Here is a 538,654-nt window from a genome sequence, read left to right as displayed (position 1 = left end):
TAGCTTTGAAGCATATTATCTACGGAATAGGGGATCCTTCTATAAAGACTAACTCTGGCCCAAAGAATATAAGACTTTTGGTTTAAAAGCCTAAGTAGGTATTCAGTAGCCGCCTTAATACCTACCTCTGTCCCAGCGGCTAAGTCTACCGAGACTATTCACTTAATAGCACTATCGAATACCATAAATACAATAATCACTAAAGAAGAAATAACAAAAACACACGGAAAGTAAGAAAATACAAAAATATGGCGATAAGAGAAGAAGAATTATACGGGGGAGACGAATTGCGGGGTAGATAGTTTTTCGGCCGAAAAGATCTCTCCTTATCTTAGTGCCTTACAGATCTGGTATCTAACGGATCCTTATCACCGCCAGAAGACTATAGCCGATATTACCTATTTCGACGAAGTTAAGTACCGTATATCCTTTTCGGACTTTATTATACCAAAGCTAGGATTCCCTAAGACGAGACCACCTAATACCCTTCGATCAAGGAACTATATCGCCTGCCGTGCGTAAGTCAATACCCTTTATAAGAGGAAGGCAGACAAGATACACCTAATTAATTCATCTGATTCCGATAGGTCGATCCCCGCCGGTAACCCCGACTAATAAAGGATATACCTCGAAAAGTACCACACAAAGTACCGCGCCGCTAATACTTCCTTCGAATTCGATAACTTGCTACGACCTCGCATAGCAACTATTGCGAGAGGGGCTAGGCTCACGCCTAAGAGAGAGGAAACACTACTTATTGGCACGGCTCTTCTCCCCCAGAGAGAGACTGCTACTACGTGAGCTATTATTTAAGAGGGAAGGGGTACTTATATAGTCTTAGGAACATATAAGTCGTATTCGTGAAGAAGTTATGCCAGCCTAGCGTATTAAGACTATGCCCTATAAAGCTTAGCAGTATCCTAGCTTTAAGATTCCCCGTGCTCTCGCGCCCGTTATTAATAAGATACTCCGAGAAAGACTGCAGAAGGGTATCCTCGAGCTATGCGATAGTCCGTACAGAAACCTATAGTTCCTAGTAAAGAAGAAAGGCGTAGGTAAGTATCGGTTAATTAATGCTACGATACTAATTAATAAGGTCACAAAGCGAGACGCAAATATGCCCCCGGATATCGATAAGTTCGCTAAAGAATTTACGGGACTTACACTAGCCTCTTTAGTTAACCTCTATTCCGGATATAATCAGATTACCCTCGCAGAAGAAAATAGGGACCTCACTGCTATTTAAACCCCGCTAGGCCTTCTGCGACAGACCACTATCCTATAAGGCACGGCTAATTCAGTGCCACAATTCTAAAGGGTGATATTATAGATCTTATATTCAATTTTTGGTGTTATTGCTAGGTTATTTCTGGACGACGTTACGGTCAAAGGGCCGCGGTCCCAATATAACGACGAGTTCGTATTACTAGGAATATATAGGTTTATCCTCGAGCATCTCCAGAATCTCGACGAGACTTTATATCTTCTTAAGCTAGCTAGTGCTACTGTCTCGGCGGAAAAATCTTAATTCGCTATATCAGGCATTAAAGTTATTAGCTAGGTCTGCGATATTAATAGGCGCCGCGCTATAGAGAGCAAGGTGGCGAAGCTTATTAACTGGCTAACCCTGTCGACCAAAGATAAACTGCGCTCTTTTATTAGACTAGCTATCTACTTCCGCATTCTAGTGGCCGGGTTTTAGATTATTATAGATAGCCTATACGCCTACCTAAGGAAGAATACCCTATTCTAGTAGGGGGCGAAGCAGCAGTCCGCTTTCGATTAGGTCAAAGAAGTGCTCTCTATATTCCCCACTGTGTTACCTATCGACTATAACTTTAAGCCTCTGGTAATTATTATCGCGGTAGACGCATCTGGAAAGGGTTAGGGCGCCGTCCTAATACAAGAACGAGATAGTGTTAGGAAACCCGCGCGGTATGAATTAGGTGCATAGACAGAGACGCAGCTTACCTACGATGCGGGCAAATTAGAATATCGTGCTATACTGATAGCATTAAAGAAGTTCCGACACTAGCTATATAGCATCCACTTTATATTAGAAACAGACGCGAAAATATTAGTGTCCTAACTGAATCGCCCTGCGGCCGACCTACCTAGTGCACTGGTGACTCGGTAGATAGCATAGATCCGACTCTTTAACTTCGATATTAAGTATATATCAGGGAGGAAGAATAGCGCGGCAGATAGGCTTTTAAGGCGTCCTGCTACCGAAGAAGAAATCAGGTAATAATAGTAGGAGGTTAACGTTAATAACTTCATTGATACGGAAGTGTCCTACTTACGGGCGAGCTGTTTCCTAGCGCGTGCCGCTATCATAACAGACGAGGACAAGGACGAGGACGAGGATAATGACCCTACCGCTAACGCTACAGTCCTACCTCTTAGAGAGGGTTATTCGACCGAATCACAAGACATCGCGCGGTACCTAATTACACTAAGAAGACCGCCAGAAATGTCTCGCAGTCAATTCTACCACTTCAAGAAACGCTATGTGAAGTTCGTTTACTAAGACAGCCACCTCTTCTATCGATAGAAGGGAAGAATAGAGATCTTACGACGTGTTCTCGACAACAAGAAAGACTAACAGAATGCACTATATGGCGCACACACAGATTTGTCCCACAAAGGTCGAGAAGCCACTTACGCATTATTAAAGCACCGATACTATTAGCCACGAATATTTAAAGACACCGCCGCATTTATTAGAACCTACATCGAATACCAAGCACGAGACCCGACACAGATACACGAGCCCGCTATCACCCCGAAGAACCTAAGGCTATTTAATAAGTGGTTTGTTAATACCACCCGTATACTAGATAAGGATAGCTTTAAATCTGTCGTCTAAGGGCGAGAGTCAGTCAGCGGCTAGGTAGAAGCACGAGTCCTCACTAGCGCAGATTCTAAAGTAATCCAGAGTTTTATCTACGAAGACATTATCTGCCGCTATAGGTATCCAAGAGAGATTATTATAGATAATAGACCTAAAAACCGTAGCAAGACACTAAAATTCCTTAAAGATCGCGGCATTAAGAAGGTCACTATTTCAGCATATTATCCTAGCTCAAATAGCCCTATTAAGCGTTCTATAAGAACATTAAAGGACGCACTCTCTAAGATAACCGGCGGATATCTAATAGGAGACACTTCCACCCAGACAAACCGATAGAGACCTTATTTCCATACTACATTAATAGCAGACCGAGTAACTGTGAATACTACTACCGGAATCAGCCCATACTATTTCCTATTTAGGGCATATACAGTCTTACCGGTTAAACTAGAGATACCCATATAGAGCACACTGCCATAGGAGACTATCTAGGATAGACCGAGTCTTATTGCAATACGCGCACGATAGATCAAAAGACGAGAGAAGGACATTAAGGAAGCCATCCTGCGAATAAACCGCCTTAAGGAGAATAATACAGGATACTTTAACGACCACTATCGCACTCGTGATACTCCCTTTAAGAAAGATAACTATATCTTACTACATAATAGTCAAAGGTCTTCAGATATAACGTCTATTCAGAAGCTCCGCTTTCGATAGCTTAGACCATACCAGATTAAGTCTATCAAAGGAAATAGATCCTACTCTATTAGGGAACTTAACGGCACTATCCTATGCCACATCGGAGACAAGAATACAGATATAATTAACGGCGACAGACTCAAAAGATTCTACCCTCGTGGAATAGGAGATTCTGATAGGATACAGGATATTATACAGACTAGCCACCTTCGGAAGCGAAGACTAATTAGTCGACCAAGAGTAGCACAATAACTCTTTTATCCTGCCATTTAAACGATTATTCCACCGATACTACGAGATACTTTTTCGGCCGAAAAGATCCTTCGCCTAAGGCACCAAAACACCCTACACCTTACACTCATTTATATCGCTAAGGGACGGCTCTCCTATTATAATAAGGAGGGGAAGGATACTTATTACCACCAGTCATTACCGATTAAACGCTTATTACTACGATTTTCCTTTGTTTATTGCAATTTTATTGCTAATTTAAAAAGACCATGCAGCAAATCCCCTATGAAGCATTAGAATATGAAATGCTAAAAGCCCCAAACTTCACTTTAAAAACTTCACTTTGAAAACTTCACTTTGAAAACCTCACTTTGCAAAACCTCTCTTTCCAACCCACCACCACACCCTCGCATACCTTCACATACGAATTCTGATCGATATAGATAACGATAACCTCCTGAGAGATATCGAGATATATAGACAGCCCGTTAACAGTATCGAGAATGCCCTCCAGCTTCTTCGAAGCTATGAGCAGCTTCAGGCGTACGAGCTCGCATCTCAACTGTTCGATAGGCTACTCATAAACCATAGTTATACGGAGCGTGCTATTAATTTACTGTACCAGTACATTAATAAGGAAGAACTATAGAGAGGCTCGGAAGAGCATAAGGAGTTCCAGAGAAGGTAGTCTAAAGGCCAGAGGATATAAGTACGACACGCCCAGAATAAGCAATATCTTATTGCGAATAAGCTGAAAGCCATCGAAGCATAGGGAGAATAGTAAGCGAATACCTTTTTTGGTTACTTAACTACTCGTTTGATGATAGAGCTAGCGAGTAAGTTTATTACTACCGGCCTTAGCTACGATCACGTCCGCCTCTCTATTAATAATAAAGTTCTCTCTCGCTTATTATCGCCGGGCAGAGGTATCCGAAACACTAAAGGAGTTATTCAAGGGGATCTTTTAAAGGCCCTCCTCCGGAAGTGTACCTTAGCCCTTAGATAAGAGGATCTTGTTCAGTATAGACTACAACTAGACCAGGATAGGTACTGCTACGAAGTAGGCTTCGGCCAGGATCTACCCACTATCAAACCGGGAGGCTAGACTACTCTTTTAGGACAGTTTATTTCTATTACTACGGTTAAGATAGAGGATAAGGCCGATACCGATACTGAAGCGATAGACAACCGTGATCCTAAGAGTGTTACACCCGACAATATATAGGATACAGCGATATAGCTTAAAGAGTTAGATAAGGAATATATAGCCGACCCAATATCTATTAGCGACTCGTCTAGTGTGGTCTCTGATCTTTCTGTGGCCTAGTCACTTCCTGACGACTACCTATTAAAAAGTAATAAGGAATATAACCCCTCGCAGGAAAGAAAGGAGACTGCTAAATACAGTTACACCGCCCAAAGAGCAGCTATAAATAAGACTTTGGCCCTTCCTACGGACGCTACGAACAGACAAAAGTTAGTAGTACTCAGGCGCATTGGAAAGCTGTCCCTTCCGGAACTGGATTCGACCTTTACTGAGGATATAATCTGTCTGCCTCATGCGAAGAGAGTGTTTGAATTGTTCGACATACGCAGTGCTAGCAAGGACCACGCGGCACTAGCGGTGCGAATTGATTTTATTTACCGACACACTAAGGACTAAGACACTATAGTAAAGGAGAACCGGACGTAGTTTCTATCAGATACCAATAAGTTACAGTCAGATTTCTACCGCTTTAAGTATCAGGCTAATCCTCCTATTATCGCCAACTATCGCAGGGTAACCTAGTTATCCTTCGAAAGCCTCTACCGCAGGGTATCTCCTACTCCCAACCCCACGACGCCTATGCCTATTACGTTAAAGTTATAAATATAAGAGCGAGGGAGTGTGGTTATTCCGCAGTTATTCGGCTAGTTAAAGGAGGACTTCGATAGGCATCACCTAGGTGGCCTTCTTACCCTCGCACATAAGGAGATAGACATATATAACTACCACTATCTACCTCGTATAGGCAAGCCTCGCCTTAGGTAGTTAAGGAATATGTGGCACGGTATTATTTAATAGCTTGTCCGTTAGGATCTAGCGTACTATACATACTATGTTTTCTTCCGGCCAGACCACGCTTACCGACTGATCTCCTTCCCGTACTACGCAAAGAGTACTATACCTAAGGAACAGACTTATTTTAGGCATATTGATATAAATCTGAATGACCTAGTGCAGACTAGACGAGGCAGCGCAATCCTACAGGGCAGTCTAGCATTAGATAATAAAGATGAACAGAACTGTACTGAGATTCTGCCTAGTATATATCGCTATATTCAGAAGTGGTGGGCTCTCGTGCGGGATAGGACGAACACTACGGATAGCTTCGTGCAGAAGATTGATAATCACCTTTGGACCCCAGAAGATACTAAGCGATATAGCACTAACTAGGTGAAGGAGATCTGTATAGCTAGTGATATCCGAATCAGTTTGCCTAGTATCCCCTATAGGTCGATAGGCCCCGCAACTAAGAGGCGGAGAAGCATTTTGCTATGGTTTGTGCGTATTAGAGATAACCACTTAACTCTGGATACTCCAGAGTCCAGTACGTGGGAAGAAGTGTCTGCGGCACACCAAGACCTTACGCAAGCTCCAAGAACTCCATCAGGGCTTACGAGCAGTGTATATAGCCGTCTGCAGTATATATTCCCTGTGGCGCCACGATTCCGCGGGGAAGGTTTAATCTCTGAATACTTAGTTAGTCGCAGCCGCTAGACAGACCCTGGTATATCGGCTAAGTTAGATATTCTCTTCGGACCGGATAAAGCAGTAGCGACCGCCTATATTATCTTATGGAGGAGGAAGGCGCAGCAAATATACGCCCAATTATTCAGAGACATAATTAAGGCGGAGAAGCTAGCATTCGGGAAAGATTCCTTCTTCTACCGCAAGGTATTAGGGCTATATATTGGTCCCCCCTGATCCAGAAGTTGCACCTCCGGAGGATAATAATAACGAGAAAGAGATATAATGTCCGCGGCGATAGGGAATAGGTATTATGGTCCTGTCTTTCTTTACTTTTGATTAAAGTGGCTTAGGCATTCTAAATTGACTGCGCTTAACCACGGGACGGTTAATTTTATGGGGAGGGGTGGTATGTAGTGGGAGAATTAGTGACATAATGAGCCTATGTGTGGCCTCAGGCATAATTTAATATCTGCAGTGCATAGTACATCTCCAGACACACTTAGAGGGAGACAAGTCATCTACCTAATTCATTCAGGATTCACCCAATTTCTTCTATCTATGATGCAGCATTAAGATTATCCCGCACGGCCGCAACAGGGCATCAGTACGGCCTCATCCAGCATCCTCTACACCAGACAGGCAGTGTGTGTGTGTGTGTGTTGTCCGGTCTGCATCGCCAGACAGCCATCGAGCCGTTCCCATTTCAATATATACGTTAAGATTAATATATAATAAGGTTAGAAAGATATATATTTTACTCTTAAGGTCTAGTAGCACTTTTACCTTAAGAACTTTCTTTTATTTTTTTCTTCCTCTAAAATAGAAAATTAAGCTATTCTTTCTGGATATACTATAGAGAAGACTCTATTCTATCGTATTATAAAGACTAAGAGCCTATATACCTAAATTGCGTACGTAGTAGGGGTTTTATTTTTAAGGAGGCCTAAATACAATATTATAAGGTTTTTTCCTAAAGAATTTTTATTTAATTTTTATTCGCCTAAAATAGAGAATTAAGCTATTCTTTCTTAATACACTATAGATAATACTCTATTCTACTATAATATATAGTCTAGGAGCCTATGCACCTAAATTGCGTATATAGTTAAGGTTTTAGTTTTAAGGAAGCCTAAATACAGAATTGGAAGTGTTCCCCTAAAAGTCCTAATAAATACCTTTAATCTAGAATCTTACTACTCTAATACCTTAAATTCCGCATAAATTATATTAAGTGCCCTACTTAGTATTAATGATTTCTTAGCAACCCATAGGTTTAACCCATAGGTTCGACCTATAGATAGCCTAACCCAACCCATATATGGGTTAACCTATAGTGTCCAGGACCCGTCTATGGACGGGTTGGATTCGACCCATGGGTCCGACCCATGGGTTATGTCAATGTCTAACGGTGAGGCTACTTACACTATATACGAAATAACAATTAAGATCGATTATTTCGTAGGTTCGACTTTCTTGGCTACCTAGACGGTGCCAAAAGGATTATACTTACTTCCGTATCTTAAGCTTATTTGCTACTGGGAATCTAAAAGTTTCTAGGAACATAGAATAATTTGCTAGGGGACCGGAAGCCGAATAAATAGAAAACCATACCACGTTCGAGAGTGTACGGTTTATGCTATTCCCTCAAAGCTAGTCGGATCTCTCAATAAGGTAGTCTTATATCGCTGTTGCCTAAGGTAAGAGAGGATTAAGGGAGTATTTATAAAGTGGCTCTTTTGGCGGCTAGTGGGGTTGTGGTAGTAGGAGCTGTTGGGATATAAGGGGAAAGCTACCACGAAGCAGATCGTGGCCCCTTAAGTCCGTGGGATCAACCTTAGTCCGGCTAGGTCAGTCCGTGCCAGACAAAGGAAGAAGGTCAAAGGTCGTAGGAGAGACTATAAGCAGATATAGCCTAAACGAAGGCAGAACCACAGTCCTGAGGATCAAAGGAAGAAGGTAGAGATGACTTTGGAAAGTGGAAAATGACTTGAGGAAAGTAGAACTGACTTGATTCTATCTGCTAGACAAGAAGGACGTATTTATAGGCTAGGATAGCCTAGAAATGACGTCTAGAATAACATATAAATGACGTACAAACACTAGGCAGCAACATAATGAAGGTGGCAAAGAAGGGAACCGAAGAGAAGCGAAAAGAATGATGTCAAGGATCGACGGTCTAAGCCACCCCGAAAGCACCCCCGCAGGATCAGGCTGTGCATGCCTAAAGGTGGACCATTTTACCTCTAAGGGAAAGTGGTCCGCCTATCCTTAAGGGGACTGAGGGTCGAAGTCTGTTCACCGGGGTACGAAGACCATAGTCGAAGTCCGCGGGCAAGGCATGCCTGAAGGCCCCCCCGAAGGAACGGACCATTCATACCTGAAGGCGGACCATTTACCCCTAAAGGAAAATGGTCCCGCCTATCGTTCGGGGGGAGGGCCGCGGACCAGAATCAGAAGTGGTCAAAACATCATTTTGATAGAAGAAAAAATCTGGTCACGTGATCAATGCAATCTGGTCTTATATGTTGAATATAGGGATAGATCTTTCTATATAGCATTGGTCTATATTCCAATAGGTACCAAAGGTACTCTCTATAGAGTATTAAGTATTATATCGAAGGTAAGCTAGCTTAATAGGAATAAGCTTATAAATAGGATATTATTTAGGATAAGGTATTATAACTTATCTATTCTAACCCCCTTAATTACTAAGGATAAATATATATTAGAGATTTAGGATATAGTAAATATATAGGTTATAGAGAGATAAAATAAGAGGACTTATAAAGGTTTTAGACAAAAAAAAGCTATTATATAAGGGGAATCTGTTTACCTTAGTCATATAAAGATGTAAGTTAATATATTATCTTATAAGCCCTCACTTAGCTCAAATTCTCTTATCTAATTAGGTCGCGGAGAGGGTAACCCTTAAGACCCTTAGGGTAACCCTTTAATTATATAGTCTTAAGTTTCGTAATTAAAAATATCTAAATCTAATAATCTAGATCTTTAAACTTATTTTATATAATAACTAAAATACCTATAAGGAATCTAAATCATAATTATTTAAATAAGTCTCTATTTATTTTATAACTAAAGAAAGATTTCGATTTAGGGTATTTTTAATATTAAAAAAAAAAGATATATTTACTATTATATAAATATAGTACTCTCACTTTACCTTTAATATATATTTCCGTAACGAAAACTCTTAACTTTCTATAACCCCCTTAAAAACTAGCTACCTACTATATAATTTAAGTTAGATTTCAGAATACTAAGGTAATAATATATAAGTTATCTATTTATAATCTAATTTCTTTAAATTTCGTAGATATTAGTATATAATTAAGGAATAATAGAAATAGATACTAGAATAGCTATAAATAATAGTATTTTTATAAGCTAAATCATTAATTTTATACGTCCGAATTAGGAAAGGCGCGGAGAAATTATTTATTTAAGGGTCTAACGGACCCTCTGCGGGTGACCCTTAAGGGACCCTTAGAGGGTCAGGGTTAGGGTCAGGGTCGGTGAGGTTAGACCCTGACCCTCGGAGGTGCGGGTGGAGGTTCCTGATCTTGGACCCGCGGGGCGGGTGAGTGCCAGGTCTAAGGGTATATATGCCAAGGCCCTTTAGTCAATTGCATCAGGAGGATGCGTAGTCTTGTGACCACTATAGGGTTTCTCAAAATCGCCTTGGACCAAAACACACTCGAACACTCTTTTCTGGTCCCACCGCCAAGCCCTTAGCGTAGATCAATCATTTATGATAGACTCATTAAACTTAGGAACGCCGTAATATGCACCGTGTACGGTATTGTACAATTCTAGTAAGTTTACTGTACTATAATCAATAGGTACGGAATCCAGCGGAATCCTATGGAAGTTGATTGTCGGTATCAGTCTATGGACAGTCCGCGAGGTGGATTCGACATTCCGACTTTCCTTCTGAACATGCATATATTCCCTTCGCCAGCCACTGCAACCCAAGGCGTTTTTCTTCGGCTTGAGGAAAATTATAGCTGATGATAACACCGACAAGCTACTGCCTTTTCCAGGACTCTGTTGTTTGCGGGCGAATGGCAGGCCTTCAGCAGCCGATGGCATAGGGCCTCGAATAGTATCACTAACCATAAGTCCGTCTTCCTAGTAGGCCCAGAAACACAAGGGCTAGCCCTCTTATTAGCCATGATGATTATGGCGTTCAATAAAGTATACGCAAGATGGTACTATATCCTTTTCTCTCGTATGTGCCTGATCAAAGTGGAAAAGCTTGATGTGCCATATTCAATGCTGCTGTACTCGGCTCTGACGCTCTAAAGGAAAATTGTTGGAAGCGCCGGGGATCTCTCCCGCCCTGAGGACCTTCATCAAACGGTCGCGATGAAAAAGTAGAGCGTGAACTGTTCTTGGACCACTTCGGTTAGGAACCTTGGAGACCGTCTCGGCCAAGATATTCAAAGAGGCTCCATTCTTGAACAGCCACCTGAATTTTTCGAAGTCGCTTCTGTCGTAAGATTCGCGACAGAGCGTGTTGATCCCACCTCGGACCTCTTGATAAGAAGCACCATGATCGGTCAACCAGCTTAACCGTATTTTATTATCCTTCGAACGAGCTGCGCGCTCAGCGATGTCACCACAAGAAATATATTTCAGTGATGCTCCACCTTGTATCAGAATATCCTGGCCTGGAGTCACACCATTCTTGCGATAGGCGTATAATACAATTGTTTCATGTGCGTTTCCTACAGAAAATTGTTCTCAGGGGTCAAGATATCTCTCCGAGAACACAAAAAAGCTAGACATACAATCATAAAGTTTCCTTTATGAATTGTTATTCATCTTCTCTCCTGTAAATCTCAACAACTGGTGCGGGGATATAGCGACTGGAGCGGGGATATAGGCAACTGAAGCGGGGATATAGGCAACTGAAGCGGGGATATAGGCAACTGAAGCGGGGATATTAACAACTACCTAACTAACTAGTCTAACTAACTAGTTAGTGCGGGGATACGATGACCAATTTACCCCGTAGAACGAGCTAGTTACCTATAGAGGAACCCCGCCGTGGATCATAAACAAAGTTTTGGACACAACACAATGGGGAGTAGGTTGATCACTCTGCTTACAGATATCCGATTGTTCTAAACCGTTGCTCCGTTCGCGACAAAACCATAACAATTGTTAGTCTATCGCGGGAGACCGTGAGACTCTATCGGAGACCGTGAGACTCAAAGAAGTACATAATTGGGATTGAAACAGACTACACGTCATAATTGTTAGTCGTGAGTGACTCGAGACTTTCGGATCCTCCGGTATTCGGAGGACAGAAGCCGATGATCTATTGTGAACCACGGCTGTTTATGCGGGGCTGCGAAATGATCGGCCTAAGCATGAGCTCATCAATCATGGACGGTAGCTTATATAGCCTCATAGTTGACCCCGATGGCATTTCAAATTTGAGCCTCGTTTGGCGCAAATTCGAGAACAACCCTTTCCTGTCTACCAATTTAATCTGCCATTCGTCATAACATCTGCTCTGTGCACTTCCCTCCGTCATGTCTAACACCAAAACCGTGCATGTCCCCCACCTCGGTGGTATCGAGGCATCTTACCAGATGCCTCACCCTTACGATCCGAAAAAGCCAACCTTGGTTCTCGTCAATTCGTTTACCACCTCGGCAGAGCTGTACCGCGAGCAGTACGCCAACAAGGAGCTGACCGACACAATGAATCTGCTTGCCATCGAGCTTCTTGGTCACGGCCAGACACGCACTAAGCGCGAAAACTGGACGTATTGGGATACTGCCGAGATGAATCTGCAAGTCCTTGATGCCCTGAACATCGACAAGGCTTTTGTACTCGGCACAAGTCAAGGTGGCTGGATCACAGTGCGCATGGCGCTGATGCGGCCGGAGAAGGTGAATAAAACCCTTGCAATCTTGAATCATTCTAAGAAACCATTATGCTGACACATGGGTATTCAGATCGCTGGCATCATCCCCTTGGGCACATCATTGGATGCTGAGACCGCCACAACCCGCAACCTTAACTGCTGGGACGCGCCTAAACTGTTGACTGCCGATATTGAGAAGTGGACTACTCAGGAGCCCACACCTCAGTTTGAGCCCGACCTGAAGTTCTGCGATTTCTTGATCGACATCGGCTTCGGTAAAGATGACTGTCCTGCTGATGTTCGCGAATACTGGCGCAAGACCATCCGCCAAAATTACCAAGGCGACGATGGCCGGCGTCGCATTCGCATGGCATCTATCAACTTAAGGGATCGGGATGGTCTGCACCCGAGGCTGTTTGATGTGCGATGCCCCGTGATGTGGCTGCATGTAAGTTGTTGCATCTATTTGTCCCATTCGCCCAAGTCTCGCTTTTGTATCCACACTAAATTACCATTCCTGCAGGGAACCAAGGATGTTGTCTACTCTGTCGCCAACGCCGAGCGCGAGATCAAGCTATTCGTGAACTCTCCTGACGCGCGCCTTGTGACTGTTCCAGGTGGTGCTCATTTCTTGAGTGCTTCTCACCCCAAGGAAGTGGACCAGGCGTTGATTGAGTTTGTGAAGAAGTACAGCGCATAAGATTGATTATTGATGCATATATCTGTGGATATCTCTATGCCTGATTATCTTCCCACTGCCGAATTTTATCACCTTGGGCTACCTATTTGTTATAGTCGACATACATCGAGCGGACGAGCAATAAGCATGACAAAGTATTGGTGTTGATGGGTAAACCTAATAATGGCACAGTAAATATATGATTTTCAACTTCATCGATTGTTCCGAATGAAGAAATATGTATTACCAGATCGGCAGAGGCTCTGGGGTCGCCCCCAACTTCACTTGCAGGAGAACGGTTAGTCGTAACAATACTCTAGGTTTTTTCAGTAACGTCTTCCCAAACGAGGACTTGGTGGTTTCTTTCAGGTCGCCAGGTTTCTCTTTCTCGTGGTCGCGGGCCGGCGCGGAGAAACAGAGAACCACTCCTTTGTCCCCTTCGCAACGTAGCGTATCATCTACGTCAGCAGATGCATTACCTCTGGGCCTCGACACGGCTTGATGTAGGCACTGAGTATCATCGTTCTCGTTGCACCCGATTTCTTGAGCCATATCGTGAAAAGAGACCATTGAGCGAGTGCAGTCTCTGGTGATATTTGCCCTCGCCTAAGACTGCTATGCGCCGAAGTGGGAGCAATACGGGGCGTCCCGTCTCTGCACCCTGCCCTAGCGAATATGTAAACAACAACCAGCCACTTCGGCTTTCGCCGTACCACCTCTAGAGGCAGGGACACATGCGAAGGAGCTTGGCTCAGAAAGCTAGCGACATAAGAGTCGAGCATGTTGGGGGGGGGGGTCCATTTGGCGGGTTCGCACGCGCTTACTCCGTAATGTATGAATAGTCGTCGGGGCACAATGTGTTCTGCTAGCGCAGAGAAGATATCCGACTAGTACAGAAACGCATCACTCAGCCGTCATTGTGTACTTGTCTCGGAACCACCACCCGGGTACTTTATGCAAATTCCAAGCACATCTAGTGCTCTTCGCAGAGTTAACTTTCTCTCCCTCCCTCATCTGCCAGACTATATCAAGGCCGGATCACCGGTAGCCGTTCTTGCTCGGAGATCTCCACCTGTTCTCGAACCGCAGGTAGCAAAGCACGTTTTTAGCACTTCCTAGGACCTAGTCCTGAAGACGTCCACCAGGATGTGGACTGCGGCAGCACTGCCTGCCACCAAGAACTCAATTTTCATGGTGTCGGCAACTCACCGCGGCGACATGTATCAAGTTCGGGCGGCCATGATTGCACAGATCAGGGTTGACAAGAAGGTGGCCCGCTACTTATATGTTCACGACTGCCCAAACGTACCGAACGATTTGATGGAATATCTCAAGGCCATTGCCCAGAAATTGAGAATGCCTTATTTCTTCGTCTCGTATGGCCGTGAAACTCTTCAAGCCTCAGCTCGCCCACCGAGGGATGGCAGGGTGTATTCTTGGAGTCCCACAAGAAGGTGCCGGATATAAGGAGACGATACTGGACTTGAACAACGACGGATCACTCGCCTTCCAAAATATCTCCTTCATCACTGAGGGGTATGCCACATTGCGGATCGCCGATATTGTGAGCACGGACGAGTCTAAAGCGATATGGAACGAAGTCAAGGCGGGTATGACCATTGTCCAGGGCAATGAGGACGTGCTGCATCAGATGTTTGAAAATGCCAACACGCACCTCTTTGGACAATGGCCGAAGCCCAACTCGGAACAGAGGACCATCCTAGTGCTGTATCGCGACTCGGGCAAGGGAAAGGACGGCCCGTACCCTGAGTACGACACAGGTGAAGCGCTGGCGCAAATTGTTAGTATAATTGCCGCCCAAAAAAGCTCGAAGGGGACAATGACGCTATTCCCCGTTGTATCGGGCCAAGTTGTCTCCACGCCAAATATCGGACAGTACTGGACACGTCTCGGGGCCGTTCATGGCGTCACCAAGAGAAATATCGAGGCTTATTCCTGAAATGGGCGTACGAGCAGGGGTGGTACCACATGGTCGTGGGGTTCCGCAGCGGCGGCCTGGACCTCTTCACGCTCATGGGGATTCCAACGCTATCGATTGGGATCCGCTTCCTGGTTGGCGAAGATCGACACGAGCTGCTGGCGACGCAGCTATTCAGACGTCTCAATGTGCAGTACGACATGCCGCGACACCAGCTCACGGCCTGGTTACAAGGCCGCCCGATCAAGCGCAAGTTTAGTACCGATCCCGTCACCTTTGAACCCGACTACATACACTCGCCGTACTGGATGGCGCCTCCTCCAGACAATCTATTGTTCCCGCCCCAGCCCGCGAAGCCAGCCTCGGCCGACACCGAGATTGCACTGCGCAGAGTGGACACGGCTCCTTTCACAGAGTTCGACAAGTGGACGTTTGAAGCCGGCCTGCGCGTTGCCTGCGAGCGCAACTTCGATGGTTGGGGCACGACTATCGCCTTCATGGCTCCTTTCAACGGCTGCGTCATGACCACCCTCAAGGCGCAGGCAGCCTGTCCGGTGGGTCAGAGCCTTGAGCCGGGACCCCTAATGGAATTCATTGGCGAACAGAGGGGTATGCAGGCACGAACCTGGGAAAAGATGATGCAGCTCAGGAAGCAGCTTCAACTCAACGACGTGGATTTCAAGAGATACACAGCAGGTGCGCTGGGGGTGTGGATAAGCTTAGAAAACATTATTGACGGTAGCGGTTTGCAATGAGGTGTAGGCAGCAGCAAATTCGCTCATGGGGGTAGAACTAGAAAGATAGGGGTGATATCTCGGAGAAATCACTTCTTAGGTCCTTGCCGTGGGTGAACTTGGGCTGGATAATGTGGCTTTCCTTTATAGGAAGTATATATTTTCGCGGGGTTTTTTTGCCAGACCGATCAAGTCACCATAATTACTGTAGTATTTCCCTTTTATTTTTCAATAGAATGTTAATTGTCGGCTTCCTCATTGAGAGGGTTTATATGCCAGCGTTTGTTTCGTCCGTCCTCTCATCCGTGAGACGAATGCAAGTGTATGTAGGAACTAGAGACGAAATGGATGATTCTGGGCAAGCGTAGTCTCTATACTACGTTTCCTAGTATCGCGATGGATTCGGGAACTTGGCTATTGGCCCTGTAGGCAACTGCAAGTGTATGCTGGGAAGCCAACCGGCATGGGTGGATCCCGAGAAATACATATCCAACTTTGACAACAAGTTCTAGGACTTCGATGGCCTTGCACACTTGCCTATTTGCCAAGCATATACTACTGCGTGTGCATCCCGGGTACTCCTAGCCGTCACTGGCTGATCTCGAGACACTTCCCCTCCTCACGGCAACCGTCAACGAGTCCTTGCGCTTCATTCCATCAGGCGTATCACTTACACGTAATAGAAGGAGGAATGGCTTTAAGGTTCAACAAGACATTCTAGTGTAGTCCATTAAAATTCAAGACGAAGAGCAAGTTCTAACAATCATACAACATCCTCAACTTCATTCTCATGTCCACCGTGGCGCGGCATCGACGCCAGAACCGACACCAAAGAAGTAAGCCTGTAGTAGTCGACGATAGTAAGTATCATTAGACTGATCATCCAGGGCAGACCCTATAATCTCCACAGTTTTCAAGATATCCTTTTGGTTACGAATATCAAACCCTCGACTTCTGGCACAATACCCGCATTCCGTAGTACAGTGGCCTGCGGCTCGACGTCTATCTGCAGCTTTTCCGCGCTTTTCGCAGCATCCACAGTCACGGCCGCAACACCCTCCATTTCCTGCACAATCGTTGATAAGGTCAGGGTGAAAATACCACTTTGGGTTTGATCTCCATAAATTGTATGCTCTAAGGAAAGCACCTCTACGAAGCAAGGCTTCGTTCTTGTACTGTCATATTCGAAAACAAATTTCCCCCATATGCACTCACGGATTGTTTCCCGAACCCTATCTTGAAAGACGCTAGTCTAAATTAAGTTACTCTCTCAATACCCCCTGCTTAGTTGTATCGTACTGGCTGCTAGTAATAAATGAGTCATTGTTATAATACTGTAAGTCTCCAATCTTGTAGAATGATTCATGCAATCAGCCCAAACAAAGTGGGAATTCTGGCAATATCGCCGTCCCCGTTTCCTCCTTCTGCACGCAGCCAAATTTGGATACATATTGCACGCCAGAAGGAGATCGTGAGGAATCCTATGTATTCAACGACGGTAACGAAGCCGAAGAGAGAAGAAAAGAAGAGAAAAGCTAGCTAGTGGGGATGTTCGTGATCTATCTCACGATAAGGCGTTTACCACCCCAATTCGGCATAACAACAAACCTCTTCTTGCAAACCTCCCAAACACTCGACTAATCCTTTCCATCGTCTCCATATTTTTCATATGTATACTAATGGTGTTAAAAAACAGATATTCTCAAATCAGCCGCCAAGCCTTGGGCTCAATATATATCCCTGGTTCGTTGAACTGTCTTCTCACACGACTATTCCCTCTATATTCCGAAGAGTGTTCTCTATAAATAGAAGTGGTTATTTCCTAAAGATCGACCTAAACAACTTTCGTCTGCGAGGCTTTGGTAATTGGATTAATAAATTTAATCGCGTTGCAACCCGTTGGGTCAGGTGATGGTTCCGCCCGTACCACTGTCTAAAAATAGTACTGCTTAGTTCTTCATCTACTTTGGTTAACTGATTCGAACTACCTAGCTGCGCCAGCCGCGACAATCGCGTTGTGATCAGCACTGACCCGTGGTCGCTAGGCAGATATTGCCGAACATCGTACGCTCTTATCGCGCTATCGTGTTCGTAGTCTTAATCTACGTTATCGAAGATAAGAAGCCAGTGGACATTATCTGGCCGCCCAAGCCAGTCCAAGATATCTATTACCGCGATATTAAGGCTGTCTGTGTTATCAACAACAAAATTACGGCACCGATCCGGAATCTGGCCTTTGGGAATCCTATGTGCGCAGCCAGCGAGGCTCTGTCTCAGCCGGTCCTCCGACCTGCCGTCCAGCCAGAAGATTGAACTGAATAAGACCTAATAGCGTCGAGCAAGATCGATAGCTAGCTATGTCTTCCTAGTACCACCGAGTCCGTGGAGGACAAATATCTGTCGCCGTGTTTGTTGGGAGAGATATCGCGGGAGAAGGCACCGTTCTAGATCGGCCGTATCGGACAGTCTACTAACAAAGTTATCTGAGGCAGGCACGCCCTGCAGAGTGAACGCTGTTTTATAGGGACCGTCATCTAATCACACAATATCAGTAACTAGGAGAGGCTAGGTTATTTATTTAAAAAAGAGATTAAAAATTTAAAAGGAGTCCTACTAACATTCTCGTCCCGCCAGATTGTTCGCGTATGCCTTCATCTGTTTGAATATGGCCTGTGACGTACATACCGGCCCGTCGCGGCTGCGATTTCCTTTTTCTTCTTCGACTCTTCTAGCCCGATGTGTTTCAGTCCGTGGTCAACGTTGAAGTGATAATAGCGACCTTCCTCGTCGAGGCTCGACTTATCGCGCCGGAACAGCTCTCTGTCTTTTCTGTCTCGGTTACGAGTTCTTATAGTGTAGTCTAAATCCCTAAAATGTCGTCTCGCACCGGCGTTAGTATAGGAATTCCCGTCCTGATCGACACCAGACACTAGAGCCTGCCCCATAGCTGGTCTCCCTATACATCCTAGGCCTGGTTCTATAGCGCGTAGACGGGGTTATTCGCTCCTAGTGCACCGTCGACAAATTCTTCCTCGAAGGGACCTATTGCAATAGGGTCAAAGAAGGATGTAGCGGCAGATGTGGCGCGGTAGGCTTGCTATATTTTGGTGGAATCGAGTAGATGGGTGCCACCGCGGGGCGATCGGTAGCTTGTTAGGCAAACGATGTCGCTGGTTTGTTTGCTTGTCGCACAGACGAAACTGACAGATTAGTATGTATCGACCGAACGGTTGATGAGCACGAACACTTTGTAGGGAGCATTAGGAGAATCCTTAAATAATGTGTCCGGGTCCAAGCCGCAATCGCTTAAGATCTGCTTAACCGCCCGCTCGAGCTCAGCCGTGTCAAATCTGCCCTGGATTTGCCCTTTTATCGTGACCGATGCCTCTTCTTCTCGAAGACCTTATTAGACAGGGAAGTGTATGCATCGATGCACTCGTTGACGGTCATCTGCAGCCGGCCTAGCATGATCGCAATCAGGCCGCCTGTACTGGTGCCGCCGATCATATCGAAGTAGTCGCAAGGCTTGGGCGGCGACTCGGGGTCGACGGTGGCCATGAGCTGCTGGAGGATAATGAGCGAGGACAGGCCACGGACGCCGCCGCTATCGAGAGTAAGGAGCCGGATTTGGTCGCCAGGCATTGCGAGCTGTATTCAGAAAAGCAGAGTAGTTCACAAAGTACGAATGATAGTAGACCAGAGTTGCAGTTGGTATAAAGATTAAGGCGTACTCCTCGTGGCTATGGTGTACGGCTGAGGGTCGCTTCTTGGATCGCATGTGGTGCTTAGCCGCTGTCACATTTCCTAGGCCATTTAGCGTCCTTCTGTGCTTGAGGGGCAGCAGCTGGGCCACCCGGAGCTAACCAAACCCCGAACTAGAACACGCTAAGCCAAATCATATAAGCCATCCATTACCTAGCTATCCAGTTAGCAAGTGGGGTATTGCCTTGAGCACGATGAAAATCGCGAAGGTATCCATGTCCATCCAGACCTTCATCCAAGTCGTACGTGACGTGGTATATATTTAAGCAGGGTCATGAGTTGAGAAAGTGACAGCTTACCAAATCCGCCGGCTCTCTCCCGCCCTAGTTGTTTTACTGGTTTGCATAGATATCGAACGTCGAAAGTTCTACGGAGTAGCTACAGCGGTGCTCCACAAGTCTACTTAGCGTTACCATGGTGAACGCAAGGATCTTTAGATAGAGGAGAGTTAAAGTGGGAGATAGTGAGATTGGAGTTACCAGGATGTAGGAAAAAGGCCGCGTAAAAGTGATCCTTAGGCTTTTTATATTCCAGGCGTCATTGTCTCTTTAGGCCCGTCGCACTATAAAGCGAAATATAAGAAGATCGGCAAAGTTTTCGGCTCAATAACTAATATAAGCATAGTAATAAGACTATATATATTATGAGCGTAGCTTCTCGACCCTTTACTGTAGCCAATTAAAACCCCGTTCTATCTCGTAGTGGATCGACTGGAGGAAGCGTTCCCAGGAACACTAGCATAATATAGACCGTGTGGGGAACTTCTCTTCCGGATTTATACTCGGACCGATAGTTGTTGAGATATAAGGGTAAAGCTACCACGAAGCAGATCGTGGCCCCTTAAGTCCGTGGGATCAACCTTAGTCTGACGAGGTCAGTCGGTGCCAGACAAAGGTAGAAGGTCAAAGGTCGTAGGATAGACTATAAGCAGATATAGCCTAAACGAAGGCAGAACCACAGTCCTGAGGATCAAAGGAAGAAGGTAGAGATGACTTTGGAAAGTGGAAAATGACTTGATTCTATCTGCTAGACAAGAAGGACGTATTTATAGGCTAGGATAGCCTAGAAATAACGTCTAGAATAGCATACAAATGACGTACAAACACTAGGCAGCAACATAATGAAGGTGGCAAAGAAGGGAACCGAAGAGAAGCTGTTGGAGCATAAGGGGAAAGCTACCACGAAGCAGATCGTGGCCCCTTAAGTCCGTGGGATCAACCTTAGTCCGGCCAGGTCAGTTGGTGCCAGACAAAGGAAGAAGGTCAAAGGTCGTAGGATAGACTATAAGCAGATATAGCCTAAACGAAGGCAGAACCACAGTCCTGAGGATCAAAGGAAGAAAGTAGAACTGACTTTGGAAAGTGGAAAATGACTTGATTCTTTCTGCTAGAAAAGAAGGACATATTTATAGGCTAAAGTAGCCTAGAAATGACGTCTAGAATAACATACAAATACTAGACAGCAACATAATAAAGGTGGCAAAGAAGGGAACCGAAGAAAAGCCAAAAGAATGATGTCAAGAATCGACGGTTTCAGCCACCCCGAAAGCTTCCCCGCAGTATCAGGTTATGCATGCCCAAAGGTGGACTATTTTATCCCTAAGGGAAAGTGGTCCGCCTATCCTTGAGGGGACTGAGGGTCGAAGTCTGTTCACCGAGGTTCGAAGACCATGGTCGAAGTCCGCAGGCAAGATATGCCCGAAGGCACCTCCGAAGGAACGGACCATTCATGCCTGAAGGCGGACCATTTACCTCTGAAGGAAAATGGTCCTGCCTATCATTCGGGAGAGGGCCGCGGACCAGAATCAGAAGTGGTCAAAATATCATTTTGATAGAAGAAAAAATCTGGTCACGTGATTAATACAATGCTGATCTTATATGTTGAATATAAGGATAGATCTTTCTTTGTAGCATTGGTCTATATTCCAATACACCCCCTTCAGCTTATCAGAGCTTATAAGCTGAATAAGGCATAGAATTAGACCTATGCGTACATAGTCTCGAAGATCTAGATTTCGACAATTCTGTCTTGGATATCGGTCATGTTTAGATGATCGATAAACCGCTGGTGCTTCTGATAAGGCAAAGGCTTGGTTAGACCGTCCGCAGGCATAGAATTGGTCTCAATCCAGGCAATATCGATGTTTCCGGCCACTATTTCTTGTCGTAACTAATGGTGGTGGATATCAATATGCCTAAGCTTTGTGCGGAACAAAGAATTGACCTTAGTAAGGAGGTCCACGGTCTGTTTGTTGTCACAAAGGACACTAAGCCTTTCCTGATCTAGGTCTAGTTCAATAGACCTAAAGAGACGTTTCCACCACATCATATGCTTACTAGCTGATGAAATAGTAAGCAATTCGGCTTCTGTCGTTGATGTCGTCACCGTCTTCTGCTTCCGTGCAATCCAGTCTATCGGACCATTGAATAGGTAGGCTATATAGCCTTCAGATGACTTTCGTCCGATATTGTCTGCATAGGATGCATCGCTTGCACACACAAAGGTAGGACTATCAGACTGCACAGGGGAATACCCTATAGCCTTATATCTAGTGTGGTATAGATAGGCTATGGCTTTATCTGCAGCGTCCATATGCTTTTCAGTAGGGTTCGTGAGATGTTCCGAAAGTATTTGTGTGGCTTTTGCGGCATCAGGCCGTGTCATAATTGTGGCATAAAGCAATGATCCTATCTTCTGCTGATAGAGATGGATCATAGCTAGGGGAGTCTGGTAGTCCGAAGGTGGAGCGGGGAGCGGCGAGGGTGGAAATGGTGTTTTAACCGGTTTCAAAGGCGTTATATGGAATCGATGCGCAATTTTCTCAATATAGGCATCCTGGGAGATCTATAGCCTTTTCGTGTCCCTATCGCGGGTGATTCGAATGCCTATAAACCTCGTTGCCTCGCCTAGGTCTTTTATTTCATAGGCTTGCATGAGCTTGTCCTTAAGCTCATAGGCTTTATGTTTGTGCGTTTGGTGGAAGATGACCAAGATATCGTCCACAAATATCATCAAAACGACGTTTTTATAGACAAATAGGCACGGGTCTTCAGGAATAGGCACGAATCCAAACTGGGCCAGTTTCTGAAGGATTTCTTGCTGCCATAAAATAGGCGCTACCCTTAGACTATATAGGGCTTTGTTAAGCCGTAGAATGTAGTGTTTGCGGCTATATCCTTGGGGGAAGGCAACATAAACGGGGTCGTCTAGCTTGCTATTTAGGAAGGCATTTACTGTATCCAATTGTATGGTTTCAAGGTCAAATGCAGCAATAATAGCAAGAAGAGTCCGAAGGGTCCGTGCAGCAAGGGTAGTAGCCCTAGTTTCATCATTGCGGTCAACTTGGAGATCTCCGCGGACACAAATTCTAGCTTTGAATTTGGCTAAATAGCCATTTTCATCCACTTTATAGGTAAAGACCCATCTAAGTGGTAGAACTTGGTGCCTAGGGCATCGGTGGGGCTTTGTAGACCATTTGCATGTCTTATGGTCTTCTTCAATGGTCTTTCGCTTCATGGGTGTCCATGCATTCATATTCTCAAGTTTCTGATATTCGATGTCTGCGGCTTGCATAAATTCGGCTTTATAAGGATGATTAAGCATTTCTTCCCATGATTCTGGTGGAAGGGGAAGATCGTCCTGATGCACCTTTTTAGGCTGATCTTTTATAGCCGCAGAAAAGGCATTATAAAAGGAAGCGAAGGCGTGCCGTTTATTTGATGAGTCAGGCGAGGAAGATCTGTCCCGTTTGTGGTGGTCGTATTGATTCAACATTTCCTCGTCATAGGAAGAGTTATCAATTAAGACCATAAAATCAGGTGATTGGTCGGGAACACGTGCATCCGGGGTAAGGTCTTCGGCCGGAATAGTGATTTGGGACAATAAAGAAGGTTCAGAGGGAAGTGAGGCGTTTCCGACTTCTGGGTGAGGATAAAGTGAAGGGTCATTTACTCTAAAATTGCCCGAATAAGGTGCGTTTTCGGTCCCGTTTAGAGTAAGGTTATCCTCACTTTCGCATTGGTTTTGCCTCACTTCTTCTTCTTCTCTTCTTCTGATTCGTCTGGGGAAGGCGGTAGGTCGCCGAGGATTTGGTCTTCGTAGTCATGCTCCCTATTTTTAGGTTTTTCAATATCGTCATTGGACAATAGTTCTTCAATGTCGTCATCGGACGATAGTTCTGGTTCGTCCGGTAAAGGCCGTATCGTCAAAGGATCATCGAGAGGCTCTTCAATGCTAGTCTCGGAAATGACTAGGTTGAATTCGTGTGTTGATAAAGGCTGGATAGCTTCTTTGGATTGGTCGTCTATCACATCGTATGCCGAATTTGGTTGATAGAAACTATTCTCATCAAACACACAGTCTCTTGCATTAAGAACCTTATGGGCCTTAGGCACCCATATTCTCCATATATTGGATGCTTTGAAGCCGACAAGGTAGCCTATCATTGCTCTAGGCTTCATCTTTGCGAGACGAGGGATATTATTGATCCTCACAAAGGCTTTGCAGCCATAGACCCGTAGATTCGACAAATCAGGCTTTGACTTCATATAGCCTGGTTTAGGGTCTAGGCTTTCAAATAAGGCCTGGTAGGGTGTCTTCCACCCTAGTTTTTTATTTGGGGTTCGATTAAGCACATAGACCGCGGCTTGGACTGCTTCAGGCCATAAATATTCAGGTAAGGATGCCTGAATGATCATAGCCCTAGCCCTAGAGATAATGACTGCACCAGACCTTTCTGCAAAAGGGTTTTGCTCTGGTTGATAGGGCGGTGAGGTTTTGACCTCAATTCCTTGAGTCCGAAACCTATCCTGGTGGATATTGCGGTCCCCGTCTAGGTGGATGCGTTTGATGCGGATGCCGAATTGGGTAAGGACAAAATCAATCATTTGCTGCAATGATGATTGGATCAGGTGTTTTCTTGCAATAGTGACTAATAGGTGGTATTTCGTCACTGGACAATACACATGGCTTGCATAGTGGATATTGTTGATTCCAGGACCCAAATGAATAAGGTCCCAATGCATTGTTTCGAACGGGTGGTCTCCAATATGCATAGGACGTCTAGACACCTGTCTTTGAGCCTTAGAGACTAGGCATGTCTCGCAAGGTGGGTTTTCGGCCGAAAAATGGTCTACCTCCACCCCTGTGGTAGAGGCTTCTAAATGCTTGATTGCGTCGATGCTAGGATGACCTAGACGCTGGTGCCATAGGCTGTCTGAGCCTTTGAGGATAGCCGGATCATAGGATGATGCAAATGTCATAGGCTCGTCCTTAGGCTTCGGATTAGGCTCGCAAGTGTCGTTTTTCGGGTCGGATTCCCCCTCAATGGGTTGAATAGGCTTTGTAGTCGTATTCAAAGCCGTTTGTAGATGGAGCGAGGGGGAGCCGGGGGAGCCGCGCCCCTTTTGCATCAACTCATTTTTTGCCCTTAAAATGAGGGTAATACCTGTTTTATCCGAAGTCTTGCAGATAGGCGTCCCATTTTTTGTCTCAAGCCTATCAAGCCTTTGATTGTGGTAAACACCCCCTTTCTTGGCCCTTTTTGCTGAAAGGATATTCAAATGGAAGCGAGGGACATATAGGGTTTCATAGAGGTCGAAAGTGGTGTTTTCGAAGCGAAGATAGACTAAGCCTTTTCCTTTTATGGAAGCCTTTGTGTCACCGATTAGAAGGTCTCCTTCATAGAGCGCAAAGGTGACGAATTGAGAACGATCATTGCAAACATGGGTGTCTGCGGCCGAGTCATATGCCCACAAATTAGACCGTTCATACTTAGAAGCTAGGCAAGTGACCATACCCATATGGGTGTCGGACTGGCCCTGCTTATGCTTCTTGATAGCATTGTCGTAGGCTTGTTTAAAGCCTGAATGGGTGCATGCTTGTTTAAAGCGGTCAAGGACTGTTTGGTCTGGTTTCCAACCTTCTGTCCTTATTGAAGGGTTGATATAAGGACAATCACTGAATGTGTGGTAACCATCATAGGCGCCCCCTTGACATGGACAGGGCTTTTTAGTCTTCTTGCCCTGGCCCTTTTCTGATTGTCCTCGAAAAGTGGCATTGACATAAGAGGCTCGTTTAGGCGGAATAAGCCTAATAGAATCCCTATACTTCTTTGTCAAGGTAAAGAAGTCAATAGAGTCTATTTGGCCTATAGATTCAAGCCGATTGATCTCATTATGCCAGTATTCGGCGAAGGAGGGAGACATAGAGGCTAGACCATCAAGGAAGTCCAAAAGTGGTCTAGTCTTTGATTGGACTTCACCAATACCCAATTGGACAGCCTCCACATAAGTGTTCTCGCATTGTGAAATCCATGCATCTATGGTCAAAGAGTGTGGAATTCGGTGCATTTGATGGTATTTCTTGATGACCGACCGCTTTCGGGCTTCAGTGGTCGGTGCATAACGCTTTTGGAGGGTTTGCAAGGCTTCATAAACTGACGGTAGGTGCTGAATAATAAGCTTGCTTGAATAGGAAATCGATGATTGAATGATAAGGTAGATCTGAGAGATAGCACCCGAAATACGGTCATATTCGCGAAGGTCAAGTTCATAATCTCTTCGTCTGTCTCTCCACCTTTCACGCTCGTTTGTGGTCAGGTCTTCATCGGTAAGGGCTTTAGGGTTAATATCAGTAGCCCTAGGACGAATAGGATAAGAAGGAATATCCCTCTTTATTGGATTGTCGGGGTCAATATAGTCCCATACGCCTTTTGCAATAGCATAAGACTTAATTTGACCAATCCAGAGATACCAGTCTGATGACTCAGACAAGGTTACACCTATCTTGCTTATATCGGTCATAATAGGCAAGAAGGTAAGGACAAAGTGAAGACAAAGTGAAGTCAAAGTGAGAGCAAAGTGCTCGTCGATAAGCCGTGAAGTAGGCTAGAAGTCGAGAAGTCGTCGATAGCTTTGGATCACAAGTCTTATAACTATCGGGTATAAGACCGCAGCAGAAGAACTGGTCTTCAATAGAAGACCGCAATAGATATCAAAGGGAAGCGAGATCCGGGCTCATAACTGTTGGAGCATAAGGGGAAAGCTACCACGAAGCAGATCGTGGCCCCTTAAGTCCGTGGGATCAACCTTAGTCCGGCTAGGTCAGTCGGTGCCAGACAAAGGAAGAAGGTTAAAGGTCGTAGGATGAGACTATAAGCAGATATAGCCTAAACGAAGGCAGAACCACAGTCCTAAGGATCAAAGGAAGAAAGTAGAACTGACTTTGGAAAGTGGAAAATGACTTTATTCTTTCTGCTAGAAAAGAAGGACATATTTATAGGCTAAAGTAGCCTGAAATGACGTCTAGAATAACATACAAATACTAGACAGCAACATAATAAAGGTGGCAAAGAAGGGAACCGAAGAAAAGCCAAAAGAATGATGTCAAGAATCGACGGTTTCAGCCACCCCGAAAGCTTCCCCGCAGTATTAGGTTATGCATGCCCAAAGGTGGACCATTTTATCCCTAAGGGAAAGTGGTCCGCCTATCCTTGAGGGGACTGAGGGTCGAAGTCTGTTCACCGAGGTTCGAAGACCATGGTCGAAGTCCGCAGGCAAGATATGCCCGAAGGCACCTCCGAAGGAACGGACCATTCATGCCTGAAGGCGGACCATTTACCTCTGAAGGAAAATGGTCCTGCCTATCAATCGGGAGAGGGCCGCGGACCAGAATCAGAAGTGTTCAAAATATCATTTTGATAGAAGAAAAAATCTGGTCACGTGATTAATACAATGCTGATCTTATATGTTGAATATAAGGATAGATCTTTCTTTGTAGCATTGGTCTATATTCCAATATTAACTATTTATAACCGATTCCGACTAATTATATCCGATTATACCCCTTAAGACTCGTAGTTCGCACGTCTAATAACTCCGAATACCGAGTATATACTCCGTTCGCTATTAGCGGATAGCGCGCAGATATTCTACTAAGCTTAGATAACCGCCTCGGAAGAAAGCTTACCTATTTAGGCAATACTTATTAAATAGGCCGCGAATATTCTAGCTAAGAACACTCGCCTCCGTAAGGCCGAACTTTAACGCACGGAATATAAACGTATACGTATTTAGGAAGATCCGCTCTAATAACTAGTAGATATCCTTAAATAGGTATAAACTAGACTGGCTAATACCCCGGATACTTCTGAAGCTAGCCGTTCGATATTATCCTAACTTAATAGCGCTCAGAAGGCCGTCCGGAAGGCAGTCTTAAAAAATATCCGCCCTATTAAGGTCTATCGGGGTGCGGTTAAGTCCGATACTATACGAAAGTACCTACGTAACTACGAGCGTTACTTCCGCGAAGTTACCACTTTTGCGGGTACGGAGCTAGATAAAAGCTCTAAGGTTATCTACGCTAGCGGATGTTTACTAGACCGTGCTACCGAAACTTAGCGTGCGTATACGGAATAGGTTATAGGAATATATAGCGACAAAATTACTACTTAGTAAGCCTATAAGGATTAAATTAATCGCGAGTTTTTGGAATATCTTAGACCTAAAAAGTGATAGGATAAGTTCGTGAACTTAAGGTAAGGGTAAATTTTATTCTATAAATACATAATTAACCTATAATAAGCTATATATAATTATAATATAGATATTTCTAAGCTAATCCTAATTTAATTCTTATAAAAGGGTGCGAATATAAATCTAAAGAAGCGTTAGGCTAAGGATTGAGAATAAGATCGCCTTACCGCCCTATAAGATATTATTTAAAGATTTATTAAATTCGAACGAGATATAATAGTGGCCGGATAGATTAAGCGTACGGACCCAGACGAGATAGATCTTAGTATAATACTAACCTAAGCACGAGACCTTTCTGCTATTATCTACTATAATTATAATAAAAAGGGACACTATAAATATAATTACCCGGCCCTAAAAAAGAAGAAGAATAAGGATAGGAATAAGGATAGAAAAAGCTAGTTAAAAAACTAATACGGGCGTCTTCGTACGAAGCCCTAGCCGCTCGTATCTGTGAGGATTCCTATACGCCCGATCTCTCTGAACTTAACTGTTTAGATCTAATTAAGAAAGATCGTAGCGAAAAATATCTGGATATATCCTTAAATATCCTAGGCGATTCCCTCCTTTACTACCTAATTTCGCTCGGAAAGACTCCTTTATCTCCGACCGTAACCGCTCTACTTAATAGTGATACGTTATATATATTTATATCTCTAAATATTGCGAATCGCTTAAAAGAAAGCCTATCGTTACTAACCTCTGTGAACCCTATTATGGTTAAGCTCCCGAATAGGGAAGAGCTCCGTATATAGGCGAAACTAAAGGTTCCGGTTACAATTAGATCCTAGCGAGGAATCCTAGAAATATAGATTTTGGACTTCCCGGATTTTAACTTTATTCTTAGAAGAGACTTCTTATAAAATATTAACCCTATTATTAACTAGGTCAAGGGAACTATAACTATATAGGATTATAAGCGGACGTATATTACTTAATCCGCGAATACCCCTAGTCTAGAAGGAACCGTTAGCGCTTAATTAAATCTGATTTTCGCTAAATAATACTCACGTATAATACGGAAACGGCAATTATAAGGAATATTCGTGGCTATTCGGGATCTTCCCGAAAAGAAAGAAAAAGGAAATATTAGGGGCACTAAGGTATTCCGACCTACGTATATAGGAAATCCTATTGGAATATAGACCAATGCTACATAGAAAGATCTATCCTTATATTCAACATATAAGACCAGATTGCATTGATCACGTGACCAGATTTTTAGTCTATCAAAATGATGTTTTGACCACTTCTGATTCTGGTCCGCGGCCCTCCCCCAACGATAGGCGGGACCATTTTCCTTCAGAGGTAAATGGTCCGCCTTTAGACATGAATGGTCCGTTCCTTCGGAGGTGCCTTCGGGCATATCTTGCCCGCGGACTTCGACCATAGTCTTCGAACCTCGGTGAACAGACTTCGACCTTCAGTCCCCTCAAGGATAGGCGGACCACTTTCCCTTAGGGATAAAATAGTCCACCTTTGGGTATGCATAACCAGATACTGCGGGGAAGCTTTCGGGGTGGCTGAAACCGTCGATCCTTGACATCATTCTTTTGGCTTTTCTTCGGTTCCCTTCTTTGCCACCTTTATTATGTTGCTGTCTAGTATTTGTATGTTATTCTAGACGTTATTTCTAGGCTATTTTAGCCTATAAATATGTCCTTCTTTTCTAGCAGAAAGAATCAAGTCAGTTCTACATTCCTGAAGTCATTTTCCACTTTCCAAAAGTCATCTCTACCTTCTTCCTTTGATCCTCAGGACTATGGTTCTGCCTTCGTTTAGGCTATATCTGCTTATGGTCTATCCTACGACCTTTGACCTTCTACCTTTGTCTGGCACCGACTGACCTGGCCGGACTAAGGTTGATCCCACGGACTTAAGGGGCCACGATCTGCTTCGTGGTAGCTTTCCCTTTATGCTCTAACAATAGTATTTTTTATAAGTATATTAAGCTTCCGATAATCTATATAAAATTATAAATTATTATTAGCCTTCCGAACTATTAAGATAAGAGATATATAGGGGGCCTTACTAAGTATAATAAAACCTTAGGTAAGGTTCTAGGTAATATAAGCTTTTATTACTTAGAGTTCTTTCTCTAATTACTTATAAAGTGGGTAATATCTAAGTATTATTTTTTAATTAAGGAAGATCTAATAATCGGTTATACCTTAATATAGCGATAAGGTATTTAAATCCTATTTTAAAAAAATATTAATATATTCATAATACTCTTTAAGAATTATACTTTATATCTCTTAGTCTTTAGCCTATTATTAAGTATCTCGCTTCTTTTCTAAGATATAGTCAATTTTATAAAGAGAGATAAAAAAGACCTTATTATCTTTTTCTTAATAAATTAATAAAATCTATCTCTAATAAATATAATTATATTTAAGAGACTAATATAATATTCTTAAGGTTTTTATAATAGCTATAATAATAAAGGCTTATGGATTTAGTCCCCCTTAAATAGAAGAAGCTTTTAGGCTATATATAGTTAAGGGAAGTCTTAAAATAATATATTTTATTAGTTAGTATTCTCTTAATACTAAAGATCTAGCTTTAGTCTTTTTAGAATAGTCTAAGAGAGAACTATAAATATCTAAATAATTATATTATTCTTAAGACTACTTGAAGCGCGGCCCCAGTCAGCCGAGTCGATCGTTCTCTAAGACGAGTACGGACCCACGTTATGTTGCTTCTTGGCTTTACGAGTGAGAAGAGCCACAAATGGTTGCCGTCAGTGCACAGCATTTAAATCCTGAATTTTTGTATGTGGACATATAGGCTTCAAAGTTGCACTAGAGGATTTCAGGGGACGATAGACAAGTGTCGCTCGGAAAAATGAATTATTTACACCTTGTCATAATTCCAGGTCAGAGCCGTTCCTGGACACCTAGTAGTAAATGTGGGTTTCTGAAAGTCTCCACCGACGAGCCATGGCGGACCTAGAAATTCTTCGGACTTGCATATGTGGAAATCGGTGATCTGGATCAAGATTGGGGATCAAAAGTAGTGTACCGAGCAGCAGCCCCCCCTTGATACATTCATTTCCAAGCTCGCGTTCTCAACAAGCGCTAGCGGAGACTATTGACTACCCCGTTAGGAATCGTGGATGAATTGCTCTGACAAGAACACCAATCCCAGCCAAGACTGAAGAGTTGCAGTGGAATATATGTGTTGACTGAGGACGAATCGACAAAGGTCTCGGAAACATCTGGACTTATGCATACAAAGGTCAATCTTTTCGTAGAAGATGAAGCCTGGGCATAGACATGGAGAAATCGTCTCCACCTACTCCAATGCGGGGAATGTACTCCATATCTACATGGGCAACGTTATCAAGGGCGGACAAAGTCCGCTGCATCCCCCGCTCTTATCACTTACAACGCCGAGCTCATAATTGGAGTATTCTCTCTATAATATCCACGCTCTTCCATGGCAGGGATCAATTTCTTGCGAGCGACCTTGACAAGGCCAACTTCTAGATTGTCGCATCTTCTATTGAACCCCAATTTCGGAAAGCCTCTTATCAAGCACTTCTCGACGTCACCGTATTGCGCCATGTTGACCACCGAATTATCAGAGGCTGAGGTATCCGCGCTTAGGGTCAATAAGGAGCGATTGGCTAAAGACCTTCACCATTCGTGTCAATGGGGATATGGTATTCGGTGGGGGGATGAATCGACAGATACTGGTATGCAACGTCTAGCTCTATCCGAAGAGGATAAGAGCGTTCGAGACTGGTTCATTCACACCATGAAGAGTTTGAAGTGTCAAATTACTGTCGACGAGATGGGCAATATCTTCGCCGTGCGTCCTGGGAAGAGGACAGATGTTCCAGCAACTTTCATCGGAAGTCACCTCGATACTCAACCTACAGGAGGTCGTTATGATGGGATTCTGGGTGTCTTGTCTGGCGTAGAAGCTCTCAAACGAATGGATGAGATGGGTCTTGAAACAGAAGGAGGTGTTGGGGTTGTCAACTGGACCAAGTAAGATTGAAGGGCGTGCATGCTCAAAAGCAATATACTAACCCTATCTCAGCGAAGAAGGAGCTCGATTTCCGGTCAGCATGATTGCCTCAGGCGTGTGGGCAGAGTGCATCCCGCTTTCCAAGGCCCACGACCTCAAGGAGGTGCCGACTGTTGCATCCTTACCCACCGCCGCTTCCGCCCCGGACACAATGAAGAGTGCCCTGCAGAAGATCGACTACTTGGGCAGTGTACCATGCTCGTACAAGTCAACACCAATGGCGGCGCACTTTGAGTTGCATATTGAACAAGGTCCGCATCTCGTATCGGCAGGACAGCGAGTTGGTGTCGTCACAGCAGTCCAGGCTTATCGTTGGTACCGTTTGAATGTGATCGGAAGGGATACTCATACGGGTACAACTGCCTTCGAACACCGCGCTGATGCTTTGTATGCATTTTCGTGCATGATGGTCAAGGCTCGAGAAGTGGCCAAAGCTCGAGGATGTCTTGCCAGTGTGGGCATTATCGAGGCGAAGCCTGGCAGTGTCAATACCGTTCCCGGCACAGTCACCTTTAGCTTGGACATCCGTGGTCCAGAAACCGAACTGGTGGCCGAGGTAGAGAAGCAATTGCGCAAAGAATTCGACGCCATTGCGGCTGAAGAAGGCGCTGGTATTGGGAAGCCGTGTCGTATCGAGTGGACCCTTGACTTTGACTCGCCTGCCGTGAAGTTCCATGAGGATTGTATCTCTTGTGTTCAAGACTCAGCTCACGCAGTCGTTTCAGACGCCCCTGTTACTGATACAAAGTCACTGGTCCGTCCCATTACGAGTGGCGCCGGTCATGACAGTGTATTCACCTCGAAGAGAGTTCCCACAAGCATGATCTTCGTTCCATGCAAGGATGGATTGAGCCACCATCCCGAGGAGTTCTGCTCAGCAGATGATTGTGCCACCGGAGCATCGGTGATCTTACAAGCCGTTGTACGATATGATCGTAAGAGGTTCGCGTAGGTCGAAGCTACTGGACAACGCCAAATGTACGTACACAATTCAAAGCGTTATACAAGATGGTCTATAGTGAAGCACAAAGCACTGAGGTCATGAATTTGCCATTGAGTCTAGCTACATCATTAAGCCAGTGATCTCATTTAACTTTTTTTTCCGTATCCCCAAGCCTCAGAAACAAGGGGCCGTATAAGATGTGCCAGATGACAATGCCTTTCAGTACCCAAATTTTTGGGACCTACCGCGCACCGAGTCCAACAACATCAGTCCCTAGGATGACCGAGCAGTGGATGACAGGACACCAAGATCTCTCCTTTACTGGGGGGCACCACGGCCACGGCCGAAGCCACCACGGAAAGAGGGAGCGAACTCGCCGGGGGCACCGCCCTCCTTGCCACCCTCCTCGCGGCGGCGGTAGCCACCCTCGCGGGGAGCGCGGGGACGGCGCTCGCGCTCCTCACCGCCCATCATGCCGCGGGGGGGAGCGTGGGAACGCTGCTGCTTGATGTGGGTGGCGGGGACAACCTCAGCGGGGAGGTGGAGCCACTCGCGGAGGTAGTCCAGACCCTCGGGGGTGAGGGTGTAGTAGTAGTACTGCCACGAGAAGCGGGTCTTGACGAAACCGCGGGAGTCAAGAGACTGAAGAGCCTTGATGACCTATAGGAAGAGTCGTGTCAGCGAGTGATTTCCGGGAAGACGAAAAGTTCGAGGCGCATCTTACGTAGAGGTTCTTGGTGTCAATGTCACCGTGCTTGGGAAGGTTGAAGTCCTTCTTGGCCACGAGCACACCCTCTGTGGATACATAGTCAGTCAATTTGTTCGAAGTCGTTCGTGCGCAATGACGCTGTGTAGGCCGGGGAGTCGGCGAGGGCAGTCGTTACATACCACGGAAGAGGTACTCGTGGATCTTCTTGCGGTCGTCCTTAGGGATAAGCCTGGGGTTTGATTAGTGATAGTTCAAACGTAAAAGACATAGGGCCGCAAACTTACATTGTCGCGAGTTCCTGGCGCAATTCGTGGAATCGCTTTGACAACGTCAGGAAAGATGGGTGATTTAAAGAACGGAGAGTGGAGCTGCGGCGCGAGAAAAGTGCGTTCCATTTCGGGGACTTCGCTAGGGTGTTAGCCCTAACAGGCTGGTCGTGCCAGTCAGCTGACTCTGCTTGCTGAGTCACTTATCGATTGGTCCCGTGATCTCCAGTCTCTAGCGTCGCCATCTTATCTTCGAAACCGTCGAGTTGCTCCGGCTTATCCATCACCTTCTTGAACGAAGATCATTCACCAAAGATCATTCAAAATGGCGTCTTTTAACGTCAACATCCTTCTGTCGTCCTTCCCTGGACTGTCACTGCCATCCACTCTCTTCTCCTTGCCTTCAACCTCCAGCATCTCCGACTTGACCGAGAAGGTCGCATCCTATCTTCCATCATCGCTGTCGCTTCAGTCCCTTGTCCTCACTACTACCAACAACAAACAGATAACCTCTTCCGCCAACACTTTGCAATCACTCTTAACCGACCGTGATGGCAACTCCGGTGGCTCGTCACTTCTCCCGCTCCGCCTTTCCGTTCCCCTATGCGGCGGTAAGGGTGGTTTCGGATCGCAGCTGCGTGCCGCAGGTGGCCGCATGTCCAGTAAGCGCAAGCGCAACCAGGGTGATAATAACAGCTCGAGTCGCAACCTTGACGGCCGCCGCCTGCGCACTGTCAACGAGGCCAAGGCTCTCGCGGAGTACCTCGCGGTCAAACCTGAAATGGACAAGAAGGACAAGGAAGAGCGCCGTCGCCGGTGGCAAGCTGTCGTTGACATGGCAGAGAAGCGCCAAGAGGAATTGAAAAACGGTGGAGGAAAGCAAAAGATTGATGGTCAATGGATGGAGGACAAGGAAGAAATGACTGAGAAGCTCCACGAAGCCGTCATGGCTGCTATGAAGGACGACTCATGGACTGATAGCCTCCGCGACGCGGTCCTGGGCGGGTCCAGCACCAGTGCCAGCGAAGGCAGCGATCATGCAGAATCGTCTACCTCCGATGAAGATGAGGATGATGATGAGCATGCTTTACCCTCAGCTGTTCCAGGTCCCTCTGCACCAGTGACAAAAGCTGCACCTCGCCGCTTCATCGGATTCGACGATGATGATGAGTTCATGAGTGACTCTGATGAAGAAGAGGATGTCTCTACAGGCAAGGGCAAGGGCAAGGCGCGCGCTTGAGCTTGACCCTCAAGGTCAGCCTACGGTTTATGATGGCGTTTATTCATGCTTTTCGGGAATTAAGCGTATCGGGTTTCTAGCATCACTGTATTAATATGAATTCTCTTACACTATTCGGTACTCAAGTCCTACATCAGAAACTTTCCTCGTCCAGAATATTCGGAGCACAAAGTTGTAGAAGCACGTAGAACAAAGCGGGTCCTCTGTTGCGACGAAAGTGGGCGTTATCGATAAGCGGCTCCAGCAGAAAAAAGCTCCGCGCGAACTCCGCAAACCTACTCGTTAACCATGTCGCTTTCTTCTCGGGGCGCGATCACGCGAAACCTGAGGCTTGACGCGATACGATTGCCATCTCGAGCATACTCTCGATACTTGACACCCACTTTGCAGCCACGAGTTTGTTCCACGAGAACTTTGTCTTCGATCAACTTCCTCAATATTGAGCAAAAGACCACGACTTCTCACCGTGCTTTCTCGACCACTCGTTTCCTACAATCCGAAATATCTGCCCAGAATCTAGTCGACATTCTCCCTGTGTGCTGCCCGGGATGTGGCGCATTCTCCCAGACAATCGAACCGAACGAGCCGGGCTATTATGGCAAGACTCGCAAGCAGAGACGAAAGCCGTCCAAGAAAGACAACATGGAGCAGCAGAATGCCGAGGCGGAAAATGTGGCCATTTCAAATGCCCAAGACAGTTCAGTATCTGATATCGGGGATCTAGCCGGAGAGTCCACAGCTCCCAAGCCTATTCAAGGTAAGCCATCGGCATTAACATTGCGCCCGGTCCCTGATAGCTGACTCAAAAAACTAGGCGGAGCTCTCCCAGAAGAGTGGTTCCAACCTGCTACGAGAAATTCAGCTGAGTCGCAAAAGCAGCTCAACCAAGTTTGCGATCGATGTCATGACTTAATACACCACAACAAGGCAGTTTCCGCGCCTAAGCCGACCATCCTTTCCATCCGAGAGTTCCTGAACGAGTCACCTTACAAAGACAACTGTGTCTATCATATTTTGGACGCTGCAGATTTCCCGATGTCCTTGATCCCGCGCATACACCAGGCACTATCGCTCCAGGAACAGCGATCTCGAAACCGAAGAGCCGCAAATGAAAAGTACATTGGCGGAAAGAAGTTGGCTACCCTCAACTTTATCATCACGCGCTCCGACTTGCTAGCTGCTACGAAAGATCAAGTTGACTCGAAGATGGAATACGTTCGCTCAATACTTCGCGAGTCACTGGGGAAAGCCGGAAAAGATGTTCGTCTGGGTAACGTCCATATGATCAGTGCGCACCGTGGCTGGTGGACGAAGCAAGTGAAAGAGGAGATTTACAAGCACGGTGGAGGAATTTGGGTGGTTGGCAAGGCTAATGTGGGAAAGAGTAGCTTCATCGAAGCCTGTTATCCCAAGAATTCGAGGACCATGGAAAACATGGTGGAGTGGATTCACCAACGACGAGTAGAGAACGAGATTTCGAGACATGGACAGGCCGATTTCCTTGATCTCCTTTCCCTGACAGTCTCCTTCCTCCTGCACCTCGCGAAGATGCATTTCCAGTGCTACCGGTAATTTCATCACTACCCGGAACAACTGTTTCGCCCATTCGTATCCCATTTGGCCGCGGAAAGGGTGAAGTGATCGACCTGCCAGGCTTGGAGCGGGGTCAGCTCGAGGACTTTGTCCGCGACGACCACAAACGCGATCTCATCATGGTCAAAAGAGTCAAGCCCGAGCGCTGCACCATCAAGCCTGGCCAGTCTCTTCTTCTTGGTGGTGGTCTCGTGCGCATAACACCCGTCAATTCGGAGGACACTGTTCTGGCCGCTTGTTTCGTGCCCATCGAAAGTCACATTACAAAGACCGACAAAGCGATTGAAATTCAAGCCGAACAACGACCGTATCCAGGGAAAATTCTCATGAAAGAAGGCACCGGTAGCTCGATCACTTCGGCGGGGAAATTCGACCTTGAATGGGATATTACCGCTTCCAATCTCCCCGCCTTAGTTGCAAAGGCCGTCAAAGACAAGAAGATCCCCATCCCTCCGCTCCCGTACCGAGTGATGTCAGCCGACATCTTGATCGAAGGCTGCGGCTGGGTGGAGATTAGTGTGCAAGTGCGCGCCAAGCGCAATTCGGAAACCGAGTCCCCTTCATATCCTCAAATTGAAGTGTTTACTCCCGAAGGGAAAACACATTGGATTTCGACCACCGATCGAATGTTGGAATTTCATTGCAGAGAAAAAGAAGGCAGATAAGCGCAAGAGGCCGCGTCTGCGATACCGGTACAGTTAAGCTTGTTGGAATATAGCTCGATGGAAGTGTCAGAAGTGTATACTAGGTGGCATAGCGTGGCGTTTACTTTTTACAAACATCTTGTGTATCTATATATCAATCTCCTTTGCCAAAATTGTTTCTCAGGGCTTATTCTGTGCCATACTCGTCAGCATGTGTCCGAAGGGCGTGGTCTCCCGCTGTGGGGAATCTCGCCCGGCTCCGGTTTAGGTACCTTGCGTCTTACATCCCCAACGCTCCACCGCGTCCAGAAGATAACAGACTTTTCAACGTGTTTTCAAACATCTGTTTACATCTCCATTGCACATAATTCCCCAATTGGGTACCAAAGATTAGATAAGGAGAGTATTTGGTTCATCTAGGTATCGTCACCGCTTCCGCATCGAGTACTGTCTCTGACAATTGACGCGCTGCAAAGCCGAAATGCTATCGTCGCGTGCACTCAAAAACATCGAGCAGCTTGGTCGCCCCTGGCGATTTGCACCTACGCCAGACTATGACCACGAAACGAATCCAAAGGGGCTCATTTCTTTTGGATTGGCAGAGAACGCATGTACCTATCACCCTCTGGCAAGAAACAACACTAACAAGACGTCAGAGACCGATGAGGGCAGAAATTGTTCAGTTCATTAACGAGAAAGTATCGACAAACTGATATTACTCTCTGTGATAAAACATTAACATATCCTAGGTCGTGTTTACATTGGACTCCATAAGCTACCGCTCCACCACAGCGTCCAACGCCCGGCTCCCTAGTATCGCAGCCACTCACATGAGTAAAGCTCTGAACTCACTTACATCAATCAACCCAGAACATGTTCTCATCGCTGACTGCCCAACTTCATTGGGTAGCATGTTAGGCTTCAACCTCGCAGCACCGGGTGAAGGTATACTCGTCAACAGGCCAGTATACGGTCGCTTCGAGTTAGATTATGGCATTGAAGCAGGTGTTGAAATTGTATATGCCGACACGGACACGGATATGGCGTTCACGCCTGATGCTGTGGAGAAGTATGAGCAGGCTTTAGGGGATGCCAAAAAGCGTGGAGTGGTTATTCGGGCGGTTCTTCTCGTAAACCCTCATAACCCTGTCGGTAAGTTGGTCTACTTTTTACAAGTCTCGTCGAAGATATGGCTAGGTGCTTATTTCGACGTGCCACCAGGCCGCTGCTATCCGATCAAGACGTTGAAGCACATTGCCCGATTCTGCGACAGGCACAAGCTTCATCTTATCAGTGACGAGGTTTATGCGTCCTGTATCTTTGAGAGCGGTGATCCGGACGCTGTTCCGTTTACGTCAATTCTTTCTTTGGATTTGAAGGGCCTCATAGACCCTAATCTTGTGCATGTTTTGTACGGCTTCAGCAAGGTTGGAAAGAACACTGTTCCCAAATAACTCCAATGACACTGACTATCAAAGGACTTTGCCTCTGGTGGCCTTCGCCTTGGATTCTTGGTCACTCAAAATGAGCAACTGCGCCTAGCATGCAAGATGTCTTCGTAAGTATTACGCTCAATGATCTATGAGCTTAATTTTGTTATTGCTATACATGAGCAGTCAAGCTAAGTCCGGGCAGGCGATTCCACACCCCATCTCAGGCGGCCGTCACAATCGGAATGGCCATTCTAGAAGACCAAGCCTTTGTCGAAAGCTTCACTGCCAAGACAAGAGAAGTGCTAGCGGCACGCTACAAATTGACTACATCGACCCTCGACCAGGCTGGGATCAAGTACGCCAAGAGAGGGTAGGTCAACACACACCATTACCCAGGATATTCGCTTATGACTTTAGGAATGCCGGATTCTTCATCTACGTTGATCTATCGCCTTTTTTGCCCGACGGTCATACTACCCGAGAACAGGAATTCGCCCTTGCGGGAGAAATTCGTTGAGGCTGGTGTCTTTTTGCATCCTGGTGAAGAGCACGGGAAAGATGCAGGATGGTTCAGATTGGTGTTTTCACAGGAGGAGAGTGCGTTGAAGGAAGGACTCAGAAGGCTAGTATTATCATTTCTTGCGAGGTTTCACTCAATTTGTCGATCATTGCTAATTCTAGGATTCCTGTTACAGACTGTTGAGTGTTCTGAGGCCCGCGGCTTGATTTTGAAATTGCCGATCACGAGTAGACCTCGGACGATGATGCCTCCAAAGTGTTTAATTTAATTTTGGTAATTTCCGTTCGAAGGAGTTTTAGATACAAAGCTACGCTCAACCCTGTTGCGAAAGACTAGAACCATGAAATGCATTTATTCTTTTTAAGCATAAGCTCATCAAACATGACTCTTTAACTATAGAAAGATCATTTACGCCCTAGAATGACCAGATCTAAGCAGCAACGTTGGAGAACTGGAAGGTAGGGTTTCCAGGGACTGCATTCTCAGCCGAGAGACCCTCCCGCTTCTCACCAGTACCAACAACCTCGCCAGACTTACCGCCCTCGTCAAGGGCGACGATCTCAACCTCCTTGTATCCAGCAGTGCGCTTCAGACCATCGACCATCTTAGCGAGGACAGCGAACTCATCAAAGGGCAGCTTGCGCTCAAAGACTGTCGAGGGGTCCTCACGGGCCTGCACCAGACGACGCTTGAGAGTCTGAACAAAGGGCATGGCCTTCTTCATCTCGCCAAGCTTGCCGACCTTGCCGTTGAGCTCCTTGTCATTGAAGGTGAGGTTGAGGCCGTCGAAGGCCTCACGGACGAGGTCGATGTACTTCTCCTGCCAAGCGGGGAACTTCTTGGCGGCGTAGATGGTGAGCTTCTTGGGGTCGCGGGGGTTGAAGTTCACGGTCTTTCCCTTGGACAGGCGCTTGACGAACATGGCCTCGGAAGAGAGAATGCTCGAGGAGGTGCCGCGGACGTATTGCTGGGCAGCAGTCAACTCGGGCGAGGACTCGGGCACAGTGGGGAACTTGGCGTGGTGGATGGACGAGTTCTGGATGATGTTAGATGTGTCCTTTTTTCCAGATGGCGGAGGATGCGAGGCTTACCTTCTTGAGAACCTCAAGCCAGACGTATTCGGCCCAGTGAGGAGCAATAGGGGCAAGCATGAGAGCCTGCAGCTCGATGTAGCGCCCAACAACGTCCTTGTGCATACCAACACCGGCGGCAGTGGCCATCTCACGGTAGCTGTCGCGGGCACTTGTGAAGTCGTAGAGACCAGACTTCAGGGCAAGCTTGAAATCAGTGCTAAATATGGGTTAGCGGACAATTGCAAATCGAGTTTTAATGATATACGACATACTCGCGGTAGTGCTTCTGGGTTTCGCGGACCAGAGCGTTGAGCTCGTTGTCAAAAAGCTGGTCGGCGAAGGCATCAGCAGGGCCGGTGCGGAGAGTCTCGTCTTTGGAGATCTCCTCAATCCAATCCTTGAGAGTGTACAGACGCAGAATGTTGCTGTTGGCAACAGACTCCTCGAAGTTGGCATCCTCAATGCTGTCACCGGCATCGGCGAAAGCGATACGGGTAGCGTCGGCGCCAAACTTGTCGACGGAATCCTTCAGAGTGAGGAAGTTACCAGTACTTTTACTCATCTTCTCTCCGTTCAACAGCAAGTGGCCGTTGGCACGGATACCACGGGGCCAGTACTCCTTGGGGAAGAGAGCGACGTGAATGTACAGGAAGAAGGTCAAGTGGTTCTGGATCAGGTCCTTGCCGGAGACACGGACATCCAGCGGGTACCAGTACTCAAACTCGCGGCGCATCTTCTGCAGAGCCTCCTTGCTGATACCAGTCTTAGAAACAAGCTCATCGCTGATTTCCCGACGGCAGAAAACGTAGTCCCAGACTTCATCCGTCATCTGTTCAGCAGTCACGTTCAGGGAACCGACAGTCTTTCCGTAGCGGTCACCGTGCAGAAGGTGGGCAATGGTGTAGTAGGCCATGTAGACAGTGCTGTCGGACAGAGACTCAACCAGGAACTGCTTGTCCCAGGGAAGCTGAGATCCCAGACCGTAAGTACGGGCACAAGCCCAGCGGTTGAGCCAGGACAAGTTCTTCTCGAAACCGTGCTGGGCCTCAGGCGAGTAAGTGTTGAGGTCGTTGACAACGTGGTTCAGGGTATCAGCCTGCCACTTAGCGTCGTTCTCGCCGTAGTTCAAGAACCATTGACCGAGGTAGGCGACAACGCAGTCATCTCCACTGCGGCTGACAACCTTGCCCATAGGGTCGGCGAAGGGGAAGGCATCGCCGCTGTCGTAAAGGGACTTGCGAACCTTGTCCTTAGCCTCGCTCACAGGCTCGCCCTTGAACTCGCCAACCAGCATGGTGCCCTTGTAGAAACCCTCCATGTAGGCGAGGTCCTTGGCCTGAGCAAGCTGGGTCACGTCCTTAGGAGAGTTGATCTTCAGCTGCTTGACCAGGGTAGGTGCAGTCAGGTTGCCGTAGGTGGGAGTATCAATCAAAGGGTGAATCTCCTTCTCGGCCCACTCTTTCTTGATGCCGTAGAAATCGGCCTTCTTCTGCAGATCCATCAGAGTAGCATAGTCGTCGGGGCTGTCTGAGGGGACGGAAGTCACAACACCCGTACCCTTGGAAGCAGAGACACTCTCCATGGGCAGAATGTAGACACCCTCGGTGTGGAGAGAGAGGGAGCGTTGATAAGAGTACCAACGAAGTCAGAGCCAGGAGCCTCATAGACCATAGGCAGCTGGTCCTGGGTCTTGGGGAAGTTATCATTGTCAAAGAAGTGACCTTGGAAAGCCATGTTCCAGGCAGCACGCTTGGTCACAACAATGTACTCCTTCTCTTTCAGCTTGAACAATCCATATTTGATCTTAGGACCAACAAAGCAGTTGGTCTGGCCGTACATGGTCTCGGGACGCAGAGTAGCGGGAACAAAGTAGACCTTGGCGTCATCCTCAATCTTACCCTTGATGGCCTCAGCCAACTTGGGAGACCACTCTTTGACCTGGAGCTTAAGGGCAGTGTACTCCTGGGGTCCAACACCCTCACCCTCAGTGCGGTCGTGGTCCATGCAGGGCTGGCCATCCTTAGGCGAGTAGATGGTGTAACGACTACCGTACATAATCTTGCCCAGCTCGTGGAGGCGGTTCATCTGCCAGCGAACGAAGGCATCGTAGTAAGGGTTGGCGTCAGTAGTAACGAACTGTCTGCGCCAGTCGACACGAGCACCCATGCTGTCGAGATCACGGATGGCGAGAGGAGGGAAGTGGTGGAGCCAGTGGTTGGCATCAGCGAACTTGTGAATATCCTCGAGAGGGACACCAATAGCCAGCATGATCTGGAACTGGTACTTCATCTTTACGGTCTTGGCAGCAGCCTTGCTCTTCTTTCCAGAGAACTTCTCGGCCTGCTCCTTGACCTCCGGCTTGGACTCCTGGGTAGGCGCTGCAGGAGTGGCAGCCTCCTCTGCCTCCTTGTAGCCCTCAAAGTTTTGACCGAACCACTTCACCTCGTCACGCAACTTATCGGCACAGGCTTTGATGGGCATACCAGTGCAGTGGAAACCGAGGGGGAAGAGGGCACGCTTGCCCTCCATGCGGGCAAAACCGGTCATGAACTCGACCTTGCTGGCAGTGAAACTGTGACCGGCGTGGAGAGTACCGTTCATGTAGGGGTAGGCCATAGTACCGAAGAATTTGGGGTGCTTCTCACGCAGCTCGGCGGCGGACATGGAGCCCTGGGGCACCTCGTCGAAGGAGGGGGCGTCGACCTCGAAGACCTTGTCCTTCTTCCATTGCGCCTGGTATTTCTTCTCAATTGCGATCAGAGAGTCGCGCTTCTCGGTCTGGGGGTAAATTTAGTTAGCATGGGGAAACCCAAAAAAAAAATCGGGAAAGCAACGGAGGGGGAGGGGCAGATGAACATTTTCCAATTTCAAGGTGTTTTTCGTGCCGTTGCTCGGATCGAGCGCAGCAGACGCGGCGGCGGCGGCTGCCATGATGTTCTCTGCAAAAGTTATACCTTGATTGCAAGAGTCCCGAGGGGCATAGAACGAAAGACCGCGGGGTGGATATAAAACCGTCAAATGGAATTGTGAGTCAGTATTGTAATTCTGGCGTATTGATGAGATGTAATTTACGGCACGTGCTACATCATATTGAGGGATTGCAGTCATTTAGTACCCATGAACTCCGTCTCAGCTATGGGTATTAAAATTAAAAGAAGATCGATCATCGTCGAGAGTAATTGAATTCTACGTATGACCATTATTCCTGCGATGCGAAACTTGGCAAATGTGCCAGACACTATCAGACGTCACGTGACCGATATCACGGAGACTTCGCAGCGCAAAGAGTTTCCGCAACAAATTTCCCCGAATCATCAAAAACACATCCTAAGCTCTCCGTGAGGCCATTGAGCAGTGTGTTGACTGCTACATCCTTGAAAAAACCTCCAATCACCACCACAAACCCCGTATCAAGGCCCGTCCCTGCGCGACACTTGCCATCATGGTGAACCTTTTTAAGCGGATGCGGAAGTTGAAGACCGTAAGTTGTCCTGCTTGCCCCTTGCTACGGGTTCTCACTTTAATTGGAAACCAAAATGGCTAACATTGCGTGCTTGTTCTCTTCAGAGGGTAATTTCTCCCATGTTTCCCAATATTCTCCCCCAACCCTTATAGCCCGGATTCCCTGACCCCCGGCGTATTTATACACGCCCAGATTCACCAGCCTTCATATGACCACGTATACTTACTCAGTATCCACAGATGCTCGAAGTCCGGGTCGGCACCGGCGCCGCCATCTTCCCAACCTTGGCCACCGCCAGCAAAGAATTCCCAGCCGTCACCCGCCTACACCTCACATACGCGCAAAAGATCTATGGCGGCCACCAAGGCGCTCGTCACTTCTGGCGCAAATGCCTCCCCCGCTTGAAGTACCACAACCCGGGTGTCCGAATGACAGTACAACAAACAGAAGACCAAGCCGGACCGGCCGCATTGACAATTTACTTCGCCGAGCGGTTGAGCAGCACAGCGAGCGCCGTCGCAGGCAAGAACCAAGTCACCGATAAGCACGCGCCAGCCCCGGAGGCCAATGAGAAGACTGCCGTGGTGGACTTGAAGAATTTGACATGGGAGGAGATCTGGAGTCGCGTGCAGGCGTCTACTGGTGCTGAGGATGTTCCTGCTTCTGAGGCTGATCAGGAGGAGGCGAAGAAATTGAAGGCTATTGCAGAGAAGGCGGTTGGAGACCGTGAGCGTATACAGGCCATGCGGCAGGCGAAGAAGGATCAGGAGCGGATGCTTGCTGAGGCGCGTGGTGAGGTTGAGAAGCTTAAGACGGTTTAAGAGGACCTCTGTTGCTGTCGGTCCATTCCCTGGCTCCTCGGTGAAAGGAGCCACCTGTAGCATATAGCATCTTTTGTTTTTAATTTTCCTTACGACCATGTATTTTTGTGGAATATCAAATTAGAGCATTGGAAAAGATGCATTGAACTTTGAAGAGACTTGGATTTCAATGCTCGACGTTTGGTATAGAGCTGAGGAAGAAGTTCGAGCAGGAAGAAGTTCGAGCGTAGAAGAATACATATGCTGAACGGAGGAAGAAAAGGTGACCGAAAGACATCACACATGGGCTCAAGTGGGCCATTTGAAGAGAGAACCAAACAAAATATGGATAGGCAATATACATCAGAAGAAAGACGAGAGCATCAATGCAGGCTCGTCAAGCTGACCGTCCTGCTATGCATGCTGATATGTCCAAAATCTTGGTAAGTCCCAAAACACCCGACAACTCCTGATAAATTTATGCCTTATTTATGCATTTTCTGGATTATAGCTGGTTTCACCCAGCATGCTCTGGCCAGCAGGTGCTGACAGCGGTTGAGCTGACGGCTCGACAAATATTGACGTGCCGGCTTGTGAGCGTCCTACAGATGCCGCTTGAAGGCGCTGGTCCAAAGCCTTGAGGGCCAAAGCGCGTCTCCGTTCGGCCTCTTCGCGTTTGCCGGCACCTCGCGAGCCTCCACCGCGCTGGCTCAGGAGGGTTGGGAGACCAGCTTCGCCTCGGGCTAGCACCTGCTGGTTTCCAGAAGCAATATCATCCTCGGAAAACGGTCTCAATATTCTCATGGCCACCAAAAGTGCATAAACCTGATCGGCAACGAAGGCGATCGGTGGCTGCATCACATCGGGGAATAGGCAGGCAAAAGCAAAGGTCTCGCTGGCGTCGCCCTTGATTCCGAGGCCATTCGTCGAAGTTCCAGTGAGATCGGGCTGCTGCTTGTAGAATCGGAGATAGGTCCAGCTAGTCAGGAGACCCAGCCAACCCAAGAAGGCAGCGGTATCTGTTCCAATCAAGATGCCACTGAGGGTGTTGAGGAGCAAAAATAGAGCCGGGAAGTGTTTCACGCGCATCTTGATCAGACCCTTGAAGATAGTGACTGTGTGCTCGGGGACGAGCTGCTTGAAAGCGACAAGGAAGGAGGCCTGGATGGCCACACCCCCGCAGATCTGGGTGAGGCTGCGACGGAAAAAAACAGTCAGCTCCGAGAGTCTCATTGATTGGTACAAAATCTTACCCTATGCTTGGAGAACCTCCGACAGCACTCCAGATGAGGTAGATCGGAACGATCACGGCATTGGGGATCACAGTGACGGCGGCAATAAACTTGCTGAACTCGCGGGAACCCCACGCGCGCTCGAGATACTTTCCCCCATAGAAGATTGTCGTCGCGTTCAGAACGACGGTGAAGATATTCTGCTCGACAAAAGTGGCCGTGACGAGCGTCCACGGGTAGTAGTAGAAGAAAGAGGGAACGAGCGTAAGGTAGGGAATGATCGGGGTGGCCTGGACGCTGCCAGCTGAGGTGTCAAGTTGTCGCCATCTGGCAACGTTGTAAAGAAAGGAAAGGGCGAGCAAGATGATGAGACAAATACGAGTAGCCGGAGGGATATTGACTCGGAGCGGCATTTTGTCTCGCGGGCGCGAGACCGCAGGCTTGTCGGACCGTGTTGTCGAGGGTGAGGTATTCCAAGGTTATTTGGGGGGGGGGGGCGGTCGCGGGCTTGGAAAGGCGGACAATGACACAGGGCTGAGCCAGGATGCTACACCCGTGCGAGATGTGAGACCATACCACAATTTGGATCATGCATTCGTGGAGCAAACGAATAGGTCAAATTTGACGCATTGGGACCAGATTCATTACTGATGGGTATTCTTATGGGGGTTGGCATTCTTGAGCTATCGTTTAGGAGGTTCATCTGATACGTGATTCGCGCGCGCTCAATCTGGTACCTTTTTTCCCCCCTCTATCATTGGTCACCAGAGAAAGGGACAATGGGCAGCAGTCATGTCTAGACGAGCTATGGAGAGCCAAGGTGAGTGTTCTAGCCTTAGAGATACATCTGTAGGAATGTAGCCAAATGGGGAAGTGGCCCCGCTCCACTTTTCACTGCAGAGCATCGGGTCGCATGCAGCAGACCCGGGCACTGAAGGCCGAAATTCCCCCGTGCGAACAGGTGTCGTGAACTGCCATTTCGTGTGGCAAGTCCCTTTTACAAGTCTTTTAGTCCCTACTTTTTTAGTCCTGAGTCCTCAGTCTTGAGTCGTGTATCGGGAGTCATTGGTCGTTAGTTATTAGTCCGTGGTCCTTAGTTCCTAGTGCTTATTCCTGGGCTCTAAATTCTTCGTTCTCAGCCCATCGTCAGTGCTTAAGTGCCTAGTCCGCCGATCCACAAGCGAGTCTCACACGGAAGGCCTGGGGCGCCACAGGGAGGATTTGCTCTGCAGTTCGAGATTTGGAGCCCACTTCTCTGAGTGGCTGGTGCGCTTAAGCTTGAGTGTCACTTTCGCGATCTTGAACTTCTCTGTTTCGTGTTCCACGATCGATCTGGCTCTCGACCCTGGATCCCCGGCTTTGCCTTAAGCTTCCCTTCCCGGCTCCAACTCTTGTCCAACCTTCAACCTTCAACCGTCAACTGTCCACTTTCAGCCTTCGACTTGCCTCCGCCCGACTCTCCCTTGCCCTTCACCCCGGAGTTTCGACCCTGAGATTTCATCTCCCCGAACCCTATACCAGCACTTTAATCCCCCCCCCCCTCCTTGACTTTTTCCCGGACTCCGTTCCCGACTCGTGTTCCTCGACGCGCATCTCGCATCCGCACTCCACTTTTGATTTTCTCTTTCCCTTGCGGAAGTGCCTTCTCTGGCATGTCCACCTGGAGGTGGTCGCACATGTAATCATGGCACACCCCGACCTTACATCGCATCACGTCAACTACTTAATATGGCGGTACGTTTCTCTCCCCTCTCTCTCTCTATCTCTCTCCATCCGCCTAGGTCTTCGCTAATCCCGCGCCCAGGTATCTTCAAGAAGCAGGTGAGTAGCTCGGTCCAATGCCCCGGCGCCATCCCCGGCTTCCCACTCTAACATCCGACAGGTCACGGTGAAGCCGCCGTATCACTGCAGCGCGCATGGTACCCTGACCCGCAGAGTCTGCCTTTTGCGCGTCACATTCAAACCCATGCGTTGGTATCGCTGGTCCAAAAGGGCCTGCAGTACCACGACTTGGAGTCCTCCATTGACAAGGTACGTTCGCGCGACACTCGGTGTGACCCAGCAGGCCTTCCAATCGGGGCTTCACTTCCAAGCTCTCGTCTACAGAAGAGTATCTAACACTAGGTCTCCAGGAGGGAAATATTATCACATCCAAACCATCAGACTATTTCTTCGGGCCTGAGCCTTTTGACGTAAGGGATTTGCAAAATCGCGATGAGCCTGAACCTGAGCCAGCCGTTGCGCCGGAGTCTCGCGACCGCGCGACGAATGGTCACCCGGTCGAGACCGGCAAACAGACCGGCAAGGGTGCGAATGGCGAAGAAGCAATGGAAGTCGACGAAGAAACCGAAAGTAAAGCGGGTTCACCGATCCCGGACCGCCTGGATGGCGATGGAGATGTGAGCATGGGGGCCGAAGAGGTGCCTCAGGAACCCATCCTGACAACCGGCCCCAGCGTCGGCGTCCAGATCTCCCCCGCCAAGGCCGCCGATTTGGCGCCCGACACCGCCTTGCTCCAGACCGACGATCACGTGCTCTCCACGGCCTGGCATCCCCAGGACTCGAACCTGCTCGTGGCAGCCGGCGAGACCTTCTGCAGTTTGTGGAAGCTCTCCAAGGCATCAGACCCAGTGCAGAACCGATTCCTGGATCTCAAGGGTAGCGGCGCTTATGTCTCAGCCGTCGCGTGGGACGCCATCGGCGCTAAATTGGCTGTGGCGTCCATTCGGGACTTGAAAGGAACGGTCACCATGTACAATCCCGATGGCAATGTGGTGGACCTATTGCCCGATCTTCCACGGGTGATTAGTGGATTGCATTGGGCAGAAGATGGCCCGCAACTAGCTATTGTCGCATCGGACGACCGAACCTCAGAACTGGCCCTTTGGGACGACAAGCGCCGGCCAGATGTATTCCCGCTACCCCAAATCATCGACAGCCATATTTACGATTTGGCGTGGTGTGGACGCAACCAAGCATTTGCCTGTGGCAATGGGGCTGTCTATCAATGCGATGTTGACCAAGATATCCGCCTCACCAAGACCTATCCGTCCGCCAACACCGAGGCCGGCTGGACCTTCATTCGCTGTATACAAACAGAAACTCAGTCAGTGGCAGTCACAGCCAGCCATGAGAAATTTGCCATCTGGATCCCCACACACGACATTCTCATTGAAAACGCCCACCAAGACTTCATCACAGGAATTGACATCCGTCCGCAACCACAATCACAAAAAGGGACCTCTACAATCACGATCGCCTCATATTCGACCGACGGCAATGTCAACGTGTGGCAAGTGGATCTGGAATCGAAGCAGTACAAGCGTGTCCATCGCCTGCGCCTGGGCACCTCTCTTCCTGCTCTTGCTGGCGGCTTCTCCCCGGATGGATATGCTCTGGGTGCAGTAAGCAACCATCGTCTCTTCATCTGGAACGCAGACCGTGGTGGCGAGCCTGTATCTACGTGGACTGCACCCGGCTCCGACGAAATCAAGGAAGAATCCGAGCACACAAACGGACAAAATGGACACACAGCGACGAATCCCGATTGCGCTTTGTCATGGGACTTCGATGGCAAAAAACTTGCGTACGGCTTTGGAAATCAGGTGAGTTACATCTTGAATACCAAGAAATCAAGACACATTCCTAACCCCGATCAGATGGCCATTGTGAACATGCAACGGTGACAAGCTTTGCCAGCTTCACTGCATGGAAGCATTGCTTGACGCAATGAACGCTTCCCCTGTCACCGACGAATTGGAATCTCCAGATCCTCGGCCACGGCATTGGTCTAATTGAAAACAGACCACCTACAAGCTAGGAATGAATACGGGCCTTTTCAAATGAAAGCTCGGTGTCATTCTCATAGTCTTCTGGTGACAAAAAGATCCAGTTCTCAAAGTAAATACCGTCTAATCATGGCCTTGAGCTTGATGTTGGGAATATGTCCACCGTCCACCAAGGCCGCAGACGGCTGGCATCTACAACTCCATATTCCACATCGTCTTTCCCGCCTTCCTCTACATATTTTCCCTGGACATAAATTTGTGATTTAGAAGATGCATGGCGGCATGCATTGCTTGGTATCAAGCTTGGGTACGGCGAACGGTACGGCATCCTGGCGATAGGTCTTGTTTCTTTCAACTGCGTTATGGGGTCTGTGATTATGAGCTGGATTTTCCTTTTCCTTGTGAATCTCGCAAAAAAAAATGCATGATCAATACTTCTACTGGTCCAAATTTTCACAACGTCGTAGCTTCAAAGAAGCTGGGCCGGAAGGGCTCTACTCCACAATCCAGTATCGGTATCTACATTTGCACCCCTGTCTTCTTTCTCTGTTCGGGAGATTTTCTCCAGCATGTCCGGTCTCCGTTCTCGTCTCTTGCGTCGTGCGCGTGCCCGAGATCGGAACCCCTCTTCCACGTCTCGCAGCCCACGCATCCACGCGTCAAGACCTTCCAGGATATCATCAACCTTTGTATCGGCTCCAAGATCTTCGTAGTCGCCAATTTTCTGGCCATTGGCCCATCTTTTCCGTCGCGCCTTATGCTGCGCAAGGTATCGTTGTCGTCGAAGCATTACTTGCTCCGCCTGGAGACTATCGATCCAAGTCTGGAGGCCAAGAATAGTTCCCTGAATGCCTTCCAGCTCGACGGCATCTTCGACCAGGTCTGATTTTCTATAGCCAAAACAAGCATGTTAACATAACTGAAAAATCTATATGAATTAGAAAGCCATCTAAGCGCAACTTACAATTCCACGACTTCCAGCTCCAACTCAGCCACTCTTCTTTCCAACCCGCGACACCTCTCTTCGTACAGATCACATATCTGACTCGTCTCCTTGCGACGCTCTCCCAACTGCGCATGCAGCCCTTTTACCTCGATCAACAGAGTCGACAGCTGCGCCAGCATCTCCGTCTTATTGAACCCATTCTCAATCTGTGGGCCGTTGCGATGCTGATTTGGGGCTTGTGACGAAAGACTTGATGCGCGAGATCTATCCGATCTACCGTACGAAACACCATCCGGTCGACACTTTGCTACCTCACGCGACAGCGCCGGACGCGGGTCGCGAAGGATGGTTTCAATCGCATCGAGGTGGGAGTGGATTGATTGTGCTGCTTCATCCTCGTGCTCACTCTCCGTCGATGCCGATGTCAATGCCGATGCAAGGTGTGCGAGAGCCGCCAAGCGCTCTGACAAGGATGGCACACTCAACTCGGCGGTCTCGGAGCCCGGGATCGGGGGAGCTACCGGGGCACTCTCGAACGTCGTCATGTGAGATTCATGCGTGGATTTTGGCGAGTTGGTGTGAGATGAAGCAAGGCGTTCTGTGGACGTGTCGACCATCTGGTATTGGGCTATCGATAAGCGATAACCGCCTAGCGCTTGTGTTTCTGGATATGACCTTCGCTTCACTGAAGCATGGACATTATTTGTGTCGGCTCATCGTATTTTTTGAGGGACCATAGCTCAATTTCTGTTGGACTCGTCTGATCTGCCCATATACTCAGCATCATCCATGCTTGCGGAGTTTACGGTCAACCAGCGGAAACCCGCGTCCAGAGCCCCACAGTGACTCTTTTTCCCACCGCCAAATCCCTTTGAAGTTAACTCTTCCTTTCTCTACTTTTGGTCCCGTAAAAGTAGCTCAGCATGGCAGCTTCGGTATGTATAGCTCTAGCGCTTCATACTGACTCTTCACTTGTCGGGAAATCGCTAAATCGTATTATGTGACTCAGATCGCCTGTGTCCCGTCGCTTGAGACAGCGCGCGAGGTCATCTCCAAGTCGAGAAACGCCCAATTCGCCCCGAACCTCCTGCCTGTGACTGCTTCAATCCCTGCGGACCTTTTGACGCCGACATTAGCATATCTCAAAATCGCGGAGAAGTAAGTGCCGGTCTTGGATGCCACGACCTGCGGGGCAGGCGGGGGAAATCCTGGTGGCACGGCTGATCCGGCTTATAGGTCGCGTTTGTCCTTTTTATACGAGAGTGCGGCGACTACGGAGACTATTGGAAGATACAGTTTCGTTGGCGCAGGTGCGTGATTCGGTTTTTATACAACCCTGCGTATCCTGACTCACAACCTCGTTCAGACCCTAGAAAGACCATCAAGACAGGTTCCGGTCATGGCCCCGAGACCGATCCCTTGCCTATCCTTGAGGAGGAACTCTCCCAATTCCGCGTTGCTACAGTCCCGGGACTGATCCTCCCCTCCGCTGACTGCCGGGGCCATCGGATACGTTGGCTACGACTGTGTCCGATACTTCGAGCCCAAGACCGCACGGCCCGTCAAGGATGTTTTGGGTGTGCCAGAGTCCATGTTCATGCTCTTCGACACCATTGTTGCCTTTGACCACTTCTTCCAGGTCGTCAAGGTCATCACCTATGTCCCGATCCCGGGCAACGGTGCCGATATCGAAGCCGAATACCAGAAGGGTCAGCAGATTATTCAGAAGACGATCGATACACTCCTTCAGGACCGCACACCACTGCCTCCTCAAGGTCCTATCATCCAGAACCAGGAGTACACCTCAAACATCGGTCAGGAGGGTTACGAGAATCATGTCAAGAAGCTGAAGGAGCACATTGGCAAGGGCGATATCTTCCAAACCGTCCCTTCACAACGGCTGTCTCGGCCCACTTCTCTCCACCCGTACAATCTCTTTCGCCACCTTCGCACCGTCAACCCTTCCCCTTATCTGTTTTATATCGATTGCGAAGACTTCCAGCTCGTGGGCGCCAGTCCCGAGCTCCTCGTAAAGGAAGAGCGGGGCCGCATCATCACCCACCCTATCGCTGGAACAGTGAAGCGTGGTAAGACCCTGGAAGAGGATACAGCGCTTGCCGACGAGCTCCGCAGCAGTCTCAAGGATCGCGCCGAGCACGTCATGCTGGTCGACCTGGCCCGTAACGACGTGAACCGTGTTTGTGACCCGATCACCACGCAAGTCGACCGGTTGATGGTTGTGGAGAAGTTCTCACACGTGCAGCACCTTGTCTCACAAGTTTCTGGTGTTCTTCGACCGGGTAAGACACGCTTCGACGCCTTCCGATCCATCTTCCCCGCCGGTACCGTCTCCGGCGCTCCCAAGATTCGCGCGATGCAGCTTATCGCTGAGCTTGAGGGTGAGAAGCGTGGTGTCTATGCTGGTGCCGTCGGGTACTTTGGGTACAACATTGCCAACGGCGATGGATCAAGCGAGGAGCCCGGTGCCATGGATACATGCATTGCGCTGCGGACGATGCTAGTCAAGGACGGCGTTGCCTACCTGCAGGCTGGTGGCGGTATTGTCTTTGACTCGGACCCTTACGACGAGTATATGGAGACGATTAACAAGCTCGGCGCAAACATTGCCTGTATCCGTGGAGCGGAGGCAAAGTACCTAAGCCTGGAAAATGGGTCTCACTGAATTAGAAATGTATCTATGATGCTGCCTTGTGGCTAGCGATGTTGACGAATCATGTATGCTTTCATTCACAATCACCAGAATACTATTGCATAACATATACAATCCATACAACTCCCGATTCTCAGGAGATCAAAGCATCCAGTACAGCCTTGATATCCCCCGTGATCCCGGCAGCTTTACCTTCTTCCTCTAATTCCCAAGGTGCACACCCCGACGCATCCATCCCGACCCGAATCAACTTGAATCCTTCCGACTCAGAAACCAGATCCTCATTCGGCCATCTCAACACACCAGGCGTATTGAGCCCAACCCCAAGCTCCAAAATAACAACATCCACCCCTTTCATTTCCTGCAAGCCCTTAATAAATCCCTTATACTCCCTCTCCATCTCCTCAAAAGGCCCCTCATTGAAATATCCCCCACCCCGCACACAAAGCGTGACCTCCCCCTGACAGTATTTACATCTCGGAACGAAACTTTCATCCGTGAGACATTGACTCACAGGATCAATGAAAGACAACCCTCTATCCACAAAGTCCATTGCTTCGAAGACTGCATCGGGTCTACATTTCCTGAAACATTGTAAATATCTATACGAGCCTTGCGGCGTCGCCACTCTCCTGGCATCAAACCCATTCTTCACGAAGAATCCATCTGCATTCGTGGTTCGAACGAAATAGTTCTTCCGAAAGCGAGAGACTAACTGGAGCAGATTCGCATAGAGTGGTGAAGTAGGCCACGAGCGGACCATGTCAAGGTGTTTGAAGTAGTAGCCCCATTTCTGAAGATCCGAGTCCCAGTTCTTGTAACCGAAGACATCGTAGAGTTTGCGAAGCCCTTTTGAGTGAAAGGCCGGGAAGTGAGTGGTGAAGAGAGTTGGAGAAGTATAGTCTAGACCTGTAGCGGCGGAAAGACCCGCGCCGGCGGAAATAATGAGGTGTGTTGCGGAATTGAGCCAGTTTCGGGCTTTGAGGATTTGAGGGGAGAGTTGGGAGTTTGTTGGCAGATGTCGTGGTGTGGTGATTGAGAGGTTTCTGGATTGGTAGGATAGTGTTTCATCGTACAGAGTGTAGTCTTTGTCAAGAAATGTGTCGAAAATAATATCCGTTATGGTGGTTTTTGAATGTTCGGTGTACCAGGATATCACTGTGTTGACGGCGATTTGGGTAGCCAGCTCAGATGGAAATGCGAATAGACCTGTTGATATGCAACAGAATACGACGACTTTACGTCCATCTGGTAAGGGGGTTAGTGACTCCGCCGCGTTTAAACAAGAAGTATAGCATGATGCTAGCTGCTTCTTGTGGAGAGATGAAGGGTTCTCTCCGGAATTCAATTGCGGTCCCACGGTGTGCAGCACCCATGATGCTGGGAGGAGGAATCCCGGGGTTACTTTTGCTGAGCCAGTTGGCTCATCACAACCTTGAGATTGCATGAGAGAGTAGCATGCATCTCGAAGACGAGGGCCTGCAGCAGTGTGGATGACATTATCGATGCAGCGATGTTCAGGGCGGAAACAGCCTAGAAGTTGACTATTCGCTGCATTGACAATCGCAGAGACATCTGTCAGCGCTGTGATGTCGCCTTTCCAGCAGGATAGATTGACACAGCTGGATTCAGGCCCGTTCTCCAAAGTGGCCCGGGGGGTGATAGATTTGGTGGAGGTGAAAATCTGATGGCTGTTTCGATATGCAATGACTATATCGATATCAGCTTGGATTTCGCTTGGGATTCCAGGTGATACTGGCCGCTGGCAGAGTAGCCGGCGTAGATATTCCAATTGCGACCAGGTGTCTGACTCGAAGATCCATTCACGGTCGTGATGATGTTTGCAATGGCATGCCGTATGCTCCGTGCCTTGTTCGTTGAGAAGGTAACGAAGAACTACTTCAAGTCGAGAGGAGTAAGTCGAATCCATCGTGTCGGGCGGTGAAGGACGATCTTTCTTGGGCTGTAGAATATCTACTTGGTGCATAATGGACCGGCGCATCTATATATGGCAAGCCGAAACAAGAGTGCAAACATTGACTCCATTCAGGTTCGCGTAAGTGGTTGGCCGAGAGGCTGTTTGCATGTTTGCATTCAAGTCAAACCGATATCGGTGGCCAATGAGGAGCGCAGAATAGTGTTTGGTCTGTTTGGCTCTGGGCAATCGAAGTATATAGACGCGATCCCATCCGGGATGGATTGAGACAACTGCCCTTCAAAATATCAATTGATCAAATAGCCTCATGGCAATGATTCCACATCCAGTCGTGGCCGTTGCCGGAGCCACTGGCCATTTGGGTCGGCGTGTTGCATCCGCTTTTCTTTCCTCGCTGTTTCATGGCCAGTTTTCCGAGGTCATCCTCTTATCACGGCAAGACTCTTCTCTATCCTCAATTCCAGATATGGCAAGCAAGTATACCATCCGCAAGTACGATGAGAACAACCTTGTGGATGCTCTACGAGGCGTCCAAATTCTTGTCAATACGGTCGGCCCATCGGGACATTCGTTCAAAGAGAAGCTCGTTCAGGCACTTCCGCATACAGACGTGCAAGTCTACTTCCCTTCTGAATTTGGCGTCGACCACTACTGCCATGACTTCCCGCACTTGGAATGGGACCAGAAAAAGAAGCATCTAGCTCTAGCTCAACAACTGGTTCCAAACATGAAGATCTGTCGGGTGTTCTGTGGCCTCTTCTTAGAAGACAGCATAGGGCCGTGGTTTGGGTTCGACACCAAGAACGGAAAATATGAAAGCGTGGGAAGCCGTTACTCCCCGATATCTTTCACCTCGCTTGATGATGTGGGGAAAACGGTTGCTTCCTTGGCCGCTCTTCCCCAAGAGAAGATTCCAGATACCATTCATGTGGCCGGTGACACTGGATCTTTTGCCGAGATCGCCAATATCATGCAACAGGCTGGAGCTGGGCCTATCCAGGTGACGGAAATCCCCCTTCAGACTTACAAGAAGGAAGTTACGGCCACATCCTCGTGGGATCCCGCCCAGTATCTAAGATTTTTGATGGGCGAGGGCAAGATCAATCATACTGCGGACGGGATGGGCAACGATAATGAGTTCTTGAATCCCGATCAGCTGTGGAAATGGACCAGCCTGGTTGATTTGGCTTCCAAATCTGGTGGTCAGCCTTGGAAAGACTACTCCTGGCCCCCAGAACAATAGAAGTCCGACTGAGAGACGGGAAGGTATATGCGATCGGGGGAAGGCGCCCGGACGTGTCCATTAGTCCTCGGCTGCTTCTTTTCACATTGAGTGCTTGTTTATGTACCTAAATAAGTAATTTGCCTTGTCTCAATTGCATATTTCAGGATACACTTGATCTTCTTCGCGCTCATACTTCTTATGATGGCTATCAACAGAAAGCAGCTGACTGTAGGAATTTCCTTTTGCATCATCTACCTGTTTCTGTTACTCATTTCTCGCTCTCACTCCATACGCGATCCTGGATCCTTCTTCTTCAAGCCAGAAGTGGGCTACAGACCTCGATACAGTCTCAAAAGGGTTGAAGAAGCTCTGCGGCATGTTTCCGACCATAGCATCTCTACAAGTCCTCTGCAACCGATCGGCAGCCCAGCCAAGACAGCCCGGCAGGTTGAGATTTGCATTGGAGTCATTACCGCGAAGCGACCATTTCAGCAGAACCTCGACACCACCTTGGGGTCCATCCTAGATAACTTGTCTGAAGATCAGAGATCCACTATCTCTCTTCACGTCCTGTTTGCGCAGACGAATCCCGCTGATCATCCCGACTACACTCAGCCGTGGCTGTCGAGCCTCGCCGACAGTGTCCTCACTTACGAGCAGCTCGAGGCGCCCATGTCATCTATCACACGGTTGGAAAGAAACAAAGATGTTCTCCGGAAATCGCTCTTTGACTACCGTCTCCCGCTCAAGTTGTGTTACGAGAAGACAGAAGCCCCATGGATCGTTATACTCGAGGATGATATCCTCGCGCAGCGGGACTGGTACGAACACACGATGAAGAGCCTTCAAAAGATTGTTGCATGGAGACAACAAGGCCTGATCGGAGACTGGCTCTACCTTCGCCTCTTCTACACCGAGAAGTTTCTCGGATGGAACTCTGAAGAATGGCTGAAGTATCTGACCTGCAGTATACTCGCACTGATAGTGGTCGCCGGCTCACTTCATCTTGGACGAAGAAGATACCGACCAATGCGAGAGCTTGCAACCTGGCCTTTCTCGATCGTCATCTGCTTTGTCTTTCTGCCACTATCGATTGGCCTGTATTTTATGAGCGGGCGTGTGACAATGCGACCTTTGAAAGCCGGCATCCATATCATGAATCGATATGGCTGCTGTACCCAGGCAATGGTTTTCCCCCGAGATAAAGCACCGCTATTGGTAGACCACTTTCGCCTCATGGGACGTGAAAGAATCTCTATGGCTGTCGACACGGCCCTTGAAAAGTTTGCCGACGAGAACCGCCTGGATCGTCTTGCCATTGTACCCTCTCAAATGCAGCATGTTGGTGCTGCTTCATACAAGGGAAATCCCAAGGAGGAGGATTGGAGCAAGCTTTATCGTGTCCGCGGTGCAGATGGAATTTGGAGTCTGAGTTTCGAAGAGGCGTATGGAAATTGAAGTCATACATGAGAGGACTAAAACATAGGGTATTATTAGACACTGTCAGGGTGCATAGGTACAACCATGCTGATTACGCTACACAATTGGATCTTCAATGACCTTCCCCCTTCATGTAAATTGGCCTTGGAGATAATCAGTGATGTGTGAACTTTCTACATAGGGGTATCGTCTGTAAGTGATCCTACTAGATGTATATTAAGCTAGACTAGTTTCGAGAGGCATCTTGGAAAAGAGGTCTACAAAGAGATATGAGATGAGATGAAGAATCAGGTGTATAAACCCCTCCATATTCACTTTGGACCGGGCTATATTGTGCTCTTTACAGTCGGGTCAAGACGATAATCAAATTGGTTCCGTACGGCAGCGCACCAATGCCACTGCCACTGCCACTGCGGGGCTGGGGCAGCTAATCCACATGGGGATGCAGCAGCGAACGACATACGCCAACAAGAACACACGATGAACAGACCAGATCCGGCGCTGCAGGGATTCCTGCAGCCGCTCAAGATCGATAATGATACGCTTTATCGCCTGTCCTATCGCCTGTCCCATACATATCGCGAGCTGGCTGCGGGGTCCTCGGATCAGTTCTTCCCTACGGCCACCACTCGTCTGCCTACCGGGCATGAGAAGGGTCGTTATCTCGCAGTCTACTTGGGGCTGTACTACCTCCGAATTGCGTTCATCGATCTCCTAGGCGAAGAGCAGATGGGAAAGCCGTCCCATGTCCGGCGAACACTCGAAAAAGCATGGCCAATTGAGGACCGTCTGCGACGAGACCAGGCGAATTCACTTTTCTCTTGGATTGGAGATTGTATTGCTGAAGTCATTCACGATGACCTTGCCAACTCGAAAGAGGATGCACCTTCAGAGGTGGCGATGGGCATTTCCTTCTGCTTCCCGATCAAGTAATCAGTTATCCCAACTACTTGATCGAACCTGAGGACTAATGGATCACAGACAAAAATTCATGAATGAGGCCATCCTCATGCCCACTGGCAAAGGCTTTGCTCTAGGTTCGTCGCTTAACCTCCATCAGGCCCTGCTCGATGGCTACGAATGTCATACGCGGCGGTCGGATGAGGACCCTGCCGAAGTGCCAGCCAAGCGACAGAAGCAATACTGTTTACCAAAATTGAAAATTAACGTCATGACTAACGACACAATTTCCACGTTCGCTTCGCTGGCCTATTCCATCCGTGCACTACCCAACACTCGCGTGGTCATGGGCCTCATTGTAGGCGCAGGCTGCAATTCCGCTGTACCCATGAAACTTTCCGATCTACAAGAGTCCAAGATCCAACATATTCGCGAAAAAGATCCCGATGCAGTTGAGTCAATTGTCTCAACAGAGTGGACCCTTCGCGGCGCGACAGCCCCTCTGCAAGAACTAAGCATCATGACGAAGTGGGACAATGCTTTGGAGGCGAAATCTAATCGCCCCGGATTCCAGCCACTCGAGTATATGGTCGGAGGTCGCTACATTGGCGAGCTTGTCCGGATTATCTGCTATGACTGGTTCAACGGGATGAAGAAAGTGTCACGATCGTCATTACCCTTGAAATTGGTCGAGGAATACACTTTGACAACAGACTTCCTCTCGTTCGTGGTAGCTCCGAGCTATTCAGACGAGAGACTGGCGAAGGAGCTGGACGAACAGCTTCCGGCCCCAGCTGGGAGTGACTGGAAGTGGACACCCGAATATGCAGGACATTTTCGATGCGTCGCCGCGGCCGTGCAGGACCGGTCCGCTGCTTTAATTGCTGCCGCAACTGTTGGTCTTCTCGCTTGTACGCGAGAAATCAAGCTGCAAAACACCGAACTCTTGAACTCAAATACACCCATCGCCCAAACACTCACGGAGCCGACTCCAGAACGCAAAATGCCAGAATTCGGATCAACGAAGCCAGGCTGGCAGAAGGGACCCGAAGAATTGGTCGTCGCGGTCTCTGGCGGAGTCATTACGCATTACCCACATTATAAGGAGACGATCCAGCGATTCATCGACCGACTCATCATTAGCGCTGGAACGCAGAGTGAAGGGAAGAGTATTTTCCTCCGAGAGGCCACCGACGGAGGCATTATTGGCGTCGGCGTCTTGGCGGGGACTGTTGCTGGAAGCATCGAAGGTATCATTGGATCTACGCTAGAGGAAGAGCGAAAGTCCGATGAGAACCATCGAGAGTCGGTGATTCCATCGTAGACCGAGGAAAAGGAAAACATGCATCTATAGAACGGCATGGAAAGAACACCGAACCAAAAAAAAAATATCAAAACCTTTTGCAAAGATCATTTTAATACTATCGTACAAACAATTCTAGGCCGCGGTTCCAAATGGCCTGAGTGCTATCTCGGTATCATCAATGTCCTGCGGACAATATGCAGGATTGTGCGCCTTCATCAACAAACGTATCACGTTGGATCGAGACAATGCAGAAAGGCAGGTCGAGAATGTTCAATTGACTTCTCGTCGCAGCCCATTCCCAACTATCATGTCATCACCTCCCGCGCCGAGATCGTGAACCAATATAGGTATTCCGCGACCCTATTGCTGCAAAGCCTGCCATTGCTCGGGGGTATAGCACTTGGGGGGTCCACGCATGAATAGCGGCAATCTCAGCCTTAAGCACGGAGTTCACAAGACGATGACGCGCAAGCATAGTCTTGCTCTCGAATTGGGGAGAAACGATCACAGCCTGGAATGCCTGACCACAACCGCCTATAGATGCTCGTTAACCGAGGTCTGCGTCAAGCGATGTGGGTCGCCTCAAAACATACCAGACAAATCCTCAATCTCCACATGCTGAGCCTGCAGCTGCTCCACCAGCTTGTTCTTCAGCGAGTCCGCAGTGACGCCGGAGGTATCGGCCATTGCGGCGTCGACGGCGGCGAAGGAGCGTGCGGAGAACGAGAAGAAGGCGCGGGGGGCAGTCGGGCGGAGGAGATAGCGGCAGCCTCTGCTCAAGACAGTGAAGGAGTATGTGCGAGGAAACATGAAGAGAAATTAATTGATTGAGAATGTAGGTACCCCCGAGAGATCGCGATTGAAGTTCGTATTACAAATTGCGCCCCCCGATCGGCTGTGGCTGGTGTAGCACGTGAAGTGGCGTTGGGGGTTTCTTTAGCGTCACGTCCCACTTTCCAGTATCTTATTTACTTTTATCCCTTCATGAATTGCCTGCGTACGACTGCACGGCGTTATTCTGCTATGGCTTGCACTTCTTCTTGTTCGCCTTTCACAAGAGCCGTTGTGAGCTCGATGAGAAAGCTGTATGTGGTGAGGAGGGGAGCTTCCTGCGATAATCTTGAAGCTGGAGTTTAACTGGAAGCTAGGTATCCGGAGGCATTGGCTGATAAGAGCTTTGATAACACTGGATGTGAGCTTCTCTCTTCTGAATTGAAACCATACCTAGTCAGACTTCAGTGCTAATGACTCTATCACAGTGCTTCTTGAAGCTCCCTTGGATCCCTCACGACGACAGAAGAACTCGGTCCTACTGGCCATTGATCTTACTACAGCTGTCGCAGATGAAGCGATCAAGCGTCGAGACTCAGTCATCGTGGCCTACCGTAAGTCCAATTTTCTCCCATCCCGAAATTGATCCCAGCGTTCAACATCTAAATCAATCACAGATCCCATCATCTTCCGCGGACTCAAGTCCATCACACTCGAAGACACGCAGCAGCGCTCTCTTCTCCGTCTCGCGCAACACGGAATTAGCGTCTACTCACCGCACACCGCAGTTGACACCGTTCCTGGCGGAATGGCCGACTGGCTCTGCGACGTAGTAACCGGCGTCTACGGCGAGACCAAGCCATCCCAGATCGCAACATGCAAATCATCAAATTACTCCGCACCCACCTACCCACGCCCAGAGTTCGCAACATCCGCCACGCAGACCTCGATCCCCCATACCCGCACCACCATCCACCCCTCACCCTCCGCTTCTATCCCCGAGGGCTTCGAGGACGCCGGTGCGGGTCGCCTAGTTACATTCAACTCTGCCCAGCCTTTAACCAAGCTGATCGACTTCATCGGCCAAGGTGTCGGGCTACCCGGTGGAATCCCAATTGCCATTCCCCAGTCCAAGACCGTAGACGAGATCCAGATCCGCACGGTAGGCATGTGCCCGGGCTCTGGCTCGGGCGTCCTCATGCGCGGCGAACTTCCCGATCTTCTATTCACGGGCGAAATGAGCCATCATGAAGCATTGGCTGCTACGGAGCGTGGGTCTGTGGTTATTTCACTTGCGCACTCGAACTCCGAGCGCGGATATCTGCATGCCGTCATGCGGAATAAGTTGCTGCAGGATTTGTCGCAGCGGTGGCATGCTGAGAGGGAAGCTGCTCTTCAAGGTGCCTCGGAGGAGAACTCTGAGGTTTATCGGGATGCTGAGGTCTCGGTCTCGGTTAGTGAGGCTGATCGGGATCCGTATGGAATTATGATTCGTCATTGAATCATTTGAAGATATATAATTTTTAGCCCTGATATGCAATGTTGAAATAGAAGGGAACTCGAAAAATGGATCTTTCTAGTAGTAACGGTCAATTGTTGTCGGGCAAAGAACATCCCGCTCGTTTACAAGGGAAAATGTCTCGTGGCAAGTATACAATATATCAATCATAAATCAAAACTTACAGATCTATACCCGACAACTACCCAGCTCAAGCTGAAGAAGAAAATTCCTACTAGAGCATCTAGGTTTGAAAAAAGAGTTTGCGACCAGTAGAGAAGTGAGAAGGATATCCTAGTGACGAACGAAGGAGACAAAAGAGAAGCATTTGAGATAGGAAGAGAGAGGGAGACATAAGAAGAGACGAAGTGAGAAATTGGTTGAAGTCCGGAGAAAGGAGGCGTGGACGAGGACAAAAAGCCTACAAAACAGGACCTGACTGATGCATTGCCTTGGGGCATCCATTGGGAGGCGAAGTAGAAGGGCGAAGGCCTGGAAGGCGGAACAGGAATGAGCAAGGAAATATTGGAGCAGAAGGAAAGAGATTGAGGTAAGTGCAAACAGGCCATGTTAGAGGTCTAAACGAGGATGGATCCCGAACCAAGTCGATATGGTTACAGGTCAATCAAGCTGCCTCCATGCTGCTGCTGTTGCTGGCCTCCCCAGGGGTTTGATGCTGGTCGTTGCTGGACAAAGCCGGTCTGCTGGGGCATACCAGTATACTGCTGACCGAAGAAAGGGTTGGCGCCGGTCTGGCTGGCATGCAGACGATCCAGACCTTGGCCGGCAGAGTTGACGAACGTGCCGGGTGCAGTGTGCTGCGCAGGGATGCGGAGATCGCCGACATTTCCGAAGGTATCCTGCCCCTCGCCCGAGGCAAGAAGTGCGTTCAAACGAGCATGGTGCGGGTCTGAGGCCACGGGAGGGGTGCTCCTCGGAGGCTGAGGAGCTTGGAAGTTGGCGATTGGGTTGGGCTGGGTAGGCTGTTGGGAAAAGGCCTGATTCTGGTTGCCGAATTGGTTATTTTGGCTGTATTGGTTGCTGAACTGGTTCGTGGTGCGGTCCTCTGCCAGTGTGTTAAGAGAGGGAGGTCCTTGTGACTGAGGCTGGAACTGAGGCTGAGTCTTCTGAGCGAAGGGGTTATTCGAGCCCGTGGGCATGGGTTTGAGTGCCTCTGCTGGCTGGTTCGAGGACCAAGGGTTGTTACTTCCAGCAGACAAGTAATTCTCCTGAGACTGCTGCTGTTGCTGCTGTTGAGGGAAGCCATCCGGCGGTCCATAGGGGTTGTTGGTGTTGAACGCGGTATGCTGGGGTTGGAGAGTAGCTTGAGGCTGCAAGAAGTTGTTCTGGGGCTGTCCGTAGGAGTGCTGATCGTAAGCGGAGGGCTGTTGGTATCCATTTGCATAAGGGTTGCCAGTAACTTGAGGCTGGAATCCGGTGGCTTGCGCATATTGGTTATTCAAGAAGCCGGTCGTCAACGGTTGCTGGACATTGATCGGGTTGCCGAACCAGTCTACGGCACCCTGTTGCTGGTAGCCCTGGTTGAACCCAGTCGGCTGAACCTGGGCTGGGGTGTCATCGAAGAGCGAGTGAGCGTTGCTCTCCTCCAATTCCCGCTTCCGCAGTTCTTCCTCTTCTCTGCTAAGCTTGATAGCTTTGGCCAGGGCCTCGTCATCCTCGCCGGCAGCGCTCTCCTTAGCCCGTCGTCTACGCTCATCTTCGGCTTCAGCCTTGCTAGCTTCAATCGCTAGCCGGTATTCGGTATCGTCCTCGTCTTGGTTTGGTCGTCGTCGCTCACGGCGGGGAGCCTCCGCTTGGCTTCCATAGCCGTCGTCGAGTCCACTGACACGGGTCTTCCAAAGTTTGCGGTCCGATCGTTCACTGCGCAGACGGTCCTCATCCAGAATGAGTGCGGTCAGTTCCTTTGCGGCGACACGAACTGCCAGGAATATTAGCAACAGATATGGCATACGACTTCGGGAATCACCTACCGTTTTGTCCGACGTCGCGACTTTCCTCATCAACATATTGGAACTCGCGTAGCGTCTTAATTATGTAGACGTTCTTGCGCGCCCAAGTCACTACCAGCTCGGAACCTTCGTGAAGACAGTAATCAAGGACCTTGAGCGATTTCAAGACGTGGCGCCAGTTCTTTCCCTTATCGTTGAGACGTTTGTCGATCATATCCATGATCTCGTAGAACTCGTTCGGGCTAGGCGGAAGCGAAACGTCAGCCTTGCTACTTTTGTAGGATACAGCAACTAACTTACCTCCCGAATGTCATGGCGGCGATCTCGGACATATCAGTGCCCGTCGGGCCCCAGGGGTCATTGCTCGTAGCTGTGTGGCGAAGACAGTTAGCATGTTGCGGCCACTCCAGGACATACAGTCATTTAACCACGCTGTCCAGGCAAGGAAGTTTAGCAAGGAGAGACGACGATGCCGGGGTCGCGATGTTTCCCCGTGATCCCCAGACTAAAGAGCCAATCCGAAGCACAATTTCACAGCCGCTAACATTGGCGACACGTACCATTTCGAACCTTGACCTGCACTGAGGAATAGCCCTTTGTAACGTTCTTGACGCTGCGCACGACTTTAGACATGTTGCCGGTGTTGACGCGACTATCGTACTAGTTGAAGAAGGCGAAAGGGTCGCAGTCGAAGCGATCAGACGAGTCGGGGAAATGTAGCCGGCTTGGTTGCCAAGCTCTCACAGCCTACTCAGCGTTGTTCCGGATGGCGGCCCAAAAGCGGTTGTCGGGCGAAATTGATGGGCGACCCTGCACCTGTTCGGATAGATCGAGGGACCAGCCACTTCAAGAGTAATCAAAGTGGAAATTGTTTTTGGAGTATGGGGAGAAGGGGAAGTTGAATGTCGAGAGAGGGGACTCTGTGGCTGGAACGGGGGCACAGCCTTGGCAATGACGAAGCAGCCGTCAAAGCTTGGATTGCGCTCTACACTGTACTTTCTCTAGGCTCTTTCCAAAGTAGGTGCATAATGTTGGAACTATGACTTGTTTTTTTCTTTCACATCTGGCATTATTGAAGACGGTGAACCTTGGTCGAAGACACTGGCCACGAGGACAGTGACTAGCGTTGTATGAGTTGCCGCGTATCCGGTGTCGGAAAGTGATAGGAATTCCTGAGCCTTTGTCTCCATAAGTATGTACCCTTTGGGGGAATGCTATCATTCTCAATGTCTAAACTAAATGCCTCGCTACGGTAGACTGAGGAAGAAAGGATATCAGCCCTCTCGATGTGAAGTGGGGATCTGCAGGGTTCAGTACTTGGGGTCCAGAGAAAGCCCGAGGACCGTTGCGGACACGTTCTATCACCGCCACAGATGTGGCAAGGGGCCGCGTCAGTAGGCAGCCGCCAATGAATGTGTGCATGATCGGATTAAAGGTTCCAATGCTTGTCTACTCGGGTAGGTGTGGGACATAATTGTGGTTTCCCTAGATGCCAAGGTGGACTCCAATATGAATTGTCTTGCTTAGTTCTATGTATCTGGCCCAGAGGACAGATCTGTCAGGGCTTGAGGCCCAGTGTTCCTATCTTGACCAGATCTCGTGCCGATCTATCGCTCTTGGTATTTGACCATGCGCGATGCTCTGTATTTGCGTAAAACTCACTTTAACCGAGCACCTTCTCGGCAGCAGAGACTAAATTGCCTCGCGTTAGTGATCACCTTCCAATCACGTCGGAGAGCAAACCTACCGTTGAGACCGATGTTGTCGGGTTCTACGAAAGCCTGCTTCACCTTTCCATTCTCTACCAGCAGAGCGTAACGCTTGCTGCGGTCATTGCCGAAGATGGCGCTGCTGTCGAAGCTCAAGTCCAAGGCCTTGGTGAACTCGCCGGAGGGGTCACCCAGGAAGCGGACCTACAATCACACATCAGACCATGATTTGTCCACTCACGAACATAGAATCACTTACACCGCTCTTGCCAGTGGGGTCGAGGAGGCAGCCCAGGCCTTGGTGCTGTAGAAATTAGCGTTTCATTCGCAGAGGAAATCATTGATGCGTGCCGGTATCCTTACACGAAGGGGTCGTTCACGGCAACCACAAAGACCTGACCGGCCTCCTTGAGCTTGGGGTGGTTGATGTAGCCCGGAATGTGCGAAGAGGAGCAGGCAGGGCCTGTGGATGGTCAACTTTCTACCCTTGTTGTATTTGCTCCGATTCACGTACTGAAAGCCGCGGGGACACCGATGATGACACCCTTGCCCTTCAGCTCATTGGCGAGGTTGACTTTGTTGCCGGGGGGAGTTCTCGACGAGGTCCAAGCTGGGAATGGGGTCGCCCTTCTGGACGAAAGCGGGCGCGGTGCTGTGGAAGAGGGCAGCCTGGGGGCGCGCGCGGGGGAGGTTGGTGACGAGACGACGGGCAGCAAACATTGTGATGTTTTGATGGAAATCTGAGGCGATGTTGAAAGGAGGGTGGGACGGGAGAGGTGGACAAGTTGTGATGGAGCTCGCGGGGATTTCGTCATGGCTCCAGGGCTGGGCTCGGGACATAGCCGTCCATTCTTCACAGACACAGGGCCCGGGTGTTTATTTTCGCTACTGAGCTAAATGCTTTAAATCTAAACGAAAATGTACGCATGCTTGTGCCGTCTTTGTGGAACCTGAAGCCTCATGCCAAGGCGTCATGGTGGCGGCAGCTCTTAGTATAGCTCGTAAGTCAAGCAACCCAAGGTGGAGGGCAACGTAGCTACACCCTCAGGTACCTGTCTGCCCTGCTGGCGCAATCGGTAGCGCGCAGAACTTCTATATGTCATTCTGAGGCTGCGAGTTCGATCCTCGCGTGGGGCTTGTTTTTTTTTTGCCCGTTGCATCGCCTGCTATAGGTGATGTGACAAGGTCATCTGTGTAAGGGTACTTAGATTCCTGGACAACCAAAACAATATCAATGAACTCTGTACTAGATCATACCATGCCATAAATAGAATGGTCATAATGAAATCAAAGATTAATCTAAAAGTGTCCACTGCCAACTCAGCAGTTCATCAGCACGAACGCGTGTGAGAACCAAAGACAATGAGCCAGTGGACGCGGTTTCCAATGGTCTCAAAAGGCCCCGGTGGAGTTCTCGGTTCGCGGACTTGTCTCAACGGTCTTCTTGGCACCTGCATTTTCTTCTTGATTTTGATTTTTTTTGTGATAAATCGTAGTTGAGGGGTGCTAGGTAATAGGGTAGAGAGATGCAGGCACCCCCTTCCATCTCGTGCGCACTGACAATTGTGCTGCGTGCCTTCGAGGGGAAGTTGTTGGCTGCTCACGGTCTCGACGGAGATGTACCGAAAGTTTAGAACGAACGTGCTCGAGATGGCGGAAAAATGTCAAACCCCTGTCGATAGGAGGCAGGTATAGGAAGGGTGTAGAAATAGAAACAACGGAACTCCTTGCATCATTCCTAACGACCTTATTGTCCAGGGTGGAACAGGAATCCAGGCTCAGCGAGTACCGCGATGTACCGCGCAGTACCTGCGCAGTAACTTTGGTACTTGGCTCTACCGCCTCCCCGTTGACAATTCCCTTTCCTCTTCCCCATCCCACCTCTTCGATCGGCCTGGTATTTCCGTTTTTCCTGTTGTTCCTTCTGGTGGGCGATCTAGATCCAAAAGACTTGGATTCTCCCGCCCCGGGTCCAGCCTGCTCGTTCGACCGGTCGCGACCCGTCTAGCCCGGCATGGAGGGTGGCCAGGCCTCCTCGAATCCCCCCGCTGGGAACTCCAGCGATTTTGTGAGTCGAGTCGATCTTTGACTTCTCGAGGTTGTATTGCTAACACCATGCCTGAGGTACGCAAATTGTACAAGTAAGTCCTCTCAACTTTTGTGTCAACGCGACTCTCTCCGTACCCCCTCTCCACCTCCCGACCGCCCTTTTCGGAATATTAACCGTCATGGTAGAATGCTGGAGGACCCCTCCTACGCGTCCATAGTCCGCTGGGGTGATGAAGGGGATAGCTTCGTGGTTCTCGAGGTAACTGCGCTCCGTGGCATTGTGCGGTCGCACCCACTTCCGCTGACTCGACGCCGTCAAATTTAGTGCGAAAAATTTACCAAGACCATACTTCCCAAACATTTCAAACACAGCAACTTTGCCAGTTTCGTACGCCAACTCAACAAATACGATTTCCATAAAGTTCGCCAAAACAATGAGGAGAATGGCCAGTCGCCGTATGGGCAGAACGTAGGGCTCCCGCATAATGCTCTCTTCAATTCTTGGCTAAGAGGACTAATCTCAATCACTCAGGCCTGGGAGTTCAAACACCCCGAGTTCCGTGCGAACAGCAAGGACTCCCTAGATAATATCCGCCGAAAAGCCCCTGCGCCTCGCAAGCAGACTCAGACCACCGACGACTCCGTGCCTACCCAACAGATCGATTTGCTCAACCAGCAGATCGTCGCGCAGCAGCAGCAAATCCAGCACCTCTCAGACCGATATGCGCAACTCACGGTGGACCACCAGCTCATGCTGCAGGAGATGATGAGAGTGCAAAAGACGGTCTTGAACCACGAGAACGTCATTCAGCAGATGATGCAACATTTGCTCTCGACAGATGCACGCCAGCGAAGAGACAGCAAGGCCGCTGTCGCCTATCAAGGACAGCCCGGCTCTACCATGAGCCCATCCCAAGTTGGTGCGGTGGATGATGGGCCGTCTTCGCCTCTTCAGCAGGCTTCAAAGCTCTTGAACGATATGAACGCAGAGGTCCAGTTCAACCTTGCCGGTGGGGACCCCAACGATACTCAGAAGGCAGGAGTTGTGCCAGCAGCTGCTCCAATGGATCCGGCAGCTCGGAATGGTGCTGTTCGTCCGGCAACCACTGTGCCTCCCAACCCAGCGCTGGTTTACCCCAAGATGGGTGGCGACATGGACCAGGTGGTCTACCCTGTGGGTGCCACCAACGGCATCGATCCTATGTATAGCGAGCATGTCAACAATGTCCCGTACCCATGCCTACCAAGACAGAGGTCGAGCCCCCAGACGCGCGCCGCCAATACCCGGACAATCGGAAGAAGAGCACTAATGTTGACCCTGGTTGGATGCGCAGCCCGCAAATCCTGCTGGTCGAGGACGATGCTACTTGTCGACAGATTGGTGGCAAATTCCTGTACTCGTTTAATTGCGTTATTGACACAGCGGTACGTGAGATTTGGGCAGTGTCTTGACACGATAAAAACTGACTTGTTGCTTAGTTTGATGGCTTGGAAGCAGTCAACAAAATGCAGGGTGGTTCCAAGTATGATTTGATCTTGATGGATATCATTATGCCGAACTTGGATGGCGTGTCAGCTTGTCATCTTATCCGCCAATTCGACCGAACTCCTATCATTGCCATGACTTCCAACATTCGAAGTGACGATATCCAACTCTACTTCCAACACGGTAAGTCTCAACCCATCTTGACCTTGCAGGACTTGACTAATAATTTCAGGCATGGATGATGTTCTTCCGAAGCCTTTCACCCGCAAAAGTCTTCTCGACATGCTTGAGAAGCACTTGGTGCATCTCAAGACCATCCAGCCAGGCATTGAGGCTCCGCCTTCTGCGGCCGCCGTGACCATGGCCCAGACATCGGCAAGCCAATCGATCAAAGAAGACAGCTCCCCCGGCCAGTCTCCGGCCGGCTCTATGAACAACTGGCAATCACCCGGGCAATTCCAGGGTATGCAGGCTGTTCCTCCGACAATGCCCGCTGTCCCGGGACAATACGTGCCAGCGACAGCTACACCGGCCGCCTATACTGTTGACCAGAACGGCGTTCAGTTCCCAGCACCCGCGGTTGCCGTCCCATCCACCGGGGGCCCAGCCCGGCCACCTCATCGGCGGCAAATGTCGGACATGGCAGGAGGCCCGGATAATCCGAACATGGCTAAACGGCAACGCATGTACCCTCAACCGCAACCAATGATGGCGGTACAAGCTGGGCGTCCCGGCTAAACTCTAACCTTACCTCCTTTCCGCCTGTCTATTACTCTACGATTCCCACTGTTCATAACGAGGTCTTCAATCGTATATTGCTTTCCATTTATGTTGACCAGATGTTTGTCTCGGTTACGGTTTTTCTACCCCTTACAGGTCATGGGCGTTCTCGCAGGCTTTTTCATCTCACGTTTGGGTGGCGAATTTCTTTTATTTGCGCGTCTGTCATCCACTCGGGACTTTGATTATACATTCCCGAGAGAGAAAGGTTGTTTCGTCAGGTACATATTTACGAACATATTTATTGAACAAGGTCGGGTACTCGCTCAATGCAGTCTCTTGGATAGAAAGGGGCCAGGCATGTAGTGAAATGATAATTTCCAAAGATGTTGTCGTCAAGTTTTTCTTTTTCTTTTCTTCGGTATGTGTTCGCGCGGGTCACGCTTCCGACAGAATACCGAGTCTCGGGAAGGGCCACCCCACACCCGCAATGCTATCGATTATGTTCGGACGAACCCGAGATCTTGCTCAGCGCGAGTCCGAGGGAGAGTCTAGACCGCGTGTCTCCCTAACAAAAAAAAATAATGGAGTCCAGGAGGGCCCAGACCTTGCGGGGAGTTCTGGACCGCCTGCGACACACGTGGATGTAGATCCTGCATAGTCATGTGACAAGTTTCTTTGTTTGTGACTTTTGTCTGAAGTGCAAACAGTGCAACAGCGTGGGAGTCATTAGAGGCTTGGCGGGGTTTTTTGTGCCTTTCTTTGATAACGAGCCTGGGACTAGCTGCTGCGCCGATTGAGCAGACCTGGTCAATCCCATTCTTGTATCCCGTTTGTTTCTCGGTACGATCCAGCCGATATTTCCCCAGCTCGCCACTGTTGTCATCTCGATAACATCAAGCTCCTCGTGTGAATTCCTACTGACGCCTTCAAGGATCTTTCAGCAATGGGTGCCAAGCAAAAGGGAAGCTCGAAGCCCAAGGGTAACCAAGCCGAAGAGGTAGAGGAGACTCTGCAGGCAGTGGTCCTGGCGGATACTTTCGAGACCAGATTCGAGCCCTTTACTCTCGACAAGCCGCGGGTATGTACCTGAAGATGAAAGTGTGTGGGGAAGTCATAGAACGATACCAGATGCTAAATGGCTCCCGTAATGATAGTGTCTTCTTCCTTTGGCCAACACCCCTCTTATTGAATATACCCTCGAATTCTTGGCCAATGCAGGTGTCGAGGAGGTATTCCTCTACGGAGGCGCTCACTCAGACAAGCTAGAGAAATCATCAAGTACGCCGGCACCATCGATGCGCTTGTCATTATTAGAAGACGCTAATTATTCTTCTAGTTCTTCGAAATGGAGAGCGCCGTCCTCCCCCTTCAAGAAACTCACCTTCCTCAAATCCACCTCTACCTCCGTTGGTGATGTTATGCGAGACTTGGACGGCAAGCACCTGATCACCGGTGACTTCATCGTCGTCAGCGGTGATGTTATCAGCAACCTGCCCATTGAAGGCGCCCTGGCCACCCATCGAGCACGCCGCGCAGCGGACAAGAACGCGATCATGACCATGGTGCTGCGCGAAGCCGGCCTCAACCACCGCACAAAGTCCTCCTCCGTTTCCCCCGTTTTCGTGATTGATCCGACCAAAGACCGCTGTCTTCACTACGAGGAGATTGACCACCATGACGAAGATGCGCCGACCCGGTTGAACATTGACACCGAGATCATCCTATCCCATTCCGAGCTGGATATCCGTCAAGATCTGATCGATTGCAGTATCGATATTTGCACACCTGACGTGCTGAGCTTGTGGTCCGACAGTTTTGATTACCAGTCACCGCGGAAACACTACCTGTTTGGTGTCTTGAAGGACTACGAGTTAAATGGAAAGACCATCCATACGCATATCATCAAAGACCACTACGCCGCGCGGGTACGTAACTTGAAGGCTTACGACGCTGTTAGCAAGGATATTATCTCGCGCTGGACTTATCCCTTGTGCCCTGATACGAACTTGCTCCCGGGCCACACCTATGATCTCCGCAAGGGTAGTTTGTACCAAGAACGGGGCGTGACTCTGGCTCGGTCATGCGTAATCGGTCGCCGCACAGTCATCGGCCAAGGCACTAGTATCGGTGATCGTACCACAGTTCACAGCACCGTCTTGGGTCGGAACTGCAAAATCGGCCGGAACGTCAAGCTGGACGGCGCATACATCTGGGACAATGTCGTGATTGGAGATAACACCGATGTCCGGGGCGCTATCATCGCCGACGATGTCGTCATCGGCAAAGGCTGCAGTGTTGCCGCCGGTGCGCTTATCTCTCACGATGTAAAGATCGCAGATGGTATGAAGATCCAGAGTGGACAGCGCATCGCTAAGGTCCGACGGGATGGAACCCCTGGTCCCACCGACACGGACATCGTCGGCCAAGGTGGCGAGGGCTACGAGTTTGTACCTGGCGAGGACGACGACGAGGAAGACGACGATGTCTCTGTCGCGTCATCAGGGCTGGTCTACCGCATGCCTGGACTTTCACTCTCATCCGCCTCAATCTCAACGCTATCCTCTGAAGTATCCGATGGCTCATGGCAACGTTCCCCACGCAGCAGTTTCTCCGACGAAGAGGAACAGGACCATTTCCACCACGACGCTTCAGCTAGTTTATTCGACGGTCTACGTGACGGCGTCTCCGCAGATGTCGTTCAACTGGAACTAGTCAGTCTTCGCATGACAGCCAACGCCTCGGACGTGCAAGTGCGACGCGCCATCGTAACCTCGTTCATGAAATACATCCAGCAGCTCATGGAAGGTGGCAAGGGCGCCGGCGAAGCCGTGCACGAGATATTCTCCAAGTACCGAGAAGTGGTGGAGCGAACGCTATTCGACCGGAACAAGGACGAAAAGAAGGACCAGGTGGATATGTTGTTGCAGTTGCAGCAGGACCTTGTGCATCGGAATAAGGGTGATACAATTCTGCTGTTCACAGCGAAGGAGTTGTATGAGTTGGAGCTTGTAGATGAGGAGGCTTATGAGCAGTGGTGGGCTGATGAGAGGTCAACTGCGAGTGAGGAGATGAAGGCTGTGAGGAGTCAGGCGCAGCAATTTGTGGATTGGCTTGCGGATGCTGAGGAGGAGAGTAGTGAAGAGGAAGATAGTGATGAGGAGGATGAGTAGGGGCCCCCCACTGGGCATGGTGTCTTGAATGAGACACCAACGCCTCTACGTCTAAAATTCAAACGCATTTGTCATCTATATATTGTTCGTGTTGGTCTTTATAATGATCCTCTGGATCTATCCACAACGTTCACTTGTTATCTGCGGAGGAGTGTCCACACATGATGAGGCATATAGGCTCGCACGATCTTGCCTCTGTTTACGTTTGAATTTTGATAGGGTTAAAAAAACCCTAAGTCAGGAAGAAGAATGAATAAAAAAACAACGATGAAGCTCAGAAATAGCAGCCGAACGGAGTAACCACTGTCCCATACCGACGGTGCGTCGGCACCAGGATTCGAACCTGGGAACCCGAAGGAATTCGGTATGCTTAACCAGTAAGCTATCACCGTTGTCGAAACCTTGCCACCAAACACGGCCTATCAACCCAGAGGTATTTTGCTCGAAACGTATAGAAGTTCATTAATAATGATGATTCTTAATTCAATATTTAGAATTTCACAGAAATCCAGTATCCATGCCACGTTCGCTCCTTTAACAAGATTCTGTCTCGAAGTAGAAATATGATTTTGTAATCGGTTCTACGTGACCGCTTAGATGCTGTATTCTGCAGGCAAACATCAGGATCGACTTCGTAATACCCAGATTTCCAGATTATCCAAAGCTATCCATGGATTTCCCCAGGAAGCTTCGGAAGAGGCCTAGCCGGGATCATTAGAGGACATAGCATATCTGACGGACAGCTCGTCTCGTACGTAGGGTGAAAATTCGTCAATTCTCTAGCTCTGCCAAACACCATCCGAGGCCCCATCCGTACGTCACTCCAGCCTGGTCAGTTCAGCCTGACACGCTGGAAATCCGTAAAAAGCTCCACAGTGAATCAACGCGTGAGTCAAAACGCCATCAGAAGATCACACTCTTCCTTGTGACCTACGATATTTCCCCACAAAGCAACTCAGCCAAACGGGCTGAGTATAGAGTGATAGAGTAGAAAAGGGATCCGCCTGATCGCAGCCCCTTCCCCACTCCACCCCTCTCTGACCGATGGTTCTCGCCCGCGCGCCATTTTCCAAGTGACGCATCCATGCCCCTTCGCCGGCAATCTGCCGCACCTTCTTTCACCACGCCTCCTTCTACACGGAAGAGAAAGGCGGCCGAGGCGGCGATTGCGGACAACCAGCCTCTCCCCAAAGCCGCCACCAAGGCTAGCCACGCCGAGAACGCCACTCCATCCGACCCGCGCTCCAAACAAGATTCTCTCACAGTCTCATCGCTCTCCCACTTCCCGGACTCCCATAGCCCCAGTCGAAAAAAGACGGATCTCGTGACCCCTGCGACGACTACGGGCAGCATGGATTCCGACGATGACTTCCTGAGCGACGTGTCGAGTTCCGGCGACTTCCTCGACAACCAGAATAGCGACGATGAGAGTCTAGGTGATGGTATGTTTCTGTTCCCTCCGTCGGTGCTATCGTCTTCTTGCTGACCTTGCTTTGCGTAATCAGATTTCGGTGATGACCTCGACACCGGCTTTTCCGATGACAAGGACCTGATAAAGCAAAAACGGAAACCCTACGAAGTCGAGTACAAAGTTCTAGACCCATTTGACATTCAACGTGAGCAGGATGTGCAAGTCGAAGATGTCTCCGCGATTCTCGGTCTTCCTCCAGAGTCGGCGGCGATCCTATTACGCTTCGGTCGGTGGAAGCAAGAGAAGCTTATCGAGGGGTACATGGAACACCCAGAAGAGACATTAGAAGAGGCAGGACTTGGGACGAATTTCGAGGGACTCGCGAAGACGGAGAAGCTGGCAGACTTCATGTGTGATATTTGTTGCGAGGAAGGTCCCGACCTTGAGACGTATGCGATGCGATGTGGCCACCGGTTCTGTGTCGACTGCTACCGACACTACTTATCGCAGAAGATCAAGGATGAAGGCGAGGCTGCACGCATCGAGTGCCCAGGTGATAGCTGTCACCGTATCGTGGATTCCAAGTCGCTTGAACTACTTTTGGCAGACAACCACGCCCTTCAGGAGCGGTATGTCTTCCCATTCTCGGCGACCAAAGGCAAGCTTACTGACAATAACTCTCTACATAGATATCGCACGCTTCTCACCCGGACGTATGTGGATGACAAAGATAATCTTCGTTGGTGCCCGGCGCCCAATTGCGAGTATGCCATCGACTGTGCAGTTAAACCACGCGATCTGCGCCGCATTGTACCCACCGTATCCTGCCTCTGCAAGCATGACTTCTGCTTCGGATGCTCCCTCAATGATCACCAGCCCACTCCTTGCGCACTGGTAAAGATGTGGCTGAAGAAATGTGAGGATGACTCTGAGACAGCAAACTGGATCTCGGCCAACACCAAGGAGTGTCCCAGGTGCGTCTCAACAATTGAGAAGAACGGCGGCTGCAACCACATGACTTGCCGCAAGTGCAAGCACGAGTTCTGCTGGATGTGCATGGGACTCTGGTCGGAGCATGGTACCAGCTGGTACAACTGCAACCGATACGAGGAAAAGTCCGGTGCAGATGCTCGCACAGCTCAAGCCAAGTCGCGCGCGTTCCTGGAGCGCTATCTGCACTACTACAACCGTTATGCAAACCACGAACAGTCAGCCAAGTTAGACAAGGATCTATATCTCAAGACTGAGAAGAAAATGACTAGCCTCCAATCACAGTCGGGGCTGTCTTGGATTGAAGTTCAGTTCCTGGACACTGCTTCACAGGCATTGCAGCAATGCCGACAGACCCTAAAGTGGACGTATGCATTTGCCTTTTATCTGGCGCGCAACAACCTCACCGAGATCTTTGAGGACAACCAGAAGGATTTAGAAATGGCTGTTGAAAGTCTCAGTGAGATGTTCGAGAAGCCAGTGCCGGAGTTGGCCAAGTTGAAAGTCGACATTCTGGATAAAACTGCCTACTGTAACAAGCGCCGAGTCATTCTATTGAGCGACACCGCAGAAAATCTGAGAAATGGTATTTCCAACATCCCAATCCTGACACACTTTGAAATATTAATCGCTTACACCAGTCGCAGGAGAATGGGCGTTCAACGTCGAATGGTGAACCCATATTTCAACCCTGTTCGGACGACTACGGATAAGATCTCACGACGTGAACGAAAACTCCCCCAACTTGTCACCGCCTGATCCTCCTCTCTTAATCTCCATTTCATGATTGGTGGACCCTTGAAGTAACTGCCTTATATGCCTCTTCAATTTCGATTGTGAAGCAACTGACACTCTGCTCTGTTTGATCTTATCGCATTTCCATTTCGAGACTGTGGCGCAGAAGGTGTTGAAATCATTTGTTGGGATTACCATGGCCAGATAGCAGTGCTCTCTCACAATCATATTCATAGCGAATTTTCTTCCTCATCGTTCATTTACCTTGGCGTTCTGTGTGTACATGGGGAACCACTTCAGGAGACGCTTCGCTCCTTGCAGAATCCAAAATATTTCCCCCTACCGCGGCTCTTTAGACCGCACTTGTACCATTTTTGCGGCTCCTGAGGGGAGCGAGTCATGTGGCCACATCTGAAAAAATTTTGGCAGCCCGTTCGACGACACGATGGGTTTAGTCTACCTGGACTAATGCTCACCCGGGCCTCGGCAGCCCAGTCCCCAAAGTCGCGTGTTCGGGCAGCCCCTTTCGTAGCGGATCTCGGATTGAAGACTGTCCAGGGTATGTGCGGGCTTTTTTTTCTTCTTTTTTTGTAGGTACCTTTCGCAGAGCCCATTCAATGGGAGGTAGACGAACGGAGAGTGTATGCAGAGTATAGGATACGAGTATTATGATCATCTTCAAGGAACTGATGTCTACAGCTTTATGGCTTTTCTACCGTTCCCGGGGCCACCGATTCTCATGAGCTAAACCCCAATCGAAGGGCAATAAATTAAAGGCTTATCAGATTGATAAAAGTTACCGGTATTGCATCCGTACCATACCCAACTTGCCTTGGTGCAGAAAGTGCAGCCGGTACAATACGTCTTACCTAAGCTCCGTCATCGGATCCCCGGGAGTCGATTGCCTTGATTAGGATGAAGATCTGGACCTCGTTTCTTGGTGATGCAACAGGAATCAGTAGAGGCGAAGAAAATAGTAACTGAAATATGATAGTTGAGGGAAAGGAGATTAGTCCAGCACTCTATAGTACTCGGAGCTAGAATCTAAGTGGCCCAGGGTCGGAGCTTGTGGAATCCGGCGAAGGTCGGCCTGGAATAATTTCCCTAGTGCCAAGTTGTTACTCGCTCTGTCCCCATCTTCTCCTTCTCCGGGTGCCCGAAAAAAAATTTGGAAGGAATCCCTTCATTTCTCTGTTGATCAACTTGCGAAAATCTCAAGTTCCTTCGCTTGTTCTTCTACCCTGTTTCGGGCGTACCTGTGCCTGTTGGCTCCCACGAACCCCCGTTTACCTCAGCACGTTCTACCTTCCCCAGCCTGTGCACCTCGGCCACGGCATCACGACATCCCCGTCGCCCCCAGCTGTCTGTCCCTCTCTTTCGAATTGCGCCCGCTGTGCCTTGAGCTAGCGGAGCTCCATGGCGGTCACCGAGCAAATCCTCGAGCAGGAATATGAGTAGGTGGCTTTCTGCGTTGGAATTTTCGTCGAGCGGGCAACGCGACTTTCCATCGATGGATGGGACACGGCGGTTCCGTTCACTTGCGGAGCGATTGAGGCATATGCGAACGTCTCATTGTCTTTTGCTGGTGCCTTCGGACGGCTCGTTCATCGTGGATATGATCTTTTCGCGTTGCTAGAGACTCCGGTGTATTGGTGCATGCTGACGCGGTGCCTTTTTCCAACAGCTACGAAGCTCTTCCTTCCAACTATGGCTTAGGCCGGAACATGCTTGCCGGTGCTTTTGCCGGGATAGCAGTAGGTTTACTGCATTGACTTGGAGGAGTGGCAGGGCTGATGGTTATTCAAGGAACACTCGGTGATGTACCCAGTCGATTTGCTGAAGGTAAGATTTTGCATCTGGATGCGATAGAAAGAAGATTGTGGATGGTTCTGGACTAACATATCCCTGCCTTCTAGACTCGCATGCAAATCATCAACCCCTCAAGTGGCGGCCTGTACACCGGTCTCACTAATGCGGTCTCCACAATCTATCGCATCGAGGGCTGGCGGACACTATGGAAGGGTGTGTCGAGTGTAATTGTTGGCGCTGGTGAGTTTCAGAACAATCTGAGGCGGGAATAATTCGAACTGATCTTGCGATAGGCCCGGCACATGCGGTGTATTTTGGAACCTACGAGATTGTGAAGGAAATGGCTGGTGGTAATGTCGATGATGGGCACCACCCTTTGGCAGCTGGTAGGTTTTTGGGTACTCGAGGCTGGAAATGAATTCATGACTAACTCGCATTGAAGCTATGAGTGGTGCCTCGGCCACGATCGCGAGTGATGCGCTGATGAACCCATTCGATGGTAAGTGGTTTATGAGACCAAAATGAGATTCAACATGAAGTTGACACCAAGAAGTCATCAAGCAGCGTATGCAGGTTCACGGCTCTGTCCACAAGAGCTTGATGCAATGCGCCAAAACCGTCTACCGCACCGAGGGTCTCCAGGCCTTCTACGTCTCCTACCCTACCACCCTCTGCATGACCGTCCCCTTCACTGCTACCCAGTTCGTTGCCTGTGAGTCCATCTCCAAGGTGATGAACCCCTCTCAGCAATATGACCCCTTGACCCACTGTATGGCCGGTGGTCTTGCTGGTGCCTTCGCGGCTGGTCTCACCACACCTCTCGATGTTGTGAAGACCCTTCTCCAGACCCGTGGTCTCGCCCAGAGCGAGGAGATTCGCTCTGCGCGTGGTCTGTTTAACGCCGCCGCCATTATCAAGCGTCGATTTGGCTGGTCTGGCTTCCTCCGAGGCATGGGTCCTCGCATCATCTCGACCATGCCGTCCACAGCCATCTGCTGGTATGTTTGGTCCCCCCAAGCTAGAGTTTCATGATTACTGATACGTTTCAGGACATCTTATGAGATGGCCAAGGCTTACTTCAAGCAACAAAGCGAAAAATAAAATCAACGCCTTGTCACGCGATCACCATTTGCTGATTTGACTACCATCTACGGATCCCGATAAATGTTCCGCTGTTCGATATACCGCATTACGTGGGTATCCACGTAGTGCCTTTTCTTTTTCTTCTCCGAGGTAATATGGACGAGGGACGGGCAGCGCCCGATCAACCCTCATGAAAGTGCATAGGCCATGAGCGGGTTTCGATCTTTCTGCATGTTTGGGACTTCTATTCACAAAAAGCGACGGCAATGTATAGTTTGGAGGGGATTGAAAATGGTGGCCGGCATGGAGATCTTGTTCTTCTCTTCTTGACGCTCTCGCCGTGTCCTGTGTCCTATATCGTTACCGGCGTTGGAACGTGGATCGGGTTTGACTTATGCGGGCCTGGGTTCTCTCTGCATCGATACATGTCTTATTTTCTATTTTTTTTCTTTGTTATTATTTCTGTATGTACCGATAGACGTGCCACCAGGAATCTAGAGATGATAATTCACAAGTACAGGGCTCAAGGTACTCTCAATAGGTATATTAGTCAAATCGAGTCTCCGCATGCAGTAATGGACCGTCGACGTCACGCGAAAAATCCCTAAAACGGGAGATCACCACTTCCATCTTTCCCCGCTCACAAACTAATGGGTGCGGGCCTGAATTATACCAATGATGCGCCCACGGCCTGCGTCTTCTATGCAGAAGACGTATGATGAGTGCTATCTCTTGTGCTCCACTGCAGTCTACTTCGAAGGTCAGGTACGTTTTATTCTCCCCGGTCGCCTTTCAATTGCTCATGACATCAGAACAACGAGGAAGAAGCATTAAGATCCTGGCGATCTGCCCTCGAGACTATTTACCATCACAATGCCCGCCGGGTCTCGTCCACCTATACTCCAAAATCCGAAACCGAGAAGGCCCTGCAGGATTCCATCCGTGCGTTGGAGATTCAATGCCGCGAGCGAGTCGATCTTCTAGCAGCACTGCGCGAGAGCCGAAAAGAGTCAGACGCCAACGGCTCTAAAGAAGGCCCTACGACGCTGACCAAGGGCAAATTCCCTACATTCACATCGAGTCCTTCCTCCAACCCTCCTGGCTGGATCGGAGACGGCACAATCCCCGCTGTCGGCTACACAGATCTCTCCAAGCCGGCTGCTATACCAGGCCGACCACATCCTCCCCCGATGGCGCGACGAGATACCGATCCTCCTGCGGTATACGACGACCCTGCACTTTCGGGTCCGTCACTTAGCGCCACACCTGCACGGCGCGTGGAATCCAACTCTTCGGGCAAAACGAAATCCCGCGGCTCCAGTCCTGAGCGACGGAAAGGAATGCTGACGACATTACGCAACGTCGACGGAAAGAAGAATGGCAAGAAAAGCAAGATCGGGTCCAAGAAGGAGTCGCGGCCGGCCGCCTCCACAGCTGCTGGTCTGGCATGGGGCAACCTCTACCGGTCTTCGTCAGCAAGCGACCGAATGGTGAGCGATGCGGCGCTGGCTTCGTCCCGGTCAACCGCTGTCCACGACCCTGGTATGCGGCGTGATCCAGAGCCAAAATCGAGTTCTAGCGAAGAGCCTGCTTCGGTACGAAGGTCTCCACAGAAGAGCCTGTCATCGGATCGAATTCCTGCTGCAAATTGGCGAGAGCCTAGTCGTTCTTCTCCAGCTCGTTCATCCCCTCGCCCTGTGGCCCAGGCACCGGTTCTGCGACCTCAGCCTTCGCCTGATAACCGCCGGGCTCCCCCGCCTGTCCCAGTGCACATGCCAGACCCTAAGGATTACACGTCCAGTTATCCACGCAGGCCATCGGTCAAGCCTAAACCTGCGGGCTTACGAACCTCCCTTCCGCCTCCACCGCGTGTGACACTGGCCAAGTCCGAAGGCAGCTCTCGACCGACAACACCGCGGCAGGATCGCGAGTCAAATGTATCGAGCAGTAAGCCGCGGACCAAGTCTGCTCCACGCACTACGAAGCCCGCGCCATCATCCTATATCTCACCATCATCCGGGAGTGATGACATTCAGCGCGGAGTTGACCGGTTGTCCGTTTCTGCCGCAAACGGCGGCGCTGTGCGGCGCAAAGCAGCTCCACCAAAACGTCGTGAAACACCGCCATCAAGTGATCAAGATTCCTCGGGGCAGCGGTCGGACAGCGAAGCCGAGGATGAGCATGAAGAGGAAGACAACCGAGATATCGTCAACATCTTGAACAAACTTCCCAAGGGCGTGGACCTACAATCAGCACGACAAATTTTGAATGATATTGTCGTGCGCGGTGATGAAGTCCACTGGGACGACATCGCTGGGTTAGATGGAGCTAAGAAGGCTCTCAAGGAAGCAGTGGTGTACCCATTCCTTCGACCCGATCTTTTCTCAGGCCTCCGGGAACCAGCACGAGGAATGTTACTCTTTGGGCCACCCGGCACAGGTAAAACCATGCTTGCGCGGGCAGTTGCCACGGAATCCAAGTCCACTTTCTTCTCCGTCTCCGCCTCCAGCCTAACCTCAAAATGGCACGGCGAGAGTGAGAAGCTTGTGCGTGCCCTTTTCGGACTTGCCAAAGTACTCGCCCCATCCATTATCTTCATCGACGAAATCGACTCTCTTCTCTCTGCACGTTCTTCTGGCTCCGAGCACGAAGCCTCGCGTCGGTCAAAGACTGAATTCCTCGTCCAGTGGTCTGATCTCCAACGCGCTGCCGCTGGCCGAGAACCCTCGGCTGAGAGAAAAAAAGGAAGGCGATGCGGGTCGGGTTCTCGTGTTGGCAGCTACGAACATGCCCTGGGATATTGACGAGGCTGCGCGCCGCCGGTTTGTTCGGAGACAGTACATTCCCCTGCCGGAGCACCATGTGCGTGAGCAGCAGATACGCAAGCTTCTCGGGCATCAGCATCAGACGCTAAGTGATGCGGACATCCAGGTCCTGGTCCATGTCACAGAAGGTACTTTCTCTCTCCCTTTCCTATCACCTGCCCTATTTTAATCATCGTGACAACAGGCTTCTCCGGCTCAGACATAACCGCACTAGCTAAAGATGCTGCGATGGGTCCACTCCGCAATCTCGGCGAAGCACTCCTCCATACCCCAATGGACCAGATCCGGCCTATCAACTTCGAAGACTTTGAAGCAAGTCTTTACTCTATCCGGCCCAGCGTGTCACAGGACGGGCTACGCAAGTATGAAGAATGGGCTAAGGAGTTCGGTGAAAGGGGTGGCTAGCGATGACGCTTGCATACCTCTTCTCTAAACCCTGTCATTGGAGTTGAGTTCGGGCGTGTTCCCGATGTTCGATGTAGGAAAATGGAATGGTCTATGGTTTTATGTTTCATGCACACTTGCTACTCGGACCGGAAGGGTCATTGTACTTTACGGAGTTGAGGAGGGTTCTTCTGCGTCTGGTGTTGAGATTGGATAGGTGTCGACTGGGATCGGCAGCATGGCATACATAGGACGTTGATTACGGACATACACACTCGTTTCATCATATTCACGATCTAAGCCTGTACTGTAAGCCGATAGCAAGTCCAACTGTTGGTCAATCTGCATGAATTTCAGTGTTGTGCTGGAGAGATTTTCACCATCAGCGGCTTCCTTTACAGACGTTGTACGCATTCTGGTTATTCCAGCCAGCTGTACTCTCGTCCAGTGTCATATCGAAACTCCAAAGCACTTGGCTGCAATTGGCCTCATTTCGGCATAGGCCAGGCTTCAGGTACACAGATATTAGCTCTGTATTCGACATCTGATGAGCGATACTGACTTTCTCCCAAGACAATTCCGAGGGCCAAGCGAGAACGCCTGCAGTGCCGTCCGACAATCCGATTCGAAGCGGCTATCTCTATTCTCCAGCCATCGCTCAGGAATGAAAGAGTCAGCCTCGGTGAACAGAGACTCGGCATGATACGTGGAATAGTGAGCCCCGGAGACAAGAAACCTACTCTGGTCAGCTCCCGCTCAACATCACCAATAACAAAGAAGAGAGAGAGAGAGAGAGAGAGAGAGTAATTACCCCTTCAGGAACAAACCGTCCATCAATCATAGCACCACCTTGAGGCACAACTCTTGGAATCGTCGCCGGAACAGGAGGATAAACCCTTAGACTCTCCTCCAGCGCAGCATTCAAATACTTCAATTGACACACCCCTAGGAAATTAATCCCATCATACCCCGAACGCCCCTCTCACCTCTTCCACAAGCTTCTTCCAAACCCTAGGATTAGACACTGAATAGAACGTAAGCCCCGAAAGCAAAGTAGCCGTCGTCTCACTCCCCGCCCCGATCAGAATGGCCGCACTCGCCTCCATCTCCATCATACTCAAGAACCGATCATCATCAGCCCGTAAAATATAGGTCATGAAATCAGGCCGATCGGTCTTAGCCTCCCCCTGCCTCCGCACTTTCTCAGACGTCATTGCGAAATGCTCATCGCGCATCCTCGCGAGCCGTCTCGGCATCAGACTTGTGACGATCGGGGCCAGGAATGGGTATACTGCGAGTGGACGCCGTAACGCAAGGACTTTCACACTCGAAAAAATCATCTCTACCCATGGATGATACTTATTATCCTTCAGACAGTCAAAGGGCTCCCCGAAGGCGAGGTTGCCGACGATATCAAAGGTGGTGAAGTTGTACCATTGCGACATATCGACTGTGTTGCGCGACGAGGCGATCTCACTGCGGAGTCGCGTAATCAGCATTATCGACATACGACTGGATCAGGGATTCCTGGTCTCGGAGGGCTTTTTCCGAGAAGGCGTGGGATAGAAGTCTTCGGATTCGGGAGTGGTCTGCATCGTTGGCGTTGAGGATACTGGGGCCCCGGGGTCCGCGGAGGTAGAATTTAGGATCTTTGAGAAAGGAGTGTGTGTTGTGTTTGCGGTGGGAGTAGATGTCTTTCCATGCTTGTGGGGAGCGGTAGACGAGGGTGTGAGGACCGACTCGAACGACGTCTCCGTATTGGTCGTGGAGCTCTTTGAGCTTGTAGTAATATTGTCCTGTTGATGTCCAGTATAAGTTTAGGAGGTCGGTGCAGGCGGCGACTTTGGGGCCTGGGTATTTCGATAGAGGGTGGATGTAGAGGTTGTAGAATATCGTCCATAGTAGATATGCCGCTAGCTGGAGATTTTTTTAGTGAGATGGTTCCGGACTCGGATAGTACACACACACATACAGCAATCGCTACTAGAGAAATTGTTGATGTCATGGTGAAGGTCTCGATAGCAGGTAACATCGGGACGATGACAGTCGGACTGTAGAGATCAAAATTTGGGGCAAATAAGAAGTAGAATTGAAAAAAAAAAAAATCCGGGCCCTTTACAAAGCTTCTTTGTCTATTCGATGGGGGTTGAAGAATCTATTTGAGAATGCAGTCATTATATCGCTATGCACTTTGAGCGTCGTCTACGTTGGCAATGTAGGATCGCGAGTGGGTGAGCCCGCATCAAGCCGGAAATGGGCACGGGGCTTATGCGTTGTGCAAGTTGCGAGACTCGGGATTGGACCTGTCTATGCGTTTTGATCTCGGGAGAGATATTGAAATGAATGACACCTGTTGTGTCTTATCAGACTATCATTCTTGATCATCTCCCTTCCTCTAATCGAGATGCTAGGTGTTGACAATCATCTATATCATCGAATTCAACCAAGGCTGGCTTGGTTGGAAGCAGTGAAGCTCTCGGTCTCGAAACCTGAACGCTTGACCCCGACGGCTTACTTTGGTGAAAACTAGTCGAGGATCTATGGATAAGGGGGCGAATGGAAGGTAAGCAGGATGCGATGATGGCCACCGAGGCTTCTACAAGACTCCAGATCAAGGCCGTGGCAATGGTGTCCAAGAGGTCCCGGTATCCATCCGAGGTACCTATCCAGTCAGCCGGGGTTCATGGAAGTGACACTAGTCGCTTACCATAGGTAAAGTACAGTATCGTGACCATCCTAGTGATGCCCACCGATGTGGACAATGAGCCCAATAGGAAGACTAGCAGAACACTGATCTTTTTAGAGAGGGTGAGCTGTAGCTTCCACACCAATGGCACGGGAAAGAAGAGAATAATCAAGTCTGTAATCACGTCGGAAATGGCATAGCCGGACCAGGATATTTCAGCCTGAATGCAGTGATGTCTGTGCGACCATGCCAGATACTGCAAACTCCGGTTTCTCACATGGCATTGAAAGGCAGATGTAATCAAAAAGGCAAGTGCTAGCAGATTGCATAGGACGATCATGCCCAGCGAGGCAATGTTAAATATCTTGCCCCGGGAGATTCTCCGGTAAGCCATGAGCACACTAATCTTGATGACTCCGAAAGTGATCTTCTCAACGATACTATATCCCAGAACAATCTAGCGCGTGATCAGTACAGTTCAATAGCAATAGCGAAGGCCATTTGACTCCGGGACAGAAAAGGTCCAGCCAAAGACCGTGATGAAATGGCCCCTGTTAGCCCGTGGCCCCCAAGACACGACGTGCAGAATAGTGTGGATAGTATGAATAGAGCTGATGGCCTGATGAAGCGTGGGGGCTGGCCATTGCCTGATTCAGGCAAGATATTCACGCTTGAAGACATTAGTTCTCGAGGGGCAAATCGCCGAAAAGACCAATGGTCATCTCGGGAATAATCAACTCCAATCTGACTGTGTTCTCAAGTGGAAGTGGAGCAAGGGTGAGAGACGCAGGATTTGCAGGATTTGCAGAAATGCAGCATTGCAGGGGCCAAAAAATGGAGATGCGGACCTTTGGCCTGGACTGGAATGTGGTCAAACTAGCAGTAGTTTCTATCTAGTCTTATAGTCTATGCATGCCCCTGCTACGTAACGAGACACTTCAAGCTCCAAATGCACGTCGCATCCCTTCTTTCCCTGGCCCTGGCCTTGGCCGTGGGCTCGGCCCAGTCCTCGGGCTGTGGCAAGAACATTCCCTCCAAGTTCCCCAGCCCTGGTTCCAGCAAGAATCTGACCTTGCCAGGAACTGACCGGGAATACCGTCTGTACATCCCAGCCTCCTATGACAAGAACCGACCGGCACCACTGTACTTTTCCTTCCATGGCGCCAGCAAGGATATGGTCGAACAGGAAGGGCTATCCCAGTTCTCCAATCCAGAATTCAACCCGGACGGCATCGCCATCTACCCTAACAGCAAGAATGGGTACTGGCTCTCGAATCCCAATGCGGATACATCCCGCCCGAATGATCTCGACTTCACCCACGACCTCCTGACACACATGGAGGAGCTGCTATGCATTGATCCAAGTCGAGTCTACTCCGCAGGCAAATCCAACGGCGGGGGCTTCACCAATGTACTGGCTTGTAATGCCACCGTCGGCAGTCGGTTTGCTGCTTTTGCCTCTGTCAGCGGAGCATACTACAACAACACCGAGACACCCGGCGTAGGACCATGTGCGCCCGCCCAACGCAAGCAAGGGTATCCATTTCTTGAATTCCACGGGACCATAGATACCACCGCTCCTATTGATGGAAACGATTCAAAGAATCCCAAGCTTCCCACGATTGACATCTTGGAAGGCTGGGCCGAGCAGAACGGATGCGGACATGACGCGATGTGGGCGAAAAATGAGACCGTGTTCACCAACCCGCTCGTCAAGCATGCAACTTGGAACTGTGGTGGGAACCCTGCTATTGTGCAGCATTACCGGGAAGGTGACAATGGTCATTGCTGGCCGAGTACTGTCCCGAATGATGATTACACGAGTCAACCTGATCAGTGTCCGCTGGGAAAGTATGTGTTCAACGCCACCGCCTATATCTTTGACTTCTTTGGTGGGTATCGCTTGGACACGCAATTGGTAGATCGGCATCATCTGTAAAACCTGTACTTGAATCAAGGCAGATCTAGATCGGAGATCGCAACCTTAAAGATGACGGCCCATGGCATCACATCGCAATTGCTATACTCACTTTGAATATAAATATCAGCAATATTGCTGCCAGTAGCACAATCATTCCAGTTACTCTCTCTACCTATACCTTTTTATTCTACGAGCTTTTGTGCTACCCCAATTTCTCAACATGTCCAACGCAGCGGAACGCCAGCCTGAGATCGTCGATGACGATTTCGAGGACCCCGCCGACCAAGGTACCTACGAAATGGCGGATTCTGATGAGCAACTTGGTATAACCCAGCCGCTAGTCATGTCGCGGGCGCAAGCTAATTCTGTTTGTTCTTAGCTCGTGATGAGGACGACGCCATTGACAAGTCCAACATCACAACCGAGGGTCTCCGCCACGCCAAGCCTCAGAGCAGCACTGGCTACAAGCAGCCCGGGGAGGATGACTTGCCTGAGGAAGTTTAGGTGGACCGGTTTCGATACCCTGATTACGTATCTGTGTATGATTAATCTTATCCGAACTTGACTATGATCCACCGTCCAAGTCGTTTGAAGAAATTATTCATCAGTAGACCTTATTCAATGACTTGTACAACTGCTATGCTCATGCCGGTTTTATTTACAGATCTTTGTAGAGCAACCAAAATCATGTGCTGTATCAGACACTTGGTTCTACCTGTACATTGGAGAGATCAACTTAATAGAACGCGAATCTCCCCAGTCGTTCGGGGGAATAGCGATCGTAGACTCCACTGCTCTTCTTTCGCATTGTCGTCTCTCGCTTCCTTCCCATCTTCCACCGTGCGTGCTGACTTGCCACTTCGACCACTGATCATACTACCACTAGTTCTCAGGGTGACCTGAGTCATGCCCCGTGCATCATCCGCGGCGATGATCATGCCCTCGACAAACTCGAAATCACGGCAAAAGGCCTCAACAGCATCTTCCGTGACGCTTTGAATGAGTGATGCACTCTGAACGCGCTTCAGATGTTCTGTGGCGTCCATGAGTGCCGATGGGAGGAAGTCGTCCAGCTGCTGACTGGACGTGACCAATGAGTCGGGCTGGAATGCCGGCAGGTTGGCTCAGGTCTGCAAGCTGGGGTTTCTGCTGTTCTGTCTTCTCTGTCTCGGCATCGGGATATCCATCCTTGCTCTTCTTGGAGAATGGCTCCAACGCGTCGAGCAGAACTTGCAAACCTGATGTTTCGAGAAGGAATTCATGTTGAATGTCGAGAAGGTTGGTGCGCAGTGTAGATAGTGCTGTAGATAGGTGGGAGTTGTGAGTTTCGCTAGCAAATGCGAATGACGAAATGGTAGCGCGGGCCGCAAGAAGGATATTTGTACGGTAGATGGTCTGTTCTGTAGCATCCTTGAGCTCATCGGATGAAGACCGCGCCAAGGTCAAGAAAGGATCAAAAGCAACGCGGAGAACCGGCGTGAATCGATTTTCGTTGTTCTCGATCGGCTCCTGTGGGTCAACCGAAGCCTCGTGTGTCTTCATGAGCGATACCAGTTCCTCCAATGCATCCAATAAGAACTCTGGAGGAGACAGGTCTCTGGGTGGGATCAAAGCATTTGGCTCGGCTGAAAGGGCGCTGATTTGGTCGCGCATCAGGCTCTCAAAGTGACCAAATGTAAAATTTTCCAGTGTTTGCATCAGATCTACCAGATGTGATTGAGCACCGACCAGTCTGGAGAACGTCGTACGATAAAAAGACAAAAGGTTTATCACTTTGTAGCAAGTGACGGGGTCGTCGTGACCTTGGATGACCAGCTCCACTCGCTGGCGGAGCGAACGAGAAACCCCCGTAAGGTCCCGGTTGACCAAATCGCTGAGTGCCTTGCGCCCATCAAAAACAGCTTCTTCCTCTTCGTCAATTCGGGCCCAGGGCTCGCTACTAAGTCCAGCTTGGATGCCCTGCACGAGTTCTTCCCCGTCGGCGACAAAGAGGGCTTCTAAAGCTTCGCGTTCAGACACAGTAGTTGAATGCACCCAGGCAAGCATGTCGCCGACATATCGGAGCGGGTCATGTGCGGAGAATTCAATAGGCTTCACACTAGGGTCACCCCCGCCGCCCCCTCCGGTGCCACCAGACATAGCATCGGTCAGTGCATAGTGGAATGCATCGGAAAGGACGTAGTCACGCGCTTCTGCAAAGAAATCCAGACAGCTATGGAACATACTCGGCCGCTCGGCCAAGACCCGCAAGGCACGGCGAATGGAGCTACTAATTCGAGGATCCTCGAGATTCAAAGACTGGAACTCCTTCTGAATCCACCGGTATAGTTTCTGATATGCGGAATTGAGGTGTCGGGTGCTCAGCTCCATAACCTCTAACCCTAGCCGTTGGTCGTCGCCGCCGAGGAGGTGCTCACAGTCGTGGTGGACTTGTTTGACGCGGGCAAGTATATCGAAGAAGCGTTCGTCAATAGGCTCTTCTGCCGATGTCAAAAATAACACGTCTTCTTCGGGCACGAGAAAGTGCTTGGAGAAGGCATCTAGCAGCCGCTGCTTCGTCTCGGTGTCCTTCTTCTGGGCCATGAGCGCGTTGGCTTCTTCTAGCACGGGTGTCGAGTCCTGCTTGGCCAAGCTGATATGCTTGCGCATCTCATCGCACGTCTGGTTCAAGGCCGTAATAACGCCGCCGATTCGTCTCAATTGCTGTTACGACCATGGCATTAGCGCCCTGGTGCTTAGATGTGGATCCGACGAGTCTCACCTCCGCCACCTTCCCAAAGTCCCGTACAATCTCCCCATTGCAATGAACTACTTCCTTTTGCACATCAAGTCGAAGTTGTCGCCGTGTCTCGGCAGAGTTGTGAATTCCTTTGACACTCAAAGTTTCGAGGGCGTCGCGAATGTCGGAGTCAGCGTAGGACGCAGAGAGAATGGAGGTCAATCGATTGGACAATGCAGAAGATCGCTGGCTGGGCGGGGAAAGCGGTGATTGCGCCGAAGGCGAGCCATGACTGGCACCGGGAGTGAAATAACTTGTCATGGTTGACGAGCAATGGCCAGTCCGGGTGGGGGAGAAAGGACAGTCCGCAACGTACAATGTGAACGGTCAAGCGTATGTAAGCAAACACCGAGTGGGGCTCTCTTATCAGCATCGACGAAACATTCAAACATTAAGGTGTCTATTTCCATCCATGCACGTCCGATTGAATGATGGACTCTTTCGATAGTGTGCTCGCCTCACCGACTAAAGCTCGCCAGGCTGCTATCCAAGCCAAAGATTGGGCGTACGTGAACTCCTGGCTGAGTCGACAATACGCGCCCAAGCCAGTACCCCCGTTCGAACGGAACGAAGATACTCTCAAAGTTCTTCTGACATTGGCAGCTGCCAATGACGCCGCCGATGAAGAAGCTCTTTTACAACATTGCGCACGCGAAGAATCTATTCAATTATTCAAGCTACAAGAAGAAGCAGCACGCAAGGACGCACATGAGCGACAGAAGAATGAGATCCTAGAGGAAGTGGAACTGAGCATGGAGCACCAAGGCAGACACGATCTGGATGATCTAGCCGAGGCAGCAGTCGTTCTGGGCAACACATTGGATCCAGATCCTGCTGATCTGGGCCAGTCTATCGTCGAGCTCACTATGGAGGACTTCGATGCACAAGAGCAAATGGCCAAGGTAGAAACGTTGCATAGGTACCTCCAAAAAGAATTATCGCGGCTACATGCGGAGCTCGAAGATCTCAAGTCTGACAAGGCTTATGAGACTCCGTCAGATATTCAAAGCTTGACTTCTGAGTGGACGCGGGGTACGAAGACACTGGCCAAGAAGGTCGGTGAATATCAGGACCGCATCGCATCTCTCGAACGAAACCAGCCGAAAGGTCCCACTATTGGCGAGCTGATGGCGGAAGAAGAGAAAGTCATCCGGCTAAGTGAGACAGTCAAGGCTCTAGAAGGAAGGGTGAAAGCTTTTCACGATCTTCCCAAAGACGTACCAGGGGCACGAGCCAGGTATAAGGAACTAGAGCGTGACCTCAGTCAACTCACACGGCAGCGTGATACTATGTTTGGAAGCTTAGTGCGGCACCGATGAAATCACAAGGGAGCTCCATGTCTATAATATTGAAGGAGAATCATAATGATCACAAATTTCATTCATGAGAATTGTGGCACACTCATAAGTAGATCATAGCTAACAATGAAAAAAAGAGCAAATGGTATCGTTGACTCATCGTGGAATCATGGCAGCAATTTGACTTCCCTAGAAGAGACAGGCACGTTAAGGAAGCCGTGAGGCACCTTACTTGTTCATGCCGAGGGCATTCTTGACCTTATCACCCCTGTGATGATGAATGAGTTCTGAATTTTCGAGCGGACTTGGATGTTTGAGGGAAGGAGAGCTTACACAGAGCTGGTGGCACCGCCGTAAGCCTCATTGTCATGGGTACGCTGGGTCTTGTCGAAGGCCTCCTGAGGACCACTCTTGCTGTCGTCGGTTTGGGCGCCGCGAGCGAGACGGTCAGTGGTGTCGGTGACAGTCTCCTTGACCTTGTCCTGGGTGGACTTGGTGGAGTCAGGAGTGATCTCCTCCTTGGCCTCTGTTGATCGGTGTCAGGATCGCTCACATCAATCAAAGTGAACAAAGATCCCACATACTAGTAGAGAAATCCTTGCGACCGGTGTCAGACATCTTGGCGGTTTGTTGGTGTTTGGTTTAAAGTTGGTTGATCTTGAATGGAATTGGATAGATAGTTCGATTGATGAGAAAGAAATAAGAGAAGCAGAGTATGAGCAGGCTTATATAGAACTTCATTTTCACATGGAAACATCCATATCCCTATGACACCAAACAACATGACGTCGCTGTCAAACAAGTTGATTCTTTACAATGTACAGTATACCTCGACCCGTAGCTTCACCTCATAATACGGGGTAACCGTGACTTATGGCTCTGAAACACAAAGCACGAGTCAAGACCCCACTTTCTTTTACTTTGATGCCGATGACGTTGGTTAAGGTGTGGCTTGTTCTTAACAAGAATAATTGGCAGGCTTTGGGAGAGCATGTGGCACCTGGCTCCCTGACGTTGTTACATAAGATGCACGTCGATCATCCAAGTCAAATCACGAGACGTCTGGATCGGGCTGTTTCCTCATCGGAATGGAAAGGCGGTGTTTCTTTGATTGCAGAATGTCTTACCGCCTGTGCCTCGCCACCCGGATCGGCTCTTGCTGCCCAGAGTCTCTACCTGACTCACCTTGCTTGTTTCAACAATCCTTTCATGCCTTCCGCGAGATGGTTCTCTATAAACCTGCAATCTGGACTTTCAAGCTTTCTTTTTCTCCTCTATTGATTTTATCGTCCCTCTGATTCACCACTTGGGGTCTTCTAGTTTCCATACTCGTCAATGCCCTCACCTGATCACACCGAGCCGGCCTCGAATTGGGACTTCACCGCAGTGCTTGACCTCCTCCGGTCACCCACTTACGGTGATGCCTCTACTGCCGCGCGCTACCCTGACCCCATAGATCACCCGCCCTCTGGGGGCCAGTCAAGGGAAAATGTGTCCAAGGTTGGGGATGGTGACTGCAGGGCAGCTACAGAGGTAAAGCCTAAGCGAAGTCACACCCAACTTGGAGACTTTGGGTCTCTTTGGGATCTCCTCATCTCAGATCGGGCTCCTAAGAACACACCTCTTGGCGACCCCACACCTGGCCCATCGCTCAATACCCCTTCAACGATTCTCAAGCGGACTTCCCGCGGTGGTACAACTACCACCGAATCATACCACACCACTTCTAAGCATGCACCTTCATTGACTTCCTCGAAACCTCTTGTTTCCAGTGATACCGTTTTGGGCTGTTCTTCACGTTCATATAATGAAACTCATAATCAACCTCCTATGACCATTTTCAAACGAGCCACGGACCATGTGGAGACCCCTTTACCACCTCGAACGCCCTCAAAGCCGATTCCTGGCGCTAGCAATACAAAGACTCCGAGAGCTAAAGTTAAAGCCAAGGCCAAGTCTACCGGGAAAGACGCCAATTTTACATCTGAATGGGTTTCCGAAAGCAGCGCAGAGGCGGAATCGGACTCTAGCACTATCATCTTCGATTCTCCTATTATCAAGAAGTCTGGAACCCTGTCGTTTGTTCCGATACAAGTGGGCACCACAGACGCACGGACTGGCCAGGATGACACCCCGCCATCGTCGTACGATGACCCGAACTTGTTTTCGGACGCGGACATTACCCGGAATATCATTACTACCCCCTTAGGAATCCGGGTCCTTCCTGCTGTGTACAAGACCGCAACGGACAGACGAGCTGGTTTGATAAACAAGCTCATCCATCGATTTCCCGATTACGCTCGACACGTGTCGCAGGCAGGAAGTTCGTCTTCTTCAAAGAAGAATCTTGAAGAACGCCCTGTCCATGTCTTTGTCGATATGTCCAATGTACGTCTCAATTCACCTCTATCCTCAACCTTATCATAGTCAAGCTCACATTTCTCTAGATCATGGTTGGATTCCACGACTCGGTAAAAGTCTCGCGGAACATTCCCATCACAACCAGAATTCGTCGCCTCCACATGTCTTTTGCCAATTTCTCTTTGATCATGGAACGGGATCGCCCTGCCACCAAGAGAGTTTTAGTAGGTTCAGACCGACTGCCATCGATCGACGAAGCCGAGAAGTTAGGCTACGAAGCCAATATTTTAGACCGTGTTCACAAGAACAAACATACGACTCCACGCGCGTCCAAATTCCGAAAGGGGCCCCAGATTGCCAGTGGACCTGAGACGGTCAGCAATCCTGGAAACCGATGGGTCGAGCAGGGCGTGGACGAAATTCTGCACCTGAAGATCCTGGAGTCCCTCTTGGACACGGATGAACCGGCGACGATCGTGTTGGCGACTGGAGATGCGGCGGAAGCCGAGTACTCTGGTGGCTTCATGCGCATGGTGGAGCGTGCGCTTCAGCGTGGCTGGACCGTGGAGCTGGTTAGCTTCTCTCAGGTGACGAGCTATGCGTATCGTAGGAAGGAGTTTAGAGAAAAATGGGGGGATCGCTTCCGGTGGATTGAGTTGGATGACTACGTGGAGGAACTTTTTGATTAAAAGGCTCATGAAATATCATTCGATGAATGTTAATACTCGCCTCATTTCATAGAGAATTAGCATATTACAGTCAAATGAACTGTTTCGGAGAAAAATATGTTCACTTGTAGTCTCACTATGTGTCCTGGCGTTTTTTACGCCTATTGAAGAAATATGCTCCAGAGGACGTGATATATAGTCCCAAGTGAGCTTATATAGAGGAACCCAGCAAATGTGATGAGATCTATTGATCTCTGTAGTTGTAGTTTGGCTGTGTATATTTTGCAGAGCCTCGCACTGAGTCAGCCCGGCCCAACGTCATTGGGCGCAATACTGCTCCCTGCCACTGCTGCCGTGCCCGTCAACATAAATCAACTGCTGAAGTCAAGTTCCGTCACAGTGGTCAAGACTCAATCTCTTTGCTTCGTCGTATCTGATCCGTTTTCCCGATATCCGCCGGACTTGAACTTCGTGGCAGAACATAAGCTCCAGCGTGGGGTCTTGGCATCAAATTTATATCGAAAAGCTCGACCCAGCTATCAAAAGTTACCGAGCTTCAGCAAGGCGAAAGAGCGAGCTCCGGTTATCAATAGCTTCATATTTAAAGTACTACCTCTTGAACGACAGCATTCCATTATGGCGCAGACCTTGGAGCAAGATTTCTTCGGCGGGGCCATCCGCGGCGTTGTGCCGCAGCGTTGGATCGATGCAAGGTTAGTTACAACCCTTCCCCATCTTCAAAATCCTCTCTATGTCTGAGTACCTGGTAGATTGAGATATCAGAGTGGACCGAATTACTCGGAATCCCTATCCATGAGCTCAAAACACCGGGTCAAAAGCATACTTCCCATCATTTGATGTCTCCTCACCAAACCGCCCGCTACACCAAGATACTAAACCACTACACAGCAATCTCCGCGAAATTCCAGACCATCAAGAGATCTTCCTCTCACCGGAATCTCTTTCCAACATGATCGTCGAGATCAATCAGCGCGTCAGCAAAGAAGACGCTTTAAACACCCTCGCCACCCTCAGCCACCAGCACCCAACCCTCGCAGCCGGCTGCGGGAACATATCTAGTGCGACGCCCGAAACCCTTGACCAAGCAGCCGTGCTGTATCATTTGCATGATCTCTGCGACGAGGGCGACGCCATGCAAATCGTGACCCCGCCTCAGCGCGTGAGTGCATCCCGTCTGGGCGTATCTGCGCCTCCCGGTAGTGTGTTCAGTGCGTACAAGGGGATTGTGCAATTCAAGACAGCGTCGCGCAAGCGCGGGGCGCGGGTTGCGGATGCGAGTAATGCCTCTGCTGTGGATTCGGCGGTTGCGGGGGCGTCGGTTGATGGGGAGGCGGGATTGAGTTCTAGGTTGACGTGCCACTATCTGCTGGTCAGGCTTGAGAGCCAGGAGACGGACCTTCTCGTCTTCTTCAATGTGCCGCATGAGGAGTTTGACAAGAGCGGGGATGTGCAAGGGTTGTCGAGGGAGGAGACTGTTGCGGATGACACTGTGCGGGCATTGACGGAGAAGTTAGAGATTCGGGATTGGGGACTTTTCGTTTGATTTTTGTGGTCTGGGTATGTCATTGGAAACTGTTGAATGGTTTGGTGGTGATGAAAGAAGTGAAACTGGGCTACATGGGAGGAGCATGGAGGCATTGGTATTTGCTGAGAAACATGGGCCATAGGGAATCGCTCTCTTCGAAAAACGGGGATATCGAAGCGATAGACACTATTCAAGATTCAGGTAGTCAATGATATCAGATCAAACGAACAAAGCCACTCATAGCGATGCGTGATGACGTCTACAGGCCTCCACAGTTGCAAAAGAGACTGATATGTTTCGCACGTCGATTCAACAGACCGTCAATCCGAAATCAGACCAGATCAGTCCCAATTGAAACAAAGTAAGAGTGGAAGTATATGAATTTCAAAAAAGATTGGGAAATATGTACTAATGCACCAGCACGCTTCAGAGATGTCAGCTTCGGAAATGCAAATGCAGGAAATCTACATTTCAATCTGAACCTGGGCAAGACTCTTGGTGACTTGCGCCATAGCCTTCTTCTGAGGAGACATGCGTGGCTTGGGCTTTATCTGTTCCAATCGGTGCCTGCAAGTTCCACAGCGTTGTCGCTCCGGGTCAATACTCTTTGAATGTCGACCATAAGTCACGCCACACCCCGTACAAGCCCAAACATATTTCCAATCAATCTGGTATGAGTGTTTTGTAGTAACATGGATCTGGCCTCCGTAAATCGGATGGTCCTTCAACCTCTCGGCACATAGCTTTCCCCAATTCTTGAAGCTGTTTCCGTGCGGGTTGTCCGTCACGCGGGAGACCATGAAGTTGGCTAGATGACAGTATTCGTGCGCGAGAGTATTGATAAGACGGTACTCATCGTCAATGATGCGCTCAGCGAGTTCGATCGTGGCGTGGTGGATGTGTTGTGATGCGCCTGTCCGTTGGCCGTCTGGGTCTCGGGTTTCAACTAGCTCGCTGCGCCATTGAGCTCGGCCTGCTGTCTTCTGAAGGGTTTTTGACCAGGTAATTTTTACACCACCGGTAGGCTTGGCGAGAAGGTTGACCTTGCCGCCGGAGACGGCGTTGTCCAAGATTTCGAGAAAGGTCTCGGCGAAGTTTGCTTTCTTCTTGTTGAAAGATTCCCTGCGTGCTTTAGCTGCACGCTTGGCATCTGCTTCGGCCTTCTTGATTGCTGTTTTGCTAGGTGTTTTGGAGGTTGGGGGTGTCTTGGGTGGTGTGACGCTCGCTCGCGACACGGAATCGGACCCAAGGCTGATGCCGGAAATTGGGCTACTATCTTCCTCATCTGAGACATCGAAATCCTTGAGTAGATCTATCACAGATTGTGCAGGTGTTTTCTCCTTACGGGGTGAGTGCTGATCAATCCAATGGTTCGTTTCTGTCTGGCTCCAAAAAGCGTCGACGCTCTCGCGATGTGGCGTTGGCGGAATGCGCATCTTTTCTTTCGTGGGGGAGCGGAGTCGATTCCGTGATGGACTGGACGGTGGTGTCTCTAGGCTCTTTGTAGCTGGTATGAAAGCCGGTGTTGGGAACTTCAGACCTACGATTGAGCTATTGGTATAGTTAGCAGGCACGGCTGTACTCGTTTAGGACACCTGCAACTCTTACGGAGAAGTGTCTGCCCCCAGCTGTGCTGGTTCGTTCTCAGTGTCCAAATGTAGCTCGTTGAGCTTCGAGGATAGCTGGAAATCGTCCTGAAGAAGATGTCTAGGTGCCTCCTTGGGGGTAGAACGGGACTTGATGGCGTCGGAAATTCTCGTCTCCAGGAGAAATGGTGCTCCGCGGGAATTTTCTTCCAGGTCCTTCTTGAGAGTGCCAGTCTTGGGCTTGATTCCTCTCAAGAGTCTCTTTCGAGTGGATTTTGGCGGAGGCGGTGTTGGAGCCTTCTCAGATTCTGTCTCTGAGTGTGATGTCTCGTGGTAACTGATATCTTCGTTGTCACTAACAATGAAGTCTTCCAATGAATCAAAGCTATTATTCCCGCAGTCGTCCTCCTCTTCGGTTTCAGAAGAGTGCATTTCTCTCACAGGCGTATGGCCCGGTTGGCTTCTTCCGGGGCTTCGCGGCAAATTCTGGTTTCGTCTTGCAGGCGAGCGTTGCGACCCGGGTTCCATTGGTGTTGCGAGTGCTTCTATAAAATTATCCTCTGCATTGTCATTTTCTTTGTCGTAGTCGTCTGTTTCCACTTTGATGCTGGGTCTCGGGCGAGGTCGTTGGATCGGAAGGAGCAGAGAGTTGACCTGCGAGGTTTTGAGCGTACGCCTTTGTGTTTGTTTGCGAGGCGTGTTGAAAGCGGAGCTTCCACTCTCGATGGCGGGGTCAGGGAAGATGTCGAACATGACGCTCGATCCCGGTTTCTTTCGTTGTGATGACCCTCTCGATAGTGAAGAATTGCTGCCGGCGCGGCCACTTTCCAGCGAGTCAGTGAGGCTTGGGACAGGACGTTCGAGTTTCTCGCTAGGCGTAGGTTTGGGTCGTGCTGATGCACGAACCAACGGGTTTGATGTGTTGATTCTGGCCATTTGGTAGTTTTCGCGGCGTTATATCTCGGTCTGACGAAAAACAGATCGGCTTTGTTGTCTTCCAAATGGCCTATCTGGGTACTAATGGCGATTCGGACGCGACTGAGCAACAATTGCTGCGTTTGGGCTGGCTTCTGCTCCAGTTCGAGGAGGATTACGATTCCTGTGATGGAGGCTCTTTAACCATGACGGACTGTCAACGGCTAGTTGTTGGCACGGCAACCATGTGCCACCTCATATCGAACTATACCAAATGGGCTTCGCTGCAGTATATCGCGGTGCACACAAAGACCTCTTAATAGGTGCGAATACATGATGACTAGCGCTCTTATAGGACACTGTGATTCTGCACGTTGACGTGAATTGCTCCGACCGGCTCTACCCCGTTGCTTGGCATCAGCACAACATTTGTTTACAGAGACCTCGATATTCCGAACTCGAACGTTCAATGTTACTAAGAAAAAGTGCGAACATTCTTCTGCACTCGATCTCTCTGGAGCTTTGGAGGGGACGATGACCATCACTAGATGATGCCAAAAACAAGGTGAACGAACTAACAAAGATTAGGATCAGGCAAAAAGATAACAGGCCCGAGCCGCGGATCGAACGCGGGACCTCGCGCAGGAGTGCTTAGGTCGAACCCTAAGCGCGAATCATACCACTAGACCACCCGGGCTGTTCATGTGTTGTCGTGATAATTTTCGTTATGTAAAGCAGAAAGTTTTTGCGTTCGTTCATCCCTTCTTCGTAGGCAGTCACAACTTCTGTCTATTAGGATGAAAGGTGGCTGCTTCTGACCTTGGAATCGGTCACTTCCAGCATGAATTTCACAGCTCATAACTCCTCGAATTCTTGTTAGTAATACGGCCAAGAACCATATGCAACGCTAACTTTGTACCCGCTTGATCGTAGGCCAGAAATGAATATATTTTTTGTCCCCAAGCTTCGGTCACCTGCACTTGTATACTTCAACAAGGGGCTATAGCAAACGACAATCATGGACCACCAATCAAACTGCAATTCAGTAGTATTGTACCTCTCTCAAGATATTCGAAAAGTAACAAATCAGTAGCCCCAACATGGGTAAGGACTGGAGACAGAAGGTGCCCTAGCAAGCAACCATCGATGTGGTTACGAGAACATGTCATGACCCGGCATGGATTTGCTGACGTTTAGACCCGAAATTACCCAATAGTCATGATGCACAATGCAATTTGGTCAAAGTAAGTCGACGAGGCCTGGGTTGAGTCCATCGAAGGACCCATCCGGTAAGGGACAAAAACTCGAACACCCCGACCACCACGCTAATCTGGATGGCAAGTGGATCGAACCAGACATTAAGAAAAAAGCCACAGTTCCCAGTCGATGCAAGAATATATGTCTCAGATCTAGCTTCAGCACTACCCCTCCTCCATAGCAAACAAGCTGGGACCACAGTTGCCCAAGCCACAAACATCACGAACGACCGGTAAACCTCAACCAGATGAAGTAGGCACAATCTTCAAAACTGACCCAACTACCAGCTTAATTTGCCTCACTTGGCAGCAATTTGTAAGTCCAAGGTTGACGCGAGGACAGTGCATGGACCTGCTCCTACAGTAGAGTCGTCCCAAACAAACCTTAACCCTAGCTGTCTACCAGACAGGTAAACGCGGCCACGTAGTCGTGGAATGAACAACTCCCCGAATAATGCTGACTCATGCTAAAGGGCCCCTGGTCCCTGGATCGACAAGCTCCGGTCGGGGCCTCGGCTGCTGGCAACCGGGCGACTGTCCGGTGGCATGGCGAAGGAATGGGATGATCGGCGTCCCCTTGCCGATAGGTTTCATCAAGTAAGAGACGCGAGTATTGTGGCGAGTCAGCCCACTGAGCCTAGGCTAGAATGTCGCAGTCAGTTCCTCGACAAGTGGAAGGATCATCGACAGCCCATAAAAGGCAAGTGTGTGTTTATCATTGGACAAGGTGGTTTTCCACGAACTCTATCGTCAAGTCACATCGGAGCCAAGTCGACCTTATGTACTGTGCTTTGAACCCCGGTCTATGCAGAGCATTGCAGGTGATGTGAGAGGTACTGTAGCCCTCCGTTGCATATTGTGTGAAGACAGCAGATAAGTTAATTGGCCATGGATCATGTCGATGTGGAGGGGCACGGCTGAACCGAGCACAGCCCCCGAATTACTTGAATATTGACCCGATTACCTGGATGTTTACTTGACAGGAGGCAAACTGGACGATCAGCTCGTGTGTTATTATCAGATGTGTCGGGGTGGCAATTCGAATCCGCCCCCACCCCCTTGGTGTTCACACCAAACCCAAGGGGCTGCAGGTTTTCACGGCACTTGGTAAAGCCTTGACACTAAGCCACCGACTGACAGAGCACCGCGAGCTGCAGCTTCACAATTAGGCGCAGCCACACTTAAGCCGTAATGGGAGTAGACGGATCGGGCATCGAGCGTATTGGAAACACGGCGGGCGAAATACAATGAACTTGCAACATCAGGGGAAGTCCGTGGCGCGCGATCGCTGACTAGACCCTACTAGCACCCGAGACAGTTTATTTTTGGTAGCCATTGGAAACCGCGGCAAACCTACTCAATGAAGGAGTAATAGAAACTCTGGCACCTCAGTGCAAGGCATTGGTGCACCTAGACTGGGAAGGGGAAGGATTTCAAGCTTGGCCCCGACCGGCTGCAGCTTTGGATGTGTCGTTCCTGCGGTGCCGCCGTTGGACATGTCTTGAGTACCTACAGGTGTGACCACGTCGCCATTTCCGAGTGACGGGGAACGGAGGAGCTAGGAACCGAAGCCGAACGCGACAGGTGCTCGGCATAAGCTGTGCACTTGATGCCCGTCTGCGCGTGGAAGTCGCAGGCCGTTGCGTGTCCAGCCCCTAGGGCGACCGCCGCTGGACCAATGTGGCCAGGGGCGAGGCTTCTGGTCCGAGAGAAAAAGCATTCAATGATCCACCAGGCGTGTGGAACAGAACGAAAAGGCTCCATCCAACGGTGGAGATGGGCTGCCAGCAGCTCGTTTCAAAGTTACTAGTTGCGTGTACCGTACGTAAAAGATACTTTCACGGATACTGACTCGTCATCTGTTCCGGTGTACGGGATTAAGTACCAGGGTCATTTTACATATGGCGATATATCTCGACTGAAGATGCAGGTGTCTTCCAGTACGGCACTCGAGCTGGGCGTAGGCCAGCAACATATTCTCGCCAGTACCCTCGACAAATCACGAAGTATCGAATCCCTTTTTGCAGGGGTTCTATTATTAGCGAGACCGGTAGAGGTCCAAGTTCTATGTACGTGGCTAATCCTAATTTTGCTATGTACCCAAAGGCATTGGAAATGGTGGCTTTCAAGGTTTAGGAAGCAACAGGTTTACTGGGCACGGAGTGGGGGTTCGGAAAGAGCTGAGTGGCTCTGAGACCTCGATGCGGGCTTATCAGAGGCCGCGTAGTGCAGCATCCGAGATTAGTTCAACGGTGAAAACGACGCTAAGTAGTACAATTTGTATCGTAGGTGGCAAACTAGGGGCACTGGCGTGAAAATCCTTGATCTCCTATCCAGGCAGAATTGTGAACACCAGATCCGGAAACGAAGAGGAAAGGGGATGATCACTGTGTCTTTCCTAAAGGACGAGGGGGAGGAATTCAACAGAGTGTGGTTCCAATCGCTTGAGAGCCGTGGTTCACCACCCGGACAACGACCCAGATTCTAGCACCCAGCACCCAGCACCCCAACCTCCCCGCGTAGGTACCATTATCAGTCAAGAGGCCTCCCGGTAAAAAAAAAGAAAGGACCACTGCATACAATACCAGGACTGCTTGGAAACCAGGAATGACCGACGAGGTGCAACGCCATCCCTGCATACCGTGGTAACAATAACAAGGCACAGACAAATCAGCGGGGGCCATTGCGAACGGTATCAGTAACATGATTTGGTACCAGATTACCTGGATTACGGCGGTGGGGCATGTTTCAGGGGCCGCTCAGATTTCCAGATTTCTCTGGGATTCCGACCAGCTCTCTACCCGGCATCATTGGCCCAATAGCTGGAGATCAAGTCCCCATATTTACCGTATTGGAGGACAACAATGGTATCGAACACAGCTCCAGGATGGTGCATCCCCCTGAGTCGAGGTTGTATCTAGTACATACTTGACTAAGGCCAGCCACATAGTAGCAGAAGTACCTCGTACACACGCGTACACGTACCGTTGTAAATTAGAACAAATTCCCCCGATCCCAAAATAACAGCACTGCCAATTATTTTCCCTTTCCCTCTCTTACTTTCCCTCCCCTTCCCTTCGTTTGCCTCTGGTCCATCCATCAACTTGCTTACTTCCATTCGTTTTTTTTTTAGAGAGGAAGGCTTGGAGCAAGGTTGCTCTTTCCTCGTTGGGGGTTTCACGTTGTTTAGTTTCGTCTTTCGCTCATTTAACCAACTGCGGAGTTTGACACTCGCCAACTTCGCCCTTTCTTCGGCTTCTACGTCGTTAACGATCTGCGCCATTCGCTTTTGTGTCCATGCTGCAATAATTCATTCCGGCGCATATACCTTTTTAATTCTGTGGATGAGTCGTGGTTGAGGTAAGAGTGAACACAAACAAAGAAAAAAAGGGCTCCAGTATCGCAAGCGACGTGGCAGGGACTGGCCTAGACAGGGAATCTCCTGGGCTGACCGAGGCCTATAGAGCTATCATCAAGCAATCGATTGCGACTCTCTCGTCATGTCCGGCTACCCAGCAGGAGGCCAGTACGACGATGGCTACGGCCATCCGGCGGCTCATGGTGACTCCTACTACCAGGACGAACACGCCCAGGGCTACTACGATAATCAGCAGGAGGGCTACTACGATAATGGGTACAGAAGCCATTGAAACAATCACGAGTTTGACTGCTAACAGTGGCATCTATAGTGCCTATTATGGAGACGAAGCCGCTGGGCACGCCCAGGGCGGATACGCTGAAGGAGGCTACTACGACCAGGCTGGCCACGCTCAAGAGGGTGGCTACTATGGCGATGAGTACTATGACCAGGCTGGTCAGGGCCAGGCTCGCCGTGGCGGCTCTGAGGAGGATTCAGAGACTTTCAGTGATTTCACCATGAGATCTGAGACTGCCCGTGCTGCAGACATGGACTACTATGGCCGTGGTGACGATCGCTATAATAGCTATGCCGATAGCCAATACGGCGGCCGCGGTTACAATGGCTACCGTCCTCCGTCTTCCCAGATTTCATACGGTGGCAATCGATCATCCGGTGCCTCCACCCCTGTTTACGGCATGGAGTATGGAAACGCGTTGCCGGCTGGCCAGCGTTCGCGAGAGCCCTACCCTGCCTGGAGCGCGGAGGCACAAATTCCTCTGTCAAAGGAAGAGCTCGAGGATATTTTCATTGATCTTGTCAACAAGTTTGGTTTCCAGCGTGACAGCATGCGTAACATGTACGACCACATGATGACGCTTCTCGACTCGCGTGCCTCTCGCATGACGCCTAATCAGGCGCTGCTTTCGCTGCACGCCGACTACATCGGCGGTCACAACGCTAACTACCGCCGTTGGTACTTCGCTGCGCACCTGGATCTCGACGATGCTGTCGGATTTGCCAACATGAAACTTGGCAAGGGTGATCGCAAGACCAGAAAGGCTCGCAGGGCTGCTCAAAAGGCCGCGAAGAAGAACCCCGAGAACGAAGAAGAGACTCTCGAAGCATTGGAAGGTGACAACAGTCTGGAGGCCGCTGAGTACCGCTGGAAGTCTCGCATGAACCGAATGTCACAGCACGATCGGGCCCGCCAGATCGCCCTGTACCTGCTTATCTGGGGTGAGGCCAATCAGGTTCGTTTCTTGCCGGAGTGTCTCTGCTTCATTTTCAAGTGCGCAGATGACTACTATGGCTCCCCTGAGTGCCAGAACCGTGTTGAGCCCGTTGAGGAGTTTACCTACCTCAACGAGATTATCACGCCTTTGTATCAGTACTGCCGTGATCAAGGTTACGAGATCTCCGATGGCAAGTATGTTCGCCGTGAGCATGATCATAACAAGATCATCGGTTACGACGATATGAATCAGCTGTTCTGGTACCCCGAGGGTATCGAGCGCCTCTCCTTTGAGGACAAGACCCGTCTGGTCGATATTCCGACTCAGGAGCGTTGGCCCAAGCTCAAGGATGTGGTCTGGAAGAAGGCATTCTTCAAGACATACAAGGAAACCCGTTCCTGGTTCCACATGGTTACCAACTTCAACCGTATCTGGGTTATCCACTTGTGTTTCTTCTGGTTCTTCACCGCCTACAATTCTCCGACTCTCTACACCCCAAACTACCAGCAGCAATGGGACAACAAGCCATCCTCGGCTAAGTACCTGGCTGCCGTCGGTTTTGGTGGTGCTCTAGGCGCCTTCATTCAGATTTTCGCCACCATTTGCGAATGGTGCTATGTTCCTCGCCGTTGGGCTGGTGCTCAGCATCTTCATAACCGGTTCATGTTCCTACTTGGTGTCTTGATTGTCAACCTCATCCCTGGCGTTATCATCTTTGGTTTCCTACACATGCTTCCCACCAAAATTCAGAACCCTGTCGGTCTCGCTCTTGGTATCGTGCACTTCGTGCTGGCTATAATCACCGTCACATTCTTTTCGATTCAGCCCCTGGGAGCACTCTTTGGAACCTATCTCAAGAAGCACGGCCGCCAGTACGTGGCCAGTCAAACATTCACTGCCAGTTTCCCCCAGCTTCATGGCAATGACATGTGGATGTCCTATGGTCTTTGGGTCTGTGTCTTTGGTGCCAAGCTCGCTGAGTCCTACTTCTTCTTGACTCTGTCGTTCAAGGACCCCATCCGCATCTTGTCCCCCATGACTATCTTCGAGTGCACTGGTGTCACGTACATCGGAAACGTCCTCTGCCACAAGCAACCCCAGATTCTTCTCGGCCTCATGTTCTTCATGGACTTGACCTTGTTCTTCCTGGATAGTTACCTGTGGTACATTATTTGCAACACAATCTTCTCTGTTGCTCGGTCGTTCTATCTCGGTGTCTCCATCTGGTCTCCTTGGAGAAACATCTTTTCGCGACTTCCCAAGCGTATCTACTCCAAGGTCCTGGCTACCACTGATATGGAAATCAAGTACAAGCCCAAGGTTCTCATTTCCCAAGTCTGGAACGCCATCATCATCTCGATGTACCGTGAGCACTTGCTGGCCATTGACCACGTTCAGAAGCTGCTGTACCATCAAGTTCCTTCTGAGCAGGAGGGAAAGCGTACTCTGCGTGCCCCTACCTTCTTTGTTTCCCAGGAGGATCAGTCATTCAAGACCGAGTTCTTCCCTGCTGGCAGCGAGGCTGAGCGTCGCATTTCCTTCTTTGCTCAGTCCTTGTCCACTCCCATGCCCGAGCCTCTGCCCGTCGACAATATGCCCACCTTCTGCGTCCTGATCCCTCACTACAGTGAGAAGATCCTCTTGTCGCTGCGTGAGATTATTCGCGAAGATGAGCCCTACTCCCGTGTGACCGTCCTGGAATACCTCAAGCAGCTCCATCCCCACGAGTGGGATTGTTTTGTCAAGGATACCAAGATTTTGGCGGATGAGACTTCTCAATTTAACGGTGAATTCAGCGAGAAAGGAGAAAAGATGCGCAGAAGAGCAAGATCGACGATCTGCCCTTCTACTGCATTGGTTTCAAGTCCGCCGCTCCCGAGTACACTCTTCGCACTCGTATCTGGGCGTCTCTTCGTTCGCAGACCCTTTACAGAACAGTCTCCGGTTTCATGAATTACAGTCGTGCTATCAAGCTGCTGTACCGCGTTGAGAACCCTGAAGTTGTGCAGATGTTCGGCGGTAATTCGGAGAAGCTCGAGCGCGAGTTAGAGCGCATGGCTCGTCGCAAGTTCCGTATTTGTGTGTCCATGCAGCGCTACGCCAAGTTCAACAAGGACGAGCGTGAGAACACCGAGTTCCTCCTCCGTGCTTACCCTGACCTGCAAATCGCCTACCTCGATGAAGAGCCTCCGGAGAATGAGGGTGATGAACCCCGCCTGTACTCGGCCCTCATTGATGGTCACTGTGAACTCCTTGAGAACAACCTGCGCAAGCCTAAGTTCCGCATTCAGCTTTCTGGCAACCCCATTCTCGGTGACGGCAAATCCGACAACCAAAACCACGCTATCATTTTCTACCGCGGTGAATACATCCAGCTTATTGATGCCAACCAGGACAACTACCTTGAGGAGTGTCTCAAGATTCGCAGTGTTCTAGCTGAATTCGAAGAGTTGACCACCGACAACGTTTCGCCTTACACTCCTGGCATTGGCAACCCCGAAACCGACCCCGTTGCTATTCTCGGTGCTCGTGAATATATTTTCTCCGAGAGCATTGGTGTCCTCGGTGACGTTGCTGCCTCGAAGGAACAAACGTTCGGTACTCTCTTCGCGCGTACTCTTGCCCAGATTGGTGGTAAGCTGCATTACGGTCACCCTGATTTCCTTAACGCTACCTTCATGTGTACTCGTGGTGGTGTGTCCAAGGCTCAGAAGGGTCTGCACTTGAACGAGGATATTTACGCTGGCATGAATGCTGTTCTCCGTGGTGGTCGTATCAAGCATTGCGAGTACTACCAATGTGGTAAGGGTCGTGATTTGGGTTTCGGTTCCATTCTGAACTTCACAACCAAGATTGGTACTGGTATGGGTGAACAAATGTTGTCTCGCGAGTACTATTACCTCGGCACTCAGCTCCCGCTGGATCGCTTCTTGTCCTTCTACTATGCTCACCCTGGTTTCCACTTGAACAACATGTTCATTATGCTTTCTGTGCAGATGTTTATGATTGTCCTCATCAACCTGGGTGCGCTCAAACACGAGACCATCACTTGCCGCTACAACTCTGACCTGCCCATCACCGATCCCCTCCTGCCGACCTACTGTGCTGATCTACATCCCATTGTTAACTGGGTCAACCGTTGCGTGGTTTCTATCTTCATTGTGTTCTTCATTTCCTTCGTTCCCTTGGCCGTGCAGGAATTGACCGAGCGTGGTGTCTGGCGCATGGCAACTCGTCTGGCTAAGCACTTTGGTTCTTTCTCCTTCATGTTCGAAGTGTTCGTCTGCCAGATCTACGCCCAGGCTGTTCACCAGAACTTGTCTTTCGGTGGTGCTCGCTACATTGGTACTGGTCGTGGTTTCGCCACTGCCCGTATTCCCTTCGGTGTGCTGTACTCCCGTTTCGCCGGTCCTTCCATCTACGGTGGTGCCCGTCTGCTGCTCATGCTGCTGTTCGCCACCTCCACTGTTTGGACTCCCGCTCTCATCTGGTTCTGGGTGTCATTGCTTGCCCTGATCATCTCGCCTTTCCTGTTCAACCCCCACCAATTTGCATGGAACGATTTCTTCATTGATTACCGTGACTATCTCCGTTGGCTCTCGCGTGGCAACTCCCGCTCGCATGCCTCGTCCTGGATCGGTTTCTGTCGTCTTTCGCGTACCAGACTGACGGGTTACAAGAGAAAGCTCCTTGGTGTTCCTTCTGAGAAGGGCTCTGGAGATGTTCCTCGCGCTCGCTTCACCAACATTTTCTTCAGCGAAATTATCGCTCCCTTAGTTGTTGTTGGTGCCACCCTTGTTCCTTACCTGTACATCAACTCCCGAACGATGTTCAGTAACAAACCCGAATATGCCTCGAACGCGATCATGCGCATTGCCATTGTGGCCTTCGCTCCTATCGGTGTCAACGCCGGTGTTGCTGGTGCATTCTTTGGCATGGCCTGTTGTATGGGTCCCCTCTTCAGCATGTGCTGTAAGAAGTTCGGTTCCGTCCTCGCTGCCATTGCTCACGCAATCGCCGTCATCGTCCTCATGGTCATCTTCATCGCTCTCTTTGTTTTGGAGTCTTTCAGCTGGGCCAGAACTGTGTCGGGCATGATCGCCGCCATGGCCATCCAGCGCTTCATCTACAAGCTGATCATTTCTCTTGCGCTCACACGTGAGTTCAAGCATGATCAGTCCAATATTGCCTGGTGGACCGGTAAATGGTACAACATGGGTTGGCACTCGATGTCCCAACCTGGTCGTGAATTCCTTTGCAAAATCACCGAGCTGGGTTACTTCGCTGCCGACTTCATTTTGGGTCACGTCATTCTCTTCTTCATGTTGCCCGTTCTCGCAATTCCTTATGCCGACAAGTTCCACTCAGTGATCCTGTTCTGGCTGCGTCCTAGGTATGTCCCTTCCCGAGTCTTATGACTGTAAGATTCTTTGCTAACCTCCCTCCAGTCGTCAAATCCGTCCTCCAATCTACTCTCTCAAGCAGTCCAAGCTTAGAAAGAGACGGGTTGTTCGTTTCGCCATTCTCTACTTCGTCATGCTGGTTGTCTTCGTCGTCCTAATTGCTGCGCCGCTTGTCATTCGCGACATGGCCTCAATCAGCTACAGCATTCGTCACTCCCTCTACAACATCGTCGGTGTTCAGAAGGGCATGATCGGTCTTCTGCAGCCTTTGGATGCCGGCCTCAACGACACAGCCACCTACTACACTGGAAGCCATTTGCCCGCCGGTTACAAGTCGCCTTCTCAGTCGGTGGTTCCCACCGCCGGTGACTACCAATTCCACAAAATGATTTAGAGGCTCTTAGGCCCCTGTATGAAAATGGCTTGTACAAAGTTCTGTCTTCTTAACATCACTTTTTCTGTTGCTCGCTGCATTCTTTCTAAATCCCTGGCGCAATTGTTGATCTTAATGGCTTGTTGTGTGGAATGACTTCCATCTTGGTGGTTCGTCCACTGCCCATGGGGGGTTTACCTTCGTTTGCCATTCTCATAGCTCCTTCTTTCCTCACAAACTTAACGGAATACAACATGCATTGCTTCATTTTTATTATGATCCTCACGTAGTTTCTCTGCCTTCTAGCTTCAATTATATTTCGTGTGAGCCTTGTCTGAACCATGCGTGGACTACAGGGTCTCAGCCCCAGGCACCTCACGTGACGTTGCTTATTCCGACCCGTCCGCGGCCCCCTCGATGTCTGTCCCCGTACCTGTCTCCAATTGCTTTAAACACGGTCCTTTCGGTTCGACTTCGGCAACCTATTCAACCGGAACCTTCCTGCTGGAGTGAGTGCGCTCTGAGCGCCCCGGAGTACGCCAATATGGACTTCCAGGAGACGCAACGTCTCCTGTCTGAGTACCTACACGAACTCGCGAACCTCTTCCACCGCGTCCCCGGTTCTGCAATCTTCCTTCGCTACGTGAAATCCAGTTACCAAGATGATCCAATCCGTTCGGCGGTTGAGCTCTTTCTCTTTCTCTTCGCCGTTCGCTACCTTCTAGCGCCGAAATATTCGACCAAACCCGGTGTGGTGTCATTGTCGGAAGACGAGATAGATGATCTTGTGGATGAGTGGACGCCTGAGCCACTTGTGGGCAAGCCTAATACCTTGGAGGAAATGGAAGTAGAGAAGCGCACTGTGATAGTGGGGTATAACTTTCCCGCCCTTTCGCTGAGCGCTCTCGGACATCTCGCTTATTTGATCTTGTAATCGCAGTCCCGTCGGCCCCAAATCGAAGCTTGCTAATGGCCGCACTGTTACGAACCTCGCCTCTTACAACTTCTACAACTTTAATACCAACGAAGCTCTCAAGGAATCGGCTATCCAGACACTCCGGAACTACGGCGTTGGTCCTTGTGGCCCACGAGGATTCTACGGTAACCAGGATGTCCACATGAAGACTGAGGCAGACGTGGCGTCGTTCCTCGGTACCGCAGCTTGTATTATGTACTCACAGGCCTTTTCGACGATTCCCAGTGTCATTCCGGCCTTCTCAAAGCGTGGAGACATCATTGTTGCCGACAAGGGTGTCAGCTTTGCTATCCGGAAGGGTATCCAGATCTCTCGCAGTATCGTTCGCTGGTATGAGCACAATGATATGGAGGATCTGGAACGGGTGCTCGCCAAAGTTACTAAGGAGCAGGCTCGCAAGCCGTTAACTCGGAGGTTCATCATAACTGAGGGCCTTTTCGAGTCTTATGGCGACATGGTGGACTTGCCCAAGATCGTGAGTAAAAGCCCACGTCAAGGTGACTTGGCAATGTACTAATCAATACTGCAGATTGAGCTGAGACTCAAGTACAAGTTTCGTCTCATCCTGGACGAGACCTGGTCGTTCGGTGTCTTGGGCCGCACTGGCCGTGGTATCACCGAGCACCAGAACGTTGACGCAGCTGAGGTTGACATGATTGTTGGGTCGCTGGCTGGTCCTCTCGTGGCCGGTGGAGGCTTCTGTGCTGGCTCCGAAGAGATTGTTCATCACCAGCGGATTTCAGCCGCTGCCTACACCTTCTCTGCAGCTCTTCCCGCTCTCTTGTCAACTACTGCCAGTGCATGCATCAACCTTCTTCAGAACAACCCCGACACCGTTTCGCAGCTCCGGGAGTACACCAAGGCTATGCGGGCCCAATTGGATCCTCGCAGTGACTGGATGTCATGTACCAGTGCGCCTGAGAACCCGATTCTCATTTTGGTTATCAAGCCCGAGGTTGTCGCTTCGAAGAAGCTTTCCTATGAAGATCAGCAGTTCTTGCTTCAGGATGTCGTTGACGAGGTACGTCCACTTCCATCATGTTATCGTCCCAAATTTGCTGACTCTTATGCTCATTCAGTGCCTGGCCAACGGAGTCCTCATCACCCGCCTTAAGACTTTAGAGGACAACTTCCAGCCAAAACAAATCGTTCCTGCCGCTCTCAAGGTGTGCGTGACCATTGGCCTGACCAAGAAGGAGATCGAGAAGTCCGGCACGATCATCCGACACGCGATCACGAAGGTGTTGAGCAAGAAGAAGTAGATCTTCCCACCTTCCCTCTACTCTTGCATCCTCTCGCCTTCAACGAATGACCGCCCATGCTCAAATGACTTCCGGCATCCGCTGGGTTTGAAAATCGTCATTATTCATACGCCCTAATGCCTCTTCCTCCCGTGTATTGTTAAGCCGCTTTGCTTGTTCATATGCATCTCTATTGCTCCCTTGTACAGCAATGCCCGCTCACTTCTTTCGCTTCTATGGGCAGTCTCATACTCTTCAGGTACATGGCTCTAGATTGTTTAATACTATTATTCTCTGGCTACGGCGTTGGCTGTGCCAAGTGCATTGATAATTTGTTCTATTGCCCAGTATTTCCTAATTGTACAATCTCCTAGTTGATGTTCCCTTTCTATTGCGGACAGGGTGTCAAGGAGGTGGCCACTTGCTGGTCTCATTCACAAGTGATACGTCTAGTGGAGCTGAGGCCTACATCCCTTGACTCGAGTTTTTCGAGCCCTTTCGGCCATCCCAGGCTGAATTTGTCTTGGCTTAGAAGTCTCCAGTTAAGGCAGAATCAACGCCAGCGTCTTTTCTACCCCTACACCTCTCATAGATTTATGACCTCGAACCTCACGAGAACCTTCTACCACTTTCCTCCCCTCGAGGAGTCTGATTAGCCCGGCATCTTCGCGGCCTACCTGGAATGGGCCCAGCATTCCCCAAGCCTGCCGTAGCGCCAGAGGAATTCCTCGCCTCAACCCGAACTAGATCTTGCCCCTCGAGCCCTGAATCCAAGATCTCCTTCAAAGGCTCCCTCGAACGTGGGTCAATGTCTCCCTAGACAGCAAAGCCCAGCCAGGGATACCGGACTCTTTAGCCCAGACCTCATTCCACATGTCACCCCACCCGAGAATAGCTATGCCCGGATACGCCATTGTTTACCTGTGAAGGGCCCATGCTCTGATGGAGTTTCTTGAGCCCTTCGAATATAATCGGCTTGATCTGCACGATCGTCCTTGGGGATAGTGGCGGTTTCTGTCACTCCTGCTATAGTCTGAGTTACTAACTAGGTTCTTTCATTGGTTCGGTGCGATGAAGCGCCTCACGATTGCGTTTGGCCTGTTCCTGGCTTGTGGTGCATATGCGGATTCTCAAGGTACGAGTAATCCCACGAGATTGGATCAATTTTGCTAATTGAGGGAAAGGACAATGCTCCGGCGAGATTCAGACTCAAGGCTCGGAGGTGGTCATTTGGGTCAATGAGCAAGGAGTGCCGTTTAGCACCGAGACGAACTACATTACACCGACTGCTGTGCCGCAAGGGAATGTTAGTAAACAACAACCCAATAGTCATGATCTGGATGGTTCTTAATCCATTGATAGCCTACCGTTGTTCCTCAAGTCTCAGTACCGAAGCCGGATGTCGTGGTGAGCGATGATGCACCAGCACCAGCGGCGACGCAAGATGAACTCAGCCATGATATGCCGACAGAGAATCCAGTGTTGGAGAAGCTTAGGTTGAGCAAGCCTCCTAATCACCTGGGAAGCCCTGCACCTGCACCACCAGCTCCTGCCCATCCTGCCCCTCCTCTTGGTCCGCCCGAGCTTCCTAAACCTCAAACTCAGCTTCCTAAACCTCAAGCTCAGCTTCCTAAACCTCAAGCTCAGCTTCCTAAACCTCAAGCTCAGCTTCCCAGTGTACCACTTCCAAAGCTACCGCTTCCTCCACCCCCTGCGCTGCCTCTTCAACCACAATCACCTCATGCAGCACCTCATTCGCCTGCTCCTCATGCGGACTCTCATCGCCGATTTGGAATATCTTATTCCGCATATAAAGCAGACCGATCATGCAAGAGTCAGGCCGAGGTAAACAAAGAGCTGGGCCAGCTATCTAGTTACAAATTTGTTCGGATATATGGCACGGACTGCGACCAGACGAAGCTAGTCGCCAATGCGGCCCGGCTCCACAATATGAAAGTGTTCGCAGGAGTACATGACCTGAGTGATTTCCCTGCTAGCCTCGAAACTTTCAACCAAGCCGCTACTAGACCCGACGGACAGAAGGATTGGTCCGTTTTCCATACTATCGCCTTGGGCAATGAACTCGTCAATGGCGGCATGGCCTCACCTGGAGACGTCGTCCACGCAGTCGGCCAAGCCCGCACTATTCTCCGTGGCCAGGGTTACCAAGGACCCGTCGTGACCGTCGATACATTTTCCGTCCTTCTCAAACATCCGGAACTTTGCAAAGTATCAGACTACTGTGCCGCAAACTGCCACGCGTTCTTCGACGCCACAGAACACGCCCACAATGCCGGTCCCTACGCTCTTGAACAAGCCCGCCGTGTCTCGAAAGCCGCAGGTGGCAAGCGTACAATGATCACCGAATCTGGATGGCCACACGCTGGTCGGTCAAACGGGGCAGCAGTCCCATCACCGGAGAACCAGCGCGCCGCCGTGGCAAGTCTCCGTAAAAGCTTTGCGGACCGAAGTGATGATCTAGTCCTGTTCACTGCGTTCGACGATCTCTGGAAGCATGATAATCGGTGGACCTTCGACGCGGAGCGGTTCTGGGGAATCCACATTGAACAATGAGCCGGCTTACTTATATGATGGCACGTTTCCCATGTAGATAAACATTCAATTTTCGTGATAGACGCAATTGATTTATCGCTTCCAACCACTGACTACCCGTGAATCTACCCATTCACTGCAAACCTCCATTGATCTCGACCACACTCCCATTCATATAGCTACTCTGGAATATCCAAGCCACCACATCTGCAATTTCATCCGGTTGGCCCAGTCTTCCCAGAGCAACCTTCTCAGCCGCCCGCTGCATGGTTTCTTCGCCCGACACAACGGACACATTCGTCGAGGTATATGGATCTCCCCCCGGAGCCACGACATTGACTCGAATACCCCTCGGGCCAAGCTCCAAGGCCATAGAATTGGAGAGCCCAATGATACCAGCCTTTGGCGCGTGGCTGGATGCCAACGATAGAAGAGACGTTCACGACCGATGACCCAGACGAAAGGTGTGGTATGCTAGCTCGGTAGACGTTGAATGTACCTTGGAGATTGACCCTGATCAGGCCATGGGCGTAGTCATCTGTAGTGGAGTACACAAAAGATTAGTTCGAAGGGAACGCCGACATTTCTTTATTATACAAGGTCATATCTATTAGGTCTATACAAACCCATGCAATGAGAAGGAATTGTACGTGCAGGAAGAACGCCACAACCAATTCCGAATTCACTAAGTTCAATCGGATGTGAACGGAACTGCACTCTCGCGCCGAGCGTGCTCATCCAACCTATCCAACCAGCCACCAGGCCCAGAAAGCTCCTCAAAAGCCGTTTGGTTCGGAGGCAACTGCCAGAAGGAGGCCGTCCCAGTCTCAGACTGACGTACCGAGTCCAAGTCACGGAAACGCTGGCGAACAATGTCCTTCAAAAGCCGGTGGGATTTCGGGCTCGGTGACAGACCGTGAAGATCCATATCATGCAGGAGTCCTATCACGGCTGGGAGATCGTTGCAGCCGTGCCAGTGGAAATAGATCATCTCATCGCAGAGTGCAGAGGATGTTCCGAGGACGGAGGACGTACGGCCTTGGTTTTTGATAGTGGAGCGGAATTGACCGATGAGTTGCGATTCCGGGAAATGAGTGTTCAGAAGACGGAACGCGACGAGGAGGGTCTTTGGGTAGAGCTTTGCAAGTACCGGGGTGATAGGTACCACGGCGGGGATGTTGAGAGGACCAGAAGGGAGCACTGGCTTGTCTTTTTCGTCCATCGTGCCCGAAGATGAAGAACCGTCTGCAACTGTATTTGACGATTGCGTTGGTTCTTCCAAATGTTGCAACATGCCGAAAATGTGCTCTTGACACTCCTCCCATAATCCCATATCGCCTCTACCCTCTTCAATTGCCTTGAAAAGCTCATCTTCAATCCTCTTCGACTCCCGTTTTATTACGATATCAACAGCATCGCTGATCGTGATCTCAAAGTCGGGGTTGGCCTTAGAAGCTATCGCCGAAAAGCCGAGATCACTATAGCGAATCTTGCCCGAGCCTCCTGGTATATCAAATGGCTTTTTCTGGAAATCCCCGCGCGCGGCAGACGCAGCTTTCTCTTTTTCTTTCTCTTGCTTCTTTTTCTTCTCCGCTGCTTCCTTTTCACTCTTATCAAATATATCATCAAACAACGCAATCAAATCGTTGACGTTCTCTGGCTTGGGTCGACGCGTTGATGCCCGGGACGGTTTTGTGGTTTTCGCAGCTGGCTGCTCTTTCTTGAGTTGTTTCAGCAAGTCCGCAAATATCATTTTCTCGGCAGGGGTAATAGTCTGGAGCGGCCGCGACAAGGGTGCTTGCTCAGTGGGCTCGATCTTCGGGGCGACCTCTTCAGCGCGGCGGCGCAGAAAACTTCGCCGAGGTGCAGGACGATCGTTTGTCGTCGAACTTGGTGATATCACAGAGGAATTTCCCGGGCTCTGGCTTTTTCGGAATGCTGAACCATCTTTGAATGGTTCATCATTCTTGGGGGCATTACTCCCCGAGTATTGACGTTGAAGCCGGTTGATCGGAGGGTATCGACATAGCGATTGTGATAACGGCGCAAGTGTGCGGGTCTGGTAAAGAAATGGCGCCGAGCTCGATGTGGCCGATTGGAGAAATGCTCGAGAGATTTTGGCCATCGAGTTGATTTGTTGCTGCTCTAAGAGCGAAAAAGTTCAAGCCGGAAGCTTTGCCCATTAGTGTCACATGACCTCGCGTCTTCACGCGCGTGCTCCGCGTTTCCCATCCATCACCATTGATTGAGATCTCATCTTTAACGGCTCGTCATGGCTAACGAATCTACGATTGGACTCTCGGAGTTCGAAAAGCAGCGCCTTGCGAATATTGCGGAGCGAGATGCGCTTCTGAAGCAGCTCAATCTTAAGGCGCAATCCAATGGCATCTTCGGCTCTCCGAAGACCCCTCGCAACAATGCCTCGAAGTCGAGAAAACCCACCCCAAAACGAATCAAAGAAGAGGACACCTCGATACTTCCTCGACGACAGTCATCCCGTCTGAAGGGTATCGCTGCAGAAAGCGAAGTCCTCAAGCGCAAAGCCGAAGACGATTATGAAGCGGCGAAGGAAGCCGATCGCGCTAAGCGCATGCGCCGAACTGACGAATTCTCGCAAAGTGACATGTTCATTGCTGGGCAGAAGCTGAGCGGAGACAGTCTTGTCGGCGTGGATGTCATTACGAAAGGTGTCGCAGAGCCATACGTCCGGACTTTCGACGAGGACGACATCAAGAAAACTACGAACAAGGACTTGAAGGCGCTACGGGAGGAAATGAGTGGTCTACAGCTATGGGAGACCTGGGATCCGCAAAGTAAGATCCTCAAATCAACTGTGTGTGAATTATAGCCCAATCACTGACTCGACACAGGAATCAAGATCACTCCTGAACGAGTTTACTCCATGACTTTCCACCCCTCAGAATCGAAACCGCTCATCTTTGCAGGTGACAAGATGGGTCACCTCGGTATTCTAGACGCCTCTCAGGAGAAGCCAGATGTGGGTGATGACGACGAGGACGACGATCCTGATCCGGTCCTCACTACTCTCAAGCCTCACACGCGCACCATTAGCTCCATGATGGTTCACCCGTCTAAGCCCACCCATCTCTACACAGCCAGTTATGACAGCTCAATTCGCGAGTTGGATCTTGAGAAGACGACCTCTGTTGAGAAGTACGGACCGGAATCGAAGAATATTGACGAGGCTCTTTCCGCCATTGACATGGCTGGAGACGATCCCAACACATTGTATTGGACGACTCTGAATGGTGGTTTCGGTCGATATGACACGCGCACTCCTCTTTCTGAGAAAACCGTCTCGACCTGGCAGCTTTCTGAAAAGAAAATCGGCGGTTTCACAATTTGCCCTTCTCAATCCCACTACTTTTCAACCGCAAGTCTGGATCGTTTCCTAAGGGTGTGGGATCTGCGCAACCTGTCTTTTGATGAACCGGCCTCGGTAGCTGAACATGAAAGCCGTCTCTCTGTTTCTCACGCTGCATTCAACGCCGCCGGTCAAATCGCTACCTCTTCTTATGACGACACGCTCAAGCTTTACGACCTTGGCGCCAAGGGTCTTTCATCCTGGGAGAAGGGTCACGGCATCTCTGACCATGATTTTCGCCCTGATACCGTTGTCAGACATAACTGTCAGACTGGCCGTTGGGTTACCATGTAAGCCCTCCGTTCTATTTGTTGGATTGTCGAAAGCAAACTAACCTTTTTATCTCCAGTCTTCGACCTCAATGGCAGCTGAATCCCCAGTCACGTATTCAAAGATTTTGTATCGGTAATATGAATCGCTTTGTTGATGTCTACAGTGGATCCGGCGACCAGCTTGCTCAGCTTGGCGGCGATGGCATCACTGCTGTCCCTGCCGTTGCAGTCTTCCACCGCAGCAAAAATTGGGTCGCCGGTGGCACCGCCAGTGGCAAGGTCTGTCTTTGGATGTAGTTCTCATGGGAATTTCCGAGAGACATCGAGATATGCCATTTTTGGCTACGTTCACTCACCATTTGATGGCTACTGGCATTTTGTGGGTGGTTTGCTCGATTAGCAAGATAATCGTTATTTGAATACCTGAAATGTATAATTGCTCGAATACTGAGAACTTGTCATTGTCCTAGAACAAACCTCGGCTCCCATCGAGATCAGGTATCTCGATCCCCTTTGCTCCCGCCCATGATCTACATACACCCCTATCTTTAAACGCTGCTTTCTCCCGCCTCAGCGGCCAAGACGACTGACTGGCCTCGGGTGAAAAGATTGACTACGTACAGATCACGGACCACTTGTCTAGTGAATAGATCAATCAATGATAACAGGGCCCTGCGGTCTACAAGAGAAGGAATGATTGAATCAAAGCTGAAGGCTTGTACGTGCGTTTACATTTATAGATTACGTCCCTTGTCCGACAGTAGAAATTGCACGTAGAAAGCCCAAAGAGCCCATGACTGGCCACAAGGCCAACACGCATGATACAAACAAGAACAAGAGTCCATTCCGTCTATCAGGAACCCATCAAGAGTATATACACGTAGTCAACCCAAGCGCATGGCCGACGCCAATGCATACAAGCAAAAACAGCACATCGGGGATTGAACAGCGGGCCCAATATAGCTTTTAAACCCGAGTCCATGTACAAAAGTCCTTTTGTCTTGCTTTTCTACAAAGCCGGGTTCCAGGAGAGACATGTATGTGTGGATCCTGAAGCACGCACGAAAACTAGGAAGAGGGGGAAGGGTATCGACACCGTGACACATGCTGCGAGGACACTAAAAAAGGAGGATTGATGAGAAGGGGAGATGAAGGGGATGCGTGGACTTCATGAGCACATTGAGGAGAGGAAGGAAAGGATTCGAAGCCAGGAAATGGGGTGAAGGGCGAGCGATTAGAATTCGTTTCGGAGGTCCTCGTGCGAGTGTCCTTGCGACTGGTCGCGGTCTTTGGCTTTACGTCGGGAGGGGGCCGGGACGAAGTCAAAGAAGCGGTATTTGCTAGATGACTCTTTGGTGACGCTGGATCTGCGAGCTTTGGCATTCTCCGAGTATTCGAGGGAGTAGGTGGATGAGTTCTTGGAGCTGCCGGTGCTATCCCGAGCATCGGACCACCTTGGGATGGAGAAAGGCATGCGAGCTTGATCCCAGGTAGCGGACGAGGAGCTGGGTGGCGTGTCGTCCTCTTCTGGTGCGTAGTCGGTCGATCGACGACCCATAGCCGGCCGTGGGGCAAAAAAGCCGATTGAACCGCGGTGGCCCGCGACTTGAACATTAGCTGCGACACCTGAGTCTGCCGCCGGAGTCGTTGGTTTACTCGAGCTTTCATCATAGAAAGTGACGGCTCGCTCCATTGAATCCACTAGTTCCTCCCACTTGACCTCGAGGTTTCCACTTGGCCGCTCGGCTTGCTCAGCTTTGCGTAGAAGCTCTTCAGTACGTGCTTGTAAGCTAAGAGCCAGCTGGTGGAATTTGGTAAGGAACGGGTCCACATCTTCCAATTCAGACATCCGGCTTGGAACAATATCAAGCCAGACACGTACCAAGTGTGCATAGCATCGAGCGTGATCAATCAGGAATGGCAGGCTAGGGAAGCCCTCGCGGGAGGTAGCTGGTAAGCGTCCGAGGATTTGAACAGGGGTGGTATAGGAAGGCGTGACAATGGGGGCCGGGCGATCAGCGGCGATGTTGCAGATATGATCAACGAACTGCTTGAAATCGGCTCGATTTCCGACCAAAAACTTATTCATAGGCTCCATCCACGGTTCCTTGTTCCCAAACGTCGTCATGTTGGCAAGTCCTTGCAAGGCCTTGGCAATAAGGGTCAAGGTACGCTGGGCACGAGGACGAGGATGATCCTTCAAAAGTCCGAACAATTTAGGGTTCAGAATTGCTGGACAGAAAAATCGTAGGAACAAGAAACCCGAAACACTGCTGTAGGTGACAGAGCGCAGAAAATCGCCATAACGATCTTCCGCACATGCCCGGACGTGACGGAAGATGCGCCTCAACTCTGGAGGGCAACGGGAGACAGAGAGCGCGATCGATTTCCAAACACCCGTCGTGAGGCCAATCAAAGTCCGCCAATTGCGGTCAAGGTCCTCTGTGCGTGGTACACGAGCCGGGTCCACTTCACACTCAGGATCGCTCTCATCAATTTCACGAAGTCGTTCCCCGATTGTTTCCTCCAAGTACTCTTTGCCAAGACGACGCATGTGTAGATCGAGTGCTTTGGTGAGCAGCGAATTGCCACGGAAGAGAAGATTGGCCTCCACTGTGGCTGTTCTGCCCATATCCCTCACAAGGATCTCACGTTCTTGGCCGCCTTCTCTCGTGTCATTAGAATGTATTCTCGTCGTATAGCGCAGTCGATTAGCGGTGGATTCCTTATGAACGCCGTCAATCTCATCTTCGATCAACGCTGAAATCCAGTCCACAGTTGATCCCGAGACCTGGTAGATGTTCAGAAGCATCTCCGATAATTGTGTTAACTCAGATGACATCACTTGGGCCATGCTGATTGTCAGGCCGTTGGTGAATTGGTGAAGGATTTCCAGCATTGGTGCGTATTCGTCGGTCATCAACACGACTGTCTCGTCCATCCGAGCTTTCATAAACATCTCTCCGATTGCTTGGTCGCGATCGTCCAAAATCGGCCACCACTTCTCGATGTCCGTACCGGCGTCCAATTCGTCTAAGCGAAGATCGACCCGCCCGCAAATAGAGTCTTTGGTAGAAATCTCAATCTCATCCAGCATGTTCACTGCGTTAACATCTTGACTAGATGAGTATGACCCAGAAGAAATGAGCGTCCAGTCCCTTTGTGCTGGATTGAGTGTCTTGACTAGGATGGAAGCCTGGGATAAAACTGGCGGCAAATCATTGAAAGTGAAATCCTCGCGCCAAAAAGGATTCGAAGTGCGATATTTGACCACAGTTTTGGCGCGGATCTCTCCATCCAAGAGAACCTCGGTATAATAATCGCTGGGTTTGAGCGGGGACGATGGAGCAGAATAGCCGTGGGATCTGGATTGCTTACGACTGCGCGGCGCTTCTTCTTTGCTTTGAAAAAGTTTTGCTTCCGTGATTCTCAGATTGAGGATTCTTTCAATACGGAACATGTCCTTAAGAGAGGAGTGCTCGGGGGGTTTCTGCTTCTGGAGTCTTATTCGGGTCTTCCTCTTTCTCTGTTGATGACGCGGGCCCATAGAGTTCGGGAATGGTAAATGCGCGCAGGAGCACGAACCAGACTTCAAAGAGAACGCGTGTTTCGAGGGCAAGATAGATAGGACGCATACCCGGATCAAGGACTGGGTGTGCCGTATACTGCGGATAAATGGCGATGCAGAACTCATCATCCAAAACCGAAGAGTCCAATTGCTGGATAGAACAGCGTGACAATTGGGAGAGTTGAATGCATGCAACGAGGGTGACATCGGATTCGGTATAGAGCTTGAAGATACCATTCTCCTGCAAGGTACAGCTCACACGCTGCCATGAAGAGGAGAGAGCCCTGGACTGTCTATAAGTAGAGACGCGGCGTGCGGAGACCGGTCGTGCCCCAGATGCGGACGGTTTGTCCCATAGAAGCATTTTTCCAACTTTGATGATAGCCGCTTCTTTCTGGGCTGCGCTGTCTGAGTTTCGTCGACGCTCAGGTATCCGGCGCTCTCCAATTACAACTTCTTGGGGCTTGGTCATCTTGTTCTGAACGCCTTTGGGACGAATAGGTTGCCAACAGAGTAAAGCAGCAAGCCACGAGTCGAAAGTCTCGTGGACGTGAGGTCGTAGTTGAATTCCAAGTCCCGATGTGAAAGTGGAAACGCTGAGGTACGTGGTTTGAAGCTCGGAATCGTATAGTGTTCGGACACGACAGCCGCGCAGATCGGGGATCAAAGTCTTCGCCAAAGCCGGTTCTCCCTTTGCTTGGTAGATCAGACTCCCCGTCGCAACGTTGATAGCACAATACCCGGAGGTCCAGGCGTTGGAGGTCCCGGAACTTGTAGTTGCAGATCGAAACGAGAGGATACCATGCATTCTTCCACACGTGGTCTTCATGAGTTGTAGGATCTTTGCGGCATCAGTATTAGATAGAGGGGAGGCGAAGGCGGCTTGGTTTTGCGCTGCTCCCGAAAGGGAACTGGATAGGTTACTGACTCGCTGGCGATGGAAGGTAGGAGACTGAATCGATGGAAAACCGATGGAAGAAGACGAGTCCTCCGACACTTTCCCTTCGGGCACTTTAGGCTGAGACGAACTGGTAACGTTCACTGATCCGACACGTGTTCGAGTTTTGGATGCACTGGATGGCATATCGCTTCGCTGTTCTTCCAATGTCGCGGTTCGTGATCGTGTGCGCTGGGTCCTGCCATCCACCGTCGTCTCTTCATCAGTCCGTTCAACGGTTCGCGGTCGCATCGTGGTTCGGGGTGAGGGCGCGCTATTCGCGGTAAGGGGTTCGGGTTCGGAAAGGGGGGAATGGGAATCTGGGGTGACGGTTCGAATGGTCGCTTCCCGAAAGTTGTCTGGATAGATCATACCATGGCGATCCTGGGAGGATGACTTCTTGCTAGGCCGACGTTCCACGGGACGACTGTGGAAGGCCTGGTGTATCGAGCTCCTTTTAAATCCGTTGGGATTATCGGACTCCATTCTGCTCGATCGTAGGCTCTTTCAGAGCCGACGTGAGCGCGGCCGAAAGGAGACCCGCACGGAGGAAGAGGGAATTCGGGCGCGCGACGCAACCTCACCTCAAGACAGTCGATACGTATACCTCGTGCGCCGTTTCAAGAAATGGAAGTCGGGTTTGTCCAAGAAATTGCTAGAAGAACGCATGGAGTCTAGGAGGAAGAGGGTTGCGGCTATCGAACATTCGGTTGGGCAGGACGAAGAGACAATCGAGGCGCGGGTCACCGTCGTTTGTCTGATGGGTGCAAGACCTGAAGAAACAGAAATGCGGTGAGCGTCCAGTCCTCCAATCGATCGAAAATGCGACAGGTGTCGCTACCAGGCTGAAGTCAATTATGGCCCGAGCAAGCCGGGAGGGATGGGAGAGGGGCGTGATATCATTATTGAGTAGAAAAGAAGAGAGACCTGAGTAGACGATGAGGATTGGGGGAGAGGAAAAAGCGCGCACACACCTTCATCAGTCCCCTTTGAAATTCGAAGTCTTGAGATATTGCCGTAGGCGTGGGAAGGGAGGAAGGAGAGGGGGGGGGGTCGGCCTGGGGCGTTTGTGCGTCCGTGATTTGCAGATACCCCAGCAAATAGGGCGGATGGAACAACGTAGGGCGTAGGATAGGGAACAAGTTTCAAGTCAAGAAACCTATGTGTTGACGTTGGGTAAGGGAAGGTGAAGCGTAAAGCGTGAAGCGTGAAGGAGAGGAGGGGAGAGGGGAGCGAAGTGGATAGCGGGAGCTGAAATGAGTACAGTATAAGGAGAATGGCACTCCCACGAGGCTCTCTTCCTCGCATTGACCGCAAGTCTATTTTTGCTAATTATTTCCATGTCTACTTCTATTCCTCCTACAATGTATTTTTTTTTCTTGTTTTTCTCTTCCCATTGCGGTACACTCTCTTCGCCTGAGACCCTTCGGCCAGACGGAGACCCACAGCGCCTCGATGCTGTGATCGTTAAGCTTTGCAGAAGGGAAGCTATTAACCGAAAATGCCGAGTTAATTGGGCATTGCGCAAGCAGCTAGGGAGAATATCTCCGGGCTGTGGCCGGACGTACTCCATGCTCTATGTTCCATGCTAAATTGCGCAGCACGGACTTGGTGGGTCTGAGGGGGAAAATATCCCTGAATCATGATTCCTAAAAGCCACCAGGAACTCGTCGATCAGACCCAACCTATCATGTTTCCCCGTTTGACCCCTGCCCTCCGCTGTCTGCTGAAACCAAAGTACAAACCAAAGTACAGTCCAAAGTACGGGGAGAGGGGGGAGGGGGACTCCCATGAGAAAGACCAGCCGAGTGGATCTGCCGGATCTATGTGATCTCGATGGAGACTAGAGAATAGAACCCGTCTTTGGGTCTCCGGTTGCCCGCCAGCCTAAGAAAAAGAATAAAAAAAGGACCGATCGTGGGAAAGCCCTGAAAGTGGAGCCGCTCGGGGCGCCGTGAGTTCCCAGCTGAGCAAGTGTTCAAGATGGACTGAAACTCAGGAAGTTGACGAGCCGGGGAGGAAATTCTATAGTCGGGTTATGTCCGGAGCATGCTGCAGGCCCATCCCAGGACTACGTAGGAATACGTGCACGTTACGATCAATCTTGTACCCCGCACGATTCGCAGATGCTTGAGTCGCGCATTCTTTTACCGCTCTCTTCTCCGCCTTCGCATCAGACGGACGATGCTAGCTTCAACGTACACGAGAAATTATTACTCTCTGAGTATGCAAGTGCTTTTCGTGCCTAGTCTTATCGTGCTGCCATCCCGTGTACTTTACCTCTGACCTTCTTTCTGGTCTAAATATAATTGATGAAGCTCTCGAGCTAGAAGCCCCTGAAATTTCATGGTAAGCATAATGGACAGAAGAGACCCGCCTTGTCTGTTTCGGCTGTCTTGGATTTGCAGTGTGCGTGCTCGACGTCCAAGTCGTAGACAGGACAGGGTAGGAAGTATCATTAAGAGTAGACCTGAGCTCCGAGGGTGCAGTTAGTAATGATCGACAGAGTGGCCTGAGGCCAGCAACTATGTCACACGGGGCGGTGATCACGGAGCTTCCGCAGCTGTGGACGATTCACGCGCAGGTGTCTGACCTTGTCATACGGTCGAGACTAGGTCGACCTTTAGAACTGCAAGAACGAAATACGACATCACCGGCGACCGTTCTGGATCTGCAAGCGGGTCCTTACGTCGTTGACACCCTCGTAAACGTTACGCGATGAACACCTAGCGTTGTCGACGTCAGCTCAAACCTGATGAATGACAAAGATGATGTCCTCGAACATACTCTCGCGATTCTTACCCCCAACGGACTCTCAGTCTGTCTACGAAGCCATCCGGCAGAACGATGCGGACTCCGAAACCTCCGATACCGAAGAACGTGCGAATCTAATACCCGGAAATGGCATACAGGAAGGGTTCAGTGATCGCGAGCTGGATGATGCGGCCGATACTGGGACCAACGAGTTGTCAAGCTACCGGGAGGGCCCAACAGGTCGTCGTCGTAAAACGTCAAGAGCACGATGGATGACTCGAGAGTCACTGGCAGGTTATGAGCTGGATGACCGAGATGGGGATGTGCCACTGTCGCTTTTGGTGGAAGGGAATGACGATGAAGAACTCAAGGCCCGCTTGCCTCCTCCACCGCATAGCATGCCCGGTCGATCATTCACCTCCAGCCCTCCACACACGCCCGAGGTTACTCAACGCCCTGGCGAAGGAGGGTTCCCTCGCCAGACGACGGAAACTATCGCCGATAACCAACACATCCTGGGACGCTGGCTCCCCTTCCAACAACACACTATCCTCACTAACACCGACCCCAAGAAGAAAGCGATGTGGCGTTGGGCGAACGTTCAGGACCTGGACAATTTTCTCCGGGACGTTTACATCTATTTCTTGGGAAATGGCTTCTGGTCCATCTTGCTCAGCCGACTGTTGAACCTATTGTAAGCTTCTTCGTACGGATTGGATTAGATAAAGACCAAAACTGACTCGTGCAAAGCACGTTCGCCTTTATCGTGGGGTTCTCCACGTTCCTCACCAACTGCATTGATTATAGCCAAGTCCCCGGCAGCAAGACTTTGAATGAGATTCTCATCCCCCAGTGCACGTCTAAAATGTCCGGAGGATCCACTTTTTTGCTCTGGTTACTCAGCTTCTTCTGGATTGGAAAGCTCCTCCAGTATCTGCTCGACATTCGTAGACTCTCCCAGATGCACGACTTCTATTTCTACTTACTCGGAGTCGCCGATGCTGAAGTTCAGACGATCTCGTGGCAGGAAGTTGTCAGTCGTTTGATGACGCTCCGTGATGACAACCCGGCTACCGCAGCCGCGATCTCTACTAGGCACCGGAAGTTCATGGGCAGCCAGTCCAAGCAACGAATGGATGCTCACGATATCGCCAATCGGTTGATGCGGAGAGAGAATTACATGATCGCCTTGGTCAATAAGGACATTCTGGACTTGACTTTGCCGATCCCTTTCCTTCAAAACCGGCAGCTGTTCTCACGTACCCTCGAATGGAATTTGAACCTCTGCATCATGGATTACGTCTTCAACGAACAAGGACAGCTGCGTTCCTTGTTTCTCAAGTCAAACAACCGACGAGCTCTGAGTGATGGTCTTCGTCGACGTTTCATATTCGCTGGAGTAATGAATATTTTCGTCGCCCCTTTCCTAGTGGTCTACTTCATGATTCATTATTTCTTTACCTACTTCAACGAGTTCAAAAAAAACCCGTCCCAGATTGGGTCCCGCCAGTACACCCCGCTGGCCGAGTGGAAATTCCGCGAGTTCAACGAACTTTGGCATTTGTTCGAACGTCGAGCCAACATGTCCTATCCTTTTGCCAGTCGGTACATTGACCAATTCCCAAAGGACAAGACTGCTCAGGTTGGCCGCTTTGTTGCCTTTGTGTCTGGAGCTTTGGCATCCGTCCTTGCTCTTGTCTCGGTGATTGATCCCGAACTATTCTTGGGCTTTGAGATCACGCATGACCGTACGGTCCTGTTCTACCTAGGAGTGTTTGGTACTATCTGGGCATTTGCTCGCGGCTTGGCTCCAGAGGAGACCGAAGTGTTTGATCCCGAGTATGCTCTCCGAGAGCTGATCGACTTCACACATTATTGCCCTTCAACCTGGAATGGACGCCTCCACAGCGACGACGTACGCAAGGAATTTGCAGTACTATACCAGATGAAGATCGTCATTTTCTTGGAGGAGATCTTGAGCATGATCTTTACACCTTTTGTATTGTGGTTTAGTCTTCCCAAGTGCAGCGATCGGCTGATTGATTTCTTCCGCGAATTCACGGTCCACGTTGATGGGATGGGCTACCTCTGCTCATTTGCAGTATTTGATTTTAAGAAAGGTGCAAACGACATGTCTCGAGGCCGGCGCCGCAATTCAATCACGGGAAAGCCAGACCCACGATCCGACTACTTCTCTACCAAAGATGGAAAGATGCTTGCGTCCTACTACGGTTTCCTGGATAATTACGGCCACGGCAATGGCAACCAGCCCAATTCTCGTCGCCATTTCCACCCTCCCCCAGGCCTGCCCACCCTACAAACTAATTCCACGGCTGATCTGATCGGTTACCCAGACCGATACGACCTGCACAGTCGCCCTGGAGCAGCCGGAGCATACGGTTTACAATCCATGCTCGGCGGCTCCCGTTTCCGACCCATGATCCCAGGCGATCAACGCTCCCCTGGTCCATCCATGCTATTAGACCCGCATCATCAGCCCTCCGCCTCCGGATTTCGCGTCACACGCGGTACCAACTACCAACGTTCTCGTCTAGCACGTCCAACAAAAGATTCCGTCGTAGACGAAGAACAGTCCCAGGATATCCGCGATTCATCTGCCGGTCAGCCCGCCACCGTCGGAGCTTCCAGCGGCGGGGTAACGGACAGCAATCTCGGTGACTCGTGGCGCATGAACACGACTCCGAACGTCAATGCTAATGCCGACGCCGATGACGACAATGAGAACATCGATGAGATTGCTGGCGGCGCGGGTGTTCTGGGCTTGCTTCAGCAGTTCCAGAAAGCCAACACTGACGGCCGACGTACCAATGTTGGAATCTAGAATCTTTTCTTTGACCCTTTCGGCGCAATTGAATACGGATTATTCTAGGGTAACTAGCATTGCATCTGATGCATGCGCATGACATGACTTTACGATCAATTCGGTGTTGCGCTGGAGCTCTTTCATCTGATGTTTTATGTCTTTCAAGACCCCGGAATATACATACATTTGCTTCATCATTAGTATTCTCGTGATGGCTCTATTTTTTATCATCCCGCCCGGCCTAGTAGAGCACCTGTCTAGCACTTGAGTAGCATTTGAGAGCACCGTTACTCTTGAAAAGGTTGCCCTAGACGATAATATGGAAACCTCCAATCGCCAATTTCTCACCCAAGCTCGTTACGTCGTTGAGTTTTATTTCAGATTGGTCCAGTATTTTCTTTTGATTCTTTTTGTGAGAACTTGCATATGTGGTGCGGAAAATTCCGACCATTGCTGGTTGGATGTGTCTGTTTTTGTGCTGGACAGGATGGTGGGGGTACAATTTGCAACTAAAACGGATTATAAATGTAATTTTGGTACTCGGTGTAGGGTTTTGTGGGCATGGACGGTTCATACTGCATGCTTATACAAGTGCAAACAACTCATCCGACTCAGGTGTCGTGATTTCTAATTCAAAGAGTGCAACACTCCGAAAACAATCGCATGTGTTTTATATGGATGGGTCCCAGTGGACTCAGTGGACTTGGTGGACACGTCTAGGCCCGGTCGCGTGTCCTTGATAGGTCGATCCTCGAGACCCTTGCTGATCCTCTCCGATCCAGGGGCCGGGGGCGTTGGGCCTTGCCCTCAGGGTTTCCGAGGGAATTGAGGCGGACATTTCGCAAAGCCCAGGATCTCTGCTGGCAGGAAGGGTCCCTAAGAAGGCGGGTGTTTGTTGGCAGTCATCCAGTACTTCTGGGGCTGATGGGGCTTCTGAGGCTCCACAAGGGTCGAGGAAGGGGCGAGGCTGCAGCGCTAGGTGCTCTCTAGTGTCTAGTGCAGTGGTAGTGTAATTTGAATCATGACTATACATAGCAGTCCCAGTAGAGGAGACTTGATTGGAACCAGGGGTCCAAGGACAGCCAAGGACAGCCAAGGACAGCCAAGGCCAAGCCCAAAGGCCAAGTCCAAGTCTGAGCCCAAAGGCCAAGTTCCGAGTCAACTCCCCCTGTGGATCTCACCTCCGCATGTTTACAGTGGAGTCTCGTGACATAAGAACCCTCTCCACTTTGCTTTTCTTTCCCTCTCCTTCGCCATTTTTTGGTACATTCCTTTCCTCCCCTCCGCCCAGAGAGAGGGGTGCTCGCCATGTTTCGCGCCCGACGCTACCGCATTTTGCTCGTATTTGCGGCGGCCTTTGTGTTGACCTTTCTCCATTTCTCTCGGTCGCGCGACTGGAACTACACCGTGATCGAAGACCCCGCAAAGACCCCCTCGCCTGGTTCTGGGCACCCGAACACTCGTCCGGAGACGAGGCCACTTCCTGTTCCTGCAGAGGAGAGCAAGCAACTCCCCCCCCGCGCCCAATCACGGCTCCAGCTCGTCCGCCAACAAGCAACCGAATGTTGGCCCAGAAGACTCGGCAAGACTTGAGAGCAGTAAGCAATTAGAAGCTGGTTCGAAGAGCAATGCGGCCGAGAAAGTTTCCAGCAAGATCAACTCGGATGACTCGATAAAGGCCAGCGTTGACAAGCAGTCGCCTTCGAAACCAGAGGCTGGATCCTCGAGCTTAGGGAGCTCGCTCTTCTTGCAGGTCGAGGAGATCGATCATGGAGGCACGGGCAGAGTCTCGGTGGAGCACCCCGAGAAGGGTGTGTCGAGACATTGGCAGAAGTTCCCTGAAAAGTTCCCCGTACCCTCAGGCGAGCTGATCAAGCTGCCCAAGGAGCGCCCTAAGGCTATTCCCAAGCTACAGGCCAAATTCAAGGATGAATCGACAGTTGAAAAACAGCAGCGGCTGCAGCAACTGAGCGCCGTCAAGGCCGAATTCAAGCACGCATGGGCTGGATACAAGAAGGCTGCGATGGGGCACGACGAGGTCAAGCCTTTGACCGCTGGAATTGATGATCCCTTTAATGGCTGGGGCGCGACTTTAGTGGATTCTCTCGATACGCTCTGGATCATGGATTTGAAGGATGAATTCTCCGAGGCGGTGAAAGCCATCAAGAAGATTGACTTTACCACCTCAGCCAGGGAGGATATACCAGTCTTCGAGACTGTAATCCGGTACTTGGGAGGTTTGATTGGTGCGTATGATATCTCAGGCCAAAAATATTCCGAACTCTTGGAAAAGGCAGAGGAACTTGCCGAGATCTTGATTGGCGCCTTTGATACCCCAAATCGCATGCCGGTTCTATATTACCGCTGGACACCGTGAGTCGTATACCATGGCGAGGCAAGTTTGCGTGCTAATCCTCGATGGCAGAGACCACGTTGCCCGGCCTCACCGAGCCTCAGCCAAGGCTGCCCTGGCCGAAATTGGTTCATTGTCTTTGGAGTTTACCCGATTGGCGCAACTGACCAAGGAAGATAAATACTATGACGCGATCGCCCGCATCACGAATGAATTGGAGCAGCTTCAAGACCACACTAATATACCCGGCTTGTGGCCTCTCCATGTCAATGCACAAGGCTGTGCTAAGTATACCCCCCAGCCGTGACATTGGTACCCCCACGCGCCAGGGGAATCGCCGAAAGATACACGCTTCGTCTTTTACAACCTCTGCCACCTCTGCCACAACGTCCACAACTGCCGAACCTACCACAGCCACCCGAAAGCCGGTCGCTGTGCCGACTGATCTTGACAGTTATCTGCGGTTGATTCAGCGCGATGGCTCAATCGACTATTCTCAATCGGAGCCCGCGGTCTACAGTCACAGTGGAAGTCATGCACAAGATTTCACGACAGCAGACAAGTGTGACGGTGGATTGGAGCTGCCCCTTTCGCAACGCGATAACAAGTATGGCTTGGGAGCTTTGGCCGACTCGACCTACGAGTATCTGCCTAAGGAGCATTTGCTGCTGGGTGGTGTGAATGAGCAGTACAAGAATATGTATAAGAAGGCGATGGACGCTGCCCGCAAGACTCTTCTCTTCCGACCTATGTTGAAGGGTGAACGCGACCTTCGGTTCATGGCATCTACAAGCTCACTGAACCCCGAAACCAAGGAGCCACCTCTTCCAAGCCAAATGATCTACGAGGGAACCCATCTGCAATGTTTCCTTGGAGGCATGTTGGCTGTTGGATCCAAGGCTTTCGGCATTGAAAGCGACATGGAAATTGCTTACAAACTGACTGACGCCTGTGTCTGGGCCTACGAGGCGACGAACACCGGACTTATGCCGGAAAGATTCCGAGTTTTGCCCTGCGGTAAGGACAAGTCCTGTGAATGGGACGAAGCTCGCTATGAAAAGGAAGCGCAGCGCTACTCTTCCGTTCTTGACGCCGAGGCGCAAGCTCGCTTCCGCACTAGCGAAAGTGCATACGGACAGCGCGTGAAACTAAATGAAGACAACAAAGCACAAGATCTTGGTGCGGGTGGCACGTCCATTCCTCTTCCCATGCCAGGATCCATGAACCCGCATGACGAGGATCCTTTACTCAAGCGTGATTCTTTTGAAATCGGGAGAACAGCCCCGAGTCCATCCCCTCTACCCCGGACTGCCGCCGACAGTGAAAGACTTGATAATCGCGATGCGCCTCAATCGCCTCGTCTTCCCCAGTCACCGGCCCTATCGCAGGCCGAGGGCAATGAGCGACACGACCGCATCCCGGCCGGCATGACGAGCATTTTGGCTCCGGAGTACTTCCTCCGTCCCGAGGCCATTGAGTCGGTGTTCATCATGTTCCGCCTGACAGGCGACAATTACTGGCGAGTCAAGGGGTGGAAGATGTTCGAGGCTGTTGCGAAGAACACACGTAGCGAACTCGCGCATGCGGCAGTTAAGGACGTCACATCGCAGAAGCCTACCCAGAAGGACTCGATGGAGTCATTCTGGCTAGCAGAGACACTCAAGTACTTTTACCTGCTCTTCAGTGATCCTAGTGTGGTGGATTTGGATAAATACGTATTGTGAGTACGTCTGACGTCGACGTGGGGACTTTAGGGCTGACTTGTTTTTTTTGTTTCCCAGGAACACCGAAGCGCATCCATTCCAGCGCCCAACTTCATGAGTTATGTTTTTCTGTTAGTGTTTTTATTTTTATTTTGTTTGAAGCTGTGTTGCATAGTGATACCAAAGTGCATATGCTGTTCATGTTTATTTTGTGATCTATCACCGTAAATCCATGTAGGTCATGGTAGTCTCATCCAGGTTCATAATTACAAGTCAGTGTAGTGTGGCCCACAGTGGAACTGATTTCCCCCGCCTCCATCGCATTCCGAATCTCCAACTCCCCTACATAGGACGGGATGACTGCTCTGACACACCCCCGAAGTCGCAGATCTCCGGGTGGGAAATGGAGCCCGAGGCTTTGGAGCCCGAGCAGTTCTGGAATGGTAAGCTGCTGTTCAGGGAGAGCTTCACCCTCCCTCGGACACGTCGACCATCCCATGCGAGCACCTATTGACACCCGACAGAACTCCAAAAAATCGTCTCCAAGCCCTGCGAATCCGAAGATAGCATTGACGATGCTCTGCGAGAGTATCTGAGCTTTTCGACCCAGTACAAAGGTGACACATCACCCTCTCCCCATCAAGTGCCCTTCCGTGCTGCGAAGGTCTCTGAATGAACACGCGGCTGACAAGATGGTGATTTTTGGATGCAGATGAGTTCCTCAGTACGGATTACGACATTTCGCGCTGCTCGTATAAATTATTCGCGTCGAGCATCTTCGCTGCACATGCGGATTATGTCCGAAGACAGATTATCTACGGTCTCTTGCAGGTACGACAGTTGGGAGAACTGCCCGAGACACACGCTAATCCTCCCCCAAGGAAGACGATCCGAACACCCTTCACCTGATTGCGTCGTTTCTTTTCTTCGACGGTCGGCAAAATGAGGTGGCGTTCCAAATGATGAATGAGGAGGGCGCGTTTGCGCGACTCCTCGAGTTGATTCAGGCGTTGCGAAAGGAGGAAATGGACGGCGGGGCGGGTCTCCACCGGCTTTTGATGGACTTGTTATACGAGATGTCGAGGATACAGCGTGTGAAGACCGAAGATTTGGGTAGGTCTGAGCTAAATCTGCAAGCCAAGGCTGGTCACTGACACGCTGGTAGTGCTTGTCGACGATGATTTCATTCGATGTCTGTTCGACATTATCGAGGATCTGTCCTTCGATGTCACGGATCCGTATCACTACCCTGTTATCCGAGTATTGGTGAGTGTTGAGACTGCCTTGATCTGATTATTGCCAACGCTGACCATCTGTGCAGCTGGTATTGAATGAACAATTCATGATTTCGGCTCACAAACCTGTGGATGAAGAATCCTCTTCAGGCCAATTGACCAACAAGGTCATCAAGATTTTGTCGATGTACGGAGGCTTGTACAAGACCTTTGGCGAGAATATCATTCTGCTTATCAATCGTGAAGGTACGAGCTAGAACACCAATCCCACACGAAGCTGCGATTAACATTCAAATAGCGGAAACCTCGTTGCAATTGCTAACGCTTAAGCTCCTCTACCTGATATTCACTACTCCAAGCACCTATGAGTACTTCTTCACCAATGACCTCCATGTGCTGGTGGACATATTGATACGCAATCTTCTTGACTTGCCCGAAGAAGCCGTTGCGTTGCGACATACCTACTTACGCGTTCTCTATCCGCTTTTGGCACAAACTCAGCTCCGACAGCCACCACATTACAAGCGACACGAGTTGAGGAGGTTATTGAACATCCTTGTCCGTGGCCAGATCACCTATGGCACCGAATCTGAACAGGCGAAGATGCTTCACTTCGAAGAAGTTGATGACACCACTCGACGCCTTGTTGCCAGATGTGCGACAGTTGAGTGGTTAAAAGATCCGGATCAACCAGATCAGCTGCCAACTCAGGACACTCCTACACAAGCAGTCACTGCTACGATTGATACAGTTCTCGACCAGACCATCCAGGAGTCTCCTGTAGATATCGGAGAATCACTTCATGTAACTCGCACTATCTCGCGTGACAGCAGTGTCCCAGACTCGCCTGGAACAGCATCTCCTACGAGAATGGACTCGATAGACTCTCGATGCTCTTCAGAGACGCCAATATCACGTCGACTCAGCGCCGTGCAACGGCTCGGCATGCTTGAACCAGCATCTGCATCTTCTCTCAGCGTTCAAGCAGTTGCGTCACTACGTGAGAAGCCAGGCATCCTTACGCCAAGCCGCAAAGACGGCCATGCTGCCAACAGTCTTTCCGGCGACACCCCGATCATTCGCCTACCAAAGGTCAGGCCTGAGCCTCCTAAAGCTCGACGATCGCGAGGCAGGCGTATGGCAGCTGATGATGAAGATCAGCAACACTCTGCAGGCACCAGTGGTGACCGCAACACGATCCCCGAAGGCGTGGAAGTCAGTCCTTCGTCCACGCACACGGCTCCAACACCAACCATTACAGACCCATCGTCACGGGCGCCTCCTGGAGAACGGCGCAACTCCACCACCAGCTCACGCCTCGTACCTCCAGTCCCAGCACACTCTCGTCGCTCCATATCCACCTCACCCCCAGCTGTCCCTCCTCCCCGGCGCTCAGCCCCCACAACCCCCTCATCTAGCCACCACCGTGCGATACCGATAGCCGGATCAGGAAAGCACGGACAGAAGCCCCTTCCGCCCAAGACGCGGCGCTCAGGCCGCGGAAAGCAGCATCTGCAAACCAATTCTATCGAGAGCGGGACAAGCAGTGGCAGTCTGATCAGAGAGAACGAAGCAGAGGTTGTAGCCATGAGCACTCTACCGCCTGGCCAACAACCGCAGTCATCGGAAGATGGCGTACTCTCCGACCCATTTTCGCCAACTTCTCCCACATCACCAGCTCTGCTTGTGCCACCATCTGAACAGCCAGAAGGGGGTAATGTACCGTTGAGTGTGGAAGAGGCAGTGCAGAATGTATCCCTCCACTAGAAGCAAAGGTAGACGGACAAGAATTATGACATACATCAGAGCATGAATATCATCAACAAAAGCTGAGCTAGTTCGTAAAACGCTGAATCAAAGTTGGGCAAAAAAAGAAGTAAAAATACAACGCTGCGAGTTTAACCCGGCCCAACCATCAGGGAGACCAAGCAAGGACCTCTCAATCAAGAGAATAAAAATTACAGGAGGGTCGCCTTGACCTTAAATCTTTAAGCCCCAAGACCTTCCCACGCCCACAGCCGTGTTTCCCACGAAACTAACACACTGACTCACCCCCTCAACCTTTTGCTTCAGAGCAAGTTTATCCTCAAATCGACGGTTCACAAACGCCTCAGTCTCACTCAGTTCCGGCGTCGGATCACGCGTCATAACCATCTCGGCCGACGCATAGATGGCAGATACCCCCAACCGGCGCGAGTACCAAGATCCATCGACGGCGGGGTCACCAGCTAGACAGAGAATATCGTTTGAAAGGGCGTGAAGCTCAGTAAGAGAGAGGGGAATATTGCCAAGAAGAGACATTTGCGCAAGGGCCTAAACGAAAGAGTAATTAGCTATCCATTTCAAACACCCATATCCATGTTCGTATTGATGTTCATGTCCACATCCATTCCCACGAAAGTGCGAAAAGCAGAGGAAGTAAAAATGAGAGAAAAAGTGAGAATGAGAAAAAACTTACACCCGACCACTGCTCTTTAATATCCTGATTCATTCTCAATCTCTCCATCACCAAAATCCGACATTTCTCTTCAACGTCCAAGGAAGACACATCTCTCCCGGTCTGATCGGCAACGCGACGGAAGAGCGCGCCTTCTTCGACCTTTGCGCGAAGCAAACCGCGTCGACTAGCGAGCCAGAACAGGACGAGGTCGAATTCGGCGCGCGGGAAGAGCTGCACGGAGACATCGAGGAAGCCTGCGTCGCGGGCGCCGAGGACGAGGGATTCGGCGGAGAAGCCGTGGGTCGGGATGTGGGCGAGGGAGGCGGTTAGGATTGCTGTTTGGCTGTTGTTGTAGGTATGATCTGGGAGGCGGGGGTGGAGGGTTGAGTGGTATGGGCGGATGTGAGGTGGTTGTTTTCTGGCGCTGGCGTGGGAGGGCAGGGAGGGGCGGAGGTGGGTAGATGCGGAAGTTGACGTCGGGGTCGATGATGGAAAACGGACGGATTTCAGGGAGAGAAGGGCCCGTCGGGGCATACGAAGGGAAGCCATGGTTTTGGAGAGAGCTGTGTCAAAGTTGAAGTTCAAGTGTAGATGTTAAGGTAAAGTTACGGTACAAAAGTCAAAGTGGAGATCTGCACGTGCTCGAGCACAGACTTGCATTTTAGCAGAGCCTTTCCTTGAGAAACTGGAATTGATACTAGAACTTGGGACAGGAACAGGAATGGAGGGAATCATCAAAATTGAAAACAAGAGTCATGTCAGATTTACATGATCTGGTCCTGCGTGAGGCCGGTGGGCTCGGTAGGCTCCATCATGCTCATGTCCTCAGGTCCTGGGCCGGCATTCAGGTACTTGACAAAGGTGATGCCCAGAGGGCGTCCTCCGTACTGGTAACCGGTGAATTTGGCTGCGAAGAGTTAGCAAGGCCTTTCTGGTTTCTTTTGAAGAGCTATGCATCTTACCAATTGCAGTCTCTGCAGTGTCCGGAGTATCAAATTCGACGACACCAGTGCCGCGCGAGCGGCCGTTAGGTTCGTACTGAATCTCAGCTCTTTCAACCTTACCGATGGTCGAGAACAGGTCGATCAAGTCCTCATTGCAGGTGGACCAGGGCAGCTGTGAAGACATCAGTGACTAGAAAAAGGAAAGAAAAATAAACTAGAGGGTATGTCAATACTCACGTTACGCACGTAGATAACAGCGCTCTTCTCGCCGCCGGAGGTAGCAAAGTCGGTGAAAGGGTTCGGGGGAGACGAAGCAACAGGAGCAGGAGGGGCACCGCCGGCATCGAAGCCACCACCGCCAAAGGCAGGGGGACCACCGTAGCCACCGCGGAATCCACCGCCAAAGCCGCCACGTCCAGCGAAGCCTCCACGGCCACCGAAGCCAGGACCACCGCCAAAGCCACCGCGTCCACCGAAGCCGCCGCCACGTCCGCCGAAACCGGGACCACCCCCTGCGAATCGGTCTTCGCGGACCTCGAGAGGTCGACCCTGCCACTCATATCCGTTGAACTGGGCAATGGCATTGCGCGCATCATCAGGGGATTCGAATGCAACGATACCGGATCCCTTGGGCGACCAGTGGGGTCAGTGTGCACATCGGCACGGATGACAGCTCCCTGCTGGGCTATCAAACGGAGATAAAGTCAATTCGCCAAGCGTTCACACAGGAAGAGGTCATGACTCAATACAGTCCGGGCATGAAAGTAATAACTTACCAGCTTGGCGGAACAGATCCTTCAAGTCTTGCCATCCCACATTGAAAGGAAGCTATACATGGATCCGTTAATATCACCTGGTTTTATCCAACTTTAGCAAAACAGGGGGGGGGGAGTGCTAGGATAACAAACGTTCGACACATAGAGCTGGCGACCACCGCCGCCAGCACCACCGCCTCCACCGGGGTGACCACCGAATCCGGGTCCACCAAAGCCGCCGCGGCCTCCGAAGTCGCCGCGAGGGGGACCGCCGATGAAACGAGGCTCGGACTCACGATCCTGCCAGCGTGGTCAGCGCCATTCTCATTGTACCTCTTGTAGACTCGGGTTGCTGCATACCTCGCGAACGTAGACAAGGCGACCCATCAGGTTTTGGTTGCTGAGCGTGTTGACAGCTTGTTGTGCTTGCTCCCTCGTTGCGTATTCCACAATCCTGCAGCGCGGTTAACTATTGATCCTCGCGGAATGCCTTGAAAATCGAACTCACCCGCATCCCTACATTATCCGGACGGCCAGGCCCAGCCCGTCAACCCAACAGTCCATGCAAAGAAACCAGAAAAACCGCGAAAAATCAGGGAGTAGAAAAGGAACCAGCCACTCTACGCATTGGCGCCCACCTTCGACATTCCATTCGGAAGAAGTAACACATCGGCAAAGAGAACCTCTCCAGCTGCAGCGCGTTATCAGTAACCGATCTCACAAGGTCACAACTCAAGCGCATCACGCATCACGCATCACGCGTCCACTCCCACTCACCCTGTCGCATAAAATCTTTGAGATGATGCCACTTGACATCGTAGGACAAATTGCCCACATAGACCCGGCGGTCTTGCTGAGACGAATCACGAACGGATTGCATCATATTTTCTTTGGCGACGGTACGATCCTCGAAACGCGGCGCGTATCCACTGCGTCCACCGTAGGGCGATCCCGATGGTCCAGTAGCTCCAGAAGCACTCAACGGAGACCGTGAACGGCGATCACGGGGGCGATAATCGTCACGGCTGCGAGAGCGACTGCGTGGAGTGTACGAGCGACGGCTACGTCGGGGACTGCGAGATGAACGACGACGGGGCGAACGGGATCTCTCTCGCTTGACGCGGTCAGAATCGGGGTATTCGGGGTAAGAAGACATGAAAAGAGGGTATGCGCGATTGCGCGCGGATCTGAGGGGGGAAATTGGGTGGGGATTCAAAGAAGAGATGAGGGGGTTAGGAGGCTCAGCGCAAGGAACGGAACTCGGGGAGAATGGAGGTTGCGGATCAGGTGACTTTGAGACATGCGCAATCGAGGACCCCCCCGGACGTTGGACGTTCGGGGCACTGCTCAACACACTTTCGTGCACGCATTTGGAGGGGGGTTTTGAAGCTTTGGCTTTTGGTTTTTGGGCTTTTTGCTTTCTGTCTTTCCAAATGGATTCAAATTCCAAGCAACCTGTCTAACCCCCCTCCTCTTCCTTGAGAGACCGACTCAGTAGACATCAGGAGGCGCATGGCGTGGGCCGCCCCCGCACTGACCATCCTAAAGTCGCGCGGCTCCCACGACCCTCCAGAATCGTCGAGGCATAGATCGCGAGGAGGATGAGAGCTAGAGAGATTGAGACTTACTTGATAGGGACGATATACGTCGGCTGAGGGCGGGGGAAGACAGCCGGTTAGCCAAGAAAGAGTAAGGGAAGATATAGGGGAAGTAAAAAGGAGGAAGGAAAGAAAGCGGGGGAAAAAGAAGAAGTCAGGCGTCAATAGGTTGGACGGGACTGATTGGATGGAAGGCTGGAATGGTCGGGAGCTGAGAATGTACCAAGGGGAAAGGTAATACAGAATACAGTGCTGGAGAGGAGAGGAACCCACCCATGATTTCAGGAGTTGCGCGTGGAGATAAGTGTTTGCGGGTTGAAGAGGGGGGGGAAAGGATGGAGAGAGGCTGGAAGTGAAGGTGTTCGGATTTCTGATACTCGAGCTGAACCTGGCCCCTCCACCGCCCTCGTCTGTATTCAGGCCAGGCCCGAGCTATACTATGCCCTGGGTGCCGGCATATCCTGATTGACCCTTCGATCTCTAACATCGGACGGCTGAGATCTTACAAGACTCTGTACCCTCGACCTCACCAGGTACCGACCATCGGATACCACCCGTCCCACAATCCAAGGCCCTGCGGTACTCAAGGTCCTCACGTACCACGATGCAATCCGAGACTATTATCATTCCCTTGTGTTTCTCTTACTGGAGGCGGATCAAATGCCACGCATTGCAGTAGTTTCAACATGTATGTGTTGCATTGGTGAACTTCACTATCAACGAAGGCGCGGGCGTGGGAATCAGAGGGAATCACAAACAAAGAGAACAAGCCCACCGACGCCTCCGGAACGAACGCCTGCAGTGTCTATTGCTGGCAACGAGAACCACAAAAAAAACACCCCCCCCCCCAAAGAAGAAAAAAACGATGAAAGACCGGAGCGCCTGCAACCCAGGGACGCATGACCAAATGTACATGTACAGTGAACAAGAAGGAAGGGGGGTGGGGGGAGGTCAAAAAAATAATAATAGAAAACCAAGGATAGAAACAAAAGAAGGTAAAGCATGGATCACGCTGCCACATTGGTCGGCGGGTATCGACCGGGAATCTTCATGTCGAGAGCCACAACGCTGTCTTGTCTGTCTGGCTTGGGCCGGACGTCCCACACGGGTCTAGTACTGGCTTCGGGGCTTTCAGCATCTTTCGCGAGTCCGTCGAGCCCATTGGAGGGCCCTGCTCCCCCAAACCCGGCCACTCCCGAATCCTTGCTGTCATCAACGGATGTCGCCAAGGTTTGGTTAGTGTGGTTGGTATAATTCGTGATGTTGGTGTTGGTCGGTGCCGTGGAAGTACTTTCGCGACGGGCCACGTTGGGAGGCGCAGACTGGTCGCGACGTTCCGCCATAGCGACACCAGACATGGCAGCTACTGAGTTGTGGTCCCCATCAGAGCGAATCTCGCGGTCGTCGGCTTTCAAGCCGTCGCTCTGCTGCTTCTGTCTTTGCTTGGCAACAATAACACCCGGGCCGATCCAATCGCCATAGTAGCTGTCATGTTGAGCAATTTGGGGCCGATCGGCAGGACGGTCAGTGGCGACTGGCGAGGAGACACCGTCATGATCATAGGCGTGGAAGCGCGAGTTATCCGGAAGAGTGCTTCCCTCGGGATATGACCCCGCAGCTGCGATCACGTCTCGCCCAGCGGAGCTATCTTCACTGGATGGAGACACAGGCGCCTGGAGATGCCGGTCGATTTGCACATCGCTTGGGAAAGTCCCGCCGGGCTGCCGGGAGGCAGAGGTGGGCCGATCTTGACCGAGAACCACGGATTCGGCTGAGTACGGGGTCCGGTCGGCTTCGTCATCCTCCATAACTTCACTGTTCATGGATCTGCCGCTAATGCTACGCACGTGTCGTCGCACAAAAGCGTTTCGCGCCTCTCCCGTTTTATTGCTCAGGCTTTCGATATCCTCGTACCAGGACATCATGGTCTCGTGGGATTCGGCACGGAAGACCCACGAGTGGCCTCGATGCATCGCACCGGTCTGACGGCCCTTGAGCATAAACTTGTGGGAGCTGGAATCTTCCTGCGAGTGCGATCCAAGCTTCTGCTCTGGCAGGTACAATGACATGATAGGAGTCTGCCATGCCACGCGATCGGCCGACTTGTACTCGTGCAGGTGAGTTGGCGACAAGACATACCAGCCGGGAGTGTAGCTCTTCAGATACTTGCTCTTACGTTCAAGCATACCAGCGCGAACTTCGGCCGCCGCCGGATGATCCTTCCCATCGTAAGTGATACTCTCGACGTTGCGCAGTGGCACTCGGGGGTCGACCAGCTCATCGGTGTTGGCGACAAATGTGTTCCACTCATGGTCCTGTGGCATCGAAATCGGCCCCGCTCGAAGCTTCTCCACCGTATCGTAGGCCTCATCGGCTTCGCGCTTAAGAATGCTGGCGTAGGCGTTGTAAGCCTTCTGAATCTCGCTCACGACAATCGATTCAAGCTCGCGACCGGAATTTTCCAAGTTCAAGAATGCCCGGTGCAGATAATTCTCCTCTTCGATCTGCTTCTCCACCTGCTTCTCGACGTTGAGACGCATCAAGAATGGGTCACCTTTGCCTGATGTTGCGGAGGGATCACTATCAACGAGACCCAAGGACTCGTGCAGATGGCGCACGGCCTTGCGCGTGCCTTCGATTTCCTTCTCAACCGTATTCTTGAAATCTCCCGAAAGGTTCTTGATTTCCTTCGTCTTCTTCTGCAGGTCACTTCTTAAACCGGTCAATTGACTGATGACCTCAATTTCCACCTCGACGGCCTTGTTGGCTTCGTGATATCCCTGCCGGTGGAAGCTTTGGAGAATCTCAATCGCATCGGCGAGGCCACCAGACTGGAGGAAGCCCGGCGGGGTAGGCTGGCCGTTCATAACATTGGAGGCGGATAAGAAAAGCTTTGATCGGGTCTCGTAGGATTTTTGGACCTCCTTGAAGAAGAGGATCAGGTCCTTCAGGATTTTGCGCCAAGCTGCGCGATCGGTCAGTCGGGGTCTGTGTAGACAAGCTACCAAAAATTCATACCTTGGAACCGAGTTGCAGGGACCTCGGTCGGGTTGCCAGTCGTTGGGACGGGGACAGCGAAGACACTGTTCATATCTTCGGTGCCATCGGTATTGTATTTCTCACGGTCGCCCAAGCTTAAACTCCTCACACTACCGGCGCGCATGGACCGGCGGCTCCCATTGCGTCGCAAACTGCCCTTCTTGCTTAGGGATGCTTTCTTTCGCAGAGTACTCGAGCGAGAGGGGACTCCGGACATCTGCGAGGCGGATCGCTGGATGCTAGGGACATCGATGGAGCTGCGGTGACTAGCGGTCTCGAAGTCCTCCTTAAAACGGGGGTTGTGAGGCGCCGGGGACTGATCGCGAGCGCCGTGACTGTAGTGAAAGGCGGAGCTGTTGCCGGCATAAGAGTTGGGCCGGGTGGACGCCCGGAGGGAGCCATATGAGCGACTCGGCATGTTGGGGTCATTGGATTGTGCCCTCAGGTATGATGCATCCTGCACAGGCGTCTGCGGCCGCGCGGCCATGGCCATTATTGCGGGAGTATCGGGAACGTGGGTGAACGTTAGGGAGACACGTTTACCCAAGGATGTGAGATCGGAGGAACGAACAGAAAAAGAAACGCGAAAGTAATAACAGGAGGGGAGGTGACTGGGACAATAATCAAGACTATGGCGTGGCCGTGGTTACCAGGCGAACGGAGGTGTTTTGCGGGGAGTTTGCTCGGTGTAGAGCAGGCTTTGGGTGAGAGTCGTCGAATGGTGATCAATCCAGGCCCCACACAACAGACTATCGATGGACGGTGAAAAGGGATGGGAGGATCGAGGATAATGATAGCAAAATCGCAGGTTCATAAGATCGAGGAGGGGGAAAAAGATGAAGCCACAGTGAATGACGTCTACACGACTCGAGGTTCGATGACGAGCCTGAATTTTGGGTGAAAGCTTCGGGATTCCCGGCTTGTTGAGGGGAACGCAACTCCCCCCAAAGCTAATTTCGCACGAAATTCACAATGGTTGACGTCGAGGACTTCGGAAATATCCTCCGAGGGGATCTTTTCTTTTTTCTCCCTTTCTCACGGTTTCCTTTTTTTTTTTTGGACTTCTTGGTCCTTTCATTCAGGGGCTTGAATATCGTCGAAAGGGGCCGTACATTGATATGAAGATCGAGATCAATCTGGCTGCCTGCGTGGCTGACGACAGTGGCTCCGCCCCGTCGAGCCCCGTGCAAGTACAGTCAGAACACCCCTGGATGGCCACGCTCGCGATGGCGAGGTGATCCACACCAGCTGTGGCTCAGTCGGAGAAAAGGGGCCATTTCTGCCCGAAAGGCCCCTGATCAGAAAGGCTGCATGACGTCGGAACGGGGCATAAAACATGGCATGCCCCTTGCTGTGGCCTTGGGAGTGCACGAGGCCAATGCTTCCGAGCTTTGATGCCACCATGACTTAATAAGCTCAATCATCGTGGGAATTGATCGAAGTGGTGCCCCGATTTGGCCCATTTGGGTTACTCTTCCGTGCTCTGCATAGGTAGGTTCTTAACTTTCCCCCACAGTGGAACTCCCCATGCGTACTGTAGGCAAGTTCAATATATCAAAGGCAATCGGGACCTCGATGCTACAAGGTTTATCATGGGCCTTGGTTCGTGGTGACCCATCATGACGAGGTTGCCTTGCCTCGGTTCCATGACCCGTCTGTCTGTAAACGTGGGCGCCAGGATCCAGGATATCATCAGCTCTTCAATAGTCAAGGGTGTCATTCATGTAAGGTCCCCTGTAGTAACATGATTCATACGTAGATGATGGATTGGAGGTCCAGGAGACTTTGATATACCCGCACGATCATTGGCCACCCTAGGAGAACCCCTCCACGCGCCGGATTCTACCTCCACCATCACTGACGTTCACGACACGGCTCATATCTATAAAGATGGGCAATTGACGTCAAGCTGGCGATATGGATGGCTAAGCAATACCATATTGTCCTTGACTTAGTCATCTGACTCGATCTCTCCACAACTACGTGCGGCGCGAGGATATCCATTCCGTATCCTACAGCCTACTTTACACTGTGCATCGCTTCGAACAGAAGAAGGACTTATTCGGACTGACGTGTCCGGCATGCTAGAGACGCAACATGATGAAGGGGGATAATTTACACAAAGCGCCCGGAAAGAGAGAGAGGCAATCAATGAAAAGGAACATTTATGATGCAGGGACCGGAGATGTGGGAACCTCGATGCCGTACGCCTCCTTGATCCGCTCTGCACGGCGCTGCTCATAGCCCGGGCCGTAGACACCTGAGAAATTGTTAACAATAAGTACTGCGTTTCATCAAAGTGATCGTAATGGGAAAACATACCACGCCCCTCACCCAGCTCGGCAACGGTCTGCTCGCCGGCAGTCTGGAAGTTCTTCCGCAACGCGGTGCGACGATCATACTCATCAACATCTTGGTCCTTCTTATATCCAAAGAGGCTGCCACCAGTGTATTCGAAGACAGTCATAAAGGTTGACAAGGCGGCGCCGTAACCGAGAACCGCGGGGAAAGTACGGACTGCGGGCGCTCAAAGTTAGTACTTGGGCGGCAATTGACGAAAAAGCGGGGGGGGGGGGCTCTTTTAAATCTCACCTCGGAAACCAAGGATAGCACCGGAGAAGAAGCCACCGATCGCGGTGTTCCAAGTGTCGTTCTGCTCGCGCAAGTTGGCGGAGGCCGTCTTAACGAAAGAATAGGTACCTCCCATGGCAGCTAAATAATAAAGAGAATTAGCATTGACATCCCAATATTACTTTTCACACATAATTCGTACCAAGGACACCGACGGTGCTGCCGCTGCGCATGAAGATGCCCAGCGATCCGACGTTCTGCCTGGCCAGGGTGTTCTGGACAGCAGAGCCAACAAGACCAATAGTACCCGTCAGGGCAGTCGCCTTGATGGCTACCGAGAGCGCATCCTGGGGGTCGTAGCTGTGATCCTCAGACTCGTGGTGCGCCATGGTGGATTGGAGGGATGGAGCTGCGGGTGCAACGGGATGTCGTTCGAAATGGGATTTTGGGATGTGTTTTGCTAGAATTCACCGCCCTATTCACCGCCCTACTTGAAACATGGAGCTCGAGGCTCATTCTAGACAAGAGTAATCAGTACATGAAGGCTCTTTGGTCATTTCTTGGCTTGCTAGCTCTACGAGACTACGCCATACTTTGATGTTGGCATTTTGTCCAAGACTTTCTTGCTGCCACTTCTCAACACTCTAATCCAAGCTTGCCGCCCGCTGCTGCCCAGTGCGGTGGGCTCCCCGCTGTCTCTCCGCCAGTACGATCACATTACACGAGACTAAGCCGCTCACTTCTGCACACCTTGTTCGTGGCTTCGTCTGATGGACTGTTCCCATCTGGAAGTCCCCGAAACTGCTGTATTTCTCCAACCACCGCAAATAGCTGTGCCTTGTAACCATAGAGCCACTGCGTCATGGCTCATCCCCACAAGGCCGGTGAGTACTGACGAAGAACATCATCTGAGCCCGACAACAATGCGACATATTTACTAATTGCCGCTTCTTGATAATGTTATAGGCAAAACTGCTCCCCGGCTAGCGGAGGACATACGATTGTACGATCCAGCCCATCCTCCAGGTACCGGCCGCAACCTGCTCTCCGAAGTACCGCCAGTATTCCAAGAACGTCGTGATGGGCCACAAGACTGGATATCTTCCGAGGCGTGCCAGCATAAATACTTAATAAAAGCGGACCAAACTTTCCTGGCGCAGGAAGAGCTGAAAAGAAGGCCGGGTGCATCATCCAAAGTGTCTGCCATTTGCTCAAGGTGCCGGTGCCATCTACAGGTAGTGGTCAATCACAATAGTGGTGGAAATACTTTCGCACGACAAACCCGAGAGGGCCACCTTCATCATCTTGTGTACAAGTCAGGAAGGCAACACGGCACATCATCTGTTGAGGTGACAGAGCAGGGGCAGGTGGTTGAAACATTCCACTATCAATGCTCCCATATTTCGTGCTCGGCTATGGTATCGCTGCGGATCCTGTCTCCTCTCCTCAATCCGCATTTTTTATATCTCCTGACAGATCCAGAAGCGATTCGCCAGCGAGCGGAGGAAGCGATCGCGGCTGAGCCAGAGCGCTTGGAGGGCATGGCGAAGCCTTTGCCTATAAATGTCTTGGACAACCTGCGTCTCTACCTTTCCAACTCTCTTCACAACAACAAACTCAGCAAAGCTATCTCTGGGAAGAACAAACGTTTTATGATTTCCTTCGGTGTGGACGGTAAACCTTGTCAACAGCTCTTAGAGTTTCTTGGCTTTACGTACCGTGAGGTTTGTACCGATTTCTTTATCCCAGAATCAATTTCCTTTGTTAATTCTTTCACTAGGATCAAACTTGGCAACCTCCTCAGCCAGATCCGAGAGCGGAGACTCCATACCAAGATGCACTCTGTGTATTCCTTGACGACGTCATCCATGAGTTACTTTCATTAATTAACTACCGACCCTTATCGGAAAGAAAAGGAGTCACAGTTCCAAATCTACCTCCAACTGCATCAGACAGTATCCTTCAAGCTTTGGAGGCCTCGAACTGTCGGTATTACCCCGCCTATCACAAGCACCGAAGCTGACTACCGGAGTAGATTCGAAAACACCCCGCGCCGAAAACTTCGAAATGGCTTACGCTCCGTTCGTCACTCCTGTCCTCGATGATGGATACCTGCTGACTGTTCTGTTGAAGGTATTACGAAGATCTTGGAGTGGTCGAAAACATGGACACTCCGTTAATTATTGACGCCTACCGCCGACAAGTTTCCTTAGATTCGGCCAATGCACCTCATTACCTCGAATGTCTCAAATCCATTGGCATGCTCCGTGGTGGCCAAGACTGGGAATGTATTGATCAGGCTGTCCAGGCCGCCTATGCAGAAGGGAAGTATACCATGAACGACTTGGACGCGGCATACAATTATTTCCATCTCTCACGAGAGGATTCAAGCATCACCGAAGACAACATCATTGGGAAGTATTACGCATACCTGGGCTCGGTCAGCCAGAGTGACCAGATATTGGAAGCTGCACGGAATTTGTGGCGGATTGGCAACAGCAGGAGTAGCGATCGTATAATGGCCGTTTCTGAAGATCGCGTTGGTACTGCGGAACAGGCTGAAGTTTTCCTCGGCATCGACGCAAACACCCCGGATGACTTTATCATCACCATGTACACTGCAAAGCTCACCGACAATCCAGCTTGTAAAGATTTGGCGGACAAGGCACTTAAGCTGATTGCGGAGAATCGAAACTCAATTGGGTTGAAACATTTCCTTGATACTGGTGAAACGGTGGAGGGTGACATGGATATTGGGGATGCATACCGCCTGCTCCAAATTCCAGACCGGACTGCTGATGCCGACGCTGTCATAGCAGCGTACACCATCTGCGTCAATGAAAATGCCGGCCAAGCCGAAACCTATCACCGTGCTTTGAGCATTATTGCAAAGGAAATGGACAATGTCGGCCTAAAGAACTTGGCTGGCATCTCTACTGAGCCAGATCGTGATTTGTTGGAGTGGCCCGTTGGCCTGCAAAACATTGGCAATACATGCTATCTCAACAGTCTCCTCCAGTTCTACTTCTCAGTCCGCCCCTTCCGAGACATGGTCCTTGATTTTGAAAAACATCAAATGGACCTGAATGATGAGCAGAGTGTTTTTCAAAAGCAGGTCGGATCTCGAAAGGTAGCCAAGAAAGAAATCGAGCGTTCGCTCAAGTTTCTTGGGGAGCTTCGTAATCTGTTCCATGAAATGATCGGCTCTACAAGATCTTCCGTTATTCCTGGCCCGGAGCTTGCACGATTGACTTTGATTAGTCCTGGGGGCGAAGCTGCTATTCGTCGCAGGTCCACGATAGGAAAGTCCTCAAGTCTGGGTGAAATTGAAGGAGCACCTATTCTAGGACCTCTTGGACCCCCTCCTCCTATTGCGGAGGAGCAAAATGACCAGACAGTAGCCTCCGAAGTCGCCAAGTCGGTCCATGCCAAAGACCCGAACCCTGCTGGTGTGGGTAGTGATGCTGCCTTGTTGTCTGATGACATTGAGCGCGAAGGTCTCGGTGACAACGAAGATTGTGATGTCCTTTCGCCAAAGACAGGGGAGCCTGAAGGAGGGGTTCCTCTTGACTCCGATTCCAAAGCCCCTAGTCGTCCGCCGCCGGTCCCCCCTCGCCCAGTTCCGGAAGTCGATCGCCAGAGGCAATTGATTGAAGAAGTCGAGATCGGTGCCCAGCAAGACGTCACCGAGGTGATCAACAATGTTCTTTTCCAGAGTCAATGTGCCATTAAACCAATTCGTGTGGCCGCCGATGGCGAACAGGTTGACCAGATCAAAGAGTAAGCCTTTCTCACTTGAACTGCGAAACCTATGCTAAATATTCTCATTTCAGCTTGTTCTACGGTCAAACTCGGTCCTACATCTCCACTGGGAAAGGGACCCGATCCAAGGAGGAACGATGGTGTGATATCAAAGTTAATGTGGCAGGTGGTTCGCGTGATATCTATGCTGCGATTGATGGAGCTTTTGATGCCCAGAAAATCAGCGTTGAAGATACTGAAGCCGAGCAATACGGATCTATCACTCGACTGCCTCCAATCTTGCAGATCCAGGTTCAGCGGGTTCAATTTGATCCGGTGAAGAAGAGCTCTTTCAAGTCGACACACCACCTTGAATTGCTGGAGACTATCTACATGGACCGATACATGGACACTCAGAAATCGGAAATTGTGGATCGTCGTCGTCGGTGCTGGGAGTGGAAAATCGCACTAAAGTCACTAGAAGCTCGTAAGGCTGAGCTACTTCGAAAGCAGGTATGTCAAAAGGCCAATGGCCAGGCAAGATTCCAACCATGTGAACAGGTAAACTAACCCAACACCTAGGAGGAGGACGGCCTCACTATGTCCCAGCTACTCAGCAACGCCAAGGAAGCTCTAGAAGGCTTGGAGGAAATAACCGCGGAGGACTCTTCGCAGATTGAATCGTTATCATCTGAGCTAGATCTTCTCTCTGAGAGCGCGAATGCCGAGCTCCAAGCGATCGATCAACAGGCACAGGACACCAAAGCGATGATCTCGAACCAATTCGCTGAGTACCGCAACCTTCCCTACCGCCTGTACGCGGTCTTTGTACACCATGGCTCCGTCTCTTTTGGTCATTACTGGATCTACATCTACGACTTTCGGAAGGACATGTGGCGCAAGTACAACGACGAGTATGTGACCGAAGTCAAAAATCTGGATGAGATCTTCAAGAACACCGGTACCTCCAACCCGCCCACACCTTACTTCCTAGTCTACATCAACGAGAAAATGAAAGAACGCCTCGTCGATCCTGTCTGTCGCGACATTGTCCAGCACATGCCGGATGCCCCGATCGCCGAGACCTCTGCAGAGGTACCCCTCGCCATGGAAGGTATTCAGGCCACTCAACCTCCTGAGGACGTGGACATGGGTCTGCCTTCATATGATGAGGTGGCCGGTGCAGGAAAGGATTTGTCTCAGTCCAGCGTTGATCCCAACCCCTGAGAAGGGCATTTCTTAACGACTTCACACATTTAAACACGAGTCCAGTGGATCTGGAATACGACTTATGGATGGTAGGCCATATCTATTCAATCTCTTTATTCTAATGTCCTCATGTCTTTTGATGTCCCTGCATGAGCGAGAAGATCATTTCTATCATGTACATATGAAAGATACCACAAACGAAGTGTCATTAGACCGGCTAACCCTAGCTATGATTTATAATCCTAGAGCAGGCACATAATCTTACTTCATGATTTCCCTCGAACCCTGCGGTCAATTGCTGGCAGATTCAATGGAGGTAAAAACGAAGCAGTGAGGCCCGGCAACCATTGATGGGATTCTGATTCAAGAATTGAGGCGTGGAAGTGGGCCCCAACAAGCCGTTAACAGTAAGAACGCCGAAGATCGCCGCCAACAAGAACTACTGAAGCTGGCTTTCCATGTCGTATTACGTCAATTTATTAATTGATGGAAAGCGCACAGTAACATGAGATGGGAAACCCAAGTTGAAACTTACACTTGAAGGGCTTGTAAGATCTACAAAGACGTTCCGAAGTGGCCATCGGAAGAGGATATAGCCGGCGACGATGATAAGTCAGCGACCCTCTCTTCCCCGGAATCTTCCCCGCAGCGGGATCGCAGGAGGCTTTGAACACCTAATGGATGTATAACAGATCTATTGGAGTCTACAGAAAAATAATAGCACCTACAGTATTGAATATATAGCCTTTGAATCCTAGGAACCAGCAGAGTCGAATTAAATCCAGCAACCGAAGTCTAACCGATCGGCTCAGATACCATCGGGTGCGGTGCGGGTAAGCCTACTTTGTTCCGCGCGATCTTGCCGCCGCCTCCGCACCATAAAAGGCCTCGCACACCACTTCCTGCGCTCATGTTGCGCTTTTGACTATTAGGTGGACCTGATATTCCTCGTCATCCTTCTAACAGCAACTTATCTTCAATTCGCGATCATGCCTTCTCAAGTGGCAACATGTTTGCGCATCGCGCGGCAGTTCTCTGCTGATCCGGCCAAGGTGTGAGCTTCCACTATACTGGAAAGTAACTCAATGCTAATCTGAAACGCTCGCTATAGCACCAGCGCTTTCTGGCGCGCAATTTCTCAAGCTCCGTGCGACGCGCCGCGATCAACAAGGTCTTTGCGTCGGCCGAGGAGGCCATCAAGGACATGAAGTCGAACTCGACTCTGCTTGCTGGTGGATTCGGACTCTCTGGCGTGCCAGATACTCTGATCAATGCCGTGCGAGCTAACTCATCCATCCAAGGATTGACAGTGGTCAGCAACAATGCCGGCGTGGACGGCTCCGGTCTCGGTTTGCTCCTGCAGTCCAAGCAGATCACAAAGATGATCGCTAGTTACGTGGGCGAGAACAAGACTTTCGAGCGCATGTACCTTACTGGCGAGATTGAGCTTGAGCTGACTCCCCAAGGAACACTCGCTGAGCGTTGCCGCTCTGGTGGTGCCGGTGTCCCCGCATTCTACACCCCTGCGGCCTTTGGTACCGTTGTACAGACTGGCGACCTCCCTCTGCGTCACAACAGCGACGGTACTGTCGCGCTTTACAGCCAACCTCGCGACACCAAGGTCTTCGATGGCAAGAGCTATGTCATGGAGGAGGCTATCAAGGGTGACTATGCCTTTGTCAAGGCCTGGAAGGCTGATAAGCTGGGTAACTGCCAGTTCCGCTATGCTGCGGCTAACTTCAACGGCGCCATGGGCCGCAATGCCAAGATGACCATTGTCGAGGCTGAACACATCGTTGAGCCCGGGGAGATCGAACCGGCTGCTATCCACCTACCCGGTATCTACGTCAAGCGCGTGATTCAGAGCACCACCGAGAAGAAAATTGAGAAGTATACCTTCGCCAAGGAGGAAGGTGCCGACACCTCTGCTTTGGGTCAGGGCGAGACTGCCAACAAGCGTGAGCGTATTGTCCGCCGTGCTGCTAAGGAGTTCAAGAACGGCATGTACGCCAACTTGGGCATTGGTATGCCCATGCTGGCTCCTAACTTCGTTGACCCTTCTGTCGAGGTTACTCTTCAGTCTGAGAACGGAATTCTTGGTCTTGGTCCCTATCCCAAGAAGGGCGAGGAGGATCCCGATCTGATCAACGCGGGCAAGGAGACTGTCACTCTCAACCCCGGTGCTTCATGCTTCGGTAGCGACGAGTCTTTCGGCATGATCCGTTCTGGACGTATCGACCTGACTATCCTGGGTGCCATGCAGGTCAGCGCCAAGGGTGACCTGGCCAACTGTACGTGACATCGTCCCTTTCCCTTCAGTATCATTTTTTTTTTTGCTAATTTGAGTCTACAGGGATGCTCCCCGGTAAAATCAAGGGCTTCGGCGGTGCCATGGATCTGGTTTCAAACCCGTCGGCCACGAAGGTCGTCGTGACCATGGAGCACACTGATAAGAAGGGCAATCCGAAAATTGTCAAGCAGTGCGAGTTCCCGCTGACCGGCCCGGCCTGCGTCAGCCGCATTATTACTGACCTCTGCGTCTTCGACGTGGACTTCACCGACGGTCTCACCCTGGTTGAGATCGCCGACGGTGTCACCGTCGAGGAAGTCAAGGCCAAGACCGAGGCACCGTTCAAGGTCGCCGACGATCTGAAGCCCATGCTGTAAATTGCATTTCAATAATACTATCTGTTTGATGACTTGCGAAAGCATACCGAGATTGGCATTGTACATAGGGAATTTTGAGCTTTCGGAGTCATTTCCAACCGGCGGAATGGAACAAAGATATCATGTCTCCAAGACACTGAATTATTCCGTATGATCAGACATTTTGTACACCTGAGTAGTGATGCAGCATAGAAAGAGTTTTATATTGTACAAGCCATGTAGACCCAAAGCTCCCATGGACCCCCAAAAACACCTCGAAACCCTCAAACCCATTTATACCTAACGCGATATTGCAGTATCACTGCAAGCGCAGGATACCGCCGAGTCTCTTCTTTACCCGACCAAACCAATCGCGATTCGGCGCCTCCTCAAACTCGCGAATAAGGTTATCGAAGTATTCCGGGTCGCTGGCTGGGTATCGGATTTTCTCGGAGATCGGGTATGCACGCGCGAAACGGTTCTCTAGAAGAGCGGAGAGCGCATTTACTGAGGACTCAGAGATCTCTGCTTTCGGTGCTGGCGTCGAAGTCGGCGTGGAAGACGATGTTGGCTCATTTTTGGGGAGTGCAATGCGGGACTGGAGGTAATTTTGCACTGAAACGGAGGCTGGACGCACGGCGTCAGAAGGCCAGTGTTTGAGGATATGCGAGAGGCGAGTTTGGACGGAACTCGGGTTGAGGGACTGTGATTTGTTAGAATTAATATGGCATAACAGATAATGCTGGATTATGCTCGGAGGTGATGAATAGCCCGAATAGACATACCGGCTTCGACATGTTGCAGGTGGCAAAATTGTAAGAGCAGGCAGCTAAAGAAGCGATGACCAGAATCCAGAAACGTCGAAGGTCGGATTGTCAGCCGGGAAAGTCATTCTCTGCCTCAGGCACCCGCAACTCCCTGTTGCCTTCGCCCGTTTCCAACCATCCTTGAGTCTCGACTATCCTTTCTCTTTTTCCTATTTCACTTTGTTTCCCTCATTTATACTGCTTCCTTTCCCGGGCCTTCCGCTCAGCTCGTCATGAGCTCGCAGCGCTATCAACGGGTTTGTCTTCCCCTCCGCTGATCCTATTGCCCCAGTCGCAAGCGCCCCGTTATCACGACTCTTTCCCGACTAACATTCCCCACCCAGGTGAATGCCCAGGATGAAGAGGATGGCCCTCACTCCTATCAGTTGAACCCTGCTCGATCCGATCTCAATCCGACCTCTCCGCCGCCCTCATTCCGCTCTCGTTCATCCTCGCCGTCATCGAGACGACTATTGCATGACGATCCACTCCGCCACGATGACCAGGAGCTTGCTGACGCCTTTGGAGATGAGGACGGCTCTGACGATGACGGCGAGCCAGACGACAGGCAACGGTTGATGCGGGCCAATACCGATGGATGGGCGCCGCCGGATCATACACAGACCCCGATGTCTTCCTCGTCGGAATCGCGGAACGATGCACAAGAGCCGACCCGAGCTGCTCCAGGGATCGTACGACGACAGACTATGTTGCCGACCTTCGCCACCCCGGATCAGGGGGTAGTCGCTCCGTCGCTCCTTCTAATGACGGCGTCTTCGCCAACCTAGCGGCCAAGCCAGAACGAGGCGAGAAGAATGAGGATTTACCTCCCGTAAGTGATAATTTGAACACGGAAATATGCGCTCTGAATCCGTTACTGATCTGTGGTTCAATGTTTAGTCTTACGAAGAGGCGGCCGCCGACGCCACACCCCCATACTGGGAAACCACGATTGTGGCGCCTGGAATCGGATCCGACGAAGTATACGTGGATGGTTTGCCTGTTGGGTCTATCTTCTCATTTGTGTGGAATGCCATGATATCAATGTCCTTCCAACTGGTCGGCTTTTTATTGACATATCTTCTGCACACCACCCACGCCGCAAAGAACGGCAGCCGAGCGGGCCTCGGTCTCACCCTCGTTCAGTATGGCTTCTACATGAAGGGCGGCAGCGAAAGTTCTGGCACCGGCGGCGGGGGAGATCAATACGTGCCTCCCCCCCGACCCCAACAGTCACAGCTTCGATCCAAGCTCAGTTGGTGAGAACGGAGGAAGTGACGGAGGTGCCATGTCGACCATCAGTACCAGCGAATGGATTTCTTACGTCCTTATGATTGTCGGTTGGTTCATTCTGATCCGCGCGGTTAGCGACTTCCTTCGAGCTCGGCGCCATGAGCAACTGGTGCTTCAGAGCCCCGACCGTGGCCTTGGCGTGCCGGTGATTGCAGAGGGTGAGCGGTCTGAGACCGTTGTCTAATTGGGCTAGGAAAGGGTTGGGATCACCACGGCGTTGGCAGACGGAGTTTTATTTATTCTTTCCTGGACATTCCCATCTGGAGCACTCTTTTTACCTCTTTTTCTTTTTCTTTATCTGCATTCTCTCTCTCGTTTTATAGCCTGCTAGCTAGGGAGATACCAATTGTTGACTCTTCACTACGCCAACTAGGGAAGCTTCCAAAAGTATATCCAGACCAACAACGTAATCCAGCAGCCTGCCCACGCCGGCCGCGTACTGCGCCACACCTCCAGGCAGTCCTCTGTCGCACTTCCCTTGCTTCAATTCATTTTTGGCCAGTCAATCTGGAGCTAGCGTGCTATTCGGTAACACAGGGGGGGCAATTAAAGCTGAAGGCCCCCCATCGTCATGGATCACTGAGGGCCCACTGAAGGACCCGCCTGTATTTACTGCCCTTTTCCAACCCTCCCAAGAACTCCTCCTTTCAACCTTGGAACACCTCGACCTTGACCTTACTCGAACTTCTCGGGGCCGGCGCACTGCGGCCGCGCCATGTCTACCGTTGCGACCCAGGGCCCCGTCGAGGCACGATCGCTCTCGTCCATCACCGCCATCGCATCCAACCCCCCCCGCCTATCCGCGCAATCCCACCCACGAGAAACACGACCCTTTAGTGCTATACATCGTCCGGGTCCCCGGCAGTCAAGGTGCGCCTGTCTCATATCCTGCACTCTTATTCACACATCGTTTCTTCTGGTTCTTCATGCGAGAGCTTTTGGCACCTGATGTCGTCATGATAAGCCCATTATTGATAGATGCCCGCATGAGACAGATATATTCCTCTCTCCTCTCAAGCCACCGACGAAATCTAGCGTCTCCGCCGAGGCAATTAACGCGTCTCTATACTATCTCCATGTTGCGACACCTGACGACGATGCGCTACTGCAGGAAGTCGAGCAAGAGCGAGAGGAGGAGGCTCAGCGCCGGAGGGAGGCCTTGGAGGCTGCCGGCGCAGATGCAGATGATCCTTCGCAGCGCGAGTTTCTTCGTATGAACAAAGTCCGAAGGAAACCAGTGGGCGGCAAGGATCTAGACCAGGAGAATGAAGGGCCGATGCAGCAGAATAGCGTGCCTCAAGCTCTAGCAGAACTTCCAGCAGCGCCGCCACCCTTGCCGCGCCGACCTAATCTCACGCCTGAAGTCTCTACAGAGTACATGTCCTTTACTGGAACATCTGTTGCCAATGCGCAGCAACATCCTACAAATCGACTTATACCGGTAGTGCCGAGTCCGAATACCCCAAACATTCTCCCGCGGAGGCCTCTGCCACCTGTGCCTCCCACCGAAGAGCCATGGAATCAGCACCCCGCAGGCGAAGTTGAACCTCGAAAGACAAATCGATGGACCGCTTTTACCGGGAATCGTGGAGTTGAAGCTTGGAAGGAAAGACATGAAGTTTCATCCGCAGGCCGACATAGTCTTGATGCCAACAGGCCGCCATTGCCGCCACGCCCAACGTCACAGGAACGTCCACGCTCGGCAAATAGAAGCCCAGGTGGCTCTCCTCATCGGCAAAGAAAAGGCCCCCCCCGGCCTTGCAAACAACCCGGGCTTCACTATTACACTTATTCGACGTGATCCGTCGTCTGGGACGCAATGGAATGTTGCAACGATTACGGCACCAAGCCTGAGACCGCAATACTATTGATATTGAGATAGCTACACCAGGATATAATCGATTTACCGGGTCCGATGAACCCCTCTCACTCGCAAGCCTGGCTGCCAATCTGCCGCCAGGCTTGATACGCACCGCTGAAACTGCCATGCCGCAGCCCCTCCCAGTCGAGCAAATAAGTGAAAAGCAACTGGGCCCGCGGAAATTCCACCGCCAAGTCTGCGTCTCCAAACCATTCGACGACTCAAACGGCACTCGTCACCCTTCAGACCTTAAGAGCGGCTATTACGTCTTCAAATCACCCTGGAATGGCACCTGCACATTCTCCAGCAGCGTCAACGGCCGCAGTCTCAAATGTAAACATATGATCTCCGGACCAGGTCATGCCCCTATAAGCGAAGGCGAGAACCCCAATCCCGCTGTGACAGTCGCCGAAATTCGCTTCAACACTCCATTCCAAGCAGCAAATTTGCACTATCATACATCAATTCGCACACACGGGCACTCCCTCCAAAGTCCGACTCACAATCTTCCCCCATCTCCAGACTCACCAACGCACCCGAATCTGGCTACTTCCAAACGCAATTCCTTCTCCGCCCTCCTGAACCCAAATACCTACTCTCGACCACGTGCACAGTCGGGTCCTAATGCCGTCGTTCCTGAAAATTCTCGTCAACCCATGAGTCCGGCACATATCCTGCGGCGGACGTCTCTCCCAGCCCAGCGCTTCGCGCGCCAGACTCAATTCCAGCATCACCGGCGCAGTGAGAGTACGAGTAGTGGTGGAGCGGATTCAGACGAAGATAGACTCGATCTATCACTTGCGCGAGAGCTAGCGGGCGGTGGAATGCGCGGCAAGAGCGCGAAGCTGGGAAAGTTGATTGTCGAAGACGAGGGGATCAAGATGTTGGATCTTGTAGTCGCGGCTTGTATGGCTGTTTGGTGGCGTGGGTACTACCATTGATCTATTGCCTTTTCTTGTATTGGAATTAGCCGGATGGCATCCGAGCGAATGTGCCTTTGATCTGTTTAGCATAGGGAGGAGTCTAACGAATTCAAGCAATGGGTCAAAAATGTCGATCCATTACATTCGAGCGATGGTTTCAGCTTTATACGAATCTCATTTTTGATCAGCCTTGGATCTGGCTACAACGATCTATCTATCTGATCCTGATCCCGATTCCTGATCCGAAGTAATCATCAGGGCGTGCAAGGAGTCAAATCAAAGCGTAAAACACACCCGGGCATTCAAATCCTCATTCTCGTAACCAAGAAAGAAACAGCGCAGAAACAAGGCATGGCGTGAAGGGAGGAAGATAAAGAGATAAAGAACATGCAATCGTTCCAGCCTTTCTCTCGGAGGTATCTCTTTGCTAATTCATTATATCGTCATGCAGGCGAAAACCGAGTTTGCTGATGAACCAGCCGAAGCAGACGCAGACACAGACAACCAAAATTGTAGAATTTCAAAAAAAATTAAAAATAAACAGGCAATTAACGATGCACAGAGTCCATGCCGCGCTGCAACGATGACTCCAGGTCATTCGGGTGCCCGCCGTCGGCGGCCGCCTCCTGAGGCTTGGGCTCTTCGGTCTTCCAGCCGCCCTGCTGGTTCTCGGGGATGGGGACGTTGGTCTGCTGGGCCATCTGCTGCTGCTGGGCGGCGTGAGCCTGGGACTGCTGGCGGACGGAGGAGCGGAAGCGAATGACCTCGTCCAGGATCATCTTGCGCATCTCGGGGACGTCGTCAACGACCTCGAAGTGGAAGTCGAAGGTAGTTGGGCACGTGGGCTCATCCGAAGCATCGTGCCAAATGTGCAGGTAGGGGTGCTCCAGTGCCTGCTCAACAGAGATACGCTGCGACGGATCGAATGCCAGCATCCGGTCCAAAAGGTCCAGCGCGTCGGGATTGGCTTGCGGGAATAGACGCTGGAAGGGAATCTTGGGCATGAAGGGCAGGTTGCGCACGTATTCTTGTGCGCGGGGGGGATCCAATACGAGACAGAGTCTCTTCGTTGGGTGTTCCCAGGAAGTGAAGGATCTGGTTCAACTGGTCCACGTAGTCACGTCCCTTGAAGAAGGGACGTCCACCAAGAAGCTCGGCGAGAATGCAGCCAACAGACCACACGTCAACTGTGGATAAAGTTAGATTTTTAACAATAAAAATGATCGAAGAAGGTCACATACTAGCTTTGGTGTAGCTCTGGAAGCTCAACATGATCTCCGGCGCACGGTACCATCTTGTCGCGACATACTCTGTCATGTAACCGGCGTTCTCCTCCGGGTCGATTGAGAAACCACGAGCGAGACCGAAGTCACAGATCTTAAGCTCACAGTCGGCATTGACAAGCAAGTTTCCGGGCTTCAGATCTCGGTGCAGAACGTTGGCGGAGTGGATGTACTTAAGACCACAAAGGATCTGGTAGATGAAAGACTGGAAATGCGCGTCGGTCAAGGGCTGGCCGGAGCGGATAATGGCCGCGAGATCACATTCCATCAATTCTGTGGCATGTTAGATAATGCTCACAAGTATCAGACCGTTGTGGTTGCGTACCCTCGTAGAGATATGTTTCGTTGAAGTTGTCCGGGCGGGGGATGTCCATATCGTAAAGACAAGTAATCTGGCGCGTGTTAGCGGGGCACGCAGCACGCAGCACGCAGTACGCAGCACGAGGTGGGGGACGGAGCGATGTACATTGCGATGTCCACGGAAGTGCTGGAGTAGCTTGATCTCTCTCAAGGCGCGCTTGGCCAGAATCTTCTTGCTGAAGACGTTGGTAACCTTCTTCACCGCGACACCCTCGCCGGTCTGAATGTTGGTGGCGGCACTGGAGGGGGAACGACCAAGTCAGTTCGAAGCGCCCACGAGGAAGACACGACGAGCGCATCAAGAGACCTACCAGACGATGCCGTACGCACCCTGGCCGAGCTCTTTGGTGACATTGTAGTTCTCATTCACGATGAAGTCCTGGTTGAAGACCTTGAAGACCTTGCGACCTTGCAAATCAGCCATGGCGCCGGTGTCCACCGAGGTGAGAAAGGCAGAGGAGAGGAGAGAAGGGAAAAGAGTGAGAAGATCAAGTGGAATGAAACGAGAGAAAGTGCAACAGAGATAGGTGAAAGGGGGAAGTCTCGACTCGACGTGTGATGAGAAACAGAGCCCCGCAGTCCCCGCGGATGATCGGGTTCTTATGAAGACACGATGGACTCGGCCAGTGTGTAAGAGTCTAGGATTTTCTATTAAAGGAAAGAAAATAGAAGGAGGTTCGCTAGATCCCTATTCTCTATTCTCGCTGCTTATTTTCAGATAGTGATGGAGATATTCTCGTCTCGAATTGTGAAACTCTGACTCGCTGTCAAAAGACCTGAAACATGGAAACACCGTTCAAGTGGATCGGATCACTGCCCGAGTTTCGTGTTGATCTTCGATCCAGCCCTACTTCGATGCCTTTTCGCATATTTTCATATTCTTATTTCCTATTCTCCTATTCCCTATATCCTTCCACCCACTCGCTAGGATACTTTTGCTTCATTTCACTGTTCATATCTCGGCCGTTCCTCGACTTTCCCTTGTGCATTTTCCAGACGACGCTCCTTACGCAGTGCCTTCAGCTTGGCCCGCGACTCGTCCAGGGGCACCATAATTCCTGTAGAGCCGTAGAGATGCGCAAAGAAGAAGAAGCTCTCATTCAAATCCATTTCACAATAATACTTTCAGGCTCCAGCCAGTCTCTCGAATAAAAAAGATCAAAGCACCACTCCGCCCAAGACGGAAAGATAGTCTCCTTGGAAATACCGATTTCTCGGGAATTTGTAGATAGCATTTTACCATGGCCGGAACCAGACGTTCTTAGTTCAAAAGCAGTCCGAGAGGGCTGGAATGGTCAAAAATCCAATGATAAAAAAGACAAGATGTCAATTAAAGAAGGGAGATGGCGGAATATAGGATAGGTGGAGTTCATGTGAACGAACCGAAAAGGCATGAAAAATAGGTGAACTAGTTTCTGACTGATAGGATGAGCAAGCTAGACCATTATTACCTGCATGTAAGGTTTTGGACACAGAGAGCAGGCAGGGGAAGTATGGTTCAGTCCCTTCATAATTAAATGCTGTGGTGATGATCAGGACTAAAAGGGCAAAAGTATGGAAAAGATCATGAGTCACAGCCTGGGTCTATTCTTGATAGAGTGAAATCTCTAAATAGGCTTCAGTTCGATATAGGCACTCCCGTCTTTGAAGGTAGAAAGATGCCGATATCTACCCAAGGTGTTTCCGCTTTGAGGGCACCGCATTCCAACCGGCTCAATGTTGGTCCTGTTTACTCGACTACATGACTAATGTATGGGATACATTGAGTAGAATAAAAAATAATATCCGCATGTACTTCATTTCACTTTCGTAAGTCGATAACACATTTCTCCCCTACAAAGTGTTCTCCAACCTACGCTCCTTGCGCAAAGCACGGAGCTTCATTCGTGCCTCGTCGTAGCGCAACCTCCGTTCCCTTGGTCTGACTCGCCGGGTCATCGCGGTTCCGGATATTCACAGTGCGAGACTCCTTCTCTGATGCTCCCACCACGAAAATGAAATTGTACTGGTTAATTTGACCGGTCCGAATTTTCTTTGCCATCTGTTGTTTGTTAGTTGAGCCACGAGGTGTTAGGTTAAGAGAGACGTACTGTATTACCGCTGATATCGATATCGACGTTCAGCTTATCCCCCTGGAGGATCTGCTGCAATTCCTCAACGTAATCGTTGACAGCCGGCATGACGGGAACGATCAGAATCTGGCGGGGGCTGATCCAGAAGGGCCACTTGCCACCGAAGTGTTCGATCAGGATGCCAAGGAAACGCTCGAAGGAGCCGATAATGGCACGGTGAATGACAACGGGGCGAGCACGGCCAGGGCCAGGTTCGGTGGGCTTGACCTCCTTCTGCTCGGTCTCCTTAGACTTCTCGGTCTTTTCGGTCTTTTTGGTCTTCTCAGTCTTCTCGGTCTTCTCGGTCTTCTCGGTCTTCTCGGTCTTCTCGGTCTTCTCGGTCTTCTCGGTCTTCTCGGTCTTCTCGGTCTTCTCGGTCTTCGCGGCGGACTGGTTATCCATGTACTGCAAATCGAATCGAATCGGGGCTGAATAGTCAAGCTGGATTGTCGCACACTGGAATTCACGCTTGAGAGCGTCAGCAATGGTGATATCGATCTTGGGTCCGTAGAAGGCACCATCGCCCTCGTCAATGGTCCAGTCATCGCCCTTAAATTTGGTCATGGCCCTCTTCAGCTGGTCTTCAGCTTCGTTCCAGGTCTCTAGGGCCCCCAAATACTTTTCTGGTCTGGTACTGAGCTTGAGTTTGAAATCGAAGCCGAATAAACCGTAGATACACTTCAGGAAGTCGAAGAGGCCTTCAATCTCGGACATGATCTATGAAGATGAATTAGCCAATGCGTCAAAGTGATACTCCGGTTGAACATACTTGGTCCTGAGTGCAAAAAATGTGCGTATCATCCTGCTGGAACTTGCGTACACGGGTCAGACCGCTGAGAGCACCCGAGGCCTCGTTACGGTGCAGAACACCAAAGTCTGCAATGCGCATGGGCAATTCGCGGTAACTACGCTCGCGGTGACCGAACAGGACGAAATGTGCCGGGCAGTTCATAGGCTTGAGAGCCCATTCACGCTTCTCAACATCCAACTTGAACATATCATCCTTGTAATGAGCCCAGTGACCGGATTGCTTCCAAAGACCAACGTCATACATGTTGGGGGTCTGGACCTCTTGGTATCCGCGCTTGCGGTACTCGGTGCGAAGAAGAGACTGCAGAGCGTTGAAGATCTTGGTTCCGGCGGGAAGCAAGAAGGGGCAACCAGGGGAAACCTCATCGAAGAAGAACAGCTCCTGCTCTTTACCCAGGCGCAGGTGATTGCGCTTTTCGGCCTCTTCTAAGAATCGGAGATGCTCGGCCATCTGTTTCTTGTCCGGAAATGCGACACCGCGGATACGTTGCAAGGAGTCGTTGGTCTGGTCACCGAGGAAGTAGGCAGAGGAGTTCTGCATGATCTTGAAGGTCTTGATCTTGCCAGTGTTCTGGATGTGTGGACCACGGCACAGATCAACCAGTGTACCGCAGCGGTATACTGTAGATGACTCGCCGGTGACCAGCTTATCGATGTAGTGGAGTTTGTACTGATTGAAGATTAGGATAAAGAACAGAATATATGACGGATCTAGAATGATATACCTTGCTGTAAGAGAACATTTTCTTCAAATTCTCCTTGGACACCTCCAAACGGTCGAAGCTTTGCTTTTCCTTAAAAATCTTTCCGGCACGGGTATCAAGAGGCTTCCAGTCGGCCTCGCGGACGACACGTCTATTCATTATTAGCACCACCCAACATCCCGGTATGCGCATTGTTTACATACCCATCAGGCATGGCCATGTCGTAGAAGAAACCCTGGGGAGTAGGGGGGCCATGGGACAAGAGGCAGCCGAATTCGCACTCGCAAGCCTCGCCGAGAGTGTGGGCACTGGAGTGCCAGAACACCTCACGGGCCTCCGGGTTGCTGAAAGGTACCAAAAGAACCTTACAGTCACCTTCCAGAGGGCGGTTCAAATCCCAGAGTTCGCCATTCACCTTCGCGATAACCACATTGGCGCTCACATCCTTGGGAACATCGCGCAAGAAAGATCCGGGGGTGGTTTCATATGCCTTCGCGGGGACGGAGGTGGGGTTGCCGTCGCCAATGTCGAGGGTAACATTGATTTCGGGGTGAGGGCGGTTCTTGGTCTCCTCAAGATGTTCTTGCCAAAGCTGCTCGAAGAGCTCGTTACGCTCAATCAGCCACTGGGGGAGGTTATCGGCAGGAGGGGCGCTCTTCGCTTTGGCGTCTTTTGGCGGGGCAGCGGCAGGCTGAGAAGTGCCCTGAGCCTCGTCGGCAGGCCGGACGGGCAAATCCTCGGGGGCGTCAGAAGCCATGTGAAAATTTCTCAAAGTGAAAGAGAAATTGACCGGCAACGAAAGGTGAGGGGTCTTTTAAAACAAACTATGACTCCTCGTGCAGGGAAAATGACTCTTTTCGTGAGGGACCGGGCGGTGAGTCATGTGACAAAACTGCCCTGGCTAGCGACGCTTTACCGCATGAAGTTTCCACCATCCGAAAACTTCTTCGCCCATCACCCTCAATCCCTCAACACATCAACATGTCTTTCCGTGGACGTGGCAATGCCACCGGTGCGAACCGGGGCGGCTTCAGCAGCCGTGGTGGTGAGCATTCTGCCTCCGCGACGTTTGACGATCGGACTCGGAGCTAACGAAATTTTTTTGATCCAGGCCGCGGAGGCTACCAGCAGTCTTTCGGACCCCCCGCGCAAGTTTTCGGTAATGACAGTTGATATTCATATTGTATGGACTCGAGACTGATAATTTGGTTAGAGATGGGAACTGTCATGCACGCTTGCGAGGGCGAGATGGTCTGCGAGTCGATCAACCCCAAGATCCCCTACTTCAACGCCCCGATTTACCTGGAGAACAAGGTACGTCGTCGCTAAAATTAACCTACACTGACTGAGTCGCGAGACGTGGATCTAACTGTTGCGCAATAGACTCCTATCGGTAAGGTCGACGAGGTCCTCGGTCCCATCAACCAGGTGTACTTCACCGTGAAGCCCCAGGAGGGTATTGTCGCTACTTCCTTCAAGACTGGTGACAAGGTCTTCATCGGCGGCGACAAGCTGCTTCCTCTCGAGAAGTATGTGTTGCCATTGGCCCCCCTTAATCTGCGATCATAGCTGACTGTTGAAACAGATTCCTCCCCAAGCCTAAGGCCCCTGAGGGTGCTAAGCCCAAGCGCGCTGGTGGTGCCCGTGGTGGCCGCGGTGGTGCTCCCCGTGGCCGTGGCGGTTTCGGTGGACGTGGTGGTGGTGGCTTCGGTGGCCGTGGTGGTGCTCCTCGCGGTCGTGGTGGCTTCGGCGGTCGTGGCGGCTCCGGTGGTTTCTCTCGCGGTGGTGGCGGCGGCTTCTCTCGCGGTGGCGGAGGTGGCTTCGGTGGCCGCGGTGGCCGTGGTGGTGGCTTCCGTGGTCGTGGGTGAAGCAAAACTTGACCGTTGATGTCTATTTATGGCGTTTGGGGGATTCGGGAGCTTTTTGCAGGAATATTTCCTTTCTTCTTGTGCATCCTGACACAATTGCTGCTTCTCTGCCTACAGGATTGCAGAGACTGTAGAATATATCCAGTCAAAAAATTTGTTTTTGTTCATTTCATTATCAATGACTAGATCTTTAAAAGGTCGAGAGTACATATTTCCCGATTCGTAACTTTTTTCCTCGAGTGGCTGGAGTGTGGCACAGTTTGCATGTGCACCGCCCCAGGAATTCGGGAATGACGTTTGACCGCTCAGCGAATCTGTGCGTCCGTCAACACGAAGCAGGATTCCTCCCTCCACCCCCTCAGAAACCCCACGACACATTTTTCCCTATTTGATCACATTACTTGACCTCATGTCTCGCAGAACTTCGACTATGGCGTCGAGCAGTTCTAACAATGCCCCGTCTGCAGGTGACGGAGGTCAGTCCATTAATCTGCAGCTCTGCGAATGGATGCTCACGAGTCATAGGCCAGGAAAAGCAGAAGATGCTACTCTCGTCTGAACATGGCCACTTTAGCTTGATCAAGTCAGTATCTGGAATTCAGGTTGCTGCCTGCATCGCAGGGTCCTCTGCTAACGCTGCTACCAGAGCTCTCCATCTTGCCGATCTAGTCACTGAACTTAATGGTATGGAGCTCCTGTACTTGACATCGTGCATCTTCGGTTCTCACTGCTAATATGGATCTTATTAGGTTTCTGCGGAGGCAAGCTCATACCTCACGAATCGCCGATTTGCCGCTAACCGCCGAATAGTCATGTCCGTTTTCTCGTCTATGCGCTATTGTCTCGGTGAGCCCACTGAATACAGTGCCATCTGGGCTGCCCTCGGTTTCATGCCTTTCGGCCTATTCTTCGACTTCATGGACGGAAAAATTGCGCGCTGGCGCAAGAAGTCCTCCCTGATGGGTCAGGAGCTCGACTCGCTCGCTGATTTGGTATGTTCGCTTTTGAAGAATGTGTAGGAAACGAGCTCCTAAACCTCTCGTGTGTTGATAGATCTCCTTCGGCCTCGCCCCTGCCGCGGCAGCTTTCGCGCTTGGTATTCGCACATCTCTCGACCACCTGTTCCTCACTTTCTTTGTCCTCTGCGGTTTGACCCGCCTGGCTCGGTTCAACGTGACGGTGGCTGTGTTGCCTAAGGACAAGACCGGCAAGTCGAAATACTTTGAAGGCACGCCCATTCCCACTACATTGGCAATCGTCTCTCTCATGGCCTACTGGGTCTCCCAGAGCTGGACCCACGAGAACATTCCTCTCGGCCTCGTTGCAGAGGGTACAATCTTTGAGTTTCACCCGGTTGTGCTCATGTTCGCTCTGCATGGTTGTCTGATGGTTAGCAAGACCATTCACATCCCGAAGCCGTGAGCCGTGATCGAATCTGGTCATGTAGTATACTTGGGGAAAATTTACCAATGCTTGATTTTGGATAGGTGGCCTTGGAAATTAGTGAGCAGTGTTGCTGTGCATAAGAAGACCTGGACACAATCTCAATATACTTGATTGAGAATGATTCACATGTGTCGTGGTTTCATAGACGATACAAGCCCGTTGCATAGTCCTTTCATGACACGAAATGGATAGATGTCCAGTATAACAACCGGAATCCCTATTCGGAAAGGGGTGTCTTGCAGGTCATAGTGAGTGGGAAAAATAAGAATGTTGGTGTCCGAGGAGAACAGAGTGTGTAATCTGATGTGCTGCAGGTAAGTCATGTGTAGGCGGTACTTGAGGCCAACGGCGTGGTGACAAAAGCGTCGTATCGCCCTTTCGTAGACATTTCATTATGCTGACGGGCTGCCCCGGATGGTACACTGGCCGTATAGTAACCCGGGGACCCCACTCGCCTTCGTAAGCTCCAGCAGGTCACTGTAAGCCTTAACCAACATAGCGGGAGCCACTTCGGCCTCAAGCATCGATAAATAAATCAAGAAGGATAAAATTAGAGCTGCGATTCATCAAAAGAAGCCGGAAGGCAAAGTTGGTCGAAAGAACGACTCACCATACAAAGTAAGCATGGAGAGCTACGAAAATTCTATCTAATCAGAGACAGCGGTGATAATAGTAAGCCCATCACTCAGAAAAAGCTGGTGGAAAACAGGTCTTCGGTAAACCATCAAAAACATAATGGGAGGTGTGTTGGGACCTGTTTAGGTCCGGCGTGGACCTTTCTGCTACAAGGCATACATAGACTGTTCATTTGAATTTACTTCTAGGAATAAGACAGATTGAAAGAAATACTTGCGCAAGAAGCGATGTTGGACGAACGAGGTATGTGGACTAAAGAGCTGCCAGATTAAATGGGATGATATCCAGATCAGAGTTCCCCAGTGAGGGTTATTGAAGTGTTGGAAGAATCCAACAAGCCCGAAATAGATGCATGAGTTAAGTAGACTGTGTCGGTCAGCAAAAAGCTGGCTTGATCTCACCATTCGAAAGCCCCTGTGAAACGATAGTTTGCGCCAGACTCTTCTCGTACTTCTCCCTCACGCTTTGAAGGACAGGCTCATCGATGTGAGCTACTCGGACAATCAGGCCTGGACAAGCGCGTCTCCCTTGCGCAACCACTTTAAAGGGTTGGCCCGCCGAAGGCAGACGTGCAGCTCATCTTGGCCTACTTCGACGCGGCCCCCGCCACAATTTGGATGTGATTTTATCACTCTGGAAGAGTGATAAATGCCGAAGTTGGAGATACCAATTATGAACGAGCTTAGCCAGCTGCTTGTACGTCCACAAGTGCACGCCAAGCGCCCAGATAGCCTTCTTTCCAATCTAGGGATCGAGGATAAAAAATATCGTCAAGGCTAAGCCTGACGAGCGGCTTTGTCCAAGAGGTAAAGTGTAAATCACAGATCGAAGTCAACGCTCTCGGCGTTCATCAGGCTTTCCTGCATTGACCTCTTAGCGGCCTCATCTTCAGCACATTTGCCGGCAAGCTATGGCAGGATTTCTGTGCTGCCAAAAGAATATCTGAGCGATTCAAAGCAGAATTTTGAATTGCAGATCCGCATTGCTTCTCGTTTTCATACTATGCATCAGCTTGAACACCCATTCTGAAAAGCTGGCCAGTCCATCTGTTTTGCTCTAAGGTATGGAAAGGCACACTTCATAAGCGTGTATGCCTTCATTACTAACGCTATTTCTTTTTTTCCCTCTTATTTCAGGAGTATGTTTTAAAAGAATAAGTTTTTTGTCTAACAGCGGGCGTCAAACTTACCTTATGTCCTAACACAGGTATCTTGAATCCCGACGTGGTAGTCTGAGTGGGGATAGGATCCATCAAACACTTCTACAAATTCTAAGGTGCTATAGGGGCTTCATTGTAGTTTGTAAGAGTGGTACCGGACAATTTTGAGAGCATAGGGCTAGGTTCATAAGGTGGATTGTAAGAGCGCCGAGGGTCAAGAGCTCTCTTAGTAACAGACCTATTGGCAAACGAAACCTTACCCTGGAAAGCAACAAACATCAATCCATTATCATAACATGATCTTTTCTGATCACGTCATTATGCACAACATGTTAATATTCAACAGTAATGTTTATGTTTTGACACAGTGCTCATGCGAGGGGAAGCGGTATGGAAATCGAGGACTGGAGTTTGTTGCGGTCAACCACTCGGTCCAAGAGCATTTAAGTGACACCCAAGGTGGCTTTTTACTAGCTCTTTCGCCGATTTGTCTGATCGCGGCGGAAACTTCAACCTAATCGATCGATTCTAGGTCCGCAAGCCACTGCGAATCGTTGCCAATCTGGAAAATCATACGGATCCGCTAGTAACGACCCACATGTTTTCTTTTCTGGAACAAGCGATGTCGATCAGAGTCCGAGGTGTTCATGAACTGTATTTCAATACAGATACTCAGTAAGACCAGTCTTTTCATGGAGAACGTAATCTAGAGACCTGTAAGTACACAACCCGTGGCTCGAAAGTCAATCTAATCTAATCGAGATCTAAAGGCATCATCTTGCATACAGTCGAGCATCGATGTCACTGACAAGAGCGATCTCAGCTCGTATGATGATCATTTCCGTTTCGATTTGTGACAGAAACACTTCTTCAGGGCGGCTGTAATGCGGATCCCTCGGCCACACCATGTGGATAAGCCGAGTCAGCCACCGGTATTCAACTTGAAAATTTTCACGCCTTTTCCAAGTAGCGGTCTACATCAGGGTATCTGGAGAAAATAGCGCACTCTCAGGCATGTCCTACAGGTAACATCCCGTTCAATCACACCATGACCTGATCTGCAACCCGGGAAAAAAGACTCAATCTTACCGGCTGAGCAGAAGAAGATTTCCTAATATGGAGAAAGTTCAATTTTGATGTGTTTTGCTCCTTTACATCTTTCTGCGAACAAGACAGAGGGTAGTAGCTTTCGAGAAATCGCAGTCCAACCACCATCCAAGAATCAAGCATATGCCTCCTTAATCGGCCTCCTGAAGTATTGCATTGCCTACAAGTACGTAGAATAGGCCACCCCAACCTGCTGTCCTTGAAAGCATTTCGCTCGATCAGATTTCTATAGTCTCTTGTATCGTATCTTGTTGAGTTGCCATGTTTTCAAGGCTCGTCGTATAGTTCTGTTTTAGACATGGGCATGTTGGGGACACACCCTTTCTCTCTCTTTTCTGCACTTCTCTCACACTAAGTACTTTCCTAGACTAGTTTGCAAGCTGTGCGTTTTTTTTTCCCCCAAGACATGAAATGTACTGAGATGGCTGCGAAGTAGCGATCCATGCCTCCTATATCAAGCTGTCTGTATTGCCAGTCTTCCATTGACCTCGCCTTTTGAATAGACTCGGATAAATATAACGTACGTTGTCAATCTCCTACACCTTAGTAACAGAATTTTTGACGCCAAATTATAATTGATAGTCACTCAACTATCTGCAAGTTATATATCAGAAAGGAGGTCGAGGTATTATCTAACTGATTCTCTTCATCGCGAGATCAACATCCCTCTTCATAATGTATTCCGTCATTGCTAGAAATGCTTAGATCTCTTCCTACGAAGGGGATTTTCCTCCCAGGCACGTGAATGATGCAACAGACATGACGATGGAAATTCCCGCTAGCGCCACATTAGCTGGGTGAATGACGGAGAACGAAAGCGGACTTACCCAGGATCGAATTCATATAATAGTATCCGACTGTATCGGTCAAGACACCAGAAAAGAGTGACCCAACAAGTAATCCCACCGAGAAACTCAAGGTGGAGATTGAGTAAGTTCGATTATAGCCTCCATTTGGGCCAAAAATTCCTGGCTGCTTTTCTTCAGCCTCGTCTACTGCGCCTTTCAATGCAAATTGCTCGATCAGCCGGGGAACTTTCGAATCTTGACGCACAAATCACTCACATGTTGTCTCAATGGTAGATACACTGCTCATCAAGTTAGTGACAGCTCCAATAGATATGATGGCAGCGATATATGTAGCCTCAGCTGAGCTCTGAGGCGTGGCCCACGGAAACTCCTTTTGATCCGCTGCTCCGGCCAGCCAGAGCAACGGGGCCAGAAGAGTGAAACCGATTGTGGCCGGGAGCCGAGTGCCAATTTTGTCTCGAAGCCATCCGTATAGAGGGCTGGCCAATATGATTGGGCCCTCTAACCCGATAAATAGAAGGCCAGTGGGTAAGCTTCCCCAGCCAAATGCAAGGTTCACATGGATAGGAATGGTCGTGCTGTAGCTCGCGAGAATGGCGGAGTACACCGTAGAGCATAAGAGACCAATGATAACCCGAGGCTGCAGAAGAATCGCCCTGTAGAATGATGCGGTGGGCACACTGGCCACTTCTTCCGTTTGAGCGCTTGCCTTGGGATCGCAGGACGCCTCAGGGAGTAGAGGGGACTCCTCGTCTGTGCTACGTGATGCAGTGCTGGATCTGTCATGATCGTTCTCGGGCTTGGAGGAACCGCCCTTCTTCAATGGCTTTTCCACCATCAAGAATCTTATCACAATGTCCAGTGCAAGAATAAACAAAACACTGCCCCAAGTTATCCAGTAACCGGCTAACTCGAGTAGCACGCCGGCAACAGCTGGGCCAGAGAGGGCTCCTAGGCTCACAAAGCTCCGTACCACTCCAAAGACCTTTCCCATATTTTTCCCTTCAATTGAGTCTCTGAGGGTAGCGAAACCAATGATCCAAGCCGCAGTGCCGCCAATAGCTTGGAGAATGCGGCCAATAAAAAGCCCCGTAACTATTAAAACACCCGATATCAGTTTTGCTGTCTGGAGATATCGAAACATGTCAGAAGAAGCTGAACATACGGTTGGTTGATATTGCTAGAATAGCCGATCCGACAAATGTGAGAACCAATGAGAATATCAAAGGCGCCTTGCGAGATGAGCATCGATCTGCCAAGGGTCCAATGAATATTGATGAAATTGTTGACACAACCGCATAACACATCAAGAGAAGATAGGTGACTTTTTGAATGTCGGCAAAATCGACATGGCTGCGATTCTCGAGCATGTAGGGAAGAATGGGAACAATAAAGCCATATGAAAAGGTTTCTGGCAGTATCAAGAGGGTCAAAAATTAGTATATCTCTGCAATCTCTCTCTCCGGTTCATTCTCTCTCTCTCTCATCTCTATTTGGGGCAATTGTAAAGGGAACTCACCTGTGAAGCCAGCGATGGAGACGCAGACTATGAGAAATGGCGTTGAAGAGCGCCAACGATGGCCCCAAGGCCTACTTTTCGAGTCTTCCATAGCTCAATGATTGTGCTATTCTAGTACGAGTTGAGACTGAAAGACGGGCTGCTGGCTTCCTCAAAACAGAAATGGATACAATTATTCCAAGGCACCCGTGCACGCGAGCTAAGTGGCAACCGTGCTGAGTGGGTAAGGAGTTCATTGTATTGACATCAGCCCAGCGATCCCGAGTGATCTGTCGAGCTGTGGGTCTCGTTAGCGCCAAAATCCCACTTGTTTTTGTCTCTGAAATTGCAAGTGTATTTCAGACGAACGAGTTCCAACTAGCGTCTGCGACTAGTTAGAAACACCATGCAGCTAATTTAGCCAACACTGTAATCGCGATGAGTGGATTTCATGACCGTCTCAGACGCATTTGGAGAATTGCGCCAATGGATGGCCAATTATTCCAGCAAGTTCCCTGGCAACGGGCTTTCCCCTCAGATCAGTCCTTGCGTGGATCTGTCAGTGAAGTGGACGCGCCTCGAGGTGGGAACCCACGAGGAAGCAGGGACTAGCTGATCGACCCAGATACACCAGAGTTGATCGCTTGGATTGAACAAGAAATCGGACCCATCCTGTTTCTGCTCGTGAATAGTGTTTCATGTGGGCCATGTTTTGATCGCTGATGTTACGTAAATACTGTCACTTGCATGATTCGAATTGCATCGCTCGTTGAGTCTCACACGAGGAGACCTTTCGAGCTCGAACCCCAAATTTTCAATCGAACTTTACTTGCAGGGTCCCAATGGACCTGGAAACGATACTTTGGGGGAAGGTTACTCTGGTCTACTTGAAGGTAGAGTAGTGAATTCCCATCTCTCTAATGGTCTGGCTGATGGAGGGAAGGTGGACTCCGAGGGGCACGTATCCTTCAAAACAAGCCCTGGCCATTGCTTGACTATGCTGCACCTGACCATTCACTTTCTGATGAAATGGGATCAGAAGAGTCACTAGAGAGAAACTTTCGGGGTCAAAGTCTACTAATCATGCGATTAAGTATGAAGCAGTGCAGTTGCTAGTGTGATTGTTGACTGGATTTTTATTCTTCTCTTGCCCAGCGTTGCTCCCGGAAGGGCATTTCCTCACCAGTATTCGCCCGGCTGCCGTCATATTCACGTTTCCAGGCATAGTACTCCTCCAGCCGTTGCTTACCATAGGCGGCAGAGTCGAAGTCCAGTTCAGAGGTTTCGGAGTGAACGAATCCCCACAAAGCCCTAGTGTTCGTTATGTAAGCAGTGAACAATCAGAAGAAAAACCAAAATGGGGCTTTGTGGTGCCCCTGAAGTGCGTTGCCATACCAGTAGAAGCCCGGGATTCCTCGGTAACGATCAACATCTTCAGACAAGCGCTCGAGAAGTTCAGCTTCTGCCGATGGACTCAACCCGCGGTGCTGGCAGTAACTCTTGGTGTATGCGACGAGAAATTGCCGCCGAGTGTATTTCGAGGGAATCTTGGTATAGTCACACTCGTTTCCAATCCAACAAGCAAAATGACTGGCTATCTCGAAGGCGGCGGGGCAGGACATTGCACATTCATGGTCGATAAAGGTGACTTTGACAGGTTTAGAGCTGTCCGTCGCAATCAAGTCCTCGTCATCCGATTGAATGATGATATTTCCGGGGATAAGATCATTGTGTGAGAACACAAGCTGAGAAAATGTGTCAAATTTGTGTTAGATAATCTGAGCAGCATGAAACGTGGATGGGAAAGATTGCTGAAAAGAAAATGCAACATACGCCGTTTTCCCCGATGGTCTCCTTCCCATCAAACTCGTCAAGAATCCATTGCAGCTCTTTCTGTAGAATCAGTCGATTTTTTTCTTGGGTGGGTGTTCCTGCTGGCAGGGCATCGATCCAGTCTTGCATGACTGTCCATATGGAAGGTGTTTGGATCACGTCTTGGCCGTTCCCGTTGTCCAAGCCGTTCGATGAGTGGGCAGTAGTTGAGTAATCGAGTGAGGCCATCAAGCTGGGACCAGGGCTGGGGAGGACGGCATGCCAGTGTGCTAGGTGAGAAGCGATTGCGCAGAAGACTGGCGGGGAGTATAGTTCCTGCTCTCCGCACGGCTTACCGCTAACAAACTGACAGAGAAGACCGTTCTCGAAACGTGCGAGGAGGGGAGGAGCCAAGCCATGCTGAGAAAGAAGTAGGTGAGTCGCGATTTCCCCTATTTATTTCTACGTCAGCACGTCTTTTAATGAAAGAAGAATATGAATAGATGAGAATCTGGGGATCTGTTACTTTTACGGTTGATGAGAGCACCGGTATTCCCATATACTCGCATCAAAAGTGCTGCATTTTCCAGCTGCTTTTCTGTCAACCCAGGCTTCCGATTGATGACTTTGAGAATCTAATCAACTTTGTTAGTATGGAAAGTTGGCGATGGTGAATGGAACATTTGCACAAAGGACATGCAGTGTTGGTGAGGCCACCGGATAGGTGAACAAATTCAATATTGTTCCCAGCGTCCTTCCACTCTGGACGAGCCTCCAAAACAATAGAAAGGGCAGACGCATCGGCTTCTTTATGCCTATAATTCAAAGGGATATATTGCAAAGTGGGCGTGGCCCCATTCTCGTGTGATGCCATTGTGCAAAAGTGCAGGGAATGCGGGGTGTCCTTAATTTATTGTGAACAAAGTCCAAAATGAGGACGACCTTGATGACTTAGTCCTACCTTTGATTGTCGCTTCCAAGCACTGGGGGAAAAAACAAGCGGGGCCGAACTAATGGATGAACGCAACTAGGGTCCACAGTAAACACGGCAGGTTTTATTAGAAAGGGGTCGCGTGAGATCCATCAAGGCTACCGCCCGATCAAGGAAGCACTCAATTACCTCCACTTCAAAGTCCTCCTGCTTGGTCCAGCCATTACTAGAAATGGTCAAACTACCTGTGGAGTGCCTAGTGAAGAGGACGGTCAGATCGAAAGTGATCGTCGGTGGTCGTGTGCCCATTTGACTAGGCTTGAACATGTAATTTTTCCTCGCGTTCAGCTACCACCACGAGGAGTGGAGACGGTACGGCTGGGAACGAGCCGAGCGAGATTAGATTTGGTAGGAAAGCGTGTCGATCGATCCCCGAACTCTCGATCAATCGGGCTCCACTACCACAGGGGTCCCAGGGGCTGGGTATGAGCCTAAAAAAAAAAAAACTTGTTGAGGTATTTCACTCAGCACTGAGCGGAGGAGCTCGGCCTGGGAAACGAAGATCAACATCGTACAGATCCCGGTAATTTCCATTGCTTCGGAGACTGTTCAGCAAAAATCCAGGGAGCCGTGAACTATACATATGGCCAGTTCTTGCGATTTCTCAAGCGGTCCTTTATGATTGCAGTAATCTGTCACTACCAACGTCCCTTTCCTTTTAATGTACAGGCTTTCAGTCCTTCAACTCATGATAAATCCACACGTTCGGCTCAACATAAACCCCAATTTTGTCTCGACAATGGTATTTCACTGGTACCAAGCCACCAGGTATGAAGATATTCATGACGTCGCCATCAACACAAGCGCGGGCTTCCATAGCTCGGGCTTCGAAATCCACACCGGTCCACTTACGCCACTGTTCGTCCGTCCCACGTACCTTCATGCTCCTATGGGCCACCTTGGCGATTCGTCCGCCGAGACGAAGGTGTTTGCGTAGCCATGGATCAAAAGCACTGTTCCTCTGTTGATGGCTGTCAAGCGTTACGTTGATAGAGTTAACTTCAGGTCCTGGAATGCAATGAGTGCTATCAGTGGTCGAGCTAATAGTCCACTGCACATAGTCTTCCATGCTCGCTGAGGGATACTTGGGCTTCTGAGTGGGGCGTAATGGCACTACCATGGCGCGGAAGCTGTCATCAATGGCGGCCTGCTTCATTGTGCGGATGAAGATCTCGGCTAGACCGGTCCGCCTTCGATCGCCACGAACCGTGATGGACAGAGCTGAAAGTGCATTGGGCGGGTCATTGCTCAAGGACCACAGTGGGTCAATCAGCCCTTCACGGGAAAGATGCTGCTGTATTCCCCAAGAGAGAATTGTGTCGTAACCGCCTTCGGGAAGGGTCGCCAATACCTTGGGATGCTCGGAGAGTCGCGAGGTAGGGTCCAGGGTCAATAACTCGGGCCAGAAGAATGGGATTGAACGAGCCATCCCAATGATTTGCTCATGACCCGTGACATTGTCTTTTTCAACGGCGAGGAATTGGTATCGTGAGAAATAGTCGATTTGGAACAGAGCTGGAACAAACAGTTGGAACACTGGATCTTGGTCAAGAAACTCGGGCCAGAGAAGGTTCAATGGATGGTCGGCTTGATCCAAGTCCCTGAGTAAATCTGGTCGCTCGTGCGCTGTATAGATTTGAAAGGGCAAGGCATCGTGCGGTGCGAGAGGTGATGGCATGGTAGCTAGCTCTGGAGCCATCCGCATGATGAAGGGTGTAGGTAGAGTTGGATACCCTTTGAATCTCAAAGCCTTACGCACTTATATAGCCACATAGAAGACGCTTAGAACTTTGGAACTGCCTCTATATGAGTAATGTACGGAAGGAAACGTGTATCAATGATGAAATGACCATTACGCGAAACACAAGGAGCAGGAATTACTTTCACTACTCCTTAGGTTCCCTGCCCCACCCACACGCGGGTCTACTCCCTATTCAGCTCCTCACGGTTTCTTGTCACGACGACGTGTATTTCGCTTGGAAAGACAATTTGAACTTTTTGTGGTGGAATCAATGACTAGCGGGCCGGCTAAAAGTAAAGAAAGGAGATATTCGGCCGGTGGAGATCAGTTTTCATTGTCATCTGTTTTGTCCTTTTACGAATATCTTCCTGAGCCGTGAGTTTTCTTCCTTTCTCTTCCTTTGCGAATTGCAAATACCATCGAGATTTGTCACAGCAAAGCCATCAGCACATCATTAACATGGGGGCTATTCCTCCCTATTCTCTGCTTCGCAATGTGACCCCACAGGAGGCCTTGCAACTAGCAGCAGAGCAATGCCATGTCCAGGTCGCTGAGATAGAGGACATTTACCCTTCCACCGCTGCCCAAGAGAGCCTTTTTGCTCTCTCGGAAAAGAGTCCCAATTCCTATGTTGCTCGCTATGTATATGCTCTTCCCGATACCCTGAAGATAGGGCAGTTTGAGGCGGCGATCCTGTCTACCTTGGAGGCCCACACTATTCTGCGCACAAGGTTAATTCACGCCGGCATTCATGGCACTCTACAGGCTGTGATGCGAAAGCCCGTGGAGGTGGCGAGGGAAGATGATCTTCACGCCTATCTGGCATCCGATTGTCAGCAACTTATGCCACCGGGTGAGCCGTTGATTCGCATTGCTATTGTCCAAAGCAAACAGAAAGCAGAGTATCTGGTCATCACCATTCACCATGCCCTGTATGATGACTGGTCGCTGAATGTGGTACTCCATGATATTGAGAGCGCGTACAAGGGCAACGCTCTTCCGCGAAGAGCGTTTGCAGATTTTACAGAGTTGTCTTTGCATGCGCAGTCCGAAGAGTCGGCGCAAAAGTGGCGCTCAAAGTTTCAGGGACTCAGCAGCTCGGACTTTCCCCGAATTCCGTCCTCCGCTTACAATCCGGCAGCAAAGGGGTCCCTAATTAACAATATTTCCTTCCCTGAAGGGATGAGTGAGACTCGGCAGTCAGCAGTCATCAATCTTGCTTGGTCAATGTTGCTCTCTCAGTACACTGGATCGTCAGACTCTGTCTTTGGTGTCACGTTTACAGGCCGCCGAGCAAGACTCTCCGATATTGAGATCATGTCGGGCCCGACTATTGCTACCGTTCCGTACCGTGTGCAATTCGCACCAGAGACAAAAGTTGCTGATGCTTTGCAACATTTGCTTGACACAACTGAGGAAATGCTCCCTTATGAGCAACGAGGGCTGCGCAATATTTCTCGCTTGGGATCTGAGGCAGCTACTGCCTGCCAGTTCAAGAACTTGATCGTCATTCAATCGCCGCCTCAGTACGAGTATGAGTACCTTAGCGAAATAACGCAGGATCTGGATCTTTCTAACCATGCCACATTCGGGACGTATGCTATCACATTGGTATGTGATTTGCGTAAAAATGGCGTTCGTGTACAAGCAGTCTACGACGACAGAATTGTGCCTTCCGTTCAGATGCGGCGAATTCTGAACCAATTGAAAACCGTCATCGGTCATTTGACGGAGAAGGCTGATTCTTCACTGGTTGAGATCAACTCGACAAGCCCCGAAGACCTCAATGAGCTAAGGAGTTGGAATTATCAAATTCCACCAAAGTCCGACGAATGCATGCATGAATTGATTCTGGAACAGTGTCGCGCCCAGCCTGACTCTCCGGCAGTGGTTGCTTGGGATGGCCAGTTTACATACAGGGAGCTTGAAAAACTCTCAGGGGACCTCTCAGCTTTCTTGTCTGATCAGGGCATCGGACCAGAAACTTTGATTCCTATCAACTTTGAAAAGTCCCGGTGGGCAACCGTGGCCATGTTGGCCGTGATGAGGGCCGGCGCGGCTTTTGTCTTGCTTGATCCATCGAACCCTATGTCTCGGAATCAAGAGATCTGCCGAAGGGTGAATGCGGCATGCATCCTGACTTCCAAAACGTTGGAGTCATCATCCAGTGCGATGGTAGAACAATGCATCCCGGTTTATGAAGGCGCTAGCTCAGTGGGAACGCAAGGGAACCGCCTTCAGTCGGGGGCAAATAAAGTCTCGGCATCAAATCTTCTATACGCTGTATTCACATCCGGGTCAACAGGGACACCTAAAGGCGTGCAAATTGAGCACGGTTCCTTTGTTACCAGCACAAAGGCCTACATCTCCACCAGCAAAATGACGAATGACTGCCGTGCGTTACAATTCGCCTCTTATGCCTTTGATGTCAGCATCTCAGATACGTTGGTGACGCTAGCTGCCGGAGGGTGCCTCTGTGTTCCGTCCGAGGAGGAGCGCAAGTCCGAACTGGCTAAAGTTGTGGCCACATACGACATCAATTGGGTGGATCTAACCCCATCACTGTTGCGGCAACTCCAGCCTGAAGACTTCCCATCACTACGTACCGTTACCTTGGGGGGTGAGCCTATGTTGCAGTCTGAAATCGATACCTGGGGCCCTCATGTTCGTCTGCTGAACGTCTACGGTCCGGCTGAATGCTGTGTCTTGTCGACAGTACAAAATTCGATTACTAACACAATCGATCCTCGGGATATTGGATTTGGCACCGGCTGTGTTACTTGGATTGTGGATCCCACGAATTACAACCGCTTGATGCCCATCGGCGCAATTGGCGAGCTTGTTATCGAAGGTCATACTGTCGGTCGAGGATATTTAGCTGACAAGGAGAAGACTACAGCTGCTTTTGTCGAAAGCAGTCCGGAATGGATGCAGTCGGTGCGACCCAATGCGCCTTTCACCAAGCTGTACCGCACTGGCGACCTGGCGCAATATACTCCGCAAGGCTCATTGCGTTACGTTGGTCGCAAAGATATGCAAGTCAAGCTCCGAGGACAGCGTCTGGAGCTAGAAGAGGTTGAATACCACGTGTCCAACGTCTTCCATGGCGTCCAAGAGGTGGTCGCGGATGTGATTAGTCCTGAAAAAGACGGCAATTCACAGCTGGTGGCATTTATCACCCAGAAGAATCAAGGAGAGCAACCAGAAGGTCTTTTCATAGAGCCTACTCAGGACTTCCATCGATCTGTCGCCGCTGCTATTGCAACTCTCCGACAGACTGTTCCTGCCTTCATGATCCCTTCCTTCTTCCTGCCAATCACCCATGTACTTCGAACAGTCTCCGACAAGACAGATCGCCGTCGCTTGCGAGAAGCTGTGGCCGCGCTGTCCCAGGAGCAGCTCCGCAGCTATCGTCAGTGGGGAGAGGCTCGCACGAAGAGAGCGCCCGATACAGAAGCTGGCCGCCAGCTGCAAGCTATCTGGTCTCAAGTCCTAGGGATCTCATCTGATCGAATCGGTTTAGACGATGGGTTTTTCGAGCTTGGTGGCGATTCAATCACGGCGATGAAAGTTGCATCCATGGCCAAATCGCAAGGTCTACCACTTTCTGTTCCAGATCTTTTCCAGAGCAGTAGCCTCGAGGCACTTCTCAAAGCAACCCAATCTCAGAATTCAGAACGTGCAGCCTGGGACTGGGAGGTCGAAACGACTCTTCGGTCAGATTTGAGCAATATTGCGACGTCGAGTGGCTGGAACTCTAGCAGGGACAAGCCTCTCCAACTCGCCTTGACCGGATCTACAGGCTTCCTTGGGCAAGAGATCCTCCGACTTCTCATCGCTGATCCCAGGGTTGATCAAGTTCATTGCCTTGGCGTTCGGTCTCAAGGAAAGGGCGTTGGGCGGCAGTCGGGCGCGCTTCAATCTGACAAGGTGATTGTTCATTCTGGAGATCTTTCCTTGCCTAACCTGGGACTCTCGGAGGAGACTTTCCTTCACATCATGTCAAACTGCTGCGGTATCATCCACTGCGGCGCTGATATCTCCTTCGTCAAAAATTTCGAGCTCTTGTCCGCCGTGAACGTGCGCTCTACACAATATCTTTCCCGACTCGCAATCCAATACCGCGTGCCCATTCACTATATTTCTAGTGCTGCCCTTTCCCACTTTACTGGACTTGACAGCTTCGAAGAAACCTCAGTGCGGCGCTTCCCTCCAGCTGAGGATGGAGAGGCCGGGTACCTTACTTCGAAGTGGGTAAGCGAGGTATACTTGGAGAAATGCAACGAGATTTATGGTCTTCCCGTGACAATCCATCGTATCTCGAGCATTGTCGGGCCCGGGGCGCCTGAGATGGATATCACCAATAACGTGTTGAAATTCTCTCGGAAGATGCGCTCCTTGCCGGATTTGAGCTCCTGTAAGGGCTATGTGGATCTCATTAATTTAGAAACCGCTGCTGCCAATATAGTGGGTGATTTGCTACGTCCCATTCAGCCAACTTCAGTCACTTATATCCACGAATCTGGCGAGGTTCGTGTCGCTGCTGACAAGTTGAAGGAGCACTTGGAGAAAGAGTCCGGGGAGGTTTTCACTGAGCAGCCCCTTGCCAACTGGATCGAGTCCGCTCGGAAATGTGGCATGCCGGTGTTAGTCGCTAAATTCCTTGCAGCCATGCCGCCCTCCGAGATTGACATTGCCACACCTTTTATTCAAACAAGTCGAGTGTATGGCATGGCTGGTGGTAAGTAGTTTCTATCACTGGGAGCACTTAGTTGGGAGAAATCAAGGCTAGAATAATTGAATTTGACCCAAATACACCCTGCGCTTGTCTTTAGAATATGATAGTGAAGATCAGCCTATACCTAGGCACTTCAACCACAGTAATCATCCAACACGAGATCGGACTATAGGAGTTGACAAATGCTTTCAAGTACGACTACTAAGACCCAGTTCATTTAACTTGCTCCGAAAGTCTATTGATTGTTGTGGCTTGAGACCGTTGATTTAGTACTGTTTAGTCGGTGCCTATGGTCTTAAAAAGGCGAAAACAACCTTGAGATGAGAAAAGCCGTGAACGCCGGCGCCTAAAGTATTTATATACGATGCAAGGCCCACGCATATCAAAAGCTCAATCCATTCATTCAAATGCTTTTTGTGAGACTTTTAAGATGAACGCTTTCAAGAGCTGGTCTTCATTGGCCGGGAAAGCGTGTCTAATCTTGCTTTCATTAGCTTCTCATACATCTGCTGGCGTAATATGAAGCAGTCGGCATTCGTCCAGTTTCACCGCGAATGGCTCAGTGATTGCTCACGCAACTTCGACTGTCTTGTACTTTGCCGTGGCTGGATACTCACATGGGGCTCTAAGTCCTGCACTGTTCTCCAGACACAAAACCCAACTGTGCCTTGGCCTTACGAGACCACTACCGATGGCACTGTAATTGCTTACGCGACCTCGACTCTCTCGTATATCGCTGTTTCTGGATACTCACTCACAGAGACATACGGTGCAGGGAAGTCGACTACCATCTCGGTTCCATCGTTCACCGCCAATCGTGCTATGTGGGATGAGCTTTCGGCATACAGCTTCCTGATTTACGACATCGATCATTCGAATGTCGACGAAGATGCGCTGTCAAGCAGTCTCCAGAATGAAGAGAAGGGCGGTGCAATGTTGGCTTGGGAATTCAGCACCGAGACCACCGACGGTACAGCTGCAAAGTTCAACCTTCCTGTCTCGATGAAGAGCGGTTGCGTGGAAAGAGCTATTGTGACAGGGTAACTGCAATCAAATTTGATGTCTGTACGACGAGATCACTTGGGATTTCATGACTGGGAAGCAAAAGTACATTTCCGCCGGCACGATTAATTTGTTTATAAGTTTTTGTCAGCTTCGACAGCCAGGTCGCGGACTGTTGTAATTTAGAACTCGCGTTGTTCAGATAGTCACGAGATCATTCGAGATTCGACGGTCTCTTTTGATCCCAGACGCGTATTTCAAACTGCGCAGATCCAATGCACTAGGTCTCTCCATCTACCGACTCTGCTAACGAGCCCAAATCTCCGACTCAACCGCTGAAGACTCTGATCCGACCAAACCCCAATAGTTACTCCGCCACCAGCGAACTAATAACCATCAACAAAACACTGTCAGCCTCCGAGGTCCTTCACACAAACCCCGAGCATCCGAGATGTAAACCTGTCAGATGGCGGTAGTATTATAAATCATGGGTCCCGTCTCAATGGAACAAGGCCCGATGTTCTAGACCGCGGGAAGTCGATTTCGATCTTCGAGTTGGGAATTTACATGTCCCACCCCACAACCAATCGAACGGGATGGAACTAGCACAGCCAGCAGAGGGGACGTTGTGATACAGAGGACCCAGTCAGAATTTTCAATCCGCACAAGTGAGTCCAATTTTGTTCCAGATGGTGCAAGGGGCGGGATTTTCTGCTGGCAGGTGGCGGACTTGGCCGAGCTAGCGGGCGCCACAGTGCCCGGAATAAATGTGTGGTGAGTCAAGGGAGGTCTAGACGTGCTACGATAGAATTGGAGATGGTACCTGAGTATTACATGCCTGATGTTGTTTTGTGCGACGGGGTTGACCGCTTCGGTACGCTTCGGGCGCTGCGAGTGCTGTTTTTATTATTATGATCGCACGACTCAAGGAGTCAATGTTTCAATATGACAAAGGATGTCTTGAGTACTTTTTCTGGCTCCTCGGCTCTTCAGGTTAAACGATTCCATAAGGAAACTCTTGTAGAGGCAATAAAATTGGCTCGGGTTTTTCCTGCCTCCTTGACTCGATCATTTTCTCATTTTCGACGTCATGATTGTGGGAGATCTTTCAAGCCCTATTTTTGCGCCCGTGATGATCGTCGATGGCTCGGTGGGGGTGTCGGGTTTATATATAGCATTTGCCTTTGGGGCTTCGAGAGCCTTGACGGACAAGCAAAGATCAATAAAGGAAAACATGGCTCAACATAATAAGCTAGACCAGGATATATCAACGGAACCTTTCGGAGGCTTTCAAATACACAATATACGATCATAGCTAGATGGGCCCTCACAGAATCGCCATCTGCGGGACTCAAAGGTGTCATCCACCACTTGCTCCATTGGCGCGAATGCAGGGTCCGCTGATCATACGCCAGGGTCTTGAAACCCGTTACTCAAGTTCTGGTGCATCGGAAGGAGTTGACGATAGATCAACAGATAGTCAACGAACACGTTCGCTGTTTTGCAATAATATACCCCATTGCCAGGATGTATTCGACATGATCAGGCCCGCCGCAGTCGCAAGGGTCCAGTGTTTTGGTTTTGTCATGTATTAATTACAACCTCTACAGGCGAAAGCTCAATTTCATGGTGCGCCGGTCCACCCACCGGGAGTGTCCGCTCAGGACCCGTGGAAATACCCTCGTCAGCGTCAGAGAGAAAAAGGGGGGGGGAGGTCAGACTCTGGTAGGACCTGCATGTACCAGGCTCGGCATTATCCAGATGCGACCGTGTACAGAACCGAATGGCGAGACCAGTATTAGCCTACTTTGAAGATTGGGGCTTCGGGTCTTCGGGTCCTCAGGGCGCTTGTCAAGTCCGTCTTACACCCCACGGAATCCGGCTCCATGCGCTAAGGAGTTTCATTTCCAGAAGGGGGGGAAGAGGGACTCGCCCCAGAAATTTCTGTCCGTACCAATTTAGGGCGATGAGACTGTTTTCGTACATTAGCGTGCGGTTCACTCTCAGCCACTGGGGACATAGCGTCGCGATGGTATATCCGAGGCTGAACGGCGTTGGGCTGGCATATCTTGTGTGCGTCGTTGGACGTGGATGAAGCCAGCGGGCACCAGGCGCCAATGTGACTGGAGCCATGCAGCCCGTTTCTATCGTGAAAAGGGGGAAGCGATCGACGAAAGGCCCCTGGTTCGCAACGATGGTGCCTGATTATGTCATGCATTTTGTTGCTTACAATTGGCCCGAGCGACCCTGTAAATTACGGGGAAACCGAAACGGGACAAACCAACACAACTGCCCACCCGTGCTCTCGACGGTACTGTAAAGATCGTCTGAGACCCCTTCGGTCCCTGACTCCTTCTCTCCTTCACATCACACTCGTTACTCCTCCCAGAGATATCGCTCTTTTCACACCTCCACTTTCGGAGCTCCTGCTCTCACGACATACGAAACTTTCAGGGGCTGACACTCGACCCTTTTCTCACCCGGGTTGTTTATCCCCGTTGCTCTCGCTCCCCGCCTTATCCGCCCTTCGATCCTCTGTTTCGTCGATCCGAATCGCCCCCTCTTGAGTACTCGTCGAGTCCGGCCTTCCCAGGACCCTAATATCAAAGCGCGACGTGTTGAAGACACCCTCGGATCCCCCGACGAATACACGCTCATCGGCACATTTCACTTGAAGTATCCAAGGGTCACGCAGGTCGTTTCCTTGTTCTTCGCCTCTCCGCTCAGACTGTGTCTAGAGCAGTGTTAATTTCTCTCGAATAATCCCTATCCATCCCCTTCCATCATGCACTTCACATTGACCGCATTTGCGGCATCTAGCCTGCTTCTCGCCAGTTCGGCTGCTTCCAAGGCGTCCAATTTTGGGAATCACCTCAATCGACGAGCCGGTGCGACCTTGGTCGGCTGCTACAGCAGCAGCGACGGCATGGGCAACCAGACCTCGTATACTTTCCAAAGTTCTGGATGGTGTTATGATCGATGCAGTAACTCTCCATACAACGCACCTGCGTTTGCTTTGACGGCGGGTTCTGATTGCCTGTGTGGCAATGAGTTCCCCGCGACATCCGATAAAGTGGACAGCAGCAAGTGCAACAAGCCTTGTGATGGCTGGCCGGAAGATATGTGTATGTGATGATGACTCGGCAATGATATGAATCACTGACTGACCATGTAATAGGCGGTGGAAGTGGTTTCTTCTCAGTGTATACAACTGGTCTGGAAGCCAATGTTCCCAGCTACTCCGACTCCGACTCCGACTCCGACTCCACAACTACGACTGCTAGCAGCACTGAGACGAATACCGCTACTACAAAGACCAGCGGGGCAACTACTTCTGTTTCGACTGACGCCAATGGAGCGACAACCGTCGTGACTGCCACCAGCGCGCCTCTGCCAAGTAGCTCAGATAATATCGCGGCTGAGACGAAGAGCACTCACAACACAGCCGCAATTGCTGCTGGTGTTGTGGTTGGCGTGGTCGGCTTAGCCGCCTTGGCAGGTGCGGTCTGGTTCTTCTACCACTCCAAGAAGCAAAAGGCCGAAGGATTCCGCGGTACCGCCGGCGCCTACGTACGTGAATCGCAGCCTCCATCCATGACGGATTCACGATTCGACGGTGGCTATATGGCCCAGCGCCGCCAAAGCAATGGCAGCATCGATGATGACCACGACTTCTCTCGCCGCATCTTGCAGGTACGTGGGTACATTTGAACTGTACTGCTCAATATATTAAACTCCCTCTCAGGTGACCAACCCCGACGCAGGTCGCTACCACTAAATGGTCAGCCCTGACCACTAGACTGCATGACTCTTTCCTTCCATTCTGTTCAACTACTCCTCACTCATCTCACATCTCGACTTCCGCTTCCATCCCAGATGCTTCTATTTTTGAGAGCCCTATTTCCTTCACATTTTCCTCGGATTATTTAGCGGAGTTATGATATCCGAAAGGCTTATGGCTCGACCCGATTCGGTGTCTATATTTGGTCATTTTTCTTCTTCAACTACTGGCCAGTTTTCTGGACGCGCGACTCGGGTACTGGATAAACGATACTCATCGTCCGGTGGTGGCCGTCTGTAGATTTCGCACTTTGCGACTATCCACACTGGACCTGTCACCTGAGAAAAGCCATGCTATTCTACTGCCATTTTGCATTTCGACAAGCAGGATTCAACAGGAGATCTTGTATCCGATAAGGCGTTTTGATTTCGGCTTTCGATGCTCCCGCCGTCACGAGCACACCGTTCCTTTACATGATTTCTTTTTCATCGCTAACCAAGATACTCTTCCATTTCTCTCGCCCACTGGATGCGACTGATTTGGCAGGGGTGTATCTTGCCCGGCCCTTTCTCGGCGTATTCCGGGGGAGCTTGGGGAAGATTATTAGCCTGTACCTAATGTGAGAATGGATATGCACAATAACTCTGTCATCCGCGTAGGGCTCTGCTTATTACATTCCAGGGTCAATGATCTGAGCTTGAGCACTGAGATATTCAATGATTATCCAGGCCTCATGACATTGGAACCTATAGAGATCTATCATCTCAGCGTCAGCGTAGGCCAAGGACTTGATGCATCGAATTTCCGACTATTCCTAGAATTTGGCGACCACCAATAAGACAAAGGAGTATATCGACCTCACGGAATAAGATGTTGAGTACAATCTTGCCCTGGCTATACCCTTCATGAGAATCCAACACTTTATTCGTTATCGAATATATTGCCAACCCATTCCATTCTTTCTGAAACTACACGTGCAGGTTTTGTTCCAAATGTTCCAAATAACTCCTGAACAGATCAATTTCCGCTGGCCCCCCGCAGTACAATCCCGGTTGGCATACAATTCAGACCTAGGCTCATTATCGCCAAATCGGGATCCAATATGCTCAAAGTAGCCCTGCAGACCAGGCACATGATCAAGCCATTTTCAACCCTTCTTCACAATCACCAGCAGCTCATCCCCCTGACATGCGCTCTAAGTAGTCCAGGATCCCTCGCCTTGAGCTTCCAAAGTATTCTGGAGTTTGTAGGTAGATCTTCTCATCTCCGCTGTGCGCGGCATCCATAACGGAGATATTTACTTGGAAAGTGGCAATTAATCGATGAAGGCCAGTCTGAGAGAACGTGATAGAAGACGCATGTGCAGTCGATCGCCCCCTGTCTTGAATGGCACATTCTTTGAGATGAGCTTGTTCTCTTTGCAAGAGGTTGAACAGTCTATTTCTTTTATCTCAAGTTGCCGCTTCCACTAGTCAGACTTCCTATGGGAAGTTCGACAATTCCATACTTTCAAGTAGCCAGCCGTGGTGCATTTGGAATAGGTATGAATATTGATTGAAAGATGTATTTTGCTTGACAGGAGAAGACTTTGACCGGCCCCTCGGGCTCGAGGCTTACTGCCTTGTATAGTAATCAAATCTATGCATTCTGCAGATACATCGGAGATGCAAAATTCCAGTACACTACACTTCTCACCACGTCTACCAGATACCGAGTTGAGAGATCTGGGTAGAAACTCCATAGCTCATGTCAGACATTTTCTTTCGAGCGGATTTCTTCGGCGTCGCCATCGTTGACGCTGGTCACAAGGGTTGCGTCGACGAGTTAGCAAGAGAATGATCGTCCGCGAGGTAACTGAGCATGTTCTAAAGCAGCCAAGTCCCTCGTAGTCTTCGATGCCCAAGTAAAAGTAGGGGCTTTGGTTGAATAGTCTTGCAAGACTTTGACGATACTCGACGTGCCAAATACAATTGGGGGATCTCCTTATCAGTGTTTTGCACACTTAGAAGAGCTCGGTGTCTTATCCCACGTGCAGTGAACTTCCTCAGCGCCAAATGCAAAAGGATTCAGACGTGTGTGCGATGGCACGGATCCAGGACGGTGCCGAACAAGCCTATTAGGATCTCTCGAGTTGGCGCGGGTAGCATTTTTATTTAGTATCTTCGGAAACAAGATGTCTGAATCCGACATGACCTAATGTCGGTCGAGCGAAACTGATCATTACTCGAATGAGAAATTTAGACCATTTGTTGTCGAATCTGGAGTAGTCAACACTTGGTGGGCAACTCACAACGCCACCAAGTATAATTGTGACGAAGTGGCGGTAACAGCGGGACGAGCCTTTTACCCCCTAATACGCCTTGATTCTTGATCGCCTCGGTGCCTCAGTGGGTTTGCCGGGAAGAATACGTTCAGCAATAATTAACTGTGGGATGCTGATTTCATCTGGGCAGTACGTCGAGATGGTTCAGCCTCGTTGAACATCAGTATCTGGAGAGACACCATCTGCGCCTGGATGATGTCCAATTCTTTTCCACCAGAGACTGGGCTATTCTCTGCAGGATTCGGATTTCATTTTTGTCCGAAGCGGATGGTTCCGCAAAAGCTTGAATCCTGCGCCAGGTACGCGATACGCGTCAGTGCGCAAACCCCCTCAATAATGTAGTTCGGGCATTTCCCCGAGTCCTGAGACTTGACTTGTTCGACAAATGAGTTCGTCCAAGGTAGGATCATATGTTCACTGGGGGTTACGCCTCCAAATCAAATCTAGGAGATTTGCGAGTTCGTGTTGACTTGAGTAGACCCTAAGGCTAACTATGTAACCTTTCAAAACAATGTAACAATACCCCCCCTGTAGATCAGCAGGAGAGATGGTATATATCCCTTGTTTTGCCAATCTGGCTCCCCTTTTCGGTGTCATCCGAGAAAAAAGTCCAAAGCCGATCAACATGGTAATCGTTTCTCGCGCTCTGTTGGCCCTAGCCGCCCTCGTCCCCGCCGTCGCTGCTCGTCCTAGTCAGACTTGCCGAAAGGTTCAGTATGACTTCCCTGCTAGCACGAACAAGAATGATCCTCGCGCCGAAGCTGTGAAGCAGGCCTATGTCCGCGAGTGGGACCAATACTACAAATATGCATTCTCCCACGACGACCTGCTGCCCCTCACCCACAACGGCACCAATGACCTTTTCGGCTGGGGTGCCAGTGTTGTCGATGCAATTGACACTGCTATTGTCATGGGATTGACCGATATTGTGGAGAAGCAGCTGAAGCACATTGCTTCTGTTGACTTCACGTAAGCTTGGAAAACTGATTTACTGGCGCTGTTTATTAACCCCAAACAGAAAATCTGCCTACATAGTCAACTTCTTTGATATTAACATCCGGTACCTTGGTGGCCTATTGAGTGCATACGACTTGATCAAGAGTGGAAAGTTCCCTAACCCTTATGACGAGCACCTGGTCGAGGCCCTGCTGTCCCAGGCAAAGTCCCTGGCCACTGCCATCAGCCCGGTGTTCGACACTGTCACTGGCCTACCTGCCTCACAGATAAATTTAACCACTGGCGAAGTTATTCAGTCCTCCAGTACCATCAATGGCACTACATACAATAGTACCAACACTGCGCAGGCGGGAACCATGATCTTGGAATACTACCGTCTCTCCGACCTTACTGGCGATGAGACTTTCCGCGAGCACGTACGTCTACACCCGCATAGGTGACCAGTTTGGGAAACAACATATTGATAGGCCGTGCTTATTATAGGCGAAGAAGGCCGAGAGCTATCTCATCAACCCCAGGCCAGCTCCCATTTACCCCGGTCTCGTCGGTACCGAGCTTGACACTGACACCGGAAAGTTCATTACCTTCGATGCTGGCTGGGAAGCTGGCGTGGATAGCTTCATCGAGGTAATTATTAGTACTAAGCAGCTATGTATGTATGAGGCTAATATTTTCCGCAGTATCTTATTAAAACTTATCTGTACGATCCGTCTGATGAATACACTCAACAGCTACGTGACTTCTGGGTTATTACTGCGGAGTCGAGCATTCAAAACATTGCGCTGCATCCATATCATCACCCCGAGCTGACCTTCCTATCGCAATCCGACACCAATGGTAGCCTCATGTGGACCATGGATGACTACGTTCGTCCAACCTGCCCTTGCTGCCCTGTCACTCATTAATATCTTCTTCTAGTCTTGCTTCGCTGGCGGGAATCTTCTTCTCGGTGGAGCGTATCTGGACCGGCCCGATATCAGTGATCTTGGAGTCAAGATGGCTGACAGCTGTCACTGGCTTTTCAATACCACGACTACTGGTTTGAATCCGTCAAGTAAGTCTACGCAAGCTCAAGTCTTTCTACTGTAGCTAAAAAGATCAGCGATTGCCTGGTACAACCAGAATAACACCGCCTACGACAACGAATACAATTTGAATGCCACTTACCGCGCAGAAGCCGCCAAGAATGGCTACTTCATCACTGACCCCTCTTATCGCGACTACCCTGAGCCTATCGAGAGTATTTGGTATGCGTACCGCATCACCGGCGATACTCGCTGGCAGGACTACAACTGGGAAATTTTCCAGGCCTTGGATACAGAGCGGTCAAAGTCGACGCCCTACGCTGAGATCTCTGATGTCAATGCTCCAGGTGGTGGAGAGTTGATCAACTATGTTGCCAGGTGAGCTTTTCAACTCTCAACATGAACCAAGATGGGACTGACTGGTGGCTTGTGTAGCTTCTATTTTGCTGAGGTTCTAAAGTATCTCTATCTCTCTCCTTCACTGAGACCGATGTCGTCAGTTTGGATGAGTTCGTGTTTAACACCGAGTGCCACCCCATGCGTATCAAGGAGCCTTGCAACTGAGGATGAAAGGTGGAGGGATGTGGTTGGATTAATCAGGAGGGGACTGTGAATAGCTTTATAAAAGCTTGTAAAGCCTTAGTTGATAGTATAACTCTACATGCTTAGATAGCAAGAGATATCTCCCTCATGATGTCAGCGTCTATAGAAGTGGTCTGCCCTCCGAAATTTGTTTTCTAATAATATCGATGCCTTTGAGACTACAAATCACCTGGTAAACTTTACAATTTGTCTTGAACGGATGTACCTCAAAGCTTTCCCGCAAAGTACTGTCATATGTCAAGTTTACGCTAAGAGCAGGTACAGTAATCCAGGGCTGCACCTAGGACTAGCTACATTGGAGGCCACGTAAAGAGCCTTGAGTCCACTCAGAATCCGAAGACGCCTGAGCCCGAGCGGAATTCCCAAAAAAACCTCTCGATCCCGACTGAAGAATCTAGCGATCTGGTATTCCCCTCACTTCCATGACATCAATCACAACAGGAATATCGCAATTATTCCGAAAAAACCCCACAGAGATCACCATAGAATGATAAAATCAGCGAAAGATTCCAGCGATATTGCATGGCCAACCTCACGACACAATCCCTGAGAGTTGTGCCACATGGGCCCAGGCACATCGGGACCCCGGAAATCGAAGGCGGGGTCGAGGTACATCCCAAAAGCAGCCCACGTGTGCTTATGGTGATGGGAGCCTTGCAAGTCCAGCACATATTACAATCATAACGTCTCCATCAGATATCAGATTATGAGATCATGCACATCCGTGCCTAGGCCGGGAGGATGCGCTAGGCGGGAGCTCGCCACGCGAGTTAAAATTTCCGGTAGGAACAATAAGACTCGAAACCATAGAGGACACTTGGCGGCAAGCATCAGTAAACTGAAAATCCACGATGTGTCACTCTTCCTCGTCGCATCTGATATGGAGTCGGGGACTAAACTTAACATCGGGCTCCAGGGCGGAGTTCAGTAGACCGATCGCGCAAGGATGTTTTTTGACAAAGACCACGGTAGTCCACTACTTCACCTGAAACCTGATCACTGCACGCCTGCACTACGGGAATTCATCGCAGCGAATAGGAATACTCCAAGAACCAACATTAAAGTCGAGATGTGACTCGTTGGAAAAAAACATGGGGGTGATGTCATCTTGCAGATGAGAGTCACCGCTACAGGTTGTGGAGGACTGGACATAGCCCCAGAAAGAAGCCCAGGGTGTATTATTTTTTTGCAGAAGCGCTGATGGCGGTCTGGTATTGCAGTGATTCGTGCGTTGACTGTGAAATGTTGGTGGCTTGTTGGTTTACTACAATAGACCATAATCTGCAGCTCATTGTTGTCTTTCAAAGCCAAATGTTGCTAATTAGGGGCTTTTTGTGTTGGCTTGATGCAACGCAATGCGCGTGTCCGTATTTAGGGAAACCACCTTGGTAATAGCCGCCAAGCCACCCAACATCTCTATTAGGCTTGTCGAAATCTATTCTTTATTTGGACGGTAGACTTGTACAAGGCTCAATCATCTAGATGTCCATACTGGAGATCTGCAACACGACACTGTTTATGGGGCTGTGGGGCGTGTCGATCTGAATATTTGATTGGGTTGCTCGTAAAAGTGTGGGTTGGAAGGGTTGGTAGGGCCTCTCGTGCACTAGTCCGATGCCGATGCTTTGTCCAAAGTCGAAGTCGGTGATTGACCGGTGCTTGATCGGTAAATTTCCATTAATCGGGTCACTTGTTTTATTTTCTGTTCAGAGCCTAGTGAAGCACATCTGCACACGTGAAGATAGGTCCAGAGAGGAGCTAGATAGCTGTTGAAGCAATCACAACACCGTGTGTAACAACCTTGAATCAGCTCACGCAATTACAGGCAAAGGAGCTCTATATTGGAGATCCCAAGTACATCACATCAAATACGCCTCACCACAAATACTAGTCAAGAACGAACTCGACAAACATATCCTGAAACAGACGATCTGCACATGGCTTGACGGGCGTTCGTTTCATCTAAACCCGGGATCTTCATACGCACTCTCACGGTAAACGACAACAAGTTGCAGGAGTCGATGAGGGACGGTACATTGCAGTCGATATAAATAAATGAACACTACGATCAGCAGCGTCCACGTGTAAGCAATCTGAAACACCCCTCAGATTGGCCCAGGACAATATCCTTCCCCCCGCTCCCAAAACCGACTTACAATGGCCTCGAATAGTCTAGTGGGCACAGGAATGCATACTCAGTGCAGTAGTGTGGCCCCCGATAGCCGTCCGCCAATACACTAGCCCGTTCTGGGCGCATGGAAACAGTACTCAGGACTTCGTTCGTTACCAAAGACATGAGTGTTACACAGTTGTATAGTGCTGATCGTTCAATTCCCCGTTCGAGCTAAGTCGGTTCCCACTATATCCTTGAACCCGGGATCTTTCGGCCACATGGCCAGACAAGGGTGTGAATCCTGCATCCCGACCGTGGCGAAAGGCCACTTAAAGGGGAAGTGAGACTGGAGCCGGGGTTCATTTAGCGGCATTCTCGTTGTATGGACGGGTTCGAGGTGATACTGGACTCGGCCGTCGGCTAAATCCTCGATACTGGAATGAAGATGAACCGAGCAAGCTTTGCGATGTAGTTCAACTCTAGTTCGGTTCGTTCCATTTCGACGGCCCTCGCCGACCAATTCCCGGTTCATCTCAATTTAAAAACCACGTGTATGGATGAATCCTTTACCGAGTCAGTGAGAAGTTGAGGACTCCGATCGCAGATGCTTGGATCCGAGACTCCGTCCGAGACTCCGTCCGACGGTATCGCGACTTATTGGTACATCCGGGGCTCATTGCATCACAAAGCGTAGACACACATGAGCTACGCGACCAGGCAGAATCCACCAGTTCTGCCTTGCCACTGCTGACGGCCACATGGCCTGATCTTCACACGCTATGTGAAACGTCGCTCCCCATAGGGCCGGCCTGAGGACCTGCATGAGGCGCAGGTAGCCATCCAAGATAGATCTACAGTTGACAAGGGAAACGTCAATCATGATGTGCATTCAGGCCCCCCAGTCTATGAAGTCGGGGCGTCCGACCATATCGGGCGGACGTCACGAGCAGAGCAATTGCCAAGTATTATGATCTGCAAAAAAAAGGGATTCATCAGGCGTAGATTTGACTTTGACCTACCACTCCCACAGCTGATGGCTTTTGCGGCCTTTGCAAGGTACCGTCCAGGTACCATGGACTCTGGCGGTTTCGCCGCTGATCGGTGCGGTTGTGAGTGTGGAGTGCAGGGTGTTCCCTCCCGCGAAGCATAGCCCGGGCCAGTGAAGGACTGTTCAAGGCTCCAGACACCTGTCAACACGAGGTAGTGAACCAAAAGATAACGCGTCCTTATTGACGGCGTTTACCCGAGATGCAACTCGGCCGAGGACTACCAGTTCGAAACCCTTAGTCCTCCCTAGGCCAAGAATCTATAGTCTGAAAACGCTGCACTACTCTGAATCCACTCTACGGAAATCCCGAAGCACTGACAGCGATCGTTCCACCTTCCCCATCGGTCGGACCGTGTAGATCGATCACTCTTCCCGGGCAGTGCTTGGCTCATCCGTAAAATACAAACGGCCAGGTCGAAGACACGGGGTGGAGACCAAGTACAGTAGTCAGGAAATTTCAAGAATTTCCCAATTCAGCTAGGACCAACACAACGGCCGAGAGAAGGATAAAAGGATGGCTTCATCACCAGTGCGCCAAGGCGCAGTGGGAGGTGGGTGGTCGCTTCTCTCACTAAGCCCAGAGGGGATAATGTACAGCCCTGGCATAGGCATGAGGCTGATGGCGCTTGACAGGTAAGGATAGTTACTAGCAGGAGACTGTGGACCCGGGTTGGAACCTAACGGTCATGAACCGTCCTGCTCGAGGTGGGAGAATTTCGGGAAGTAAGGTCAGAGCTAGGGTCGCGACCATTGTCGGAGGCCGGAGGCTTCAGTCCACCGAGACGAGTTATTCAAGCTACTTAGGGGGGGCATGCAATGGAACGAGTCATAAGAGGTGACCTAGGGGAGATTACCAACCTGATTGGGATAATGAAGAGGTTCCCTGATTTGGAGAGAGCACGGAATCCCGACAGTTAGGTTGCGTACCTCACTACTTTAGACTACATTAGCCAACCCACGCGGATCCATCTGAGCAGTCGAGTCTTCATGACCACGCTTCTGCAACTGATATAGAAGCCGTTGGTTGAAGACGATCCACTCGATCTTAGGTGAGATGGAGTGGACTAGTGGCCGCGAGGATGGATTTCGTCGCAGAGATGAAGACCTTCCTCCCTGAGATTGGAAATGGACCCACTTCTTATCTTCAAAAAGCTATGAGCGCGACAGGGGGACACTCACTGTCCCATCTCCAAAAGCCGAGACCACCAAAGACGGTCCACAAGAGCCTCGTTATGGAGATCTTCGTCATGACGCGATTCGTTACGGAGCTTCTCCGCTCATAGGTTTCTGCCTTGACACCCGATAATTTCCGGGGACTCTCCGAGTTGTTGATCTCTCTGTGAAAGCTCGACATGTCGATGGCCAACCTCCTAGGACAGGTGAAAAGCCGGGGGGAGGCTCAGAGCTCCGACCTTTCTGCAAATTGTATAGAGTTCATTTCGGGGAGCTCATTGAATCGGGTACCTTGGTGACTTCGTGCCAACACCGAGTGGCTCCCTGTCGCTGGGATTCAAGTAACGGGATCTGCCACGTCTAAAAAAAGAACCAACACTCAATTGTGAACCTTGACTCGCGACCACCAAACTCACTCTGCAGAGAGCCTTCGACTTGGAGGCTGTACCGTAGGCTATGCTCTATTGTTATGGTGAGGGTCAAATCATCTGTAATCTTCAAGCGATGAGACAGGGGAAGATAATAGTAGGGGCCACTCGATGTGAACGTATGTGCCGCGGGAACACACCTTGCGCCGTACATGGGAAAGGCATGGCCAGCGTGCTAGACAATGAATACAGAAGCCCGCTGCTTGTTCCCGAAATCGAAGTTCCAGTATCGTGCCGATCGGACCGTTCCTGATATCATCTTTAGGTACAGGACCTCGTCATGATCCGCATTATCTCAACATGGCATTGTAACCCTCCACGTGAGGGGAAAGCACTGCACGACGGAACTGGCGCGAACCACCAACCAGAGCACCGGGCAAGCGAAATTACCGTACGTCGACCCTTGTCGAGACTAGATAAGATACAGTTAGGGTCGCGATCAGACGAGGAGCCGAGATGCTATTAACCAGGGGGGAGACGAGCAAACCAGCCCCCCCCTGGGCTTGAAGCTCTAAACTTGGGTCTTGAGCTGTGAGCCATGAGATTTTTGACATTCACGCGCATGCCGCCCGGAGATCTGGACCAGAACGGGGGTTGCAAGGTTGTCTTTTGTGCTGTACGGAGTGTAAAGGTCGGCACGGGACTTCGCACCGACTGCTAAATGGGGGATTTGGTGGGGCGTTCAAAGATTTCCCACGCCCTCGACGCTGACTTTGGCACTATTATACTGCTGATTCGGCAGCATGGAGGTAAGAATGTACGTGAGACTATTGCCCTTGCATGTTATTCCCCATAAGCGTGGCGATTTGCCTCGTGGCAAATGCAGAACGAAGGATTTCTTCCAGAATGCTGGTAGAGCATCGTGTTTCAGGAATGTAGGTCATTGCCACTGGCGCAGATCTGACTACTAGGCCCCCCCTGTAACCGGATGCCATGAGGGCCAGGTTTGTATGCCACGCAGCATGGGGTGCATGCCCGGGCAAATCAAGTCATGTGCAGGATGCAGAGTGCAAGGTGCAGTCAGGGCGCAGGCCCCCCAAAACTGAAAAGAAACAGATTAGGGCATGATGCACACCGTGTTTCTTGGGTTGGTTGCAAAAATGGGGGACCTGAGGCTATTCTCATACCTATACAAACTACGGAGATCGAGTTCCTGACGTTGGGAAACTTCTCGGGCCCGAACAAGGGAATCGTTCATTCACCTCATACGGTAAAGGATCAACAGGAGTGAAACAAGCTACGGGCCCAGGGCCAAGAAGCCCTCTCTGCCTCCTAAGGCGCACTCACAGACCCACTAGGCTGACCCGGACTTTTCCACACCTCAGGCTTTGGTGCCACTTGGGAAGGGGCGCTGCTCTGATCATCCTATGGTCTTTCCGTCCAGAGTATCAACACCAGAATTGCAAATTTCCATGGATCATCTCAAATTGTGAGGGAAAAAAAAAGAATGAAAATAAAGTGAAATAACAGAGCGCCCTGAAAAAAGAAAAGAAATTTCTTTTCAGCCTCAAGAACAAAAGTACAAGGCACCTAACCCATGTTACATGGAAATTCAACGCATGAGATGATGAGACTAACCAATCACTGAGTGAAAGGGCCAGGCTTACCCGCATACTCCTCTCAGGCATAGAGTGCGATCCTGCGAGTTTCCCAGAGCGTGGAGAACCATGACGGAGGGCTGTTCCCCTAGTGGGGCAAACCCGTTGCGTTCCGTGGGAGCTTGGACTCGGGGACTGCCCTAGATCCACCATTTGGAATGTCCTTGTTCCGTTCTTTGTGAGAACTCTATCATGAGAACCCTGAGCATGAGAAGGTTCTCTCTTTTTTTTTTTTTGTAAATTCAAGTTGGCTGAACTAGAAGGCGCCATCCTTTGGGACGGCGGTAGAGAGCACTATCTTAGAACCAACACCGAAGAAAACCCCCTGTTGGCTGTGTCCCTCATGCGGGCGCTGGATCGGCGCCTCACGAGCCGTTGACACGGGTCTACACTGCATGGATACGGTGTAACTTTCTAGTATCGTTTCACGCCTCAGCCGCACTGAGCAACAACGTGGTGTAATTTTAGGATGGGCTTATGCTTGATCATCCCGAGCGATCATCGCCTCCGCGCCCGGGCTTGGTTCCCTTTGATCTAAGGTTAGCCTGTAATTATTTTGGTAAATAATTTCGATTTTATTTTCTCCATTTTTTTTCTCTATTTACCATGATTTCGTCTTATTTAATTCATTTTATTTTGTTTGGGAAGCCGCCTATTCATCCGGATCTGAGTCCAAGCCTAGTCCCCCATCTTTCTATATCAGTCCACCTTCCCCCAGTTGCTGTTTCTCCCAATTACATCACCTACCATTCTTTTCCTATATATCTTACCTTCCTCCGTGTCTGTAGGATGGTCCGGAAGATCCTCTACTCAGCGCAGCTCCAATACTCAGTCCGACAACCACATCGTCTCTGTTCCCAATTCCCCCGCTTCCACATCGCCGTCTCCTGGGCCTCACTCTACTGTATCAACCATGGTCGGCCGCAAAAACGTGCGCCGCAGCTCACAGACTGGCGCTTCCATGGATGTCACCTATACTCCTACCACCCGCCGTATCAGCAAAGCGAAGAAGGGGAAGCGTGTACATGCCTGCGAGTTCCCTGGCTGCAACAAGGTATGCGCCTACTTCAACCGTGATGCGCAAGGAAGCTGACTCTAATGGTACACTAGGTCTTCACCCGCGCTGAGCACCGCAGACGCCATGAATTGAATCACAACCCCGAAGCCTCGTACCGTTGTTCCGAGAGTGGCTGCAAGAAGGCCTTTCACAGGCCGGATTTACTGGCCCGCCACATGGAGAGACAGTGAGTTGCCCTTGGGTCATTTGTGCAAATAATAGGACCGCAAGCTGACAATTGCAGTGAGCTCGAGTCACAACCGGAATCTCAATGGGCTTTACAGCGCCAGACGCCCGTCATTAATGACCCGACTCCCGTTCCCCACTGCTTGCCTATGGATAGCGCATCTCTCCTCGACACCACTCCCCAGCAATCGAGCTCCATGTCGGTTGGGTCTCTCGTGGCTCCTGGCGTGCACCCGGAACTCGCCAGTGACTGCTCTCTGGTGTGGAACGGCATGAGCCTCCCTCTGCAGCAGCGCCCATCAGCAAACTTGTTTCAGAATCACCTCCCCGAAACCGTCGACAGCCCCTTCTACTCTTCGCCTGCAGAGACCTGCCCTTCGCCTCTATCCGATGCAACTTTCTCCCTCCCTCCTCACTCCAGTTCCTCCATTTCCTCCGCATCCGTTTCAGTTATTGAACACTACCCCAAAAATATCTTGAAGAGCGACATCACCTCTTCTCCGCTCCAGATGCATTCACCATTGCGATGGGACGGCCACGACGGCCTGCCGCCTTCACATATGGTGCCCATCTCTCTGGAAGAGAGCTTGGTCCAGCCTCCTGTTCAGTGCCACTACCCTTCCCCCTCTTGGTCCAGCGCCGACTGCTTGCCATACGACGAACATGTGCATTCCCTGGCTCACTTCCAGTCCATGAATTGGAAGCAGTGGGCCATGTGAAAGGATATCGAAGTATCGGACTTTGTTCCGCTTGATGACTTGTGATGAACCTTTTTTCTTCCCCTGCTAGCTTGCCTCGCGCATGAGGCAATGCGCCCTGTGCCGCCGTTCCCCACCGGGACGAGCGCTACAAGTCTCATGAGCATGGGTTTGGGCACACCAGACATGCGCGGCTAGTTCAGAGCTCAAATGCCTCAACGCCATTCGTGGGCCGGAGAACACCGGACCCAGACACCGAGTCGCGAATCGCAAGTCGTGAGCGCGGAGCTTCCGCGGGAGCAACTCAGTGGAGAAGTGTCCCCGCTCCGGGCAAGCGGCTCCACCAAAAGACCGAACAACTGCGAACACAGAGAAAACTTTTTCCTTTCATTTTCCTTTCCCTATCTACCCTAGAAGGTGGATATGCATGTGTGTGTGTGTGTGTGTGTGCGTGTGTGCGTGTCTATGATTTGACGATGCGTTTTGCGTTCTGCTGTATACCCCTGATCTTACTTGATATACGAATATCTTCTGTACATAACTGCGAATTGCATATACAAACACTTGGGCCATTGACTTTAACCGTTTTACCTGGCTTTCACAGTGCCTAGGAACTTAGCGTACCCAAAGAACACACCTGGGATCAACATCAAAGCAACATGCAAGGGTAATACTTGATAGGTTACTCCAACTCAAGTACCATGGTTGACTAGATCGCCGACATCCACGGTCGCATTCAACGGCAACGCGGAGACTCGGCATCGTAACGAGCAAACTTAGCCTCTTTGTCGGACGTTCCGGGATTTGTCCGTCCGACATCGCATCAAGGACACGATCACGAGGCTAAACAGAAGAAAAAAAAAAAACAAGAAAGAAAGAGACAACTTACAACTCTACAGCTCGAGACACAAACTCCACTTGCCAAACGCCAAACGCCAACCGTCAAAAACCCCAAACCTACTTCGAAATCTCAGGAGTTCGCAATTTCGCGAAGGAAAGATCGGTCGATCTCCGGCCCCGTGTCCGCGCCAAACAAAATGGGTCTCGACCCGATTCCCCCGTGCCTTAACTCAAACCCCCCCTGTAAATTATATTAAAAGGAAATTACCCCTGCGGACCACGATTCTGTGGTCCCCATTGTAACAAGAAGCGTGAGCGGCCAAAACTAGTCAATTCGTTAAGCCGTTCTAGGTCAAGTGGGACGCTTTCCTGTCACGTAGACTGCATAAGCGTACCAGGCTTTCATGACTCTCCTAGAGGCCCTTAGTTTCTAGGTATGATGACCTATGCCTAGCCGAGATAAGCCTGTTAACATCCACCTTAAGCGATGGACTCATTTACCCCCTGTCCGGAAATTGTCAAGACTGACTTAGCGTATGACTCAACGTGGTAGTCTTAGTCGAGTTCCACGTTCGTTCTCGTCAAGTGCGAATGAATGCAAAGAAACAAAAACAAAAACATAGGGTTCGGTTAGCCGTGTCCATGATAGGTTCAGCCCAAGGGCCGGACCGCGCAAAGGCCCAACCGAGACCATCTCGGCTCGAAACGGTGGAGGCGGGCGCCCGTGTCGATCAGGGGGGGGGTTTTGTGTCACGAGGCTCTGTCTGGCTTTCTACTTGCAATTGCTTCTTTTTTTTTTTCACTTTTTCTTTTTTCGTGGGGTGAATTTTGGAACGGGTTCACGGTGGTTTTGGGGTTAGTGGGTTGATGGTGTCGAAGTGGGTTTGGGACCTTCCTGGTTCGGTATTGATGTGCGCCCGCCGTGGCGCGTGCTTGGTGGAGATGTGATGAGTACAGCATCTAGGTCTAGTGGAATGTATGTTCTTATCTTCTCTCTTGTCTTGTTAATCGTATTGAATGCTGGAATTGAGTACCTCGGAGGTCTCTTTGCTGTTTCGCGTTTTGATTTGAGCCGCATGCACTGAGTGGCCAGGTGTTGTGGCCGATTTGCCCCGAGGTCGTGCGGCTATAAACGGAATCGCAGTGTCTTCTAGATACCGGCCCGAGGTATCATGAGGGATTTGATGAATGGATGCTACTAACGAATGGATACGTGGTTTTGAATTGTTCATAGAATTGGGAGATTCATTATTCGGTCCAGAACAATACGCTTTGCGAAACGCCGTGCCATCCTTGAGTAAACTAATAGCTTTGAAAATACAGCGTTCACGAGATAATCTTTTAGGCAGACTTGCCCTCCACATGCTCTTCGTATTGAACTTGTTCTTTCTTCTCTTCAATCTTCTCAACTAGCTCACGCTTCGTATCCTCCCCTTCAAACAGATAGGCCAGCTCCTCAAGGGTGGGACCAGCTGTCTCAACGAAGAAGAAGTAAACGACGAGGAAGACGATGAACACCCATATATCATAATAGATATAGAATTTCCACCCAATGTTTTTCAGTCCAATAGGGTTGACGTAGCTTCCAAAGATAGATGCTACTTGAATCGTGAGTAGAACGAATGCCCACGTCTTGGCTCGCATTTGAAGAGTGACAACTTCGAGAGGGTACGTGACAATAAGGTTGGTCCACGCAAAAGTGTAAAACGCTTGGAAAAAGAAGATACAAGCGATCACAACACGGCCGGCGGTTAATGAATTGTGTTCCAGGTATTGTTGAGCGGCAATCGTCCACACAATGAAGGTGACGAGAACGCCACCGGACCCGGTAAGGAAGAAGAAGCGGCGGCGGAATCGATCGATAATCAATGTGACGAAAATGGCGACAATGTATTGCCACAATGTGACCATTCCATTCACAAGTGTGATTTCGTACTCCGTCTTCAGGCCCGTGTCTTTGAGAATTTGTGTGAGATAATTCGAGACAAGCAAGTTACCAGAGCTTTGGCTGAATACTGCAGTCGCAAAGCAGAGAAAGATGCGCTTGAGATTAGCTCGAGAAGAAAAGAAGTCTTTCCACGTCATGTTACTCTCGACTTCTTTATCCAGAGCCTGTTGGATCTCGGCACACTCGACATTGACCAGCTCGGAGTTAGGATCGCACTCCCCGTGATACTTGATTAGTATTTGGCGCGCTTCCTGGTGGCGGCCCTTTGCAATCAGCCAGCGAGGGGATTCAGGACAGAACCAAATCAGACAGAATTGATATGCCGAAGGAACGACTTGGATTAAAGTTGGAAGCCTCCAAGACCACTGGCTAGAGATTCTGTAGCAGCCAAATGTGGCCCAGGCACCAATGACATATCCAAGCACGATCGAAGTGTTGTAGAAAGTGGTGATTTGAACACGCTCCTTGGGATGAGATAACTCAGTGACCAAGACAGGAGCACCCATTTGAATGAGCGAAGATCCTACGCCCAGCACGATCTTCCCTCCAATGTACATGTTCAACGACGTAGCAAAGAATTCAATGATCACGCCGGTGATAATGATGACGGACCCCAGTGCGGTTGGTAAGCGTCGACCAAACTTGTCACCGATCCAACTCAGGAATATGAAGGGAATCACGCCGCCAATGGCATTGGCCGCGCCGAAGAAGCCCAACTTGGCACCTTCGGGATGTCCGAATCGGTTTTGCCAGGATTCCAAGACCTGCATGCCATTCGTCATGGACTAGACTAGTTTAGACCGTATTTAGACCAACGTTGGAGAACTATGAACTTACCCCGTCGATACCGAGCGCTGCACTTGCAAGCAGGGAGGATGTTAAGAGAAAATAGAGCAAAATTCCATTTTTCCGGCGCCAGAAAGGCGGCATCGAGTCCACATCGATGGACGTGATGATGCCCTCAGCCGCATGGGCAGCAGCAGGAGCCATTATCAGCTATAGGAATTTGCGATGCTCTAGGGAATAGACTGGGCTCAATCGTCCAAGTGGAATGCAGTTCTGTCAGTTTGAAGGCATTCTCGCAGTTCTTATAGAAGTGACAGCTCTATTGGCAATACGAACATCCCAACATCCCTAAACTTTCGGAAGGTTTGAAGCACACGTGGTGAGGAAAGAACTTGCATTGCGGGGAAATGCCCCGTGGGGAAGTGAAGATTTCATTCGGGTTCCTGGCGGCGAAACGGGGAAACGGCGAAATGCAAAACTCGGGTCGAGTCTTGACCAGTAAATCGCCGAAACTATGCGGGATAACCCCATCTAATAGTTTCAGAGCTAGCTGTCTGCTATGAGCTTTCCCCAAGATTTCACATTTTTTTTTAACTTGAAACCTTCGCATCTCAAGTGTCGATTTGCCTTTTCCGAACAAACCGCAAAGACGCGCATTATGTCTCCTATTCCGCTGCCCAGCGATTTTGAATGGGGATTTGCGACAGCTGCCTATCAAATTGAAGGAGCTGTCGATGGCGATGGTCGAGGGAAGTCAATTTGGGACACCTTCTGTCATTTAGAGCCTACTCGGACCAAAGGAGCGAGCGGAGATATCGCTTGCGACCACTACCACCGCTTTCAAGAAGATTTCGATCTTCTCTCACGATATGGTGCTAAGTCTTACCGATTCTCAATCTCTTGGTCTCGGATCATTCCTCTGGGTGGGAGAAATGACCCTCTCAATGAGTTCGGCATCGATTTCTACCACAGGCTCATTGATTCCTTGCTTGCTAGGGGCATTATACCGTGGGTCACTTTGTACCACTGGGATCTCCCTCAAGCACTTCACGACCGATATGGTGGATGGCTGAATGTGGAAGAGTCACAACTTGACTTTGAAAGATATGCTAAGGTCTGCTATGAGCGTTTTGGAGACCGGGTGAAGAATTGGATTACTCTGAATGAGCCTTGGATTGTGTCCATCTTTGTAAGTTTATTGGCTCAATGATTGACCCCTCACTGACGGACCGGTTGAGGGTTACGCTACTGGTGGAAATGCGCCTGGACGAAGCAGCATCAATCCACAGTCAACAGAGGGTAACACGGCCACGGAGCCCTGGATCGTGGGAAAGTCCTTGATCATGAGCCATGCTCGTGCTGTCGCGCTGTATAACAGAGAGTTTCGAGCTATCCAACGTGGCAAGATTGGTATTTCACTCAACGGCGATTATTACGAACCCTGGGACAGCCAAGATGAGCGTGACAAACTCGCTGCAGAACGCCGCATGGAGTTCCACATCGGATGGTTTGCTAACCCAGTCTGGTGAGTATTGTCTCGAGGTGCCCCATTTACAGATACTGATTCATTCGGTAGCCTGGCACAGGATTATCCTGTCTGTATGAGAGAGCAGCTCGGTGATAGACTCCCCATGTTTACACAGGCGGAAATGCATCTTCTTCAACAGGCCGATATGGACTTCTACGGCATGAACTACTATACTTCTCAGTTTGCACGTCATCGAGATGAACCTGCGTCCGAGAATGATTTCCTGGGAAATGTTGAAGAGTTTCAGGAAGACAAGCAGGGCGTTTCAGTCGGCGAACCAAGTGGTGTTCATTGGCTTCGCTCGACTCCTAGTCTTTTCCGCAAGCATCTGACCCGAGTATACCGGAAATATGGCAAGCCAATCTATATCACCGAGAATGGATGCCCATGTCCGGGTGAGGACAAGATGGCCTGTGAAGAGGCCGTCGAAGATAACTATCGGGTTCGATATTTCCAAGACCATGTCGATGCAGTCGGCCTGGCTTGCAACGAGGATGGCTCAGATATTAGAGGGTACTTCGCGTGGTCATTGATGGATAATCTGGGTAAGTCTCATCTGGCAACCATTGCTGCATCTGGTGAACTAAGTCTTTTAGAATGGTCTGATGGTTATGGCGTTCGATTTGGTGTCACTTTCACCGACTACGATACTCTGGCAAGAACGCCAAAGAAGTCTGCCTTGCAATTGAAGGGCATGTTCGACGAGCGAATCGGTGCAGTGAATTCCCAAACTTGGACAGAAAGTGGCGAGTCATCTCCTCTTAGGAATGACAGGGCACGAATTTAAAGCGTCTTATGTGTGAGATTGTTAGAATCATTTCACAGATTGTCATGAATTGCGAAAGACTAGAATGGAACCAAGATAAATGAATTGCATACTTTTACTCGATAAATCTCACCTCTTTCTCGGGATTGTGAACCCGAATTTAGCAATAATTAGGCAAAATGTTGGGGTAAAAGCTCGCTACTAAGACCTCGACTGGACATTCCCCGCTTCGACATCCCGCGTCGGCGAAATTCAAGACGCGGGGGGGGGGATTTGACCGATGCTAACGCCCAAATGTCAGGGTCCTTCCTCGACACATTTCTCCGTCACTCCAGATCGCATCGCCGTATCAAATTTGATGGCAGCTTCCAGCCCTGCCAGATCTCGAGCACCGGCCAGAGCGTGTGATCGATGCCGACGGAGAAAAGCAAAGGTGAGCGCCAAGTGCAACAGAAATTGCCCCGGCCAAATCTCAACGGCTAGAGTAACGCTGAAGTAGTGCGACTGCTCGGATCTATCGTCAATATGCAGCAGTTGTCGATTATCGGGAGAACCATGCACGTTTAATTTGCCGCTGGCTAGACGAGGACCCAAGACAAAGCGACATAAGTTCACCAGTGAGGCACATCCAAGTTGCCTGGATAGCCCCACGGCGCCTTCTTTGGATCTCTCGGGACGTAGTCCTAACACTGGTCTGTGTATCACCCCAACTGCCGCTGCAATATCACTTGATGCATGGGGCTCCAGTCTTACAGCTGTGGATCCCGCGCTCTCGCCCGAAACAGCTCATACTGTTCGAACTTCCATCTCCGAGGCCGCTTCTGCAAGGGCCATCTCAGCCGTACAACGATGGCAAGATCTAGCACATGCACTGTACTCACGAGATCCATCGGCAAATCTAGAAAGAACTGTTAATCACTCTTTCGAGCTGTTCTTCCAGTATCTCTTCCCATTGATCCCACTTGTTCATGAACCCAGTCTTCGAGATGGACTCAACTTCTTTGTTGCCCGGAGAGATAACACAACGGCGAATAGTCTGATGTACGGGCTCAATAGTCTGAAGTATCCAGAATTGTGGCCAGATGTTACTTTCACATTGATAACGGCTGTCTGCGCCGAGGCAGCATTCCTTCTTCCGAAAAGCATCTTCCCAGAAGGCGAGAGCATCGCGGAGATTTTCCTTGAAGCTTCTCGTAACTGCCTGATCACGTACCTGGAGTCTGATCTTGAATATCCAAATGCCAATTCTGTTGCGATCCGTTACTTTCACTCCAACTGCATGCACGCAGCAGGCAAACCACGACTGTCGTGGCATATATTCGGCGAAGCTACCAGATTGGCACAAGTGATGCAGATGCATGAAGAGGAATCTTTACAGGGTCTCTCGCCGCTCGAGGCAGAGTTTCGAAGACGTGCATTCTGGATAGTCTATATTGGTGATAAATCAGCCGCAATCTTGAATAACCGGCCAATCACCATTCACAAGTTCTCATTCAATTCAGGAATCACCATTGGATATCCCACTGGAATTGAGGATGAGAATGTCCTGACACCGAGAAAGTGCCGATCCAGATGATACAAATACTCGAAAGAGTTTCATCGCAGGCTTCAACGCCAATATCCGGCTCTGGGAAAGTGCATCGGATTTGCTCCTGGAGATGCGACTGATAGACCAAAGCAAGACAGTCAACGGTGTCGCTCGTTCGGCCCCTACAGCCGAGGAGAGGTACCGATTGGATCACCTCTACGTGCTTTTCGCCACCTCGCTCGATAACTTGCCCTCACTGCTACAACCAGACAAGCTTGTGATGAATGTCGGCGAAGAAAGCAGTCGACTTAGTAGTCTAATGAGACAATGTGGTATTCAAGCGGCAAATCTTTACGTCTCACTACACTGTCTTAAGATGGTGATTACACAGAAGTTAGAAGAGTTCAATCATTACCCACCGACACGCAATGACATATTGTTACTGAGAAAGACCGATATCGCACGCGACATGCTGCGTGTCATTTGCGATGCTCCATTCTGGACATTGCAGGTGAATGGTGAACCATGTGTAAGTCTGTTGCCTCACACACCATAGGACAAGACTTTAATTATCGAGCAGGTCGAAAAGATCCGGCTTATTGGAGCCAGTCTACTTGAGATCATTGATCAGCATGAGAGCTCACCACTATCTGTTAGAGCGCGGAATGATCTCTCGGTGTTACTTGACATTTTGACCCGACTTGACTCGAAGGCATCGGATACTTTGCGTCGATTAACGTATTCCACCACCTTCCCGCCCACACCACCTTCCCGCCCACCCACCCACCTACTTCTATATTTATGAAGCAATTAAATAACCACAACGCCTTTATATTCAATTTAAACCTTCTCTGTACAGAAATTAGCCCTATGGCCAGGCCTTCTGCATACGCTGCATGCATATTGACGTCTGTTGGTCTGACTATTGGTGGTTAAAGCCTTCCGGGTGGGCATTGTAGAGACCACCCCGTCATCTTCTATATTGCTTAATAGACCAATGCCTTGCTCATGGGCTTCAGATATAGCCATACCTTCAGCGCGTTCTATCTGCCGTTTGGATAGAGATCTTTTCTGTATTTGCTTCTTGTTCGCAGCGCGTAGATCTCTGACTTCCTTCTCTAATAGAAGCATACTTTGCATTACCGTTTCGCATGCTTTATATGCTTGATTGATAATGTCTTTGGTAGGTGTTGGTGGGCTTTCCGACCGATATTTCAATAGCTTCTTAGCCGATTTAGCATGCTTCGATAGCTGGGTAATATTCCTTGGTGTCTCAGGGCAATAATTGCTTGATTTGCTAGTAGGTCGTTCCGCATTTGGTGTAGGTGACCGAATTAGAACATTAAGCTTCGATAGCACTGGTTCTAGATCTAACGGCACAATACCAGTCGCTTTGAAGGCATTCACAATAGTATTAACCTGGAAGGTATCCTGGCGCGCGCGTGGGTATGCCGTAAGAAAATCAAGCTTGTCAATAAGGTTGATTCCTAGACGCATTTGCTGGTCGACTAAGCGACTGTATGATCGCTTTAGAACAGCGAAACAGCCAACATCTAGTGGCTGTAATAGATGCGAGCTATGCGCAGGCATACAAAGAGGTATGATATCGTTCTTCGTGCATAGTTGATCAAATTCGGGCGTAAGGTGGCTGCCATGACCATCGAGAATTAATAGCCTGTATCGCCCACATCGCCGGCCATTTGTTAAAGGAATAAATAGCTTTTCAAGCCATCGAAGACCAATTGCATCAGTAGTCCACCCATTGTCGCTGACCTCGATACGCCAGTCACCAGGGACATCGGCACAGAACCAGGATTCGATAAAACGTTTGCCTTTAAATATAATCATCGGCGGTAAAGACCAGCCCGTAGCATTAACTGTTTCGATTGTAGTCACCCATTCGCGATTGCCTGGCTGCAGAACAAATCTACGGCCATAGTATTCAGCTCTGGTGACTACCTTTGCGGTAGAAACAAGGCCCATTGCGAAGCCTGTTTCGTCAAAGTTATAGATATCATCAGGTTGGATACCATAGCGCGAAATAGTCTCTTGCAATAGGCGAAACCATGCACGTATAATCCGGGGATCTTCTTGTTCCGCACGTCGATAGTCATACCGACGCGAGAAGCGTGATTGAATGGCCGGTGTCCGGCTAATATATCGAGTAACCCAATTTAGGCCAATTGCATCAACACCGCGGGCTGCAAGCAATAAGTTGGCCATATCTTCCACCGTAGAGTGCCTCAGGGGCTGCGCCGCGAGCATCCATAGAGAGGATCCACTGGGTAAGCGTATCCTCTTCTGTTTGGGTCATTTTATAGGATGTTGCGCGTCTGGTTGACCGAAATGAGTGGCCTGCGAGGCGGTCGCGTAGCGTGGAACGCGGTACGTCATATGTCTGCGCAGCAGCCCCTAATAGACGGAATTGATTTTTTCTGAATAGCTTGTATTGCAAGCTCGATCCTACCCTCTTGGTGGAGAGATTCTTGCTTGGTTTTAGAACGAATTGGTGGCATTGTAGGTGATCAAAGTGGTTGGGGATACGCGGAGACGCGAAATTTGGTTGGGTGGGCGGGAAGGTGGTGTGGGCGGGAAGGTGGTGGAATACGTTACTCTAAGATGCCGAAATTTCATATTACTTTCAATCACCCTATCAGAGTTTTCATGGGTGAGAGTTCTATGCCGCTCCACCTATGTCAAGCTTCGCCTAGCTTCACTAGGCGGAGCTCCGCGAGGTGTTGTCTGAATTTCCCCGTTTCTCCGAAGCCGTGTCAATGCGGATGTTGATCGTTTTCCCGTTTGTGGGTCTTTCGTTTCGAACGCCGAATGCGGATTTCGTAAAATGGAATAGCAGGGATGCCAACCCAGCGAAGTGGAAATTCATTAAGCCAATCTTTGATCTTGAAATTGTCTGCATGTGTCAAGTAGTCGATCATTTGCGTGGATCTGGTTGGCTACGGGTCCAAAGTCTTCCGGGGATATCGATTCACAAGACGCGGGGAAATGTCAGGCAGAGAGTTTTGGCTTAATCACCTGTTTTGATCAATTTAGACTGGGAGCGATCTATATAAGTCGGTGTTACTCAGTATCAAATTATCGTGCACTCCGGAAATCGTTGGCTTCCAGTCAAGCCCTACCAAAATGCGCTTCGTTCAAGTCTCTATATCGACGTTTCTTTGCGCGGCATTGGTCCGAGCTCTGCCCGAAAGGCCAAGCCAGGCGAACAAGCCGTCATGCCGCTTTGCATCTGAGTATACCCAGGAGCAAATACTTCGCGACCCTACTGATTTCATGAATGATCTGTTGTATTGGGAGGGGAAATTCCACCAGAACAATGTCTCCTACAACTCAGAAAACGGCATGTCTTACGATGGAACTAACATCGATTGGGTTACCGGAGAGAGAACCTTGAAGCATCCATTCAGCGCCGCCAGCAAAGAGGTAAGAGATATATCTCCAGCCAGTGTCTTGATGTAAATGTCCAATTGACTTCTACCCATAGTCGCTTCAAATCATGTTGTATGCCCATGCGATGGCCGGGTCCTCGCTGGCTGCTCGCTTTCTTTCTCCGGATCAACCAAGCGCAGCTCCCCGGATTGCCGCTTCTATCATGGAGACTAAGTTGGAGACTTATCTGCAATTCAACGAGACATACCCAGGCTTTGGTGGCTTTTTGCCTTGGTTCACCTCAAGTACGCAAGAAATCACACCCACATGGGACTGGGTAAATCGCGTTCCTGCTCTTGACAATAGGTACGAAATGTGTGATTCAATTAGAAGAAGAAGCCGCTAATGTCGGACTATCAAAGTGAACTTCTGTGGGCCGTCTACGGGTTTATTCAGGCTCTTGAGAGCACCGGAGACAAGTCATATGCCAGCCTTGCTCAAAAGTGGCAAATTTGGATGGACTATACCAAGACCACTGCTGCCAAGGTAATTCTCGAGCTCACCTCCCAAGTCTGCCTTTTGATGTCTGGTTCGAATGCTTATTCATGAACAGATATTTTACCAAGGCAATGGTCGGGTTTGCGCTGTAATTGATCTCAAAGATCAATCTCTACCCATTGATCACCCTGATCAGTCCTACACATGCGAGGGCGACGGTCTACTCAATGACCCTTACGAGGGTGAACTGTTTACATTCTGGCTCCAATTCTTCGGTGGCCTATCGGATTCTGATAAGGAAGCACTCTGGAACGTCAAGCGACCTCAGCTAGTCAGCGTGGACTACCACATGGGCGATTTTGGGCCTATCACTGTCCAGAAAGGTAAGAAGCTCACTCACAACTTCGGTATTCGCCTCTGACTCTGGGACTAGGATATTGGTTCTCCAGCCACGAGACCTGGAAGGTCATGGAAATGCCATACTACGATATTGATATTGTTAGGTAAGTTCAATTTCTGGGGTCCATAGATTGTCTCCAAATAACAATTTTCTTCAAGACGAGTATACGAAAATGCAGAACGTGTTCGGACCTGCAATTCGGTCGTCACCAGAGTACCCGGCATGTTCGCATCAGTCAATAACATCACTGACCCCTCGACTGGAGATGTTATCGGATATATATCGAACGCTGGTATCCCATCAATCGCCAACCAGACTGTCCAGGAACTTGATGTCATTACTCCGTATAGTGTTTTCCCGACCATCTTGTTTGACAAGTCAGTTGGTCTGGCCTGGTGGAGAAATATGATTCTTGCAAAGAAAATGCAGAGTGAGTTCCGCTTGTCATATCACTTTGGCCTAAGACTAATACTGATCGCTGCTACGAAGACATTTATGGAAGTACCGAATCTGTGCGTGTCGACGGCACAGGAGTTTCCGCACTGGTGACTTGGGATAGCAAGATTACTACGGTCAATGCTTTGCTTGGGGGCGTGTCTGATTTTGTCCGTCAAAAGATGAAAGCGGAAAATATCTATGACGAGTTCGTCAGTCGCATAAGTGTAAGTACACCTACTGCCTCGGTATTGTTCCCTTTCAGCGGATTGCTAACTGTTCAATCAATAAATCCCAGACCGAATACTCGCGTGTGTTCAAGAACATTAAGGGAGAAAATGTTCAGTTCTGTCTACCAAAGGAAGAAGTCCCTGATGCGGGGCTGAAAGATTTTACTCTTTGCCAATAGGACTACTGAAATGCTGCGAATGTTTTTAATTTATGGGTTCTTACGTATAAGAATCCTTGAAGAGAATTCCGAATATATTGATTATGCAGTAGCTATCAAACTACCAGCTAGTGTTCACTCCATTCACTCCTTGCACGCCTACGAATACTCAGTGTTGATCTAACAAACTAGTCGCTTCCGTGTCCCGCGGCCATGAGCCGAGTCTTGATGTTCAATCGTGTTTTCATCGGCGATATAAATGTTTCACTCTCTCTTGAATGCGTCATTCCTAAGACTGTTCCCTAGCGTAGGAATCCATACTGCCAGCAGGCCGGATTAGCATAGCATCGCCGAAAGCATGTCGGGCACCCAGGAAAAAAAAATTGCAAATAGCAAAGAACACATGGTGAGAAAAGAAAAGTAAGAAAAGAAATTCGCCGTCACAGCATTCATGGACCATTTTTTAGAAGCATTGATGGAATCGGAAGTCGGAAAGTACTAATCTTATCGCAAAACCGGGAAAAAAAGAAAAGAGGGGAGAGATGTCATCATAGGCCCGGTGACCTTGGAATAGCTTCATCTGGCATGCGCAGGCAATCATCTAAGCTACCTTCCCTCTTATTCCTCCTTTTCCTCCTTTTACGGCGTCTAGGGTTTTCTTTAGTCATTCAGATTCAATCACCGAAGAACGGAGCACGACATCGCTCACAGTGTATCATCCCACTCGGAACACGCCTGCCGCAGAGGGTCTTGAGAAGAGCCACTCCGATTCCCCACCGACTCCTTGAAAAGAGTCGGATCTTCCATCTTATCTGATGTGCTGATCTATTCCAGCCTCTGATGGCAGTTGCAATATGGTGGTGTTTGTCGACTTGGACGATCCCTCTGAGCATCGCGCTTTCTCTGCAGAGAAGCCCTTCCCCCAGCTGATGGTGCCGGTCGCCACCGCCGACTCCGCTGAACTCCCGCCCTCACCTACCTCCTCGGATGACGAGCGCGGAGACGCGACGCGCGAAGAACTTGACAATCCAAACCGCAACGCCTTCTCGGCAGCGTTGAGCTGCTACCCGTACGGTCCCACTTCCCAATCCCGACTCAACACAAGACTAACTCCGGGGCCGCTCTAGCATCGTCAAAGAAATCGCCCGTGGCGTCGATTTGAATACCCTCCACGCCTTATCGCGAACATGCCGCCAATTCCACGCGAATCTAGCGCCATTCCGCCACCAGCTCGTCCGTGAAACCCTCCGCTGTGAGAATGAATACATCGAGACCGTAGCAGAAATGCTGGACGGCCGAGCCGTTATCCCCAACAGCGTCAAATCCGTTCTACGCCTTCTTAGCCAAGGAAATGGCGAACCAGGGCGTATGACGCGCGGCAAAGTGAGCAAATGCGCACGCGACATGGTAGGCGAGTGTCGCCGCTGCAACAAGGTCGTATGCAGAGTAAGTGAAAACATGCCCATCCGAGATAGCAGCCAATTCTAAAATTCCATAGAACTGCACGATCAAACCGCCTTCTTCAACTACACTTAAAAGTCGAATCCGTCGTCTTTGTCGAACGTGCGGCACCGCACCGCTCTCCTGCCACCTCTCTCATACGCACACAGAGCCTACTACCCCAGACCTCTTCAATGATGGATCGAAATCAGCTGCATTTGGGGCTTTCGCCCATACTCCGTGCAACTGCGATGATATTGTCTGGCTTTGTACGCCATGCGGCCAGACCCTGCGCAGCAATGACACAACATACAGACGCGTATGGGCGTGGCGCACTCGGTACAGCACATATCTTGGCGGCGGGCTCGGAACTGGTATCGGCGAAGGGTCGCAGGGCGTAAAATGCGGGCGCGGCGAAGGATGTCTTGCCGCGCAGGAGATCGAGCTTGAAGTCGATTGCGAAGCAGATGAGGGAGCTAGTGATTCTAGTAGTGCGAATCACAGTCCGACGGGCCATCCGCATCATGATCACTTGTCAAATGATGTTCATGAGGATGAGGAGCCAGGGTATTTCAGACAGGAGATCATTGGACTCGGCGGGAGAGTCAAACACAAGTCGAAGAAGAGGGTTATGGTAGGTGCTTGTGTGGTCGAGTATGAGGATGAACGAGAGACAGGCAAATATCTTGTCCGGGAGGAGGATGGATTACATCGTGCGTGGTGTGGGTGGTGTTCTAGGGTCATCCCTGCGAAAGACGAGGCTCGGGATTGATGGCTTAGCATCTGTGCTGAGTGTTCTGCAATGTGGACAATTTCCATGTCCTCATGACGCTGATGATGATGATGATGATACCCAATACACGGGGGGCTTGGGATGATTCATAGGCATTGTTTAATAAATTTGGATCATCTACGTCTCTTGAAAAGAACGAATGGGTAGAAACAATGATCAAACGAATCTTCAACGGTTGAACTTGATAGATCGAAATGCCTAACTACTTATGCTCACAGTCTGATTCAAACAGTCTTCAACACAGGAAAAAATGTACTCCGGCAATGCGTTGCTCCCAGGTGCCTTTATGCAGTCATCAATATCAATCACTCATCATACACATCATTTCTCATCCCCAGTCATATATATAGAAAGAAAAAAAAGCAAAGGCTCAAAGGCAAAGATAGGTTTAGAACGCAGTGATGGCTCTGATGAGTCCCTTAAGCTTCGACTGTTCTTTGGGTGGAGACTCATCGCGTCGGCGGCGATGAGTGCGATCGCGAGTTTCGCGGTTCTCACGGCTTGGGCGAGGCTCGCGGGCTTCACGGCTCTCACGGGGCTCCTTCTCCTGGCTAGTTCGGTGGCGGCGAGAACCTTCCGGCTTTCTCTCTTTCTCGCGAATCTCCTTCTCACAGGGCTTGGCCTCGGGCTCAACGACAGATCGACGACGAGATCTCTTCTCTTGCCGGACAGCATCTTCCTCGCGTCGAGAGTGTGATCCGCTGGAACGTCCGCTGGAACGTCCACTGGATCTTCTCTCTTCATGAGAATCACGCTCACGGTGACTGCTGCCATGGCTATGGGATGTAGAAGCTCGACGCGACAATTCAGGCGCCGGGGCTGCAGACTTAGACGTGGACTTGGAGCTATTGACGCGCAAGAGAGGGCCTTTGTTCTCCGATTGGCCGTTGCTCATGTACCGAAGGAAAGCCTTAGGCTTGGGAGCGGAGGTGGACATCTCCTTCGACGACGGGGGAGGCTTAACGGAGCGGCTCGACTCTTGATGAGAGGCACGACGCTTGGGCTTGGTCTCGACTATCGGTGGTTCAGCTTCCTTCACCGCACGCTCCGAGCGCTTGGACTTCTCCGACGGAGGAATCCCACTGCGCACTTTGTCGGCGGCAACGGCTTCGGACTGCCGCTTAGTCTGCGCCTTGGCTCGCTCTTTCTCATCATGCTGACGACGAGCTTCCTCCAAAGCCATGGCCCATCGGTTAGTGAAGACGCCACCACGTTCACTCTTCTGGCGCTGAAGCTGGAGCTGATCACGACGTCCATCGGAGGATGTCTTTGAGTACCGTCGCTCACGACCACTAGTCTCACGACCTTCCCGACCATCACGACCATCGCGGCCACTATTTGGTGAGCGTCTTTTGCGTCGGCGTTCTCTAGCAGCAGCAGCATCGCCAGCATCGCCAGCATGGTCCTCCATGAACACGGGCTGGTGCTCGTCGCGAGGCCCTAGGGCTTCTTCTGGAACTGGCTCTGGGGCTTCATCTCTTGGTGCGACTTCTTCAATAGCAGCTGGCTCTTCCACGAGGGCAGGAGTTGGTTCTGGGTCAGCTTCAGCTGGGACTTCCCCAGCAGGGATATCCTTGGGTTCCTCCACTTCAGGAGTGGGCTCCTCCACCGGTGGCTCAGCTGGAGTCTCTTCAGGCGCTGCAGCCTCCAAAGCTGCAGGCTCAACGGCTGCTGGCTGCTCCGGTGCGGCGAGAGCAGGGGCCTCGTTTGCTGTTTCATCGACTTCAGGCGCGACTTCCGCGGCTGTCTCAATGGCTGGCTCCGGTTCAGGTGCATCCTCCACTGGCTCGGGAGCTGCTTCTTCTGCAGGAGCTTCTGCGACCTCTGCGGCTGGTAGTTCAGAGGGAGATTGTGCAACCTGATCAGCGACCTCCGGCTCCGGAACAGGCTTTTCGACCGGAGCCTCGGGTTCTTCAGGGGCCGCCACAGGCTCCTCAGGGGCTGGCTCCTCAGCAGCGGGCGGTTCAGTCGCAGCCTCTTCGCTGGGAGTAACTTCGACGGCAGGCTCTTCAACCGTTGGAGCTTCCTCAGCAGCGGATGCTACGAGAGGCTCCTCGACAGGTACCTCCGGGGTGGGTTCCTCGGCGGGAGTGGGCTCGAGCTCGGGCTCGGGATCAGCAGGGGGATCAATAGCAGGCTCATCGACGGCGGGCGGCTCTGTAGCGGGCTCGTCTTTAGCTGCAGCTTCCTCTGGGGGCGCTTTCTCCTCAACCTTCTCCTCAACTGTCGCTTCAGCCGCAGCAGGCGCTTCCTCTGGAGTAGGCTCTGGCGCAGGACTGAATTCGGCGACTACTTCTTTGGGAGCCACCTCAGCAGCTGGCTCTTCGGTAGGCGGTTCAAAAGAAGGCTCCTCTGCCGGTGCCACTTCCGCTGTTTGTTCGAAAGGGGTTTCATGAATTGATTCCTCTGTCGTGTCCTTAGCGGTTGCGGCTTCACCGGGTGCTTCTTCTTTCGCTTCATTCTGTGCTGGTTCAGCAGCTTGTTCAGGCTCGGGGGCAGCCGGCTCCTCCATAGACGTATCCTTCGCTTCTTCAGCCGCTTCCACCACTGTACTTTCGGCCGAATTGTCAAGCGAATCGGGCACGCATGCCTCAGCGGGTGAATCTTTTACTTCCCCAGCAGCCTCGGAAGCAGCTTCCTCCGATGTAGTCGCAGGCTCCGCGGGTGAAGCTTCAGCAGGAGCTTCTTCTTTAGATTCCTCTGGGACTGGTTCAGGAGCTGTGTCAGTGGCGGGTTCCTTTGCGGGCTCGGGCTCAGGCTCCACAGCCTTCTCGGCGGCTTTGGAGGCTTTGCCCTTCTTCTTTTTCTTGCTCTTCTTTGAAGAGGCCTCTACCGGTGCGGGTTGGGGTTCAGGCTCGGCCACAGGCTCTGGAGCAGGCTCGGGCTCTGGCTCAGCGGCGGGCTCGGGTGCGGGCTCAGCAACTGGCTCAGGCTCAGGATCAGCAGCGGGTTCTGAAGCTGGCTCGATAGCGGCTTCAGGTTCAGCAGCAGGCTCAGCAGCGGGTTCGGGCTCAGCAGCGGGTTCGGGCTCAGCAGCGGGCTCGGGCTCAGCAACGAGTTCGGAAGCAGCTTCGGCCACAGGTTTTGGCGCAGGCGTGGGCTCGGGCTCGGCAGCAGCTTCAGGTTCAGCTTCAGGTTCAGCTTCAGGTTCAGCTTCAGGTTCAGCAGCGGGTTCAGCAGCGGGTTCAGCAGCGGGTTCAGCAGCGGGTTCAGTAGCGGGTTCAGCAGCGGGTTCAGTAGCGGATTCGGCAGCAGGATCAGGTTCAGGCTCAGCAGTTGGTTCGGAAGCTGCTTCGGCCACAGGCTCTGACGCAGGCTCAGGCTCGGCTTCAGCAGCAGGTTCAGGTTCAGGTGTAGGCGCAGGCGCAGGCTCAGGCTCTTCCTCCGAGGCACCTTTCTTCGCTTTCTTTCCCTTCTTCTTCTTTTTCTTCTTTTCCGAAGAAGTCTCTGCAGACGCAGGCGCAGGCTCCTCTGCTGGCGGTTGCTCCGGCTCTGTCGGTGCTGGTTCTTCGGGCTGAGCTTCCGCTTCCTTCTCCGTCTCGGCTGCACCGTCGGCGGGTGGAGAGTCCTCTACTGCTTCCGACGGAGCTGGTTCGTCCTTGGGACCATCCTCTGCAGCTGCTTCAGGCGCAGGCTCTGTGTTGTCTTCAGCCGGCGGATCTTCGCCCGGGGCATCCTTGCTTTCTTCATTTACTTCGGCAGGATCTCCTTCGGCTTCGGCGTCTTCGGCTGCTTGTTTGGCAATTTCCTCCTTCTCAGTCTCTACTCCACCATGTCCGAGTTCAGGGTCACATTCTGGAAAATCTTCGTCTGTGAAATTGTTAGTATCCCAGCGGTCGTGGCTTCAGAGGTACGTGCTACCATTGTTTCCATTGTCGTCATCTTTTTTAGATTCGCCGTCATCTGCTGTGGGTTCTGGAGCCTCTTCTGCCTTCTCTGGCTCTGGCTCTGCGCTTTCTGCACCCTCTGCAGGCGGCTCTTCAGCGGTCTCTGCTGCAGGAGCTTCGCCCTCTGCGCTCGGCGCAGGCTCATCGCCTGCAGGAGGGTCAGCGTCTTTGCCCTCTTCTTTGGCATCTTCGCCAGGGGCGTCGGCGGCTTCAGCAGACTCGGCTGGCGGTGTGTCCTCTGAAGGTTCTGTATATCTGAAGTGAGTACCCTCCTTCTATAAAAAGCTCGGTCTCCCTCGAATATGTATACAATGGTCATATTCCGAGGTCAAACACTTACCTGCATTTTCTGCTGGTGCGGGGGGTTCATCCGGAGACGCGCTTGGTTCGTCTACTGCAGCCTCGGCTGGAGGAGTCTCCTTCTCTTGCTCGGCACTTGGCCCTGTGTCGTCCTGGACCTTAGGTGCCGTCAGATCATTGCCATTGGGAATTGAAATAGGATAAGTATAATAAGATGCGGTGTTGAAATCGAAGGTCTGATAATGACGCTCCACCGGCTGATACTGATACTGAGGGAGCGATGCGTACTTGAAACCTGCTGAGTTCATCTTCAGCACCTGCAGCCTCCGAGTCGAGGGCAGGCTGGTTGGTGCTTTCTTCTGGCTCGTTTGGAGCAGCGCCGACGGGAAGGCGGTTGTTGCTGGTCTTATTGTTCTTCTTTTTGCCCTTCTTGCCCATGACCTCGGATTAATGACGTATCATGTATCGAGGCCGGCGATGCTGACTGGCGCGTGATGTGAACAATGGGAGCTTGACAAGCCGCTGTCAGGCTGAATGCAGGAAATAGTCGGGGCGGCAAGGGAAAATGAGGAACAAGAAACAGAAGTTTAAGGAACTCGAGACCGGGGTAGGGTACAAATGTAGTAGAAGACGGAATTGGCAAAGGCCATATGCTTGTCTCTTAGCAGATGGGAAATTAGCATTGGATAGTTATTGTGAGGCAGCGTATAATAGTTCGCCCGCTATCCGGGTGGATGGGATAACAACCCACTGCAAGAGCGGTATTGGGCCCTGAACGTCATCAATGAACTGCCCGACGACGTTAAGATGCCATTGGGCCACGTTGCTTCGGTCTCCATGAGGTGGGTGACCGGCATGGGGTTTTAGTGACTGATTAGGGCCGGACCCGGACGAGGGCAGCACGATCCACACTTGCAGGACGAGATGCAGTAGCAAGCATCCCATGGCGGGATTGGATTGGGAGTTGAAAAGCAAAAGGGCCCAATTCGGTCCAGATAGGAAAGGTAGTGCTGCAGCATCATGGAGAAAAATGGGTCTTGGTGGGGAACGGGTGCCACCATTCAACTTTTGTGATTTCTGTGGTGTTTTCCTGCTACTGAACACACACAACCTACAGTATTGGGGCAAAATGGGATCACCCGGGTGTGGGTCACGAGTCAATCGGTCAATCGGTCAATGGAAGGGGTTTTCACCGAAAGACCACTGTATTCTGTTGTGTTCCCAGTTGAGGTGCTCACAGTGCCGAGCGCGAATAGTGATGCAGTCGAACACCCCATTTCTGCCCAACGTTTCTCGGCAAGTGCGGCAAAAACAGATGCATGGTCTGGCGCCAGTGGGGAGACACTGACAAGGGCGTTGCCAGAGGAATTGGACCTTTGCTCAGGGGAATTCCGGGCCAGGCACTAAGTTATCGGTGGTGAGTCAACATAGCGAAATGAGTTGTTGGACGGAGTCGAGTTGGCCATTGCGCGACTCCACTCTCGACACCGACACTTCATCAGGCCGATCCTCGCCAGATGCTCCAGAGAGATTCCACAGCAAGGGCGCGGTCGGAATGAAGATGGGGCAATCCCCTATGCACTGCTGTGCATCACAGCAGTAGTGGAACGTCGTGAAGGGGCGAGGGTGGGAATCAGGTGACAGCTCATTTGCGATCTTCCGGCCACTGCTCGTTCACCACGTCCCCCGATCATCGGAATATCTGATCGCTAGGCTCCTCGTCTCAAGCCCCGATACTTGTTATCCCAAGACGGGTGCATGCGTCACCGCCTAGACTGTTCTCGCGACGGGGCGACCCGATATCGCCCTGTGCCGATCTGTGGTGCTCATGAAACCCGGTTGTGTTTCCAAAATTGGGTCAACTGATTACCCAACGCCCTGCAGCGGGCCGAGTATCCTGGTTACGCTGACAACTAATCAATGGCCCGCGCTAGAACCCGCTAGAGAGCTTCACTTTTGATGAAACCTGTGCAATGATGTGCTAGGGATGTGTTGGAATTAGGCCGAATTGAGTAACGTACCTAGGATTAGGCGAGGATAGCCTTTGGATATCTACAAGTGCGCAGTGTACTGTTGACTTCGGGGCCTCTCCATTGAATCAAAGAGACCTTGAAAGCTGTCAGCGATTGGCGTTGGCGTTGGCACCAAGAGATCGAATGTGCCCAGGGATTTGACCAGGCAACCTGGACTATCTGTGAAAATTACTAGATGTAGATTCGTCAACAAGTGATCTATCTCTGTTTCTGAAGACATATGTCTTCATGTCTCTAGAATCCATGGGCTCGGGATTTTCATAAGATCTATGAGATGTGAACTGCCCAAATCCTACATAATTCTATTCTCACAAAGCCATCCATAAGGATTCTAGCCTCTTAAACGAAGCATACGGCGAAATTGCCAAAGTTGATTTATACTCTCAATGTCGTACTTGCATTCGCCATTTACTACACCAATACTGTCTCCGATCCCCTAGACCTTTAACCTGCCACTCCAAATCACAATCTCAATCTCTCCCAACCAGCCCTCCGAACTACCCGATGATCCCTGACCAGTTAATCATACATAAATATGCAGCAGTCCCAAGCACAACCCTTCTCCCCTCTTTGTAGCTAATCACTCCACTAGCGCCTGCAGCCAACACAAAATGACGAATCCATCTAGGGTCCCAGCACCTCCGAGTACGATGTAACGATCAGACGAAGGATGAACTTTACCCGCTCAGTCCGGACTTGACTCTTCTCGGGAGATTATTTCTCAGGGTTATGTCGTGGGGTGAGAGTAGCCTGATTGGATGCCTCATCTTGCTGACAGTGCGTCACTTAAATGCTAGATTCTGATCCTGTGGGTTTGATCCCGTCTAGAGAAGAGAAGCATATTTGCCGGACTGGTTTCGTGCGTCGGGTGGGGTTGACTTGTTTTGTGCTGGCGTTGTGGTGCATTGGGTCATTTGGGTGTGATCAGGGTGCGTTGATCGTATTCACGCTGAAGTTTCTAGAATGTCTGTGCATACCTTGCCGTTTTCTAGTTTGAAGCACGAGAATTGTTGGGAATAGATGAATCAGGTACTTTATTCATTTAAGGGGTCATAATAATACCAAGACATCATCTCATACGGGGGTATCAGAGATAATGCGCTCGACACGATAGTCATAAAGCGGTAAGAGGATATCGGGCATCATCAAGGCACCTGCGCGCAAAACAAACGCGAGGGTAACCTATTGTATCGGGCCAGATGGACAGCTTCTTGGAAGCGTGAAAGATACAGGAACGCTAGGTATGAGATGTAACTACCAACACGCGAGTTTAGTGCAATTTAACGCATGCGTGCATCCATTTTCACACGCCAGCGAGGTCCGAACAACCTCATGAACACGATGACTGAGCTACTGGCTAGAGCAACCAAGCCAAGTATGGTGAAGAGCCAGCCGTTACCGATGGCACTGATGATGGGGGTCGTGACAAGAGATCCCACGCAGGAGAAAATGTTTCGAACGAAATTATTTAGGGCAACAGCCTCTGAAGACTTTTTAGGCACGAATTCAGTAAGCATGGTAGTAACCATGCTGAAGATGAGCATTGAACCGACACCAAAGAAGAAGTTGGCGATCATCTTGAGGTCATTGGTTAGTCGTCTGATATTGACAAGTGCGGAGCAAATCGACTTACTGGTACTAGCCAGTACACGCCCTTTTCGGCGGTCCATCCATACCAGATGAGAGCAACTGGGTAAAGAATAGCACCCAGCCAAGCGTTCTCTCGCATACGGTCCTCGGGACGGAAGACCAGTCTCCCTTTTTCATCATATCGTTTAGCCTTCCGCGCCTCGCGCTGCATGATGCTATCCATCCATCGCCCACCGACAAGACTGGAAGCAAAGTAACCCAGTGAGTTAGGTAAATAGAGCAGACCGATGATGATGGTCGAGAAGTTGTAGGGTGCTTTTCCAAAAGTGTCTTGAACGCTGACATTCAACACATAAAGTGATCCGAAGGCAATACTAGCGTAGTACACCGACAGAAGAACCGGAATGTACTGCAGGTAAAGAATAATCCTCAGAGGGTCAATGAATATTACCTTGAGCTTCTTGAGCCATCTTGCCGTGGCTCTCGCTATCTGTTGCGTCGACACTCGACTCAGAGGTCGAGACCCAGGGACTTCTTCATCTTCATAGAGCGGGGAAACAACAGGCTTCTGCAGAACCAAAGTTTCTGGTAGACAGACCAAAACAAAGATGAGGGTTACAGCACCATAGGCCGCAGCGAACCACATGGTACTGCGCCATCCCCATCGCTGGGCCAGGACACCACCAACAATGGGCGCCAGCAAGGGTCCACACAGCGGACCAAGATAGAAGATGCCCATTGCACGCCCTCTTTCCCGAACCTCCCAGAGGTCCGCGATGGTTCCGGCGCCAACAGCTTGAACCGAGGCTGAAGCACCGCCGCTAAGCATTCGCATGACGATCAACATGGCAATCGAGTTGGAGATGGCACATAGGCAATTGAAGAGCACGAAGAGAGCGAAAGAGGTTATATAGATGGTGCGTCGTCCCAGTCGCTCGCTGAATGAGGACCACCAGAGAGGGAAAATCGCCATACTCAGCATGTATAGAGCAATTGACAAATTAGTGATGGTGGCAGTCGTGTCCAGCTCCCTGGCTACCTGGGAGAGCGAGGCTTGAAGAAATTCATTAGATCTGAACAGGACAACAATTGATAAAAACAGCACAACTTACGAAAGAAGATAGAGCTTCCCAACGGCGCAGCAGCTCCTGCTACAGCGACAATGAAAGTAATGAACCACTTTGTTCTTCGTGGATAAGTCTTCGGGTTCTCAATCTCAGCTACCAGAGCAAATTGACCGAGCAATCCTCTGCGCTTCAGCCGCGGGACTGTGACAGCAGGACCAAGCTCAGTGGATGCGCGATGTAATGGTTCAGGTGCAGGATCGTTTTTCTCTTCGTCATAGCGATCCTTGTTCTCTTCGTCATGATGGGAGATACTAGAGGCATGCGACCGCGAGTGATAATCTTCCAACGGTCCTAGTCCGACTTCCTGGCTGGCCAAGACTGCTGAAGGTTCATCGCTACCTGAACTTGATGGAGGCAAAGCTCTTGTCTCGACGGCGTCTTTCCCGGAATCACTAGACATATTGATTCGTTTTGCCGTCGACGTGGAGTGGTGAATGGTCCAGTGGAGAAGTCCTGAGGTTCAACAAATCGGGACTCAAGAGGGACAAAAGAACCTTGCTCGACATGAGACAGACAAGCGATAACACCTGAAGATCAACGATGTAACGATATGAAACACCACAGCCTGGATGATCGGCGACCCAGATCGTTCATCTGCCAACTGCCAACGAACAGGCTCTATAAGGCTAATATAGAATCCGGAAGAGATGAAACGCGATAAGAGGAACGTGAGAAATATTCCGCGACGCTCAGAGCTCAGATGCGAGAAGAAGAGAGCGACGGCAGAGTTGAGAATGTTCAAAGCCGAACGAGGAAGGCGTGAACCTGATAATCGCCGACTATAGCGTTGCGAGTCCGTGGAAAGCAGGAACGATTCCCAGGCAGTTCACTCCTCTTACCGCGTCACAATTCCGCGGTTCGGAATCAGCACCTTTTGACACTTGCTTCATCCAGAAGGAAATTTGAGGAGCCTCAGGGGGAAGTCGCCGTTTGAATAGAATCGAGGTCATCCAGGATCCACTTGGCCACTTGGGCACGAAGAATGTCTGCACGCGGAAGGCCGAGAAGCACCGATGGGTACCGAAAGATAACAGCATCTCCAATTTCAAGCATGGATATTAATCCGATGTGAGGGGTCGGCAACTTAGAGATGCCTTCAGACCCAAGGCTCGAGATCCGCGATTCACGTCTGGGGACCAGTCATCGTGGAGAGTGTGCGTGCCGGTCTTCCGGGCAAAGGACCTGGGCGGTTAGTCCCGCCTGGAGATCACCCCAGAATTTGACCAGCTCGATTATGAAGGCCATCTGTCAGAGTTGATTCATTCTGGCTTCATTTTGACCAGGAGATTTTGTTGTTCTCGCAATTCACTGTGCTTTTACGGCCTACTGGGGACTTCCGTTTTCGGAAACTGGCCATGACTCTGGCTCCGGGAGACGCTACGTGCTGCCCATGAATAGAGATCAACAGCGAGGATCACAATGCCATCTGACAGTGTATAGTAGATTTTCCACCTAGCGTAATGTTACTGGGCATCAAAAAAACAATTCGAGCTCGAGCTCTCGACGTTGTTGAGGGGTCACGCAAGGGAAGGGGTTGATTAATAATCTCCATCATCGGCGCAGTAAACGAGATCGTCATCGTATTCCATCTAATTCTTATGGACAACCAGGTCAAACACTAACATCATTGCGTTCTTGAACTTTGCAAGGTTCAATTTGTATATTCAAAATGACAAATAACGTCGACATCAAAGACGTCCAGGGCACCCTGGCTCAGTACCAGGGCGCCAACTACGTTGACGGCTGGGCCTCACTCTGGGATAAAGGCGGCAAATTGCCCTGGGACAAAGGGTTTCCCAACCCCGCCTTGCAAGATCTGCTAGTCCAGCAGCGAGGTACTATCGGCGGACCTATCATCACCGATAAACATGGCCAGTCGCGCAGACGGAAGGCCCTGGTGCCCGGCTGTGGCAGAGGAGTCGATGTACTCTTGCTCGCTAGCTTTGGCTATGATGCCTACGGTCTGGAGTACAGTGCCACTGCTGTTGAGGAGTGTAAGAAAGAAGCAGCAGCGGACCATAGCTTGTACTCTGTGCGGGATGAGACGGTCGGGCGTGGAAAAGCTACGTTTGTGCAGGGAGATTTCTTCGATGATGCCTGGCTTCAAACTATGGGGGTTTCCTTGAATGATTTTGATATCATCTATGACTATACGGTATCTTGACTCGTCTTTCATGTTACTCATCGCGACATGTGTGTGGCATTCCCCTTCTAACGTGTGTATAGTTCTTCTGTGCTCTGGACCCGGCACTTCGCCCTAAGTGGGCGCTTCGACACACTCAATTGCTGGCTCCGTCTCCGTCGGGCAACTTGATTTGTCTCGAGTTTCCCCGTCATAAAGACCCCCTGGCTCCAGGACCTCCTTATTCTTCCTCCTCAGAGGCATATATGGAGCATTTGAGTCATCCAGGGGAGGAGATTTCTTACAAGGGGGGTATTGTCAAGCATGAACCTCTGAGAGGACCGAGCAAAAACGGCCTAGAAAGGGTAGCATACTGGACACCCGAGCGAACGCACGAAATGGGTCAAGGCGAGAATGGAGTGATTCATGACAGAGTCTCTATTTGGCGTCGACGTAACTAGGTGAACAAGATGAAAAGGCCAAGATATCGTTGATCTGCCCCGGTCTTGATCAAGCATCCCTCAAACAAAAGTGCCTCTGGGTATCATTATTTTAATTGTCTAGGCTTTTTTGAAAAGAGCGTTGTAGTGCTCCCCGAGCCCGTAGGAGTGTCGGTAATATGCCAGCCATATCATGCGCCTGCGCTTTTCCTCGTCATCAAAGCTGTCCATATCACCGCATTCAATCTTCTCCAATCTCCCATCCTTTTGTACGACATTGATATCGACTCCATATGCCCGTGCAATAGCCTGCAGCTCCAGCTGACCACCCCACTCAGCCGTCAGCTTGATCTTCCGAGTATAGACGTCCACGGGCTCTTCCATGAACGCCTCGAATTCTTCCTTGTGGTCAGTAATGAAGTCGGCCGCGACAGCGCGAACAGCTCGGTAGCCATCGTGCTGCGGTGATACGACAGTATCAATGCGGGATTGTGTCGTTGGCTGCAGGATAATTCGGCTTGGGTCCGGCCGCAAGCCGACTCCTGAGTCATCAAGCTGTTTGGCAACGGCAGAATACAGACAGTGGCCGTCTGGAGTGACCTCGACTTCCGTCAAGCCCAATTTCTTAAACACAGCATCCATAACTTCCTGCTCATTGCCTCGGTAGTTGGTTTGAGTGGCGGCTTCTTCTGCAGCGGCCTCGGCCTGGGCAGCTTGTTCGGCAGCACGGCGGGCAAGACGAGCCTTTTGGCGGTTAGGCTTCTTAAAGCGAGCCGCAGGTTCTTCTTCGTTGGCGATCGGGGTAGGCTCGGTTTGAGGTTGTGTTGTGTTGTCTTCGTTCGATTCTCCATTTGTCGGTGCCTCGCTTTCCAAGGTCAGGTCGTCAAGAGCTTCGGTGGTTTCGGCCGGGTCCCCGTTCAGCTGTGCAATTTCGGCTTGTTGTTTCTCAGTGAGATCCCGTTGCATTCGTTCGCACTCATCGTTGACGCCCTTGCGGGTTTTCTTGGTGGCGGACTTTTTCTTCTGGGTGATTCGCCCTTGGAGGTCCTTTTGCTCCTTGCGGTGCTTTGCCAAGAGTTCGTCCATTATAAAGACAAAAACAAATCGGTCTAGAACTGGGTATCAATATGCAAAATCCAAGGAACAAAAGAAAGTCGCTAGTCATGTAATGAACAAGGCCGCATCTCAAAGTCGCCCCGCGAAACCCTGACGGAGGTGCCCTAAATGCGAGCCCAGATAGGATTAGCGTAGTCCGCTTCGGGAAAACTTAATCACCGAATAGTCTTGGCCAATGGTACCTGTGTAGGCACAGTAAGGGTGACAACCAGGTATAGACTCAGAATTAAAGGTGTAGTCTCAAAAGTCTATTGAACATAGCTGCAAAGCAGCAGATTGTAAGTCGAGTCATACCCTAACATTTCAATGTCCACTCTTCAATGCGTCCTTCTTCAAATTGGTTCATAGTTCGACCCACCGACAAGCGCTTCTGTCATCACTGGTCAGCAGCTTGAGTTTAATAAATTCGCCTCAGATGGTCGAGTAGTTTAAGTGCATTTTTTGTCCCCACGAGAGAAACGCATAGCCTCATGATAAAGCGCCAACAAAATGAAGACAGGTGCTAGCCCCAAACTCAGCCTGTAATGATGTGCATTTGCGAATTGCACGGACCTTTACATGCCCACTAGTTCAACATTACTCAATGGCGGCCATCAATTTAAGATTCGTAAGACAGCCCTGCTTGCAGTTGAATAAAGCCAGACCTGGAGACAGCACGGAAGGCAAGACCAATCGCGATGGAAGAATTCGAGCTCCTGCGCACATAAATAGCCGCCCCTACATTCAATAAAAAAAATCAAGAGAGGCAAGCTGGCTGACGAAGCCTGTGCGCTCGGGTATGCGCGCACTTGCGAGGGATAGAAGCGTTATGAGAGGAATGAGGCTTGGGTCAGACTATTGGAGGTCTTTGGTTTACTCACGAAGCCACAAGGATAAGAATACCATTGTCAGTCTTGCCGGATAGAATAGTTGGCTACGACGAAAATGGAACATTGAAGGGGCTCAATGTAGCACGATGCTAAGGAAATAGTCGTCCTTGAAACGTGGAATGTTTGTGTCTATTATGTTCCTTAGTCACAATCAGCTGCAGCATTTTCCAAGCGTGGGTCCATCATGAAGACAAGTTTATCAGTCCAAGATCGACAACAAAAGGCCATGGCCGCTATAGAAAGAATATCACCGATTCAGCAATAGAACATCGCCCTTAGGTCCATGAAATTCTCGCGGCAATACAGCCTGTTTGGGCACAGCGTCCTCTTCGGAGAAACCGTGGCACCGAGAGCCTCGGCTTGTCTGCTCGGTCTTCGGGTATGCAGTGCAACGGGGAGCTTCGAGGGTGAGATCAAAACTATGGGTCCACGCATCTAAAGATTAACCTATACTTCATTCTTGTCAATCATGGATTCCCAAAGTTTGTTCGATGTTAAGGTGAGATCGTCTGTCTATTTGTTGTTGGTCGCTCTACTCACTGTATTTCAGGGCAAAGTGGTGCTGGTCACCGGCGGAGCCAAAGGTATCGGTCGCATGATCTCAGAGGGTTATGTTACCAATGGTGCCACGGTCTATATCTCATCTCGCGATGCAAAGGCTTGCGATAAAGCTGTCAACGAGCTCAATGCTCTTGGCAAGGGCAAGGCCCACGCCATTCCTGCCGACTTCTACAAGTATGACGATGTGAAGAAGCTGGCAGAGGATCTGGGCAAGCGCGAAAGCAGTCAGTCAACCCTATAAGCGTCTAGAAAATGACATTGTTAACCCTGATGGTTCAACAGAGCTTCATGTCCTTGTCAACAACTCCGGTTCGAACTGGGGCGCCCCCTACGACGAGTACCCTAGCGAAGCCTTTACCCGCGTTCTTACCCTCAACCTGCACCGCGTCTTCGATCTCACACAGCTGGTGACTCCTTTGCTAGAAAAGGCATCTGCTCCTAACGACCCTGCGCGCATCATCAACATTGGCAGCATCGATGGCCTTCGGGTGCCCTCCCTCGAGACATTCGCGTATAGTTCCAGCAAGGCCGGTTTACACCACCTTAGCCGTACCCTGGCAAACCACCTGGGCAAGCGAAACATTACGTGAGTGTCTATATTCGCCTCATATCGGTCGTCTACCAAAGTCTAATATGTATGGCAGCTCCAACACCCTGGCCTGTGGCCCCTTCAAGAGTAAGATGATGGCCGCCACCCTCAAGTCATTTGGTGAGGCCATCAAGGCTGGCGTCCCTCTGGGCCGCATTGGAACGCCCCAAGACGTGGCTGGTGCTTGCTTGTTCCTGAGCAGCCGGGCAGGCGCATTTGTGAACGGCGCCACCATCACGGTAGACGGTGGCAGTGCCATCTCGGCCAAGCTTTAGATATGACTCACTTATGGGTCAATCTTTCCGATGTAAATAAGACATTGAGCGGAAACGTCTTTCCATGTTTAATTGAAGAGTCGAGCAACTACATTCCAGAACGTAATGCGGACGGCGGGCGAAACCCCGGGGAAACCGACATGCCAACCCAAGGCTGGTCATCACCGCTATTTCGGTCCTAAAAAAGCCCTCTTTGCTTTTTCCCCCACCAGATTAATTTCTAGACCACGTTCACCCCAGAGAAGCAAAACATCCCACTGTAGCGATTAACGTGGTTAACGCGGACAACAAAGAAACCGGGTTGTGTTATCATTTTCTTATCAGGAGGCAACAGTGTGGAGCGGCGACATCATTGTCCACATAGCGTCATTTTGGAAGATCTTTCAACCATCCCACCTTCCTACACATCCCACATTCTCATCCTCACCATAGATCGATCAGAATCGCTTGATTGAAGCCGAGACAGTGTCATCTCATCAACAAGCTTCCCCCCTGCTCACCGATCCACTCGAGATCGCCTGCAGAACATTCACCGCCTCTACTTATATTCATCCCGCCCTGCAGTTGTTCCCGGATAACCTGGGAGTCGGTGTGAACAGGCCTTGCGTGACGCACAATCGACATACGGATCGCGATCTTTCAAAACCTAAGAGACAATGAGCTCACCGGAAAACCGCCAGCGGGTGCCCTCCCTCGATCCGTTTTCCCACCCCGATGTCTACTATGGCAACGAAGATTCGCTGTCCAGAGCCAGAGATCGGCGCCGTGCTTTCTCAGTGGTAAGCAGCCACCCTGCTCTTATGGTTACCCCGCGAGTCATCGCTAATATTACCCGTTGACAGAGCGTCAATAAGGACTATCACAGCCGTGAAGATATCAGTTTGCCGTCTAGACGTGGTAGCCACGGTTCGTCTAGCTAACTCCCCCGTATCCGCATCGCAGTGAATGCTGATAACGATGTCCAGATGAGTCCTCCGGACAACCCCGCAAATTCCTCATCAAGGTCGACGAAACCCTCGAATCCCTCCTGAAGCAAGAAGATACGGATCAAAACATGCAGATTACGATTGAAGATCTTGGCCCAAAGGTATGCTGCGTTCTTGAGATCAAGTATGGAAAAATGCTGATGATTCCAGACTCTCTCGATTGGAACAGCCGCTTCCTCCGGCATCCGGCGTGTGGATATCCGCGGTACCTACATGCTCTCCAATCTCCTACAGGAGCTTACAATCGCCAAAGACTACGGCCGCAAAGAAATCGTTCTCGACGAGGCTCGACTCAGCGAAAACCCAGTGGCGCGACTCTCTCGTTTGATCAAAAAGTCGTTTTGGGTGGCACTTACCAGACGCATTGATGGTTCAAATATCGAAGTGGCGGGCAAAGATCCGAAAGATTGGACCGACGACCTCGTCCCGGATTTACATCCCACCTGGTGCGCCGGAACAATTTGAATACTACACCCAGATTGCGAAGGCTCACCCCGAATTGCGTTTGGAAGTGCTCATGCTCGAAGAAAAAATAACTCCTGATTATGTTGTCACGAAGCTTGGTGAGAAGCCAGGCTTACTGGCGCTAGCAATGGAGAAAGTAATTGATGAAAAGACTGGCAAAGAAGATCTCAGGGGTGTTCCATTCGTGGTACCTGGTGGTCGATTCAATGAATTGTACGGATGGGATAGCTACATGGAGTCTCTCGGCCTGATCGTCAGCGACCGCGTTGACCTTGCCAAGGGCATGGTTGTGAACTTCTGCTTCAGCATCAAGCACTACGGAAAGATCCTCAACGCCAATCGAAGCTACTACCTCACACGCTCCCAGCCTCCGTTCTTGACCGACATGGCCTTGCGGGTCTATGAGCGCATCAAGAATGAGCCCGATTCCAAGGAGTTCCTCCGAAATGCCGTTCTCGCTGCTATCAAGGAGTACTACAGTGTCTGGGCATGTGAACCCCGTCTTGATCTCATTACTGGTCTTTCCAGATACCGCCCTGAGGGATGGGGTGTGCCACCTGAAACTGAGCCAAGCCATTTCACTCACATTCTTATGCCGTATGCGGAGAAGCACGGTATGAGTTTCGAGCAGTTTGTCAAAGCTTACAACTCTCGCGAAGTTGTCGAAGAGGAGCTGGACGAGTACTTCCTGCACGATCGTGCCGTGCGTGAGTCCGGTCATGACACAAGTTACCGTCTTGAGCGCGTGTGCGGCAACCTGGCGACAATTGACCTCAACTCTTTGCTGTACAAGTACGAGGTGGACATTGCCCGCATCATCCGCATCCACTTCAAAGACAAGCTTTCCATCCCTGCTGAGTTCCGCACACCCATGTCGAAAGATACTGAATTCGAGTCCTCCGCTACCTGGGACCGCCGTGCGCGCAAGCGCAAGCAGGCTATGGACAAGTATCTCTGGAACGAGGAGAAGGGCATGTACTTCGACTACGATACTGTCAAGCAAGAACAAACGGACTATGAGACTGCGACTACTTTCTGGTCCATGTGGGCTGGTCTCGCTACACCTGCCCAGGCTGCTGCACTGGTGTCGAAGGCCCTGCCTCGGCTGGAGGCTTTCGGTGGTCTGGTTTCAGGTACGGAGGAGTCCCGCGGACCAGTCGGCTTGGAACGTCCGAACCGCCAATGGGATTATCCCTACGGCTGGGCGCCACAGCAGATGCTCGCGTGGACAGGCTTGATGCGATACGGATACCAGGAAGAAGCAGAGCGACTTGCGTACAAGTGGCTGTACATGATCACAAAGGCGTTTGTCGACTTTAATGGTGTGGTCGTGGAGAAGTATGATGTGACTCGGCCCATTGATCCCCACCGGGTCGATGCCGAGTACGGCAACCAAGGAACCAATTTCAAGGGTGCGCCACGTGAAGGGTAAGTTGCATAGCCTCTCTCGCTCTGATGTTTTATATTAATGCTGGTTTCACAGATTCGGCTGGGTCAATGCTAGCTATGTCTACGGATTGGAGATTCTCAACGCGCACATGAGACGCTCTTTGGGAACTATCACGCCTTATGAGACTTATAAAAAGGCAGTCTTGGCTCAGGATGCTTACTGATTGAAGGTTTCATACCTCATGGCTGAATTTGCATGCGTGGAGTGGAAACTTGGGGTAAATCGTTGAATCGACAGAAAAGTCGCATCTAGAGATGAGTACAAAGAAAATTGATTGGCTTGGCTTGGCTTTGCATTTAATTCAAACAAAGATGTGACAAACATTTGAATATTCACTGAAACCTGCGTTATAAATCCATTAGGAGGCTGTTCCAACGCAGGATGATATCTCGCCGCCTATTTAGAACTGGGGAAAGACTCGGAACCTGTTTTCACCCCATCTTTGTATATACCCAGCCTTCTCTAGTTTGGAGTAAAGAAACCCACCTCTACCTTAGCCCACCTCCGTTCGAGGCCGCAATATCCCCGCAACTCCACATCAAGGCAAATTCACCGCCAGGCACCACCATGCGAAAATAACCCGGCAGCCATCGGCAAGTCGCAGGGCCTCCCGGGGTAACGTCCGAAAAAGAAGATCAGGAATCTCGAAATTCAAACGACGCCATCGGGCCCTCCGCAGCTGAGATGCACCGAGTGTGCTCCAGGTTCGACAATTACATGGGTGCATGCGCGGCGGACCCTGGTTTTCCCGAGGCTGTTCTCGTGGCTGGAGCTTGGGTGTACAGTCTGGTGATACAGACTCGTTCAGTTGCACGTTGCTCTTTTATCATCTCGCGCTGCGAGGGAGCTTAACTTGGTTGTTACAAATAGAGCTGGTGCTTCAGGGTTGGGGTTTGGGTGCCGTATGGGGGTTGGTTGTGTAGATCAGGTTATAGAAGTTGACTTCGCCAACTACGGAGGTCAGATGATGAGTACCAGACTATCTGAACGGGTGCTTCAACAAGTCCTCTTTGTTGCTGTTAGGTGGACGTTGAAGCGTCTTGAGGAAGTGTAGGTAAGCTCTGGATGAGCCGAGGTCCAACGGAATCAGTTAGCGTGAGTCATTTCAGTGGTCGTTGATCGTCGGGTGGAGTGTACAATGTTGGGCAAGGGTATTGGGCTGGTCACTAGAAGCGTCGTTTCCTCCGGTATGAATTCGTGCTCTTCCAATTTGTTCGAGTATTGAGGCACATAATCGAGTCAATGGCGTTTGTATTGATCGACACGATGCATTTGTCCGGCATAGAGAGAAGTTTTATATAGACGATGAGATGGCTGTACGTACTCAACCCTACGCTCCTCTAGACCCCGTTTGCTAGCTGCTACTGAGTAGCTAGACTGTCTCATGCTGTTGCGTATTCACACTCCGGCTCAAATGCTCAGTGGAGATGCATCAAATACCGGGGGATTACACAACTGTATTGATGACTCAGGCAGCAATCTGCATTTTAGCAGCTGATTGTTGTGGTGCTGTGGATGCAAGTGAATGCTGAAAAAGGACGAATGCCGATAGCGGAAGTTGAAATCATTCGCTTCATTGGCTAGAAAGCTCTACACAGATCGTGAACAGTCCTAGTCCTGTCCTTAAAGCCTGTGATCGTTGGCGCACGTGAAAGTTGCAGGTATTGTCATGTCGAAACGCACATGTTCGACGACGTCATCTGGGTCCATGGCGTCCCAACGCTTTCGCGTTTCTTCCAGGTGATCATTAAAATTAAAATTTTGTTTTCATGGACATGGAGATAGATTCTAGGATATTACTGATGAATTACCGATTCACAAATTTTCTTCACAGAGTTGTGAGTCAACGGTGTGTAGCAAGCAGTCGTGGCGAAGCGCCGAGCCTAATCGTCCATTAGACCGAGGATCTTAGAGTCTGGATCCTCTCTCCCGAAGAATCGCACCCGCCTCCGCCCTTCGGACCTCCGAAGCCTGAACATTGGTCGAATAGCTGGTTTCAGTACGGGAAAATGCCTAGGCTGCCTGGGATTGGATTCTATCTGTCCCGGTGAGCCGAGCGTTTACCGAACACTGGGTTGCTGTGACGCATTCGCAAAGTAAATAAGTACCCCGGGTTTCCAGCTGGCTTGTGATCGGTTTTGATTTTATCTTGTGTTCGCTGTCTCTCTCCTCCTCTTTTCCCTTGTCTGTATACTCTCGTCCTTGTCTTGGTTTACAAGAGCCGTGGACTATCGCAACTTGAATATATATACACTGTTTGCACCTCGTCAACATTATTTCTATCCTATTAGTCACCATGGGTCAATTCGAAGATGAAGACCGCCAGTTCGCGGAGGAGGTTCAGGCTGTCAAAGACTGGTGGAAGGACTCGCGCTGGAGATATACCAAGCGTCCTTTCACAGCTGAACAGATTGTCGCGAAGCGTGGCAACCTGAAGATCGACTACCCGTCCGCTGTCCAGGCTAAGAAGCTCTGGAATATTGTGGAGAACAACTTCAAGGTACGAAATCTCGGCGCAATATGAGTAGAATCAGTGCTAACTGGAACATTCGCGTTGATAGACAAAGCAAGCGAGCTTCACCTACGGCTGCCTCGAGCCAACCATGATTACACAAATGTGCAAGTTCCTTGACACTATCTACGTCTCTGGATGGCAGAGCTCTTCAACTGCCTCGTCCACGGACGAGCCTTCTCCCGATCTCGCAGATTACCCATGGTAGGTTGAAACATTCCAGGCAATTTGGGTCGAAATGGCATACTAATGCAAATTTAGGACACTGTTCCTCGCAAGGTCAACCAGCTGTTCATGGCACAGCTTTTCCATGACCGCAAACAGCGTGAGGAGCGTGTGACCACCCCTAAGGATAAGCGTGGTAATGTCGCCAACGTCGACTACCTGCGTCCCATCATTGCTGATGCTGACACTGGTCACGGTGGTTTGACCGCCGTCATGAAGCTGACCAAGCTCTTTGTTGAGCGCGGTGCGGCTGGTATTCACATTGAGGACCAGGCTCCTGGTACCAAGAAGTGCGGTCATATGGCCGGTAAGGTGCTGGTTCCCATCAGCGAGCACATTAACCGTCTGGTTGCCATCCGTGCCCAGGCCGATATCATGGGCACTGATCTCCTGGCCATTGCCCGTACCGACTCGGAGGCCGCTACCCTCATCACTTCCACGATTGACCACCGCGACCATGCCTTCATTGTCGGTTCCACCAACCCCAGCCTCCAGCCCTTGAACGATCTGATGGTTGCCGCTGAGCAGGCTGGCAAGAATGGCGCTGAGCTGCAGGCCATTGAGGACCAGTGGACCGCCCAGGCCGGTCTCAAGCTCTTCAGCGAAGCCGTTATTGATACCATCAATGCTGGTACCCACGCCGATAAAAATGGCTTGATCCAACAGTTCCTCAAGTCCTCCAAGGGCAAGAGCAACAGCGAAGCTCGCGCCATTGCCAAGGGCATCACTGGTGTTGACATTTTCTGGAACTGGGATTCGCCCCGTACCCGTGAGGGCTTCTACCGTTACCGGGGTGGTACTCAGTGCGCCGTCAACCGCGCCATCGCATACGCACCTTTTGCGGATCTCATCTGGATGGAGAGCAAGCTGCCCGACTATAACCAGGCTAAGGAGTTTGCCGACGGTGTGCACGCCGTGTGGCCCGAGCAGAAGTAAGTCGCGCCCGAGATGAAAAAAGAAAAGAGTCAAATCCCGATCTCATGAAATTAACAATTTACTAGGCTCGCCTATAACCTGTCGCCTTCGTTCAACTGGAAGAAGGCTATGCCGCGCGACGAACAAGAAACTTACATTAAGCGTCTGGGCGAACTTGGCTACTCCTGGCAGTTCATCACCCTGGCGGGTCTGCACACAACGGCGCTCATCTCTCACCAGTTCGCCAAGGCGTATGCGAAGCATGGCATGCGCGCCTACGGCGAACTTGTCCAGGAACCCGAGATGGAGCTAGGAGTGGACGTGGTCACCCACCAGAAGTGGAGCGGTGCTAACTACGTGGACAATCTCTTGAAGATGGTCTCCGGTGGCGTCAGTAGCACGGCCGCTATGGGTAAGGGTGTCACGGAGGACCAGTTCAAGCCTTGAATGGTGTCCTGTATATTGGTATCACGGCGTTTTGATTTCTTTTCATTTGTTGGTCTATGAGTTGATTCCCGTCGAGATTGTCCCGTAGGATGGCTTGACTTGTCATTGCATGTTGAAAATCAGTGCATAAGTACGAGTAATCTGATGCTTGAATGAAAATGTATATTCTTTTTCTGGAAAATTCTGTCGCATGGAAGGATAGGAGTCCCAAGGAGTTGTAAAGATCCATCTAGGCTGTAACAGGCAACACCCCTGCCACGTTTTTCTTCACGTCGCGGAGCTATCCCTGATATGGAGGGCCCGGACCGGCCAGTGGTGTGCGTGGGTCTCCTGTGAAGCCGCGGCAGAGCTCAGGGGTGCTTAAAGTGGGAAGTTGGCGGACTAACAGCGCCGAGCGGGCGCTGGGCCTCGCGGTTTGCAGAATTAATTTTGAAGGGATTGCATCGACCGAGATGGTGAACTACGTTCAAATAATTATATGAAACTCCACATGGCTAATAGGTAGTTCGTACTAGACCCAGGTGGTTCGCACGGCCAGATGCAATCGCGAGGGGAATGATCGACGACTCGGAGAGATTGAAAGGACCGAGCGGCGCATGTGGATGCGGAGAAGCCGCTGGTTTTCTGAGTTCTTAAATGTCACCCCTCCCAGTCGCCCTCCTTTTTTTCTGACGTAAGGATTCACATTTTCTTCATTCACCGTCAACATGGGTGTCCAGGTTCCTGAACTGCAATACACCTCCCTCGAGGAGATCCCCGAGCGCATCTCCACTGCGCGCAAGGCGTTCCTGGAGCACCGCACGCGCGATGTCGAGTTCCGCCTCGTGCAGCTTCGAAAATTCTACTGGGCGTGAGTGGCCTCCATTGGCTTCCGAAGACACCGGCTGACAGCTCTATAGCATCAAGGATCATGAGGAAGAGATCGCCGAAGCTTGCGCTTTGGATCTGAATAAGCCGCGCTTCGAGGTCGAGGTCGCCGAGAGCGGTTGGCTGCTCAACGATGTCGTTTTCACCACTCGCAACCTCCACAAATGGGTCAAGGATGAGAAGGCGGAGGATATGGATTTGGCCTTCAAGTTTATGAACCCTACGATCAGAAAAGACCCCTTGGGTTGTGTGTTGGTCATCGGGTACGTCTCTCCCTAGCTTGGTCGGTTGGAGACAAGAGGAGCTGGAAGCTGATCATCTGCTCATTCTAGTGCTTTCAACTTCCCCTTCCAGTTAACCCTGGGTCCTGTTGTGGGCGCCATTGCCGCTGGTAATACTGTCGTCATCAAGCCGTCTGAAAATGCTCCCCGCAGCGCTGCCGTGATGCAGAAGATCTGTGAGGCTAGTCTCGATCCCTCGTGCTACCACGTCATTCAGGGAGGTGTTGCTGAGACGCAGGCCCTGCTTGCTGAACGATGGGACAAGATCTTCTTCACTGGTGGTGCCAACGTGGGCCGAATTATCGCCAAGGCCGCAGCGCCCCATTTGACCCCAGTCGTGCTCGAGCTGGGTGGTATCAACCCGGCCATTGTCACCAAAAATGCTGACCCTAGACTGGTCGCCCGCCGTATGCTCTGGGCCAAACTCCTGAATGCTGGTCAGCTCTGCACTTCGCAGAACTACCTGCTCGTTGACAAGCCGCTTGTGACCGATGTTGTGGAGGAGTTCAAGAAGGCCTACAAGGAGTTCTATCCCCAAGGCGCCAAGGTTTCGCCTGACTACTCGCGCATCGTCAATGCGACTCACTTCCAACGCCTCAAGTCTATGCTCGATAATACGAAAGGCAAGATCATGATGGGTGGCACCATGGATGAGAAGGAGCTCTTCATTGAGCCTACTGTTGTCCTGGTGGACTCTGTTGATGACTCCATGTGCACCCAGGAGAGTTTCGGTCCCTTCATTCCAATTCTGCCCGTCGAGAACCTTGATGAGGCCATCAGCCTGGCCAACGGCGTTCAGGCCACCCCGCTGGGTCTCTACCCATTCGGCAACAAGGCCGATGTTGCGAAGAGTAGGCATCCTGTTTCTGAGTCTTTCCCCTCTATATTGCAGACCTGACAATTCTCTAGTTATCTCTAGCACCCGCTCCGGTGGTGTTGCCTGTAATGATGCCGCCCTTCACATCCCAACTCTGCCCTTTGGTGGTGTCGGCGAGAGTGGCTACGGCGCCTACCGTGGCCGCTCCAGCTTCGACGTCTGGGTACACCGTCGCCCTATCACCACCAGCCCTGGCTGGTTGGAGTCTATCCTGTCTATCCGTTACCCGCCTTACGCCGGCAAGCTGGCTACGTGGAAGGCTGCCACCGCGCTGGCCCCTGACTTTGACCGTAGTGGTAACCAGGTCACCTTCGGCTGGTTGCGATACATGTTGACTCTGGGTGGAGGAAGTGCTAAGGCCGGCGTTGGCCGTGCTTCCGTCGTTGCTGCCAGTGAGTACCAGCCTCTCCCTTGAGTTGTTGTCATGATCTACCCTATCTCTGTCTTATGTGTTTCTTGCTCTGGTTTTTCATGCAACCTTCTCACCAAGGCCTATCATCTCCAGACGAAGAGGATAAATAAGCCTTGGGCCAGACCCTCCAGCAACTTTCCACGACACGTTCCGAGTGCACATACCGTCATGAAGACTGTTGATACCCCCATCTGTATACCCATTTAAAGCAGTCCCGCTTCACGCTGTCATATTGTGGACACGTTCCCCACCTTCATTCCCCATTTCCTTGCACAAATGTCATCTCCACTTTCCCAAACTGGCTACCCAGAAAGTTTCATACACGTTAAACGCATACCCTAAAACATAATGGATTCACCTTCTTTTTGTCATATTGTGTTATTTGTCAATGCGGGTCACAGAAAACCCAGTGATGAACTCGTCTAACATGGTTTCTGTAGTTGCCTACGTCGTGATGCAGGTGCTTCAGCGCCGCGCCTCAAAACTCTGACGGAGACCAGTGGTCTTTTAATGTCTTGATATGGAAATAGCGTGGCCGAATTTGATCTAACCTTTGTCGATCCTCGTTTATTTTGGGACGTTCGGTGGAAACTCGGTAGTTCTTTTGGGTGGATAAGTCCTTTTCGAGTAAAATATTATGCTCATCTTTGCTTGTCTTCTCGATTAGGAAGTATTAATTTTATCAGCCGAGCCTAAGAAATACCCTTAAGTGGGTCTAGATTGGCTCATGGCTATCTGTTCCCGTATATCCGAAGACACCTTCTCGAGAGCTAAACGTTCGTTTTCGGAGAAAGGCTGAGATGGAGGATCAAAGTTTGTAGGCCTGTTCAGGATGTTCATGAGATAAACTTGGCCCAGATAGAGGTCTGGCCTCGTAAAGTCAGGCTACTTTACGGGAGTAAATCAAGTACATTTTATGTGGGACGGTACTAGATGTCAACTCGTGTAGTCTACACGAACATGTCATACAAGGTTCATGTGCTGCTCCTTTCATTGCTGATCAACTACTCTTTGATTACTATCACGCAAGGCGTGTCAACACTTTATAGAGCCTCTGGCTTTCCTGGATGTACCTCGCATTGAATTGTTCAGTTTCAGGCTCTTGTTGTGGGCGCAACGATAGTCGTGCTAGCAAACTCAGGGTAGAAAAGAGACTACTAGTTACGTGTCAGAAGAGTGAACCACTATTCAGTCTAAGAACTTCACTCCATCGCAAGCAAAGTCCTCCGCCACAACTTCTCCTCCTCCAAAATGGCAGTCTTCACATTCTCCTGCATCCGGAGCCCATGTCCCTCTCCTTGAAATACAACAAGCTTCACATCTTTCCCGCCCTGTTTCAAGACTCGGGTCATCTCTTCAGCTTGATCGAGAGGCACCACTTTATCCTCATCTCCCTGCAATATCAGCAACGGACTTTCAATTTTCTCCACATGAAAGGCAGGACTTCTCTCCTGATAAATCTTCTCTTTCTCTTCCTCGGGCGTATTCTCTGGGAAGAGGAGAGCAAAAAGATAATGCGATTCAAACTTGTGGGTCGTCATCACCATAGACTTTAGATTTCCGACCCCAAACTTGCTATTTCCTCCAGCCCACAGGGTTGGAAAATTAATCAGTGATTGAAGAACGGTATACCCACCTGCGCTGCCTCCCACGATGCCAGCCTTGGTAGGATCAACAAGACCCTGTTCCGCAAGATAGGCAACACAGGAAGCGGCATCATCTATGTCTTTGATACCCCAATAATAATTGAGGGCTTCCCGGTATTTGCGTCCATATCCAGTGCTACCAACATAATTGACATGGACATAAGCGTAGCCTCGGGACGTCCAGTATTGGGTTCCGAGATCTAAGCCTGGCGCATCGTGGCCCGTTGGCCCGCCGTGAATGGAGACTATGACTGGGGGCTTGGTTTCGGGCATCGGTATGTAAGATGGGTTATGGGGCGGGTTGAAAATTGCATGGGCAACGCCGCCTGTTTCTTTTCCCTGTGTTCGCGGGAATGTAATGAGTTTGGCAATAGAGTATGTCGAGGGTGACAATGGGATAGTGGTGGAAGATTTGAGAAGCACCTTTTCGGATGGTTTCGATATGTCAACGAGGTACAGCGCTGACGGAGATGTCACTGTACTCCCCAACACGACAAACTTGGTGTTTGAGATCTTACGAATCGAGTTCAGGGGAATATCCACGAGACCGAGCGATAACTCCAGCGCTTTGGAAGTTTGAAGATCTACAAGTAGTAGTGTATCCGTGGCGAGCTTTGTGGAAGTGACTACAAGCTGAGTAGGCGTCAAGATTATGTATGAGTTGCTGTTCAACAATTAGCGTGATGCCTTCAGTCCAAAGTCGGATACCCACTTTCCAAGTGCTGAAAATACTCGTTTGCAAGCAATTTCTGCTTCTTCCCATCCCGGTAGAACAAGTGGCAGGACCTCCAAAGATGAAGGATTTAAACGATACAGTTGGGCAAACCCAGTACGGTCACTGGTGAAGAACAATGTCCCATCTTCGTGCCATTTGGGTTGCCCAACACCTTCCACAGCAGCTTTACCGGCAATGTGCTTCGCATTCATTAGACCTACAGCATTCCAATCTGCAATGTAAAGTTCGCTTCCAGTCCACGGCATATCAGGATGATTCCACTGGATCCAGCAGATTTTCGTCCCGTCATGATTGAACCTCGGTGCCGAATAGAAATCCGCTCCTTGGCAGACACTCGTCACACTCTTATCGTCCGAATTAATGAGTGCAGTAGTATTCACGACACTGCTTCCGGAATGATCTTCCTGAACAGCAAGGATCAAGTTTGTCCGAAGAGGATGAACGTCGAAATCCGCGTATCGCAACTGTTCCGAAGCGGTGATAATCCGCTGAACATCATCCGCTGCTTTGAGACGGAAGACACCACTCGTGTTGGCGTCTGTGAAGATCAGACTTCCATCTGGGCTGAAAGTACAGGCACCACCACCGTATTCGTGCACTTTGCTTTGAGCACTATACTCTGATGGCAAGATATCGGTTGATTCCGTGCCCCGTTGTTCTACGATGACGCACCTTCCTTTCTCAGCTGGTCTGCCTTCCACGAGGTAGATTGCACCCGTTTTCGGCTTTCCATGTCAGCTACATCTGCTTATTGTGGTGCCAAGTTGACTTACGCTGACGTGGAGCTCGGAGAATGACACTATACTTCCTGAGACCAGATCAACTGATATCGGGCTGCTCCAGGTGCCATATGGCGCAACTTGGGGCTGGGGGCTCATCTTTGGCTACAGAAGAGCGTGATAAAGGTAAATATGAGAGGAAAGAGGCGAAACGTGGCTGACGGGAATGGGGACAGAGCTGAAAGGCGATCTTGCTAGATCTAGAGAAATGTGAACCGTTCCGGGTTATTCTGTGTGATGACTTCTTCATGGCAATACATTCATCACGTTAACGGTGATGCTGGGATTAATATGCGGTGAGCTAAAAAGGTTAGCGCTCTCTGGATTGATTTCCCCGAATCAAAGAGAAAGACTATCGCGGTATGCTGATCTCGAGAACTATTGTGCTTTGTTGAGCTTCCACATGGTAATGGCCAGTTCATATAACATGCCCAGATATTGTGCACAAAAGAAATGCCGAGAAAAGACCAGTAAACTTGAAAAATATTATTTCGATCCAGTCGTACTTAAGAAAACATACTTTGCCCATGGGTGGACTACTCTAGCTGTGCGATGTCGCCATTTGTGAAACGGTCGACTACTCTTTTCTTTCACCTTCAGTAAGAAGAATTCTCCTAGGGCAAAATGAAATAGTAGAGGAACAGATGCAAATACCCATTTATTACGAGAGAGGCTCAGTTGAACGGACTTGTGCGACGCTTGCAGGGCGCGTACACGATGAGCCCCCCGCTCAGCCTCCGAAAGTATTTTTTGTTCAACATTGCCGGACTGACCCTCATTGGAGGATTCATATATTATCAACGTAGAACAAAGCATGAAGGATCCTTTCTTTTCACTAGCGGTGCTATCGGAGTCCTGTCTCTCGCACGGACGGTTTGTCAAGGTCTGATCACCCATTGTTCACAGGTCAAGTCCAGCAAGAGACCGACGATGTTGCGGGCAAAGCCAACGACCTTAAAGATGTGTTAAGAGCATCATATTGCCTTCTTTCAGATGCAACTGCGTTCGACCCGTCTATAGTCGACAAGGCCAAGCTGGCTATTTAGTTGAGTAATGCGGTCAAAGTCAACATTCGGTTGGTGAAAATGCTGGAGAAAGCCTGAAAGCTTCCAAATGCATGTGCGAGTAGACGCTCGTTGTACTCACTTGTCTCGCTAAGCAACCTAGCCCAGTCGGAGGCATGTTGGCCAGCGCCCCATTCGGTCGAGTTCGTTTCTGTTCTCTTATTAACAACGCGCTCCTATGTCTCTCGGTTTGGGGAACATACTAGGAATCAGGCGGTACTTTCATTCGCCTATCCCAGACTCAGGACGGCGATCAAAATCTCTGTCCGTGTTTTCGATCGACTGATACGTCGAATAGGGAATATAGTTGGTCTTCTGCCGCTTGGACGGAGGGCATATCTCGCGGACTGCGTGGGGGGGCATGATGCTCACAAGCCTCAGACTGGGGAGAGCTTGGCACGAATGATAGCACTGTCACACTTTGGCTCGGGTGATAGAAGTTAGAAGAATGGGCTGGCTAAGGACTGCGGTCTGGAGAGGCAGAAGAGGCCTCGACAGAGCGCTTTATCCTTTTCGGCTCGACGAACTGGTGAGCTTCGTGAACACAATAGATAGGTTGAATGTTAACCTCAACTTGGCTCCTGAGTCTGCTGGAAATGTCGGTTTGAACACATTTGAATCATTTCTCTATTTCATGCACACGACTGATGCCAATAAACATAGCGCGATGCAGATCGACAATGAGAAATGAATGGCTTCAATGAAAGCGATAGCAACTGATCTGGCAATGCACGCTATATCGACACTAGACATTGTCAAAGGACTCGATCAAAAACACAGCCATGTTGACGACAAGCTGGACAACCTTGGCAGACAGATGGAGCAGGTGGTATGACTGCCAGCACCCTCATGAGTTGTATGGAGTGTAGATGTCCCTTGTTCTTCACCAGAGGGCCAAATGGCCATTGAACCAGCCTCACTGGAGTTTGATCATTGAGCATCAAAGAATTGGTCAAAGTATAGGAGATCTAGCTACCCAAGCACGACGTCGACGTCGAAGACCCGGGACGAGATGCATCTGCTCGAATCACCAATTTTTCCTTTCTGTAAAAGCCAACCCAAGTAATTTGGCCACGCTCACACACAGGGAGAGCTGTCAAGGCTTTGAACTATCTAATGGATGAGAGTGACTGTAGGCACCGGGTAGGCTATGACCCGCCAAGAGCATATAAACTCAGATTTGATTTCAATGGTATCACGTTAAATCATCTTCCCACATTGCGTTTTCTAGATCATGTTTCCACCAATACATGAGATGAGCCACCAGAAGGCAAGTTTATACAGATTAAAATGTTCCCTCTCAACAGCGTCGCTCGACACCACGCCGACTGACGCAGAGATATTTTACTCCCTTGTACGGCTTGACACTGTCACCTAGCCCTCGACTCCGGCGCTGATCAATGTTCAGGCTTTCCACCTTGATACCAGATGGAAGCCATCCTCGGACAGAGAAGGAGACAGAGGCAGAGTTGGGCATAAGGCTAGAATTGATTTGAGCTTTGGTTCTGCGCGGCCCAGGGCGAGATGTGGTTGAAGGTGTGAAGAACGTGGGAAGTTGAGATGGCTGTAGAGGTTGTGAAGGAGGAGTAGGCGTTTGAGGTTTGGAATGGTTCGGAGATGGGGTTTTGGCTTTATCTAGTGCGTCTGAAGTTCCTTCACCGGGGCTTTCAGTTTCGCCTTCGACTGTTTCTTCAAGGAGAGCGGCAGATCGAGATGATTTCTTAGATCCCTTTTCCTTGTCCTTCCTCCTCTTTTTCTTCTTCTTGGAGGGGTCGCGGTGCTTTCTGGTGGTGCCTGCGGACGGATCGCTGTAAGATGTAGGGGTTTCGTAATAGCCTTGAAGAAGGTTTGCATTGGCCTCTTCGTCGTCCTCGAGGCTGTCATCATGTTCCTCATCACCCGTTGGATAGCCTGCAACCGAACATCGAAGAGTCGCAGTGCCTGAAACGCTTCCAGCTTCACGGGTCGTGGGGACCCGCCATTCGAGTAGACCCGTGCTGCGAGAGTACTGGGCATCACCACGACTAGCTTGCATGTCTGTAATGTGCCGGACGGATTGGGAAATCGGCACGCTGACAACTACTTCTTCCAGGACAGGTCCACTTGAGTTGCTGATTCCACCGCTTAAAAAGGATGGTGTTGATGAGCCTGATCCGTTCCGTGGGACCGTTGGCTTCGAGGAATTACCCGGGAAGTTGGTATTCAAAGTCAACCTGACCTCAAAATCTGAGCCGGATGGCCCAAGTGATTTGCGAATGTCTACAATGGCAGGCAAAAACAGCTTCTCCATGTGACTCGGTGGCTCGTCTAGATCAGGGTCTATCGGAAGAAGATCAACCTCATAACCAGCCAGAATGAATCGACCGTCAGGAGGTATGAAGCTAAGCTCCCCGGGCTTTTCTCGCCAGCGAGCAAGTCTGACAGACGGGTGAAAAACCGGCAATTCGATCTTCCGAGCAAGCGATTGCTGACCTCCGGGCGCTGATAATGATAGGAGCATGTCAGGAACACCGGATATCTTTGCAGTGAATGCAATAGTTCCAGATGCCATTGCAGAGAGTAATCGCCCAGATGGGGCCATAGTCACGGAGAGAGATTCAATAATGTCAACGTATAGCTCATTTGATGTGTGTCGTACTCCTGACCGTCGCCATGGTATCGCGGGTCCTTGGGCAGCGCTAGCAGCGGCGAGTGTTTTTTTCAGAGGGTTTGTAGGTCCTGATGTCGGTGTTGATGTCCTGAGTCAAGATTCAAGTGTCAGAAATAGAAAACCTCGTCCAGTTCTTGCCAAGATCTCTTACCCAGGCATACTTATCCCGCTGAGAAGCTTACCCATCCACCCGGGCACCTCAACAACCTCTTGCAAAGCATTGAGCTCCGTATTGGATACTATTCCCCCATCGCACATCTCATGGAGCAGCTGCGCAACCACCTCATAGTTGGCCTGAATCTTGCTCGCAAGCAGCGGCGCGCCCACAAACTCCTCCAATACGTCGACTACTCGATGCAGGAATTCCAAGGCTAAGAGCGGCTCCGTGTCCACCTCAGACACGGCAAGGAAGAGCAGGTTCGATTGAACAATCGAAAACACTGTCACCGGTGGTGAGGCGTTGGGAATGTACAGCAAGGAGGGGCGAGGGCGGCATGGGCAAGGTAGAGGGGTAGGATCGCGGCCGCCGAGGGCGGGCGGGCTCGGTATACATGTTCGACGAGAGGGGCACTAGATCAAGCTGTCAGTACGATTTACTGCCGTTTTCAAGAGATACTTACTTGAGCTCGTCATAAATGTAGACGGCATCAATCTCTCCGCTCATGGTGGCTGTTGTCTGAGACAGGAAGTGTCGGAGTTGTATAGCTCGTGATGAAGCTGGTCATTCTGCCATCAATGTCCGCCTTAGATTGATTCTTGGCTGCGCGTGATTCTCCGCGATGCCCTCCGCAACTTGCAACCAAATCAGTAATTGAAGAACTTCTTTTGCTTCATATTCTCCCGGAAAGCTTGGATAGCAAATTCACATTCGACATGGCGTCTTCATCCAATAACCGTGGCTGGGAACTCCAGCCAAAAGATGCCAAACTAGCACTGGCCGAGGACAAATGGGACGACTGCATGGCCTGCAGGGTGACCGGTAGGTGGTCTAGTCTGACAAATTCTGACTTAAAAAACATAATTTGCTGATATATGATGCAGGCTCTGCTGCATTCATCGGTGCCGGTATCTACAGCTACCACAGCGGCATGACCAACCTTCGCAAACAAGAGAAGAGCATTATGCAAAGCACATCAAAATACAAGATGGGCTCGCGCCAGCTCGGAGTTTCCGCCATCGCTGGAACACTCATTGCCATGGGTGTCTACCGAGCATTCAATTGATAAGACGCATGGACATCCATCTGGAATCTGGAACTATGCAACAATCACAAGGATTGTTGGGACGGCAACTGTACGATAGGAAGCGCTTTCTAATCTACCTTGAAAGATATTTTGAGGTGGTTGTAATATATTGATTCATACTATCAGGAGCAGTAATCATGATGATAGCTGCCAAACCGGGTATTTCCACCACAAAAGCCTCTCTCTATATGCTGTATTGAAAAAGGTATAAAGAGGCATGGGAAGGGGTAAACGAACAGACCAAAGAAATTCATGAAAGAGAAGAAGCAGAGAAAAAGAGACCAGTGAGGTCATGCAGCAAACCATATGCAAGTGTCCCCCAACCCATAATGCACCCGAAAAAAGCAGCCCGAGTCCCTCCCAACTGCTGGGTGACAATCAGAATAGAAGATTCGTCATTTCGTCGACTTCGTAAGTCTGGGAAGAGTCGTGCTAGGTGAAGCGACCTCGTTTGCCTCCCCAAACATGTCCCCGGATAAGTCAAAGAAGTCAGGGACATTAAATTTCCTCTTGGACCCAATATTGGCAGGAGACTCTCGGGGAAACGGGCGGGGAATTGGTCGCGAAAGGTTGTTGTGGCGGTTTTGATGGCGAGGGTTGCGAGGCATCATGGAGACGCTGACTGGTGCACCGTCTTGCGAAGAAGGAGGGGTAGGGTTGTCAGATGATTGCATGTCCATTTCGAGGTCTTGGCATTGAGGGAATGTTGGACCGGCCGTGAATGTGAAAACGGTCGGTGGTGATGCGGGCGAAGTCTCTTGAGGTTGAGGTAGAGGCGTGGGGGTGGTGGTGTCTGTCCGGGGCATGGGAGGGGCAGAGGGGGCGGAGGCGGGGGCAAAGGTAGGTTGCTGACGGGCAGCGGGCTCGGAAGACGGAGCTTCTTTACGACCAGCCGCCGGTGTCGCACTTCGGTCAAGCTTGCCGGTGTCGGTGTCGGCCCGCTCATCGTCGTCGCTACCCTGGGCGGTTCCATCACACTTCTCAGTTGCCCACTGACGGACCCTCCACCCTTCTCCGTCACCGAGACCAAGGTTCTCGCGATCAAGGAAGTGGAGCAAGTCTTCTACAGCCTCTTGATAGCCAGCCTGCCGGGCCTGAGCTTGCTCGTAGACAGCATTCTTGTACAGATTGGTGACAGATAGCGCAGCCGCCTTGAAAGACTGAAGGAGTTGCTCGGGCGGCTGTGAGCGAGGTGTCGAGCTCGGCAGCGAAGTGTTCAAGGATCTCATGGAATCCATAGTGTTAGGAGGGATCGGGAGAACCCTGAGGAGGTCTTCGTATAACCGGAGGGAGGTGTTGTTACGGCGTGGTCAGATGTTACTTCAGCGCACTGTCAACGGCGATGTTGTCCCACGTGATACCCAAACAAAAGAAAAGAATAAGACAGGAAATAGTCCTTGCAATTTCCCGAAGACAAGTGAAAGATGCTGTGAATGAAAGAAAAGGCTCCCTAGCTCTGTAACGGTAGGTTGTCACTAGGGCGGAGGGGAACTAGAGGCGTAGTAGCCGATACTGCAGATGATCGGCTGCACTTTTTGCACTGGCCGGGTAACGTGACCCCCACTTTGACGGATCAACCTTTACTCCGCTTTCCGAAGGGCACCGGCTGAGTCAGCTTGGTATGGCCAATCAGCGCGTGTCATTGGCCGCGCCTGCACTGTTCTTCTCGCGCCTGGAGGCGTTTCTTTCTATCCATGTGCTTGATTGTTCCGCTTTCACACAGCTCCCCTTCTCGTTACACCTTACACTTCCTCACACTACTCTATATTTGATTGATTCTTTGTCCATACTCTTTCCAGAGATCACCAAACTGTCTACTTGACTCAAGCTTTCATCATCGGGCGGAGACGTGCTTGTACCGACGTGACTCCTGCGCTTTGCGCGCTGAACCAAAATCATGGCACCGGCCAAAGCTGAATCGCCGGCTCAGACCGATACGCCAATGACGGATGCAAATGACGATGCAATTCCCTCCATTCCTGTTGACGCGCCGATGGTACGTGGACCTGTTCCCTCCCGATTTGTGCCGCAATGTCGCATCCTCCCTCGACTGCGGTTCACTCTCCCCACACCCATAATCGACATTGCTGAACATGTTATCTCTATATAGGCAGATACCCCGGACTACACGGTAATGACCTCCTCGAGCCGCATACAACCATTGCATAGTTTCAAGACTGACGCTCAGTAGGATTCTGACACCAACCCAAATACTACGGCTAGCAGCGTCGCGGGCGACGCTACAGCTGATAGTCACAGACGCCGTACTGAAGTTACGCAATTGCGAAAGAGCCTTCTAAGCAAGAAGCATGACCGCCTGGACCAGTCGAAGGTATGTATTACGGTCCTTACGCTATCCATCTAATTAAAACTGATTTTCGGTTGCGCACGCAGGAAAGCGATTCCATCCGCCGATTCCGCTATCTTCTCGGCCTTACAGATTTATTCCGTCATTTCATTGAGACCAATCAAAATCCGCGTGTCAAGGAGATTATCGCTGAGATCGATCGACAAAATTCGGAAAGCGAAGCAAAGGCCCGCAGGGGATCCTCGCGTACTGGTGGTGCAGGGGGTGACCGGCGCCGTAGAACCGAGCAAGAGGAGGATGCGGAGCTGTTGAGAGATGAGCGACAGGGGGGCGAGACAACCACCGTTTTCCGTGAATCGCCTGCTTTTGTGCACGGCGAACTCCGTGATTATCAGATTGCAGGCCTGAATTGGCTTGTCTCGCTCCACGAAAATGGCATCTCTGGTATTCTGGCCGATGAGATGGGTTTGGGCAAGACTTTGCAAACAATCTCATTCCTGGGATATTTGCGCTTTGTCCGTGATATACCTGGCCCTCATCTGGTCGCCGTGCCCAAATCCACCCTCGATAACTGGAAGCGTGAGTTCGCGAAGTGGATTCCTGATATCAACGTTCTGGTTCTTCAGGGTGATAAGGAGGAGCGACAACGCTTGATCAATGAGGAGCTACTCGAAAACAACTTCGATGTGTGCATTACCAGTTATGAGATGATTCTTCGCGAGAAGTCTCACCTAAAGAAGTTCGCCTGGGAGTACATCATCATTGACGAGGCTCACCGTATCAAGAACGAGGAGTCTTCACTCTCGCAGATCATCCGTCTGTTCAACTCCCGCAATCGCTTGCTCATCACTGGAACCCCATTGCAAAACAACTTACATGAGTTGTGGGCTTTGCTTAACTTTTTGCTCCCCGATGTGTTTGGAGATTCGGAGGCCTTTGATCAATGGTTTTCCAGCCAGGACTCTGATCAGGACACTGTCGTGCAACAGCTTCATCGTGTACTGCGTCCATTCTTATTGCGACGAGTGAAGAGTGATGTTGAGAAGAGTCTGCTACCGAAGCAGGAGCTCAATCTCTACGTGCCCATGTCTGAGATGCAACGAAAATGGTATCAAAAGATTCTGGAGAAGGATATCGATGCCGTCAACGGCGCGGCTGGCAAGAAGGAATCCAAGACCCGACTGTTGAACATCGTGATGCAACTGCGCAAATGCTGCAATCACCCTTACCTTTTCGAGGGCGCCGAGCCCGGGCCTCCCTATACGACCGATGAGCATCTCATTTACAATGCCGGGAAGATGGCTATTCTGGACAAGCTTTTGAAGCGCATGAAGGAGGATGGCAGTCGTGTCCTTATCTTCTCCCAGATGAGTCGTGTTCTGGATATTCTAGAGGATTACTGTGTCTTCCGAGAATATGAGTATTGCCGAATTGATGGAACTACGGCCCATGAGGATCGTATCGCTGCAATCGACGATTACAACAAGCCTGGGTCCGACAAGTTCGTCTTCCTTCTCACCACGCGTGCTGGTGGCCTGGGTATCAACTTGACTACGGCCGATATTGTGGTGCTCTTCGACAGTGACTGGAACCCCCAGGCCGATCTTCAGGCCATGGACCGTGCTCACCGAATCGGCCAAACCAAGCAGGTCAAGGTCTTCAGATTTGTCACCGAAAATGCTATCGAAGAGAAGGTTCTTGAGCGCGCCGCTCAGAAGTTGCGTTTGGACCAGCTGGTCATTCAGCAAGGCCGTGCTCAGCAAACTAACAAGGCTGCATCTAAAGATGACCTCCTTGGCATGATTCAGCATGGCGCTGCCGATGTCTTTGGGCCCGCCGACAGCTCTGTCAAGGGCGACGACATCTCCCAAGATGACTTTGAAGCTATCCTCCGCAAGGGCGAGGAGCGAACGCAGCAACTGAACAAGAAGTATGAGAAGCTTGGCATCGACGATCTACAGAAGTTCAGCTCTGAGAGTGCCTACGAGTGGAACGGTCAGGATTTCACCGAGCGCAAGAAGGACATTGGCATCAGCTGGATCAACCCTGCCAAGCGTGAGCGCAAAGAGCAGTTTTACTCGATCGACAAGTACTATCGTCAGGCCCTGGCTACTGGCGGCCGGACCGCTGATACCAAGCCCAAGGTTCCTCGTGCACCGAAGCAGATTACTGTTCATGACTGGCAATTCTACCCTCCCGGTTTGCAGGAGTTGCAGGAGAGGGAGACCGCCAGTTTCCACAGAGATATTGGCTACAGGGCGCCGCTTCCCGAGGGTCCGGAGGAAGAGTTAAGTGAGCGTGAGGCTGAACGGGATCTTGAGCAGCAAGAGATCGACAATGCCCAGCCTCTGAATGAGGAAGAGCAGGCTGAGAAGGCCCGCATGTCCGAGGAGGGCTTCTCTAACTGGAACCGCCGTGATTTCCAACAGTTTATCAACGGATCGGCCAAGTTTGGAAGAACTGACTATGTTGGCATTGCCACCGAAGTGGACAGCAAGGAGCCTGAAGAAATTGAGGAATATGCCAAGGTCTTCTGGCGTCGGTACACTGAGATTCAAGACTACACCAAGTACTTGAAGGTCATCGAGCAGGGCGAGGACAAACTGCGAAAGATGAACCACCAACGGAAGATGCTGCGCAAGAAGCTGGAGATGTACCGCGTGCCTTTGCAGCAGCTAAAGATCAACTACACCGTGTCTACGACCAACAAAAAGGTTTACACCGAGGAGGAGGATCGGTTTTTGCTCGTGATGTTGGACAAGTACGGGGTTGAGGGCGAAGGTCTTTACGACAAGATTCGCGACGAAGTCCGGGATTCACCACTCTTCCGCTTCGACTGGTTCTTCCTCAGCCGCACGCCGGTGGAAATCGGTCGGCGCTGCACCACGCTGCTGAACACTGTTGCTAAGGAGTTTGAAGGCGAGAGCAAAACCAATGGCGAGGGCAAAGGGCGTGGTCGAGACCGCGACGAGGATGAAGAGAATGATGACGCGGCACCTGTGAAGAAAAAGGCTAAGAATGGCGCCACTGTAGGTTTGGACGCGCTCGCAATCATAGACCCCTCTCACTAACTGTTTCAGGCTAAACCGACTAAGAACAACACCAAAGCTGGTAGCAAAGCCGGCTCCAATGCTACTTCGCGCGCGGCCAGCGTCTCCACCGGACCTAAGGGCAAAGGTCGCAAGAAATGATCCGGAGTTCAATGTGTGTTCTGTTTCTATGTTCCCAAGTGCGTTGCTGGGTGTTGGACAGGGGCGTTGAGGATTTCCGGTACCAACCTAGTGTATTGGTAGAGAAAGATTAGAAAGTAATTTCCCGTTTCAAAGTGCTTATCTGGAACCCCTGCATGTGGCGCGCTCGCCTGATAGACCTGCAGAGCCTGGTGTGGTAATCGTGCAGATTGACCAGAATTCCATGATTTTTGCGACCGATCGTCGTCCAGCTGCCTCAAATCCCACGCTAAACTAGCTTGTCACCTGCAATGACGAAAAGGCGGCATTTTGACGTGCAAGTGACCAATATCCTGCTTCAGCTTCATAAAATGCGATGGAGTCCTTGATTCTGGTGGACCTCAATCATTCCATTCCTACTCTAGTGGCAATTTTCCCAAGCGTTATATAGTTCGGCAGTTGCAAACCATGTCCTGCTTCCAACTCCTCAAGTCCAAATTCACTCGCAAAGCTTCTACCAAAGTAACAACCATGGCTCCTTCTACCAAAGTCAAGATTACGGCCAACCCGCTCTACAAGAAGTCGGGTACCAAGTCGTACCTGTACGCTATGCGCAAGTATCAGTTCTCCCCTACCAAGCCTGGCCCATACTTCTTCGGCACCACGATGCACCAGACTGGCCGTCAGTACACCGATAAGCCGGTCGGTGGTCGGGTGCATTCTCGTTGGGTGCTGCAGAAGACACTCGCCGATACTGACGAGGTTGGCGAAGTCGGGGCCCAGGATGTGCAGAACGACGCTATGTACCTGGCGACAGTGGGTATTGGATCGCCGGCTCAGAACTTGAATCTTGATTTCGACACTGGTTCGGCGGATCTCTGGGTGAGTATCTTGTCTGAATCTTTGATGAATTGCATGGCTAACGGTTGATAAAAAGGTCTGGTCGACCAAGCTGCCTGCGTCGACTTTGTCGGCGAACGCAAACCACATGGTCTTTGACCCTACCAAGTCAAGCACCTACAAGCTCAAGGAGGGCTCAACCTGGAAGATCTCCTACGGAGACGGTTCATCTGCCTCTGGTATTGTGGGTAATGATAATGTCGACGTCGGCGGTCTTGTCATCAAAGGCCAGGCCATCGAGCTCGCAGACACAATGTCAGCACAGTTCGCTAGTGGAGCTGGCGACGGTCTGCTGGGTCTTGCATTCAGCAACATCAACACTGTCCAGCCCAAGGCCGTGGCGACACCTGTTGAGAACATGATCACGCAGGATGATATCCCTAAGTCTGCGTCTCTTTTCACAGCCAAGCTTGGCTCGTGGCGCGATGCTGATGAGCCCGACAAGGGCGAGTCTTTCTATACATTCGGTTTCATTGACCAGGCCACCGTTACGGCTGCGGGTGCAGAGATCGCCTATACCCCTATTGATAACAGCCAGGGCTTCTGGATGTTTAACTCTACCTCCGCGACTGTGAATGGTAAATCAATCTCTCGCTCGGGGAACAAGGCCATCGCCGATACCGGTACTACTTTGGCTCTCATCGATGATGATACTTGCCAGGCTATTTACGATGCAATTCCCGGTGCTAAGTATGATAACAACAGCCAGGGCTGGATCTACCCCAGTAACACTACTCTTGATAACCTTCCCGTTGTCTCCTTTGCTGTCGGTGATACGCAATATGTTGTTCAGAAAGAGGATCTTGGCTTTGCCGAGGCCAGTCCTGGATACATCTACGGTGGTATCCAGAGCCGTGGCGATATGACCATGGATATTCTGGGTGACACTTTCCTGAAGGGAATCTATGCTGTGAGTAGCCATCGACTTCAAGCAGGCATGCCGAAGACGAAAGTACTAATCAGCATTCTAAAAAGGTATTCGATGTCGGCAATCTTCGCTTCGGTGCGGTTCAGCGCAAGGAACTCAACCAGAACATATCAGCTCCCCCTTCTTAGAGCAGTCTGACGTTTTCATAAGATCTTCAGATTCCTCTCTATATTCCCGCGTTATCATCTGGATCGAGTGATTCAATATATACCATATAAGTCTCATGATTCTTACGACGGATCTCGATAGCTAGACACACTTATTTCATATCAATAACTACCTTCCCCTGTTTGGTATAACTAGCCTCAATGGTGTCCTATAACTTAACTACTTGAGCCCCAGAGTCCTTCTGCTGCACGTCAAATGACAGTGTCTTGTCAATATCGCCTTTGTCAATATCGCCTCTGGGTGCAGTGATCCAAACATCAACGCCCCTTCATAATTAACTGCTCCACAACTCCACAACTACTGACATCAGCGCAAGGTCGCCCACAGTGTTAATGGCAACATCCACACCCCTTCCATCGGTCAATACTGTGATTTCCTTGTCAAGTACAGCAACATGACTGCTTGAAGATAAGGACAGTATCGGAATTTTGATCATCACTTCAAGCTGCTGTCAAAACCTGCTTGCATCCCGTTGCGCCGGCCATCTGCACAACCGCAGATCCAACCGCCTCGGTAGCCCCAAGCAAAAGAACCAAATCATTTTCCTTGCCTCGAGCCCGTGGCAAACAGATCTGCGCAGTGGTGAATGGTACTCCAAAAGTAGCAGCCTGATGAAGCGACAAAGAAGCAGGCACCTCAACCAGGGCAATCTGATAATTAATATAGTACTGGCCATGAGCACCTTCAATCCGGAAGCTAAGAACTGAACCTTTGTTTCTATAGACAGTCTCTCCAATCTATGAACTGGAACGATGGGACTCATCTGCGATGTCAATCACTGTCCCTAAATAACGCGTCCGGAGCTTGTGCTGCTGTAATCACTGGTCTTCTCCTTGGTCGCAGCCCGGCAAGTCTCATCGTGGTAATTGCGATGTTAGCTTTCGCGGCGGGTCAGGCACCTTTGGCTTCAATGCCCATCGTACAAATATACCGAGCTGATATTTTATGCTCATGCTGATCACACCTTGGGGAATGTGAGTGGTCTTTCTCTTCGGCGGAACAAAATTTCAAGGTCTAATGAACGACAAGGACATGTCATTCCCATTGGATATTCTCATATTGAGTAATATGCCATAGAAAGACCAAGGTGTTACAGGATCCCTTGCAAACATTGGCGGTGAAAGGCTCAATTTCATCGGGTCTTGGACCTGTGCTCTTGAATTTGCAGAGACTGTGGAGCGATACGTGAATGATGATGACAAGGATCTTCTCAAGGGGCATCGGGGAGCCCTATGGATGGCCATCAGTCCTGCAGGACTGGGTACCCTTATCGTGATGTGTTTCCTGGTGGGAACTTGAGTGTCATCCACCAAAAGCTCAGCACAGGCTAAGTTTGACAAAAGCAAACACTCCTACGTACGGCCGTTTGTACAGAAATATATGAATGTTTATATTCATAATGGAAGTTGAAATTCCATAGCCCACAGAGAATCCAGATCAAGTGGCAGCGGTGCCGCAAGTGATGGACTCAGCGCTGCAATATCACTTTGAAGGTGGTCATTTGTTCCGCCAAAGGCTGGGTCAGGTGAGGCATCTCGAGCTATGCGCTCGAGGGCTTCGACACCTCTCTTCTTCTTATCCAACGAAGCCCGGACGAGCTGACGCGCCGTCGAAAGAGCTTCTTTGGCCAGGTGTGTGTCCAGGTGATCTACGATCATTTCCAATGTGTCCATGGTTTCCACAAGGAGTTCGCAGCTTGTGGGGGTGTCCATCACCAGAAGAGTGCACGCGAATTGAAATGCAGTTCCGATGACATTCCACCAAGGCTGATTTTGGCTAGCTAACCTCCGTGCGGCTGGTAGGGCTGCCGTACCTGCAGCAATCACACGGTCATTATGTCCCTGTTGAAATTTCGACTCCATGACACGAAGCCGACGGTATATACCTAAGACAAGGTCCGCACGTAGTAGAACAAGGAAGTCATGGTCCACAGTGAGATCGGTTATCGTGTCTAAAGAGGAGAAGAGCTCTTCCATCATTGACAAAGGATCCCCGGGCGGCATTATGGGAACAGCAGCCACCAGACTGCACAATTGACAAGTCAGATCCTTTTCTCCATCTTTGGGCTGCAGATGATCGAGAATATGGTTGTTCAAGCTGATGATAGATCTTCCATATTCGAAAGAAATCAGGATATGGAGACACGTTGCGACTTGTGCCGTCCGGTTGACCATGTTGAACATCTCTGTACTCGGTGTCGCATTACCAGTCGTCTGCATCACGTATTCAGATGCACGATGCAAGCCAGCTGCCTCAATCAAGTGCATGACCGTGCAACTTGACAGCCAGGTTACATGTGGCCTCGCAGTACAGCGCATGTAAATGGTTCGCAAAGTCCATGCTGCAATCTGTTCCAATGAAGGGAAGCGACTTATCACGCTATCTTCTAGGATCTCTTTCTGATGCAAGATGAACCACATTTCTTTGCCCTGGTCTAAGGTTCCACTGAATAATGAAGCCGTTGCGACGACTCCACTGATCATAGCCTCGAAGGCCATATCTTGGGGCTGTCCATGCCAATGCCTCTCACACAGCATGTAGACTTGATCCATATCCAAGAAGCCAAACACAGGATGGACTGTAGCTGTATAAACTTCGAGAAGACTTCTCATCGTATTCCATGGAATCTTCTGAGCAGCCTTAAAAGTCACCGCACAAGGCGGCTCCTTGCGAATACCTGTGTGGTATGCAAACGAGTGCAGACGTGGAATTTTAGTCGCCTGAACCTCCAAACCGACGTAAAGTGGGAAAGCGATGGATGAGTACCTTCCAACGTATCGAGCTTTTGACGGATCAAGGATTCCAGGGAGTACGGAGGATTCCATGTGTTGCTTGGGAGGCTCTTGAGGGTCAGTAGAGCGGGTCGTTTTCCTAGGCTTGGGTGACCCATCTGAAGGCACAGGTCGTTTGAGATTTGTTGATTGGACTCCATTACCAAATTCACAGTCGTATCCATACCCTTTGCAGATATTGCATGGTAAATTTCCATCGCATTTTCTCTTGCGGCGCCGGCAAGGGAGACATGCTTGTTTTGACCGCTGTCGCACTGGCCCAGAGAGCGATGACGCGTCTTGACTGTATCCCTGCTGATTATGAGGAGACATTGAGTAAACTTCGATTTCAGCGTTGCTGAAAATCACCAGGCCATAGTATGAGTAATGAATTTGAGGCAAATGTGCCAAAAAAAAAAAGCAAGAGAAGTAGCAGCCAACAAGCGCACGACGACTCGGCGGATAACGGGTAGGCGCCAAGAACCGCCAGCTGCATTAACTCCCGCATTAAATTGATGTTATGTAGCTGCTTAGTCATGCTAATGAATGATTTCGCTGAGTTGCTTGCATTTTGCTTGCGCAACGCCTCGTCGTCTGCGATCACATGGAAGACTCTTATAATTATAGACAGATGGAAGGCACGCCTGAGCCTAAAATGAGCTAAGCTTTTGATCACACTGCATGTTAAGTGGAATTATTTGATATCGTGATTAGAGAGGTGAGAGCAGATTGTCGAGATGAGCTAGACATAGCGATTGGTGAGATCGCTAGAATCTATCGAAGCAAAACCCTGGAGGCAATGGAGGGGCGAAAGTCATATCTTACAAGGTTATAAACAATGTGCGTTAAGTACAGGGCGGCGTTGGACTATCTCCAGTTCTTTGCTCAATACTATAAGGCCGTATTGCCCACATGATTCCAATGGCTAAGCTTAGCCGCTGCACACACCCAAGGATGAATTTAATACTTGACTACTTGTGAAAAATGAGTGGTTATTTCAAAAAATTACAGAAACTAGCTAGTAATATATTAGAATAGTGGGTTCTCTTCAAGACGAGACATATCCTAAGGGAGAAACGACTTATGCTTCTCAATAATGTTGCAGCGTGCCATCCAAAAAGGACAAGGTTCAGGGTTCAATATTTATTGGTGACTAGATATCAAGTATTGATCTAAATATCTCCCCATTTAAGGATCGGCTTGATAATCTTGCCGGCTTTCAAGTCCTCCAACGCTTGATCCAGCGAGTCTACACTGTAGACCTCAGCTAGCTTGTCAACTGGAAACTTGCCCTGCTTGTACCATTCGAGCAGCTGAGGCAGAAGCTATGAGAGATCATGTTAGTCGCGAAACCTGATTAACCGCCCAAAGAAAGGCTGAGACTCACTTTAGCTGGATCCGAGCATCCCTCAATCGCTCCAATTATCCGCTTGCAGCTAAGCATGATTTCCAGTGGATTAATGGTAAGTGTACCGGTGGCCGGAGCAACGCCCACAAAGACTAGAGTTCCCTCATGACCTAGAGCTGCAATAGATGCCTGAAGCAAAGGGACAACGCCAGTAGTATCAAGGATGTTATCGACACCTTCAGGGAACAGCTCTTTCAAACCCTCTGCAAGATTGGTAACACGCTTCGTGTTGAGCGTGTGTGTAGCTCCAAGAGAAGTAGCCAGCTCGAGTTTTGAGTCGACAATATCAACAGCGACTACAGTCTCAACGCCTAAGGCTCGGGCAGCCATCATAGCCGCCAGTCCGACAGCGCCCATTCCAAGAACCACGAAGCGGGAATTGGGTTTTGGCTTCAGAACGTTCAAGACGGTGCCAGCACCTGTGAGATACCCACACCCTAACGGAGAAAGTGCAGCAAAGTCCGAGTCGCTAAAGTTATAGTTGCTCTTGACAACAGAAGCTTCGTTCACGATGGCCAATTTGCTCATCGAAGACTGACCGAAGAATTGTCCTCGAACAGGCTTGCCTGCTGTTGTCGAAATAGGCGATTCGGTAGCAGAAATGCCACGCACACCCGCGAAGTTGATATTGGTGAAATCACTGCAGAATCCTTTGCGCCCATCTCTGCAGGGGTTGCAACTATCGCAAGTGGTAAAGCTCAGGAAGACCTGGTCTCCGTCTTTCAGGGTTTTATCTTTGACCGCCCTGCCAACCCGGCGCACAATACCTGCACCTTCATGTCCTAAGACTGCTGGATAATCTCCAACGGGCATGGCACCTTGTTGCACCACAATATCCTGATTCATCCAGGTCAGCATCATATATCGTAATGCCCGAGTACTGCTGGGGTTATCTCGAGATGCACCATACCGTGTGACACAGACCAGTGTATTTCATTTCAACGAGAACCTCGTTATCCCGCACTTCGTCTAGAATAACATCCTGAAGGACGAAAGGGGCGTTAGGCGCTTCGACCACAAAGGCCTTTGTTGGGATCTGTGTCTCGGGAATCATGATGGGACTTCAAATCGATACTACTGTAATGCGCGATCAATACGAGAAGCGTAGGAGGCGTAGGACAAGTAAGGAATGAGTAACTTGAAGGAATCTGGAGAAGGATCTGGGGAAATGGGAACGCAGTGGACCCTCTTATGATGGTTCGCTCGGGCTTGGTTCTCAGAGAACAATTTTGGGACGAATTTGCGGGTCATTTCCCCACAGCACCCGACCTTTTGGATGCCTCCCCCACATAAATTCCACTTCGGCGTCAAGAATCGGCACATCGATGCGCCAGACGCTTACGGAGCTGCCGCTGAGTCATTCCGTCTAGGTCTGTCGTCTACATTAAAGGTCAGTGCAGAGAGCAAGCTTTGTCTCCAATCCAGTCGTCGTTGATGAATGCGAAAGTTCTATGTCGAAGTAGACTCCGGATGTCCCTAAGGTCCGAAAAGGCAAAAAGTCGAGATATTCAGTTCTAGTGCACAGCCACCTTGTCATCAATTATAAAATACAAGCAGGTATCATATGTAACTGCCAAGACTATTGTACAGATCACCACATCCGCTGCCCCTTCCCCTTTCTAGCCGGCTCTGAGACTCCCAGAGGGGTTCGCAAAAACGTCTCCATCAAGAGAGCCGCAGCGACGCTGACGTTCAAACTATCGATGCGAGCTGGGTCAGATTCAACGCCTAGATGGGCGCTGTGTCGAGCACCAGGAATGCTAACGATCGCATCTGCATGTGACTTGATATGGGAGCTAAGCCCAGACCCCTCGCTCCCCATCATGATCACACTGGGAGATTGTGTGATAGGGTGGCTGCCGTCTGGTCCATCGCCTACTGATAGGCGGTCCAGATAGGTGGCACCGGACCCGGAGCGTCGGCCGCATAGAACTTCCATCCGTTGTTTTGGGACCGTTGGATGAAATCAATCTCGTTCTTGACCTGAAGAAGAGACATGTTCTCTGCTGCGCCGGCAGAAGCCTTGATGGTCACAGGCGAAAGAGGGGCTGAGTTGCGACCAGCAAAGACCACCGTATCAATTCCGAGATAGTAAGCGGAACGTATAATAGCGCCAAGGTTTCCAGGGTCAACGACACCATCCAGGAGTAGACACACCGGGTAGCGATACCTTTGTTCTCCCGACGGCGAGATTGGAGGGTGAAGAATAGAGATGCGGTCATCGGTACCATTAACTGCAGCTTCCTCCCGCGTTTGAGGTGCCAATTCTACGCGGAAATGGCTGTCGGTCATGGCCTGGACCGGATGGAAGCCACGAATTGGCAGTTTCGGCAAAGGCGATGCCTCCAAAACACAGCCATTGTGCGGTCTGCCAGCACTCATCTTGTCAAGAAGTCGGTCCCGACCGGCAAATGCCATTTTGACTTCAATGTTACTTGAGAGAGCCAGCTTGCGAAGAATAACCTTTGTGGGGCTAAGCTCTTCTCCGGCAGCTTGATAGAGATAGAGCTTGTATAGTTGGCGACGGCTGGAACGCAATGCTGCTTCAACGGCACCCGTGCCGTAAATGAACTCAGATGCCGGTGACGTGTAAGGTATCGACTCCGGGACCTTGACATTTTCCTTCACTCGCTCCGGGACACTCGCAGTAGCCCGATGAGCACGAGATACACCGTGAGTACTGACCTTCCGGGAGAACGACTTTACTTTCTCTGATATATCTGAATCCAAGTCGCGTGATTCACTCCTGCTTTTTGAATGCCCACGGTCCCGACCTTGCGACGGAGTTCGAAAACTGCCGCTCCGTACAAATTCATCGCGATCAAAGAGGTCGGAAACAGGCTTCCTTTCGGGCCTTCTCTCGTGCCACTTCTCGGGCTTTTTCTCGAAGCTCTTCTCGGGCCAACTTCTTTGGCCTTTTGATTGGTACTGATAATCATCTCTCCTCACCCGCCGGCGTCCATCACGCTCATCAAATGATCGACTAGACGAAGTCTCTCCAGGCTGTGATCGGCGAATACCCCGGCCAATAGCAGAGTTCAAAGAGGCATATCGAGCCGGTACTGAGCACTGAGTAGACTTTGTAAGCGATACACGCCCGCCAAAGGTTGATCTTGGAACGTTCAAAAGCATCTTGATGCTTTCGAAAGTAATTGTTTGCCCGTCAAGGCGAACATGGGAAAAGATACTCGGATTAAATGAAATCCGAGTCCTTATCTCCGATAAGATATGAACGGAACAACCATTTCCCGGGCAAACGCGCTCTTGTGGTGTTCACTACCCCAGAGTGCTCTCTGTCATTTTATATATCTCTGAGAAGCTGAGTTGCGATTCGTACTGGCCATCCTTGCTTTTAAATCACCTTCCAAGATTTTTTTTGAACCGCAAATATCTATGTCTATCCTCACTGTCCTCACAAAACACACTGGAAGCTCACCTGCTTCGCGTTCCATAGTGACTGTTTGCGCGGTTTCTATTAGCGCGTTCTGCCTCTTCAACTGACTTTCGTCGACATGACTCCTGGTCCTCTGGAAGGCCTTGAAGAGCCTGAGGCCTCTGACGCCATGGCCGCGCAGGACTCGAGCCAGCTTGCGGATTCCGCCTTGGACGAACTACACACTGCCAACGATGCCGTTCCAAAAACTCGAGAATCTAAAGGCCCAGAAGCCCCTCAGGAGGCTTTCACATCTACAGGATCCGAGACTTTCCAGATTGTCCCCCCAATTGTCCCAAATCCGAATGATTACGAGTACCTCCCAGGTCATTTCGCAGCGCGCCGAATCTTAGAGATCGACTCATCGAACGCTGAGAGGCCTCTTTATACTGTGCGTCTCCAAAGCGGAGAGTGTGAAACTGTGAGTTTTCTTTGTTGCTTTCATATCCTCATGGCATTCGGCTAATGTTTCTCTCCTTTGTTGCAGATGACCTACAATCGATTCATGAATTTAGAAAACAGCACCAAGGCTCTAGACCAATACAACCAAGACTCTGACTCGGATGATGATATCATGTTGATTGGCCGAAGACCTGTTTCTTACAAACTTTTCCATGCCGGTGATGGACCGGCATCCGACGATACGTACTCTGACAATCGAACTCGGCGCAAACTCAGCCGTTCAGCTACTCGTGGACGATACTCGGAGTTTTTCCAAACCGAACCAAGCTCGACAGCCCGAGAAGAAAGCTCCGCTGATGAGATTATCGATGCTCTGCCTCACACCAGAAATCTGAGACAAGGCGCCAGACGGGCCGGAAAGCGAGGACTCAGGCAAAGGCCAAGACAAAGCCTTCGATCATCCCGTTCTTCGTCCTCGGACGATTATTATGCTACGGTCAAACCTACACGAGTATCGGCGCGTGATAGAAAATCTCTCCGACAGAATTTACGGGAACGTCACGAGGACGATGTTTCGGAACTTGCAAGTGACGCCCCTAAGGAGCAAAGATACACTGGAGCCAGAGAGATTTTTCAAATCATCTCGCACGACGACGTGTTCCGGCAACGCCACTTTGCTTGCTGCGATACTTGCAGTTACTACGAAGATGATTCGGTAAAGGGGCCCTTAGTCTTTTGCCAAGGCTGCAGCACATCATACCATCAAACTTGCCTTGGCCCGCGGCACAGTCGAGAACACCTTGTGACAAAGATCGGTGATGGTCACTTCATTCTACAGTGCCGCCGCTGTCTTGGCATTTCTCACCAAAAACATGACATCTCTCCACATTTGGGCAAATGCGCGAATTGCCATGAGCTGGGTCCTATGTCGCAGCCTTTGCGACAGCGTCTCACCGCCAAGGAGGAGCAGCAGCAGCGTGTCGCTAATGATGGTGTGGACCCCGTCACCCTAGTTGATATGACTCGTGTGAACAACATCGACAATCTCCTGTTCAGATGCACCGGTTGCCATCGGGGCTTCCACGTGGAATGTCTTAAGCCGATGGCAGATATCGATAAATTTGATAACTTCCCGGATTACAGTGTCCACTGGCAATGCCAGGACTGCTCCAATGCGCCGGGTGAAATTCAGGAGATTCTTGCCTGGCGTCTTCTCGAACGCGAATCTATGGGATCGAATATTCCCCACTCTGAGATTGTCCCGGAAGTTAAGAAAGAGTATCTAATCAAGTGGAAACGCAAATCTTACTTCCGGGTCGCTTGGAAGCGAGGGGACTGGGTCTATTGCGTTAGTAATCCTACTACGCGTCGATCCTTTTTTATGTCAGACAGCGCTCGAAAGCCAACTTGGACAACAGAAGATGCAGTTTCTGAGGACAAATTGCGGGTTGACATTGTCTTTGAGGTGGCATACCGGGAAGATATCGCCGAGAAAGACAAGTCTAACCCTGAGACGGTCAAAGAGGCCTATGTCAAATACAAAGGCCTTAATTACGAGGATACAGTATGGGAGAAGCCACCCGATCCAAACGAAGCAATCGACAAAGATCGATGGAAGGACTTCTCGACTGCTTTCAATGACTGGCTGGTCCGAGGCGATATTTCAATTCCAGACCAAAACAAACTCAATGAAAGGTTGGCCCTGATTCGGACCCAGGACTTCGAGCAAGATCTGGTGATGCACACCCAATCCGATTTGATCTCTGGTGGTGACCTCATGGCATATCAACTGGACGGTGTGAACTGGCTTTACTACATGTTTGTCAAGCAGCAGAATGCCATTCTGGCGGATGACATGGGCCTTGGAAAGACCATACAGGTCATCGGTCTGCTCACGGTCCTCATTCAAAAACACTCATGCTGGCCTTTTTTGGTAGTATGTCCAAATTCGACCGTTCCAAATTGGCGACGTGAGATCAAGAACTGGGCACCAAGCCTTCAAGTCGTCACTTATTTCGGCTCTCGATATTCGCGCCAGATGGCCAGAGATTACGAAATGTTCCCACAGGGCGGAAAAAATCTCCATTGCCATGTTGTAATTGCTTCATACGAAAGCATGATCGATGATGACACAACAAAGGTTCTTAACAAGGTTCCATGGGTAGGATTGGTGGTGGATGAGGGACAACGTCTGAAAAATGACAGATCTCAGCTCTACGAAAAGCTCTGTCGCATGAAGTTTGGGTTTAAAGTCCTTCTCACGGGAACTCCTCTCCAGAATAACATTCGGGAGCTTTTCAATCTACTCCAGTTTCTTGATCGAGACAAAAATGCAGAAGAATTGGAAGAGGAATACAGATCCCTTAATTCAGAGAAGATCCGGGCCCTTCATGAAATGATCCGCCCGTTCTTCCTTCGTCGCACCAAAGCCGAGGTTCTGCCTTTCTTGCCTCCAATGGTACAGATCATCGTTCCCGTCTCAATGTCTCTGGTGCAGAAGAAACTGTACAAATCAATTCTTGGAAAAAATCCTCAATTGATCAGAGCCATCATCAAGAAACAGACCGGCCAAATTAGAAAGCAGGATCGGCACAATTTGAACAACATCTTGATGCAACTCCGGAAATGCCTCTGCCATCCTTTTATTTACAACCGGGCCATCGAGGAGTACACCAGTGATTCCGACAAGGCACAAAGGCACTTGGTGGAGGCCTCTGGGAAGCTTCGATTGCTCAACCTGATGCTGCCAAGGTTGCAGGAGCGCGGACATCGGGTTTTGATTTTCAGCCAGTTTTTGGAAAACCTTGATGTGATGGAAGACTTCCTCCACGGCCTGGGCCTAAACTACGGCCGGCTAGATGGCAGGCTATCCGCTAAAGACAAACAGCAACAAATCGATCAATTCAATCAGCCCAATTCTCCGATGTTTGCCTTCCTACTATCAACTCGATCGGGCGGAGTGGGAATCAATCTTGCTACCGCCGACACAGTCATCATCATGGACCCTGATTTCAACCCCAAGCAGGATATGCAAGCCTTGTCGCGAGCCCATCGAATTGGCCAGCAAAAACCTGTCCTTGTTTTCCACTTGACAACTCGTGCTTCGGTGGAGGAGAAAATTATGTTGAAGGGCAAGAAGAAGCTGGCGCTCGATCATGTGCTTATCGATCGCATGGAGGCCGATGAGGATGAAGAGAATCTAGAGTCAATACTTCAACACGGTGCAGCATCTCTGTTTGATGATGATGATTCGGGTGATATCCACTACGATTTGCCGTCCATTGATAGATTGCTGGACCGCAGTCAAGCTGAGAAAGCAGAGCAAAGTGCCACCGATGATTCTGGCCAAACGGACCAGCCGAAGTTTAATTTTGCACGCGTCTGGCAGAATGATCGAGGCACCTTGGAAGAGGTCGCCGAGGAGACCGAAGAGATCACAGCTGCCGATGTCACTGCCTGGGAAGAAATTCTTCGCGAGCGTGAGCGCGATGCCAATGAAGAGGCATCTTCGAACATGGAAGGTCTGGGCCGCGGTAAGCGCAAGCGAGCCACGATCAACTACCAGAATACCCGAGAGGAAGAAGCCGGAGATCACGAGATCCCCGAGTCCTCGCCTGTCAAGCGGCGGGGCAAATCACGCAGTAACGATGACAGTGATGCCGAGTTCCAAGAGGGTGGATCGGAAAGCGACTCGGCGGACGACGAGGATGCAGGCGCAGATCCCATGGATTTGGGCCTGGATAGCGGGATGCCTCCGAGGCCGAAAGCTCGTCCCTTCGAGCGCGTGCAGGTGCCGCCACATGCGATGCCGTCTCATTTCGATGGCGCTATGGATCCCCAGTCTTACATGCAGACCGGTCCGAAATGCCTTGCATGCGGCGAGCCTCATTATCCAGGCCTTTGTCCACTAAAGCGGGCGGGTGTTGAACACTGTCCCCTTTGCGGCTTGGCACACTTTGGAAAGCGCCGCGCCTGTCCGCATTTACGATCGCCAATTCAAATTCAACGCATGCTGGGGGCGCTTTCACAGAGCAAAGAAGACCCAAAGCTTGTCGCCATGGCTACAAAGTACCTGAGAGTTATCCTCACAAGCGATGCACAGCGCCAGAGGTTGAAGGCAGCAATGGCTGCGGGTGCTGTTCATCAACCCGAGTCTACTCAGGGAGCTACAGCATCTACTCTACATGCTCCTCCTACAAGTACCTCTGTATCCGCGCGGGTTCCTCAACGGGGTCTTCCTCCCGCCGCGCAACATCTCGGGGGCGAATCAGCTCATTATGACGTTACTGGCCATGATTCTTCCATTGTTGTCTCGAACAACACCAAGCCCAAGCCCTCTCCTGTTCGGACTTCCACGGGCCCTGTCACGAAGCAGCTCCCTCTCCAGTAGGTGCGCTGTTTCATATCCATCTCAGTTCAGAATCGAGCATTTTCATTTTGCATACATCATAGTGATCGCGGCGCGATGATATCATGACAGCACGCAAATAGAGTGTGAATGGCACGGGCATTCAATTTTCGAGACCTGCTCTTTCACTTCATTTTCAAGGGTGCCCAGATATGCAGGTTATGGGAAGCTTTCTTTTCTTTGTATTTACTTTACGACGATACCCCAGTGATTATAGAAATATTTTGATTCTAAAGACTTTCAGAAGTCGAACATCAAAGATTTTCCCAACAGTGCTCAAACTTAAGGGTAACTGATCTGTAAACATCAAGAACAGGAGCGTTAAGCTTCAGGCCACGCTGGACTTTGTTCCATCAGGGGTCATGCGGCATTGAGTGCAGCCTGTTAAGCGAAGTACAACGGCATGCGTCGTGTCCATTGATACGAACACGTCGGTCGCTGTAAAAGCCGATGAGAGGTAATCATGTTGGCTCTCGAACAGACAAGCTACCATCCATCCGGAAAACACGCCTCTCTGCGAAGACTGCGACACCTGGGACCTGGAGACCACAAAGGCTTTCGGCGTTACTCTAGGCAACTGCAATGATCTCCTCGTCAAGCTGATGAAGGCTGCGAGGGCTGCAAGTTCTTCTGTGCAATTTAACAATTCTTCATGTCGCTGGAGAACTCGACGTGACAAATTATCTGAGCGGGTGGTAAACTTTAGCCACCTACGTCTGAGATGCAACAGAAAAGGGATTCATGGGCATGACAATGTCCGCAGATGATTGTTGTCTAGACATGTGTGTTGTTAATGACTATGCAGGTATGACATTCGTGGTCGCATTCTGTTTAATGGCCATGTGCATAGACTGACTTTATCAGACCCCTCTGTTGATGGGCTTGATGCTTCCGGGAAGTGTCGGTCAGCTCGCGGGACGATAAATGCTTGACGAGAATTTCGGATTGGATGTCGGAATGTACAGGGCATGAGACATGCTATCCATCCAGTTCAGTTCCTTTGCCGAAAAGGGTCATCGAGATTTCCCCTACAGTGGATCCGCGGGTTATCACCTCTGAGGAGCGGAGCGGTGCCTACATCATCTTGAGCCATCAATGCTCCGAGGAAGAAGAGCCAGAAGAAAGCAGTCTCTCGATTCCTTTGGATGCCACGGCTTGTTCCAAGGCTGTGTCTGACGTCATTGATATCGCCCGCCGCTTGGGATATTGGTATCTCGCTTCATATCACCGCTTCCGAGCTTTCAGACCCGTCTGGCATTTTGAAAATCTACGGCCAGGCAGTATTGATGCTTGTAGCTTCGGCCGGGGATGAATCCCACGATGGACTGTTCCAAGACAGGAAGATTCTTTGTTCAAACCCGCAATGGGGCCTCACACAGATAAATGTTTCTGACCGCGAGAGCTCCGCTGGGATTCAAGTATCGAGAGGTCTCCACTCGCTGTGCATGGTTGGAATTTTGTGGAGAGGATACTGGCGCCGCGTATTGTACATTTTACAAAACGGCAGCTTGTTTGAGAATGTGCTTCTGGTTATCAATTTGAGGTGGCCAAGCTCGTTGGAGACCAAGATCTTGGGCCAAGACACAACGCCTTTGACAAAAGTGACATGCAGCGATATTTGCAGCACACTCTTCGGCAATGCCCACTTCAAGGTGACGAAAATATGGTGACGAAGCAAGTCAAGAGTCCGAGAAGCAGCTAAAGACTTAGACCCAGAACGTCAACACCCTCGCCTTGGGTACATTTGAAGACCCTTCTGACAAACTCCCTGTTATAGGGAGGATCGTACGAGCCATGAATGAAGGAACAATGGGAGACTACCTTGCCGGGATCTGGAGCAATCTTATTGTGTCTGGGCTTTGCTGGGGCCGAATGTTCTCTCTTCCGAGCCGCCCCGGAATACAGGGCTCCAACCTGGAGTTGGGCCGGCGTAGATGGTCCTGTGGCCATCAACCTCATCCAAACAGATGATACTCCAGTTTCATTGTAGGCGCAAAGGTATCAGCCAGAGGTTATCTCGCACCACATTGTGCTTGTGGACCCTTCCAATCCCTTTGGGCGTGTTTTGCAAGGGTCAAACATCATCCTCGAGGCGGCATGTATAGGGTTCAAAAAGCTGACTGATAATCCCAAGAGTCCCGAGAGTCAGCCGCAGGTTTTTCAAGCGAGACCAGTTCTGGATCAAACGCTGAAGTTCGACTGCGGCTGCTCCAGACCTAGATCAGCTGAGGTTCAAGAGGCAGACACGGCTCAGCTCACTCGAGTGATTGAACACCATGTCTGCGTCGTTCTCAAATTCGACGGATGGACCACGGAAAGCGATGAAGGATGATGTGTTCTTCTCATCTTAAAAGGCTCCGACAGCGATGAGTCTTTGACAAGAGTAGGATATTTGACAATTGGCTTTAGCAAGTGGCAAAAGCTGGCTGACCATTGCGGCACCTTCGATGCCTTGGGATGGGAAAGACGCAAGCTCAAACTGTTCTAATCGCGAAAGGATATGCGAGCTCATTTAGCGTTCCATGTTTTCCAACCCCTGTCCCGCCCTCGATAGTGTTTTCAAGCTTATTCAATGGCGAAGTTTTTGCCCGAGGTGATCATGTTGTAGGCGTGCTGGTATTATTATGCTGAATCCCGAGCGGCCCGAAGTAGGGTCTAATGATGTCACGAGACCACAGGCCATAACGAACACCCAGGACCAACCAATCTGTATCTCAGTATCGCAAGTCAATACGGCCTTTCCTTGGGTATTTTGAGGTCATATCCTATCACAATGTCGGAAATCAACTGTTAATCTATCCTTGGAGAACCGGGATAATGCACCACCCAAGGGAGACCATTTCTGCCCAGAGTTTCGGCAGTTGCAAGTTATGTCGCGGCAGAAGCGGCTTTGAGTGTTGTTGTGGCTCTCAGTAGGATCATATACCTAAGCAAGGGAATGGGTTAGCTCAGATGCTCCTCGAGGGCGCCAGAATGATGCTTGGCTCTTTTCAAACCTTGCACTCAAATAGACAGCGAGTGCCAATCTTGCTCCGCCTATTTGCAAATCAAACTAGAACGGCCATTATGGCATACAATACCTTTCGAATTTGACTTTGATCGGCAGACCGCGAGACTGCAATGGCATGAAAGAAAGAGATATGGCTGGATCCTTTTCTCCAGGGCCGTGATGGGAGTATGTGACGGGAAAGATATGCAAGATGAGAAAGGAACATGGATTATGTGCAGAATAGTCAATTGAGATCTCGACTGAAAGGCTGATGCAGCTAACCGACGGCTCCGCGGCCATTCAACTTGTTGTTTGTAGTCGTTTGGACGTGGCAACGACTCCGTACCTGAGACCTCTGGATACTTCGGTCTTGATCAATGGAAATGGTACGTATCTGAGGGAGAATCCAGTTTTAGATCGAGATCTTCAACTCGAGAATCCGTCAATGGCAGTTCCGGAATGTACAATTGCAGCCCATTTGTTGGGCATGAAACTGACAGGAATCAGTCTTGCTGCTTATTTAAATGGCCGTATGGCTCACAACTTGGCCTTCGCTGGGCCAGGAGTCTTGGACACGGTGAGTTGGTGTTGGTGTACCATCGCAGTGAAGATTCCAAGTCTACTGCAGCGGGGCGTCACCTTTTACAACCAATGTTCACTGTCGAAACACCATACGCTTTCACTTTACCGGGATATTCCAGCTTCAAAAGATCACTTCACGTCTCTCACTTCGATCTCTCTTCCTTTCCCATCTCTCCATCACACCAACTCTCATCCTTTGCTCTTCTCAGCTGGTTTCAACAATCTCTATTCATCTACACATATTATTATTTGTGTATCATTATCACTTGTTAAGACGAACGGCCTGCTGTTGTCACCATGGGCAGCCAGGATCGTCCTTCATTCTTTTGTTCTCGTCCCGATGGGAGCCTGACGCCGCTCATCGCGGTTGATGACCTCCCTCTCACTTTGTCTGTCCGCGGTGTCTCTCGTTCTCTTACTCCTGGTGACACTCAGGGGATGACCAGCTGCGGCGTTGCCACTCCGCGGGTCGAGCCCTGGATCGTCGATGGTGCTCCTTCTGATGCTGGTGCCACGGCAGATGAAAGGGCTCACGAGATCAGATCCCTACTGTTCAGGATCCTTCGTGAAGATAGCGTGCACGGGGATACCCGTTCTGCCATTCAGGAAGTCCTCTTCCGTGGATTTGATGCTCCTTCCCCGGTTGCTACGAGTGGCTCTTTCGCTTCTGCTGTCTCTATTCCTGTTCCTGGCACTGTTTCTACTTTCGGTCATGTTACCCAGTCCGCCTCTCAGTCTGGATTTGCCAATGCCCAAGAGGGCAACTTCCAGGTCAGTCAGAAGAACGTCAGTCACTTCATCAAGACCTGGTAACATATGAAAGACAACTGACTGGCTTCACAGGCACATAGCAAGAAGCAATATTGCTCCTACTGGATCCGTCACGGCGAGTGCGACTACTCTCAGCAAGGTAATAACACTCTTTCAGATCGTACTCAAATCAGAACATTGCTGACTTCACTTATCTGAAGGCTGCCTGTATAAGCATGAGATGCCTATGGACACGCAGCTACTGGAGAAGCTTGGTCTTCGTGATATTCCTCGATGGTACCGTGAGAAGTTCTCAGTTGCTAGTCTACAGTCTGGTCATGGAAACAAAGGTGGTCAGATCCAGTATGCTCTCACCGAGAATGCTCACCAGTCTTCTTCTCCGTCACCCCAGAGATCTATCGAGTGGAGCCCTTCTGTCAACGCACCAGAGAGCAACGAGGCTCGCTCTAACCAGAGTCGCCACAAGACACCTAAGTCTCCCCGTGGTCCTGGTTTCGGGCCTGGCAAATCTCGTGGCAATGTTACCAAGCTTCAGCAGTCACGCAAGAACTACGCCGAGTCCGCTAATGTCACTCCCACTTCATCCAGTGCCAGCTCTGGTGACTCTTTCGTCATTCCTCATGCTCCCAGTCACTCTCTCGGTGTTCCTCTCGCTTCTGCTCAGCAGAATGCCAGTAAATTCTCCGTCCAGAGCAAGCACTTACTCGACAAGGCTGATATGACCGCCAAGAGACTTGACCTGACTACCGGCTTCCCCAAGCTTACCGTGGAAGAAGATGTCCACACTTTCTCAAAGATTGGATTCCGTACCAAGTCTCGTCGTCCATACGAGTATGACCGCGATAAATTCGGCGGTGACGCCAATGTTCAAAGCCCGTCAAACGGTAATCCTCCCACAGTCAACCCTACCAATCGTCCCAATACATCTGTCAGCGGTCCTGTTTCCATTATTGTCAACTCTGATTTGCACCGCCACGTCGCTGTCACCACGAACCTTGGTCCTCGTCTTGTCCGTCCTGCTGTTGTCCCTGTTTCCCGTCATACTTCTCTCAACTTCAAGGACCCCGAGCAACGCCGTATTTACAACGAACTCCTGTCCAACAGCGAAGCAATTCACCCGCGCGACATGGAGTACACATACGGTGCTATCGGCGAGCCTGTCGAGTATCCCAACACTTCGTCGAATTCTAGCGCTGACTCTGCCTTGTTGTCCAACCTCGACAAGTTCTTTGACGAGGCTGTCAAGAGGAACGCCCAAGCCTGACAAATTAGTCGTCAGCATCCTCGTCGGTCACCTGTTCTTCCCGAGACTGACTTGTTGATTAATTACATGAGGAACTCCATGAAGCCGAACAAAATCAAGTCTGATATACTGTCAACTCGCCCAACACATGTTTTTTCTTCCGCGGCTTGGACTACCCTTCCGGGGACTCGCTGCCTATGTGGCTGTCGATTTGCCATCTTTTCAAGTTGGTGACTTGCTGCCCTTGTGCCTTTTGTGGTTGGTGAATTTACGGGGAGAGGACGAATTGAAGGATCTCGACTTGACATGACCTGAATGACGTGTTTCTTTGATGAAGTTTCTTTGAGGAAGTAGTTAGCGAATTCGATGACTTTTAACGCTACCCTCCCAATCTGTTAATCTTGAAGTCTAGATTCTGGCGATAACGCGCGAAGACGAAAGATCCTGTTCCAACTGCGAAGAAGAGAATGCAATCAACACGAATCTACAACAGTGCAGAGCAGATGACAGTGGCAGCGAGACGCCAATGGATTGTAATGTTATGACTATTGTACAGCGAGAAGAAAAATGAAGCCGATTAGACCTCCTGGAATATGCGCCCGCGCCTCGCAAATGTCGACCACAGTTTTATCCCAACACACCAAAGAAAGACCATGCAAAAGCATATACAACGCTCGTCTACGACTCATCGACGAACTGGCTTCTTACCTCCACGAGCTCCAACCTTGACAGCAACACGCTCACGCTCCTCGGCAGCCTGGGCCTTCAATGCAGGGTTGAACTCGGGGAGAGCCTGAACGGCATGGGAGATGACCTTGCTACCATCCACGATCGCCGCACGCTCCTTCTCAGCAGCGATGCGCTCGGCACGGCGAGCGGCCAATTGTTGCCGGCGCTCTTCAGTCATGTTCCAAGCTTCAGGGAATTGGACGCGAGACTTGGGCTTGTGGTGGCGGAGGTCGAGAGGAATATCGGTAAAGGCATCGCCTGTCTTGGCCTCCTTGATCAAAGAGTTGATAACGTCGGCCAAGTACCGCTTATTCTGTGCGCGGGAGCCGAATTGCTCGCTGGACATCTTGACAATGTCGGTCTGGGGGTTGTAGCGGGTGCCAACCAGCTTGAGGAATGTCTGGCGCTGGGCCTCGGAGAGATACTTGGGGGCCAAATCCTTTGAGGCAAGTTCCACAACGACCTTGGGCTCAGCCGGGTGCTGCTCGCCCATGTATGTGGTATAGCGGAAGCGGAGAATGTGTGTATCCGGAGGCAGGGTGAAAGGTTTGGCCAGCTCTAAATGGAAGACTGCTGTTAGGCACTGCGATGCATGAAAAGGGCGGTTTTGAAACTTACTGCTCAGCATTGGCATATCCCATGCCGCGATACGGGCATATTCTCTGACCTCCCGGTGCAATTCCAACTCAGCGTGTGCCATCGCGGTGATTTCGTCGTCATTGATCTCCTCATCACCGTCCTCTACTTGGGCAAACTCATCCGGATCATCCTCGGCCCAGAAACCACGCTGTTTGCCCCTAATATCTTCGAATCGCAGATCCTCCTCCTTGTCAATCTGGTTGACTTTCTTGTCGAGCTCGGCGAACATCGCGGCGCGCTTTTCGATATCGTTGAATTCGGCTACGAGGCGGCGATTCTCGGCATCGAATTGGGCCCGCTCTTCGGGAGCCATCATATCGTACATAGATCGGTCTTCCTTGCTGAGGAGGTCTGGGGAGTACTCAGGCGCAGCCGGGTAATCCTCAGCCTTGAGGTCCTTCGGGGGCGGAGGAACGACCCGGTCCTCGGACACGAATCGGAACGGGGATGTTGAAAATGACCGCGCAGGAAGGAACCTTGGGCCCCTTTGGCCCAAGGCTCGGGCTGAGCGTGTCAACGACCGAGCAGCGCAAGCCATTGTTGCGGGCGTGGAGTGTAGAATGGGCTACGGCGCACCTTCGATGTTTTCCACCTTGAAGTCCGCAATACGCTAAGCCTAACTGGGGCTAGTCCCAATAGTCACGTGGCTCAATGAGATACGGTTGCTATTGTCCAACACCTTCTCGCTGGGTACAGTCTCCGTACTTGGAACAGTTTAGTCGGAGACTATGAAGGTCTGCTTAGTTACGGTCGGGGCGACCGCATCATTTCTCAAACTCGTGCGACAAGTGCTCAGCGAACCGTTCTTGGCATGCCTTAAGCAACATGACTACACCCACTTGCTGGTTCAGTATGGCAAGGATGGCAAGCCCATAATGGACGAATTCCTAGCAAACAACCCAGACGGCAGTGAGTCATTACATGGGATTGGTATTGGTGGCTTCGACTTCAAGCCGAACCTGGACTCGTCAATCCGTCTGGCAATGGCCGATGAAGCCAAAAACCAAGAACAGGGACTAATGATTACTCATGCCGGTGAGCTACTATCTTCAAATCCGTGTCACTCTAAGTCTCTTGCCTAATTTGCTAGGTACTGGCTCGATTCTGGAAGGTCTCCGGGCTCAGCTTCCTCTCATTGTTGTCCCCAATACTGATCTCGCCGACAACCACCAAGAGCAGCTGGCAATCGAGCTAGACAGGACTAAATATGCAGTGAACACTTTAGTAGAGTGAGTTCATACAATATCCGACTATGTGTGTGCTCTGTTCTAATGCCGATCCAGGGATCTCGTCTCCGCAGTCGCAAAGGCTGAATCTATGCGCCACCAGCGACCTGGCATGAATGGGGCCCATGAAAGCAGCCAGGAGAACGAAATGCAGATCAGTCGTGCTATGGCCGACCAGCTTGCTACGCTCGACTGAATTTATCTTTTCAATAATTGTATATAATCGGTGATTGGGAAATTCTTTCTCTCATGGAGCAGTTTGGCGTTGGCGATTCATTTGACTCTGACTTGAAGGAAGATTCAGGATCTTCAGGGAATTTGGGCTCAGCGTGTTGAACGGTATAACGAGGAAGTGGCTTTCTATTGCGAGGAAATGTATAAATATCAGCCTTTGAGCACCTCTCGGGTTGTAATTCGATTATGATTCATGACTGGACCTAGCGTGTTCCGAGATAGACCGTCAAAGGCTGCTGGCCGATATATACGGATTTCAACGATGCAAGTCAAGTTTATCCCGAAAAATTTGTATCATCATTTTTGATTGTTACCGGCCCTAGATTTGAAAAATCATTGATCAAATGTATTTCCTAATTATTGCAGCTAAGTGCTTGGATAGCCTCTTCCATGCTCCCATGAACCAATTAAGATAGTCTCAACAACTCACGGCTAAAAAAAATTTTGAATAAAAATTCCAACAAATGATCGACGGGCCGACCTTAATTAGGTAGCCCGAACACAAGTTTATACAAAAGTCGTGAATCCACGGATGGAGTGGATGGGCGGTATCAGCCTCCATCATTGGCCCAAGCTCCTTGTTGACAACTCCCGACGCGAAAACCTTCCACTCCTGACTCGAGATCGGACGTTGCCCACTGCGCAGATATCTGCTGTCAACTCCCCGATCGCGCCCCTGATACCCCGAGCCGTCGATCCTAGGCCGTGGGGCCGTCCCAAATATTCGCCTCTCCAATTCCCCCGACCTCCTCGATCTCACACGCATCCCCGCAATGGCTGAAGCTACCCTTCACAACGTGCCAATTGTCATTGACAATGGCAGTGGTACAATTCGAGCTGGTTTTGCAGGAGAGGAAATTCCGTCATGCTATTTCCCCTCGTTTGTTGGTCGTCCCAAGCATCCACGGGTCATGGCTGGTGGTCTGGAGGGAGACTCGTTCATCGGCTCGCGCGCACAGGAGCTCCGCGGACTGCTGAAGATTCGGTATCCCCTTGAGCATGGTATCGTCACAAATTGGGAGGATATGGAGTCGATCTGGCACTATGTCTACGAGAACGAATTAAAGACCCTGCCCGAAGAGCACCCCGTGCTGCTCACTGAACCCCCGCTGAACCCTCGCGCCAACCGCGACATTGCCGCCCAGTTGATGTTTGAGGCATTCAATGTGCCGGCTCTGTACATGTCCATTCAAGCGGTTTTGTCTCTTTACGCGTCTGGACGCACTACCGGTGTGGTTCTCGACTCGGGAGATGGTGTCTCCCATGCCGTGCCCGTCTTTGAAGGTTTCGCCATTCCCAACAGTATCCGGAGGATTGATGTTGCTGGTCGGGATGTTACCGAACAGATGCAATTACTATTGAGGAAGGCCGGTCATGTGCTGCACACCAGCGCTGAGAAGGAGGTGGTTCGCATGATCAAGGAGAAGGTCTGCTACGTGTCGCTGGACCCCAAGCGCGAGGAGAAGGAGTGGATGAACAGCTACCATAAGTCGGACTCCAAGGCAGTCGACTACGTTCTGCCCGATGGACACAAGATCAAGGTAAGTCGTAATCTGATGTCACTCAAATAACCCCGTGTTAATGTTCCTTCCCCACACAGATCGGCCAAGAACGCTACCGCGCCCCCGAGATTCTGTTCGACCCTGAACTCATTGGCCTCGAGTACCCTGGTGTACATCAGATCGTGCAGGATGCCATCACTCGTACAGATCTCGACCTCCGCAAATCACTATACCTCAATATTGTGCTTTCTGGTGGATCAACACTTTGCAAGAACTTCCCCGATCGATTGATGCGCGAGATCAAACGACTGGCCGTTGAGGACATGAAGATTCGTATTTCTGCGCCTGCGGAGCGCAAGTACACCACCTGGATTGGTGGTAGCATTCTCGCTGGTCTCAGCACGTTCAGAAAGGTATGTATCGACTTTCAAAGACCCTGGCAACTAATCGCAAGCTAACTGATACTTTGCAGATGTGGGTTAGCGCGGACGAATGGCATGAGGACCCTGAAGTGATCTTCAAGCGATTTGCTTAGAGACAAGGTCCACCACAAAATCCAACCGTGAAATGTCCAACGCCTCAACATCCAACCTCTGACTTTCTACCCCCAATGGGAAAACGCCCCATTCTCAGACCGAGTTCATTGCCACGCACTACTATTGTGGCACACAGTAGCAACGAAGTGCCAAGCGATCACTTCGATCCTCTTTGTCCGACCGAGTCGTGTGTCTGCGACTTTTGATACCCCTTTCCATCGTTGCCCCTCATCCTGTCCATGCCTTGCGATGTGACATATTTGGCATTTTTGCCGCTCATATTATTGATTCTGTGGAAATACATTTTTCTTCGTACTTTTGGGGAGTTTCTTGTTCAAAGACGGATGGGGTCCTGTGGGTATTACATACTACTGGGGTTGCCGTACTGTAGAACATATCCAGACAACTGAGATAGTTTCAAGTTTGCAAAGCATTCTTTTCATCAATTGCAAGTCTGACCTAAGCTCATCCGTCAACAAAATGTTAGTTCATAGCTTAAGAGTTGATATGCATGCAAAAGCAGAACAAAGACGGTGACAACAAAAGTTCACCGAGCCCAGGACTGACTTTATAGATGTGCCATAAAATCATCAATAATGTGAGATCATTGAGAGCATTTGACGGCACGTACCGGTCTGCTTCCATTGCACCAGCTCGGCTTCTTTCCAAAACTCCCCTTTTGACGGAGAGAGTAGACTAATCTCGTTCGAGCCGAGTTCTGCCATCCCAGACCGCCAGCGAGGGAAGAAAAGCCCAACTATCCACTACATGCAACATCCACCACCATATATCGCAATTATGTCTCGCGTTTTCTTTGATGTCAGCATTGGATCGGGTAAGTTTTGACCAGACTGATATACATCCATAAATGGGATAACATCTTTACTTACCTGAACATAATATAGCTCCGGCCGGACAGATTGTCTTCGAGCTGTTCGATGACACTGTTCCCCGCACTGCTAGGAACTTCCGGGAGCTCTGCACCGGCCAGAACAACTTTGGATACCGCGGCTCCATCTTCCACCGTGTGATCCCCAAGTTCATGCTCCAGGGTGGTGATTTCACCAAGGGCAATGTACGTGTAGCGAATCTCTCACATCTCTACCCCACTACCCCACTCCTCTAGCTGATAATTATGATGAATGGATCGATTGACTAATTCACTTCCTCACATGCTACAGGGAACTGGTGGTAAGTCCATCTACGGTGCCAAGTTCGAGGATGAGAACTTCATCCACAAGCACGACCAGCCTGGTCTCCTTTCCATGGCAAACGCCGGAAGGAACACCAACGGCTCCCAATTCTTCATCACCGTGAGTTCTACCCAACTGACTATTCATTTCCATTTTTTACGGAGATAATTTGTGGTGTTTTGCATGGTGTCCTTTCTTGAAATTGTGACTTCTAACCTTTGCTATAGACTGTCGCCACCCCCCCACCTGGATGGAAAGCACGTTGTCTTCGGCCGTGTTGTCTCCGGAATGGATGTTGTGTCGAAGATCGAGGCCGAGGGCACTAAGAGCGGAAAGCCCAACTCCATGATCAGAATCGAGAAATGTGGAACTGTCTAAATTAAGTTACGCTAGTTCGGGTGTTAACCTAGTAGTCTATCTCGATACATAAACTATATTCCTAGTACTGCCAACTCTATGACTATACTTGTGCTAGCTTGGATTGAAGGGTTTACACTCCTCTTTATGTATGTTACGCGCCTGGAGCGGTGATCACGCCATTTCGTAAGCCATTCATGCAGCTTTCTTCAATGGGGCCTTGGCTGAAGTGCGGGGATTCAACTGAGGAGCCGAGAACAGAGACCCGCCATCGGCCAGAGACCCCAGGGGCGCCGAAGCCAATTCACCTGAAGGATTCATCTTGCATGGGATTGGCATTGTTCTCGTATCTGTCAGGTCCACAGTCAGTTCAAAAGTTCATTTTGGGTGCTATGTGTGGATTGTGTGGTCCAGCGCGAATCCACGGCCCTAAGCACTGATTGGATCGACATCAAGCATCCCCTATAGGTGATTGTATCACTGTTCGGAATATCTCTGATCTCGTCCTCAATTCTATCATGTTCGGGAGGCAGAGACTGCCTGAACGGGCAAGAGTTGTCTGCTTAATTTGCCATGTGCGAAAAGTATCATCTTTCCACGCCACTGTGAGTGACCTAGAACTAAATGAAGAACTGTAGATATGATGTGATCTCGAGGATCAAATAGATGGAGTCTGCAGCAACTGCAGAAGATGTAGCCAAGTTTGTCGGTTAGTTACTGACGGCCCCAATACCAATATCGCCAGACACTGATAATTTCTAGACGTCGTGGTCGCAGGCCTTACACAACCAGGAACTATATTTCTCCAACAACGCACATTGAATCGCCCCTTTCGCACGAAACAGGGTCTACTTTGGGTATATCTGATAACGTCAGAGCATTACACTCGCCGATGTCGTCGATGCAGGACTCGCAAGTTAATTGTCAAGCCACTAAACCATCTGCAGAAGCACAGGCGTTTGTTGCCACAGAGTCATTCATGTCCACCCTCTTGCACTTTTCAAACACATGTTATACCCGAGTCTGTGTACTTGATGCGTGACAGCTTCTCAAAGGAGCTTTTACAAGCTGTCGAAGCCACTTCACTACCGCCAAAGTCGCAGATCGAAGCATACAGAGACTCTTATTTCAAACAGCATTACCACCGCGCTGCTATCATTGATCGAGCCGACTTCTCAACAGATCATCCTTCATTAATCCCGACTCAGGCTATCTGTCTTTTAGGCTCTATGCTCCGCTACTCGGGCATCCATTCGCCTATCGAAGAGAGCGAGCCGTACTACAACAAAGTGAAAGCCCTCTTATACGCAAACTACGAGCCAGATCAGCGAAACGTTCTCAAGGCACTATGTATCCTTGCATTCAGGAACATCACCCCTCCAAAAGTGGTCAGCCTGGATTGTTCGTGGCAATGGATCGGAATGGCATCTCGTTTAGCCCAACAAATGGGGTTTCATCGCGAGGAGACCTACGTCCAACTTCCAACCCCGGGAAACGCACGTCGAATAATGTGGTTTCTCTTTGTGAGCTTTCTTCGCCATGCGTCTGATAGAGATTGTTTAAGACTGATTCAAACTACAGACCGAAGACAAGCTCGTAACCGCCTGTTTCGGCCGGCCTTCTCTTTTTGGAGATTTCGATTTCAAAATTCGACCGCTCAAGCTCGAAGATTTCGAAATCCCAGATCTTCAAGCAGAGCTTTGCATCGAATATAGAAATCTCAACGTAATCCTTGGCCGCCTAGTCGACTGTCACGGCCGAAAGGGCGAGGCGTCTCAAGAAGAGGTACTGCTCTCTACCCCAGAAGCAGCTCCATTATCTAACAACATACAGGCATTATCACTCCTCCAATCCCTCCAGAACTGGACCCACAACCTCCCACTCAACTTACATCTCTTCACCGATCAAATCCGCAACCCTTTCCGGCGTGATATCTACGAGGTCCACATAAACTACTTCGTCTGCGTCATAGTCTTCTTCCGCCTGTTCGGCTACACCTGTTCACCTCGGGCTCGACCGCATCCCTAGTCGCTTCTTCTTGCATAGCCCGTCTCTATCAAGAGATCATATACCGCGATGAAATCAACTTCCTCATGCCAATCAACAACTGGTCCTTGATGGTCGGCTGTGCTCCAAAGATTCGACACAACGCAGCTTGTCACGGGAAGGATCAACTGTGTGGGGAGGAATTACCTATCCTCATTGATGCTTTACGGTATATGAAGTTGAAATGGCCTCCCTCTGGGGTTTTATTGGATATTGTGGAGAGACTGTGTAGTGTTGAGGCTGGGGGGTCCGGATGATATTGAGGATGGTCAGGATTGGCAGCCTGCGGGGGGAAATGAGCCTGATCAATTATAATTGGATCTTTTGGAAGCATTGTTTCCCTTTCCTAGTGAGCTTAGTCCGAGGATGGTGCTTGTCAAGGGTTGTGGTGATGAACTGGATTAAGAGATGCTTGATAGAATGGTAGAGGCTGGAAACGATGACTTGGATTGGATTTTCAATGAATTTCAGCTTGGATTTTTGGATGCTTGATATTTACAGAATGAGCTCCACTATTTCACTTGACCTTCCTCATTCAATCGTGCAAGGTATATGACTTCCTACCTACCTCCCTAGTTATCTAGCTATTTCACAAATGATTATACCCCCGCCTGAGCTCCCCATGGGAAGAACTGCAATAGTGTTTGGAACAACTTTGGATCTCCTGCAACTGTCCGAGACTCAGCGTCAATCTCACCCTGAATAAGCTGCCGTAGCTCAGCCTTGGTAAGCTTCAATTGCAATACGACCTTCTCCAACGCGCCGGCCTTGTCAGATAACAATCTATAAGACAAAGCCCCGTTGCTCAGAATGAGCCTCCACGTCTCCTTTTCGTCTGTGACCTCGATATCAATCAACAACGATTCTTTGGCAGCCTGCGGCCCATCAATCTGAACAGAGAGCCCAGAGAACCACTGTACCAGGGTGAGGAGTGGACTCAATGACGGTGTGACTACGGCGGACGGTGGATTCTCAGAGTACGTTTTCTGCAAATCCTGAGCTCCAGTAAGGTAAAAGTTCCTCCAAGTCCCATTCAAACAACCATATCCAAGCTTCGTAAAGACGGAAGCAAGTAGCTTGCGTGCTTCGACGTGTTTAGGGCCCGCAGCAATGACATGCCCTAGCAGTGTAGCAGCGAAGCGTAAATCACCCTTGGAACTAAAATCCTCCGCCAAGCTCACTGTCTGGTCAGTGCCACCCATACAAGAAACATATCGGATACCTTCTTCCACGGGGGGAGGTTTCCAGAGATTGACGGGGTTGCTGTCGAACCAAGTCATGTATCGTTGGTAGATGCCTTTGACGTTGTGATTCAGAGAGCCGTAGTAGCCCTGTAAATTGCCAGGCATTATCGAGAGTCGGAGGTAGTTTGAGAATCCCGGCAATCTCAACACCTGTCAGACCTTTTTTCATTAGACGGACTGTCTGGTCATGCATGAAGGAGTACCATATCTCGCTGTTCGGAGATCATGCGATTGATTTCCTCCTGACCCCAAGTTGGCCAGTGGTGTCCGGCGAACAGGACAGCAGATTTGTCGCCGAAAAGAGCGATACTCTCGTCCAGATATCGCGACCAGGCTTTAGCATCGCGAACAAGTGCACCGCGCAGAGTAATTATATTGTGCATATTATGCGTACCGCACTCGGCGATATACAGGGCCTGCGTATCCGGGAAATAGAGGTTGAATTCAGAAGGCGCCTCTGCCCCAGGAACTATTTGGAAAACGATGCGGGCTCCATCGATGTTCATTTCCTCGCCGGTGGTCGAGACTGAGACGTTGGGGGGGAATCAGAGAGGTGGTGCCTTGCGATGTTGCTAGTCCCATTCCGCAGCCAACCTGACCCTCTGCGCTCTTTGGTAGAGTTGCGCCATACATGTACCTAGCGCGGCGGCACATCGCAGGTCCAACATGGATGTTTTCGCTGGTGGCTTCTTCCATGAACCCTTCTGGAGCGACTATGGGAATGGTAGCTTCCTGGCCCGAGGGTAGGACACCGGTGGCACCGCCAAAGTGGTCGATGTGGGAGTGGGAGTAGATCAGCCCGGTGAGTGGTCGATCGCCGCGGTACTTCCTGTACAGGGACATGGCAGCAGCAGCGCACTCGTTGGAAACCAAGGGGTCAATGACGATGACGCCCTTGGTTCCCTCCACAAGTGTCATGTTTGAGAGGTCGAAGCCACGCACTTGGTGAACAAGCCATGCTGGTAGGTGAGCTGACCCCGTTGCCACAGCTTTGGATCCACAGTCTCTGGACAGTCGCTCTCTAGAAATGCATACCCTTCTGCATCCCAGGCTATCCCACCGGCCGCAGTTTTGAAGGTGCATGGCTCAACTGTGCCCAGGAAGCCGCGCTTACGCGTTATCGAAATCAGACATTGTAGAGAGGAAATCAGGTTTTTCTTCACAGGAGAGCTGGAGGCGTCAAGTCATGCAGCTTAAGTAGCACAGGAAGATTGTGGGTCTACTAACAATAGCGTCAATGCGCTGCATTGTGACAACTTCGGCATCATCTCGGTGCTTGTACCGGATATGCCGAAGTAGACCTGCCACCCCCGCATCCTAACCCCAGGTTTTATAAAGTCGAGTCCCAGGGTGGAGTTAGGTATCTTTGCAGTTAATCGGAGTGATTCAGAATGGAGCAACTGGAGGCCAAAGGAGGCTTGGAGCGGGTTGAGATGGCCGATCGCTCGGCGGGCTCAACGACTGTGGACTTTGGCTTCACGCAAAGCGAACAGCGGAAGATTGTGCACAAGATTGACAGGCGGCTGTTCACTGGGCTGGGACTGCTATTTGGAATCAGTTTGGTTGACCGGACTAATTTAGGGAATGCGTCGATTGCAGGGTACGTGAAGTGCGAAGAGGTATAGAAGTGAACTGACAAATTCCAGCATGCAGAAGGATCTTCTAGGGATTGGGTCACGCTATGTTCGTTATCCGTGGTCACTCATTCTAACAGACTATTGACGTTGTAGTCACTGATTGTCCTGATTTTCTTCGTCCCCTATGTTCTGTTTCAGCTACCGAGCTCGATCATCGTCCGCAAGCTGGGCCCTAAAGCTTTCCTTGGAGGCATCACATTTCTATGGGGTGTTGTGATGATGGTGAGACCTTGGAGCATCTTCCACTTGTGTTAAACTTACATCAGGTCAGTGTTTTGGATCCGTCCACGACTGGAAGGTGATGCTGGGATTGCGCGTCATTCTAGGAACCTTTGAAGCGGGTCTCTTCCCAGGTGCAATTTATCTGCTTTCGCTGCGGTATACTCGATGTATATCGATCGGTCATTACTCCATACCCACGTACTAACTTGCGCAACTGATCAGACGATGTCCACAAACGCTACTCCTCCTTCTACTTGATAAGTATAGTCGGCTCATGCTTCACAGGCATTCTCGCCTATGGCATCTCACATATGGACGGAGTGGCTGGAATACAAGCCTGGTGATGGAATTTCATCATTGTCTTCTCACCTGTGTCATCGCTGTCACCGGATATATACTTCTCGTAGACTTTCCACAAGAAGCACGCAAAGCACGACATTTCCTGTCGCGGCAAGAAATCGACTTTGTGATTCACAAAATCAACCAAGATCGCCAGGGTGCTAGAGAAGAACCTTTTACATGGTCTGCATTCCTCACGCCAGCGCTGGAGTGGAAAGTTTGGGGTTTCGCAATGATTTTCCTGTAGGTTGGCCTACATCTCTGGGGAAAGTATCAAGACGCTAATATGAATAACAGGTGTAGCACCGTCGTCGCCTACTCCATGGCCTATTTCTTGCCGATCATTTTATCCAGTAAGATGGGCTTTAACGCCGGGCCATCGCAGGCTTTAACCACACCGCCATACTTCTTCGCAGCAACCATAATGTATACTGAAGGCTGGTTGGGGGACAGGTGGCGGATTCGCAGTCCAATCATCGTCTATAACGCCCTCCAAGCAGTCCTCGGTCTGTGTCTACTAGATTGGGCTGCCTCACCGGGGGTACAATACTTCGGCGTCTTCCTTGTCTGTGCCGGCTGCAATTCCACAATCCCCGCCGTCCTATCATGGCAGGCGAACAACATTCGAGGACAATGGAAACGAGCCTTTTGCAGCGCCAGTCTAATCACCTCAGGCGGCATGGGCGGTATCATCGGAGCGTCGATGTTCCGATCTCAGGATACACCGAAGTATTTGCCCGGCATCATTGCGTCAATTTTGTGAGTCATGATCCACACCCAGGAACCGAGCTAGAAAAACAAAATCCTAATGGGACATCGGCCAAATGCAATGGTGTGATTCTGATAGTTACCGGGCTTCTCACTGTATATATGCACGCCGCTAATCGAAAAGCCAGACAGGGTCGGTTGGAAATCAAAGGGTTGCCGGGGTTCTACTATACGTTGTAAAGGGGATCCACCAATGATCTACCGAGGTGAATAATTCTGGTTAACACCTTTTGCAAATCTTGAACCGAATCCTACCTCGTAGTACAAATCCAGTTTCAGGCACCAAACAGTAAAATCTAGAAAGATCGAGTGGCCGAGTGGCCAAGTGGCCCACGCGCTTACAGTCGGCCTGCCAAGTTTGGTGGCACAAAAGGCCGGCCCGATTTCCAGTTTCGATGTCGCCATCGGGGCCCACCGACTGAGAACGTCCACCCTAAGGTCCACAGTGAGATCTACGAAAGAAAAAAAAATAGAAAAAAAAAAAAGAGTGAAAAATTTTCTTGGTTTGAATCATTGAAGACAGCCGACGGCATGTTTTTCATTAAGCCCGAAGCTAGAAAGTAGTAGCCATGGCGCGGAGGGGGAATCTGAAAGACTAGGGACTAGATACAAAAGGGAATTGTGGGTAGTGAGGAAAATAAAGAAGAGAACATGGGACACCGAAAAACGATGCAAGATGCTGAACATTCAGTATCTATAGGACGCGATTGGAATGCTTAGTCCCATAAGGAAGAGGATCAAAGTCACTCGGATTCCAAAACCTGGCGTGATGCGCAGGTAAAACGCCAACCCATGATGATTGTAGAGTTTTCACAAGAAATGGTCCCCAACGCAGGGGTATCGAAGTTGAAGTCGATGCATAGTCGCGAGGACAGGGGTATCGGGCGACGAAATAGAAAGGAAAAAAAAGACTGCGTCTCAAGACGACATCGTCCCTTTTGTCTGTGACGAGCCCGCGATTAAACAAGGTAGCGAAATTTGTGAATGGTGCAAGAGATGAGTGAAAGCAAGAACTTTTTTGGGGTGGTGGTTCGTAAATGTCGTGATTATCGTAATGGTGATGCACTTAAGCGGCACCCTTGATCTTGCCCCAACCCTTCTCGAGACCCCGGCGGGCCATGTCGCGAGCACGATCAGCAACGGAACCGGTGCTGCTGTTGGTGGCGGTACTGGCGGCTGAGTACTTGCGGCTCAAGCTGGAGCTGGAATCGTCGCGGTACATCATATTGCCGGCGCCACCGCGGCCGACGTGGTAGACTGGGGCGGCACGGCGAAGATCGCGCTCGAGTTCTTCGTCGAAGCTAAAGATGGCGCGCTCGCTGGAGTTGTGGACGTTGCCGGCACCGCCACGGCCGGAGGTGAAAGTCGACGGCGCGCGTGAGTCGAGACGAGTGAGCGACGCAGGGCCGGTGGCCGTGCGAGAGTCGGTGGTCTTGGTGTTCTTCAGGCTGATGACATTGCCCTGGCCTCCGCGACCTGTGTACACCGCCGGGCGGGTGGTGTGAGGCACGGAGGGGTGAGGCTCAACAACGCGATAATTTGAAGCAGGCATGATGTAGATGTGTATAGTAGCTGCAAGGCAAGCTATAATGAGGATAAGTCCATGTGCAATGTGAGGTGTGAGGCGTAGAAGATTTTGCAAATTGCAGATATGACCCAAACAATTACAGCGGGGACCGTGTTATATAGTCGGATGGGACTATGGAGTCATTTCTCGCAATTTTCACCTTGTCACCGTGGCCAGGCACGACATCCACGGGTCACACGGTGCATAGAAGAGTGGGTCGTTGGACCACTGTGGGGAATTTTTCTCTTTTTTTTTTTTGGTCTCTCTCCTATTCTGTAACTTGGGGCGTCATAGGGGATAAAACGGCAAGGAGGGGATTCCCTTTTTGGAGAGTGGCACTAAGCGTGGGTGCTCCTGGGTGCTCCAGCAACAGCCCTGTGACTACATCTCGGAGTGCCATTGGCCTACATAGTTAGAACACCCCACTGAATCCACTCATTCAACCGTCGCCGCTTTACCAGAGCCGTCGCTGACCGCAGTCATCTGACTGGGTCCTCCCTTTTCATAACCCAATAAACCGGCTTCCCACGTAACAGAAACTGCAGTGGGCGCCAATGACCGCCCTCGGCGTCTGAAAACTGGAATGGACGGTTTCCATTACCCCCAGGAAACTCCTAGAAAAAACCTCATGGTCCACAATGGGATGTCTAGACCGGTAGCACCAGCGCACAAATGGGTACGCGTTCACCGCATCCATTCTCCTTGACACCTCGTGGCTCGGCTGAGCCCTCTCTGTCGCCATCCGCCTTCCCACGGGAGATCCCCGTGTGACCAGGACTGGTTCACGATGTATTGCATCATTCGAGGACCGTCTTGCTATTTTGGGCTCTATACCGTAGAAATTCCTCATGAGTCAACCATCCCCTGGTAAAGCGCTATTCAGCTTGACGCGTGAGCAGCTCACGCCATCAAGGTAGACACCGGCACTGCAACCCCCGATACCACATTCGCGACACCAAGGTAGCAATTAACCCCAAAGGTAATAATACAGATGCATTCCATACAATAGTCACTCTGTACAGATCGTGCACATTTCAAGGACTAGCCGATCGCAGTGCGATGACTCCACTGCGATGGATCATTGCGGGAAAATTCTTCCCCCTGTGTCCCCGTCGATCCGGGCTAGGGCGACTCCTAGTGTCGGTTCGCGCGGTCCCTGGGGCGATCACCTAAAACAATTCACGCACTCCCAGAGGCAGAAGCTTGAAACTGTTTCCGGTAGCATGCCGAAACGCCTATTGTTCAGGCTCCGTTGTCAATGCGATGATACGGTCGTCGGTAGTACGAATACGGACTCTTCGTCTGTCCCGGCAAACCCCTGGTCTCAGCCCTGGAATCTAAAATCATAGTTTTTTCCTTTTTTCTTTTTTTTCCCCAGACTCAGAAGAAAAGACTAAGAGCAGGCCCAACAAGGCAGGGCATGACGAGACTAAGCCAAAACGGCAATCGTGCAAATTTTCCGGATCAGCTGCGCTGACTGGTCAAGCGATCCGACCACGGCGCCGATGGCCAACCACAGCTTGTACTGTAGTCTGTGCGAGGACAATTTCCCCAGATTTTCAGAAGTTTCAGATTTCCCCAGACTCCCAACAGAAATACGTTCTGCGTCTGCCCTTGCTTCTGCTCTGGTGGCTGAGATATCCCGCCATGCTACCAGATCACACTGTGCGCTGTCTAGTGCCTGATCAGACCCCGTGATACTGCCCGAGCGTATGTTTCTCCGCATTTAATTCAAAGGTAGGATTCAACGTGCCTCGGGATCTTCTTGCCCAGGAATTACTTCCGCATCACCTGATAGATTATGCTGTTCATGTTTGCTTGTATAATAGGTTGGATGGACCCTACCCCTACTTCTCAATTAGTCAAGAGCTTCTAACCAATCCCCCGTTCTCGTATCCCCTAACTCAATCCTTCGTTCTCGTTGCGGGATTAAACGAATCCATAAACGCAAACGGCACATCTATCCCCCCACGTCGCACACACCTCGGCGTACCGGCTATGAGAATCCCCATTTCTCCCTTTAAACCCTCATGCATCCAGGTGGAGACAGCAGGAACCGGGCAATTGTTGTCTCCCACATTATTATCTAATGGTGAAGCATGATGACACATGATTATCGTCCAGGGCTGGTCGAGACCACCGGGGAGCCCGGGAGACCGGTTACCGATGACCGGTGCTGCCGGGGAAAGGTGTTTCGATGACGCAAGGTACTTGGTACCTTCCATGCGCGGTGTGATGCAGTTGTCATCTGCGAATGTAGTTGCGAAATCGATTGCGCAATTTGGGTGTGTGTTTTGAGACTTTACGTGTAGAACATTTAGTGTGCTTTGTCCCCGTTCTGTGCTTTGCGTGAAATTCTAAGACTCGTGATTGGATTACTCTCTTTTTCCGCGGAAAGGGGAGGGGGGGAGGGGGGCTAAGCCTTTGGATTTCCAACTTGCCCGATTCTGTGTCGGGGTTTGGTGTTATGGATACTTGGAATTCAGTCTGGTGTCCTTTGGAGGGTCTTGATTTAATTCTGGTAGACTACTTGTCTTGTCTAGAAGGTAGGACTGAGTTGAGGTGCTACAGTACTGAGTGCTGGATACGCCCATTGACAATAGCTGAATCAAAAGTAAACTATGCAGCCATGAATATACACCCAGATAGTCGCAGCTACTCCTGCCCAGGCCGTTTGACCTGAGCTGAGGCAGTCAGGTGTTGTATTATGTTCTATGTTTGCGTTGTCTCATGTACTTATTCAAGAACCCAAAAGCTTCAATTTCATTATTTTCCGTCAGTTCAATTGGCATTGACTTGAAGTCTATGTCCTCAGAAGGGAAATACTCACATCAACATGGCCATTCTCAGTGATTCTTTGAAGCGCCTTGCCTTGAGACTGAGGACCATGATGCTCTCCATGGCCTTTGAGTAATTTTTTTCTGTCATTTTTTGCCTGCATGCCTATCCCACGCAGCATATTTCATAGCGGGTTTCCCTATTTAGATTCCATTACATACAAGTTTCAAACTCCGTCAGACTACAAAAGGACAATATTCTCATACCCATTAGCCTTAGTGATCATGAATTCAGAATGCTGTTTCACCGCTGACATGAGCAAGTCGCACTTAGGATGTCCGCAGTCTAGAATCGTGTGCGTAATCATCTTCTTCTCGTCTTGTATTTGGAGTTCACAGGCTTTGAGCTCCTTTTTGATGGATCAGTGCAATTCTTTGGAATTAGAAGGAGACGATGGTAGTATTGTTTCTAGGACTGTGACGAGAGGAGCAGCTCCTGCTGCTTTTAATTTCAGTGGTCCGGTAAAGTGAGGAGCGATTGGCTCAAAGAATACGTGTATAATTAGAAGCAAGCTCATTCTTTCGCAGAGGGTTGTCATCAGGACTTGAATACTGGTTTCTTCAATCTGAGGTACTTTATACGAGTTTGAATTTCCCGTCAAGCTGTCAATCTTCTTCTCGTACTCTTTCCAGTCAACAAATGATCCGTGATTGTTGCGGCTAACATGAGGCTGAACGGGCCGAGTGTCAGCTCCCGCAGTGGATCGATCTCCTCGACCACTTCGAGGGATCACGTGGACATTACAGACGGGTACATCTTCTTCTCAAAGATTAAGCCTCGATACCTGATAGCTGGGGATGTCTTGCTCATCGAATTGCTTAGCATCTTGAATGGTTCGCTGGATTTTGCCGGGCCCGCTTCTTTGCGATATGCATCTGTCTGAGAGGCTGGACACCTGCCATTTTTGGAAATTGTACGCTACAAGACTTGAGCTACAAGCCATATATACTATGCAGGGTACCACTATAATATACACAAGCCAATATCAGGAACTGTGCCATTTGGATTGTCCAAAGAAAAGGATCAGGCACCTCGGATGGTGCCGAATCGAGGCCGAGCCTGATAAGCCTCGATTTTGCCAGGAGTCACCGCCAAATGCTCCTCGCCATCAAAGCTGCTCAACGTTTCGCGGCCCTCTATCTAGCACTGTCCTCTGCACTGTTCGCCTCGCCACCTATCGCAACAACCTTGTACGAGCTCGCGGTATCCAAAGAAGCTTTCCGCTCCTCGAAATTAGCTCAGACCCAGGTCGAGCCATTCCCATTCCCAACGGGAATTTTTGTCTCGCGCGCGACTGCAGCCAAGTGCTTGCAGAACAAGCCGACAAAATGCCGAAATATATGTATCCCTGGTTCCCGTGTGACTGAACTGTTAAGCTGACTATCTTTGCACTCTTCTGTAGGTGCAGCTAGTTTGACTTCCACCCCCATGCGATCTTCCATCAGATCGATCTCGTCCCGAACCCGGCGAGACAATAGACCCTCACACATCTACCATTTCCGCAATGTGAAGGCCAAGTGCTGATATTTCGCTCGATTATTAGGCGACTACTGTGATGTCTACCTCACACACGACTCGATGAGCGTGCGCAAGGCGCATAACTCAGGCCGCAACCACCTCCGCAACGTGGTGGAGTACTACCAGCGTGAGTTCGGCATTCGGTGTATCCGGATGTTCAATCGAACAAAAACTAACATTGCTTATCAGAGATCGGCCAAGAGAAGGCTCAATCAGTCATCGATTCCATCACTTCTTCCTACGCCGCTGAGGGCCAGCCTTTGCCAAATCCCGCCATGGTCCCTGGTGCATTCCCTCCTCCTTTCGGCTTCCCTGGTACGTCCCTGTTCACAGCCTTAGATCAAAGTACCAAAAATCTAACCACAAAATGAAAGGTCTTCCTGGCCAAGGTCCGCCACCTCCTTTCGGCCTTGCAGGCCTCCCACCTCCTGGAGCTCCAGGCGCCCCAGGAATGCTGCCTCGTAAGTCAACCCGCAGTTTACCATACAGACCAGAAAACCACGGCCAACAGCCTGCTGACAATTTCCTATTCTATCAACCAGCTCCTGGTGGTCTCCCATTCCCGCCTCCCTTCCCAGGCGCTGGCGCCACCGGCACTCCTCCCACAGGAGGCTTCCCTCCCCCCTCCCAACATGCCCGGCGGTCTGCCCCCGCCCCCCGGTGGGTTCCCTGCGAACTTCCCGATCCCTCCCCCCGGTATGGGAGGGGCTTTCCCTCCTCCGATGCCTGCTCATGGCGGTGCTTCGAATTCGCCCATCCCCACCGGGCCCCGTGGCTCAGAGGGGTATCCCCCGCCTCCTGGTCGGGGAGACCGATGGTGATCTTCCAGTGGGTCCGATCTTATGCTCTCAACTTTATTTTCACGGTCCCCTGTTTCAACGTCTTCTCATATTGGATGAACCTCTCATCCTACTCATGCTCATGTTGACTCCTCTGATGCTCTGACGTCTTCGAACGAAGAACTGTCTTGTAATGGGGCAAAAGAGCCTCTCTCGCGGCGTTAAAAAGGTGTACAATAGCGTTTTTCCTTTTTTCCACAAGAAACATTCATAAACAGGTTCCCGTATCGCAGACCTGGACTTTCTCGACTCTGCAAAACTCGCAAGAGAAAGCTTTAGCCGAGAACTCATGGTCTTTGACAAATCAAACATTTGGATCAATTCACATCCAAGCATCTATTGTTATTCCAAAACCCATCTAGAATGAAAGGGCAGAAAAAGGTCTCATTTAAACACTAGGACTACTTTGCGCGTACTATTAGCGTGCAAAGAAACGCGCGAACCCATGTAAGACACATTGGAGCAAAGAAAAGGAAGCTGTGTATTCCAAAGCCCCACGAAAAACCCAGGCCGATCTCCGTAATCCAAATGCATCAGAAACGCCAGGTTGTAGAGGGAAAATGAAAAAAAAGGTACACGTCGACCGCGAGTAAATCTCCTACCAGGGGAAGGAAAGTTTTGAGACAGAAGGAGAAAGCCAAGAGAGGTTGTAGGGAAAACATAGGGTGAAGACACTCCCGTAGGAGGGTAAAGACGTCCGGAGGCGTACGAAGAGAAGAGGGAGGAAAAGTCGACGTAAGGGGACACAAGATTCAACAACCAAAACAATAAGATACCGGACCCAAAAGGATGGCGGATGGAAAGGGATCATAGACCATCGCTGCCCGCTAAAAATCATATATCTTCATCTCAGAAAATTCAGGAAAATGATTCAAGAATTATTGGGCTGCACCTAGTGGTCGTAGCCGGCTCCCCGTTGCCATGGACTGGCATTGTTTTGAGCTCTGAATGTGGGGGCCATGGCTGACACGCCGACCGGCGCATCGCCATAGTTGCCCGGCCGGGGTGACGCTGACCGGCCGAACTGGTCGTATCCAGGCGGAGAACCCCGTTGGGGAGATCCATTGCTGGGGAAGAGTGGTACCGATGGATCCACAGGAGAGTGAGGCGGCTGGCCATGGGCATTGTTGGTAACGTTCAAGTTGTTGTTGTGGTGGCCAAAGCTGGCACCGTTGCCGCTCGAAATGGAGGCAGAGTCGTCGTCGAAGGGGTTCGATTGGTAATGTCCGGCCTTGACGTCGCCGCGGGCAGTTGCGCCCAAAGCATCCAACTCGGTGGTGAGCTGAGTCTGGGATTTGATGAACGAGCCACGATCATCACGCATGGGCTGGTAACGGGTATCGGGGTCCTTCGACACAACGGCATATACGGACGCAATCAGGACCAGAACGAGCAGGACGAGAGCGAAGGCTGCGTTATACACGAAGAAGACGACACCCATGACACCGATCATCATGCCGGGAGGGTTGAAGATGTCTGAGAAGACCAGGAGGAAGATAGCGTTGAGGAAGTTGACAGAGGCAATGGAGATGTTGTAAATGTTGGTCTTCTTGTCCATCCATGGACGCAGAACGCAGGCGGCAATCAGCATGGCTGCCTCCAAGATGACCAGGGCGACAGTCTGGACAACCGGAGCAGGCTGGCTGAGACCGATGAACATAGACTTGACGAGAATGTAGCCCAGGTAGGGAACAACGAAGTAGTATGCGGTGGCCCGGTACTGCACATAGAGGAAGCCCCACTTGTTGAGAGCCGAGGGATCGGAGTACAGGATATAGGCCGGGTTTTTGTGCATAGTTGTCGAGCGCTTAGCGAGGCGAATGACCTTTTGGGCAGCCCAACCCAATGCAATGAGCAAGGATAGAAGCATAACTACAGCCAAAACAACTTCGGCTGCTGAGTCTCGCTGGGTGAACTCCCAGAGGCAGAGTACACACATCTGAGGGAACCCGATCAAAGTTAAGCGGAATAGAATTCCGCGGGTGACAACTTTCCAGCCGTGACGGAAGTCCTGGAATTTGTCACTCTTCATCTTGCCGTGCTTGGCTAGCAACTCGCAAATTCCCTTGAAAGAGGCGACAATGATGATGACGACACAGACAAAGACCACGAAGAAGATGAGACCGGTCAAAAAGATGTTAGTCTCCTCAATATTAGCGCGGAAACCAACACGATCAATACCGCGTACGATCAAGAGCTTCTGGCTGGAGTTGGATCGCTTCGTAATGAAGCTCAGTGCTCGCGAGTCAAGCGCGCGCTTCATCATGTTGATCGCGGGATCAACGAGGTCACGCTTGCGGCGGCGCAACACCTCCACAGAGGTATCGCCGAGCTGAGAGAGAACGGTTGAAGGCGTACCTCCAGTCGCACGCTGATACCAGGTACAGATGGTCTGCAAAAATCCAATGTGAATGATGCCCATACTCCACTGGAAATTCTGGGTCCACGACTCCACAATTGGAGGCATATGAACTGAAGTCATACCAATCATGGCCTGAGACTGCATGAAACCGAACAGGGAGAGCGCGTTCGCCGCAACGTGAGCAGCAGTGTTAGAGTGGCCCAGACCAGAGGTAATAGCGGATGCTGCGAGACCAAGACCGGAAATGATAGCGGTTGTCCACGCGACACCCAGTTGGTAGACGGTCTTATTGTTAGAAAGATTGGCTTCCACACATGCAATCGTCTCGAGCGTATCCTTCTTCTTGATCACAATCTTGACAGTCGCATCGAGATCGGGAACCGTATAGGCGATACCAGGAATATTAGCGGCCGTGTCCGAGGGGAGAGGAAGCGAAACGGGGCCCAGATCGATGGGACCGGGTGCCATGGGGCACATGCCCATGCCGGAGATATCGCACGGGTCGAGTGTGCTCGAGTAGGCTTGATAGCCGTAAGCAGTTAGGGTCATGTCTGCGATGACCTTGCCGGAAATGTAAGATACACCATCGAAACCAATTGTGAGGGTGTTGTTATTAGGGTAGAAAACGACGTTAAAGTAGGTGGCCGTGAAATTACTAGACTCCATACACACGTTCAGCGCATTGGACTCCAGGAGCTTTATTGCCGACACCATCGGCGCCAAAAAGGCGACGAAGAAGGTAAGCAGCGCTAACGACCTCATTCTGGCGATATGCGAATCAGGTCGGTTGGAGAGGAAAATCTCTAGTCAAGCGGATAGATGATGGAGGGAAAGAGTATGACGGCGATTGTTAGAGCGGTACTCCCGAATACCACGTTAGCAACCGCCGGATGCGGAAGAGTCCTAGAGGCCGAGTTGGTGAATAGAGTGGAACTATTCGAATTCCACAGGTCGCGCGAGATGTGACAATAGATGCTACCTTTCGAAGGCGAGCAATATCGAGAATGCGATGAATGGGTCGGTTTATTGACGGCCCTTTACAGCTTCATCGGGTCCCCGAGTTGAACAAGGGGTTTGATATAGTAGCTGTTGAGTGAAAGGAGAGTAGGTGGACGAGAATCCGAATGGCGACGAAGCAAATTGCTACCAGAGTAGAAGCTAGGGCGTAAGAAGCGAAAGTGAAGGTTCAGGCAAAGGCGAATAGAAGTCGTGAAAGATGAACGAGTTGGGGGGGAAAGGAGAGAGATCGTAGTTGGGAAGAGCGAGCGAAACGGCAACACACACAGTATGGGCCAAGGAGTACCGAAGTACAAGATTGAGAAGATTGTGAAAAAAGATCCCTTGAGCAGGGTTGTACAGAGAAGAAGGGGTTCAAAGATGGGGGGAGAATTGTAGCGTTTTGCCTCTCTTGTCTCAGGGACGGGCGGGTCCAGGTGGAATGTGGATTGGTATTGTATCTGTATGGTAATCTGGCCGTCCAGGGACCCTAGCGGGGATGCCCAGGCCCAATAGTTGAACATTACGAGCGTTTCCAGCCCGTTTCCCTGACCACGGGTCCCTTGGTCCCCTTTCCAGGTCTACTAAGCCTGAAGAGGGGAATTCTATATTCAGGCACCGGTGCACAATTGGAGGTGTGCTCATTATTGTCGTTCTTCATTCCTTGCCCATTATTTGCCCTGGTTTTCCTAGGTGCCTGTCTATCTAACCCTCGGGGGTTTGTTTACTTGAAGGGAGCTGGTCCATAGAATTAGAGTACGATGCACGCGCGGCCTCGAGAGTGGTTCTGGGGCCCGAAAGCGGTTGATGGATCGTGGGCGGATTCTAGCGGGTCCTCAATGGACTGTGTACAGACCATCTTAGGTCATCTAAACCCAAGGGGAACTGTGGAGCGCGTCAAATCATCTGCAGATGGTTGGTGTCTTTCTTGCCCTTGGTGGATCTCTGCTGCATATCGTTACCCTCAGAGCCCTTTGTACCGTTCCCGGGGGTCTTTGCATGGGTCCTCTACCTACAGCAGAGGACTTGGCCTCAGGTACGAATCTCGTCTGCCTGATGGCACTGATGAGGCCAATTCCTTGGACCCCCTGAATGGAGCAAGGGGGTACACAAAAAACAGACTTCGACTCATGCATTCCATCGTAACAAATCTACATGTCTGAACAATCAAAACCTCTGTTTAAGTCTGCGTGGGTACAAGCCGGGTGATAAAACCACCATTGAGACCAGCCTGTCCCAAGATCAGCCAAATCAGATTCACGATTCAAATTAATTCGATAATCAACCCTGGGTGATCTACGAGCGGTCGCAATCAGAGTATTGGGGCTTCGGCGCCTGCACAGCCCCGGGAACGCGGGTACCCTTTGCCTCCCCTCCCATCATTCTGCAAACGTAGACATCATCTACAGTACACATGTTCGGTGCCAGACTTCGGGCGCTAAGCGCTCACCTTGGAAGTCTCCACGTGTGCTCTAGAACAATGGGCATGCTGACCAGGTCCGATGACTTTGACCCGAGCAACCTCCTGATCAGCGGGGAATGTAGTAATCCAGCACTTGAAGATCGGCATATCTCATGGTTGTAAGCCGTCCAGTTCCAACTCTACAGCACGTCATTCCTCGAAGAACATGTGCGACCTGCAAAGCTGAAGCTGATGCTAATGCTAATGCGCGCCTCACGGGGCTGTCGCCGCTCCTCTGAGCCATGGGTCGATACTCACGGGCCTCCTAGTCGCCCACTATTTTTGGATCCGGGTTTCAAAGGGCGCCAATTGTGTGCTCCTCATGGCCCGTCGATTACCCTATTCCCCCCCCTCAACGTCCCTTCTGATTCGCTTTGGCTCTACTTGTCATGAAACTTTTGTCCTCCACTCGTCTTTGTAGTCGCTTTACAATATTCGTTGTGGGTGATTATAGCCGCGTATTTCATGCATCTTCCAAGGACAAATCATCTGAGGGGGGGTGGTCTGTCGCCCAGGTGGATTGCGATCGGGCTGACTACATGTCACAACTAGGCTCTCGTGGCAGCAATTGTTGTAACACTAATCTGACAAGTCGCTCTCGTAGGAAACACAGCCACCTACCGGGTGACAGCCAAGAGCCATTGCTTGAGCCGAGCGCTTGGCGTGAGACACGCTACAACTGCGCCGTCCGACGCTATCGCGTAGTGAATTAGATACCCGCTTCTGGAGCTGGCCAAGGGCGCGGCGTCAGGCGCATCTGCCTAGCGTATTCGTATAGGCTCAGGCATTTCTGCACCTGGACTTGTACACGGCTTTTATCCTCATCTCAAAGTAGTATATTCCTTGGCGCCGTCGGTTCACGGAGAAGTGGGGCGGTACAATTTATCTCAAACGAAGTTGGCGGCACGATGGTTGATGCTTCATGAACGCGTCCGGCCGTATGATGCTGGAAATGCTCCATGGGGAGTCTCAATTAGGCCCAATCCATCCAAGGTTGATGCCCAAATAGCAAGGCACCAAGATGTCCTATCAACACGTGATGCGGAGATTCTGCCTAATCTTACCGACTAGAAAAAAAAAGTAGCAGAATGGTTTTCCGCGATAGTCTCCTCGAAGATCAAAACATACCAGTCCACCCAGACTAATCAATCCGTTTTTTCGGAACTCTTTTTGAATTCTTGTCTGCTCCGCACAGACTTTAGTGCGCTTATCTGGCAAGATGGCCGGCCCTGTGGACACCGCGAAGGACATCACGAAGAAGCGCAAGAGAAAGCACGGTTCCAAGTCCGCCGATAATGAAGAAGCCCCCAAGCCTGTGAAGGCCCAGGCTAGCCCCGAGGTGGCCTCGAAAAAGGCCGCTGCGCCCTCCAAGCCCGCATCGGACAAGTCGACGAAGAAGCGCAAAGTGAGCCATTCGCCCAGTGACGACGAGGAGAGCGCCAACGAGGTCGAAGAGGAGAACGAGGACAGCGAGGAGGATGATAACGAGGAAGTCGGGGATGCTATTGATGCTAAGGTGGAGGATGCTTCAGATCTGCCAGTCGTGGGCGATGTTCGCCTTCCCCAGATGGAGGGTGAGAAGCAAAAGTTCTCCGAGTTGAACCTCTCCGAGAAGACTATGAAGGGTATTCAAGATATGGGCTTTGAGACCATGACCGAAATTCAGCAGCGTACCATTCCCGCACTACTTGCTGGACGTGACGTCTTGGGTGCTGCGAAGACCGGTTCCGGCAAGACTTTGTCCTTCTTGATTCCTGCCATTGAGATGCTGAGCGCACTGCGTTTCAAGCCGAGAAACGGTACTGGTGTGCTCGTTGTCTCTCCGACCCGTGAATTGGCGCTGCAGATTTTCGGTGTTGCCCGCGAACTCATGGCCCACCACTCCCAAACTTACGGTATTGTTATTGGAGGTGCCAACCGCCGCGCCGAGGCCGACAAGCTGGCCAAGGGCGTCAATCTGTTGATCGCCACTCCCGGTCGTCTGCTTGATCATCTCCAGAATACCCAGGGCTTCGTCTTCAAGAACTTGAAGACTCTGATCATCGACGAGGCCGACCGTATTCTTGAAGTCGGTTTCGAAGACGAGATGCGCCAGATCGTGAAGATTCTACCCAAGGAGGAGCGTCAGACTATGCTTTTCTCTGCTACACAAACCACCAAGGTTGAGGATTTGGCCCGCATTTCCTGCGCCCTGGCCCGCTCTACATCAATGTCGACCACAGCAAGGAGCACAGCACAGTCGAGGGTCTGGAGCAAGGTTACGTTGTCTGTGAGGCCGACAAGCGTTTCTTGCTTTTGTTCTCTTTCCTCAAGCGCAACCTGAAGAAGAAGATTATTGTCTTCTTTTCCAGCTGTAACTGCGTCAAGTACCACGCAGAGCTCCTTAACTATATCGACCTCCCCGTTTTGGAATTGCACGGCAAGCAAAAGCAGCAAAAGCGCACCAACACCTTCTTCGAGTTCTGTAATGCCAGCCAGGGTACCCTGATTTGTACCGACGTTGCTGCCCGTGGCCTCGATATCCCGGCCGTCGACTGGATTATCCAGTTCGATCCCCCGGATGACCCCCGTGACTACATTCACCGCGTCGGTCGTACCGCCCGTGGTTCCAACGGCAAGGGCCGCAGTTTGATGTTCCTGCAGCCTTCAGAGGTCGGCTTCTTGAAGCACCTCAAGGAGGCCCGTGTCCCCGTGGTTGAGTTCGAGTTCCCCAACTCGAAGATTGTGAACGTCCAGTCTCAGCTGGAGAAGCTCATCGGACAAAATTACTATCTGAACAAGGTCAGTCTCTCCCCACACCACACCACCTGAATACCCTGCTAATATCCAGTTCTAGTCCGCGAAGGATGGATACCGATCATACCTGCAGGCTTATGCCTCCCACTCTCTCCGCTCCGTGTTCGACGTCAACAAGCTGGACCTTGTCAAGGTGGCCAAGGGCTTCGGATTCTCCGCCCCGCCGCGAATCGACATCCAGCTGGGTGCCAGCTTGAGCCGTGACAAGAAGCAGGAGCAGCAGGGACGGCGGACATACGGCAGTCAGCCCAGGAACGGCAAGGGACTGAAGTTCAAGCGCAAGCACGATGATTAGTGTATGAACGGAATGTGGCACAAAAAATACTGTAACCGGTCGTCTGCATCTTCATTATCGGCATGGAGTTTACTAGTGTAGATATATCTATTTCAATTTCAATGATTTGTTTCTAGATGGGGGTCCTCTGTGTAATTTACCCACAAATGCTTCAGATCACGGGTCTGGGCCCGGTGGTGGGGGGAGGGGTGGGAGAGTATCGGCTGGCCGCATTGCATGAATCGGAAGCGATGTACTGAGCTTTTCCCTATTGCAGATTGCGGAATGCGCTGGGAATGCTCCAAAGTTTGTGCCATGTGGGAAAGAAAAGGTTTCCACGTGGAGCTTCATGAAACGAGCCCTGGCAAGGCAGCCTTCGCATGAGGATGACAATGACAATGACAATGAAAATGCGGCTCTACCTGTCCGTTGCCCGCCATGCTGTCTACCGTTAATGGATGTGGCTTGGGCCTTTTCGCGCAGGGTCATTACGGCTGATTGGGCTCAGTCGATTGACACCTGTCAAATTTGAAGCTTCGCTAACTAGTGCAGTTTGCATCGATGAGCCACGAAAGTCCCGGTTCCAGCACTCGGCGATATACATTGTAACCTTCAGGTTCTATATATTGAGGTTCAGTCCAATCCACTAGAGACCACGCGTGCCCTGCCGAAGTTAGAATCGGAGGATGGGAAGAACAAAGACCTCCTTGAAGGCAAGCTTAGTGCGAGCGTATTTGTCTACCATTGACGGGCGCGAGAAATGAGCTCTAGCTGAGCATCTGTAGGCGCAGGCCGGACAGAAATCTTCCATGACATGCAGCAGGCCCTGGCCCATGGCGTGCATCGATGAATCGAAAATCTGAGTCCCCGATCAAACGTGAGTGATCCTTCGATGTGACTGTAGAACTGGAAAATGTGATGAAGATGATGAGTTGGCAGCTGCTGGGGCCAATCACTCGGGCTCCTGAGCAGGGTCGTCGGGTCGTCTGGGCGACCAGTCAAGTTGAACCGGTTCTGCGCCTCGGCCAACGGATGCACTGATGCACTGATGCACTGATGCACTGATGCACTGATGCACTGATTCCTGGATCCACGGAGGGCCGCAGCTGGTCCGTGTCCCTGTGTGACGAGGGGGGGCATTAGGTATTCATGGTATTCACAGGTGATGGGGAAGAAGAGAGAACATGGGAGTGGAAGAGAAGAGGTGTGAAGGATTAGATGACCAGCCTCCTCCAAACCAGAACCGGGGAAACCAAAAAGACGATCCGGGATCCGCAGGGCAAACCCACGGTTCCCGTTTGTTGATGTTCACCTTTAAAAAGATTCCAGCCATCTTCTTTTATTTTGGATTACGGGGGTTCCTGGGTTCTGGGTTTAATACCACTGCCTTTTCATCCCTCGCATAGACTTCTCTTCTCTTCCTTTCCCCCCTTCAACCTCATCCCCATCCACTTTTCTCCAATCGGGGGGGATCTGCGGAGGCTCGCCCGTAGCAACCAGCTCACTGTTCTTCACCGTTGCTTTCTCCCCTCCACCGTTAAGGTCTCTGCGCTGGTACGCTGAATCCTCCTAATATCATCTTCAACTCCATTTTGAGTTGCCTCCCATTCCTCCATTCCTCCGTTCCTCCATTCCTCCAATCCTCTCTCCCATCGATCTTTCCCAGCTTCTCCTCCTTCCTCCCCCACTATCCTAGTGTCAAACCCCGATAGCACGGAGCACAGTCACCACTTTTCCCCTCGTCTCCGGCAAAGCCAATCGTTCTCGATTACAGGAGTATGCGATTGTCGGATTGAGCCAGGCAGCCTGTCTCCACCATGGGTCTCGATACTCGCAGACCACTCCTTCCTGCCCCCACAGAATCCATCATCGATAGCCCAGGCGACAGCGCAACACCCACAGATCTGGCCACTGACCTTTCTCGCCGCACAGACAAAACGTCGTACTCGATCCCGGACGACGGCAGCCCTATCACTGTCGCCACCCGGCACCATCGGGATCGCGACGAAAAGGCAGCGCGATCACATCGCGATTCCCAGACTTCGCTTCTCATCGAGTACTTCGAGGGCGGGAAAGGCCCTGGCGGCGTGGTATCAAGACCTAGTGTGCGAGTCCGAGTGACACCCTCCGGTGCCAGGAGGAAGGACCGCGACCTGATCCAAATCACCGAGTCCGGCAGTAGTCGCAAGCCGGCTTACACCCGACGTATCTCCCTGGGCTCGCCATCCAAACATAAACAACTGACCGAGTCTGTGCTGGAGGATCAGAGCGCAAGTGACGACAACTCAGCTGAAGAGAGTCCGCAGTCATCACGGCGCCTACCCGTCGAAATAGAGTTGATGAATCGCGGCCAAGGCAGCGAGCTGTCAACAGTCTCGCGCGACACAAGATACATGCCTCCACCATCGGACATTTCGTCCATGCCAGCCGACAGCATGATCGATGCGCTATCGTCGGCCGGTCCTCGCCGAAAGCGAAGCCAAAGTCTCGAGCGTGGTTCGCCCCGCGAAGAGAAACAAAAAGGTCATTTGAAGGCTCCCACCCGCCAACGAAGTCGCAGTTTGAGTACCGAGCGCATCGCTCATCGTGTGGCAGAGAAACTCAACGAGTCACCCAAGGAGACCCATGGCAATAGACACAAAAGCAAAAGCCACACCAAAAGCGTCGGCAAAGATTATCTCGAAGCTGAGCCGAAGTCATCTCGACGACGGCGCCATGAAAAGGCTGAAGAGTACATCACCAGCCCGGAATCGAGTCTCTTGAGCTCAGCAGTCTCTTCAAATCGCAAGTCTGGTGATCAGTATTCTATCCGTTCTGGCGCCTCCAAATCTTCTATCAACAATCCCAAGTTATTGGAAACGGTAGAAGATGCCATCCGACGACTGATTCTGCCGGAATTGAAGGAGCTCAAGAAGGACCAAAAAGTCATGTCCAACACGTCGAAATTCGAACGGGACATGACCACCTCTTACTCGTCCGCCAGCTCTCGAGATGAACTGGGCCGTCGTCTTTCCAAGCACGCGAGTGCCCCGGATGTCATGAAGCCCATGGTTGTCTTGAACAAAGACAGCAAAGAAGAAGGTATCATTCTTTCTGGTGAGCCAGGACCACGGTCCAAGGAGCGCAAGTCAAGCAAAAGCAGTGAAACTTCCGACGCCGCCTGGGTCAAATGGGGTCGACCTGAGCTCAGCGAGCAAGACAAAATTCGCAGACAGAAGAGCAAAGGTCTTCGTGATGCGCAAGCTGCCGGCCGAGTAGGCTCGGCGCTGACCCAAGCAGCACTCAAGCACCATGACTCCAATTCCAGCCTGGACAAGATCGAACGCCACGAACGCAGAGCGAGTGGCTCCCGTAAGAGTGTTGACAGCTTCAAAAACAATGAAACGGAGCTCGCGTTCAAGAAACACAATATACCGCTCATGCCCATGCACAGTGCGATGGACTCGGAGATGACCAGAACCTCGTTACTTTCTGAGCGCACGGAGAGTCCTACCCCTCGCAACCAGGCCTTCCATGGAGAAGTCTCCCGCGGGTCGCCGAAACAGCTCGTCTCTCCCACCGCTCGTACCCCGACTCGAACCCCCTTGGACTCGCGATACGAGCTGGGCATGCGTCATGGAAATCAATCGCATCACAACCTCTCCATGCACAGCACCTCAGATCGTGACCTGCGTGGCAAGAGCCAGTCCCCAGGGGCAGGCTCTGGAGACTGGGCCATTGCCGCTGCTGCTGCGGCCAACCTGCTTGACGCAACTCAGCCGGCGCATCAAGCCTCGGACGTCGAACAGTACGGCCGGACCCTGAGCCCTATACAGAGCGTTGCAAGCGGACATACCGAGACACAAAGTGATCACTATGAAACTGAATACCACCACCCTGAAGGCAAGCGAGAACCGGAACCTCGTCTCTCAATTGACTCCCTGTCCTCAGCACCCAGCACTAATCTTGCACGGTCTACCCGCAATGGACCCAGCCCTAGCAGTCAGGACGAAGCTTTCCTAGGAGAGGGGGGTCCAGACCTCGGTTATGAACAATCACGCCGTGTTTCGGCCGAAGAAAACCTCTATGGTCACGACAAAGAGTCCAAGATTTCGGGCGATGGTGATGACAGTGATGTTGACTTTATGGACCGGATCAAGGAGGGTCAGCATGTCACTGGTGGTGGGGTGGCCGCCAACCCCCAAATTGTTCATCCTGTGGGCATTGAATCGGCAGTGGCCTCGTTGATGGATCCATCTGTTCTTGAGTCCCAGACTTCGAGCAACCGGTCCCAAATCGAAATCGCCGAGCGAGCCGTCACTCGCAGCCCCGAAAAGCGCGGAAGTCCCTTGAAGCAAGTTCAAGATGCTTCCAGCCACGATGAGACCTCCTTCCTCGTCGCATGGGGGTAACATCTCCCCGCAGAGTATCACACAATCTGTTGACGATCTGGAGGAAGCGGGTATGATCGCTGGCGCCGCTCGTGGGCTTCATAGCCCTCACGTCGACGACGATGCTCGCAGCCAGGAGTCGGAGTCGGAAATCAACACCAACCCGTCCATCATCCAGGGCCCGATTGGTGGTGTTCAAGGAAACCAGGATCACTGGGGTTATGACCCGAGATCACCGCCTGCCGAGATGCTGTATTATGACCAGTCTGGTGGCACAAAGGAAATGCCTCACAATGGACAGCGTGGTCTTGACGCCGAGTACCACGAAACTGCCAGGAACATCTTTGGTGGCGATGACTACTATCCCGATCAGCAGACTCAGCAGCTTTTCGGTATCCCTCCCGGGGCCAAGGATGAAGGGTATGTGTCTGCTGCTAACCCCATGTCCCCAAGTATCGGTACTCCCAAGCAAGGTAGCCGTGGTCTAGCTGGTGCGGATGCTGCTGGTGTAGGTGTTTTTGATAGCCCCGACGCCGATGATCCGTTCACCTCTGGACACCGCCGGGATCTCAGCGGCTACTCTCATGGCATTGGGTCTCCGCTCTACGACAGTGCCACTGGACGAGGCATCGAAAGTATCCAGTCCAAGGACATCGTCGCTCTGATGGATCATCTGACTGTGCGTGACGCTCAGCGAAATGCCAGAGATACTGAACTCTTGGTCACTTTAGTCCGAAGTGCAGCTGAGATGCGGACTTCCTTCGAAGCCATGAAGAAGTTCATTGCCCAACAGGACGAAATGCTCCTTGATACTACCGAAAAAGAACATGACCGGACTTTGAAGGCTCTCGGCGGCCCCCGACCATTGCCTAGCAGCTACTCTCGTGCCCATCAGCTGAACGCAGAGGATGAGGAACAACAGGCCAAGCGCAAGAATATTTTCAAGCGTGCACTCAAGGGTCTGAGCTTGAAGTCCGGCAATGATCTTACCAAGATCGAGAGCATGCTGGAGCAGTTACTTGAAGAGGTTGAGGCCCTGCGTGAAGGGCAGGACATTCCAAGCCTTCGTCCCGGCACTCGCCGTGCAAGCACTGATCCTACTGGCATCAACACCGATGACCATCGCGGTGCGCCTTTGGGTGGCCACTCTCCTTACCGGTCAAGCCCCCAGCCGCCCAACACGGATCCGCGCGTCAGCACTGTGCCCGAGGAGGATGAAGATGACGAGCACGATCTCGAGATCGACGAGGATGATCCTTATGTGACAGCACACCTGCCCATGCAAGAGCCTCTTCGCCACGAGCGCTCTGGGTCCCTGCCTCTTGCCACTCCTCCTCGCAAGCCGGTTGCCTCGGGAGCACGAAGCACCGATACCACACCGAAAGCTTCTGACAAAACTGAGAAGGCTCGCAAGCACAAATCGAGCAGCTCTTCTATCTTCCCTAAGATCTCCCGCTGGTCCAAGACTACCGCATCTTCCATGGGTGACAACATCCGCAACAGCATCCAGCCTGCTCGCAAGGAGCGTCCACACTCCGAAGTCTCGCGCTCTGGATCGGATGTCGCCCAGGACGTCTACCAGGGTGACTACTACGACCCTCAGGGCGATGATCGTATTCGGTCCACATACACTCTCGGCGAGGATGATCAAGAGAACCGGCCGCCGTCCCCATTGGTTCCTTCTCAAGTGTCGGAGAAGCCCAAGTTCGAGGCAAACCGACGCAGTCTCGACCTACAGCACCCTCAGCCTCGCCAAGGTCCCACTGGGCGCTTTCAGAACCACCTGGAATCGCAGGCGCAGAACTACATGGGCCCAGAGTCGCCTTCCTCAGACCACTGGGGCTCAAACCCTAGCCTGCCTGCCATCAACCCCAATCAGCAACGCTTCAGCGGTAATAGCCGCCTGTCTCCCATCTCCGATGCAGGCTACTCAGAGACCAGCTCCCGCCAAGCTGGCCCACCCCGGCCTCCCAAGGTTAAAGACGAGGGCCCATTGATCCCCGGGCGACCCCCAAAGGTCCCCGAGGAAGAAGAGCCGCCTTACAACGACCGGGTCGTTTCACGGGTACGTACTCCATCATCAACCGTGCCCGTTTCTCAAGCTAATATCCCAATCAAGAGCTCTGCCATCCGCTCCCCTCCAACGCGCAAGCCCACGGGCCCACGCCCCCTCACCTCCAGCGGTGCTTATAGCCCCAGCAACATCAAACGAACCCGCTACAGAGGCAGTCCGATGCAGATCGACTATGATGACGAATAATAAGTCCTACCGCATTGTGATACCCCAAACCCACGGGTTGTACTTGTGTCTAGCGTTTCGATTCGTTCTTCCTTTTTTGTTTTCGTTTTCCCTGCATTTTCTTGTGTCTTGACGAAGTGTGTGGCGTCCGCGCCCTTTTACGACAGTGATGATTATGCATTACACCGGATGTCTATCATCTATCTTCTATTATCCCTCCCATCTATGAGCAATGAGCGCAAAAATGATCTAGTTTTTCTTCTTTTCTATTCAAGAAAGATCTTTACTTCGCACAAGGGGGCTCACATCTTGTGCTTTCAGTGTTAATAGGCATTCGGGTGGGAGTGGCTGTTATGTGTGAATTATCTACTCAATCCTGGTTGCATCTTTTTTTTTTGCATGCTCGATATGATACCGATGGCTAAATGTAGATAGTGCACTGTAGTGACAATATTCGCTCCTCCCAAAGGCTTTCTCTCCAAAGCTTCCGAGTTATTTGTAGTGCCGACTAGAAAAACACTGCTTTTCCCTCTCCAACTCAATACATTGTGCTGGTAACTGTTCGATATCTTGGCCGGTTAGTCTATCTCGCTTTAAATCTGCGAGTTTAGTCTCCAGGCGACCAGAAGCACCACCCCGAGCTTAGTAGACTCCATTCGCTAGCACATGTCAAGTCAAGCTTGTAAGGAAAGTCCATTGTGAACACTCAGAGAAAATACAGAGTGTCCTTGGCCCTTTCCCTTCCGATCAAAGAGTGAGACATAGACTGTAAGTATACACCCAATACCAAACACCACCCAGCGTAGGATTTGAACACGGGAACTCCAGAAAGAATAAAAACGCAATACACGACATGAACCCGGAACATCATACTCTTAACCATCACTCCAACCAGCTAATAATCCGAGAAAGGTCGCACAGAAGTAGTTCCTCTCTCCCGAAAGTTCAATGCAGCCGTCGCAAGATTACTGTACTCCAATCCATCACTGACAGGGAACTTGCCAGGATAACTCTCTGTAGACCTCGACTTTGCCCGCTTGCTCATTCGCAGCATCAACAAGTTACTTGAATGATCCGTCTCTGTCGGGCACGAATGCACACTCGCCTCGCGCGCGCCATCAAACGATGCCACAGGTGATTTTTCGCGTGGGACTGGGATGACAGGCACAGTGATTGAAGCTGGTTCTGTCTGCTGATGAGTCTGGGTGACTTGTTGAGACTGGTGAATTTCGACGACAGAGATGCGTTGTTTGCTGGTGGTGTATTTTTTGACTGTGTCATGGACCGGGGAGTCTTTGACGTAGCGGTCTGGCGTCACGAGCACAGGGAGGTGGGAGTCATGGTGAACTATACCGGTTCGCTCGATGGAGTTCGCCGGGTAGCATCGTGATAGGGCTGGCAGGGCATTTCTGGCTTGGGAAAGTGATGTGGGATCGTAGACATATCGTGGAACAGATGGGGCACGGTGGGCCGAGTCCTCATGTATGTGGAGTCCGCTTGAGGCTGGCGGCGAGCGGTATAATGATGTAGGAACGATGCCGAGGATGATGTTCACGGTAAGTTTCTCTGCCTTTTCGATAGCGCGTCGTAGAGGTGGAAACTCCTGGCTTGAATTGGAGAATGGTTGGAGGATCCGGGAGAGGGTGTAGAGGAGTTGTAAGTATATCAGGGCTGTGATGAGGGCGAGACTTGTGCAAAGACCTATAGGAAGGTTGGCGTGGGAGTGAGAGCTTCGTCGGGAGGATATTGGTGGCATTGGAATGGTTTGGAACTGTATTGAGTGGTGCAGTGAATCAATGAATGTGTATGAGGGAAAAAGAAATGGGAGGAATCGAGTCATGGTGAAACTAGAAAAGAAAGGTCAACTTGGGAAGTTGGAAGGTGCAAATGGAAGGTGCAGTCGTTATAGAATTACTCTTCAGATCGACGACTCAACTATACTCCCCAAGTGGGGCTCTATCGTCTATCTCCAAGTTCCCGACTCCCCCTCCGCACCTCTTTTCTCTCACTCTCACTCATGACTCGTCTTGCTGCACACATCACCCGCTCATCTATCATGTCTGTTGCAGAATGCAAGCATCTCCGTCCGCGACGATTCGCGCCTCTCGATCCGACGCGGGCGTCGGATGCGCCAGTGTTGAAGGGCATCGTCTTCGACGTAGATGGGACCCTGTGGTAAGCTACCATCCTCAAGGAGGTTTTATCATTATTATCATAAAATCTTCATGCTATCAGTTCTCATATTCTGTATCACTCTTTTCTGCACCGAGGACATAAAATCACGTCAATATGGGCAGTACCGGTATACGTGACTCCAACCCGGGAAACTCGTTCAGCTTCAAATTATACGTTTCCACTCCTCCACTAACATCATTCAGCTTACCGCAACACCACATGTTCTCAGAAATGAGGTAATAACTCCATCAATACATAAAATACTATCTCCTATCCCAACCTAACAAATGTCAGAGAGGCACTCGGCATTGACCGCTCAATTGACATCCTCCACCATATCCGCGATCTCCCAACAGCGGAGGACAGAGCTGCCGCTGTTGCCAAAGTGCAAGCCGTGGAGCAAAAGGCCATGCTAGACCAGCAGCCACAGCCCGGGTTGACCCGACTTATGGACTACCTGAAGTCGCGCAGTCTGCGCCGCGGTCTCTGTACACGAAATTTCGAGTACGCAATATCCCTTGATTCGATACTCTTCAGTAATCTCACCCATCAGCAGTGCACCCGTGCAATATCTCATTCAGAACCACATGCCAAGCCATGTATTCTTGCCCATCATCACGCGGGATACGCCGAATGTCATTCCGAAGCCCGATCCGGCGGGTATCTTGCATATTGCGCGGGAATGGGGGTTGACGAATCGCGCAGAAAATTTAATCATGGTGGGACATTTCCTTTCTCTCATATGAGGAGATAAATGACGTTGACTCATGTGTTTGATAGGTTGGGGATAGCATTGATGATATGACATCCGGCCATATGGCCGGCGCAGCAACAGTCTTGCTTCTCAATGAACGTAACAGGCATCTCCAAGAGCATGCCCACACCGATCTTTGCATCAACCAGCTAGATGAGTTGGTTGATATCCTTGAAAAGGGATTCGTCGGTACCCGGGAGTCATAGTAATCATGTGATGAATCTCTGGGCAATTCAGCTTGTTGGACTGCACATTCTCCTATATGAAAAGTCACATCATGAGCCGGCTTCACGGTAGCAATTCCAGTACAATGCAATATTCTAGAGAATAGAAAATACAGATATTTACAAGACAGTATAGGATCAATGTACATATGCATTAGGTTCGTGATGTTCTCATTACCCCCAACCACGAAGATCGATATCAATCTCCATGATTATTTGCCTCTACGCGACTTGCCACCCCGTCCACGGCCTCGGAAGCTGCTACCACCACTTCCCCCTCCTCTTGGAGGCGGAGGACCGCGGTTTCCATTGAAAGGACGCGACGGTGGCTTTCCCCGAGGCTGGCTAGGGACAAACGTGCTGCTGCTGCCGAACGAAATATTGCCACGACCTCTGCCGCGCGATGGAGGCGGAGGGGGAGGGCGGCGGCCACCACGCGGGGGGAAAGCACCATTGTCACTCTCTGAGGACGGATCTCGTATCTTCGGACCTCGGCGATTTTTACTGCGTGGCGCCCTGGTGGGCGGAGGTGGTTTCGCAGAGACAGGCTTCGTTGAGGGCCCTGTGTTGAGGTTTGTGATGGTGCTGGGGTCAACGCCGCTGAGGGTGAAGGAGGAGTTAGGGAGAGGGTTGCGGTTAGACGGACAATCGCCGATCAAATGGCTTGAGCTAATGCAACGAGCACATGAGAGGGAGACTGTGACACCTGTCGCAGTAGGCTCTTGGAGCGTGGATTTCCACGCGGCACTACAATCAACTTCGACGTGGTTTTGCGAGCCGCAGAGGTCACAGGGGACTTCTGTGGTAGAACCTTTGAGGGGAGAGGAGCACTGGTCTTCTCCGTGGCCTCTTTCCCGACATCGGGGGCACCTTTGCCATGTAGAGCAGGAGGAACTCGTATGTTTATTCCACACACCACAGTGTACACACTAGTAGGTCAGCATTTCCTTAGAAATAACCTGTGGGGCGGAAATATACCTCTTTTGTCGGGCACACCTCGGCCAGATGACCTGATCCTTGACACTCAATGCACACAATAGGAAGCTGGAGATCGATTTCATTGATGTCAAGAGCCCAGTGCACGTATTTTGCCTGCTCCTCAAAGTCTTCCCGGCTCAAATCCACCAAAGCAGTGGGCGCGGTGGGATACTTGCGCGAGAAGCGCTGGAAGGCTTCTTCCTTGGACTCTGCCGGGCCGGAGGTATCCATTCTCTTTGCTGAACCATTGGTCTCACCATTTGTGACTCCATTTGGTTGTACACCATCTGCGAGCAGAGTCTCTGCCGGAGTCGCATCATTTGCGTTCTTCGCGCCAAGGTTCAGCAATATGGAGTCATCGGCTTCGGAGTTTGACGAAATCGAGCCATCCGACTCGCTCTTGGAGTCAACCTCGCCTTCCTCCAATTCACTGCTTGCGTTGGCCTTGTCCTTGTCCGCTGTGGGTTCCTGTGTGTCGCTGACTCCAGAGGAGATAGAGGCACTGCGAGTGCGCCAGTATGTATCATTCACAGCGTTGAATTGATTACTCGTCCCGTTGGACGGGGGGGCCTTCCTCTTTCCAAGCGTTGTGCGAACAGCCGCTTTCTTTCCTTGGTTCCAACTGATCGCAGGCGCAGTGCTTCCTGCATGAGGGTTGGCAGCAGTGGGTTCGGGCGCTTCTGATCCATCCGAGTTGTGCCCAGCGTCTGAGCTAGAACCGGAGCTAGATGTATCGTCCGGATCAACCTCTAAAGGGGTCTCGCTGAAGGAAGCGCCGCGGGGGAAAATCAGTCACATCTTGGCCGCGGGATCGGCTCCGTCGTTGTTTCTTCGTGGGTCGGGAATCGCCATCTTGGGAGTTTCGTGCAGATAATTTGTTTTCCCGCGAGCGCTGGAGACCAACTGATGCTGTCCGAGAATCAGCCTCGTCTCCCGAATTGTCTGCCATGGTGGGCGCGGGCGTGTATGAAATTGGCGTCGGTGTTCCGCGACTTCAAACCAGAGGTTTAAATTTTACGGTTGACGTTACGGACCACTTGCGCAGAGCAGTCGCCATCTGGGAGAGTTCATGCCAAAGATACCACATTGAAGGAGCATCATTGGCTCAAATAGAGCCCAAAAAAAAGTATTCATGAAGTTGAAGTACCCTTGTAGCGTGGAACAAGATCTAAGGCATCGAAGATTACAAGCACACGACCCTCGCGTGAATGTGTACTGTCTGTTATGATGGACTGAATCGGTTCGAGACCACGAACCAGTCCCTAAGATTAGGAAGGTATACCTAAGTAGGTAACTAGCTCACTGCAGGTTCTCATGCATCTGAAGTTAGGGGCACAAAGGTCTTCGGTCTAGGCTATGTCCGGGACGACTCGTGTCGGTTAGGCCACGCTTCAGAAATGGAGTCATGCAGATAAGACATGAATTGCCCCCAAGATTTGACCGTCTCGTCCTTTCGCCTTCTCGCCACCTACTCGGCTAGCCAAATCTAGATCTGTCCCGTGAAGTGTGCAATAGTCTCCAGACTTGGACTGTCCGTGCTGGAGCTGCCCCGTTGCACGTGCCTAGGACTTCCTCGTTCCCCGTCCTCTTTTTTTTTTCCCACCAAACTCCCTTGTTCATTTCCTTCCAGAAGAATTGGAATTGCTTGTTTCAAAGCATCTCAGACTTGATCGCGGCAATTTCGACCCTGCCCCCGTGACTCCGATCCGCCCGACCTTTCTCCAGTTCCGAGATCTGGGCCGTGTGCCACCTTCATCCCCACGCTCCTTTTCCACCACCTCCACGCCTCCCCCTCTCCAGTCAAGCTGGCGACCAACACCTCCAAATCCTCCCTGCTGGTCCCCAGAACCATCTCCTTCCCTCACGAGATGGACGGGCCACAGCGGTTATCCCCAAACACCCAGAAGCAGGGCCGCCGGCGTCGCTCGAGCAGTCTCATCTACCAGGAACCCGCCGAATCTATCGAGCACACAAGCGACCAGGCTGCTCTGCCCAACCTCAATGCGAATTGGGTCAATGCCAAGGGTGAGTTAGACTGGTGCCCCCAATCCCAGGAACTTCCCCGACCGATCCGGTCCGGACACCGTGGACGGGAAACGACCTCAAACAACATGGAACATCTATACTAACTACAAGTGTGTCGCATTTACAGGTGCCTGGACCATTCACTTTGTCTGCATCGCGGCCCTCAAGATCTTCTACGACATCATTCCCGGCGTCTCACAGGAGACCTCGTGGACCCTCACCAACATCAGCTACATGTTCGGCTCCTTCCTCATGTTTCATTGGGTGCGGGGCATCCCTTTCGAGTTCAATGCCGGTGCCTACGACAACCTCAACATGTGGGAGCAGATCGATAACGGCGACCAGTATACCCCGGCCAAAAAAATTCCTCCTCAGCGTGCCCATCGGGCTCTTCCTCCTCAGCACTCACTATACCCACTACGATGTGACCTACTTCATCATCAACTTCCTTGCCACTCTGGCAGTGGTCATTCCCAAACTGCCCTTTGTAGGTGTCTCTTGCATCTGACGCAGCCCATTGACTTTTGCTAACCCAATTTCCAGTCGCATCGGTTGCGAATAGGCCTATTCTCCGACATACCAGAGGAATCATAGGTATTCTTCGTGACTTCTCTTTTTCCTTTTGCTACATTGGCGTCTTTTTTTTGGCCTTCGAGCTCGCTCCTTGTCCTTTGCCTCTCCTTGTTCGCCCGCTTCCTCTTACCGAGGTTTTTGCATTGCGTTGATCCACGGAGTTTTGATCCGTCGTTGGCTGTCGCAAATTTCCTTTCCCTTTTGGCAAATATGACGAACCCACCCTCGACCTACGAGCGACAGAGACCGGTGTTCAAACTCTCTGTCCTTGTCTAGATCTCACACTTTTAAAGCTATGCATATTTTATTCTGCATAATCTCTCGGTTTACCTGTATGGCCTGGCCTGTGGCCCCACTCTAGGCTTTCATTTCCAAATTGTAGATCGCGTAAAGCTGAAGTAACATCCGTAGCCTGACTCTGCAGGGCTTCCAAAGGTCCGAGATCTGATGCTTAGCAAGTCAATGGGTTGGCTTAGCTTATGCGGGGGCATTGCATCATAGCTTAATGAGGCTGTACATGAGTGATTCGCGTGCTCAGAAGCACTTCACGATAGACTTGTTTGGCTCCTATCACTTTATTTGGCTTACGTACACTCCCAATATCATGGACATACATTCTGGAAACTTGAAATAATTTGGTGTCACTACTGGGATCATGTTTGCGAGAAATCACAAATGTTACTGTCACAAATTCTGCTTCTGAATCCCAACGATCAAAAAAGAGACTTCTGTGTTAACAACTCCTGAGTCACTCTAAATGGATTACGCTCCAAACAAGCCCCTCAAATCCTATCTTCCACACTTGCCTCGTGCTCCAGATGCCGTTACTTTGATGTATTGATCTTCCACATCAAGCCACCAAACAAGACGTGACTAAGCAATTATCGATAAGCGCGACAAAAAGACGCGCGACGAGACGAGATGTCGGACCAACATCCAGAGGCCATGGGTCCTCCGGAGGGTATGGCGTATCGCACGCCTGTAGAGCTACCATTCGAGATCGCCCAACATAGCGGAATCTTCTTCGAGGAACAACTGTGTACGTATCCCAGCGCAATTCCCGAGCCCCCGCTAATCCGACTACAGATACCCAAGCATTGACGCTCCTATTCAACACACTCGCCTCTGGGACCTACGCCTCGAAGACAGTGATAGCTCCACTACCTCAGCATCTTGCGCTAGCCTGTACCTTCCTCGTTCACCCGTCGACTACAAACCGTGCCAAGAAACCAGAACAGCAAGAGGCTCCGCAGGTCGCGCTGCGGCTCTTGCGGCTTATCAGTACTTTGCTTACCCCGAAAGATGCTAGGCTTGATCTGGCTTTCAGCTTTAAAAATACTCGATTATCGCGATCAGGAAGACTGCGTCATGCAGACGACACCTCTTCCAGCTCCAATGATGGGTCCCATGATAAGACCCTTTGGCAAAGATTGGACGTGGCAAACGAGTCCTCGCTTTGGTCGCGCGCCGAAGACTTTTGGCATGCTGTTGGATGGACATTTAACTGTTCGGTACTTCATCCCGAGCGGTGGGAGCATTGGCAGATTTGGCTCCGATTCATGTGTGATATACTTCTGGATGACTGGAACCAGCGCGAGCAAGAGTATGAACACCTGCAGGAGAAGACAAGTCAGGAAGAACAAAAAGAAACAACACAGGAGAGAATGACACGAAATGGATCTCGGTCGATCAAGAATGATGACTTAGACATATTCCGTGAAAGCATGTTCTTCCGGTATATTGACTCGGGAACACCTGGAAAAAATCGCCGAATTGTAAGGGCCATCTTTGCAGATGGTAGCACTACCTCGGTCAATGAGTTCCGTCAAGTATTTTCAAGAGAATTGAAAAGTTCCAAATCCAAATCGGCACCAGAAACGGCGAAAAAGCAAAAAAGCGAGGTCAACATTGACGAGGGCAAATATGGCGATTACTTTTCTCAAGATGATTCCGACGAGGAAGGCACCGAAACCACAGACCTAAGCAAATCCAATTCTCGCGCTTCATCTCCCCCAGAAGGCTCCAAGTCCCGACGGTCGAAGCGTACACGACGAGGCACCAGAACTGCAGCAGACGCTACCACCACCGTGCCAGTTCAAGATTCTTCAGACTCAACCACCTTAACCCAGCACAGCGGTGGCGTCTCTACCATGGGCGGGCTTAAATCCCTCGGACTACGCAAGAAACTCCTCGGTCTCCTATCGAAAGTCTCGGAACGACTTGAAGACGATTTCATGCCCGTCTCGGAGCTCTACTACCTCTTCGTCGAAAACATTCGTCCCCTTCCCCTCCCAATCTTCCAAACCTTCGTCAGCCCCTACATCCTCCCCGAACTCCCAGACGACCAACAAACCACCCTCTGTCAAAGTTTACTAGAATTCCTGCGCCAGAGTGGCGCCCCAAGCATGGACGGAGAATGGCTCGACCAAGTCAAGCTGGAAACCTGTTTCCTTCCATTCGCAGCGACGACCTCTAGTGCAGTTGATAACGCCAAGGTGTCTATTACTCTCGAAGCTCTCGTTATTCTACTGGCTAATGGCGATTTATTGACAATGACGCCTGAGTTCAAAGACGCCGTTGAGCGTGGGATTTCGCAGAGGGCTAGCCGGGTTCAGGATGATATGCGACGTAGCATTGCTAGCCGGAATAAGGAGTCGCTTGAGTGGTGCTGGTTGGTGGAGAGTGGGGACAGATTGATGTTCTTGGTTGAGATGCTAGCGTTCAAGGGGTACCCAGCAGAAGCCGGGTTGACGGTTGGCCTTTGTTAACGATATTGACGATATCAATGATTTTTATGATTCTTACTCAAAGCGAGTATCTGCCTTCCTATGCTCTCGTATTCACACTTGGGGTATTCGATAAAACCTTTGAAGTTCTTCAACGTGAGCACAGCGATGCTTTGTTTACGTTTACGGCTAGCTGTGCTACCCTGGATTTAAAGATGTGATGAAATATCTGTCAATTCGCTATCTAGGACCTTACTCATGGCATGAGTAGCCTCGATTCAAGTCAATTGGAATAGAAAAAAAATGCAGATGGGCGGGAATCATCGCACTAAAAAACAATCCACCGCGCCGACGCAAAGAAACAAGAATCAAAAAAAAATGCTTCAGAATGTCCACGTATCAAGAGTCAGTATAAAAGATGAAAACCAACACAAAGGCTTCCTGGCTCAAACAGTTGATACAATATCAAGACCACGCTCCTAAGGCGGAGGTCGAGGCCCAATGATCTGGCGTCTGGCGCCTCCAACGCCCAAGCCATGGCCACCGCGGTTTTGGTTATCACCGCCCAGGTAGCCATACTGGTGAACATCCCAGGACTGGCCTGGGCCTGTGCCAGAGGCGGAATCGGTCAAGCCGCGTTCCGCGGCGGCTTGGGTTTGCTTCTGATTTTCTTCCCATTCACGCTGGCGCTCGCGCTCCCGCTCCATCTCACGTTCCAGAAGGGACTTTGATGCCCAGCCACCGGCTTTAGTCTTTTGCTGAGAGGCGAGACGTCGGCTGTTCTCGGCGTCGACTTCGGAGGTGGTAGAGTAGTCTTGAACGCGATGGGTGGCAGGGGCTGGAGCTGTGGGAGCAGGGTTCGAGGAGAGGTAGCGGTCCACACGATTAGAATCCGTGTTGGCAGAGTAGGATACTGGGTCGGGAAGGGGACGCGGAGGCAGGGGAAGATCTCTGGCTGGTGGCGTGGGCTGAGATGACCTGACGGGCTCCGGGAGCGGACGGCGAGGAGGAGGTGATGCTTGTTCAGCTTGCTCGGATACTTCCTGTGCGGCTGGCATATCCTGATTCTTGATCCATTCTCCGGCGAGCATGCGGCGCTCTTGTTCAAGAGAAGAGAGGTCGTAGCTGGGCTTTGGAGGAACAGGCACAGGGCGATTGGGGTGGCTAGAGTTGCGGGCTACAGCATCTCCGCTCTTCTGGTCTTGAATTCCCTGCCTTTCAGTTTCGTATTGACGCTCACGTTGCTTGGCAAGCTCGAGTTCACGCTCAAGTTCTTTAATGCGGCGGCTCTCTGCTGTCTCTCCGACTGGCTCGGGAGAAGCAGCGGCAGCAACCTGACCCGCCTGATATTGGCTGAGGAATTGGCCGTTGAGACGAGCATCGCTAGCTTTTTTCCGATCTTGACGCTCCCGTTCAAAGCGCTCCTCGGCTTCCTTCTCCTCAGCAGCTCGGCGCTGCTCCTCGGCTTCCCATTGACGCTTCTCCGCGTCCCAACGCCTTTTCTCCTCTTCCATCTCACGACGCTCCTTCTCCCTCTCACGGGCCGTTGCTTCCTCCCATCGTCGCTCTTCCTCGGCTTTAGCTTGAGCCTCCTGCTCTTCAATCTCTCGTTGGTGTGCAAGTGCAGCTTCCTCCCTTCCAGCTTCTTGCTGGCGAATCCGGTCTTCCTCCTCGCGTCTGCGCTTCTCTTTATCGGCGAGGCTGGGGACAGTGGGAGACGATGAGGTTATTTGTCGGCGAGCGCCAAATGCAATTCCTTGGTTACCCTGGCTAGCTCCACCCATATATCCGTATTGATGAATGTTCCAGGCTGGTGCAGTCGAAGATTCGTCTGCCTTCTTACTCCAAGAGCTCATAGATCCACTTCTCTCAGTGTCGCTAACATTGCTGGACGCACGAGCTGATCGATTGTACAACCCTGGGCTTGATGAGCCTGTCACATTTGGGCTGACTATGTTCCGCTTGCTCTGGGGACCAACTGCTCGGGGGAATTTGCTCGGCTGGAGGGCATTCGCCCGTCTGCTAAATGCAGCGAGACACTGGAGGACTTGCGCGGGGTCTTTCGCTTCGTAGAGATCCACGGTCAGGAAGACGTCGTGCGGAGGGAGGCTAAGAGGTGGCATTTGACATGCGCGCAGAAAATGCGAGATATTCTCCATCTGTACAAAAGGCATCGAAGATTGCTTATACCTCACACCGGGTGACACGGCCATGTTGACCAGCCTAAGACAAGGGGTCAGTCCGGGTTCCAACTCCATTGACGCCACTTCATCGCGATCAAGTCTTACTTGCAGAGAGCCGTTCCATCCTTCAAGCCCTCCAGTAGGTCGCTGGATGGTAATTTCTCGCGCAGCATCTCCTCAATCCAATCGCGCACCTCCGCGGCTGCCTGCGGGGTATAGCGGGATAGGCGCATATTGCGCAGGTCTTTGTCAAGAGAGGTAACCGAAGCCATGGTCGGTGTATGATCATGGAAATCCTGTCCCGGCGGTCCGATCGGTCCAATGTATATGAGGGAAGTTGAATTGTTGATTTTCGGTCAGAGGGTATCCCTTTTTATCCGGTGCCTGATCGGCCCCAAGGGTGGGGAAGGGGGGTTGGGTATCAGAGCCGAGAAAGCACGACGTAAGTAACAAGTCGGAAAGAGTGGAACTTTGAAAGGAGTTTCTGTAAATCCCTTGAGGAGAGGGAGTGAGAGAGGAAAGGAATGGAATGCTCGGGACTGTTGATCTCGGCTCCGATGACGTTCCTGATCTTCTCTTCCCGCAACTTTTTCTCCACGCCTCTCCAATATCCTCAACGCCCTCCCCGCAAAAATGGTGAACAGTCTTTGGTTCAAGTGGAAGAGCCTTCGCTTTCCATGGCGCAAAATGTATATTGTCGGTTAGTCGTCTCATTGGAATCTGCGCCCTATGCGCTTTGGAATTCCCCAGCCTTGCTAATCAAGTACCAGGCGAGGACCTCGCCGGAAACACCTTTTGGGTGTTCAAGGATGCAGTAAATACCAACCGAATGCGACGAATCGTGAAATTTGACCCCAGAACACACTATGATGAAGTTAAGGTTACACGTGAGTGTTATTCTAGAGGATCTGCGCCAGGCTTTGGCCTTGCCACCGCAGACTGCATCTTTAATACATAGGGTATTATGCTAACTACAAATTGGATGAAAAGCGCAATGGCACCAATGGCTCCGATACCTTCGCGAACACCCGCCAACACTCGAGGAACAGCGACAAGACCTCATACGCCAGGCCAAAATGAAGAATCTCGCCCGACTCGCCGACGAACGTTGGGCCAGCAAACCCTCCTTTCTGGACAAACCCAAGGCAGAATACAAACAGCCTACACCGCAATATAGTCAGACTACCGCAAGTCCCACCCCCAGTGATGCCCCAACACAGAAAGCTCCGGCACCCGCAGAGCCAACGCCAACGCCAACGCCACCGTCACAGCCTGAACCTACTCCCACCCCGGCTCCTGCTGAGACCAAGTCCAAGAAACCCGAGAACCCATGGGATAAGGCTGTGAATCCCGGCGATGGCTGGCAACCTGAGTCCTGGACCCCGACATCCCGTCGGTGAATAGCGCGGCGATAAAACCTCCTTATCAACATCGCAAATTGACGCGCTGTGATTGGCCGAATCCCACCTCAAGCATGTATCTGACCTTTGACCTTGACCTTATACTGGGCCGATTCCCTTATAAGGGGCTGATTGGTATCTTTTAATCTTTCAATCAGGGATCAGGCTTGTTTAGCCATCATATCTCGAACTCAGATGCCCGCTTGGGCAGTTCCGCAGTTATTTGAGCTGGCGGGGATATGCCGTCAACCTGCCTGCAGCACTGTCTGGATGGGCGCTATTCAATTACCTTGGTCCTATCATGGCTAGTCATGACCATCTTCTGTATATTATTTAGTTTATATCTCATCTCCCGGGAACCTAGACCTGGTGTATTCCTGATGATTCCCCTTATCGATTTTCTATAACATTGTTCTTTATGTCCCACTTCCAGAAGCTTATAGTTTGCAGGCTCTTCTCCCAATCTACAATGGAGAGAACAAGAGATTTTTTCACGCAGCCCGAAGGCCGTTTTTGGAATTTTGAAGATTTTTATCTACCTATGTTAACCCTTTTTCTTCCCTGAACAAATAACAAGATGAATCAATTTTTGTTTTTTGAAGTTGCATTCACTGTTTTCAACAAACATTGTTTTTGGTGTTTTTCAGGCTTTTGTTGTAGGTTGTAACAGTGCAATTGACGTGCAAAATATGCATTTCCACGTGGGGTGGGTTTAAACCTGGCATAACAGTGCAACTCAACGAATAAGAAGAATGCGGCAAATGTTTTTGTGAAAGCTTCCATTTTCGTCGATTTTTGGGTTATTTCTGTCCTTGAATTTGGTTAGCGAAAGGGACCTTTCCTGCTAGTTGGGAGCAGAGCCGGATTTCCAGTGTAAAAGCAAGCGATCGGTGGAGGGAAACTGCAACGGAATTGGATCTGGTCTTCAGATGTAAGCCATCGCGTTACTTGCATCCGAATTTCTGATCGCTCTGTGGTTGTCCGGCTTCTTATCTTTGCCCTCTTTGATTAAGGTGTAGTAATAGAATGCTCGCATGTATCGCCGGGCCCGGTCGCAGTACTTGTCAGCGAGGAAAGCAGGGGTGGCGTAGCCGACAGAGCGGGTACAACGACCCATCATGTAGCAGATCTCATGAGTGAGTTGCTGGAGTGCGTCAGCTGGGTTCGAGTCAGACTTGCTCGATCTGAAAATCTCATCGTGGATTACGATGTAGTGTGCCGGGCGGGCTGAGCCCTGAAGCGGCGCCTGTGCCTGCATGTAGAAGTCCCAATACTTTGGGCGAGTGACGCCGCGGTCAACGACCAAGCCGCTCTTGGGGCCATATCTCTGGTCAGCAAATTGGAACTGAGTCGGGTAGAAGCGCACGTTGTGTCGTTTTCCTGCCACGACGATGGTGATATTCGCACCGTTGCCCCCGTACAGAGAAGTCACGGCCTCCTGAATCTGGGGCAACTCGTCTTTCAGGACCATATTAAATTGGCCGTCACTGACACCATCACGATAGACCAGAATATTGTTGGGAAGAGCCTTGTTACTAGCCTTCCAATGTTGCAGACGACCCAGCATCATCGCCTTGAGACACCCAATTTCCTCTTTGCGGGCCTCCTGCACCGTTACCTCACCAGGCCATTGCCCCATCGACTTGTCCGTGCTAGCGACAATACATGCCATGCTAGGGAATCCTTCGGGGTCCGTCGGAGACGGGTGAGTAACGTCAAGACCAACAACCATGGTTGTACCTCCTTCTATCAAGCGAGGCGCATTTTTGAGCGTCTGATTGTCACCGCCCATTTTTAAGTTGATTTTCATCACATTGTTGGCATTGTACTGCGAATTTTCCGGTCTGCCATGGGTGACGAACTTGCTGTAGAGACAACAATGGGTCATGACTTTCGCCTTGGTCTCACTCCACCATTTGAGGTGGTCGAAGAAGCGTTCTTCGCCTGCAGGAAGCGCGATGACCACCAGGTCGACCGGATTGTTGCGAATATGATCGAACATGAGCTCGAGCTGATTAATCCACTCCGCGGGTGTCCTTCCTATCTGTCTTGTGTGGATACCTCGGTTCCAAGCAGACCACCTCATGCCCAAATTTTTTCCCTCTGCAGCTAGACTGTCAAATGCTTTCTTGACTAAATCCATGTCGATGGAACTAGGTGAGCCCCTGGTATAGACGACGCCCATGCAATTCTTGATTTCGGCAGGTCTGCAAAATTGCTGGCCCCTTAGGTTCCAAGATCCATCCTTCGGCATCAGCGTCTTGGATTTTCCATACTTCAGGATCGGCGGCGGAAGAATGCGTGCGTTCACAGTGATCATTTCAGGTCTGAACTCAGTGTCGATACTCTTCAATGGATTGTCCATTCCCATAATCCTTCGACCGTCCTGCATGATAGACTTGAAGTTATTGGGCGGCTTTCGGCAGCTGAAGTTAATGATATTCTTGCGTTGAATGGCTGCCAGCTCACCCATGAAGCGTTGTCCCGCTGGAACAGTGCAGACATCAATAGGAAGGTAAATCGGGTGAACGAAACTGCCAACATTCACCACAGGCCAGTCGTGGTACTTCAGCTTCAAGTTGTATTCTGCACACTAGTGTTAGCCACGTTTAATTGAATAGAAACCAAAAAGTGTAATGTACATACCCTCCTTGAAGTGTTGAGTGACAGTGATGTATTTTCCAGTAGAAAGAGATTTGCCATTAGCGTCCTTGTCGTATCTGAAGAAAGAAACCTCGTCTGCAGTGGCTCCTATGTTCTCGTTTAGGAAACGGGGAGGATTGGGGTCTGGGACGAGTTTTGCTCTCGTTTTCGGGTGAGTTCCATGTGTTCTTCCATCCTTCTGAGGCCAAGCAAGTCCCCAGATGCTTCTCTGCTTGTGAACCAAGACCCCGCATTCCATGCGTTTTTCAAGATGAGTGACGTCCACGCGAAGTCGATTGATGTATCGATTGAAAAGAACATAGTCCGGGGGTTGATCGGGGTTCATCGCGTTGAAGAGGGTGAGAATGTTGTGCAATGGGCCTTGATGGAAGAATGAGCTGTGATTGACGCCCAAGTTGATAAAGATGTGATTGTCACAAATTCTCGCGCTAGAATTAAAGCCCCGAATGCACTCGATCCCGCCCTGAAGATCAGCGGCCTGTTTTCTCCCGTCGGTCCAGAAAACTTTGTTGCCATTGGAGCTTCTAATGGTCGTCACGCCTGTGTCTCTGAATGGATGAGCGCTCATGAGAATGTTCATGATTTGAAGGAATGATGTTCCATTCGGTGGTTGTGTCCGTACATCGATGTTGTTGAGGGTGCTGACCAGCTCCGATGGGTTGACTTTCTCGGTCAGTCTCAGTTCCACCGAGAACCTTTTGGATGCGTTCAGGTTACCGTCAATGGTGACTTCATAGGGACTGCCCGGTAGCAGATTTTTCATGGCAACGATAACCTGGGCGCCATCAGTGGCGGCGTGGGCCTTTTTGATTGTCTCGTTGCCCATGAGTTCCCTGAAAATCTCCCGATTGAGGCGGGTATTCTGCGGATCTGGTCTGACCCTCACTGTGTAATGAAACCAGTCTGCTCCGTGGAATCTGGCTTGGAAGAGGTTGGCGCGCATGACAACACTTGCCCCTTTAACACCGTATCCAGGCCGAAGAGCGAGTTCTCCTTTTTCAGCTCGTCTGCCTTTATTCTTGGTGATACATTTGTCTTCGAAGGCTTCAATTTCCGGATTAGCAGTAGCGGAAGAGTTGAACATCACGCTATATCAGACCATATTAGAGATACTTCATGATAGAATGATTTTAACAAACTTACTTAGGGTCTTCATCTGGTTCTGGGCGACCTCCACCGCCACCAAAACCACCTCGACCACGTCCGCCTCCACGCCCGCGTTGATTAGACCCACCGTGAGGGAGATTGGAAGAAGGGCCACGGCTGCCACCCCTGTAATCGCTTTGTCCACGACCGGATTGATCACTGCCACGGTAAGAAGGGCCAGCAGAAGAACCACGGCTGCTGCCACGGTCAACACTTCCCTGATTGCCAGAACGGCCACCATGCAAAGGGAAATTGCGGGCGTTGCGATTGCCAGACATCTTTCTTTATTTTCGAAGCAGATTATAGGATAATGTGACGAGGGTCGAAGTGATGGGTCGAGGATTGAAGGAAGTAGGGATCCAGGAATGAGGGAGTAGAGGAGATAAGGTGACGAGGATCGGGTTCTGCGTTACTTTGGGCCACGAAGGCTCGATGCCAGGATCTGGAAAATGGAGGTTAGAGGAAAGGAGATTTTGTTGGGCGGAATCAAGGATAAAAGGTGACGAGGGTTGGATGAAGAGCGTGTTTGGGTGTAAATCTTTGGGGAGCGGGCGTTGCAGGTAAACTAAAGAATCGTCAGTAGCTATTAGTGAAGCCAAAGGTGCAGTGTTGAATTCAATACGTGAGAGATGGTAGGAGAATACGATGATGGGAGTAGACAAGTCATAAGATGTGTGATGAGAAAGGCAGAAAATATATGCAGTATAGCATTGAAAAACGTCTGGAATGCGAGAAGATTGGAGAGGCGCAAAAGAACTTGAGTGATCAAGTCAAGACAAGATCACTGCGACAAACTGGGGGCAGAATACGTTCCACAATGGCAAATTTGGATTGCTGCGTACAAGCCGAATTGTGAAATCTTGTGGTTTCGGAACACCCTGAGAACAGCGACGGCGGGCGAGGATAATAAGGTAAGAATTGAGGTAATAGTGACAGGGAATGAAGAAAATTGTGATAGAAATGACAGAGGCAATATAATATTTTTGAAACGCTGAAACAGCAGTTTGCTTTGCGTGTGGTTCTCACTTACCTCTTCTGAAAGAGCAATCCAGCAATTTAGAAAAAGGTGCGAGTTTAATGGTCATCCATAAAACTCAAGTTTGATAATTGATGTGGAGAAAGAAGAAAGAAGAAAAAAAGGCTTGAAGAGGACAAGAAGTGTTCGGTGCAGCAGGCTGCGAATGTGGATGGAAGAATCGAGAAAGCCTCAAAGCTGGTATCGGCGCATCCCCTGTGAACCGCGTGTATGGGAGAATCTCAAGAATCCATAGTTTGCAGGGGATCTTTGCCTTGGAAATGGGGTAAGTCTGGGTAATTTGGGCCTAATGGGATAACAAAACAGCCGTGGGAGTTGACATCAAATCTTCTGTACGCACCGGTGAAGTGCGGCGATTGCAATTTATCCCGTTTTGAGAGAGATATTCTCGCCCGAAGAAAGCAAAGCACCAGGGCGTTTCGAAAGCTCAGGCGAGGGAGCCTTTGAACTCGTCAGTTTCGAGAGACGAGAGTCGCAGAGTCGGTTTGATAAGGGAGAGGATAATGATTGCTGAAGAAAGAATAGTCTCGTCAAGAGTATTTGTGGGTGTCTGACTGTTGAAGTGAGTGAGATGAGAGAAGGTGGATTCGTGAAGCTGCAGATCACGAGCTTTTAAGAGGAAAATGCGTGGCAATGTTTACTTCATAGCGAAGCTAGTGTCTTAGACAGATGGAAGTGAATGTTCCCGAAATCCAAGTGTTAAACTATGCCCGAGGTGAGGACAGCAGTGAAAGACTCGAAATTGGTGGCTGGTTAGTATGTCGTGAAAGTCGTGGTCACTTAGCTGATCGACAGTTTGAAGAAGAGCAGGCACAAACACAAGCGAGAGGTGAGGGTGAAGATCAAATGCGAACAGGTATCAGATCTTCAAGGCTCCCAAAGTCAGATATCAGAATATCGGAAGTGAATATCGTGTAGGATAATGCTGTAGTTAGCTATACAGTTCCACGAGGAAAGGGGTGGAGATGAGTTGATGATTTTAGACATTGGTGTATATGTCTAGACATTAAAAATACAGTAAATTTTTGTGAGGCATAACCCTGAGATCAAAGCTTGAAAGGTAAAAAAAACAACCAAACACCAAAGGACGACCAGTAGATATTCCCAATGTGATAAAACCCAAACACCGGCTCAATGAACAGACGAATCAAATATAAGAGATTGAAAGACTTAACAAAAGATGGCTTCCAGGGCGTCAACGTCGCCACCAGCCTTGCGCACAGCCTTAAGAGCTGCCTCGCTCAGCTTGCGGCGTCGGTCCTTGGCTTCTTGCTCCCGACGGGCTTTTGTCTTGGAGCTGCCGGAGGGCGCGACACCGCCGAGGATCTTATGGCTGTCATGGGCAGTGAAGTTCACGAAGGAGACGCTAACGGACTTGTTGGAGCCGCGGGGGCTAGTAGAGGACTTGGCCGACTTGGGAGCGTTCATGCTCTGACCCGACAGCTTTCTGCTGTGGGTGCGGCGATGGCCTTTGAGGCTCTTGGGTGAGCTGGCCTTGGGGGAGAGAGATGGAGAGCGGGAAATATTTTGGACTTGAGGAGCGGTGTAAGGAGTCATGAACTTTTGTCCATTTGAGGGCATCATGTTTGATGATGAGAACGAGGATTCGGTGGACATATCGAATGGGGGATCCATCTGGATCATAAGCCCGCCTTGCATCATATCGTTGTGGCTGCCAACGCTTTGCATGCGCTGCGGAGGGGCGGAGTGATATGCAGATGGTTGTTGCGCAACCTTGTTGGGCATGGGGGACCACCAATGGGTCTCAGAACCCTGGAGATCGGGAGTGAAGGAGAGGGTGGAATTAAAGGCATCGGACTGCCATGAGGAGATGGACTGGGGATCTGAAGAGTGAGAGGAAGAAAAGATGTCATCGGCGGAGGGAGGGCTGGAGTTGGTCAAAACCGAGGAGCCGGGATGGCTCATGTAATGCTGCTGATGGCGCGCAAGCGCACCAACGGAAGGAGAGGGCATGGAGACAGCAGGGGACTGATGGAAGAGGTGCGCATCATAGTGAGACATCTCTGCGGGTTCTCCGGTGTGGGTGAGGCTATCGGTATGCATGGTCTCATGCTGGGCGATAACGTCGGAAGGCGGGGGAGACAAGGGGAGGCGATCGGAGCCGGAAAGGTTGAAGCTCTGGACCCTTTGGGCCCAGGCCTCAGGGTATGCCATCCTTCCTTTATGGATAGAAGAGCGCATCAAACTGGGGGAGAAACTTTGCTTGCGCAGGAGCGCACGTCGCTCATTGGGATCGCGATGGCGAATAGACTTGGGAGTGATAAGAGCACTTTTGGAGATAACCTTGCGACGGGGAGTAGCGGGAGGAGTGGAGGGAGAAGAAACAACGTTTGTGGCTGGGCGAGAAGAAACCTCGAAGTTGTTCAGGCCGAGGTCAGAAATGGCAGAGGGGTGGACGGTGTCTTGAAAAGCGAACTGCTCAAGTCCCGGGCCGTCCTGCAGGGACCAGTCTTTAGTCCAAGGTTGCGGTGATTCACGCTTGATAGTGGAGCCGGTCGGGGAGTGGTCGCCACAGTCACTCAATAACGAGTCAAGCGGGAAGAGCTCTTCGTAGTCTTTGTTGCCATCGGAGCTCTCCACATTGACGTACTGGTTGAACAAGTCATCGAACGAGTGGTTGTATGGTTGGGCGAACATTTTGCTTTGTTTTCCGTTTGCGGCCAACAGAGACGAAGTGATGTGATTGGGGAACCAGAGAATCGCAAGATCCTACAGATCTCGGAGATGCCAAGTATGCGAGGATGCGGGTATGCGACGAGTATGCAGTGTATGCAGTGTATGCAAGAGATGCAAAGTCAAAGGATCTGTGTTTGACGGTTTGTCAAAGAGAGAAAACACTGCAGAGTATGCAAAGATAGCAAAGCAAACAAACAGATCGCGTCGACTATTTGAATGTCCGATGGCAGCTCCAGCCTCATCTTTTCTGCATACATTCCAATGCCTCCTCAAGATGGATCAGGAATGCTGTGTGAATGATCCGGTTGGCTCACAGCTTGCTCCGCCGGAATCTTGAGGAATGATTCAGGTCTCCGCTGGACCGGCTAAGCCAATCGTAGGGCCCTGATCTCTCTCGAGGGCTAAGGAAGACGTTGAAGGGTCTCCACACTCATTAGAAGCTTTGATGCAGATAGCCACCCTCGGGAATGCAACCCTCTTTCGCCAGGCCTAAAGCAGCGGGGGTGCTGAATTGGCCGAAGTGGCGGGTGTGGAGAGGCACGGTATGCCAAATCAATGCCCTCCTCCGCCCGATTGGTGATCCAGTGATGGCATTAGAAGGTACTATGCGTGGATCGGAAAGCTCGCCGAGCCCGAGCCGCTGAAAACCGGTGGAGCTGCCAGGACAGACGCTCTCACTGGCGGAGATGCCGGTCATCTGCTGCCGATGTATGCGTCATGACAGCGGGGATTCGATCATCAATCGCCCAAACAAGGTTAATTCGGGTAATGGTAGGATCTGCGCCTTCCTCTAGTGCCCGCCCTGTCCATTCGACCCTATCAGATGTCAAAGCCATACGGCCAGAACCGATATTTTGTTTGACCAGTGTTGTGCCGCAGATAAGACTGGAATGTGGATGGGAATGTAGAGGCTGGGTGGAATGCCACGCCCCCTCCAGCAATGCACAGACCAGTCTTTTGGAATTCGAGAAGGCCAGATTGACGCTCGTACCTGCTTTGCTTAGTATAGCGCCAGATAGCGCCAGATAGAAAGCTCCGACCTGCTCAGTGCACCCTGTTGGCTTCACCAAATTGACCTTGTTCTATAATTATCCTAAGGCACCTAACTTCAGGCCCGTTGACCTTCCACGCCATCTTCGAATGCAGTAGTGGAAATGATATCGAACCATGCCTGGAAGGATGCCTTGGAGGGTCTCGCCCGTACTAGGGCAGTCTTTGGGGCTTCCCGCCTGCTATCTTTGGCACAGCAACGGTACCGTTTGCCAAATGCGGCTGTTGAAGACTCGAGACTGGAGACAGCAGACAATTGACTGGAGACCTGCTCCAGAATAAAGCGGAGTATGTGTTCAGAGAAGGTTGTAACCTGATGCCCTGTCATTGTCCACGCGTCGCGGTCAGGGTCCAGTGAGGCGAATATATTCTTAGATAGTCACTGGCACATGATCAGGCACAGCTCAATGCGTCGAAAGTCCTGAAGCCTTATGTTTCATGCGAAGTGGAAGAGTGACAAAGCGTACGTCAGAGTCGCGTGAAGGGACCCCGGAATGCTTTGTTAGCTTCGGGTGAGTATGGAGTATTTTGATGCAAGTCTGAAGTCGAGCTCATGAAAGCTGCCTCTCGGATTCAGTAAGACCGGTCGGTGCGATGACCTTTTGAGTTAAAGTTGCAAACTGAGCTGGAGAGCCCTGGCGTACCGCATTCAAGAATAAATGCAGTCGATTTGAGCCCGGTGAGTAGTATGTGTCTTTGCCGTAGGACGTAGAAAGGAGCGCTGGTTTGCAAGTCCAAGAAGTCAAGGCGATGAGCGTAAACACTGTATTTCGCCGGGCGTTCCACGTTTCGTGTCTGGCAGTTTCCTAGGGGCCATTCCAGACCTCTTTTGGCCCCTGTCCAACGTAGAGCGTTGACGCATCTCTGGATCCGTACAAAAAGACAAGTTGTGGCCACCTATTAAGGCCTATCTGCATTCTATTCATTGCCATTGGGCTCGGAGTGATCAACTTAGGGCATCAGCACCGGCACACACTAAAGTGAGCGGACCCGGCTCCGCCTCAAAATCGAGGCACCAGCTGAGTCAGAAATGACGGAGGCGACCCCGTGAGGCGAAAGAACTGGAATCAACCTTGGAAATTGTCCACTGCCTTTTCTTTAGGCCCTGTGTCTGCTCAGCTTCGTCTTTGCTATTTGTCTATGTCACCTATTCATAGCACACATTAGAGCACCTGGCTTCCTCGTCCTCCTTCAGTTCCGCCAGAGTCGCCCTTTCGGACCGAACTCGACAGTGACTCAACAACCCCTCTGTTCACCCCGCGCGACGTGGATTCATCCTCGGTCTCCATCTTGACTACTCCTCATCTGTAAATCCGTGTCCAACTCTTACGCCCTCCTCGCAATCCGATCTGCGATCGCCTTTCCTTTGCGACCCTTGCCGCTTCAGCATTCCTGCTCCGTTTGCATCGCGTCGCGAGAATACCCGCGCCTCTTCTCACCCTTGCCATCTCACCCAACTTCAACATCTTCCTCCCATCCAATCCCTACTAAGGAGTACCTCTGAGGTTTCTCAGTCACCTACCCGATATCCGCGTGATCCGGCCCCCACTAGCAGCACAAGAAAGCATTATATCGAAAGCACGATCACAAAACTTATGAACACTATGAACTCTCTCTCTATTCTTGCTGGGGCTGCTCCCGTCAAGTGTCCTTAGGGGATCACACGTTTCTCGTGTGCCTTCACCATGGATCTCTTCCCTTGCCTTGGAGGCTTTCCATGCCACAACTGTGTGCTTTTGACCTACTTTTGAACTCTCCACCTCATCCTATACGAATCGATATCGGACCCTTTCCTACGGGAAAATTCGGTGCAACACTATTTTCAACCTACAGTCATTCTCTCGTCAGAACGAGGGAACACAATTGCCAAAATGGCCACCACTACCAATATCAACAGAGAATCATGGGATTCTCTCACCTCAACCTTGGAACACCTTGAAGTGTCTTTCTCCCGAGACAGCTGTTATGGATCGGACGAAGTCTCCATTTCCTCAAACAATACCGCTCCATTGCAGTCCGGCGTCTTGACCAATGTTGTCAAGCACGAGGAGCCATCCTTGCAGCCATTTTTGAAGTCAAACTTGAAGAACTCCTGCACAGTTCTGCAGGATGACAGCGAATCTGAGTCTGGATACGGATCAGATGAAATGGAAGACGACTTTGACGCACTCGAAGAAGGAGAAGACGACGAAGACGACATGTCTGACTTCTCTATCTGGGAGAACACTTCTCAGGATGTGCCTGAATCGCGTGAAGATCACACTGATCTCTTTGACGACTCTTTCATTGGATTTGATTCCATGGTTCGTTTTGATGATCAAGTCTGTTACATAGACTCCCCTGAATTCTCGGATGATGAGGAAATGTCCGAGAGCCAGATGACATGTCATGAGCAGTTCCTTCTCCACATGATGCAAAGCTCTCAATCTTCTCCATCCGACTCCCAAATGCATGAAGAGTCGGACGAGGAGTCAGAGAGTGACCACAAAGAATTCATTCGAACGGCCTCGCACCAGCCAGAGGATTTCCCCAGGGAGGCTGTCAACGAGGACCGAGAGATCTTTGTCGCTGAGATGAATTGTATCCATGGCATTGCAGACAATAACTACAAGCACTATCTCCGTACCCAGGTTGACAACATTCGACATGGCCACGAAGCTGAGTCCATGCATCCGGACGACCCATCTTGCATGTATCTTGATCAAATCCTGGATCATGTCATCGGGGTTTTCCGCAACCTCCTCGCTGCGGATGAGCTCAACGAGTTGGTCGCGCTCCGCGAAGCAGAAAAGGGCCTGATCCCCGAAGAAGGTACCATCGCTACCTCGATCCCAGCGTTGAGCCATCATCATGCTCTGCTGGACAAGATTGAGCGCTTCCTTCTTGACAGACTGGCCAAGGGTCGTGTGGAAGTTCGTCCAGACGAGCTGAGCTTCTTCGCCGGTGGTATCGCCCACGCTCTCGGCACTAAGGATCTACCTGCAGTGTAATAGATCTTTTGATTTCCTAGCATCTGCGACAAAACAACGCTACGACGTTACGATTATGATATGAGTCTTTTTTCGGCTTCGCCCGGCTCAGGCGAAAGGGAAAAATGGAACTACTGGAAGGATTGAATAGTTCGAAAGCTCTCGGATTTCTTTCGTTTGATGGCCGCCCTTGGGACCGGTCCCATCTAGGCACAACACCCTCTTTGATATTACAATGATTGAATGTTCAAAACGGACCTTGTCGCTGTAGATGTCCAGCGTAAATATCTAGATTGACTGAATCCCACGTAAACTCAATCGGAGACGCGCCTGATTCACCCACGCGTCCACTCCGGTCTCTGCAACATATCCAGGACGCCACAGCTCAGCCATCGCCATGGTCTCGACCACATCGGGGCACTCAAACCCTTATACCACCGAAACTTGTCTTGGTCCATACACAACACGCAATCTTCTTTCGTAAGTCTTCAAGCCAAGCACCGAGACAACGGCGAACTCCGTGCCAAAGCATTCCATCTCGCTTCTTGGTTCCTCTCCAGTCTAGCCTCACCCTCTACGTCGTTCACAAGTTACCTAAAATCAGAACCCACCCAATCCCATCCTGACCCGATTCCCCCGAGCGTTTCAGATCTACTCCCGCGCCCCTCCGCTCGCACCCGAGGCCCCGAACGTATCACTAGTCCTCGCCTATGGCCTCCATTGCCTTTTGACATGCGCATGTCATCGAGGTAGATAAGAGGCGCGGCACGCTAGTGGGACGTTGAGTCGGAGAATTTCTACGACTAGGTTCCTTCCCTACACAGTAGGGATGGACCGGAGCGGGTCTGGTCTTCTTACAGTACTTCTGGTGTTTTGGGGTGGCGGTGAACGGAGACGATAGGTTTCTCTCCAAGTAACCAGTTCGCTTTTTAGGGGGAAAAAAGGGGGGGCTTGACGTCTTATCGATTGTGGTCAGGGCGGGGTGGATAAGTACGGAGCACTTGCACCTCGAGACATTTCCCAAGTGTGGGTCCGCGCTTGGGGAATGGAGTGGAACGTATTGTACCTACAGTACTACAGTGACGGACACGCCAATCGCGGAGAATCCTTCTGGAAGTACTGTACCTAGGAGTTGAGCACACAGGATCAACTGAAGTGATACATTGCTCACGCACTGGCGCCCCTTGGCGTTTCAATGGCGTCCTTGTCTGTGCGACTTCATGTTTGATGCTGGGCAGAAATGATATGTCGGATTCGAATGAGAGCGAGGACGAATAATGCCATTGTGCAGTGTCGATCTCAATGGCACCAGAGCACAGATACACACAAGCCAGCCTTGCGGTGAAGAAGGAATGTATCAAGTCTACGTGCAGTAGTCCATACTAAGTATGCACCGTGTAATAGCTCGCTGCGTGCGGTCGATCATGGATGAGTCGTGAACCTTGGGACACTGACACGGTGACAGCGCCACCTTGATCTCCTTGGACACGTCCCCCATGCTTGTTCCAGTCTTGCCTATCTCCCTGTAGCAAGACTGATTCTTTGCGTCTCGGCCACATAGTGGATCCCTGATAGACGCGAAAGAATTCTGACAGAGTAACGGGAGTGGACCAGTGGGAACTTCAGAAACCGGGCTCGTCGTGGCGATCGTGACCGTATCCCTTCGGGGTTGAACTGCCCAGGCCACGGGTTGCACGGACGGCTGCTGAATATCACGGCCTATGAGCTGACGAGAGGCGAAAGCGCTGGAGTGCAGGGAGGTGATAGGAGAGGCCAATCGGAGAGCGGCCGGGGAGCAATAGACAATGTATGCGTTGTGATGCGATCTGATGTATCTTATACTGTACAAGAGTCGGCATGACGGTGGGTTGTATGCTGCCTGCAGGCAACTGGCCAGGTGGCTGCCCACCTCATCGTTCGCGTCGAGCATCTCTCCACGGCTTGGGGTTGCGGAGTCCCTTGGGAAATCCGGGCTCTCAGGCCCGCCTGTTGCCGATCGTGGATCAACTGATGGAGCAGATAATGGCCCTCACAGGTGCATGAATCAGGAACTGCCCTCCCCATTATTACGATATTTAGGTTGCGATATACACCGGGGTTCAGGGGGAAGGATTGACTTGACTGTTATGACCGTGACTGTGTGACCCACTCGCGGGGGAATCAAAGTGAATGTGTTTGATTCTACTGTTATCTCTGAGGAGAGCTTTGATTTTACACATTTTGTGGACTTGTTTGCGCCTCTGGAGAACCACGTTCCATGGGATCCAGATCAATAAAAGGTACCATGTCCGGTCTGACAGACCTAACAGCGAGGCCAGTTATGTACCTATCTCCTGGAGGCAAGAGGAACACAGACTCAAAATGTAGACCCGGAGAGGATGGTAATATACGACCCCGATCATATTGGAGGGGCAACCCTATAAGAGTTAAAAACTAAAAGACGCCCGATCGGAGATGCCTTTTTCGGGACCTCGTGGGCGTCCCCTGGACCCATGGAACAGGCTTGGCTGAGGAACGTGTTATTGGAACACGGCCGTGTGACTGGATGGAGCCAGGCCGAAAGTGGAGCCAGGGCTCAAGACTATCGAAAACAAGCCCAGAGAAAAGAGGTGGAGGGAAGAGTGTGGAGGGGGAGTGGAAGGCATGGAACCACGATGGAAGAGAGGCGAAACACCCACTTCGTCCACGACAGGGGTGCTGCAGGTACAGGCCGGTGCTGAGCAGCGTGCTGAAGCGGGAAGATTCCAATAATGCGCACGAACGTGGTGTAGCTCCAAAGACTAAGCCCACCGCCGCCGTGGCTATTGGGCCAAGTCTATCAGTGGAGATTTCATTAGTGCGAGTTGGGGCCCGTCGATCGTTAAATTCAGTTTCTGTCTTGGGTCTTTCCCCCCCCCCCTGACTCTTCAATGCGATAGGCGCCTGCGATCCAGCCTGATGTCTCCCGACCATGGATGGCTCAACTTGGGCTCAGGTACTCGGATCATACAGATCGTACGGTACCGTAGCAAAGGGGTTTGGCAAACGCATCCCTCGTGCAGGGGCAGCCACCCGCTGCAAGGCGAATGTGTATAGCAAAACGTGTAACGCCGATTACTTTATCGCAGACATTCAGGGCAGAATCGTTTTCTCCATAATTAATTCTTCGGTAGTTAACCCCCGAATGCTCACTGCTCCACTCTATCGCGAAAGCTCATTTACTCCTTTAAACTCTCGGTCTCTGCCTAATCCTCCGTATTCTTTCCTTTGGCCTTTGTTTTCGCTCGTTTCGGTTGTCGTTCTTGTTACCTCTTGCACTGTTCTTGACGGGTATGTTGAAAGCCCCCATGAGATGGACTAGAGTGACGTGCCCTGCATGCTGTGCAACTCGCCCCCAAAGGCCCCCCAAAGTTTCACGTCAGCACGAGAAATTTGGCAATGGGAGACCGTCAAGCTGACGGTAGTACAGGATGATTTGATTCTAGTGATTTGATTTCATCCCAGTCCCTGTGGAAGTGTCCCGCGCGGGAGGGAGAAAAAAAAGAGAAAGAACCGCTAGTATACAGATCCTCGGACCGGGTCCTAACCCCATCATGCAATCTTACAAAGGATCCGATTTCCTGGATGGACCCAAGTCCCGTTCTCGCACCAGCAGCATCTCCAGCGACTCGCAACTCCCCCCGAGTCAACCTCATGTCTCCCCCCTCCCGTGCGACCACCGCCGGTTTATATTTCATCGGCGTCCGCTTCCGAGATTATCACGTCTGACCAGGAGTTCAACGCCGCCGATTTTGTCGCCGATGACGAGGAACCCGGCTCGGGCGTCAATGCGCTGGTTACTCCCGCCGCCCTCTCGCTTTTGAACAATTTCCTCGATAACCTGTTGTTTAACATTCTTGCGGCCTCGAAATCTACGCAGTTGACGGCGATCCGGCCATGCCTGGCCGACGTACTGAAGCCGCGACTCGCGGGTGAAGTGGTAGCTACTGCTGATGAGGAGTTGAGTGAATACATGGGTGGAGCCGAGGATGAGCAGACCGAGTTTCGCGGCGGCCAGCAACCGGGCGGTGACTTCGACTTGGTGCGCTCTTGGAAATTGACACGCCTGCGGTGTATGGTCTATACTCGTCTGGGCGATATGGAAGAGGAAGATGAGGACGAATTCATTGCTCAGGAGGGCCTCCGCGAGAGCGATGGTGCGCCTCGCCGCTTCTCCAGCCATGTCGATAATATCACTCCCGCAGCCGCCATTTTTTTGACCTCGATCATCGAGCATATTGGTGAGCAGGCCCTGATCATTGCGGGAGAGACGGCGCGCTCCCGACTGTCAGCAAAGCTCAACGACGACGCGAGTGCCGGAACCGACATGGAAGAAGAGCACAAGACAATCGACCAGTTAATAGTGGAAGACCTCGATATGGAGAAATTGGCCTTGAATGCGACCCTTGGCCGATTGTGGCGCACATGGAGAAAGCGCAGACGCGGCAATACTGTCTCTCGGTCTTTGTCTCGCGCAGGGTCTCGTGAGTCCTTCCGTCGTCGCACCTACTCCTTGGCCAACAGCCGCAAGAGCAGTATTGTGACGATTGAGGAGCCTGTGACTCCCAAGGAACCTCTTCCTGAAGAGGTCCCTGCGCCGGTAGATCCGGCAGATGTGCCTTTGCCGATGGGCGACTACGACGTGCAGGAGATCGAAGTGCCGGGTTACTTGCATGACCTGGAGGGTGAGGTGCAGACCATGGAGGCTGTGGTAGCCCACAAGGTGCGACCGCGGAGTTTGATGGTTTTCCCTTCACCTTCGCTCGCGCCCAGATCTCCCGGGTCGAGAAACCAGTCTCCAGTCAGTGCTTCGGTTATTGAGAATCCGAAGCCGCTCCACCATGCTCGCTCCAGGTCAGTGCCAAATGCGGCAGGCAGCGTACGCGAGGTACAAGAACCTGCAGAGGACGAGCAGCCATCCCCCACTTCCAGCGAAAAGGCGAGGATGCTCGACACGATGTATGAAGATGACGAGTCAGCCGAGTTCGTGGATGCTGCAGAATCCGCCCCCGGGCTCGCTGTTACCACACCGAGCGAAGAGCCGGTGTTGGTGGATGAGTCTGCCGATAAGGCCAGGATGTCGATCTTGCACGAAGAGGAAGAGGAATCAGCTCCTCCAGTCAACGAATTGGTCGCATCCTTGCGGTCGGTCAGTCCCGACGAGGTGATCAATCAAGTCAACAGCTCGCGAGCGTCGATCTCAGCCTCGATTGAGCGATCGGGCAAGGAATTAGAGGTGATCGAGGGGACAGGAATGTGCGAAAAACCCCGGCCAGCGTCGACGATTGAACGACCGCGACGACAGTCTCAGTAGGGATCCCGCACAGCCTAATGCAACGGTGATCGATGCAGAGACTAGCTATGTTGAGAAAAAATCCGCCGTGGAGTCGCCGCCAGCAACGCAAGGGATGGACATCGCACCATCACCGTCCGCAGCCACCGTCGAGGCTATCGAAATCCCTAACGACAATCAAGATGCTATTGACGGCGATCAAAATAAGTCGGTCATGTCTTCTATCCCTGCGACCGAGCCCTCAATCGAAGATGTCGTGCCTGAGACGACCAACGATCGCTCATTATCTCCCGAAAACCCTCGCCCTTCGTCAACCTCCGGAGGTAGCGAGTATTCATCGAGATCCCGCAAAACCAGGCCTACTCCGTTGATCGTCGCAGCCAGCTCCCGCAGCCCTACAGGATCTGAGCGAGCAGCTGTTCAGCGAATGACTCCACGTCCATCTACGTCCGTCCCATCGGCTCAACCTAAGCCACGTCGATCCGATAGCTTCAGCAGCTCTAAGGAAAAGCGACCAATTACCGCGGGCTCGACTGCATCAGGAGTGTCCACCAAACTGAAGGGCATCATGGGTCGCCAACCTGGTGACTCGTCTTCACTCCGTCTGCGCAGCTCGTCCGAGACAAGCCGTGCATCTGGCAGCGGCGATTCTGTGGAGAACGACACCTCTGCAGACCTGGACAAATTAATCAACAGCGACGAGACTATCCATTTCACGCTGACCCCGCGGAGTGTGAGGGAGATGTCTTTCCCTGACTCGCCTCGGCCGATTCCTCGGTCAGATACTCAAGACACCCACGCCTTGGCTGATTTCATCAAGAACACCGCTCCACCAGGCGATGAACCGCCACAGCCGCAGCCACACAAGGCTCGAGCCTCTGTTTCCTCGAAGGCGACTGGAGAGTTGACGTCTCTTGGACGTGTCAGGTCGAACCTCGACTCCCCTAAGACCATGGCGCCTCCGATCTCCCCCATCTCTCCCCGCGCAGCACCTTCTCCCAAGCCATCCGTAGTTGGACAGGCCCGGGATGCTCGCCCTTCACCCAACTCAACTCGGGACTTTGCGGAGTTTATTAAATCGACAGGCCCTGCCAGCCCAATCGGAAGCACGTTTAGTCCCAGCCCCCCTCCGAGCGTGATCTACCAACAAGGCACCAACTTCTCAGGAGCTAAGACTTCTCGCCCCGGCTCGACCTTGTCAAGCAGCACGAAGAGCACAAGTCGTTCTGATGGGTCTCGACCTAAGGAGCCAAGTGGATCACGACCCAAGACTGGCCCTACTGAGTCCAAGCGATCCCCAACGTCTGAGCTCATCGACTTTATTCGTGAAGGACCGCAGCAGCCAGGAGCCCATCGCATTCCGAGGACAGTCGCACCATTTCGCAACACCATCGACTCGGATGACTTACAGTTCGACTCTGCTCAGCAAAAGGGCAGCTCCGTCGCCAATACCCGGGATAAAGCAACACCTCAAAAGTCATTGGTGTCTCCGGATTTGCGTACTGAGCCGCTGGACTCGTCCAAGCGCGGCCCCAGCCAGGTCCAAGCTACACGGTCTGCAAGCAGCGCTATTCCAGATGATGATCCACGTCCTGTTCGCAAGCAGAATCGAGTTCGGGACCCTTACGCGATCCCTGATTCTGATGATGAAGAGGACGACGAGCTGCTAGAAGAGCTTATCAACGCCAAGCCACCTCCTCGCCAAGAGGAGAGTTTACTTGATTTCTTGCGGAGCGAACCTCCACCCGACTTCTCGCAACCCACTCCTCAGCCTTTGAACGTCAGCACTCAGTCCCATCAATCGGGCTCGAATGGCTTCGCAAGCAGCGCATCAGACCTGAAGGCTCGCTTCCTCCGTGGAAACGCAGATAAGGGGCCTTCAAACAAGATGTCCTTGAGCTCACTGCGCTCGCAAAACAACGGCCACTCTCAAAACAACTACACCGCCAAGGTCGGCATGGAGCGTAACCCTGGCACCATGCCATCTACCTCCAACAAGCAAACGGAGACTGGCGCCTTAGCAGACTTCCTGCGCAACACAGGCCCTCCTGAGCCTCCACCCCAACATGAACCCTAAGACGAAGGAGGGTTCTTTCGCGCGATTCTTCACACGCCGCCGGAAGATTGAGGCCTGAGCCCCGAGCATCGATCTCATGCATTGAGCATTTGAAATTCATCTAACGATCCATACATATCATGTCCATCGCTTTGATCATTCACTCGGATGCATCATTTTACCATTCCTTTATTTATCGACATATTGTATAGAGGCCATGTCCCATTCTTCATTTCATTGTCTTCATGTGAATCCCTTTCTTCGCCCATTTTTCTTCCTTTGTGATTGTGATACTCTCCGGCACTGAACGACTCATACGGAACATTTTCTTTTCTTTCTCTTCTTTTAGGCCGAGACGGGATTGTCTTGGTTTCCTGTTGAATTTTGCGAGATACCATGTTTGAAATACCTATGCCTGTATCTAAAAGCCTCGACGCTCAGAACCATTTTCTTCTCATCAACCTTGGTCTTCTATTTTTTGTATCGTTCGTAGTCTTCGTAATGAGATGGAACATACTTTTTGTGCTGGTTGTGCGTGCGGTGCCAGACTCGAGATGAGGGCAATTTTTAGGCACTCATCGCGACGAGGACAGAACGCGACACTTTGGTCTACAGTTCTTAAATAGCATCATCTACCCTGGAGACCTTGTTCGGAAAGATGCAAATAAGCTGATATTGACTGCTGTTCTATAGAATTTACCTGGCCCGGAACATCGTTGATCCCGTTGATCCCGACTCCCCTTTCCAGGTGGCATCAACAGCGTCAACAGCTCACCTGTTTACCAATCCAATTGCAAGCCATGGGTTCCTCTCCCTTTACAATGAGGTCAATCCTCGCCCTCCTTCTCCTTGGCATTCAACTTGTCTCCGCCCTGAAGTTCGACTTGCCCGCCAGCAGCGGCAAGAACGAGCGATGCGTCCGCAATTTCGTGTCTCGCGACCAGCTTGTCGTGGTCACTGCCATCGTGAGCGGCAACAAGGGTGATGGCCAGCAGGTCAACATGCACGTACGTGAAATACTGTCCCCGGGGACTTGGTGTTCCAACCGTTATCATCGGATTACTATGCTGTTAGCTCCTTCTCCGCCGAACACGCGACGACTAACGCTTTTTCGCTCTACAGATCAAGGATGCCATGGGCAATGACCACGGTCGTCCTAAAGATATTGCTGGTGAGGTGCGCCAGGCGTTCACCTCTACCGCGGACACCGCCTTCGATGTGTGTATGGACAACCAGCTTGTCGGTCGTGGTAAGTTACCACCTACCTGCTAAAGGAGGCTTAGCGCTTGCCTGCCTGCACGAATGAACGCTCATGAAGGATAAATATAGGCGCCAATGCCAACAGCTTCCGTGAAGTCGAGCTCGACGTCGAGATTGGCGCCGACGCCCGCGACTGGTCCAGCATTCAAGTCCAGGAGAAGCTCAAGCCCGTCGAGACTGACCTTCGCCGTATCGAAGAGATGGTTCAAGACATTGTCACGGAGATGGAATACCTACGTGCCCGTGAGCAGCGACTACGCGATACCAACGAAAGCACCAACGAGCGTGTCAAGTGGTTCGCCTTCGGCACCATGGGCATGCTGATGGGTCTCAGGCGCGTGGCAGGTTGTCTACCTGAGGGCTTATTTCCGATCTAAGCACCTTATCTAGATCGTGCGAAGGGCGGTTGCATTTTGGAGTCGCTTATTCTCTGTTTCATTTCTGAATTTACGCAGCGCGTTCGAGGGATCCCTGTTTGTGTACTCTCTCATGTCTTATGGCATTCTGTTACAACAGTCATGACCTCAATGATACAAAATATAGGCTCTGCACATGCTGGGCATTAATTAACATTTGGCGTTGCCACACATGATTCTGCCGACGAATGGCCCGGTCTTTAGCTGTTCCGCTCTATGAGAACTGATCGTTCCTCAAACCTGCATTTCTTCAAAGAATTCATTCATTAAAAGGAGCATATAGACTACGAGGCAGATGCCCAATATCCTATCAAGCAGTCCGAAAGCGGCTGTGTAATCTTCCGAGGCTCAGTGGGCCACCGACCCGCAAACATTGCAAACCCCGAGACGCCGGGTAACGTACATTTTTGGGCCATTACTCCAGATGACATCAAGCTCGCGCAGCTAAGTACCTCTCAACTTTCCACTCTCCCAAGTCCCGATTCCTTCCAGGACAGCTTAAGGAACAACAAAATGACTACCTCGCGACTCATCACCCGCCTCGTGCGGCCCTCAGCTTCAAGCTACACCCCAGTCTCAGCATTGAACCGCTCATTCGGCTCTTCGGCTCTGCGCTTCAACGATATCAGCGACCGCGCCGCTGCGGATCTCCAGGCTCACCGTGAGATCCAGACCAAGAAGCAGCCAAATCAGTCCGTGCCGAACACCACATCCACCATGACTAAGGACTTCCCCAATGTTGGCAAGAATCCTCCTCCTCCTGAGATGCTCAGCTCCGTCGATCCTAACTACCGCCCTGCGGATCCCTACCCGGGCAGGATCGAGCATTTCACGGGTGGACGCCAGGAGACTGGTGCGCAGAAGCCGGAGCTCGGCGTTGGTGAGATGGAGGGTATCACTTTCAAGGTCGAGCCGTTGAAGCGGGTCAACGAAGACGTGACGACCATGCGTGCCCGTTTACTATGTTCGTTTCCCAACAAACCCGAACTACCATAGAGCGAACTAACAAAGCCACGATAGACCAGAGCCGCAAGCGTGGTATTCTCGAATCCGACCTTCTCCTGTCAACCTTCGCAGACGTGTATCTGCGCGACATGTCCCACGCCCAGCTCAAGGAATATGATAGCTTCCTCGATGAGAACGATTGGGATATCTACTACTGGGCAACCCAGGACCCACCTACCGAAGACTCCTCTGCGCCGGCCGAGGACACTCTGACCGAAACGTGGAAACAGACTGGCGCCAAGAGCGGCGAGTGGGCGCAGACGGTTGGCGCGTTCAAAGCTGCGTACAGACCTGTTCCGGAGCGATGGAATGGCTCGGCAGTTTTGGAATTGTTGAGGGAGCACGTTCGGGACAAGAGCGCGACTGGGTTTGAGTCGGCGAAGAACAAGAAGACTGGAGGCGGACTGGGACGGATGCCTAATGTTCAGGTGTTTAATTCGTAGATGTTCAAGGTTAGAACCATAGGGGGTGATTTGGCTTGTACTATATACGAAGATTTTTAAATTTGGTTGTACGGCATGGTTGAATACACTTGTGTTGCGATGATCGTGAAGTCGAAGTATACAGCTAGACTTATTTGGTGCTTGTTTTCCCTCATTACTTCACCGGGGATACTTCGAGAATGAGGGCCTTTATATTGGGCTTTTGATAGTCACAATCATGTCAGCACAGTGTTATTTTTTTTTATATAGCTAAGCATGTATTTACACATATTTGTTGTGCAGGTGAGTAAATGGATCAATCCAGTAAGGGCATGCATCTTTCTTAGTGCTCCCGATACTACATCCTACGCGAAAGGACTGAATACATAATTTCGTCCATAGACCTTTCATGATTCTTGTACAGAAATGGGTGATTAGTCACTAGATCGATAACCTCGCATAGCTATATCAGCAAGTTCTATCGTCAATGCACGTTATGTTCCCCTTTGGGCTATGCAGTAGATTGTTCGGTCATGTGATCATGCATCGGGGACAGCGCTGGTTCTATTCCATGTGTAACAAGGTCAGACTTGGCAGGATCAACCTAGAGCCAGGAATCAACGAACCAGTGTCCATAGCGAATCAACAATCGCAATCCAATCGAATCGCATGAGAACCCAAAACCCGATGTCAAGCACGTGATCTTCGCTTAGTTTAGGGCACGGCGGAACCACACAAGGCGCTGGCCAACCGGGTTAGGGCTTGGGCGGGCACGCAGCGTATCCTTCCTCTGCGATTTTATCTCCTCAGCGTCAACGACCTACTCCGCCCATCCTTCCCTTCCATCGTCTCATTCCCATCATGGCTGAGCAGCTGGTTCTTCGCGGCACCCTCGAGGGCCACAATGGCTGGGTTACCTCCCTTGCCACTTCTCTGGAGAAGTAAGAGACTCGCCTTGAATTTTCGCCTCGAATGTTCTTCTGACTTGAATTCGACATTTAGCCCCAACATGCTGCTGTCCGGTTCCCGCGACAAGACCCTGATCATCTGGAACCTCACCCGTGATGAGCAGGCTTACGGTTACCCCAAGCGCAGCCTGGAGGGCCACTCCCACATCGTCTCTGACTGTGTATGTCATATGCCCCTCCCGTCTCGATCGGAAACAGTGTGAAAAGGATTCATTGGACGTGGACACAATGGAATCGGATCGATCTACCGGGTCAATTGGACTGTCTGGCTGACCATTGGTCTTTTTCTTGCGAATAGGTGATCTCCTCCGACGGTGCCTACGCTCTGTCCTCCTCCTGGGACAAGTCGCTCCGTCTCTGGGAGCTGTCCACCGGTAACACCACCCGCACTTTCGTCGGCCACACCAACGATGTTCTGTCCGTCTCCTTCTCCGCCGACAACCGTCAGATCGTCTCCGGTTCCCGTGACCGCACCATCAAGCTGTGGAACACCCTCGGTGACTGCAAGTTCACCATCACCGACAAGGGCCACACCGAGTGGGTCTCCTGCGTTCGCTTCAGCCCCAACCCCCAGAACCCCGTCATTGTCTCCGCCGGCTGGGACAAGCTCGTCAAGGTACGCTATCACTCTCGATTTCCTTCGCAACGAGTCATCCAGACTTGTATCCTTGTTTTTCAAATGATGTTTGCATATAAACGTATTTGCTACTTCAGAGCCCTTACCGGCTATGAGACAACCATTCACCCAATGCCTGATGTTAAAAAACAATTCAACTTTTGTTGAATTGAGGAGGACGCAGAAACCCCTTTTTCTTCTGGATTCGTTTTTACGTTGATGAATCTGTCGCTAACACGTGAGCCTCCATTTAGGTCTGGGAGCTCGCTTCCTGCCGCCTGCAGACCGACCACATCGGTCACACTGGCTACATCAACACCGTCACCATCTCCCCCGACGGATCCCTCTGCGCTTCCGGTGGCAAGGACGGTACCACCATGCTGTGGGACCTGAACGAGTCCAAGCACCTCTACTCCCTCCACGCCGGTGATGAGATCCACGCTCTCGTCTTCTCTCCCAACCGCTACTGGCTGTGCGCTGCCACCAGCAGCTCCATCACCATCTTCGACCTCGAGAAGAAGAGCAAGGTTGATGAGCTCAAGCCTGAGTACGTCGAGAAGGGCAAGAAGAGCCGTGACCCCGAGTGTATCTCACTCGCCTGGTCCGCCGATGGCCAGACCCTGTTCGCCGGTTACACCGACAACAAGATCCGTGCCTGGGGTGTCATGTCGCGGGCATAGATGAGTTGACGATGTATGTCGCGGGTGAAGGAGCAAGGCCTGTTTTTGATCTATCGCCAAGGGAATCAAAAAAAAGTTCAAAACCAGAACAAGACGGGCATTGGTTTGGAATGTATGAGCCACGAGCAATGAAGCACTCTCTGCCGGGAATGAGGCCCGGCCTAGAGGTTTTCTGACATGCCTAGCTTACTTGATTCAACATTAAAATCGAATGTCTGGAATCTTGTGAAGGCATGTGATGTTCTAATACCATGAGGCATCAAAATGTTTCCTATTTTTCTTCATTCGGCTTTTTTGCGTAGATGTGAATCTGTAAATGTAGTGAATCTGGATCGAAGACCTTAGACCTTCGTAGACCTGGTGCAATATATTCATATTCATGATCTGGACAGCTTGAATACTCGTGCACCTGCTCGGTCTAGACTTCTCTTCAACGCTGGACCTCTTTCAAGGCTTTGCTCAATCTTCCATTGATGGAAGTTCTACGGTTTCCAGTTTTACATGTGCATTCGAGGCAATATTCTGATGATCAAGCCGCGCAGAATGTAATTATATTGTCGTGAGGCTTCCACCTAATTCGATAACAGTGAGCATGAGCGAAAGGGCCTGAGATGGAATAAATCAAGTGTCCATTTCATATGCGCCTCCGATGTGACTTTTTCACCATTCAAACTTGGCTCAAGCTCATCGACATGATCAAATTTATTCACATCGTTTGCAGTAAGAAATATGCTCGTAATTAACCAGCAACAACATATATTGTCATCCTCTTCATTCAAGCGGCGTCATGCGGCATACTATGGTTGGTACCATCATGGATCTCTCTCAGGTGCTACTTTTGCCCCTGCAATGCCTGGATATACAATTTGAGCGTGGTAAATTCTCACTCCTTATATCCAGGCTTAGGGTGCTCCGCCAAGATCTCTTACTTCTTCGTATTTGAAGAGGGTCAAAAAGAGAGAACTTCCCAAGATGGATAATTCAAGGCAGCTTTTGCTCAATATGAATGAGTTCCCAGCTCTCAGGTTCCTAATATGATCTGTACCCTCTGTGTATTTTGGGTAGTGGTTTATGTCTTTGTTAAGGCAGTAAGCTTTCTGTTTTGGGTAGTACTTATGTCTGCTTATTTACATCTTGAGAGCTGTCAGTTGAGAACAGTCACAAGTCTCTTGGTTACAGAAATATCGAATAAAGACACAACTTCGTTTCAAGTCTAGGAGTTGTCTTTTACAAGGTCATAATATACATCAAGCGCACAGCTTACATGCCTCCACAGGTTGCTTGCCTATTTCTTGCTGAATCTCTTCAAAGCTGCATCTGCCATGGCAACTCCATCTTCATATCCCAATCCACTGGCCAGCGACTTGGCCTCGATATACCGTTGCTTAGCCACATCGGGCTTGTTCTGCAGCTCTGCAAGCTCGCCTAGATTGTATGTGGCCACGACACAGGTAATATCGCACTCTTCATCACGTACCGGGGGTTGAATGCGTGCCGCAACATCAAGAGACTTCTGAGCCCATTGACGCGCAGCCTCGATAGTCTGCTCCCGAGAAATGGCCTGCTTTTCGGCGCGACGGGAAGCAGGTAGCTGCACCTGGCCAGCCATAGCGCTGGCGACATCATTCAAAAGGGTCACTTGCTTGCAAGACGGCGAGTCACCCTCCGCCACTCGAAGCAATTCCAGTGCGCGCAGATACAATGGCATGGCAAGCTCGTGTCGATCTTTGGCCGTGTAGGTGGATGCAAGCTCTGCCAGCGCCGTAGCGATCTCAGTCATGTTCAACCAGGCGTCACTGTTTGCGTCACCAGAGCCTCCACCAACAGGAAGACCAAGCTTCTGACGACGGTGCATTTCCTTCAAACACAGCTCAACGGCAGCGACCTGCGCAGCCTCGGCCTTCTTGTCCTCCTGGATATGATCACTGGAGTACAGTTCCGCCAGCTTCATCTCCATGCCGACGACCTTCTTGAGTGCTTTATCGCGCTGACGGGCCTCGAATGCCTGCATCTTCTTTAATTCCTCCTCTGCTTCCTGGATGGCCCCATCTTTGATCTGGACATTGTCCGGAGTAGCCTTCGCCGATGCAGACAACTTCGCATCCTCCTTGCCGGCAGGAGTCTCCGCCGCCCGTCCTTCCTCAATCCACTTCATCGTCTCGGTCCTCGTCCGCTCCAACACCTCGACAGATGCCTTGACCAAGCCCGCTTTCTCCAACATCAGAGCCACTTGCAGCTTGATACCCATGACCTCGTCTGAGAAGGGGTGCATACCCAGATCAAGTGCTCTCCGCAGAGCCTCCTTATAAGAATTCAGCGCCTTGATCGGGTTCAGGTCGATCTCGGTGTAGTAGACCGCGGAACGAAGCGATTCGGCGACTGGTTGTGGGAAATTGTGGTATTGTGGTGCGACTTGGGTAAGTTCCACGTAGGAGATGTAGGTGAATAGGCACAGGCCACCGATCACGGATATAATGGCTAGTGGTAGCATGACAGGGTTCTTACGGAAAATGCCCTTGGACGCTTCGCGGTAGTTCATGCGTAAGCGCTGCGCGTAGGTGAGATAGCGGGAACGAGGGAAGGAGGAGTTTGCCAGCGATTTGACATTTTTATATCTTGGTTGTGATCCTGGCCGAGTGTTCTGGTTGCATATTGACCGGATAGTGGGTTGGCGTTGTGCTGGTAGGAGTCTCGGGGCGGAGCTGATGCGCCGCGATGCTGTGCGGAACATTTCGCTATGGATTGTCTCAGTCGACACTGATACGAGGCTTCAAAATTCCCCCAGGGTTCTAGGGGTTCAATGGTTGCGGAAGATAAGTTTGAGAGTTAAGACGGAACTCCCGCGGCTGATTTTCTCTTGGCCCAAGCTTCTCTCCGCCATATGACGTTGCCCGTCATCAGGTTGCCATAGAACACATCTTATTTGCACTTTGAGCATGAGATTCACCAGAGTTTCATAAGAGCTGCCAGTCCATTCGACATGTGTGGACGTTATGCTTTAGGCGTGGTAAGTCATATTCTTGACCTCACTGAGGTATATACTGACCTGGGCAACAGCGCTTGGCGTATATTCGACAGCGTCTGCAGGAGAGAGGGATGCAAGTGGATGAAGCGCCTGACGATGATGAAGTACGGGAGACCTACAACTTTGCCCCCGGTAACTTCGGAGCCGTTTACCGTGCAGATGTTCCTGAGAAGCACCATTCCGGCCCTGGAGAAGCTGCGGACGTGGAGCAAGGTTCAGAACGCATTGAATCCAATGACGAGAATGACAAGACGATGGAGCAGGTAGTGAATAAGACCAACCCCAGATTCAAGATTCAAAGTATGAAATGGGGCCTCATTCCTTTCTGGACCAAGCGTCAGCCGGACTACGGCTCCATGATGCGTACGATTAATTGTCGCGATGATTCCCTCATTGAAGATCGTGGCATGTGGACAACTATGAAACGTCGCAAGCGATGTATTGTGGTCTGCCAGGGTTTCTACGAATGGCTGAAGAAAGGCCCGGGAGGCAAGGAGAGGATTCCGCACTTCGTGCGGCGCAAAGACGGTGATTTGATGTGTTTTGCTGGGCTGTGGGACTGTGTATCATACGAGGGTGGGTGAGCTCACATAACTCTATGAAGTTGAAGCTGACTGACCATTCAGGCTCCGAGGACAAGCTCTACACCTACACCGTCATCACGACATCCTCCAATTCCTACTTGAACTTTTTACATGACCGGATGCCCGTCATTTTAGATCCTGGCACTGAAGCAATAAGCAAATGGCTTGATCCAAATAGAACGACATGGTCAGATGATCTACAATCTATTTTGAAGCCGTACGATGGGGAGCTGGAGTGCTATCCGGTCTCGAAGGAGGTCGGTAAAGTCGGAAATAATTCTCCTGACTTCATCGTGCCTGTCAACAGCAAAGAAAACAAGAACAATATTGCAAACTTTTTCGCCAATGCGAAAAAGAAAGACGATGTTTCTCTGAAGGAGCCTGCTTCCCAGGAGGAACCCGTGACCAATGGCGAAGAGAAAGAATCCACTACTCAAGGCGTCAAGAGAGAGCATACTCCAGATACGCCGAGCCACATGGGAGAAAGCAAGAAAGCAAAGTCCCAACAAACCTCGAGGTCTCCTTCGCCGCAAAAATCGAAGATGCGAAGTGCCACTCAAAACGTGCCGAGGAAAAAAACCAGCGAGGTCAAGCCAACAGATGGCTCACAGCGAATCACGAACTTTTTCAGAAAATGAAGATGAATGAACGATACGAAGCGATGATTCTTGTTTCAGAGGCAAATTCTACACAAGGGGTCCAAGCCATCGTTTCTTTTTGATCTGGAATAGTTTACAAGATGTCCTGGCTTCATATTGGTATACACGACGAGCTTTACTGTTTCTCAAGTTCTCGCAACCTTTGCACAAGCTTTTCTTTGAGGAAGGGACTCAGTCCCAAGCTGTTTCGAAAATCAGTATAGTCCACTATCAAGTGCTTCATCATCGAAGGTAACTTACATTCCCTCCCGAGTCACGAGTCTGTAAGTACCTGTGGAAAGTCAGTTTCACGCGAAGAAAAACAAGAAAAATCAATTGTCTATTACCACTGGACTGATAGTTCCCATTTTCACCAACGAATTGACCGTGGCCATCGACTTCAAGACTTCCAAAAATGTCCTCTGGCCTGGGACGTTGTTAGCACTCAAACGTACACTTTCCTACCAGTGGCAGTCTCACCAAGCAATCCTTCCATACTCAGGTGGCCGCCTATTGTCTGAAATATGAATCCAGCCACCACGACCAGCGGATCCCGCACCACCCTGGCCACTGGCACCGCCGGCTGAGTCGCCTACCTCAGCGCGCCGTCTCTTCGCACGCTGGCCAGTCAACAGCACACCCCTGTGTATAGGTTCGCCCCGGAAGTTGAGGCCATGACCTGTGCTTGAGACTGGGCATCGGGGTCCTCGTGCGCGTGCTTCGAACAGACTTCCTGGAGGATGGTGAGGAACTTGGGGTTCTCTCTGACTGAATCTGGGGTAGGTGGCAGTTTAGAAGTTACTCCTATGGCAAGATCTGCATTGACAGGTTCGGATGGTAGGAGCGAGAGGATATGAGAGTCGCCTGGGCCAGCATTGGGGAACACAAACTGCGATTGGATCAGTATATAAACAAGCGCTGACTGAATCCGGGGAAGAGCCGTACAATGTGAGGGTTCCCCTCCAATGTAGATACAGAGCGCACCTGATTCCACATAGGTAGGCGCATGGCCTGCCGGCCAATTACTCTTGAAGCGAACATCCCAAGAGCTGATGCGGTCGAGATCTGAAAGTATGCAGCAATACGAAGATCCAATCGTCATTTGGATGTCCTGAAGCGGGCGGTCCGATAGGCGGTGAAAGCTCTGGGCCCTCATCCGCTTTCATGGCTTTTGTTATTGAAGGACATCAGTCGCGAGCTTTGCGTCTGTCAATTGCGGTGTTGGTCCTGGCCAAGTTGAGGGAAGGGGCTGTATTATGATATTCAGCGTCTAATGGGCCATCGACCGAAATCTTCCTCCCTGCCTCCCATCGAAGGCACCACTTGCACATCGTGATCGGATTGCGCATTGACAAAGCACAACTGCGACTTCTACCCTGTGTCCTGAAAACCGTTAACAGACTGCGATTACAACCTCATACCTTACCTGAATTTGGCCAGCAGACTTCTATCATTATGGCAACTCCATCGGCCAAACCAGGCGCCACGCCAACCCACCTTTCCTCTCCGCACCCGTCCTCCGCGGCTCTCTCCCGCTCCATGGCTCATAAGTCCCCTTCGACAAGAACTCCAACAGGCGCGGGACCTGGCCATTCTCACCAGCTGAGCGCCTCTCATCATTATTCCACTCCTCTTGCCGTTTCAAGCGCGGTCGATGATCCGGTCAATTTCAGCTCCCCATCAGCGCTACTCGCGCTTAGTGGTTATGCAGGTATCAGTCCCTCACCTGCTGTCCACGACGGTCTTGTTGGCTCCGGAATGAGCGAAAATGATATCCAAACCCTAGGAATGCAAGGCATCAAGCTAGGCGTCGCGAGAGATAGTGACGAGGAAATGAGACACCGAATTGAGGAAGTGGTTCAAAGTCTTCGTGCTGCCGTGGCCGGTCGAGGTATATCTCGTGAGGGTATTGAGCGACTGGGTAAAATTGAAGGTTTCGAATCTATCTGGACATTCGACAATCTCAATATCGCTGGAAACTTTGTCGACCTGGAGATTGACTTCTACCCGAATGAGGCTGATATCGTGAAGGATGTCCGCTTGCGTTACGCCACACCGGAACACGAAGAAGGCGAGCTACGAGAGGAAGCCACCACTGTTCTCAAACGCAATCTTGTCCAGTCTCCGCAAGATGGCGAGACCGGGAGGTGGAAGTCACTCCAAGGCTTCTACGAGAATTTGCAATGGTTAGCAAAACTTGATAAATTGAGCCAGGAGGTGAATTGTTTTGAAGCTTTGGAGGGTCTTCAGGAGAATCTCAAGCGGATCTGGGTAGAAGAGGCGAAGCACGGAAAGTACAGTGGGGACTATGAACATCTTTGCACAGGAACAATAGGTCGTCCGAGCATGCACAAGGGCTCGCGCATCGGACTTGGTTTAGAGTACTGGGTCGAACAAGCTAAAATTCTTGATACAAAGAAGAGGAAGAACCTCGACGCATTGGCAATTGATCAAACGCAAGACCAAGCGGACGAAGAAATGCATGATCAGGAGAGGACGTGGGCTATCCTGCTTGAATGTGAGGAAGGGTACCCGTCTCTCCGCATCTCGAAGGAATGGGTCGGCAGTGAAGTTTTGACGACTGGCGAGAAGACCGCCGAAGAAGTTTCACCTCACACTACAGGATCTGTGAACTGGCTCGATCCTCCCCAAACCATGCGCTTGTCGCATGGTGATCATCCTGACCCCATGGTCCTGGACTCTAGCATGCTTGAGTCCACTCTTCCTAACCGTCGATTCGTCGCGAGGTTAGAGCCGGCTCTCGACATGCCAATTCCTGCAGCATCCGAGATCTATAGACACCTTGGAATGCAGCTACCGCAAGACTTTAAAATGGTCACATACGACGGCTTGTTGGTATCGAATGGGACGCCGCAATCAACGGACACTTCACCACATTTCTCTCGCAAAAAGCGCCGGATGTCAGTGCAGGCATTTGATTCGACCGGTGAACCGTGTACGAAGCAACACAGCTATACATTCCAAGCATTTGAGTCTGTTGCAGGTCGTACAATTCGCGAACTACCCATTTCACATCCTCGTCAGCTTGCTGATATTCTTCCAGTATGTATTTCTCTCGGCAGTCGAGTACCTGAACACTAATGTTTCTAGATGTTTCGTCAATATGCTTTACTTGCGAGTTTGATCAGAAAAGTCTTCCATCCTTCTGCCAAAGATCAAACCCGGCTTTCAGAAACGAAAACCACATCAAAACCCCAAGTTACTGCCGTTCAAGAACCAGTGTTCGTTACTGGCAAAGAGGGCACCATCATATGGACCAATGATGATCCAAACGAGGAAATGTTGAACAATCTGTTCGGTGATGGCTCCTCGAATCAAAGCGAAGCCACATCCACGGCCTGGTCATTCAGGAACTCTAGTAGGAGTCCAAGTCATATTTTCAATGACGACGTCAAGGTGGACGTGACACTGCGAACACAACTCGGGCAGGCCCCAGCCCTCATACTATTGATCACAGATCCTGGTCAGAGCGCCGGAGGCTGTGTGCTTGAGCCCGTACAACTTGCAATTTGCATCGAAGTCGGCCTCAATGGACGTATTTCGGTAGTGGACTCCTCTGGACTCGGCGCCGACAATCATCAGGACGGTGGCGATGCCGAGATGCAAGGGACGGAAAGCCCGGAGGAATCGCTGCAGGAGATCCACAAAAAGATCGCCAGAGTTCTGGAGATCTCGCAAGACCTGGGCATCTTAGTCGAGTGGGTCCTGCGCTGGCTGCGGCAGCGGGCCGGCAGCGGGTGAGGCGTGATGCGCGAGATGTAAGGCCGGAGATTCCGAATAGCCAGAGTGTGTCTAGACCTGGGTCTCGGGCATTACCCCTGATCCGCAGCACACAGATGCGCTGTAACATCAAGGCCAGAGTTCACCTCGATAGTCGAGGGTTGGTTCAATGACCGACTGCCCTCCGATTGCAGCCTCGTTGCAGAGTCTGTGTTTTGCACCACTGCCATAGCGTGTCCAATACACGCAATAGACGAAGCAGCTAGATCCTTGGTCGGTCTATTTGAAAAATTTGCGAGTGGCCAATCATTGAGTTTTTACTGCGCATGCACATCTGACGGCCCTGTCGCAGTTGCATTATCTCAAGATTCCTCGTAATACTGCTTGCAGCTGATGCATTACAAGACCGAGATTTTTCGAGCAATACGAGACACAATTATTCTAGAAACATGCCCTGGCCAAGCATACATCTTGTGACCTTATCTTGGGCCACCGCGATAGTTTCCAGGGTCCGGCCTTTTGTCTGCCATTACAGTTCATTGTTCTGACTTGTAAATAAATACTCACCAATGCGAAACACAGTCGATGAACAACTACGTCAGGGCCAGGTTTCGTCACATGATTGCCACGCTCCCCGCGAGGACATTGCGGCGCATCATCGCCAGGTCAGGAGAGAATCAGTTAAAGCCAGGCGTTTGGTGGTGGAGGGCTTCACTGGTCCTGCGTCGTCAAGTCGTCCTCTTGCAGGATAGTCCCTCACCAGATACACCAGTACATCAAAAACCTGGTGGATATGAGGTACAAATCGCTCAATATCCACTGTACGCGCCCAAAGCGCGCCAAAAAGGAACGTGAGAGGCATTCACATGGCCAGCCAGTCTCTGGAACACTCGAGGCGGGACTAAGTCGAAACATCATGCAGCGTACTTTGGACTAGGGGGGCGCTTTTAGGGCCAGTCGCCGAGACGACTCCACCAGTTGAGGCTTTAACGATAATTTCCAGATGACGCCATGACATAGCTGGTTATCAGTGAAAACCTGCCGCGGAGCTTGCTCCTTTTGCCCACACTTTGGTGACGCTTTTTGGGGGATCAATAAGTGTCGATTTATTTTGGAGCCAAGCAAGCCAGTCGAATCAGTCACGTTCATAGTTGCCTACTCGGGCATCATAACCAAAGTAACTTGTTGAAGGTCTACTGTGAAGTATAGCACGGGCGACGCACCGAGGCCTTAGTCAATCGGGCCACAGTCAGCGCAGTGTGTCAAGCCAATGACAAGGAGCCGATAAGCCAATACAGGTACCGTCGATCGATGCTAGGGCCTGGAATTACAATTCACCCTCTCCTGGTTTGTTCCTGTTCGGTTCCTGTGTCAGTCTTTTTTTTAATTTTTGATTTTACACTTTATTTTTCTTGAGGAAGAAACTTAACACATGGAACGTCAGCTCTGTGTGACCGCCGAATTCTCAACTCGGTGGTGGCCGAAACGTAGACACCGCCTCGATGTTTCACTAGGCTATTATTATCCGCGATCCGCGATGGAAATAGAAACTAGATAGGAGAACTGCGCCTCTACCTGTTCGATTCAATTTAACCAAAGAATTCACTTCTAGTCTGGAGTTATTTCCCTTGGCAAGCTTTATTCTTAGGTTTCGTAGACAGGGCTGACAAGATCGTAAGTCTCAGCCCCTCAGCCACTAGGTTATCGGTTCCTAAAACCCCCGATTTTTTGCTGCTCTTCGATTTGTCCGAAGAAAATACGGGGGAAGATCTGAGTCGCCACTTTGCATCTTTGCCCTTTTGTTTCTGGAGAATCCCTGTCTCGAATATTTTTGCCCCCAGCCTTTTCCGGCTCTCACCCGACAGAGTCCCAAAATTGCCCAATGCGGGTTATTTTACTTAGCCGAGTAAGGAAGTAAACCGAGAAAGAAATCGTCACACCCGGTACTGAATGGCAACCCACGGCCGACGTCGGGGCGGTTTTGTGGGCTCAACCTGAGTATGATTGGCGAGTCGGCGCGAGTTTCGAGAACGTTTTGCCACGCTCCACTTGCACCGGCGACTGAGCCTGATCGCTGTGAGGCCCGGAGTGGCTGGGTCCCTCCATTTTGAAATGGGGTTGCGGATCGCCGTATCCGTCACGTATGGGGTACCGGTGTCGTGATTTTCAAGCTCCATTGTATGTCGAAAGTGAAATGCAGGTACACTGTACAGGTGAGTCTCCGAGCCTCGAGCCGCGCGCTGCTTGCTCAGATAAGTGAAGACACTAGATACAGTGGAATATACCGATAAGACAAGACAGGGTCTGTCGTATCTGTGCGCCGGACTGGCCACGCGGGCGAGAGTGCCGCACGAGTGCACTGATAACGGAGTTTGGGAACTGGAATTGCGGAGGAAATTCTCGATCACGTCGCACAGTCCATGTGGTCTAAGTCGACCTAGTATGTAGCTCTTAAGGGGGATGTCAACAATTATGATAGACGCGAGAGCCTCGACAATTTTCGAGGGGTTAGAATGTTGCTTTTTTCTATAGTCTAGAATCACGGTCTATACTTTAAACCTTGCAGCTGATATGCGTCTTGACCGGAAGATCCCAGTGTCGATTGCTAACAAGATTTCTACGTGTTAGCAATCGGTGACTTTGGTAGCATTGGGTTTATCGCCATGCCCATGCAGGGGTCAATTTGCCTGCCTCGGACCAGACGGACCAGACGTTCTTGACATCGGGTCAGAACGCTCCCCCGGACTTTTGCCGCTCTGGATCAAAGGACCTGGATGATGAGTGGGGTGGCACTGGCAGATAGGACCTCCAGATCTGGGAGGCAGGTGCGCCTTTCGACGAATTGATAGCGCATGATTTGAATGAAATGAAGGCCATAGCAGCCCATCTATAGCGTTATCGGCCCAACGAGAGCGAAGCGATTGATCATACTAATTGAGGCTATTACAAGGCCCGATAGCTGATTGGACCTGGTTTATCTGGTTATCACAAGAGAAACAAAACCACCTCTCAAAAGCGAGAGTGGGCATAAGATGGCTTGGGTGGCGGTCTACACGTATTGATATTACGGCGTAGAAGTGCTGGATGCGGAGGTAGATCCAGGGTCTTGACACCCGCGAATTTCACAGAAGACGGACAGATTGCAATTCGGAAGAAAAGTAAAATAATGACTAGGACCATGTCGGCGGTTGATCATCGCTAACTCTACAAACAATGTCGGCGGCGACCGGGCTGTATGATGCGACGATGATGACACGGAGAGTTGAGGGTGGCGTGGAAACTCGGCAGATGGGGATACCATATCCGCACGACCGGGACGTGATCTGGATCCCCACCATTTGGCACAAAACCATATAGAAAAGAAACCCAAAGAGAAGGAAAATTTTAGACGTCCACATGGAATGAGTTAAGTCATGCGCCAGTGAGAGATTTTCTGTTTCCCCAACGACCTCGTTTTTGGGCTTGAGAATGTCCAGAGTATGAGGCACTTTTATGTGTGTGCGTTTGTGTGGGGAGGGGGGGGAAAGATACCGTAATACCAAAACGACTAGCCTGATTAGGCACATTGCGGATCCACGCCTTCCCCTTTCATGTCATTTTCTGATTTTCGTTTTTTTTGCCCAAATAGCACTTTTCGCGCTGCGTGACTAAATTTAAATCTTTATCTTCCTTGCCTTCCCCCCCACCTTCTAAAAACTCCATTCTTCCTCTCTTTGGATTTTTCATCCATCCGTTCGTGTTTTGCTTATCCTTCGGGATTCAGTTCTTCTTTGTCTTTTAATAACCTTCCTTGCTTGCTTGCAAGCTCAAAAACCCATCTCTACACACATACACCCATAATCATTCATTATGGTACGTCCCACCCCGTTAAACTCTTCCCGAGTGACTCACTCACTAACAAGCTCTCCAGGCTGCTGATTCAACTGTCATCTCCAACACGGAGAATGTGCGTTTGATTCTTGACACTTTGGATTTCCACAATGGCCGTTGAGCCAGAGAGGAAACATACTGACTTGCATGGGGTTGATAGCTCATGAAGTACATGTCCCTGGACCAGCGTGGTCACGTCCAGGCTGAGTACATCTGGATTGATGCCGTCGGCGGTACTCGCTCCAAGACCAAGGTAAGCTCACACCCGCATACTCGCCTATCCTGCGCATTCCACCGCCACACTCTGGTGGGATGGAATTGGGGCTTATCTTCTCGATAAGCCCTGTGCAGGGGGATTTTTAAACACGCGACTGCACCCATCCGCGTCACGTGAGCAATAGAGGGGCAGTCATGATCTTTGTGCTAATGCGCCTACGATAGACTCTGTCTAAGCCTGTCAAGTCCGTTGACGAGCTCCCCGAGTGGAACTTCGACGGTTCCTCCACCGGCCAGGCCCCCGGCGACAACTCCGATGTCTACCTCCGCCCCTGTGCCATCTTCCCCGATCCTTTCCGTCAGGGTGACAACATCCTCGTCCTTTGCGAGACCTGGGACTCCGATGGCAGCCCCAACAAGTTCAACTACCGTCATGAGGCTGCCCGCCTGATGGAGACCCACGCCAAGGAGGAGTTCTGGTTCGGTCTTGAGCAGGAGTACACTCTCCTCGGCACCGATGGCTGGCCCTACGGCTGGCCCCGTGGTGGTTTCCCCGGCTCCCAGGGTCCCTACTACTGCGGTGTCGGTACCGGCAAGGTCTACTGCCGTGACATCGTCGAGGCTCACTACCGTGCCTGCTTGTACGCCGGCATCACCATCTCCGGTATCAACGCTGAGGTCATGCCCTCCCAGTGGGAGTACCAGGTCGGCCCCTGCCCCGGTATTGACAGTAAGTTTTCCGTGTCGTCTGACCGATATGTACCTTTGAGAAAATCTGACCCGGACTGTAGTGGGTGACCACCTCTGGATGTCCCGCTTCATCCTCCACCGTGTCGCCGAGGAGTTCGGTGTTCGCATCTCCTTCGACCCCAAGCCCATCAAGGGTGAGTGGAACGGTGCCGGTCTTCACTCCAACGTCTCCACTGCCGCTACTCGTGCTGAGGGTGGTATGAAGGCTATCGAGGCCGCCATGAAGAAGCTCGAGGCTCGCCACGTTGAGCACATTGCCGTCTACGGTGAGGGCAACGAGGAGCGTCTCACCGGTCGCCACGAGACCGGCAACATCGAGAAGTTCTCATATGGTGTCGCCGACCGTGGTGGCTCCATCCGTATCCCCCGCCAGGTCGCTAAGGACGGCAAGGGTTACTTCGAAGATCGCCGCCCCGCTTCGAACGCTGATCCCTACCAGATCACTGGTATCATCGTCGAGACTATGTGTGGTGGCCTCTAAATGGACATTCATAATCATTTGGTCTTAGCGCTCCGATACCCTCTCGGCATCAACTGGGAGTTTGGACCACGAGAGCGGCCTGACTGCGTGAGGGAGCCTTCATAGATTTTCTCTTTGACCCGTGCCTTTTTTTCCATCTCTGCCGTCGCCTTCTTCTGAACCTCATCCTATCTTCTTTTTTCCTAGGCGCCAGGGCCTGCCTCTGCGTTCATCTTACCCCCCCTCCCTCGTTGCACTCGCCGATTCTCTTGTTTTGTTTCTTCTGAACCCAATCAACAACCAACCCTCGGGTTATGTGACACGTACAATAGCATAGAATCATTACATGGATGGAACATCAACCATCGTTTGAGAACACCACTACAATGGTGAAAAACTGTTTTCAACCACACCCACCCACTGTCGCAACCATGAATCCTATGTAATTCCATCCGTAACTATGTAAAGATGGGGAAGTATAAATTTATGGCAGTGGTGCAAAGTCATGATCATGAGCTCCCTGCAAGTAATCGAACCCATCATCCACCCACTCAACACAAGGAACCACACGGGCCCAATGAATCTTGCCTTGCATACTGCGTGGCAATCTCAACTTTTGGTTGGATCTATACCAGTTTGCAAACTGAATGGAAACAAGCATCACCCTCGGTTCATCCGTCCTATTCGGCATCCCAGCATGCCACAATCTGAGATCCCGAATAACCAACGCCCCTTGGGCAGTCCAGGCTGAATGCCCGGACAAGTCCTCCTCCTCTGTTCAAGCAAGTCCTCTTTGACTCCGCCATGCTCCGACTCCCGATCAACCACGTCCCGGTCAGTTTCAAGATGAGTCCCCAACCACACCTCGGTCGCTCCATTCTCCTCACTCGTCTCGACAAGATTGACATTCACGCAAAAGGCAAACGGCACCTTGGGCATCTCGAAATCAATATCAATATGCACCGGCTGCCGTCCTGTCGCCTTGAACGCCGTATTCGCACTATAGAAACGTAGAGCAGGGTCCGGACCCAGCATGCATTCTATCACGGATGTTGCGAATGGGTTGGCGATTACATCTTCGAAGATGTATTCTGCCTCGCAGACGGGTTCTTGTTGGATATTTCCTGTGTCGTTGCCGAAGTTTCGATGTGTTTCGCTGCGGGCGTAGAGGCGCGTGGCCTCGGGGACCATACGGGCGTTGAGCTTGTCCAGGTGAGTTGGGTTAATGGCGTTGGCGAGGACGACGATGCCGTCGTGGTGGAGAGCTTCGAGGGATTTCTGGAGGTGCGAGGAGTTGAGTTGTTTCGTGGACAGTTCATATGGGGTCAGTTCGATGATGGTGATTTGGGGGGTTGGAGGGGACATGGTGAGAAGTGATGAGATGAGATGAGAGGTGATTTTGTAGGGTGAATCATTCATATTTGAAGATGCAGTATATCACCGCTCAAATGCCTGTGACGAGAGGGGTATTGCCGAATCTCCGAGTTCCCCGGTTTAGTACTGTTCAGCCTGCCTATCTTGGTAGTGCGGGCCTGACATTGAACTAAATGTGATCTGATGAAAACAGATTATCTGTCACTTTGACCACAGAGTGACTGGTAATCTGAGGGTTAGCTCAGCGAACTCATACGCGATTGAAAGGCTCAGCTTTTCCTTTTTTCTGTCTAGGAAAGGTCCCTGGTTTCAACTGCTGCGCAATCCCTCATGCGTAGAATATCGAAAGATCAGCAGTGACTCGGTGAAATTGACGGCGCCTCCATTGACTTCCTAATTTATTTCCTCAATTTCACTGAAATTAACAGCACAGCGTCTTTCCTTCGACCTATCGACCTACCATCCCACGCGGCTTGCTTGAAGGAGGCCACATCAGGTCAGATTTCTCACGACTTAATGGGGTAGCAACATGAGCTTCATACTGTAACATCATATCTTTGAGGGTTGGCTTGAATCGCTAGGAAAATCGAGCTGTTGTTGCTTAGATGACAAGATCAACAGGTGCTATTCTGACTGACTTTTGATCAAAAGGTCGATGGGCTATCTGAACTAGAGATAATACAACGATCAAGCTACAAATTCAAATTGGAAAATCTCTAGTAGTTAGAGTGGGCAGCGTCTGTGGCTTGCTCGGTCCAGCCTAAGACTTGTAGCATCGAGTCATCATCTCGTAAAACACTTCGGGACAGCTAAGGAAGAGGGTCTAAATGTGGTTCTGAGACCGGCTCCCTATATCGGCGGCGAACACGAATAGGGTGGATTCCCCCAGCTTGGCTTAATGAAGTGCCCGAGATGGTCGTGCGTACCGACAATGAGCCTTTTATGACTGTTTCGAAATTGTACATTGATCGCCTTGCCCAGGACATTATCCAGGATAAATCTGATCTCTACGGAGTTAGGGGGTACTGCATACCATTCCGGGGAAGGTTGGTCCGAGCAACGAAAGGCACAGTATATCGACCTTGCATTTGGGATTCGGCCTAGACCTTCTTTTCGGTAATTGACAATGTTCAACAAGGTTCCAGTCCTGATATGCAATTTAACATATCCAAAAACTAGCTTCTTTTATCAGATCCAAGATTTATCTCGGGCCTTGCAGCTGGTGCGGTCCTCAATGCTGCCACCACTAGCAGGCGGTGATGAAAGCTGGCCTCGATTTGTTAGATCGCCAAGTAACCCGATTCTAAAGCCTCATAGTATTGAGTTCTTTAGCACGACTGAGGATCTCACTAATCTCACGAGTGTTCTGGCAGAAGACAGGCGATAGCAGATTTGACATGGTAGTGTTTTCGTTCCGTTCAGTGATCTGAGAACGCCCGGGTTATGGTAGACAGGAAAGAGATGAAGATTATAGAGAACAAATGCACAATTCGATTGATCGCGATATTAGGAGAAAGCTTCAAGGGTTTTTTTTTGACAGTGCCAGCGGTGGCTCGTATACCATTCTAGTCGAAATCTCAGGTTTCTATCCGTCTTGAATAGTCACGATTATACAATTTCGTCCATTTATGACATTATACTCACGCGTATAGATAGAAGCACTGCCAAAAATGCACACTAGCTTATCGGACGCGTGTCTGATTTAACGTGATCTCGGCTTCGAATAATTTGGTAGGAACAAGCGACGAGCTAGACCCTTTGTATAGATTCCTGCCTAGAGGCCTACCAGGGCATGCTTCAAGTGAACTTCATTCCTTTCTGGGCGCAAAGGGATCATGCAAGATATTCAATCCTAGGCTCGCTTTGAAATCGATACACTTTTGACTTATTTTTGACTCGTTGACTGAACATCTACAAACATGAATGTTCACCATCTCCTTTCTGTCTCTAGCTTTCCCCGGCAGGTGTTCCTCGGAGTCCGCCGAGTGGGTCTGCACTAGTAACCATAGAATGCAATATTACCTTTTTCTTTCTACAGTTCAACTATTTTGCGAATTGTACGTCTAATGGAAAGCGAAACTGCAGCTACTACATCAACCTTTCAATCAGTTATTCTCTTATGGGCCAAAAAGGAAGCTGGAAAGATAAATCCCAAGCCCCCCCCCCCAAAAACTCCCCATGTTCAGCACGCTCTCGTTCAGGAATAAGCTAATCTCCACTTTGGCCTCGGTTCCCAGATAAGAAGGAATAGCCTTGTCTCATCAACCAGTCCGATGGTGTGATAGGCCTTGGACACTTCATCTTCTAGCGCTGAAAGGATTTCTTCTTTGGAAAAAGGCCCAGTTTGCATTTTCTCTCCAACTGCACGGTCATGGCAAACACCAACATGACCAAGGCGAGGAGTCAGTACATCGTCCACGATGTTGAAGATCCACTGTCCCCGCGGTCACCGCCAACTTTCAGACTGGCTTCCGACAATGGACAGATAGTTTCCGAGCATGAACGGTTAGGCCTGGTCCGTGGCTTGTCGCAGCGACATGTGCAAATGATTGCTATCGCGGGTGCAATTGTAGGTGGAGGTCGATGCATACTTTCTCCCGGCTATTAACGAATACAGGGCACGGGTCTTTTCTTGGGTCTGGGTACTTCTATTGCTACCGGTGGTCCGCTGGGAGCTCTGTTGGGTTATGCCTTTGTGGGCGTGGTGGTTTGCGCTATTCAATTTGCGCTGGGTGAAGTCGCCGCCTTAATGCCGGTGACGGGTTCTTTTGTGCGCCATGCAGAGCTTCTTGTGAACCCTGCGCTGTCATTTGCAATCGGTTGAATGTCGTCTATGGATGCTTCCTCAGTGTGCCAAGTGAGATCTCCGCCAGTGTGGTTTTGATTCAGTATTGGACGGATATCAGCGCCGCCGTGTGGGTGACGATCCTGATCGTCGTCTCCGTGGTGGTAGCCATCTCCTTGGTCCGAATCTATGGCGAAATTGAATTCATACTCGCCATCTTGAAGATTCTCCTGGTCGAGTTTGTGGTCATTCTGGGCCTGGTCATTGACCTTGGTGGAGTGCCGGGTGTACCACGACGAGGATTCCACTTCTGGAAAGACCCCGGTCCTTTTGTTGAGTACATTGCGACGGGCTCTTGGGGCCGCTTCTTGGGTTTCTGGGCTGTCATGACCAATGCAGTCTACTCATTCACCGGCGTGGAATCTTTGGCCATGGCCGCTGCTGAGACCAAGAACCCACGTCAGAATATCCCCAAGGCTTGCAAGCGGGTGTTTGCTCGAGTGTCCATTTTCTATCTTGCAGCCGTCCTCATCGTCGGGATGTTGGTGTCGAGTGCTGACCCCCGTCTCGGAGATGACTCCGGTACTGCAGCCACGAGTCCTTTTGTTCTCGCCGCCAGCGATGCCGGTATCAAGGTCATTCCGTCAATCGTGAACGCTGTCTGTTTGACTTCTGCTTGGTCTGCTTCCATCAGGGTATTCTCGCAGGTACGAGAACGCTCTATGGTCTGGCCGTCAAAGGTCATGCTCCCAAAATCTTTCTTCGTACTACTAAGTGGGGTATCCCATACATGTGTGTTCTACTGCAGATTCTCTTCTCGCTCTTGTCCTACATGTGCGTTACAACAGCGCCATGAATGTCTTCTGGTGGTTTGTGGACTTGACCGCTGCGGGTACTTTGGTTTCCTGGATTGCCATAGCGCTGAACCACATTCGCCTGTTGCAAGCTCTGAAGAAGCAAGGCATTTCACCTGATCAACTGCCGTGGCATAATCCTATAACTAGTGAGTGGAGACCCGAAGACCCTTACTTATCTCGATCGTTTTGATACTGACTTCAACCAGATACTAGCTGGTTCGCCTTGATCTCTTGCATCGTCATTCTACTCACTGGAGGTTTCGCGGTTTTCACAGACGGCCACTGGGATGTAGCCACTTTCGTTTCATCATATTTGTAAGTCATTCCCCAACCTGGAGCGCTCCGGGGTGTCAAAAGACTAATGCGAAATGTAGGGATATCCCGCTGGTGCTTCTAGCATACGGAGGCTATAAGCTGATTCGTCGGACCAAGATCATCCCTCTCGATGAGGCCCTATTCAGCAGGCGATCCAAGAAGCCAACGATGACCCTGATAATGTCCCAATTGAGAGGGACAGCCTGTTGGCAAAGAATTAATATCTTCTGGGGTTGAGATGCTTGTGGCCTGAGCGCCGAGCGAGGTCATTGGTGTATTCGGGGTATTCTTCGAACCAAGAATCTAATAAATTATCGTAATATCCATATCACTATTGCCAAAATCTGTTTACAACCATGACCGCCAAATTAAATCTTACTCGAGGTTAGCCTTGCCTCGTCTCGCCCAACCCATTAAACTAGCTCCGATCCCGGTCAGACCACGCTGTTTCACTTCACGACGACGTGCGTAGTCGACGGTGTTGCCTTCATCATCCTCCACGGGATCATCATACCACTTGTCTACGTAGCGAAGGAGAAGCTCCATGCTAACAGCAGCCAGAATACTCGCAATCAGAATGCCAATCATGACCAGATTACTCTTGCGATACTTTTGCCGACCGGGAGCTTCATAGTCACTCTTCCATCCCGAGTACAACGCATAGGTTGTCAGGATCACGCCGGTGTTGCCCCATCCGGAGACAACAGCCGATGCAGCTGCAACGCCGACTTCACCGTGTCGTGGCTGGAAGATCTCCGCGGTCCACGTCATGGTGATAGGCACGGTCGGTCCAAGGCCGAAGCCAACGATCAGAAGTCCACCGTAGCGAGGCCAGGGGTCCTCGTCAGTACCCGCGTAGCTAGTCAACAACAGGCCAAGGATCTGGATCAAGACAGGAACGGAGAAGAAGAGAGCGCGGTGGCGATGGAAACGATCCGAAAGCGGAGTGACGAGTAGAATGGCGATAAGATCCATCTATCGACATGTTAGCAGAGAAAACGACACTCAAAAAATCAATGAGCTCACAATCCAGATAGGTGCAGTCAGCAAGCTCAGGTCAACGCCGTTCAGCGACGGATCAATAGCAGCGATAATCACGTTGGCATAGAGCTGCACACCCACACCCACACCCACGACACCAAAGTACATAATGAGCAGCGGCCACAGTCTCCAATCCAGGAAAACATTCAACAGGTCTCGCATGTTCCACTTCGACTTGTGGTACACGCGCTTCATGTCGTGATAATGGACCACTGCATCTCGGCCGGTTAGGGCAGGTCTGCTTGTTGGCAGCCAGCGCAGAAGCCAGTGACGCTCGGGAATAGCCTCGCCCGGGGGCACAGGGCGGTCTGGCAGCCACCAGAGCTGTACAAAGCCCAGAGCGATGGTGGAGACACCCCAAACCAGGAACATCCACTGGAATCCAACATAACCCCGCACACCATCCATCTTCTGGAAGCCGGCGGAAACAAGGCCTACGACGGCAGCTGACACTTGTCCAGCGGTGAAATACTGACCAATGCGTTTCCCAATGCGAGATGGCGGATAGAATAGAGTGAGGTAGAAGGCCATGCCGGGCCACAAGCCGGCCTCGACAATACCGAGCAGTAGACGAAGCAGACTATGTTTGAGTTAGTCTTGGGATATCCCCAGAATAGGGTGAAAAGTATGAACACACTAGAGACTCCAGGCGGCCTTCATCGCTGTCATGCAGGTGCCAATCAGCCCAACGCTGATCACAATCCGACTCATCCAGATGTGAGGACTGAGTCGGGTCATCACCAGGTTGGAAGGCAGATCGAACACCACATAGCAGACATAGAAGAGTGCAAGAGCAGTGGAAATCTGGTGAGCATTCAAGTGCAACACACTTGCGAGATCATGACCGGAATCTTTGTTCATCGTCTGCGCCAGACCAATGTTTGATTTGACGGCGGACGTCATAAAGTAGATAATCCAGAAGGCAGAAATGATGCGCCAGTCCAATTTACTGTATTATGCGTTTAGCTATATGGAATGTCGCTTTTTGGAGGCCGTGACTCACCTGTAGATACGCTCGATGTTTTCTTGACTGAACTCCTCGGAGTTGATGTCGTCCAGCTCTCGCGGGCTCGAGGCACCCTGTGGTTGTTCCCGGACATCTTCAGATGCTGGCCCCTTGTTCACGCTCATGATGGACTCTGGAGTGTGCGTTGACGTCGTCGTTGAATTTGCCCTCTCTTTTCTCTTTTTTTTTCTTTGAGATCTTCTCGCACGAACAACAGCCGATGGAAATACTCAATCGACTAATCTTTTCAGTCCCCAAGCATGAGTAGAGTCAAAACGTGCCGGTATGTGATTAATTCCGCTGTGTGACTGTCAGTGGGCGGTCATCCTCATTTAAGGCCTAGCGGGTCCCCAGAAGATAGGATTCATCAACCTTAACCGAGGTCTGAAACCGGACTCGGGGAGCCAAGAGGAAGCAAAAAAGCGGGAGAAAAAAACCAAAAGACGCATCGTGTAAGCCTACCTCTAACAGCAAAGACAGACAGAGACAGATCCCCGGAAGACTCCGCTAAAAATCGCGGTATCGTGACGAAGTTCGCCGAGCGGAGAAAAAAAAGGAGCGGAGAAGGCCCGTTTTCAGATCTGATAGTCCGATTAGGGGGGGGTCTTGGCACTTTCCGCGCACACGTCTCCTTCTTGTACTATCTTCACAGAGACACGAACTTGGAGTGAGTCGCTCTCAGATAGAATGAAAGAGAAAACATAATAAAGACGTTGAGCCGTTGAGGTTGAGTCGCGGGAAAAACCTTCCGACTCTCGGCGCTGGCGTTGGACGGGAAAGCCTCCCCAACAGGTAAACAGCTCTCACCGAGGATAACTTTAATCCTCTGACTTGCCTTCCTAGTTCTTTAGAATTCGATTTTGTTTTGGGCCTCGGTCACTCTTTCTAGGTGCTGGGGAATTTTTCAAACTTTGATCAGGCCATTCCATTTCTTACAGTGATCTTCGCTGTCACAATATTGGATCTTTTCCTCTCGCCTGTAGAGACGCCACTTGAGTTTGGCAACCTCGCCGCTTGTTACTCACCAGATCAACTGTAAGATTTTGGAAATCATTTGTATCTGTGATTGTAAATGCTATCTTTCATATTTCTTTCCCACAGCTTTTTCCCGAAGTTAGATGTTGCGAATCTATGAGGGTTCTGCGTTGTTTAAATAGCCCCAAATAGGGCCAGGTGTAAATTAATGCGCTATAACTCCATTACCTGCTCTTACTTGACCGATTCTTCAGGACCCAGGGCTTTGAACCGCCGGTCTCGGTAAAATTGATTCACGTGATACAAGCCCACTTATTGGCTGATTTGGTGACTTTGTGCCTAAGGCACTAATTCAAGAACATCGACATTAGGTTTTTTTTTTTGGCAGATGAGTACCCCTTAGTGCATGGAATTTGATACACAAAAAACTTTTTGACGACCTACATATTATTGAAGATTAGATTATCACATTGAAGAAGCACCGCGAAAGACTAAAGATTGCTGCTTTAACGAATGTTGACTTAGAGAGATGATATTTATTCAAGCTCGCCGTTAAGCTTTAGGCTAAGGCCAGGCCAGGATATTTATTTCGAAAAGCTTGGAAAGACTATGGGCATATAAGTATTCTGTTCTGGTCTCTGGAGTGATAATTTCATTCTTTTCTACTTCCAATCTTCAACAGGCTTTGCAGCATGAAATTCCTAGAGGCTCGTGTCCGCGCCAAGCAAGTGACCCACCGTATCAATACTCGGATTTTGACTTTATTCCATGTGTAGGCAGCAGTCTGATTGTCGGAGGTTCCGCAAGCGGCAAGCGGCCAATCTACAAAAGGGTTCGCGACTTCAACGAATATTGGCTTTGTAGCTTTTCTTATTACCTTAGCCTTTGGAGTCTAAGAAATGGCAAGGACCACCTGGACAAGAGGAAATACAAATGAATCAAGTATTTCTACTTCCATTCATAGCGCATGACCTAAAATGTTCTTTGAAGGTAGGTTACATTTCATGCATGTACACTGGCTTCAGATTAGTACCATTTCACAGGTTGTTGCAGAATTTTCATTACGAGCCCTATAGTAAATTCAACCAGACAGGAACTTAATAATTGCAAAAACAGAACTTCCACGACAAGGCACGTACAGAGGAAAGCAAAAACACAAAAAGTTATGACAAGAGTGGGATTCGAACCCACGCCCCGTAAACGAGATCAGGAAACCAATGTTTGGTGTTAAGGTGGACCTTAACCTGACGCCTTGGACCAACTCGGCCATCTTGCCCGGAAGATGTGATGACAAAGCATCTAGGGCTATATGAAAGCATTTGCTAGATGGCCTACCTTTTCTGTTGTGACAATTTCGAGTGTGCCGCCGTCTATGGAATTACGAAGCTAGAATCACGATATGACCGTAAAATAGGGCTAGACACTTTGTTTCTTTAGTCTTACTAGACTCGAAGTCATTCCCAGAGGGGCATGATTTGAAATATGGTAACTCCTAGCATAACTGCAATAAGACACCATCCACTTCTGGCCATTACAGCCTCAGTCCTAGCCCCATTGGTAATAATTGTACCAGCAGCGGAAGCAGAATTTGAAGGTGTAGACGTAGACGTAGAAGAAGCGAATGTAGACCTCGTATTGTCTGGCGTACTAGTTGGCGTATATTTCATTCCACTGGGATTAGTCCAACTAGTTAAGCGTGCTGTCGCACTACCCGTTATCTTGCCTGGCGTCATGCTGTGTGTGGCAGTGAAACATTTGCTGACAGCAGTATAATTTGGAAAGCGATCCGAAGCTGGCGTGATAGATGGGCTATCCTCCACCGACGTGTAGTTGGGAGACGGGAGTAGATTCGAAAAAGGTTGATATGGCGGAGTGACTTGGCATTCTGCAGCACTCAAAGAAGACATATAGGATGCGGTAGAGTGCTCATATGCTGCAGCGGACATTGAGGGTGAGCCACGGTAGCCGTGAGCATAATAGCAGGCGTCGCAGCCGCGCGTTGCTTCCCAGTGCCCACCGGTGCAAAGACCTTCTTGCTCAGCTAGAAAGTCGATTGGGCTAGTGCCATTTGCAGTGCACACAGCTTTGATGTACGTTTACTGCTCGCACGGGAATGGTGACATGGCAAGTGAAAAATTTAACGCACTTCCTGATAGCCGAAGCGACGATGTTCGGGTTATGTTACTCAGTGTGGAATACCACATCTTTTCAAGATAGAGATAGAAGCGGGATCGTTCACTATTGCATCTGCTCTTGAGACATAATAGGTACCAATCATCAAGGCGCTGATGCTGAGAGGGTGCATTTTGAATATCATCTTCCTGGAATGGGAAAGCGTGGGTTTAATAAGTAGCTGTGTTGATCAGGCTTACGAACAAAAGTCGGGGCAAAATGCGACATTCAGACCCTTTAAATAGGCCTGAGTAGAGGGAGAAAAGTGAAAGGGTTCAACCTCCAGGGAAAGGGGCGCAGGAATTTTGATTTTGCTAGTCAATTTGGGTGTACCTCAACGACAGGGGGTGTTGGTTCTCATTCAGCAGTGTTGATCTGGTATTAGAGCAATCTCACGCTTCGACCGCAGTGTCGCATAATTTTATTGGCGGCGGTTACGGCCGTGGGAGGCTTGTATCACTGGGAGCGGCCCGTGTTGCCATCACATCATTTAGGCTATCCTTTGCCCCATCGAGTATCTTGTGGTCACCCAAGCATCTTTTCCGGGGATGCAGCTCCGGCTCAGATAATACATACAGCCTTTTAGCTGTACAGTCTCCGGCCTGAGATGGAAAGGAGCCTAGCACGAGAACATTTTTCTCATTACGACCATTTGACAGGCTTTGTGACCAAGCGCAACGCAAATCACTGCCTACGGCCATGCAGAGCCTCCTATCAAAGTGTCTTGTAAGGTTCTGTTGGGCCGGCAATTCGCCGCCGCTAAAAGATAGAAAGGGGCTGAAGCGAAACAACTTATGATGTGAGCAAGATCAGGATTGCTGTTAGAAGCGAGCAGAGAGGCATTTCCAGAGTTTTATTAGTCAGGATGTGAATGAAAGGGCAGAAGTGAAATATATTCTCGAATGATAGGTAACAGAAAAATCGCTAACGATTTACTTTTCCTGGGGCTGCTCCCACCGAGACTAGGGTTAAGCCGCTTGGCAAATAACCTTAAAACCCACACTCTTGGAAAGTAGCTTGATGCATCCATAATTATAGTTCAAAGGATGAGCCGTATTGAGAAAACCAGGTACAGGAGATGTTACCGTGCTGTCAGTCTATGGCATGATGTACAGGAGAATCATTTACCCGAGTTACATACGGACTAGGGCACATGCATGATCCTTGCAACCAAGTGAGGATTATTGTACATTGACGCTTATCTAGCATCTTCTTATCTTTGCCCTCTGCACAGCTTCAACATGTCAGATTTAACGAAATCTCTCGAAGGGGCATCCCTTGCAAATGGGCTGGTACCTCGCCGTTTGCTCCGCGAAGAAATCACCTACTCCGTCGCGAAAGAAAAAGACTACAATGTACTCCATGAATGGAGCTACTGGGATCGTCGTTCTCAATTCTTCAGGCACATTCAGTCTCATCATCTGCTGCTTCAGAATATCGTCGCTCATCACCTCGGGGTTTCCTCCGATGTATGCCGCGTCACTGAGCCGCGAGAATGGATCCATGGGAGTTTCAATGTATGTATTAGCATCGACATGGATGCTACGGCGCGGCATTGTGGAAGAAAAGTAATGCTACGGCTTCCCTTGCCTTATAAACTTGGAGAAGACAAATATCCGGGGAGTGTAGATGAGAAGATCCGGTGTGAGGCCGGAACATACGTGTGGCTTCAAGAGAATTGTCCCACAGTACCCATTCCGGAGTTATATGGATTCGGGATGTCCACGGGCCAGGCGGTATGCTTCTACAGCTCCGCAATCCGCCACATATCTGATACTGATGCTTTCAGTTCACTGCCTTGAAGTTTCGCCCATTAATGACACGCATGATCTGGTCTCTTCGCCGGACCATCTCAAAGTGGCTTGGATATCCACTCGCAACCCGTTATATCCCAAGGACATATATAGAAGCATCAGTGCTAGGCTCAGGTTACCTATTGATTGAATACATCGACTCATCCCAAGGCGAAATGCTCTCCAACACATGGCCCGAAAAGCGCCAGGTCTCAAAAGTACGACAGAATCTTTCTCGGGACCTCTCTCGCACTCTCCTCATACTTTCCCACATACCTCTCTCAAAAATTGGGTCCTTCACCATAGAACAGCAAAGGCTACCTTACCCTAAGCAACAGACCCCTCACCCTTGACATCCACTACCTAGAAAATCAAAACATTCCAATCAATATTCCATGAGAGGGCACTCACACAAGCACGGAAACGTATGTCAACGACCTATTCTCCATTCACGAAAGCCGTTTCCGTCATCAGCCAAACGCAGTCAATAATTTCCAAGACGCCTTCTACCAAGCATGCGGATTGACCATGATGCGAAGTGTTTGGCCGTGTTTCTTTCGTCGGGATCTACTGTGTGGACCTTACTTTCTCAGTCTTACGGATCTGCATCAGAGTAATATCTTCGTTGACAAAGACTGGAATGTTACGTGCATTATTGATCTGGAGTGGGCATACACACGGCCAGTGGAGATGATTCATCCGCCAAGCTGGCTATCCAATCAACCGTTGCAGCTTATTGAAGATGATCATTATATCCCTCTACATGGAGAGTTTATGGCTATCTTTGAGGAAGAAGAGAAAGCTCTCGGTCCGGAGATGCAGCCGCCTTTTCCATTATACCCAATCATGAAACAGGGGCTGGAGAGAGGAACTTTGTGGTGCTCTTACGCTTGGAACAGTCCAGGCGCTATATTTGATATGTTCTATAGGCATATTCAGCCGCGTTTCGCTAAGAGTCACATTGATGAGGACTCTTTTTGGCTGATCACTATGCCGTATTGGGGGTTTGATAGTTATCAGTTTCTGGAAGATAAGCTGGAGGACAAGGCGAGGTACGATGAGGATCTGCGAAAGATGTTTGAAAGAACGGTGGATGAGTACGACGCTACTGAGTGAGAGGAAGAAATTCCTAATCATCGTAATGAGATTTCTCTTTGTGGGTTTACAAGTATGTGTCATGCTGAAAAAGTCCGACTTTCCTTCGTCATGTATTTCGTATACACGATCTCAACTGTTATTCTTGTAGGTGTCTGAAGCCTACCATTTGGGATCGTCTGTGGAGAAGGAGCGGTCATGTACATGGGTATAAGAAGCAAGAATACGAACGACCAATCAAAAACAGCCAGCTGCTCAATTATAAGAAAATCCATGATCTCCACGGTCTGTCCCCAGGACAGAAGCACGATTACCCAGAACCAGCGACGCGGAAGTCAAAGATGAAAGCATAACAGACATAAAGTCATTCGTGACATGTGTGGGTTGGTGGGCATAGAGTGAATACGCTCATGTGAGTCTAGCTGCTGCTATCCGACATGCTGCCGTGGGGATGCGCAACGTGAGTTCCCTTGCCGCTCTCCAGCTCGAAACCAGCAGTGAAGCCGCTCTTGCGCTTCTCGGAGACGTGGCTGGCACGGCGCAGGTGCTGCTCGGTGTCTTCGTAGTTGATGAGGAGCTCTCCATTCTTGCCATAGCGGTGGGGCTCATTGCGGGCGACAGAGACAACGTTGAAGACACTGGTGGTTTTGTTAAAGATGGTGTCCATTTCCTCGAGGGAGCGGTAGGAGGTCTCGGGATGGAAAAAGTAGACGACAGGGAAGATGAAGGCGTTACTGACAATCTGTTAGTGTCTTGAGGTAGTTATCACTGGAAGGGAGACTTACATGACCGCAAAAATGATGTAGGTCTGGTATCCGATGGTATCAAAAGCCACAGGGGTAATCATGACAACCATGAAGTTGAAGATCCAGTTGCTGGAAGTAGCCATGGCATTGGCAGGCGCACGGATACGGAGCGGAACCTAGGAAAGGTTAGCCACATGAACACTGATCATGGCGAGGAGAGACTTACAATCTCAGCGGGATACAGCCAGGTCATACCCAGCCAACCCCAAGCAAAGAAGGTATTGAAGACGAAAAGGAACACAGCAGCCGCGATACCGGCCTGGGAGTTGCCTACAAAGCTAGTGGCAATAGCCAGAACCATCATAGAGATCGACATGCCAGCAGCGCCCACTAACATCAGCGTCCGACGGCCAACCTTCTCGATGATAAAAACGGGGATCAATGACGCCAAAAAATATTCGGTGCCGTTGCAGGCAGCCAGAATACGGGACATCAGACCACTCATGCCGATCGACTTTTCGTAGATTGTAGCGGCGTAGTAAGTGATCAGGTTGATACCAGAGATTTGTTGGAACATCTGGTTGACGTAGGCGAGAACGACACGATGGAAGTGGCGGTTTTCATCCATGGTGATCAGATCGCGGAAGCCGACACTCTGATCGGCAAGTACAGCATCCTTGATCGCGGCGAACTCGGAGTGAACATACGGGTCGTCCTCAGGCAAATCCAAAATGGCTCCCAGAACCACGATAGCCTCGTCTTCGCGGCCCTTCAGAGTCAGCCACCGGGGCGATTCTGGAAGAGGCATCACGCAGAATAAGATGATTAACGCAAACAGGTTCTGGAAAGCGATAGGGAAGCGCCAGGCCACGGAACTAGGGTCGAGGAAAGAGAATCCAAGATCCATCCAGTAGCTGATGGTAATGCCAGCAGCAATCAAGGAGCCCTCGACCATAACGAGCTGGCCCCGATGGTGGGACTTGCTGCACTCAGATTGCCAGGTAGCTGGACATTCAACATCAGTGACCATAACATCACATGATAGACAAGGATAGAATACATACGGACAGTCGAAGTGTTCAAGCCGTTACCAATACCGGTCACAATACGGCCGACGATCAGATGCGGAAGCGAGTAGGCGCAAGACTGCAGCGTAGCGCCGATGACCATGATAGCGGATCCGGCGAAGATGGTCTTGCGGCGACCCAGGTAATTTCCGATCCAGATACAAAAGATAGCACCGAAGAAACAACCCAAGTTGTATGATGCCGTTGTGATACCTTGCACGGTCGAGCGATTGCTCTTCTGAGCGGCCGATAGGCTCATCTCACCGGCCTTGGTAGTATCGATTTCCGGGAAGGTTCTAACAAACGAGTTCAACGTCAACAGACCACCCATCACACCTTGGTCATAACCAAAAAGCCTATCGTACATTGTTAGCGAATGGAGCAATGGGCTCGAAGGAATGGAGCATACAAGAAATCAAGACCAGCAATGATACTGATCATGATGTTGAGGGACGTGCCCCTCAGTCCGAAATATGGCTTCATCGTGGGAGATAGAAAATATATGAACTGGGTAGGAGCAAGAATACAAAGAACCGGCTGGGTACAGTCAATGTAACAGACAATTCCCGAATCGTGTCAAGTCAATGTCCAGCAGTCCAAGCCTGTGGACGAAGAAGGAATGCAATGGAGTGTGAACGAAAAAGGAACCTTTAGGTCTGGGGAAGCAGCTGGGGCTTAAGAACCCTGGCGAGGTGACCTAAGATCCAGCGCCATGAGAGACATAGTAAAAAAAATAAAAGTGGACTCGATCGACATCCCAGAAGGAGCAGCAGGGTCGCATTGAGTCAACGCCGGATCAGGAGAACAGGTCATCTCCACAGACCGGGGAGTAGAGAGGGTCAAACTGCGATATCATCAAATCACGGTTCGGGCTCGTTGTCGCCAGCCCTTTTCGGCATCGGGTTGTACCGGTCAACAATGGCCCAAGGATGGCCACTTCATCGGTAAGATTCCGGTATCACGGGCCCGTCAAGGGTACGATTACGGGACTGAACTCGCGCAAGTCACCAGTCGCTGCTTTCAGTTCGAGATCAAAGTGGATGATCACATCGATGATGCCGGTTCTCTTCCTCGTGGTTCGCGTGGTTGACGGTACGTTTGGTCCGATGGGCCCCTCCCCGGATTCTCCTGTGGAGTGGTCTCAGGTCCCTAGGATTTACTGGACGCGACCCCTTACGCCGCATTGTCATACATACTCTATGTCACAGAGGTTTCGATTAATCTATCGATCTAGTTCATGAACTAAACCAGAATATTGCCGCGGTGCCGTGTCAAGGGCCGTGTCGACAAGGATCAGCCCGGCTTCGGGATACTTCAACAAACCACGGCGTCGGCTTCGTGTTGACGCACTGACCTTAGCCCTGAGATCTTACAAAGTACAAGGAAGCTTGATTCGGTGTCTGGAGAGCTGATCCCGAAATTTCAGGTTCTATCCTGGACTGCCGCCTATTTACTCATCGACTCCTAGCTTAGAAGGGTACTAAGGATAGAATGGTCAATGCTCAAAGAGAGTGCTTTCCTTCTCAAGGGCACTGGAGCCACTTCCCCAGTTCCTGAGGGCCCGGAGAAGCAACTATAAGAACGTGGAATAGCCTGAAATGGAAGATGAACAACCGATCGCGACGGCCACAGATAATGACACCATTGAAGACGGGAACGTTGAATGCAATCTTGGCCCTAACTTAATATAATTTTGCTATTGTTCCAATGTATTTTCTAGCGGGGAGACTGGCGCCCGAATTGAAGAATGAGGAATGTCTCGATATCGAATCTTCAAATCGAACCATGAACTCCGGTACAAACCCCAGGAAACTCCAGCTCGGTCGGGGCCGAATCTCGGGGTCTTCAATTCTTCAAAGTGGCCCGATCGAGGGCGGGGCTCGGCTTACCCTTTTCGGCACCCCGTTTCGAGCCTCCTCTTTTAGGTATCTACGTAATGGACATAATTGCACATTATTGGCATCTTTTTTATTGTATTTAGGCTTTTTAACCTGTTGAACGAGAAAAATAACTCGATTTGATCATTTTAGATTGAAACCCTAAATTCACGCACCTCGCCTCTTCCAGTGCATTGCCGCGCCAATGCCTGCCCGATGGGGCGAACCCATTTTGCATGCTCAGTGGGGAATGCATTTACATGATCTCAGCTCCTTGCTTCTTGTCAAGAACATCGGGCATCTCCCCAGGATACTCTCTGTGTGCTTTCTATCACATTCGGCCTCACCGATATACTCTCGAGGTATGATCCATAGATTTGGCTGGTCCCTGCACGAATCATGTGTACGCCACAACCTTCCAGTAAAGCTTAAGTGATTTTCACTCACTGGTGCATCTACTGCATCTCGAAGATTCTTTGTGCAGCGAGTTCCCTTTCCGCTGAAACCTGCAACTACGATGGACTGGAATTCTGTGCACCTCGCCTCATTCATGTCCCTTGGTAGACACGCCTAAGCATCCAGTAGAGCCCTCTCACGGGCCATCACCTGATTCACTAATATCGAGGTTGCATCCATAGCCCACAAATCCCGAGCCGAGGTTTCGATCTCTTATTGCACACAGAGCTGAGATCACATTTCATCCAGAACATAGTGGATAATTTAGCCACTCATGAGCCTCCGGATTCGAAAACGGACTCACAATATACTCCAGCTTTGTTCTGGCACCGTAATACCACAACCCCAGGCACCACGGAGATCTCGGAAAAGAAAGAAAGCTTACAGTAGCATCCAATCAGACCCCCCCCTTCAGACCATCTGCAAGTGGTCATGACTCTACCCGGGCGTTTAAACAATAGATCCAAATCATACCGTCGGGGAGGAACAGGAAAAAGGCCGGTGCGGGACTCGGAACAATCGCCCCGATCAAGTGCTCAGCCCATGTTGCATTCCGGTATGCTCCTCTGTTCCGCTGTACAAGTACACCGTTCTCTACCTCAAAGACTTCCTCGCATTGCTTATCGCTGACGAGTATGATCTCATCGCGCTTGCCAAGGGACGCGGAATAACCGCGCTAATGCTAGCCCGCTTATGCTGCCGGAACAGGTTTTCCAGTGGTGCGGCATTTTGCTGGATCGATCGGCAGAGCCGAACCCTTGAGGCCGAGTGCTAGGGATGCCGGGTCGGAAAGTCAAGTCAGTATGTCTCTGGTGGAAATGCGGTGTGCTGTCATGTTGGCTCGGTGTGCTACAATGACGACATTGATTGGTTCTGGTCATGTTGCAATGCAACTGAATCATAGGTCCCGCTTCATTTCGGGTGCTTTTATTGGTTCATCGTTTATCTGATTGAAAGAACGATCTAGATAAGGTGGGTTGAGGGGTACAGTCAGTGGAAGACCTTTGAGTTCGATATCTGTTCTGGACCGACAGGTCATTGATATCTGAGGATGGAAATGGTGTGCTTGGGATCGTGGGCAGTTTCAAGCCCTGTCGTTCAAGAATGGCAGATCTTCTGTCCTTGCTGGAGAGCTGCACAGGTAGTAGTGTTCTTGGGTTCGGATTGGCTATCCGACTCGGAATTATTGTAACGAGAGTTGCTGACATGGGCCAGGCGACTATGATCTATTTACTGGAATCCAATCACTACGTCTTCCAGTCAGTATACAGCTTCGAGAGATTTTCAATATTAATAGAATTTCTCAAAAATAATAAAAATGTTTGTCTGTGTATGCGATACCTATCGATGAGGGCAGTCAAAAGACATTGAGCTGCGCTTCCATCCGCCCAGAAGGTGGCCAATCCGGTCACGAGAAAACCTCACCAGCGCCATAAGTAACCCTCGCAAGACTCTCTTCGGTTCTAAATCTCGCTGTGGAGCATCATGTGTACACGCAGCATTAGGACCCGTCTCGCTTGGTGTTTACTGCAAATGGAGTCAACATGATCTTCTTCGCTACCCAGATCAAAGCCCTCCCACTGGGCTTCTCGAGGCTTTCACCACGAGGGCTCGGTATCGTTGGCATTGCTGACATTTAGCTGCCCGAATTGTTCGGTGACCTCGTTGGAGGAGTCCCAAGTATTGTAATGGGACTGACTATCCTGTCCATGGCCACCTTGTTCGTTCTCGCCGGAGCCTTCAGGCTGAGGGCATCGTCGCACGGTATGGCCCACTAATATACTGTTAGTCCTTTTCCAAGGAACAACATTGAATGGAAGACTTACTTTCATTGCAGCGGTTACACTTGACCTTGGACCAATTTTTGGGCATGGGGCATTCACGGGCGGGGTGGCCCACTGTGGAAAATAACGGTCAATTCATCAGTCGAAAGATCCGGCATGGAGACTGGAATATCAATCTCCAAGTCTGACACTCACTCCCGTCACAATTGTGGCACTGAATTGTCTCAGGGTTGCGCGGCTGGTCGCATTCACGGGCAAGGTGATTCTCAGATCTACAGCGCGTTATTTTTGGACACATCCTCAGGTGTGTCTCCCGTGGAGTATACATACCCACAGTTGCGGCAAGTGCGAGCAGCGCCACCACCGTCCTGGGTGCAGTCCTTTGCGAAATGACCGGCTCGGTTATCGTTAGTACCCACCACGACAGCGAAGGAACTCAAGTTAAACTTACTATTGCCGCATTTGCGGCATTCAACATCAGCAAAAGAGCGTGGCTCGGGGCATTCCCGGGCTTGGTGACCTTCAACACTGCATGCGAATTAGAATTGGCCAATTCAGATCTATCTCCGGGTCGTGAATTACCCGCAATTGCGGCAACCGTGCTTGCTTGTGCGCGGTTGGGGGCAGTCGCGAACACGGTGGCCCACGTTGTTGCAGTTCAGGCAGATGATCTCGACTTTCGAGACCTCCTTGACCTCCTCGGGGCAGTGCTTGGCAATGTGACCGAATTCTGAACATGCGGTTAGCATCAAGTACAAGATGACATAAAGTCCGGGTCAATTACCCTCACAGTTGCGACACTTGGCGACCAGGCGATCGTAGGGAAGTCCCGCATTACTCAGACGATTCATGTTCTCATATTCGCTCTCGGGCCAACGATCCTTGAGGGCCTTTCGGCAGACTTTCTGGCTTCTGAAAAGTCCGACTAGATACTGACGGTCCAGTTGGCCCTGCAAGTCAATAAGGGTCATGTTATCGGCCTGATCAGGGTTCTCCTGTGGACAAAAAATCAAATTATTTCTTGCTTCAGGAAACATATCGGATAAGTGAACTGACAAGGCCAATGAGATGAAGTTTGAAATTCTCCTCACGCATCCTCTTGGCAATGTCCAGATAATTCGCAGCTGGACACGCCTTTGAGTAGACCTGAATGGCCTTATTGAAATGTCAGTGGCGGGTCACGCAAGCGTGAGTGGAGTGACTACACCTTGCGAAAGTCATCGATTTCGCCATCGCAGGCCTCCTTCATCATAGCCCAAGCGTCTTCAGGAGACTTGTCTTCAACGCCGGACATATCGAACTTGCGGTTTCCGTGGCAGTCTTTCACCGAGTGGCCTGTCAAATCCAATTAATATCTGAGACATCTTCGTCCGAACCTTTTCGCGCAGGGTTGATAGGCCCGCACCTTCTTCCTTGCAGTTCTTGCAGACGATGGGTTCTCGGAGAGGGCAGCGTGCAGCTGGGTGACCCTCCGTACCGCAGAAGTTGCAGGTGCCGGTAAACACCTTAGGCTTGGGACATTCGGCCTTGGAATGACTATTCGTTCGTTTACGGTCAGCATTTGATGTCAGCTAATAGCTCACTGGATAGCTTACCCCTTTTCGCCACAATTGTAGCAGGCCCCGAATTGCTGAGGGGAGTTAGGGCAGTCTGCCTTCATGTGCCTATTCATGAAAGGTAAGCCAGTATCTCCTGTCGGATCATGGGATGCAGTTTACCCCTCTTCGTTGCAGTTGAAGCACGCTCCTTGCGAGTAGCCGCCGTGGTCACCTTCGTTGTGATGTCCAGCATCGATATCAGGATTTGGACAGTTTCGGGCAAAGTGGTCATTTCCGCCACAGCTTTTCAAGTCAGTGACTCAGACAGATTGTTCGTGGAGACAAAACATACTTGCGGCACATATGGTCATCGCCGAGTTGGGGCTTTTGGTTCTCATCGCCTTGATCTATTACTGATCAGCTTCTCCCGAGGACGATATTAATCATAAACACAATGTGGTTCAAACATACCAATAATCCAGCTATTGCCGTCTCCTTCCTCCAGGCCATCGTTGCTCTTGTGGTCCCAGTCAGTGGAACCGGCCCGCTCCCACATGTCAGACATGCTGGAACGAAATTGTCCCAGAGACAGTGACAAACTTGATTCTGGAGTCCCTCTGTCAGTATTGATTACAGAAACTCTGAAGGGGGCCACCAGAATAATTATGGATGGGGATGATGCAAGAGAAGACAGTCAAGGATCTGGCCATTGACCAGAGCTCACAAGGGAACAATCGAGAATAAGGATATCACAGGAACGAGACTCACAAGGCCTCGAATTCTTTACGGTTGATGAGCAGACAAGCTTGTTGATGTGAAATGTGGGATGGAGGGAGGAAGAAGAGAGAAGAGAATGGGAGAAAGGAAACGAGTCAACAACAGCTCGTTGCGGAGCGCGAACGGCAAGGCGCGAAGCAGGCTCATTTCTCAGATTACGATGTCACAGACGTACTTGTCAGACTCGTTGCAAGTTTATTTGCTTTCATTTGGGGATTTGTTTAACCTATAAAGAATACATATCTTACAGCAATAGTATCATTGCTGTGCAATTCCAGTGAAGATTACTTTTGCCCTCAATTACCGGAAGAGCCTGCCCAGCAGGCTACCGGCAATATTGTTCACGATTCCACCTCCCAGGGCGCTGTTCGCGAATGTCGATGCCTGGCCGAACTTGTCACAACGGGAGAAAGCCACCGTGTTGGTAATCGTCAGAATAAGGGCAATGCCTACATTAAAACAGTAAGCAGTTGATCTCAAGCATCTGCAAGATAACTTTGTTCCAGTGAAATGGAGACTCACCAACCAAGCTCAACCAAATAACACCAACCAGCCTCACGATGGCCAACACGGCCAGGCCAACCCACAAAGCTGGTGTGACGTACATACTCAGCCAAAAGAACCGCTTGTCAGTGGCGCTGATCGCGCGAACATTGGGGTCTGCGGACTCGAAGACCCAGTGTGAGTCGCCAGAGGTGGTGTTGACTTCATTCCACCATCGTAGGCCAACAAGTCGACGTCCAGCAATGTTCTTGAGGTAATAAAAGTCCGCGGAGAGGAGGAGCAGGGTCAGGATGAATACAAGGATGCTGCACAAGCAGGTTAGCGGGGTGGAGTTCTGTGGCGGCGGGAGCTAGATAGCTTGACGCGAGGAAACATACAAGTTGTCAATGAAGAGGACGCCAAAGAGGTACATCAGCAAGGCACCTGTAAGTAAGAGACATTAGTCCAACGTTCATTAGTGTTCAATCGCCATACACGTCACGGACCGATGCGGATTCCCAAGAAGACAAGTAGCGTGATCGGGTGCGCGCTGAGGCGCCAGTTCAATTCTCCCTGCTGCCCTTGATCCATGGTAAAGATCTGAGAGCCACTGATTCTGAAGCTTCAAGAAGCACCTTTCCGCAGCAGAATGCTTGCTTGTTGATTCACGGGAGCAGTTGCTTGAGGATCCCCAATGTGTTCACAACACGGGACAGCGCAGGGCGGTGCAATGTGGCATAATAGTGAGGGATTCCATGTTCATTGGTTACAATGTGAAGGGTCTCCACTCTTGCCATTGCCCTATGTATGACAACGTCTGGGCCCTATCTTCTTTTTGATCAGCTTGTCTGTTGTTCTTGGAAACATGGCTACACCTCCTGTGAGAAATCAAAAACAGCCTGTTCCTCCTTGTTGAGGTTTTTTTATCAGTGAATGACCTATGCTAAACATAATGGACGGTTATGTATTTCTCACCAAAGGGGATGAGAACATCCCAACCCAGATCTGGGATATGGTCTGAGGAACTAGGGTCAAAAATTGGGCAAAGCTACTTCTAGACAATTATCTGGAGGACCCGAGGACTTCTTCATCTCGTAGTATGCGAATATAGGGATCCCTATCTAGACTCCAAGCCAAATCGAACTCTCTATGGACTCGACAGCCCTACTGCCGTCATCCTTAACCAATCTTGATACCTCCACCACTAGCACTGATAACACTTCCCGTGATCCACCGAGCATCGGAGCTGCAAAGAAGCCCAGCGACATCCGCAATATCATCCGGCTGTCCGAAACGGGGAATACTCTGAGAAGGGTAGAATTCATTCTGCAATTGCTTCACAATGTCAGGCGGGCAGCTCATCACGGAATCCGTCTCTGTCAAGCCAACCGATAAGGAATTGGCCGTGGTTCCGGCCATGAAGGAGTATCTCTCGTCTTTGCCACCGAAAGCCTGTGCCCAAGTACGACACAGTGACTCTCCTGCTGATTTTCCGGCGGAGTACATGAGCTGCTCGCTCCATGGAACGTGGGATCGAATAGATGAGATGTAGACGATACGACTGTTGGGTTGGAAGAAGCGCCGGCGAACAAATTCCTCGACGATCATGACGGGCGTCTGAACATTGGCGAGTAGACTTTGCTGAATATGTTTGGAATCCATTTCTCCAATCGTGCCTCCTCCTGTGGCACTGGCGTTGTTGACAAAAATGTCCACGCGGCTATTGAAGCTCTTGATGATCTCTTCGGTAATGATACTGGCGCATTCAGTAGAGAAGATGTCTGCGACGACCGCTGTGATCTTGAGACTCGCAGGTCTCTGCCGAGATGTACCGTGGAAGGCGCGACTGGTAACCTCTTCATTGAGGCTTTCCGTGATGGCAGCAAAGCCTGCGTCACCAGTAGCAGTTCCTAGGATATTACATCCGCGGGAGGCTAGGTTGAAGGCGATAGCACGTCCGATGCCCCGAGATGCGCCGGTCACGACAGCGACCTTGTCGACAAGGTCTAATTCACGCACACGGGCCACTGGCGGAATAGCGATTGAAGACATCATTGCAGTACCACTGTCTTTATTCAGAGTTCGAGGACCTCTAATATATTTTTTTTTGGTATGCGCTGATGAAGTCCGCGTCTTCTAGGGGTCTCTTTGAACTTTGTGCGAGCTACTGTCCGAGCAAGTCTGATACTAGTTCTTGGGTTTCCCTCCTGTATTTAAGACATTCTGGCGTCATCCCCACTTCCCCAAGTTGACATGAGACTTGATTGTTACATTGGTAGCCCAAAGCTAAGACTGAAAGACTCGCTCGTATTTGTCCAAGGCTGTGACAGATGCGCCCTGCTTTCTTTTGCCTCGGATCTTTGAGCGTCCTATTGGCCATCGAAATGATCTTCAGCCAATGTCGTGGGATATATGCCTCATGCAATCAAATTTAGACCATTCATTTCATGTGCCTCAATCTATTTTCCCGGGCCAGCTATTTTTGTAGATCAGGGCAAATCTGATGGCTTGTGCAAAATTGCCTCAGCTGAGTATCGCTATAATACACAAACGTCAGTCTGTTCTCATGGCATCACAATTTTTGATTTTGCAAATTTCGATCCTAATTCCAGATTTATAGGCTCGATAAGTTGTCAAGAGTTAAATCAAGGACCAAAGTATATCGGTCAAGCTTCGGCAATTTCCAGCCATGCGGGGCCGATCCCGCAGACCAAAACATATAGCCTACTCATCGGCTTCTCTTCAAACATTGAACATAAAACTCGATAATCCGAGCGAATGTCTACCTAGAATACGAACATTATATCTCTCAATCTCAAGGGTAGCAAGTCAGAATCATTGCTGGTTCCCATAGCCAGAAGCATTGATACCATCTGTAGCCAAGCGCGGAATTCCCGAGGTCTGCTGCTTCCCGGCTTGCGTGGATCCTCTCACTGACAACGCGAAGCTCCTTCATCGACGCGACGCTGCGAACAATCGAATTTACGGTACATTCAGGCAACTCTTCAAATGGCTGCCCGTAACACCCTCCGTCGCTCGCTGCTATACGGTAAGTCGTCCTACGGTGCTATCGCGTCTTCCCCGCATTTTGATTCTGAGCTGCCTCGACGAACTTGAAGCTTACAGGCCCCTTTAAATGCAGTCCCCGGATCCTCCCAGCGCTTCCTTGATAAGTCCCGCTCTCTAGCAGCAGACTGCGTCACATATGACCTGGAAGACAGCGTCACCCCGCACATGAAGGCGGAGGCCCGCAGCCTAGTGCGCAGAGCAATTGACCAGCCCGCACCAGCAGGAATCCGGGAACGCGCAGTCCGGATCAATTCCGTGGATAGCGGACTGGCGCTAGGAGATCTTACCGAAGTGGTGAGTAGCTTGGAAGAGGCACAGCTACGCAGGGCAAGAGCTAATTATGAACCACAGCTCCAATCACCCAACCTGACAACCATCGTTATTCCCAAGGTCAATTCCGCCTCGGACCTTACCTTTGTTACAGACGTAATCACGCACACCCTCGCCGCGCAACAACAGTCACCAGAATCACGCCCTCCGATTTCGCTCCTCGCCCTTGTCGAGTCCGCCAAATCACTAACTAACCTATCTCAAATTTGCTCCGCGTCCCCGCTCCTCCAAGGCTTGATCTTTGCGGCCGAAGACTTCGCCCTAGACCTAAGCATAACTCGCACGCCCTCACTATCCGAATTCCTCTTCGCGCGCTCCGCAATCGCGACAGCCGCTCGCGCAGCCGATCTTCCTTCGACGATCGATCTTGTCTGTACATCCTACAAATCCAACAAAGCAGACGGATCGCCGCCAGCCGCATTGGAAGAGGAGTGTCGGGATGGTAGGAGACTCGGATTCAATGGGAAGCAGTTGATTCATCCGACGCAGGTGAAAGTTGCGAACGCGATCTTCGGACCCGATATTGAGGAGTCGAAGTGGGCTATGCGCGTCGTGATTGCGGATGAGAAGGCCGCTGCAGCGGGGCGAGGGGCTTGGACTTTGGATGGAAAGATGATTGATGTGCCTGTTGCTAGGAAGGCGAGGGCTATTGTTGACAAGGCGGAAGCTTGTGGTGTAGATGTTAGGGCTTTGCGGGAGGAGTGGAAGCATCAGGAGCCAGAGTGATTGAGCCAAATTGTACAAACTTGGTATATATCGAAGAGTACCGTATGCACTCATTCTGGACACTGCCTACTGGGAGGCCAATGAAGAGATTCAACGATAATTCATTGACCAATGAAGGATTTTTCATATTGAACTTGCTGGATGAGCACAATCTTGGCTAAAGATCAATGGGACTGAGCAGAGATTGGAAGTTGTTCCGCTTCAAAGATGGGGTATCGTGCGCATCTGCTAAGGGACTGACAAAAAGGGCATACAACAAATCATTGACTCTGTGTTTCTATGTCCTCGCGCTTGAGCAGTTGAATCTTGCCTAACGTGAGATTTGGTTGTGTACCATCCATTCCCACCGAATCGTCTTCCGCTATACTCTTGGCCATAGACTTGTCGTAGCTTGTTGGATCAATGCCGAGGATGCCACCGACATAACCTCCGCGCTCCCCAGGAACGCTGAATTCCCGAAACAAGTATCGCCATTCGTTAAGCCAGGCCTTGACAGCCTTGCCGATCTTGTCTTTGCCGTTCTTCGAGTGGTGGCCGGTGCCAGTGATTGCATAGACCACCCGCATACCTTCACGGGAATGCTTGAGGAGAATCTTTTCCAGGTATTCAATCGCTTCCTCTGGGTGTAGGCCATGCAGGTCAATGTAGAGCTCTTCCGAGGTTTCGTCCAGGCCAGCCTGGGTGTGATGTTGATTGCGTTCTTCGTACAGCTGACGTGCAGCTTCTCGGTGACAACGACGCATTGCGTCGTTCTCTGCTTGGCCTCGGAGTGACAGTGCCTTGGCAGCTCGAGCGTCGTTCCTGTTCCAGGCTTGGGCAGCGCTAGTGGTTTGTGTAAGTCAAGATTTCGTTTCCTTGGCTGGACCAAATCTGACGGGAGCATACCTCTGGAGAAACTTGTTTCGCACGGTGCCATGGCGGATCGCTTCCGTGCGGTACTTGATGTATTGCTGGTTCGCCCGCACGCCAGTCTCGAGCCAAGGGATGTTCTGTGGAGCTGGTATTGACATGGCAGCCGCACTATTCTCACGACTCTTGGTGTCTTTCCCAGTTTTGGAGGTGGACTTCCCCTTGTTTGGAGTAGGGGATGGTGTCATTCGAACGACGTCTGCCAGAGAGGAGGGAATGTTCTCTTTGGCCAAGTCGCGGTTGCCTCGCTTGCCGTTGTGCTTCTTGCCGGCATTCTTCGCACTCACAGCAGCGAGAGTTGGAAATGCATCTGGATCATCTACGGATGGAGCAGTGGGATTCAGCTCTCGATTCTGATGACGACTAGTTGGGCGTGAGTTCGGCCGTCCTAAATGGGTCATGCTCCCATTCCGTCTGCCCATGCTGGGGTGGAGTCCTGGAGGCATCGCTTTAGCGCCGGAGAGATTGGAAGGATACCGGCCGCCAGATTGATTTGCCCATTGGTCCTCCAACCCACCTGACGATTGCAAAGGTGGGAAAGCATCGGAGCCGTTGTCCATTTGGAACGGCGATCCAGCGGGCGAGGCGGGTCGACTACCACCTGATAGACTGATGTTGGATATTAGCTTCTCGGGGTCGTGTGAAAATGGACACCCATCGCCAGCCAGGCAACTACCCATCACCCAATATCTATTTTGGTTAGCGCATAGACGAACATTATCTGTTAAAAGGACCATCTCACTTGCACAGATGACTTGTCAAGTCATGACTGAAGCGACAGTCTGCGCGCAGACACTGTCCAGTAGACAGCCAGTACTTGCAGACAATGGGACTGCGGCTGTGTCCCGAGGGCGTGACTGGTCGCTGCTCCATGACCATGGACTTTCCGACTACTACGCGACCGTCTTGTTGCCGGGAAAATCCATCCGCATCAGCCTCTTGCGTCAGGGATGCGATGGTGGCCCCGAGATCATATCCGTTGGCCTCCAGGGCCGTTTCGATCTCGTCATTTGAGCGCTTGTCACCTAAAACCGTGCGCAAAATATCATGAGGGCTCATGTCGGGCACAAATTCCACCGCCGTCGCGCTGAGCGACGCAGGGACACTAAGACCCGTGGAGGAAGTAGTACTATTCGCATCATCTCCCACTAGCCAGTCGACATTACTGTCATTACCAAAATCAGGGTAAAATTCAGAAATTTGGCTTTGATCCGAGAATTCATAGGCATGTAAACTGGGAGAGTGAGGGATTGGTTGCGCAAGAGCGAGTCGGGGCGATGGGCGCGGCGAGGTAAACGGAGATGCCGTTGAGGAAAGCGGAGGTCGGGAGAATGCCCCGCGCGAGCTCTGCACCCACGAGGTACTCCCAGGGCTGGTCCCCAGATTTGAGTGAGGAGAGAGCGGCGTTGCGGCACGCTGCATCTGCCATGGTGCCGGAGATGATCTGCGGATTACTGTATGGCGAACTGGAGGGGGAGACGAGTCGGGTCGCGAGCGGTTGCGATGGCGCCAGAGGATGTCCAGCACGGCGTTCTCCAGCGACGACCCAGAGAGCGAGGTCTTATCGCGCAGATAGTCTTCGACCTTCTCCACCTGTTCTTCTTCGTCCAGAGCCTGGTCCTGGAGAATCTCCAGGCATTTATCGAGGAGCTCTTCCGAAACCATGTTGTTATGATGGGTGGGGGTAATGGACACGCCGCGAGGACGAAGCTGAAATAGCGGGAAAAAACTCCCGGCTCCTTTCACGTACGGGCGACAAGGACGCGTTCAGGTCTGAGTTTTCGATGTAATTATTCGAGGATTAAGGGCGTCAGAGTCCCGAATCCATGCTCCCTGATGATGTCGACTGGGAATCGAGGGCGAGAGTAATAAAAGGGGGTTCAAAGGACACGAACCGAGGGGGCGATTAATGACAAACGAAGAGCAAGGCGATTACATCGCAAAACCCTCAAGCAAATGGGGCTGCTTAGATGAAGCACAAGACAAAGGGGGAAAACAAAGAGGGGGGCGGAGAAAGGAGATCAACATCGGGTTGTAGATTGAGAGGCCACTCTCCGCACTCAGCCCACACTAATCATCCTTGCGTGGATTTACTCCAATGTGCCGATCTCTCTTCATCTAATATACTTCCATGATTGACATATCATCCCGACCTAGATTAACTTTCTATAACTTTCGATTTTATATCTCACTGTCACAAAGCTAATTCTAAGCCATTTGGGGGTGGGGGACATTTCACGCGGTGTCCGATGGCCGTAGAGAGGCAACAATCCTAGAGCTTTGTGGTCAGAAAATTTCTAGGGACTGTCCTTATCTGCAATCCAACCCTTCATCCGAAATAGGGCGCTTAGGGTCCAGAAGAATCCTTAGTGGGACCAGATCCAGAGAAAACATTCAAGTGCTCCAAGCGTCTCAAGCTCCGACGGATCCGCCTTTTGGGGCCAGACAGTATGCCTGCGCCGCCGCCTCCGACTCCGAAGCCTTGGCGTGTGCTTCGCCTTGACCCTTCATGTTAGGCCCCAGTTATAGGGCTTTCTGACGCCCTAAGCTTCTATTCTTCTTGAACCCTATCTCCTTGAAGCCTTCCCTAATTCCCGCCTCCGCATCCGCCGATCGCTCGAGCTTCCCCCAGATCAATTCCGTGTTCCGATCAAGCCTTACCTTGAGCCACCATGCCCGCGGACTATGAGTCCACGGCACGGGCATTGGCGCTGTCTACCTCGCCGCCCGAGCCGTTACCCGAATCTCCTGGTAGTGATGGTCGGTCGCCAGTCTGGAGTCGTTCGAATAGGCGGGACTCTGCCAGGTCTGCCCGTCAGGCAACCACCATGCGCGACAGACTCTTCGACCGCGGTAAAGATGTTTATCGAAAGGCGCTTGCTCGATGGGAGAGTATGACCCTGTGGCAGAAGATTGGGTTCTATGTTGCCTCGATCTTGACCGCTGCCGTGGGAATCGCGTTCCTGGTTTTGTCGGCCAAGGTGTTCATCTGGATTGGCCCCCTCGCCGAAAAATGGGAACACTCTCCACTAGTCGCTTTTGTATTATGGCTCTGTGTGTTCTTCGTCTCATTTCCGCCGCTGGTAGGATGGTCGACTTTTGGAACCGTGGCGGGCTTTATCTTTGGCGTGTGGAAGGGGTGCGCTGATAGAATCTCACCTTAGACATCTTGATAAGCTAGAAACGCTGACTTATGATCTTACTAGATGGTTGATCTATGCTACCGCGACTATCCTCGGCTCCACCGCCTCATTCTATGTTTCGCGAACAGTGCTATCGGGATTCGTCAAGCGTCTGATGCAACACGACAAACGGTTCGCCGCGCTTTCCCTCACGCTGAAATATGACGGGTTGAAACTCCTCTGCATGATCCGCCTGTGCCCATTGCCCTGACTCCATATGTAACGGCGCCGTGTCCACATTTCCTACAGTTCAGCCCTTGATGTATGGGCTGGCTACCGCGATCATCTCCCCCAAGCTATTGGTCCCTGCGTTCATTGGCAGCCGATTGCGCCTTTTGTCTGAAAAAGGCGAAGAGATGAGCGCAGGATCCAAGGCTGTGAATATTATTAGTATTTTTGTGACTGTCAGCATTGGAGTCGGCACCGGGTGGTATATTTATCAAAGGTGCGTTGTCCCTCGCGCCCACCTCCCAAGTCTCCAATGCACCAATGCTGACTACAACCTATGTTAGGACTTTGGCTCGTGCGAAAGAACTGGAAGCCAAGGAGCGCGCCAATATCAGGGAATCCCTCCAGGCCGATCATGCGGCCCACCGGCCTCATGGCAGATTCTCCGAAGATTATGACGAGAATGAGGCTGCGACCGTGTTAGCTCGGGATGAGGAGGAGCGTATTGGGTTTGACGACCTGGATGACGATAATGTCGACCTTGAACTCGGCGATGACAGCGACAGCGACCGCTCCGAGCGATGGAAGAAAAAGAACCGGAGATCCTACCATGATGAATTCACGGATAACGACTCTGATGATTACCCTGGCGAGGACGAGGCATACGGACTACACAGCCATGTTGGACGTGAAGCCTAAGGATTGTACAGAAAGCCAGATGAATAGGTAGAACGAGAAATATGACATTGCTCTATACACTGGTGAGGTGAAGATGTGAACATGCCGTAGTGAACCCAAAGGCGGACTGAGAAATACGCGTTGGCCCGAGGAATCAAGGCACATCGGCCAGAACTCTTCTACGGTTCTCTCCTCTCCCTTTCGGCCACCGCTTCGGATCACATTGATTCTCGATTGATGCCCGAGTTCCTAATCGCAAGGGTTGGGTCTGCGGGGAGGTGGGTGATTGCAATGTATGTGCCGTTCCAGCTGTCCCGACCCCCGATCTTGTGATCCTTGCAATATCTACATGCAAAATCTAAAACCAAGCACCATTGCGTGTACAGCGCCGGCCTCTAATACTTCTACAGATTAACGGAACTTTCTTCCTGCTTGAACACCCTCGTTTGTGACCTTCATGCGATGCGGATTGCGCCATGACTTAAATACATGGGGAAGTCTTGACAATTGATCTCTCACCTTGGTCTCCCGATACAAGAATTATCAAGGGCATAAATGCATCGTGAGAAAGCCCGAGTAGTGTTTTCTGATATGTCTCCATCAAATTCAAGTCCTCAGGCTGTGAAATCTGAATCTGGCTTGCACCTATCTTCAAACATGGATGAAACTACGTCCATGAGAATCCACGCTCTTGCTGGAATTCATCCCAGCCAGAATCCATACGCAAAGCCAGCTGTGGCAAATTTTAATTCAAACGCCGAGGACCAAGGACGGCTTCTGCTATCTCATTTTGAAGAATCAGAACCGCCTCCGAAACGTATGCGAATCTCGAATGGACTTGCCGAAGCGCCGCCATCTATCTCCTTTGAGGCGGAGAAGCATCCTGTGACTCTCGATGATGTCCAGCCTACGGTCATTGGGAATGGAATTCATACTCTCAATTGCCCTTTAGGGCAGTCACATACCGATGGATACCAACACCCTGTCGCATCTTCCACAACAACATCTTCGAAATCCTTGAAGCTCAGCAAATCCACAACACCCCCAACGACCCCATCTCAGGTTTTTTCCACGCCACCAATTTCTTCGGGGGTTAACATTTTGGTCAGTACGAAGGTTGATTTGTCCAAGTGCCGACCACGATCATCCATCCCAGCGAAGCTGCCGCCGGCTATCTATGCGCAGCAATGTGTAGCAGCAGCCTATGCATCTCGACTCGACCCGTACGCATTGCATGAAAACGAACAAGCTTTGTTGCAGGACCGCCTTTGCCACATGCACGTTACCGTCTATCTCAACATCCGAAACGGCATTTTGCGACTATGGACGCGGAACCCGATGGTCAGTGTCACCAGAGAAGAGGCTTTAGGCTGTGCAAAGGACTATCGGTGGATGAATCTGGCTGGTTTTGCGTATGACTGGCTAGTACGCCATGGGTACATCAATTTCGGCTGCGTTGAAATTCCGATTCCGCCAGTGCCTCCCAGACGTGGCAGACGCAAGGACGGACCTACCGTTCTTGTTGTGGGAGGTGGTGTTGGAGGTCTTGGTTGTGCACGTCAGTTGGAGGGGTTGTTCCGCCACTACCGAGATGCAGATACTGCTCCACGCGTTATTGTGCTCGAGGGACGTCGAAGAATCGGCGGAAGAGTCTATTCACACCCACTGCATAGCCTCCAGTCAAATATGCTTCCACCGGGTCTTGCTCCCAAGGCGGAAATGGGCGCTCAGATCATTGTTGGCTTTGAGCACGGCAATCCGCTTGATCAGATCGTTCGTGGTCAATTGGCTCTTCGCTACCACTTGTTACGTGATCTATCCACGATTTACGATATTGATGGTTCACCTGTGGACGAAGTACGAGATTCAATGGATGAAAAGCTGTACAATGATGTTTTGGATAGGACTGGGTTCTATCGCCACAATGCGATGGTGAAGCCCACTGCCGAAGGTGACCGCGATTTGATTGATAGCGGCCGTGAAACGACTACGGATGATGGCCTTACTGTAAGACAATATGAAGATGCGCGCGCGGCAGGTACTATTGATCTACTCGTCCCTACGAAGCGCGTCCGTCGACGTCGAGGAGTTGGACATAAGACAGCAGAGATCAAACCGAACGATGTGTCAGCGGACCTTGTGGGTTCTTCAGAAGAGAATCCGGCTGCTTTGGCGTGTCAGGCTACGGGATGGAAGCTGAAACCGGGCTACTCTGCCACCGATACATTGGAACTGGATGACATCGTCAGTCAGACGCGCACTCCAACCCTTGGGGCTGTGATGGACGAGGGTGTCAAACAATACCAGCGCATGCTTCCTTTGACACCCAAGGATATGCGTCTCTTGAACTGGCATTTCGCCAACCTCGAGTATGCGAACGCCACAAATATCAACAAACTCAGCTTGTCTGGATGGGACCAGGATATTGGTAATGAATTCGAGGGCGAGCATTCGACAGTCATTGGTGGCTACCAGCAATTACCATACGGATTATATTCCTTGCCCACTAAGCTGGATGTGCGCATCAACAAGATTGTGACCCAGATCTCGTATGATGCAAACGGATCTGGAAAGCACAAAGCAACCGTCCAATGCGAAGACGGAGAGAAATTCATGGCCGACCATGTTGTGTACACTGGCTCTCTTGGCACCCTCAAACATCGCACTATCAACTTTGATCCTCCTCTGCCTGAGTGGAAGTTGGGAGCAATTGACAGGTTAGGTTTTGGTGTCATGAACAAAGTTGTTCTTGTGTTTGATCAGCCATTCTGGGATGTGCAGCGCGACATGTTTGGTCTGCTTCGCGAACCGACAACTCCTGATAGTATGGCTCAGGAAGACTATGCAACCAATCGAGGCCGATTTTACTTGTTCTGGAACTGCTTGAAAACAACCGGGCTACCCGTCTTGATCGCGCTCATGGTGGGGGACGCAGCACATCAAGCCGAGAATACGCCCGACGACGAGATCATTACTGAAGTCACGGCGCAACTTCGGAACGTCTTCAAGGACGACGTTGTGCCGGACCCCCTTGAGACCATCATTACTCGCTGGGCGTCAGACCGGTTCACTCGCGGCAGCTATTCATATGTGGCTGCAGAGGCACTTCCCGACGACTACAATCTCATGGCTCAAAACGTAGGCAACCTCCACTTTGCTGGAGAGGCCACCTGCGGAACACACCCAGCAACCGTTCATGGTGCATATCTCTCAGGGCTTCGTGCAGCCTCAGAAGTGATCGAGACCATTATCGGACCGATCGAAATCTCTGAGCCTCTCGTCCCCGAAAAGCCCTCCGTCAGCGCGGCTCAAACACCCACGGGCCCGATGACCACAGCACGGAATGCAGCCGACCCTCTATCTACAGCCGCAAACCCAACAAATATCACCACCTCCGCACGCAATCCTCACTCCACCGACAAACATCGTAAAGACACCTACGACCAAGCGATGTGGACAGTAATCTACGCTGAAATTGGCTCAGCGCCTCTCCGGCCGCAAAAAGCAGGCCTCAACCCCTTCCTCTCTGTACCAAAAGGACTATTGGGCCAAATGCCGCGACCAGTGCGACGAAGCACGGCGTGCATCATCCAAGAATCCCAATGCCAAAGCCGCGCGTGACGAAATTCGCGCTGCCTCGGCCAGATGTGGCGCAAGGCCGACCCAGCCGAGAAGCAGCCGTACATTGATCAAGTGCATACGAACCGGCGCACGAATGAAGAGCAATGGGAGCAATACAAGGCGATTTATACGGAATGGGAGCGGAGGTCTTATGAAATCAAGGATCGGTGGTGCGCGCAAAACCCCTATGAGCAGTGGGAGGCGCCGCAGTCCGGCTTGGAATAGGATGTCGATTTCATTTCCTGTTTGATTAGTTCCCAATGACATTATGCCTCTTTATACGAAATGAATTTTCACTCTCTACCTGGCTTACTTCGCGCTTACATTATTGGATCAAGTGACAAGGGACTTTCATCTATTTCTATTTCTATAGGCAACGACCATCCCAAACGTAAGATTGGGAGGATGAGTTAGCGCCCGAACCCAGTATAAAAAAAAAAGCCAGGAAAGGAAAGGAAAGGAAAGGAAATCCGTCAACCATGAGATGAATACAAGATATGCAGGGGAATTGAAACACCGAACGAGTCTAGATGTGCACGAGCAAACTAAACAATTCACTCCGTAATGGAGATCGGATTCACGAGAGGAAAACATGGTATAAGAAGGGTATTTAGAGAGCGGGGTTGGACTTGTACTCGGCAGAACCGTTGGCAGAACCGTTGGCAGTACCGTTGGCAGTACCGTTGGCAGTACCGTTGGCAGTACCGTTGGCAGTCTCGACCTTGGGCTCAGAGGCACCCTCTTCGGCGAGGAACTTCTCGGCCTCAAGAGCAGCAATGCAACCGGAGCCGGCACTGGTAATAGCCTGGCGGTAGCGCTTGTCCTGGACATCACCGCAAGCGAAGACACCTTCGACGCTGGTGAGGCTGGTACCGGGCTGAGTGACGATGTAACCATCCTCGTCGAGCTTGAGCTGATCCTTGACCAAGCCATTGGCGGGATCGTGGCCAACAGCGTAGAAGAGACCGTTGGCCTCGACGAGTTCCTCCTTGTCGTCGACGACGTTCTTGATGCGGAGGTGGGTCATGAGGCCGTTGGCACGGGTCTCGCCGATAACCTCGGTGGCGACGGTGTTGAAGCGAACATTGCACTTGGGGTGGGAGAGCAGGCGATCAGCCATAACCTTGGAAGCACGGAGTTTGTCCTTGCGGACGAGGACGGTGACGCTGCTACCGTACTTGGCGAGGAACATGGCCTCCTCAGCGGCAGAGTCACCTCCTCCAATAACGTAAAGGGGCTTGTTGCGGAAGATGGGGACGGCACCATCGCAGACAGCGCAGGCACTAATACCGTTCTGCCAGTAGGTCTCCTCGCCGGGCAAGTTCAGGCGGCGGGCGTTGGCGCCAGTAGCGATAATGACGGCATCGGCAGTACGAGCGGGGGCATCGTTGGGGCCGTCACTCCATTCGGTCCACATCTTAAAGGGGCGCTGGGACAGATCGAGGCGGGAGATGGTCTCGGTAATAATCTCGGTACCGAAGCGCTCGGACTGCTTGCGCATCTTCTCCATCAGCTCCTGGCCACCGACACCATCCGGGAAACCGGGGAAGTTCTCGACGTCGGTGGTGGTGGTGAGCTGACCGCCAGCGGCGGTGCCGTTGGCGAGCATACCCTCGTAGAGGACGGGTGTGAGTTCAGCGCGCGAAAGATAAATGGCGGCGGTGTGGGCACCGGGGCCGGAGCCGATGACTGAGAAGGTCTTTGTGAGCATTTGATCAAATCGGCAAAGGTAGTCAATGGGATAATTGGCACTTACTAACGACCTGAGAATGCACCATTCTGGCGGGAGTCAGAGAATTGCCGCGCGCGGGCGTCGATAACGACTGTGAAAAGATGGAGGGCTTTGGTGGAGTTTGTTGGTGGAGAGTAGAAGCCGCGGCGGCAGTGAGTCCGATGGAACGGAGAGCGGAGGGAAAACGTCGAAAAGTGGAGGAAAACAGCTTGAAGGTTTGTCCGGAGAAGAGGGAGAGAGACGGTTTTCTAGAAGGGGGGGCAGAGCGTAGGTGGGGACAGGATGAGATCAGGTTCCTTCTGTGTCTTTCCGTACAAATTAATCATTTGCCCGCGTCGAGGCCCCTCGCTTTCTAATCACTGGGGCACGTGACAGGGCCGAGAACCGCTGCAGGTAAAAGTCGATCCCATCAATGCCGATTCGTGTCTTCCGGCTCCGATCGGGACAGTCTAGGTTCCTATAATGCTACGTATGATGAAAGAGGGAATCTGGGTAGGAGGGCGAGTCTTGTTAGGTTGAGAGACTCGATGGCTGATATAAACTCGGCGAAACCTGATCGGTACAATCACACCACTGTTGCCGAACTCATCGGTGGCCAGAACCCGCTGATTAGATCATATCTGATCTCCCTAATCTATACCAACGACCACCTAGACCGTGGTAGATCCACGATGCTTACGCCGCACCACCGAAAATATTATTGAGGGATGAATTCTAGGACGTTATCCTATGTCTGCTGACGGAAAAGATCAGGCTCAATTGCATCAATCATTTAGAAAAGACCAGAAAGTGATCTAAATTGAAAAAATCCAGATTCTCATACACGTCGTAAAGAAATCCTTTCCTGGGGGAAAGGACCGGCATAAATCATCATAATGTACATCAAATCATCCCGAACCACTTCTTCCGCTTCTGCTGCCTCGGTTCATCATATTCCTTCTCATCAGGCGACGAATCGGTGAGAGCATCGGGTGGCAGCCGCTGAGCCACTTCATCCGAGTCGTCCTCTTCACTGCCCGAATATCCTTCATACTGGTACTGATTGGTCTCAGTGGCAGCGTTGGCGCGGGTATTGTTGATTGTGTCATGGTCCTCGTAATCGTCGGGTTCGTCGTCATCGTCGGCTTCATGCTCAGCCTGCTCAGCCCGCTTCTTGCGGCGCGGCAGCCATTTTCGCCAGCCCTTGACCACCTGTGTAGGTGGCGGATCATATTCGGTGCCTTCGTAGCGCAATGCGGGCACGAGAAGCTTATAGGGCACAGTTATGCCAGAAGGGTCCTGTGGACTGATCTCCATATTGAAGGTAATGGCGAGGCCACCCTCAAGATCGACCAATGCGCCTGCGCCATCGTCGCCTTGTTTCGCAGCTTTCTTTACGGCCTTTAGACTGAGATTAGTTGGCCGACGGTGGAAGCGACCGGGCTCGGGCGCTTGCGGGTCATTGGGGAAGTAACTGTCTCCATTCTCATGAGGACGAGCGACGGGACCATCGATGCTGGATCGGCGAGCTCCGCCATCCCTGCCAAAGCTCATAGTCCTGAGTTGGAGGCCCCGCCCGCGTAGACAGACGGCGAAGCAGCCCGGGCGGTTTTCCACCAGCTCCCTTGTCCCCACGTCCCAGGGACAGGGTTCGCTGGAGTTTACCAGGACGGGGTTCTGGACTAGGCGTCATCTCTGATTCGGGGGTGCCAAGTGGCGTTGAACCAGGCAGGTATTCTCGTATAGAGCACCAGTTACGTCGAGGAAGCAGACGCTTGTTGTTTCGGGGCTTGCCGTCAACGTCTTGTGTGAAGATGGGAATCATGTCCTCATCTGTGTTCGAGTCCATGTGGTGCACAGTGTTGCGCTTATTGAGCATGTCTGAAATCAGCTCTGTCTCCGGCATGTTGGCGATGCCAGAGGAAATGACATTTGGCATGTATCGATAGTCGCGGTCCTTGGACACGGCCAGGCTCGTGTTGGAATAGAATTGTCCAACGGCAGCCAATTGAGCATCCCCACTTAGGATTGTCACTCGAACAGACTTCTCGGCAGCAAGGTCCTGCAAGTCCTCAACCAGCCACGTTCGCTCTGATTTCAGGTGCTTTCCGGCCCAGTGGTCATCAAACACCTCCACATTGCCGCCAGATCGATTAACGAGCCCACCGAGCATACCGGACTTGCCCAGCGACTTGCGGCTATTCAAGAAGCTCTTGAGCATCGCCTATGGTTAGGATTAGCATAGGCCGCAGTCACAAACAAGGAATTGATACTTACCACACGAGGATAGGCAATGGGCACACTAGACAGAACAATCAGATGTTTAGTTTGTCCCTTGATAATGTCCCGATGGCAGCGGTCCCAGATCAGGTCGCATGTTTCCTCTGCAAGGACCTCATTACTCTGTAAAGCCATGTTAGCATCATCTGTGATATCAATAGAAAAGAGAACTTACCCTTCGTTCAGTTCGACAATCCAGGCCAAGGAGGACGACATCGTTGCCAAGAGACATGAACAGATTTCGACTTCGTTGCTCAATGTAAGGACCAGGGTGAGCACCAAGAAGCCAGCTAGGCTCATCGGCCTCGGTTTCCTCTGGCACACTGTGGTGCTGGAACAGTAGATAGTACTTAAATGCAATTCGTCCCAATCCTGAAATGATCATACTCTGCATGAAGTCATCATGGTAAGAGCCAAAGCCTTCAAAAATCTCATGGTCATTCCACATATTGACCATCGGGATCTGGGAATTTGCAAGGGAAAAGAGGCCCTGTGAGAACCATGAAGCATAGCGCTCCAGGTAGAATTGCTCGAGTTCTGCGCGGAATTCGGCCGTAAAAGGCATGCCGTATCTCTCTCCAGCGTTCTTAATCTTCATCCATTCCTGGAAATGTGTCGAATCGGTAATGACAGAGTCATTGAATATTTGGTCACCCCCGCCAATCATGACATGGAAGGGCCGAGTCTGGTGCTCATTTAAGATGTCTCGCCAGAGAGGATCAGGTCCACAGAATCGGTTCGAATCGACTGAAGGGCTGAAGCCGTTGCCGCTGTGGAACATAATGTTCATAGACTGACCCATTGCAGGCACCCAGAAGCCCAATGCAGGTCCCTGGTTGATGCGATAGGCGATTCTCTGCTGTGTCGGGCTGAGCTCGATCTCGAGATTGAATCGCCAGAATGTCACATCGCGCGCAGAGTCGGCATAAAGACGGACTCCGGGGACATCACGATGGAACTCCGCAGTCTCTCCATCAACAGAGTTGATACGGTTCGAAGGAATCGGCTGTTTGCCATTCTCGGGCGTGTGGTCGATCATGCTGGGTGATAGCTCATAGATACCGTCATCATTTTCCACACCTGAGAGGTCCACTTCTTCTTCGAGATGATCCACTGGCTTGACATATAGTGGTCGGCCATCGCGACCAACTTTCATGAGGCCCGCGGTTGGATCAATGTATTCAGGGGCGAGGTCCGCTCCACTAACTTCAGCCGGGGGAGGAGGGAGGAGATCCATCGGTTGAGAGAATAGCCTCAAGGTAGGCGGATTTTCGTATGAGGAGCGGGAATCCTTTGTCACGATCAAGATGGAACCTCGCCAGATCTCTTTCTCCACAGGGCCCTGGGAACCATCGATGTTCACTTTCTTGATGCCCGTATACCGAAGCAGTGGGCCACATCTCAAGAAAAGCTTGGGCTGGAAATTCTTGTGCTCAGTCACACCTGGTGCATGTTAGCTGTTTTGTTTCCTGTGATTCTGGCACAATGTGTCATTTTACCTGTCAGTTTCTGAGCCGGTGTTTGATAGTTCTTAGGCAGAGCTCTGCTCTTCCGACGGTCTTTACTGGCGCCGCCTTCCCACCACGCTTTGCTCCGGTTGATATCAAGATGTTGGAAATCAAAGTCAGATGCAGCAAGACGAGCAATTGGTGCATTCTTCCACTCAAAAACGGGGGGTGGCGTGGGAGGTGGCATATCAAACGACACTGTTTGTTTCTCTCGCTTTGACTTTTGGTGAGACTCGACACTCTCTTGGGCTGCTCGTGCAGTTCGCAGTGCAGGCGGAGTCTCAACCCTCTCTGCTTCTGCGGCCTCTGCGGCTACAGCAGCAACCCTTAAGGGCTTTGAAGGACCTGACTGAGAGACAGAGCGGACCGGGGGCACGTAGCCACTGGGAGGGCCAGGGTTCGGACCGCTCACTGTGACAGACCTTCGAGGCACATTGGCCAACTTTGCCGAAACGGGGACGGCAACCTCCGTCTGGGAATGATGAGCACCTGCAGGGCGTTGGATAGCTGGATACTGTGGGGTTGTAGAGACATTTCTAGTATGACGCATGGTCACGCCTCCAGATTGTCGTGGCACGGGGGCACCTTGAGGAGCATCTTCCAAAATAATGTCTTTCCGTCCGCTCGTTCTGGGTCGTTCAGAAGTGACACGGTTCTTCAGCATTTGACTCGGTGGAGGAACAACAGCTGTTGATTCGGCTCTTGATGCGGCCTTCTCGCGTTCGGCCTTTTGGCGAGCGAGGCGTTCTCTGAGGCGCATTTCAGCTTCTTGGACTCGTGCGCGCTTCTCCTCCTTGCTGATTCCATTCAGAGTGACTTCCAATTTCTGTAAGGGCGAGCGATCGGATGCCCAGTCTCGCCGTTTCTCGGCTGTGGACTGTGAGGTATTAGAGCGACTTAGAGGTGACGGCTGCCCTAGGGAGATCGAGGCTGCTGGGGATGCGTTCTCCCTGCTCTGCATAGCTGGATCGGGTTCTGAGGTATACTCGGCAGGAGGAAGACCCCGAGGGGTCGTTGATTCCTCCATGTTGCCCAGCGGTATACTGAGGGCAGGTTTGCGCGTCGTGTAGTTCAGGTCAGCGGCTGGTCGATCACCAGCTCTTGTCGAGAAGGACTGCCTTCCATGTCCTTGTGTAGATTCTTGAGCAGAGCTATAGTTCGGCATGTCCGAATTTGTGGGTTCAAAATTCACATCCTCGTAGCTGGCAACGTCTGGGGCAGCCGATTTGTACTTGCGACTAACTGCCTTTCGTGACCCATTGGTACTGTGCGGGTTAGAGCCGCCGTTTGCCATGTCGGGCGATGGACGCAATGCAGCGGCAGCCATATTACGCATTCTCCTCTAAGCGCAAGTCAAAAGAACGATACAACTCGAGAGCGAAAGTCGACAATGCGACGCACAGTTGGTCCCAGTTGAAATGACCTGTCAATGTCAACCTCAAATATAAAGGCATTTTTTAGAGTATCAGGAAGCTAGCAGCGCATTGGAGGAGGATATTTGACGTACAATGTTCAGTCCGAAGTTTGGCCGCACTTGGACTTTTCTCTGCCTTAAGAGGCTCACCACATCATCGCCTGAAAGGCCCAGAGGTCAGGTACTTTGGGCGGGGAAGATGGCGGTGACAGGGAAGAGCGTCGCACGGGGCGCCAGAATTTCTGGATTAGATGATCAAGAAGGGGGGATAGGGCAAGGGCGAGGGCAAGGAATGGAAAAGAGGGAGAAAACGATGGAAGGCGAGAAAAGCGTTGCGCAGCGACTCTATACATAATTGCCATATTTATCCCGGTGGCTGGTTGACCCCAGCCTTCGCGCGGGGCCATCGCTGCATCCCGGTCTAATATACAATCATGTAGAAAATCCCGGTATAACCCATCACACACTACAGCAGAACAATATATTGCGTTGATGGATCCCAATCTCCCAAGTTGTGGTCAGCTCAGAGACCCCGGATCTCACGCATGCAAGGACACAAGGACACCAGCAAGCTAGTTGGATCATGCAGCAGGAACCCATTGATCCCCATTAGGCACGATAGACACAAAGGGCACAGGAGAATAGGCCTGGCTTATTACTTTCAAGGCTAGTTCTGGGCAGAGGAAGACAAATGGTGATGCCTGCCACAGTGTCCAAGCTTCGTACGTAAGCTCCTGGGGCGGTACGGATAAGCTGAGAAAGTACATACTGGCCCCAACTGTGAAGGCTTAGACCCGGACGTGAACCATGAACTGAACCCTGGTCCTTGATCAAAGCGTCAAAGACATCTTCATCCTCACCATTTCGAGTTGCGTGCCCTATCGAATCCCGTGTGATTACGGATAATCCTCCTGATTCCCATTCTCTCCACTTGCCACTACTCCTGAACCTTTCTCCTTTTGTCTTGAATCTAAAAGGGCCCGACGTTCATGGCCTCTGTTTCTTGCTCCCTTTGATTTCTTTCGAGAGCGAGTATTGTCCACCTCGGCCTTTGATCATGCGTGTCGCCGGCGGCATTGCTGTCGCCCTTGGCCTTGCGGGCGCCGTGTCCTCCACAAATCTACACCCTCGCTCTGACGAGTCGCGCGACTTCTTTGCACTTCATCTCGATGCCGCCACTCCTCCCTCCGAGATCGCACGTTCCTTGAATCTCCGCCACGAAGGCCGCATCGGAGAACTCCCAGACCACCATACCTTCTCGTTGCCACGGGACCAGAGCTCTGACTTCAATGCATTATTGGACGACCTGCAGTCCAGGCGAAAGCTTCGGCAGCGGTCGGGGGAGGTCATCGAATCTCGAGATCAAGATCCGACCGATGCCATCCTGTGGTCACATAAGTTGGAAGCCCCTAGGCAACGATTGGAGAAGCGGATGCCACCTCCTACCAAGGAAGTCGTCCCGCGATTTGCAGGGGAGGCGGAATTGAAGCTCCTCGAGGAACAAAGCGAAATCATGAGCGTTCTCGGTATAAGCGATCCGATCTTCAGAGAACAGTGGCATCTCATGAATGTCCTGCAACCCGGACACGACTTGAACGTGACAGGTGTCTGGTTGGAAGGTATTACAGGTCACGGAGTTGCAACAGCGGTGGTAGACGATGGCTTGGATATGGACAGCAATGATTTGAAGCCCAACTATTTCGCTGAAGGCTCCTACGATTTCAATGAACACTCCCCTACACCGCGGCCTCTTCTGTACGATGACAAGCACGGTACCCGCTGTTGCGGCGAGATCGCAGCCGCCAAAAACGACGTCTGTGGAGTTGGAGTCGCCTACGACAGCAAGATTTCGGGTATTCGAATTCTATCCAAGCCGATCGATGATCATGATGAGGCGGAGGCCATTAATTATGAATATCAGAAGAATGACATTTACTCTTGTTCCTGGGGACCTCCCGATGACGGCGCCACCATGGATGCTCCGGGATTGTTAATCAAGCGAGCGATGGTCAACGGTGTCCAGCAGGGTCGCGGTGGAAAAGGATCTATCTTTGTGTTTGCGGCCGGCAATGGAGCCATGCACGGTGACAACTGCAACTTTGACGGGTATACCAACAGCATTTATAGTATCACGGTCGGTGCTATTGACCGACAGGGCAAGCACCCTTCTTATTCGGAGTCGTGCTCAGCTCAGCTCGTGGTCGCTTACAGCAGTGGTTCCGGCGATGCCATTCACACCACTGATGTGGGTACCGACAAGTGCTACAATTTGCACGGTGGCACCTCTGCGGCCGGTCCACTCGGCGCAGGCTCAGTGGCACTTGCTCTCAGCGCTCGGCCCGAGCTGTCGTGGCGTGATGTCCAATATTTGATGGTCGAGACTGCAGTTCCTATCAGTGAGGACGATGGTAGCTGGCAGAAGCTTCCCTCTGGTAGACTCTTTAGTCACGACTGGGGTTTCGGAAAGGTCGACACGTATGCTTTGGTCTCGAAAGCGCGCACATGGGATCTTGTGAAGCCACAGGCTTGGTTCAACTCGCCCTGGCTCCGAGTGCACAAGAACATCCCTCAGGGCTCACAGGGACTGCTGAGCAAGTATACGGTGACTGCCGAGCAAATTACGAATGCTAATTTCGATCGGCTGGAGCATGTGACGGTCACGATGAATATCAACCACACTCGCCGTGGCGATCTCAGTGTCGAGCTGCGCAGCCCGGCAGGTATCGTTAGCCATCTCAGTGTCCCTCGCAAGCTGGACGGAGAGAGAGCCGGGTACGCGGACTGGACCTTCATGTCTGTTGCTCATTGGTATGTAAATCAAACTCTTCCCTCCAGATCTGCGGACTCACTCTATACTAGGGGCGAATCGCCTGTCGGTGACTGGACCGTGATTGTCAAAGACACAGAGGTCAACGATTTCGATGGATTTTTCATCGACTGGCGACTGAATCTTTGGGGCGAGTCAAAGGATGGGTCCAAGCAGCCGCTACACCCGTTGCCTGAAGAGCAAGACGACGATCATCCTTACGAGGACGCTCACGTTGCGACAACCTCTGTAGAGCCAGCACCAACAAAGACCGCTCCTCCTACGAAGCCCGATGACCACCATGACCGACCGGTAAATGAGAAGCCGTCGGACGCCAGACCGACCGATCCGGCCCAAGATAATGAGAAGTTCCCTGCCGAAGAGCTAGAGTCAACTCAGACTGCTCCCAGCCCAACTTCTACCCCTAGCCCCACCTCGGAGTCAGATACCTCGAAGCAGCACCTGTCATCGTATCTGCCTACCTTCGGTGCTTCAAAGCGAACCCAGGTCTGGATCTATGCCTCTTTGGCCATGATAATTGTGTTCTTCATCGGATTGGGCGTTTTCTTCCAGCTTCAACGCCTCAAGCGCCGCCGCACCAACCCTCAGGATGACTATGAGTTTGAAATGATTGAGGATGAGGATGAGATGGACCCAATGGCCGGAGGCGGTCGCACTCAGCGTCGTGGAGGTGAATTATACAATGCATTTGCCGGAGAAAGTGAAGAGGAAATGTTTAGTGATGATAACGACGAACCATACCGGGATCGGCTGGCCAACATCCCGGAGAAGGAGGGCGAAGAAGATGGCCATCTTCTTTCTGAAAAGCGTTAGTCGAGTTTTTATGGCATTTGATTGCATTGGGGCCTATTATTAGTGCTGCATGAGATAATCTGTTCATATTTGGGGCAGCATGCCTTGGGAATAGAAAGGGACCGGCTGTCTGGCGTTTGTAAATCTACCACTTCACGACAAATGAAGTCAAAGCATGTTCAATTACAATCTTAATGATGTAGGAATTTCCTGACTGATAGTTGGCTAGTTTAGCTTAAAATGCCCTGGTCGTCATAAGGAGACGCGATCGGTATCAACACCCCTCACGGCCGATGACGACGTTGCCGCTACGGGGACTCCGCCTTGGGGAAGGACATCAGCTACCCAGCATCTCCTTTGCCCCACGCTCTCCCTCCACTCTACTTGTTCCTAATCATCTTCATCCACTGCGCTCGACAAGTTTCTAACAACCCGCCAACTGCGGCCGACACTTCCCTTCCTCCCCTGCCATGGATCAACACGACGACTTCGATAGCGTCTCCTGGAAACACGACCCGGACAATGATGTGTCCCGGCCGACGACATCGGGAACGGATGCGGAGGAGTCGCATAGAGACGAGCATGACTCCAATGGCAAGCGCAGAATGAGCTCTGCCCACGATGAACCCCAGGCCGGTCCGCTGGCCGATGCCGTAGACCTGGCTGGCATCGGAGACGGTGTGCTAGAGTGCCAAGTCGACACCCCGATGAAAGAAAGCGACGGTACCAAGGACGCATATATCTCATACCTGGTCACAACACATGTGAGTGCCTTCGTATTTCATCGGTCTTGCTTTGAGAACCCAAGTGGTTACTGCTGCCTGCTCACATCCCGCCCGCGCCCTGAGACAACACTTGGGCATCGCTAACTCGCACCTCTAGACTGATTTCAAGTCATTTCAAAAATCCGACTTTAGTGTAAGGCGACGATACCACGATTTTGATTTCTTGTACAAGACACTCTATCGCAAATACCCAGCATGCGCCGTTCCGCCATTGCCAGACAAGCAGAAGATGGAATATGTCACAGGAGACCGTTTCGGGTCAGACTTTACGAAACGCCGGGCGTGGTCGCTACACCGATTCTTGAAACGTCTAACACTTCATCCTGTATTGCGCCGTGCGCCGCTTCTTACCATCTTCCTGGAGTCGCCTGATTGGAATGCACACATGCGGCTGCATACGAATCGTGGGTCAACAAGTACCGGTTCGGACAATGCCACGCCGGGCATCTTCGACAACCTGACAGATTCATTTGTCAACGCCTTCACAAAGGTCCACAAAGCGGATCGCCGATTTATCGAAGTGAAGGAGAAATCTGATAAGCTGGACGAGGACTTGTCGCACGTGGAAAAGACCGTGGCGCGGGTCGCGCGGCGAGAGTCCGATCTCGAAACGGACTACACCGAGCTGGCGACACAGTTCCGCAAGCTTGTACCTCTTGAACCGGCAGTCGAGATGCCCTTGCAAGTTTTCGCAGCCTCGGTGGAGGAGACCGCACGCGGTGTTCATGAGTTGAAAGAGCACACGGATCAAAATTATTTGGGCTCGCTGCGCGACATGGAGTCATATATCCTGTCCGTCAAGGCCCTCCTCAAGACCCGTGAACAGAAGCAGCTAGACTTCGAGGCCCTAGTCGATTATCGCAACAAGGCTGTGGCCGAACGTGATTCTTTGGCTGCCAACCCGGCTGCCTACTACGCCTCTAACCCGCTCACCTCTTCTCCCGCTTCCTTTATTCGCTCTAAGATGGAAGACATGCGTGGTGTCGACCATGAGCAGTCCCGGCGCGAACGAGTTCGCAAGCTCGAGCTTCGCATCGACGAGCTAACCCGTGAAGTCGAATCAGCCCGGACGACGTCGGAAATGTTTGACGAAGAAGTCGTTCGAGAGGTGGCAGACTTTGAGCGTATCAAGGCCGTAGAGTTCCGTGATTCCCTCGGCTCTCTAGCAGAGTCACACATCGATTTCTACCAGGGTGTCCTTTCCACCTGGGAGCGATTTATTGCCGAAATGGAGGGTGACTCTGAAATCGGTCTCGAGGCTGAAGAAGCTGCTATGGGAGTGCGGTAGACCGCTCAGGTGAGATGATAACCTTGGTATAGCTTTTCATGATTACTTTCCTTAGCTAGCTCCCTTTTGCCGACCATTCCATAACCATCATATCATCACTTTCATCTGCATCAAGTCTGCTTTGTAGATTCAGGACCTGTGCATCTTTGTATCTTGCTGTTCTGAGTCTAGTGCTCGCACATGTCGTTTGTAATCACATCTTTGATGGCGTGGCTGGACCTGGTAAACGATATTGGCTCTTGATGAAAATGGTTCTTGACGTGGGTGTTTTCCTGGTTGCGGAGGCGAATGGCGGGCGTAAATTGCCAACCAGAATGGGCCAAGTGAGGTCGTTGTCAGAAAGTCATCCCGTCTTAAATATATTTAGCATCGCGAAGGCTGATTCTGTATATCAAGAAGCTCCCCTCTCTATCTCCGGTCTCTACTCCAGACCCTCTGATGCCAGGTCATACATTGTGAGAGTCCGCTGGGTGTTGTCCAGATTTAGTCATTGGAAATAAGGGACTGGCAATCAAACCTTCAATAACAGAGTACATGACCCCAGTCAAGAGAATAATCATTTCTGTCAAGAAATTAAAGTTGGGCCTGTCATCCAAGGTGTACACGTTCATGATGGAATTTTGCAGAAGTCCTCAGTGGTGGACCAAGGTTGATTACTCAACGCAGGCGCGATCCCTTCTATCAACAACGCTTCCAGATAATCCAAGCCCATGATAATCTATTTTCATCGTGCGTTTTAAGAGTAGCACCTTGCCCATGGAAAACGCAGAGCATTTGTTCATCTCTTCCTGTACTATAGAGAGGTTGCCCCGTTATCGTGTGTAGATCGTGTTTGACGTGTTTGCACAGCGGACATCCCTCATCCTTAACCATCCGACTTTCCTCGTCACTCCAATTCCCAGACATAATGCGCCCAATTACAAGAGTCGCATTGCGGCCATACGTTTGCGCATCTTGCCGCCATGGCGTTGGCGGTGGTCGACGACGATTTGGCACTAAAATTGATCAAATTCCCGACATCTACGACGTAGTCTGCGTCGGGGGTGGTCCGGCGGGCCTGGGTCTTTTGGCTGCACTCCGTACGTCACTCAAGGAGCTCAAATGAAGCTTTTGGAAAATTCATTCTAACATATGACTATCAATACAGGTGCTTCCCCTATCACATCGAAACTTAAGGTCGCCCTGGTCGAAAGCCAGGATCTCAACAAGGCCCAGGCATGGAACATGCCATCAGACCAGTTCTCCAATCGGGTTAGCAGCTTGACCCCGTCTTCTGCTTCTTTCCTGCGCAAGATTGGCGCGTGGGAGCACCTTGATGTCAGTCGTGTACAGGAATACCAGGAGATGCAGGTGTGGGATGGCGAGACCGGATCACGAATATCGTTTGACCATTCCTGGGATACAAGTGCATTCGAAGATATGCGCACAGTCGCAACCATGACCGAGAATTCAAATCTTGTGCGTGCCCTTCTCCGTCGTATCGCCGCCTCGGGCGACGATGGTCTAACGCTCTTCTCGAATACCACTGTCGCCTCTATTGAGAACGGAACCGATCTTCAGACTGCTGGGCCTGACCTTTCCGCTTGGCCAATTCTCTCCGTAAAGCCTACCGGACTGGGGTCAGAGGCCAAGGAACCATCCCGCATTGCAGCAAGATTGCTAGTTGGCGCGGACGGAATTAACAGTCCTGTGCGCTCCTTCGCCGATATCACCACCCAGGGTTGGGACTACAACCGTCACGGCATCGTCGCAACTCTCTCGCTTGCAGACCTCGCTACACCTCCCTTCCCAGCAAACCTGCGCACAGCTTACCAGCGTTTCCTGCCCGCCCTTGGTGGACCCATTGCGCTCCTTCCACTCCCAAATAACCACGCCACACTAGTCTGGTCAACGACACCCGAGCACGCCGCGTACCTGAAATCGCTCTCCCAATCTGCCTTCCTGGCCATGGTCAACGCCGCTTTCCGATTATCCATGACAGACCTGAAATACATGATGGGCATCTCCAACTCCGAGCATATGTCTCACGAAGACGAGCTTGCCTGGCGCGTGCAGCACACTCCCCTCCCATCACAAACCCCACCCTCCGCTATTGCCGTGCAGCAAGGCACTATCGCCTCTTCCCACTGCGCTTCCGCCATGCATCACAGTATATCTCGCCTCGGGTCGCACTCGTCGGCGACGCCGCTCACGTCATCCACCCTCTGGCTGGACAAGGCCTGAACCTTGGCCTGGCGGATGTGGCTTCTCTTTCGCGGACAATCGAGTATGCCGTTTCCCATGGCATGGATATCGGTGATCTTCTTACCCTTGAGCGATACTCTTCGGAACGCTACCTCCCTAATGCGAAGATCGGCGGTGCTTGTGATCTTTTGCATAAGATGTATACCATCCCTGGGCAGGGCCCCATCACCTGGGCGCGCAGTCTGGGTCTGAATGTTATTGACAAGTTGCCGTTTGTCAAGTCATTCTTGATGAAGAATGCTGAGGGGTATTAAAATGGGTGTTGTCTTGTGTCCATAGTGTATATTTAGTTTCCTCTTCTTCAAATGTCCAGGCATTGGATCAACCACGAATATTCTTACAGACCGTTCTGCTTTTGAAAAGTAAGATATTATAGGTCCATCGAACCACCTGGCATGGCATCTTGAGAAGAGAATTAGATCAATGTCGAGAAATGGTATTGGGTATTCACGAATCCGCTAGTATATCCCAGACTTTTAAGCCTCCCGGCTCAAATGCTCTTATAACCGGATGCGTCTATGTATTTTGTGTAGAACAAGGAAACAAGAATGTAATGCTAACCGTAGCCGAACAAAGGAAACGAGAAAACGCCTGCATCAAGTCATCTCAGGCGCTAATCTTGACACCACCCAACTGCTCTGCCAAAGTGGCGCCGGAAGCAGAGGGCTTGTTGGCAAGGCGCTGTTGGAGCTCGTCGGCAAGCTGGGCAATGTCGACTTCGACACCTTCCTTCTCCGCGTGGCCTTCGGGGAGACCCATTTCCCTTGATACGGACCTTGCCGGCCTTCAGCTCCTCCTCGCCGAGGATGACGGCGAAGGGGACACCGCCTTGTTCGGCGGCCTTGAACTGTTGGGGCAGCTTGGGCTTCACCTTGTAGGAAAATTCAGCCTGGGAAGTGTTAGTGTATGTCACATTGGAGGAGGCAAGAGTGATAGTGTACCTTAATCCCGGCCTGCCACAGCTTCTGGGCGACCTCCATACGCTCCTTGAGCATACCAGTGAAACCCTTACCACCGAAAGCCATGACATAGGCATCGACCTCGCTGCTGCGGAAAGCGTCGGCTTTTTGCTCACGCTCAAGGCGTGCCTTTGTGATGGAGAAGATACGGTCGACACCGAAAGAGATACCGACACAGGGAATCTGAGCCTTGGGCATAAACATGCCCACCAGGTTATCGTAGCGACCACCGGCAGCAACACTGCCAACACCCAGAGTGGGGTCATTTGAGCGGTCATCATCATCGTTCTTCTTATCCTTCTTGCTGGACTTCTGGGACTTGATGGCCTCGGCGTCGCCCGCCTGCACAGCGGGTGCTGAGCCCTCGGTGACAACCTCGTAGATCACACCGGTGTAGTAATCCAATCCACGCGCCAGTGACATGTCAAAGGAGATCTTGTCCAGAACGCCGAAAGCATCCAGGTATTCCATCATCAAAGCCATGTCATCCAGACCGGCCTTGGCCGAGGCGTTGGCAGTGAGATTCTCGTCCTGCAGCAGCTTCTCCAGCAGCTCGCGGCTACCCTTGTTCATGACATAGCCCTCAATACGGTCCGCAACGGCACCGTCCAGACCTTTCTCGTCGACCATCTCCTTGCGTACATCCGCCCAGGGCATCTTGTCCAGCTTATCGACGGCACTCGAGATAGGACGAATCTTATCCTCAGGCACACCGCAGACCTGGAACACACCGTCCAAAATCTTGCGGTGGTTCAGCTTGATGGTGTAGCGACCGTTCCAGCCCAACTCCTCGAAGACCTCGCTAACGATTCGCAGCACCTCGGCGTCAGGCACCATTGGGTCGAACGCACCAGCGATATCGAAGTCGCACTGATAGAACTCGCGCATGCGGCCCTTGCTGATGGCGGGCTGGTCTCGGCGATAGACCTTGGCGATGTGGTAACGCTTGATGCTGCGTACGTCGGGGTTCATCGCGAGCCAGCGGGCAAAAGGAACGGTCAAGTCGTAGCGTAGGGAGCAAATTTCACCACCCTGGTCCTTCAGATCGTAGATGAGCTTGGAATCCTCGCCATACTTACCAGCCAGGATCTCGCGCAGCTCAAAAACGGGGGTATCGAGGGCAGTCCCGCCATGGCGCTTGAAGACGTCGGCGATGGTGGTAAAGATGCGGTCACGGAGGAGGGCGTCGGAGCCGCACCAATCCTTGGTCCCCTTGGGGGTTTTGAGGTTGAAAGAGACCTTATCCTTGGGCATTGTATCGATTTCACAGGAGCGAGGAGGAATTGAAGAAAAGTATCGAGGGCGGGGATAGATTTGATGGTGGGGGATGGTGGGGGCTCGGAGACGAATTTGATTCGAGGTCGCACGCAGGCTTTGGGCAGGCAAATGAGTCAGACAGGCCACAGGACGCGCGCGGATAGTGTCTGCAACTGCTCGTCGTGTTGAGCGTATGGCAATATGGATGGACGGCATAAAAGCAAACGCGAATGGACTGCAACGAAAAAAGGCCAGCGAATTTGGAACGGGCCATCTTCCTGCTTCGGGCGAGTTTATCCGCGGAGTTTATCCGATATTGCTGTATTGTTCCCATGTAGATTGAACGATTGGCGATGTGTGGTTAGGGGACCTTAATGAAGCTTGACTAATTGAATGAATAGCAATTAAATAAGTAGTATACATTGATGTCATGATATTGGTGTTATAGACTTTCGGCATACAAAACGGCTTGCCGGGCATCGCTGGACCGTTTTTCCAGTGCAGTTCAATATTCACTGTTCGCAGGAGAGAAGCACATCGAGAGGTCAAGAATGCCTAAGCAATCACACAGCTGAATCATCAGCATTGATGAGCACCGCTACAAACAATGGAGCGACGTCATGGAGAATCACTTATCAGTGGAGGCGTATATCCGGTTGTCTCCAAAGTAGCTAAGGACCTACTGCAAGAGGGTAAATGTCAACTCGGGCCAAGCGCGGCCAAGACATCCACCGCACCCCCCCAACTAAGCCATATTCACTGGAAGCATCTCCGTCTAGAGCTTCCAGGAAACCGACCATGCCACCCCACTGTGATGTACTCGGAGCTGAGCCGTAGCCATTTCCCCCCTCCCCGGTCGTGGGTCGCGGTCATGGCTAGTGTGGCATCTGCATCAGCCTTGGCCCGTATCCAGCTCTCCTTCGCCCTCGCCTTCGCCTTCGTCTGGCCCCTCGGGCCACCAATAAGGACCGGATCATCCCCAGTCGGGCGTTCAGACCCCAGTGTGAATGGGAGGGATGAGGCGATCCCTGCGATGGGTATATAGGGGTACACACCACGGTCCTGTGTCTCATCGGTTAGCGCGTGCAGCCGGGCCCCGCAAGGAGCCTTATTAATATTGACTGCGGGCGCACTATGTGATGTCCGATAATCTGGGTGCCCGGGCCGCGCGGCCGAGAACCTGGCTTTGATGTTGTGATGGTTCGATACTGGCCTCCCCAGATCTTTTGCCCCGGATTCAAACCTCGTGGTCATAGATCAAAGTCTGTGTCTTGCGATCAGTCGGGGGAGGACTCCACGCGCCACCAGCTTTCCCCACGTCGAGATTGGTCATTGGTCATTGTTGACACGCCATGCGAGGGGCGGAGACATGGTCTGTGAGCGCCAAACGTAATATAGCCAATCGTCTCGCCAAACGGTTGGGGGAACGGTTGGGGGAATTGGAACTCTGGACCCCGTCACGCCGAAGTCGTAAAGAGATGCCTGTTCCATGGTCGTGGAGAAGGTCGCCTCCACTGGGGAAATGCCGAAGCGGCAACACCAATGGCAAGGGCACTCAGTTCCCCCTCTTGTTATGCTTCGATATAGCCGGCGCACACGAAGGCATCATCACGAAGGTTGTGCACGGGAAAATCAGCGATTGGGCCAGTACCTGCCTTAGAACTCCACGTGGCTCGAGCGCGGCATTTCGGGTTTTGGGTTTGGAGTTCATCGAGAATGGTTTGGTGACGGCCCTGACTGGTCGGGTGGAAGCCTTAATGCGGAGGCCTTTTCTGGACGTTTCCGCGCGAAATAAGACGGGGCGGGTCTGATGTAGATAAGTCGCTCTTCCCGAGCACTCTTTCACTCACACACACACACTCCCTCTCTCTCTCTCTCTCTTTCACACCTCCACCTCACACCGTATTGCTGGACGCCACATATCTCTCCTCATTCCTCTGTCCCGATCCCCTCACCGAGTCCAAGCCCCGCGGTTCCTGCCTAGTGCCGTGCCGTTCCCCGGACGCTCTCCGCGACTCAACGTTTCTGGAGCCGTTTCCGACTTCTCCGACTTGACTTGACTCGAACGCGAATTCGAAAAACTGCCCACCCTCTCATGTCCACCTCTGCCTATCATCGGTAACTGTCAATCTCGAGTGATTCCTCCATGCAGCCTGTGCCCCACGAGGACACTCTCCCACGATGAAGGGGCTCTTCGGCATCGGCTCGCGAGGCAATGGGGTAAGCCGCTCTTCATCCCTACGAGCATCATCCCTCCTCGCCGGGGCACCCTGGGTGCACCCTCCCGAGTATTGTGAATATCATGGGAACTGACTATCTTTCCTGACACAGGCGTCGAACACCCCTTCGCCCGCCACGCTGCCGGTCAAGAAAGACCTCCAGACGCCACAGATAACCCCGCTGGAGAAGCGTTTGCAAGACATGGGTCCTATACGTGGCGATGGTAGCGACAAGTTCTTCGGCATGGAAAACGTGAGTCGTTCCGGTGGTCTCGTTAGTTAAGCCCCGCTGACCATGACGTGCGCGCCAGTACGGCAATACTTGCTACTGCAATTCGATCCTACAATGTCTATACTATTCCGTTCCCTTCCGCGAGGCCGTGATCAACTACCCCCAGCGCACGCCACTAGAGAGTCTTGAGGCCGCCCTCGCCAAGAACCTGCGATTCCCAAACCCCAATGCACACCTAGAAGCCGAGGCGCAGGCCGCCAAGCAGAAGGTCCAGGCAGCGGCATCGCCATCCGCCCGCCAGGCCGGCGTGACGCCCAACCAACCACAGAAACCGGAGGATAAAGATTCGCCGGAATACAAGAAGAAGGTGGCCCTTCAAACTCTCCCGATATTGGAAACAAAGAACAATGCCATGAGTTATGGCATGTCCGAGTCCCTCTTCACCTCGTTGAAGGACATTTTTGAATCTTTGGTCGGCAGTCAGTCTCGAATCGGTGTCATCCGACCACAGCAATTTTTGGATGTCTTGCGACGGGAGCATGAGATGTTCCGGACGGCCATGCATCAGGATGCCCACGAGTTCTTGAACTTACTACTGAACGAGGTTGTGGCGAATGTGGAGGCTGAGGCAACAAAGCAGAACTTTGCGGAAAAAGCCCTTCCGCCGTCAGAAAGCGTCGATTCTCTAAGCACAATGACCCCTAGCTCGGGTTCTAAATCACCTAACACCACGAGATGGGTTCACGAATTATTTGAAGGGACGTTGACGTCCGAGACCAAATGCTTGACCTGTGAGAAGGTCTCCCAACGTGACGAGGTCTTCTTGGATCTTTCGGTGGATCTTGAGCAGCACTCGTCGGTGACATCCTGTCTCCGAAAGTTCTCAGCCGAAGAAATGCTTTGTGAGCGGAATAAGTTTCATTGTGATAACTGTGGAGGGCTTCAGGAAGCCGAGAAGCGAATGAAGATCAAGCGACTGCCTCGTGTGTTGGCTTTGCATTTAAAACGCTTCAAGTATACGGAGGACTTGCAGCGGTTACAGAAGTTGTTCCACCGCGTCGTCTACCCATATCATTTACGGCTATTCAATACCACGGACGACGCTGAGGACCCAGATCGACTTTATGAATTGTACGCTGTGGTTGTTCACATCGGTGGAGGGCCTTATCACGGCCATTACGTCGCTATCATCAAGACTGAAGATCGCGGCTGGCTGCTCTTTGACGATGAGCTGGTGGAACCGGTGGACAAGAATTATGTGCGCAACTTCTTTGGCGATCGACCTGGCCTGGCCTGTGCATACGTCCTTTTCTATCAGGAGACTACCCTCGAAGCTGTGCTCCGAGAGCAAGCCCAAGAGGATCAGGCCAATTCGACAGTGCCGGTTGAGAACGGAGAGGCCGGGAAGACCAATGGATACCCCTTGTCATCCGGTCTGTCCCACGTCCACAGTGCCTCTCAAGTGCCATCTGAGAACCCGAACCGCATAAATGGCATTCACCGAATCCCCACTGCCCCTCAAATGTCCACGCATCCCGAAGCGCCCGAGGCGGAGGCGGAGGTTCCACAGCCCGTCTCATCACCTCAGCCACCACTGCCTCCAATCCCGGACGAACAGCCTCCTCCTCTGAGTCCGAAGAAGAGCGACGTACAGTCTCGCAAAGAAAAGGCGAAGGAGGAGAAGGAGCGCAAGGCATTAGAAAAGGAGAAAGAAAAGGCCGAAAAAGAGCGAGAGCGGGCTGATAAGCTCCGTCGCAAAGAAGCCGATCTGCAACAAGCTAGACAACTGATGAATGAGAGACGCGAAGCCGAGGATTTCAGACGGGCCGTCAAAGCCAGCGAAGCCGAGATGGCAAAGAACAGCGATGGCTCTGAACTTGGCCCTGAGATTGGGTCGCCGAGGAAACTCAGTTTCTTAAGACGTGGAAGCCGAAGTCTCAAGCTCAAGACTGGGCAAGGACAAGGAGCCTCGCGTCTCAACATCGGATCTGCCACCGATCCCGACGCCAGTCCCCGAAGCACCTCACCACGAAGAGCCTGTTCAATCTCCGCTCTCTCCGAAGGATTCTTTTTCCCTCGCGAACCCCAAGCTAGTTTCACGAAATAGCCCACCCGCCGCCAAGGACAACAAACTCGAGAAAACCGGACGTTGGAGGTCACTCAGCCTCAAGAAATCCTAGCTGCCCCGTGTATTCCAGGAAGCATTATCTTTTCTTGCATTTACCCAGAGTCTTGGATTTCACGGAGATACCCCACATTCATGCACATACAAGCGCCAATCTGCTTTGCTTCTGAACATAGCTTCCGTGGATGTATCATCATCTTTCTGTTTTTTATTATGATATGCGCCGTCGTTCTTTTCCCATTCTCCCGTGGATCCCTCATGTCGAGGGTTATCTCTCCACGGACCTGTCTTCTTAGACTCTTCGACCGTGGATTATGGCTATATCTTTTTGCTGTTTCCTGTTGTTTCCAGAGCTTACCGGGTCTCTTCTCTTTGTAACAATTACGTTGGCATGATAGCTACGTTGATGGGTGACCCATGCCAAAAGGGCGTTTGATCTTTGCAATATCTGGCGCTGGGTTCGGGATGTGGCGTTTTTCTCGACGCCTTCTTAGCGAACATGGAACTATTTTGCATGTTTCCCTGTCTTGTCTTCGCAATCTTAATGCGGTTAAGGAGTACCTCTCTTACAGTTATTCTCACCTGATTCTAGGCAATCTGAACGGACCCAACACTGTCCGAGTGAAGGGTGAAAAACATGTCGAGTATTATTTTCAAAGGGAACACATTGTACGATGATCTCAAGGAGTACCCCGGCCACACGACCCGTTTGGTACCATCCACAAAACCCCTCGTCGTTGGGGTGATTGTCGCGATGTGACTGGCCATCGTGGTATCTCGAATGATCACCGCCCGGGCACGAATTATGATAGTGGTTCCATCGACAAGTACTGAAAACCTGTTCCTACTGCGTGTGGCGTGCATTCTTCTCTTTTGTAATCATACAAATTTCCGGAATATCACTACTCTGGTACCACCCAACACTCCCTCCGGGTCGATTGCCCTTACCTGCATCTTGGAAGTTGTGGACGGCATCCTCCACACTTGCTTCACCCTCTGTCCACACATTGCATTCTTCCAGTGGTGTCTACCGTCTAAATGGCCTCTCCGTTGTTTACGACCGTCGGCACCCTCATCATCCAATGCATGGAGTAATCAAAATAGCAAGTTCAGATGTCCCAGTGGTGGTTGTGTTAGTGTCTAGGTTATTTAGACTACTGAATGGCCATGGAAATAGGCCAGTCAACGCACATCTAGTTACTTGATTGAACATATTTTATATATTTGGTAACCTCCAGTCCAATAGAAGACATAGATTGATAGCTACTGGGTCCAGTGCTCTAACAATCAGGTACCAAGCAGCTCGATTCAGAAAAGCAAAAAGAATATACACAAGAAAGCCATATCACATGCGGGTATCATTCAAACAGTGTCTTCCAGTGCCTTTAATTCTTCCTCCAGCAACGCCCATGTTCGCGGTAAGAAATTCCCTTCGAGCCAATAGTTTCCACCATAGTCTTTACCAAGCATCCAAACAGCATTGATCCCGCCCACAAGCGGTTTGATGGTATAGTTATGATATATCAACATCGTGCCTGGCGGATTAATCCTTGACTCGTCTCCATCACCTTGGCGCAGGACTGCGGGACCAAAGTTCGGAGCTTTGATCAGGTCCAACTTATTCACATTGTTGACAAACAGCACGCTAGCGTGTGGCTCGCCGTAAAACAGGTTTGGTGTCTTGTCGGAGGCGATATCCTGGCGCATCGTCCTCAGCATCGCCAAGGTCTGCTGAACTGTGCCCTGCGCAGCAATGTGACGTCGGTTACTGAGTGCAATCGGTCCAAGAGGTCCTCTAGCAAGCTCGGCCGGGAAGAATGCGAGCCCCGCCAGTACCATGTTCTGAAGGTAGACACCTGTCGATTCGAGGAGCAGTGGAAGGCGGAATCGAGCATTTGAGAAGATCACTGCGGTCACCGGGCGTGGGCTGGGCATAGAAGTGGCCATGGCGCGAGTGACCCACGCCGTCAGTGTGTCGTTATCGCTGACAAAGGGCTTCTCCCTACTCGTACTCAAGGCGGCTTCATCCTGAACTCGAGCCTTCAGCCGGAAGAAGATATCCTTTGGAAGATAAATAGCCCGGCGTTCCCAGCGAGGATTCCATAATCTATCCCACAGATTATGGAATATGAATTTCAGCTTGCCCATCCCCGTCATTCGCTGTTCGTCCGGCCCAAAATTTTCTTGCTTGTCTTCATGGGAGCTTTCTATAGTCTCAAGAACATCTTTATGTGCGCCAAACACCGGGGCAACTTCATCCTCACGACCGGCTAGCACCAGTGACCATGCATGCAGTAATGCTTGAATACCCACAGCGTCCATCATCGTATGCGGCCAGGTGAGTGCGACAAGAGTTGCGTTGTTGAAAGAGCTAACATGCAATGACAGTTGCGGTGCATCCATCTGTATCATTTCGTCAATGGTCGTTGGGTGGTCTGGCCAGCGTACGACAAAGGAGCGAAGATCGAGAGACGAGATCGGCTGAATTGACGGGCCATCGGTTGGCGTAGGAAGTTGACCAGCTACCGGATGCTCCTCAATTCTCATATCAAAAACATCGTGGGCGAATGCCACGGGCCGCTGCTCTTCTGTGAATGTCTGCGGGACATGAATCTCGAGCTTGCCGTTTTGCTAATTTATTCGTCAGTCCACCACTGTCCCCTTGAACCAGCTGTTTCGTATCTATTTACCTTGACCCTGAGCCGACCTCCGAGCTTCCTCCAATCTCCAATTTCGAACAGCCCTAGCAGAGCCTCGTGTAGCTTATCAGCGTCGAGCACGTCATTGAAGCGCATTAATCGGCTGATGAGAGCACGGTAGAGTAGAGTATCATCCAGACCATGGAGAGGATATACAATAGGATGTTTCTCATCCATTTTGGGCGGCTGAGTAGCTCAAAAATCCGCCCACGTAGAAGTAAGATGCGATGTGTTTAATTCTGAGAATGACAGTTTCTTCAGGGGCAAGAAGTTCTTTTAGATTTTGGTTCTAGATTCTAATTTGCAGTAGATCGAGAAACACAAGGATCGACTAAACCTGATCGGCAACTGAGGTATAGTTCAGGGCATTGATTCGCCCGATGGGGAAAAAAGCCCCTTTTGACCCGCCCAAGTCCAAGATGCACTAATGACCGAGACCCTCGTGCTTGGGGACTCACCTCCACTCGGAGTTATTCGGCTAGTAGGGGAAAAGTCTGTTGCCCACTTATCAACTTGCCTACTAGGCCCATTTGGATCATCTCCTTTGGTCCGAGGGATCCAGAATTTCATGCATATATGATCTCTAGATATCCGAAATAGGAGTATCCAGACTGAACATCATCATTCATGCAGTCGTGTGTTCGTGTGTTCAACATACCGGAGCTCTAGACCCTACAAGCTTCCTACTTCGCTAAACCGTTCTGACTCAGGTGCATTTCGGGTATATACATGAGGCTGAGAGACTGGGAAGAGATCGAAAGTTGAAGTGTAGACCGGCTGCAAAAAGCCCAATTGGTAAAAATCAAGCCGGCCAAAATCTCCGCATCAGTCCACCAGGTTCGCCATGTGAATTATCTCGGACCGATAGTCTGTCCTGACAAGACTATCAGTCCCACCCCTTCCTTATTCTTATAGGTTATTGCTCATGTACTTCGTACCACATATCTTGTGGTGGGAAACAGACAGGCTATGTGGGCCTTTGTTCTCGCTGAAATGCTAAAAGACTGCTTTTGCACGAGTGACAGTGTCAAGGGGCCGGAAATCAGGACCGATCCATCTCTCCTGGGCGCGTACGTCGACTCTGCAGGAACTGGGAGGTGCGGGAAATCAACCGAGGACAAGCTCGTAAACGATGATGACGGTGTTGATGATAATAAGGGGTACTGGAGAAGATTTGCGCATTAGCTAGAGTGCCCGAAGCTGCCACACATCTTCCATCGATCTCGAGGTTACGCCATGCTTTCAGAAATATCGTGCAGATTGGAGGAAGAGATATTGCAGCGACCAATACAAAGGGGAGATAGAGCTTACTCCGCATGACTGTGCGTACGCTGGCAATCAAGTTAATCGTCTTCGCCTTCACGCTGGTGCTGTCGTATGTCGCGCCGAAGCCCGGCTCAGCTGACGTGCGACCCCATCCGACTAAACGAGTCAAAGTCAAGAACATTAGAATTAGATCCGGAGAAAGCTTCGCAACAGGGTGGTATGCGACTGGGGTGGGAGCGGAAGGACGTACTGCGAGCAAGGAAGCGATCCTCGGACAGGATAGCGATGGAGTTGATGATGAGGATGGCGACTGGAGCATTGATTAGCTTATATCAAAAGAGGCACTCGCCAGAAGACCAACCCAGGAAAAGGTTCCCAAGGCCGAAGAACAACATCATGGCGCGTCAAGAGGTGGTTGGAGGAACGTTGATAAAGTGAGGTTCGGAAGCGCCAGATCTCCGGATCAACAACTTCGCTCACCATGAGACATGGTAAGGTCCGCACCACGCAAACTCCATGCGCAGAGCTAATTCTCCCTAGTGTTGGCAATTTTCGGCCTTTTTCTTCCGCTCTTGATCTTCCTTCATCTCCTTGTTGCACCGTACACCAAAGTCGAGGAGTCCTTCCACGTCCAGGCCACCCACGACATACTCGTCCACGGATTCCCCGTGCATGTCCTTGACGTCGACCGCACCAATTATGACCACTTCGCTTTCCCGGGAGCTGTGCCTCGGACGGCGATTGGCGCTGCCATCCTTGCAAAGCTATCGCGACCCATCATTACCTTGAGTAATGCGATCAATCCGCCCGGCATGGCTGGCGGCGGCGTCTACACTAATGGCACCGATCCCTCAAACCCGTCGAAAGTCCCACGACCGACTGCTATTGCGGTAGCACTGGCGAAACTGTCCAAATACTTGCCTAACTTGAGCGAGGGAATTGATCGGCAGATCCTCGGTAGGGATAGCTTTTGTTTTTTCCTTCAACGGCCAACTAAGCTAACACATTCACAGCTCGAGCTATTTTAGGGCTGTATAATGCAGCTGCACTACTCGTGTACGCGCATGGTGTTCGGCGGAGCTTCGGGACCATTGTAGCAACATGGTATTTGGCCTTCCAAGCAAGCCAGTTTCACATCATCTACTATGCCTCGCGGCCACTATCCAACATGTTTGCTTTCGGGCTGACAACCCTAGCCATGCGGTTTCTCCTCCCAGATTCCACACCACGCAGGGTCCGGGTCGGTGAAAGCCGTCTGTCACTGATACTGCTTACCGTGGCAGGCGTGATATTCCGCTCGGAACTTGCTGTGCTAGTTGCGACACAGACGCTATTCCTGCTCATCACTCGCCAAGTCAGATTCTTCCAAGATGCTGTCTACTCAGGACTCCTTGGTCTCTTCGTCGGTCTTTTAGCTACCATGATGACTGATTCGTTGTTCTGGGATCGTTTACTATGGCCGGAGCTGGAAGCCTTCCTGTTCAACGTTGTCTCGGGCCAGTCGTCTGAATGGGGAACAGATCCATGGTATTTCTACTTTGTGAATGCGTTGCCTCGCCTTCTTTTGAATCCATTGATATATCTCGTCGCTCTTCCCGTTGCTCTGCGCCAGCCCGCAACTCGGCAGCCGGCGATCGCATTGCTCGTGCCGTCTCTGGCTTTCGTCGCCCTGTACAGCATCATCCCCCACAAAGAGTGGCGCTTCATTATTTATGTCATTCCATCTCTCACCACTGCAGCTTCGCTCGGTGCGGGATATCTCTGGAATCACCGCTCGCGCTCTATTGTTGCTCGCATGGCTTCTTATGCCTTGGTACTTTCCACGCTTGCAACATTCCTCCTATCGAATCTTGTGCTCCTGCCAGCCTCCGCCGCCAACTATCCCGGTGCGCATGCTCTCAAGGCACTGCATCGTTATCATGACCAGGCGGCAGCCGGAAATGCAAATGGTGCTTCCGTCTATCTCGGCAATCTGGCGTGCCAAACAGGCGTCACTCGGTTCTTAGAACAACCCGCTGCATTGGGCTGGCACTACGACAAAACCGAAGATGAAGCTACCAAGTCCTTGGGCGCCTTTTGGGAAAAATTCGATTACATTCTTGTTGAGGCATCTGCGGATCCTGATTATGAGGATAGCGATGAGATCCAACTGCGAACCGCGCTTCCTGATTCTCATTGGGACACGGCTGACACCGTCGATGGCTTCGCTGGTATTTCCATCGTGAGACCTGGAACTCCAGCGGATGGAACTGCTGAGCGCAAGCTTTTGTCTGCGGTGGGGGGCCAGCGTGCAGTGGACTTCTACGAGCAAGTTCGGGAGTCGCTTCGCAATGTCGTGCTAAGAGGATGGTGGGTCGAGTTGAAAATGCAACCCAAGCTTAAGATTTTGAAAAGGGCTCAAAGGGGTCAAGTTTAGCTTTTAGGTTGTAGACTGCACTGTACATGGCGGAACTGGAGTGTCTCTTCTTTTTTTTTCAGATCTATTGAATCAACTGTACATCTCAGTAGCGGAGCGTGAACCCATCCACCTAGGTCGGATGTATGAAACAATCTCAACAATCAACCACGTTCAAAGAAAGCGCATGCAACAGGGTATTATGTATCATGATAGGCGCCTCGAAGAAGGCGGACTCAAATAGACAGAAACTAATTATCTCACAACGATCCCGGTGGGCCACCAAGACGTGCCATGCGAGTCTCTAGATCACGCACCCAGGGCTCCACAGTCTCGACATTCGACTTGAGCGCAGCTTCGCCCTGACGCATCTTCTCCTCCACAGCCGTGAGACCTTCCCGCCACTGCGCGATCTCGGAATTCATTTCAGCCTGGCGTTTCTCGAGCGCATCAAGCGACTCAGCGGCGTGGGCGGCACCTGCGTGACAGGCACGAAGAGAACGGAGACGCTCTAGAACACTGGGTAGTAATGGATGCAAAGATTGGATGGTGGGAAGTGTTGCGTAGAGAGCTTGAATCTTGGATGCATGGTCTTCGTCAGATGGATTAGAGCCGTCCGCGGTAGGAGCACCTTCGGCATCAGAGCCAGATGAAGCAATTCGCGCAGCTTGAGCAGCCTTGGCAGCGTCGACAGCGCGTTTTCGCGCTGATGCGAGGGCTTCGGCATCAGTGGTGAGCTTGCGAACTCTCGTGGAAAGAGCTTCAAGATGTGGTGTGGTCAAGCCAGGTACAGCACTCGGGCCACCAGCCGTAGGGTTCGTTCCCACGAGAAGACCAGTAAGGGCGGAGAGTCGTGATGTGAGCTGGTCGAGGGATGGCAGCACAGGTTGCAATGCAGGCTCGCTGATGCCATCTCCAACGAAGGGGTTTGAGGAGCTTGAAATTCCCATTGAAGCTTCAATAAAGAGCCAGTCGGCCCTCGAAGGCCGCGGCATGGGAAAGTATTCCCGCTGATGACGCCGTAACTGGCGGAGGCAATGTAGTAACAGCCGAACCACCAGCCGGGGGTTGCTGGCCTGGTGAAATTTGCGTAGAACTGTTCTCAGATCCTAATTTCTGGGACAGCATTGCAGCAGCAGAGTGTGGAATAGTCTGTCCACCTCTCGAAGAAGCATGCAGATTATCCAGCGCGCGGCTCAACTCCGCAACACCGTCGCCCAATGCACTTTCCGTCGACTTCTCGGTAGCAGCACTTTGTTTTGTTCCACTCTCGACGCTATCGTCATTTCCAGCAGATGCCTCATTCTCCATCTCAACCTTCAGTTCCTCAACCTCTCGGCGCAAGCGTGCTAGCCGCCGCTCGACCGATTCATCCTCGTCGCTAAAGTCGCCGAGATCCTCGGTACCATCTTCACGAACACGGCGCCGGCGCCGGTTCTTGCTCTTACTGCGGTAGGCTTGGCGTTTTGAGGAAATGCTGTCGGAAAAATTGACGTCGCGGGCGTCCACAGCGGAACCCATGAAGTGCATACGCGCCTGGTCCGCGTTGACGCCTTCGCGGTCAATGTCGGAGCTGAATCCTGCATCGTCATGTTCGGATTCGGTACGGACAGTAGTGGTCTGAATTGGAGCGGCTGTAAGTAAGGCTTATGATGGCGTGATTTGACAATCGCGGACTCACGGGAATGGTGGATGCCTCGTCGGTCAGGTCAGGGGTTTCGTAGATATCCGGGGCGGGATCCTGATGCGCGGTCAGTATATTCCGCGGTGGTATTTTGTCCACATCAACCCACTAGGTCAGGGAGACCGGCATATTTTTTGTTGAAGGCCATGGCTGCGGAGTTGGAGGAGACCGTCAACAATCAGATGCCGCTATAGCTCTCACTCGGGCAATAGTGATACCTCAGGCAGACAGGCACGCAGGCACGCAAACACCTTCTCACAGATGACTCAGCATGCACGTGTCAGCCTCGGGATGAGCACATGCTTCGAGCCGCCGCATACCGTGGACCCAGGCAGGTATATTAAGCAGACAATCAACCACATGCGACGTAGTTTCTGCTGACATTCCCTTCTTTGGTCCCGCCTACACTCTTCAAAACTTCGACACGAAATCTCCAATTCATCCGGTTGCATCTCCATTGACATATCACTTCCCCAAAACTACCCCCCACCACCCCGCATTCCAAGCTCTCCAAGATGGCAGCTCCCTCCACAACCACAATTAAGAACCTCACCGGGCAGTGGCAGATGGTAAGTACCTAGTGAGGATACGAGCTGGAAGACACTTGAGAAAATGACTCACAAACCCTTGTGTAACAGGACGCAACCCTGTCCGACCCCACCGATCCCATCCTCTCTCTAGTAAGTACAGGGACACATACATCTTACATGCGGGCAGCATTGCTCAACGCCTACCACACCAATGGCAAGACTGGAACAAAAATAAAACCCCACTAATATGGCGCAGCAAGGCATGAGCTGGTTCCTCCGCAAAGCTCTCCCCTACGCCACCGTCACCCTGCACGTGAAGGAGTACGCCGACGAGGCCAACCCGCAAGTCTACCATATCGATGTTGACCAAGTGATCACCGGCGGTATCAACGGAACCCAAGAGCGGCGCCAGCTTGACTGGCAGCAGCGTGACCACACTGATAACATCTTCGGCACGCTTCACGGCCGTTCGCGATTCATCCGTGGTGTGAAGGGTGCCGACGGCAAGGTTCGCCCAGCCGTCGAGATCCAGACTAAGGTCGGTGATGCGGCGGCTGATGAGAAGGTGGCGAAGTTCCTTCGCGGCGAGATCCTTGCAGATGGCTCGGCTTCAGAGGGATTCCTCGTTGAGGACGAGGGTGCTGAGTTCGGCGAGGGCGAGGGACTCTATGTGCAGAGCTGGGTTGTGAATGAGGAGAGCGGCTGGACCGCTGAGCAGGTCTGGTCCATCGTTTCTTGTGGGGTGTGGATTGGATGCTAACTTGTTCTGGATTAGATTTGGGGCTTTGAGTTGGTTAATGGCACCCTTCGCCACCACTCTCGTCGCGTTGCTGTCACCAAGGGCAATGGGCACGTCGAATTGGCACGACTTGTTTACGTCTGGCAGAAGCCTACGCCCTCGGAGGGTCATTGAGTACTTTCCGGCTTCACCGGCTTCCCGGCTTCGCATTAGACTGGAATTCAATGGACTTCGGTAGACCCATAATTCGGCTGCTGCTTTTCAACCTTTGCAGTTTGATAGAGTGAGTGCATTTCTTTGCTCGATGTTGTCTTACTGCAGTACTCAGAATTAAACTGGATTCGGCCATTCTGCAACTAAGAATTGGAAAATACTCTTCGCCAATTCAAAAATACGAATCAAGTATTTATTAACACAAAAAAGAGGAGAGGTGCTCTCAAATATATTCATTGTATGCAAAGTGGCCCGTAGGCAGTAATTTGGAGCCAAGAATACAAGGCACATGATCATGACACGGAGGAAGAAATAGTAATGCCAAAAATTCGGCATCGGACTTTAAGAGTGAGTAGGCATGACAACGGCAGCCTTGGAGCTGGTCGCATCCTCACTCTTCCAGTGGCTGGTGACGGTCTTCTGCTGGGTAAAGAACTGCAAGCCCGGCTTGCCGTAGAAAGTGTTGGCGCCACCACCGGCGATACTCTTCTTGTTACCGGTGAAGGAAAACATAGGTAGAGGGACGGGAATGGGCACGTTAATGCCAAGCTGACCAGCCTCAATCTCCTTCTGGAACTTGGAGGCAGTAGAGCCGGAGCGAGTGAATACAGCAGCACCGTTTCCATACTCGTTGGCGTTGATGAGGTCAATAGCATCGTCGAGGGTCTCAACGTTCAAACAGACGAGGACGGGACCGAAGATCTCCTCCTTGTAGCACTTCATCTCGGGGGTGACATTAGTGATGATGGTAGGGCCCACGAAGTTGCCGTTGGGGTACTTTTCGGGGTGCTGGCCACGGCCATCCAGAAGAATTGTAGCACCTTCCGCCTCAGCACTGGCAATGAGATCCTCGATACGCTTCTTGCTTTTAGGGCTGATGACAGGACCAAGGTCTGCACCCTCCTCGAAGCCACCGTTCAAGTTGAGAGCCTTAGCGCGCTCAGCAATTTCAGGCAGCCACTCCTTAGTCTCGCCTACCATAACAACGGTGCTCAGCGCCATGCAGCGCTGTCCAGCAGCACCAAAGGCAGCGCCAGTGATAGCGTTCAAAGCATGGTTCTTGTTGCAGTCAGGCAAGACCGCAGCGTGGTTCTTGGCACCCAGGTTGGCCTGCACACGCTTACCATTGGCAGAGCCGCGAGTGTAGATATACTCGCCGGCCTTGTTGCTGCCAACGAAGCTAATAGCCTTGATAGCGGGCTCGTCCAGGATAAAGTCGACAGTGCGGTGTTGGCCGTGAACAATGTTGATAACGCCGGGAGGGAAACCGGCCTCCTTGGCCAACTCAGCCAGGATCATAGCGGCACCGGGGTCACGCTCGGAAGGCTTCATGACCAAGCAGTTACCCGTGACAGTAGCAACAGGAATACACCACAGAGGAATCATGGCTGGGAAGTTGAAAGGGCAGATAGCCGCGACAACGCCCAGCGGCTCACGGTAGCTACGAGTCTCCATGTCCTTGGCAACCTCCAGGACTTCTCCGGTCATCTGGGTGGTGATACCACAAGCGGTCTCGGCGACCTGCAGACCCCGAAGAACATCGCCACGGGCGTCGGCGAAAGTCTTACCCTGCTCGAGAGTGATAGAAGCAGCCAGCCGGTCCCAATTTGAGCGGATCAAGTTGGTGAACTTGAACATGATTTGTTGTCTCGCCATAATGCTAGTGGCGCGCCAAGCGGGGAAGGCCTTCTCGGCCGACTCGACGGCGGCCTTTAGCTCCTCATCAGTGCTTTGGGGAACACGAGTAACCAGGTTGTTGGTAGCAGGGTCATGAAGGTCGATCCATTCGGTGGCCTTGGATGTCACGAACTCATTGTCAATGAAGTTGGCAGTGTCGATAGGGTTGGAGATCTTCTCGTGGGTTGTCGGGTATTCCGTCGCGGTTGTAGCCGCCGAGGTCGTCGGAGGAGCAAGCTGGCTGGCAGTGGCATGCAATCGGCGAGAGGCAGAGGTGGCTCCAGGTGTAGCGGTAGCTCTCTGAGCAGTCAATCTAGCATTTGGAGTTGCAGTTGTTAGAGACCGAGCACCGGCGGCTCGAGCCGTAACGGCAGGAGTGCGGGGGAAGGAGTGAAGGGCGGGGAGACGGGCCAAAGACCGACGGGCGGCCATGATCAAGTATGTACGAGGAGAGAAAAAGATCAACGATAGAATCTCTGAGAGGAAGGAGGGATAAGGGTGATCATGAGGGAAGTGGCAATTGGGAAGTATAAGAAGTATCACAACCCCAGGCCCGAGGTCAACCGACCGCCTTGCATCGGGTTACCCCATATAATCCGACAACAGTGACCTTTGGGTCGCCGATAAGCTCCCTCGGCACTGAGAACCAATCATGTGGGCCCTAGATATGGTTTCATCGCCGAAGCTGCCCGCAATCACACTCAATTGCCCTGAGCTTTCATTCGAGTGGGGAGGAAGTAGGCCGTTCCGTGGAGAACCCCATTTGATTTAAATTGGACTTTTCAAGTAATTACCCGGTTCGGAATTGGAACATACTCCATCAGGCAATTTCCAAAATGGAAACAATACTTTCCCCCGCAACGTTGAAAGTGGAGATGGCACTAGGAAATTCAATGGATACCTCTGATATAAGTATACCGAGCTCTCATTCCGAGGTGGATCACTACCTAGAATACTCCTACACAAGCCAAAATACAAACAGGAAAGCTAATCATTGGGAAAAAACGGTGTGATCTCATTTGGATTCATGGGGTAAGTTTCGTTCTCACTCTCTCGCGCCTTTTACTCCGCGGAGGAACGGGTGTTGCGCTTGGTAGCACCACTCTTGCCAGTGTCAGCAGAAGAGCTGGTAGCCTGGCCAGTCTTCTCTTTGGGAGAGGTCTCGGCTTGCTTGCCCTTGGGGGCGGGAGCAGAGCTGCTGGAACCAATAGCACCGACAATGATCAGGATGGAGGTGAGGAGAAGAGCCACCAGACCACCGGCAACCTCGGGAACAGTCTTGACAGCGTTGATGGGGTCCTCCTTGGCCAGACCGACAAAGAAGTCAATCTTCTGGCGGACGAAGGTGACGGGATCTTCTTTGAAGGTAACGGTAGTGCCCTCAGCGGGCTTCTCAACCTTGGGCTTCTCAGCCTCCTCCTGAGCCTCCTCGATGGGGAACTTAATGTCAAAGGTCTCCTGGCGGAGCTTCTCAGCATCCTCAGCGGAGTGACCAATGTAGATGTTGTCGAACAGAATATCGTTCTGCATGGTCCAGATCTCGAAACCGATAGCGCCCATAGCCTCGAAGTTGGAAGGGGTCTTGTCCTCGAAGTAGGCGGGGTTCGCGATCTTGCGGGGAGCCCAAGGCCCCTTGTAGGCAGGGTTGTCGATCATGGGGGCGGTCCACTTGCCCTTGTACTCGGGGTTCTTGATCATGGGACGAGTCCACTCGCCGCAGCCAGAGACGTCGGCACACTTAGGATTGGGGACAGTAGGGGCGAGCCAATCGCCATCCTCCTCATCATCCCAGTCCTCAGGCTTCTCGGCCTCAGGGTCAGGAATGCTGGTAGGCTCATCCTCCAGCCAGTCCTCGGGCTTCTCCGCCTCCTCGTCAACGATCTCGAAAGGAGCCTCCTCATCCCAATCCTCGGGCTTGGTGGCCTCGGGATCAGCGATCTTGACCTCGTCGACCCAGTCGGCGGGCTTCTTGTCCTTAGGGTCGTCAATCTCCTTCTCGGGGTTGACAGGAGGGTTGAAGTCCTCCAGAAGGCTACCCTTCTTAGAGGACTCGCCGTTGATCAGGATCTCGAAAGTCTGATCGGGGTTGACAATCAAAGTGTAGACGGAAGTGACCTTGTTGGTGCGGGCCACGGGGGGGAGTCTTGAGGTGCTTCTCCTCATATTCGCCGGTCTTGGGGTTCTTGTGACGGAAGATGAAGTGAACCTAGATGTTTTGTCAGTCACTGGGGACCACAAATGCGAGCTTGATCGGATGTTATTACCTTGTTGGTAGCACCGCACTTGTCGGGACCGAACATAATTACGTAAGGAGAGGCATTGGAGAACTCCTCCTGGTGGAGCTTCTTGTTGTCCTGAAGAAGCTTCAAGTAGGCTCCACCGCAAACCAGGGAGTTCTGCGGCTTCACCTCGTACTGGACCACCAGAGTTTTGCCCTTGTTGTCAATCTTCTTGGGGAATTTGGCCGAAATGGCGTGGTGAGCGGCCGGGTTCTTAACGACCAGCCCCTTGTCGCCCTCGATTCCCTTGAAAACGGTGGGCTCCTCAACGGCCCACTCGCCAACGTATGCCCAGTCCTCGTCGGACTTGGGGTCATCCTTCTTCGCGTTGGAGCGCTTCCAGCGGGTCTCCCAGTCATCGGTAAACTGCTCCAGGAACGGAGCCTTGAGAGCAGTAGGCTAAAGCATCATACAATGAGACAGGTTCATGACAATTGCAGGGTGGAGTCACATACCGTGAAAGTCGGTCTCACAATGGAGGTAGCATCAGAGTTAAGCTCAGGCTCCTCGGCATAGGCAAGGCCCATAAGGGAGGCCGAAGAGACCAGAGCCGTGAAGGCGGCAGCGTCGAAGCGCATGATGAATCGTACGAGGAAGCGCACAACCGGGAAAGGGAAAAAGAACACCGAGAGGGAAAAGAGGAGAAGCGGAGCCCCGGGTGGTTATATAGAAGAGCAGGGCGACAGTCCAGGTGGCCTCTTCCATGCCAGCTCCCCGATTGGGCTTAGCCCCTGCGAGGTACCCGCGACCTTTCGATCCCTTTCTATCTACATTTCTCTACTTGAAGCGCCTAGATTGGTTCTCCTGGAGATCTGTGCGATAAGTGTTGTAGAATCACACACACGTGCTTCAATTGCCTAATCAATAGCTTCTTCGGAGTCGAGCCGTTTCATCGTAATCCCCAAGTGCCGTGTGTAATGAGCGGAGCTGCAGAATCCCACCCCGCCCGGCAAGATTCATTGGATTGCGCCATGCGCCGTTACACCGTGTTTCTTCATCCCCGATCCATTTCAGCTGACTGCTTCGAGATCTCGTATTGGGCCAGGTTCCAATCGATTGTTCTACATCTGTGAGATTATTGCCTCGCTGGCTGGCTCAACCCCAATCTTTCGAGTCGACGTGCAGACAAGCACTTGACCTTCAGCCATGTGCGGTGATGAACATAAGGCCGTCGAGGCCACGACCAACAATGACTATCTCGTGCAGTCGGATGATCCCGAGCACCCGGCCAACCTCATTCCGGAGATGTGTCGTAAATTCTACAACTGGGGCTGGGTTACCGGCACTGGTGGAGGGGTAAGTTTCTGCGTAACAGAGAGCGCAGCAGAGAGCGCATCAGCCCGCTGACAAGCACCAGACATCGATTCGCCACGGCGATCACATCTTCCTTGCGCCCTCCGGTGTCCAAAAGGAACTCATCAAGTCCGACAACATCTTCGTCATTCAATGGCCCACTAAGAAATACCCCGCCGAAGACCGCAACTATATCCGCAAACCCCTCGCACTGAAACCATCCGCCTGCACCCCATTGTTCCTCACGGCCTTCGAGCAGGGTGCTGGCTGTTGTATCCACACTCACTCGCAGTGGGCAGTTCTGATCACCCTGCTCGTTGAACGGGAAATGGGCTCGGAAGCATGCTTCGAGATAAGCCACATCGAGCAGATCAAGGGTATCCCTCGCGGCAAGGGCAAGGGCTACTTGGACTACCACGACACTCTGCGCATCCCGATCATTGAAAACACCCCGTACGAGGAGGACCTGACAGAAGGTCTGGAGGCGGCGATGAACAAGTACCCCGACACCTATGCGGTGCTCGTGCGGAGACATGGAATGTAAGCATTGATCTTTGACCTTCCGATCTGGAATTTCCTTTTCTCGAAGGCTTTGATTCGCTGACACTGATAACAGCTATGTCTGGGGCGACAACCCTGCCAAGGCCAAGACCCAGTGCGAGAGTCTGGATTACATCTTCCAGTTGGCCGTGGAAATGCACAAGTTGGGTCTTCCTTGGATTAAGTAGATATTCCAGTGATGCGGATGGCCAAATAACTTCCCTCTGTGATGTGCACGAAAGACCAAAAGGCGTTATACCGTGTAGATTGGTCAAGAGCGAAATTCGAGGGAACCCTAGAGATGATGTGACGTATTAATGGTACCAAACGACTCTACCGTTCGTGATAAAGCAGGTTTCAAATCATAATGGAGTAGGTTAAGTTTGTAGATCTGTAACGATGTGTCGATCGTCCCAGCATTGGGAGAACGAGAGAGAAGAAGCCACTTCAGACCTTGGGGGTTGGAGATCCCGTGAGTGACTAAGGACTGCGGATCACCTCCACCTCCACTACCAGCTTCCCACCATCAAGTGCTCCGACCCTTGAGCTTCGAGTTGATCATTATTGCAATTTCTCCAATCACACACCTCTGCATATAGCTAAGCTTCGCGTCTGCTTACGGCCGGTGACAATGGACCTTGACACGGGAGACTCCCCGTGGGGCGGTAGGCAGTCATGATACCAGCTCTTGGGATTGCGATCTAATATTCAGTACAGATGAGCCTTCGCAGTCCTCTAGCCCCGTCACATCGAAGCCGAATACCAATGAAAGTGGTGCGTCTTGCTACTCACCATTTCCGCTTCCCTCAACCCCTCACTAATGGCGGGTCTCCTTACAGCTTCCGCCCAGCCCGCATTGTCTGTCAGTACCGCCGAGGTTCGTACACCTGGAAGACGAGGGCCACGGGGTACGCGCAAGATCAGCGCACAGGCAACTCGATTGGAAGCCGTCGATGACACATTCGATCCCCTTGGTCCGCTTGGAGAAGTGACGACTGAGACGAGCGTGACACCCACGGATGAAGCCCCGGCACCTCCCCAGAAGGAATCGCTTGGTGGTCGCGGTCCCCAGCCGACCTCGACATTTTCCCCGACCTCTAGCGGAGCTGGCCTGGCGGATTCTGTCACTCTGGAAGAAGAAGATGGTGGGAGTTTCCGAGGACCTCCGCCCGTACAGCCACCTGCCGATGCCGAGGGACCAAAGCGACAGACACAACCTAGCATGAGTGTAGAGCAGGCTGCGAAGCCGACATTTGAAATCAGTGTCGGAGACCCGCACAAAGTCGGAGATCTGACTAGCAGTCACATTGTTTACCAAGTTCGAACAAGGGTAATCAATTCTACCATATCAAATGAAGCTGAAAGAGCAAAAGCTAATTAATTGTGATGATCAGACGACGTCCAAAGCATACCGCGTGCCCGAGTTCTCTGTCAGTCGTCGATACCGTGATTTCCTTTGGCTTTACAACTCATTGCACAGCAACAACCCCGGAGTGGTTGTGGCTCCCCCCCACCTGAAAAACAGGCTGTTGGTCGGTTTGATACAAATTTTGTGGAGTCGCGGAGAGCTGCTCTGGAGCGAATGCTGAATAAGATTGCTGGCCACCCAATTCTCCAGCACGACGGCGATCTCAAGATCTTCCTCGAGAGCGATGCTTTCAATGTGGATGTCAAGAACAAGGAGAATCGGGAGCCCGATTTGGGTCAAAGCAAGGGTATGCTGAGCTCATTCGGAATCTCTGTCGGCGGAGGAGGCAAGTTCGTGGAGCATGACGACGTAAGAACACCTCAAGAATTGAATGCTTCAGCCTTACTAACTTATATACAGTGGTTCCATGATCGCAAAATCTACCTCGATGCGCTGGAGAACCAGTTGAAGGCTCTCATGAAATCCATGGACACCGTGGTCATGCAGCGCAAGGGTCTGGCAGAGGCCGCGGGAGACTTCTCTGGCTCATTGCATGCACTCGCCTCCGTCGAGCTTTCTCCCGCCCTATCATCACCTTTGGACGGTTTGTCTGAGCTGCAATTGCGCATCCGGGAACTTTACGAGCGCCAGGCGCAGCAGGATGTTCTGACCTTGGGTATCACCATTGACGAGTACATTCGCCTGATTGGCAGCATCAAGCAGGCATTCAGCCAGCGGCAAAAGGCTTTCCACACTTGGCATGCCGCCGAGTCTGATCTACAGAAGCGCAAGAATACACAAGACAAGCTACTGCGGCAAGGCAAGACTCAGCAGGACCGGCTGAATCAGGCCAATGCCGATGTTGCCGATGCAGAGCGCAAGGTGCACCAGACACGTTTGTTGTTCGAGGACATGGGCCGATTGATGCGCAATGAACTGGGACGGTTCGAGAAGGAGAAAGTTGAAGATTTTAAGTCCGGCGTGGAAACATTCCTTGAGAGTGCCGTCGAGGCTCAGAAGGAGGTAAGCAAACCTTCCTACCCAGGCTCTTGATCTCATGGTTACTCACACATCTTTGCAGTTAATCGAACTTTGGGAGACTTTCCTATTGCGTCTCGATGCCGGGGAAGACGGTCTTCCGTACTACGTGCCGCCTCCTGTATCCAGTGAGACTGGCGATGCTGCGCCAGAGTCCGTGGTAGCCCCCGTGCCCGCAACCGACGACGGGGCTTAGTTCGCTCTATTCATGGTTCTCGGAACTTGATGTACCACCCCCGGGACGGATATACCCTTAGCCCCATTGTTTATTCTACATGAATACTGCACCCAATGATCACTTTCAGCCAGCCGTCACTTTTTTTTTCCTTTTGTCTTATCCGCCTAGGCTCTGTGCCCTAAGAGCACCCGTCCAAATACCACTATCGTGTACTGTAACCTATACAAAACCTGAACTTCCCGAGCGCGGTCGGACACACACCGTATACACAGTCAGTCGTAGTATGAAGTGGAAAAGCAATCGTCTCAGCGCAAGCGACAATGAAGTGACGTTGCCACGTGAAGGTCCCTGATACTCAGATTAAGTCGGATCCACCCGCTTCTCACCATGACATGGCGCCAACCCTTGTCAAGAACTGTCCCAGTCGATCCTTAATGCATTAAGACCAAAAAAAGGCCCAACATCCAAGAGACATATACATACATGTCACTGAATTTGGCTACGAATTTGCGCTCATGAAACCTGTGGCTGTTCCTAACGAAGATACATCCAGGCCAGCAGAACTGGGCTTTGACCGCAAGACCCCCAGCCCCGGCCATAACGAGATTCTGCGGCGCTAAGGCTAGTTTCGGAGTGGCTTTCCAATCTCACCACTCTCATGGTGTCACTGAGCCGCCGATGGAGATTGCGCCAGCAGAATACCCACCTTGATAGGGCCGTCACGAGAGCGAGTTATGCGCTTGACAACGGGCTACCGGGAGAACGAAACCACCATCTTTCGTGTTCCGCCATTGCCAGTATCGCATTGCCATTAGCGCTCACGGGGAGGGGGCCTGAAACAGCGCCGCTGAGTGGCTTGGGGGTTGAGTGTTGGCCCCCACTGGGTCCCTTTGCGCTATGATATTGGGCAGTGTAGTGGTAGGCCTTTGGCAGGCCTTTGGCCGGGTCTTGGGCCCTGAACTACTGTGAGCTTACTCGGTTTTATTTATCTTTGGTCAGCATCCCTATCTTTCCTCCAAAGACTTTTCCACCTGGTCGATTTTGGAGTGCGAGGTGGTCAGTTTTGAGCTGTACGGTCGTTTTCGGTTCGCTATGTCGTCCACTATGGCAACGACGACTTCGTCGAGCTTCGTTGCTGCTGACTACACTACGAGCCCGGACTTTCAGGGCTGGTATTTGCAGACTACTCGTCCGTTCTCGTTCTTCTTTGTTGTTCAAGGATTCAAAGGCCCTGACTGACCTATACAGCCCAGCCTATCATTTGCGCGTCGACGCAGACCTACTACACGAGTAGCACGTTCGCGGACTGCTACGATCCCTCTGCTTCGGCCCCCATTCCTACGGGATGCGATGGATCTACAATTCTTAGAGGAGGTGATTCTGCAGTGTGGTAGGTTTCATGTTTCGTTGCTCATTTGTACTTTCCCGCGATACTCACCTTGATAAATTTCAGTGCCACGTCCTACTCATGCTCCTCCTATAAGATCTTCCCAACCGAGGGCTCCGATGATAGCGAGGCTGTACTGCGATATGCGTGTATGATCAATTGGGCCGCCAATAGTCTCTATCGCACCCTCCCTGCTCGATACTCCTCGTCCACCGCCGCGCCCGCGCAGACCGAGACCGCATCTGCCTCTGCCAGTAGGTGTATCAAAACAGGTCTCATAAGCCCGTAAGCGTACTAACTATTGATTTCCCATTCCAGGCGCAACAAAGAGCCATCACACCACCACAAGCACCAGCACACAAAGCACCTCAACATCAACCTCCACCTCCACCTCTACTTCCACCACCACCACCGACTCAAGCAGCAGTCTTTCAGGCGGCGCAATTGCAGGAATCGTCATTGGTGGCGTCGCCGCCATCGTAATTCTACTGCTGCTGATCTTCCGGAAGAAAATCCTAGCCTCATTCGGAAAAGGGAAGGCCGCCTCAGACGATGGACCGGCCTGGTCACCGGTCTACATGCCTCCCGAGACCCAGTCCGTGTCGCAAGCCACATCGAACTGGCAGACATCTGAAATGTCCTCGGACCAGCAGCCTCAAATGTTTCACGAGATTGATTCGTCGCAGGCAAAGAGGTCTCAGACAGTGCATGAATTGGGATGAGGTGGATTGTGTGATGATTCTATGGTTTCCCTATACCCAGCGTCCTTTTCCTCTTCTGGATGTTATACTTTTAGTTGTGACGTGCGATCTTTTTTTTCTAACACTGATATATGGATTTAATTTTCGATTCGTTTCGAATGTTGCCTGGGAGAAGCCTTCATAGAGATGACATTCGCACCCGCCACTGTTATCAGTGGATCTATCGATATTTCTTAGGTACCGGATTTCCTCTGCAACTTCTTGTCGTTCCCTTTCCATTTCAGTGCTGAAAACCTTGCCGCTCTCTGCTCACTGAGCAGGATTGGACCATCAGAGGATTCACCGTAAGGATCACCTGCCTTTTGTGAATGGTGCAAATATGCACCATAGGAATTGTATAATTAGATCGGGATGGCTCGATGGCTGTCTGACCACGTAGACTGGGCAACACCAACTATGAGGACACATACAACCCCCTCCCAGGCTCCGCAAGTTCCGAATGAGTTACTGCGCGCTGCCTTTAGTGTTGCAACATGAATCAATGAATGTGGTGGAAGTTGCAATGAACTGGGTAGATGTCTATTCTGTCTCGCTCTTGTGTAGTAAATCTTGTATATCGCCCGGTTTTCATGATACCTCAGGCCGCGACTGCATCTATTGTGTCATGCGTTTCACCACTACCGTAAGTATCAAGTATACATAAAGGTGTATTTCATAGCTATCTTGAGGTAGTGTATGACCTCGGCTAGACCCTTTTAATCTATTTACCATTATTTGTAGAGCTTGCGGCGATATTTTCTTTGATAAATACTAGACTAATTCGTGCTAGCGTAGGACTTTGGGGGTTATTCTAATGCTATAATAGGTAGAACGATTTAATTTAATTAGTCGGTATGCAAAGCCGATATATTACGAATTGGGCTTATAACTATTGAACATGAAAGTCAATTACCTTAATCGATGATATTGCAAACTCTAGTTTGTTATTTCATACCCGGAAAAACAAGTTCCTTAGGGATCGACATACAATCACTGCAAACATATAGGATAACACTTTTTCTGGCATGCGGGGGATGTTCACGCCGACATATCATCGTTGGTAATGTGATCGAGCTTTGTTGAGACAATATTACCGAAGGTGTTGTAATCCTGTTCGTAACTTTCCCTTGCTGACTGTTCCAAGTTGATTGGTCTTCAGTGTTCCTTCTTCCCGCATGAGCGTGTTCCGTGGGGTTTCCACGGCACTAAGTACATGTTGTACTTTGTGAACACCAGTGGTGAGCAACCTATTTAATGTCTGACAGGTCCCGGTTTTGATAGGGATGGCTTGCTTTCCCGTCAATCACTTCCTTGAGATAGTCTCCGAATTTCACAAACTCGAAGTCAGGGTACAACTCCTTTGAAGTCATGTACCCTAGCCTTTTAGCATTTTCAGGAGTGTTATCTCCACGCAAGCCCCACGATATCTGGTACTGCAACACTTGCATCATGACACGCATGGTCGGGGAGGCCTCCCCCTCAATGGCCTTTTCCACTGCTGCAAGTCTCCCATGTACTTCTGGTCCAGAGACCTGATAATTGGCTAGTTAGCAGGAAAGTAACGATGGGACCCTTCTGTGAAGAGGGGGTTCAAAAGGACTGAACATACATATTTTCTCTCAAGCTTCTCCCCACCGAGACTTTCCAAAAGGTCATAGATCTCGTTCTGCGAGAAGACCTCGTTGTAGGCGAGAATCATTTTATTCAAGGTACGAGGATCAACAATAATTCTCGCAACGTAACGGCCGATATCGCGCACATCCGTGAGAGCGCTAGGCATGTTGCCATCGCCAACAATCTCGTCCACTGGTATAATTGACGCGTAATCGATTCGACCAGAAGGAAGCTTCGGGAATGACACCTGATACCACCAGCCCACATCAATGATTGTGAACGGAAGGCCAATCTCGCGAATGTGGTTGTAAACCACTTCTTTCTAATAATTTAAAGAAATGAGTCAGCCTAATACACTCCTAAGAATATCTCTCGCTCAAGCTACTTAACTCTGCAAAGAACTCACTTGCTCACGCAACGTCATTACCCCCTTAGGAGGCGCAACAGTGATAAAGCCGCAGGGTATGAATCGTTCCACGCCCGCTGCTTTCGCCGCCGTAACCAACGGAAGTTGGTCAAGCTGTGCATCAGCACCGACAGCGGAGATGACCACATCGATACCCGTGAGAATCTTCACAAGCTCTTCATGGGGACCCTTTAGGTCGGCAGCAACCAAGTTCACGCCACGTTCTTTCAGAGACTGGTTTTCTGGTTTCTGGATGGACGAGGGCCGAGTGAGCGCATAAATATCCTAGATCTGGTTAGCACAAATCACTTGGAATACTCTACCCTTGAATCTGCCCGACTTCGAGGGGATTTCTCGAGGAGGAGGGTTTGGGTGCGCCAGGGGATACACACGAATTTGGTAGTCGACTCCAAAAGCCCATTCGCGATCGACGAGCCTGTCGCGCCCGCAGCGCCCACAATGAGAACTTTTTTGACAGACATGTATTTTCAATTTTGCTATGAAGCATCAATCGTTGAGGTACTTCAAGTTTATATACTTTTCCTGGGCAATAACCTCTCCATCCGAAACGGGCCAATTATTAGCCCGGTCTAGACGTCCGAATGGAAAACCGGGCGCGATCACTCATCCGGAAACGGAAGACAACTCGCCCGATCTAATACTGCGGATCGAGGGAGTCAAGGTCCGCGGTTTGTCATCCGGGAAACGGGAAACGGCTGGCCCGAGTCGCCATGCTCCGAGTTGCCATGCAGAGTGATAACTAATCCGATTGAAATTCACAGTGCAAGGGATTCTCGGAGTTCAAAAGCACGAAAGAGAGTGCCTGCAGCTAAGAGCAAATTGATCACTTTTGTGTGAATAGATGAAAGAGACCGGCAGACTCAATCCTACATCCATTTAACTTTACAACAATGATCCACACCGAGATCGAAATCAACGCCTCTCCCGTCACGACCAGACAAACGGTAAGTTCCGCTTTTCTTGCTTTCTGGGGAAGAATCGGTTGATTTCTCACTGATACATATACACACAGTTCCTGGATTTTGCCGCTCTCCCAAAGTACCATTCTAGTTTCTTCCAGTCCATCGCTCCAGTGAAGGCCGAGAAGAAATCACCAGAACCTGGTGACAAGCTTCTCGTGAATGTCAATGGGATGGCACTGACGCCCGTTGTTGAGGTTAATTCACCCACCGAGTTTACCTGGCGCGGCACTTTTGGCAGCACCTGGCTGTTCACCGGCGCGCATAGCTTCAATTTTCTGCCAGTTGGCGAGAAGACCAGACTTGTGCACTCCGAGGAGATTAGCGGACTCTTTGCTCCAGTGTTTATGATATTCGGGAAGGCAAAGGCCGAAGAGGGGTTCAGGAGATTCAATGAGGACCTCAAAAACTATGTGGAGGTCGGCAAAGGAAAATGAAAATGAGAAGTTTTAGAATCCTTGCGTCCAGTCCATGGCGCCTACATACTTCACTCACCGGAGTTCCAAGGGCTTGGGCAATAAGAATGCATTGGGCTCATTCGCTCAGCTCCTTGAATATTGAACCTATCTCAGATTAGAGGAATCATCGTTCTGTCGATGTCCGGTAGTTGCTGGGGCTTGGACAGTTTGGACAGCACGTCAATCTCGATGGGGTTCGAAACCGCTGTACAGACTTTGACTGCGACGTATATGTTGGATTACTCATCTCAGGAAAGCCAAGTTGTTGAATATGTGCCATGGCCGAGCTTCTGGACTACCCGGTAATGTTCCATTGATTCCACACCTTCGATAGGCTCGAATAAGACACGAGGTGCGTTCATGGTCGAAACCGTTGGTTCAATTATAGTGATCGATATGTGCATAGGGTGTTTGATAGCAAATATATGGCAGATTTGCCTTCTTTGGAGTGAGCGGACGAGGAGAGAAAGACGCAGGCGAATGCAAAGGTCTAGGGGGCAAGAACCATGCCTTGGGCCATCCTCTATCACAAACAAGATCTTGTGATACTCTATTGAAGTAAGCATACCGGAAGTGATGTTATAGTGAACCCTACTGAGTAATTCTAAGTCAAACATGTTTGCTGATTGTGAAGTGCCTGTGACAAATGTAAGCACGCGTGAAGCCGCTGTCGCGGGGTTGCATATCGCATTGGGGCTCCTAATTCAGTTAATTTAGTCAACTTCTCACACAGAATCAAAGAATCCAAAGAAGCAGTCTCTTATAGAGACTTCGGGCACGTTTCATGAGAGACCCGAGCAGCTTTCTTTCGATACGACGACGGCAGATTAAGATACTCTTCAGATGATCATGGCTGGTGCTGGTATCGCGGGACTTGTAGCAGCCATCGCCCTCGCGCGAGTCTCGACGATTCCGAATCTCAATATAATTATCCAGGCAAGCTCCGAAGCTTTTAGAAATCACTGTTCGCGTTGCGCTCAGCCCCAATGTATGTTCTTGATCACCACCAAGGCCATGAACCCCATGAGACGCATATCCATGGAGCGAATCACGCAGGGTATAAGTACTTTGGAGATACTCGGCGTGAACGAGGCTCTCATAGATGAAGTAGGCTACAGAAGACCAAGTGGCATTCCACAGATCTTTCATAATGTAATGTCTCCGTCTTTCCATCTGCAGAACTCTACTAATAATTACAGCCATTGGAAAACCGACCAAATCGTTTCGTTTGATGCACACACCAACGTTCCAGATCCTCGACACCACACAACTCGGTTTCACCGAGGTCATTTGCACACTGCTCTCCTTAATCACGTCCGTTCTCGGTCAATTCACTTGATTCAAAGGTCGCATGTGCAGAATGTACACAGACTATTTCGAGGGTGGAAGCAGCGCTTACGGTGATGTTCTGATAGGGGCAGATGGGATCCGATCGGTTGGTTGTGAGCCTATCCACACTCAAAAACCTGCAAACTGGGGGGAGGTACAGCGAGTGAGACAGTCCTTCGTGTCTGAATATAAGCTTCGCTTCACTGGGAAAGTACTCGTGAGATCGACTTTGGATGCATCCCTTGTAGAGGAAAAGTCTTTCAGTAGACAGAACGATTAGACGGGGAAAAGAGCCCATAAAGGAGTCATATCTCGATGAGATTCGGACACATTGTTAGCTGTAGAATGACAGGGCACGAAGACTCAATAATGCACATTCAAAATGATTTCAGAAGGTGCAACACTGCATATATGTTTTGCGATTGCAGCAAAAGAGACACGGAGTATTCACGGTTACAAAGTGCAAAGCCTAAAGGTGTACAATGGTGAAAAAAGATGATATATAGAATGAGTTGGCCATTCATGGAAATTTAAAAAACAGAAAAGACATATGTATAATGTACAAGACAAGTGATACAGAATCAAGGGGACCCAACTCCAAGCCCATTCAACAAGAATCGACTCTATTTCGTCTCTCAACGCTCGCCAATCGTCAGTCAATGGAGCTGCTTATTTCTTCTTCTTATCGAAAATCTTGCCAGTCGGCTGGGGCTCTTCCTGTCCAAAGGCGCTAATCAAATCCAAAAGGTTGTCCTCTTCCTCCTGCTCCGCCTGAGCCTGGGCCTTAGCAGCCTCCTCCTCGGCCTTTTTGGCCGCGGGGTCCTTAGAGCTCGAGCTGGTATCCGCAACAGGGGTATTCGCATCGAAGCTGCGGCCGAATCGTGCACGGAAAGCAGCCAATCGACCAGCCTCGTCATCCTCGACGTTCATCAGCTTGCTGCTGGAGGGGTTCCAGAGCAGAGAGTTGCGCGTGTCACGCGTGGAGCGGTAGATCGGGGCAGGAGAGGTGGTACGGTGGAGGAAGGCGCTGCCGTCGGAGAGGGTGATGAGCTGGGTGAAGGTATAGGGGCGCTTAGGGCGGCGAAGAAGAGTGGCATGGCGGCATTGCGAGCAGACAAATGTTGTAGCATTAGTTTGAGAGGCTGACACCCGGCCGGTGGGGAGGATCGTGGTTGTCGAGTTTGGTAATGTGGCCGCGGCGCGGCGGAGAGAGGTGTGCATGGACATTGTGAATAGGTTGACGCCGGACGATGCGGACGATTTCAAAATGTGCTCGAAGGAAACGAGGACCCGATCAGTTCATTAGGTACGCGCAACGGGGTCGCGGAGGTTGCGGAGGACAGATGAGAGTGGATTGATGCTATACAACCTTCGCAGAGAAATTATCGCCCCTTAGTCAGCAAACCCGACACCTTCCTGCGAACCAGATTCAAGAAATTCCAACACGCAGTCGCTATCGGGTCGTTTTGCCTGGGGATCCGAAATGAATTGACGACATTCGACTACAAATAATTTGCCGACTGATAGTCTAGCGATCTCACAGAGTGTAGGGCGATAGCTCCGCCTGAACAGCTGCGGGATGAAGCTGTCAATCCCGCGCATTGCGGTCCGAAGAGGCCTCGGAGGCGAGTTTTTCGATCTACAGGAGTATATCAGATGCAGTCGAGTAATCCTAATGTGCTTATAGAGTCACTAAATCCAAGCCTCTCTACCGCCACTTTCTCATCTTCGCCCCTCCGATACAACTCGCCGAGCTATCAACAATCGCAATGCGCTCGGCGACACAACAGCAATGCTGCCACTTCATCGAAAGAAAATGCCCCAAAATCAAGCCAAAGGACAGCAGCATCGACGCAAATACCCCCAACATCACCTCCCTCATCAATATCCGAACATGTCCGCCTCCTCATGCGTCGCGTGCCCTACCCTGTCGCCATCATCACAGCCACCGACCCCACCGGTCCAGCAGATACATCCTCATTTCGCGGCATGACCGTTTCCTCCTTTAGCGCAGTAACCCTTTCGCCAGATCCCGTGATTTCATTCAATGTGCGGCGACCATCAGAGACCTTGAATGCGTTACTAGCCTCAGGGCGCTTTCTGGTTCACTTACTCGCACCCGGACCCGACACCGCCACGCTCGCTAGAGACTTTTCTAAAGGAAACACCACTCTATCCTCGATTCTGAACGGACATGGAGACTTTGAATTCAGGGCACTGGACGTTGAGTCGAAGACGCAAGCTAGCGAGGCCGAGAGACCACTTCCCATCTTAAGACGGAAAATCAAGGACTCGAAAGAATTGCAGACCGTGGACTTCCCCTTCGTCTTCGAGTGCACTCTCCATCCGAACAAGATTGATGTGCATGATCACTCTATTGTGCTTGGCACGGTTGTACGCGCAATCGAGGTGAATGCCGAGGGTCTGGAACTCGATTGCTCCGGTGTAGATGAAAATTCATCGGCACACTTATGTTTGACCTATGCCAATACTCGCTTCTGGAAGATGGGAAGTGAGATATAATCGTTACACATACGACGGGCATGTAGCAGGTCACTTGTGCATCATAGAAGACATTACTGTTCGAGTGTGACTTGTGGTGCTGTACATAATACCTTGAAAGCAGCCTTCACTCTGCTACTTGTATATATATAATAGAATTTTCCCGTAAATCAACTCACAAGTGTTGCATCTACTGTGGTCTTTGGCCGTCTGCCAAATGCGGGTTAATAGGGTATAAAGTCCAGCAATCCTGCGGGTTTCATATCCTCAGGCCCCGACAGTATATCCTTCGCGATGTCCAGCATCTTCCACCGCTGTTGCAAGATTTCAATTGCTCTGATGATGTTCCGTATGTGCAACTTGGAATAAAGTTTCAAAAGGAGATCCTTGACCAACTTCCTATCAGGCCCAACAGCTTCGCATCTAGAAATAAACATGTCAATTACATCGAACTCAACCCACACGGGTCTAACTCACCCAGCTGTATAAATCGGCGTGGTCAGAAGGATCCAGGGAGACAGCGTCGTCACAGGGAGAATGACGCAGACTGCATCCAAGATAGCTCTCACACAGCTTTGAACTTCGACGCAAAACGTAGGCAGATTTTGCACCCGTCTATACAGATGTATTAAGCTCGCAGTTTGATAAGCTGTATTGCAGGCGCGGAATTGATCGATAGTGTTGGCATCGAATGAATGATGACTGGGAATTTTCAAGCCCGATTCGCGATCACGGCTAATCATATTCCGAATCGCGCGTTCAAGTCTTTTAACCTGGTCCTGATGCTCATTGTCATTCTCTGGGTCATTGTCGGTCCCATTGCGTTGGCGTGCGAAAAGGCCAATTTGCATTAGAGCCATGTTGAGATCTGAAGAATAGCCAGTATAGATATCAAAATAGTAATCATCACTACTATCTGGGAAGGATGACCCTATAGTGTGATCCGGCATGAACCCAAAGTCCGTGACGGCAGCAAGTGCTTGAATGGACCAGAACCATCGGGAGCATAACGAGGACCCCGATTGAGGGCCTTTGAGGTCTTGCTGTGAAGCCATTGCCGCAAGAAAAGCGCCAGCACCATTGACATGCACCCGCCACGATGAATCAGCGCGCCCGGAGAATATCTCACAGTGGCAAAGCGTTTTAATAGTATGGAGGAGAGGCTGGCTTGGGAAATCCGGTACCTCGAGGTCCCGACGGAGATAATTGATACTCGTCGAAATCAGCTTCAAGACAGTGGCTTCTGGTATGAATTGATCAGGTAATCCATTCACCAGAGTGGAGCGGTGAAGGGCCGACATGGCCATCACTGCATATCTCAGCGATTCTGAATGATGAATCATTGAGAAAATATCCTGGCATTCATTTTGTTGGAGGTAAGGGTGGCTGGAATTTTGGGACACCTCTGTGAGGAAATGGTGGAGTAACAGTCGAGTTTGAGAGGATAAAGCCGTAAGCGGCCGCTCGATATCCAGCATAGTACTTGCGAGGCTGGGAGGAAACGAGCTGCTGATAGAGCTGGCGCTTGTCAAATTTGATGTCAAGTTGATGCCGGGGGACTTTGTCTCTCTTGGAACGCGGCCGTTCCATTTTAGGACGAGTTTGTATTCACAGGCGATCCCCGCATGTTGACAGCGGCCACAAGCCGGTTTAGCCTCGTCGCATTTTTGGCGGCGCCTTTTGCAGCGTGCACAGCCATTGTGGGACCGCCTTGTTTTCGTGCTCATGTGTACTTGTATGCAATGTCTAGTGTTCAGTGGAGGGGATAGCAGGGAAAGGGTGAGCAACATTCCGGGTCGTTCTTATCGCGCTGAGTTGCCATTTAAAGTTAGCCCCGCGTCGACTCTTAGCACTAAGACAGTAGTAAGAAGACCCTTGGATCGACGATCGATCGTCGCTACAACTACGCGAAGCTGGCACCAAATCTGATGTATAAAACAAGCTTTTTATTCTCTCATAGGACGGAACAGGTGCATCTCACTTCAAGCTTCTCTGGCACCTAGTCTCATCGCGAGGACACCAATCATATAACAATAGCCAGGAAGTTCCATGACCATCAAACACAACTCGATGAGTGACCCGTAGGGGGGTAAGACGCAAGACAGAGGGCGATCCAACTGATCAGATGGAAAGAATAAGCGCATCTCAGACGAATGGGCAAACGTGCGGAATCCAAGGTCAACCGAGCAATGGTCTCAGCACCTTAATCGCGCGCCGACTTCGGGCTACCACTGCCACTCCTGCTGCCGCTACCCGATCCACTGCCAGCTCCACTTCCTCGACTCGCGGCCCGTTGGAAAGGACTAAGGGTCGGACGGACATTCTGGTACAAAAAGCCGTTACCATTCCCGTAGCTGTCCGATCCGGATCGATGCTTCTCGGAGAGTAATTCAGAGAGCTCGAGCTGCAGGGGAGGCAGGCGGTTGGAGTCAAAAAATTCCGAGCCGTATTGGCTGCTGCGAGCAGAGCGGTTGGAGAATGAACGATCGCGGTTGTAGTCGGTTCCGAAATAGGAATCGGCATTGCCCGCCGGAGAGGTCGTGAAATGAGGCATGAAGACGTCTTGCACGGGACTCGTCGGATTGGACTCGGAAGTATGCAGCGGGCTGGGCTTCGTCGGAGGAAAGCTGAGACCCAGTAGAGCACGGCCGTTTGGAGCAGCAGAGGTCGGTAAGCTGACTTCGGACAGCGGGTTGGTACCTGGCAGATTACCCTCAGGGGTAAGGGGGCCAGACTCGAGAAGCATCTGCTGTTGCTGTTGAATCGCCTGTTCAATAGCAGATGCCTGCTGCCAAAGTTCACTAGTGCGCAACTGGAAGTCCTGCACAGACTGGCTAATGCTCGCGAACTGCTCGTGGAAATTGCTCTCCAGTTTGGCGTGATCTTGCTCTCGTGCAAACTGCTCGGCGGCGCGACGCTCTCTCTCATTCAATCCTTGGGCATTAGCCGAGATGATACGCTCGTACTGTTCGTTGACCCGGGTACGACGGCCCTGAAGACGTTCACGCTTCTGCACAGCCGCATTCAACTCTTGCTCCAACGCGGCAATTTGCTGAGCTGCGGCAAGGCGAGCTTCAGTAAGGTCTTCTTTAGCCGCATTGAAGCGTTCCAATTCACGGTCGAAGTCGGCCTTGTGCGCAGACCATTGCTCCATCTCTTCCTCCGGTACATTCTCCATGTGGTCGAGTTGCACCTTCAATACCTCTGTCGCCTCCTCCGTCTGCTGAATGTTCCGCTCGAGCTGGAGCGAGCGCTGCTTTTGCCGGTTTTCATCCGTTCCGCTCTGGAGACGGTGGTGAAATTCTCCAACTCTCTCCGGATCTTTGAGATAAGAAGACGATGGTCATTCTTCGTCTTCTTCAAACGAGAGCGTTTCTCATTCAGCTTGGCTTCGGCATTGATAACGGAATTCTTCAACGTCGTTGTGGGGAAGAGGGGCGATAGGGCGGCTGAGGGGGAGTTGAAATTGCGGAAACAGCTAAAAGGCGAATGAGATTAATGACCATCACGAATCGAAAACCAAGGAACAAACTCACCTTGTTCTGTGTCGGTCGTGGCCGGAGTCTTGACACTCATAGCACAGAATTCCTCATCGGTATCACTGCGCACAAAGGAGCAAGTATAGGCACAATTGGGTGCGAGTCCGGAGATCTCGCCCCGCCAATGTACCACGCTTGGCTCCTTCAACGAGTCGGAGACTCTGCAGATCGTAGCGGTGGCCCAAAGCGCACCGTTGACACAAACATAGAACGGTTCCACCTCTCCATCTGATTGAGAAGGTTCAGAAGAGCTCGGCGCCGTAGAGTCGTCAGAGAGATCACCCGCGGCAAACTTGATCGTAGAACTATCCACATCCGTAATCCAAATTAGTCCATCGTCGAGAGAAGCGCCTTGCAAGTCCTCCTCGGTCAACGTAAATCCGCGTCCGGCTTTTGACAATGCTCGCGAGTGCTCGTATTCTCGCATCACAGTGACTTTTGTACTAGCGAGGGCGGCCCAAAAAGGTTGGCGACTCCGGACCTGATTGGCTTGTCTCCTGCGTTTCTTAGCTGAGGTGAGACGATCCTTGCTATCCTTGAGAAATTGCCCATCCGGGCCCATAAGAGAAGACGAGAGACTGGCAGCAGACTCGAGGGCAGAATCGGCCTGGCCCTGAGACCCAGCTGAAGCTTCTGTATCCCCACGCTTACCAGTCCTCGGTGGCGCGGGAGCCCGATTCTTGGCCATCGAACGTCTTGCCATCGCAGTGCCCGCTTGTGCTAAAATATGAACGGCGAGAAGACTTCTCAGCCAACTAGGAGATGCATTCGCTTCGGTTCGTCGGAATTCGGCGGGTAAAAAGTTCGAGTACTGAGCAAGGAGATCGGGACTGATGAGTTTGGCGGAAACGAGATGGCCCAGGACAAAGTCTTGGATGCCTTTGCTGCGAATGATGTGAAGAAGCAGAACAATTCCTACACACATGGCGTTGACCCCTCCATTCTTACCGGAGCCTCCGCCACCTAACGTGATAGCAACCTGGACATGAGCGAGGTCTATCGCGAAATTCTGGGCCCACGTCCACATGAAGAGGCCCCAGAATAGTAGACAGAATCCGTCCATGGCGATCATTGTCCCCAGAGAGGGGGTGCCGGCCGGACCCTGGAAGATATCGAAGTTCGACGACAGAGAGCCAGCGGCGGCACCACTCGGAGGCATGAAGGTCAAAGATGCGAACAAAAATTGAACCAGAGTCAGTACCATTGGCGGAAGTTGTAACAGAAAAATCAAAATGGCGATAGTGTCGTACATAGGACACGACTTCAGAATGGTGGAGGCGAGCTGGAGAGGGTTGATCGAATCGTTGGAGCCTGAGCGCTTCGTAGAACCATTGCGCGCCGCCGGGCCTGCCACGCCACCGTTTTGCGGCAGAGCGCCGTTTGCTTGACCACACGCCATGTCCGCACCCTTTGTATGTCCATTCACCGTTCCACGCGCATTGCCATCGGCCTTGGCCGCATCCACACCCTTGTTCGCGATGGTCGGAGACGTGATGACGGTATCACTGTTGGAACGACTTGCGGAGAGATCGAAGGGAGCGGCGGCGCCCGAGTCGGTAGCAGAGTCGTTGCCTGGGAAGCCGTTGAGGTGGCTGCTGGATTTCTGTTTGGTTACTTTCTTGCCGGGACCGACGAGGCCATTGTCGTGTCGATTGTTCTGGTTCTTCCTAGCCGCAGCAGATGAACGTGGCATGGACGAGGGGAGCCCGAAACCCAGGTCCGAGTCGGCTTGGCGGGACAGGGCCAAGGACTGGGACCAGGCAGGAAGAGGAAAGGGACGAGATGGAAAGAAAAGGTCCTCCGCGGACGTCCCTAACGAAAGATTCAGAGTGAGGGGAGGGAGGGGAGAGTAAAGGAAGGTGGTAATACGAGAAGGAGAGAAGGAAAAGTCACGGTGGAACTATGAGGTTGAGAAGAGAAAGAAACAGAAAAGTCGTAAGGTACGGTAAGGCGTCGATCATACACGCCTGGGCCGGCGGTACCTGCCGCTTTCTTCCTGTTGTATGCCTAGTACCCAACTTACCAGTTTCACTTTTTTGCCTTTTGTTTCCCTTTAAGTTATTCTATTGTCCTTCTTTTGAATTAGACATTAAGTTAGTGGTAGAGACTGCTCTTGTCTTCATCTATGGTCCCTACGATTGTAGCTTGAGGCTAGCAAGATCTGTGTTTTGGGTCCCAAGATGTTCCAAGTTCCACATCCGTCCATAGTCATGCACTAAGGCGGATAGCGATGCGGCAAACAGTCCATCACGTCCATATTGGGACCGAAAGAAAGCTCTTGCGTCTGCCCAAAATTGCGGCCCCTAGTTCAATTTTGCAACTCTGGGGTTTGGCTCACTGGGCATCATCCCGCGCTCTACCGGCTATGATAAGCTATGCAGGTGAGCTAGGCTTGAGGAAATGGGCGTGTGATCGAATCCTATCCTCAATTCATTGGCCCTTTACTATGAGACCGACTCACGACGATCACCGTTCACTGGGCCGCCCAGCTGCGGGGTTATTCTTGCGGCATACCTGGGGCATGCATGGGGACACGAGTCTTTTAGGCCCTTGGCCCACGATTGGGCGGATCCAGCCATCAAAGAGCCTACAGATTGGAACACGTAGGGCCCTAAGACGTTACCTCAACTGGGTATCAAGTTTCTCAAGATGGGTAGTCTCTTCACATGCTCGGCTATCTCGTGGCCGGTAGAGGCTCCGCTTAGTGGCACAACGGCCGATCCACGTCTTCATATAGAAAATTAAGCAATTATGAAAACTTTGTCGACATATAGGGTGGGTGTAGACCCCTGCTGCCTGGAAGTTACCGGGAGTTATCACCACAAGGCTAATCAAATCAGAAAACGAGGGAGACGAATCGCCCTCCCCTCTCGGCACGATTAGCAAACGCTTGGCATCGAGTTTTGCCTCGTAGATCCTGCGTTGATTCAGGTAATAGATCGGCACACCGGTCCCGGTCGTGTCTGCCCACCTTTGACCCTTCGAATCCCCCTCATATATACCTTCTCTGATTATTATGTACTTCAACTGATTAAAGTCGCAATATACTCACTTTCATATCTTCTTCGCATTGTCTTGCTCCGCTCCAGACCCATAGGTGCCGATCTATGGTCCCGGGAACCGGGACTTTGCCTTGATTCCGACAAACGGCCAGACTAAAGTTGCGCCGATCTCTGCCTCGTCCATTTTCCGGGCCCTTCCAGTCCCGACTTGATCGGGATGTTCTCCGAGGGCTATCGCCATTCAAGCATCTTATTGCGCCTAGGTTACGATGTACATTTTTGAAAAGTCTGGATTTCGAGATTGGAAGAAAGCGTAGACAGCTCAGACGCATACAGTAGTGGCGTGGCCACATTCCATAGCACCGAGCCAATGCCATTCGATTTAGACTGGTCGATCCTGAGATCCCTGCGGTGATATGCCCGAGTCAGTCGAGGGCTCCTCGCGTCTCTGTTCGATCCTTGTTGCCGTGATGATTATCACGAAGGTGCTGCCTAAGAAAAGGTGATGGGCAATGCACCAAGCCGTCCAGAAGGAAATGATTGAAACCTCTTCCAGGGGTTCAATCATCGCGTTCAGTATACGTATATACACTGGCAGATCGATAGGAAATGTAACCCAGAACATGTATCAGAAAATAAACCCATTGAGATGTTTCTCATTCTCAAGGTTCCACGCCCTTTCAATCAATTGATCAACTTTGCTGCCGTCCATGAAGCCACCATAGGTAACGAGAGCTCGTGTCTTTTTCTCAATTTCTCCCCTGGAACACGAGGTCAGCTTCATAAAATGCAACCCATGTCACACAAAATCATACCTTGTCAATGGAAGTTCGGGGTCTCCCTTTGCAAATTTCACCGTCTCAGTAAACTTGTGCCCAGCCTTGGTGGTTACAATAACAGTTCCTTGCCAACTTTCTGGGAAGTTGCTCTCAATCACCGGATCCAACTCCATCATCACACGATCTTGGAAATCTCGCAAAGACGAATCTGTCAGATCTTCCTCGGTAAAGTCAGTGATCATAGCCTGTCCTTTCTTGGCCGCCACCGCAAGAACAAAGCCCATCGAAAACTTGCTTTGGTGAACCGTCTCTCCCCGTCCACTGAGACCAAGGACATTGATAGCAGCCTGGTAAGTGCGCGCAATCACAGACTCAATATCCTCAAAGGCAACACCGTTCTTCCGCATGAGACTCAACAGCGCATCAACACTGGGATGAGTATGACGACAAGACGCGTGCCACTTGAAGCTGGATCGAGACACCTGGAAACTCTTGCCTAGATTTTGATCGATCGCCTCTGGGTACGTGCTTCCAGGAACCAACGCAATCCCCATCGCTCGGGGTCCTTCGAGGATATCGCGTGGGCCAAGGAGGCCGTCACGGGCAGAGTAGGCGGCGAACATTCCATCAAAACATGCCTTCGCTGTGTGTACTTGTTTTGAGTGTGTCGCATCCATTAAAAATTGCCACAGTCCCGCCGCTTGCGTTCCGGCTGTTCCAATCGCAGACAATGTGTGTTCGGTGTCGAGTTCCAAAAGGTGAGCGACTGCTGCCGCAACTCCGATCACACCTCCAGTTGCCGTCGTGTGAAAACGCTTTACCAGGGTCAGCATGGGTCAATATAAGCTGAGAATGTAAGAGGCGTACCTCGTAGTGACTCTTGCCCAGAAATTCTCCTACTCGGCAACCAACTTCGTAACCCACAACACAGGCCGTGATGAACTCTTGTCCACCAGCTTGAACTTCCTGGGCCACTGCGAGGGCAGCAGGAAATATGACAGTCGCCTGGATGTAAGTTAGCGTAAGTAAGCCCTGATTTCGAAAAAGCAATGGTTGATGGTCAAAGCTCAATGCGAGGAAACCTACAGGATGCATAATACTGCTATTGTGAAGATCATCCTGTTCCACCACATGAGACGACGCAGCATTGACTAGACTAGCAAAAGCTGGGCTAGTTGTGAACTTCAGATCTCCATCCACTAGTTCACTTTTCCCATTCGAAGGGCCCATTTGCACCGCAAATTTGGACATAGCAACGACAGCTGGATGGTGACGACCAGCGATAGTACAACCCAGCGTATCCAAAAAGAAATCCTTGGTTTTCTCCACAACATCCTGTGGGATATCAGCATACCGGAGATTCGCCGCCCATCTTGCTAGACGCTCAACTCTCGTGTCGCCAGCAGGCGAGTCAGAAACCAAAGTCATTATGGGATCTGGGACCTTCTGGTTAGATGGAGTTTATTTAGGCTTTGGAGATCAAGACGGTTGTGCACTCTTGTATTGATGTATTGATGTGTTGAATGTGAGGGGCATTATGGAGGTTAGTTTATTACCCCAATAAGAGCATCCCACCTTCCGAGGTAAAGCGCCACCCAGCGTCGTGCCGAGTAGGCGACTCTGGTTGGGAGCGGGGCGACTGAGCTGGCCTGTAGAGCCCCAACTCCGGGGTGAACCCGTGCCATATAGCCGATCCAATGGGGCACTTGCGAATCATCGTGTGGTGCATCCATGGATCCAAAGTGGATTGGTTTCTAGAATAGAATCTGGCGTAGAATAAGGAAACATGGTGGTTCTCCGTGCTCACAAGTGGCTTTTCTATACAATTCTCCCACACTAGCTACCTTTGTGGTTCAGCTTGTTGCCTACACCTTCTCCCAAATGCTGTAATAGGTCAGACTCTTCTGAAGAGGTATACATTATTCGATCACTCGTAGTAATCATGCCAAGTGAAAGCAGAGGAAGCTTGAAGGACCTCATATTGCTTAAATCAAGGACCAGACACAATAAAACAGGTCATTTGGTTTTAATTCTTTCTGGTAGGGCATGAATATGCGTCAAAAAAAATTCATTCTATGCTGGTGCTACCGCTTCGCGGAACCAGTATCTTCAACTGCGTTCACACGATCCCAGCTGTCGGTCTCCAGGGCCCGGACCCGGTTTTCGATTTCCAAAATACGCTTTTGCCAATTTTGCTTGGCTTTCTCCTGCAGTTCCCAGATTTCCTTGAACTGATCAAAGATGAAAGCCGGCATCTCGGAGGTCTTCTGGTTCTTTCTATAGTCGTACAGCACATTCTCCTCGTGGCAGCGAGCCGCAGGACGTTGGCGAGCTTCCGACAGGATCATTACCTGGAGCTGGAATGCAGATTTCCCAGCGGGTGTCGATGATGGATCGTGCACTAGTTTTTGGTAAACAGTGATCTTGTCCGGGAATTTCATAGGCTAATTTAACACAACCATCAGCCAAGCCGTTCATCAACAAGCCTGTCTTGACAAGCACTTACGAACTTGTAGTCGACTTTGATACTTCGCAAAATGAGCCCAATCCCAGTTGAGTTAACAAGATTGAGCCATTTCTTCTTATTTGCTGGATCGATATGATTTCCAATGTTTCGTGTCCAGTTCACACGAGCAGACTCGGCGTATCTGACATACGTGACGTTGTTGACATGCCCTGTTCGGTAGTCAGACTTGGGATCAGAAAAGAAAACTACTTATTTTTGGAGGAAAACATACCCTAAGAAGAATCAATTAGCACTTTACCGTGATATAAGATGTGTTTACGCATTGAGCGAGACAAACGACAGTGGCTCAAGCTTACCATGACATCCTAATCGATAGAACACATTCTAGGCGTCAGCAACTTTTCAATAGATGTTGTGATTTGATCGATCAGCGCCATACCATCTCCCCCCAAACTACTTTATGGCGATACAAGCTCCGCCTCTTCTCATCGGTCAGGAAGCCCTCGCTGCCAGCAATCAATTCTCGCCAGTCCCTAGCCAATTGGTGTAAGATTTCCCCCGCCTCATCGATCTGGTTCGGCTTGAGACCAAACATCATACACCTTCCAAGTCGGCGCTTCATCATAGTGAGCCATCGCGGGTCGATTCCGTGCGGGCGTGCTGGTGTGGTCTCCGGTGTCGGCGGGCGCGCAGTTTGTGCCGCTAGGGTGGTTGAAAAGAAACGGCGCGCACAAAGACGGGAAGATGAGCTGCACAGCTGCCTCTGTAATGTCAACCGGGGTATCATGGTGTGGGTGTCTGTGTAGGAATGGGTTGATGGAAACCGCCGCGGACATTGAAATGCCGAAGCTTGGGCCAAGCTTACAAGCTTCGGCGAGAACCCCGCGTGTAGCCGTATTCGTTCGCGTGCTTACTGTATTCATTCAGTGCTTGACTCAAATACTCGGTTATCTCAAAACATTGCTTCTCCTTAATTAAGCAAATAGTCAACGTTGATCGCTATCAAAACTTCGAGGTACTGCTCATAGCCGTGTCCCGAAGCACCGCGTAACTACAAATTTGTCAAAGTCGGTCAAGCAATCACTAGAACCTTCAAATCCTGATTTGCAAATCAGAAGCAGGGAATTTCAAGTTCGACGCGATTGACGGTTGCTTGACTTCATTGCTCCGCGTTCTTGTAGCCGATGAACAACAGCTTGAGATCTCCGCTCGGCCGTACGTCACCGATAACTCCCGACGCTTTCTCCAACTTCAGTTTCACGTCCTTTGCTATACACGTTCCCCCTCCACGAATCTGACCAGGTCCGTGATACTTCCAATTTGCCAACATCATCAACTGTCGTATGGTTTAACGATGGTCAACCCTGAGCTACGTCGGCAGGTCATTACCGTGTACAAAGGTAAGAATGACACCAGATTGACAGCGCCAGCATAGTCTTGGGAGCTTACGCTGACTGGGAGCCGCAGAACTTCTCTGGATGGGACGAGACTATCCCCTTGGATATCAGTATTTCAGAGACAGGCTCCACCGCGCATTTGCTGGCCAGGCTCATCTCCGCGACGAGGAGCAGATCCGAAAAGGGATCGCCAGGGCAGAATTTGTGAAGAAAGGTAAGACAGTCCAATGATACTATCGCTGAGGTCTGAGGCTGATCGCTAATTCTGACTCAATAGAGATCGAAGCTCTGTAAGATTTGAATCCTATATGCCCCTGTACTCGTCGACTTTGCGGCTGTACCAATCCTCTTGCGCCCATGCAATACGAATGTCTAAAACGCTGCACATCTCTAAAACGCTGCACATCATTGTCGATGTCATTCGATCATTCATTTATATATTGCTTTCTCGTGCCCGCGGTCGGGGCCGATTGATGAGGCAACTGTCCTCGATTCACACATTTTGTCATAATACATCAAAGCATCATACGAGCTCACATCTCCCCCTCGAATCCAAATTTTGACTTGAAACAGACACTGACAAGATCATCAAAATCCAGATACTACTTGAAGCGGTACCGGACGATGAAACAGCGCTATGAGACTTCTTGAAGCCCACGTTACCATGGACCTCGAAACTCCCCGACGAGAAATGCCCAGACCATATGCATCCTAGAAAACCTGGAAAGACAAAAAGAAAAAAAGAAAAAAAGAAAAAAAAAGAAAGAAAGAAAACCAGAAAATAATGATAACTAGAAACAATCACAAATTGGGGTATCACCAACACGAAGCGCTCATCAATGATCACTGTTTTGCGCCCACCGAAACACCGGAATTGACTTATGGAGGCTATGGTTTCATTTCTTTCGACCCCACCAGGCACTCACTTCGAGACACTCGCCACTGGCGAGACTGCCCTTTTGAAAAAGGTCGGCGGTCATTGCCGCCCACCAGCGGTCCCACTCGTCGCGACTCTTCCCACTGGCCTCCATAAGCAAGGGTTCTAGCCCCTCGATCATCTGGATGACCGTTATCAAGGCCGTCCTTCGGAGGGAGGCCTGTTCTGTGGTCAGTGCCTTGCGAGCACGGCCCTTGGAATCCTTGCCGGTTCCTTCTCGCTCCCACCGCAGGTCACCGAGTGGGATTGCAATGCGGCGACTGTCCACGTTTTCGAGGATATCAACCTCTGAATTAAACGACAGACCAATGGTGGCGCATGGCAAGGCTGTGAGTTTGCGGCGGTCGAACGACTTTTCGACCCAGGAGTTGTAGTCGACAAGGAATTTATTTTGGGCCATAGTGAAGGGTGTGGCGGCGGAGAATGTGTATGTGGCGGTCGATTCGGCGACCTCTTGGTCTTTCGTGGAGGTCATTCGAGCAGGTGCTGGGTTGGGGAGAAGTGATCGGAATACCCAGTCGGAGTCCCACACTTCGAGGATTCCTCCGGATTTCAGAACTCGGAGAGGTTCACTTAAGCCCGAGGCTTGTTGCGCGGGGCTGGAGGGGCACAAGCCCGCATCTTTAATGAAAACAAGATCAAAATATTCATCGGGGAAAGGTAGACGGGGCTTTCGTAGGTCATGTCGTTTGAATTGCCAGTTCATTCCCTGCTTGCGCAAATCCGGCGCGAGGGACACCACGTCGATGCCAACGAATGAAATGTTCGGTTGACCACGTTGGGCAAAGTGCTCGTGGCACAGGCCAGACCACAATCCTGACCCGCAAGCGATCTCTAAGACGCGCTTGGGCGGTTGATCGGCCGAATGGGGGTTGCAGAACGGGCCGCCAAAGACGCGCAGCAGCATCATGGTGCGCAGGCTCTGGCGGTGGATCTCGGGCAGGTCGCATGGTAAAGGATATGTGTTTTCCGGATCACGGAGATAGGTCCGGTCGCCATATCGCCCGAGTGGGTAGGTGTTGTAGTCCGTCAAGGAGCTCAAGGACGAGGAGGAAGCCGCGGCGAAAGTCGAGCTGAGATTGGAGTGAAGGTCCGAGCCAGAGGCCGCAGGGTTCGCGAATGAGGTTGTTCCTGCGGACATCATATCCATATCCTTCGATTCAAGCGCATCGATTGTCCGATTGTCTCCGTTGACTCTTCAATGTGGTTCTCCGGTCGGTTGCATTGTCGAGCAAATAAAGGCTCATGAGCTGTGCGACATGCTTTTTCGTGTGGGAAGCTCGAGGGGTCTTTTGCTCAAGGGGATATCCCGAGAGATGGAACAGAATACAATTAAAGACAAAAGACACAGAAGATAAATTTTAGTGTACGGAGTCGTTGGAAGGGTTTGGAAGAAAAACACTGCTCGGGTGAACTTGAGTCACGCAGTTGGAGTATGCATGAACGATGCCCTATTCCTTCAGAAACGGGCCGAGTCAAGTCAGGAAAAAAGGAAAAGAGGATAGAGAGGGGGAATGGAAGGAAAAGTCCAGTAGAAGGACGGTCTAGTCCCAACCCCTGGATCGAAGTGGCATTGGAACAAGTATCCACAGTGTAAAAGGGAAGCTAGTTTCTCGTAATGACCCTCTAGGTAATAATTACCTCCAACTCGTGGTAAACTACGAAAATGGGTGGCTATGGGGGGAAAAGGAGGCGCCCCCGCCAATGACAAGCACTGGCCGCGATTCGGCAAACTTTTCGTCTTCACAAACCCGTTCAAGGCACGCGACGTCTGCAATTTCTTGCCTACGAAAAGAGTCTTCTAAGACTAACCAGCTGGGGCAGGTGGTTGTCAAGGTCTCGACTGACATCATGAGTCCGATGAGTACCACGGACTCCCCGTGCCACTTGTCCCGGATTGATGCTTGGAGGATTCACCGGATCAGGCAAAGGCTGCCGTACGAACTATAGGAGCTTGTTCAGTAACTTTGCTATGAACGGGGCTCTTTTTGTATCTCCCTTGTTCTTTCCTTCCCCCCCCTTTGCTAGCATCATTCTTTTTTTATCTTTAGTCTCTCTATACCTCAAAATTGCCCCTCTGTCGGAGGGGCAGCAACACATGCCGTAACAAGCTACGCTGGGGTCTCTGGCCGGCGCGTGCGTAGTAAACACATGCAGAAAGTCGGGACCATGTGGTCGTGGCCAGAAGCGATCAATTTTGGAGTTGACAGGGCGCAGACTCGAAAATGGTGCTTTCCTCGAGACAAAAGTACCACCGGTACTCGGTGGTACTTGCCAACGGGTATGGACTGAAAGAGTATAGTAACATAATATGGGAGTACAACAGAAAATACGCCGCCGGAGATCCCTGCCCGCCATGTCCGTCCCAAATCTCAGGTACCCGGAGCCCAAGCTAGCGGTAGGTGAGACTTAGCTGCCGCCATAGCTCGTCTATCTGATACCGGCCTGCCCCGTGCATCCTTGTGGTTCCCTAGCCCCCGGTCTCTTCCCGTACCCCTGCGTTCTGACTTTCGCCTGTCCCTTTGACCCCGATGCAATGGAGCCCGGTCATGTTCCTGCAGATTGAAGAAAGTGGGTCTACAGAGTGAGAAGCACAATTAGTCAGTTGCCTGTCACGTACTTTTGAGGCTGTAGCTCATTGGACTTGTCAGATTCTCCCATTTCTACTCAGACATCGAGCGATAATGCGAGCTCCTTTTCTCATTCACTCAAGAGTGAAGTTGGAATCGACAATGCCCTGCCTGTTCTGCCGGTACCCACTGCCGCACGAAAGATCGTGCTGACGTGGTGTAACCAGGGGGCGGAAGCGTGCAAGAAGCGGAGCTTCGGCGGTGCTCGTGTTAGTCATGCTTATACCCGTTCTTGGTTCCAAATTTTGGGTTATCGCCAGCGGGTAGCGAAATCGATAGTTCAGGTGGATAAAACCTTTCGAATAATCTGGTGGGGGATCCGAGTGCTCGAGCATGGTCTCCGGATTGGCCAAAAGTGCCAAATTGAACTTGCCGCAAAATATGTTCCCGAGTACCAATTGCGGAGGTGGGAATGGGGAGGTTAAACAGCTGAAAAGACATGGTCAGTGGATTCTGTCTTGCCACAGAAGGCTGCTTCGGGTTTCGAAGAATTGTCTCAGTTGATGCCTATCAGCACAGCAGTATTCTCTAGCGGGAGTAGCGGCCAACAATGTGCGCCCCCGGATTTTGATTACTTAAGTTCGCATTCACCGACGCTCAGTCATGCACTGCTAGGAACTGCCTGTCATGATCATGGTGCAAATGCATCGTCCTCACTAAACGTAATTGTTTGTATCACTTTATTGAAAGGAAAGAAAGGTTGCAAGGAGATCATGCAAATGGGCCTAGCTACATTGTTCTCAATTCTCCAACTCTATTCCTAACAAAAACAACTCTCTCCACGATCTTCATTAAGGCATTTATTTGATGGTCTGGGAAACGTCTCCATCTTGGCGATCTTCAATTCGGTTCAGCACATAAGTCGTGACTGTCCAGTCAAAGGATCGTGTAGGTACTGTTTGGTCCAGCGGTACAATGGAAAGCGCTGGCTAACGCAAGGCCCTGCATTGCTCTGTGGACCAAAGCTTGAAAAGAAACTCACGAGCCTACTTCAAGCAGAACTTGCTATGAGACAGTGGACCTTGGATTATTTATTGCACCAGGTTAGGCCTATTATTATTACCTTAGGAAGTGAGCAAGCGCAACGCTAGAAGCCAGTCATCAGGTTCCCGGCGCTTAACGCCACTAAGCGACTCTCCTTAGGCGAACACCAGCCACTGGTTTCACAGACCTCCATCGCGTCTTCCTGGCCATATCTAAATTCCTTGTCAACGTCTACTTGCAATTTGGCGTACGAACCACCATCGCGAGTGACTAGAAATCGATCCTGTCAAGTCTTTGGCGCAGGCGAATCACATCCGGTGCATCACGTGAGAGCATAACTCCCGCCTTCGAGGCAAACCGTCCAGGACTGTCGTTTCGATCGCTCTACCTTATCGACCGACCTTCCCTCTGAAAGACACAATCGTGAGGACCATTCCATGATATTTTGACCTTCTCTCCGGACTCCCTCTGACTTTTAGGATCCAGTCGGCTCATTGGACCGACCATCGATGCTTGTGACTCCTCCGCCCGCCCTCCGCCCTTAGGTACCGCTCGACCCAAACTCGGCTTCACCACCCACGGCCATCACCCCGCTCCCACACGATCATCAGTGGCCACCGACCCCTCAATTCTGCTTGCTCGAAGGGGTTGTTCTGCCTCAGGACCCTATGTGGAAGAAGAGAAGAGACCGCATCCAATCCGTCACTCCTCTCCTCACCTCTTTCACCCCCATCCTGTCGCCGCTTGCCCACCCCCCGGCTCTTCACCAGGGCAATAAGACAAGGTCTCGTCTGCCCCGTTAAATGGCAGATGGTACCTACAGGTTCCAGCAGCCTGGGGCCGGGCCGTTCTACTTTCAAACGCAATCGCAGCAACACTCACACCAACGACATACCCTTCAAAGCGGGACCAATTCTCCAGGGCGATTGAAATTCAACCACGAAACTCCCTCCCCATCCAGATCGCCTCCTATTAATCAATCGGCCTCCCTCAATCCATTCAATATGTATGGTCAGGGCCATCAAGGACAGCATGTCATGATGAATGGCGGTCAAGCCCATCAGAGGTTTGGCATGCAGGTCCCTAAGTTCCAGTCGCAAAACCATCATCCCCACCATGCGCAGCAACAACAACAACATCACCACGCCCATCACACACAAGCTACGCACACCCTCACCCAACACCACAACTTCTCCACCGGCGCTCTTTCAACGACTACCCCTCATTTCACGCCGACCCACCTCCAGAATGGCGCGCCGAATGCGGTGGATGACATGGATGATTCTATGAATGAGCACTGGCAGCATCAACTTCAACTTGCTGCCGAGTCGCGACAAGCCAGCTCCCCTCACTACTATGCACGTGTCATGGCGCAGCAGTCCAAGGGCATTCAGATTTTGCCTAGTCAAGCAGATACGTCGGAACAGGGAGCTGATGGGCGCAATGGAACCGCCGCGGGGAAGCAGGCTTCCCGACAAGGTTGGAACGCGCTGGATTTTGGTGGCCAGGGATTACGTGCCATGGCCACCTCTCTTTTCAGCTATGGCTTCCTTGAGAAGCTATACCTAAACCACAACAAGTTGAAAGCGCTTCCTTCGGCAATTGGCCAGCTTCGGAAGTTAACTCACCTCGATCTTTCCGGCAATGAATTGACTGAGCTCCCTGAGGAGATCGGCATGCTGTCGCACCTCAAGAAGCTCTACCTTTTCGATAACAACATTCGCACCCTCCCTTACGAGATGGGTTACCTGTATCGATTGGAAACCTTGGGCATTGAAGGCAACCCTCTTGACGACGTTTTCAAGTCTCAGATCATGAAGGATGGAACCAAGGCATTGATCAAATACCTGAAGGAAGAGATGCCTGGTAAGATCACTCCCTTTCATGTTTGGGTTAGAAACCTGTGGGTTGAATTTTGCTAATCGCTTTGCTCCTTAGTTCATCTTCCTCCGCCCGATCGAGACTGGGTCATCCTTGACGAAACCGCGAGCTCGCCTAACAACCCCGCCGAGAAGATAACCGTGCTCTCCTACAACACTCTTTGCGATAACTCTGCCACCGAACAGCAATATGGCTACGCCGCCTCCCGTGTTCTTTCTTGGGAGTTCCGCCGTGAACTCATCCTCAACGAATTACGATCTCACAACTCAGATGTTGTCTGTCTTCAGGAAGTTGACAAAGGCAGCTTCAACAACTTCTTCCGAGAGCAACTGGCCTACAACGACTACAAGGGCATCTATTGGCCGCGTGGACGTGCTTCGCGCCTGGACGATGCAAACAGGATCGACGGTTGCGCCATATTCTTCAAGAGCAGCAAATACATCTTGCTGGATAAACAGTTGATCAACTTTAGCCAGTCTGCTGTGGCGCGGCCTGAACATAAAGGCAATGGTGCGGATGATATCTACAATCGTCTGTGGCTGAAAGATCACATTGCAGTTGTCGTCTTCTTGGAGAACCGTCAGACCGGAACGCGTTTCATCGTTGTAAACTGCCATCTATACTGGGATCCTGCATTCAAAGATGTCAAGCTAATCCAAGCTGCTATCATGATGGAGGACTTGACGGAGCTTGCGGAGAAGTACGCCAAATGGCCCGAGTGCAAAGACAAGGCCGCATTCCGGTTCTCAGAGGCAGAAAGCGGCTCTGAGAGCACCCCGACGGTGGAGCCTGCGCGGTCAGCGGAGTATGCTAGCGGCGACCAAATTCCTCTACTTATATGTGGTGACTTGAATTCTTCGCCTGGGTCCCCGGTTCACACTCTGATCAACTCTGGTCAACTGACCAAGGAGCATTCCGAACTTGATGGTCGCCTCTACGGTAGATACCAAAAGCAGGGTATGAAGCATCCATTCAAGCTTAAGTCAACCTACGGCGCAATCGGGGAACTGAGCTTTACCAACTACACGCCGGACTTCAAGGACATTCTCGATTATATGTGGTACACCACCAACACACTCCATGTGTCGGCGTTGTTGGGTGAGGTGGACAAAGACTACCTCAGCCGGGTGCCAGGGTTCCCAAATTTCCATTTTCCTAGTGATCACGTTGCATTGTTCGCGGAGTATACCGTCAAGGGGAAAAAGGGTAAAGTTGTCGAAGCGGATTTTGGGCCACAACGACACTGAAGGGCAGGAGCATTTTGACTCTTTTGAGACGGGTGTTTGTCTCGTCTGGTTTTCTTTTTCTTCCCATTTCTTTACTGTTATCTCAGAATCTTTGGAGCGGTGGGTTCTTACCTCGCTGTCTTTATTGCCTTGTCTCTTCTCTATTTTATCTTTCTTGTTGTCGTTTCTTCACCGTGATTATGAAGTCTTTTTTTTCATTTTCTCTTCTGTCTTGCTGTCCTCAATCTCCTGCCATGCCGTCGAAACCTCCCCAGTTGAAATGCCGACTGGTCGAAATAGTAATCGGTATAGCACTCTCGCTTTCCCCTTCCTACCTCCCTGCTTTTTCTCACATCTGTCTTCACGTTGGGGTTCCCTGACATCTTCTCGGTTTCATCTCACCTAATCTCTAACGTCATCTGGGGTTCACGACGCTTAGGGCGGGTTGGTGTTCAGGTGGAACAGGTGGCCGAAGGACTCGAGGTTGCTTTTTGATTTTTTGCCCGGCGAAGGGAGTTTTTGTGATCCATGTACTTGTTCTGCCGTGCCTTATTGAGAATAGAGCGTGGCTATTACCATCTGGAAATAGTAGATTGCAGTAGATATGCACTTTTGTGTACTAGCGTCTCGGGGCGCCACATCACATGCCACATGAAATCATCTCCGTCGGCATTGTATTCTTTCCACCCTTGTATCAACATCATGACTACTGAAAGGACATTTACCCTGCCCGATGGGCAGCAGGTCTATTCTAAGACATGGAAGGTTTGTCAGTCTGTCCCTCGAAAGTGCTCGTCACTACAGATCAGCGCCAGCATACCACTGCGACCCGCTCCCAGTTCCCAAGGCATTCGGGGACGGCGCATGAGGGCTATCGGGGCAAGAAATGAACTAACTCTACTCTCTTGTGATAGCCTGATAGCGCTCCCCGGGCAGTCATTGTCTTCATCCATGGATTCAGCGATCATTGTGAGTTTTAGAGAAATGAAAACAAATACCCTGGAAGGTCACTGAAAGGAACAAAAGGCAATGCCTACTACGACCTCTTTCCAAGTCTAGCCTCGTCCGGTTTCGAGGTGAGAGCCTTCGATCAGCGGTATGTACAGATATCCAGAGTACCCATGAACGGACTCTGCAATTTCCCCGATCTATACCATGTCCACCAAACTAAGCAGCCATACCCGAACCAGAGGCTGGGGCCGCACGGTTAAAACCAAAAAAGACCGCGGCAAAACCGGTGACACCGCTCAAGTGCTCTCGGACATGCACTCGTTCATAACCAGCACCGCAGCCTACGCGCAAGAAATCAATATTCCCCTCTTTCTCGTAGGCCACAGCATGGGCGGCGGCCAAGCACTCACCTACCTCTTGCACCCGGAGTCACCCTACCATAGCGCCACCAAGCCCACTTTAGCCGGCGTGCTCGTCTGGTCTCCGCTCATCACCCTGGATCCATCCTCCCAGCCGTGGAAGATCACAATCATAGCAGGTAGAATCGCAGCCCGCATCTTGCCGCGATTGCAGCGGTATTCGCCGCTCGATCCGCGCCTGATCTCACGCAATGAGACTGTGATTAAGAATTTCGAGACGGATGAGCTCTGTCATGATACTGGGACTTTGCAGGGATTGAAAGGCATGTTGGATCGGGGGTTGTGGCTGGATGAGGCTGGGGTGGAGCTTTATGAGAAAGCTGGATGTGTGCCCTTGTGGCTTGGACATGGGGTCGAGGATAAGATTACTAATTTCGAGGCAACGAAGGCGTTGGCAAAGAGGCTTGCGGGCAAGGGAGATGTTACGTTTGTTGAGTATGAGGGTGCTTATCACACTTTGCATGCTGAGTTGCCGGAGACAACGGCCAAGTTTACGAAGGACATTTCGAATTGGTTGTTGGCCAAGTGTCCTGCTCCAGTATCGGGCGAATCCATCACTGGCTTGGGAGAGAGCAATGCGAATTCGGAGCAGAAGGACGCGGCCGATCCGAACAAGACTGAAACCGAGGCAAGCAAGGCGAAGCTGTGAGCCGGGCGAGATTGGATGTAGCAGGCTTTTCATGCCGGTATATTTCTTCTTTCTATATTGTTGTCTATTATACAATTACCGACGGCTTTCTCTAAGCTTCTAATGTACAAGTGTTGATACATTGTTACCATGGCGGGATCGCAAATTACCGCGTAGAGGGATCCTCAATGCGTCGCCAGACTCCGACAAAACCCCCACCCATCGTGCGTAAACCGACTTTGGGACGGCAGACCATGACCGTATCATCTTCCTTGCCCAATTCTTCCAGGGCAGGGACATCAACGGTACTTTCTGAAGCTGGCTCGTCAGCGTCAGCGGGAGTAGCTTCATCAGCCTCGGAAGGTCCCCAGGAAGAAGGGTCAGCACCGGACTTCTTAGCCACGAGACGGACATCCCATTGCCGGCCACTGCTGATTCCAATGCCAAGTTCGACCACTCGTTCTTGGAAAAATGGCAGTCGGTTCTCCCGGATGATCTTGACACAGTCACCAACCTGAGTGATACTGGGCATGAATACGACCAGCATACCGTCTCGTTTCATGACAGGAGCTACATGGGGGATCCGAAGGTGTGCGGACGGCATGTCGAGGATGACATGAGACAGGTAGGGCTCAACTGATCTCGAACCGGTAAGCGAAGCCAGGACACCGGTCTTGGTTCGCTGCTGATTCTGTTCTGCGACCCAGTTCTCGACCGGACCAACGTAGAAATCAACATCACCGGTATAGATACCGCGGCGGAAGCCCCGTACGTTGCTCTCAGCTAGCGCGGAGAATTTTGACGAGACGTCCACGGAGTGGATGACAGCCCCGCGCTGTGCCCGCCATTCATCCCATTCCTGTTGTGAAGGGTCGATATTCGTGGCTGACTGCTTGTCTTCTGACTCTTTCTCTCCTGGTCGTTGGAGTCGATCTTCGACGAACCGAATTTGAGATCGCCGAGGCGGAGGAGGTGGAGTCGTGTTTGCCGCGTGAATGGCGCGTGCCAAGTGTAGAGTCAAAGAGCCATGGCCGGTGCCAGACTCGAGGATCTCTATCGGAGGTTCAGACTGGGCTGCGGGAGGGTTGACATGAATGTCGAGGAGGGAGACGATCAGGTTGGCATCGTGGGCGTAAATCTAATGGAGTGAGTGATTGTGTTGTTACACATCAACGAAGCGCATACCGGTGTCACATGTCGAGGTGTTAGGGCAACATATTCTTCCAACGTGGGAAGACTCAGTCGGAGATCCGGACCTACAACGAGGTTAGTATGCTGCCATGCGGAATGCCATTGTTTCCTACCTTTGTGTGCCTGAACAGCATCGCGGACTCGACTTCCGATGATGCGATCATGCTCCACGTAGCCCCGACGCAGATTTGTCTTGCTGCCTTTCGTCAATGGCTTCGTCAGGGAAGGCTGCTTGGTATGCAACACGGCTCGATCGCCCTCTGCATGGTGTCAATTCTCAGCTTAGCGCGAAGGTCCTCGATGGACGCACCTTGAAAGACGGAGAAATCTGTGTTGATAATGCGAGCTCGTGGAGCAGTCTTCGGCGGAGTCCACCCTAGGGCGCGCCTGAGGGACTGTAGAAGGCGAGTCATGGCAAGATCCGGGGCTAAAAATGACCAGAACGGGAAAATCTTGGGCGCGACCATCTGGGCCATTTACCCACTGCGGCGCCATGATTGACCCACATGTTGATCCCCGGCTTCCCCTCCGTGGTTCACCGGACCCCTCCATCATTTTTTCTCTTCGCGTCTTCACATATTGCCTCCCATATACTTGCATTCTACAAGTCTCAGATTTCTTTGATTACTACCTCAAATCCGCCACAATGGGGTCCGTCGCTCTTCCGTACATGCAGACCAAGCCGCAGTTGATTTTCTTCACCGACTTTGACGGCACTATCACAGTTGATGACAGTCGGTTTTCCCTCCAAATACATACAGAGCGCAGTGCTAACAATTCTTTCAAGGCAATGACTTCATGGTTCGTGCCCGAAGCCCCTCCGCACCTCGCGCAAACTGACCGTCGCAGATCGACAATCTCGGTTTCGGTGCCGAGCGCCGCAAGGCATTGAACGCGCGGGTCCTGGATGAGACTCTGGGTTTCCGGTAGGTGGGAGAAACGCATTGATGGAGGTATCAATCATTGACACGCGATATCTATAGGGACGCTTTCCGCGAAATGCTCGACAGCATCAAGACCCCGTTCAACGAGTGTATCGAGATCCTGAAGAAGAACATGAAGCTAGACCCATACTTTGAGGAGTTCTACTACTGGGCCAAGGAGAACAATGTGCCCATCGTCATTTTGTCCGGAGGCATGCGCCCCGTCATCCTCGCCTTGCTCGAAGAGTTCCTGGGCCACAAGATCGATAGCCATGTTCACATCGTTTCCAACCAAGTGGTCAGCCGGGATGGCAAGGATATCAACAGTGAAGGGGGCTGGAAGATTGAGTTCCACGATGAGAGGTAGGTTTCTTTTGCTATATGCGGATGAACCCCGTCTGCGATCAGTATACTCACACCCGTCCATTAGCCATTTCGGCCACGACAAGTCTCTCGAGATCAAACCGTACGCTGCTTTGAATGACAACGAACGCCCTGTTCTTCTGTACGCAGGTGATGGTGTTTCCGACCTCTCGGCCGCTGCTGAGACCAACCTCCTGTTTGCCAAGGAGGGCAAGGGTAATCCCCAACCTTCTTAGCTCGATAAATTGTCGTATCTAACATTAGTCCAGACCTTGTGACCTTCTGCCAGCGCCGTGGTATGCCCTACACCACCTTCCAGAACTGGTCCACCATCTTGTCGACCACCCAGGACATTCTCTCCGGCAAGGTGACTCCCAGTCAGGTGGCCGTCCGATCTAAGAGTGCGTAAGAAGGAGAATTATATAGACTTGAACATTTAGAGGGTACACAGAAGGGAACCTCCTGATTACCCAGTAATAGAAAGTACCAATAGAAGTACCCCATTGTCGATCAAAGCGGAGTCTTCAGGAGTCGAGGAGTGACCGCCTTCGGGGCTTGCGGGTCCAAGCGACCTCGAAGTTCCCCCCAAAACATCCATTCGTCTCCCTCATCTACTTTGAACGCCTCTATGGCTTTATGAGGTGACCTAAATCTGTCGGTCTTCTCTTGGCGTGGATCGCACCCAGCCATCGGTTGTGGGTGACATCATGCGACATTGCGCCTCTCGACTATCTTCAAAGTCCTTGCCAGGGTGATACTACATCATGGCTCGCCGGCTCGTACGTCTTCTTTGGCAATTCTGATGGGATCAAATTAATGTGGCTTCCTGTGCAGGTGCGAACGGGCGTTCAGCTCACTTTACTAGTGACTTTTGCGATCCTTTTGGTCGTATTCCTCGATAATCAATTTCGTGTCCTTCCCGACTCCATCCATGGCCACCTTCCCATGCACTACTCCGGCTATGTGATCACTGATGTGACAGTCACCAAGTGTTCATCCCTCAATCCCTTCTCGACATGCAAACTCGACCCGGAAATTTGGTACCGCATCGAAAAGGACCTCTACCTGCGCTCGGGCTGGACCTCGACTGCCTACGTTCAATTCCAGCGAAAGAAGGAGGAGGAGTTGACTGCGGATGACAAGGTCGTCGTTGACCTTAAAATCAGTCGCCTCACTCCTCCGACTGAGTATAGTCCCCAAGGGTGAGGTCGAAGCGTGGGAACCGCGACCGGGTGGTCTCTGGCTGAAGCGTTCAGCCTCTCGCCACGCGAGCGATTCTGGAAAGGCGGTGACATACATCGATGTGCTATTTGGTGCGGATGCCGTGGACCCCCGTATGAATTGGGAGGTTAAAGATACCCCTTTGTTGCTGGACGGTTGGACGGAAAAGCTAGAGACTCGAATTAGCATTCGGCGAGGCAACCCGACCAAGACCAAGAAGCCCACGCCCAGAATCAACGAAAATGGAAAGTTCAAGATCATGCAACTAGCGGACCTGCACCTGAGCACGGGTCTCGGTGTTTGTCGTGACCCAATCCCGGCCGAGCCTGTGCCTGGGCAGAAGTGTGAAGCTGATCCTCGCACATTGGAGTTCGTGGAGAGGCTTCTTGATGAGGAGAAGCCCGATTTGGTCATTCTGAGTGGTGACCAGGTGAATGGGGAGACATCTCCTGACGCCCAAAGTGCGGTCTTCAAGGGCGTCCAACTCCTCGTCGACCGCAAGATTCCCTACGCCGTCATCTTCGGCAACCACGACGATGAAGGCGACCTCAACCGAGCACAACTCATGTCTATATACGAAGATCTTCCCTACTCGCTTGCAGCAGCTGGCCCCGAAGACATTGACGGGGTCGGAAACTATATTGTCGAAGTCCTCGACCGCGGCAAGAGCACGCACTCTGCTCTTACTCTCTATCTCCTTGACACCCATTCCTATTCCCCCGATGAACGTCAATTCCGAGGCTACGATTGGATCAAGCCAAGTCAAACTCGCTGGTTCAAGAACACTGCCCAAGGCCTTCGGAGGAAACATCAGGAATACTCTCACATACATATGAATATGGCATTTATCCACATCCCATTGCCCGAGTACCGGAGCAGTGGAAAATACTTCAAAGGCGCGTGGGACGAGGCTCCTACCGCGCCTGGGTTCAATTCTGGTTTCAAAGATGCCCTGCAAGAAGAGGGCGTCCTCTTTGTTAGCTGTGGACAGTAAGTTCACCACTTTTCACGACCATGCCTCTCACCAAAACATTAACAATTTCACAGTGACCATGTCAACGACTATTGCATGCTCGAGCCAGATGCCAATGATAAGCCCTCGCTCTGGATGTGCTACGGCGGCGGCAGCGGCCTGGGTGGCTATGGTGGCTACAACGACTACGTCCGACGTGTACGCTTCTTTGATTTTGACATTGGTCCCGGCCGGATCACCACCTACAAACGCCTCGAGTGGGGACAGACAGAAGCCAAGATCGACGACATGATGATCGTCGACGGCGGTGCTGTGAAAGGTCCCAATGAAGCATCATGACGATCGTCTTCTTTAGCATTGTTTCTTTATCGGGCGAAAATGTATTCCTTTTGCCATTCTGTCGCTTCCGACGATTCCGTCTATTTTCATTTCGACTCTGTACATATATCACCTGTTTCCCTGTCCTTCCCCTTTGCCTGCAAAAGGTCGGCGTCCGTAGGATAACTATCTCATTGACTATCTCATATTTTCTTCCATGCTTGGTCTAAGCTGTGTACGTCATGCTTTGATCTAGCCTTTTGCGTCTGTAGTAGTATCGAATATTTGGGGTTTTTACCACCATTTCTCGAAAAACACTCTCTTGTCTCCATCTTCTCCAAGAATCCCCTTGAGTGACTCCACCAGTTCGTCCGTCATCTGCGGAGGCCCACATACATAAGCCACCGTTCCTTGGGGATCGAGTTCACCATTTCCACCCACTGCTGCACGAATGTCACCCTCACTGAGTCTTCGCGAATGGATTGCGAGATCAGGAAGAGGACCAGCGGCAGCAAGACTGGAAGACGAATTAGTGAGGAAGAGATCTAGAGAAATCTGTAGGCGCCGTGACAGCGCCTGTGATCGGATAATCTCGCGTAGTCGAGGAAGGAAAAGAACCCGAGCAGAATCGCGTCTAGCGACGCATTCTCATGACCCTGTGGAAGACGACTAGTATACAGGAAACGCACACTCAACGGCCTCACAGACTGCGTCTGGTGGAGGTGTGTAAGGATGGAGATTAGCGGACTGAGCTCCTGTTAGCTCCATTTCACAGATACTTTGGTCTTGGGATGGACACGGCTGTACAACCCGAGATCCAACGACTTAAAAAGAAACGGAAAGACAGATAGGGCGCTTACTTGATGCCAACGCCACCAGCGATGAAAACCACGTTGTGGACTTGTTGTATATCTACGCCGGAAGGAGGCCACACAAAGCTACCGCCGACGCGGATATTGAGTTCCTGACCGAGGATTTCTTCCTGTGGCTTCCAGAGCCATGCCGCGGGCGGGTTACCGGGTGATTTCTGGACGGCAAGCTCCACATAAGGTGGGTGTGCCTGGGATAATGGTGCAGTAGCCTCAGCGCCAAAGAGTGGATCAGGAGATTCTAGGGAGGGCAGTAATTGGGCGTCTGCCGGCGTGGAAGTGATTGTGAATCCACCAGCAGTAGCAATAGATGGAATATGGACATCTAGCCATTGTCCGGGTTGAAAGATGAATGGGTGTTTCTTATCCTGCTGTTCGAGCATAAGCGAATGGATTCATGTAGGGTGGGTTAGTGATAGACGCCAGTGACGGACTCGGCATACACTCGGTAGGGCCAACCGCAGCAGGCGGATTGAGGGGTTGATTTGATCCACTTGTGACAGGCGCACTGGGTATAGCTGGGTTTGACGGGGTTCGGCCGCCGTGCGCAGTTCGTGCGGGATCGAGTCTTTGCGGGACATGCTGCGGGCCGGGCCTGTGATGGCACGTTGGTAGTTTCGCGCACGCAATGGTTGGCACAATCGCAACCCTCTCATCTGGAGAAGTAAGAGCACTAGACAGTTTCAAGGTTCCAAGTTGGGTCTGAAGGAGAAGCAAGATGCGGAGTCATTGCCCCACATGACTTGCCCTTCAACAGTAGACCAACAGATCAGTGTTGAAGCTCATCCTCTCGATCTTCGAATGGTCTCAACAAGTGATATTTCACCACTTCCTGTTTCTTTAAAATGATCTGCTGAGTCAGATGCAATGTCATCCCATGCGCCACCTCTGGATTATGTCTACAACCACCTTAAATACTCTCACTTCTCTTTCCAAATGGTGCCATGCACATCACGGGGAAGTCGACCTCCACCACGGCGCTTCGCCAGTCTACGATTCATGCTCATGCACGAGCCGAGACCATGCTAAGATATCGCTGTGATTGCGGTGATGCGGAGAGTGCAGATCCGTGTGATACTGAACTAGTGTGTGACGACCGGGCAGCTCATCCCCCAGTTCGGGCGTCCCATTGGTGCCACAGCCCTGGCCCAATGCTTGCTCTGGCGCTTTGTCGTCCACCGAGATTGGCTAGATGTACCTTCCGGAAACACTCCAGGGCTCGTTGCAGTGGGTTTCGTCCGCTGATTCGTGCCCCTCGCAGTGCTGGTGCGATGCGGTCTCTGAGAGACTCGGGGTCTCGAGCTCATATCTAACGCCCTCCGCGCCCAGACTTGGAGGAGAGGAGTTTCTGATTCACTCGGCTTTGGTGTGAAGACCTTGTCTGGAATATTTACATGCGAAGCACTGAATGCTTCAGCCAGCCGGTCTGGTTGATTCGCCTGTTGAAGATCGCTTCTCTTCTGAATCCTTCCTTCGGAGCGAAACCTACTCGGCGCTAATCACCCAACCTGAGCGAAACCACCCAAAATGCAGTTCTTCTTCCCCCGGCGATATCGCCACCGCAAGATCATGCTCTGGATGATGGCTGGAGAGCTTCCGATCACGATCGTCATCTTGACTCTGACGGGTATCGCATCGCACAATCTGTATCAATCTTTGCTATGGCAAGATGGTGCAGACAATGGTTTCAACAGTGCCCCAAATGAAGCACTGTATGCCGCTGCTAATTACCGTCCATACACGGCGCCGATGGTGTGGTCATCCTTGTACGTCGTCCTTGGCTCAGTTCTACACGCCCAAGAGGTTGAGAGCTAATATCTGGATAGCTTGACCAACTACAACCTGGTGATCGGTGTGCTGAGCACGTTTTTGTGGATCGTGAAATTCCCCATTCACTGCATGCACCTGTTCTTCCCTCCCATCGCGGCGGTAGTCCATGGATCCATCATGGTCCTGTGGATTGTGTCGGCACGGTATCAAGCAGGAAGTGACATGTCGGACCCCAAGCACCCTCAGCCAGGACCGCCATGGTACATTTCCAAGAGCTGCAGTGTCGCAGCCCACAAGTCGAACGTACCATATTGCGAGCAGGCCAAATCACTCTTCGCTGTCTCCATCATCCTGATGTATGCAATATATTCCCAAGTCTTGTTTGACATAGAAGACTAACTCTATCTGCAGCGTATACTACTGCGTCGAACTCGGTTTCAGCATTCACTCGTGCTTCATTACTCCAGAGGAACGCGAAGAGGTCCTGGAGCAGCGAGAGGAGAAAAAGATCGAAAAGGAATTTGAGGAAGAGATCCTCAAGTCTCCCAGCATGATCCCCATGACTCCAGGCCCAATGTCACCCGGCCACATGACCCCAGGCTTCATGCCTCAACGGGGTATGATCCCTCGTACCCCAGGCTTCCCCACCCGTGGTCGCAACGGCTTCCGTCAATGATGGATCCCCAGTGTCCCCACACATGTTCACCCCGCGCACTCTCGGCTTCAACCGACTGGGTGCCAATAACGGAAGTACATCGTCGGACCTCCCCTTGCGGAACACCCCCGGCATACCTGCGCCCCAAATGTCCGCGCATATAACGACCCAGGAGATCGGGGCAAGCGCTGCATCACCCATGTACTTCCCTCCGCCACCGAAGAAGCCAAGCAAGAACTGAGCCCATTAAGCTCGACTTTTTCATCTTTTGTTTTCCATGATACCATCTTTTATTTTCCATGTGTCTTCCTCTTATTTCTCATGGAGACTATTGAGTCTCTCTGCGCGACACTCAGATACGCAGCTTTAGCCTTTTGACGGCTTCGAAGCATCAAAATACACCTTTTAAGTACATATCACGGCGTTTGAAGAAACGCTTGCGCTGAAGACAGAACAAATATCAATTAATACCTCATCGTATGAAGCCGAGTGCTATTCATTATTAATCGAATGGAATTTGAACCTAAAAAGAAAACGTAACTTCAATAATCACATCCTGCGGAATAATGGTACATCATCAGTCATGTTTCAAGGAGATGACCACCTATATACTTCAAAGATATGGAGTAGTGGAGATTGCAACGTTTAAAAAAAAGGAAAAACCGGCAAAGTAAGATGTCGATCATTAATTCATCAATTATGCTGATCGTCGAGCTTGAGCGTGCGCGTGATCGAACTCATATAAACTCCGCCTGTTGAAACAGATTGCAGATAAATTGGTCCAGCATGTTGAAAGGGTATCCTGACGCGAAAATTGAAAAGCCCGGGAGAAAAAGATAAGACCATAGTCTTCGTCTGCTAAGAGTCTGCCAATTTGGGATGAGAGAATAAATGTCAAGACCTAGGTAGATTCCTGGCGCTTTTTCTCCTTTTTGGACCAGCGTACTATGAGACGGTCAGCGTCATCTCGTCACTTCCGGGATGGAAACATACAGCCACAGGCATTACACAGGGTCTTGGGCCCATTAGGACCCTTTCGCCACTCGGGAGAATCGGCGGTCCCACAGTCGCTGCATGTGTGCTGACCCTTGAGTCTCTTGCGCCTGTCACCTTCTTGCGCATTACGGGCTTGATCTGCGGCCGTGGTAATGTCGATGTCACAGTGGACCAACCGGCCCTTACTAGAACCGGTACTCAGGCCCTGCGATCGTTCACCATCACCATAGTAAAGACCGGTCATAACTTCGATGCCGTCAATGTGCGATATTGGTTCAGTGGGAGGAGGATTGTCGGCGAAGAAGTCGCCCGAGTTATTATCAGAATCGTCCGAATTCGAGTTCGGAGCAACAGTCTCGCTTGATTCCTGGTCGCTCAAGATGATTTGCGCGGTGGCTATGTTCTCCATCATTGACTTGTGGTCTTCGATCTTGGGAAAAGGCAAGCGACTGAGATTTGCCTCTTCATCTTCCTCCTGCTTCAATTTGGCAATTTGCTGCACTAAACGTGCATTCTCGATCTTGTGTTCCAAGAATGAGTCGAGAAGCTGGGAGTTCTTCGTGGGGTTTGGCCGACACATGAGGAAGAAGCCCGTGCAGCGCTCCTCGGTCGAGGAGTGTCTTCCCTGAGCTGTATTATGACTGGCAATATGGGGGTGTCCGTAAATCTCCACCAAGCAGTAATTGTTGGTGGTCTTCTGGAATCGTACGTGGGTGCGGAAAGGCTGATTGCGTGCTACGGCATCATCCATATCTCGCAAGAAGACAGACCGGTCGTCCTCATGGATGTACTGACTCAGGTGGTTACCTTCGAGTTGCTTAACCGCGCGGCCAGTGACTTGCTTCGCAGAAGGCGATGCATAAGTGATCCGTCCTTGAGCGTTTAGTAGAACCAGCATGTCCTTCATCTCCTCCAAGACTCGTTCGATCCAACACGGGTCATTCTGTTGACCTGAGTATCCTCCCAGCTGTCTCTGCATGGCATACGACCCCGACGACCCCGCCATGTTCTGTTGCTCGACCATGTATCCGGGGTTGCCTTCACCAGAGCTGGCTCGAAGATGTGGGCTTGGCAAGTGCAAGCTGGTGTAGGCAGACTGCTGTTGGCTCTGGGCCATATTGATGAAGCGCGCACAGAGAGAGACGAGCTCAACTGAGTCCGATGCTGGTCAGGAGGTCTGTCGTATCGCGAAGTCGGTATCAGGGTTCAGCGAACAACAGGCGCATTCTCCAACAGAGGGTAATCGATGTATAGATCTGGAGTGGAAAATCTCATCTCCAAACTCCACACAGAGATTCGTGGTTTCAAAGAGGACGACCCCGTCCGGCGCCTATCGCACAGTGAACAGAAATTCGGGAAAGAGAAGGAAATAATACCCGGCCAACTGGTTTCATAGACGTCCGCCGATCTTGTGAAGTTGCCGCTCATGTAATCAGCTACTCATCTCACGTGATTTCGCGTCGCACCGACGCGAAGTGGAGAAAGTTGATGCATCACCAGCTGTCTGCGATCTGAGCGCTCGTCCTTTGACTATTATTCTTTTGGATGCGCCATATTCTCTCGTGCTTGTTGTGACCGAAGCCAAAAAGCCGGGTTTTCGCTCACCGACAAGATGTGAGTGTAGATCATTCTCCGCTTCCATGCTCATTGCTAACGGACGGGCAGGTGTACGTGTGCCCACTTTCCTCACTGCCGGGTACGACTCTAACTCCAGCTTCTCTGACAGCGAAAATCGATAAACTTTCAATCTTAGGGTACTGACTTTGTCCCGAGCCATTCCGACCTAAGATAATGCGATTCTCTCTGGATGCTAACCCAGTCACTTCGTTTCCAGAGTTCGTTCTTTCGATAACACGCGCAGTGAGACAATCCAGTTTCACGCACCCCTCACCCTTATTGTCGGACATAATGGATCTGGAAAAACGGTATGACCTCAGCGCCGAGAGCTGGCAGCTGGCATCTGGAAGGCACGGACGGAAGCTAACATTGGCCCAGACCATTATCGAGCGTCTCAAGTATGCTACGACAGGTGATCTTCCGCCGAATAGCAAAGGCGGCGCATTCATTCACGATCCCAAGCTATGTGGTGAGAAGGAGGTGCTTGCCCAGGTGAAGTTATCTTTCCTGGGCACATCCGGTGCGAAGATGGTGGCCACGCGCAGTCTCCAGCTCACAGTCAAGAAGACCACGAGACAGCAGAAGACATTAGAGGGAAATTTGATGATGATCAAAAATGGCGAGCGTACATCCATCTCTTCACGAGTAGCTGAGCTAGACCAGATCATGCCGCAATACTTGGGCGTCTCCAAAGCAGTCCTAGACTCTGTTATCTTTTGTCACCAGGATGAGAGTCTCTGGCCAATGAGTGAGCCGTCGGTTCTGAAAAAGAAGTTTGACGAGATCTTCGAGGCCATGAAATATACAAAGGCTATCGACAACATCAAGGCCCTTCGAAAGAAACAGAACGAAGATCTGGGCAAGTATAAGATCATGGAACAGCACGCGAAAGAGGATAAGGACAAGGCCGACCGGGCAGAAAAGCGGTCTGTCAAGTTGCAAGATGAGATCGAGGCATTGCGAGAGGAAACCCAGCAGATGTCGAAGGAGATGCGGCGAGTCGCGGATTTGGCTGATAAAGCCTGGAAGAATTCCGAGAGCTATGCCCAGGTCCTGGGCGCCTTGGAGGGCAAAAGAATTGAAGCTAAAAGCATTCAGACGACCATCGACAACCTGGAAAGGCACCTGGTTGTGCTTGATGATTCGGACGAATGGCTCGAATCTACCCTGGAACAATTCGAGATGAAACAAGTCGAGTACCAGCAACAGGAAGAATCTCAAAAGGAGACATATATGGAGTTGAAAGAGCGCATCGAGCAAACTCGTCACCGTATGGGCTTGAAGCAGGCCGAATATGGAAAATACGAAAATGATAAAGCCAACTTTGAGCGACAAGTTCAGAGACGACAGAACATGATCAATGAGGTTGCCCGCGGGAACAACATCCGCGGACTCGACGATAACATGGATCAATCGGCCGTCGATGCATTCATGCAGAAACTCCGACGTCTTTTGCGGGAGCAGAACCAAGCGCTCGACCGGGTGAAGCGCGAGGCTCAGAAGGAGCTCCGTGAGGTTCAGGAGACTTTGAATGAAATCGGACAGCGTAAATCCGCGCTTCAAGAGACTAAGAACGCTTCAAAGAGACAAATTGCGGCCAATGAGAAAGAATCGGCAAGCTACCAATCAAGACTCAATGAAATCGAGGTCGACGAAGGTGCTCAAGCTTCTCTAGAAGCCAAGATTGAAGACACTACCTCCAATCTTGCACACGCCAAAGATAGATACAAGACTGCGTCCTGGGATCAAGAGATCCAGAGCATCAATTCTCAGATCCATGACCTTGAGGATGAAAACTCCAGGCTGAATGCTGAGTTGATTGAATCAACAAAGAAAGCGGGCGATCTAGCTCGTCTGGATCATCTTAAGAAAGAAGCAAAGGACAAGGAGCGCAGCCTGCAGACAATGAAGGGAGCTCATGGAGACCGCCTCGCGAAAGTTCTGGGCTCCGACTGGCAACCTCAAACACTGGAGCGTGACTTTCAACGCGCCGTTGATCAAGAATCCAAGCATGTCAGCGATGCCGAGCGAGATCGTGATTGTGTTAGCCGGGAGTTGGAACAAGTTCAGTTCAAGCTCGCTAATGCGAAGAAGACTCTTAAGCAGCGGAAGAAGGAGCTCGATGATTGCGTGAAGGACATTCAAGAAGCAGTAGATGCAGAGCCTTCTGAGTACCCTGAAATCGTCAAAGAACGCCAAGCGCAGTACGATATGGCCCGTAAAGATGCCGACCAATATGCGGGCATGGGCGAATACCTCACCAAGTGTCTTAGTGCAGCAAAGACGAATAAGGTCTGCCGCACATGCACTCGATCCTTCAAGAATGAGACAGAACTCCAGGCTTTCACTAAAAAATTGGAAGCCTTGGTGAACAAGGCTACTGCGGAAGTCGAAGACGAGATTCTAATCGGTTATGAAAAAGACCTAGAAGCTGCCCGCGAGGCTAGTGGCGCATACGATACCTGGGTCCGCCTCTCAGAGACGGATATCCCGGCGCTTGAAAAAGAGGAGCAAGAACACGAATCGCGAGGAGACCAGCTCCTAGAAAAGCTCGAGTCTCATGATCGCATCGTCAGCGAGAAGTCGGAAAGCAAAAGAGAAGTCGAGTCCCTTTCCAAGACTGTGAACACAATCGCCAGATACGACGCTGAAATCAACAGCATCGCTAGTCAAATCCAGGACCTTTCTGCCAAGGAAAATGATGTTTCCACTACTCGCACTCTGCAAGACATCCAAGATGAAATTTCGGCAAACAGCGAAAAGTCTCGAGAGCTGAAGAGAACCTTGACGAAGCTCACCAATGAGAGAGATCAGACTCGGGCTCAGATCAACAATCTGGAGCTTCAGCTTCGCGATGTGAGAGAGAGCCTCAATAACGCCAAGTTCCAACTTGAGAAGAAGGCCGACCTGCTTATTCGTATTGAAGAAGTTAAAAAACTCAATTCTCAGCAGCGTGAAGCGATTGAAAAGGCCGATCAGGACATCGAAAGTCTCACGCCTGAATTGCTTCAAGCCCAAGCTCGCTACGATGATATCAGCCAGCGATCCGAGGAGCGAGAACGACACTCGCAGCAGGAGATCAACCGCCTCTCAGAAAATATTCATCAACTCGATCTTGCAAATGAAGACATCAATTCGTACAACGAACGAGGAGGCCCTAGCCAGCTCGAACGGAGCAAGCAAGAACTGTCCGAGATCGAGGAGCAAATCAGCAATCTCGAGACCAAGCAGGGCGAGATCACAAGAGAAATCAACAAGATCTCCACCCAGTTGAAAGACAGTGAAAATACAAAGCGACAATACTCCGACAATCTGCAATACAGACAAGCTACTCGGTCACTCAATACAGTCCTTGCGGAAGTCGAACAACTGGAAGAGCAAAATGCCGAAGTCGATCGCAGCCGTTTCAAGCAGGAATCGGAACGCTGGACCCGTGAACACAACGCCATTGCTGCCAAGCAAGCCAGCAAAATGGGTGAAATGAAGTCAAAAGACGATCAACTCATGCAGCTTCTCGCAGACTGGAATACGGACTATAAGGACGCAGCCTCAAAATACAAAGAAGCCCACATCAAGGTAGAGACCACCAAAGCAGCCGTGGATGACCTAGCTCGCTACGGAGGGGCCCTTGACAAAGCCATCATGAGCTACCACAGTTTGAAAATGGAGGAGATCAACTCCATTATTGGCGAACTCTGGCAAAAGACCTATCGTGGAACAGACGTCGACATGATCCTGATCCGCTCCGATAACGAGAATGCCAAGGGCAATCGATCGTACAACTACCGAGTGTGTATGGTTAAGCAGGGCGCCGAAATGGACATGCGAGGCCGCTGCAGTGCTGGTCAGAAGGTCCTGGCTAGTATCATCATTCGACTTGCTCTGGCCGAGTGTTTCGGCGTCAATTGTGGACTCATCGCTCTTGACGAGCCAACTACTAACCTGGATCGTGACAATATCCGCTCCCTTGCGGAGTCGCTGCATGATATCATTCGAACTCGTCAGCAGCAGTCAAACTTCCAGTTAATTGTCATTACCCACGATGAAGAATTTTTGCGTCATATGCAATGCGGGGACTTTAGTGATTACTACTACCGTGTCTCGCGCAATGAGAGACAGAAGTCTATCATCGAACGGCAGTCTATCGCCGAGGTGTGTTTTTGAACAGAATCCTGCTAACTTGTGCTAATTTGGCTTCAGGTCATGTAACATCTTTTCCACGTCGCTGACAGGTTGTTGCAGTGGTGTTGGACACCAATCCCTCATGCTTCGTGCATTCAGTTTAGGGGCGCAGTCATCCGGAAGCATTCGCATATGGGCGTTCAGGAAAACCAGGTCATTGATACCATTTGCTTACACCGGCCGAGCTATTTATTCACTTCCATCTTTATGTACAGGATGTATTGTGGCCTCAGATCTCTTTTTCCGGGCGACTCCTAATTCCAAGAGTCACATTTTTACGTAGCCATCAGTTTCCACCTTCGATCGTATGTAACACGAGGGACATAAAATCATTCTGTCCTCTCGCTCGATCCCACTAAGGTATGTTTCACACGTTCCAGCCACATCTCATCTGTCATTCACCTCTCAGTATTTAACACAGCTTTAATGAGAGAAAGCAAGGAGAGCTGGTACACTATCTGAAGATGAAGGCAACCAAAGCTAGAGAAGGGGTGAATCTCAACAAATCTTCGGGCTCCCTTTCGTTTCACAATTTGAAAGGGACGTCTCAAAGCTACGTAGATGCTAGGACAGGATTTCGCACCGAGGTCACATCATGGTGAGATTGAATCGTGAAAAGTTGAGCGCGAACAGCACCCCAGGAAGGGGATTATCAAAGCTTGGCGGGTGCAAGATCATAATGCCACTCGGATGGTGGGCGACGTTATGAGCCAGGTAGTGGGCTTTTGACGCCCAACAGGCTCTTGAGCGTGTGTCTTATGGGTCTTTCGTATCTTAACATTGAGAAGGAAGCAGGCGAGAGACGGGACGAAGGTCAATCGTGAGAATTTGCTGGAGCCTAGTCGGCGCACCAAGGTTACATCAACTATGCGATCTACTCCCAAAGCAACAAGATATGAAATTGTTTGAGCCTCGCCTCAGCTGAAGTGTTTTTCAGCTGTATTTGAGATTTCGTTGAGGCTACCTGCTGGCAAACAGCCGTTTCACGTTGCTCTAGGCCAAAGTCGGGGAGTACATTGAACGGCTAATGAATGATGTGAAGCGTGGCCCCTCACACCTGTTAGATCTGTATGCATCAGATAAATAAGTCCAGACCGTCTGATAATGTGCACGGGCTTCAAGTATTCCAATGGATTCCTGCGGTAGCCTCCCATCGACTGTGCTCAACCCGGCTCAATAAGCCAAGACGAGGGGCAGCGCAAGAGTATGTCAGACCACAGGACGATGTTACACTGAGAGAAAATCAGTCCGGACCCCCCCTGGTGCCTTTCACTGTTCTGGTTGGATGTGAAGCATTATGTACTTCCATCTAAACGGTCCTGGGGGGGGGGGCTGATATCCGGCTCCCGATGCTTGGCCCAGCAACATATCTCGAGAGCGTTGTAAATGACCCACCTTTAAACCCCAACATGTTTGTTCCTCGCCGTATATAGTTGATCTCACCAGGGGATTCCTTGAGCGATTTCCTTCTCAGCATAACAAGTGGCATTGAAAGGCCGGAGAATGTTACGTAATTGAGGTGAACTAAGCATGCAGAGTACTAGTCTCTGCTATAGAGTTACCTTGCGAACAGAGCTTAATGTTGAAATGCGATAGCAGGGATCAATTCAGCCCGACCGACCCTCAAGAGGTATCTGATGGCCTGATGGTCGGACTTGCGCAAATTGGCCATATAAATGCCATGGGTCCTAGCTAGATTTGATCTTGAAGTATTCCCTATCATCACCAAAGAAAGGACTCGATAAAAATTCAGTCTTTCCTTTCACCCAAGCCGTCAAGTACAAACGGAAGAATCACATGACACCATAGAAACAAACGACAAAACAGACTCCAAATGCTGTCCCAAACTCTTCTCCGTGCCCTCTTCATCGTCATGTCTGTTGCTTGCGCCATGGCTCTTTCCCCCGGTCCGCCATCCATGAGGATGAGCTGGACCGCTACGACGCATTTCTGGAAACTCTGCAGGACACTCACTTCATGGATATGTACCTCGAAAACAGCCGAGTCAAGATCGACGTCTACGAAGACCCATCCAACAATCTTGCTCTTTCCGAAACTTTCACTCCAAGCGACACTGCCCACCAGTACTTTGCGCAGGAGAATCAACGTGCGGAAGAGGCATTGCAGCCAGAAACTCCCTCGAACGAGGCAGCGCACAACCCGACGGTGGAACGTGACTTGGCTGCCTGCCCACGCGGTGACAGCTTGCTGAATAGAGATGCATCCGTTCTCGAGAAGCGCGTCTCTCGGTGCTACCAGTTTTGTGGAACGATTGCCAATTGTCGCGGAAATAATGGATGTCCTCACTGCTATGCTGTTCGACAAGGGTGTCTGTGGCAGAAATGGTGCCGTTAAGTTCCAAGGCCGGTCGTGTTACCTTCAAGGGCTGTGGGGGAGGATGAACAAGTTTAGTTACAACAGTATGCTTTGGCTGGAAGATATGTCTAATGGATTGCATCCAACATGCAGTTTATCTCTTACCCGTCCCTACTGTCACTACCGGTGCTATGGCGCTGTATTCAACATGCAATTAATTGCATTGATCCAAAATGAATATCAGAGATGTCTTTTCTGTTCCCCTTTCTAATGTGTAATTGACCAGATGTAGAGAAGAAGAAATATTCTGCCTGCTGTTCACTTTGTTATTGCTCAGCGGTTTGATCAAGTAAAGGTCCAATTGATTATCCTATCCAATCTCCTTTACACCAATCCTCAAATGACACAACGCTTGAAGTGATTTGCATAGCCTATGCGATCATCATATGTAGGAGGCATCGGGATCGAACCGGTCTCAAGGCGATCCCGGTGGGTCCGGCGATCGACGAGCGCCATCCGCAGTCTCCACAGTGAACCCCAATCATAAGCAGCTCATGGCCACTGCGCAACAGGTTTGAGGCCAGCTGAAGATGGGAGAATCTAGGCTATGGGGCACAATGTCAGAGCTGGACTATGTTGTCAGACGATGATACCCTTCTTAAGATCAGCATGCTTCCCGCTTCACTTTCATTCGCAGCAGTTCATTGCTCGACATTCGTTAAAATCCTGTTACCCGCGCCATGATGTGAGCAGACCGATCACTGAAGTTGACAGGCCATTCTTGGACCTTTGCCTCACGGAGAATTCGACCGTCGAGAGAAATGAAGATCTCATGAACATGGAATTTCAGATCCTTGTGACTTCCGCCTTTGTGCCGAGGAAGGCGTGCTTCTAAGGGTGCGTATTGTACGAATCTCGAGCACAGATGACTTGGGCATTGTGGCCCTTGCACATCACAGTATGATAGGCAGTGTTCCCTCTCGAACTGGATACAGGATCTCAACCAGATTCTCCGCGAGGGAAGGGCTCTTTCCAGAACCTCGTTCCAAGTCTTCGCCGAGCTACTCTTCATCCATCGCAAATCCCTGTCTGCTCAACACAGCATAAACTACCATGTGAACCTGTCTAAGTGGAATAGAACAGCACCATCCTTCTCTCTGGCCTCCGGCCCGCACATCGTAATTCTTCATCGGCCTCGATACTGATTATGTCGAGCCCGACAATAGTCCCGGAAAGCCGCGTGGACACCTCGACCCAGACGAACAAGCAGTTGATCTGCCTGATCTGCAAGCAGACATGAATCTACCGGGTCTTCTCAATCTTCGCAGCAAAGACAGCGCATTTAGCTCAATCGCGATGAAGGCAGCGATAGCGCTGTTCAACATGCGCCAGACAAGAACGCGAACCGCCACCTTTGGAGTTTTCACATCGGCATGCTCATGGCCATCCCTACCACCTGCACTGAAAGCCACAATGTCTGATCTAATCGGCATCTCAGGACCATGCATAGCAAGTGCTGCGGTTAGAGTCAGCATGGAAGAGGGACCCGATGGACCGGCAGTTGGCTCTTTACTTTAGCGTCTTGTAGAGAATGAAGAGATCAACCGCCATATCCATGCACCCCAGGGATTGATGCAAGAGCAGCTTCGCGAGACAGAGGCTTCAACTGCCATTACTGCACGTCGTCACCAATTGTTTAATTTCTTTGACGGGTGAGTGCAAGCTGATGCAGACGTGGAAGACAAAGGCCATCTCATCAGAACAGTCGGGCAAGGAATGGACTGCAGATTTTGCATTCGCATGAAAGTGCGCCTTTTCTGGCCCTGGGCGGATGCGCGTGTGGACGCATTGGGATGGAGCGCAGGTGCGTCGAGAAGAAGCCCAGAAGTGGCTGGATGAGCTTGTTGGTGTCACAAAGCACCTTACCACGGAGAATGCATAGGACAAGAAGGCTACGAATTTGATATAAATAGAAGAAACAGAGGTTCAGGTAGTTCCCTTGGATAAATCAATTCGAGGCATTTCAGAATATGTACTTGGCTATTCATCATCGGCTTCCACATCCATCTCAGCCTCTTCTTCGTCCAAGAGCGGCACGAAACGAAAGTCCACGAAACATACTGGACCCACAGCCTTAAGACCAGCACCAACAGGCCTGCCAGTAGGTAAGCTGTCATCCAGCTCGATCATAAATTGTAAACTCAGCACACCCTGTCGATCACCCCGAATGCTAACCTTATTGGCGACGGCCATTGCTCGGGCAGCTTTGCGAATCAAGGCAAATCGGTAGCTTTGTTTGATTCGGTCGCCCACCGCAGACGGCGGTGCGACAAGGAATGTCTCAGTAACAGTTGGAGCCATCTTTGTCCGAGTAGCACGGGCTCTGGAAGACCCGTCATCGGCCAACACCTTGTGTGTTTGAGACTGTCCTAGTGGATCAGCGCCTGGTTCATTGTGCCGATCAACCGAGAATTCCACGGTAGATTCGCTGAAAGGGCCACCGGCACCCGAGAGAGCAAAGTACGGCTCGCGGGTGGCACAGGCGGACAGTTTGAGGATGGTTGGGGTCGAGGAGTCGAGTTCGCCGATGGCGTTGTGCAGCCAAGCAGAGCGCATGATGACCTTCATGATAATGGCGTCACGCTGAAGTGGAATGTCGCTTTCGTTGCCCTCGAGTTCGTAGGTGACCAGCTCACAGGTCGTCTTTACGCCCGCCTCTGCAATGGCGATGCTGAGTGGAGCTCCATGGGAGGCATAGTGCAATGTGCAAGACCGGTCCATCAACAAAGCTGGGGCACTAAATGCACTTGATGCTGGATTGGTTTGCGGTATGTTTGTGTCGCGGGAGCCATCGGGCTCGGAGAGGTCGTTGATGCCGAAGATCTTCAACGTTTCGAGAAGAGCAGAGAGGGAGACGACGAAATGCGGATATGCCACTTCGGGATCCTCCTCGTTTTGACCAGATTCATCCCGGTCGATGTCTGTCGAGGCATTGAAAGTATAGCTGGTGAAGAGAGATTTGTCGAGGAAGGCTAATCCTTGGAGCACACGGCCTTCCTCCGCCGAGAAACGAAGTCCATCGGGGGTGATTTGGACAGAGGCTCTGGAAGCAAAGCCAATGCAAGAGAGCAGGGTGTATAAGTGATGAGCATTATTTGAGACACCGGTGAAGAGTGGCTCCATGATGGGTATTTGGTTTGCGAAAGTTTGATGATTTGGAGCTTCTAGAAGTACAGGCCCCTGTGAATTCCCTGCTTACGGTACATGGAAGGGAGATTGAGAAGCTCAACGGGTATCACGTTAAACATAGACTCCGACAGCGCAGATCATGAACACAGCTCCGAATCTAAGTAAAGCACCATATTGTCAGCAATCGATTATGCAATTTCACCTTTGATACTCACCCGAAACAAGCAGACGCAGGCACACCCAGAGAAGTGAAGCTCAGGAAGGAACGGTCTATTTTGAACAAGTCAGGGGAGTCAATTAGAAGTAAACGGGTATAAAGAGCTTACTCAGACCGAAGAAGCCTGTCAAGAGAATTGCTATATCACACATGATTAGTTGAGACCTAAAGCTCTTGGCGAGGTATGCGTACCAAGCACAAGCAAGTTGAAGCCAACGGTGAATTGACTGTCCTTGGACACAAGGGGAGAAGAAAAGGCGATGCGGAGGATGCCTCCCAGACTTCGTTCAGAGACATGGGTGAAGATTGGGAATTGATTAGAATGGTGCGAGACGTAGCATCAGTTGTAGATGCGACACGCTGATCTGGCCGATTGTCTCTGATTTAAGTTAATCCGGAGCCGAACCCCGGGGAGCGTCATCTCATGTCAAGGACACTCACGCTTGGAGGATAGTTTTACCCATCCATCATGGCTGTTGTTTCTCCAAAAAGTGTGTCGGGATTAATTCTTATTTGTTTCTTTGGCGATGTGTGCTGACCCTCTCCAGGTTCCAAGAGGAAGGCCTCGGAGGAGGCAGCTTCCCCGGAGTCTCAGCAGCTGGGCAAAAAGGCGCGGACTGACTCCCCAGAAAAAGAGGTACGATCGCCGAGAGAATATTCGAGGACAATAATTAGTGTCTAATTATGAATAGGAAGAAGATTCGCCCAAAAAGCCGGCGCTGCGCATCGTACCTTTCCCCGAGAAGGTGAGCTCCCATCGCCGCTGCAGCGGACCCCCAACGACCGCCCCCCACATTTGCGCATCAAATCCCATGATTCATTTCCAAACTCGATATCTGACTATGCTGAACAGCCCGCTGTTCTGGAAGAGCGCCGAGGTGATATAGAGTTCCGTGTGGTCAACAACGATGGATCACACGATAGTTTCATTGTCTTGACCGGCTTAAAATGCATCTTTCAGAAGCAGCTCCCTAAGATGCCGAAGGACTATATCGCACGCCTGGTTTATGATCGCTCACACTTATCTATTGCGATTGTTAAGCATCCTCTAGAGGTCGTGGGGTATGTACACCGAGACAGTCATCAGTCATTGTCACACCGGAGATACTAACAACGAGACGCAGAGGCATTACGTACCGGCCTTTTAACAGCCGCAAATTTGCTGAAATTGTGTTCTGCGCTATCTCATCTGACCAGCAAGTGAAGGGCTACGGTGCTCATTTAATGTCCCATCTGAAGGTGCGTCTCAGATCGTGCGTACCTTAAAAGACGATCTAACAAGGCTACAATAGGACTATGTTAAAGCCACGTCTCCTATCATGCACTTCTTAACCTACGCCGATAATTATGCCATCGGATACTTCAAGAAACAGGGTTTTACCAAGGAGATCACCCTCGACAAGTCTATTTGGATGGGATACATCAAGGATTATGAAGGCGGTACCATCATGCAGTGTACCATGCTGCCCAAGATTCGATACCTCGAAATGGGTCGGATGCTACTCAAGCAAAAGGAAGCTGTACAGGCCAAGATACGTGCTTTTAGCCGATCTCACATTATCCACCCTCCGCCCAAGGAATGGAAGAACGGAGTTCACAAAATTGACCCCCTTGCAATTCCTGCGATCAAGGAATCTGGTTGGTCTCCCGACATGGACGAATTAGCTCGCCAGCCACGCCACGGCCCGAATTACAACCAACTACTACACCTGTTGAATGATATGCAGAATCACAGTTCAGCTTGGCCTTTTACCCAACCCGTGAATCGCGACGAGGTGCCTGATTACTATGAGGTGATTATGGAACCAATGGACCTGTCTACCATGGAGGAGAAGCACGAGAAGGATATGTATCCGACTCCGCAGGACTTCGTCAAGGATGCAATGTTGATATTTGACAACTGCCGTCGGTATAACAACGAAAGCACCCCGTATGCCAAGAGCGCAAACAAACTTGAGAAGTTCATGTGGCAACAGATCCGCAATATTCCGGAGTGGTCGGTACGTGGATGCCATCATAACCCTGGGGAAGAACTTGATTCACTACTAACACGTCTTAGCATCTTGCCGAGGGGCATTAAGTGTCGAAGTTGCTTTCTTGCTAACGTGTTAACATGGAAAGGCGTTTGGGAGGGGGCTTTGTCAGATTAACAATACCCTGTGGATAGATTACTGGAGCATGAGGGAGTCGGATCAACTATGAAATAATGAAGGTTACCCCATACACCATGATTTAGAAGTAGTTTAAGGTTTTGTAAACAAAAGTATGATGCAATACGCGCTGGTCTATTGATAGGTGGGCCCGGATCAACATTGACGCGTTGTTTCAGAGCAGCAACCTGCAAAGTACGAGAAGGCTGGACTCTCCTCTTGCATCCCTGGAGCCCCGGTGTCGTTCGTTTCTTCTCAACCTCATGGGCTTGTCGTGTCTAACATTTAATTGATTGCGCCTCCCCGTCGGTGATACCTCCTTTTGCCGACTTTCGCGTTTCCCCGAGCTGTCCTCCTTTTCGGGCCACTTGCTTGTCCTGCCACGACTCGACTCAATCCTTTCACACAACACCCCTCTTTTGCACCCCACACGGTACTTTCCACTCTCTTTGATCTAGCTTCATATCGCTGTTTGTTGAGGGCGTTCAGTGTTCCTTTCAGACCGACGCAACCCTGCACGCTTCTCTACCCCTTTTGCGCCGCCCCCCTCGACTTCAATTCTTCGGTGCTGGACATTCCGCCGATACACCCTCAAAAGTCCGCAAGAATGGCTTCACCAGATCATTACTCCGATATAGAGAGCCGTAACAGGCTTCCGACCCTCTTTGAGGTCTTGAGCCGTCGCACATTGGCTCCCGTTGATCTCTTCTCATTTTACATTTACATGCGCGACCAGCGACGCTCTGTGGACTACCTCGACTTCTGGTAAGCTAGAATTACTCGAATAATCAGCCAGGAAACTAATAGCATTTGGTCTCAAGGCTCGACGTCTCTCAACATATGTCTTTGTGCCGACACTATGTTCGCGAGCTTCGCCGTTCTGTCCTCGTTGCGACTCCCGACATTGATCAAGTCGAAAGCAAACGATCATCCGCCATGCTGGATAACTTGGAGAATCTGGGCGATATTCCGATGACCGAGGCTGGGCCTTCGCGCATGCGGACCGACGAGAAGGACCGTGATGCCGATCAACGCCTGTCCGCGTTTCTGCGCTCCGAGACCCAGTCTCACCATTCACCACAAAACAGTGTCGGATCTCATTCTGAATACAGCAACGCTTTAACCGACGACCAAGCCCGTCCTAGCTCCGGCACTCGCAACGGCGATGACTCCAACTCACCCGGACACACGGTTGCGCGAAATGATATCCGTGCTAGCGCCGAGAAAATCCTTTACACCTATCTACTTCCCGGCGCCGAGCGAGAAATCGGTCTGCCGGAGGCGATGGTCAATCAGACTATCAACATGATCGAAGATGACGGTCGTGACGACCCCGAGGTTTTTGATCCCCCGAAGGACTTCGTCTTCCAAGCCATGGAGCGTGATGCATTCCCCGGTTTCTTGCAGGCCAAGGCACTGGGTAATCTCGTTCCTCTCAGCATTGTTGCTCGTCTGACCTTCGCCCTTATCAGCTTCTTCGGTGGATTCTGGGGAGCCTTCTACGTTGTCCTCCGCGACAAGCCTCGAGACATTCGCTGCTGGATCATTCTGCCGTTCGCGATTGCATCTTATTTCATCGTCTCGTATCAGTACAAGATCGATCCTGTTATGGCTTTTATCGGCTACAGCGAGTACACCTTCATGAACTGGGCTCCAATTCGCGAACCCTATGTTCGCAAGCTCCTCAACAAGCGTGCCATGGTCACCGCAGGAATCTCTTTCTTGACGGCTGCCGCTTTGAGCATTTTGTTCGTTCTCGTCCCCGGCACTATGCTGTGAGAATGTTCCGGTTGTTCGATCGAAATTGTACGCTGTGCTATGGGACTTGCTCTGCTCACTCCTTGCAGCTGTACGATGAGGTGACCAGTCCCTTGTCCTAATTTTTAATGTTTTGATCTGCTTCTGCGAAGCATAACCTTTGGAAACGATGCCCTGGGGTGCCAAAATTTACCGGGACTCTGCAACTCTACGGGCATCTTGGGGGCGATGAAATCGCTCTATTTTCTCCTTTTTCTGTTCATATCTGCCTCGTTTCGTTGTCTTTTATTCTCTTCTGCCAATACCCCTTTTGATCACTTGTATCTATGTTCTCAATGAGTGTTGCCGCTAGGGCTACGAATGTCATTATCAGCCATATATCAAATCTTTCTGTCAAATCGGATTATATCCGAATTTGCTTAAAAGAGCAATTCATGCGGCAAATGTAATCGTAAACTAGTTCATCAGGGCGTGGGAGCCTTGAAAGCTATCAAGAAGCTCATGCCTTGCGGCCCACTACACGCTTCGAATGTCTACTCCCGCCACGAGACCCGGAGCCCTCGTCGATATCCATCCGCGACCCTGATTCCCCATCCCCAGCCTCGAAATACCCATCATCATGATCGATATCATCCGCCTCGCGCTTGTTACCCATTCCAGCTCCAAGTCGCGCACCACCTTGACGCCCCCATGCTCCGGATCTAGTACTACGTCCGCCCGCATTTGACACATCAAACTCCTCTTGTCGCTGTTTCATCGCATCCTCCAGTTGGATCTGATACGCTCGCTCCTTGGCATGACGCTTCTCCGCATTCTCCTTGACTCGTGCAATTTCCGCTTCTAGATCGGACACTACCTCTCCACACCGAGCCTCCCACTGTGTCAAAAGAGAGACCATTCTGGGGAGAGATTGCGGTCGGACATCACGTAGAGGAGCGACAGATGTGACGTTGACGGTAGGCGGGGCTGTGGCGGGGGAGAGGCGGGCGGAGATCAGGGAGGCATAGATGGCGGTTGTAACGAGAGATTCAAGCTCGGCGGTTGAAGAGAGGGAGAGCGCGGTCATTAATGACTGATAGGTGAGGGGTTTCACTGTTGCTGAGAGGGAGAGAAGAGAGAGGAGGCGGAGCTTGAGGGTTTGTTCAATGCTTAATTTGGGGAGGTCGGGTGTTGCTGCGCTCATTAGTTGTGTTCCGTTTCTGGTACACGGAAAGTCAGCTCACCTTGATAATCCTGCCATGTCCCCCATGCGAAGATCTCTAGGAGCTTCAGGTAACCCTGGTACTCGGCGGGGGTATCAGGCGAGCTGAGCGTTTGAATAGTGGGCGTCTCAAGCAGCTCCGCGAAGACGTAGGTGTGCGGACTGGAGGTGGCATTTGTGATGATATTGGCTATGAAGCGAGGCGAGGTTGCACTGTTGGAGTTTGCCAAGTGGACGAAAGGCTGTAGAGCCTCCAGGGCCCGGGTGTGTGTTTGGTCCATGAGATGCGGCCAGTGGAAAGGCAAGATAAAGGTTGATTTTTGAAAATGGGCCTTGCAAGGAAACACACGATGTGTTCGATTATAGCTGATTATTGAAAAATTACAACAAAGAGGGAGAAGTAGAGACACACTGGTGGTTGGAGCATCAACAAGTTGGATGTGATGTTGAGTAGCTGGTTTGCATCAAGTGCAAACACCTTATCGATGAAGTAAGATGAAGCATGTGCTGGTAGTGAGTAGTTCGTAGTGAGTGGAAGTAGATAGTCATCTTCAATTTTCCCCTAGATCAATAATGTGCATGGATCATCTCGATTGTATTTCGTATTTTATAATATCATCCAAGGTGTCCATTTCAGGGTCCTTCATTGTTACACAGGCGCTTTGTCTCGACCCTTTTTCTCCTTGTTTGACACACCCTTCGCTGACACGGCGCCGTCGTTTCAGCATCGGCTTTCCAAGCACTTTTATAGGGCCTTTGACTGTGGATGCTGGTAAGAGGAAGATTGGGAAACGGCCTGTCATATAAGATAGACTTCATCTAGATGAGCTGGATAGCAATGCCGCGGGACGCCGACGCCGACGCAGCACTTTTCACATTCCTCAGCGTGGCGCGATCCTCCCTCTGCGTAATCACATCCTCTGCCTTTCTAGTTCCCTCTTCCCTGCTCCCACGCGACGTGGCATCATATTCATGTTCTAATCAGAACTGGTCTCTTGCTTCCGCCGGTCTTGATCGAGAAATGATCTGATCGGTCCAGTCGATCCGAGAGCATCCGCCTTGCTTGTCACGTTATCCCCTCCGCCCATCGCAAACGAGCTACCCACCTTCTCACGCCTTTATGCAATAGTCCGCCATCTCAAATCTGTTCAATACCCTTCTCGCCATGCCTGCAGACCTTCTCGGCGCGGGTATTGCGTCATCCGATCCTCTGCCCGCCATGGCCACAACAACCGTGAAGATCGATGGGATGACCTGCGGAGCATGTACCTCTGCGGTCGAGGGCGCTTTCAAAGGTGTCGACGGTGCTGGAGATGTGTCTGTCAGTTTGATAATGGGCCGAGCTGCTGTGCAACATGACCCATCCATACTTTCGCCGGCCCAGGTCGCGGAGATGATTGAAGATTGCGGCTTCGATGCCGCAGTCCTGTCGACTGAGGAGCAAACTTCAAGCACAAGCACTGGTAAGCTTGAAGCTCCGACAAAGCGATCTTCCAAGACAACTCTTGCCATCGAAGGAATGACCTGCGGCGCGTGCACATCTGCGGTGGAAAGCGGCCTGAAAGACGTTGCGGGTGTCAATTCCGTTGAAGTCTCGCTTCTTTCGGAGCGCGCGGTAATCGACCACGACGCGGAGACTATCTCGCCAGAACAACTAGCGGATATCATTGAAGACCGGGGCTTTGGAGCGAGAGTGCTGGAAACACAGGCGTCATCCGCAGGACCGGAAGATGCACCTGCGCTCGCCGATATGGTGGAAGATAAAAAAGGGCACTTGGTCACCACCGTAGCAATTGGAGGTATGACCTGTGGTGCCTGTACATCTAGTGTGCAGAATGCCTTTACCGATGTGGAGGGCGTGATTCAGTTCAAAATTAGTCTGCTCGCTGAGCGCGCAGTGGTTGTGCACGATCCGTCCATTATCACAGCCAACGACCTTACGACAATAGTGGAGGATGCTGGATTCGATGCTTCGATCATATCATCAGAGGCGCAGGAACCGCTGTCCAGAAAGATCCAGCAAATGAGCCTCAGTCTTCACGGGATACGAGACGGCAATTCCGCTTCGGCTCTCGAAGAAGACCTTTTGAGACAGCCAGGAATCAAATCTGCTTCCATTACTCTGTCAAATTCGCGACTATCTGTCTCCTTCGACACCTCTGTGATTGGAATAAGATCAGTGTTCGAGGTAATCGAAGCCGCTGGATATAACGCTCTAGTCGCAGACTCGGATGACACCAATGCGCAGCTGGAGTCATTATCCAAAACAAAAGAAATACAGGAATGGCGACGTGCATTTACTACTTCAGTGTCGTTTGCGGTCCCAGTATTTCTCATCAACATGATCTTGCCCATGTATCTGCACAGCCTCGACTTTGGCGCCTTTGAATTATTTCCAGGCCTTTACCTAGGAGATTTGCTTTGTCTGACATTAACAGTTCCTGTGCAATTCGGTATTGGACGCCGATTCTATATCACCAGTTTTAAGTCTCTGAAGCATCGGTCCCCAACGATGGACGTTCTCGTTATGCTGGGAACATCTGCTGCGTTCTTTTACAGCTGTTTCACTATGGTCATGGCCTTATTCGACGAGCACCACAAACGTCCGAGTACTGTGTTTGACACGAGCACTATGCTCATTACCTTCATCACTCTCGGACGCTGGTTGGAGAATCGGGCAAAGGGGCAAACATCTGCTGCTTTGTCCCGTCTCATGTCATTGACTCCATCCATGACAACTATTTACGAAGATCCCATCGCCGCAGAGAAGTTAGCTGATGGCTGGTCTGCTGGAGGCACCACAGATGCTTCGAAGCCGGCTTTGGCATCCGATAATTCATCTGTGAACCAGAAGATCATTGCCACAGAGTTGATCCAGGTTGGGGATATTGTTATCCTTCGTCCTGGTGATAAAGTTTCCGCGGACGGAGTGATTATTCGAGGCGAAAGCTACGTCGATGAAAGCATGATCACCGGAGAGGCTCTTCCAATTCACAAAAAGAAGGGAAGTCACGTCATTGCTGGCACTGTCAACGGCACAAGCTCAATCGACTTCAAGGTCATTCGCGCTGGTAAGGACACTCAGTTGAGTCAGATTGTGAAATTGGTTCAGGATGCTCAGACTAGCCGAGCTCCCATTCAGCGTATGGCTGATATTGTCGCGGGCTATTTCGTCCCAACCATCATCGGTCTCGGCCTGGTTACTTTCTTCGGTTGGATGTTTCTCAGTCATGTCCTGCCTGACCCGCCAGTGGTCTTCCAATCCGAAGATAGTGGTGGTCGGGTCATGGTTTGCCTGAAGCTCTGCATTTCCGTCATCGTCTTTGCATGCCCCTGCGCATTGGGTCTTAGCACACCAACTGCTGTCATGGTTGGTACAGGAGTTGGAGCCGAGCATGGAATCCTTGTCAAGGGAGGCGCCGTGCTTGAAGCTGCTACCAAGGTCAACCACGTTGTCTTTGATAAGACGGGCACATTGACCACGGGCCGGATGAGCGTGGCTCATGTTTGTATTGAGCCTCATTGGACTGCGAATGACTGGCGCCGTAAGCTGTGGTGGCTTATTGTCGGCCTCGCCGAAATGGGCAGTGAGCACCCGATTGGCCGGGCCATTCTGTCAGAGGCTAAGGCTGAGTCTGGTCATCCTGGAGATGATGGGTTGCCTGGCAGTATTGGTGACTTTGATGCCATTGTGGGCAAGGGTATCTCGGCTTTCGTGGAGCCAATGTCCAGTGCCGAACGGATCCGTTACCACGTTCGACTTGGAAATGCAGAATATCTCCGCTCAAAGAATATCGATATGCCTGCGTCAGTTGACCCCGAATCACCCGAAACACAAGAGGAGACAGATCTTGCAGCTCCCAAGCCCAGCGCGGCTGCTTCTGGTATTACACGGATTCATGTTGCCATCGACTCTCGCTATGCCGGAACTATTTCTCTTCGTGACAACGTGAAGGACACGTCAGTTGCCGCGGTGGCTGCCCTGCACCGCATGGGCATCGCGACCTCCATGGTGACAGGCGACACACTCTCCACTGCTCTATCGATCGCATCAGCAGTCGGCATCCCAGCCGCATCAGTCCACGCGTCGGCTTCACCGTCCGATAAACGCACCATCATCTCAGAACTCCAGCTACGGGGAGAGAAAGTTGCCATGGTCGGTGATGGCATCAACGACTCGCCCGCCCTCGCTACCGCATTAGTCGGTATTGCTCTGGCATCAGGGACAGACGTCGCCATGGAGGCAGCCGACATTGTCCTCATGCGACCCGAGGATCTTCTTTCCGTACCCGCCAGCTTGTCACTATCTCGCTCGGTGTTCAACCGCATCAAGTTGAACCTCGTGTGGGCCTGTCTGTACAATATCATCGGTCTTCCTTTCGCCATGGGTCTATTCCTCCCATTCACAGGCTTCATGCTTCCCCCAATGGCCGCAGGTGCTGCCATGGCTGCTTCCAGTGTGTCTGTCGTTGTCAGCAGTCTATTGCTTAAGCTCTGGCGCCGTCCGGCTTGGATGGACGTCAAACGCCTCGAAAAAGAGCTTGGCTCAGGTGCCATTGCTCCCGACATCGGTGCGTCACACTCTCGCAATGCCAGTTGGTGGACGCCTGCTACAGTGCTCTCCACCGAACGGCCACGTTCTCTTCGTCGCTGGGCCGGCGATGCTGTTTCTGCTCTTTGGTCTGCAGCTACTGGCAAACGACCTACTATTCGCGAAGACGAGGGTTATGTGCCATTGCAGACTGTAGAGCCTGTCTGATCCAATTTTCCTATTGACTTCATACGCTGTTATGTCTGATCTTAACGTAAAGGTTATGTGTCTCGGTTCGACCAATTTGTCTGACTTGGTAAAATTCTGGCGTTTGGGAAATGATTCTAGATTTTCGATACCTCTTCAGCATAGATGCATTGAATGAAATGCGAGTTTTCTTCTTCACCAACACAAATTCCGTTGCCTGTAGATTATTTTCATTTGGGGACTCTTCGAGGTGAGTGGTACGGGCATGACTTGGGCCGCATGTTTTTTGACGGCCGATATCCCAGCTCAAGCACACCTCTATTGTAGGTCTAGACCCAAATTCGAATGAGCCGGTATGCGCACTCAGGCACATTCGACGAGGGAACCCTCACCGTCGAACCCATTCACAAGCTTCTACTACGCAAAATATGGCCAAGTAAACCCGAAACCAGGTGAATCCCACAACCAAACACATTGCTATCGAACGTACAAACTCGCAAAGAAACAGTGATACTCCTTTATGGCTACCTAGTAGACCTAATCAGCAAAAGCAACACGAAGTTCTTCCACACAAGAATCTAAAAGGTGATTCTCCTCAACTAACGCGGCACTGGCAAATCCTAACTCACTGGCGAAGTGCGCAACAACACTACGTCCGACCTTGTTTTGTATCCAATATCGATGCCCTCCGACACTCATTTCCAATGTTCCAAATGGCATCTCCTCTTCGGCGGTTCCTGGGGCTCAACACTAGCAGTATCTCAACGCGCAAGCGTACCCGCACGCCGTGGGCGCCTTGATCTTCTGCGAAATACACACGACCCACGCTTTTGAAATTGAGATTTCGAGAGAGCTTTTTGAAGCAGCGAGTTCTCTCCGAACGACTATGGGGCCTTTCTCTCGCATTCATCAAAGGTGAGAAAAAGGGTTTGGAGAAGCGACTTCATAAATTGCTAATATGTCTGGGAATCGGGCGAAGAGGGTGCAGATGGCGAGAGTTTGGAATGTGTGGGAGATGAGTATCATGGTCTTTGGTGCCTGGAGAAGCTGCGTCGAGGTCGTTGGAGGATGATCTAATAGTCTTCGACGCATGCGCTGATGGAGGCGAATCATGGTTGATGATATTGGGCATACCACGAAGTAATGATCGAAGGTTCGTGGTGCGATAGGAATACATGCTCATTATGTTACAGGAACCGGTAATTCGGGCAGAATTGCTGCAGACTTGTGATAAGCACGCGGATTATGACTTCGAATAGGCAAAGATGGACCTCTACAGATTGGAAAGAAACGGGGAAAGGAAATCCAGCTAAGTCTCTTGTAATTTGATTCACATTGTCACAATATTAATCCAGATTGGACTGTAATCTGATCAGCATATCAAGCATATGTGTTGCAGGTCGTTATTCATGATGCCAATGGCACGAAATAAAAATCATCTCGGACTCGCTAGTCCATACTTCAGTTCTTCTTCTCGGAGTCTGATGCTTGTGTTGACTCGGTAATTCCGAAGTCATCCTGGGTTGTTTCTGTCGAATTCTCTGTCTTGCCTGTCTGTTCCTTGGGCGTAGAGTCGTCGAGGACGATGTCCCCATCTCCATCGGGGGCGTTAGCCTCCTGTACTACTTCGGTGGAGGCCGAGACCAAGACATCGGAGGCACCTTCGCCTAGAGCAGATTGGTTATTTAGGTCACCAAGATTAACCTCCACACCTTTTCCATCTTGCAGGCCCATATCCTGAACGCCCAAGAGTGCCGGGCCACGAGCATGGGGGACTTCGTCTGGAGATTCTGCTGGTGGCGAGGTAGAATTACGCTGACCAGTACGATGAGCAGCCTCTTCGACATCAGTAAAGGTTGTCGTAGTTTCTTTCGCAGATGCGATATTGTTATCGTCGCTTTCCATCTCTTGTGGTTGTGTTGGTACAGCTTGCTCTATACATGGTCAATTCTGTGAAGCTCATCAAACGAGGACCAGGGGGTTATATGTAACGTACCCTCCTCCAACCCGGAGACCTCGTCACCCTCGAACGAGGCGTTGGTGAGCCACGGAATCGGGGTGAGTAGCGCACCACCCAGAGACTCGTCGCTCCCTAAACCAGACGCATAGTCCGTAGTTAGGTAGGTCCCGGCACTGTTCGCGGGGTGCGCGAGTCCGTTCGACTGTCCGCTGGGGGTGGTGTTTTCCAAGATGCTAGCAGGAAAAACGTCTATGCCGCTAGTCACCGAAACCACACGGTCCACAGCTCGGAGATAAGCAGGTAATGTCCTATAGTGAGCTGTCGGGTGGAGAATAAGCTCCGCAAATCGCTGGATAGTATGCGGCGGCTTGCTCAGGAAAAAAGACTGAATCGCCGACTTGATAGAGCTCAGGAGAAGGGCAAGTGGTGGTGGTAGTAAGTCGCTCGACGGCTGTGTTGACTCAGGCTGCGAGTCAGGCACGCTCTCGGTCGGTGGCAAAGAATGGGTTGGCGCTGGAGTAGTTTGCAGATCGCCCGGAGCAGTATTCTCCTTATTACTGCTTTCGGGCGGGACAGTGGTCGTCTCAGAGGTCTGGGATGGCTGTTGGAACAGTTGGTGGTTGTACGACCCTGGAGGCACTTTGGGCATAGGAAACACATTGTATACGATCTAAGAGGGGTCAGAAATTCCACGGGTAGAGTCGCGTGAGGTATAACATACGTTTTCCAGACGCTCCAGTAAAGGCCCTACCATGCCACTCCATTTCTCTCTGGGTCAAAGCATTAGTCTCGCGAAATCCAGGGCATCGTGTAATCGCGAATTCACACATACAGGTCCATGGAGCCGCCATTGGCGACTGCCTGGAGAGCTTCTTCATCTGCAGGGGACTGATCAGCTACGAAAACGTGCCACCAGCAGGATGAGGGACTTACCCAGCGTCATCGTCGAAGTGTTTTAAGCTGCAGGAGACGACGATTAAGTGGTCGGCTGAGGCGGTGATGAAAACGGCGTTTGATTGGCTTGCACCTGCCTTATCGATAGTACCACGTGACTCTCCGCGAATTTTCGACGGAGGGGCAGTTCACGATGACTCTTTCTCATAAGCAACCCATTTCGCTCATCACAATGTGGAACTCGCCCAAGGTCGGAATCCTCGGTGGTGGCCAGCTCGGCCGCATGCTTGTCGAGTCCGCCAACCGATTGAACATCCAGTGCAATGTTCTCGACGCCGAAAACTCCCCAGCCAAGCAGATTAGCTTCCACAACGGCCATGTCACCGGTTCCTTCAAGGAACGTGACGCCGTTCGCCAATTAGCCAAGACTTGTGATGTCCTGACTGCCGAGATCGAACATGTCGACACCTATGCGCTCGAAGAGGTCTCTTCCGAAGTTCGCATGGAACCCTCTTGGCAGGCTATCCGCACGATCCAGAACAAGTTCAACCAGAAAGAGCACTTGCGCAAGTACGGTATCCCGATGGCTGATCACCGGGAGTTGGTCAAGAACACACCCGAGGAATTGGCCGAGGTTGGGGAGCAGTTGGGCTACCCAATGATGTTGAAGTCGAAGACAATGGCATATGATGGGCGGGGTATGTGGAATTGAGCTTTGCATTTGTGGAATCTATGCTAATGGTCATTCTAGGAAACTTCCGCGTGAACTCTAAGGCCGATATCCCCGAGGCTCTCGAGACTCTCAAGGCCCGTCCGTTGTATGCGGAGAAGTGGGCCTACTTCAAGATGGTTCGTGAATCTATACTTCAAGACGCTCAGGCTGTAACTCACAGTGCGATTCTACAGGAGCTCGCTGTCATGGCTATCAAGACCAAGGATGGCGTTCTGTCATACCCCACCGTCGAGACCGTCCAGGAGGACTCAATATGCAAGCTAGTGTACGCACCCGCCCGGAACGTCTCCGAGAAGATCAACCAAGCCGCCCAGGCCCTTGCCCGCAAGGCTGTCTCCGCCTTCGAAGGTAAGGGTGCCTTTGGCGTTGAGATGTTCCTCCTCGAGGATGACAGTCTGATGCTGTGCGAGATCGCCAGCCGCATTCACAACTCCGGGCACTGGACCATCGAGGGCTGCGCTCTGTCGCAGTTCGACAGCCACATGCGGGCCATTGTCGACCTTCCCATTCCCGCCAAGAGCCTTGAGCTCCGCACTCCCTCAATCATGCTCAATATCATCGGTGGCGCCACTCCCGACTCCCACCTGAGGGCCACCGAGGCCGCGCTTTCCATCCCCAACGCAAGCATTCACCTGTACAGCAAGGGTGACGCTAAGCCAGGTCGCAAGATGGGCCACGTCACTGTCACCGCCGCGACTATGCACGAGGCCGAGATATTGATTCAGCCTCTCATCGACGTCGTAGACGACATGCGTGCCCAGCGGAAAGACATCAAGACCAAGGCTGCTGTCTCCGGCCCCTCCAAGCCCGCCCCTCAGGTGGCCGTTGTTATGGGCTCCGACAGTGACCTGAAGACTCTGGTGCCCGGACTGAAGCTGCTGGAGAATTACTTTGGTATTAAGCCCGCCGTGGAGATCACTTCCGCCCACCGCACCCCGAACTATATGGCCGAATATTCCGCCGAGGCTGCCGCACGCGGCATCAAGGTGATCATTGCCGCCGCCGGTGGTGCTGCTCATCTCCCCGGTATGGCCGCCGCTCACACCGCGCTGCCTGTCATCGGTGTCCCTGTCAAGGGAAGTTCCCTGGATGGCGTGGACAGCCTGTACAGCATCGTGCAGATGCCTCGTGGTAAGTCACACTACGCACTATTCATGATAAGTTTCATCCCAGCTAATTGACCACATCAGGTGTCCCCGTCGCAACCGTCGGAATCAACAACAGCATCAACGCTGCCCTCTTGGCCGCGCGCATCATCGGTGCCTTCGACCCTGCCATCCAGGCCAAGGTAGAGAAGTACGCCGAAGAAGCCCGTGCCGAGAACATGGAAAAGAAAGGAACCAAGCTCCAGGAATTAGGCTGGGAGAAGTACTTCGAGCAGATGTAAAGTGCCTTCTAAATTATTTTCCAAAAATCTTTAACGGAAACCCAAACGCATGCGAGAAGATAAGTCTCAGAAACTTTAAAGAGGATAAATGCGGTCTTCTTGTCTTATACAGCGGAAGGCATTTTATGATATCAGATCTAGACGACAATGAAATGAATTTTACACTTGTGCATGACCTCTGTTCCCATTTGAACATCGATAGTCCAATTCAGGGTTTCTTGAAGCTTATGCTCTGTTGTGTGCCAACTGTGTTTCTATCCAGAGTGTCTCGGGTCAGTGACGGAGGCCAAGTGGAACTAGGCCCGCTGGCCAAAGCCCACAGCCCACTGTGGCACAGCCTTACGCCTTACCATAGGAACACAGTAGCCATAATCCAAACAGACCGACTTTGGTTGGTAGAATATTAGGCGAGATTGAACGCATGATGGTGGTGGCATTATGTATTAAGCTACCGACTAGACCAAAAAAGAGCCATACTAATACATAAAAATTTGCAAAAGGGGGAAATCATAAGCAATAAGCCAAAATAATCACGAGAACACAAGGAAAGGAAAGGAAGGAGCTAGGGCTTTCGTTGAAAACCCGGACTTGCATCCACCCAGTAGAAGTGTCATTTGCACATGCCATCGAAGGATGATCGCAGCTAAATATTGTACTTGTGTAACAATCTTAAGCAACGGTGGAGCTGGTGGTAACGGCGTGTGCGCCGTTGGTAACACCATCGCTGAGGTTCTTAGTCTTGTCGTTGACGAAGGCCTGGTCAACCTCGCGCGAGAAACCATTGGTGCCGTTGACGCCGTTGGTGCCGTTAGTGTGAGTAACGTTGGTGTGGCCGTTGGTGTAACCGGCAGTTCCAGCAACGCCCGAGGAGCTGGCAATGCCATCGGCAGTAGGAGCCTTGCGTGTGATCAGGGCCCGGAGTGGGGATGTTAGTTGACTCCTTGGCGCTACCGATACTGAAGATGGGCGACTCCCAGCGCTCACCCTTGTTGGCAAGCTCGACGTATTCTGTAGCCTTGCTGGAGACACCGCCGGGCAATTTGATGTCGGGGAACATCGAGTCGTGCAGAGTCAAGGCAGTCTGCACCTTCGTGTCACGCTTGAGAACGGCCTCGGCCTGCTTGGCCTTGGCCTGGGCGCGGGAGCGCATAGCATCGGCGTAGCGGGACAAGATGCTGGGGGCGTTCTCAGGGTCCTCACGGGCGGCCTCCTGGGCCTTGGTGGCCTCCGTGTGGATCTCGTGAGCGTACGCATCGCCCTTCTCAAAGGCGTTGCGGATCTGACCCTCGATGACCTTCTCAAGAGCGGGGCGAACCACACGGAAGAGCATGGGCTTGAACATAACAAAGAGAGCCTTGTGCTTGGACTTGCGGAGCTTGATGTTCATGTTCTGGATGTTCACAGAGATCTTGTCCAGCTTAACAAAGTGCTGCTTGTCATTCTGGTCGGCAGTTGAGGCCGCAATCTTAAAGCTGAAGCCCTCACCACCAAGGAAGATATCCATGATACCAGTATCGGTGATGGAGGGGAAGCCCTCCTTCTTGTTGATGTAGTAGCTGACATCGCGGAGATCAGCCTGGATACCGGAAGCAGCAATCATGATCTTATTGTCACGCTTGTTGGAAATCTTCTTGCGGCCCCAGCGGAAGTAGTTGTCACTGCCGAACTCGACGACATTGGGCATCAAGTTGTCACTTTCGATGATGAGGTTCTCAACAACGACGTCAACCAAGGGGTCGGAAACCTCGATACGAGGAATCGGAACATAGCGGACGTTCTCGAAGATACCAGGCAAGATGATATCGCGGACGTCAGTGAGCAGGTGCTTCTTGAAGACAATCTTGCCACCAGAGTCGCGGCCGAGGTCCAAGAATAGCTTCTGAACGGAGTCGGCAAGAGCTTTGTTTTGAGGGTCCTTCTCGAACTGATCAGCCAGGAACTTAATCTGGTCAAGAATCCTATCGGTGTGGCTGCGGTAGCGCTCACGAGCCAAGTAGCGACCCTTCTCGTAGAGCTCGTTCCATTGGCGGGTGCACTCTTCTTCCATGATGAAGCCCTGCTCGCGGAGGGCTCTTCGAATGAAGGTGTCAATGCTGGAGAACCAGCCACGAAGCTCGGGATCATGATCAGCATCGTGGTAGATATTGTTCAGAGACTCGAAGAAGTCAGACAGGGAGGTGTTGTTGGCAAAGCGCTCAATGAGAGTGCGCAAATCATTTTCAACGGCCTGGACGATATCGGTGGAACGAACGTCCTTGGCGGCAGAGCCACTCTGCGCGGTAATCTCCTTGGTGTGGCCAGCGTACTTCTCGGCTATGTCCAAAAGGGTCTCGATGGCTTGCTGATAGTCAGAGTGGCCCTGAACCTCGATAACCATCTTTTTGAGACGCCAGATGGTCTGCTCGCGACGCTCCTTGGGGATCTTATCCTGGAGATACTCCTTGGTCTGGTTGGCGTACTTCTTGCGGCGGCTCATCTCCGAGGGGGTAACCGACTCGTTGTCGGCAGTAGCAGTAGTCTCGTCAAAGGAGGGAGCACCGATGCTGGATTTGTCGCTCTTCTTGAACTTGGACTTGAGGTCCTCCTTGTTGATGTTGGGCTTCTCGTGCCAAGTGTTCTCCTCGGCGGGTGCGTCGATCTGTGCCAGCTGCTCTTCAGACGGGCGGACCTGGTTGGCAGCCTTCTGGGAGGCATCGGCAGCAATGTCCCTGATAAGGACGGTAGCATCGCTCACTGAAGGGTGTTAGAAAGCACGATGAGAGGAATTGCAAAGGCAAACTCACGGATCTTCCTGAACTCGCCATTGGTAATTAAGAGAGTACCAAGGGTCTTGAGGCCATCCAGGGTCCTGTTGGCATCTTGCTTACTATCCTCCTGGTTGATAGGCACGTTGGGGGCCTTGGCATCCACAGCAGTAATCTGCTGGGCCTGCCAGATGAAGTCCTGAAGAAGCTCGCCGTGGTTCTTGGTCAGGAGCATCTTCTTGGCCTGCTCAATCACATTGCGAAGGTCTTGCACGAGGACCTTACCCTCAGCAGAAAGCTCTGAAGGGGGGGACGTGAGAAACTTGGAGTTCAAAGCGCTGTTCAGGGCGACGTCGCACTGTTTGTTCTGTATGGGACGGGTTTTTAGCAGCGAATTCTTCGAGGACCGGCCGCAAACCGGATGAAACTAACCGATGGGAGCTTGCTGTTCTTGAAAGCTTCAAGGGCGTTAGCGACAGATTCAATTGAGCCTAACTTGGTGACTGGAGAGAACTGACCATGGAAAATACCAAACAGTTGGAGCTTCTGGTTGACGTCCTGCAGCCTGGTTAGTGACCTCTGCGACCCGATCAGCCTCCAATGGATCCCGGCGCATTTCGCATACCTTCTCCTTCTGCTTGGTGTCGGTGGGACGGTTCACGGCCTTGTAAGACATGATGGAGCTTGTATCGATCGTGTCAAAAAAGAGAACAAGTCCGTAGATGTCAGGTATTCTGGGGCCCCAGATTAGCGCGACCCTGATTGCGAGATCCAAGCGAACATACAGGTTGGAAATTAGGATTAGTGTGGAGTGAGGCAGCTTTTGTCAAAACAAAGGGGGGGGGTATCACGAGAATGAAGGAAGGTATGTGGAGAAGGCGAGTTCGAGGAAGGGATGACGACAGATATAAAGGGCACGCAAAGGAGGCAATCCCTACTTGAACGAGGAAGGAGTGAGCCCAAGTTACTCCTTGACGCAACTACCTCCTGACGTCATTTCTTCGTGGCTTTCGCACGGCTTGTTATTCCCCCAATTGTAATTGTAACGGTGACCTCCGTCACTGTCTGTCTACCATTTGTCATTTGCCATTTGCCATTTGCCATGACTGTCTATGGTCCTCTATTTGGTTGCCCGGTTGCTGGGACCTGGGTAGCTGGTAGCTGGTAGCTGGTAGCTGGTGGCAGGTACTGTAGCAGGTAGCAGGTGAGCCGCTGGCAACTATCGTAAGGCTAGGTTGGCCAGGTCCAGGTCTCGACTGTGCTGTACGCGCCACTAGTGCAAGGCCAGCTCTATTGGCGGTAAACCCGATCGAGGCATGAAGGCCCACGATCTGCAGAAACCGCCCGATCGAGTGGAGTCTTGGCAGTGGGGCTAGGACCGTTCCATCTCCAAATTGTGTTGGCTCCGAAACCAGGATCTCCTCCTCATCAGCTTGACGTCAATCGTACGATTCTTGGTCGCCCACCAAAGTCAAACGAAGGTACGTGAACCAGATGTATGTCGTCGCGGGACCGGTTTGCATCCCTGTCCCAGACTAGGGACTCTAGATTCTAGCGCTGGTCGCGTTCAGCATGCGCGTTGATCGATGTGCATGTAGCCACAACGGTCGGGGACGGTAGAATAATGAACAGGGCCACAAAAAATGAGAGCAGAGGCCTAGAAATGGTTATGATTGTGGCGTTCCGGGGGCTGTGTGTGGCCCCGTCCATTAGAGCTCTGGTGTTTGTTCCCGAAAGGGGTAAGTGGATGACACGCGGGACAAATTCTTGGGATGCTTTTTCCGTTGAGGTTCCTTGTAGTCGGTGGCGGAGGGCTCCTGGCGTCTACCCACTGTGGAGTTGATATCCTGCAATGGAGAACACCCACAGGTCTCTCAATCAATTCCTCGTGGGGTCGATGGGGCCGAGAGTGGGCCCATTGTTTGGTGGAGCGCGAAGAACTGTACAGTGTGCCCATGCGCCATCATCAATCCATGGTTGCCTGGAAGTCGAAATGGAGATGTGGGCGAGGTGCGCTATAATGGCCCTTGTGATGACTCCAGTGTTTAAAGGTCACAACTGGACACGCTAGCGCTCGGGTCTTGTTCTGACTGCAAGCGACCGAATTTCACCTGACGACTGGAGATAATTGATGTGGATTACTGTGATATTTCTAGCAAAGTGCGATGTGCGAGCCACGCTTCGACCAGTACCGCCTACTATCTTCGGCCACCTTCTCCTCCCACTCAGCCAAAGGCCCAACCACCTCCACCTGGAACTGACCAGCAACGAAGATCTCCCGACAAGGGAGGTCTAGCGTGAGATTTTCCGTATTCCCTGGGCCAGTCAACGCTTGCAGAGTCTTCTCTGACGCGAGGTATACCAATCGTCCGATGTGCGCCCAGTAGATTGTTCCCGCACACATGGCACACGGCTCCCAGGTTGAGATCATGGTGCATCCGCCGAGGTAGTCCCAGGAGTAGTTGTCAGATGCGTTGCGCGCCAATTCACATTCGGCGTGGCGCACATGCGACAGGGAGAGAGATGTCATGAGCTGTGTCTCGTTGTCCGGTGCGAGAAGGATTGCCACGAATGGCCGCTTTTGATGAATGTCTTGGGCGGAGGCTTGGAGAGCGAGGCATTTGGACGCGCCTGATTCGAGTTGTGCTGGGGTGAGAGGGGTCAGGGCTGTCGATCGGCTCGTGCCCGGCTTGCTAGGGCTAATAGGCGAGGCCATTGTAGAAATGAGGAATATCTACTTGTGTAGTGTACAGGTGAACTTGTGGTCAACTTGATCCAGGTATCTTAGGGTGGACGAAAGCCAAGACATGTCCGCTAGTGTGCGGCGGTCTCCGATGATAAGGAGAGGGGAAGTGCTTCCCCCTCTTTCACAAAGCAAAGATCTAGATGTTCAGGTGAAAAATGTATTGCTGCGCTGTATAAAAATGGCAAAGAGAATTATGTACAGTCATTCCTTTATGAAAAAGCTTCATCACTCGAGCTGGGACCGGCCGAGGTGTCGGATACTCGAAGGTCGGAGGGTTTCTTGGGACCGACGTCTAGGCCCTGCGATAGGGGGGACTCGGGCGTAGCAATCATACGCGCTTGACTATCGCAGTCCGCATTTTGAGATGGGTGGAAAGAGAGATCCACAAAATCCGAGAGATCAGTGGGTTGCGAACTGCTGCCGCACATTTCCGTAAAGATCACCAGTCGGCCGAGAACAGCGTACTCTAGTTTGAGTTTGACACTGTAGACAAATGCTTTTAGTGTGACGTGGATGTCGAAGAGGCCAGAATACTGGACTCCGATCACCGCGGCATCCATCAGAATCATGGCCAGATTAACGATCAGCAGCTGGATCAGGGTGCTGCGGTAATGGCCTCTTGGGCGGAGATTGAGGAGGCGCACTGCTTCGTAGGAGTAGATTCCTGAAAGAATCACCTCTTGTAATGAGAACGCGATCAATTGTATTCGCTCGAAGATATTGAACGCCGGGGTGAAGAGAGCCGATTTGTTGGAGTGGGAGCCTAGTTCGAGGACGGAGGCCGGGATGTGGAAGATGATCGCATCGACAATGATCATGGCGAGTGTCCAGCGGAGGATGACATGGTTTTGGACGACAAGATGTAATCGCGACCAGAGCACGAGGGACTGGCCCGTTACCATGCATACCCAGGCAATGAGCTCCATTGCTACTGGGAACATATTGTTGTAAATGTTGAAGATGATGAGGAGGTATCCGAGGCCGAAGGGGATGATGGCCACGGACGAGATAAGCAGACACCAGAAATAACAACCGCCATATCGCTTGAACGTGGTGAAGCACAGAACGACCAATTCCAATGCATTATACCATGCTACGCCGATGAGGCAAGCCACTGCAGTGCGCTCGGCGAAGTTGGTGATAGACCGTTCGGCTAGACCGAAGTTACTACCGGGAATATCGTAGCTCGACATAAGAGCATTCTCTCTGCGGCAGTCGAGTTGGAAATGCAAATGAAGGCGAGGTTACAAGGTCATTTGAAGAGCGTGAGGCAAAGCGTATGGCAAATTAAGGCATGAAGGAAAGAGGGCAGTCGATTAGAAGAGAGCCCATATACATACACAGGCGTATATAGACCCTAGGTATATGTATATGGAGGTAATTTCGAAGAACGGCATGTTCGAGAACAAAGATGCGGGGAGAGATGTGAGGCGAAAAAAAAGGTACAAGGAGGTGGCGGAGAATACGAGATAATAGCCGACCCATCTGTTCGATATCTCTCAAGCACCATTGGAGGGCGCACCGTATACTGTGGGGAATGGAGAAGCATTAACTCCGAGGAACCTGGCGGCGAATGGGTGACTTTTCCTTGGTACGGCCAAACACTAAGCAAAATGGATCCCGATCACGGCTGCCCAAGGAATGGCAGGTATAAGCGCGCTTCTATTGGCACTCAGGAAGCTTGCGAGTTTTCTCAGTCTTCACGCTGCTTCCTTCTAGGATCTCTGATTTTCAATTTTAAACATCACGATAAAGATCACATGATCATTGGGGGCCTTCCGTTTCAGGTGACTCTCAGGCGATTTGATTGATCGGTGATCCGAGATAAGGCGTCCATTATTCGCGCACTTTACTAATTGAACTTTGGCGGCCAACCGGAACCGCATCCCCATCACAACTGTATAGACTTCGACGTGTTGAAGAGTGATTCCAAAGTTGTTTACCGGGAACTTGATTTGACTCTTTTGCCACGTTTCAAAGACGCAAACGGCAGTCATCCCTCTCTTACGATTGGCGGAGCTTCTTTGCGACCGTGGAACTTGCTGACAGATCAAACTCTGCCTGATCCGGGGAACGTGTTGCCCATTCACGTCGGTTCGCCCTGGTCGAAAAGTCGAGAACATCATCACATGTTCAGAAAACGCACCGGGCCGTGCACCTTTGATGTCATGGCAAGTAGATAGCCTTTGGTTCTGCCTTTGAACCATGGGTTGTTGGGTTTTCGCTTCATTTGGGGCTGACGCACTCTAGAAATAGAGGTGGAAGTGGAAGTGGCCGTGGAAGTTTGAGGTCACGCGCGGATATAATTGGAATCCACCCTCGGTGCCAAAACAGGCATGTTCACACGTGCCCACGGGCCACCTAATCCCCGGACCATCGACCCAGTTGTTCTTGCCACTCGGTATCCGCGCGCGTGGACTCTTGATGCACATGGCAATTAAGTCGATCTAGATTCTAGACCCTATAGAAACTTCACAAAAGCCCGGTCTGCAATGCCCGCTGGCGTGAAGACGCCGGAATCGGTCACGTGGTCTTCATGCAGTTTGTCGCCGGTACTGACGTTTCTTCCTCCTTCATTGCTCGAATTCATTCGTTTTACGTAGCAGGAATACAGTTCCCGATCAGATCTCCTCATCAATGCACTTAGACATGCGACCTAATGGCGCGGGGGACTTGGCCTCGGGGGTGGATCCTGTGGATACCATCCATCAGAATGACACGAGATCCTCTGTCAAAACAGAGGACCGGGAAATATTAACCGACCGGTGAAGCATAGACTACACTGGGGAATGATATCTCTCTTTATCGCTCAATCGTATTCTACGTTAGGATGATTTCGAAGACTAACTCATTCCTGACGGTAGCCTCGGCAGTGTATTCGTGACCAATTGATACCTGGATACATGTGCAGTTAATGGATGTTATAATGTAACTTAAAACACAAACAAAAGCCTAGGCCAATCGCCGCACACATAACAGTCAAGACTACATAGATGCCTCACCATCTTTGGTGAGCTTGCCAATGGGAGTTTCCGCGTAGCCACTGAGAGATTCCATGTGATTTTTATTTTCGGCTTTCAATCATTATCCATTTTTCTGTCGCTCTCAGAAGCTAATGTGCTGCATCGCTCAACTACCTTGATTAAATGACCCATCCAAGCTGAGGAGACCAAAGGCGCCCAGATCAAGCCAATACCTGGATCAGTCATATGTAAAGTGCATTGCACGAAGACTCGTGGGTATGTTGTTACCCCTGCGTACGTCGTCATCGCTATTTTGATCGAAGCAAAGGACCAAGCGCTCGAAATGGCCACCTCCTTCAAGCAAGAGATGCACGTCGTCGAAGGTCTCGGCTTGACATCCCGCTGGGCGTGGAACCCATAGTCCCAAAATTGACCGGCTACAACCTCAAAGAATCCACTCCAGTCTTGGAAACACAGAAGAGCAAAAACCTGGTTTCAAGTTTGGGCAGCGAAGCACCGACAACCGCCCATATTTATCGAGGGTAGTACATTAGGTACTCCTCCACATTTGCATATATTCACCAGCAATGGCGATTGGATCCCTTCTGGATCATTTTGAGATGAATCTCTCTGTTCCAAGAACTGCTTTCATTTGGAGAATGACGGATAGCACACAGGATTTATATGCAAGCTCAACGTGTTGCACACCTGGACAATGAGCATAAGCGACGGACAGACTATGTAGGTAATTCGTTGCAAAACACTTCAACATGGAGGAAGTTCTCATTGATTTACCATCTACCCGGCGAAGGCACAAAAACCGGATGGATCCATGACGATCATTCAGGAACCTGAATTATGTGATTTGTAGACGTAAAATTACATATTAATAGTATACATTATAGTCACAAAGTGGAGCTTATGCTCGAAGGAGGTATCCTCCATGAACATTATATTTTTAATGTTCTAGACCAAATAAGAAAAAGATGGTAAAAGGGCGGAGGACGAGACACCAAAAAAAATCCCAAAGTCTTCCAAAATAGATCATACAAGAAAAAAGTACCCTTCCATGGGCCGATATATGCACACAAACTGGTTGTGGAGGGGGGGATTCACAAGGCTCCCGGAACGCTATACATTGCTGCGTGAGAAATGCCCTGCTTAGACATCATGGGTCTAATTTACAGGTTCTTGCCAACGGTGGCAACGACAGCACCGACGGGGGTGCCGACGGTGGGGAGGCCAAGGCCAGAGACAAGGGAGACAACCTCGGGGGAGAGCTTGACGAGGAGGTCCTGGCCGTCCTCACCGGTGATGGTAAGGACCTGGGTAATGGGGATGGAGAGGTCGCTCAGGAGCTTGTCAACACCCTGGCCGGCGGTCACAAGGACGGAGCCGAGGGGAACACCGACGGTGGGGAGACCGAGGCCGGTGACGAGAGCGGCGACGGAGGGAGACAGCTTGACGAGGAGCTCCTCACCGTTGGCACCGGTGACGCGGAGGGTAGAGCCGACGGAGGGGGCGATGTCCTGGACGATCTCACCACGCTTCAAGGAGGTACCAACGGTAGCGATGACAGTGCCGACGGGAACACCGAGAGAGGGGAGACCGAGACCAGAGACGAGTCCAGTAACCTCGGGGGAGAGGCCAACGAGAAGAGCACCGACATCAGCACCGACGACAGTAACGAGGCCGTTAACGTAGGGAGCGAGACCAGTGACGAGACCACCAAGACCGGAGGCGGAGGCGACGATGCCACCGACGGGGGCACCGAGGGCACCGAGACCAAGACCGGAAAGGAGAGCGGTAACCTTCGGGGCTCAGCTCAATGAGCAGGGAGCCAACGTTAGGGCCGGTGATGACGAGGATGTTCTGGAGCTCAGGGCCGAGATCCTGGAGGACCTTGCCGTTCTGGATGATGGGAGTCTTGGAGGCCATGCCGTTGGTGGCAGCGGAGTCCAGGTTCAGGAGCTTGGTGAGGTCACCGATGCTGGAGACCTTGGGAAGCTCATCGAGCTTGAGCTCCTTGGTGACATCGCCCAGCTTGAGGTCGTCAGCGAGACCCTTGATGCTGGAAAGGCTGACCAGGTCGGTCAGGCCAGACAGAGCAGCGGTAGGGGCGGGAGCCGGTGCGGCAAAGGCAGCAGTAGCCGCAGCGACGAGGGCGAAGAAAGAGGCCTTCATTGTGTATTAAGTTTAAGGATATTATTAAAGAGTGACTGGAGTTGGATGATCCAAAGAGTGACAATGATGGGAGAGAAAAGTTTAGGGCAGGAGCAGCAACAGCATTATTTATACAACGAGTCCAGAGAGAAATGCGTACAAGACCATCGGTGGTAGCGGGCCCCTGGTCTCCTATCGTGGAACATCGAGCCTTAGTCTATAACTAGAATCCGTTTTTGGCTGGTGGGACCTATTGCTCCATCATGGCAAACCCAATACGGCAGATAGAGACTTTCAGAACAGGGTCTTGGTCCCTGAGGTGGATTGATTATCGTCAGGGTTCACTCATGTTGAAGCCGCACACTCTCCTGTTATGGTTCCAACTTTCTGTCCCTGAACCTGTCCCCATAGCTCCAGTCAACAGCATATCACGACAAACATTTCAGTGAGCCGTTGTATCATCACAGAGACCGCTATACCCTCATGAGATCTCCCGAACAGGAAATTTATTTGGATTATTCCCCTATGGAGGATCGATACGGAGATCACCGGAGAACCCGCGCATCGATGCCAGAGGCCTCCAAATTAAGATCGACAGGTGTGCCAGAAGAGTGGGTAGAGGTGGATGCCGGTGGATGAGGATGAATGAGGTACTGTAGGTTGAAGGAGATGGAGATTGAGGTTCATCGTCATTTTGATCGTACGGTTGGCTGGCTAGCGCAAGCTAATATGGGTCCGGTGGGCACCGAATATCTCCGTGCTACGAGCAATAGCGCCGTCGATCTGTTGCCCGCGCCAGAAATTTGGTACGAGCTTCGCCCTTCCGGCAATTGGTCCAAAGCCATAAGCCTGAGTGACTCCATCATCTAATGAACCTCTCCAATGCGTCCAGGAGCAGTTCAAGATGTGTACTCTCTGTCCCGTTTCGATTTCGAGTGCGACGTGATCTTCTTTGCGACTCCCGTCCTGGAAACTTTCGGTCTAGTCTCCGCAAAGGATACGATCTACAATACTACAGTAATTCGCGCCTCTTGGATGGCAAAATGCCGCGAGAAAGTACATTTAGGGTTTCATGCGGAATGGAAACAGTGCATTGCGGAAGGTGACGGCCAATGACAGACCCCAGGTCCCTGACCACCCCCACATATTGGCGCTGACGTGCTGAAGATCATCTGCTCAAACAGGTTAGACCCTTGATATCATTCAGACAAATCAGGGTGCTCATCTACCACCAAAGTGCAGATCCTACTCAACCCAGTTTCCTTGTTCTCGTGGATAGGGGTTAGTCGGGGTCACGGCTTGATGGGCAGCGAAGAATCCCTGGAGAAGGCCTGTGGATTCACGGCGGAAAAATCCGCTAGGTACCGTAGGGGTCTAGGAACATGAGAGCTAGCTTGCGCATCGGCAAGCCACTCGGTACCTCCAGATCGATCGCATCATACCTGGAAGCTTAGCTTAGCCACCCGCATCACCAATCATTCCATTTCCGAATTCAGGATTTTTTTCCCTGAATATTGTCAATAGTGCCAACCGCTGACCAATATCTTGACATTTCAATTCAACGTGGCAATGTGGCACTAGTCATGCGTGGAACATTCGTGTCCTTTTGGGGGCTCCATGGCCCCCGATCATTACCCTGGGGAGAAGCCGGACTTAGCCCGTTGTGGAATCGACATTCCCGAGCGGACTATCCCAATCTCACCGTCCGTCTATCGGATCCATGATCTGTGGAAATAATCGCCCAACAGAGAATACTGAGATTGGCTTTCGCCCTCTTGGGTCATTGCCGCCTTCAGCCGGTCTCTCTGCCCAACAGAGGGCTTCCAAATGTTCACGCCTGCTAGATCCGATCACCATGAGACCCACTCATGCGCGCATTGCTACGACCCAGATTTGCGATTACGGATCGAGCTCGTTCTCTGGGTCAGGAACGATCCAATGTTTCCATGGTTCAGATTTCGTACATTCTTTCGTGGGGCAGCTGAAATCAAAGTCTAATGGTCCCGGCACGATGCCATCGGATACTTACGGCACAGAGGCCACACCTTTCAATAAACTTAGAGCCACTATTTAATAGTTTGTGTCTGCTGCCGGAGTGCTGCACTGTCCAGAGCACATGGAATGACAGACCAAAGGATCAGCAACGTTCAGTTGGAACGGGGCTGCATACAACCTGAAATTCCTATGCTGAGTGGTTGCCAAGGACCTCAAGGCTATTTCCTAGTCAATGTTTTGGACTACCGATTGATCATCCCTTTCCGACCAAGACCGGTCTTTCTCCGACTTATCCGATCGGGCGGTGGTCTTGAAAGACCTGATGAATTTTTCCATAGTCACTCCAGATGCGTCATGATGGGGCTTCACGGGGCCCATCTTCACATGTCTGAATGAAAGTGATCACGGCATATAAAGCAGAGAATACGCTATTCACTTGGTCCTGCAGGGAATCTCAAAAGATATCTTCCATGCATAGCCTTCGGTGGCGCACATTGACATGGGTCCTTGCCAAAATCATTACATTTTGAGCCGTGAAGGCGGGTCGAAAGGGTTTGATATTCGACATCATGGTGTAAAAGATTGCTGTCTACTCAGCTTCCCCAGCCCTCAGACCCAGCTACATTGTCTCACAACTCATATTTGCGTCTCCTTGGAGTTCCGCACGGTAGGCTCCGATGGTATATGGTGATCTGTAGGGTGGAGTATCAGTGTCGCGATCAACCCTCGATTCCAGCCAGTCCTAGATGGGTAATTGCAGCCCCAATGGGTGAATTGCGATCTCAACGAGACGGCTTGAGCCGTGCTTTACCAGCCAACCATCATAAATTAGACTAGACTAAAGTGGCGTTCTCTGCTCCTGTCTGTCGGATAGCAGCCACCATCTCCGGGATGTCAACATCCGGACCAAGACGGGGGTTCAAGGCTTCCTGCTCCGGACCTTGAATTGATTTGCCCTCATTCGGACTCGTGAGACCATGTTCCCACCAGGTATCTTGGCTTTGTCATCCTTGTAACCCCCACTTCTGAGTACTCTAGCAACATTGAATGCTGATCTCTACTTTTGTTGTAGTAGTTGCTATATGTCCTTCGCGAAGATCTCAAGTCAGACAATCCTTCAAATCCGAGCAATGAACACTACCTGTGCATGATCTGTCCGACCTTTTCGATGATGGGGTGTTTTGGGATTCCTTGGTTTCCTACTACTCACGCATCGTCCCAGAGGTCCCAGAAGACACAATGGGTCCCTGAAAGCTGATTATCGAAGTGGGTTCAAGACCTAGTGGTAGAGAACATGGCTTTTTGAAATCGCAGGCGAGAGACTGCTTTGGCACCCCGAGTCCCTGCTTTATAACTTGCACGAGGAAGCATTTGCCATCATCACCAGCTATCTTATCTCTGCTCCAATCCACTCATTCGACATCTCGCAAACTAAGGCATTGGAATCACCTTGAGCAGTTGGCACCTAGCTATTCCACAAATAACGAAATTCAACCGACTAGAGCTGACCATCCAATTATTGTCACTGAGAATCAAAGGAGATACGGAGCGTAGGTAAATGCACAGTATCCGCAAGCAACCAAACAAAGTCAGCAAATACCCATTCTACTGTCAAGGCCCTCCAAACTCCATGCACTTGCGCGACTACCATTATCGGCGGTAGCTTAATTTACTGTACGCTCAGTGTTTTGAGCATAATGATCTGGGCCAAAGAGGTTCCTTTTGAGGATGCTGAAAAGAGTTTAGGCCTTGCATGACCACTACGTCAATCAGTCTTCTGGATGCTGCGAAAGTGCAAGTGCACAACTACGTGATTGCATGATGATCTGATTGCCATGATACACTTTCGCCTTCCAAGGTACAGACCCAAGAGCCTCTATCATTTCTTTGATGCGTGTCGCTGCAACTCTATATATCGAATGGACGTCTCCATTTTGTTGGGACATTTGCGCTGTTTTTTCATTGACGTGGTATGTCAAGCATGAAGCTCTTAGGAGTCAGGGCCTTGAGATCATTTTCGTCGTACGATTTCATTTCTACTCGGTAAGCAGATACCGACCTGATTATAATCGCAATGTCTCCGGAAATCTCAAGGTAACAGAAGCCCTGAATGTCAAGTTGCTTATGTGGGTCGTGATTAGTCTCGCTGTTTTGATTAGCCCATTTGCTTTTCGTACCAATGCAATGGACGCCTACATTTCCAAAAACCAGAAAAAAGAAAGAAAAAAAAGCCAGAAGATGTGCCCAAGCTCCTAATATCAATTTCATAGCCGCGTGACCATCTACGTTTCTCAAAGACACCACAAGATGAAAAGCAAAGTTCATCTGCATTATGTATGATGATTAAAATGACAAGACACGCAGGAGTAGTGACACAGGTTGCGTGTGTAGTGCATATCTCCTAGCACATCCTGAGTACGAATTTCCATGATGCCAATATTACATGAAGGAGAGTCGGACAAACCAAAAAAAAAGAAAACAGAAAATTGAACGATGCTGATTAAGCCATCGAATACAAATTCAACCCAAATGATAACCGGGATAGCCATTACCGACCAGCGGCAATCCGGAGAGAGGAGCCTGGGAGTAAGCCTCTTGTTTTGGCACATAGCTCAGTGGGTTGTCCCTCAGCACCTTCCCCAATGGCGCCGATAGTCTCTCAAACTCCTCCAGCGGAGCCCGTAGTTCCCATTTCCTCGCGCAGACTTTCAACAGGTCTCGAATGTAATCAATGCAGCGGATAGCACGGGCCCGGATATTGAGACGGTCTTCTTCGTGTAATTGGGGGGGATCCGGCGTACCGGCGGGGACGGGAGGGGGAGAAGGGACGCTGGGGCTCAATAGCATGTCGAAGTTGTCGGAGAGGATCCCGACGAATTTATGGCCGACTTGATGCACCCGCTGGATGTCGAAGAAGGTGAGGAACGGGAGGAGACTTGGATTCGCCAGCACTTGGTGAATCTGGCTGATATAGTCCATGCACCGGTCGAACAGGAGGGCTTTGTTGTAGTCGCAAAGGACGGGGTATCTGTGGGAGGGAGAGAGGAGGATGATGGTGGTATAAATGAGCTCGAGGCGGTAAAGGAGAGAGAAGTGGTTGGGGGCGTTCTTGGGACATTCGTTGTACCATTGTTGACTTTGGGCGCAGAATGTCCATATCGAGACCAGTGATTGCGTTGATACCTCACGGCTACTGTAGTACATATCTTGGTATCCCCTGGAGAGTATCTGGCGTATCTTGACGATGTGGAGAGCCGGTGCTGGGCTCCGTAGGAAGATGTGGTTGTTTTCATCAAGCGAGCTCCCCGTGCCGGCCGATGGCATAGCAACGTTGACGGAGGCATCAGAAAAGGTGAAGGTTCTTTGTAAAGCGGTGCTCATTCCTCTAAGTTTTGTTAGCAATTATTATATTTTTTTTTTCCACCCGGAGCGAGTAGAGAACAAACCTATCCATGGAGTAGAGGCAGTGGAACACTCGCCGGCGAAGGTCGAGGCGGTCCATATTAGATAGGACCTCGGCAGGGGGATCTTGGTGCAGACCGAGATCTACCGCGACCCTAACAGCCATTCCAACGAGATGCCAGCTGCGGAAGCGGCCCGGGTCTACCAGGGCATACTGTGCAAGGAGCAAGATCGCCTGGATACATGTGATTGACCCCGGGCGCAGGACATCTTCGGCGAATGCCAAAGCTTCCGAGACCAAAGCCAAAGCTCGCTTGTGAGCCTTATCGTTGTTCTGAGAGGAGACCGAGGCGGAGGCGACGGCAAGCACCACACGCAACATCCAATGGTCGAAGGGTTTAGCGAATCGACCGCCTGACTGATAGACGGCATCTACCGAGGTCCAAAAGCTTGTTTCCACGAAGAAGGGTAGTTGGATAAAAACATTATCAAAATATATCTGCAGTAATGGGGTGGCTTCGTGGCGGGCAGGCAGCGCGTTGGGTGTGCGCTGGGGCGGATCTCCCACCGTCGCGACTGATAAGAGCAGATTGGCAAACGTAGTCTTGGACGTGATGCCGTGAAAGTCTCGTGAGGTCGCATTGACTGATAGAAAACCAAAGTCCCCTACAAGGTCATCAATATCAGACACTTCTCGACGATGTGCTGGGCCGAGGGAGCCGTCTGAACCGGTGGACGTGATGGACGTCTCGCGCGCGACGCCATTCCCCTCAGCGGAGAGGGAGGTTTGACGAACTCGGAGTTGAGAGATCTTCTTTTCGAGCTTCTCACAGTAGCCCTCGAGAGAAGCTACATAGCTGCGTTCTTTCCCTTTGGCGAACTCATCACTCGCCCCGGAGCAGGTACTGGCCTTTCCGACCTTCTCACAGGCGGAACAAGCGGGGAGCTTACCGTCGCACTTGATCTTCGCGGTACGACATCGCGAACAGGCGGCGACAGGACGGCTGACCTTGAGCAGCGGAGAGTCCAAGAAGGTGGTGGCCGTGGAGGGCATGCTAACAGCTCTTCATGATCCAGCTACTAATCTTTGAAAGGGGGGAAACAAGCCACCACAAAGTCAGCTTCAGGGAACATGGGGGTCTTTGTCCACCCTTTGGTCAAAACCCCACCGGGTCGCGTCACCACATTCTTTTTTACTCACAGGAGATCAACACGGCAATCTATTAGGCTATTTCGTAGGAACCGTTGGAAGCCACCCCTGCAGTCGCCGTAGGACTTTTGCCCCTTGGATCAATCCACCTAACCCGGTTAAGAAAAGACGTTGAAGTGAGTACAAGTCCAACCCCACCTAGTCCAAAAAAAATAAAAAATAAGAAAGAGGAAGGGGAAGAATAGAATAGTGTCCCCACGTTTGGGGAAGCTGGGAAGCTAGGGTTCACAACTCTGGAACCTAAGAATCTGGAAATATTCCCAAAAATCTGAGATTTAAAAAAAGAAACAGAAACAGACTACACACTTCCTGACTTGACTTGTCCCTGGACCGGGACTTGAATCGTGGAACCGCACAGACGATCGTGGTGTGTTAGCCTTTTCCTTTCCCCCCCCCCCTTCGGATCGGTTAGTCTCCTACGCTTCTCAGAAACGAAGTCGCCTTCAGCTGCTATCGACCGTGGTTTATTGACGCCCTACAAATAAGGACCGTCCTGGTGCGCCTGCGTCTCCACTGCCAGCGGAGACCTGCCGTCGCTCCGTTGCACCCAAACTCTTGCCCGTCGATCCAGATCTGGACCGAGGCTGGGCCCCTCACGCCCAATTCCCATTCTCGTTTCCTGTACGCGATACTAGAATACACGTCGTGGTGATAGGACCTTATTCACCCGATCTTTTCCCCCTCCCTTCCCCCCCTTGCACCTTCTTCCCCAACCTTTGGATCTCTGCCCCTCCCTCAAAAGCCTACGAAAGATCATGTCGACTGAGAGGGCTTTGGTGGACTTGATCGTGTCCTGGTCGGTGTAACGCGCATGTGATTTGTTCTTCTCTCTCTCCATCAACCATGAGTCAGAGTGCCCGGCCCGTCGTCGGTTTGCCATCACCAGAGGGCTCACTGGAGCCGCCCGACGGCCGGATCGCGCACACCCTCACGGCCTGTACGAGATGCCGACAGGTATGGTGCAATGTTCTATATTCTCTCTATCCCATATGCCGGATTCCGGGTGTTCAGTTTCCAGATTTCAATCTCCATTTTCGATTTCCGATTTTCAGTTTCCCGAACCTAATTGCCGCTCGGGACTGCGGCGTTTTTGGGGCTCCACTGACTGACCTGGCCTTCGTAGCGCAAATCCAGATGCGACCCCGGAATCCCTCGATGTGCTCCCTGCGAACGGAGCAATGCCAAGTGCGTCTATTACGACTCCACCCGTGACACCACCATCCCAAGGACGTATATCGTATCGCTGCGGGAAAAGGCCCGCGCCCTCGAAAATGAGCTCGCTCGGGCCGAGAAGGATATACAGCATGCCGCCGACGCGGAGTTGATGGTACGGGGCGCTGGACGCATCCGCTTCAACCAGCATGACGAGCCTCGATACCTGGGACCCTCGAGCGGTATCGCCATGAGCCGCCTGGTCATGGAGATCGCCAAGCAAAACACCGAGTCGAAAAGTATCAAGGATGTCGTACCCGAGTTGACGGCCCAGGAAATCAAGGCAGCATTTGCGCAAGAGGACTCCAAACCGACATCCAAGGTGTATCCCATGATCAGCTCACTTGCCGCGGACGAGCTTCCTCAGGATAGGACTGTGATCTACAGGCTGATAGATCTCTACATATTAAAAGGTACAAGTCTCCGTTGAGCACTGTGGGCGGTGGTGACTGACTTCCTTCTCCGCCTCCAGCACAAAGACTTCTTCCAACATTACACGAACCAAGCTTCCGCAGGGAAGTCGAGGAAGTGCTCAACGGCTCGACCGATCCCTGCTATAACTTTCAAATACGCATGGTCCTTGCCGTCAGCATGCAGAAGACTAGCCCGGACTATGCCGGCTTAGCGGACAGCTACTACTTGGCCGCCTTGCCATACCTAGAACCGGTTCTGAAGCAAATGGATTTGAGGGCACTGCAGTGTCTAGTCTTAATTGCTCAATATTCCATGTTGACTCCTACTCGCACAGCTGCCTACTGGGTCGTGGGGACTGCGGTCAAGCTATGCCAGGACCTGGGGTTAACAGAAGAGGCCACCATCACCAAGTCTCCTTGTGGCCAACTTTTGAACCCTTTAGAAATTGACATGCGTCGAAGAATGTTCTGGGTCGTAATTTCCATGGAATTTGGGCTTTCTCATAGCCTGGGACGTCCCTGTTGCTACAGCATCGCACACGACAATGTCGATGTCAAGTTTTTCGAGCTGGTGGATGATCGCTATATCACCGCCGAAGGCATCACTCCTGGTGCAAAACCCGTCCTCTCCAAATGCGTCTCTGTTCACTTCCTCAAAATGCGTCTGTTACAATTAGAGGGTCGACGAGTGCTCTACTTGAATCGACGTGAAACACCCGTCGATGATCAGGACCCGTGGTTCACCCAAATGCAGGCAAAGATGGACCACTGGATGGACTCCTGCCCGAGGAACGATGATGGTAGTGGGCTCAATGTGAACTGGTATGTATAGGCAGCCCTCCCCTACTGTTTGAGTTTCTGACAGACTCATTCTCTCTACAGGTTCGAAGGTAGACGAAATACCATTATCTGTCTCATGTATCGGCCATCACCTCAGATACCCGAGCCGTCTGTCAATGCGGCAAAGATCTGCTATGACGCGGCTGTTTTCAACATCGCCATGCATAAAGAGCAAACAATCACGGGCTCTGTCGACTTGACATGGATTTTCACTCAGTCCCTCTTCATGGTTTTAAACACTGTTCTCTGGACTCTGTCTTATCCTGAAATCCGCAAGGAGCATCCTATTGAGGAGGTTCAGGGTTACTTGGATACAGCTCTTGAGGTGATTGTCTTCGCGGCTGAACGATGGCCGGGTGTCCAGTCTGCATTGCTCCTTTACAGACGTCTCATCGTGGCCTGTCTAAAGGCCTATCAAACCGAAGAATCATTCGTCGTACATTCGCCATCCAATCACCCGACTCCGACTTCTTCTCAAGATGTCATGACTCCTCCGGCAATGTCCAGCCCCTCCAGCACCACGACTGCTTCCTACTACTCACAAGGCTATAGATTCAATGGAATGCCTTTAACTGATGAAAGCCCTTCAGTCGGTACCCTTTCACGGGGTCATTCTGCTGACCCTACCGTTCCGTTCCCGCAACCGGTTCAAGAACCCACTCCTCCAGTCTATGCACCGGACCCAGTCAAGTCGACACCAATTGCCCCTACAGTGCCAACATATGGCATTCAACCACCGCCTGCGGCGCCGGAGATCGGGTCTCAATTCACCTCTCACGACTTCGGAATACCTAATGACCTATTCTCTGATATTCTCATTGATCCCACTACTCCTTACAACCCCATGCCCTCAGGAATTCCTGGTGTCCAAGGATGGGATCCTCACTTCTCCCTTGCCTCGACCACAGCTGGTCATCTGGCTTATATCGACGCCGCGGTCGACCCAATGCAATGGACGACTTCTATCTCAGACCAGTACTCTCAGTACTTCGCCACACCTTTCCCATCCGAGTCTTGGCGTGAGCGCACGCTCAGTCAGCAGGAGCAGATTGAACTGATGGCATCACTGGAACAGAACATTCCGGACGTCTCTGCTCAGCTGGTGCGCGAGTCTCATGCCTTCTACCAGTCATGAATGACATGTAAAAGATTGGTCTCCGCCAGTGAGACTGATGTCTTGATGAGCTTCAACCAACAGATTATTAGCGCATGGCGACTGGCGACTGGAAGAAATATTTTATCTAGGCAGTCTTCTTGCATCGCCATATACTCTCAATTCGGAGTTCACAGATGTGTCCCAAGGATGACTTTTCCAGCGTTTCATAGCCTGAAGGGAAACTGACTTCTGTCTTGAGAATGAGCATTGGAGGGATGAGGCAGTATGGCTTGTATGATATCGACGTAATTGGTAATTGTAGACAGCGATTGACTCTCTGGGGTCGCCGAATGACTATTTTCAAATGTCAATTAAGAGAATAAAAAAGATGATGAGCATCTAATTTGTTCCCGTATGATGAAAGGCCATGACCGACTAGATATTGACCCGCAACTTCCTTCTTGCATGCGCCGAGCTGAGACCGAGTCCCGCGTCACGTGCCCTGCCCGTTTTCCCTCCATTCGAGCGCCATCTTCGACAGCATCTTGACCATTCGCCCCCCTCCTTCGCCCATTCCATCAGCCACGTCAATCTCGAACACGCTTGAGGTTTTACTCATTATTCCTGGAATGTATATGATCTAGGTTGGCCGTGGAACGACCTGCTCGCCCGTCTGAGCGACCGTCGATTGTCGACCGGGATCCCCTCTCCCACGGCCAGCGCTCTCGTCGAACTTTGCAGTTCAGACTCTCACTTGTGAAAGCAAGTTTTCTTTCAAACGGGAACCCTCTGGAACTACGCCTTCTGCGGGATTCTCATGTCTGATCGCAATCTTTCAGCCTTTCCAGCAGGTCCTCCTTCACCCTCGTCTCCCGCTGCCGTACTTCTCAAAGAGAACCGACAGCTTTTCATCTCCTCGGATCACATCCCTCAGACTCCGACATCGCCTCCGTTGATGTCGGTCAGCGACCAAAATCATGTCTCAAACTTCACATCCTCCCATACTTCACCGAACCAGGCGACAACCCACCAACCCAACACATCTTCACCTCCCTCGTCTACGCCGATGTCAACACAGGTCTCTCAGCAGCCAACTTTGAGTACAACGAACTCATTCCCTACTCCCGCCAGTAGCGTGAACGCTGCGTCGATGGAGGACGCCGATCACAAATCTTTCAGCCCAGGAACGCAGGAGCCAACAAGGAACACCGAGGGGCTATACAAGCAACAATTTGCAGATCACAGACGATATGGTCATGACCAGCAACCTTTGGCGACCGAGGGAGAGGCTGAAATACGCGATTTTGCCACCGGGCAGGGCCAGCAGATGACGGACGGAGACGCCATGGATTTGGATAAAGAACCAATTTCTGGCCTAAGGAACCAGAATCTCGGTCTAGATTCTCTTCAGAAGGATTTTACTTCGGCTTTCCATGTTTGCAAAAGCTGTAAGAACTCCCCGAGTTTATCCACGGTTGCCGCAGAAGCAGCTGTGTGATTATCTACCCTGGGAACCAAAGTTTTATTAACACGTGCTCTTTGTGCTTGACAGCGCCCATTGCGACTGGACCGGATCCGTCGCTGGATCTGATTTCCCTTTATGGGCTAGGCCCGGTCGCGCAGTCGGTAGCACGAATTGACCCCGTCACGGGAGAGAAGATCAATCGGTTGAGAAAGTCATACGAAGGAAAGCTGAAGGGCTTGGGTCTCGCGGGACGGAACAAGCCCATGAAACAGGAGCCGGGAGCACCTGGCAGTTTGCGGCATCTGACTATGTGGCCCGAAGAGGAGTGGCAAAACCAGAAGGTCTTTGGGAAGCAAATCAAGGTTGCAGATATTGATTCTGCCTTGCAGAGCATGCAGAGCCGCGCCATGCACTTGGAACCGGGTGTGGTTCCAAACAACGACTTCTGGGAAGACGTACTTGGTCATGAGAAACCGGCCAAGAACCAAGGCCCTGGGGATAATGGCAAGAAACCAGCTCCTATTCCAGGAGGTCGATATCCAATGCAGGCGAACTCAACCCCAAGGGCGACACAAGAAGATCGCACTCGGCCCAGTCGGGGCCGTAAGCGCCATTATGATGACAACAGCTTTGTTGGTTACGGCGAGGGCTTTGCTGATGATGATGACGACCCCGGATTCTACTCGAACGGCGAGGGAACTGGGAAAAAGAAACGAAAGAAGGTATGAGACTCGGCCTATCTTCGAAGTCGGGACCGTCGTCTAATTCGCAAACCAACAGGACCATGTCTCAAAAGTCTCCACCCCCATGTCAGAACGAGGTGGCAGTTATGGTGTGGGCATGTTCGGGATTGGCGCCCGATGAGACGCCTTTAGAGGCAGTTTGCTGTCTTCATTCTCCTCTTACGCGGCTATTGAGATCACTGCTTGTTTCACAGTGGGGTTGGTATCCCACTGGCTGGAATTGTCTGGTGCATCTTCCAAAGTTCCTTTCTGCAAGAATTGAAGAGCCAGGAACTGCCGACACCAATACTCATTGTGGTTTTGATCTTCCATATCGCTCCGGTCGGCTGATCGAAAACGCGTTGAAGATGGATAAAGGAAAAAGAAAATAATACCAGGAAAAAAAAAAAGAGCTCAGCTCAGAATGGGTGATGGAAATGAAAAATGTGAGGTGACCTGACGCGCGCTTCATAGTTCAATGTTTCTCACGGAGGATACTTGAAGATGCAACTGCCGACGATCCATACCCAGATATGGTCTGTCGGGTCTTGCTGTGGTACCTGGTCGACTTGGAAACTTGCACAAAACGCCCAGCGTCTCTTAACCCCCACATGGCACTATCCCCCTTCAGTTTTCACCATTCATTTCTCGTACATGTTGCATCACGGTGCTGGATATACCCGGCTTCATCTTATCGGACGGCGTTTTGGGGGGTTGGGAAACTGTATTCCAACGAGCATACGATCTGATTGTGCTTGTTTGCAGTTTGTTTTCTTTCTCTGCGTTTCTTTTATTTACGTGTCCCTTTGAGACTTCCACTGCTGTAATGGCTGGCTTTTCTTTTCTACAGGTGTCTTATGCTACAGCTTGGGGTCTTCTTTGTTGTGTGATATTTCAGCCTGCGGGGCTTACTTCCAGTGGGAGAGACTACTCCTTCTGTGTCCGATGTTAGGGCTCGATCAAAGAACCCGGTCTTTATTTGGGCCATCCGGACTGAGTCGAAAATGAATTGACTAAAGTCGATGATATTGCATCTTCTGGTTTGTAGCCTTGGTAAAACAAGCCGCCCAATGTGGACAAAGACCCCGATTACATTTGTCGATCCGCTTCCATCGATCAATTATACGGCGTCTAGACCAAGAATCACGCAAGGGATTCGCGATGTGGATCCAGTCTCTGGGCATACGCAACCCAGGTTCAGCCAAGCCCGCGAACCTTTAACTCCATGGCGCATCGACGCCCAAAGAGAAGCATCGGCGATGCCGTAAGGTGGCTTGGGGCTTGCATTGGGCTCAGACCATGCTGAGTTGTCGCTATAGCAGGGAAGAAATCAACACAAAAGGAATAGTTTGACATACGGCGGCTCCGATGGTCTGGGACATTTCGATTCCAACTCAAAAATCCAAGTCCACTTCCGACTCAGGCTCGCTTGAGCAGATACCCGCCGGGCCCAAATGAGTCTAAGCAAGCGACGAGTTCAGGATCTTTTATCCGCCAATCAAGATGTTAAGGCCGACTCGGTCCGAAGAGCTGCACTGAGCGCCGATGGGCCTTTGCTCGCTTCTCGCTCCTAATTACCTGTGCTTTGGCTCAGTTGCTATACTATCATGGCCTTGCTGGCTCGTAAGACACTTTAGCGGTCTAGCGGAGGATCAAGATTTCGCGAGCAGTGGGCGTCACACTAGCTTCACGCGCCGTGAATTGAAGCCCTAATTTGTCGTGGGCTGCATCGAAACGCCCCAATTGGGGATTATTCAGCTGGGTCATGAACACCACTCGGCAGTGAAGTCTTTCCGGCAGCAGGCTACCTGAGGCTCCGACGCTGGGTTCCACTCGCGGCTCCAGCCAAGGAGAAAAAAGCCGACACTAGCGCGAACAGGGCTGATCTCGGACAACACAGTGTGAGTTATCTAGCGAGCTTGAGCAGTCGTGGAAGAGCGTGTCGGGCATCCCGGACTACACAGGAGTGAGAGTTCTGCGTTGTTATGGTCAGTGTTCAGCTGATATAGACGCGTATAGCTCGGATGGGGATGTACTTATAGATCAAGAATGAATCTCGAATTTTTATTTTTCTTCGTCAATCACTGTTCTCCTCTATCGAACGGCTTTAAATCGCACAAGATGTCGGATTCGATTCAGACGGAGGATATTCCTCATGAGGTGTGGCATCCGACTTGGCAACTGAAGTGTATCTTTGCGGTTGTTGGGCTGCTCAACTTTGTTGCGGCACTAGATGCTACTTCTATCTCGGTGTCTCTTCCGGTAATTTTCTTCTTGATCTTATGGAAGATTGGGGTTACTGACACATGTATAGACTATCTCCAATGATCTGGGCGGAACAGCAACAGAAGCCTTCTGGGCTGGAACGTCCTTCCTCGTCGCCTCTTGCGTCTTCCAACCCATCTTCTCTCTCGCCTCGGACCTCTTCGGCCGCAAATCTATCCTTTGGCTCGCAGTGTCAGCTTTCACAATTGGCTCTATCCTCGCCGCCGTCTCCCATGGATTCGGACTCCTCCTCGTCGGCCGCTGCATCCAGGGTATCGGTGGTGGAGGCATCATGGCATTGACGGAGGTATTGATCGCAGACCTGATCCCATTGAAAGAACGCGGAAAGTGGTTCAGCATTCGCTCTGGAACCTGGGCTCTGGGTACTGTCGTGGGTCCTCTCATCGGAGGTGGTTTTACTGAGTCGTCTGCGTCTTGGAGATGGATCTTCTGGATCAACCTGCCCTTCTGTGGGTTGGGACTGATTCTGATTCCGATCTTCCTGAGGTTGGATAAGGTTCCTCTTCCTCTTCGTGAAAGCCTAGCCAAGGTCGACTACGTGGGCTGTGTTATGTTTGTCGCATCGCTTGCTGCTTTCCTCATCCCTCTCACCTGGGGCGGCATTATGTACGACTGGGACTCATGGCACACTCTCGTCCCTCTGATCCTGGGCCTTGTAGGACTTCTTACTTTCTTCCTCTATGAACGTTTCATTGCAGCTCACCCTCTCATCCCCGTCGTCATCTTCACCAACATGACCATGTCGGTCAGCTACATCGGCACTTTCCTTCACGGCGTCATTCTCTGGGCCATCGTCTACTACATCCCCTCTACTACGAAGGTGTGCTTGGCTACAGTCCCGTCATCGCCGGTGTCGCCGTTTTCCCCGAATCATTCACCGTGGCCCCTATTTCCGTGATTACAGGCATCGTCGCCGCGAAAATCGGCGGCTACCGCTGGGCCCTGTGGAGCGGCTGGCCTATCTCCATCTTGGGATTGGGGCTTCTCTGCCTCCTCGATGCCAACACAAGTATCCTTAAATGGGTATTTATCAATCTAGTCTGCGGTATTGGTCTGGGTCTTCTATATCCCTCTGTCATGCTGGCCGTGCAAGCTGCCGCGGACCCGAAATACCTCACCATGTCCGTCACCATGAGCCCATTCTTCCGAGTCCTCGGCCAAGCCGTCGGCGTCGCTATCGGCGGCGTCGTCTTCCAGAACCGCATCAAGGCCGAGTTCGGCAACCACCCGTCTCTCGGACAGACTGCTGAAGCCTTCGCCCAAGACGCATCGAGTCTTGTACAGTACATCAAGACTCTTCCGAAAGGGAGCGAGGAGCGAGAGCTTATCGAGAGCTTGTACGCCAAGTCACTGATGATTATCTGGGCTGTGATGTGTGGCGTTGCGGCTCTGGGACTGATCACGGGCCTGCTCACCAAAGGGTATACTCTCAACCAAGCTTTTACATCTAAGCAGGGGTTGAAGCAGGCTCCTTTGGATGTGGAGTCTAAAGCAGGCTTATTTGGAAACTAAGGAACGTCCAAATAGTGAACAATCGGATTAATTGGGGTCTTTTCTTCGTCTAATTTGTTTTCGTTATAGGGGTGCTTTCAGTTGTTGACACACTTTCATCCATTGTTCATCTTTCCTTTGTTTTGGGAAGCAAAGCATTTCTTTTATTCTGGGCTTTTTTGGGCTGGAAAGAATCACGAACGTTATGACATTTCAAGTGATATATAGATATCTGAGCATTTAATTCAAGCATTTACGTACCCACCTCTGAAGTGCAACTACGCGCCGAGATCATGTATGAACCAGCAACGATATCCGCCTGTAGGCGCATTGGCAAGTCGGCCTCGGGCCTTTGCGTCTGAGGCCAACAGCCAAAAGCCAGAAGCCGCACTGGTGAGCTAGCAAGTTGAGGTAACTGAAAATATATTTGTGTTACCTATATCTCGTTAAATGAACGACGAGTTATATGACTAGGGCGGGTTTCTAGGAGCAATTGTGCGATCAGAATTGGTAAATCAATTCTCATTCGATTCACACTATCAAAACTCGGCAAATTTTTAAATGGTAAACAAACAAGTTCAATGTGCACTGTTATGTGGAATTTCCCAGAGGCTGGGCAGGATTCCAGGTCGAATAACCTGAATTGTGTAGAACTGCTCCCTCATCCCGACATGTAGGCCTGAACATGTTGAGCTGGTAACCTCAATACAAGACCGAGGTTCACGGTCAACCCCAACCACTCGAATTCAAGGTTGGCCAACATTAGGAGACACATTTGGTTTCTCAATGGCCAGGGCCACTGACGTTTCCTGCTGGTCATCGGTCCCAACCTCCAGTAGAGTCGCATTTCTTTCCCTGAACGACGCTTCCCCACATTTCCCTTCATGTCGGATGTTTGCTCCTTCCAGTTCCAGTCCTTCCAGTTCCAGTCATCTATCAGTTCGACATCTGCCATGATGGTGAAAACACCTGAAGTAGATCCTGTGATAGAAACGCGTCTCATGTAGTCTTCACCTTGAGCATGAACGAAGACATGTTTTGGCTTGATGAAAGTCGGGTCGAGACGGACAGTCACTTGCTTCACGATATCGGGTCGCGAACTAGAGAGAAAGAACTCCCAGCGAGCCAGGTATGATCCATGGCCTGGAAGCGTGCGCCACCTATTTCCAATCACAACACGTATCATGTCCTTTGGTTTTGCAGCTTCTTGTTGTGTCCGAATATAACTCTGCAAGGTTGCAATAGCTTTTTTATGTTCGTCCTTGTCGTCATTGAATTCCGATAGCAGAGTTGGCAGGTCCACGATATTTTCTTGCTGTTACATTTAGGTTGTCTGGCTTGATTCACATACGAATAACAAGACCACGAACCTGGATTGTACGCCAATTATGGTAGGATTCTACAGTCGGCGCCCAAAGCTCTGGACTGGATTTACCCAGAGGATCAGTGACAGTCAGATCTTCAAAGGCAGGAACCAATACGTACTTGAAGGATAGAAGCGAATTACCCCCATGAGCCACAATAGAGGCACCTCGTTTTACTGATGATGTCGTAATGCTGCTGGATGCATCTGATCCTTTGGCGTGGTGTCCGCCGAGACTTATGCCAACGAATGGAGCCTGGAAAGTTGCGCTCAGAGTGTATTTCAGTTCATTCTTTCGTTCAAGAATCTGGCTTTCACTTGCACCGGTGATAGCCTCAGTCCTATACAGTCGGCCTCCAAGAGATACATCCTTGGCGAATACTCCTCCTAGGAGATCCATTGAGTAAGTATATAAGCCATAGTTATGACGCATAACTATCTAAGGCCTGAGGGGGAACGTAATCTGGAAAGAGCCGTTAGTGGTTTTATTTTATAGTTACTTATTTCTCTCTTTCTCTCTTTCTCTCTTTTTTTAGTTACTCTATTAATCGCGAATTCCTTCTTACCCTAGTTAGTAATATATAGCTAAACTTATTCATTTATTTTTTTAATACCTCTAAGTATAATTTAGATATTAGATGACTCGCTATCGCTATCTTACTCTATTTAATAATATCCTTTAATAAACCTAAACCTTTACAATATACTATAATAAAATAATATTATAGTTATTGGAATATAGACCAATGCTACATAGAAAGATCTATCCTTATATTCAACATATAAGATCAGCATTGCATTGATCACGTGACCAATTTGGGGCCTTCTATCAAAATGATATTTTGACCACTTCTGATTCTGGTCCGCGGCCCTCCTCCGAACGATAGGCGGGACCATTTTCCTTTAAAGGTAAATGGTCCGCCTTCAGGAATGAATGGTCCGTTCCTTCGGAGGTGCCTTCGGGCATATCTTGCCTGCGGACTTCGACCATAGTCTTCGGACCTCGGTGAACAGACTTCGACCCTCGGTCCCTCAAGGATAGGCGGACCACTTTCCCTTAAGGATAAAATGGTCCACCTTTAGGCATGCATAGCCTGATACTGCGGGGAAGCTTTCGGGGTAGCTGAAACCATCGATCCTTGACATTATTCTTTTGGCTTTTCTTCGGTTCCCTTCTTTGCTACCTTTATTATGTTGCTGCCTAGTATTTATATGTCATTCTAGACGTTATTTCTAGGCTATTCTAGCCTATAAATATATCCTTCTTTTCTAGCGGAAAGAATTAAGTCAGTTCTACTTTCCTGAAGTTATTTTCCACTTTCCAAAAGTCATCTCTACCTTCTTTCTTTTGATCCTCAGGACTGTGGTTCTGCCTTCGTTTAGGCTATATCTACTTATAGTCTATCCTACGACCTTTGACCTTCTACCTTTGTCTGGCACCGACTGACCTAGCCGGACTAAGGTTGATCCCACGGACTTAAGGGGCCACGATCTGCTTCGTGGTAGCTTTCCCCTTATATCCCAACAGTAAGTTATATGTTTTACCTATTTATCCTATTTATGGACCCTAAGGGTGACCCTAAGAGTAACCCTCGGAGGGTCAGATATATAGGTGCCCGACCCTTAGGGTCTAGAAATCGGACCCTCCACCCACCAAGAGGAGGTGCGGGTGGAGGGTCCGGAGGGTCACCCGCGGGTGAGTGCCAGGTCTATATCGACGAGCTTTTAGAGTAAGTATCCTTAATTAAAGCTTTCTTAAAGCGACACTTAAAAAGTCCGCCTTTACCTTCGCAAACTACGTTAAACTAGCTTATTAAAGGCTATTAGATCGTAATATAAAATAGTATCCTTCTTAAGTAAGAAATTAAGTAGCTACGTGCTATAAACGCTACGTAAAGGCAAAAGCGTACTTATATAATGTAGTGGGAGAATTGGTGACATAATGAGCCTATGTGTGGCCTCAGGCATGATTTAATGTCTGCAGTGCATAGTACATCTCCAGACACACTTAGAGGGAGACAAGTCATCTACCCAATTCATTCAGGATTCACCCAATTTCTTCTATCCATAATACAGTATTAAGATTATCCCGCACGGCCGCAACAGGGCATCAGTACGGCCTCACCTAGTATCCTCTACACCAGACAGGCAGTGTGTGTGTGTGTGTGTGTTGTCCAGTCTGCATCGCCAGACAGCCATCGAGCCGTTCCCATTTCATATTAGCGTCCCCGGGAAGGCTCTTTTGTTAAGGTATATCACTATACGAAGAAACACACACCTAAAGGGTAGGGATCGCGTTTGACCCTAAAGGCTATAAGACTGTCTGAGACCTTAAGCGGGAGACTATATTCACCAGTGATTGCGACGGCATATAGTCGGTGCGGATAAATGAGTGACTAGCTAAGATACAGTGTTCTCCTGAATATACCTAGCTCCTACGAGGAATACTATCGGACTAATATGCGGGAGATACGGCGGTGCTTCAGATACTACTAAAGATACAGCCTATCTAATTAAATACAGTAGCCGAGCAGGGGTACCTAGGTATCCGATAGCTATAGCACTCCACCACACAGATAATATTAATATAAATAATTCTATATTATAAATTATAAGAAGAGGAAGCGGCCTCGATAAAAAAAAAGGAAGAAGAAGAAGAATTATTAAAGAGATACGATCAAAAGTAAAGCGCACAGAGTTAGTATTTCTTTTTGGCTGAAAAGCTATCTCTTTTTCTATAAGTAAGTAATAGCGCACGGTATATAAGGTATAATAGCTCCTAAGCTGTCGGACCCTAAGGGTATTCTAACCTTTATAGATTACCGTAAACCTATACCAGAAAGATCCGAATTAACCCTAAGTAATAATAATTATACAGATAATACGGATTATAAGTATTAGCCACTATCGTCCTTAGCCGAACCGCCTAGTAAGGTATAGGCTATACCTTATCCTTACACAGTTTAAGTGCCTTATTTCTCTGTATTACTAGCTCTAGGATCCCTAGGAGCACTATACTTTAATAAGACCGATATCTCCGAGTTCCTAGAGAAGCTATAAGATATATATTTTAGATACGGCGTTAAAAGCGATAAAGATATTATAGATATATTACCTTAGTACTACGCGAAGGTCACTAAGTCTTAGGTAAAGAGATAAGACTCTTAGCTAAGAAAGGACTAAGATACCTTTAAGGAAGCTTTCTTAGAGCACTTCTATAATAACGATAGCGAGTAATAAAGGTACATAAAGATATACCTTTAATCCCTTATATAGGTTAAGCGGATAATATAGGATAATATCCGCTTATATCTTAATAAGTTCGATAATATCTCTAGCCGTATTTACTTAAAAGGCGAGGTTAGCGATATAGATAGGGTAAGTCTCCTTATCTAAGGACTTCCGCAGTAGCTTAAGGAGAAGGTTATTAGAAGGTATTCTTATAAGTAGTTACTAAAAGGGACACTAATCACTTATTTAGAGGTATATATAGTAATTAGGTTATATATTAGAGAGGAAACCGATATTCAGAGAATTCTTTTAACTATCGAATCTTCTCCGAGTAACCCTAAGCGTAACTAATAACTTTATCCCCCGTAATAGTCGCTTATTACTATTACAAAGCCTTAGGAAAATCGGTAACTAATCGCTAGTTAGGTCTAGCGTTAAGATAAATAGGATAAAAAGCTCAGAGAAATATAATCACAAATAGAGGCACTTACTCTTAAACTATAGGCTAGCTAAGATATAAGGAATAATATTCGGTATAAGCCTAATAGAAAAAATCCTTTAAATAGCCTCGGCGCTAATCCTCTAATAAAATACTAAATATACGGAGGTACCTACTTCTCTCGACTAGATTAATATCTATCTATCCCGCGATATATAAGGCTATAGTATTATATACTATAATATTACGAATCAGATAGTTTTAGGTACTATTAAATAACTAGGCCCGAGACTACGCGTGATCCTAGGATAATTAAACTAAGAAGCCTTCTAAGCGCAGTATAATAACTAAAAGAAGTAAGAGTTATATAAAGTATCTATATAGCTAAGCAGTAATATCGCTTATATCACTCTTCTTACTCCTACTTATCTTACGAACCTAAATATACCTATCTACTCTATTATTACTACGCTTCTTAGTACCGCGCCTATATAGGAGAAGCTCGAGGAAAGCGAGGATAAGGAAGTAATTATCCTATTCGGTACTATTAACGCTATTAAAGGCCGTCCTATAAAGTGCTATAGAGACTAAGATATTACTAGAATAAGGAACTCCTAGGCTAGCAGATTCTAACTATATATTACTAATACTAATAATAACAATATAATATAAGACGGACAGCCTAAAGAGACTTAAATTATATAGCCTTAGCAGGAAGCTGCTCCGCTATATAGCTAGGTTCTAAGAAGAGTCCGCGGCCCTATTAACCTAGATATTACGTAGCGAAGATCTTAGCTTTCGGATATTATAATATAAAAGATATAGGAAACCGAGATCACCCTTATAATTAGTGAGCTCGCTAGGTCTGCTCCGAAGATACGCGCTAGAATAAGCAAAGGTATTAGTATAGACATTATTAACTAGCGTATTAATAAGATACTCTCGTAAGTATATACTTAGTCGAACTTCGCAGATATCTCTCTCTCGAAGGAAGTAAAAGGTAAGATTAACTAAATTATAAGAGATATTACTAAGTATTATCGGGAGATAGGTAGTCCTATCGATATAAAAGATCTAGCCGCGAAAGTAAGCTACTAAAATACCTAGATAGCAGATACCTCGCCCGTGTCTTCTCCCTATAAATACTCTAGAGACCTCCTATTTATAATAGTTTCTGTTAGCGGATAAGTGGTTAAGGCGTATATTAATACTAGATCATTAGTTAATATTATCCGCAGAGATATCGCCTAATCTATATAGGCGCAGATATAGCTAAAGCTAAGGCTAAAGCTCGTTCCTATTAATAGCGGTAAGTTCGCAGTTAGTACTTATATTAAGAATCTGCTAATTAATATCGGTAATATCGTAACTAAGTTATATATTATAGTCGGGGATAGTTATACGAACGATCTCTTACTTAGTAGGATATAGGCGAAAGACACACTGCTATAAATCTCTGAGAAAGGTAATAGGAGGGTTATCTGCACGATATTAAGCTAGGACAGAAGGAAGCGCGTTAGCTTTAAAGCGTATTATCCACGGAATATAGGATTTTTCTATAAAGACTAACTCTAGCCCGAAGAATATAAGACTTTTGGTTTAAAAGCCTAAGTAGGTATTTAGCAGCCGCCTTAATACCTACCTCTATCCTAGCGGCTAAGTCTACTAAGACTATTTACTTAATAGTATTATTAAATACTATAAATACGATAATCACTAAAGAAAAAATAATAAAAACACACGGAAAACAAGAAAATACAAAAATATAGCGATAAGAGAAGAAGAATTATATAGGGGAGACGAATTACGGAGTAAATAGTTTTTTGGCCGAAAAGATCTCTCCTTATCTTAGTGCCTTACAGATCTAATATCTAACAGATCCTTATTACCGCTAGAAGACTATAGCTAATATTACCTATTTTAACGAAGTTAAGTACTATATATCCTTTTTGGACTTTATTATATTAGAGCTAGGATTCCCTAAGATAAGACTACCTAATACCCTTCGATCGAGGAACTATATCGCCTACTATATATAAGTCAATACCCTTTATAAGAGGAAGGCAGATAAGATACACCTAATTAATTTATCTGATTTCAATAGGTCGATCCCCGCCGGTAACCCTAACTAATAAAGGATATATCTCAAAAAGTACCACACAAAGTATCGCGCCGCTAATATTTCCTCCGAATTCAATAACTTACTATAATCTTATATAGTAACTATTATAAGAGATACTAGGCTCACGCCTAAGAGAGAGGAAATACTACTTATTAGTATAGCTCTTCTCCCTAGAGAGAGACTATTACTATATAAGCTATTATTTAAGAGGGAAAGGGGTACTTATATAGTCTTAGGAATATATAAGTCGCATTCGTAAAGAAGTTATACCGGCCTAGCGTATTAAGACTGTGCCCTATAAAGCTTAGTAATATCCTAGCTTTAAGATTCCCCGTGCTCTTACGCCCGTTATTAATAAGATACTCCGAGAAAGACTACAGAAGAGTATCCTTAAGCTATACGATAGTCCGTACAGAAACCTATAGTTCCTAGTAAAGAAGAAAGGCGTAGGTAAGTATCGGTTAATTAATATTACAATACTAATTAATAAGGTTATAAAGCGAGACGCAAATATGCCCCCGGACGTCGATAAGTTCGCTAAAGAATTTACGGGACTTATACTAGCCTCTTTAGTTAACCTCTATTCCGGATATAATTAGATTACCCTCGCAGAAGAAAATAGGGACCTCACTACTATTTAAACCCCGCTAGACCTTCTGCGACAGACCACTATCCTATAAGGCGCGGCCAATTTAGTACCATAATTCTAAAGGGTAATATCATAGATCTTATATTTAATTTTTAGTGTTATTACTAGGTTATTTCTGGACAATATTACGGTTAAAGGGCCGCGGTCCCAATATAACAATAAGTTCGTATTATTAGGAATACGTAGATTTGTCCTCGAGCACCTCTAGAATCTCGACGAGACTTTATATCTTCTTAAGCTAGCTAATACTACTATCTCGGCGGAAAAATCTTAATTCGCTATATTAGGCATTAAAGTTATTAGCTAGGTCTGAAATATTAATAGGCGCCGCGCTATAAAGAGCAAGGTAGCGAAGCTTATTAACTAGCTAACCCTATTAACCAAAGATAAACTACGCTCTTTTGTTAGACTAGCCGTCTACTTCCGTATTCTAGTGGCCGGGTTTCAGATTATTATAGATAGCCTATACGCCTGCCTAAGAAAGAATACCCTATTCTAGTAAGGGGCGAAGTAGTAGTCCGCTTTCGATTAGGTTAAAGAAGTGCTCTCTATATTCCCCACTATATTACCTATCGACTATAACTTTAAGCCTCTAGTAATTATTATCGCGGTAGATATATCTAAAAAGGGTTAGGGCGCCGTCCTAATATAAGAACGAGATAGTGTTAGGAAACCCGCGCGGTATAAATTAGGTACATAGACAGAGACGCAGCTTACCTACGATACGGGCAAATTGGAATATCGTACTATACTAATAGTATTGAAGAAGTTCCGACACTAGCTATATAGTATCTATTTTATATTAGAAACAGACACAAAAATATTAGTGTCCTAACTGAATCGCCCTATAGCCGACCTACCTAATGCACTAATAACTCAGTGGATAGCATAGATCCGACTCTTTGACTTTAACGTTAAGTATATGTTAGGGAGGAAGAATGGCGCGGTAGATAGGCTTTTAAGGCGTCCTGCTACCGAAGAAGAAATTAGGTAATAATAGTAGGAGGTTAACGTTAATAACTTTATTGATACGGAAGTGTCTTACTTACGGGCGAGCTGTTTCCTAGCGCATACCGCTATCATAACAGACGAGGACGAGGACGAGGATAAGGATAATAACCTTACCGCTAACGCTACAGTCCTGCCTCTTAGAGAGGGTTATTCGACCGAATCATAAGACATCGCGCGGTACCTAATTACACTAAGAAGACCGCCGGAAATATCTCGTAGTCAATTCTACCACTTTAAGAAACGCTATATGAAGTTCGTTTACTAAGACGGTTACCTCTTCTATCGACAGAAGGGAAGAACAGAGATCTTGCGACGTGTTCTCGATAACAAGGAAGACTAACAGAATATACTACATAGCGCACACACAGATTTGTCCTATAAAGATCGAGAAGCCACTTACGTATTATTAAAGCACCGATACTATTAGCCACGAATATTTAAAGATACCGCCGCATTTATTAGAATCTGCATCGAATACTAAGCATAAGACCTAACACAGATATATAAGCCCGCTATCACCCCGAAGAACCTAAGGCTATTTTGTCAGCATATTTAAGGACTGTCAGCATTATCTTTGTCAGCATTATCAAGGACTGTCAGCATTACCTTTAGTCATCCAAGAAGACTATGATCTTTATAATTGGTCAGGTAAATACGAAAAGCCACCTAATTATAATAGGTCTATTAAAAGGTGTTCTATGGATAGACTATTAATGATGCCTTGATATAGGTCTAGACTATTGATGATACTTTGACATAGGTCTAGACTATTAATGATGCCTTGACAATAGGTCTAGACTAAAAATGATGCCTAGACTATAATTGATTTCAAAGCAAGACAGGCCTAGACTTAAAATAATGCAAGTCTAATATAGGCCTAGAATTTGGTTGATTGGATATAAATATGTCCGCAATTCTCTACAAGAAAAAAAATAATTCTAATTCAATCATCATATCATACCCTAAGGTTTCCTATTAAGGAAATATTCTTTTATTCATCGAAGGATAAAAGACTTGATCTCTTATTGGATCTCCCACTGGATCTCCCACATATTTAATAAGTAGTTTATTAATATTACCTATATACTAGATAAGGATAGCTTTAAATCTGTCGTCTAAGGGCGAGAGTTAGTTAGCGGCTAGGTAGAAGCACGAGTCCTCACTAGCGCAGATTCTGAAGTAATCCAAAGTTTTATCTACAAAGATATTATCTGCCGCTATAGGTATCTAAGAGAGATTATTATAGATAATAGACCTAAAAACCGTAGTAAGACACTAAAATTCCTTAAAGACCGCGGTATTAAGAAGGTCACTATTTCAGTATATCATCCTAGCTCAAATAGCCCTATTAAGCGTTCTATAAGAATATTAAAGGACGCACTCTCTAAGATAACCGGCGGATATCTAATAGGAGACACTTTTACCTAGATAAACCGATAGAGACCTTATTTCTATACTATATTAATAGTAGACTAAGTGACTATTAATGCTACCACCGGAATCAGCCTATACTATTTCCTGTTTGGGATATATATATAGTCTTACCGGTTAAACTAGAGATACCTATATAGAGCACACTGCCATAGGAGACTATCTAGGACAGACCGAGTCTTATTATAATACGCGCACGATAGATCGAAAGATAAGAGAAGGATATTAAGGAAGCTATCCTACGAATAAACCGCCTTAAGGAGAATAATATAGGATACTTTAACGACCACTATCGCACTTATAATACTCCCCTTAAGAAAGATAACTATATCTTACTATATAATAGTCAAAGGTCTTTAGATATAATATCTATTTAGAAGCTCCGCTTTCGATAGCTTAGACTATATTAGATTAAGTCTATTAAAGGAAATAGATCCTACTCTATTAGGGAACTTAACGGCACTATCCTATACTATATCAGAGATAAGAATATAGATATAATTAACGGCGACAGACTCAAAAGATTCTACCCTTATAGAATAGGAGATTCTGATAGGATATAGGATATTATATAGACTAGCCACCTTCGGAAGCGAAGACCAGTTAGTCGACCAAGAGTAGCATAATAACTCTTTTATCCTACTATATAAACGATTATTCTACCGATGCTACGAGATACTTTTTCGGCCAAAAAGATCCTTCGCCTAAGGCACCAAAATACCTCATACCTTATACTTATTTATATCGCTAAGGGACGGCTCTCCTATTATAATAAGGAGGGGAAGGATACTTATTACCACCAGTCATTACCGATTAAACGCCTATTACTACGATTTCCCTTTATTTATTATAATTTTATTACTAATTTATAAAGACTATACAGCAAATCCCCTATAAAGTATTAGAATATAAAATACTGAAAGCCCCAAACTTTACTTTAAAAACCTCACTTTATAAAACCTCTCTTTCTAACCCCCCACCACACCCTCGTATACCTCCGCATACCTTTGTATACGAATTCTGATCGATATAGATAACGATAACCTCCTAAGAGATATCGAGGTGCATAGATAGCCTATTAACAGTATCGAGAATGCCCTCTAGCTTCTTCGAAGTTATAAGTAGCTTTAGGCGTACGAGCTCGTATCTTAACTATTCGATAGGCTACTTATAAACTATAGTTATACAGAGCGTGCTATTAATTTATTATACTAATACGTTAATAAGAAAGAACTATAGAGAGGCTCGGAAGAGCATAAGGAGTTCCAGAGAAGGTAGTCTAAAGGCCAGAGGATATAAGCACGACGCGCCTAGAATAAGTAGTATCTTATTATGAATAAGCTAAAAGCTATCGAAGTATAGGGAGAATAGTAAGCGAATACCTTCTTCGGTTACTTAACTACTTATTTGATAATAGAGCTAGCGAGTAGGTTTATCACTACCGGCCTTAGCTACGATCACATCCGCCTCTCTATTAATAATAAAGTTCTCTCTCGCTTATTATCGCTAGGTAGAGGTATCCGAAACACTAAAGGAGTTATTTAAGAGGATCTTTTAAAGGCCCTCCTCCGGAAGTGTACCTTAGCCCTTAGGCAAGAGAATCTTCTTTAGTATAGACTATAACTAGACCAGGATAGGTACTGCTACGAAGTAGGCTTTAGCCAGGATCTACCCACTATCGAACCGGGAGGCTAGACTACTCTTTTAGGACAGTTTATTTTTATTACTATAGTTAAGATAGAGAATAAGGCTAATACTAATACTAAAGCGATAGATAACCATAATCCTAAGAGTATTATACCTAACGATATATAGGATATAGCGATATAGCTTAAAGAGTCAGATAAGGAATATATGGCCGACCTAATATCTATTAGCGACTTATCTAGTGTGGTCTCTGATCTTTCTGTGGCCTAGTCACTTCCTAACGACTACTTATTAGAAAGTGATAAGGAATATAACCCCTCGTAGGAGAGAAAGGAGACTACTAAATACGATTATACCGCCTAAAGAGTAGCTATAAATAAGACTCTGGCCCTTCTTACGGACACTACGAATAGACAAAAGTTAGTAGCACTTAGGCGTATTAGAAAGCTGTCCCTTCCGGAACTAGATTCGACCTTTACTAAGAATATAATCTGTCTGCCTTATACGAAGAGAGTGTTTGAATTATTCGATATACGTAGTGCTAGTAAGGACCACGCGGCACTAGCGATACGAATTAATTTTATTTACCGACACACTAAGGACTAAGACACTATAGTAAAGGAGAACCGGACGTAGTTTCTATCAGATACTAATAAGTTATAATCAGATTTCTATCGCTTTAAGTATTAGGCTAATCCTCCTATTATCGCCGACTATCGCAGGGTAACTTAGTTATTCTTCGAAAGCCTCTACTATAGGGTATCTCCTACTCCCGACCCCACGACGCCTATACCTATTACGTTAAAGTTATAAATATAAGAGCGAGGGAGTGTGGTTATTCCGTAGTTGTTCGGCTAGTTAAAGGAGGACTTCGATAGGCATCACCTAAGTGGCCTTCTTGCTCTTATATATAAGGAGATAGATATATATAACTACCACTATCTATCTCGTATAGGTAAGCCTCGCCTTAGGTGGTTAAGAAATATATAGCATAGCATTATTTAATAGCTTATCCGTTAGGATCTAGCGTACTATGCGTGCTATATTTTCTTCCGGCCAGACTACGCTTACCGACTGATCTCCTTCCCGTACTACGCAAAGAGTACTATGCCTAAGAAACAGACTTATTTTAGGTATATTAATATAAATCTGAATAACCTAGTGCAGACTAGACAAGGTAGCGCAATCCTATAAGGCAGTCTAGTATTAGATAATAAAGATAAACAGAACTATACTAAGATTTTACTTAGTATATATCGCTATATTCAGAAGTGGTGGGCTCTCGTGCGGGATAGGACGAACACTACGGATAGCTTTATGTAAAAGATTAATAATCACCTTTAGACCCCAGAAGATACTAAGCGATATAGCACTAACTAGGTAAAGGAGATCTATATAGCTAGTGATATCCGAATTAGTTTGCCTAGTATCCCCTATAGGTCGACGGGCCCCGTAACTAAGAGGCGGAGAAGCATTTTACTATAGTTTATATATATCAGAGATAACCACTTAACTCTGGATACTCTAAAGTCCGGTACGTAAAAAGAAGTGTCTACGGCACACCGAGACCTCACGTAAGCTCTAAGAACTCTATTAGGGCTTACGAGCAGTATACATAGCTATCTGCAGTATATATTCCCTATAGCGCCACGATTCCGCGGGGAAGGTTTAATCTCTAAATACTTAGTTAGTCGCAGCCGCTAGATAGACCCTAGTATTTCGGCTAAGTTAGATATCCTCTTCGGACCGAATAAAGCAGTAGCGACCGCCTATATTATCTTATAGAGGAGGAAGGCGCAGCAAATATACGCCTAATTATTCAGAAATATAATTAAGGCGGAGAAGCTAGCATTCGGGAAAGATTCCTTCTTCCACCGTAAGATATTAGGGCTATATATTAGTCCCCCTGATCCAGAAGTTACACCTCCGGAGGATAATAATAACGAGGAAGAGATATAATATCCGCGGCGATAGGGAATAGGTATTATAGTCCTGTCTTTCTTTGCTTTTGTTAAAGTGGCTTAGGCATTCTAAATTAACTGCGCTTAACCACGGGACGGTTAATTTTATAGGGAGGGGTAGTATATAGTGGGAGAATTAGTGACATAATAAGCCTATGTGTGGCCTTAGGCATAATTTAATATCTGCAGTGCATAGTACATCTCCAGACACACTTAGAGGGAGACAAGTCATCTACCTAATTCATTCAGGATTCACCCAATTTCTTCTATCCATAATACAGCATTAAGATTATCCCGCACGGCCGTAACAGGGCATCAGTACGGCCTCACCCAGCATCCTCTACACCAGACAGGCAGTGTGTGTGTGTGTGTGTGTTGTCCAGTCTGCATCGCCAGACAGCCATCGAGCCGTTCCCATTTCAATAACTAAATAGATAGCCTATAATAATAGTCTATCCGTACGAGAGGCACTATAGCTCGAGGAGACTTATAAGGAGCCCTTATAGGTAATATTAGTTCCACTAAGCCTACTACCGCGGGATACATAGGCACTAAAGACGCGGCGTCTATCGCGATACACTAATTGCGGACAGATCGGACATAGAAGGAATATATATAAAGCTAGAGATTAATTAATATAAAGGCGTTTTGGTTAATATAAATGCATTAAAGTGTAGAAAAGTGGGTTGGGTGGCCACTCACTTACATAGCCCACTCGCTTACCGACCACGTTATGGAATAGATGTGCAAATGCAACAAACACGCGGAATAACACATTCTCCTTTATGCCGGGGGATATTCATGCTGACAGGCCTGAGGGGGAACGTGATCTGGAAAGAGCCGTTGGGCTACCGATTTGGGATAGAAGTGGTTTTGTTTCGTAGATGCTCGTTTCCCTCTTTCTCTCTTCTTCTTCTTCTCCAGTTTAGTTGGTCTTGTTAATGATACACGAATTCGTCTTCGTCTTGGTCTGTAACAAGTACCGCCATTGTCGTCGCAAGAAGAGGTCTCGGTAGGGATATTCTGGACGGACTTATGCTAACATTACTATTGCCAAGCTCAAGGATATCGTTATCAGATGCTGTCCTCAATGTGAATCCTTCAGGTGGATTGGAAATGATATTCAATGGTGCTTTAGCACATTCCTTATCTGGGGAACGAATATATAGACCGGGAGTAATCTCATTCATTTTCTTGGACAATGTTTTCCCAATGGAGACGTGTACTTTATAAGAAACTGTTAAAAAGCCGAGATTAGGGCATTATATCCTGAAATATTTTGCAAAAGGTGAGCAGCAGAGCAAATTTTTCTCTATTTCCAGGGTACTGCGTGAGTCGGAGTCTAGACGTCATGCATTAGAAAAATTGCGAATCAAAAGAACACAATACGAAATTTTACCCAATTACAAGAAAAACTTTGTAATTCTATAAATTCGATGCAAACGGAAAATGGAAATCTAGATGTACCATGCTGTTATCGGAACTTCGGAATAAGTTGACCTTTCTAGTAACTGACCAAGACATGCAACGAATTAAGAATTTGCAAGACATCTTGTTGAGCCTGGATGGCGCAGTGATCAAGCGCTATCAAGAAGGGTTCGAAGTAGTCACCGAACTCTGGAAGGGAGTGCTCTGAAAATATCAAAGGTTTGACCCATATTTGCATACCATATGCGTTAAAGGGGTCTCAGCTGGTCGTGGCTAGAACCAAGTTGGTCGTGGTCAGAAATCTCGGCGCGGAATAACCATCGGCGTGGTCACCCCGAGGTCTCTGACCAGTGACCACGCTCAGCATCATAGGTTTAACCCTAAATTCAACCCAAGACCTTCTAGGCTACCCCTCAAAGACCCGAAGCCGCAGCATGATGATAAAGCAATGGCGGAGCTCGCAAAAAAATTCTTAGCTGTCGAGCCTTGCCTATCAACGTGACCCGAGATTACCCCAAGGAAGCGCCAGGCCCTCTGCAGCGAAGCAACCGAGAGATGAAGAGAATTGTTGACAAATTTGCCAACGGTCGCCTTGTCTGCTAAATCTGCATGGAACCTTCCAACGTAATCGGTAAGCGAGCTGCGCACCTCATCAAATTTTGATAATTCAAATCAATGTAAATCAACCAAAACAATATAATATTGAATATATAAGCTATTGAACTAAATTTGGGCAATGTGTTCTCTTATGCCCCCGAATATTGCATTCTGAGCACGTTGGTGGAGCTCGAGGTCGCGATTCTCGAGCTTGTGGTTGACCGGTTGACTCGATATTTTGAGGTTGAACTTGAGGTATCATAGCGGTTTGAGTCAATTGTTCAAATTCAGCTACACTTAAACCTTCAGATCGAACGATTTGTTGCCTAGATCGAGCCTTTTCCGCTTCTGCTTCTCGTTGGCAGCACGTAAATCGCGGTTTTCTTGTGCAAGAATATTCGCGTTTTGCATCGTGATTTCATAACCTTTGATAAGTTGATTTAAAGCACGAATTAAAAGGCTTTGTGGGCTTGTTGAAAGCTGATTCAAGAGCTTTTTGATTACAGTTGAGTTCGATAACAGTTTACCCTCCGACACACACACTGTTTCTCAGCTTGTGAGCGAAATGACGCTAGGCCATATGGGGTT

General features: G+C 50.5%; 192 protein-coding genes across 192 annotated transcripts; 105 read left to right on the top strand and 87 right to left on the bottom strand.

Annotated features, from left to right (window-relative positions):
- Nucleotides 1-12,082: 12,082 nt before the first annotated feature.
- Nucleotides 12,083-13,120, top strand: N7477_010069 (alpha/beta fold hydrolase; the record flags this gene model as incomplete). Its single annotated transcript, XM_056971730.1, has 3 exons — nt 12,083-12,445; nt 12,512-12,868; nt 12,944-13,120. 3 exons carry the CDS (start codon nt 12,083-12,085, stop codon nt 13,118-13,120), a joined length of 897 nt encoding a protein of 298 aa, XP_056818709.1.
- Nucleotides 13,121-14,477: 1,357 nt separating this feature from the next.
- N7477_010068 (uncharacterized protein) lies at nt 14,478-15,793 on the top strand (the record flags this gene model as incomplete). Its single annotated transcript, XM_056971729.1, has 2 exons — nt 14,478-14,900; nt 15,077-15,793. 2 exons carry the CDS (start codon nt 14,478-14,480, stop codon nt 15,791-15,793), a joined length of 1,140 nt encoding a protein of 379 aa, XP_056818708.1.
- A 767-nt stretch (nt 15,794-16,560) lies between these two features.
- Nucleotides 16,561-16,835, bottom strand: N7477_010067 (uncharacterized protein; the record flags this gene model as incomplete). The annotated part of the gene is made up of 2 exons (XM_056971728.1): nt 16,561-16,667; nt 16,718-16,835. 2 exons carry the CDS (start codon nt 16,833-16,835, stop codon nt 16,561-16,563), a joined length of 225 nt encoding a protein of 74 aa, XP_056818707.1.
- Nucleotides 16,836-19,141: 2,306 nt separating this feature from the next.
- On the bottom strand, nt 19,142-19,414 carry N7477_010066 (tetratricopeptide repeat domain protein; the record flags this gene model as incomplete). Its single annotated transcript, XM_056971727.1, has 1 exon — nt 19,142-19,414. The coding sequence occupies one exon, from the start codon at nt 19,412-19,414 to the stop codon at nt 19,142-19,144; it is 273 nt and encodes a 90-aa protein (XP_056818706.1).
- Nucleotides 19,415-21,703: 2,289 nt separating this feature from the next.
- On the bottom strand, nt 21,704-23,308 carry N7477_010065 (Ty1/Copia family ribonuclease HI; the record flags this gene model as incomplete). Its single annotated transcript, XM_056971726.1, has 2 exons — nt 21,704-22,378; nt 22,877-23,308. The coding sequence occupies 2 exons, from the start codon at nt 23,306-23,308 to the stop codon at nt 21,704-21,706; spliced, it is 1,107 nt and encodes a 368-aa protein (XP_056818705.1).
- A 254-nt stretch (nt 23,309-23,562) lies between these two features.
- On the bottom strand, nt 23,563-26,337 carry N7477_010064 (GAG-pre-integrase domain-containing protein; the record flags this gene model as incomplete). Its single annotated transcript, XM_056971725.1, has 1 exon — nt 23,563-26,337. The coding sequence occupies one exon, from the start codon at nt 26,335-26,337 to the stop codon at nt 23,563-23,565; it is 2,775 nt and encodes a 924-aa protein (XP_056818704.1).
- A 5,172-nt stretch (nt 26,338-31,509) lies between these two features.
- On the top strand, nt 31,510-33,058 carry N7477_010063 (M20 family metallo-hydrolase; the record flags this gene model as incomplete). Its single annotated transcript, XM_056971724.1, has 2 exons — nt 31,510-32,066; nt 32,119-33,058. The coding sequence occupies 2 exons, from the start codon at nt 31,510-31,512 to the stop codon at nt 33,056-33,058; spliced, it is 1,497 nt and encodes a 498-aa protein (XP_056818703.1).
- A 309-nt stretch (nt 33,059-33,367) lies between these two features.
- On the bottom strand, nt 33,368-34,308 carry N7477_010062 (40S ribosomal protein eS10; the record flags this gene model as incomplete). The annotated part of the gene is made up of 5 exons (XM_056971723.1): nt 33,368-33,709; nt 33,774-33,844; nt 33,938-33,987; nt 34,043-34,166; nt 34,284-34,308. 5 exons carry the CDS (start codon nt 34,306-34,308, stop codon nt 33,368-33,370), a joined length of 612 nt encoding a protein of 203 aa, XP_056818702.1.
- Nucleotides 34,309-34,349: 41 nt separating this feature from the next.
- Nucleotides 34,350-35,264, top strand: N7477_010061 (telomere maintenance SDE2 family protein; the record flags this gene model as incomplete). The annotated part of the gene is made up of 1 exon (XM_056971722.1): nt 34,350-35,264. The coding sequence occupies one exon, from the start codon at nt 34,350-34,352 to the stop codon at nt 35,262-35,264; it is 915 nt and encodes a 304-aa protein (XP_056818701.1).
- A 288-nt stretch (nt 35,265-35,552) lies between these two features.
- Nucleotides 35,553-37,559, top strand: N7477_010060 (uncharacterized protein; the record flags this gene model as incomplete). Its single annotated transcript, XM_056971721.1, is given in 5 exon segments — nt 35,553-36,021; nt 36,079-36,638; nt 36,653-36,725; nt 36,825-37,381; nt 37,437-37,559. The coding sequence occupies 5 exon segments, from the start codon at nt 35,553-35,555 to the stop codon at nt 37,557-37,559; spliced, it is 1,782 nt and encodes a 593-aa protein (XP_056818700.1).
- Nucleotides 37,560-37,977: 418 nt separating this feature from the next.
- N7477_010059 (uncharacterized protein) lies at nt 37,978-39,451 on the top strand (the record flags this gene model as incomplete). The annotated part of the gene is made up of 5 exons (XM_056971720.1): nt 37,978-38,199; nt 38,251-38,928; nt 38,980-39,059; nt 39,137-39,304; nt 39,352-39,451. Coding segments are annotated over 5 exons (1,248 nt in total), but the record flags the coding sequence as incomplete, so codon positions are not given.
- A 433-nt stretch (nt 39,452-39,884) lies between these two features.
- On the bottom strand, nt 39,885-43,458 carry N7477_010058 (leucine--tRNA ligase CDC60; the record flags this gene model as incomplete). The annotated part of the gene is made up of 5 exons (XM_056971719.1): nt 39,885-40,490; nt 40,546-40,744; nt 40,800-42,127; nt 42,169-43,305; nt 43,384-43,458. 5 exons carry the CDS (start codon nt 43,456-43,458, stop codon nt 39,885-39,887), a joined length of 3,345 nt encoding a protein of 1,114 aa, XP_056818698.1.
- Nucleotides 43,459-43,969: 511 nt separating this feature from the next.
- Nucleotides 43,970-44,811, top strand: N7477_010057 (mitochondrial 54S ribosomal protein mL61; the record flags this gene model as incomplete). The annotated part of the gene is made up of 2 exons (XM_056971718.1): nt 43,970-44,008; nt 44,230-44,811. 2 exons carry the CDS (start codon nt 43,970-43,972, stop codon nt 44,809-44,811), a joined length of 621 nt encoding a protein of 206 aa, XP_056818697.1.
- A 468-nt stretch (nt 44,812-45,279) lies between these two features.
- On the bottom strand, nt 45,280-46,435 carry N7477_010056 (uncharacterized protein; the record flags this gene model as incomplete). The annotated part of the gene is made up of 2 exons (XM_056971717.1): nt 45,280-45,985; nt 46,044-46,435. The coding sequence occupies 2 exons, from the start codon at nt 46,433-46,435 to the stop codon at nt 45,280-45,282; spliced, it is 1,098 nt and encodes a 365-aa protein (XP_056818696.1).
- A 1,271-nt stretch (nt 46,436-47,706) lies between these two features.
- On the top strand, nt 47,707-49,708 carry N7477_010055 (WD40 repeat domain-containing protein; the record flags this gene model as incomplete). Its single annotated transcript, XM_056971716.1, has 4 exons — nt 47,707-47,756; nt 47,827-47,843; nt 47,905-48,053; nt 48,155-49,708. The coding sequence occupies 4 exons, from the start codon at nt 47,707-47,709 to the stop codon at nt 49,706-49,708; spliced, it is 1,770 nt and encodes a 589-aa protein (XP_056818695.1).
- A 571-nt stretch (nt 49,709-50,279) lies between these two features.
- Nucleotides 50,280-51,373, bottom strand: N7477_010054 (uncharacterized protein; the record flags this gene model as incomplete). The annotated part of the gene is made up of 2 exons (XM_056971715.1): nt 50,280-50,700; nt 50,775-51,373. The coding sequence occupies 2 exons, from the start codon at nt 51,371-51,373 to the stop codon at nt 50,280-50,282; spliced, it is 1,020 nt and encodes a 339-aa protein (XP_056818694.1).
- Nucleotides 51,374-51,679: 306 nt separating this feature from the next.
- Nucleotides 51,680-53,439, top strand: trpE (anthranilate synthase TRP2; the record flags this gene model as incomplete). The annotated part of the gene is made up of 5 exons (XM_056971714.1): nt 51,680-51,691; nt 51,766-51,914; nt 51,993-52,066; nt 52,123-52,220; nt 52,300-53,439. 5 exons carry the CDS (start codon nt 51,680-51,682, stop codon nt 53,437-53,439), a joined length of 1,473 nt encoding a protein of 490 aa, XP_056818693.1.
- A 121-nt stretch (nt 53,440-53,560) lies between these two features.
- N7477_010052 (uncharacterized protein) lies at nt 53,561-55,357 on the bottom strand (the record flags this gene model as incomplete). The annotated part of the gene is made up of 1 exon (XM_056971713.1): nt 53,561-55,357. One exon carries the CDS (start codon nt 55,355-55,357, stop codon nt 53,561-53,563), a length of 1,797 nt encoding a protein of 598 aa, XP_056818692.1.
- Nucleotides 55,358-55,670: 313 nt separating this feature from the next.
- N7477_010051 (isoflavone reductase family protein) lies at nt 55,671-56,606 on the top strand (the record flags this gene model as incomplete). The annotated part of the gene is made up of 1 exon (XM_056971712.1): nt 55,671-56,606. The coding sequence occupies one exon, from the start codon at nt 55,671-55,673 to the stop codon at nt 56,604-56,606; it is 936 nt and encodes a 311-aa protein (XP_056818691.1).
- A 183-nt stretch (nt 56,607-56,789) lies between these two features.
- N7477_010050 (uncharacterized protein) lies at nt 56,790-58,046 on the top strand (the record flags this gene model as incomplete). The annotated part of the gene is made up of 1 exon (XM_056971711.1): nt 56,790-58,046. One exon carries the CDS (start codon nt 56,790-56,792, stop codon nt 58,044-58,046), a length of 1,257 nt encoding a protein of 418 aa, XP_056818690.1.
- A 462-nt stretch (nt 58,047-58,508) lies between these two features.
- Nucleotides 58,509-60,252, top strand: N7477_010049 (hexokinase family protein; the record flags this gene model as incomplete). Its single annotated transcript, XM_056971710.1, has 2 exons — nt 58,509-58,957; nt 59,010-60,252. The coding sequence occupies 2 exons, from the start codon at nt 58,509-58,511 to the stop codon at nt 60,250-60,252; spliced, it is 1,692 nt and encodes a 563-aa protein (XP_056818689.1).
- A 295-nt stretch (nt 60,253-60,547) lies between these two features.
- On the bottom strand, nt 60,548-61,044 carry N7477_010048 (BolA family protein; the record flags this gene model as incomplete). Its single annotated transcript, XM_056971709.1, has 2 exons — nt 60,548-60,768; nt 60,828-61,044. 2 exons carry the CDS (start codon nt 61,042-61,044, stop codon nt 60,548-60,550), a joined length of 438 nt encoding a protein of 145 aa, XP_056818688.1.
- Nucleotides 61,045-61,577: 533 nt separating this feature from the next.
- On the top strand, nt 61,578-62,506 carry N7477_010047 (uncharacterized protein; the record flags this gene model as incomplete). Its single annotated transcript, XM_056971708.1, has 2 exons — nt 61,578-61,619; nt 61,658-62,506. 2 exons carry the CDS (start codon nt 61,578-61,580, stop codon nt 62,504-62,506), a joined length of 891 nt encoding a protein of 296 aa, XP_056818687.1.
- Nucleotides 62,507-63,117: 611 nt separating this feature from the next.
- Nucleotides 63,118-65,106, bottom strand: N7477_010046 (epsin; the record flags this gene model as incomplete). The annotated part of the gene is made up of 4 exons (XM_056971707.1): nt 63,118-64,442; nt 64,495-64,715; nt 64,774-64,843; nt 65,034-65,106. 4 exons carry the CDS (start codon nt 65,104-65,106, stop codon nt 63,118-63,120), a joined length of 1,689 nt encoding a protein of 562 aa, XP_056818686.1.
- A 1,030-nt stretch (nt 65,107-66,136) lies between these two features.
- Nucleotides 66,137-66,902, bottom strand: N7477_010045 (peroxiredoxin family protein; the record flags this gene model as incomplete). Its single annotated transcript, XM_056971706.1, has 6 exons — nt 66,137-66,165; nt 66,221-66,386; nt 66,442-66,486; nt 66,548-66,645; nt 66,697-66,733; nt 66,783-66,902. 6 exons carry the CDS (start codon nt 66,900-66,902, stop codon nt 66,137-66,139), a joined length of 495 nt encoding a protein of 164 aa, XP_056818685.1.
- Nucleotides 66,903-68,196: 1,294 nt separating this feature from the next.
- skn7 (uncharacterized protein) lies at nt 68,197-70,455 on the top strand (the record flags this gene model as incomplete). Its single annotated transcript, XM_056971705.1, has 8 exons — nt 68,197-68,250; nt 68,307-68,323; nt 68,418-68,490; nt 68,557-68,700; nt 68,764-69,456; nt 69,480-69,656; nt 69,711-69,900; nt 69,950-70,455. The coding sequence occupies 8 exons, from the start codon at nt 68,197-68,199 to the stop codon at nt 70,453-70,455; spliced, it is 1,854 nt and encodes a 617-aa protein (XP_056818684.1).
- Nucleotides 70,456-71,383: 928 nt separating this feature from the next.
- Nucleotides 71,384-73,610, top strand: N7477_010043 (translation initiation factor eIF2B catalytic subunit epsilon; the record flags this gene model as incomplete). Its single annotated transcript, XM_056971704.1, has 2 exons — nt 71,384-71,518; nt 71,595-73,610. 2 exons carry the CDS (start codon nt 71,384-71,386, stop codon nt 73,608-73,610), a joined length of 2,151 nt encoding a protein of 716 aa, XP_056818683.1.
- A 1,084-nt stretch (nt 73,611-74,694) lies between these two features.
- N7477_010042 (uncharacterized protein) lies at nt 74,695-76,770 on the top strand (the record flags this gene model as incomplete). Its single annotated transcript, XM_056971703.1, has 2 exons — nt 74,695-75,052; nt 75,116-76,770. 2 exons carry the CDS (start codon nt 74,695-74,697, stop codon nt 76,768-76,770), a joined length of 2,013 nt encoding a protein of 670 aa, XP_056818682.1.
- A 1,392-nt stretch (nt 76,771-78,162) lies between these two features.
- On the top strand, nt 78,163-79,656 carry mrsA (putative mitochondrial carrier protein; the record flags this gene model as incomplete). Its single annotated transcript, XM_056971702.1, has 8 exons — nt 78,163-78,200; nt 78,383-78,500; nt 78,553-78,588; nt 78,663-78,795; nt 78,849-78,941; nt 78,998-79,054; nt 79,106-79,553; nt 79,605-79,656. The coding sequence occupies 8 exons, from the start codon at nt 78,163-78,165 to the stop codon at nt 79,654-79,656; spliced, it is 975 nt and encodes a 324-aa protein (XP_056818681.1).
- Nucleotides 79,657-80,316: 660 nt separating this feature from the next.
- On the top strand, nt 80,317-82,868 carry N7477_010040 (uncharacterized protein; the record flags this gene model as incomplete). Its single annotated transcript, XM_056971701.1, has 4 exons — nt 80,317-80,403; nt 80,451-82,300; nt 82,326-82,591; nt 82,648-82,868. The coding sequence occupies 4 exons, from the start codon at nt 80,317-80,319 to the stop codon at nt 82,866-82,868; spliced, it is 2,424 nt and encodes an 807-aa protein (XP_056818680.1).
- Nucleotides 82,869-83,809: 941 nt separating this feature from the next.
- On the bottom strand, nt 83,810-84,292 carry N7477_010039 (uncharacterized protein; the record flags this gene model as incomplete). The annotated part of the gene is made up of 1 exon (XM_056971700.1): nt 83,810-84,292. The coding sequence occupies one exon, from the start codon at nt 84,290-84,292 to the stop codon at nt 83,810-83,812; it is 483 nt and encodes a 160-aa protein (XP_056818679.1).
- A 28-nt stretch (nt 84,293-84,320) lies between these two features.
- Nucleotides 84,321-84,879, bottom strand: N7477_010038 (Cytochrome monooxygenase lcsI; the record flags this gene model as incomplete). Its single annotated transcript, XM_056971699.1, has 2 exons — nt 84,321-84,764; nt 84,820-84,879. The coding sequence occupies 2 exons, from the start codon at nt 84,877-84,879 to the stop codon at nt 84,321-84,323; spliced, it is 504 nt and encodes a 167-aa protein (XP_056818678.1).
- A 1,603-nt stretch (nt 84,880-86,482) lies between these two features.
- Nucleotides 86,483-87,472, top strand: N7477_010037 (CE1 family esterase; the record flags this gene model as incomplete). Its single annotated transcript, XM_056971698.1, has 1 exon — nt 86,483-87,472. One exon carries the CDS (start codon nt 86,483-86,485, stop codon nt 87,470-87,472), a length of 990 nt encoding a protein of 329 aa, XP_056818677.1.
- A 202-nt stretch (nt 87,473-87,674) lies between these two features.
- Nucleotides 87,675-87,958, top strand: N7477_010036 (uncharacterized protein; the record flags this gene model as incomplete). Its single annotated transcript, XM_056971697.1, has 2 exons — nt 87,675-87,777; nt 87,834-87,958. 2 exons carry the CDS (start codon nt 87,675-87,677, stop codon nt 87,956-87,958), a joined length of 228 nt encoding a protein of 75 aa, XP_056818676.1.
- Nucleotides 87,959-88,185: 227 nt separating this feature from the next.
- cog6 (Golgi transport complex subunit COG6) lies at nt 88,186-90,494 on the bottom strand (the record flags this gene model as incomplete). Its single annotated transcript, XM_056971696.1, is given in 3 exon segments — nt 88,186-88,530; nt 88,541-90,157; nt 90,216-90,494. The coding sequence occupies 3 exon segments, from the start codon at nt 90,492-90,494 to the stop codon at nt 88,186-88,188; spliced, it is 2,241 nt and encodes a 746-aa protein (XP_056818675.1).
- A 170-nt stretch (nt 90,495-90,664) lies between these two features.
- On the top strand, nt 90,665-91,552 carry N7477_010034 (uncharacterized protein; the record flags this gene model as incomplete). Its single annotated transcript, XM_056971695.1, has 1 exon — nt 90,665-91,552. One exon carries the CDS (start codon nt 90,665-90,667, stop codon nt 91,550-91,552), a length of 888 nt encoding a protein of 295 aa, XP_056818674.1.
- Nucleotides 91,553-91,759: 207 nt separating this feature from the next.
- On the bottom strand, nt 91,760-92,149 carry N7477_010033 (heat shock 9/12 family protein; the record flags this gene model as incomplete). Its single annotated transcript, XM_056971694.1, has 3 exons — nt 91,760-91,799; nt 91,865-92,057; nt 92,116-92,149. The coding sequence occupies 3 exons, from the start codon at nt 92,147-92,149 to the stop codon at nt 91,760-91,762; spliced, it is 267 nt and encodes an 88-aa protein (XP_056818673.1).
- Nucleotides 92,150-92,866: 717 nt separating this feature from the next.
- N7477_010032 (NYN domain-containing protein) lies at nt 92,867-94,581 on the top strand (the record flags this gene model as incomplete). Its single annotated transcript, XM_056971693.1, has 2 exons — nt 92,867-93,919; nt 93,979-94,581. 2 exons carry the CDS (start codon nt 92,867-92,869, stop codon nt 94,579-94,581), a joined length of 1,656 nt encoding a protein of 551 aa, XP_056818672.1.
- Nucleotides 94,582-95,196: 615 nt separating this feature from the next.
- Nucleotides 95,197-96,124, top strand: mog1 (Ran GTPase-binding protein MOG1; the record flags this gene model as incomplete). Its single annotated transcript, XM_056971692.1, has 2 exons — nt 95,197-95,273; nt 95,470-96,124. The coding sequence occupies 2 exons, from the start codon at nt 95,197-95,199 to the stop codon at nt 96,122-96,124; spliced, it is 732 nt and encodes a 243-aa protein (XP_056818671.1).
- Nucleotides 96,125-96,570: 446 nt separating this feature from the next.
- N7477_010030 (uncharacterized protein) lies at nt 96,571-98,628 on the bottom strand (the record flags this gene model as incomplete). The annotated part of the gene is made up of 2 exons (XM_056971691.1): nt 96,571-97,657; nt 97,715-98,628. 2 exons carry the CDS (start codon nt 98,626-98,628, stop codon nt 96,571-96,573), a joined length of 2,001 nt encoding a protein of 666 aa, XP_056818670.1.
- Nucleotides 98,629-98,693: 65 nt separating this feature from the next.
- N7477_010029 (uncharacterized protein) lies at nt 98,694-98,927 on the top strand (the record flags this gene model as incomplete). Its single annotated transcript, XM_056971690.1, has 1 exon — nt 98,694-98,927. The coding sequence occupies one exon, from the start codon at nt 98,694-98,696 to the stop codon at nt 98,925-98,927; it is 234 nt and encodes a 77-aa protein (XP_056818669.1).
- Nucleotides 98,928-103,363: 4,436 nt separating this feature from the next.
- Nucleotides 103,364-109,253, top strand: N7477_010028 (1,3-beta-glucan synthase; the record flags this gene model as incomplete). The annotated part of the gene is made up of 4 exons (XM_056971689.1): nt 103,364-103,497; nt 103,553-106,183; nt 106,261-108,849; nt 108,905-109,253. 4 exons carry the CDS (start codon nt 103,364-103,366, stop codon nt 109,251-109,253), a joined length of 5,703 nt encoding a protein of 1,900 aa, XP_056818668.1.
- Nucleotides 109,254-109,776: 523 nt separating this feature from the next.
- On the top strand, nt 109,777-111,470 carry lcbA (serine C-palmitoyltransferase subunit lcbA; the record flags this gene model as incomplete). The annotated part of the gene is made up of 4 exons (XM_056971688.1): nt 109,777-110,105; nt 110,173-110,683; nt 110,738-111,229; nt 111,288-111,470. 4 exons carry the CDS (start codon nt 109,777-109,779, stop codon nt 111,468-111,470), a joined length of 1,515 nt encoding a protein of 504 aa, XP_056818667.1.
- A 1,440-nt stretch (nt 111,471-112,910) lies between these two features.
- On the top strand, nt 112,911-114,023 carry scw4 (putative cell wall glucanase (Scw4); the record flags this gene model as incomplete). The annotated part of the gene is made up of 1 exon (XM_056971687.1): nt 112,911-114,023. The coding sequence occupies one exon, from the start codon at nt 112,911-112,913 to the stop codon at nt 114,021-114,023; it is 1,113 nt and encodes a 370-aa protein (XP_056818666.1).
- Nucleotides 114,024-114,135: 112 nt separating this feature from the next.
- Nucleotides 114,136-114,375, bottom strand: N7477_010025 (NAD(P)-binding protein; the record flags this gene model as incomplete). Its single annotated transcript, XM_056971686.1, has 1 exon — nt 114,136-114,375. The coding sequence occupies one exon, from the start codon at nt 114,373-114,375 to the stop codon at nt 114,136-114,138; it is 240 nt and encodes a 79-aa protein (XP_056818665.1).
- Nucleotides 114,376-114,693: 318 nt separating this feature from the next.
- N7477_010024 (uncharacterized protein) lies at nt 114,694-116,127 on the bottom strand (the record flags this gene model as incomplete). Its single annotated transcript, XM_056971685.1, has 1 exon — nt 114,694-116,127. One exon carries the CDS (start codon nt 116,125-116,127, stop codon nt 114,694-114,696), a length of 1,434 nt encoding a protein of 477 aa, XP_056818664.1.
- Nucleotides 116,128-116,274: 147 nt separating this feature from the next.
- N7477_010023 (WD domain protein) lies at nt 116,275-117,956 on the top strand (the record flags this gene model as incomplete). The annotated part of the gene is made up of 3 exons (XM_056971684.1): nt 116,275-116,815; nt 116,873-117,677; nt 117,737-117,956. 3 exons carry the CDS (start codon nt 116,275-116,277, stop codon nt 117,954-117,956), a joined length of 1,566 nt encoding a protein of 521 aa, XP_056818663.1.
- A 937-nt stretch (nt 117,957-118,893) lies between these two features.
- Nucleotides 118,894-121,119, bottom strand: N7477_010022 (uncharacterized protein; the record flags this gene model as incomplete). The annotated part of the gene is made up of 1 exon (XM_056971683.1): nt 118,894-121,119. The coding sequence occupies one exon, from the start codon at nt 121,117-121,119 to the stop codon at nt 118,894-118,896; it is 2,226 nt and encodes a 741-aa protein (XP_056818662.1).
- A 4-nt stretch (nt 121,120-121,123) lies between these two features.
- Nucleotides 121,124-122,650, bottom strand: N7477_010021 (uncharacterized protein; the record flags this gene model as incomplete). Its single annotated transcript, XM_056971682.1, has 1 exon — nt 121,124-122,650. The coding sequence occupies one exon, from the start codon at nt 122,648-122,650 to the stop codon at nt 121,124-121,126; it is 1,527 nt and encodes a 508-aa protein (XP_056818661.1).
- Nucleotides 122,651-124,932: 2,282 nt separating this feature from the next.
- atgI (autophagy protein ATG9) lies at nt 124,933-127,760 on the top strand (the record flags this gene model as incomplete). Its single annotated transcript, XM_056971681.1, has 2 exons — nt 124,933-125,612; nt 125,669-127,760. The coding sequence occupies 2 exons, from the start codon at nt 124,933-124,935 to the stop codon at nt 127,758-127,760; spliced, it is 2,772 nt and encodes a 923-aa protein (XP_056818660.1).
- A 1,290-nt stretch (nt 127,761-129,050) lies between these two features.
- N7477_010019 (class I alpha-mannosidase 1A) lies at nt 129,051-131,819 on the top strand (the record flags this gene model as incomplete). The annotated part of the gene is made up of 4 exons (XM_056971680.1): nt 129,051-129,284; nt 129,337-130,115; nt 130,168-130,347; nt 130,397-131,819. The coding sequence occupies 4 exons, from the start codon at nt 129,051-129,053 to the stop codon at nt 131,817-131,819; spliced, it is 2,616 nt and encodes an 871-aa protein (XP_056818659.1).
- Nucleotides 131,820-132,757: 938 nt separating this feature from the next.
- On the top strand, nt 132,758-134,800 carry N7477_010018 (DUF2013 domain-containing protein; the record flags this gene model as incomplete). Its single annotated transcript, XM_056971679.1, has 4 exons — nt 132,758-132,911; nt 132,964-133,064; nt 133,120-133,279; nt 133,332-134,800. 4 exons carry the CDS (start codon nt 132,758-132,760, stop codon nt 134,798-134,800), a joined length of 1,884 nt encoding a protein of 627 aa, XP_056818658.1.
- Nucleotides 134,801-135,013: 213 nt separating this feature from the next.
- Nucleotides 135,014-136,022, bottom strand: N7477_010017 (uncharacterized protein; the record flags this gene model as incomplete). Its single annotated transcript, XM_056971678.1, has 2 exons — nt 135,014-135,346; nt 135,492-136,022. The coding sequence occupies 2 exons, from the start codon at nt 136,020-136,022 to the stop codon at nt 135,014-135,016; spliced, it is 864 nt and encodes a 287-aa protein (XP_056818657.1).
- Nucleotides 136,023-136,237: 215 nt separating this feature from the next.
- Nucleotides 136,238-138,328, bottom strand: N7477_010016 (uncharacterized protein; the record flags this gene model as incomplete). The annotated part of the gene is made up of 8 exons (XM_056971677.1): nt 136,238-136,380; nt 136,436-136,607; nt 136,655-137,044; nt 137,326-137,472; nt 137,533-137,626; nt 137,681-137,688; nt 137,811-137,863; nt 137,950-138,328. The coding sequence occupies 8 exons, from the start codon at nt 138,326-138,328 to the stop codon at nt 136,238-136,240; spliced, it is 1,386 nt and encodes a 461-aa protein (XP_056818656.1).
- Nucleotides 138,329-139,777: 1,449 nt separating this feature from the next.
- On the bottom strand, nt 139,778-142,302 carry N7477_010015 (SLM1 family PH domain-containing protein; the record flags this gene model as incomplete). The annotated part of the gene is made up of 2 exons (XM_056971676.1): nt 139,778-141,735; nt 141,789-142,302. The coding sequence occupies 2 exons, from the start codon at nt 142,300-142,302 to the stop codon at nt 139,778-139,780; spliced, it is 2,472 nt and encodes an 823-aa protein (XP_056818655.1).
- Nucleotides 142,303-143,974: 1,672 nt separating this feature from the next.
- Nucleotides 143,975-144,769, bottom strand: N7477_010014 (Tim17/Tim22/Tim23/Pmp24 family protein; the record flags this gene model as incomplete). Its single annotated transcript, XM_056971675.1, has 4 exons — nt 143,975-144,069; nt 144,132-144,326; nt 144,402-144,521; nt 144,583-144,769. The coding sequence occupies 4 exons, from the start codon at nt 144,767-144,769 to the stop codon at nt 143,975-143,977; spliced, it is 597 nt and encodes a 198-aa protein (XP_056818654.1).
- A 473-nt stretch (nt 144,770-145,242) lies between these two features.
- Nucleotides 145,243-149,348, top strand: N7477_010013 (ubiquitin-specific protease UBP2; the record flags this gene model as incomplete). Its single annotated transcript, XM_056971674.1, has 7 exons — nt 145,243-145,264; nt 145,347-146,104; nt 146,161-146,365; nt 146,416-146,461; nt 146,514-148,160; nt 148,214-148,634; nt 148,704-149,348. The coding sequence occupies 7 exons, from the start codon at nt 145,243-145,245 to the stop codon at nt 149,346-149,348; spliced, it is 3,744 nt and encodes a 1,247-aa protein (XP_056818653.1).
- A 971-nt stretch (nt 149,349-150,319) lies between these two features.
- N7477_010012 (3-oxoacid CoA-transferase) lies at nt 150,320-151,997 on the top strand (the record flags this gene model as incomplete). The annotated part of the gene is made up of 3 exons (XM_056971673.1): nt 150,320-150,382; nt 150,442-151,621; nt 151,684-151,997. 3 exons carry the CDS (start codon nt 150,320-150,322, stop codon nt 151,995-151,997), a joined length of 1,557 nt encoding a protein of 518 aa, XP_056818652.1.
- A 298-nt stretch (nt 151,998-152,295) lies between these two features.
- Nucleotides 152,296-152,773, bottom strand: N7477_010011 (ubiquinol-cytochrome c reductase complex assembly factor 2; the record flags this gene model as incomplete). The annotated part of the gene is made up of 2 exons (XM_056971672.1): nt 152,296-152,679; nt 152,762-152,773. The coding sequence occupies 2 exons, from the start codon at nt 152,771-152,773 to the stop codon at nt 152,296-152,298; spliced, it is 396 nt and encodes a 131-aa protein (XP_056818651.1).
- A 242-nt stretch (nt 152,774-153,015) lies between these two features.
- N7477_010010 (metal homeostatis BSD2 family protein) lies at nt 153,016-154,259 on the top strand (the record flags this gene model as incomplete). Its single annotated transcript, XM_056971671.1, has 5 exons — nt 153,016-153,039; nt 153,127-153,522; nt 153,579-153,614; nt 153,683-153,959; nt 154,039-154,259. 5 exons carry the CDS (start codon nt 153,016-153,018, stop codon nt 154,257-154,259), a joined length of 954 nt encoding a protein of 317 aa, XP_056818650.1.
- Nucleotides 154,260-154,790: 531 nt separating this feature from the next.
- N7477_010009 (uncharacterized protein) lies at nt 154,791-156,877 on the top strand (the record flags this gene model as incomplete). Its single annotated transcript, XM_056971670.1, has 3 exons — nt 154,791-154,945; nt 155,054-155,519; nt 156,071-156,877. 3 exons carry the CDS (start codon nt 154,791-154,793, stop codon nt 156,875-156,877), a joined length of 1,428 nt encoding a protein of 475 aa, XP_056818649.1.
- A 530-nt stretch (nt 156,878-157,407) lies between these two features.
- mpkA (mitogen-activated serine/threonine-protein kinase SLT2) lies at nt 157,408-158,926 on the bottom strand (the record flags this gene model as incomplete). The annotated part of the gene is made up of 6 exons (XM_056971669.1): nt 157,408-157,886; nt 157,912-158,046; nt 158,101-158,415; nt 158,468-158,534; nt 158,609-158,741; nt 158,814-158,926. The coding sequence occupies 6 exons, from the start codon at nt 158,924-158,926 to the stop codon at nt 157,408-157,410; spliced, it is 1,242 nt and encodes a 413-aa protein (XP_056818648.1).
- Nucleotides 158,927-160,354: 1,428 nt separating this feature from the next.
- On the bottom strand, nt 160,355-162,884 carry N7477_010007 (threonine--tRNA ligase THS1; the record flags this gene model as incomplete). The annotated part of the gene is made up of 5 exons (XM_056971668.1): nt 160,355-160,543; nt 160,593-161,330; nt 161,383-162,093; nt 162,149-162,278; nt 162,331-162,884. 5 exons carry the CDS (start codon nt 162,882-162,884, stop codon nt 160,355-160,357), a joined length of 2,322 nt encoding a protein of 773 aa, XP_056818647.1.
- A 224-nt stretch (nt 162,885-163,108) lies between these two features.
- Nucleotides 163,109-163,995, top strand: N7477_010006 (H/ACA ribonucleoprotein complex subunit GAR1/NAF1; the record flags this gene model as incomplete). The annotated part of the gene is made up of 5 exons (XM_056971667.1): nt 163,109-163,172; nt 163,239-163,286; nt 163,341-163,441; nt 163,511-163,656; nt 163,713-163,995. The coding sequence occupies 5 exons, from the start codon at nt 163,109-163,111 to the stop codon at nt 163,993-163,995; spliced, it is 642 nt and encodes a 213-aa protein (XP_056818646.1).
- A 409-nt stretch (nt 163,996-164,404) lies between these two features.
- On the top strand, nt 164,405-165,417 carry N7477_010005 (CDP-diacylglycerol-serine O-phosphatidyltransferase; the record flags this gene model as incomplete). The annotated part of the gene is made up of 4 exons (XM_056971666.1): nt 164,405-164,471; nt 164,521-164,679; nt 164,806-164,987; nt 165,049-165,417. 4 exons carry the CDS (start codon nt 164,405-164,407, stop codon nt 165,415-165,417), a joined length of 777 nt encoding a protein of 258 aa, XP_056818645.1.
- A 3,715-nt stretch (nt 165,418-169,132) lies between these two features.
- N7477_010004 (uncharacterized protein) lies at nt 169,133-170,522 on the bottom strand (the record flags this gene model as incomplete). Its single annotated transcript, XM_056971665.1, has 3 exons — nt 169,133-169,386; nt 169,408-170,247; nt 170,318-170,522. 3 exons carry the CDS (start codon nt 170,520-170,522, stop codon nt 169,133-169,135), a joined length of 1,299 nt encoding a protein of 432 aa, XP_056818644.1.
- Nucleotides 170,523-171,786: 1,264 nt separating this feature from the next.
- Nucleotides 171,787-172,711, bottom strand: N7477_010003 (uncharacterized protein; the record flags this gene model as incomplete). Its single annotated transcript, XM_056971664.1, has 3 exons — nt 171,787-171,961; nt 172,046-172,395; nt 172,484-172,711. 3 exons carry the CDS (start codon nt 172,709-172,711, stop codon nt 171,787-171,789), a joined length of 753 nt encoding a protein of 250 aa, XP_056818643.1.
- A 1,415-nt stretch (nt 172,712-174,126) lies between these two features.
- Nucleotides 174,127-175,158, bottom strand: N7477_010002 (uncharacterized protein; the record flags this gene model as incomplete). Its single annotated transcript, XM_056971663.1, has 1 exon — nt 174,127-175,158. The coding sequence occupies one exon, from the start codon at nt 175,156-175,158 to the stop codon at nt 174,127-174,129; it is 1,032 nt and encodes a 343-aa protein (XP_056818642.1).
- Nucleotides 175,159-175,653: 495 nt separating this feature from the next.
- On the top strand, nt 175,654-179,943 carry N7477_010001 (uncharacterized protein; the record flags this gene model as incomplete). Its single annotated transcript, XM_056971662.1, has 1 exon — nt 175,654-179,943. One exon carries the CDS (start codon nt 175,654-175,656, stop codon nt 179,941-179,943), a length of 4,290 nt encoding a protein of 1,429 aa, XP_056818641.1.
- Nucleotides 179,944-180,451: 508 nt separating this feature from the next.
- N7477_010000 (class V chitinase Chi100) lies at nt 180,452-180,976 on the top strand (the record flags this gene model as incomplete). The annotated part of the gene is made up of 1 exon (XM_056971661.1): nt 180,452-180,976. The coding sequence occupies one exon, from the start codon at nt 180,452-180,454 to the stop codon at nt 180,974-180,976; it is 525 nt and encodes a 174-aa protein (XP_056818640.1).
- A 2,743-nt stretch (nt 180,977-183,719) lies between these two features.
- On the top strand, nt 183,720-184,712 carry N7477_009999 (uncharacterized protein; the record flags this gene model as incomplete). Its single annotated transcript, XM_056971660.1, has 3 exons — nt 183,720-184,059; nt 184,113-184,627; nt 184,680-184,712. The coding sequence occupies 3 exons, from the start codon at nt 183,720-183,722 to the stop codon at nt 184,710-184,712; spliced, it is 888 nt and encodes a 295-aa protein (XP_056818639.1).
- A 2,951-nt stretch (nt 184,713-187,663) lies between these two features.
- N7477_009998 (glycoside hydrolase family 47 protein) lies at nt 187,664-189,402 on the top strand (the record flags this gene model as incomplete). Its single annotated transcript, XM_056971659.1, has 6 exons — nt 187,664-188,007; nt 188,057-188,411; nt 188,479-188,622; nt 188,676-188,861; nt 188,914-189,049; nt 189,098-189,402. 6 exons carry the CDS (start codon nt 187,664-187,666, stop codon nt 189,400-189,402), a joined length of 1,470 nt encoding a protein of 489 aa, XP_056818638.1.
- Nucleotides 189,403-196,896: 7,494 nt separating this feature from the next.
- N7477_009997 (Zinc finger C2H2) lies at nt 196,897-197,945 on the top strand (the record flags this gene model as incomplete). Its single annotated transcript, XM_056971658.1, has 3 exons — nt 196,897-197,037; nt 197,094-197,227; nt 197,285-197,945. 3 exons carry the CDS (start codon nt 196,897-196,899, stop codon nt 197,943-197,945), a joined length of 936 nt encoding a protein of 311 aa, XP_056818637.1.
- A 2,160-nt stretch (nt 197,946-200,105) lies between these two features.
- N7477_009996 (putative MFS hexose transporter) lies at nt 200,106-201,702 on the bottom strand (the record flags this gene model as incomplete). Its single annotated transcript, XM_056971657.1, has 2 exons — nt 200,106-201,497; nt 201,550-201,702. 2 exons carry the CDS (start codon nt 201,700-201,702, stop codon nt 200,106-200,108), a joined length of 1,545 nt encoding a protein of 514 aa, XP_056818636.1.
- Nucleotides 201,703-202,156: 454 nt separating this feature from the next.
- On the top strand, nt 202,157-205,876 carry N7477_009995 (uncharacterized protein; the record flags this gene model as incomplete). Its single annotated transcript, XM_056971656.1, has 7 exons — nt 202,157-202,687; nt 202,737-203,023; nt 203,075-203,571; nt 203,623-203,744; nt 204,158-204,225; nt 204,375-205,335; nt 205,385-205,876. 7 exons carry the CDS (start codon nt 202,157-202,159, stop codon nt 205,874-205,876), a joined length of 2,958 nt encoding a protein of 985 aa, XP_056818635.1.
- A 2,585-nt stretch (nt 205,877-208,461) lies between these two features.
- Nucleotides 208,462-210,449, top strand: N7477_009994 (endo-beta-1,2-glucanase; the record flags this gene model as incomplete). The annotated part of the gene is made up of 8 exons (XM_056971655.1): nt 208,462-208,761; nt 208,823-209,073; nt 209,130-209,253; nt 209,321-209,588; nt 209,639-209,708; nt 209,764-210,035; nt 210,095-210,267; nt 210,339-210,449. The coding sequence occupies 8 exons, from the start codon at nt 208,462-208,464 to the stop codon at nt 210,447-210,449; spliced, it is 1,569 nt and encodes a 522-aa protein (XP_056818634.1).
- An 833-nt stretch (nt 210,450-211,282) lies between these two features.
- Nucleotides 211,283-212,640, top strand: N7477_009993 (uncharacterized protein; the record flags this gene model as incomplete). Its single annotated transcript, XM_056971654.1, has 3 exons — nt 211,283-211,497; nt 211,556-211,874; nt 211,927-212,640. The coding sequence occupies 3 exons, from the start codon at nt 211,283-211,285 to the stop codon at nt 212,638-212,640; spliced, it is 1,248 nt and encodes a 415-aa protein (XP_056818633.1).
- Nucleotides 212,641-213,049: 409 nt separating this feature from the next.
- Nucleotides 213,050-217,286, bottom strand: N7477_009992 (PE repeat family protein; the record flags this gene model as incomplete). The annotated part of the gene is made up of 4 exons (XM_056971653.1): nt 213,050-216,471; nt 216,523-216,696; nt 216,889-217,105; nt 217,137-217,286. The coding sequence occupies 4 exons, from the start codon at nt 217,284-217,286 to the stop codon at nt 213,050-213,052; spliced, it is 3,963 nt and encodes a 1,320-aa protein (XP_056818632.1).
- Nucleotides 217,287-220,161: 2,875 nt separating this feature from the next.
- N7477_009991 (MFS transporter) lies at nt 220,162-221,998 on the bottom strand (the record flags this gene model as incomplete). The annotated part of the gene is made up of 3 exons (XM_056971652.1): nt 220,162-220,458; nt 220,515-221,524; nt 221,584-221,998. 3 exons carry the CDS (start codon nt 221,996-221,998, stop codon nt 220,162-220,164), a joined length of 1,722 nt encoding a protein of 573 aa, XP_056818631.1.
- A 1,269-nt stretch (nt 221,999-223,267) lies between these two features.
- On the top strand, nt 223,268-224,181 carry N7477_009990 (putative thiol methyltransferase; the record flags this gene model as incomplete). The annotated part of the gene is made up of 2 exons (XM_056971651.1): nt 223,268-223,753; nt 223,825-224,181. 2 exons carry the CDS (start codon nt 223,268-223,270, stop codon nt 224,179-224,181), a joined length of 843 nt encoding a protein of 280 aa, XP_056818630.1.
- Nucleotides 224,182-224,280: 99 nt separating this feature from the next.
- Nucleotides 224,281-225,246, bottom strand: N7477_009989 (deubiquitinase OTU2; the record flags this gene model as incomplete). Its single annotated transcript, XM_056971650.1, has 1 exon — nt 224,281-225,246. The coding sequence occupies one exon, from the start codon at nt 225,244-225,246 to the stop codon at nt 224,281-224,283; it is 966 nt and encodes a 321-aa protein (XP_056818629.1).
- A 1,368-nt stretch (nt 225,247-226,614) lies between these two features.
- N7477_009988 (short chain dehydrogenase/reductase family) lies at nt 226,615-227,570 on the top strand (the record flags this gene model as incomplete). Its single annotated transcript, XM_056971649.1, has 4 exons — nt 226,615-226,644; nt 226,696-226,930; nt 226,989-227,292; nt 227,351-227,570. The coding sequence occupies 4 exons, from the start codon at nt 226,615-226,617 to the stop codon at nt 227,568-227,570; spliced, it is 789 nt and encodes a 262-aa protein (XP_056818628.1).
- A 656-nt stretch (nt 227,571-228,226) lies between these two features.
- Nucleotides 228,227-230,634, top strand: N7477_009987 (alpha,alpha-trehalase; the record flags this gene model as incomplete). The annotated part of the gene is made up of 6 exons (XM_056971648.1): nt 228,227-228,349; nt 228,413-228,476; nt 228,536-228,657; nt 228,707-228,979; nt 229,035-230,449; nt 230,505-230,634. 6 exons carry the CDS (start codon nt 228,227-228,229, stop codon nt 230,632-230,634), a joined length of 2,127 nt encoding a protein of 708 aa, XP_056818627.1.
- A 2,133-nt stretch (nt 230,635-232,767) lies between these two features.
- Nucleotides 232,768-234,570, top strand: N7477_009986 (isocitrate lyase 1; the record flags this gene model as incomplete). The annotated part of the gene is made up of 4 exons (XM_056971647.1): nt 232,768-232,971; nt 233,033-233,173; nt 233,245-234,140; nt 234,210-234,570. 4 exons carry the CDS (start codon nt 232,768-232,770, stop codon nt 234,568-234,570), a joined length of 1,602 nt encoding a protein of 533 aa, XP_056818626.1.
- A 707-nt stretch (nt 234,571-235,277) lies between these two features.
- N7477_009985 (hexadecenal dehydrogenase) lies at nt 235,278-237,010 on the top strand (the record flags this gene model as incomplete). The annotated part of the gene is made up of 4 exons (XM_056971646.1): nt 235,278-235,420; nt 235,470-235,700; nt 235,770-236,569; nt 236,628-237,010. 4 exons carry the CDS (start codon nt 235,278-235,280, stop codon nt 237,008-237,010), a joined length of 1,557 nt encoding a protein of 518 aa, XP_056818625.1.
- Nucleotides 237,011-238,209: 1,199 nt separating this feature from the next.
- N7477_009984 (S9 family peptidase) lies at nt 238,210-240,267 on the bottom strand (the record flags this gene model as incomplete). The annotated part of the gene is made up of 3 exons (XM_056971645.1): nt 238,210-239,317; nt 239,366-240,114; nt 240,163-240,267. 3 exons carry the CDS (start codon nt 240,265-240,267, stop codon nt 238,210-238,212), a joined length of 1,962 nt encoding a protein of 653 aa, XP_056818624.1.
- Nucleotides 240,268-242,532: 2,265 nt separating this feature from the next.
- Nucleotides 242,533-244,546, bottom strand: N7477_009983 (putative AP-3 adaptor complex subunit mu; the record flags this gene model as incomplete). The annotated part of the gene is made up of 3 exons (XM_056971644.1): nt 242,533-243,970; nt 244,034-244,423; nt 244,503-244,546. The coding sequence occupies 3 exons, from the start codon at nt 244,544-244,546 to the stop codon at nt 242,533-242,535; spliced, it is 1,872 nt and encodes a 623-aa protein (XP_056818623.1).
- A 209-nt stretch (nt 244,547-244,755) lies between these two features.
- Nucleotides 244,756-245,105, top strand: N7477_009982 (uncharacterized protein; the record flags this gene model as incomplete). The annotated part of the gene is made up of 2 exons (XM_056971643.1): nt 244,756-244,861; nt 244,924-245,105. 2 exons carry the CDS (start codon nt 244,756-244,758, stop codon nt 245,103-245,105), a joined length of 288 nt encoding a protein of 95 aa, XP_056818622.1.
- A 416-nt stretch (nt 245,106-245,521) lies between these two features.
- Nucleotides 245,522-246,364, bottom strand: N7477_009981 (uncharacterized protein; the record flags this gene model as incomplete). The annotated part of the gene is made up of 1 exon (XM_056971642.1): nt 245,522-246,364. One exon carries the CDS (start codon nt 246,362-246,364, stop codon nt 245,522-245,524), a length of 843 nt encoding a protein of 280 aa, XP_056818621.1.
- Nucleotides 246,365-247,023: 659 nt separating this feature from the next.
- Nucleotides 247,024-250,625, top strand: N7477_009980 (uncharacterized protein; the record flags this gene model as incomplete). Its single annotated transcript, XM_056971641.1, has 5 exons — nt 247,024-247,122; nt 247,237-247,257; nt 247,318-247,458; nt 247,521-250,463; nt 250,515-250,625. The coding sequence occupies 5 exons, from the start codon at nt 247,024-247,026 to the stop codon at nt 250,623-250,625; spliced, it is 3,315 nt and encodes a 1,104-aa protein (XP_056818620.1).
- Nucleotides 250,626-251,135: 510 nt separating this feature from the next.
- N7477_009979 (pepsin-like aspartic protease) lies at nt 251,136-252,560 on the top strand (the record flags this gene model as incomplete). Its single annotated transcript, XM_056971640.1, has 3 exons — nt 251,136-251,486; nt 251,542-252,414; nt 252,480-252,560. 3 exons carry the CDS (start codon nt 251,136-251,138, stop codon nt 252,558-252,560), a joined length of 1,305 nt encoding a protein of 434 aa, XP_056818619.1.
- Nucleotides 252,561-253,040: 480 nt separating this feature from the next.
- Nucleotides 253,041-253,518, bottom strand: N7477_009978 (uncharacterized protein; the record flags this gene model as incomplete). The annotated part of the gene is made up of 2 exons (XM_056971639.1): nt 253,041-253,303; nt 253,500-253,518. 2 exons carry the CDS (start codon nt 253,516-253,518, stop codon nt 253,041-253,043), a joined length of 282 nt encoding a protein of 93 aa, XP_056818618.1.
- Nucleotides 253,519-253,994: 476 nt separating this feature from the next.
- N7477_009977 (putative C6 transcription factor) lies at nt 253,995-255,704 on the bottom strand (the record flags this gene model as incomplete). Its single annotated transcript, XM_056971638.1, has 1 exon — nt 253,995-255,704. One exon carries the CDS (start codon nt 255,702-255,704, stop codon nt 253,995-253,997), a length of 1,710 nt encoding a protein of 569 aa, XP_056818617.1.
- Nucleotides 255,705-256,543: 839 nt separating this feature from the next.
- On the bottom strand, nt 256,544-257,833 carry N7477_009976 (NAD(P)-dependent alcohol dehydrogenase; the record flags this gene model as incomplete). The annotated part of the gene is made up of 3 exons (XM_056971637.1): nt 256,544-256,696; nt 256,759-257,616; nt 257,690-257,833. 3 exons carry the CDS (start codon nt 257,831-257,833, stop codon nt 256,544-256,546), a joined length of 1,155 nt encoding a protein of 384 aa, XP_056818616.1.
- Nucleotides 257,834-258,370: 537 nt separating this feature from the next.
- On the bottom strand, nt 258,371-259,911 carry N7477_009975 (RNA methyltransferase, TrmH family; the record flags this gene model as incomplete). Its single annotated transcript, XM_056971636.1, has 2 exons — nt 258,371-258,611; nt 258,659-259,911. 2 exons carry the CDS (start codon nt 259,909-259,911, stop codon nt 258,371-258,373), a joined length of 1,494 nt encoding a protein of 497 aa, XP_056818615.1.
- Nucleotides 259,912-260,291: 380 nt separating this feature from the next.
- Nucleotides 260,292-265,004, top strand: N7477_009974 (uncharacterized protein; the record flags this gene model as incomplete). Its single annotated transcript, XM_056971635.1, has 2 exons — nt 260,292-260,633; nt 260,700-265,004. The coding sequence occupies 2 exons, from the start codon at nt 260,292-260,294 to the stop codon at nt 265,002-265,004; spliced, it is 4,647 nt and encodes a 1,548-aa protein (XP_056818614.1).
- Nucleotides 265,005-268,890: 3,886 nt separating this feature from the next.
- N7477_009973 (uncharacterized protein) lies at nt 268,891-270,628 on the top strand (the record flags this gene model as incomplete). Its single annotated transcript, XM_056971634.1, has 3 exons — nt 268,891-269,379; nt 269,437-269,503; nt 269,565-270,628. The coding sequence occupies 3 exons, from the start codon at nt 268,891-268,893 to the stop codon at nt 270,626-270,628; spliced, it is 1,620 nt and encodes a 539-aa protein (XP_056818613.1).
- A 664-nt stretch (nt 270,629-271,292) lies between these two features.
- On the bottom strand, nt 271,293-272,513 carry N7477_009972 (mitochondrial 37S ribosomal protein mS35; the record flags this gene model as incomplete). The annotated part of the gene is made up of 1 exon (XM_056971633.1): nt 271,293-272,513. The coding sequence occupies one exon, from the start codon at nt 272,511-272,513 to the stop codon at nt 271,293-271,295; it is 1,221 nt and encodes a 406-aa protein (XP_056818612.1).
- A 181-nt stretch (nt 272,514-272,694) lies between these two features.
- alg13 (N-acetylglucosaminyldiphosphodolichol N-acetylglucosaminyltransferase catalytic subunit ALG13) lies at nt 272,695-273,397 on the top strand (the record flags this gene model as incomplete). The annotated part of the gene is made up of 3 exons (XM_056971632.1): nt 272,695-273,010; nt 273,066-273,204; nt 273,259-273,397. Coding segments are annotated over 3 exons (594 nt in total), but the record flags the coding sequence as incomplete, so codon positions are not given.
- Nucleotides 273,398-274,208: 811 nt separating this feature from the next.
- Nucleotides 274,209-275,472, top strand: N7477_009970 (actin-related protein ArpA; the record flags this gene model as incomplete). The annotated part of the gene is made up of 3 exons (XM_056971631.1): nt 274,209-274,976; nt 275,036-275,350; nt 275,410-275,472. 3 exons carry the CDS (start codon nt 274,209-274,211, stop codon nt 275,470-275,472), a joined length of 1,146 nt encoding a protein of 381 aa, XP_056818610.1.
- A 799-nt stretch (nt 275,473-276,271) lies between these two features.
- Nucleotides 276,272-277,044, top strand: N7477_009969 (peptidyl-prolyl cis-trans isomerase/cyclophilin; the record flags this gene model as incomplete). The annotated part of the gene is made up of 4 exons (XM_056971630.1): nt 276,272-276,308; nt 276,379-276,548; nt 276,655-276,786; nt 276,925-277,044. The coding sequence occupies 4 exons, from the start codon at nt 276,272-276,274 to the stop codon at nt 277,042-277,044; spliced, it is 459 nt and encodes a 152-aa protein (XP_056818609.1).
- Nucleotides 277,045-278,057: 1,013 nt separating this feature from the next.
- N7477_009968 (fungal specific transcription factor domain-containing protein) lies at nt 278,058-279,051 on the top strand (the record flags this gene model as incomplete). Its single annotated transcript, XM_056971629.1, has 2 exons — nt 278,058-278,546; nt 278,605-279,051. 2 exons carry the CDS (start codon nt 278,058-278,060, stop codon nt 279,049-279,051), a joined length of 936 nt encoding a protein of 311 aa, XP_056818608.1.
- Nucleotides 279,052-279,668: 617 nt separating this feature from the next.
- N7477_009967 (uncharacterized protein) lies at nt 279,669-280,418 on the bottom strand (the record flags this gene model as incomplete). The annotated part of the gene is made up of 1 exon (XM_056971628.1): nt 279,669-280,418. One exon carries the CDS (start codon nt 280,416-280,418, stop codon nt 279,669-279,671), a length of 750 nt encoding a protein of 249 aa, XP_056818607.1.
- Nucleotides 280,419-280,498: 80 nt separating this feature from the next.
- On the bottom strand, nt 280,499-281,231 carry N7477_009966 (uncharacterized protein; the record flags this gene model as incomplete). Its single annotated transcript, XM_056971627.1, has 2 exons — nt 280,499-280,839; nt 280,913-281,231. 2 exons carry the CDS (start codon nt 281,229-281,231, stop codon nt 280,499-280,501), a joined length of 660 nt encoding a protein of 219 aa, XP_056818606.1.
- Nucleotides 281,232-281,704: 473 nt separating this feature from the next.
- N7477_009965 (major facilitator superfamily domain-containing protein) lies at nt 281,705-283,268 on the top strand (the record flags this gene model as incomplete). Its single annotated transcript, XM_056971626.1, has 6 exons — nt 281,705-281,913; nt 281,960-281,996; nt 282,044-282,172; nt 282,222-282,328; nt 282,458-282,754; nt 282,809-283,268. Coding segments are annotated over 6 exons (1,239 nt in total), but the record flags the coding sequence as incomplete, so codon positions are not given.
- A 1,077-nt stretch (nt 283,269-284,345) lies between these two features.
- N7477_009964 (DUF3602 domain-containing protein) lies at nt 284,346-284,831 on the bottom strand (the record flags this gene model as incomplete). The annotated part of the gene is made up of 1 exon (XM_056971625.1): nt 284,346-284,831. The coding sequence occupies one exon, from the start codon at nt 284,829-284,831 to the stop codon at nt 284,346-284,348; it is 486 nt and encodes a 161-aa protein (XP_056818604.1).
- Nucleotides 284,832-288,779: 3,948 nt separating this feature from the next.
- N7477_009963 (putative U1 snRNP complex component Yhc1) lies at nt 288,780-289,896 on the top strand (the record flags this gene model as incomplete). The annotated part of the gene is made up of 4 exons (XM_056971624.1): nt 288,780-289,041; nt 289,228-289,329; nt 289,392-289,517; nt 289,577-289,896. Coding segments are annotated over 4 exons (810 nt in total), but the record flags the coding sequence as incomplete, so codon positions are not given.
- A 1,037-nt stretch (nt 289,897-290,933) lies between these two features.
- Nucleotides 290,934-293,165, bottom strand: N7477_009962 (transient receptor potential ion channel family protein; the record flags this gene model as incomplete). The annotated part of the gene is made up of 1 exon (XM_056971623.1): nt 290,934-293,165. One exon carries the CDS (start codon nt 293,163-293,165, stop codon nt 290,934-290,936), a length of 2,232 nt encoding a protein of 743 aa, XP_056818602.1.
- Nucleotides 293,166-296,080: 2,915 nt separating this feature from the next.
- On the top strand, nt 296,081-297,952 carry has1 (ATP-dependent RNA helicase HAS1; the record flags this gene model as incomplete). Its single annotated transcript, XM_056971622.1, is given in 3 exon segments — nt 296,081-297,072; nt 297,084-297,642; nt 297,698-297,952. The coding sequence occupies 3 exon segments, from the start codon at nt 296,081-296,083 to the stop codon at nt 297,950-297,952; spliced, it is 1,806 nt and encodes a 601-aa protein (XP_056818601.1).
- Nucleotides 297,953-299,748: 1,796 nt separating this feature from the next.
- On the top strand, nt 299,749-304,561 carry N7477_009960 (uncharacterized protein; the record flags this gene model as incomplete). The annotated part of the gene is given in 2 exon segments (XM_056971621.1): nt 299,749-302,318; nt 302,338-304,561. The coding sequence occupies 2 exon segments, from the start codon at nt 299,749-299,751 to the stop codon at nt 304,559-304,561; spliced, it is 4,794 nt and encodes a 1,597-aa protein (XP_056818600.1).
- Nucleotides 304,562-305,435: 874 nt separating this feature from the next.
- N7477_009959 (uncharacterized protein) lies at nt 305,436-306,296 on the bottom strand (the record flags this gene model as incomplete). Its single annotated transcript, XM_056971620.1, has 1 exon — nt 305,436-306,296. The coding sequence occupies one exon, from the start codon at nt 306,294-306,296 to the stop codon at nt 305,436-305,438; it is 861 nt and encodes a 286-aa protein (XP_056818599.1).
- A 261-nt stretch (nt 306,297-306,557) lies between these two features.
- N7477_009958 (putative haloacid dehalogenase-like hydrolase) lies at nt 306,558-307,675 on the top strand (the record flags this gene model as incomplete). The annotated part of the gene is made up of 5 exons (XM_056971619.1): nt 306,558-306,715; nt 306,919-306,951; nt 307,010-307,219; nt 307,272-307,434; nt 307,496-307,675. The coding sequence occupies 5 exons, from the start codon at nt 306,558-306,560 to the stop codon at nt 307,673-307,675; spliced, it is 744 nt and encodes a 247-aa protein (XP_056818598.1).
- A 230-nt stretch (nt 307,676-307,905) lies between these two features.
- Nucleotides 307,906-309,620, bottom strand: N7477_009957 (zinc knuckle domain protein; the record flags this gene model as incomplete). Its single annotated transcript, XM_056971618.1, has 3 exons — nt 307,906-308,622; nt 308,672-309,418; nt 309,468-309,620. 3 exons carry the CDS (start codon nt 309,618-309,620, stop codon nt 307,906-307,908), a joined length of 1,617 nt encoding a protein of 538 aa, XP_056818597.1.
- Nucleotides 309,621-310,539: 919 nt separating this feature from the next.
- On the top strand, nt 310,540-311,290 carry N7477_009956 (ORMDL family protein; the record flags this gene model as incomplete). Its single annotated transcript, XM_056971617.1, has 4 exons — nt 310,540-310,696; nt 310,824-311,040; nt 311,099-311,183; nt 311,240-311,290. 4 exons carry the CDS (start codon nt 310,540-310,542, stop codon nt 311,288-311,290), a joined length of 510 nt encoding a protein of 169 aa, XP_056818596.1.
- A 900-nt stretch (nt 311,291-312,190) lies between these two features.
- On the top strand, nt 312,191-314,037 carry N7477_009955 (uncharacterized protein; the record flags this gene model as incomplete). Its single annotated transcript, XM_056971616.1, has 2 exons — nt 312,191-312,308; nt 312,356-314,037. The coding sequence occupies 2 exons, from the start codon at nt 312,191-312,193 to the stop codon at nt 314,035-314,037; spliced, it is 1,800 nt and encodes a 599-aa protein (XP_056818595.1).
- A 437-nt stretch (nt 314,038-314,474) lies between these two features.
- N7477_009954 (calponin homology domain protein) lies at nt 314,475-316,450 on the bottom strand (the record flags this gene model as incomplete). Its single annotated transcript, XM_056971615.1, has 2 exons — nt 314,475-316,218; nt 316,284-316,450. The coding sequence occupies 2 exons, from the start codon at nt 316,448-316,450 to the stop codon at nt 314,475-314,477; spliced, it is 1,911 nt and encodes a 636-aa protein (XP_056818594.1).
- A 361-nt stretch (nt 316,451-316,811) lies between these two features.
- On the top strand, nt 316,812-317,578 carry N7477_009953 (uncharacterized protein; the record flags this gene model as incomplete). The annotated part of the gene is made up of 3 exons (XM_056971614.1): nt 316,812-316,878; nt 316,949-317,065; nt 317,169-317,578. The coding sequence occupies 3 exons, from the start codon at nt 316,812-316,814 to the stop codon at nt 317,576-317,578; spliced, it is 594 nt and encodes a 197-aa protein (XP_056818593.1).
- Nucleotides 317,579-318,503: 925 nt separating this feature from the next.
- Nucleotides 318,504-321,629, bottom strand: N7477_009952 (uncharacterized protein; the record flags this gene model as incomplete). Its single annotated transcript, XM_056971613.1, has 3 exons — nt 318,504-320,164; nt 320,225-321,330; nt 321,382-321,629. The coding sequence occupies 3 exons, from the start codon at nt 321,627-321,629 to the stop codon at nt 318,504-318,506; spliced, it is 3,015 nt and encodes a 1,004-aa protein (XP_056818592.1).
- A 1,965-nt stretch (nt 321,630-323,594) lies between these two features.
- On the bottom strand, nt 323,595-325,082 carry wetA (developmental regulatory protein WetA; the record flags this gene model as incomplete). Its single annotated transcript, XM_056971612.1, has 1 exon — nt 323,595-325,082. One exon carries the CDS (start codon nt 325,080-325,082, stop codon nt 323,595-323,597), a length of 1,488 nt encoding a protein of 495 aa, XP_056818591.1.
- A 2,960-nt stretch (nt 325,083-328,042) lies between these two features.
- On the top strand, nt 328,043-329,161 carry N7477_009950 (uncharacterized protein; the record flags this gene model as incomplete). Its single annotated transcript, XM_056971611.1, has 1 exon — nt 328,043-329,161. One exon carries the CDS (start codon nt 328,043-328,045, stop codon nt 329,159-329,161), a length of 1,119 nt encoding a protein of 372 aa, XP_056818590.1.
- Nucleotides 329,162-332,743: 3,582 nt separating this feature from the next.
- N7477_009949 (uncharacterized protein) lies at nt 332,744-336,528 on the top strand (the record flags this gene model as incomplete). Its single annotated transcript, XM_056971610.1, is given in 3 exon segments — nt 332,744-332,881; nt 332,892-334,394; nt 334,411-336,528. The coding sequence occupies 3 exon segments, from the start codon at nt 332,744-332,746 to the stop codon at nt 336,526-336,528; spliced, it is 3,759 nt and encodes a 1,252-aa protein (XP_056818589.1).
- A 779-nt stretch (nt 336,529-337,307) lies between these two features.
- N7477_009948 (G-protein comlpex beta subunit CpcB) lies at nt 337,308-339,631 on the top strand (the record flags this gene model as incomplete). Its single annotated transcript, XM_056971609.1, has 5 exons — nt 337,308-337,514; nt 337,630-337,756; nt 337,837-338,112; nt 338,467-339,147; nt 339,204-339,631. The coding sequence occupies 5 exons, from the start codon at nt 337,308-337,310 to the stop codon at nt 339,629-339,631; spliced, it is 1,719 nt and encodes a 572-aa protein (XP_056818588.1).
- Nucleotides 339,632-340,471: 840 nt separating this feature from the next.
- On the top strand, nt 340,472-341,874 carry cpcB (40S ribosomal protein RACK1; the record flags this gene model as incomplete). Its single annotated transcript, XM_056971608.1, has 4 exons — nt 340,472-340,551; nt 340,613-340,739; nt 340,877-341,194; nt 341,449-341,874. The coding sequence occupies 4 exons, from the start codon at nt 340,472-340,474 to the stop codon at nt 341,872-341,874; spliced, it is 951 nt and encodes a 316-aa protein (XP_056818587.1).
- A 1,285-nt stretch (nt 341,875-343,159) lies between these two features.
- Nucleotides 343,160-344,605, bottom strand: N7477_009946 (TPR domain protein; the record flags this gene model as incomplete). Its single annotated transcript, XM_056971607.1, has 1 exon — nt 343,160-344,605. The coding sequence occupies one exon, from the start codon at nt 344,603-344,605 to the stop codon at nt 343,160-343,162; it is 1,446 nt and encodes a 481-aa protein (XP_056818586.1).
- A 249-nt stretch (nt 344,606-344,854) lies between these two features.
- Nucleotides 344,855-346,121, top strand: N7477_009945 (SOS response-associated peptidase; the record flags this gene model as incomplete). The annotated part of the gene is made up of 3 exons (XM_056971606.1): nt 344,855-344,881; nt 344,932-345,475; nt 345,526-346,121. 3 exons carry the CDS (start codon nt 344,855-344,857, stop codon nt 346,119-346,121), a joined length of 1,167 nt encoding a protein of 388 aa, XP_056818585.1.
- Nucleotides 346,122-346,257: 136 nt separating this feature from the next.
- Nucleotides 346,258-347,129, bottom strand: N7477_009944 (uncharacterized protein; the record flags this gene model as incomplete). Its single annotated transcript, XM_056971605.1, has 6 exons — nt 346,258-346,324; nt 346,383-346,413; nt 346,469-346,548; nt 346,602-346,741; nt 346,801-347,010; nt 347,067-347,129. 6 exons carry the CDS (start codon nt 347,127-347,129, stop codon nt 346,258-346,260), a joined length of 591 nt encoding a protein of 196 aa, XP_056818584.1.
- Nucleotides 347,130-347,576: 447 nt separating this feature from the next.
- N7477_009943 (RNA polymerase II mediator complex middle subunit MED1) lies at nt 347,577-349,883 on the top strand (the record flags this gene model as incomplete). Its single annotated transcript, XM_056971604.1, has 2 exons — nt 347,577-349,184; nt 349,233-349,883. The coding sequence occupies 2 exons, from the start codon at nt 347,577-347,579 to the stop codon at nt 349,881-349,883; spliced, it is 2,259 nt and encodes a 752-aa protein (XP_056818583.1).
- A 3,828-nt stretch (nt 349,884-353,711) lies between these two features.
- glnA (glutamate--ammonia ligase) lies at nt 353,712-355,179 on the top strand (the record flags this gene model as incomplete). The annotated part of the gene is made up of 5 exons (XM_056971603.1): nt 353,712-353,714; nt 353,773-353,808; nt 353,893-353,985; nt 354,174-354,678; nt 354,740-355,179. The coding sequence occupies 5 exons, from the start codon at nt 353,712-353,714 to the stop codon at nt 355,177-355,179; spliced, it is 1,077 nt and encodes a 358-aa protein (XP_056818582.1).
- Nucleotides 355,180-355,818: 639 nt separating this feature from the next.
- On the bottom strand, nt 355,819-356,523 carry N7477_009941 (uncharacterized protein; the record flags this gene model as incomplete). The annotated part of the gene is made up of 1 exon (XM_056971602.1): nt 355,819-356,523. One exon carries the CDS (start codon nt 356,521-356,523, stop codon nt 355,819-355,821), a length of 705 nt encoding a protein of 234 aa, XP_056818581.1.
- Nucleotides 356,524-358,805: 2,282 nt separating this feature from the next.
- Nucleotides 358,806-360,726, top strand: N7477_009940 (Amino acid/polyamine transporter I; the record flags this gene model as incomplete). Its single annotated transcript, XM_056971601.1, has 7 exons — nt 358,806-358,808; nt 358,850-359,101; nt 359,150-359,337; nt 359,382-359,996; nt 360,166-360,320; nt 360,381-360,489; nt 360,549-360,726. The coding sequence occupies 7 exons, from the start codon at nt 358,806-358,808 to the stop codon at nt 360,724-360,726; spliced, it is 1,500 nt and encodes a 499-aa protein (XP_056818580.1).
- A 138-nt stretch (nt 360,727-360,864) lies between these two features.
- On the bottom strand, nt 360,865-362,661 carry N7477_009939 (putative MFS transporter; the record flags this gene model as incomplete). Its single annotated transcript, XM_056971600.1, has 4 exons — nt 360,865-361,464; nt 361,516-362,110; nt 362,168-362,479; nt 362,534-362,661. 4 exons carry the CDS (start codon nt 362,659-362,661, stop codon nt 360,865-360,867), a joined length of 1,635 nt encoding a protein of 544 aa, XP_056818579.1.
- Nucleotides 362,662-366,924: 4,263 nt separating this feature from the next.
- N7477_009938 (uncharacterized protein) lies at nt 366,925-367,829 on the top strand (the record flags this gene model as incomplete). The annotated part of the gene is made up of 2 exons (XM_056971599.1): nt 366,925-367,419; nt 367,473-367,829. The coding sequence occupies 2 exons, from the start codon at nt 366,925-366,927 to the stop codon at nt 367,827-367,829; spliced, it is 852 nt and encodes a 283-aa protein (XP_056818578.1).
- Nucleotides 367,830-367,871: 42 nt separating this feature from the next.
- Nucleotides 367,872-368,592, top strand: N7477_009937 (uncharacterized protein; the record flags this gene model as incomplete). Its single annotated transcript, XM_056971598.1, has 2 exons — nt 367,872-367,901; nt 367,951-368,592. 2 exons carry the CDS (start codon nt 367,872-367,874, stop codon nt 368,590-368,592), a joined length of 672 nt encoding a protein of 223 aa, XP_056818577.1.
- A 397-nt stretch (nt 368,593-368,989) lies between these two features.
- N7477_009936 (sugar porter family MFS transporter) lies at nt 368,990-370,867 on the bottom strand (the record flags this gene model as incomplete). Its single annotated transcript, XM_056971597.1, has 5 exons — nt 368,990-369,305; nt 369,357-369,493; nt 369,544-370,322; nt 370,382-370,740; nt 370,794-370,867. The coding sequence occupies 5 exons, from the start codon at nt 370,865-370,867 to the stop codon at nt 368,990-368,992; spliced, it is 1,665 nt and encodes a 554-aa protein (XP_056818576.1).
- A 3,448-nt stretch (nt 370,868-374,315) lies between these two features.
- On the bottom strand, nt 374,316-377,890 carry N7477_009935 (uncharacterized protein; the record flags this gene model as incomplete). The annotated part of the gene is made up of 18 exons (XM_056971596.1): nt 374,316-374,491; nt 374,544-374,615; nt 374,697-374,773; nt 374,832-374,898; nt 374,953-375,029; nt 375,084-375,231; nt 375,286-375,496; nt 375,558-375,656; nt 375,709-375,836; nt 375,907-376,037; nt 376,097-376,165; nt 376,220-376,342; nt 376,392-376,446; nt 376,511-376,605; nt 377,121-377,265; nt 377,339-377,625; nt 377,698-377,743; nt 377,806-377,890. 18 exons carry the CDS (start codon nt 377,888-377,890, stop codon nt 374,316-374,318), a joined length of 2,091 nt encoding a protein of 696 aa, XP_056818575.1.
- A 588-nt stretch (nt 377,891-378,478) lies between these two features.
- N7477_009934 (SDR family oxidoreductase) lies at nt 378,479-379,351 on the bottom strand (the record flags this gene model as incomplete). Its single annotated transcript, XM_056971595.1, has 1 exon — nt 378,479-379,351. One exon carries the CDS (start codon nt 379,349-379,351, stop codon nt 378,479-378,481), a length of 873 nt encoding a protein of 290 aa, XP_056818574.1.
- Nucleotides 379,352-380,308: 957 nt separating this feature from the next.
- On the top strand, nt 380,309-381,424 carry N7477_009933 (HpcH/HpaI aldolase/citrate lyase family protein; the record flags this gene model as incomplete). The annotated part of the gene is made up of 3 exons (XM_056971594.1): nt 380,309-380,348; nt 380,442-380,662; nt 380,720-381,424. 3 exons carry the CDS (start codon nt 380,309-380,311, stop codon nt 381,422-381,424), a joined length of 966 nt encoding a protein of 321 aa, XP_056818573.1.
- A 260-nt stretch (nt 381,425-381,684) lies between these two features.
- On the bottom strand, nt 381,685-383,998 carry N7477_009932 (CCCH zinc finger and SMR domain protein; the record flags this gene model as incomplete). Its single annotated transcript, XM_056971593.1, has 3 exons — nt 381,685-382,246; nt 382,310-383,023; nt 383,076-383,998. The coding sequence occupies 3 exons, from the start codon at nt 383,996-383,998 to the stop codon at nt 381,685-381,687; spliced, it is 2,199 nt and encodes a 732-aa protein (XP_056818572.1).
- Nucleotides 383,999-385,005: 1,007 nt separating this feature from the next.
- On the top strand, nt 385,006-386,382 carry N7477_009931 (uncharacterized protein; the record flags this gene model as incomplete). Its single annotated transcript, XM_056971592.1, has 4 exons — nt 385,006-385,472; nt 385,540-385,706; nt 385,765-385,960; nt 386,028-386,382. The coding sequence occupies 4 exons, from the start codon at nt 385,006-385,008 to the stop codon at nt 386,380-386,382; spliced, it is 1,185 nt and encodes a 394-aa protein (XP_056818571.1).
- Nucleotides 386,383-387,018: 636 nt separating this feature from the next.
- aof2 (putative lysine-specific histone demethylase Aof2) lies at nt 387,019-390,207 on the top strand (the record flags this gene model as incomplete). Its single annotated transcript, XM_056971591.1, has 2 exons — nt 387,019-389,925; nt 390,007-390,207. 2 exons carry the CDS (start codon nt 387,019-387,021, stop codon nt 390,205-390,207), a joined length of 3,108 nt encoding a protein of 1,035 aa, XP_056818570.1.
- A 385-nt stretch (nt 390,208-390,592) lies between these two features.
- Nucleotides 390,593-391,760, bottom strand: trr1 (thioredoxin-disulfide reductase TRR1; the record flags this gene model as incomplete). The annotated part of the gene is made up of 2 exons (XM_056971590.1): nt 390,593-391,671; nt 391,739-391,760. The coding sequence occupies 2 exons, from the start codon at nt 391,758-391,760 to the stop codon at nt 390,593-390,595; spliced, it is 1,101 nt and encodes a 366-aa protein (XP_056818569.1).
- An 836-nt stretch (nt 391,761-392,596) lies between these two features.
- Nucleotides 392,597-396,808, bottom strand: N7477_009928 (uncharacterized protein; the record flags this gene model as incomplete). Its single annotated transcript, XM_056971589.1, has 5 exons — nt 392,597-393,233; nt 393,280-393,917; nt 393,971-394,096; nt 394,149-395,416; nt 395,473-396,808. The coding sequence occupies 5 exons, from the start codon at nt 396,806-396,808 to the stop codon at nt 392,597-392,599; spliced, it is 4,005 nt and encodes a 1,334-aa protein (XP_056818568.1).
- Nucleotides 396,809-397,952: 1,144 nt separating this feature from the next.
- On the top strand, nt 397,953-400,535 carry kexB (kexin kexB; the record flags this gene model as incomplete). The annotated part of the gene is made up of 1 exon (XM_056971588.1): nt 397,953-400,535. One exon carries the CDS (start codon nt 397,953-397,955, stop codon nt 400,533-400,535), a length of 2,583 nt encoding a protein of 860 aa, XP_056818567.1.
- Nucleotides 400,536-400,984: 449 nt separating this feature from the next.
- Nucleotides 400,985-402,587, top strand: N7477_009926 (sorting nexin-4; the record flags this gene model as incomplete). The annotated part of the gene is made up of 2 exons (XM_056971587.1): nt 400,985-401,278; nt 401,397-402,587. 2 exons carry the CDS (start codon nt 400,985-400,987, stop codon nt 402,585-402,587), a joined length of 1,485 nt encoding a protein of 494 aa, XP_056818566.1.
- A 907-nt stretch (nt 402,588-403,494) lies between these two features.
- On the top strand, nt 403,495-405,085 carry N7477_009925 (putative ubiquinone biosynthesis monooxgenase (Coq6); the record flags this gene model as incomplete). The annotated part of the gene is made up of 3 exons (XM_056971586.1): nt 403,495-403,666; nt 403,735-404,684; nt 404,738-405,085. 3 exons carry the CDS (start codon nt 403,495-403,497, stop codon nt 405,083-405,085), a joined length of 1,470 nt encoding a protein of 489 aa, XP_056818565.1.
- A 352-nt stretch (nt 405,086-405,437) lies between these two features.
- N7477_009924 (histidine--tRNA ligase) lies at nt 405,438-407,263 on the bottom strand (the record flags this gene model as incomplete). Its single annotated transcript, XM_056971585.1, has 3 exons — nt 405,438-405,574; nt 405,603-405,720; nt 405,773-407,263. 3 exons carry the CDS (start codon nt 407,261-407,263, stop codon nt 405,438-405,440), a joined length of 1,746 nt encoding a protein of 581 aa, XP_056818564.1.
- A 540-nt stretch (nt 407,264-407,803) lies between these two features.
- Nucleotides 407,804-408,301, bottom strand: N7477_009923 (uncharacterized protein; the record flags this gene model as incomplete). Its single annotated transcript, XM_056971584.1, has 1 exon — nt 407,804-408,301. One exon carries the CDS (start codon nt 408,299-408,301, stop codon nt 407,804-407,806), a length of 498 nt encoding a protein of 165 aa, XP_056818563.1.
- Nucleotides 408,302-409,228: 927 nt separating this feature from the next.
- Nucleotides 409,229-411,605, top strand: creB (uncharacterized protein; the record flags this gene model as incomplete). Its single annotated transcript, XM_056971583.1, has 3 exons — nt 409,229-409,321; nt 409,379-409,519; nt 409,578-411,605. The coding sequence occupies 3 exons, from the start codon at nt 409,229-409,231 to the stop codon at nt 411,603-411,605; spliced, it is 2,262 nt and encodes a 753-aa protein (XP_056818562.1).
- A 1,380-nt stretch (nt 411,606-412,985) lies between these two features.
- N7477_009921 (transcriptional regulator sdnM) lies at nt 412,986-414,499 on the bottom strand (the record flags this gene model as incomplete). Its single annotated transcript, XM_056971582.1, has 2 exons — nt 412,986-414,254; nt 414,314-414,499. 2 exons carry the CDS (start codon nt 414,497-414,499, stop codon nt 412,986-412,988), a joined length of 1,455 nt encoding a protein of 484 aa, XP_056818561.1.
- A 930-nt stretch (nt 414,500-415,429) lies between these two features.
- Nucleotides 415,430-415,983, bottom strand: N7477_009920 (YOS1 family protein; the record flags this gene model as incomplete). Its single annotated transcript, XM_056971581.1, has 4 exons — nt 415,430-415,485; nt 415,634-415,744; nt 415,839-415,898; nt 415,950-415,983. The coding sequence occupies 4 exons, from the start codon at nt 415,981-415,983 to the stop codon at nt 415,430-415,432; spliced, it is 261 nt and encodes an 86-aa protein (XP_056818560.1).
- An 86-nt stretch (nt 415,984-416,069) lies between these two features.
- Nucleotides 416,070-418,004, top strand: N7477_009919 (dolichyl-P-Man:Man(7)GlcNAc(2)-PP-dolichol alpha-1,6-mannosyltransferase; the record flags this gene model as incomplete). The annotated part of the gene is made up of 3 exons (XM_056971580.1): nt 416,070-416,079; nt 416,129-416,545; nt 416,587-418,004. 3 exons carry the CDS (start codon nt 416,070-416,072, stop codon nt 418,002-418,004), a joined length of 1,845 nt encoding a protein of 614 aa, XP_056818559.1.
- Nucleotides 418,005-418,243: 239 nt separating this feature from the next.
- Nucleotides 418,244-419,815, bottom strand: N7477_009918 (uncharacterized protein; the record flags this gene model as incomplete). Its single annotated transcript, XM_056971579.1, has 4 exons — nt 418,244-418,938; nt 419,039-419,603; nt 419,665-419,724; nt 419,777-419,815. 4 exons carry the CDS (start codon nt 419,813-419,815, stop codon nt 418,244-418,246), a joined length of 1,359 nt encoding a protein of 452 aa, XP_056818558.1.
- A 367-nt stretch (nt 419,816-420,182) lies between these two features.
- N7477_009917 (uncharacterized protein) lies at nt 420,183-421,110 on the top strand (the record flags this gene model as incomplete). Its single annotated transcript, XM_056971578.1, has 4 exons — nt 420,183-420,236; nt 420,306-420,347; nt 420,454-420,939; nt 420,973-421,110. 4 exons carry the CDS (start codon nt 420,183-420,185, stop codon nt 421,108-421,110), a joined length of 720 nt encoding a protein of 239 aa, XP_056818557.1.
- Nucleotides 421,111-421,491: 381 nt separating this feature from the next.
- Nucleotides 421,492-423,258, bottom strand: N7477_009916 (CoA-acylating methylmalonate-semialdehyde dehydrogenase; the record flags this gene model as incomplete). Its single annotated transcript, XM_056971577.1, has 1 exon — nt 421,492-423,258. One exon carries the CDS (start codon nt 423,256-423,258, stop codon nt 421,492-421,494), a length of 1,767 nt encoding a protein of 588 aa, XP_056818556.1.
- Nucleotides 423,259-423,888: 630 nt separating this feature from the next.
- On the bottom strand, nt 423,889-425,683 carry clxA (calnexin; the record flags this gene model as incomplete). The annotated part of the gene is made up of 3 exons (XM_056971576.1): nt 423,889-425,032; nt 425,110-425,504; nt 425,561-425,683. 3 exons carry the CDS (start codon nt 425,681-425,683, stop codon nt 423,889-423,891), a joined length of 1,662 nt encoding a protein of 553 aa, XP_056818555.1.
- A 568-nt stretch (nt 425,684-426,251) lies between these two features.
- On the top strand, nt 426,252-427,126 carry mde1 (methylthioribulose 1-phosphate dehydratase MDE1; the record flags this gene model as incomplete). The annotated part of the gene is made up of 3 exons (XM_056971575.1): nt 426,252-426,401; nt 426,463-426,938; nt 427,015-427,126. The coding sequence occupies 3 exons, from the start codon at nt 426,252-426,254 to the stop codon at nt 427,124-427,126; spliced, it is 738 nt and encodes a 245-aa protein (XP_056818554.1).
- Nucleotides 427,127-427,569: 443 nt separating this feature from the next.
- On the top strand, nt 427,570-429,580 carry N7477_009913 (sorting nexin 1; the record flags this gene model as incomplete). Its single annotated transcript, XM_056971574.1, has 7 exons — nt 427,570-427,603; nt 427,656-427,712; nt 427,778-428,268; nt 428,333-428,437; nt 428,464-428,715; nt 428,767-429,369; nt 429,428-429,580. 7 exons carry the CDS (start codon nt 427,570-427,572, stop codon nt 429,578-429,580), a joined length of 1,695 nt encoding a protein of 564 aa, XP_056818553.1.
- Nucleotides 429,581-431,100: 1,520 nt separating this feature from the next.
- Nucleotides 431,101-431,671, top strand: N7477_009912 (uncharacterized protein; the record flags this gene model as incomplete). Its single annotated transcript, XM_056971573.1, has 2 exons — nt 431,101-431,203; nt 431,268-431,671. The coding sequence occupies 2 exons, from the start codon at nt 431,101-431,103 to the stop codon at nt 431,669-431,671; spliced, it is 507 nt and encodes a 168-aa protein (XP_056818552.1).
- Nucleotides 431,672-432,936: 1,265 nt separating this feature from the next.
- Nucleotides 432,937-434,191, bottom strand: N7477_009911 (aromatic alcohol reductase; the record flags this gene model as incomplete). The annotated part of the gene is made up of 4 exons (XM_056971572.1): nt 432,937-433,221; nt 433,299-433,625; nt 433,710-433,994; nt 434,033-434,191. 4 exons carry the CDS (start codon nt 434,189-434,191, stop codon nt 432,937-432,939), a joined length of 1,056 nt encoding a protein of 351 aa, XP_056818551.1.
- A 429-nt stretch (nt 434,192-434,620) lies between these two features.
- N7477_009910 (SRPBCC domain-containing protein) lies at nt 434,621-435,126 on the top strand (the record flags this gene model as incomplete). The annotated part of the gene is made up of 2 exons (XM_056971571.1): nt 434,621-434,674; nt 434,743-435,126. 2 exons carry the CDS (start codon nt 434,621-434,623, stop codon nt 435,124-435,126), a joined length of 438 nt encoding a protein of 145 aa, XP_056818550.1.
- Nucleotides 435,127-437,145: 2,019 nt separating this feature from the next.
- Nucleotides 437,146-437,703, bottom strand: N7477_009909 (mitochondrial 54S ribosomal protein bL31m; the record flags this gene model as incomplete). The annotated part of the gene is made up of 1 exon (XM_056971570.1): nt 437,146-437,703. One exon carries the CDS (start codon nt 437,701-437,703, stop codon nt 437,146-437,148), a length of 558 nt encoding a protein of 185 aa, XP_056818549.1.
- Nucleotides 437,704-438,132: 429 nt separating this feature from the next.
- Nucleotides 438,133-438,999, top strand: N7477_009908 (flavin reductase family protein; the record flags this gene model as incomplete). The annotated part of the gene is made up of 1 exon (XM_056971569.1): nt 438,133-438,999. One exon carries the CDS (start codon nt 438,133-438,135, stop codon nt 438,997-438,999), a length of 867 nt encoding a protein of 288 aa, XP_056818548.1.
- A 203-nt stretch (nt 439,000-439,202) lies between these two features.
- Nucleotides 439,203-444,210, bottom strand: N7477_009907 (uncharacterized protein; the record flags this gene model as incomplete). Its single annotated transcript, XM_056971568.1, has 4 exons — nt 439,203-439,401; nt 439,456-440,710; nt 441,322-442,299; nt 442,515-444,210. The coding sequence occupies 4 exons, from the start codon at nt 444,208-444,210 to the stop codon at nt 439,203-439,205; spliced, it is 4,128 nt and encodes a 1,375-aa protein (XP_056818547.1).
- A 1,937-nt stretch (nt 444,211-446,147) lies between these two features.
- Nucleotides 446,148-447,726, bottom strand: N7477_009906 (MmgE/PrpD family protein; the record flags this gene model as incomplete). The annotated part of the gene is made up of 4 exons (XM_056971567.1): nt 446,148-446,280; nt 446,335-447,113; nt 447,166-447,303; nt 447,385-447,726. The coding sequence occupies 4 exons, from the start codon at nt 447,724-447,726 to the stop codon at nt 446,148-446,150; spliced, it is 1,392 nt and encodes a 463-aa protein (XP_056818546.1).
- A 656-nt stretch (nt 447,727-448,382) lies between these two features.
- On the bottom strand, nt 448,383-449,552 carry N7477_009905 (thioesterase family protein; the record flags this gene model as incomplete). The annotated part of the gene is made up of 4 exons (XM_056971566.1): nt 448,383-448,742; nt 448,805-448,974; nt 449,122-449,149; nt 449,205-449,552. The coding sequence occupies 4 exons, from the start codon at nt 449,550-449,552 to the stop codon at nt 448,383-448,385; spliced, it is 906 nt and encodes a 301-aa protein (XP_056818545.1).
- Nucleotides 449,553-450,119: 567 nt separating this feature from the next.
- Nucleotides 450,120-450,456, top strand: N7477_009904 (electron transfer flavoprotein regulatory factor 1; the record flags this gene model as incomplete). Its single annotated transcript, XM_056971565.1, has 3 exons — nt 450,120-450,165; nt 450,233-450,376; nt 450,440-450,456. 3 exons carry the CDS (start codon nt 450,120-450,122, stop codon nt 450,454-450,456), a joined length of 207 nt encoding a protein of 68 aa, XP_056818544.1.
- A 602-nt stretch (nt 450,457-451,058) lies between these two features.
- On the bottom strand, nt 451,059-452,249 carry N7477_009903 (class I SAM-dependent methyltransferase; the record flags this gene model as incomplete). The annotated part of the gene is made up of 1 exon (XM_056971564.1): nt 451,059-452,249. One exon carries the CDS (start codon nt 452,247-452,249, stop codon nt 451,059-451,061), a length of 1,191 nt encoding a protein of 396 aa, XP_056818543.1.
- A 3,468-nt stretch (nt 452,250-455,717) lies between these two features.
- Nucleotides 455,718-457,841, top strand: N7477_009902 (CCR4-Not complex 3'-5'-exoribonuclease subunit Ccr4; the record flags this gene model as incomplete). The annotated part of the gene is made up of 2 exons (XM_056971563.1): nt 455,718-456,579; nt 456,652-457,841. The coding sequence occupies 2 exons, from the start codon at nt 455,718-455,720 to the stop codon at nt 457,839-457,841; spliced, it is 2,052 nt and encodes a 683-aa protein (XP_056818542.1).
- A 630-nt stretch (nt 457,842-458,471) lies between these two features.
- Nucleotides 458,472-459,839, top strand: N7477_009901 (acylglycerol lipase; the record flags this gene model as incomplete). Its single annotated transcript, XM_056971562.1, has 4 exons — nt 458,472-458,585; nt 458,735-458,789; nt 458,847-458,916; nt 459,011-459,839. The coding sequence occupies 4 exons, from the start codon at nt 458,472-458,474 to the stop codon at nt 459,837-459,839; spliced, it is 1,068 nt and encodes a 355-aa protein (XP_056818541.1).
- Nucleotides 459,840-459,984: 145 nt separating this feature from the next.
- N7477_009900 (tRNA (adenine-N(1)-)-methyltransferase) lies at nt 459,985-461,422 on the bottom strand (the record flags this gene model as incomplete). Its single annotated transcript, XM_056971561.1, has 4 exons — nt 459,985-460,956; nt 461,004-461,074; nt 461,123-461,269; nt 461,320-461,422. 4 exons carry the CDS (start codon nt 461,420-461,422, stop codon nt 459,985-459,987), a joined length of 1,293 nt encoding a protein of 430 aa, XP_056818540.1.
- A 233-nt stretch (nt 461,423-461,655) lies between these two features.
- On the top strand, nt 461,656-464,828 carry N7477_009899 (Pyridoxal phosphate phosphatase-related protein; the record flags this gene model as incomplete). Its single annotated transcript, XM_056971560.1, has 9 exons — nt 461,656-461,743; nt 461,797-461,810; nt 461,859-461,935; nt 461,993-462,295; nt 462,363-462,511; nt 462,565-462,700; nt 463,036-463,441; nt 463,497-464,506; nt 464,564-464,828. The coding sequence occupies 9 exons, from the start codon at nt 461,656-461,658 to the stop codon at nt 464,826-464,828; spliced, it is 2,448 nt and encodes an 815-aa protein (XP_056818539.1).
- An 835-nt stretch (nt 464,829-465,663) lies between these two features.
- N7477_009898 (FAD-dependent oxidoreductase) lies at nt 465,664-466,059 on the bottom strand (the record flags this gene model as incomplete). Its single annotated transcript, XM_056971559.1, has 1 exon — nt 465,664-466,059. One exon carries the CDS (start codon nt 466,057-466,059, stop codon nt 465,664-465,666), a length of 396 nt encoding a protein of 131 aa, XP_056818538.1.
- A 1,144-nt stretch (nt 466,060-467,203) lies between these two features.
- N7477_009897 (uncharacterized protein) lies at nt 467,204-468,342 on the top strand (the record flags this gene model as incomplete). The annotated part of the gene is made up of 4 exons (XM_056971558.1): nt 467,204-467,442; nt 467,503-467,802; nt 467,858-468,063; nt 468,134-468,342. 4 exons carry the CDS (start codon nt 467,204-467,206, stop codon nt 468,340-468,342), a joined length of 954 nt encoding a protein of 317 aa, XP_056818537.1.
- A 660-nt stretch (nt 468,343-469,002) lies between these two features.
- N7477_009896 (GATA transcription factor LreB) lies at nt 469,003-470,214 on the bottom strand (the record flags this gene model as incomplete). The annotated part of the gene is made up of 2 exons (XM_056971557.1): nt 469,003-469,046; nt 469,095-470,214. 2 exons carry the CDS (start codon nt 470,212-470,214, stop codon nt 469,003-469,005), a joined length of 1,164 nt encoding a protein of 387 aa, XP_056818536.1.
- A 791-nt stretch (nt 470,215-471,005) lies between these two features.
- On the top strand, nt 471,006-474,923 carry N7477_009895 (MRX complex DNA-binding subunit; the record flags this gene model as incomplete). The annotated part of the gene is made up of 2 exons (XM_056971556.1): nt 471,006-474,866; nt 474,915-474,923. 2 exons carry the CDS (start codon nt 471,006-471,008, stop codon nt 474,921-474,923), a joined length of 3,870 nt encoding a protein of 1,289 aa, XP_056818535.1.
- Nucleotides 474,924-476,873: 1,950 nt separating this feature from the next.
- N7477_009894 (uncharacterized protein) lies at nt 476,874-477,251 on the top strand (the record flags this gene model as incomplete). The annotated part of the gene is made up of 1 exon (XM_056971555.1): nt 476,874-477,251. The coding sequence occupies one exon, from the start codon at nt 476,874-476,876 to the stop codon at nt 477,249-477,251; it is 378 nt and encodes a 125-aa protein (XP_056818534.1).
- A 2,001-nt stretch (nt 477,252-479,252) lies between these two features.
- On the bottom strand, nt 479,253-480,395 carry N7477_009893 (putative DNA repair protein Rad1; the record flags this gene model as incomplete). Its single annotated transcript, XM_056971554.1, has 1 exon — nt 479,253-480,395. One exon carries the CDS (start codon nt 480,393-480,395, stop codon nt 479,253-479,255), a length of 1,143 nt encoding a protein of 380 aa, XP_056818533.1.
- A 692-nt stretch (nt 480,396-481,087) lies between these two features.
- gcnE (histone acetyltransferase GCN5) lies at nt 481,088-482,698 on the top strand (the record flags this gene model as incomplete). The annotated part of the gene is made up of 7 exons (XM_056971553.1): nt 481,088-481,109; nt 481,167-481,255; nt 481,311-481,364; nt 481,472-481,680; nt 481,743-481,857; nt 481,911-482,618; nt 482,678-482,698. 7 exons carry the CDS (start codon nt 481,088-481,090, stop codon nt 482,696-482,698), a joined length of 1,218 nt encoding a protein of 405 aa, XP_056818532.1.
- A 677-nt stretch (nt 482,699-483,375) lies between these two features.
- On the top strand, nt 483,376-484,547 carry rgsB (uncharacterized protein; the record flags this gene model as incomplete). Its single annotated transcript, XM_056971552.1, has 2 exons — nt 483,376-483,533; nt 483,590-484,547. The coding sequence occupies 2 exons, from the start codon at nt 483,376-483,378 to the stop codon at nt 484,545-484,547; spliced, it is 1,116 nt and encodes a 371-aa protein (XP_056818531.1).
- Nucleotides 484,548-485,025: 478 nt separating this feature from the next.
- Nucleotides 485,026-486,008, bottom strand: N7477_009890 (COP9 signalosome complex subunit 7; the record flags this gene model as incomplete). The annotated part of the gene is made up of 2 exons (XM_056971551.1): nt 485,026-485,699; nt 485,750-486,008. 2 exons carry the CDS (start codon nt 486,006-486,008, stop codon nt 485,026-485,028), a joined length of 933 nt encoding a protein of 310 aa, XP_056818530.1.
- Nucleotides 486,009-486,892: 884 nt separating this feature from the next.
- Nucleotides 486,893-490,486, top strand: ctpA (Cu(2+)-transporting P-type ATPase CCC2; the record flags this gene model as incomplete). Its single annotated transcript, XM_056971550.1, has 1 exon — nt 486,893-490,486. One exon carries the CDS (start codon nt 486,893-486,895, stop codon nt 490,484-490,486), a length of 3,594 nt encoding a protein of 1,197 aa, XP_056818529.1.
- A 1,440-nt stretch (nt 490,487-491,926) lies between these two features.
- Nucleotides 491,927-493,368, bottom strand: N7477_009888 (uncharacterized protein; the record flags this gene model as incomplete). Its single annotated transcript, XM_056971549.1, has 5 exons — nt 491,927-492,399; nt 492,462-493,095; nt 493,147-493,195; nt 493,258-493,321; nt 493,359-493,368. 5 exons carry the CDS (start codon nt 493,366-493,368, stop codon nt 491,927-491,929), a joined length of 1,230 nt encoding a protein of 409 aa, XP_056818528.1.
- A 183-nt stretch (nt 493,369-493,551) lies between these two features.
- Nucleotides 493,552-495,439, top strand: N7477_009887 (phosphoribosylaminoimidazole carboxylase ADE2; the record flags this gene model as incomplete). The annotated part of the gene is made up of 3 exons (XM_056971548.1): nt 493,552-494,017; nt 494,071-495,183; nt 495,243-495,439. The coding sequence occupies 3 exons, from the start codon at nt 493,552-493,554 to the stop codon at nt 495,437-495,439; spliced, it is 1,776 nt and encodes a 591-aa protein (XP_056818527.1).
- A 669-nt stretch (nt 495,440-496,108) lies between these two features.
- Nucleotides 496,109-498,859, bottom strand: N7477_009886 (uncharacterized protein; the record flags this gene model as incomplete). The annotated part of the gene is made up of 5 exons (XM_056971547.1): nt 496,109-496,376; nt 496,411-498,172; nt 498,223-498,550; nt 498,616-498,741; nt 498,809-498,859. 5 exons carry the CDS (start codon nt 498,857-498,859, stop codon nt 496,109-496,111), a joined length of 2,535 nt encoding a protein of 844 aa, XP_056818526.1.
- A 1,476-nt stretch (nt 498,860-500,335) lies between these two features.
- Nucleotides 500,336-500,899, bottom strand: N7477_009885 (nucleoside deaminase; the record flags this gene model as incomplete). The annotated part of the gene is made up of 1 exon (XM_056971546.1): nt 500,336-500,899. One exon carries the CDS (start codon nt 500,897-500,899, stop codon nt 500,336-500,338), a length of 564 nt encoding a protein of 187 aa, XP_056818525.1.
- A 239-nt stretch (nt 500,900-501,138) lies between these two features.
- N7477_009884 (uncharacterized protein) lies at nt 501,139-502,122 on the bottom strand (the record flags this gene model as incomplete). Its single annotated transcript, XM_056971545.1, has 1 exon — nt 501,139-502,122. One exon carries the CDS (start codon nt 502,120-502,122, stop codon nt 501,139-501,141), a length of 984 nt encoding a protein of 327 aa, XP_056818524.1.
- A 2,951-nt stretch (nt 502,123-505,073) lies between these two features.
- Nucleotides 505,074-506,076, bottom strand: N7477_009883 (uncharacterized protein; the record flags this gene model as incomplete). Its single annotated transcript, XM_056971544.1, has 2 exons — nt 505,074-505,703; nt 505,738-506,076. The coding sequence occupies 2 exons, from the start codon at nt 506,074-506,076 to the stop codon at nt 505,074-505,076; spliced, it is 969 nt and encodes a 322-aa protein (XP_056818523.1).
- A 4,494-nt stretch (nt 506,077-510,570) lies between these two features.
- On the bottom strand, nt 510,571-512,506 carry N7477_009882 (Zn(II)2Cys6 transcription factor; the record flags this gene model as incomplete). The annotated part of the gene is made up of 2 exons (XM_056971543.1): nt 510,571-511,435; nt 511,497-512,506. 2 exons carry the CDS (start codon nt 512,504-512,506, stop codon nt 510,571-510,573), a joined length of 1,875 nt encoding a protein of 624 aa, XP_056818522.1.
- A 999-nt stretch (nt 512,507-513,505) lies between these two features.
- Nucleotides 513,506-516,262, top strand: N7477_009881 (uncharacterized protein; the record flags this gene model as incomplete). Its single annotated transcript, XM_056971542.1, has 4 exons — nt 513,506-513,616; nt 513,786-514,287; nt 514,347-515,109; nt 515,170-516,262. 4 exons carry the CDS (start codon nt 513,506-513,508, stop codon nt 516,260-516,262), a joined length of 2,469 nt encoding a protein of 822 aa, XP_056818521.1.
- A 778-nt stretch (nt 516,263-517,040) lies between these two features.
- N7477_009880 (uncharacterized protein) lies at nt 517,041-518,552 on the top strand (the record flags this gene model as incomplete). The annotated part of the gene is made up of 3 exons (XM_056971541.1): nt 517,041-517,671; nt 517,776-518,410; nt 518,469-518,552. The coding sequence occupies 3 exons, from the start codon at nt 517,041-517,043 to the stop codon at nt 518,550-518,552; spliced, it is 1,350 nt and encodes a 449-aa protein (XP_056818520.1).
- Nucleotides 518,553-520,531: 1,979 nt separating this feature from the next.
- On the top strand, nt 520,532-522,208 carry N7477_009879 (uncharacterized protein; the record flags this gene model as incomplete). The annotated part of the gene is made up of 3 exons (XM_056971540.1): nt 520,532-520,672; nt 520,725-521,437; nt 521,533-522,208. 3 exons carry the CDS (start codon nt 520,532-520,534, stop codon nt 522,206-522,208), a joined length of 1,530 nt encoding a protein of 509 aa, XP_056818519.1.
- Nucleotides 522,209-522,848: 640 nt separating this feature from the next.
- N7477_009878 (uncharacterized protein) lies at nt 522,849-523,919 on the bottom strand (the record flags this gene model as incomplete). The annotated part of the gene is made up of 3 exons (XM_056971539.1): nt 522,849-523,502; nt 523,558-523,806; nt 523,869-523,919. The coding sequence occupies 3 exons, from the start codon at nt 523,917-523,919 to the stop codon at nt 522,849-522,851; spliced, it is 954 nt and encodes a 317-aa protein (XP_056818518.1).
- Nucleotides 523,920-538,654: the final 14,735 nt, after the last annotated feature.

Source organism: Penicillium maclennaniae (genome assembly GCF_028827695.1).
Source record: "Penicillium maclennaniae strain IBT 15551 chromosome Unknown utg000008l:1.0-3552695.0:1.0-3555053.0, whole genome shotgun sequence".
NCBI classification, from domain to species: domain Eukaryota; kingdom Fungi; phylum Ascomycota; class Eurotiomycetes; order Eurotiales; family Aspergillaceae; genus Penicillium; species Penicillium maclennaniae.
The sequence above is the reverse complement of the archived record's forward strand: the minus strand, read 5'-3'. Positions and strand labels throughout refer to the sequence as shown.